The sequence below is a fragment of the Eulemur rufifrons genome, chromosome 16 (assembly GCF_041146395.1).
Source record: "Eulemur rufifrons isolate Redbay chromosome 16, OSU_ERuf_1, whole genome shotgun sequence".
Lineage (NCBI taxonomy): Eukaryota > Metazoa > Chordata > Mammalia > Primates > Lemuridae > Eulemur > Eulemur rufifrons.
In genome coordinates this window covers 31,565,070-31,986,224 of record NC_090998.1, presented here as the reverse complement: position 1 = coordinate 31,986,224, position 421,155 = coordinate 31,565,070, and the positions used below count along the sequence as shown (strand labels likewise).

The 421,155-nt window shown below is 35.1% G+C and overlaps 1 protein-coding gene, 2 non-coding genes and 1 pseudogene across 6 annotated transcripts; all 4 read right to left on the bottom strand.

Annotated features, from left to right (window-relative positions):
• Positions 1-15,993: 15,993 nt before the first annotated feature.
• Positions 15,994-358,869, bottom strand: CNTN1 (contactin 1). 4 transcript variants are annotated; one of them, XM_069489731.1, is made up of 24 exons: positions 358,715-358,869; positions 171,446-171,583; positions 169,910-169,942; positions 159,138-159,270; positions 154,449-154,621; positions 152,236-152,331; positions 144,756-144,962; positions 141,634-141,733; positions 141,298-141,479; positions 138,334-138,458; positions 137,549-137,666; positions 135,149-135,299; positions 131,522-131,649; positions 131,031-131,206; positions 114,052-114,172; positions 90,590-90,748; positions 80,920-81,069; positions 72,666-72,736; positions 70,141-70,375; positions 67,510-67,613; positions 63,600-63,786; positions 61,051-61,163; positions 60,226-60,382; positions 15,994-18,481 (listed from the first exon to the last, which is right to left on the bottom strand). In XM_069489731.1, exons 2-24 carry the CDS (start codon positions 171,504-171,506, stop codon positions 18,405-18,407), a joined length of 3,057 nt encoding a protein of 1,018 aa, XP_069345832.1. In that variant the 5' UTR covers positions 171,507-171,583; positions 358,715-358,869; the 3' UTR covers positions 15,994-18,404. The 4 variants fall into 4 exon arrangements, with proteins under 4 accessions (XP_069345832.1, XP_069345834.1, XP_069345835.1 ...); XM_069489733.1 differs by lacking the exons at positions 169,910-169,942; positions 358,715-358,869 and having other exon boundaries at positions 15,997-18,481; positions 171,446-171,580; XM_069489734.1 differs by lacking the exons at positions 15,994-18,481; positions 60,226-60,382; positions 61,051-61,163; ... (4 more) ...; positions 80,920-81,069; positions 90,590-90,748 and adding an exon at positions 98,617-99,911.
• Positions 53,120-53,227, bottom strand: LOC138397717 (U6 spliceosomal RNA). The gene has a single exon (XR_011235844.1). It is a non-coding gene; the product is annotated as a U6 spliceosomal RNA (small nuclear RNA).
• On the bottom strand, positions 324,687-325,413 carry LOC138397258 (methionine aminopeptidase 1 pseudogene; annotated as a pseudogene).
• Positions 358,870-392,628: 33,759 nt separating the features above from the next.
• Positions 392,629-392,690, bottom strand: LOC138397749 (U7 small nuclear RNA). Its single transcript, XR_011235863.1, has one exon. It is a non-coding gene; the product is annotated as a U7 small nuclear RNA (small nuclear RNA).
• Between the last annotated feature and the right edge of the window lie 28,465 nt (positions 392,691-421,155).

Here is a 421,155-nt window from a genome sequence, read left to right as displayed (position 1 = left end):
TGGTTTAACATTTGAAAATCAGTGTCACTCACCATATTAATGAATAAAGAAATAAAATATGACAATTTACTAGTCGGTACCTGGCATTTATTGTGAGCAAGGGCCCCTATCTCTTCTCCCATTTCTTATTTCTCTCTGTCTCTCTCTCATATTATTATGGACTCATGGATTTTTATTTTTCAATTATTTGTAATTCATTACTTTCCTTAATTATCTTGTTTAAATTGTCCCAGAGTTGGTTCCTATTTCCTTGTGAAATACTCCACATCATGTTTTGGATATCTTCGTATGTTCTGGCATAACAAATGTTTCAGGCTCATCTTGTACCTACTACTCTGTTCTGCCCTGGAATTAGTCCTTAATCAGAAGAGTCCTGGTCCCTTTTAAGGGTAAATAATATCAGTGACTAAGATCTCATACCTAGATATGCTCATTACAATCATTGCTATCAGGGTAACATTGCCTTTTTAGTGAATGGAACTAGAAAATGTATGCGTGTATGTACACATACATACATACCCACATACATTATAAACATGTTCAAATAGACAAACATATGCATATGCGGGTAAACACCCATATACACATATACATAAACATGCATATGTATTTGTATATATGTATATATACATCATACAAACGTATTTTGGAGAGCATGAATTCACACTATCTCCAATTCTAATTCATTCCCATAAGATTCTTTCTTGCCTTGCCCCATTCCATATTTATATGTCCCTTCTAGGTGGGGCATTTTTGTATTTCCATTTTAGTTTGAGTTTAGGTGTATTGCACTGAGATCAGAGCATGTTTATAAAATATTTCTACTGTGTAAAACTTACTGTGTATGTTATGTATGCCCCTGTAACTATCCCTTGTGTACTTGATAAAAAAATATATTCTTTTTTATTGGGGTGTAGTGTTTGATATATACCCAAAAAGATCTATCTTACTATGTTGTTTAGATATTTTATGTCCTTATTTATTTTTTGCCTACTCAATTCAATTGTATCATCTTATATTGTATATGTGTATATAATGTAATATTTACTATGTTTCCTTTTTCTCTTTGGTGTGTATTTCTTTTCTTTGTAAAAAGTTTCTTTTAGTAATTAAAAAGCTTTGTATTTTACTCAAGTGGCTAATTTTGCATTAATACTTTCTAGTGCCTTTAATATTATTGCTTTCATATTTAATCTTTTTTCTATCTGCCATACCAGTTTTAAATGGTAACTTTTGGATCGTATTTATTATCTATACAAAAGTTAATAATATTTTTATACTTTGACCATTCTCTCTTCTTGACCTTAAATTTTTAAAGTTGCATTCTTTCTAATTTGTTAGAACATACAATGTTTATAAATCATTCTTCTATAATTCCACTATGGTTTAAATTTTAGCTTTTCAATTGACTATGTACAATATTCACTATCAGTTCTTTTGCTGGAATTTTCTAGTCTGCTTTAGGTTGAATAAAGCTCACCCTGTAGTATATTTCTCAAAAAGGGTACATGTGTAGAGCATCCCCTGAGTTCTTCCATCTTCGAAATGTGTTTCCCCAGCTTTGATGTATGAAGAACAGATCTGTGGTTTGCATTTTCTTTCCTTACATTTCTTGAAATGTAGCTCTGCTGTTGTCTTACTTTGTTTGTTGTTTATTAAAAGTCTGACACTAGTCTAATTACTTTGTGTCTGTAATTTTTTATCAGATAAAATAGATGTCCTATTGAATGAGGTTTATGTTGCTTTCAGTCAAACACATCTTAACTCAAATGCCACCCTTGCTCCAGTCTCTAGAGCCAGCAGGATAGAACTGGTTTAAGTTAATCAAGACCAACTCTTAGGAATGAGGATAGGGTTTAATGGGGTTTAAGTAAATCTAACTCCCATGGCTTAGAGGAGGAAAGTTGAGGTGTTATGCCCTAGAAAGTGGGGAAAGGGATGCTGGACAGTAAATAATAGCTGACTGGACATATGCTTTAGAAATGGGCTCTGTAAATTATTTCAGGGAAAAACAAAAAACTGCTCAAAGAGGTACAAAAAGAAAATGACCAGGTAGCTATTCTAATACATTAAAGAGTGAGTGGCATACTGGTTGGATAGAAAATGATTGAAGAGGAAATAGACAGAAATGAAGACTTACAGCCAAGGAATTTAGTTTTCTCCCTGGGAAATTTTTAAGAGTTTGTATGGTATGTTTCCCTGTGGAGAGTATGTTAGGGAGACATCCAAGAAAGGATGCAAGAAATGAAGATAAGACAGTCCCAGTAACTAGGTGATGGAGGGAAAGCCCAGTTGGAGCAAATTTGAGACAGTGTTAGTGGCTGCTTCAGACTGCACACCTGTGAGCATCATTCCTGGGGACCACATGAATTACTCATCTCAATAAAGACATTTCTAATAGGAGTCTAGGAGGAGTGTAAAGTCAGCTCATGCAGTAGTATCTTTAAAAAAAAAACTGAAGCTTCAATATAGTAGCAAGCGCCACCAAAAATCTTGCATGTCAGTACAGGAAAGAGATAAACTATCAGTGGTGCAGGTGAAATGAGTGAATTTTCAGATTGACAGTATCTAGAAAATTCTTAGATTTAGAATCCATATGCATACTTAATAATTTATATAATAAATTGAATTATTTAGTTATAGATATTAAATAAAAGGTAAAATTTGTACTTTATTTCAGCTATGTCCTGGAGAACTGGGAAAGAAATAAGAATAGGAAAGTTGATGTATTTGTCACTTGACATTCCTTGATGCTGATTACGTGAGGAAATTCATATGGGAAATATACTGATTCAGGTGTGAAATAAGAGATGTCAATAAGCCATTATGTAAAACCAAACCTTTAGGAAATATTGTTTTAAAATCATTTGAAAACTTTACCAGGTAATGCATAGTATAATGTTTTAAATGTTTTGTTAATCAGGATATTAACATAAACTCATTAACTGTGAAAGAATCAAATTGCTTATGGGAATTTATTTATTGAGATAATCACTCCACAAAAAGAAGCTTTATTAGAAAAAACAGATGGTTTTTATTGTAGGCTCAATAATGGCCCCCAAAGATATCAGGCCCTAATCCCCAGAACTCATAAATGTTAATTTACATGGCAAAGAGTTTGCATGCATGATTAAGGATCTTGAGATGGGGATATTATCTGGAATTATCAAGGTTGGTCCTAAATGCAATGACATGTATCCTTATAAGAAAAAGGCAGAAGGAGATTTGACTACTCATAGAGGAGGAAAAGTCAATGTGACTATCACGGTAAATACTGGAGTGATGTGGCCACAAGCCAAGGAATGCCAGCAGCCACCAAAAACTAGAAGTGGCAAGGGATGGATTCTCCCCCAGAGCCTTTAGAGGGATTATGTTACCGACAACACTTTGATTTTAGTTCAGTGATACTGATTTGGGACTTCCTGGCCTCCAGAGCTGTGAGGGAATAAATTTCTGTTATTTTAAGCCACCAAACTTGTAATAACATGTTATAGTGGCCATAAGAAACAAATACAGTTATCAAAAGGATGACAAATCAATTTTGCCACCTAAGAGATTTTACATTGGAAATTATTTAATGAGCTATTTTATTATATGTGGTCTACAATTGTTTGATTCTTGGATGTCACCAGTTATGAGAGAAGATAAACAGAAATATACCATGAAAGTTCAAATAAGTCTATATTTTAGCCTCACATCTGTTATAAACCTTTTGAACTAACTTTCCAGAGGTAACAACCAAAATCCAAACCAAATCAAACCAAACCAAATCTGGGAGACCCTTTAAATAATTAATGAAAAAATATATCTTAACGGTCTCAAAAAGATCTGTGTCATAACATTTAAGGGTGTTGCCAGGTGCCCTCGGCTCATGAGAAGCAGATTCTTTCCATTACTCACCTCCCCGCCCTCTCCTGACTTTATGGGTCTACTTCTTCAAAGCCAGAAAAGTCCAAGTGTTCATCTTTTAGCATTTCTTTTCTACATAGCAATTGCCAGATATTCTGTGGTGTGGTTTTTTTTTTTTTTTTTTTTAAGTGGCTGCCTATTTAAGTAACCTATTTGAAATTTTAGGAATCCCATAGACACTTTTTAGAACCCTAGGTTCTTGACAGCTGTTATCAGAAGACGGAGGTAAATGAAGGCAATCTCAGGGATGATGGATGGGATTCTAGAGAGTGAGCAGAGCAGGCGCAGCCACTCAGGAACCCAACCTGAAGGAGCAGAGAGTCGTGGAAGGGAAGGAAGATAGGATGAGCTGGAGATCAAAGGGCTTCTTGTGGTTAGACTGGGGACAGAAATCTGAGGCAGCTCTTTGATTTTCTGGCTTGCCCACCCACATGGCTTGGTGTGCCTCTCTAGAATGGCCACCCAAACAGCTTTCTTCAGTGCCAGAAAACAGAATGCTTGCCTTGAAGATTCATCACTGGGAAAAACAGTGTTATGTTAATCAGCAGTCAGAAAAAAAAAAAAAAGGAGTAGAGGGAGGAAACGAAAAAAGCAAAACCAAACCAAACAAAAAACAGAATTCTTATTAAGAAAATATTTCAGGAATGTAGATAGGTCACGTTCTTTATTTGATCATTAATGAATCACAATTTTATATAGTTCTATGGCAGCTTGCAGGCACCATTTCTCTGGTTAAAGAGTGCTTGATTACACTTAATAAACAGAAAAATAAATTCACTGTAAAGTTCTAGGAGTAGATTTTTTTTCCTGGGGGTGGTAGTAAGAAAGGCTGGAATAATTTTTGTTTTGCAGACTGAGATAATGAAAACAATGTTATAAAAATACAGTGTAGTTTTCTTCCTTCCTGCAATTGAAGCAAGAGTAGATTGCTTGTCAGGAGAGCTTAGCTCACAGGCCCTTAGGACCAAGCAGATATATAGGGTGAGATGGAAATACTCTTTATATGATGACATATGTGAGATCCAAGTGAATAATTAAAGGGATACATAACTTATTTCTTTTTGTTTAATATTAATATTACAAAACTTTAGGATGCAAATTGGAAGAACTTTCTCTTCCTGCTTGATGATTTGAACATACAGAGAGGTTGAGCCAATGATTATTTATGCAAACTCCCTATTATAGTGAGCAAAACTGAAATCCACAAGGATCATGTAGCTAGCTCCAAATCTCTAGATCTGGGATTCAACTCTATGGTTTTTAAGACTCCTAGTAAATTATTTTTTCAAAGAGCTGCTGTGCTTCCCAAGACTTTTTAAGTAAAATCTTCCCAAAACTTGATTGCTTAGAATATGCCATTTCATGCCAGATGAGCCATTTCTGAAGTAAGCAATCTGCCAGTCTGTAATAGGATTACCTTTTAAAAACAGACGGTTCTATTCAAATGAGAGAAAGTCATGAATATACAAAATCAATAGTGTCTCATATGTCAAAAATGCCAATCAGTAAATCTTTCCTAATAGCTTGTTTGCCTTAGCAGTGTAAACAATCCCTTTGGGGACTGATGTTGTCATTTTTGAAATCTGCCTCTTTACTTTCCTGAGTTATTGAATTCTCAGGAGCATAACTGACTTTAATAGCATAATGTAACTGCATCTATAATATTTACTAAAGTCACAAGCACATTTTTTTAAGTATTCAAATTGTGTTTTACCTTCTACCCCAGACCCTCTTTAATCATTTTCTTTATCCTGGATGATGATCACTTTGGACTATGTAACCTAGTGCCTTCTAGTACCTTCTGGAAGCTTCATACCATCATTACAAATTCTTTAAATATTGACCATTTCCTAGCCCCTTAACTCAAGCTAAAGAGGATTGTCTTTCCTTTTCTTCAAGGCTCTTTCCTTCTCAAATTATTCAATATTTTGAGTTAAGATGTGAAAAGATTATCTGTGCTATTCTTTACAAATAATATTTGTATTTTAATTCTTGCCTATCAAGCCTTACTCTAGTATTCTTCAAGCTGGTTCTGGTCTAAGAACCTGCTTCCGACAAATTCTGAGGGCTCTTAAGGAGAATTTAAAACTTTTAATCATTTAATGATTATCTTTGGATGATATCTTAAAAAATAATGTGATCCTATTCTGGACCTTCTGGGTGATCACTGGGTAACTAAATATTTCCTATGATTTCAGTCCTGGAGTTTGTGTTTACAATTCCATTGGTGCCAAGTGGTACTGTTTTATTGTCTCTGGATCGCAAGAAAGAAGCAGATGTGAACTTAATGGTAAACGATGAGTCTGCACTAAGTGATGCCCAAATGTCAGCACTGCCTGCCAAAAGGTTTGATAGTAATTAGGATAGAGAAATATGGTGGGAGAAGTCAGTTATCCAGTACAGGGCTGTGAGCACAAATTAATTTTAGCAAAACAACATCAATGGTAATATTAAATTAAACCTCATGTTGAATGTTACTAGTTTTGTAGCTTTGTTTCACTTAAATATTTGCTTTGGTGTGAGTTGCAAGAGCAGGAAGTTTACAACTGATTTCACACTGTATAGACTTAAATATCATTTTAATAATAATGATTTTAGGCAACATGGATAGCTTGCGATTGGTTGATTTGTTTGGTTTTGGCTTTCTTTCCTCAAGTTTAAGGGACACTGTTTAAAGCCAAAAGAGATAATTATATAGAAATCTAAAATCCATCAGACAGATGGACCTTTTGCAAAATCACTCAATACCAGCAGTTGTCTCCCCAGTAATTGGCTTTGGAAATGGCAAATATGTAAGCAGTCAGTCAACGTTTCTGAGCATAGCAGATTAAGTGAGGAGATGAATGTTAATTTATCCGCTTTTAAAATATCTATGTGACCATGTTCTCAAAAGGAAACTGAAATCTCATCATCTATAAACCATGAAAAAATAGAAGAGCTTTTCAACAATCTGATTTATTTCTGCTTCCCTAAGCAAGTCCTTTTAGACTCATGAAGATATTTCAGATTTTTACTTTACTTCAGCACACTAACATGCATTACACTGTCCTCCATATACGCTATTTTTCTTCTAGTCAAGACTGTGAACAGTATAAGCACAACTTAAAGGCTATAATTTTGAAAATTGAGTGGAAATATTTAAAGACACACAGTCATTCTGAAGTCAGTTTACAGCTCTAATTTCTAAGAAAAACAGTCAAATCTGCAACCACTAGTTAACACTCAACTTTTTCATTTCTTCTACCCACCGTATCTCACCAGTTCATGAGTGCTTTTATTCGGTCATTAAATATCTCTAAGTTCTGTCCACTGTCTTTGTTTCCCTTTGCCATAAGAGGATTTCAGGCTACCATCTTTTCCCATCTGGATTATTGTGACCATCCACTCCCTGACTGGTTTCCCTCACTTCAGTAGTGTTCATTTCCAAGCCACTCTCTACACTGTAGTCTGAATTAGGCTTAAAAGGTGAACTTTATTATTTCACTGTTTGTTAGCCCTCCAGTGCGGCCTATGTCATGTAAGATAGAGCAGAATTTCCTTAGCAGGACTTACAGGGCCCTCACCGTCCACTGTCACTCCAGCCTCGATGCCCATTCTGCAGCCATACTGTCCTTCTTTCAACTTCTGGACCTCACTGGGCTTCTCTATTTGGTCCCTTCACAGTGCCTTTCTTATTGCCAGGCATATTCTTCTCATTGTTCCCTGTGTAATACCCGGTCTTTTTTTTTTTTTTTTCTTTCTAGGTAGCCCCTTAAACACCATCCCCCCTTAGAAACTTCCTTTGAGTCCTAGACTGCTATTGCTAAGCCCACTCTTCTTCCACAGCATCTTAACCTTTCCTTGTCATAGGGCTTACCATGCTGTCATAAGGCTTACCATTTGCTCTTTAGTCAAGTGCATTTATTATTGACCAAGAAAAATACATTTTATAAGTCCTTTGTGGGAGATATTGGTGACAAATAGTCACACTTTCAATCCTAACAATTTCACTTTGAGACAAAATTATAAGTTCAGACTGAATTTTTAATTTCTTATTGAACCACAGCATGGATATGGAAGAGTACACAAGTCATAAGTGTACAACTTAATGAATTTTCACACAGTGCAATTACCACCCAGCTCAGGGAAAACCATCACCGCAGAAGTCTCCTCATACTCCCTGTGGTTACTACCTTCACCTGTCTTTCCAAAGATATCAATATTCTGACTTCTAATGAAATAGTTTTTCTCTTCCTTGAACATTTTTCTATTGATACACAATAGTTGTACATATTTGGGGGGTACGTGTGATATTTTGATACATGCATACAATGTATAATGGTCAAACCAGGGGAGTTGCTGTCCTTGAACTTTTTAAAAAACAATCTTACAGTGTGTGTTCGTGTTTGGCTTCTTCATTCAATGTATGTATGTGAGATTCATTCTTGTTGAATGTAGTAGTAGGATTTTCACATTAATTACTTTATAATATTCCATTATATAAAAATGCCCACAATGGTTAATTTTATGTGTCAGTTTGACTGGACTAAGGGCTGCCAGATAGCTGGTAAAACATTATTTCTGGATGTACCTGTGAGAGTGTTTCTGGAAGAGATTACCATTTGAATTAGTAGACTGTAAGGAAGAGCTACCCTTCCTGGTATGGGTGGGCATCATCCAATCTGTCCAAGGCTCCAATAGAACAAAAAGATGGAGGAAGGGTAAATTCACTCTCTCTGTTTGAATAGGAACATCCATTTCTTTCTACCTTCTAACACCAGCACTCCTGGTTCTCGGGCCTTTGTCCTTTGACTGGACTTTCCTGGGTCTCCAGCTTGCAGATAGCAGAGAGTGGGAATTCTCAGTCTCTGTAATCATGTGAGTCAGCCCCTCAAAATATCTATCATCTACCTACCTGTCCTGTTGGCTCTCTTTCTCTGAACACTGATTCATTCAATACATAGTGTATTTATCTAAACAATTATTGATGGGCATTTGAATTGATTTTAAATTTGAGCTGTTATGAGCAACAGTAGCATACATTCTAATTATTGGTGCACATATGCACACATTTTCCTATCCTATATACACATAAGTGAAATGGTTTGCTCACAAGATATGTATGTCCTTAAGGTTTCTATAGGAAAACTGTTTTGATATGAATAGGTAATTCACAGAAGAGGAAAATATAAATAGTTAATAATCATACAAAGCGATGTTCAATATCACACAACTAGATTGGCTGAACTTTGTATCTATCTAATATTAAGTTTGGATGAGGAAATGGAAATCCTTAAGTGTTGGAAGAAGTGAAAATTGAGTCACTTTTTTCAAATTGGTATGACTTTATTTTGTTCATTGCTATATCCTTTACACCAAGAGAAGTATCTTGTTGAATGAATGAATATGCATGATAAAATAATGTTATATACTTACACTATAATCTAGTAATTCTAATACTGAATATATACCCCAGAAAAATTATCACAGAGGTACATAAAGAAGTATGCAAATACATGGTTGCTGCAAAATTGTCTCTAGTAGGAAGATTTCAAAATAGAGTGGGAAGGAAGGAATAAACTGCAGTAAAATTAGCTAGAAGAATAAAGTAGACTTGCATAGAGCAACAAGGATAGATTAGAAACAATAATGTTAATTGAAAGAGCCAGGAAATAATAAAATATGCAGCAAATAATTTATGTAAATAAACAAATACAATGGCTCTATTTATTGTTCATAGAATAGAATATAAATAAGATGAAAAAGATGAATGGAAAAGACAACCATGGAATACAAGATAGCAAAAGCCTGGTAGGATGTGGAATTGGAGTAAAATGGAGAAACACATAATACAACATACGAATAAATAAATAAATAAATAAATAATAAACATGTGTGACATTGTGCATAGTGTGTTTGTGTGTGTCACAAATCGTAGAATATTATTGATTATGTCAAACTGATTTTGTCCTCCTGGGGTGCAAACATTTAGAAATAAAGTGTAACAGAAACAATACTTAGAGAAGGAGGTTCCAGCTATGCCCTGTGGGTATAAGTAAAAATTTCTTCCCCTTTAGTGGTTACCCTTCATTGAACCTATTCTGTACCTCAAAGTTTTTACACATTCACACCTGTTAACACAACATTGTCAAAAGATGATTGTTCTCTCTTATTCAAGAGATCCTATAATGTTAGAATATGTGGAATAAGCACATTATCAATAAAGTAATACAAAACAATGTTCTAGTACAAAAAAATGTGCTAAAACACTGAAAATCTAAAAACTTTATTTTTCATTGAACAATCCATTCACTATGTATATACTGAGTCCTTATTACATTGCATTCTTGTACTGCTCTGTGAAGAGGAAAAGAAACAGTGAAAGAGTTGAGTCAGAAAGAATTCTTTGAGCTGTTGCCTTTCTGGTAGCAGTAAAGGTAGAAACCATTTCCCTGGACAGCCATGCCCATCTCGGCTCAGCCAGCACTTGCATCCTCAGTAATGAAAACAAATACCCTTCAGCATCCTCACCTAACTATAATGCTCACCTTCTTTACCCTAAATGTTGTCACAGGAGCTATAAGTGTCCATAGAACTGTTAAATACCATATTTCTAGTACACACAATTTTTTTACATGTTATCATCTCTGAAAATTGTATGTATCTTACAATCAATGGTGTATTTCGATTTCTCTCATCCAGGATAGACTATGACATAGCAGTCATTGCCTGCACATAAGTGACTTTAGTCATAGGTGTTTATATTGTCATTACTTCAGCTTAGTTGGAAGTATTTTGAAGATAACATACGTTGAGTTTAATTGCTTTTTAAGCATCTTATGATTTAACATTGAAACCAAGAAGTTATAGTATACAGAAATTCATGAACATAGCTAGACAGGTAGCAATGCATTTGTTATTTCTATTGGCCGGATTGGAAAACTTCATTTGCTTAAAATTCTTGTCAATAAGTCATTTAGGAGTCTTCAATGTATGTTAATTGTACAGTTGTCTATTACTGTATAATACAATACTCCAAAATGTAATGGCTTAAAACAATAAATATTTATTATTTTTCACAGTTCTGTTGGTTATGATTCGGGAGCAGTTTGGTTGCGTGATGCTGGCTCTAGGTCTTTCATGAGATTGCAGTTAGGCTTTCAGCCAGGGCTGTCGTCATCTGAGGGCTTGACTGAGGCTGGGGGATATGCTTGCAAATGGCTCACTCCCTGGACTGGATGCCTCAGATCCTCACAATGTGGGCATCTCCACAAGGCTGACCAAACGCCCTCAGAACATGGCAGCTGGCTTCTCCTTGATCCAAGGAAGAGAGGGAATGACTATGATGGAGACCACACTGGCTTTTTATGACCTAGTTTCCAAAGTCCTCCACTACCACTTCTGCTTCATTCTGTTTTCTAGAACTGAGTCAATAAATTCAGCACACCCTCAAGGGAACTGGAAGTAGGTTCCACTTCTTCAGGGGAAGAGTTTGTGGACAAATTTTTTAATAGCCACAATAACTTTCTGTTAATGCCTGATAAGATCGAGAAAATACTTGCAGAATGGGCTTCAGTAGCTTGAAAGAAATATTGGAGCATCCTCTTAAGAACTGATGTCTATACCAGTACCACCAAAGGATGATATTTAGCAGGGAAATACAAATATCAACTACCCAGAGTTTAAAATGATTTAGAAGGGTTTTAGTCTGAATGTAGAGAATTTTTAGGATTATCTTACACAATTTGTTTTCTGTATAGTTTCCTTGTCTGTGCATAACAAATCAAAAAATCTATGTCTAAAGAAATATGCTTCAATAAAAATAAAGTAAAAATTCTATATGACAAGTAAACATTGTATAATATTCATAGTTTAATTAGGAGTACTTTTTCTTTTTTAATGGTAAAATTGATGGCCTCTTAGCTATAGTGGAATTTGGTATCTGTAGTACATTGCATCATTTGGCCCCAGTTCTTCAAACCTCTTTGTATCCACACCCTTTGCTTTAACTTTAAAGTGCCCACACACATATGTGGGTGATCCTGCCCTGCCTCTTGGCTCTGGGTTTATAATCCAACTCGATTTGGTCAATAGGATGTCAGCAGACATGCTGCAAGCAAAGGCTTGAAAGAGTACATACATGTTTCTACTTGCATTCTCGAACCTCTGTCATTGCCATGAGAACACGTGCCAGGACTGGCCTTCTGGAGGTTGGGAAAAAAGTGAACTAGAGCCAAGGTACCCTAAAGGCCCCATCTAAAGGTAGCCTTGAACGGCTGCCTGCCAACTCCCAGACATGGGAGGGAACCCAGTTCAGATTAGCAAAGCCACATATCTGATCCACAGCTTCCCAAACGCGCGATAGATTGTTTATATTTATAGGCCACTGAGGTTTTGTGGTTGTGTTTTGGCAATAAACTGATACAGGTCACGTAAAACGGTATGTGTGTTTTCAACACTTCAGTATGACACGTCCCTTCCCTGTGATTAACTGGAATGATTGTGTATGTAGATAAGCTTTTCCAATGAAGTTTCAAAGACCCTTGGAAATTTGTACTATTTCTTGATATTCATGTCATTCTTTCTTACAAATGATGGAAACAGTGTAGATGGGACTGCTTGACAATGGTTTGCCCTCACCCCTCATCTCTGGGATGGTGTGCATTTAAAATGTAGTGAAAGGAAGATCGCAGTACCAGCAGACATCTGCTGTCCCTTCCTCACTCCATGTGGTCCTGGTGAGAATTTCTATTAGTGTCTTTGCCACCTTCTGGTTACCCAGAAAGGTGGACAGAAGACCCAGGATGGCTAAATAAAACACACCAAACTCCTGGAGACAATCTGAGTCTTCAATGAGATTTGGTATACGTGCTAAGTCTAAGAGAGAGGCTCTATTACTTTTTGGCCACTGACCAGAGGAGTGTAGGCTTGGAACTGTCAGCAGCCCTGATTCCTGCCACAAGCAGACAGCCTGCCAGAGAGGCAGAATCCATGGGTGGAGAGGCAGTTCCCTAAGAATGTTATTTACGCCCTTATATCTATTGCATCTTAGAGATCTCAGTATTTGAGCCAACAAACTCCTTTTTTTTTTTTCCTTAAGCTTATTTGAGTTGTCTGTCACTTGCAACTGAAAGAATTCTGAATCATTGAGGAGTGTTACACCCATTTTACAGAAGAGGAAACTTAGCCTCAAAATGTTGCATATCTTGTCCAAGATGTCACAGGTAATAACAGGTGATGTTAAAATATTATCACAGGTCTGCCCAAGGCCCATGATTTTTTCATAATTGCATTTTTACAAAGTTCTTTCTGAATGCACACACTGCAAAAATTTTTGGTGACCAAGCTTATGAGTTGTCACAAATGCATAAATTGGAGTTAGCACCACCAGTTCTATTGCCTTCAGGAGTTTTCTCATGCTGCTCCTGTGCAGTCAAACCCTCCACCTCCCCGCCAGCCCCTAGCAATCACTGATTTGTTCTCTGTCCCTAGAGTTCTGCCTTTTTCAGAATGTCACATAAATGAAATCACGTGGCCTTTTGAATCTGGCTTCTTTTCACTTAACATAATGGATTTGAGATTCACGCATATTGTTGCACATTATAGACACCAATGCTTTCTGAAAAGATGCTTAGAGCAGCATTTCAATCACATCTGCATTAGCATGAGTGGCTCATATACAGGTTTTAAAAAGATAAAAAGAGAACTATTATGGGTTGAAACAAAATGTATGTCCACCTAGAACCTGTGAATGCGACCTTGTTTAGAAATAGGGCCTTTGCAGATATAATAACATTACTATGGGGTTATACTGGATTAGGGTGGTCCCTAATCCAATGACTCATGTCCTTATAAAAACAGAAAAATTTGAACACAAAGACACACGGGGGAAATGCCATGTGACAGGAGGCAGAGACTGGAGTGTTGTAGCTGCAAAGCCAAAGAATGCCACACACACTGCCTGCCACCATGAGAAGAGAAACCAGGAGAGAGGATTGGAGCAGATTCTCCCGTGGGGGTTCCAGAAGGCAGGCTGACACCTTGGCTTCAGACTTCTAGCTTCCAGAACTGTGAAAGCATAAGTTTCCGTTGTTGTGAGCCCCTCAGTTTGTGGTAATTTTTACTGTAGCCCTAGAAAACTAATACAAGAAAAGATGAGACTGTTGAAGGCAGCGTCCATGGAAACAAAATGAGCCTGAATGAGGGAACAGAGAGAGGAAGGCCAAGTTCCTTCACTTGGTTTTTGCCTTAGGATGAGCCTGACTAAATTCTAGAGCCAAATTCGTTAATGGCATTGGAGGGAACTACATTTATTACTCCAAGTATCAGATTTATATCTAGTAACTCAAAAGTGAAAACTGTTTTTAAAATATGATGAACAATGTTGAAATCTAATGCTGGCCTCCTGTAAACTAGTTTATATGTCAACTCATTCAAAACCACTATGTTTCTATTCTGACAAAAACAAATGTTGACAGTTAGGGGGAGGCATCATTCATCAATCTTTTTTATTAGTAACCTCCAGAAGATTATACTCTCAGGAAATTATTAAAATTTGATTAATTTTTCAGGCATCATGAAGAAAAAAAAAGAAAGGAAAAGTAAGGAAAGTCCACATTCCTTTAGAGAAGAAATCTTCTGAGGTGTGTTTTAGTCTGCTGCTTGGATTTTTACATACAAACAAGTTAGGGGATATTTTTGTCAGACAAAATGTGTATAATATTTTGATATCAAGATATAGAGCAAAAGATATGAACAGTCATAAGCAAACCATCATTTTAGGCAAGCCAAGATAATGGATTTTTTAAAGAGATATTTAAATTATGTATACAGAATGTTGAAATATATTGTTCTGTTAAAAACTATCACTTAATCTAGCTTGTGGTAATCGTAAAAAATGTGATTCTCAAAACTGACTCCCTATCAGATACTTTTGAACAGCCCCCCAAAGTCATAGCTCACTCTCCAGATTCTGATTTGGTAAATCTGGACTGGGAGCCTGGGGAATCCAATTTATTTTTTCAAAATCTGCAGGAGACCCCCATAGGCAACGAGGTTTTAGAACCACTAACGCAGCACAGGCTCTCACAGAAAGAAGCTGTAATCTCCCAAAGCCTGGAGAATCTGAGCTGGGGTCCGTCGAAGGTCAAATACCAAATGCAAAGTATAGAATGGAAGTAATCTAATACTTGGGGTTGAGAAATGAAGGCAGGATCCACAAAGAAAAACCAAGATCCAGGGTGAAGCGAGCTCCGTGAAACAGGAAGGGAGGTCAGGATGGCTACGCCAAAGCACAATCAGAATGCAGGAGAAAAAGGCAGGCAAAGCACAGGAAGCCCTGGGATTCAGAATGCAGGGCCCAGCCTGTCTCGGGACTCAAAGGCTTTACCTGTAGCAAATTCCTGCCTGTAGATTCACATTTTCATGCAAATTCCTCTATTGGACTCTCAGCTCCTTCAGGGTTAAACAGCCTCTCATTTTCTCAGCATCTAGCAGGTAACTTTAGTGTCTACCTTTAGAATGAGTGATAGTCACTGACATCTCCATGAGTTGAAGTTATCTACTAGGTGATCTTATTTCAATGTAATAATGCCTGTGTGTGTGTGTGTGTGTGTGTATGTTTCTATGTGCATACTTTTTTTTTTCTTTTTTGAGACAGAGTCTCGCTCTGTTGCCCCGGCTAGAGTGCCATGGCGTCAGCCTAGCTCACAGCAACCTCAAACTCCTGGGCTCAAGCAATCCTCCTGCCTCAGCCTCCCGAGTAGCTGGGACTACAGGCATGTGCCACCATGCCTGGCTAATTTTTTCTATATATATTTTTAGTTGTTCAGATAATTTCTTTCTATTTTTAGTAGAGACGGGGTCTCGCTCTTGCTCAGGCTGGTCTCGAACTCCTGACCTTGAGCTATCCTCCCGCCTCGGCTTCCCAGAGTGCTAGGATTACAGGCCTGAGCCACCACGACCGGCCATTTATGTGTATACTTTTTGTAGAACCCTTCAAGCATTTAACTGTTGCTTAACCGGTAATATTTATTCCATGCTATTGAACTTAAGAAAACCTTCTAAAAACGAATTTAAACTTTAGGTAAATTGAAAGGACAGTTGTTATTTCTTGGGTAACAGTAAGACGTTTATTTCTTTATAATTTGTTTTCATTCATAAAAAGGACAAAGCACAGTCCTATACTACTCCATTGAAAAAATGATAAAAAAAACTAAAAAAATCAATTCAATATTTATCAGTATCAAATAAAACTACTATCACCTTTCCTGAAATACAAAGAAACAACAGATGTATCTATATCTATATAAAGTTTAATTAAGAATCTTGTGTCTTAAAGCAGATGATACATTAGTTAGCTTGATAACAATTTAAAACTGATGGTCCCAGTTAAATTTGTACAACTGTATGAGAAAATGAAAAGCTTGAGTTATCAGTGTATGAGAGATTTTAATCTACCTTATCTCTGTCAGAAATTTAAAACTAAACAACCTCCAAAGTCTGCTTTCTTTTTACCTTTCAGAACCATTTCATGCAAAATCTAACCAGTTTTGCTTGCTATTACCATATATTAGAAAATAAAAGGCAAGCATGCATTTGGCAAAAGATTTAGTTGTTGATTATATAAAAATGCCCAACATGGGTCACATTGCAAAAGGAAAACCCCAAACTGTAACAATGAAAACACAAACATTTGTACAGAAGGCTTACAGAATATTGGTTTCCCCTAAAGTATGAAGACATTTTGTTTCTTTTTCAAATAATTAAATATTTTATGAAATCTGGCAACGATCTGAAGACTGTTGACATACTTCCACTGGGAAATCATCCATTTCACTTATTTTAAAAAGTTTCATTTTATAACAAAGAGTTAAATGTAAACTAATGAAATATTTATTGATATTTTCATAATGAAGGCTCTAAACATTTACACATAGATATATAGTACAAAAATTATACAAATTAAAGAAAGGGGGTTAAAGTAGTAATAGTTCTATTTTGCTTCCTGTAAATATTTTTATGACCCTATAAGGTATCCTTTCTAAAAAGATAAACTCTATCTCTAATTAGCCAGCAAGGTTGTGCTAATAAAATAGGATTATACCTCTTGATTCATCCATCTGACATTGCACTATTTCACGAGCCAGCTAATTCTTTATTACTTGATTTGTTTTACATCCACACTCAAACACATTTCCGTGCACACCATGGAGAATGAAGAAATGTGCATCTTCCTTTTCATAACTTATAAAAACCCAAAGCACCAACACTTGGGAGACACCACTGGAAAGACACATTATCTGTCTCCTCCTGGCCTTCCAGTTTTGCATACTCTTCAAAGTACCATTAGCAATATATCGATTTGGTATTTTTAGCCAGTTTTCAGTATTGCATTAAAGTGGGAAATGAGCTAAAAACAAAATTAAGAAAACAACAAAAAAAGAAATTCTGTAGCTTTTCTGACCTACAGGTGATTTTTTGATCCCACATCTCCAAAAAAAGAAAGGTTATACTTAGGAATGAAGCACAAAAACGAGGATACTAGAATATTATTAGGTAACTCTAACATTCATTTAACTGTCATTTACTCCTAGCTGTGTGAAGACTGTCACATCTCAATTGAAAAGGAAGCACTCTGTTTTTCAAAATTCATCATTCCACATATGAACAAATACAGCAATATCATGATATTCTAGATGAGTTGTGATTTTTGAGGTTTGAAATTGATGATAAGAAAAGCATAAAATAACTTCAGAGAATATAAAAGTAAAAAAAAAATTTTCATATGGCATGTTCACTTTATTATTAAAAACTGAAAAGTATTACTGGTTCTGAAAATCAAATATTTAGAAAATTACTTACTTTGAAAATAAGAATACTGATAGTAAGTTCCAGAATTTGGTTTTCAAAATTCAAAATCTTTCAACTCATTCAGAAAAAATAATTTGGAAATGGGACTTATGTCAAAATGTTTCAGTTATACTCTACTTTTTTTCCCCAAGAAAACTCATAATGTCACGAATGATAGGGGCCACTCAAAAATATGCAGGACCCAAAACCGCGAGGATAGTACAAGAGACTCTATTACTCTTACATTTACCACATACGACCAACATTTCAACCTCTATTATATTTCACAACTTGTTATTAAATTTAAAGCACCTGTGTATGGTGATTTTACTTTCACTCTACAGCCTATAGTATTGAATTGAACACTGTAACTTGTCCCATTGGAATAAATCATGCAACTGTCACAGAATCATGTTAAGTGGTCTATAAGGCATATTGGAACGAGTTAAAAATTATTTATATCCATTTAAAAGTTTATTCTTTTGGATGAAGGGGTTCCTGAATGCCTCAGTCATAATGTGTGTTGTAAATCAGTTGGATAGTTTGTTAAAGTATAATTTATTTGGCTTAGGGTGGAGCCACAGAAATTGGAAGGAATCGTAGTCATCCCAGGGATGAAGTGTGTCCTCTGAGCTGGGATGGGAACAGCAGCTGTCATATTACATTCAGAATGCCAAGTAGATGAGGATGCCAAGGGCAGACAGAAGTAGGCCGAGAAGACTTGGAGATACGGTAGATGCACCTACAAAGTAAACCAAAAGTGTGCATATTATTTCATTGATAACAGTCATTATTGGTCATTTAGTCTATCTTGGGGAAGGCAAAACTGTGTAGCTCTCAAAACTAAATGGTTTCTTTTACAAAACTAGTTCTCTTATTCTTAATTTAAGAAAAGCAAAAGTGTTTGATGAAGGATTACAAGGAGGCTGTTTACACAACAGCCTGTTCACACAACATGATTAATCATCTAAAATAATAAGATCACACATGTTCATGTTGTCCCTATGATCCAGCCATTTTGAATTTCTACCAGAAGATGAAAGGTCAAGAAAGCTTTTAAAAAATAAGATAAAGAGATGCAGTAAAAACATTATTCATGTTACCTGGAATAATGACATCATAGGTTTACTGGATAGATCTTACATAATTTCATATCCCAATGGTTTTAAGTCATTTAGACATTTACATACAATGATTTAAGGAATGTATTTTTCATAATATTAAATAATCCTCTTCAATTTTTTTCTAAAGAACAATTTCCCTGAGATATTATACAGTGAATTAAAAATTAAAATGATGTAATGTACTTTGGCCTATATTACATCTTGGGTGCCACCCAGAGGGGCTATTTCTGTAGTTAAGTCTATTTATGGGTCCATGTCCTGCCCACACTAGAATTCTTGAGAAAGTGTTAGAAAGTGGAACCAAGAAGGCATATTCTTCCTTCTCGTTCTTAGCACCTATTAGGCACTATCTTCAATGAACACACTGCTGGAATGAGTGACGGGCTAAAAAGTATAATTTGCAAATATAACAGATTTTTGTTAATTTTTGGAATTCTATTCTCTAAATTTGAAACCTTAAATCATTATTATCTACCATATTAAAATTGGCTTAAAACAGCCATTCCTTGGAACAGTCCACTTATATTCATGGAGATTTAGGGCATTTCTCCTGAATCTCTGGTCATCAAAAGCATATTCATGTTCCCTGAGGATAGCCATGTCTATCTGCATGCCTGTCTTCCCTGCCTTTGGTGCTGCATGGAAACATAAGAGGGAAAGCATTATCAGATACAGATAACCTGGTTCTTAGAAATAAGCAGAACAGTGAGGGTCAAAAAGAGAGGGCAGACAGTAAGAGCAATATAAACAACCCTCAAGGAGCTGCTGATAGCCTCACTAATGCAGATGCCACATAACAATGATAACACTAATCATGACTATGATAGTTCTGTAGCCACAAGATAGGCTCCATGTTGTCCTTTTAAAAAATATATTATGACATTAATACAACAGTCTACAATGGTAGGTTTTATTATCCTGATTTTATAGATTTTGTAACTCAGAGTCAGGTAAAATAACTTGCTCAAGGCCCAAAACCAGTAGAGGACAGACATAGGATTATATCTTAGATTTGTCTAGCTGCAAAAGCCATGCTCTTTCGACCTCTATGCCATGATCCGATTCTGTAGATAACTTTAGAAAGGGACCAGTTTTAGAAATGCATAAGGACACTGTGCCCTCTACTTAATATGTCAAGGCAAAGGCATAGAAGGAAAATAAATGCCATATGGGAAAATACAGCTACCACCTCAGCTGTTTCAAAGAAGTCTTTATATTCTTGTAGTTATTTTTTTTTTTACCTTCTACTTTTCTACAAATTTTTAGAAATATGATACAGCTCACACATTCTTTTATTTCTATAAGATGGCCTAAAACAAACCTCAATCACACAGTAAAACAGTTAGTTTTTAATGTTTGACCTAACTTAAATGGTCTGTCCTGAAGACCTTTGTCTTAGGATGACTACAGGGTCTTTACAACACTCCGTCTTTTGACCACAAATTATATCAGCGATGGGGTACACGTTTATGTACTTGCCTGAATATGTGGGTTGGCACAGTACAAAGTGAGGTTGCAGGAAGAAGTTCAGTCAATTGTGGATGTCATTTTGAAGTTCTGGTGTTAGTATGAAAACCAAATACAATTTCATAATTTGTGGCTTTGGCATCAAGATATTTGATTTATTTAAAATAAACTCTTCATGTTTATGTGTGTTATATTTATTTCTTTAATGACTCAAGCTTATGTAATTGTGGTCTTCATATTATACTCTCTTCCCCGTTCCAAGTAGAAATGAGAGACCTGACTGAAGTACTATCTAAAGTCATTTTAAATGTGGTATCCATACATTCATGATGGATTTTTCAATATATATTGGTTTTGTATCTAACAAAATATATATCATAATACCGCTTTCAAGTATAATTCTAGTACTTATATGGTAAGTAGTAAACATGTATTTTGCTTTTTACATATCTGATGAATGTTAAACATGAACAAACCATTGGTCTTGTGAATCATTTTTCCCTATCAGAAGAAATGTAAAACCAGCTTAGAGTACTATCTCTCCTCTGCTGGAATTTCTTGATGTTTTTACCTAAACTTCCAGACAAATTCTTGGAGGGTGGGACAAGATGGCTGTCTAGAGACACAGGCCACTAGATTGTCTCAGAAAGAAGGAAAAGTTTTAGGCGAACAAATACATAGCTCACTTGTAATTCTGAAGGAAAACTGCGAGAACCTACCAGAGATTCCACGGGAAGAAGTTGCGGAACAGAACAAGAAGGAGCAAGATTTTGGCAGAGATCAACCCCCAAGAAACTTGGAGTCCTGTGGAAACGGTAGGTGGGGGTTTTGTTTCTCCTTCTGTCAAACCTCTGGTAGTCAGCAGGATCCTAAGCTACTGGAGAGCTTTGCTACCCTCATGAGCCCCAAAGCTGCTGCTGCCACTAGTGAACTAGGAGCTTCTTGAAAACAAAGCACCAGGCTGCCAGTCCACTTGAGGCTGCTCCCCATCAGTCACCACAGACCTGAGCAGAGATGGCGGGTGCCATGCTGCTTCTCCATCCATTGTGTGCCTTTATCCTCCCCAGGGAGCTTCAGCCCTTTGGTTTTTATGTCACTGGTTCCATCACAAACATTTTCCAGCTCCTGCCCAGACTGCAGTAGCCATGGGGCAAAACTCACTCCCCCAACTACCAGTCTGTGAATCCAAGATGGCCCCTCCCATGAGCAGACTTTCTGACGTGGTGGGGCTGTGTCAAACTTTCACTGGTGGCTTTCCCAGAGGCCTGGGAGCTGACCCTTGACCTCTGCCAAGACAGCTCTTGTACCCACCTCTGAGGAGCCTGAAGGCAGGCTCACCTGACCCAGCCCATCCCTGCCCAGACTTGCTCCTCCACCCATCCCTGCTGTGGTGGAGAATAAGGAGCCCCCTGGAAACTCCAGGACCACACCCACCACCTGGAGCATTTAAGCGCTTCTCCTGAGGGGCTAGAGTCAGTCACTGATCCTAAAAAACAACACTGCATTTGGCTCTTTGACAAGCAAGCTTCACCTGCTGTCAGAAAAGACAATTTGTGCAGCCCATTACAGCATTTACTGACTCAAATTATACATGGTGTGGTTGACTCTTACCTACAGGCACCACCTACTGTCTCAGAGATTAAACTGGACATACCAATATAATTCATGTTGCTAAGAAGACCACAGGAGCTCCCAAATCTAAGCAAAGAAATAAACAGCATCTTAATAGCTGGGGACTACAACACTCCAATGACAGTACTGGACAGACCATTAAAACAGTAAATGAATAAAGAAACACTGGACTTAAACAGGACTCTAGAACCAATGGACCTAACAGACATTTACAGAACATTTCACCAAAAAAACTACTGAATATACATTTTTCTCATCAGCACATGGGACATTTTCCAGGACTGATCATATCTTAGGTCACAAAACAAGTCTCAGCAAATTCAAAAATATCAAAATCAAACCATGAATCTTCTCAGACCACAGTGGAAATAAAACTGGAAATCAATTCCAAGAGAAACACCCAAATCTATACAAAGTAATGGAAATTAAACAACCTGATGTTGAATGGTCCTTGGGTCAATGATGAAATCAAGATGGAAATCAAAATATTTTAACTGAATGACAAAGGGAACACAAGCTTTGAAAATCTATGGGATACAGAAAAAGCAGCCTTAAGGGGAAAGTTCATAGCCTTAAATACCTACATCAAAAAGTCAGAAAGATCACAAATTAACAGCCTAATGTAACATCTTAGGAAACCAGAAAAAGAACAAATTTAACCTAAAGCCAGCAGAAGAAAAGAAGGAACAAAGCACAGGGCAGAACTAAATGAAATGGAAACAAACAAAAAATACAGAGGTTCAATGAAACAGAAAGGTGATTCTTTTCTGAAAAGATAAACAAAATCGATAGACCACTAGCCAGATTAACCAGAAACAAAAGACAAAGGATTCAAGTAACCTCAATCAGGAAAGAAAAAGGAGACATTACAACTGATATAGCAGAAATACAAAACATTATCTGTGAACACTACAAAAACCTCTACATAAACAAACTAGAAAACCTAGAGGAAATGGATAAATTCTTGGAATCACATAACCTTCCAAGCGTGAATCACAAAGAAATAGGAACCCGGACCAACCAATAATGAGCAATGAGATTGAAGCAGTAATAACAAACCTCCCAACAACAACAAAAAAAGCCCCATATCAGATGGATTCACAACCAAATTCTACCACACCTACAAAGAAGAACTGGTACCTATCCTCCAGAAACCATAACACTGAGAAAGAGGAAATCCTCCCTAACTCATTTTATGAAGCAAGTATCATCCTGATACCAAAACCAAGAAACGATACAACAACAACAAAAACAAAAGAATACTATAAACCAATATTCCTTATGAACCTATATGCAAAAGATCCTCAACAAAATACTAGCAAACCAAATTCAACAGCACATCAAAAAGATAATCCACCATGATCATGTGGGTTTCAACCCAGGGATGCAATGATGGTTTAACGTACACACATCAATAAATGTGATTCACCACATAAAAAGAAACAAAAACAAAGACCATATGATCATCTCAATAAATACAGAAAAAGTATTTGATAAAATCCGGCACCCTTTCATGATATAAACACTCAAAAAACTAGGCATAAAAAGAACATACCGCAAAATTATAAATGCCATATATGACAAACCCACAGCCAACATCATATTGAATGGAGAAAAGTTGAAAGCATTCTCTTTAAGAACTGGAACAAGACAAGTGTGTCCAGTAGCAACACTTCTATTTAACATAGTGTTGGAAATCCTAGCCAGGCAAGAAAAGGAAATAAAAGGCATCCAAATCAGGAAAGAGGAGTTCAAACTATTTCTGTTTGCTGATGATATGATCTTGCATCTAGAAAACTCTAAAGGCTCCACCAAATGACTCCTGGAATTGAAAAATGAATTCAGCAAAGTCTCAGGTTACAAAATCAATACACACAACACAGTAGCATTTCTATATACTGGCAACAGTCAAGCAGAGAGTCAAATTAAGGACTCAATACCATTTGTAATGGCTATAAAGAAAGTAAAATACCTAGGAATATACTTAATAAAGGAGGTTAAAGACCTCTACAAAGAGAACTAGAAAACACCGATGAAAGAAATCATAGATGACACAAACAAATGGAAAAGCATCCCCTGGCTCATAGATTGGTAGAATCAACATCATTAAAATGTCCACAGTACCCAAGGTGATTTACATTTCAACACAATCCCCATCAAAATACCAGTATCATATTTCACAGATTTAGAAAAAACAATCCTATGCTTCATTTGGAAGCAAAAAAGAGCCTGAATAGCCAATACAATCTTAGTAAAAGGAATAAATCTGGAGGCATCACATTACTTGACTTCAAATTATACAAAAAGACTTTAGTAACCAAAACAGCATAGTACTAGTATAAAAGTAGAGACATAGACCAATGGAACAGAATAGAGAATCCAGAAATAAAACCATCTACCTAAAACCAACTGATCTTTGACAAAACAGACAACAACATACACTGAGGAAAGGAAACCCTATTCAATAAATGGTGCTGGGACAACTGGATAGCCACATGTAGAAGAAAAAAACAGGATACCTATCTCTTGCCATATGCAAAAATTAATTCAAGATGGATTAAAGACTTAAATGTAAGGTATGAAACCATAAAAATTCCAGAAGAAATTTTAGGAAAAACTCTTAGACATCAGCTTAGGCAAAGAATTTATGACTAAGCCTCCAAAGGAAAATACAACGACAAAAATAAATTAATAGGACTTAATTAAATTAAAAAGCTTCGGCATGGCAAAGGAAATAATCAACAGAGTGGACAGACAACCTACAGAATGGGAGAAATTATTTGCAAACTATATATCCGACAAAGTACTGATATCCAGAATTTATAAAAAAGTCAAACAAATCAGCAAGAAAAAAAACAAACAACCCCATCTAAAGGTGGGCAAATGAACAAAAGTTTTTTGAAAGAAAATAAATGAATGGCCAAAAAACATGAAAAATTGCTCAACATCACTAATCATCAGGGAAATGCAAATTAAAACTATAATGAGACACCACCTTACCACTATCAGAATGGCCATTATTAAAAAGTCAAGAAACAGGAGATGCTGGCATGGATTCACAGAGTAAGGAACACTCTCACTTATACACTGTTGGTAGAATTGCAAATTAGTAGAACCTGTATGGAAAACAGTATGGAGTTTCCTTAAAGAAATAAATGTAGACCTACCATTCAATCCAACAATCACTCTGCTGGTATCTACCCAAAGGAAGTCAAAAGGACACCTGCACTTGAATGTTCATTGCAGCACAATCCACAATTGGAAAGACGTGTAATCAACCTAAGTGCTCTTCGATTTATGAGTGGATAAAGAAAATGTGGTATATACACATATACATACCATGGAGTATTACTCAGCCATAAAAAGGAATGAAATAATGTCATTTGTAACTATGTAGAGGTAACTGGAGACTATTATCCTAAGTGATGAGGTATCTCCAAATTACTTTCCACAGGGGTTATCTTTGAACACTATAAAAATCTGTATGTCCAAAAACTATAAAATGTGGAGGAAATGGATAAATTCTTGGAAACACACAACCGCCCTAAGCTCAACCAGGAGGAAATAGAATTCCTGAACACATCAATATCAAGCGCAGAAATTGGAGCAGTAATAAAAAATCTTTCAAAAAAAAAAAAAAAGTCCCAGCCTAGATGGGTTCACACCTGGATTTTACCAAACCTATAAAGAAGAACCCATACCCATATTGCAGAAATTATTCCAAAACATTGAGAAGGATGGTATCCTCCCCAACTCATTCTATGAAGCCAATATCACCTTGAGATCAAAGCCAGGAAAGAACACAACAAAAAAAGAAAACTACAGACCAATATCCCTCATAAATGTAGATGCAAAAATCCTCAACAAAATCCTAGCAAACTGAATCCAACAGCATATCCAAAAAAATAATTCATCATGACCAGATGGGCTTTATCCCAGAGATGCAAGACTGGTTCAACATATGCAAATCTATAAATGCAATTCACCACATAAATAAAAGCAAGAGCAAAGACGATATGATTCTCTCAATAGATGCAGAAAAAGCATTTCATAAAATCCAGCACACTTTTATGATAAAAGCCCTTAACAAAATAGGCATAGATGGGACATTCCTTAAAATTATTAAGGCCATATATGATAAACCCACAGTCAATATCATGTTGAATTGGGAAAAATTGAAAGCATTCCCGCTTAGAACTGGAACCAGACAAGGTTGCCCGCTATCTTCACTTCCATTCAACATATTGCTGGAAGTCCTTGACAGAGCAATCAGGCAAGAGAGGGGAATTAAGTTTGTTCAAATGGGGGCAGAAGAGATCAAATTCTCACTCTTTGATGATGATACGGTATTATATCTAGAAAATCCCAATGATTCAACCAAGAGACTCTTGGAATTGATAAATGAATTCAGTAGTCCCAGGATACAAAATTAATGTACACAAATCAGTGGCATTCATATATGCCAATAACAGTCAAGGTGAAAATCAAATCAAAGATGCAACACCTTTCACAATATCATCAAAGAAAGTTAAATATTTAGGAATATATTTAATGAAGGAGGTGAGATATATTTATAGGGAGAACTACAAAATACTGAGAAAAGAAATTGTAGAAGATGTACATAGATGGAAATTCCTACCATGCTCATGGATTGGTAGAATTGATATTGTCAAAGTGTCCATTCTACCTAAAGTGATCTACAGAATTAATGCAATCCCTATCAAAATTCTACCATCATTCTTTACAGATTTAGAAAAAATAATTCTATGCTTCAACTGGAATCAGAGTTTTTCATTTTCTAAATTCAACCACTCATAAGAGTTTAATCTGAAAAAAATGATAAGTTAGTGGTTAAGTGCTTTGTTTTGGAGTTAGCTAACCAGTTGGGATTCTGGGTCTATCTTTTATTGACTGTGCACATGTCATCAAATTACTTAATTGTGTCTGTTTCTCCATTGGTTTGCTGTGAGGGTTAGGTAAGAAAATTAATTAGGTACTTATTTTCTTAAATTTTGTGGCAGAAATGAGTGAAAAAAAACATTAAAGAGGACAAATCTGTGTCTCACTTTGAGACATTGAAATCTAGCTTAATGTATAAATCAACTTTTTGACAAAGGTAATTTTTAAAAAAATTCATGCAGTCCAATTTTCTTGCATGACTTAATACTTGATCAATGTGAAGCTACTGAGGTAAAAACAAGTATTTTCAAATGTGTGTTAACCACTGAGATTTTATGAAACATATGAAAAAAACAATCTTAGAATTATTATTTGTTGATTCATTTTTGGCATTTCTATCTCATCTTTGTTTCTTTGTCCTTGCGCATTTTCTCTTGCATGAGTTTTTTCTTCCAAGGTTTCCACCCCATTCTTCATTTTGTCTAAATTTTATGAACAGTGAAAGTATAGAACAGTGTTGAGATGTAAAACTTACAAACTTATAAAGTAGAAAATTTTGCTTATTTGGAAACGCATGGAATTTGCAATTAAACTCATGTAATTCAATGAAGTTAATGTTAAAATTTCCTTTAGGCCATAGGCTGAAATTATTATTTTTATAAATGGCCTAACGCCTATTAAGAATTAAAGGAGGTGTCTTTTTAGAACCTTTTTAGGTTAGTTGGATTGGCTTCAAACAGGTCTTTAGGGGGAAAATGCTAAGACAGTTTTCAATTTTAAACCAATTATTATAAGCATTAACTTCTTGACTTTGATGAAATGAAATAATGGATATTTACCCTAATTGGTTTTAAGAGTTTCTAGAAAAGAAAACAAAAGAGAAATCCAAAAATAAGATGGATTTGATCTTTGAGGTATAGCAAATTTTTCAACATTTGATGATTTTTTTTAAGTATATCTATTTTATTATATTGTCTATGTGTCAGCTTGTTCATTTTGCTTTTGGTGATTTTACTTTTTATTCCTCTTTGAGATAGCAAAATAGTAAGCTAAGTAGAGAAGAAAAAAGATAGCTTAAGACCTACTTACAGTTCTGTCAATAACTGGTTATATAACTTTGGGCAGAAGAGAACATTTGGGCTCAAGACATGGTTCTGATGCTCCTGTGATCTTCAGCTATTTTACTTCTCAAGGATGTGGATTTTCCTTCCGTAAAATGATAGGGTTCAATATTACAAGTCCTAAGGTTCCTACTGCAGCCATGGGTCTATGACTCTTAGCAAACCATAATATGTTTAAAAATATCAAGCATTGAGCCATAAAATTTGCAAGCATATTTGTTATATTCCCCCCTATTTATGATAATCAAAGTTGATATTAGTTGATAAAAATACATTAAGAACTTGATCTTATAAGTGCTAGTGGCTTTGGTGGGTTTTTTTCAATCCAGTGAAGCCCACTAATCTTGCTGCTCCTACTTGTTTGGCAATTAGGAACCCATATGCCAAGCAAAATAGAGGTTCCTTTTTTTGTTGTTGTTGTTTGGCAGAGGTACATGGTTTGCTGGCAGCTTATGCTGGCAGCTGTATTTGTTCCTTACTGTTGACTCTGGCCCTTTCCCTGTCAGAGAGTGCCAGACTGCCAGGATGCATTTCTTCTTTGAGAAAGGAGTGAGCATTTCCAGTAGAATGATGACCAAATGATTCGCTGGGAAATGTAAAAGTAACTTCTAACTGCCTCCTGGCCAACAAGCACATGCACAAAAATTCCCCAATTTTGACATTATTTTTGGGCAAGGTGAATATGTAATTATGAGGACTTTTAAACTTGGCTTTCCTACTTCTTTAGAAATGCAAGGTGACATTTTCTCAAGAGAATGAGATTTGAGGTGTGACAATTCTATCTGAATACTGTTACCATTCACCTGAGTGTGTGACCTCTCACAAAGTACTTAACCTCTCTGAGCTCCGATTCCTTCTGTAAAATGGGGAGTGTAACACCTATAAGTAGGGCATTTGTGTGAATTAAATGAAAAAAACCCACACATGTTAAAAACGTACAGTAAAAACCATCCATTAATTGTGCATTTGAAATATGAGATTTAGTTTGTTCATTTTACAAAATTATTATTTAGTGAGTATTTAGCAAGAATACACTGAGTCTGGGATAAGACAGAAGAGATCCAGACCTCAGTGTCCTATTCTATAGAATACACAACATACATATAATGGATTTCATGGGTTTGTTTTATTCCCAACTTATACAAAATCTTTAATAAGTAACATTCAAGTTCTTTATTTATGATTAATTAACCAACAACGAGAGCCAGTGTATTAGATACTCTTTGCATTTGTCTTTGGAAATAGCTATTTGGCAGAACATTCTTACAATGGTAACTCTGACTTTATGGAATACATCAAACTACCACCAGGATCAGTTTTTCTCAACCTCAATTAAAGTTAGAGATACTGGGGACTTCAAATGCCATTCTATTTTGCCATACTCATAAAAACAACTATTAAATGATTTCTTCCACTGCCTTTACCTTGTCTTCCTTCTCCCAATTAGTTTTTGAGGCAAAGCGACAAGTAGAGGCAGAAAGTTCAAGAATTCATGTGTTCCAGCATGCCGAGGTGTATGGTACCCTAGTGCTAGGCTTCAGGGACCAGTTGGGCACATCTATGAGTAAGACTTCCTGGACATTTTCAGGAGCTACATAGCCTATTGGGTTTATCTAGAGATAAAGGAACACTTGACTTGCAGTCATCCTCTTCTAACACACATTTGCTTGCTCTATTGCTTTGCTTCTCATTTTTGGGGATACTGTTTGGTGTTTGGGGGTACTGACAATAAAGAGAAGGAAAAAACTATTAATGATTGGCTGTGAGAGCCAATTTTCCTTAAACTTCTTAACAAGTATATCTAAACAAAAAAGATCCAAACTAAGGGAAGCAGATGTATCTTTTCACAAAGCCCACCGAGTTCTTCTCAGTTCTTCTTTGACATGAATTCAATTTTTTGCTGGTTTTAACACTCATGGTCAGGGTCACAGTGGAGCAAAATGTTTGCTTCTAGATAAGACCATGGAACCTAAAAGGCTGACCCTATCCTGCAGCTGGACACCATGACTATTCATTTGTAGAGGGCTTATTTTGTATGGGCATTCTTAAAATTATAAGAGAGATGAAATGTGTTTAGGAGATACATATTTGCATACCTAGTAATACTACCAATATTTGTGGGAGAAATCAGTTCCTAGAACTAGGAAAGGACAGGTTATGTGTTGCCTATTAAGATTTCTTAGAATGGTAGGCCTTTCAGGAAGAGAAGGGCTATGGGGATGACACAGAAAACCTTCTGTCAGTTGGCGCTGTGAGCCCCAAAGTAGAAATTGTATTCAGGTTCATTTGGCTCTTTTGTGGGACCCTAATCAGCACCGTCATTCAGGGGTTGGCCTGCCTGGTTTTAGCAAAGTAGAGATTATGATTAAGTATAAATTTGTATTTTACCTCTGCTTTTCTTTGTAAAATAAAACCTTCACCTAACAATGAGGAAAACTCTAAAATTTAAATATACAGAGAGTGATGTTATAAGAATACTGAAAAGAAGATTTCTTTAAAATTACTTCATTTATTCATACATTTTCTGGATGGCCTGACCCATAAAATGTCAATAATAAATATCTGTTCAATGGATTGTTTTGATTGTTTTAATCACTTAGTGAGTGCCTACTCTGTCCAGAGCAATTTGGAACATGTTATTGTACTTAATTCTTATAATATCCAGTTGCTGTATGTATCGTTATCTTTATTTACAGATGAGGAACCTAGGGCACACATTTGCCCACCTAAAGGAAGGCAAAGTTGGATATTGAACTTAAACCTGAATCAAAGCCCTGTGCTATTGCCTCTATCCCATGGCTGCTCCAAGAACATCTCTTAATATTGCTAGAGAATGCAGGGCTCCCACCTTCCTTAATGTATTGAGTTCAGAGTTGGTAATCATTACAGGTATCTAAACACCTCTACAGCCACAGCAGCCAAAAATCCAATTTCCCCACTGGTTTCAAGTGGTGATTCAGAGAAACAACTACCTTGGGAAGTTTCCCAGGGTAAAACTGGGGCAAGAAGTCCCATGTGATCTTCCTTGAGTCATCTTTAGGTTTGGGGCTATGACAAATGAATGACTCACCTATTTGAGGCAGTGTTTGGGTATTTAAGATTTTCCTTCCTAATATAACTCTGAGCTCATTTGTTTGTTAGACTGTGGGACCTTACTGCAGGATTCAGTGTCATCCATCTATGAAAAAGGATTAATTGGTACCTCTCTGTTTTACTACACGCTCATGAAAATTTTATTAGAAACTGCCTGAATTCACTGAATCCTTGCAACTATTAAGAAGATCATAACCAGCTGAATCTTCTCCTTGTACTTCCATGGGAGAAACAATTTTTCAGCTGTTTTAACAATGGTCTGAAATGAGTACAGAGTTACTGGCTCTAACCGAACACCTACTAATCTAAAGAATTTCTAAGAGATTGTATTTGCTCATTTTCTCATCCAGAAGATACAAAATAACTCTGATTACTTTGTATTGTATCTGCACAGAATTTCCTTAGTTCTGAGCATCTTCAGAATTCCTTCTTTTTCCAAAAGGTTCATTCTTAGTCATAGTTGCATGGTGCTAAACCCAGAAATTTTAAGTTCTTTTCAAATTCTTTTTAGGTTCAAAAATGTGGAAAAAAAGATTACTTTTCATCACTTCTGCAAGAAGTTTTATTTATAAAATCATAAGAGTAGTTACTCCTTTCTAACCATCAGGAATTCTGGGAAATTCTTTAAGAAACCATTTTGTTTATATTGAACAAGCCAAATTCCCACAAAGTGAACAGGAATTAACATTCTTCTTTCAACTCCAGTATTTTTTACCAGTAGTACTAGTCTTCTTTTAGTTATTCTATTATAAAATTTTTGGAGTCATTATTGCTTTTGATCTCCTCAAGAATTGAGTCTTGTCTTTATGTCAGTTGACATTGTACTTTATACAGACTTTTATACAGAGGGATGTTCATCAATGATGATATATTAGTATGTTTTGAGTAATTCATAGTGAATTTTCTAGGTATTAAGAGAAATGTTACAAAAGCAAGAAAGAAGTTTGAAAGAAATGATTCATTTTTGACATAGTATGTCTTACCTGGACTGTCCCACCTCAAGTTTACCTTACCTGGTGTTTCCAGGTTGGAGCTCTTGAGAGTTTGTCACAGGACCACTTCTCTCTCCCTCTATACTCCCTGTTCCTGTCATCATTCTTATAAAAATTGCCCATCCTTCTGCATTGCTTAGGTCAGTCCATGATGTCACTGTGCACATAATTATTCATAATAGGAAATGCAGACACTTTCAAAACACTTTTTCTCCCTCACCTACAAATATCAACTTGGTCACTAAGTCTAACTGATCTGATCTCCAATACAGTGCTAGCATGTCTCTGCTCTACTCTATCACCATTGCCTCAGCCTTAGGGATTGGGAACCTCACCATCTCATGCTTAAATACAAAAACAAAAAAGCAAAGGTCACACATTAATCTGCCCCCCTTTCACAGTCTGAATATAACTTACTCTCCAACCATATCTCCCCTACCTTCATTTTTGAATCCTGCATTCCAAATGACCTGAATGAGACTAAAAATCAAGTAATCAGCCCACCTAACCAACATGCACTAAAGTACTTAATTCATAAATATGAAGAAAGTCTTACACTGATTTTCCAGATTCTGAGAATGACTTTTTGGGCTATCCATAGGTTGATTTTATAATATAGATCGAAAAGGAAATAGAATCCACCAAGAGAACTTAGTTGCACACTAAACCTTTTGACATTTTTTTCTCTTGCGAAGGTTCTGCTAATGCACTTGCAAGATTTTAAGTGTTACTTAGAACCTTTCTTGCTTTCTGTAGTGATTGTGGCATATTTTTTTTTTTTTTTTTTTGAGACAGAGTCTCACTCTGTTGCCCAGGCTAGAGTGAGTGCCGTGGCGTCAGCCTAGCTCACAGCAACCTCAAACTCCTGAGCTCAAGTGATCCTCCTGTCTCAGCCTCCCGAGTAGCTGGGACTACAGGCATGCGCCACCATGCCCGGCTAATTTTTTCTATATATATTTTTAGCTGTCCATATAATTTCTTTCTATTTTTAGTAGAGATGGGGTCTCGCTCTTGCTCAGGCTGGTCTCGAACTCCTGAGCTCAAACGATCCGCCCACCTCAGCCTCCCAGAGTGCTAGGATTACAGGCGTGAGCCACTGCGCCCGGCCTGTGGCATATTTTGAGTGTGTGTTTAGAATATAATCTTGGATTAGGAATACATGGCTATTTCTTTAGAGGAACATAGATAATAGTTTAATTTGACTACATAATTGGTGCTTTAAATTGGTTAACTTTAACTGAATCAGATAAATTTTCCACTTGTTCAGATGAAGTCTAGATAATTAAAAAAAAGTAATCCAAGTTTATTTAATTTTTTCTCTTCCAAGAATCATATGTATTCTGTCTGTTTAGATAATGGTAGAGGCTATGACAGATCTTCTCCCAAATAGTTAAGAAAATTTGGTTTGGAGTTGAGGGGCTACAAATCTCATCTCTGCCTAGCTGGCTTTCACTGTGTATTCTGCAATATGGTAGTTACTTACGGAATGACTGGGGTATTTTTGGATGTCTTTGCTTCTCCTCTCTTGTGCCATGTCATGTACCAATATTAGGTTCTTTTTAAAACTTGCCAAATGTAATTAATTGCATCTGGACATAGTGTAGAGGTTAAGAGCACATGCTTTAGTGTTAAAACTAAATCGTTGAATTTTGGTGCCTTACTCTACCAGCTGTATGACTTTGGGTAAGTTACATAAACTCTCTGAAATTCAGTTACTCCATCAGTGAAATGGTGATAGTAATGTTTACCTAATTATGTTATTCTAACAATTAAGGATGCATAGTAAATTGCTATCATAAATAAATATTTCACAGTTAGTGGCTCTTTCAATTATTATAATAGGAAATTCTTTTCTAACCTGCTCCATTTGTCAAAAAAAGAGTGCCATTCATCTGTGGTCTCTGCAGGCCATATTCCAAACAATTCTGGTAATGGATTCAGGAAGAAAAAGGTATCCAGCCAGGCCCAAACCGAAGGACATTACATGGTAATAACTGGGATTTAGGACACCACTTAAGCCAAGCCAAGAGGGATCAGGGCTATTCTGATGGCAGGTTAACTACTCTGGATCTACAAGTTTACACAAACTTGAAAGGAGGCCTAGGTACTGACGTGAGGCCCGTGTGGGAAGAGCAGATCCTAGGTTGTAATACCCCTGGGTGGGAAGCTGAGAGGGAAGAGAGAAGTCACTGCTGAGAAAGGTACATTGACATGATCCAACTTGTAGATAAAGTTGCTGGGTGTTTTAGCTAGGTAGGCAGGACACATCTGAATGTTATTAAAATTTGTGCACACCTACATGATGAGAGTGATGTGCACTGTCTAGGAAATGGACACAACTAAAGCTCAGACTCGGGGGGATGGGGAGGCATGGGCAATGTATATAGCCTGATCTTTTGTACCCCCTTGATGAGCTGAAAAACAAACAAAATAAAAAGAAAAAAAAAAAAAAAAAAATTTGTGATTCTGGTCAACTCTGCTTTTCTTCTCTTTTCTTCTTTCTTTCTTTCTTTTTTTTTTTTTAAGCATTGCTTCTCTAAGTTTTAATACACGAGAAAAAAACTGCCAAACATTTATTGATGAATTTCAATTTAATGAGAACCTACTGCAACCTTGTGCTCACTACTGGGTGTAGAAATGGCCTTTCTCCCCCAACCCCCACCCCCAAGAGATTACAGCTGAATGACAATAAGCCACAACTACACGACCCAATTATTCAGTGCTTATCAGCATCATAACACTCATAAGGACCACAAATATTTTAAATTAGAGGGAGAGACATGAAAATTTGTAAAAGGTGAAAAACAAAAGCAAAAATAATCCTTTCAAGTAGCAATAAGACCTGGAAATAATGCCACTGTAGCAACTTATAAAGTAGCTCATATACTCAGGAAAAAAGGAAAGCCATTCTGTGATGTAGAAATTGTGAAAGAATGCACTGTTGAAGTTATAGGATGCTTAGATACCAATAACGTTTCAAACTACAAACTGCCTCTTTCAAGGAGAACCATAACTGATCGGTAGCATGAATTAGGCTTCAACTTAACAGAACAACTTCATGCAATACTTCAAAAGGAAAATATATGTTATTCAATCACTGTGGATGAGTCAATTGACACTATTGACTCGGCACAGGTTTTATACTTCATTTGGGTCATGACAGAAGATTTTCTTTGCTACAAAGGGTTACTGGCTATGGGCACTCTTGCAGACAGAACATGGGGAATAGATATCTTCAACAACTTTCAAGAAAAATGTGAAGTTGGACTGAATTTGGTAAATTTAATGAGTATAGGTGCAGATGGTGAACTTTCCACGACAGGAAAACATGAAGAGTTTATTGCACAGATAAAAAAAATACTGACAGATCCAGATACTTTCATTTCTTTTCATTGTGTCTTGCATCAGCAAAATCTCTGTGCTAAAGATACTATTTTAAGAGACACTTTGCAACAAGTTATAAGTATTGTTAACTATATCAGTGCAAATGTAACATGGGATCATCAGTTTTGTAACACGCTAAAGTAGAACAATGAAGTATTCAGTATGGATTTGCTGTATCACTCTAAAGTTGGCTATCGCAGGAACAGGTATTAGCTAAAATTTTATCACTGCAAGAACAGAATATTAAATTTTATGAAGAATACAATCATCAATGTGAATTATTGAAAGAATATTTCTATAGGAATGCAGCATTTCTGTGTGAAATCATGTCCAATCAAGGCGACTTGAATATCACTTTGCAAGGTAAAACTAAGTCTATATATGATATTTGGCAAAACAAACAAACAAACAAACAAAAAACCCAAGCATTCCGAAAAAAAGCTATCATTTTTCGAAACAATTCTTCAAAAGGAAATTTCGGATGAACATTTTCCCCAGTTAGCAAAGGTCACTCACTGATGAGCAGGATGACATATGCAAATCATTTGGAGAATGTGCAGCTGTTATAGACCCATTAATTGGAGAATACAATGAAAAGTTCACTGATTTTGAGAATCATGACATCACACTCAAATTATCAATTCAGCCTCATCTAGTTGATATCAGCAAGGCACCTAAAGAACTATAGATGGAATTGATTGAGCTCTCAGTAGATGACATTTGAAAGTCATTGTTTACATGCTAAGAAAGATCCAATTGAAATATGGGAAAATGCAGTAGAATACACACAACTTCGGCAACATGGCCAGAAAATGCTTTCTTGCTTTTCAACCACTTATTGCTGCGAATCTACAGTCTCTTATCTAACCCAAATCAAGCACCCTTGAGGTCACAAATGACTTACACTCATCTAAAGGATCAATTGAAACTGCGGACCTTCATGCTGCAACCAAATATTCAAATACTTTCCAACCAAAAGCAGACACAACAAAGTCATTAAAAGGTTAGTTATCTTTAAAATTAATAGTTTTCATTTTTTGAAATTATTAAGTACATAGTAGATGTTTACAAAATAATATACATTTTTAAGTATATCTAATTGAAGTTCCTTGAATGCAGCCGTATTTGATTATAGCTAAATTATTGCAGCCTTCCAACATGAAAAGGTTCCCCACCCTTGCTCTAAGCCATATTAATTTCCACTTCATTAATTCATAGAACATTCAAAAATATTAAAACATATAAATCCCTTAAAATTTAAGGAAATACTTTACCGTTATCTTCTTGAACATAAATTTTATGGAAGGCAAATACATATTCTATTAGACTATGTTTCAAACACAGTTGTTCAAATGTCAGAGAATTTATTAATCTGGGAAAATAGCCACAACAGAAATGTTTGCTACTTGGAATAATGCCTAATCCTTAGTTTTAAAATTTGCAATGTTGTATTTTGTCTAATTAAAAATGGCTGAAGATAAGCCACAAAGGACATAATGTTCATTGACTAAACAGCCAATCTGTATAGAAAATACATTAAATGAGAGATATATTTTAAAATAAACCCACATAAGTGGAAATTTATCAAATTTGCAACAATGTATTCCATGACTTGACAATCTCTGAGTCATATAAGTATATTTAAGCATATCTAATAACTAAAGAATGAGTTCTTTAAAGATGACATGGCAATTGATAATGTACTATGAAGACATTACTCTGTGTGAAGCACATTATCCACGTGCTAGCTTATAGCATGTATTAGTAACTCCTGAAAATAAATAAAATAATTGGGCAACTACTATGCACTGTGATAAGTGCTTTGGCCTATATTATCAATGGGTTAAATATAGGGACAGGAAATTTGTTAAAGTTTAACATGAGGAGATAACAACCATTTCTTTCCCTCCTAAAGTAGAGACTCTTTCTGATCATATTCTCATTGTGAGTTTTTGTCTTTTGTATAGCTAACCTTGCCTCATAAATATATTCCAGGAAAAACATATAATCTAAGTTACTAGGTATTGAAAATAATTACTATTGATTTATAGAGAAATGCTTACAATGAAATATGTCTAAGAAATACCTATAATGCTGAGTTTATTATTGCCTGCAATATTGTTTGCCCTCTCTTTTCTCCCAATATTAAGGCTATAACTCATAGCAAAATTTATTACCCATTTACTAATCTCAAATTTTAGTAAAATAAATCTTATTTAAGAAAGGATAACAGAGACTTTAAAACACTATACAGTTCCAAATAATCTCATAATAATCAAAAAGCATATTTATTTTTGTTTTATTTTGAGAATAATGTAACATTTTCCCCCTTTAAGGAAAGGGAACTAGCCTATAAAATTCAGGTATAAACATTTCTTCTTTATATTTCCTTTATCAGATTTATACAACATTGACTAGTATTTTAAAAATTGCCCAGAACATAATTAATAGCTGGTATTAAAATATATTCCTTAAAGAATGAGAAAATAAAACGTCAATAGAGTTATTGGGGCTCTTATCTAATGATAATTTATATACATTTGACAAATAGGTGAAAAAGGATAAAGAAAAACCAGAGTAAGAAAATTCTAAGTTAAACAATGCTTCATTTTTTTAACTGAAACCCAAAGTTCTACAACTGTAATAACTGAATGAATATGAGCTAGTATTATATTTTGTTATAATGATATTTAAATATAATTTAGTTATTTTAAATCTATTAATAATTAGTTAAAAGTTTTTGATAAAGATAGTTTTTAATCCTAGGGAAGAAGGCAAAAAAAATGTGGATTCAGTGAGCTGCAAAAAGGTATTAATATGCTCCACCATCAAAATCATCAATACAAAGTATTAAGCAATTAGCAAAACCACAAAATAACCAGTGTTCCCCAATATGAGCAATCTTCTAGAGGACTGACTCTGTTATTGGCAGAAAAATATACTCGGAAAACCATAAAGGAGACAAAAGCTAAATAAATTGTATCTGTGAAGTACTTTTTTCCCTACATCAAATTCATTTTGGGTATCAAGTATCCAGGATAGTATATGCATATGTTTAGGGGCTTAGTCAGCCATTTGTAGTGACTATATTAAAAGAATGTCCTTTTATTTATAAAAACCAAGGCTCTCTCCAAAAAAAGATTAGAATATATAATGTCACTAAAGCACTTGAGATACTTGAAAGAATATGAGAATTATGATAACTACATTTTTCAAATGTGGTAGCATCATTATTTTTTCTACTTCAAATCTTTCTTTATTAAATTGGTTTGCCATATGTTTTAGATTTCTCCTTGGATTACAATCTCTTTGTAATGTTAGAATCACATATGCCAGTTCTTTATTTGCTATGAAAATTATTATACTAAATATTTAAGTGCTTTTTAATTGTGTTCATTTTTCTTCTTGTGACTATTTTATTTTAAGAATTTTATCTTTATATTTTACTGGCTTTCACATTTTAGAATACTTTTTTTACGAATTTAATAGTTTAAGAATTTTTTTTAGCTTACATGTAATCATAAAGCATAAACTAAAATCTGATTCATGTCTTATAATTCTTGAGGATAAAATAATTGTTAAGGCATTTATGATCTAAGTCTTTAGTATTTATTTAAATAACTTTTTTGCTAGTTTAATTGAAAAACAATATTGAGTCAAAATGCTTTCCCAGGTTATTTGGAGAATAAAGTATAAATATTTATTTACAAGTTATATGCCATCTCATTCTAAAAAGGCTTTGAGATTCTTTACAAAAATAGGTAAAGTATGATAATGAAAAAAGAAAATTTAGAGGAAAAAAGACAAAGTTAGGAAAAATGAGACAAAACAAGAGATAATACCCAAATAGCAACATCAACTAATTGCTAATATTCCTAATATTTATTAAGTGTCTACGGTGTTCTGGTACTTTTTAAAACCACTGTACATACATTCACACATTTTTTAAGTAAAATATACAATGCTTAACATGCTCTGCTGGAGGTAAATCAGAGATTTGGCTCGGAGCTTTGGCCACACAACACAAACACAAAAATAGATCAGTCATGAATTTTATTATCCAAAAGTTAACATTAAACAATGTCTAAGGAAAAGCTCATCTACTTCTGGTCCTAAGACCACAGACACAGTTTAAGGGACAGTCTAGTTGGGCAGGTGTCCAGGATAACAATCTGCATTGGATGCAACACAGTACTGGAAATGCAACAAAGTAGGAAAGCATATCTACCACAGTATTCTTACCCCCAGAGTTCTCTTAAAGTAGAGTTCTGTTTCCAACAAGAGTTTCCTGGAATTGATAAATACATTCAGCAAAGCTTCAATATAAAAAAATCAACATACACAAATCAGTAGCATTTCTATATACTGATTAACAGTCAAGCCGAGAGTCAAATCACAGACTGAGTACCATTCACAAGAGCTAAATACAAAGAAAATAAAATACCCAGGAATATACTTAACCAAGGTGGTGAAAGATCTCTACAAGGAGAACTATGAATCTCTGAAGAAAGAAATGCAGAGGATACAAACAAATTGAAAAACATATGCTCATGGATAGGTAGAACGAACGTTGTTAAAATGTCCATACTACCCAAAGTGATTTACAAATTCAATGCCAAGTTACCAAAGTCATACGTCACAGACCTGGAAAAAATAATTCTACACTTTGTTTGGAACCAGAAAAGAGCCCAAATAGCCAAAGCAATCTTAAGCAAAAAGAACAAATCTGGAGGCATCACATTACCAGACTTCAAATTATACTACAAGGCTATAGTAACCAAAATAGCATGGTACTGGTACAAAAATAGAGAGACCAATGGAACAGAACAAAGAACCCAGATATGAAACCATCCACATACAGCCAACTGATCTTTGATAAAGCAAACAACAACATACACTGGGGAAAAGAAGCCCTAATCAATAAATGGTGCTGGGAAAATTGGATAGCCACATGCAGAAGAATGAAACAGGATCCATACCTCTTATCACTCACAAAAAATTAATTCAAAATGGATAAAAGACTTAAATGTAAGGCATGAGACCATAACAATTCTAGAAGAAAATGTTGGAAAAAGTCTTCTAGATGTTGGGCTAGGCAAAGAATTTATGAAGAAGATCCCACTGGTAATCACAGCAACAACAAAAATTAATACATGGGATTTGGTTAAACTAAAAAGCTTCTGCACAGCTAAGGAAATAATCAACAGAGCAAACAGACATGCTATGGAATGGGAGAAAATATTTGCAAGCTACATATTTGATAAAGGGCTAATAACAAGCATTTACAAAGAACTCAAGCAAATCAGCAAGAAAAAAACAAACAACTCTATTAAAAAGTGGGGAAAAGACATGAAAAGAAGCTTCTCAAAAGAAGAAAGACAAATGGCTAATAAACACATGAAAAAATGCTCAATATCGCTAATCATTAGGGAAATGCAAATTAAAACCACAATGGGGTATCACCTTACCCCAGTTAGAATGGCTTTTATTAAAAAGTTCAAAAAACGGTAGATGCTGGTGTGGATGCAGAGTGAAAGGAATGCTTATACACTGTTGGTGCGACTGTAAATTAGTACAACCTTTGTGGAAAACAGTTTGGAGATTCCCCAAAGAACTAAAAGTAGGCCAACCATTCGATCCAGCTATCCCACTACTGGGTATTTACCCAAAGGAAAAGAAGACTTTTCATCAAAAAGACACCTGCACTTGAATGTTTATTGAAGCACAATTCCCACAACTGCAAAGATGTAGAATCAACCCAAGTGCCCATCCATTTATGAGTAGATTAATAAAATGTGGTATATGTATATCACAGAGTATTAACCATAAAAAAGATGAATTAATACCTTTTGCAACAATCTGGATGGGACTGGAGACCATCTTCCTAAGTGAAGTATTGCAAGAATGGAAAAACAAACACCACAAGTGCTCTCTAGTAAATTGGAACTAACTAATGAGCACACATGTGCACAGAGGGAAGTAAAAATTAGTGAAAATCAACCGGGGGAAGGGGAAAGAGAGAAGGGGTGGAGAATAAACCAACTTAATGGGTATTATGAACACTATTTGGGTGATGGGCACACTTATGGCCAGGACTCAAGCATTACAAAAATGGTCCATGTAACACTAAAACATTTGTACCCTCTTAATATTTTGAAATAATAGAGTCCTGTATTGAAGGAAGATGTTTATAACTTAGAGTATGTGGAAAATAAGGTTCCTAGTAAATATACTCCAGTAAGTAATATCTCAACTGCTTGCAAAGAATGGATGATTTAACTGTAGGCTTTGTTTTGTTCTAGTGTGTTTGTGTAGGCTGGATGTTGAGGAGATGAACTGTTCTAGGGTTTAGACAGAAATGGTCCTCCTTTGCAGCCTTCCTCTAATAGGATCTTATCCTCTCCATTAAATAAATAGTGTTCAGAAATTTTAAGACCCCTCATTTAATATGAAATATTAAATTATTTTATTTAAATATTAAATATTTATTAGCTTGAACCAGGGTGCTCACTTCTCTAGGTTCAGCCCTACTTGAGAGAATTTTCATTCATGGTAACTTAAAAGGAAGACATTTTTTGTAAGGTACACCAAAATATATCCTCAACAGTTATAGAATAATATGGCAGTAGATGCTGTGTAATTATTTTGTTTGTTTGTTTTGGTTTTGTTCTTTTTTAAAACATGCCCTCAATCTAAGCCAACAGCATAATATCAAAGTATAATTCAATAAAAAGTTAATTCTATGAGGGCACAAAACAATGCGTTCTATAAACCTAGCTCATTGAAGCTTTGGATTGATTCATTCACATAACTGATTGTATCTCCAGAGATGTACGGATTGAGGCATCCAGCATACATCCTCAATATGGCTCCCAAGTAAGAGAAAGTTAGGTTTTTGGGAGTAAAAAAGTCTGAGATGTTATAATAGTTTTGGATCTCCAAAGGACCAGGGTACATAAACAGATATACATCATATTTGTGGTATTAAAATTTCATGAGTGGTAACAACTGCTAGGAAAACAATGTGTAACAAGCCTTCTTTGGGAGGCTATAATAAAGAGAGTTTGAGAAACACTGATATAGAACATTATTTCTCCCAGTCATGCTTCTGGTTGGAATTGGATGCAAGAATTTAAGATACATAAAGTCAGGTTTTAATTTATTCATTTATTACTCACATAAAAAGTAGACATTATTCTTCTCATTCTATACATAAAGATTAGAATATACCTATGCTAAATCATCAAGGTACATAAATAATTTATAAGATTATAGGCATCTTGATTAGAGTAGTCAAATTTTGCAGGATATTAGGACATCAAACAAAAACATCACAGAAACAGTTTTATATCTCATGAGCTGGGAGTTAATGGTAGTGACCAAGTTTGACAGAAATCAGGCAAAATAACAAATGTGAATATGATCTATTCCCATCCAGAGTAAGATGGGAAGCCATTAAAAGTTTTCGTCCAGAGAGGTGATAAGAGCTGCTATATTTTTAAGTGATCACTGTGTTCATTTTGTCAAGAATGAATTGTAGGTGCTAAGCGCAAAGCAAAGAGAACCATTAGATTGCTAGTGCAACAATCTGGAGACAAAGCCTGGACTGTGCCTATTTAGCATAGGTATATTCTAATCTTTATGTATAGCATGAGAAGAATAATGTCTACCTTTATGTAGCAGCAGGAGTAAATATTTCTAGATATATTTTGGTGGTAAAACCAATAGGATTTTTTGATGAAATAGATATGGTATGTAAAAGAATAAGAGGAAGTCAAAGGTGACTTCAAGGAAGACTGGAGATACTTTGCTGAAATGGGTAAAACTGCAGAAAAAGCAAATAAAGGGAGGGGAAAAAGAGTTCAGTTTAAATATCTGACTGGAGATAGCAATCAGGCAGCTGGATAAATCAGAGAAGATTGACATTTGATTGTTTTGATTACTTTCAGCATATACATGCCATGCACTTAAAGGCTTGAGACTATATGAGATTACTTAAGGACCAAAAGGAAGAGAGGTATTGAAGTACTGAGCCTGGGAGATTTTAAAGTTCAAAGGTTGGAGAGATGATCAGAAACCAGCAAAGGAGAGTGAGAACAGCAGCGTGGGAGGGGCAGGAAAACTCAAGAGAGACTGGTCAGAAATCAGAAAGCCAAGAAGGGCATTAATGCTGCTAAGAGGTTAAGGAGAGGACTACTCCTGGATGAGAAGCAAAGGAAGTCACTGGTGACCCCTGACAAGATCTATTTTGATACATTCTTGGGGTGAAAACCTGATTGGAGCAAATTCAAGACAGAACTTGAGAGGAGGGATTGGAGGTGATAAAGATGAACAAATTATTTGTTGAATTTTACTCTGCAGAAGATCATAAAACTATGCTACAGGGAGAGATTTTCTTTCTTTTTTTGTTGTTTTGGCTTGTCGTGTGAGTTTTTGTCCCCCCTTAAAGATGGGCAGTAGAATGCTTGTACGGTGATGAGAAAAATCAAATAGATAAAAGAAAAATGATGATGCATAAGAGAAAAGAAAGGATGGCTGAAGCACCATTCTGTAGTTAACAAGATGTGTTAGAATCTGGCTTACATGCAGTAGGATTGCCCTGAGATGAGGATATGGAGTGTTGAGCCAGGGCATTATGAAAAAAGGCACTTGACCTGGGCACATCTGCAGATGTTGCTGCTTTGCGTTACTTCTATTTGCTCAGGGAAATAGGAAGCAAGGTCATTCACTAAGGAGGGAAGATGGGAAAGACGTGTTGAAAATTTAAGGAATGAGAAGAAGGTGTGAAACAATTGTCTGGGAGAGGGGAAAAGTGGATGTGCTGGGACAACCTAGTGAAATGGCCCACAAGCACTATGGGCTCACTTGAGGTTAGTGATCATGAAATCAAGGTGAAACCAGTCTTCATGTTGGTATTCTTCTCCAGCCACCTTTATCTGAAAGAATGTAGGCACAGAGCAAGTGGTGAGTCAGATCTAATCCATGTTTTAGCTATGTGAGTATGGTGAAATGAGAGAAACAAAAGGGGGGGATTGGTCCATGCAAGGGAGCAATTATAATCCATGGTGTGGCATTGAAGCTGGAAATGAAGAGAGTGAGGACATGAGGAAGGTAAGGGACGTACAGAAGGTGGTAAGATCAATGGCTTGTGCTTCCTGCTGGGTCAAAAAAAGTCAGGAGTCTGAGAACTAGAAGTGAGCAGAAAGACAGGAGGTGGTCAGAGACTAGGATGTCTTAGATTATGAAGACAGTAATGATCAGGGTTGGGGTGGAGGTCTGGGAAGAACAACATAAATAAAATGATATGTTTCAAGGAAATGTGAGGACAGAGTAATGTAAGGATCATCCACATGTGCACTGAAATCACATAAAAGCATGAAAGAAGTCCTTGGGAGAGAGTGACAGTGATCTGAAAACTAAAGTCTTCAAGGAGTAAGTAGGACTGACCCAGGAGGCCGGTGGAAAACTTCAACAAGAAGGGGAAATGTGTTCGAGAGGCTGATGGTATGAGATTCCAAGCAGGGTTTTTTAGGCAAGAGAGAATATTACCGAAGTGACAAGAAGCAAGGGCACCTACCCCTCCACCCGGCCCAGAGTTCAAGGGGTCTGAGAGAGTGTCACCACTTTTGAATAAACTGCAGAAGGAAAAATGCCAGTGCAGAGAGCAAGATCTCAAATAAAGTAAAAAGGTGAAGGAAACCTTCAGTGACAGAATGGAAGTTATAGAAGGCTACTGATGACTCACAATGAGTTCCAGAAGGAAGAGTGGGTAGGTTTTAAGAGTTCAGTAAGAATTAAGTATGGATAGAGATGGATGCAGGAAATGGGCACCTGGAGCTGTAATATTAATAATTTGAGAGTCCTGAGTTTCTTAAGTGACTGTCATAAACAAGACTTAACACATGAGGAGATTAGATCTGAGGGTCTCCAGGCAGATGGTGCTGATGAAGGAGGGGGTTATGGGGATCGGGATGAAGAGGGAAGATCTTGATGGGAGCACATGGAGTTCTGCTTATATGTGGGCACACACCATGTGGAAGGTTGCATTTAATCAGAGTTCGGGGTTTGTCCATGTGAAGAGCATAGAGGGAGAATGGGGCACAGGGTAGACAAGGCAGTTGTTTTCATTGTCCCATGGAATCTGAGCTGACATTTAAGGAAGGAGCTGAGGACATGGGGGGAATAAGGGACAGAAAAACAAGCAATAGTATCAACAGTAGTTCTGGGCGGGGAAAGGTGAAGAACTGTTGGAGTTGGGAGGAGATTCGAGGGGATAAGGTAGAAAGAGAAGAGTTAATGGTCAGACAGTAGAACACTTAAGATTAAAATTTTTAAAAATGTTTGTTAAAAATGTCAAGATTTACAGGGTTTCTTAACCTTTTAATGTCATGGACACCTTTAATGGTCTGTGGATCTCTGAGAATTTTGAGAATACATGCATAAAATACAATACATAGAGTTAAAATGAAACCAATTATACCAAAATGCATTTATAAAAATATCAAGAAACCAAATATATCTTTATCAACACATTAAAATAATGAGCTTATTAACATTAAATGTTGAGATATAGGAATAAGTTTAATAAATGTCACATTTCTGAAGAAGTGTAAAACACAACTGCAATATGTAAGCATATCCATGATTGTTGTTGGTGACAGTAATTTGTTACCTAAATTCATATTTAAAAGAATGCTAAATTTTAGTTAGAAATTAGTGAAAATTATAATGTAATTTTTCGCTGTTCAAGTTTCAAGGACACCTCAAATTCTAATTCATGTTGAAGTCTGTGAATCTCTGTCTACATTGTGACAAGTGGATGGCTGAGGCAGGACACAAAACAAGATCATCAGATATGAAGAGTTACACAAAACATTGGAAGGATCTTCTACAAAGATGTTGATATTCTACAAATTCACAGCTGCCAGGCACATCTGGGTTCTAAGGCATCTCCTATGGGCTAAGGGTCTTGTGGAGCCAGTTTTCTTTAATCTGCAACACCCTTGACTCTTCCTACTTGTCCTGGCTATGTGTAATTCAAGTCTGGTGATTTGTTTTTGAAAGCATTTTTAAGAAAAAGAGATGGGAGTGAAGGATGCAGGCCCTGAAATGGAAGCTTACAGAAGAAAGACTACTGGCTGGAGAAGTTCATACTGTTGAAATTGTTCTAAATTATCTGTTTTCTTTTGGTCTGGTTCATTTTGCCAGAGGTGCCTATAAAAACTGCCTCTGGAATGTCATTTTCTTCATTGCACTGCTTTCCTACTGTGAATAATCTACCAAGAGGCCTGGCTTCTTGCCTTACCCAACTATGACAAGTACTTTGAGACCTAAGTGTTCCTTCATAAATCACTAAAGCTGGTCCCTAATGTAGTATCAGATGGACTATTTTAATATATTCACATATCACTTTTCAGTTTAAGTGTTTTATATTCCTTCTTTTTATGGCATTAAAGGTTTCTCATTAGATTTATGAGAAATTTCAAGGGTTTTAACAATGACAAATTCACTTTCTTTTCTAAATGGTTTTCAAATTTATGTTAGAGTGAACAAGTGTCAGACCTCAAGAGGGAAAATTTAAAACACAACTCCTTTTCTCAGAACAGACAATTGTCTTTATATATTCCTGAGGGGATTACAAACCAACATAATCTACAATGTTTCAAAGGAAAATGAATTTTGAAATGGTGTTTTGATGGTTGATGGGTATATCTATTAAAGATAATCTTATTGCTTTAATTCACTTATTTGTTGCTCTTATTTCAGGAGAGAATATAAAGTAATATCCTCTGTGGTTTGAGGGGAGGTATATCTATCTTAGTATTTCATCCTTAGGAATACAGGATGTTTCCAATCCATTTGAGTGTACAGAGGAAATATCTTAGTGCATTTTTTATGTTATTAATAAATCAACATTAATATAAAAATGCAAAATTGAGCTTACTAATAATTATAATTTTACATTATCTATCATTGTACAAGGTTATTCATTTTCTCATGACAAATTTATTGGTGCAAACTATTATGACTTATTATAAAATTTCTTCGATATAATTATATTCTCCAAAAATGATCAAATCCTTTATTTTCCAACCCCCTTTTCAAAAGCACTGACTATATATAGGTGTCCCTTCTCATACTAGGTTCCAATTTTAGTTCCTTCAGCAATATTCTTTCCTGAGTCTATGATTCTACCCTCCTATTATAACATTCTAAATTTAGAATACACCACCAAATGCTGCTCTTGATGTTAAGGGGTTACCTCATAGATTTCAGAATTGCAGAATAGCTAATATAAAATAGAAAACAAAACAAAAGCATTTACAATTTTCCTATAGCAGAAATGACTTAAGCCATTCCTTAAATATTCCTCTCTACTTGCCTACTTAACTATTCTTTAACAGTGATATGGCCAAGTATATATTTTTAAAGGATGAATCTGTGTTAACTGACTTTGTTTGAATCATCGTCCTTACAATTCAATTTAGTGACATAATATTTAGTAATCTGCTCAGCATCATAAATCTTTGTTTTCATCTCAGCATCCACATTGACTGACAATTCCTTATTGCTTGAATCAGAAATAATCCTTCCTTTTGAAGCAAACTTTCCAGTCATTCTATAACTCTCCATCCCTTTCTCCATTTTTATGAAGCTGATCCTTGACCTAATTTCCTCTTCTCCCTTTTCTCCAAGTGTATACCCTACATCTATGTTTATTTATCTCATTATTTAACTTTAAACATTATGCATAAATCATTTTCTTTCTGCTTTTTTACTAATAAACTCTTCATATTTTGTTCAGATATTCACCCCTTAAATGAGGTTTTCTCAGCCTCACATCAGTGGTAGATCTTGATCAGTTTGAGCAATCCATGGAAATGTCATTTTACTAGTTTATGGGTAGACTTGTGACCAAGTTCTGGACATTATCGGAAAGGTTTTCCAAGGGGCTTCTGGGATAGGTACTTCTTTTTAAGATGGAGCTTCAAAAGAGAGAGACCTTCTTCTTTTTATAGGGTCTGTGTGATAATTCCTGACACCACTGTAGACTTTTGCAACCGCAGTGAGGACACGCTTTAGAATGAAGCTGATACTGAGATCTCTTAAGTGGGGACAGTGGGAAGACTGTTCCTAGTTTATATTTTCAAGATGCTGATCCCACCAATCCTTTTTTAAGCAAATTTTGAGCTGAGAGTTTGTTACTGACAGCTAAAAATATTTAATGGACACACGCTCTCTGTTCATCTGTTTAAATTATTCTTTACCTAGAGGTAATAAATCCTTGTTTTCCTTGATCTCCTATTATATCAACCATGCAATTTGCCAACTTTGGGCAACACCAACAAACATCTGCTATCTCCATTTCTGTATCCAGGCTGGTATGCAATGCAAATAAAGTTATGTAACTATGCCAGTTGGTTTTCTGACAAATTTATGTCATCTGACCTCAGCTGGTTTCTCAGTTTTGCTAAATGATCCTTTTTTCGTCTGTCTCCATCTGGATGTCTAATAGGCATATTGAACTCAACGTGTCAAAATTTGAACTACTCCTTATTTTCTTCTGTCATCTATTTTCAGTAGATGATTCTGCTTTAGTACACGATTCTGTCGGTTGTTTTAGTAGATGATTGTGCCAGTCAATCTAAATCCAAGGAGTTCTGCCAAATCCCCTTTTACACATCTCATCAAATCATCAGAAAATACTGTTGGGTGTTCTTCCAAATAAATCCTGAATAACTGCTTCTCACTTCTCCTACTGTTATGACACTAGTCAAGGCTAACTTCATCTTTTGCTCGGACTATGACCATTTGGCTTCTAACTGTTCTCTGTTTCCAGAGATTCACAGATTTCCCGCATCATTCTTGAGATTTCTACTTCCCTCTCAGAGTAGCTGAAATGCTCTACTGTATAATATAAATTTAATCGTCACTTCCCATTCTAAAAATGGTTCAATGGCTTCTCATCACATTTAGAATAAAATCCAAGGTCCTTAACCAGGACCTGTAAACCTCTCTATGATTCAGGTTCCACCCATCTCTTCAGCCTTATTTTGTCCATTCTTCCCATGGCAAGGAGCCATACTGGCCTCCTTGCTGTTCTTGAACATCCAAACATACTCCCAGCTCAGGGCTTTTGTGTTGTTCTGGTGGGAATATTTTCCTCCAGATAACTGCATGGACCATTCTCTCACTTCATTCCATCCTCTCTTCCAGCATTAGCTCATCAGACAAAGCCCCTCCCTGTCATTCCTACTCAAAACAGATACCCAGCCCTCTTCCACCACGCTTTACCCACCATCCCAGCTTCACTGTTGTCAGCTGTCTTCAGATAGTATCACTAATAAAATGTTGTATATTGTTATTTATTCATTTTTTTTTTTTGCCTCCTCTCTTTAGAATGTAAACTCAAGGTTTGCATAGAAAAACAAGACTTTCACCCACCGTATTTTTTCTCTCTTAAAATTAACAGTGACCTTCTTTTGGGCAGAAGTTTGTCTCTCCCAAATTCATATGTTGAAGTCCTAACCCCAGTACCTCAGAATGTGACTGTATTTGAGATAGGGTCTTTAAATAGGTAATTAAGTTAAAATACAATTATTAGAGTAGGCCCTAATTTAATACAAATGGAGTCCTTATAAGAAGAGGAAATTAGAACACAGACACACACAGAGGGAAAACCATGTGAAGACACAAGGAGAAGACAGCTAACTGCAAGCCAAAGAAAGAGGCCTCAGAAGAAACCAACCCTGCCAACACCTTGATCTTGGGCTTCTAGCCCCAGAATTGTGAGGAAAAAAAAAGCTGTCTATTATTTAGGCCATCCAGTCTGTGGTACTATTATGGCAGCCCTAGCAAACTAATATAGACCTCTAAAATGCCAAATTCAATAACTATTCTTTACTCAACTTCTTCAGCTCCCTTTTACTTTTACAACTTTGAAATAAATTATGTAAATTAGTATTTTTAAAAATATAGACAACACCATCAATATCTGTGTACTCACCAGCCAGGGAAAGAAGCAGAACATTGGCATCATCTCAGAAGTCTTTTCCTGGTACCCACCCTCCAAACAACCCCCTGCAGATGCAACACTGCAATGAATTTTGCAATAATCATTATCTTTTAGAAGAAATTTTACATGCTGTTTAAGTGGCATGTAAAACTTCATATAAATGAACTTCCAGTCACATGTTGCTTATCAATGGGGACATATATCAGAGAAAAGTGTCATTAGGCAATTTTATCACTGTGAGAATATCATAAAGTGCACTTACCCAGACCTAGATGGTACAGCCTATCACACACCTAGGCTATATGGTATAGCCTTTTGCTCCTAGGCTACAAACCCATACAGCATGTTACCGTACTCAATACTGCAGGCAACTGTAACACAATGGTAAATATCTGTGTATCTAAACATGTCTAAATAGAGAAAAGGTATAGTAAAAATACAGAACTATTTTTATGGAACCACCATCTTATACGTGGTCCATCATTGACCAAAACGTTATGTGGCACTTGACTGCACATGTATTATTTTGTGACTTCTTGTTCATGTTCAACATTAAATATTTGAGAATTTTTATCATTAGAATTTATCATATTACATAAAAATAAACAGCATCAATTTATCATCAATAACAATTAAAAACAGACTTGGAAAAATATTTGTAACAAATATGGTATAAAAAGGTTTATAATCTTACTTTATGAGTTGATCACAAAAATTTAAAGAAAGTTGTTAATATGAAACATAGCAAAGAACATGAACAGCAATTTACAGAAATGGAACTATAAATAGCTCTTAAATATGTTAGTATGTTCACCTCAGTAGTAATGAAAACTATGAAATAATATTTTTTCTTAATTAACAAAGATTTTTAAAATGACAAAATGCTATAAAAATTTGTTTAATTATAAAATGTGGGCATTGCTGTTTGGATAGCAATTTGGCAATTGCCAAATATATGCCAAGTCTTTTAAAAGGTCATGCCCTTTAATCTAGTAATTCTACTTCTAGGAATCTATCCTAAGAAAATAATGAGAAATTCAGAAAAAAGGTCTATATACAAAGATATCCATTGTGATATTGTTAGAATACTGAAAAAGAAAATACGGGGAATAACTAAATACAGTGGCCACACTATTAGCTGTGAGTCTAAGTGATCAAGTGATATTAATCATTACTTCTGTATCTTGGGTACATATTCCTTTTAGATATTCTCATCATATCATTTTAATATATGCAGTTTTCTGTTCTATAATTTTAATGGTACTGCCAATATCAATTTCTGTACCATGAAACCAAGATGAAAGTTAAGAGCCAATTTATTTTCTTTTTTTCATTTTGTTTAACATTTCCTGAAAATCCACATTTGGCTGGGTTATCCTAGTTAGTTTTGATGGTGGTTGTGTAAACCTAATTATTTTTCTAAAAGGTGTGCTGCATTTTCTCTTGGAATCTTGGCATCATTCCTCTGGCTTTCAATGCTCTCTCCTCTCTCTCTCTCTCTCTCTCTCTCTGGGGTAAAATTGTGGACACTACATTTCCCAGATTCTCTTGCCACTGAGAGGCAGTAGGGGGAGAACTGGGAGGTTGTAAGAAATCAGAAGCCAGTGCTGCTCTGGCAGTAGCCTGTGGACTGCAGCGGGGCCGGGGGTGGGGGAGTGCCAGGGCCAGGGAATGTCCCATGAATGCCCCACTCGGTGCTGCAGGCAGGCAGACCCCCAGTGTGGGTTCCCTTCAACTCCAGTTTCTTGCTTTTCTCAAAGCCAGCAGACATTCAGTCTTGCTGCCCTTACAAAGGGTTTTGCTTGCTTTTTAAAGACTCTAATTCAATAGAGATATTTCATCTTTCCTGACAGAAACTTCACTGATAGAAAAAACAAAAGGAAGAACTTTATAGCAATCTATGGCTTTACACTCTGAGCTCAATCTTATTGGAAATGAGTTCCAGCATTATAGACTTGATCAGAGATCTGTAATCTATTGATTAAAGCTATTGATAAGTCTAAGGCCTGCTTGTAAAATAAGTGAATTCTCTCCCCATCAGAGACAGTGTTTAAGCTGAGGCTGAGAGAACATGAGCCAGGAATGCCCTGCAGGGAACAGTCCTGAACTACACCAATGTACAGCTCCAGAGACTAAGACTGTGTTGTTTCATAAACCAGAATGATTTGGGGAATAAGTAAATCTTGGAGGATTATTTTAAGTTTTTCTTTCTATTCTTACAATATGTTGCACTGAGGAATGCTTCATCCAAATTATTTCTGAGTCTAAGTAAATGAGTAAAATAAAATGTTGGGGCTGTTGTGTGAACTTGCTGCCAGCTAAAGAAAACTGGAGGAAGATTCAGGAAAATCCAGGTTAGTTTAGATGCGGAGGTGCTATCTGTTGCCTGACACAGTGGCAAAATGTGCTTCCAGAACTAGTGCTCAAAGCTCCAGAAGGACAAGTAAGACTCAGGGAACTTCCTGAGCTGGCAGTTGTCCATCATCATCAGGGCTATAAATTGCCTCTCAAATTCAAATGTAGAGACTCACAAAATATTACTTCGTACAAATAATTTCTCTTTCATTTTCATACTTATTACAAAACTAGGAGTGCTAAGTACCGCTGTACAGTTGGGAAAGGCTTTGATTAGTCATGATTCAATGGTAATGGAGAGAATACCTATTTTAGAGGTAATTTATGTGTCATCCTTGTGTAGGGACCATGCTAATCTTCTGTGTATCATTCCAATTTTCGTATATGTGCTGCCAAAGTGAGCACTAGAGGTAATTTAAATGTAAGCTATTTGTCAACCTAGAGATATATATGCTGGATTTATATGCTTGAAGATTCAAATTGATCCCACACAAAATGTAGTAAAGGAAACAAAATATTTATTTCAAAATAGTTGAAGAGGCAGCATTTGCATCTCCTGAACTAAAATATCTGATTATGTGTTAATCACGAATACAAATTTAATGATATATGAATTAAATCTAAACATCCCACTATCCTCCTGTCCCTTTCATATTGCACTAGTTAGGCACTGGAGAAAGGAGCATAGGAGGAATGGAGTGAAAGTGGAAGTTCCACCTAGGAAATGGTTTCCTAGACCTTCCTCTTCTGCTACTAGGCAGAAGGGTATAAAGCAAAAAAACCAAAATGTGTTTTTCATCACAGTGTTTAAGTCAGTGGCTTTGATTATATAGCTTAACTTAATAGCTTGGAGTTAACAAAAATAGTAGGTTAAATATTTAGATTATATCATCAGTGGTAACATCAGGATAAATTACACATTTATTAGAAGACAGAAGGTCAACAATTAACTGTAGTAACTTTAAATCAAATGGAAAAGATGCCTTGCTCTTTTAGAATCTACTCTAGACATCCACCACTGCCTTCTTTCCAGTCTACCATCAGCATCTTTTAATCATTCTATGGCAATAAGCTTGTAATAAGTCTCCTTACATATTACCTTCCTACTACATATATTTTCCACAATCACTAAGATAATTTTTCAAGTAAGAAAATTTGATCATGATACTCCTGCCTTAAAGGTTTCAAATTTTGACTTCTTTCCCTTAGGAAGAAGTTCAGACTCTAAAATGTCCTTAAAAGTCTTCCTTGATTTGGCTAAATCTTTAGTCTGTTCAAAACTAAATAGTTAAAATATGCATGTTCACTATAAATAATTAAATATATGCTTCTCTGTGGATATTTATGACCAAGGATCCTTGGTAACCGATATTCTAAAACTTATAGCAACCATGTACTAAGCCAAATTAGCTTCGAAATTTATCTTCAAAATACTGCAGTGATGTGCACATTCTCTTAATTTAGCTCAGAATGACTTATAAAAATGAAAGGTTTTAAAATACAATATAGAATTTATTAGAGATAGAATGCTTGTGATGAGATGTTTCTGCGATGTTACGTGTGCCTTGATATGCACTGCAAACATTCAATAATGGATAATTAAGACAATAGATAATAGCATGCAGGTCAGAGAGAAGTGGAGTTACGGATTACCCAGTCTAATAAAATTCCTAGAATATGTCTAAAATGAAGTCTTCATCTTTATAAGAATCAAATTTGTGGCTCAGCACGCGACATGATACAAATCATGTGTCTAGTGGGGAAGTGCATCAATTTTCTAGAGATGTAGACTAGAGTTTTAAATTGCCCAAATTATTCTTATTTTAAGTTCTTTTTTATTTCAGGATATTATGGGAGTACAAACATTTTGGTTACATGTTATGACTTTGCCACACCCAAACCGTGATTTGAGGCATGCCCTTTCCCCCCTACAATGCTCACCATGTCTATTAGTTGTGAGTTTAACCACCCCTGACCTCTCAACCCCCAAAGAATATTACTACTGTGTCAGCACCTTAGTGTTGATCAGTCAGTGTCAATTGGATGGCGAGTACATGTGGTGCCTATTCTTCCATTCTTGTGATACCTCACTTCAGAGGATGGGCTCAAGCTCTATTCAGGAAAATAAAAGAGGTGCTAGATCACCATCATTTCTTATAATTGAGTAGTATTCCATTGTATACATATACTATATTGTATTAATCCACTCATGGATTGATGGGCACTTGGGTTGTTTCTACATCCTTGCATATTGAATTGTGCTGCCATAAACATTTGAGTGCAGATGTCTTTATTAAAGAATGTCTTTTGTTCATTTGGGTAGATGCCTAATGGTGCTATTGCTGGATCAAATGGCATTGCTATTTTTAGCTCTTTGAGGTATCTCCAAATTCTTTTCCACAGAGGTTGCACTAATTTGCAGTCCCACCAACAGTGTAAAAGTGTTCCTATCTCTCCATATCTTCACCAGCATTTGTTGCTTTGGGATGTTTTAATAAAGGTCAATCTCACTGGGATTAAGTGATATCTCATTATGGTTTTGATTTGCATTTCACTAATGATTAGAGATGTTGAGCATTTTTTTATGTCTACTGGCCATTATTCTTTCTTCTTTTGAAAAGTTTCTGTTCATGTCCTTTGCCCATCTATTGACGGGGTTGTTTGATTTTTTCTTGTTCATTTTTTGAGTTCTAGATATATTCTTGTTATCAGCCCTTCATTGGATGTGTAGGGAGAAAATATTTTCTCCCATTCTGTAGGCTGTCTATTCGCTCTAATGATAGTTTCCTTGGTTGTGCAAAGCTTTTTAATTTGATCAGGTCCCATTTATTTATTTTTGTTGCTGCTGTTATTGCTTTGGGGGTCTTTTTCATAAATTCTTTGCCTAGGCTGATGTCTGAAAGAGTCTTCCCTACATTTTCTTGTAGGATTCTTAAGGTTTTGTGCCTTAGGTTTAAGTCTGCTATCCATCGTGAATTGATTTTTTTAAGAGGTGATAGGTGGGGATCCAGTTTCAATCTTCTGCATGTAGCTATCCAGTTTTCCCAGCACCATTTATTGAAAAGAGATTCTTTTCCGCAGTGTATATTTTTTTCTGCTTTATCAAAGATTAGATGACAATATGTGGATGGTTTCATCTCTAAAGTCTCAGTCATGTTCCAAAGGTCTATATCTCTGTTCTTGTGCCAGTATCATGCTGTTTTAGTTACTATAGCCTTGTAGTACAGCTTGAAGTCTGGTAAACTGATACCTCCCAGTCTATTCTTTTTGCTTAAGATTACTTTGGCTATATAAGGTCTTCTCTGGTTCCATACAAAGAATAGAATTATTTTTTCTAGATCTGTAAAGAATGATGATAGTACTTTGCTAGGGACTGCATTAATTCAGTAGATCACTGTAGGTAGTATGGACATTTTAACAATGTTGATTCTGCCAATCCATGAGCAAGGTAGATTTTTCCATCTGTTTACATCTTCTATAATTTCTTTTCTTAGTGTTTCATAGTTCTCCCTGTATATGTCTCTTATCTCTTTTGTTAAATATATTCCTAGATATTTAATTTTCTTTGAGGTTATTGTAAAAGGTACTGCATTTTTTATTTGAATTTCAACTTGACTGTTATTGGTATATACGAATGCCTCTGATTTGTGTGTACTGACTTTGTACTCTGACACTTTACTGAATTAATTTATCAATTCCAGGAGTCTCTTGGTTGAATTCTTGGGGTTTTCTAGATATAATATCATATCATCAGCAAAGAGTGAGAGTTTGATCTATCTGCCCCCATTTGGATGCCCTTAATTCCCCTCTCTTGTCTAATAGACAGGACATACCTTAAAATTATCCAGGCCATATAAAATAAACCCAAATTATTCTTGTTACTAAATTTTTCTCTATACAGACATCATGAATTAATTCAACAGTCTTTGTTTAAAATCCTGCTACGTGCCAGATAGTCCCCTAGGTGCTGGAGATTCAAAGGTCAATCATGGCAGACAAGAGTTTGTTTCCATGGAGCTTAGATTCAAGTAAGGATGAAGATAGCAATAAATAGGTATAAATTAGTAGATAAGATCATTTTAAATGGTCATAAATATTATGATGAAAATTAAACAGTGTGCTATAATGATAAATTAATCAGAATGGGGAGCTACCTTAAATTGGTGGCCACATATATAGCTTCTCTGAAGACGTGGCATCTAGAATGTCAAAAATAAACTCGCCATGCCAAGATCCAGAGAATTCCAGGCAGAAGGAAGAACAAGTACAGATGCCTCAAGGTAGGAATGACACAGATGTGTTAAGAAGAGAAAGGTCAATAGAGGAAGGGAGAAATCATTTAACTGAAATGAAAGAGTTTGGCATGGCCAGATTATATAAGGCACTATAGCCACAGTAAGGAATTTAGATGTCAATCTATAGGACATCTTTCTAAGAGGAGAGTTATATGATTTGATTTACGTTTGAACCCTTCTGACTGCTGCATAGAGAATGGACTACACAAGGCCAACACTGGAATCCAAGAGAATCATTAGAATTGCAGTAGGGACAGGCAGAGATGTGGAAATATATAAACCTCAGCATATTTTAAATATGTGAACTATGCCTGCTGTATTGTAGGTATTCAGTGTATACTTGTTGAAATGAATGATTAAATGAGCAAACAGCATAGTGTTTATAAACATTAAAATCTAGCAATGTATTGTATTTCTGGCTACATATTTTGGGCATTAAAAATGAAAGCAAAGGAAAGTATTGGGAGTCTTTAAATTTACAAGAAAATCTGTCTTTTCCATTTGTAGTTACATGTTTTCCTCATTGAAATAATTTAAACAATTTTCAAATAAATCCAAATCTAAACAAGAAAATTTCAGAATAGTACCAATCACTAAGCATCTGACATTTCATAATGTTAATTCTACAGTTTCTTTGTACAGTTTTGGTCAGAGTAAGAGATAAACTATACAAATTCTTAAGTTAATACGAACATCGTTAGTTGACAAAAAAAGAGAAACTTATGGAAAATATTCTATGTTTGGGATTTTTAAAAAAGCATACTCTGTGTCTTCCATAGATGAGTTACTTACACTAGAATGTCAAATTGTAACCATGGCGTACTGAAATTGACCCATACCACTTCCTCATATCCAATTATGAAATTTTCAGGAAATTTATTAGCAATTTATTAAAAACACCATTATTAAAACTGAATTATGTAAACTTAGTTAAGTTAAAAAGCTTAAAATGAAGGTAGTAAACACTCAAAACTCATCACTTCCTAATATTTTTGCTACATTTTAATGTTATCAATGTTCTTGGGGTTGTGCCTATTGCATCTGTATGGTGGCAATACCATATAATGATGTGCTACTGAGCAACTCTTCCAGTTCCATATGTAATGCATCATGTGGGAAGGTTGAAATCAGACATGATGACAATATTTACAACACAGAAATTGGCAAATGCTATAAACCAGGCTCTCCCTCATCCTGCAGAGTCAGCTGTTGAACATTTACCCACACACCATTAGTTATAACTATACTGATATTACTGTCACTGCTACGGCACCACTAGCTACAAATCTCTAGTCTAAATCCCAGGAATTATGTTCTGCTTCACACAAGGAATGACGAATGAAGGATACGGAAATGACGAGAGTGAAAGTCTGCTGTGGCTGGCTTCTAGACAGGGAAGGTCAGTGCTCAAGAGCTATTTACTTATTTCTTTTGCACTTTACCAGCCTTGACATAATGGCTACATTTCCCCCTGATTTCCTTTCTGGGAAACAGCCCTGTCAAGTGTAAAAGCTATTCAAAAATGTCTGTTACTGAAGTACCAAATTTAGAAAACAATTCAAAAATAAAAAGATGCCATTATCTCTTACCAAATTAGTAACAACTAAAAAGAAAGACAATAATCTTGAAGGGATACACTGAGTAAAGCATGCATATACAATGATAATAAGAACATAAATTGATAAATATTTTAAAAGAAATTTGTCAATCTAAAGGAAAACTTTGTATTATTATTTAAATTTAACCTGCAGAAAGATTACTTTATAAAAATATACTTAAAAAGTATTATTTATAATAAAAAATGAATTAATTTGTACACTTCTTTAAAATATTATGTATATTAAATGAAATTTATAAAACCAATTCAAGATAAAACATAAAATTATAATGCATATAGAGTGATTAGAAGTAAATTCAACTAAACATTTAACAGCAGTTGTTTTAGAGTATTTGGAATATGACTATTTTCTTTTACTTTAAGATTTCTATAATTTCTAAATTTTCTAGAAAGACAAAATAATCATATTTAAACTAAAAATCAAATTTCTCAATGTATTGCCCAATACATTTTGATTTGGAGAAAAACTATATGGGTTGTGATAAGTTTTATGAAAATGTGGCTTGAGGAAGCTAGCATTTAAGTTATTAACAACCTGGCTTTGTGTTAAAGGATTTCTTGTTGATTTAATACATAGCATATTCCTTTATTTGGCTATAAATCACCAAATTTTCTTGGTGAATATTTACCAATTTATTTATTTTGATATAAATAAATCAATTCTTCCCATCTTTAATTTATTATTTTCTAGTATTTCTTAATATCACACATAATTCTCAAATTAATATCATTTTTATTTCAGTACAATTAAACTATATCATGACTATAGGGTGAGAAAAAAGTATAAAAAGTTAAATAATAGAGTGCTGAAAATCCAAAAAAGGAAAGAAATCATTTCCTCAAATGTGTATTTCCAATTACCAATGCTGTGAAAAATAGGGTTTACAGAAAAGGAACATATAGGGAGAGGGACAAGATAAAGGAAACATAATCTACTGTCTTTCTATTTAATTTGTGCAGGGCAAGTAAAAAGGGGTTAGAAGAGTATGGAAAGTAGTCCAGTGAATTTCCTCTTGATATAAGAGAAGTTTAGATACTATTAATAATCTATTATTATGTATCATTTACTGCATTATGGTATTTTAATTGTGCTTTTTATTTAAACTATTTAATAGACAATAAAGATTGAATTTAAGGTGTACAATGTGATGATTTCATATATGTATATACATTGTGTAACAATGACCATATCAAGTTAATTAACACTTTCCATGCTGTACATTAGAGCCCCTGAACTTGTTCATCTTAGAAGTTTTTCATTGTGCTTTGACATCCAGATCATAATCAACAAGTATGTGGCAAGTCACAAACTTACTTTTCTGACTCACAAGGGAAGAATATAAAGTTTCAGGGCATCTTTGACATTTCAAATCTACTGAGGAAAATAATGGCATTGGTGTGAATATCAGTCCTATCTTTACTCTTGGAAATCTATGTGGTCTAAAAACATACGGTACTTCATTGACATGTGTTTGAAATGACTAGTTTACCTGAAATTTTGACTTGAGACACCACTCCATCTCCTCCTTCACTGTGTGCACGAACCTCTACAACATACTCTCCATCCCTGGGGATTGGGACTTGTATGGAGTGTTTATGAGTTGAATACAGCTTGCCATCATACTGGCCATCGGGTCTATAGAGTACCTTATAAAGTCCAAAAATATGAATACTTAATAAGGTCATAATAATGAGGCAATGCCCTAATAATAAAACCAGAATAAAAATGCTTACACTTTTATTAATAAAAATTAATACATTTAAAATTAGCAGAAAAATTCATTGTTATTTTTAATTCACAAAAATTTATTTCTACAATTTTTTAGGATTTATACAAGAGGATGTGACTTAAATATCTGTATTTGATTTTTTGAGATGACTCAAAGAGATGGGAAAAATGTGTCTTTTTAATAAAACAGTATAAAATGAGGGCTCTTTCACTAGAAAGAGTAATCTAAAAAATCGTCAATATATCAAAGAGTTTGCAGGATGCTGGGCAACACTATAGTCATCATTGCCCAACAAAATGAATTCATTCTGTCTCTCCTCTCTAAGCATGGATTATTCTAACAATTCTATTCTTTAAAGCAGTTATTCTATTTATCTTACTCACTTGGCATGGCATTTTCTTAAAATTTACTGAAGGTGTTTTTTCATTCAAAATTTATCATGGCACTCTGTCATCTGGCTCTGCTATACAGCTTAGCATAAGAAAACTGAATGGGTTTCACCGAAACAGCAAAAATTGCAAACATCAATCACTCTTTGTAAGAATGAAGCTTTTGTGGAGAATAATCTAGTAATCTTTTATATACCTTATATCCTGTCACTGTAGACTCATTTGATAGTGCAACGACATGATCCCAGGTGATTATGTAGTGTGAACCAGACCTTACCGAACTGATGATCCTTGGAGGCTTGCTAGGAGCTGTGAAACATAGTAACATGCAATCAATGATCACCATATCCAGTTTCAGTTCTGCAAACTTCATTGCATTCAGGAATTATAATGCTGATGATAATGATACTGACAACAACAACACCTAATTTTGATGAATGCTTACTATATGCCGGGCACCACACTAAGCACTTTACATCCATGAGTTTATTTGATACACTTAGCGGCCCTGTGATGTAAGTACTATAACCAGTATTCTCTTCTCATCATGCTCCACCTGGGGTTCTTCCTCTTCCAGTCTTTTGAAACTGCTGTTTTCAAGGTCACCAATTACATCCACTTGGCCAAAGCTAATGTCAGAATCTAACTGATTTTTTTCAAATTTAACATTTTTGGAGCATTCCACAGAGTAGGCCACCTTCTTTCTTCTTGAATCTCTTAAACTCGTAGTTTAACAACTGTGTTTTCCTTCTGCCTCACTGGCTGCTCCTTCTCATTAATCATCCTTAGCTAGCTTCAAGTCTTGGCTCAACTTCTAACTGTTCGAGTGACTTAAGACTTGATCCTGTGCATCCTTCTCTCCTCTCTCTCTAAGTATTCCCTAAGTCCTTATATCTGGGCCCATGGCTTTAAATATCCACAATTCTATCTCTAACCTTAATCTCTCCTTTGACTTCTAAACTTGTGTCCAGCTGCCTGTCTCCTCTTGAATGTCTAGAAGATTCTGAAATGTAAGATAGTCTAGATGGATAATTGGCCATGTACCCCCAAGCCTGCCTCTCATGAGTCTTTCTCATCTTCAGGCAATAGCACAAGCAAACCCCAGTTTCTCAAGCAAAAGAGGCAGTCTTTTCTTATTCAGTCTTCTATTCCACTCATCGCCAACATCCACATTAGCAGCATGTTGTCAACCCTCCCTGCAGAAAATGTTCTACTCCTGTCTCTGTTATCACTTAGTGTGAGCCATCACTTCTCTCCTGGAATACTGAGTTAGCCTCCTAACTGGCTTTTCTGCTTTCACTCTTAACCCATCACTATCTATTTTCTGCCCAGAAGCCGGAATGATATTTTAAACAAACATAAATTAGATCTTATTCTCTGCCCTAAAAATCTTCCAGTGGCTTCTTATCACACTTAGAAAGAACCCAAACTCTCCACTTACAAGGACTTACAAGGCCCTCCATATTTTGGCCCCAGCACACTTCCCCCACTGCCCTCTATGCTTGGCTCCACTGGCCTTCTACAAAGCATTTCAAACTCTTCAGGTTTCACACTAATTATCCTCTCTGCCTCAATCAATTTTTCTCAGCTCATCGCACTGTGGGCCCTTCTTATCACTCATCCTAGCTTAACTGGCATCTTCCCAAAAAGGTCTTTCCTGACCACCCATTCAGAATTTGGCTTCCACCCAAGTCACTTTCAATTTTCTGTTTATTCATTTTCTTTCCCTGACAACTGACATGACCACACTTATTTGTTTTTCAGAATTTTTGTTTGTTTAAGTTTCTGTCTCCTTCCATTAGGCTGTAAACCCTGTGAGAAGAGGATCTGGGTCTGGTTTGGTTTGTCTGTATCCTCACCACCTATGACAGTGCTGGACATATAGCATGCTTCTGATGAATGAATAAATAGAGTGGAACAAAGAACGAAGGAATGAATACTGCTTTTGTATGTTACAAAATTGGGGTTTAAATAGGTAAGGTAATTTGTCTATTGTCATGCACATAGTAAGTGGCAGGGACAGATCTCAAACCTATGTCTGACACAAGTCTTGTCACTATGTTCTGTCATCTCATTAGGAGATTCTCTGCCTTCAAGTGAAGTTCATAGATTTGCAAACCTTAATGGTAATCATGTCTTCAGATTCTTACAAAATTCCTGAGTCTTGCATACAAATTCTCCTTTTGTATATATTCAACTTAGGTTCAAGAACAGAGACATCAAAGTGAAACCAGAGAAATTAGAATGACTAGGAAATCTGAGCAAGGTAGGTGGACTTGTTATATGGACAATGAGAACACACAGTAATAAGAGTAAACATAATGTTATAACATTTAATTTGCATTTGCATGGTGCAATGATGAAGGTTTATAAATCAAAGCATATAAAAATGAGCAGAATTTTAATTTTCTCATGCTGTTGATACATTCCTATGAAAACAATGCTTAAATTAATAAATACAGAATGAAGACATTAACGGTGAAAAATTTGGGGGAGTGTTTTTACAAAATGTAGAACAAAAATGTTCTACAATGGAACGTTAAATGTACGAAGGCATTCTTCACATTTTTTCACTAACTACAATAAGTAACATTATAAAAGAAATCTTGTGTGGCTAAAAAGAATGTCATTGAAAACCAAACGCTCTCAGACAGCTAGGTAGAAAATTTTCCTCATATATACCTGCATCATAATTGCATCAAGTGTTAGTTTTTGACAAGCCTAAAATCAAAATATGAGACTCACGTGCTTTCTTGGTGAAGGTTTCAATCACATCACTTGGAGGTCCACACCCTGCGCTATTGCAGGCCCCGACTTCGACAAAGTACTGGGTGTCAGGCAGAAGGTTCTCCAGCCTAGCCGAGTACTCTTGGCTGCTAACTTGAACTCTGTGTGCAGCTTCTTCTCTGTCATGGGCAGCCCAGTACCGAATCTAAAAAACATTTTTTTTTCCATTTACATAGACACATATGAAACTATTATAAAAATGGAGCTGAATAGCTCAAATTCATTTGGTAAAAGTGAGGTTAATATGTAGAATGAGCAAATTTCTGAACATTCAGGAGTAGATGAGCACTTCTCCTTTCATCCCAGGCAGGGGAGTTTTGAACCACATTTATAAAGGTCTGAGATGGAGTACCAATTGCCCACCGTGGTTGGCTTGTCAACAAGTTAAAGCATCTTTGTGTCTGCACTTCCCCCTTTCCTGTTCACTCTGCCTTTTCCTCATATCTGCTCCCTAGGATCAAATTTAAAAGAAACAAATAAACAAACAGCAATAAAGCACTACCTTCTCCCACACCTTTGTGTGAGGCTCTGCTTTGGGGAGATACAGACTAAGACAAATGCCTTCTCCAAAAGAAGAAAATGAAGTACTTTCTAAATATCCATTCATGCTCACCATAATAATTTAACTTTTAAAAACATTTGAGTAGACTATTCAGGATTGTTAATCTTTTATGATGATTATGAAATCAATCATCTGCATTGCATTAATCTCCAATTCAGCTGCTAACAGTTTTTGCATTCATTATTCCTGATAGCCTATTTTACTTATTTTCATGAAATTAATTAAGTGAATATTTTACCTGCTGGGTAAAGTCTTTTGTGGATTCCTGGGCAGGAGCCCAAAGTTCTAAAGTGCCTTTGATAAAAGGACTTTTTGCATTCTTCTAGCTTACCTATACTACAGAAAAATGAGTATTAAGCACTGAGTATTAAGATCGGAAGTGGGGAGCTCTTTTCCTCAAACAAGAGGAAAAAATGAGTGACAAACATTCTACTGAGATACACTTTAAAACCACAAGGGAAGAAAAGATTATTTTCAGACCCAATTGCCTGCAGTTCTCTTTTGACATGTCAAGAAATTAACTTGAGATGGGGTCAATCATGCAGTACTCAGGGCTTTCCAGGTTTACGTTTTATTTTATATTTTTAATGTGCTGTGTTTTTTTTTTCTGTGTATCTTTATAACTTGGATCCATCATACATTTTCATGGGAAGTGCAGTGGCTATTGGTTTTCATGATCATCTATCTTGTTAGACCATTGGCTTCTCCCATCATATTTCAAAATAGAAACACAATAACCACATTATAGTCAGTCAAGATTTCTCCCCATATATTTGCAGGAACATTTTCTTACAGGAGAATAAATGGTATGGATTTTCTCTTCTAAGCTTTCACACTTGTCTCTTTGATATTTAAGGCTGTGTGTGAGAGGCGTAAAAGGATTTTAAGAAAGAATGAATGGAAAGAATAATTCCGTGATTTAATTCCAGCAATTTTAATCAACCATTCTCTGGAGAGGCAAGACCTAGATTAAAACCTGGTTATGACAATTATTCCTGGGACAAACATTTCTAAGCTTCAAGTCCTTCATCTTTAAAATGAGAATAATAATAGTGTTTATATCCTAGGATTGTGTGGCTTTAATACAATGAGCTAAATTAAACGTTTAGCATAGTAGGGTCTCAACAAATGTTGTCATTCTTTTCATCACTAATATCATCATAATCATCTTCATCATTGCCAACATCATCATCACTTTCAAATGCCCAATAACATAAACAGGGAAAAGCATTAAACGCAGGTTCTTTAATTTCTTCCACACAACAGTTCCGTGAGGCAGTGGTTATTCTCTCAGCATTATAGGTGAGGAAACCAAGAAAGTTCAAACAAATTTTACAGTGACAGAGCTGTAATACAAACTCCTGTCTGCTCACAACTTTATACTTAATGTGGGTTTGCAAAAAGTCAGAAATCTGTGAAAAATCAACTCCTCCATGGCACACATTTTTCCCTTGAAATTATCATTTGAGAAAATCTTATTTGGTAAAGATTATTTTTTACTGACTATCTGAGAATCCTTAGTCAAGGTTTACTTCCCAAACAAGCTTATATTCGGATTTATGTCTGAATAATTGGTACCACTGTATTGGTTCCCACCTCATGTTTCCTTTGTGCTCTGTTTGTTCAAAGTCATAAAAGAGTCAATATAAAATTCTTGGCATAGGCAGACAATATATAATTCTCTAGCATGTCTTTAATAAAGCAAAATATGGCATATATTTAACACTTTGACTCAATGAGATGGGTTATATATTAAATTATCTTTTTTTTCAATTTTTTATTAGTTAGAAATAATATAAAAGAAGAAAAAATCCTGCAGTCCAAAATTTGACTTTCCAAGCTCCAAACATTGATGTCCTCTCTGAAAGACACCTTCGACTTATTTATTACAGGGATTTGTAACATCCCGTGAATTTCTCTCTCTTTCCCACTTCCTTTTAGCTGTAAATGTAATTATAGGGCTAGAAAGTTATGAATATTGAGTATTTCCAGTCTACTCCTTTCATTCCCAGGCCACTTTTAACTGTGCTGTAATAAATGGAGCTGAACCCTGGCAAAGATGATCTGAAGACAATTTGCAATCTACTCAAATTATAACCTATGGTGCCAAAATAAAAGCTTCCTGTTAGTCTGGGTGTTTATGTTCAGAGGCTTGGTTGGGTTGCTTTTGTGGCTGCATCTCAGAAACATGGCCTTGAGAAAGCCCAGTTATAACACTGTGTTTCATCATACTTCATCATTTCTATCAGTACTCAATGAATATCTATATAGTGCCCACCACATGCCCAGCACTGTTCTTAGCACTGAGAACAAAACAGACAAAATCCTGTCCTCATGGAACAAGCATACCATGGACAGATGGAGAAGGGAAAGTGCAAGAACTGAGAGGCCAACCTGGCTGGAAGGGGCAGTGCCGGAAGGGCACCCACTGTGCACTCAAGGAGGAAAATAGAAGGGCACAAAGCCCTGAACTTTGAATCAGAAAATGTGAGTTTCAGACATGGCTCTGACATGTTTTGTCAGTGACAACTGAGACAAATTATCAAGTCTCTTTGGTATCCATTTGTTCATCTGTAAAGGTAAGATGTTGTCAATTCCTTTGAATTTTCACTCCTTGCGCTTAAAAATATGAGATGACTTCATATTTCCTATTATAATCCAGTCTAAATAGTGGTAGCATTGTATTAAAGACCACAGCTATCTTTCTAGTTTCAGCCTTTCAGTTCTTACTCTCTTTGACTAAGACAAGTTCCCTTGTTATCTGGCTAATTCTTACTGGCCCTTTAAGATTCAGTTCAAGTGATGTTTCCTTTAGGACATTTTGATTGTTGCCTTCTGCTTACATAGATAACATAAGATATACATTTGGTACAGTCATTATTGTTTCTTTTGGAGAGATTTTGAGAAATGGTACTCCTGAGTCAAATAGGATGACCATTTTAAGGATGCTACTATAAATTACCAAAATGCTTTCCAAAAAACTTGAGATTCACCAGCTTTTTGTGAAGATGTTTGTCGAAAGAAATCTTTGCTCACCATGAATGTTATTACCATAGTTTTTCTTTTGGCCAATTGTTTGCCAGCACATGGGTTTCTTTACATCTTTCCTAGATAAGGCAGTTAGGAACTTCTGTTTTACCCCTAATGATTAACTTATAAATGACCAAGACACTAAACACAAACAACATAGTGTTAGTTGCCACATAAATTAATGAGACACAAAACACTGAAAGATGAAACCTATCTGAAAACATGTGCTCATATATTTATGAATAAATGTATTTACTTTATAAAAATTGAACTCACCTGATAAGTTTCCACTATTTTTTCTAAAACATGTTTCCAATGAACAGATATCTCAGAAGATGATAAGACTTTTACACCTACTTCTGTTGGGGCTTCACTGGGAGCTGAAATTTGATGAGAACATTACATTTTCAGTAAGATGTTTACATAGAGAAATTTAGATAGCAGGATTTGTTGTATGAATGAAGTAGAACTATATTTTAATATTTCCAAAACAGGTTAATGTTTCCAAAATAAAAGAAGTCCAATTATTTTATTACCTCCTTCTCAATTTTTACTAATGTTACTTTATTTCATGGTCATTAGTGATACATGCACTATTCATAATTCATAATTATGAATCACTATTCATAATTCACCATTCATAAACAAGAATGTTAATATAGATATACACACAAACACATCCACATACACTTTTGGAAAGCTTCGCGGATTTCTATTACATTTGTGAGCAAGAACCATACTAATTTATTTTTTACTTTTCCCAACTGATATTGTTTAAGAAATCCTGTTGCAAATTATAATTAATAATATTTAGCTTATCAACTCTACATTATCAAAAATGTGAAATTTGGTATTTATTATAGAAAAATATTCATTACAATTAATTTTCTCTCATTTGCTATTTATATGAAATAACTATAAGCAGCAGTAATATTAATAAAACTTCCCTCTTTTATGTTCAAGCTAAGATCTTTTTAAAAATATTTTTTTTTCAGATCCTTTGAAACTAGTTGTGATATGCGCTGTTTCTTGGGCTTGGGAAAGCTTTTATATGTCTAATCTTCCAACTGGGCATTAAGTCAAATATGTATCAAAAAGGTCTCTGTTCAGGAAAAAAAAAGTAATTTACATTCTTTATGAAATTTACACATAGAAACCAAGGAAGCCTTTAAGCAGGGGTGATCAATTTTTATTGTCTGTCATTAAAAAGCCATAATCCTATTTAATGTTAAAAAATGTTCTACACATGAATACTGTTGCCTTTCCAAATCAAGGTAAACATGTAGCACTATGATTGATTTCTTAGCAGTAGAAGAAAAGATTAACACTTGTACATGTTTCATCATATGCGTGTTTTATGAGACTCATGAAATATATAGGAAAGAAATATAATTAAATACAAATAGATGACAAGTTATTTGCCTGAAAAGTAGTTTAGCATCAAATAAAGCAGTAAAAAATTGATATTGGGTGAGAAGATAACTTGTAAAATGCTTTTAACTTTCACTTTCTCTGTGAGATGGACTCATGTTCAAATTATTAAAATTGAATCAAGTTATACTTCTGCTGAATGAGCACAAGCCTATAGAATGTAAGATTTGTCATAGGACTTTTCTATTGTTTGATAATACACAAATTATTCTTATTTTTTATTCTTTCAATGTATTTGGTTGGGCTAACTATCTTGAAAGAATATATATATGTATGACTGCCTTTCATGTTTGTATTTTTTAATAAATTTTATTGTGTACATTTAAGGTATACAACATGATATTACAAGATATTTATGTATGTAGTAAAATGGCATGTATTGAAAGTAAAGATCATGGGATTATTTGAATATATATTACATTTTTAACAAATATGAAAGTTAATAATTCTATGATAAAGAGTATATGGGAGAATTTCTGTTGAGTTCTAAGATATGACTAAATGTTTAATCTGGAATAAAAATAATGCAAACTGGGTAAACCAATAGAGTGTTTTTCCTCAGTACTTCATATAGTTTTAGTTTTTGAACTCTTCGTGCTTCTAACATAAGTACAAAGAGAAACTTGGTTCAGGGTAAATGTTAGATCAGAAGGCAATGAAATCTCTACTTGCTTTACTAGCCATTAATTATTTACATAGCACACATGAATAAAGAAACATAAGAAGGACTTTAAAAAAAAAAAGGAATAAAAATAAAGTGCATAGCAACTTAAACAGAAAACAATTTAATTATGTTTAACCTAAAACTGTATGTCATTTAGCATGAATATATAAAGTCCTCTACGAGCACACTCAATTCAGTTCAAGTTTCTAAAAAAACAAAAAGAGCCAGTAACAGTTTTGTTTTTTCCCCTATCTGGCCTCCAGGACAAATTTTTCTCTTTTCAGGAAAAAAATTTCAACTGTCTTTCTGACTGCCTTTTTCATATAATTATATCTAGATTCTCTTGAATAAAATTTAAGCACTCTATTATAACAATAAAAAAGTTACATCGATGCTACAATTATACAAATTTGGGGTTAGAATTTTAAGCAGTTTTATAAATAATGTATATGCTATGGAATTTTTAAATTGTAAACTTTATGAATACATAGACAGTCCAATCAAGTATGGAGAATTTCTGACTACAAAGTTACAATCAAGAGCCCAGGAACAGGCATCTAAGCCAATTATTTTAGTGGAGATTTCCTAAATATCATGGACATGATCTAAAGGATTTTAGCAACATTCTTGTCATTCAGGTGGAGCGATTGACATTTTAATTGGGCTCAAAATAATACTCATTTGCTAAATGCATAGCAACATTTAAAAAAAAAGTCTTAATAAATCACGACTGAAAGAAAGCAAACTAAATGCCTACTCGAGAATTAAGCTTTTCCTCTCTCATCATGTTAGTAAGGTCTTTTTTTACCTACCGTCTTGTGCTGAATTAATGACTGCTATGAGGCTGTAAGGTCCATCTCCTTTGTTGTTGAAGGCCTTAACTTTTACTTGAAAAGCAGTGGAAGGGGTCATGGTTTCGTCTTTATGGACATATCTGCCAGTGTCTGGATTAGTAACTGTAACTTTTTTCCATTCTTCTCCATCAAATGGCTTAAATGCCACTATGTAACCAAAATTGTTGCCATAGTGGTATTCTCTTGACAAAGGCTATACGGAAATTAAATATAAAATAGGTTTTAGTGATACAGTTAACAGGGGGGAAAATCCTATGCAAATATTAATATATACATGGAAACATGCTCTTTGTAAAAACACACTTGGTTCATAAATAAGTGCTTTTTGCAAATTCCAGAGCAAAAACATGCTTAAACATGCGATGACCATACTTACCAAGTGGTAGCCTTGCTGTTTTTTGAACACCCAGGGGACTCCCACTCTGGGCCTTTTTACTTTCAGTAAAACATCACCTACTTGATGTTTTCTCTGGCCACAGAATCTGCCATTTCAGGATTCCTTCCCCAATACTCTATCCCACCTTCCTGCTACATTTTTTCACTTTAACACTATCATGATCTCACACTGTATTTTACTTATTTATGTACTTTATTGTCTCTCCCAAATACTGGAATATAAGTTTTATAAAGGCAGGGTTTTTGTCAGTTTTGTTTTCCTCTTTATCTCTAGCACCTAGAACAGGGCCTCAAGTAATATGTATTTAATGGATGAGTAAATAAATTTCCATAGAATTGAAAGGCAATAGTAAGAGAGTTGTAGGAGACTTTAGAGTATCTTTATTGTAATCCAAAAGAAACTGGTCACAGGTATAAAAGAGAAAATGACCTGGGGGAAGGGGCAACATTGCACTCATTTGCAGGAGCTTGGCTTTGGGCCTCTGACTAGCTCCAATACTGAAGCAAAGGCTTAGTTTTGCATCATTTTCTCAGGGTTTCTTATTACTACATGTCAATTGCCTAATAAAGAAGTCTCTGTCAGCCCTCACAATGCATTATTTATAAACACAGACCTAAAGCAAGTTCTAGTGAGTCATTTCATCTTTTTAAGCCATTAAGGTAAACATGTGCAAATTGTACATTTACTTTTTTCTCCAGAAAATCAAAGTTAAGTGTCTTGAGGCAAAAACTTTGAACTAAATATAACACCATTGCTGGGATATACTTATGTTAGAGAGATATGGAAATATATAAAGGTCACATGGTAGAAGCTGGGCTTGGTTGCATAGCATAGGTATGTGATTTTAGTATAATCTAACATTTCTATAGTAGTTTAAACATGTTTCTTATTGATAGTGCTCTACTCAGTTTTTGGAATTCAGAGTATAACAGAATCAGCTATGGAGCTTTCAAAAAGAATGATTGTCATGCTCTATTCCCAGAACTTGATTTTGAAATTTTGGACGAAGATTTTAATTCTTAATTTTTTGATAAGGCTCATCTTATTCTGAAGCAGATACTCATAGAGTTTACAAAAATCAAGCCATCTGGGAAAGAGTAAAATGTTCTAATGTTTATAATATTTGCATTTCTTGAATATTTCATTGACATTAAAACTTAGAAATAAATAATTTGAGATTCAAATTAGCAAAAGGCAACTTTTTTCTAAATCTTTTTGAAAAATGTGATTTGAATGTCAAATACAAAATATGACTACAAAGCAGACAGTAAAGTGTTGCTAGATATTCACTTACATAAATCACTGTGATCCACGCAAAGAATAAAATCTGCCATTTTTCTGCAGTCCTTAAAATTCTCTGGAGTCTAAATTATGCTCTTTGACTATCTGCAGTGATTAAACACTATGAATATTTAATGAATAAATGAGTCTGTATAAAACATGTTACCTGGATAAATGACAGATGTCTAATTCAGACAAGTTTGTCCTATTACAACTTTCCCCCGCTCTTCCCAATATTTCAAAACTCCAGGTAAGATGTATTGTTTTTCAAAGATCATAGTCTCTGATATGGAACTTCCCTTTGGGTCATGAAAATTTAATAAAATGCTTAGGATACCTCAGTAACAAGTCCCTTGGGTAATGTCTACACTGACTTATCATGATATGTTACACTAATAATCAAAGTAAGGGTTGAGTGAGGAAGCAGCCTCCAATTTAAAAATGAGTTTTGATACAAAGTTTGCAAATAGAATCTTTGAGATTTGGAATGTTCAGAGAAAATGTTATAAATTACAGTTGAGTTACCAGAATACAGTGAGTTCAAAATATCTCTGGAATCAGATAGTTGAATATTTAACTGGCTAACAGATCCCTTAGCACCCAGAATTCATTTTTGCATAGAAATTGCATGCTAAGCCATAGTAAGCCAGATAAAATCTGACACGCATTTAAGAGAAAAATTAGTAATTTATTCTCACTTGTGCATTGGGCATTCTCTTTTATCTCAGTTTATTTCAGGAAACAAAATGGGTTTGGGATAAGGGATAGATAAAGCACCCTATAATATGTACAACTTAATACTTACTGCCCATGTTATAGTCAGTTCTCTGTTGCTTCCACCCCCACCTCCGACATCTGAAGGAGCCACATTTGGTGCTGAAACAAACAAAAAATCAAATATATAAAACAATAACAAAAATAGAGTCTATGTAACTTTTTTCTGCTGTTAGAGTTCTTATTTACTACAGAAACCATGAATTTGTTCTTTCACGAGGAAAAACATGCTGCACACATGATCCACTCAATTATAATAACAATGGCTCACGGTAGCTGTAATAACCTGTTTTATTGCCAAGATAAAAACTGATTTGGTGCCATAGGAAATGTGCCCATTTCCATCAGCAAGGGATAGGGAAGCAACTTTACCTCCCCCATCTTTTTTTTTCCCCATTCTGTGTCCTACCATTTAATATGACTTTGAAAAATTAGATACATTCTGTTGGTAAAATATTTTGTCACTCTTACTTTTGATATTAAAACTTAACCCTACGCACTTCTAACAATTTACTGTTGTATTTGGTTTATGCTTCATTCTACAAATAAATGTTAAGAAACCATGTATTTGCATAGCATTGAATAATGTTTCCCCATATATCTGGGAATACTAGAAATCTAGCATTGTCTCTTGTGCTCTCCCTTCCAAAGCCTCAATCTCTTCTGGAACTTTGCCCCATCAGTGACTCCAACTCTCCCTCTCCCTGTTCTCTTACATCATCCTTCAGTCTCGGGACTCTCTGCTGGAGAGGCTCTGCTCTCTGCAGTCCCTCTGTTCTTAAAAACCTTCCTGTTTTCCTCTTAGTCCCCAAGCCATCACACCCTTTCCTGTCAGTGGACTACATGGAAGAACTGATATATGATTATTTTTTTTTTTGTACTTTACTCCATAATCATTTTTTAACAACGCACGATCTATTTCCACTTCTTCATATTACTGAAATCACTCTTTCAAAAATCACAAAACTGCTTTTAACTGCCAAGTCCAATGGCCTCTCCAAGTCCTTCACGCTCCTTGAAACTCCTTCAGGGTAGGCACAGTATCTTACTGGATTTGTATACTTAGCACCTAACTGGCCTTGTACAAATGAATAAAGCATTGTTTGTTCCAGTACTCAAGGCTCTACCTAGCTGCCCAGTCATGTGGATGAACACTGGGTTTCTACAGAGAACATACACTTTCTCACACAAATACTTTGGCTCAGTCTGAGATACCATTCCCAAATGTGTTAGCATTTCAAAGAGATCAAATATCAGTTCTTCCTTTAGTCCCCAAATCCCTTCTTAATAGAGTATAACCATACCTTCCTTACAGTGCTATATTTACTGAGTTGCTGATCCTAACAAATCATTGTGAATCATTGTGATTCAAAGATACATACTTCCAATTTCTCCAAATGCTAGCCATGTAAATTCTTTGGTGAAATATGTACATTAATTACACAGAAATAAACAAAACTATATGCTTTTCCTTATATCTATAAAACTATATGATGATTTCCTTTTCCCATGAAGAAGTTAATATGAAGTTTGAGAGATTTGATTTTACTATTTAACTGTCACTATGTGAGTATTAGAAAATTAAACTGGGTGCACAAAGTTAAAAATTATTTATAGCACTTTAGAGAGAATAATATTGAGGACTGGAATATTAAAATAACTTATGGAAACTCTTTTAACCCTATAATTCATATCCTGAAGTTTAAACTCTACATGCTATAGAAAAACAAAAAGCATGTTGTCTGATTATCAAAGAATATATCGAACTTTGTGTGCTTAACTCTAAGTACAAATATAGTAGTCACAGGCAAGTGATTTCAAAAATAACTCTAAAATAATTTATTATATTGCAATTTGTTAACTCAAATATTTCTTTCTTAGGACAAGTATTACTTGTCAAAGCATATCACTGAAATGCTTTTCATTATAATCAATATTAACCATTTTATTTAGAATAGAGCTAAAAACGGAGACTGTTTATATTAAATTGAATATTTTTTTCCATTTTATCATGTTTATTTTGGGCACTTTTTAACACTTTTCAAGTAATTCAAGATGAATTTGTTCTTCAAAGATCAACCATGGAACTCACGATGCTGAAAACAAGACATAAAGAAGCATAGAGTAAAGGTAACAGCATCTCTTAATAAAGTGCTTTTATATCTTACTGGGATTAATTATTGACTTAATTTTTCCCATTTAACTTTGAAAGTCCAGTTGTAGCCTTTGCAGACTGGGAAAAATATTTCACAGGTGGAACTGACACATAACCTGTATATCTAACATGAATCTGAGAGGAGGGCAGCCAGGTGCTCCATTTGTATTCAGCCCTGTGGAAAAAGAAGAACTTGGCCAAGTAGTGATTTGATTTGTTTCAGGGAAGTAAATCATCCTAAGCACAAGGAAGCTTATTTAACTTTAAGCTCTAGTGCATTTAACAGAAAACAAACTAGACATTCTTTAAACAATAAATCACTTAAAGAATTTAAACTAATATTTAGGAAAAATATTGAATTATTAATCATGAATAGAAAATGTTTATGATTTTACTGTGAAAGGTTAAAATAGCAAGGTGTTTTAACTTGTCCTCTTGCCTTTCTTTCAGTGTAATAGTGATTTCCTTATGATGCTTATAAGAGTGCTTCTGTATTTCAGTCATACATCTAAAACAATTTTAAAAAGAGAAAATCAAGCCAATGCCATGGCTATTCATTCCTATGAAAAGAAACTAATGCTGCCAATTTTCCTGTTAGATTTGAATGCTTAAGTAATTTACATATAAGTACCTCTTTGGGCTGTGATGTTTTATTTAACAACGTACAAATCGGCTTGTGACAAATTTTAAATTATGAAAATCATGGTGTATAAGAAGATAGCCCCTTGATTCAAAATATTTGACTATTTTAGTTCTTGTTAATTATTGTTTTACCTTGTGTAGTCATTTTCACAGACAAAGAGTTAATCATGAATGTAGCTTTTCACTTTAATTTGCATCAAAATTTCATTGTGATTTAATACAAATTTTTTAGTAAGAGATACAATATGGTTATACAAGTAATGTTCTAGTCTAGAAAACCAAAGGGATTGAAGTCTAACACATACTTTAATTCTACATCTACATCTACATATTTAAGCATTTAAATATATAATTCTGAAGAGTTGTTAATAATATCAAGTGAACTATATAATATTTGTATATTCAAATGACAATAGTTCTTTGTAACTTTTAAGAGCTCCTGCTCTGATGGTAGAGTAGATTGCCAGCACTCCTAATGTAGTGTTAAACCAATGTTCTTCCCATTGTAGGTAAAAAAGATACAGGGTCTCAGAGAGTTCACAATAATATTAATGACTTATTGTCTTATCAGACAGAAATTATAGGTTTGCTTATTATTCTAGGCTTTGTTTTCAAACAAGAAATTTAAATAGGTGGAGCAGAGTAAGTTTTTTAGTTGTTCAGTGGAATGATAATCTAAGAATAAGGCAGTTGAGAAAAATGTTTGCATGAGCAGAAACGAATGGTATAAACTGAAATAACCATAATGCACAATAAAATTCTTATGAAGAATTCAAACATATTATGGATTATTTGCTTAAATTAAGTAAAAGAATTAACAGTTTCTAGTCTACTTATCTCAGTATATGAAAAATGAAAATATCTAATGCATATGTCAACCTTGTTTTCAAGTAAAACAAAATATATTTGGTAATAGATTCTTCTAAATTATATTATGCAAATCTCACTATTGCCTGGATCACCACCTTCTCTCTTCATCATTCTCTATTAACTTTCAACTGCCAGAAAAACCATCCTTCTTTCTCCCTTTTTCTTCTACAAATACTTGTGAGCACCAACTATTGACATTGTGTTGCGATGAGCACTAAAAATAGCAATATGAGTAAAGTCTGATTCCAATCCTGATAATGCTCTTTTTCTAGTGGTAAAAATGAAATACGAACAACTAATTTTCATTCAATGTGTTAAATATCTTTGGTTCAAAAAAGTTTGCTGAATGAATGAATGAATGAATGATCTCAGCTTAATAACATATGTATCTTTAATGATGATCTCAGCTGAATAATAGAAGCATAATTTAGAAATAATTTTTACATACCTTGCCTAATTGGATACTCAGATCAGTACTTTGAAGTAGGTAAATGGAGAAATAGCATTATCCCCACTTAATAGGAAAGGCAAATGAGTCCCAAAGAAGTTAATTAACTTGCCCAGCTTTCCCTCCTTACAAGTTGAGAAGCTGCCAACTTTAATTCAGGTCTGCTGATGGCTTAAAAATCCATACTCTTTCCTTCTTTTAAAAAAGATTTATCTATCTAATTATTAATAACAGCAACTAACTTTAACATAATGCCTTACCAGCTACAAAACATGTTCTTAGTACCATTCCTCTCCTTTATCAAACATATGTTAAAAAAAAGAGAAAGAAAGAAAAAGAGGAAGAAGAAAAAGAAAACCAGATGACATAATAGCTTCATTAGACAGGAAATTAAGGCTTATACATAATATGAAAGTGTTGTTTCTGGTTTTGTTATTTTTCCTCTTTTCCTCTTTAGACTGGCTGCATCTGGCAAATAAACGCCAAAGCTGTTAAAACAAACCTAAATGCATCATTTTAGGATATCGACTCACCAACTGCACCTGCAGAGCTATTAGCTACGCGAGTATGTCTTACAATGGCACATTATTTCCAAGGATGCTTTTGTTATCTCTTTCATACAGTCAAAATTAAATGGGTTAAAATGAATTACAAACATATCTTCTAATTCTTCATTTGGGAACATCCATTTTATAATGCACTTGTCTGAATTCAAAGAATACACCCAACTGTGCACTGAGATCTTAACATTAAGTAATTGGATGGATAAGGGCATGTGTGGCACTGGATAATGTCATGTCTTTCAATCAGCATAATGAGGCACAGGACCAAGCTTTCCATCAAATAGGAACCAGCCTTTATCCCACATAACATATGCTGGCATCTCACAGAGAGCTGTTATAATGGTACGTGACAAGACAAACATCCCCCATTTAGAAACTATTTTTATTTTCCTGTAAGGATAAAAAATGTAAATTACCAATTTTATGCATATGCTATTTTTTACAAATAGGTGAAAGAAAAAATAATAATCAAAGAGAAATTCTGTTGAATTTTATTATATTAAATGCATAAAATGATTAAGATAATTAAAATTATATAAAATTTTTTGATCTTTCCTTCTACTATGCTTATAATAATGGAAATATATTGTCAAACAAGGTGATTAGTTACAAAGTAGACAGGAGATCATATTTTCCTATAGCATATTAAACTTTAGAAGGAAACATAATAGCATAATAAATAAATTTTACTGAGCAAATATCATGCATCATAGTGCCAATTGCTTTCCTTATATGTTTTAATCATAAAAATAATCCCTTAAAATAAATCAATCCCATTTAAAGATGAGAAAAGTGAGGCTCAGAGAGGTTAAGTAATATGCCCCAAATCACAGAGCTTGTAAATGATAATATCAGTGTTGCACCAAAGAATCAGTAGTCTGGAACTGCAACACTGCACACTGTCTTTGGAAAGTGATCTAGGAAAGAAACCTCTAGAATTAGAAAGACCTGGATTTGAATCCTAGCTCTGCCTCACATCCGCTGAGTGCAATTGTAACTTCCTCATCTGTTTCATAAAGATGCTAGGGATTAAGCGAAGCAATGCAAATGAGAGCGAAGCCCTGCGTCTGACAACATACAGCAAGTGTGGAAACTATGGCAGCCATAAAAGTTTATTAATAAAAGATCCTGAAATATTTTCTGATGATAGATTAACAAATGTGTTAGCAGTTATAGAACTTATTTTTTTTTTTTTACCATTGAAAGAAAGGAACCATCTCATAATATCACTACCGGGTTGTATTTTACACAGTGAATAGACTTATTATTTCATACATGTGTTTGCTTGTTTTGGCTCTGATGGTTTTTAAAGGAGGTTATTTTTGTAAGCACACCAAACAGGGAATTAATTCCTTAACAAAATATGATCTGAGCAAACATAATGTAAGAGGTGATATGTAAAGAAGGCAATGCCAATAAGAAGTTGGGTAAAAAGTAACAACTTTGCCAAAATTTTAAGTTTGTTATCACTTTGAATCAATCATTTTCCAGCATTTAAGGATATGAAGACATTGAGATTGAAAATTCTTCAGAGTTACCTACAAATCATTGGTAGTGAGCACATCACTTCTAGAAATGATATTAAATATAAATTATATCCATAAATTCAGATATGAAAGTGTTAGATTGAATCTCTCTGAAACATTGAGTTTTTTTGCTGTTCTCAACAACATATTTATCACTTCTACTTTGAGATTACAAGAAAAACAACCTAAGACAGATCTTATGGTAATTATATCTATATAATTAGTCTAAGTATTGTAAAACAATCATTTTTTGAAATAAATAATAAAGATATTGTTTGTAACAGAATTCAGAAGAAGGAGGGAGGTCTACATCTGTTCCCAATGCCAAAAAAAGCATCCTCCTCCCCATGGACAATTTTTACTTCAAAAAATAGTGTGCAGATAAGAATTAGTTCATAGCATATTAATCAAGAGATCACAGAAAATTAATCGAACTCAATGAAATTTTAAAAAGTCTACATTTGAGATAGGTATATGAAAATGTTTTAACCGAAATAAGTTTGCTTAGACCAACTTAATCACTTGATATTTTTCTGCAATTTTATTCTGAAAATGAATGCTTGTTATATCAAATCAAGTGCAGGATGTCTTGGAGTGAAATTACATGGTTAAAACCACAAGTAGGATCATGCCCCAGTTTCCTTTTATTTTTGTTTTTTAAGAAAGGGCAATTGTGTTCAGTCTATCATACAGAAGCCTCTGTTAGAAACACAGGTAGCTCTAGGGAATGATAAAAATCAAACACAAGGATCTTGGCTATATGGTATCTGTGTTCTATAAAGCTTCAACTTAGATTACCTGCATATCTTAATGAGATTTCTGTGAGGTAGAGAAAAGGGAACACTTGTGTTCATTTTGTAGGTGGATATAATAAACCAAAAAATTTAATATTTAGGTCATATCTAGTTTCATAGTTTAAGATGAAATCCAGCTTCTACTAAGACTCTAATAAAGGTTCATATAAATGGATGCATTTTTGGAGTTCTGCTTGAAAAGCTACCTTTAAGACAGAAAGCTCAATGTCTAAGAAGAGGTGTCAGACAGATATGGACATGAATTCTGAATCTTGCAAAAGGTTATATTAAGTTAGGTAAACTAGTGTCTGAGTCTTCTGCCCATTGACGAACATGGACATAATCTAACCTACATCAAAATATTATTAGGAGGATTAAATGAAATGCATGTGACAATGCTTATTTTTGTCCTTTATTTCAGAATCATCATTTTTATCTGATAAATTACATAAAATTACATGAAACTTTAAGAGACAGTTTACTGATGACAGTCTCTGTGAATCACTTGGCTTTAAAAACTAAAGACATTAGAACTCATAATTCTATTTAGAAGTTTAGCCAAGGAACTGTGGTACTCATAAACGCAAAGAAGTGATATTAAGAGATCATATTTTAATAGAAGCCTGTCATCTGTTTAAAATCCTCTCCTCTCTGTAAAACACTGAAGTTTACCAAGGCATAGTCAAAATAAATGAACTCAGAGAGCCTACAAAACATTTCCTTTTGATAGACAGGAACTAATAAAAAAAAGGAAGGCTACCATTAGAATCAGAACAACATTTTGCCTTAGTAATGCAGGGGAAAAGAAAAAAAGAGAGGAGTATTTCTTGCACTAAAGGCTATTTAAATGGAGTTAGTATTTAGCATAAAATACCCATCCACTTGGCCATTCAGTGATAAATGTCTTTGAGAGACATGAAAAATTATGAACCTTCTAAATCATGGAACCTGTTTAATCAAGAGTCTGTCTGGTTAAGATTCAGAATTTACATTGAAATTTATTTTCTAGATACCAACTTCATTTAAATGGTCTTTAATGGAATATGCAGTGATTTTTATTTACCTCTTCCTCTACATTAACTATGTAAAAATATTCTTAAACTTCATATTTCCTCTTTTGATTTTTGGCTGTTTTGACATAGAATACACACATGTGTGAAATACACATACACATTTTTTAGATGAATCACTTACCTCACAGCACTATTTCCCAATACATTCAACTATATATTAAAATAGCACTGTATTTACAAACCTTTTAAAATTTAAAAAGTTTCTTCTACTTACCAGCACCATCTGTTCTAATTTTGTTTGACGGTATACTGGGCTCTCCTATACCCAAGGTGTTGGTTGCTACCACACGAAATTCATATTCCATCCATGGGATTAAATCCACTGCTCTTGCCGCCTCCATATTTCCTTCAATAATTGGGGGATCTAAATAAAATAAACATTAAATAGAGAATATCAGTTGATTAACATATCACTTTTATAAGTCTCCATTTTTATTTTACTATTTTGGAGAGAATGGCACATATTACACTGAGTTGAAATAAAAACAACTGGGAAAGATAAAATGTTAAGTTCAAGGGGACAAGAGGAGAGGTCAGTAATAAACAATAAACTAGAAAGTGATATGCATATGAACCTCCTGTTTAGTAAATCTGAGGGTGAGGAACTAAAATTCTGCACTTCTCCCATCCAAGTACTAACCAGGCCTGACCTTGCTTAGCTTGTGAGGTAAGATGAGATCGGGCGCGTTCAGGGTGGTATGGCCCGTACATACTTCAGGTGTCTGGCAGATGGGCGGGTAGGGGATGGGTATATACACACCTAATGGGTGCAGTGTGCACCATCTGGGGGATGGACACACTTGAAGTTCTGACTCGGGTGGGACAAAGGCAATATATGTAACCTAAACATTTGTACCCTCATAATATACTGAAATTAAACAAAGAAAAAAAAAAAAAAGAAATTCTGCACTTCTACCAGGTCATGCTTCTACGGCTAGTCCATGGACCATACCTTGAGTAGCAAGAAGCTATATTCTAGAGGTAGAATCTAGAAAGATTTCTTGAAGCCAGGGTACAACTAGGACAGTAAAATTTTATGGATTGCCACTAGTATAGTCCATGGGTAGCAAAGTATTTATTACTAGAGTAAAGCAGGACAATGTTTATATCATTTTCTAGTTGGTTTTATAGGTTTGTGCTCACATTATTTGAACCAATTATAATAAATGTTACAAAAATTCATTAGGATTTATTAAGTTTTCTTCAGAATTCATGCCAGTAGATACTAATAGGAAATTATAAATTATGGGCAGGATGGATTCTGGCTTGTTTATTTAATTGAGATATGATAAAACATACAACCAAGGCAGGTCTGTACATTATTTTAAGCTCTCTTCAAATATTTCCACGTGTTTTTAGTAATTAACCTACACATACATATGCATATTATTGCCTGTACCTTTAGGCTTGTTTATGACTCATTATCTTATTATTTAGGGAACTTTTATTTGGCAATGCACACCATGAATATGTAATTTCTTAAGATGCTGTATTCATCATGACAATAAATGCTAAGCACCCCAGCGTTCAGTTTCTACTTCTGGACAAATTCCTTTATGAGTGAGACTGTTCCATGTCTCACCTTGCCATGATTATAACTCTGCTGGACATTAACTTTACCATATATTACCTTATTTTGTTTTGGATTTGTTCTACTGATTTGACATATATGTTTAACTTTCTGATTAAAAGTTTGGCTTCACCTTCCTCTGTTTTGATTCTATCACTTTATCCCCTATCTCTTCCTCTACTCCCTCACACCAAATCAGAATCTGTTTTAGTTCATATACATGGAGAGTTGTTTTTAGGTAACTGAAAGAGGTTAAGTGAAACTTTGGGCTGTGAAGGGCTCTTCATGGAGCAAAGGGAAAACAGAGCTGGTTGTTATGATGTTGAGTAGAGTGGGCCCTCTTCCCTACGGGATACTTTTCAATTATTTTGAGCCCCCTATAGAAAAGAGGCTGTATTGGGTTAAGTGGTGGCCCCCCTAAAGTTATGTCCATGTCCAAATCACTAGAATCTATAAATGTCACCTTATTTGGACAAAAAGAGTTGGAAGACTCTTTTAAGTTAAGTTTAAGGTGTAAATAAGTTAAGGATCTTGGGATAAGATCATCCTGGATTATCCGGGTGGGCCCTACATCCCATGACAAAGGTACCTATAAGAGACCCTGAGGAGCGACACACATAGAAGAGAAGAAGGCAATGAGACTATGGGGGCAGATATGGAAGTGATGCAGCTGTGGCCAAGGAACATCTGGAGCCACCAGAAGCTGGAAGAGGCAAGCAATGGAGCCCTTGGAGAGGGTGCAGCCCCTGCCACCACCGTATTTTGGTCTTCTGACCTGCAGAACTATCAGAGGGTAAACTTCTGTTGTGTTAAGCTACCAAGTTTATGGTATTTTGTTATGGCCACCCTAAGAAACTAATACAGAGGCTTAAAGGCAGAAGCATATGGAACTATTTATGGGTTTGTGATTTTTTAGTTTAGGGGGCTCAAGAAAAAAAGTGTGTAAGAAGGCCCAAGCAGGCAGTGTACCTGCTGCCCTGCTTCCAATGTCGCAAAACACTAGCACCATTTAAGGGCTTGAAGAATGGCAATGTTGAGAGCATTCCCAGGGGCCTGTCTTGGCAAGGATATGGTGTTCTCATGAAGGCTGAAGGAGCTCAGGGAATTTCACTGCAAAATATGACTCCTTGGAATAAAAAGTATTTTGAATTAAAGGCCCTTAGAGATCAAGAAACTTTGGAAGGGATTTTACCTCTATCGTCATAAAAACCAGATGGACTCATTCATTAAAAAAACAATTGTCTTTCTTTCCCCTCTCTATTATCTCAATACATTGCAGGAAAGAAGATCAAGAATGTAACCAGACCTGGCCCAACCCATTTTAAAGATAATACCTGTCTTTCAGATTAATTTTCAAAGAGAATCATTTATAACTCAATCTATTTTTCCCATCCATACTTTCTCCCCAGTATTAATATCTATTTACTCTCCTTAGTAACCATTTATTGCCCCTAAACAGAATTGCCTATATTCCCCATATCCCCAGGCCCTCTAAAATGAGGATATATGACTTCTGGATCCCATTGGGATATTGGGTAATCACTCTGTGATTCTCCCCTTGCGTGCAGTAAATAAATGTGTAATCTCGTTCTCTCATTAATCTGCCTTACTGTGAGTTGATCTTTTAGGGAACCTTCAGGGAGCAAAGGAGAAGCTTTCCTTTCTCCCTGATTTTCAAGCAACTGGGTGGCCAACAGGTATGAGCAGGTACATACTGGGTCAGAACAGGAAGAACCAGCTGGATGTGCAGTGGAGACTGCAGCTGATAGACCGAGTTTGAGTGCATGTGAGAATCCAATAGGAAAATAGTCCACACAGATGGAAGGTCACAGACATTTCCAAGAGTAGAAGACTATACTTGACCACAGGGAATATGTGGAGGAATGGTGGGAGATAGGGCAGGAAAAGACAATGGGACTCATTTTGTGGTGGGATCTGGATTCCGGCTGAGGAGCCGAGCCTCTGATTTTAATGACTGCTATGAAGAATGGAAGAATGGAAGCAAACAGTCTGGAGGTACTACCTTGAGAAGGTGGACCCCAGGGGGAAGTCCTTGGCCCAGAGATGAAAACAACTCTCTCAAAGGGGGAATAGGAAGTGATGTCAAGAAGATGGACTTCTAAAATGGACCTTCTGAATGACTAAGGATTGAATTTGATATTTATAAATTAAAAATAATATTCCCACTGGGATTCCTAAGGGCTTGACAACTGTTCTTTTATTCAATTATAATCATTCTTGATGAGAATATAAATATCTAAAACAAACATATTTTGGTAGATAGCTATAATATCTACTCAGTAAAAGCATCTATATAAGTAGCAGCAATAACTTAGCAAAAAATGACTAACATCTATTATTTCTAAAAAATGTACTGAGAATTAAAAGTGACTCTTCTAAGTTGCTCTCAGTCCTCCAGATCTGGGTGGGACTTTTGACTCACACCACGTGAACAGGATTTAAAAGCACACTTTCTCTGATATTTTTCCCAGCTCTGATATTAAGCTAAAGAGCCCATATCATATTATCACTACAACTGGAATTCCAACATTGGCTATGTCCATGAAGGAAATTAGAAATATTTTACCCAAAATATATTTCTTTAATATATTTTGAGATGGCTGAGTGAGTCTCACAGAGAGAAGTAACACTGCAAGCTGTTTTTGTCGGGGAAATTTACATCAGCTGAGAATCTGCACTAAGACAGCCAGGTCTATCCTTACCTGATCTAGGAAAGATTAATTGAGAGTCTGACACCTGTCAAGGTCTGCAAAGAGAAGTCTACCATCTATTCTTTGGAGGGCTGCTACCTCTAAGGTTTCATTTACATAATCAGACCACTACTTTTGTTACCTAGTCAAGCCTCTTACTTTCCCCCTCTCAAAACCCTCTTTCACTACTTCCAAGCCTCAATCTTAAAAAACCTCTGTACCTCACTGAAGAGTTGAATCTTCATCCTGAGTGTTCTCATGTATATATATTAAATAAATTTGTATCTTTTTCTTTCTGTTAATCAATCTGCCTCATGTCAGTGATTTTTCAGCCAACGTTTATGGGGCCAGGGACCTTTGATCCCTACATCCACAGAAGGCCCATTCAAAATGCTACTTCTGTCTCCCCCTGTTTGTTCCTGGCTATCATTTGTGGACATGTATACATTTTTTTCTACTTCTTATGCATGTTTTGAAACCCCTCTGGGCCTGGTATATCTACTATGGAGTTTTACAAATAGAAGTACTTAATAAATATTTGTATAAATATATATATACATATATATAAATAAAATACAATTATAAACATTTGTGTTTATTTAGAGCAGACAACGTCTCAATGTAAGAAGCACAGCCGTGTGTACAGCAACCACTTTAGTGTCTCCTCCCTGAATCAGGCACACTACTGATGAAAGAGAAGGAGGGCACTCCTTCACCTCCCCTTCACTACAAAATAGCCAGTGCTCTATGGCTTTTATGGCTATATTCAGCCCTTAGATTATCCTGCCCTGTCTAAAGCAGAGAGTAAACTCTTCTCCATCCTCTTAAGGTCTCTTCCATCCTCTTCAATTTTAAGTTGATCCTTTCTGATTTCTCTCCTCCATTGCTACTGTGTATGCTTGTTTTAACATGGTTTTGCCTCTAATACTATTTTTATTTGTTTTATTCTGAGCCCCAAATGCCTCCGTTAACAGACTTGTATAATCTTCTCCTAACCCTTCAGCCCTGATAGGAACTATTGGATTCTTCTTCTTCTTTTTCTTCTTTTTTTGTCCCAAACTACCCACACAAACAGTTTGGGCACAGAGGCCTGCTCCCTGCTTTGGACGCAAGTTCATGCCCAGAGCCAAATGGAGAACAGTCAGTAGCAGAGGGACTTTGTGTCCTCTCTCTTCAGCCAAGTTCCTTGCAACCTGTTTGTTATTCCTGGAGTCAGAAAGAGAGTAAAGTACTTTGCATAACAGAGGCAAGTGCTGTTCTAAATCTGATTTTTAACTATGTCAATTCTGAGTCAGGCCACTTAAAAAATATATACATACTTTTTTCTTTTTTTTTTTTGTTGTTCAGAATATTACAGAGGTACAAACGTTTTGGTGACATGAATTACTTTTGTGCAGTTTAAGTCAAAATTTTAAGTGTGTCCCTCACCCAGATTAGTGTGCATTGTCCCTGTTAGTTGTGAATGTCTATAAATAATCTCAGCATTAAAAATCAGATCTTAATATATAATGCCTGTCGGATAAAAAACTCTCTATAAAATGCCTCTCTATAAAAAACTCTATAAAAAACGAAAATACTGTGTACTAACAAGATAGGTATTAAAATGTTGGTTTTACTTTTGAGTGTAAATTTAAAGCAAAGGGATATAAAGCAGGAGGAGACCATATTCCTTACTTGAGTACTTAGGCCAAACACACTCTTGAGAATGTCTTAGTTAACAACCAGTCATAGCAGTAATCCATAGATCTATTTACGAATACCTTGAGGCCCTAAGGTTCAGAACAAAAAGTTTCTGGTTATTCTTTGAGAAAAAGAGAAGCAAGCCTCATGGGTGTCCTAAGGGGAATCATTCATAGTGTTTTAGCTGTCTGGAAATCCTGAAGCGATACCAAACTGACTGTGGTCTGAGAAGCTTCAGAAACAGCCAGAATGACTTCAGGACTAATAAATTGTGTCAACAATACCTCCAGTCAATATAATCCCCTCTATTCTAGACTTTTGGAAGTTATCTTAGTGAATTCTGGGGTTTCATAAGGTCTAAATGCAATCAGAACCTTTATTACCCTTCATTTCAATCTAAAACTCAAATATTAGAAACTACCCAGAGAGAACTACTCACTCAAAAGTTCTAAGTAAAACAGCAGATCTGTGTTTGAGACTGGAAATGAGCATTTAGAGGTTTCTCACTGGCTCAAACACTCTTACTTATGTTATAAGCCCTAGACCCCAACCACAGATCACCTGGCAGGACTTGGGAAGGAGCCATAGGTGTGGAAAAATTCCTGCAGCACAAGAAAAGCAAGCTGTGCTCTGGCATCCTAGAAGATGTGACTCATTCATCCTTTTCTAAGGGAAATATGAACGTAGCCTCATACAAATCCAGAAATTCATATTTAAAATGAGAACTACAAAAAGTGAAGCCACAAAAAGGCAATAATAATAATAATAAAATTATAATATCCTACAATAAACCTAGGGAATTTTCATTTTTTTAATCTATCAATTCAGCAAAGATTTAAAAACATAATACTAAATACTAGGTAAAGAAATGACAGAAGAGATACTCATATACTAGTGGTGGGAATAAAAACTAGTTCAATCTTCCTGCAGAGCAATTGTGGAATATAGCTCATGGGATTAAGCTATTTACACTTAATAGTTTAATTTACATATGTTTATTTTAGGATTTATTCTGTAAAACCTGGATTTACTCAAAAGGCTGCATTCAAGGATACAGAAGTCCACATGTGGTCCCAAGGCAGCAGGTTCCCCACCCCTGCGCTGTAGCAGTGTGTGTATGTTTGTATGTCCGTCTATGTGTGCTTGTACACACACACACACACACACACACACACACGGTCAATACCATTAAAGGAATTAAAATGTTATACTAAAATGCCCATTTAATCCAAAAGAAAGTAGGAAAGAAGAAATAAAGAAAACAAAAAAGTGAAACATTTACAAAGCAAAATTACAATGGCAACTATAAATCCAACTATAACAATAATTAACTGTTAATGGGTTAAAGAATTCGATCAAAGGGCAAAGACTATCAGATTGGATATATGCTGTCAACAAAAAACATACTTTAGATTCAAAGAGACAAATAGGTTGAAAGTAAGAATTAGAAAAGATAGATCAAGCAAACAGGAACCAGGACCACAAGAAAGCAGGAGTGGCCGGACCAATATAAGAAGTACCAATTTAAAATACAACTCCCACCTTCCAGTTCCTCTTTTCTGTTGTTTCTCTTTGGTATGCATCACCACATGACTCACCACATATTTTAATTGTTTATCAGCATCTCTCCAACTAGAATGTAAACTCCTTGAAGGCAGGGGTTTTTTTGTGTGTTTGTTTTCTCTATTTTTTCACTGCTGCTCAACTGTATATCCAGTATCTATAATAGGTTCTAGTACACAGCAGAAGCTCAATATTTATTATATTTAATAAATAAGCACTATGGGCCCTTCTGTAGGTGCTAAAGATAAAGCAGCACATAAAACAAAGTCTTCAGCTTCATGGAATTTACTTTCTAATAGATTTTTTTAATGAGAAGTATATTTTAATTGAGCTACATAGTAAGCATACATAAGTAATTAATAAAAATGACCACAATTAGTATTATTTTTTTCAAAGCCAAACAAAATTTTAACCATTTGTTTATTTCAATGTTGCTAGATGTCTAATATTATCTACAGTTTAAAATTATCATTAGTTTTCATTCTCTTCAGAAAAGCAGAAACTGCTCATGCTTCAGGTTTATCAAATATCTAAAAGGTTTTTTAAATTATTTTTCAGATGGTCTGATTTTGCTAAGAATATTTGCAGATAATTTTTTTTTTTATTTTTTGTTTGTTTTTCAGCTCATTATGGGGGTACAAAAGATCAGGCTATATACATTGCCCATGCCTCCCCATCCCCCCGAGTCTGAGCTTCAGTTGTGTCCATTCCCTAGACAGTGCACATCACACTCATCATGTAGGTGTGCACCCTTCCCCTCCCCCCACCCCATCCCCCCCAGTCAGAACTTCAAGCGTGTCCATTCCCCAGGCAGTGCACATCGCACTCAACAAGTAGGGATACACCCATCCCTTCAGATAATTCTTAAAACCATAAACATAATGTAATGAAAATGTTTCACTTGTTTCTAATACACTGGAACTTTGCACACTTATGTGGAGAATCACTTGATACTACAATATATCCTAAATCCTTGCAATAGACTTCAAGTTTCTATTTGCTTCATTTTCCTTGAAGGAAAGAAATTTTCAAAAGAACTAAATCTAAATTAAAGCATCTTACTGAGAAATACAAATAAATTCCATTATGTTAAGATAAAGCTAAAATGGGACACAGGAGTTATTATATTTTAGTTTTTATAAGGGAGGAACATTTTATTCACCACTTGTGTCTTTTCCCCTCTAGTGACAACTGAGCAGATGCTTCTATGCCTTTTCTTTACACATCTTAAAGAAATTTTGGCAACCAAAAGTTTGTTTAAAAATATTGTTAAAAATGCCAAACATAAACAGGTTATTTTATCAAAAGGATCTATAATCTTCTTTGATATTACAGGGGAAAATACACTGATGTCTGATATTATGGGCTAGTCTCGAGAAATGGCAATGGTAATAGTTACAGAAAAAGGAAAGTACCCACTTAACATTTAATTCTTTTTTGCTGATCAGCTTTTAGAAAATATTAATATAAGAAAAGAAAAAGGTTGAAAGATCCAAAACTTCTTTTTTTTTTTTTTGAGACAGAGTGTCACTTTGTTGCCCAGGCTAGAGTGAGTGCCCTGGCGTCAGCCTAGCTCACAGCAACCTCAAACTCCTGGGCTTAAGCGATCCTACTGCCTCAGCCTCCCGAGTAGCTGGGACTACAGGTATGCGCCACCATGTCAAGCTAATTTTTTCTATATATATTTTAGTTGGCCAGATAATTTCTTCCTATTTTTAGTAGAGACGAGGTCTCGCTCTTGCTCAGGCTGGTCTCGAACTCCTGACCTCGAATGATCCACCTGCCTCAGCCTCCCTGAGTGCTAGGATTACAGGCGTGAGCCACCGAGCCTGGCCAAAGATCCAAAACTTCTTTAAAAATCTGTTTTGAGGAAATTCAAACCAAGTGAAATCATTCTCATAAAGAGTTATGACAGTAAGATTTGGATTCCTAATTTAATATTTATGATCAATGTGACTTTATAAAAATGCAGAACCTATATAATTGGACAAAAGGGGTCAAAAATAATTTGTTATAAGTGCCATTTGCGCACCGCCCCCCCCCCCAAAAAAAGACTTCCTAATGAATTTTTGCCAGTACATCTTAGTTATACACAGCTCAAATAAGAAACCCAGGAGCTCTCTGCCTTCTATTATAGGTTGATTTAGACATGATGCTGCTTCCCCTATAGCTTTAAAATGTTTAAGTTTCATGTAGTTCTCTTCACAAACAAAGGACTAGAATACCAAAAGAAAAATGTTTTAAGAAAGAAAACATTTTAAGGTAGATAATGAAATTCTAAAATCTTCCAGATTTTTGTTTTTGATAAAATAGATTCATTTTGAAAACATGTAGTGACACATAAGACAAATAAAACTCACCTGTCTTCGCATCTTTCCAGTCATCTGAAAGAATAGTCTTGGTCTGGATGGTGTATTTAGAGATAGGACTATGATTGTCTGAGCCACGGCTCCAAGTAAGTCCCACAGAAGTGGCTCTGATGTCTTCTATTCTCAGACCACCTGGAGGGCCTGGAGGGCCTGCAATGAAAATTTGGGTAATGAATCAACGAATCCCAACTAGTGAATTCCACATACATTAGAATACAAAAATGTCCTCCTTGCAATTAATCTAAAAGACATTTGTACAATATAAACAGTGTTGCTGCATTTCTTTTAAATACAGACTGTAAGAAGTGATAATAATATCATTTGTGGTTTTCACTGAATGATTTCATTTGTCTCTTTTTAAAGAAGGAGATAAATGCTGTCATTTAAGAATGGCATATTATTCAGGCTATATATGATAATGTTTGATTCATAACATGCAACTGGCATCAATGGGACATAATATACATTGTAACCCAGTGAGATTTAATGAATGCTTGTTGAATGTACAAATCAGAGACAGTAGCACAATTCAGTCTAGCTGTGAGAATAGTTGGTCAAATGTTTCATTCTGCCTCCCCCAAATCTAGGAAATACTTTATTATAACCTCAAATGTTATGTTACTTGAAGTGGAAATTTCTGGGAAACACTTCATGCATCATTTTGGATAATAAATTTCAAGTGAGTTTTAGTAATAAGTAATATTTAAAAGATGGTTCTACTTGTATAAAAAATTTAGAAAACAATTTTCAACTCAGAGATATGCCAGGCATGCTCTCAGAATATCAGATTATATATTGAAGAGTCTTAGGACAGGAGAATTGTTCTTGCAGGGCATAAAACAATATTAAAAATAGGTTTTCATAGATGCTTCATAACTCAGTACCAATACTATGTCTTTATCCTCTAAACTGAGAGCACTGTGCTGGGTGGTAGAGATTAAAAGGTACGTGAGACACAACTTTTGGGCTTTGAAGAGCTGTTTGTCTTGAATAGGGTGAAATGGACCAGCAAACAAATAATTATAATAGAAAGCAGTAAATGCCTTCACAATGGTTTATAATATACGTAAACTTTGCATCACAATTTCTTGTTTTTAAAAATGAGAAAGTCCTTTAAGTGGTGAAGTGGCATCCATTGCTTACAATGCTAAAGAAGCCTCTCAGTTAATAGGCAGTTCTTAGTACAGACATTTCAGAAAATTCCATCACTCGTTTTCTTTGCACCAGAAAGGAGTCCATCCCCAACAGAATTAGGCAGGTGAATATAACAATCAATCAACAATTTGATTAAATAGCGTTGTCATGTTATCATAATGAATATAATGCTAAAGATGACATTTTTTTAATATTTTAGCTGAAAATAAATACCTTCATATTTATATATCAGTTGAATTGCTTAGCCTAGATGGCTTTTTTCTCCATATGGGCTTTGGTCTTTGCAGAGGTATGGGTAACACCCCAAACCTTCACCAATTTCCTTATAGTTGGTGGAAGAAAAAGTGTATGTAGATCAACACAAACATATCACCACTAATACTAAAGTAACACAGGACACACCCTATTCATGATAGCAAATTTTATTATTTGGAAACATATATAAATATAATAAAAACAAACCTTTTTATAAACTTATAATCTACAACAGTATATTTATACTTCTTAATGTTAAATAATTAAAATAGACACGTGACATAGAACACATTTTAAATTCAGAGAGAACATATTGCACTTTTTATGTGCAAAAAACACATTGAAATATAGTGCACATTCTTGGTCAGAACCCAGAAGTTCATTATTTTACATAAAGTAACAACCTAAGTCAATTACTGAGTAGAATATCTCAGAGTATTAAAATTAAAAATTAGAGATTAAAAACAAAAGAATTTTTCAGAGGAAGAGAAAGTCTTATACATGCATTCACATGATTTCTGAGAATAAAGATATGGTATTCAGAAAATGTTAAAGGAAATTGAAGACAAAATTATCACAGATCATAGGTTAATCTTTAACCATTAAGGTGCAAATCATTTCTCTGCTGTTATTCTCTGAAGTTCTTGAAGTGTCAAATAAATAATATTTCACAAAAGTCAGATGAAAGCCACATGGTATTAGTGTATTTGTTAGGACACTATATGCCTAATAATTTTATTCAGCCATCCATTCATTGAAGAGTAATATTGTTGAGCAAAACATTGTATTTGTCCACTGTTTTCTCTGATATATATCTGGCTGATAGTGGGTTCTCAACAAATATTTGGTGAATACATAAATGAATTTATCATAATTGGTCTTTAGATAATTCTATAAACATAACGGTCAGCCATAATACAGTCTCCATTCTTCCACTTGCCCTGAAATACTATATCATCATAAAGATGTGGAATTGAAAGGACAAATGAAAAGGGAGAGATTGGTATTCTCATAAAACTCTGATGTGGGAGTATTACTTGGTGATGGTTCAATATGAAGTATATTTTTCATCTAGTAACTGCCTAAAAATACCTGAGAAAAATCATACTACTAAAATAGTAATTATATTAAATGCAGGTATTTTAGAGTGCAAATAGGGTTGTCTTTAAATTCTGTATGCTGATTTATCTTGGGCAAGTTTCTTAAATCTAGCAAGCTCTTGTTTTCTCATCTGTAAAATAGGAGCAATAAAAATCTACCAAAAAAGATTGTTAGGATTGAAATGACAACTTTAAAGAATTTAGTGCTCAGCCTGGTCCATACGCAGTCCTCAGTAAACTTTAGCTACTAACAATATTATTATTCCCATAAAAATTTTCTGGGCATCTTAGCCACCTGACAACGGTTATTATTAGTACTTGATAATCATTGTCAGGGATCTATTTACCAGATTATTCTTTCATTTAACACTTATTACTTAAAAGAAAGTAGGGACCTCAGAAAGTAAAGTTTTTTTCCCAGTAAATTTGATAGAGGTGACGAAAAGTTGGGCATGTGAAGATACTAAGGAATCAGAATGTGGCAAAAAAAAAAAAAAAAAAAAAAAAAGCATAGAGACAAACTTGGATGGTCTGGGTTCAACCCAGGGCCATCCCTGCAGTGTGTCCCAGAAGGAAGGTTTTCAAGCAGTGTAGTGCTTAGATTTTTGTTTAGAATGGAGAGAAAAATGTTGTGGTGAAAAATAAAGTAACAAAGCTACTTGTTACTCAGCACAAAACCAGGCATGTAGGAACTGACTCTGATTTTTTTGTCAATCAAAAAAAAAAAAAAAGCAATACATAATTCTGTTCCTAGGAGTTCCTTTTTTTTTAAAAGCTCCCATCACTGTATACTCTCAATAAATCCTTAAGAAGGGGAGCCAAAGAAAATATAAGCAAATAGACTGTGCCATATAGCTTATTTCATTATTACTTTACTAATACCTCTCTCCAATTTCTTATGTTGTCCTCAGTCTGATAGCTAAAGATTTCTAAGAACATTATTTGTCCCAAAGTCAAATTATCTTGAAAGAGATGTTGGTAATCATTTTACCAACTTTTTAATAATAACTTTTTAAAACAATTACTTTTATTGTAATTATTAAAGATATGAGGTGAGGGGAAAAAGAAACCAGAATGTATCTCTGACTAAGCCCTGGCAAAGTGTTTTTGTCCATTCTTCTCACCACTATTAAAACTTAGGGAGTTGGAAAGAGAAGAAAATGAGGAGGAAAAGAAAAAGATATGATGGAAGGAATAAACATTATTAAAGTATACTTTTTGTTTTATGCCCTTATGAATACAGTTTTATCTTCACCCTTCTCGTCACCACCTCCCCCCATCCCATGCTCTGGAATTTCTGAAATGCATTTTATTAAACTCATATATCACATCTCTGCTATCGTGTTGCTATTTTTGTTCCCTGATTCTTCCAAATGTTGACAGGATGTCATCAAGAGTGGACACTACTAATTGTGTTAGGTCTGTCCAGCTGATTGAATTCCTCTTTTATAAAATTAGCAGTACAAACTTCAATGTTGATTGTTTCTTTTCTTTTCTTTCTTTCTTTCTTTCTTTCCTTTCTTCCTTTCCTTTCCTTTCCTTCCTTCCTTCCTTCCTTTCTTTCTTCCTTTCTCTTTCTTTCTTTCTTTCACAGCTCACTGCAGCCTCAAACTCTTGGGCATATGTGATCTTCCTGCCTCAGCCTTCACACGGCACCACCACACCTGGCTTCAGTGTTGATGTTTTACATCTTCTTTTCCTATTCGAAATCATAGTGTTCAATTGCTACCTTTCTTTGGGCTACTTTTCAGTATTTCTTAAGGTGGAGACTGCACCTGTGGACCGTTCTGCCTTTTCTATTTGCATTACCCTCTCTTGCTATTCTTGTTTTTCACCCATTATATTCTCTCTTTCACTTTAAATATCCCTTTTAAAGATTGAGACTGCTCCATCATATCTCATCTATGGGGGGATAAATAATGATCCCTTGTTAGTGTTATGTTTCTACTTGTGGATTCTTCAAAGTTAGCTAAAAGAACTACGGAGGTTTGTTTCTGTCACTTTGTAACCTGGTAAAGGAGTGTGGAAATGGCCAGAATGAGCTCCTATCATTCAGAGTTCAATGCAGAGTCTCATTGCTACATCCCTATTCTCTTCTGCTAAACTTCTCTATAGTCTCAATGTTTTTACTATTAATTCATAGACAATTGCCAAATAATGGAAAATTGCAATATTTAAGGTAGATCACATACATTTTAGAGCTCATTTAAGCCAACATCTGTATTTATATCTGTTTACAAAAGGATGCTGAAGTCTAGAAAGGTTATTGTAAGAACTGAACAGCTAGTCAGTGGCAGAATACAAAGTCAGGACAAGAGACAGGGTTTTCTGGTGTGACATGCTCAAAATGAGAAAACACCTATTTTCAAATTCAGAACATGCAGCTTAAATGTGCCCACCTGCAAAAGATCTCCAAAGAACTACCTGGATGCCAACAAGTTTACCTTATTGTCCTCTTGCATTTGTCTATATTATTTAAACAAGTTAAGGCAGTATGGATATTTTGACAATACTGATTTTTTCAATCCATGAGCAAAGGACATTTTTCCATTGGTTTGTGTCCTTTATGATTTTTTTCATCAGCGTTTTGTAGTTCCCCCCCTAGAGATCTTTCACTTTCTTTGTTAAGTATATTCCTGGGCATTTTATTTTCTTTGCAGCTATTGTAAATGGCATTGAATTCGTGATTTGACTTTCAGCTTGACTGTTATTAGTTTATAGAACTATTACTGATTTGTGTACATTAATTTTTTAACCTGAGAGTTTACTGAATTTATTTATCAATTCTAGGCATCTTTTGGAGGAGTCTTTAGGATTTCCTAGATATAAGATCATATCATTGGCAAACAGGGATAATTTGATCTCCTCTTTTCCAATTTGGGTACCCTTTATTTCTTGCTGTTGTCTGATTGCTCTGGGTACTGGCTAGGGCTTCCAGTACTACAATGAATAGGACTGATGACAGTGGGCATCCTTATCTTGTTCCAGTTCTTAGGACAAATGCTTTCAACTTTTCCCCATTCAGTATGATGTTGGCTGTGTGTTTGTCATGAATGTCCATACTGCCAAAAGTGATTTACAGATTCAATGCAATTCCCATCAAAATATCAATATCATTTTTCACAGAACTAGAAAAAAAAAACCCTAAATTTCATATAGAGTCAAAAAAGAGCCTGAATAGCTAAAGCAATCCCAAGCAAAAAGAACAAATCTGGAGGAATCATATTACTGAACTTCAAATTATACTACAAGGCTATAGTAACCAAAACAGCATGACACTGATATAACGGTAGACACATAGATCAATGGAACAGCATAGTGAACCCAGAAATAAAACCACATAGCTACAACTGATTTTCAACAAAGCAGACAAAAACATACACTGGGGAAAGGATGCTGTATTCAATAAATGGTGCTAGAAAAATTGGAGAGTCACATGCAGAAGAATGAAACTCTCTTACCATACAAAAAAATTAACTAAATATAGATTAAATACTTAAATGTAAGACCTGAAACCATAAAAATTCTAGAAGATAACATAGGAAAAACTCTTCTGGACATTGGTCTAGGCAAAGAATTTATGACTAAGACCCAAAGGCAAATATAGCAACAATAAAAATAAATAAATGAGACTTAAACTGAAACATTTCTGTAGAACAAAGGAAATAATCAACAGGGTAATTAGACAAGCAACAGAATGGCAGAAAATATTCACAAACTATATATCTGATAAACAACTAATGCCTAGAAGCTACAGAGTTCAAACAAATAAGCAAGAAAAAAAAAACAATCCCATCAAAAAGTGGGCAAAAGACACGAACAGATTTTTTTTTCAAAAGAAGATACTCAAATGGCCAAGAAACATGAAAAAATGTTCAACATCACTAATTATCAGGGAAACGCAAATTAAAACCACAATGAGACACCACCTTACCCTTGACAGAATGGCCTTTATTAATATGTCAAAAAACAACAGATGTTGGCATGGATGCAGTGAAAAGAGCATGCTTATACACCGTTGGCAGGAATGTAAATTAGTACAACCTCTATGGAACACAGGATGGAGATTCCTCAAGACTAAAAGTAGACCTACCATTCGATCCTTTTACCCAAAGGAAAAGGAGTTATTATATCAAAAAGACACCTGCACCTGAATGTTAACCACAGCACAATTCACAATAGCAAAGACATGGGATCAACTTAAGTGCCCATCAACTGACAAGTGGATAAAGAAAACGTAGTGTGTGTGTGTGTGTGTGTGTGTATAAGTATATACACCATGGAGTACTACTCAGCCACAAAAAGAATGAAATAATGTCTTTAGCAGCAAATTAGATGGAAGTGAAGACCATTATCCTAAGTGAAGTATCTAAGAAATGGAAAACACCACATGTTCTCACTTATAAGTGGAGCTGAACTATGGGTATATATGGTCATAAAGTGGCATAAAAAGCACTGCAAATTAAGAAAAGGGGAGGGAGGGAGGTGAGGGATAAAAAATTACCTATCAGGTCCAATGTACACTGTTCTGGTGATGGGTGTACTAAAAGCCTCCCTCCCCTCTTCTTAATTTCCTAACCTGCTCTCTCCCTTTTAAACACTGACTGGCTTTCTAAACAACCACAGTTGGAAATGGACCTCAAAAAACTACTGATCCTTTGGGGACCCCACTTCCTATAGCACATATATAAAATATAAAACTTGCTGCTCTAGAATTGGTGTAAGCAGGAAAGACATCTATTGTCATTTTCCTTTCCACTGGTAATTCCCCAGTAAGTGATTGAAAGCAAAGCACTATACACAAATATCCTGTGGTTCACTGTTTATTTTTACCAAAATAGCAAATTTCAATGAAAAGTTTGAAATGTTAAGGAAACAAAAAACTTTCCAGAGAAAACTATCCTCCCTTTTTAAATAAAATAATTGTAAAATTGAAATGGCTGAGAGAGAAGGGACATCAGTTATACTAGGGCAAGTGGCTGCTTCTTTACCAAAATAGGTCAATTAAAGTCCCTTTATTACTACAGGCCTGTTCTTGCCCCAGAAACTATTTGAGACAATGGCTCTATTATAATGTTATAAAATACAAATCAATGTTGATGTTTGTGTTGATGTTTGAAGCTGAATATTCAATATCTCTACCATTTAATAGGTGTATAGTAGTTTTCTTAACCTCTGACATTGATAAAAATGAGCTTATATCTCAATTAGAAATAAAAATGAAGCTAAAGGGTGGTAAATGAATTTGCATAATGCTTCTACTTGATACACCTTATTTAAACAAGAATGTACGCCCTCTCCTGGTACCAGCCACACTGGTCATATGGTTTCCTTTAAATTTTATTCTTTCTTTCTCAAAACTATATTCCTATCTGGTCTTGGTGGTGTGATTTCAGTATGGACTATGTAGGAAGATGATGCTCATGGTGATTCACACATGTCTCCATGTTGATGTTTACAGACATGTAAATCCTCAAATTCATTTTCAGTATCTTATAAAAATGGCAATTAACTTGGATTTCTAGTCTAAATTCTAAGATAGTTCCTTTTGGAACAGTAATTGAGACAAGAAAATATAAAAGATGAAAAAAGTAACATCTTGAGCCAAAAGCATTTATTCCTTTAAGATGACTAATACATTATTTTAAAAATAAAACTATATATATATATATATATATATATGATGATTTAAGAATTATATCCATATCCCTCCAAATTTCCTTGAGAGTTCTTCCAACCAGATAGGATTGCTAGAGAAACTAAATGAGAAGCCCATATAATATCTCATACCTAAATACAAACCTAAGAATAATAAAATTATCTCTTATGAAGAAACAAGAATTTTAAGCATGTCTCTTTGACCAAAGGGGGAAAGTAAAAGTATTTTCAAATAATAAAATTTAAGTAGTCCCAGAAAGAATTATGTACACTTCAATTTTAACCACCCACTTCGACTCAGTTTCTTCCAATGAAAATCTCAACCTTCCTCCCAAAAGAAAAGATCTACAAAAGCTAATGGTAGAAGTTAATAAAATTAAATATGAATGCATCCTGAGAGTCATCTTAGCTTAGTCATCTTCACTTAAATCTTGCTACGGAGATGACATTTTCTTCCACATGCTGCCCATTTTCACTTTCCAACCCTAGGAATTGTGCCAAAACCCCTATAGAGCCCAGGCCAGTCTTTAGTTGTTTGCTGCTGGTTTTCATTCTCTCCTGCCAAAGAATTTGTATGGCACTAGGATAAAAAGACTGCTGGAGTGATGCCCCTTTTAGCTTATGTCCTAATTAAGATGACTCATTAGAGAATTTGACAACATTGTTCATTACCTGCTTGACTGAAACAAACAGTACATTCAGCGGCAATACTCCTATATCATAATTCACCAGTTCTTCATAAATTGTTCAGATAATGAGCTAATTTCTGAGATACATAATTTCAAAGAAAAACAGGACATGAAAACACAAAACTCTCACTTGGTCATTGTATAATGTACTGAGTTAGTTCACCAGGCATTTTTAAGGTATTAGTGAAGCAGTCTAGTTATATTTTTAAAAATCTTTTTGCTCAAAGTATGTTTAGACATTTCAGAAGGGGAAACATCCTCTAAGAACTAAGTTGGGGGAAAAAAAACTGCAGAAGCTACAAGATTTAGTTAGTCAAATCTAGTATATTATGTTTAAAAAAAAAAAGTCTTTCACACAAATGGTGAGTGTCAACGGTCACCAGTTTGGAGGCAGGCTTGCACAGACGGGGAGAAAGGAATCCACCATGTTTTTCTCTCCATCTTTTCTGTTTTTACCTGTAAGAGGAAAGATCAAGACTGAAGGGAGAGTGTGGATGCCCAGTTAGGGGCAGGAAGCCATGTACTTTGAGCATTTGCTATGTTTCCTTGATGGGTAAGTTGAAACAATGAACAAAGAAAGACACCCTCTCCTAGAGTCTACACTGAGGATAGGAGTCCAAAAAATAGAAGGCTGAAGCGACAAGCTTTGGTCCAATCAAACCTCTTTACCTTGTAGACAGGGACTGACTTTATAAAAAACAAGAGTTCTAACTGGAGTCCCTCCTCAATAAAACAAAAAAATAAAATAAATAAAACAACAACAAAATACACAGACCCTTCATAAATTTCATTCCACATAGTACCAGTCTACCTACTAAAACATATGTTTATGCCTTGAAGACTTCTAAGAAAAAAAATACTGAGGATAGATGTAAGGAATGATTCAAAAAAGTTAATTAGTTGTTGGGGCTGGGTTTTGTGAGAACTGTGTCTTAAGTTATTTTTCACTTATTTCTTATATCTATATACACATACATAGCAAAAGAAAAGGTAACGAAGGAAAATATTTGTAAAAAGTTGCCACGGGCAATGCATGAACTGTAACTGTTCATATTCTCTTTCATAAATATGGAATTTGAGGCTTACACTGATTAACTGTCTAGCTTAAGATCACAGGTTATTAAGTAGGTAAAGTGGATTTCTAATCTGTTTACCTAATGCCAAAGGCCCTAGCCTTTCCATCACACCATGCAGATCCTTTAATAATTGTATGCGCATATTAGTGTAGCTATATTATTATAGAAAATTGTGTAACTAACAGGATGATCATCCACCTACTCATAACTAAGGACAATTTGATTATTAGAATTAGGCCACTTTATAGCTACTACTGTCCCCTAGTGATCGTTATTTAAATAGAAGAAATAGTATCCAGGAAAACTTGCCTCTGCTGACTGCTTATTGCAAATTCAGTCCTTATGGTAAATAGTAAAAAAGGTCACAAAATTCATTTGACATTTTAAGCATATGAAATTTTAAGTCCTTTTGATGAGAACTGAAATTGCTAGTTTTAGATATTAACATACATTTTTTTTCCTTTCAAATGAAGTTTTGGTAGTTTTTGCTATATTACCAGAGTTTGCTTATCTGTGATTTGAGATTTTAAGTCCAGATAGAGGGGGCTGTACAGTCACATGGGGAGCCTCCCTAAACCCCTCCAGGGTGGGGTGCCATTTCCTTGGATTAGTTGCAGTATCTATCAGCCTCTGCAGGAAGATATCAAATCTTGGTCCTCCAAGAAGTTTAAACCCCACACATCAGAGGGAGCTGACATATTCCTATCAGTAACAGTCCTTTGCTTTTAGAGGAATTCTCAGGAATACGTGAAAGAGGGTGAAGCTCCCCTTGTTGAGCAGTGCTAAGACTGTAGAGAGCAGGTCCTCAGGAATGTGCTCTTCAGTGGGACAGACCCTAAACTATTCAGTGACACTTACACAAGGGACCTCTACACTCTGGTGTGTCACAAGGAATTTGCTACTAATGATATTGAGTATTCAGAAGATTTTGCATTATTTTTTTTCCTAAAGATAAAGTGGATTCAAAATTATCCCTAGAACACACTGACTCTCACTCACTTGCCTCCCAATGCACTTTCATAAGAAGGTATTGGTGCTCCAGGAGCACCCTGGTCAATATGCATGAATCTGAGCCAGCTTCCTCATTATTCTCATGTCTCCAGAGTGACCATTACTGATGGCTATGGTTGAGGAAATAAAAATTAAAATGTTTTACATTTTAGGGGAAAAAAAAGAATTTTTGGATTTATGCCAGAATCGGCACTCAATTATGAAAGTATATTGTGCAGTTAAATATGATAACGGAAAAGTGCAGTGGCAGAGAACAGATTGAGAATGACTCCCTGCTGTTCTGGTCTAATGAGATGTCCTAACTCAGGGTCCATTGCAGAACACTTCAACATTTCTTTCTTGCTCTTTGAGTATGTTTCATTTAATTCCAGTAGTGATGACTGGAGTTACAAGAGCTATGGACAGGAATTCAAGAGTACTAAAATCTCCTCCCTGTAGATTTATAAACTGACCATAGTTTAGAGGGTAAAAGTTTTTTCTGAGTTTCCTTCATTCTCATTTACTTAGATGCAAACAATTTTGTGACCTGCTCAAATTCTCAAAGGCTACACTGGTGACAGAGGCTGGTAGTGTTGGGAAGCCCATTCCTGAGAGCTGAAAAGGCAAGCTCAACAGAAATTACAACTCATAAAACTTTGCTTGAAAGGGATTTCACATCACTAAGTCTTTGCTTGGTTATTTTTTCAGTAATGGAACTAAGGTGTTTCTGTCTTGTTTTATTTAATAAACTGAACTGAAATGACAAGAGAAGATAATAATGAAATTCTAATTTTAAATAGCCTAAAATTTTACTCTACTCTCCAACTTAATTTGGGATTTTCAATGACTCAGAGTGGTTTGGGAAACTATCTAATTTGATAAACTAAGCCACGTACCAACAGTGATAGAGATGCACAATAAACAATTATATGGTCTGATTTCTGTATTTGGGGAAGTTAAACATTAGGGAGAAAAAAGCAAGTTCAAGTAGTTGAATTTGGAACACTAATATCTGGCCATGTTCTGGCTTTATAATTGATACTTGAAAAATATTTTTTTCTGTTTTTTGAACTTCCTTTGCCTATGAAATGGGAATAATTGTCCATTATTGCACTACCACCTCACAGCAATTTTATAGAATAACATGATAATTTTATATGAAAGTCCTATAGATATATACATTATAATCAAGACATTTAACCATTTTGAATGAACTATTTTTAACTGTATGAGTTATACGCCTTTAAAAACAGGAAAACACACATCAAAATTTCATTTGCCTATTTTTAGGCCAAAGAGCACATTACAAAAATCAAGCTTTAAAGCCATCTACTATAATTTATTTACTGTTTTTGTTATTGTAATTATAACTGTATAAAGTTAGCTAGCTGAAAAATACATATTTTAAATTACTATAGTTTCCCCCTTGTCATTAGGGTGGCCATAAATATATCATAGGCAAAAATAAAACTGCAAAATCTGCATCAGTGACTTTCTATAGAATAAACATTTCTTGCCAAAAAAGAAAAAGGCCTGCACTTTCGTTTTTTTCTTTTTTGTTTTTAAATTTCAGAATATTACAGGAGTACAAATGTTTTGGTTACAAAGATTGACTTTATACTGCCTGTCAAAGCTGTAAGTTTGCCCATCACCCAGATAGTGCACACTGGAACCATTATGTATGATTTCACTCGACCCCCCCCCCACCTGCATGATTTCTGTTGAGTTTTACTTCTGTCTGTGCACATGAGTGCTGATTGGTTAGTTCCAATTTAATAGTGAGTACATGTGGTGTTTGTTTTTCCATTCTTGCAATACTTCACATAGGAGAATGGTATTCAGTTCCATCCAGATTGTTGCAAAAGGTATTAATTCATTTTTTATGGCTGAGTAGTTCTCCATGGTATACATATATCACATTTTATTAATCCACTCATGAGTTGATGGACACCTGGGTTGATTCCACATCTTTGTAATTGTGAATTGTGCTGCAACAAACATTCTAGTGCAAGTGTCTCTTTGATAAAATGAGTTCTTTTCCTTTGAGTTAATACCCAGTAGGGGAATTGCTGGGTCAAATGGTAGGTTTACTTTTAGTTCTTTGAGGAATTTCCATACTATTTTCCATAGAGGTTACACTAGTTTGCAATCCCACCAACATTGTATAAGTGTTCCTTTCTCTCTGCATCCATGCCAGCATCTATTGTTTTGGGAATTTTTGATAAAAGCCGTTCTCACTAGGGTTAGGTAATATCTCATTGTGGTTTTGATTTGCATTTCTCTGAGGATTTTTTTTATATGTCTATTGCCCATTGGTCTATCTTCTTTTGAAAAGCTTCTGTTCACATCTGTTGCCTGCTTTAAGGTTTTTTTTTTTTTTTTTTTTTCTTGCTGATTTGCTTGAGTTCTTTGTAGATTCTAGTTATCAATCTTTTATTGGATGTATAACATGCAAATATTTTCTCCCATTCTATAGGTTGTCTATTTGCTCTGTTGATCATTTCCTTAGCCATGCAGAAGCTTTTAAATTTAATCAAGTGCCATTTATTTATTTTTGTTGTTGCTGTGATTGCCCTTGGGATCTTCTTCATAAATTCTTGGCCTAGGCTGACATCTAGAAGACTTTTTCCAACATTTTCTTCTAGAATTCTTATGGTTCCATGTCTTAGATTTAAATTTATTATCCATCTTGTATTAATTTTGGGGAGTGGTGAGAGATATGTATCCTGTTTCAATCTTCTACATGTGGCTATCCAATTTTCCCAGCATCATTTATTGAATAGGGATTCTTTTTCCCAGTGTATATTGCTGTCTACTTTGTCAAAGATCAGATAGCAATATGTGGATGATTTTATATCTGGGTTCTCTGTTTTTGTTCCATTGGTGTACGTCTCTATGTTTCTGCCAGTACCATGCTGTTTTGGTTACTATAGCTTTGTAATATAGCTTAAAGTCTGGCAAAGTGATGCCTCCAGATTTGTTACTTTTGCTTATGGTTGCTTTGGCTATTCAGGCCTTTTCTGGTTCCAAAGAAAACACAGAATTATTTTTTTCTAGATCTGCAGAAAATTACATTGGTATTTTGATAGGGATTACACTGAATCTGTAAATCACTTTGGGTAGTATGGACATTTTAACAATGTTGATTCTGTTGATCCATGAACATATGTTTTTCCATTTCTTTACATCATTTTCAATTTCTTTCCTCAGTGATTCATAGTTCTCTTTGTGGAGGGTTTTTACCTCCTTGGTTAAATATCTTCCTAGGTATTTTATTTTTTGTAGCTATTGTGAAAGGTCTTGAGTCTTTGATTTGATTCTCAGCTTGACTGTTGTTGGTATATAGGAATGCTACTAATTTGTGTACCTTGATTTTGTAACCTGAGACTTTGCTGAATTTATTTATCAATTCCTGGAGTCTCTTGGTGGAATCTTTGGGGTTTTCTAGATATAAGATCATAGCATCAGCAGAGAGTGATAGTTTGACCTCCTCTTTCCCTTTTTGGATACCCTTAATTTCCTTCTCTTCCCTGATTGCTCTGGCTAGGACTTCCAGCACTATGTTGAATAGAAGTGGTGCAGTGGGCATCCTTGTCTTGTTCTAGTTCAAGTAGGAATGCTTTCAACTTTTCCCTGTTCAGTATGATGTTGGCTGTGGGTTTATCATATATGGCTTTTATAATACTAGAAAACGTTGAGGAAATGGGCAAATTCCTGGAAACACACAACCTTCCAAGGCTCAATCAGGAGGAAATAGAACTCCTGAACAGACCAATTATGAGCAATGAAATTGAAACAGCAATAAAAAATCTTCTAATAAAAATAAGTTCCAGACCAGATGGTTTCACAGCTGAATTTTATTAGACCTACAAAGAGAATTGGTACCCTTACTGCAGAAAGTATTTCATAGCATTGAGAAGGAAGGAGTCCTCCCAATTCATTCAACAAAGCCAGTATCACCTCAATAACAAAACCAGGAAAAGACACAACAACAAAAAAATCTATGGATCAATATCCCTTATGAATACAGATGCAAAAATTCTTAGTAAAATTCTAGAAAACCAAATTCAGCAGCACATCAAAAAGTAATCTGCCAGGAGCAAGTAGGCTTTAACCCAGAGATGCAAGGATGGTTCAACATACATAAATCCATAAAGCTGATTCACCACATAAACAGAAGCAAAAACAAAGATCATATGATCATCTCAATAGATACAGAAAAAGTATTCAACAAAATTCAGCACACTTTTATAATAAAAACTCATTTTTCCACATTGATTATTTTATTGTATTGAATATATCTGAATTAGTGTTTAGCTATATTGTGTTACAACAATGAGCTGGATGTCTCATCTGAAGTCAGACTGCCTGGATTCAAATCTTGTTCTTTTACTTAGTAGCAATATGACCTTGCACAAGCAACTTAGCCTCACTGGATTCAATTAATTGTGTCTTGTAAATAATGTCTTTAACAACTGCTATATATTCCTACATAATAGAATAAATACATTATATATGATATATAATATGTATTTTATAATATGCTATATAATTATATTTTGTCATATCCATTATATCATTATGTATCTTTATTTTTATTTTATATTCATAATATATACCTTTTCACAGCCTAAAGATTTGAATTGGAAAAACATAATATTTTACCAACATAAATCAAAATTATTTTCAAAATATGACATAAACTGTCATTTATTCATATTCATAAAGACTTTTGGATATCTCTGATTATCTGTACTGCTCTTGAACTTTGATATATTGGCATAATTATAGCTTGATTTGGCATCGCTATTTGGTGAATGTACACTGATGCATAAACCTATAGCAGCACTGAAGTGGAGAGTCTCATAATACCTATTAAGTTCTGTAAAGTTTTTCTCCTTTCTCCCTGGAATAGAACTGAGAAGTAGAAAGGTTGTTGATTATTTTTTAAAGGAGCCATGGATACAAACCAAATGTGCAGCAAAAAATAAATTTCAATCTGCCAAAAGCTGACTATTTTAATTATAAAACAAAGAGAGCCAGGATTAATTAATTGAAGAGAAGAAATCCTCCAAGGAAGCTTTTCTCATTGTACTGCAGTGAGGAAGGAAAAAAGAAATCTAAATTTACATTAGTGCATGACAGTGTCTTCTACCAGTTTCTAACCCCCACACCTTTGTGAATTTTAATTTTTGAATTTGTAAAATGAAGTGTTAATCTATATAATTTTCAAGGCCCATCTAAAAGCTTAGGATAGCGTAACATTCTAAATGAATTACATAGTTTGTTGAGATGTTTGAAAAATTCCTTGAATTTTCATCAGTTCACTTTGAACTCATATTGAGAAATATAATTTCAAATCATTGATGTACTTTAAAACTCCAGTAGTAACTGGGAAAGCTGTTGTGTTTATTAGAGTTTTTTTTTAAATATAACTATTAATACTAATAAGTTCTAACTTTAAAACAATCAGCCTTTTTCTAAATTATGTATTTACTATAACCAAAAATGCATTTCAGCTCAATACTTCATTTTTAGTATGTAATGATTATGGAGAACTGGTCCCTAATAGCTTTTCTTTGACCTAAATTTGTTGATGCTCAGTAGGAAGGGGAATGCTTAATTTCGGGGCAGGCTTTGCTATTAGTGGATGTATCTCTGTGGTTTACTGCAGAGCGGGGTCAGGATGCCTCAGGATGGCGCCCAGTCATCATTGTTCCAGCCAGTGTGGGCAGTAAGGACCATTTTCCTGTCTTGGTCCTGCAGGGCTGATGAGATGGAATCTTTAGCTGTCTCTGTGGCAAGACTTCCTTGGCCAAAGCAAGCGGAAAACAGAGGCAATTATCCAAGTATTTGAGGTAAATGTGTGTTTTGCTGCCCCAATTACTTGAAAACTACCTCAACTATTTTGACTTGACTCTGATGACTTGGACAGAGATCTTTCTGCCTATATAACTTTATCTCTTTTCTGGCTCTCTTCTCATGCATGTATGTGTGTGTGTGTGTGTGTGTGTGTGTGTGTTGGGGTATATGGTGAGGTGTGTATGGTACATAAAATCTTTATGTCTGTTCTTTCTATTTTCATGGTGTTAAGGTGATTAATTTAAAAGTCCTTCTGAATTCATTTTGACCCGGTATAAGAATAATTTTGAATATAAATCCATATTTTCTTACTTAATAACTTTGAATATAGGACTTCTTGAACACCATGCCAGCTACCACAGAAATCTAAATTCTGATTTAGCACAAAGAGTTCCACAAACTTTTAATATGACAACAGACTTTCTGTCCTGTTGTCTTCACGAATATCCAAGGTCCCTGAGTTAGTTACACAAATAGAACCCTAAATAATCCAAGAGTTAGTGGTTTAACCTTTTTCTGATGAATGTCTTTGGATTTATCTTTTCCCACAATGTTTTTAAAATCAAATTACTTTTCATTATCATATGCCAGATAATGAGAAGGGGAAAAGAATCAAAAGCTGAAATAAGTAACTTGCACTACTTAGGAGAAGTTAGCAAAAGTAAAATTTGTTCTACCAATTCTAGAGTAGACGTGGTAATCTTTCTGGCATGATGAGTTTTAGAAATTACCCACAGATTATATTTACACTTTTTGGAAGAAGCTTAGTACAGAGGTCCCAGGATGATGGGAATAAACTCCAAGTTTGTAAAATGAAGGGATGAGAATTGTCTATACAAATTTTAGGATTAATTCTAGATTTAGAATTGTATTTTCAAATTTGAACATAAATGCAGAAATTTCATATAGTTACTATGAAGAAGTGGGAGGGGGAAAGATGTATTAATAAATGCATGATTTGCCAAAAATAGAATCATGAGAATACTTTTATCTCAGACAAAGAAAATGTTTATCTATCCCATATTTCTTAATGAAAAAGTACTAACTTGTCTGGACCGACATCTCCAAATAAATGCATCAGAAATAATGTTGTCTGGACAGTGAAGAATGGTACTCTTTGGATACAAACTCTGCTAATGTAAAACATCTGAGAGTAATAAATACACAAGAGCACTTTCCATAGAAAAGACTTCTAGTGAATCATTATAACAGTTTAAAATATAGCAACATTATTCGGACTAAAAAGTATATTGACAGCTTCCATCAGGTTATTTATTTGGCTATGTTACCTAACTTAGAGTTTTAAAGTGGTTTAGTCACCAATCAAAATGACCTCCTTATACAGAATCTGGTAACCATGTCATTAGGCCAAGTAATAAAAACTTTAATGGATTGCATCAAATAAAGATGACATCTAACTTATATCCCTCTCCATTCTGCAACTGTATTTTGGTCTTAGAAATAAAGTGGAAAGCTGTACACACACACACACACACACACACACACATACACACATACTTTCACATGGTATTCTTATCTAAATACAAATCTACATAAGACAAAATGAGTATTAGCTTCTAATATAACAATATAAACAATATAAACTTACTCTGGGGAAAAATTATTTACATAGTTTTCATACTATTTGCTTTAGTGTCAGCTACTCTTTTTCCAAAACATTTTCAAATTCCATATAGCATATGTTAGGGTTGAGAATTAGACCAAAAGAAAATGTTTAGATAGTAAAGGCTTTTTTTTCTTTTGTTTGTTTTCTGAAATCTCAGACTTCAGTTGCAAAATATTGTTTAATATGGTATATAATACATAAAAATATAGTATATAAAATATAATCCTGATTGCATTTTCTATTTTGTCGATATTAGTGGCAAACAAGTTTTGTTCATTCAGGTGTCAGGAAAGTGTTCCTAACAGTCAGTAGCATCGCCAGTAATATCTATAACACAGCAGAAATATCAGGAAAAATAGTAACGTATATACAAGTCAAAGCCTAATTTCTCTTTTGTGGCATAATTTTATGGTTCATTTTTGAATGTTGTCCAAAAATGCACTCAGGAATGAGAATTTAGATTTGGCAAGTTGCATATATGTTTCCACAAGTGCTGTCGAATAAAATTGTGAAAAAGAGACCAAGACGTTGAGGATATAATAAAAAATTAATATTTGTCAAATTGGATTACCAGAAGAAACATTAGAGAAAGTGGGAGAGAATAATTTTCAAAAAGATAATGATGACAAATTTAGGGGAATTAGTGGCAATGGAAAGATTAGCAGAAATATTTCAAAAAGTGAACAGATACAATTCATCCATGTAACAAAAGCACTTGTATCCCCTTAATATTTTGAAATAAAAATTATAAAAAAAGGCAGCTTTGGGGAAAAAAAGTGAAAATTACACAGTCAATACGATCCCATGATTTGAAGTTGTTTGCAGAGCCAAAGGATCAGACGATATGTACCACCTTTCTATTCTCTACTCCTTGAACATCTTTGGACCCAATTATTGGATAAATAAATTGAAGTGCTATAGTCTTCTATAAGTATTTATGGCTTCTACAAAAAGGCAATGGTTCATATCTGATTACTGGGGCCATTTTGTATAGATTGTTTTCAGTTCACAACAATTGCTATTGTTTTCCTTTTTTCTCAATCCTGCCCTACATGACACAAATAAAATGGGGAGTGTGTTCTCTCTGGGTAAAAGGGTCCATTAAATAGAGCCAATGCTACATTTTCCTTTGACTACATTTTCCCTCTTTTATTTTAGTTTTATATTTAGAGGCACTCAGATTTAACTAATTGATTTCATTCTAAGCTCAATTTAAAATAATAATGCCAAGACATAAGCCTAAAACACATTTTTTTCTCTCATACAAATCACTTTCATCAGGCTTTACACCCACACTCAGCCATTCACCATTACAAGTACACACACACACACAGATATACAAGGGCAGCAACATTTTTTACTATGTATTCATTTCCTTCAAAGTAACATGGGCTAAGAAATCTGCAGTCTTAATTATGTCTGGATATTTATATTTTTGTATCAGTCTTCTGATAAGGCATAATAGTTTACCCACGGAACTAGTTTTTTGTTCTGTTTTTTTTTGCCAAAAATTTCTTAGTGATCTTTAGAGGAAATTGCTTACCCCCCTCCACTCTGCTTACTGTCCCTCTCACAGCACTAGTTTCAGCATCTGCAGTTCAGATCACCAATATGTGAACATGAATTAGAATTAATCCATCTCAAATTTAACAAGTTCTTACATGTTTATTATCTACTATTAATACATAACACGTTTAACATGTTTTGATGAAAAAATATAATTTTGAAGGGTTGAGTGCAAATTTAATCTTTCATAAGCAATTTAAAATGTAAATATGCTATTAGATCTCACTGTGCAAAATTCATCAGTTTTTTATACTTCTGCATAAAGTGAACAATCATCCCTTCGTTTCTCTTTTTAGAGCCTCTAGATGGGGAAAAAGAGCTGAGGAAATCTTATGAAAATTATAAATCTTCTCAGGAAAATGTACATACACATGGAATTTTCTAATTTCTGGAGGTCCATGGACCCCTTAAAGCTTGCCAGTAAACTATAGGTTATGATTTCCTAAACTAGATGAAGAAGCATAGTTAAGTGATTTTTGTTTTGTTTTGTTTTGTTCTGAGACAGAGTCTCACTCTGTTGCCCAGGCTACAGTGCCGTGGCATCAGCCTAGCTCACAGCAACCTCAAACTCCTGGGCTCAAGTGAGCCTTCTGCTCAGCCTCCCGAGGAGCTGGGACTACAGGCACTCGCCACCATGCTCAGCTAATTTTTTCTATTTTTTTAGTTGTTTGGCTAATTTCTTTCTATTTTTAGCAGAGATGGGGTCTCACTCTTGCTCAGGCTAGTCTTGAACTCCTGAGCTCAAGCGATCTCTCCCACCTCGGCCTCCCATAGTTAAGTGATTAAATAGACCAATAATAATACTCCTTGAGGCAGAGTATGTCTTATATATTACTTACAATTATTATAAGAAATTTAAAAAACTTTAATTTTATATCTTATGATTTAAATACATAAAGTATATTACATCTACTTCACATATATGTTTTTGTGCACATTCTGCAGAAATATATTTGACTAATTACAAATATTTTTTGATATAAATACCTTTTCTATTATTAGAAATAAAGCTTGGAGAATGGTTATGATTCTGCTGACTTTAACAGAAGTAAACAATACTTTTCATTTACCTGTATAGTTTTATTGACATCCTGCCATAGTGCAGGGACTTAAAATGCTCTATCATATTTCTACTGAATGTACTTGCCGGGTTCCATTGCTTTAAGGCTGCGGTCCCCAATCCCTGGGCCGCAGACAGGTACTGGTCCATGACCTGTTAGGGACCCGGCTGCAGAGCTTCACCACCACCCTGCCACCCCTGCCCTGCCCTGTGCGTGAAAAAAATTGTCTTCCATAAAACTTGGGGAAGGCGGGGCGGCATACAACAGAAGGTGAGCATCAGGCCCACAAGGGAAGAAGGCTTCATCTGTATTTACAGCCCTCCCCATCGCTTGCATCACCACCTGAGCTCCGCCTACCCCCCCCCACCCCAACCCAATCCGTGGAAAAATGGAAAAATGAAACCGGTCCCTGGTGCCAAAAATGTTGGGGACCACTGCTTTAAGGCATTTTTCCTGGGACTAAAAGGAAAACCTTCTTTTATTTCCACACAGTTACCTATTACAACTTCTTTTTATTGGCTTTCCCTCTATAAAAAAATTACACATGATGGTGATTATTAATTACCTAAATATGTGTGGATAATAACATTACTACTTTTGCATTTATATCTGTAAAATGTCCTCTTCCTTACGAATATTACAGAGGTTTCTATAGTGTTACTAAAAGGAGGTAACTACAAAGTAATCCTATGAAGACACTGATGTTCATGCATTTTACCATAATCTCTATTGTAATATTAATGCTAATTCTTTTAATATGCAAACAATTCAATTATATATACAATTAGGCTATTGCCAGAAATGGCTTAATAGCTAGTGTCTTACTAGAAAGAATAGCGAACTAGTCCCTCTCCTATTAACTCCTGAAAACAACTGATGTCTCAGATAACAAAATACTTTAAATGGAAATACAGAAGCTAAATGAACTTTCATTGACTTAGGATTTTGTCACCTTGTGGTTTTATTTATTAATTTTCAATAAGTGGTCTGCCAAATGAATTTCTAAGTTTATCTGGACAAAGAAACTTCAGCTAGACTTCTTATTACTCTGTTGAAGAGCATATTCAAATGGAATATAAGACTGTTCAGCATACTTCCAATGTCACTTAGGGACTCCATATTAACATGCTTTAGAGGGAAATGCAGGAGGTGTATGAGATTGAGTGAAATTACACTGACCCAGATCTGGAAGGGATATTAAAACAAAGAAACCACAGATATTGTTTTATTATTAAATAACTAATTATTTGATAGCATAAAAATTCACAGCAAAATATGCAATTAAATAATGGTGCATAAATATTTTTAGTAGATGAAATGTGAAAAAATAGAAATCTTAACATGAAACAGAGAGAAAATGAGAGTTATGAAACTATGCAAAGGAACACTGCAATTCACAAAAGGATTAATAAAATACATATATGAATTTTCCAACTTAGTAGAGGAGATAACTCATGCATAGATTACTATAAAACACACTGAGACAGCAATAAATGTTATGAAAATTCTGAAGAGAGCAGCTCACATTTGGAACATCAGAGAAAGGAATTTAGTAATATTTGAGCCAAGCCTTGAAAGGATGGATAAGATTGGGTCAAAAGTGAGAAAAGGACATGGAACAAATACTATGAACCATGGAACTGACACAGAAGTACTAGGGTATTTCTGTGGATTAATTGGACAGTTGGAGTTGGTTATAACGAGTGATGAGACATTAAAAATAAACAGACTGAGGTCAACACATGGAACTTCTTGGGTGCTAAGCTAAAGGGAGTGATCTTCATTCTATAGACAGAGAGTGAAGATCCAATTAATGATTTTAAACAAGATTTGGGACATGTTCCAACCGCCTCACTGCTACTGCAGAGGTGGGTAGCAAAGGGGTTGTATTTTCAATAAATGGGTATCCCATCACATTCTCAATTATATTATTCATAAGAACAAAGACACCAATTTGAAAATCAGCAACAAAGATGATACATGTATAAATTAACTTTTTATTCTAAGATGAAAGTGATACATATATAATACGAGGTTATAGTAGACATCATCAATATATTTTTTTATAAAAATATAAAAAAGGAAACAGCACTATACTCAACACACTAAAAAAGTATTATCAGGAAATGAGAACTTTTGGTAAATACTAAAAAGCACAAACATTTAGTAGGAGGCATGTGGTATAACTTTCTAGAAGATATGTAGTTAGTAAAACAAACAAAATCAGTGTTGTTTACTCCTTGTCTGTCATAAACCATTTTTAGGCATGGTTAAGAAGCTTTAGATTCATTCTTAGGTATGGGGTTGGGACTTTAAATATGTAAGAATTCGAACCAGAGTTACCAGAAGCTTGTACATATTTATGCAAGTCAAATACCTTTGGTTTTGTAATTTTAAAATGTTGAAACTCTTACCTCTCACAACAAGGTCAGCTGAAGCTGAAGAGTTGTCCACAATTGTCTGAGCAGTGCATGTGTATCTTCCAGCATGCTTTAGCTGGGCATTTCGGATAAGTAGCTCCCCGTTGGAATCCAGCTGTTAGCAAAAACAGTAATCATTCAAATCAGTACATTTTTTCCACCAATTATATAGCATTTAAGGCACAAGAGGTATATTTTCCCCCCCTAACAAAATGACACCATTTAAAGGAATATGTTTTAGATATGCTACCTGTATGTTACTTATACTCTGGGCTTCAGTTTCTCAACTGAAAAGTAAAGTGACTGAATTAATTACATAAGGTCTTTTTTAGATTTAATATCTTTAACATTCTATTATTCCTATTATCAGAGGGCTATCCTGAGGGCTATACTGAGAGAAAATCAAGAGATAAAACTATTTCATTAATATCTTTTAAAGAGAAATGTTAAGATCTAATAATCTTAGTGCTAAATGTCAATAAGTACAAATAAATGCTATAAGACTAGGAAGAATTATTAATTTAGTTTCACAGAGTCGATCTAATTGACTAATTTCACAATGTGCCATAGTTCATCTTAAAAAAATACTAAAAGTCTGCAGAAACTGTCAAAATGTACTATTCCACCAACAGGTACTTTGTCACCAAAATCTAAGCTCCATTAGGATAAGGATTTTTGTTTCGTTCAGTGCTCTAAGGAAATTTTGCTTGTGATGATAAGGCACCACCTCTATGTAATTTTACATCCAATAAAGGGCCGATAACCCCAATTTACAAAGAACTCAAGCAAATCAGCAAGAAAAAATCAAACCCCATTAAAAAGTAGGCAAAAGACATGAACAGAAACTTTTCAAAATAATGGCCAAAAAACATCAAAAAATGCTCAGTGTCTCTAATCATTGGGAAATGCAAATCAAAACCACAATGAGATATCACCTAACCCCAGTGAGAATGGCTTTTATCAAAAAATCCCCAAACAACAAATGCTGGTGTGGATGCAGAGAGATAGGAACACTTTAGACACTGTTGGTGGAACTGCAAACTAGTACAACCTCTATGGGAAGTAGTATGGAGATACCTCAAAGAACTAAAAGGAGGCCTACCATTTGATCCAGCAATCCTGCTACTGGTATATACCAAAGGAAAAGGAGGAGATTTTATATAAAAGACATCTGCACCTGAATGCTTATAGCAGCGCAATTCACAACTGCAAAGATGTGGAAATAACCCAAGTGCCCATCAATACATGAGTGAATTAATAAATTGTGGTGTATATATATGGCATGGAGTAATACTCAGCCATAAAAAAAAAATAGTGAACTAATACCACTTTTATTAACCTGGATGGAACTGGAGACCATTCTTCTAAGTAAAGTATTACAAGAATGGAAAAACAAACACCACATGTACTCACCATTAAGTTGGAACTAGTGGAACAACACTTATTTGCACATGTGGAAATAAAACCCATCAGAAATTAAGCAGCTGGGAGGGTGGAGGGGATGAGTAAATTCACACCTAACGGGTACAACGCACACTATCTGGGTGATGGGCACACATAACTTTGACTCAAACTGTACAAAAGCAATTAATGTAACCAAAATGTTTGTACCCCCGCAATACTCTAGAATAAGATAAAAAATAAAATAAAAAATAACTAATACTTATTGAATGCCTACTCTGTACCAGGTCCTGGGCTGTGCAAGTGAATATATTATTTCATTCAATTCTCTCTCTTCTGACAACAGCCCTATGAGACAGGTCTCATTATGTCTATTTTATTAACAATAAAGGTGAGACTTAGGGCAGCCTAGTAATTTACCTAAGATCACTCAGCTTATATGGTAGTGCAAGCATGTCAAAGTTCATGCTCATTATCTCCAAGGTATTTTCTTAGAAGGAAAATTTCAAAAACTCAATTTTTTTGGCCGGGCGCGGTGGCTCACGCCTGTAATCCTAGCACTCTGGGAGGCCGAGGTGGGCGGATCGTTTGAGCTCAGGAGTTCGAGACCAGCCTGAGCAAGAGCGAGACCCCACCTCTACTAAAAATAGAAAGAAATTATATGGACAGCTAAAAATATATATAGAAAAAATTAGCCGGGCATGGTGGCGCATGCCTGTAGTCCCAGCTACTCGGGAGGCTGAGACAGGAGGATCGCTTGAGCTCAGGAGTTTGAGGTTGCTGTGAGCTAGTCTGACGCCACGGCACTCACTCTAGCCCGGGCAACAGAGTGAGACTCTGTCTCAAAAAAAAAAAAAAAAAACAAAACTCAATTTTTACATAGACATTTGGTGTTCCTGTGAACCAAAAATATTCACTATTCTAATCATAGATATTTTGGTATATTAATAGATGAGTCATGGGTTAAGTTAATACTTTATATCACATGTAAGAGTATTGTTTATGTGATATGTTAGCTGTAAAAATTTTTTAAATTTGACTTTTTAACAACTGTAAATGGACTGAATGTTTTGCTTCATCACAGGTTCAGCCAGTAATTCCTTCACATATTATGTTCCCTACTGCTCTCAGAAAGCATTTGAGTTTGTAATCTTTGTTTAGTTAATGAGGTTAATAATAGATTTGGTTAAAATGGAATGCTGATATTTCCGTATAGGGAACTGGTCAGTGGCCACACAGCCTGTTCCTTGACATTAACCAGTATTAATAAACACAGAGCTTAATGTCAGTTGGGGTCTTCCTGTCCCTTGAGGTCTAGATTGGCTAAAAATTGAAACAGTTCCCAATATTTCTGCAAATTCCTGGGGTAAGGAGTTTTTTCCTTTTGTCCTCTTGGTCTGTTATGCTTTTGTCATACCAAGGTGCTACAGACTAGAAATTCAGCCCTTTCTCTATTTTATCATAAAACCAAATATCATGATGTATTGTTAACCACTAAAGTGAATTTACTGAAGAACTGAAGGTGGTAGAACTGGTTGTATCCCAAAAGGTAGGACAAATTCAATTTTAAAAATATCATCTGCTGCGTATTTCTGGTTTTAAAAGTCCTGTTGGCCATATTTATATGAGATCTCTCACTGACCTTCACCTCTCCCAGCACCCTGCTAGCTTGTTGGCACTCACTCCTACTCCCACATCTAACATCTCTTTTCTCTTCTTTCCCTTGGAAATACAGAATTATTCCCTCATGTTAGGCTGTTTAATTCCTTGATGGTTGGATCCCAATAATACCTTTTCCCCAAGGCCTTATTTTCTGTTTTTAGTTTTTCTATTTTTTCACCTCTTATTCCTCAATAAATTCTAATCTGGATCTCACCTCTTCAGCTCATCTTATTTGACTTCTGAATATCATCTGACCTTGCTTCCTAAAAAGCTCAGTTTTTTCTAGTCATCTATGACTTTCCAGAAACATTGAAGACATCTCAACCCCTCCCCTTCTTCAAATTCCTTATAATTCCACCATAAATTCTTGAATTTATCCATTCCTTTCCATCACCACTGCCTCTTGCCAAACTACCAACATCTCTAAACTTAACCCCTGTATCTTATTTGGTCACTACCTCTACCTCTGTTCCACTCTACTCTTTTCTCCACTCGTTACCTAGAATTACATTTTAAAATGCAACTATTCTCAACTGAAATGTGAGTGGAAGTTAGCCACGTGATGGATGAAGGAGGTGAGACACCTCCTATATAATAAGCCAATAAATTGAAACCTTTAAAACTTCCCCTTTTGGGACAAAAGCCATAAACATTACAGTGGCCAACTTGGCTCCATTGTCAAAGCTCTGTCCAATGCTCCAGCTCACCTAATGTGCCATCTCACTTACACTCTGCTGTCCAGGAAGAATATTCTCTCTACAAGACCACAATTGCATCTTGTTCTCTCTCACCTCTGGTTCTCCAGTGTTTCCTCTCCTGGAAAGGCACCTCGTACCTCTCATACCCTACCCCCTTATCACCTTCACCTGAGTAACGCTTCCCCCACCCAATACCGGCTCAAATCATTTTCTCAAACAAACCATTCCATTTTCTGTGGACTAGACAGGTCCCCTTGCTGTCTGTTACTGTAGCATCTTGTACCTTATGTCATATTACACATCTCAATTGCAATGAAATATTTGTGTGGTTATGTGGTTAAGTTAGTCTCCCTGGGAGACTTTAAGTTGTATGTGAGGAAGAAACAAGTCTGTTTTGTTTAGCACTGCATCCCCATATTACATATGTACACAGCTGTATCTGTTGTATCCCCAGGACCAAAATGGTACCAAGAACAAAATCCCTTTAAATATACCTTGTTTGAATGAACTAGTCAAATTTTTTATCAAGAATTTGGGCATCTGGTTTCAAGATAATATATGTTCGCTTCTTTTCAGCTACAATCACAATTAGGTTAGCAAGCCCGTGGCTGTGACAGCATTTCCTAAACCTAAACAGATATGAGGCTTTTCTTGGTCTCTGAATGAAGTACACACTCTTGCTACCTCCTCAGCCTACTGCTGTACCCACCTTCCATGTCCCAGCTGCTGTAAACAGCTTACACTTTGCTGTGTGCTTCACCTGCAAAGCTTTGTATATATCACTTGTATTGCCCGGATTGCCCACCTCCTACTTCCATCACTTGGCTAACTTCAACTCACATTTCATACTCCCTTCTCTGGAATCCAAAGGTTGGGTGACATGTTTCTCTTTGTACATCTTCATTGTAACTATCCCTTTCTGTTATAATTGTGTAGCTGTTCATTTCTTCCACTAGACTGTAATTCAGGTTTTGTTTATTATTACACACAATAATATAGAGAAATTCAACAAATACTTATTGAGTAAATGAATTAATAAATATCTATAACCTAAAATAATCTAAAATGTTTTTATTAAACAGACGTTCTTTGAATTTCACATGATGTTTTCAGGTAAGATAATGCCATAAGATAAAATAAGTGAATTGAATCCTGCTCTTTTGCCCTCTGGAAAGAAAAAAAGAAGAAAAAAATAGCTAAATTGAAAACAACTGTTGTTATCCATATTCACGAGAGCAACTACCATGAATAATATATTTCAAATTATTTATACACTAATTTCATGAGAAAACAGAAAAGTTTTAGGAAAAGTTTATACATTTATGGAGAAAACTGAAACTTCTAAGTTTTCCAACCCCATTGTGTAGTAAAAAAATCTGGCCTTGCTCAAAGAGAGGTCTGGCCCTTGCCCTCAGCTTCTGGAAAGTAATCTCTAATGTCTTTCTTTGCCTACGGGTCTTGAGTTATACTGTGTAGTCTAACAGTGTGATTTAGGGTAGGGATTAGCTACACCTGTAGAGTCTGGGAGTAGGGGCCGGTCATTCCACAAAGATGGACACTGTGACTTAGAGTAGGAGCTTTGGGTCATACGGTATCAGTTAACCTAGAGAATGAGATTAATCATGCGGGTAATCAATCAATCATGCCTACATGATGAAGCCCCAATAAAACCTCTGGACATCAAGGCTTAGGTAAGCTTCCGTGGTTGGCAATCCTCGCACATATTGCCACACATCTCAGAGTAATGCATTTTGACTCCACAGGGAGAACACAATGGAAGCTCTGTCTGGTACTTCTCCTGGACTCTGCCCTATGTACTTCTTCCCTGCGTTGATTTTAGTCTGTATCCTTTTCCTGCAAGAAGCTACAACATATAGTAGCTTTCAGTGAATCTTGTGAGACCCTTCTACTGAAGTATCGAAACTGAAAGAGGTTTTGGCAACGCCCTGAACTTGCAGCTGGTGTCAGAAGTGAGGATGGCCATAGGGACTGTGTCCAACTTTGTAGTTGGCCTACCCCCTCATACCATACTAAATATAATTCATCTAAGAAAGCAGGTAAAAAAAATTATTATTTATAATTATATTTAAAATTTTTTTGAGGTAAACAGTAAGATTCTGTATGGGGGGAAGGTACTTATAACAGGTTTTTTTTTTTTAATTGTCATAAAAGCCAATTAGCACATGTGTCTAAGTAATTTTCTAGTGAGAAAAAATAAAATAATATAATTATAGTAAAATAAAATAATTTAAGCATTATATATTTGTAAAACAGACTGCTTTGATGTGTTTTGACATCCTTAATGGAAATGTGCTTGATAATGACTATTCATTAATAGAAATGTATTATATAAAATCTTTTCAAATGATTATGACACAAGATAATAGTTATATTTGAAAAAAATAATGTTTGCACAAAAGTAAAAATCACTTAGTGCTATTGTATTTTTTCATTAAATGTACTCAGTACTTCAGTTGCTTCAGGTATGTAATGGAAAGATAATCCTGTTGCTAAATTCCCACTATTTCAATGAACCATGTGATTAGACTGAAAAAAAAAAAAAAAAACCTCTGCAATTTAAAATGTTCCCTCACCCATTTTGGCAATAAAAAAATTAAAAAATGAGGGCAGAAAAATGATATAAAAATAAACAAATCATGCCACTATAAATTTCCCTTTTTAAAATGTCTGTGTTATATATCTAGAATTCTTTTTTTTCTTAATGAAATTGCTATCTTCCCCCCCCCAAAACTCTCAGTTCAAAACATAATTTTTTTACATGTTCATTTATTTTATTCTGATAGGAATAATGTGGTCATTCTTTTTATTCTTTCATATGTAATAAAAAGCACAAATTATTTTATGTCCTAAAATATTGTTAAATTTATATTTATTGAATCTTCACAATAAACTCTTCTACCACTTTTAATTAAACTATTCTAAAAGTTTAATGCTAAACTCATTTCAAAATCAACTCTGTTTTAAACATTAGGCCTTAAGTGGGTGATGATAGGTCTACCTGCATAAAGCAATGATCAACAACTTTAAAGTTTATTCTCATTTGCTCTATATTTGGTAGAATGGCACTGGAACACCTCAGAAGGAAAGCAAAGGAAAAATATGCTATTAAATATATCATCCCCAATATAGTTGTATATGTATGAAAGCTTTGCTAAAGTTTTTATAAATACTACTAGCACTTTCCATACCTCAAGAGCAGTTGAGGTTCTCAGCGGTTGACAGAACGCTTACCAAGCAAGTAAAGACCACGGGCCTCAGCACATTCTAGCCACAAATTAGATACGAATGCTCCCTCTATTTTCACTAAAAACCACAGCTTGGCTGAATTACAAAATTCTTCCCTTCATATGAGGAGAGTTGAATCACATACTGGAAATTGTGATAGCAAAGCTCAGGGATGTTCCAAAGTGTATATGTGGTTGACCACTTAGAAGTTTCTCAAGTTTAAATCAAAAGACTTCCAACATATAAATGACTACCCCTTCCTTGGGTCCCCCATAAACTAACTGCAAATCATTTCTGCAATGTAAATGAATATGAATTATTAAGTTGTATTAATCCATTGAATTCATCATAATGAACAAAGAAATATTCTATATGGTACATAAAAGGTCTAGATAAAACTTAGAGCTCATAATGGCTATTAAAAATCCCATCTGCCATCTGTTTTGTTACATTGAGGTTAGAGTGAAGGGACAGATATAGAAGGTTGGAGAAAAATATACCATTTAAAGAATATATTTTATAAACATAAGCAAAAAGTATTAAATATGTCTGATATATGATATATCATGATACTCTAAAACTTTTCTTCTTTTTCACTTTTGGCTTGGTAGAGTAGAGAAAGACTAACTACATATAGAAAATACACTGTATGCAACTGCAAACATTAACACCACCACCACCAACTCTACCAACAGCAAATACTTAATGGGCATTAGGTCCATGTCAAGGGCTGTCATATGTGCAAATTTACTCTTAACAACCACACTATGAGATAGGTATTATTTTTAGCTGTACTTTACAGAGAAAGATACAATACTACTATAATGATAGCCACTATTGCTGCTACTACTATTGTTATTAACAGAATACCACTAATGCTGCTACTAATACTACTATTACAATGGCTACTACTACTACTAAGGCCGCCACCACTGCTTGCTACTACTACTGAACTCCTACTATTACCTGATCTAATTTACTAAATGCCTTTTAAATGTCTGGCAATGTGCTAGCTACTTCACATACATTTTCTCACTTAATTTTTATAATACCTAGGGATTTACTATTAATATTCCCATTTTAGAAACAAGGAATTTGAGATTTTACATTAAGCTACACGTGGAAGGCTTTCTAGGTAGTATGTAGCTCTGATTTCACCAGGTCAAGCTGCTTCCAAGGTAGGGCTTTACAGATGAGATAACTGGATTTAGGTTCACAGTTTGGTAAGTCGAAGTGGTACTTCCTCATATATGACATGCTATTGTTTTATTTATTAAATTTTTTATATTTAAATTTTCAAACACAAAAAATAGAAAGAATAGTATAATCACCACCCATATACCAACCAACTAGATTCCACAATGGTAAACATTATGCCATATTTGCTTTACCAAATTGTCTAGCTAACTAGCTCCATCTCTCCTTCTATCTACTATCTGTCTATCTCTCTAGTGATAAATTCTTGAAAAATAAATTACTGGTACCATGATATCAGTACTCAACTCATCGGCAACTTCTCAAGACATTAGCTGGAATGTTAAAAAAAATACAGCCATTCTCTTACACACTCACAAAACCATTTTCACACATAACATAATTAACATTCATGTCCTAATGTTATCTAATATTCAAGTTCATGCTATTTTAAGTAATACATCAATATAAACATTACCTGAATCTAAAAAATTAAAAAAATTATGACTTAAAAAACTTACTGAAATGAAGTGATATCATTGGACATAGAAAAATAGTTAAATCAGGGAAACTGGTCAGGATATTTACTAAGAAGCCACTAAATGTTTACAGAAACAGTGGAAATGTTATATATCTCTAAATTTGGCTATTTAGAATATAAAATAAACAATGAGACTGATGACTAAAGAGTTCAATTTTGATCAATTGGCCCATTTTAAATGAAAACTCAAAAGAAGGAAATTTTCTTTGAGGTTTCTGCTAAGTATTTTGAATGACAGACAAAAACATCAATGTCTTGGATTTAGGACCTATGTTTTAGAATTGAAAGAAAACTTGATTATCATTTAATTCATATGGTTTTCAAATTGGTTCCCATTAGCCTTAGAGTTCTGAAAATCTTCATGGACCACTTTGTGGAAGGAAGGGATCAGAATGGGTGTTTAGGGGACAGGAAAAAGTCAGAGACTCTGTGGGTAAGGCTCTTTGCTATGTAGTAGCCTACACGGACACACGGGTGCACACAATTTCATCTTTAGTCAGAGCAATCTCACCTTCATCTTTTTTATATATTTGGGTTCTGATTTAAAATATTCTTTGCAAAGAGAACTCTGTTGCTAAAATATTTTTTGTGCTGTTGTTTATTAAAACTTTTCATGTGGTCCAACCTCTTCATATGACAGATGAGAAGCCTGAGGCTCAGAGTGGCTGTTTTGCCCAAGGTCATATAACTTGTCAGTGACAAAACAAAACAAAAGTCTCTATCTGTAGATAATTTTCTGCTCTTAAAAACAAACTGGAAAAATAGATTTTTTTTTAGGAATATGACAACTAATAACATAATAGTATATTTCTAGTGTGATGGAAAAAAACATCAAAGTCCACAATGTAAAATCATAACATTCCTAAAACAGCAGTTCACGTTTATTTTCTCCTCTTTTTATTAACTGTATTTTGCAAGCATAAAAAACAGAATAATTACTGTACAGATGCTTAAATATATGAGGAATTCTATTTAAAAAGTCTGTACTTGGCCAGGTGAGATGGCTCACACCTGTAATACCAGCACTTTGGGAGGCTGAGGTGGGAGGACTGCTTGAGGCTAGGAATTCAAGATTAGCCTAAGCAACAAAGTGAGATCCCTTCTCTACAAAAAAAAAAAAAAAAAATAGAAAAATTAACTGGGTGTCATGGTGCAACCCTGTAGTCCCAGCTACTTGGGAGGCTGAGGCAGGAGGATTGCTTGAGCTCAGGAGTTTGAGGTTGCAGTGAGCTATGATGATGCCACTGCGTTCTAGTCCCAGGCAACAGAGCAAGACCCTGTCTCAAAAAAAAAAGGTAAAAATAAATTTAAATAAATTGTAAAAAAAAATGTGTCCTTAACTTTAGATGAATTTTGGGGGCTCCCTCAAAGCCAATGATATTAATACAAATCTGAAGAACAAAGACTTGCTGCTATATATGCTTAATTCCATTCACTTAGCATTGTCATCAACAAATGCTTACTAAGGACTCAACTATGAAATGCTAAGCTAGAGAGTGACATCAGCTGACATGGTCTCTACACTGGAAGTGTGATGATCCTAAAAGAAGCCAGCCCAACTATAGACACACCTAATGAGCATAGGTATTTTCCTGTTTACTTCTGGAAAATAGTAAATAAAATATAGCATCTAGGTATAAGTAAAGGTTTATTAAGATAGCGAAAAGGAGGTCAGAAAAATTATATATTCATACAGAATGATGTATGATAGAATTCTCTAATTATCTAACTCTTTTCCAACTAATAACTGAAAAGAAAAACAGAGAGAAGATTTGGCCATGAGCCAAATGCCTTTGTGAGTTTTATGTGGGTCCCAGAACTATGCCAAGGACCTATATACTTTTTTATGTATTTCTCTTTTTTCCACTGCTCATCAAAATTTAAGAGCCTTCCATTCACAAAGCACATGAAATCTATCCTCTACTACTCATACTATTTTGGAAACACTTTTTAAAAATCTTGTTTCTTTATATTTATGTCCCAACACTCTTATCTGCTCAAAACAATATAACTCTTCTTTGTTTCCAACACCCTATGTTTATAACCTTTCAGTGGCCAGTACCTTTACTGCTAAGTCTCTTTTTTAAAAAATCTTTCTTGAGAGCATTTGTCAATATTGGTAGTACTGACAATTTGGATGAGATAATACTCTGTTGTGGGGGCCTGTCCTGTGTATTATAGGTTATCTAATAGCACCCATGTTAAATAGATGCCTGTAACACCCAGCTCCTCAAAACCCCTGCAGCTGTCAACCAAAAATGTCTCCGCACGTGGACAAAGTCCCAAGGCTCCAGGGTTTACATCATCTTGCTGTGCCTACCTGGTCTTCTGCCCTGGTTTCTTCAGCTCTAATTTGATTGTTGCCAAGGATGATTGCCTAACCCTCTTTGTTTCCTCCAACCTGTTGCCCACAGCTCTGGACAGTTTTCACCTTCTTGTTCAAGAATGAACAGAAAGCCAATAAAATTTTAAAAAGCAAACGAACAACAAAGCGACTTTTGTTTTATTTTTCCTCTCCTTTTTGCTTATCTTGCAGAAGCAAAATTTCTATTCAAGATCACACCATGCTCTAGTATGAAACTGAGATAATTCTCAAATCTGAGGACTTTTTTGTGACATGTGTAGTATAATCAATATTTTCTTAAAAAAATAAAAATACCCCTAGGGTAAGAAATCTGTCTTCTTTCTCTTAATGGTATTGCCTATTCAAACAAATGTATACTCACATGCCTACAAACATACACATGACCTACCTACCTAGAAGAGATCACTAAGAATTACCTAGAACTTGACGGTTAGACTGTGAAACTGTGTAGACTTGACTTACAGCGTATTGCACAGATTGCTACCAGTGTAGGGAGAATAAATTAATTTGGATAATCTGAGTGAGCATACAAAACTCATTAAACAAGATTAGAGAATAAAATATGAGTTCAACAGTACAGTTTTATAGTAATTCAAATACTTGGAGAATTATTAATATTCAAATAGACACAGACATGAATATTAACCAAAAGATAAAAAAATCAAAGTAGTGAAGATCACTGGGTTGGCAATCACAATAACTGACTTCAAATCCTCCCAGGGCCACTAGCAAGTTGTATCATTACTTGGGGCTAGTTAACTTTTCTAATACTGAGTTTCTTCTCCTTGAAAATTGAGAAAAATCACAATAATATGTACTCCATAGAGACTGCTATAAAGATCAACTGATAAATGCTTAAAAAGCATTTAATCCAACACGGGCTAAACCGTAAGCATTCAATAAATCTCGGCCATTATTACTTCTCCATTGTCTTCAGCAATGAAATACTTAGAATTTTGTTTTTTATTTTTATTTGTATTTTTTTTCCTAGGACTTAGTATCCAGTACAGCAAGCAATGCAAGAATTACATTGTGAAAAATGAGATCTTTTACCAGAAAAAAAAAAAAAAAAACTTGTCTGGCAAAAGTTTCTGGAATTTTCAATAGGACATGATTGCTCTATTATGAAAAGTGTTACTAATAACCACTTACAATATACCAGATCTTGTGCCAAGCGTTTTATAGGCATGCTCTCATTTAATCCTCACAAAAATACTATGAACTAACCAGTTTTGTGAACCCAATAAAGTAACCTGAATGAAGTAAATGAATGAGTAATAACATTTTACAGAGGGGCGTTTTAAGGCATAGAGAGCTTTAATCCCTGGATCAGAGTCACAGAATAAGAAGTGAAAAATGCAGCCCAGAGCCCAGGGCTGGTTGCTGCAGAACTTCTGAACCATTCAGATGATATTTATGAATTCATACCAGACATGCAATAACTTCTTGCAGAATTATGATTAAAATATTTATTTATAATAAGAGAATAAGAAAAATATATATATTATATTTAAAATATATATTAGTGGCAATCACCAGAATTAGGACAGTTGAGAAACTCATGTAGTTAACTAAGATGATGCCTCTGATAAGAAGAATATTGTCAAACAGTTGAAAGAAAAATGACTCGAAGTTGATGTCAAAAATTGAGTGGCTATTGAAAAATAATTTCAACAGATCAGGTCCCACAATGAAAGAGAATAAAATGTTATATCACAAATACATATTTTTTGATAGATGGTCTTGAGTACTTTCTAGAACAAGAGAGGCTATAAATTAAATTAATTAAATTAATAAGTAAAATGACTTTGCCTTTTGAACTTAGTCTAAGGGAGTAAGTAGCTATTGAATTGGAAAGTCAAAACAGAAGCCATTATATAATTGGACTTGAAAAACTTATGACTATTTGCCACATAACATTAATAGAATAAAAGAATGGCAGATAAACTGCTTCAATAGTTTATTGTTTCAAAGCTTCAAATCTATTAAATTTCTGATTCATACATATATTCTTATCCCCTATGCATGAGTTCAGGTTCAAATTAAATATTTACTGGTCATGATTCTATAATAACACTCAGTGAATATTTATTGAATAAATAAAAGAATAAATGATATGGCAGGTAAACTCTAGGTATTTAACTTCTTAATGTTTTTCTATAATCAGTATCAAGTTTTTAATTACAGCCTTAAAATTAAAAGTTACATTTAAAAAATTAATCCAAAAGAATTTTACATAAAGTGGGATTATTTAATATAATGGCAATGTTATTTTTACTTTTTGGTGCTCATCATAAATTCTTAAAGAAATGTACTTCCTTAAAAATGTATAGTTACTATATTCCCTGATATTTACGTGACCCTAATTGGAAAAAGTATAAAAAACACATTTTAAAAGCACCCACAATTTCACAACTTATTCATAAGTATGGGCAACTGAGTTTGTTTAATTTCGTAAAGGAAAGCTTCAAGTCCCAAATTACCCAGGCTGTGAAATTTGAAATCTTAAACAAGGGTGCCACTTAGTGGTCAAAATCAAGAATAGCAAGCCAAAATCAAAACATACTGAATACAACTTATTATTGAAGCTAAACTGGAAAATGAAAACAGGTTCTTGAAATAAAAATGTTAAAATTTTGATTTCTATTATTCCTTTATTAATTAAAACTTATTATTACTTTGTAGCAATTAAAATTATTAAAACATGATCATAATATTAGTTTTGATAATTGTGATGGCTAACAAATCATTTACATATGAATTTGAAACTCACAGGCCGTCTCTGATTTATTTTGGATTGGTGTCTGTGTTTGTCATATTCAGTGTTTTGTTTGCCCTACTATCACTGTGCCTGTTTGTGGCATGTGCTCAGTATAGATTTTTTAATGAACAGATGCTTTTCAATCATTGAAATGTTGCCAGAATTAAGTAAAATACCAAAACATTATTTAAGAAGCCAATACTGAAATTTTTGTCTGTGAAATTTTGAACAGACAAATGCAGTTGCAAATGTGTCTTCCTTCACATTTGCCATCCACAAAACCTGCTGTCCCCATTGTTTTCATTCACTAAGCTTTATGTAGAAAAGAGCCACTCCTTGTGAGAATGGTCTATTAATAAGCCCAGAAGCAATTACTAGCCATTAGGAATATCTTCTCAAAGGTAGATCAAACATTTATGGTGTTTTCACTTAAATGTTGCATGATGTATTTATCAGTGAAGTCTGACTTTGAAGTTTGCCCTAAAAGAGAAGGCACCAGGAAAGCTTTATTGTCTTTTGTAGGTTCAAAACACAGAATTGAGTTTAATAATTTATTTTAAAATAATTATTCTTATCTGGTTTTTTTTAATTTAGAGAATTGAATCCACCTATCCATCTACTAAGTGCTAACAATGTGCATTTGATATTTTTATTCAGTTAAGTTGCATATTTAGCCAGTTGAGTAGGTTTTCTATCTCAGGTAGATCATATTTGATAGAACGAGCTAAAACCTAAATTGGTGAGGTTGGGCCTGGAGTCGGGACTCTGCCCTGGATTAGCAGAGGGGCAGCTATGTGAACTCTGTAGCTATCATCTGCAAAGGGAGAGACTGCACAGGGGACCACAGGGCCTTTTACACTGTTATGGTATAATTTATTATTTATTTCTTAATTAGCATTCCAGTTATTTCTTTATTTTCCTTTTTTAAAATCACTGAGCTCGCTCTTTCTTTCTCTCTTTCCTCCTTTCTTTCTTTTCTTCTTGCCTTCCTTTTTCTTAAATTCTTTTTTTGTTGTTGCAAAATGTTATTATGTGCAACCTAGTACAATGTAACTATTATTTTAGAGAACATAAGTAGGCTCTAAATATGAAGTTTCCACATAATTAGTGCAATTTATTTCCCCAAATCTATTTACATAGACTCCACTGCAGGTACTAAGGAACTATTTTATAAACTATGGTTGTCAGATTTCCAGGCTGTATTTTTAAGATTATTTAATTTATAACACCAAATTTCTTTCAATTTCAAACATCTATTTCTTTTTTTAAAAAGTAAGATCTCTGTTTAGCTCACTTTTTCCCCTTAAAATGAGTGGCATTTACTTTTCTTGCAATACAAAACACAACTTGGAGAATGTTGGGCATGTTTATATTAAGCACATCAAAATAGTTTCAGACATATAACAAAAAAAAATCACATGCTATAATGTCAAAATACAAAATTTATTGTTCTCTGCCAATTCTCAGTTGTTATTTTTTAAAGTGTCTTGGTTCAAAAACCAAAACATAATTAGTAGGTTTATTGTAGATTTATAGTTATTGCTATACCAGGTAATTAAAAAGATACAGTTATAGCTAGACCAGTTAAATTAAAAAGAACTGGAATTACAGTTAACATACATAAGGTATTAACACTGATACTGCCTCAATAGTTGCTCATGTGCATTTATCTAATAAAAATGTAAAAAAAAAAAAAATCCCTATCCAGTTAAAACCAGTCTTATTCGACTAAAAGCTTGCTTTAGCTTTCTTTAAACTTCAAAATATTAATTAAGGGGGTACAAGTGTTTTTGTTACATGGATACTTTTAGCTTTTTTTAAAGTGGAAAGTTTTATAAGAGTTAAAAAAAAGGCCGGGCGCGGTGGCTCACGCCTGTAATCCTAGCACTCTGGGAGGCCGAGGCGGGTGGATTGCTCAAGGTCAGGAGTTCGAGACCAGCCTGAGCAAGACCCCGTCTCTACTAAAAATAGAAAGACATTATATGGACAACTAAAAATCTATATAGAAAAAATTAGCCGGGCATAGTGGCGCATGCCTGTAGTCCCAGCTACTCGGGAGGCTGAGGCAGTAGGATCGCTTAAGCCGAGGAGTCTGAGGTTGCTGTGAGCTAGACTGACGCCACGGCACTCACTCTAGCCTGGGCAACAAAGTGAGACTCTGTCTCAACAAAAAAAAAAAAAAAAAAAAAGAGTTAAAAAAAAAAAAGAGCTGGAGAATTTGAAAGCATAACATTATAATCTATACATATCAATCTTCCAATTTTATATGACTTAAAAAAACCTTGATACCCTGAGTTCATTCAAGCTTCTGTTTCTACGTTAATAGCTAACTTCTAAAATTAAAGTTTTCTTAATTCACCATTTGTTCTAAATAGGTCTTTAGGCTCCTAAATAGTTGTCTTTCTAGAGAAGAGGCAGGCAGGGGCCAGTGAGTATTTGCTTTTCAAATCCACTGTAACTTAGACAGCCTGTCAAGACACCAGTGACGTTCCTCTGCAAGTTGTTGTTCCTACATTACTTCCCAACATTTTCCTTCTATTTTATTTATTTCCACACCTTGACTCCCTATATCACTATTTTTAATTATAGGATTTGTAGTATGTATACTTTCCAATTCTTAAAATATATCCATTTAACCCTCTTCAAATCAGAGAAACTAGTTCTCCAAATCATCCAACATACATATTTTGTCTGTTTCTTACCCTCAAAGCATAAAATAAATGCTTTAAAGTATCGTTATAACAAAGTATAAGTTCTATGCACTTACTTCATTTAAAGTAAAAGTGAAGGCACTAGAACCTAGACCACATATATGCTATAGTACATAGCAATGCAAATATTGTTTAATAATTAAGGGGGGAAATGTACGTAAAGCCCAATGAATATTCATTGATTAATATCTCTACCAAAATCTTTGGGTTAGCCATTTCAGAAAGGTTCAAGAATACTACAGTTAATATGAGGAGAATCATGAAAAGCTTTCTTGCCTGTTTTCTGGTCTCATGAAAAAATAAAATCATATGAAATATGATTATAGTGATGGAAGTTTCAATGAAGGCACAGGAATCATTGAGGTGTTAATAAGACGAAACATAAAACACATACCATAAAATTCCTCTGGTAATGAATATTCTCTCTGTTAAAATCGATCACATAGCCGTTGAAGGACCAAACAAATGTGAGATCCAAGGCAGGATCAAAGGACGCAGCACACTGCATGGTGGCATTTTCTCCAACAGTGATATCAGCATTGATTGGGGCCAATATAATTCGCGTGGGATCTATACATTTTTAAATAAAAGAGTAAAGCAAAATTCAAGAAAATATAAGACACCATATTATCTGGTGTATTAAAAGAATAAAGTCCAGTATATTTTGGTTTCTCTGTGCAAAGGAATAAGATGATGTTTTCACATCCAAATTACAGGAACAATTTCATCAAGCAAGAGACTTGCCCACAACGCTTTTGAAATAGAAACTTATCAATGCATGGACTGTTTTAGAGGCTTAGTGCAGAATCGCATGTCTTTTAATACATTAGAAATTAAGCACCATATAAAACTTTAAAATACAACATTAATCAAATGGTTTCTTACCTGTGATAACAAGAGTCCCAGTGCTATTAGCTTTTCCTCTATTATTTTCTGCAAAGCATGTATAGACACCGCCATCATTCCTTGTAATGTTATTGATTTCCAAGCTACCATCTTCCCAAATGAGTATTCTATTGAAATAAAAATTAAATAATTCACAAAATTGATTTAGTAAAACACATTCTTATTGTATGTCATACATGAGAGAAACTGATATCTTTTTATTATTACATTTTATACAAATCATATGGCAAGAGAACTTTTTTAAAGTTGAAACATTTTATCATTTTATAATATTCTTTATATATTACATTATAAAAAATATTATAATATTAAAATATTATAATATATAATTTTTATATTTTAATTTAAATTTTAAATTTTATATTTTAATATTATAATATTCATTATGATATTATAATATTCTTTCTCAGCATTGACAATTTGTTTTAGAAAGCCATCTTCATCTTTTTTTTGAACTAATACAGTAGTCTTCTAACTGACCTCCCACTATGGGACAGGCTCAAACCAGCCATAGGCCTGAAAGAAATGAGCCCAGGTCTTCTATGTAACCTCAGGATTTCAACTGAGACTTCAAAGTTAGGATAGACTGTCAATTTCACTGGTACAGAGAAATATAAACATTTTATTTTCAGAAAGTTTAAAAAATATATATTTAAAAACCTCCCTTAGTAATAGCTTCTATAACAAATTAACATTTAGGAAATTCTTTTTTAAACATAACCTAAATCTCTCATATTGCTCATATTTCCCTGCCTGTCTGCCTTTTCTCTAGGGGTTGGAGACCAAAAACTCACTAAGTTTTATTACATAGCAACTCATACTTAGATTCAACATTGGATTGCCTGTCATTGGATTTTTACTTTCTTTAAATGTACTATTTTCAAAATTTTAAATTGTCTTTGAAGATTTGCACAAAACATACACACATATATTTTATTTTAAAGGCAGAATCTGATAAAAGAAAAATACTATTTATCTACCTTATTAATACAAATCTCCATATAAGAAAATATCAAAAGTTCCACTAATAATATATTCCAGAATTTCCTTTCCCTTCTTTAACTATCCAGTACCAACTTAAAGCTCATTTCAGAATACTTTTTGTTCTTGAAAAAGAAATGCATCATCAAAATAATATAACAATAAAAGGCTATTCTCCCATTGACTGTTCTTAGCCACAGACTGCTCTCAGCCAATGACTGAGCATGGGAGGAAATTTAAAGCAGACCTGGTCCTGGAGGAAATTCCTCTGATGGGAATTTTTAATTGGAAGACTCTCTGCAGTGGCCTTACTGTACTCTCGTAGAACTTCTCTGCACTCCAAGTCATTTCTTTTTTCCCTCTTTCCCTCCTTCATCTGGGATCAGACCTGCATCTCAGTCAAATAGCTCTCCCAGCCTCCACCCCGCTTCCTCTCTATTTTCTCTGCCACGCATTGCCATTAATAAATTTCTTACATGGCTAATCCTGTCCTGGCAGCTACATCTTGGAGGACATGTACCAACACAGTGCCAGTATTAATGTGCCACACTTTTTCTCACTAAGCTCTCACAGAAGACCTTAGCCAAATTTCCACTCCCCTCCCATTTAATTATTTTGCAAGCAAAGTAATGAAAATTACAGTCAAGTAGCAGTGGAAAAACAATGACAATTCTTTCTAGAATCCACACTAATATTTTTAGTTTATTTATTTATGTTAGCTCTCAATTGATCTATATTATCTTTAAAGGGTATACATACTTCCTGTGTCATTCATCTCATTTATACTTTCGGGCATCTCTCCTTTGACATTAAAATTACTTTTTAGTAAGAATAGTGAAGGAACTTTCTTTGTTTTTTTTTTTTTGTAGTAATGCTCCTTATTCTTAAATCAATGTAGATTAACCTCATTACTTTTTAGTAAGAATAGTGAAGGAACTTTCTTTGTTTTTGTTTTTTTTTTTTGTAGTAATGCTCCTTATTCTTAAATCAATGTAGATTAACCTCTTAACATCCTATCCTTATTTCCAGATAATCTGATATATCAGCAGTCAAACAAACTAGTAATAATATGGTCTAAACTGGCTACCTTATTGTTGCCAAAATTACTCCAGGACTCTGGAGTAGAAAAGAATCATGGAGATCCCCTTCCATGATGGCTCAGATAAAGGTCACTTTAGAGTTGATAGTATTGACAACTAAATTAATTCTGTTAGTTACAAAGAAGTTCTGTTGGAGAAAGTATATCATTTGAGTCCAAAATAAAATCATGAAATTGAGAACTTAATTACAAGTTATCAAGATGCGTAGCTCCTCCCTACTGAGTGCAAATATTGTATAAGCCACTCGATAGGCCACTAATCAGGCACAGAAAAACTCTGCTAGGTGGAACTATTTTTTGTAATTACAGTCATCAAAATGAGATTATTTTATGCTTAAAGATCATTATTTACTTATTCCTTGGATATTATTTTTCAAAATAAATACAAAAAATTTGTTTAACTTTTATACATACTATTTTACAACATTCAAACATATTCGTATGTGACTACTACATTGAGATATTAATGAATTAAAGTAATGAGAAAAAGTTGAATTTGTAGACTCTTTCATCAAGGAAGTAATGTAATTTGATTTCAAAGGCTTTAAGATATTATTTGAACACATTGATATTCAGGAAAAACAAATCCATGAAACATGTTACTGGGAAATCCTTGTTGGAGAAGCCCATGACATTGATCTTCATCAGAATCAGAGCAAATTCTATGATCAAAAAGAGAGAGCCAATGGTGGGGCCCATGGGAGTAGCACATAGACATGGGTATGCCCTTTGATTACAGATTCTGTTCCTTTTAAGACAAATCACTTCAGTTTAAGTTCTTACAATTTCTTATGCATCCTGTACTTTCTTGCCTTAGGGCCTTTGCACCTACTGTCCTCACTTCTGGAGTACACCACCACCCCAACCTCCACATTCTATTCCTCCTGTTTTCCATCCTAGCTTTCTCCTCCTCATACTTTAGTAATCAGTGTAACTTCTAGGAAACCCATAAAAACTATTCAATGTGGCTTTTCTATAGATAATCTATGCAAGTTGAACACTGTTTTTGTGTTTTGTCCCAAAGCCACTAAAACATCGGTAGATGGCCCACTTATTAGGAAGATGATGAGAATATCCTGTTCATTTAAAGATGGGAAGAGATGATTTGCACTTTGAAGTCACCTTTTTATTCTCCTACCAGATATTTAATAGGCTAGTTGCATAAAATTAAATAAAATATGAATGGATATATTCAACAGATGCCCTTGTTAGGAAAAAGAAATTAGAGAGATACTATTTTATTCCCCAATGTTTATTAGTTGTTTGGCCTTGGGCAGTTCATAAAAAAAATCTCTGAGCCTCAATTTTCTAAATTCCTCATAAATTATAGAATCCTAAAAACTGAACCTTGATTATAATGGATAATAACAGGGATGAGCAGTATTTCTGTTCATCTTCTTTTCCATCTTCTGTGGAAAAGTATTGGAACAAATAACATTTACATTGCTAGTATGAAAACAAGTCTTCTACAAAATAAGCTTTCCCAAATAGTTAATTGCAATTGGATTTCTAGTTTTTAAACTGACCTGCTACCATTGACAAGCCACTCTGTCCCTTTACTCCATGAAAACTTTGGTTTCGGTGCAGCTTTAGGTTTGCATTCAATGATCACCCTTCCTCCTTTGGCAGCCAGGATCTTTTTCTTCATAGGATTCATTTCAAAAGTTGGAGCCAAAGCTAAAAGGAAAGCAAATTATTACTTTTCTCTTTTTGTTAATCAAGCGTCAACACAAAGCCTTCTGTATTATGTTAGCAGCATCTTTTTTTATTCCCTTTTGATTAGTAAATAGAAAGGATTAAGCTCAGTAAACATAATCAGCAGTGACCAATTGACATTCCACATTCAATACTTTTTTCTTTTATTCAATAACTTTTACATGTCATAAAATTCGCCCAATTCAAATGTATGGTTCTTGATGATAACTGGATTATTATAAACTTTAATTATAATAAAATATTGTATATACATTTACTTTAAAAGTAACATCTAATTCAATTGTTTTGACTCAATTGCAAAAGGAGAGTGAAGGGAAAGGTTGGAGGGGTCTGGGCAGCCCCATACACGCTGACACACAGTCATAGCTGGCCCTCCCAGCCACACTTTGGATGAATTATCCCCAGTTTATAAATGAGAAGATTAAAATCTGTTAAGATTATATAATTTGGAAAAGGTGCCACAGGCAGCAACAGGTGGGATTCAGATTTGAATCATTTCCTATCTTATTTCTTTAGTGTCACTCAATTTGTAGTGACACCAATGTTTTAAAGAGTTTCCTTTTGGTGCAGCAAGAATAAAACTGGCCGCCTTGAGACATTGCTTTATCTTTTCAGTAACTAGTTCTAGAAGAGAAAGCCGACTCTCTGGATTCATTACTTAGAATGTGACTAAACCTGGTGACAACTCTTTCACATAACATGAAAGGGACATGATACAGTAAGGCCTTAGTAAAGTAACTGTAATAAAAATAAGTACAGTAGTTGTAATGAAAAATCTTAGAGATGTTTCCGGTGTAAAGTGGAGAAGTTTAATGGATGTACTGGATGAGGAAAGAGTTGTGGTGGACTCTGTCATTCTTTAAAACAGAGAATCTTTGAGCACACAAGATGTGAGTGTGGGGCAAGAGGAGGAACTCAGTTTCAGACATGCTGAGCTTGGGTTATCTGTGGGGTTACCCAGATGAGCATTTCTACTAGGAAGTATTTATTTTGAGTCTGAAGATGAGGATAAATATCTGGGCCAGAGATATCAATTATGGATCACTGATAGTTAATGAGAGGAGAAGAAGTTAACTGGGAATTTAAAAATAAAAATAATAAGAATCCAGGAATAATACTATAGAATATGTAAAGGGATAGGTGAAAGAAAATGGAATGGAACCACAGGAATGGTTCTGGGAGAGAGCAGGACTTCTAGGCAGGCAGAGGAGGGTGTGAAAAAGGGACAATGAAGGAGACAGAGAAGAAATGATCTGGGTGGTATAAGAGCTTGGAGTCACCGAAGACAAGAGATGCCAGTTCAAGAATAAAACAGGACTAAAAGGAGAGGCAGCTGGAAGGAATATGTACACACACACACACACACACACAGAAGAAGCTGTATTGGCAGCTGGTTGATACCAAACATCACGGGAAGTGAAAATGAATGAATATAGGGCAAAAAGGTAAAGGGATTGTTTCAATTTTGAATAGAACAAATACTTCCTCCTCTGGATAAAGAGTATTGAAAAGGCAAATATAATGAAGATATAGCGTTGGGTAAGGTATGAGAAGTTAAAATACTTTATGTCAAAGGGTTTAAGTTTTCATGGAGAGTAAGAAGACAATATGAAAGCAGGAGTCAGGGCGAGGTAAGGGACTTGAGGAATGTCTCAAAGGTGGTGGATAGCAAGTGTAGGGTGTGAGACCCAGGAACTGAGAATGTCCCAAAAGTGCTAAAGACTCATCTGAGGCTGGATCACATGTAGCGTTTTAGCATCAGCCTTTACTGTTATGTGATTGGGCAGGCAGTGTTTAGCTGCCCTGGCATAGGAGACGAGAAGACTTTTCAAAATTGGCAAGTATAAATTTTGCCTTTTTGCCTTTGTCATTTAAAATATGTTAAAAAACATTTTATTCCATGTTGGTTCAACTTTATTATAGAGTTCATCTTCTTAGATAAAAATAAAAGGATGCAATTTCATGAAATATGTAGTTGGAATTTTCAGCCAACATAAGGAAATTTTAAAGAGTTACTGTTTCTCTACTTAAATGTTCTTCAGTGAAAAGAAAAATAATACTCTTCCATTCCAGACTGCATATATGAAGTTTTTAACTTTGGAAATTAAAGAAAGTAATGTAAAATCATAGGTGACCTATGGATATGCTATCATCTTTTTATATATTGTTTTCTTGATGAATGTTTAACAGAAATTAGCAATGATACTGACCCAAGATCTTCAGCTCAGCATTTGCGTAAATGGCTCCATGTGTGTTTTCAGCTATGCACTGATACATTCCAGCATTGTCAAAAGTCACGTCGTATAGTCTCAATTCCCCTTTATGATACTGAAAAGAATAAAGTGAAACACATATTCTCAATAAATGTTAATAGAAATGCTTTCATTTAGGTTTGGGCTTATTTGTTTTTTAATTTAGATACACTATGTTTACCTGCCCCCACTGTAACCTAAGATGAGTCAAGTGGGATTTCATGGCATGGGGAAGTAAAACCCACTTACCATGCCCAAAGGCTCTTGTTCTATTCATCCTACAGAGCTGAGAGTCCACCTTTCCCCTCTTGGACCAGCTGGGAGATTACAGTGGGAAGCAGAGAAGGGTCCCACTGCTGCTACTTGTCCCCAGGGCTAAAGGTAGGACTTAGAGCTTCACTCTTACCTCTGTTTCTGTGGGGTTCAGGAAAATAGTGGCAAGAAAAAGAGGACAGTATCAGGTAGTGGAGATGGATGAGTAGGAAGAGGGCGGAAAAGTGGAACAAAGGAAAAAATAAGGAGAGAAAGAGAGAAGGTAGAGTAAGATTACAGGAAGTTGTTTAAACTGAAAGAAGATACTTTATGTTCAGTTTCTTGTTTGCTTTTTGTTTTAGGAAGCTTTCATATTTCAGGGCCCAAGTACCCTTACTCTGTTGGCTCTCCTGCTAAATTTATCCCAGGACCACCCTGAAATGTTGCTTGAACATGGACTCAGGACCAGCCAAGCACTTGAACATACGTACCGCATATCCATTTTTCAGCCATCGGATTGTAGGGATGGGCTTCCCTGTGGCCACACAAGGCCAGTAGAGATCACTGCCTATGTCCACCTCTGTGTCATTGATATGTTCTACCCACTCAGGAAATGCTAAAAAGTAAGGAAAATTATAAATGTTAAATGTGAGTCTCAATATCCCTCATAATCTCAACAGTATGAATATTACATTTAGTTAATCTTATTCTGAAGAATACATCAGATAGTGTGTGTGTCCTGAAATCAATGTTAGAGCCATTAAAATTGTATTTGCATAGGTTTGTATCCTTTGAAAACCCTACATTATCACAGCATGAGGTAACTATAACTCAATTAGCAATTATTTTCCTATTTGTAAACCATGTTTGTTGAGAAATTATTCATGATTAGCACTAAAATAATTGATTTTTCATTCATAATATAAACCTTTCAAATCTGCCAAAATGGCAATTGAAGTTTTAAAGAATTATACCTCAATTCAATATAACATCATCTCTTAAGCTTTTAGATAAAGATTCAGATTATTTCCCACTCACTCAGGTATACATTATCTTTATTTTGATGAAACTTTCAGCTAGTGGCCACTGTGACATCTTACTGTATGACTAAAAAAATGACTTGGACACTTAAATACTCTTTCCATATTAGAAATTACATATAGTAGCTATGGTTGGTGAAATCCATGCTTGAGTAAAATTGATCTTGCTTTCATTATTTGATCTGATCTACTTGATAGCTAAAGAAAAATCTATGAAAATGAGACAATGCTAGAAATTTCCTCAAACAAAAAATATTTCTAGAGAACAAATGAACAATCTGATGATCTTTTCGAGTATTTCAGCTAAGTAGTCCAAATAGATGCAGATAAATAAATTAACATAAAATAAGAAGGAGGTAGGAGGAGAGAATCCTGAGTGCAGAGTAACATTTTATTTAATTTTCTTTTAAAATGAGAACTTGTCTTTATTTTATGGCAAAGGTAATATGCAAATCATGCAGAAAGTATTTAACATGTATATATATGAAAACATCTATATACATATTTTATAGCATATATAAATAGTACATTTTTTTATTTATTATTATATTTGAGACATATGGAGATAATTTTAAAAAGTTGAATACTGGTAAATATGTTAATGTTAATTGATAAAGGTTTTATTCTGTATACAATCTTTAGCAACATATAATACAAGAAAATCAGCACCTTTCCTGCCTTGGCCTCACATGGGTTACACAGACATGTGACATTATCAATGAGAAGAATAAATAATTGAATCTGCTTGACACATTCTATATATAGTTTAACTATGTAATCTTCTGGCGATTTCATTAGACCTAAAGATAAAACTTAGTATGCCTCATCAGTAAAGGAGAAATAATAGTTCCCTTAAATTACCTCAAATAAATATCTGTTCTATTACTTTCATTCCTCTAAGGTACCAGATATTAGACAAGTCAGAAGTCTACTCTGCTGAGAATGTGTAGTGTAGTTTTCTTAATATGTTGAATAAAAACAGATCTATAAGCTTTAGAAACCTGGTAGAAAGTGGTAGTTTTACTTCAAAAATTTAAGAGATCTTTACCAGAATTTTCTTCCCCTCAGGAGTCCACTGCATGTACATCTGATTGTATCAAGTTAATGTTACTGGGGCATTGGATATGTAAGTCTGAAGTTCAGGGGAATTATCTGGATTAGAGTTTTCAGAGTACAGAGTGTGTACAAAGCCATGATCATGGATGAGATCATAAATTGGGCAACTAAAATAAAGAAGAGATTCAAAGACCGAACCCTGCTCACCCCAATGTTAGAAAGGCATGGAGTTAGGAGGAGACAGCAAGGGAGAATGAGAGGGGTGTACAGGAAACTAGTAAAGTATGGGTTCTAGACGCCAAGTACGGAAAGTGGATCGTGGAGGAGGGAGGAACCAACTGTGGCCACTAGGACTGTTAGATCAGACAAGATAAAACTGAGAATTGATCGTCAGCTTTAGCAACATGGATTGCTGGTGTTGCAGGTAACCACAAGAAGAAAGGTTTCAGTGGAGAGATGGAGATGAAAATCAAATTGTAGCGCATTTAAGAGAGAAGAAATTTGAAGATAGTGACAACACTTTCAGAGAGTGTGGATGAATCGGTCAAGATTTTTATTACTTTTTGGGAAAGACAGAAAGAAGAGAAATAGGGCAGTAGCCAGAGTTAAAAATCAATAATCTTGCAAAAGCCCTAGATGTTTATTCAGTGGTGACCTGCCAGGTTCATGCTGTGGAGCATTATGGAGATTATTTCAGCCTGAACAGTTTCCGGTGTGGCCTGAAAAAAATTCTGTCTTCCCAGATATAAGTTTCTTTTAAAATGTGAAAATAAAATGCTTGTACCAAGATAATTTTGTCAAAGAAAAGTGATTCCTTGGACCAGTTGTTCTCAAAGTGTAGTTCCAGGACCAATAGTATTGGCATCTCCTAGGAACTTCTTAGAAATACAAATTCATGAACCACTAGTAGATCTTCTGAATCAAAAATTCTGAGGGTGCAGCCCAGCAATATGTGTTTTAACAAGCCTTCTAGGTGATTTTTATGCAAATTAAAGTTTGCAAACTACTGGTCTACAATATGTCATAACACATACGTTTTTCTATAAATAAAAAGGCATTAAAAAAAGAAAATGATAAAGTGAGTGAACAAGCTACATTAATTGTATGTTCTGAAAACTAGCAAGAATGCTACCATGGATTCATTGCTCTTAACTATAATACCAAAGGAATAATTATAATTCTATAATTCATAGTTGTTACTTAGACATAAGATAAATATGTCATCCTTCTGCATGATGCCATCCATATACATCACTGCTTTTAAAACTATTAATCATTATGTAGTTGCTTTTCAAGTATGCAAATGGTTCTAAATAAGAGATTTATGAAATTTATATAAACTCAAAATAATATACCTACCTTGAACATAAATTCTTGCCTGATGTTTATCCTTTCCTCTAATGTTCTCAGCCTCACATTCATATAAGCCTTCATCTTCCAGCTGAATATTGAAGATCTTGAGGACAGCTCCAGAGGTGCTGATCTCAGCAGTACTTGGCATTGGTTCTAGGACCTTCCGCCATCGGATATCAGGAACAGGACTTTAAACAGAAGATACAAGTGCTAAAGGTCCACAACTCTTAAAAGAAAATTACTTTATGTTTATAGCTAAATAGTTAAAGCATTTATTTCCTAAAATGGTACAAAAATTAAAATGTCTCTATATATGTTAATGAAAAGTTTAAGTATACTTACTTTCCAAGCGCAAAACACTCTAAAGTCACATTTTGACCCATCAATGCATATATGTCCTTGAACTGAACTACGATATCAGCAGGATATGGTTTTGTTGTTCCTAATATTAGGAGAAGCACAAACATCCACTAATTATTAAGCACAATAGTGTTCTTTTTAACACTGATTTCTATAGGATTAGAACTGCTTCAATATGGAATGCTTTTCTCAGTGTGGGTACTGGTCATGTCACAATGTATAGACTTGTTTATTTATACACAGCACATATGTACGTATACAGTATAACTTCATCAAGCATTTCAATAATATCGGCTTATTCTGACAGCTGCATAACCAATCTGACTCAATTCACTAAAAAACTTCAAGAAGTCTTTAGGGAGCATAAAATGTGTGTAAACATTGTGATCGGCACTGTATGGGGCTCAGGAAGGTAGAAAAAGACAAAAGGAAATGAAGGATAAGGAAAGGGAAAAAGCAGAAAAGAAAGAGTCAAGGCAAGAAAAGAGGAAGAAAAGAAGAAATGTCCACAGAGATGAAGGTAAAGAGAGAGCAAGTTCAAAAGTAGGAAAGAGAGAGGGAAAGAAGGAAAATGTTTATTCAAACAACACTGCACTCATCAAAATATTTTATTTCATTTATTTAGCATATCAATATTGAAAAATATGTAAATCTCTCAATCTTACAGGGGAAAAAAACAGGCTCAGAAAGGTAAAATACATTGTTTAGGATCACAGCATGAGTGTGTACTTTACACTGCATAATGCTAAGAAGACAAATAGATGCACAATAATTTGATATGTGAGCCAAAACAAAATAAGTACTCTGAAAGAGTGACTGCCAAAAAAGATAGTTAGAAGTATGTAAGTGCTACAGGAATCTCAGGCAAAGATGGCATTTGAATTAGACCAGTTCTGGTTGAGGAAATAGCATATTATGATAAAACTTCGGGAATGTGCAAAGAATTAAAAAAATAGGAAATCAAATGACATTGAAGTATATGTAGTTGAAGGTGAACTTGAAACCAGAATCTAAAAGTACTGAAAACATAATGTTAAATATTTTTAGACTAATTTCCTCAATGGGCAACTATCAGCAGGACTTGGTAAGAGAAGTAATAGGGACCTTACCTTGTTGGCGGTTTTAAAGGATAGAACATGGAGAGGAGAGATAGAGATCTAAAAATCTAAAGAGATCTAAATGAGGCTATTTCATTAATTCAGGCAAAACAGGTGAGGGCTGACACTAGGATATAGCCACAGTGAAAACAGAAAGGAAACAACAGATACAGATTGTATTTCAGAGGCAGAATCAACAGGACTGCTCCTTGGATCAATGTTTCTCAAGGTGTAGATCAAAGACCCAATTCATCAGAATCACCTGGGATGCTTGCTAAACTTGCAGATTCCTGGGTCATATCCCAGGCCTGCCAAGTCAGTATTTCTGGGTCCCCCATTTCCCCCAAAACTTCCTAGGTGCTTACCTACTAATTACGAACCATTTGATTAGCAGTCCTCTAGATCAAGGAAAGAAAGGAGTTGTTGATAAAAAACGCTACCTTGAGTTAGTGGAAATAAAATGGTGCTGCTAAATAAGCCAAAGAACACCCAAAGAGGAGGAGGTTTTGTGGGGAGATAACAACTGTGTTTGGAACACTTTGAGATTAATATCCTTGAGAGCCTTTTGGTCCAGGATACAGGTAGAATGAAGGTCTAAACACACAAAATTTGAAGTCATCTGCCTAGGGCTACTGTTGAAAATGTGTAAGTGGCTGGCAATATCTAGGGAAAGACTGGAAATAAATATAAGAAGGAAAACTGCCTGGTGAAGCATACTGTGTAGAATTTGTCGGAGAGGCAGACAGATGAGGAGTAGAAGAAATTAGGTAAAGAAGGGAAAGTTCATGAGCAGCAGAAGAGGCCATGTCCAAAGTTCAAACAAAATAAGGACTTAAAAGTGTTTTTTGGATTTAACAATTAGGGAGTTGTGATTATTCAAGATTGTTTGTATTGAATACAAAAGAATATACAGAGAGAATGAGGTGGGGTAGAAATTGAAGATACAGAAAAGAAAGGAAATAAACAATGTAGTGAAGTCTCTAACGGAATCAAATTGGTTGTGAACCAGAGCAACTGGAAGAATGAGCTTGAGCAGGAGGAGAAATATTTCTTCCACTGAGACAGGAAGGAAGGAAATAAATAGAAGCATTGAAATGTAAGTATATTTCTGGAGAAGAGTAAGAAAGAAAACAAGGGAATTTTTACATTATGGCACCTTTTTACTTTGTGAAGTAGGAGGTGAGAGTATCTCCTAAGATTAGGAGAAAAATGAGCCAGAAAATCATTTATTGACTACCAATTATGTGAGTGTTGCTTGCAAAGAGATGTAAAAATGGAATCTCGGTGAGACTATGGCATATTCCCCATTGTCACACTGTATTTACAGGTAGAGGCAGGAACAAAACCTAAGTCTGTCAGAAGCTTGAACTCACTGATAGTAATGTAGCAATAGGACTGGGATATAAACAACGTCCAGTAAGCAAATACATTGCCATATGATTCTCTTAAGCAGAAGTGCATTTTAGAAAGGGCGGTAGTCATGCAACATGGCACTGCTGTGGTAGCACCCTATGCTAATCACGTAGAGTAGAAAAGGCAATCTATTACTTACCTGTATCATGTAAATAGTTCCTTAAAAATATCAAAATAATCAACCTGACTTTTCTTTTTCTAATTCTGCAATAACTATCATTTGTTTTGAGCTAATCATTTGGCTTCTTCATGAACTTACTAAGTAGGGCTGACCATGAAACAAAAAGCAGATGTCAGGGATTCCTGTTGTAACCAACACACTAGCACCAGACCAATGAATCAGTCCCTCTCGTATTTCCTGAGCTAGAGGAACCTAACCCGAACTCAACCTTCTTATGGCAATTTATTAGATGAGTCTGCTCAACCCAAAAAGCTCTGCACCAAGCCTTTGGCCCCCTTCAAAGTGCATACCCTCTATATTGTCCTTCCTGAGAAGCCAGCTAGTCTTCCCACTGGCTGTTTCTTCTCATTGTTATAAATATACCACAAGCAGACAACCTTGCGAAAACTGGGCATAACAAACAAAATACTTACGTTCAGGTATTGGAATGAGTGGGATAAATTTGCTGAAGACACTCTTTGTAATAGAAGGACTGGAAACAAAGCAAGAATAATTGCCTTTGTCAGAAGACTCAACATTTGCAATGTAGAGATTGCCATTCGTCTGAGACACAAATCTTCGTTTATCCATTGTGATAAATACAGGAAATTCATTTAGAAGCCAGCGGTAGCTAAGATCATCTAGAAGAAAATATTGTCCACTAAATATTAAGCTCTTCTCAGAAAGCAAAGATTTTGTTTCCTAGTAACAAGCTATCACATGATCTAATAGAGGCTACTGTAGACCAAACATTAGGAGAAAGCCAAACAGTACAAATTTTCTAATAGCTGCCACATTTTGCATGAATATAATCATCATACTAAGTGGTCATATCTATTTATCTGTCTCTATTATATTATGAACTATTAATATTCTTGCTTCCATTTCATTGATGGGTTAAGTGAAACTTGAAGAGGTTACATAACTTGCTTAGAACTTCATGACAATTAAGTAGAATTGGGATTTTGAATCCAGGTCTAATAATTCCAAAGCCCATGATCATTCTACCCTACTGCATTTTATAAATAAAATCAAGATGACATATTGTACTGTGGCTTCATCTGTTTTTCTTTTTTGTACACCTATTTTAAATTATAGATTTAGAAATGAGCTTACATAACCTGTTGTGGTCACATTAAAAAGAGAAAATCACATAAACAAGGAAAAGCATGTTACCGATTTTCTTAAATATTAGGAAATGCATCATATGGCAACTCTCAACCACAGGAAATTACTTTGGCTAAACATACTAGTTAGTTAAACTAAAAATTGAATTTCCTCCTTAATTTGCTGCTTTTCCTATAGTTTTCTATTCTTATCTCCCCTCCCTGCTTTAATGAATGACTCCCTAGTAGTCATTCAACAAACACACAAGATGAAACTCTGGGCAAGGCATAACCCTAGGTCACAAAATGATGATTCCCTTTAAAATATCTTGACTATGTGAAGACAACTGCTACTCGCAGGAGTATAAGTGGGAATCTCCCTAGGTCAGGTTAGACAGGATTTTAGATTTAAGACGGTGGAAAGCTGAGATATAACAGCACTCAGGCTTCTTTTAAGGATGAAATAATCATGACAAACCACTATTTTGCTTCAGGGAACTCCATGTGACTAGTATAGCTGCCAAAGATGAGTGTGACGGAGCAATGTCTGAAACAAACTAGAAGAAATGCACTCTGTACAAGCCCTGTGTGATTGGCAACAATAATCTGGGCATTATATTTAGTTGAGCCATGTAATTTTCTACAACAATATACATCAGGAAAGACAGCAAAGATGATTATATTATTTTGGTTTTTAATTATATTATATTATATTTTGTAGAAGTAGTAGATATTCATTTTTTAAAAAAATAGAAAATACAGGTAAAGTTAAAAAGAGGCAGGAAATTAAATCACTATAATCAGCCTACAGCTCAGAGTTAGCATTAACATATGTCATTCTAGGCAATTATATCTGCGGATGATTGAATTATTTTAATTTGTTATCTTTATGCTGATTTAGGGTCACAGAATGATTAGGATAGGAAGAAATGTAGACGGCTGTTTGTATTTCTGAAATTATGGCTTCCTGGGATCGGGCAAGAAGTAAAGAAGTATGATATTCAGAAAGAAGTATTACTTAGTCTTTCATCAGAACTGATATTTACAGTACATGTTAAAGAAGATTGAACTGTTCTGATTCTGAAATAATTTTCCCCATTCTCAGTTAAAGTGAAAATAATTATTTTGTAGTGATTTCTAGTAACAATTAAATTCCAAAAAAGCCTAAAAAAACAAAAAAGTCAGGAAAGTTTTGTGAATTTCCTTAAAAAAAAAAAAAAGGAATTTTGTAACATACAATGTCTTAAAGATACCATCCACAAAAAACGTTCAGAATAGTCTGGATACTCAATGACTGTATGAATACAGAGATCTAGTTTTTAATTCTAGATATGACTTTTATCAGACTAATCAGTCACTCTATTACTTGGTTTCTCTAAAATTTAAGACATTTTTCTTTGTGCCGCTCATCAGAGATGTGTGAAGAAGAATAAGTGGTGATATTTTAACCTTTAAGGGATGAAAGCTAAGTCAGAGAAGTTGCTGTGGTAATGTTAGCATGAACATAAGTCTTGGACTATAGAGCAATTGGTCTGACTAATTTAATGCCCAATTTAGATCCTCCAATTTATTTATTTTACAACAACTGAGTACCTTCTGTGTGCCGCTAAACAAGACAGATATGGTCTTTGCCCTTGTGGGACTTGTAACATAACTAATTTAAATTTATCTAACAAATTTTAGCCTATCCATAAGGCTATTCACTAGGAAAAAAATAATAAACATAATATGTTAAAAGCTATCAAGTCATTACAACGAAGGTAGGAATTGCTCAACCTTTGCCATTTTTAAATGCGGGAGCCAAGGCCTGGCTAGTTAGGTTCAGTGACTTGCCTAAGGTCAGACAGCAACAGGGAGGCAGAACTCATGTTCTAACCTCCTTCCCCATCCCACCATCACCAAAATAAGCTGTGCCGTAACTGCAGTAATAGTCGTCCTGCCTCTCTAACTTAAGCATGGAATTTCATTTTGGCAACCAGGAGCTAATCTCTGACCCAGGTCTCTCAAGATAAAAAAGATTATCTTCTTCTTTGTGTCTTTCCTCTCCCCATGAAGATGACAAAATCAACCATCTTTGAAAAGGCCATCATCTCTTTTCCTCCCACTGTAGACTGGATTAAATAATAAATTACTATAAAATTAATTTTTCAGGAAGACTAAGTGCCAGCAGATGTTTAAGAAATGTTGCTTTTATCAATAGATATCTAAGACTCCTTCCCTTTGCCCCAGGAGAGTCTGGACCACACATATTACAGTATGAATTTGTTTTAGCCAACTACAGTACATTTGGCTAGTTTCATTGTTTTATTTTGAACTACGTCACTTATCAAACCTTACAAAATAATGTATCTTTCTCCTTGAAATACACTTTAAGTACGTTAGTGTGTCCTGGAGGAATAACTTGCAAACTTTTTTAGAAGACTTTCATGACTTTTTAAAAATTAATCTCAACAGAACAGCACTTACCTATATTGATAAAATCATCACAGCTTCTGATCAATGCTTTGACACTGTAAACTAGCAGTCCCCAACTTTTTTGGCACCAGGGACCAGTTTCATGGAAGACAATTTTTCCACAGACTGTTTGGGGGTGGTTTTAGGATGATTCAAGTGCATTACATTTATTATGCAGTTAAACCTCTCTGCTAATTATAATCTGTATTTGCAGCTGCTCCCCAGTGCTAGCATCACCAACTCAGCTCCACCTCAGATCATCAGGCATTAGATTCTCAAAAGAAGCATGCAACCTATAGCCCTTGCATGTGCAGTTTACAGTAGAGTTCGTGCTCCTATGAGAATCTAATGCTGCTGCTGATCTGACAGGAAATGGAGCTCAGGTGATGATGCCAGCAATGTGGAGCAGCAGTAAATACAAATGAAGCTTCACTTGCTCACCCGCCATTCACCTCCTGCTGTGCAGCCGGGTTCCTAACAGGCCACAGACCAGTACTAGTCCACGGCCCAGGGGTAGGGGACCACAGCAGTAAACTATATATTAAACACATTTAGAAAGAAATTTATGCCAAGTTTTATTGTGAGCTAATGTGTTCCCTATCCTGCTCTCCCATTCCTGTCTATTTTTATGCTGACCTTTTCAGTCTGTTGAGATTCATTTAGGATCATATTTAATATCCTGGGCTTTGTTTTTCTAAAGCATACCCCCATTTTATTATCCTTTTTAAATTCTTACATGTGCCTATTATTCGGTATTTTGTATTTTATCAATAGTACCCAAGCTTCAAATGATGGATTTTTTCCTTCACTCTCTTTCTTACAACATACGAAGATATGATTTATATTTTGTGAGAAGCAGTAAGTCAATGTTTGATGGTTATACTGACAAAATGTAGCTGAAAATAAAGCATTATGCTTTCATTTCTGAGAGTTCAAAAGTTTAAAAAGTCTTACACATTTATGAATTATTTATTACAATATAATAAAACAAAATCTAAATAAGTAAATTTACCTTTTCAAGAAACTTAACCCCTACACTCAATTTAATGGGAAAACTTACTCTTTCACTCTCTCACTCCCTCATTCCTCAGATATTTGTTAAGCACTTACTCTGTGCTATGTATGTATTAGGAAAGCAGTTGATATCAGATATTATTATAAAATTGACTAATCATTTGTACTGAAATGCATTTGTGATTACTCTTGATAAGTAAAGTAGTTCAGATCACAGTTATCCCCTTTGTGAGGAACTATAGAGCACCCAAATCTATGTACTAAGATGTATTTTATTTACTTTATTAATATTTTATTAATAATCCATGGAAACTACATAACCATGTTACTATTTTCAAATACATTATTAAACTCAAAGCTGATAACATGCTCTATGTAGTAGGTGGCACAAATTTTAAATGAGGAAATTAAGATGTAGACATGCCATAGTAATGACTGAATCCCAGATCACCAACTAGAGCAATAGGGCTTGACAACTATAGGGCTTGACAACTATAGGGCTTGACGACTGCAAATAATTGTATATGTAATGTTCTTAGAGATTGAGAGCCCAAAGACAGATTCCTTTGCATCCTAAAACCAATGAACTTCTAAGCTGCAAAGCATAAAACCTTGAGGTAACTGCATTAAGGAGGAAGGAGAGATATGGCACAGAGATAGTAAAATAGTACACATATACCCACATATTAATACATTATGATTTTGAACCAAATATCTGTGGTTGAAGGTGGCTTGTCTAATGTTTACAGATACCATATAGCTGCTAATAACATAAACTGACAGAAGGAGATGAGATATTCAGATTTTATTCTGTGATTAATGATGTTTCTTGGACTCTAACAATCAACTTAGTATTTGTATTTCCATGTGAATATATGTATTTTTGCTGGAATGAAGAGGGAGTTCACTCTTTTGGCTTAATGGACGTAAGCTTCTACTAACCTTGTTCTGGTCCACTGAATTCTTCACTCAGCACAGTGGTTGAGATGCCACAGAAATGGAAAGCAAGACTCATCTTAAAGATAAGTCCCTGGGCCCCTTCTTCCCATTTTCTAACTATTCTAATTTCCTAGGTAATCACAGGTGATCCCATGGCTTTGAAAATAATTTATATGATGATGACTCACAAATTGATATTTTCAGCTCAGACATCATCCCTGAGCTCCACATACACATATGACTGCCAATTTGACTTCCATCTGGAAGTTTAACAGATGCTTCATATTTAACATTTCCACACCTATTCCTTTAGCTGAAGTAATGGCGACTTCATTCTTTCAGATCGTGACAAAATCTTTGATTCCTCTATTTCCTCATAGACCTTATATAAAGTCAACCAGCAAGTACTCTTGGCTTCTCCTTCAAAATGTATTTAGAATTTAACCAAAACATATCTAGAGTTCTATATAGAATTTAATATATTCTGTTTTTTTTTTAATACATCTAGATTTATGTTCCCACCTCCATGGCCACCACTCTGGTCCACCAAATGCTGCCTAAATTATTGAAATACCTCCTAATTGACCTTCTGTTTCCACCTTTGCCCTCTTTAAGTCCTTTCTTAAAACTGTAGTCAGAGTCATCTTTTACAACTTAAGTCCTGTCACGTAGACTCCTCTGCTCAAAGCCCTCCAATGTAAATCTCACTCAAAGTATTTAATAAAAGCCAAAGTTATTGCTATGAATTAAAAGGTCTCCACAATATGGCTCTTGTACCTCTCTTGTTTCATTCTTACCACCCTCTGCCTTATTCATTCCATGGCAGCCACTCTGGCTCCTGTGGTCCTCCACGGTCCCACCCCAGACCTTTGATCTTACTGCCTCATCTGCCTGGCGTGTCCTTCTCTCAGGTACCAGTACTGTTGGCTCCTTCATTTCCTTCAGGTCTTTAAGTTTCCTTCTCAGTGATGCTCTTCCTAATAGTGCAACCATCTCCTCAACACTTGCCCTTCCCCCTGCCCTGCATTATTTTTTTCTCCCTAGCACTTATCTATCAATATCTAACATACTATGTCTTTTAACTATTTGTCTTTTATGTTGTCTGTCTCTCACAGTAGAAAGTCTTTAAGGGCTGGTAGCTTTTCCTGTTTTGCTCCACAAGGTATTTCTGTGGCATAAATAGAGCCTGTGGCATATCAAGTGCTCACAAGAGATTTGCTGAGTCAATGGGTGACGGAATGAAGTCCATCCAGTATTGAATATGGTCAAATGTAGTCATTGGTTATTTGTAGATATTACATTGTGGTAAATGCTATGAAAATGAGAGGGTTTTTTTTTTTCATAGTTTCAACAGTTCCTCAAGAAAAAGACTTCCCTCATTGAAAGGTTTTTAACAATGTTTTGAATTTTATATGTTCCTCCTATATTTATCAAGTAATCTTCTCCCTCTCATTATGGAGAAAATTACCAATATTTTATATATAAATAACCAGAACTATAAATAAATATAAGAATATATAATCTTCATAGCATATATATGTATAATTTTGTGCAAAATACATGTGTTTGTCTATGTATACACACACATTGGATTGATGTATCCCACACAAAATCATTTCTATAGCTTGTTATATTTCATTCTCTATGGAGATGTTTAAAGTCAAATTTATAACATAATGTTAGAACTATAGGAATACAAAATATATTTTTATTGTGAAGAGTGATATTCATATATTATCTCAATGAGATATTTGATAAATCAAACAAGTGAAAAATGGTGGAAGTACATGAAGTGTTTATCTTTTAATTAGCACTTGGGCAGCTTTTATCTTATCCATATCAAATTATGAAAACCACATATTCCAAGTTGAATCTCATGACAGATGACACTTAATTTAGCCCATTATTTGAACTGGACGATTATTCTTGCAGATTGGTGCTGCTGAAGAGATTAATAATTTATTACATCTTTATCCCTTTCTAATGTTTAGTTACAGTTCACAGTATTTTACAGAGGTTAAATTGTTAAGAAAATAATCAATTATACATCATTCCTTGGTACTTTTCTATTTCAGGAATAATTTCTAGAAAATCTATCATCATTTCCCTATATAATGGGAAATTTAAGGAGGACATAATCCACTACATATATGTTTATAAACTGAAATGATTAGAGATCCTTGGAATTAGGGCTAAGTGATTAATGAGCCAATATAGGAAGCCTCTATTACCACTAGTAAGTGGTATAAGATCATGCAAATATTGAGTCTCATTTAATTAATAATGAGCCATGATAATTAGGCTAATAAGATAATTAATAATATGGAATTATTACTAGGAAAATGGAAATTTTCCCATTGTATTCTATAGATATTTATAGTCACAGAAGTACTAAGTTTACCTGGAAAATGGTAGGGAGGGTCACAGAGAAGCACCATTCCTTTCCCTTCTTTTACTCTGACCTCAGGACGTTCCTCAGGTGGGAAAGGATCAAGATCTAATTACAAAAGAAAAAAAAGAAAACATTCACTCTCTGGTCAATAGAAAGAGAGACAGTCATTAAATTTTATCTTTCAGCAACTCACTCACTTTTGAGATATATTAAATAGTACCTCTCAGTTGGTTTGGTGACACCTATGAAAGTCAACTCCTCCTTTTTACTCGCCGGAATTTGTGCACACTATTGAAAAGTTCTGTATGAGCTCAAAGGCAACACATATTGGTTGCAGCTTGCATAAGAATTTTGACAACCCTGAAGATTATAAATAGCCTAAAGCCTTTTGTTTCAGATTTAGAGAGAGTCTTAGTAAGAGTATCTGGAAATATAATGAAATCAGATAAAACCAGAGATCTACGAAAGAAAGTAAGTTAAGAGGAGGAACAGACTTATTTGAAGGGTATTTCTCTTCCCGAGGAAGGACCTAGATATCAAGAAAGGACGAGGGTAAAAGGCAGGAACCTAGTTTGGGAACATGAAAGTGACCAATCTCTTGCTCCTTTTCAAATTCCGGGTTTGCCTCAGTTCTAATTTCCTTTACTCTTTTCTTTGTATTTGGAACTCACATTTGGCTTGATTCCTTGGTACTCTTTTGATTCTTCATGTTTTACTGAAATTCACTCTGTTTCAGTCCACCTTGACTCCTGTTTTTTATCTATGATCAGTACCCAAATTATAACATCTAATTTTTACCGTTTTCAATATACTATATACCTCCGAAAACCCATCAATTCTAATTGTTCCCTTTTTGCAGAGGATCCTTCAAATCTACATCTCTAGTCCTGACGTCTCACTCAAATGCCATCCCTAACCTCAACTGCTTACTTGACATTTCAACTTAGGTAACTTAATGTCACCATAACCTCTACATGTGAAACAATCATTTAATGCTTTCATGCTTGAAATTGGTTTTTCTTGCTCCCATTTCATGTTTAATGAGAGCAGAATGTTTCTGCCCTTTAACTAGACTTTGCTTGAAAAAATATTTAGGATCTTCTTTCCTTCAGGGCAATGCAACCTGTTAATTCTTTTCTCATGGTTAGTATATATTATTTACATTTCCACTTTCACTGCACTAATTTAATTTTACTGCTCTTTCTGATCCTGTCTCCCTCCCTCCTGATAATCACTAACATGTAGGACTTATTACAAAATCATTTTCATCCTGTAATCCATTTTACAAAAGACTTACATGCTGACTTATAAAATCATGTCCGAAGACCATCTGGTCCAACTCATCTCCCAATGCACAATTTTCTTTCAGAACAACCTCTAACTTTAACTTAGCACAGTGTGTCTCAAAATGTTTTTCATTACTGGCCCCAATAGAAAGAAATTTTTCATTTAGATTTAAAATAAATAATTAAATTAATTAAAATACAATTTAATTTGTTTCTACTAGGAGAAATTAAATACTAAGGAATAAGATATTGTCAGGTAGGGTTGATCTTTTATGCTGTAATACCTAAGATATTTTCTTCCCCTAAGAACCAATTTTCACCCCCTTGAGGGTGATATTGGCCCCCATGGAGACTGCATGGCTTACCACTCCACTGGTGCTTGTTTTTAGAGATTCATTCAAAATCCTCAGACCATGGCCTTCATTTATTTTACAACATTATCTTTCACTATTTCAAATGCATTCATAAAACCCGCATGACACTTTGCTCTCTTTGCCACACAATCTTGAAGACCCACATCATCTGATGCCTTCCTCTCACTATCTTTTCTTCTTTTTTCTCTTCTTGCTGAACTCTTACAGTGACATTTATTAGTATCTATTTTGAAGTTCACAACAGAATCCCTGTATATTAACTTAAAACTTTCACATATGTATGACTTGTCTTACTACCAACAGTCACAACCTGTGTGTGGGGAGCAAACATGTCTTCTTTAACATCCCACACAGTGAGCACTCTTGTTAAAATGATAAGGCATGTTTCCATTTTCACTGGGAGAAGTAAAAGGATTTTAATAAAAGAAAAAATCCAAAATCCAAGAGAGTTGACCATCACAGACTCTTTCTAGTTTATGTAGATTTTTATCAATAATTAAAACATCCAATTTTTACTTCACCTAAATACACTTGCCCATTTTTCTAAGTTACAGTTACTCACATCCAAAGCTCAGGGTTGCTTCAGTGCTTCTGACCATCCCGTAGTTATTTGATGCTAAACAGTAGTATATTCCAGCATCTTTCTGTTTGTCAGGGTTGTTGATAACCAGGTTTCCTCCTACCATGCTGTATCGATCACTTGTCAGATCAATATCCCCATTATTCATTCTCCATCTATGAGAAAAAAATATAAATGTCATAGCAAAGGTCATGTCATGAGGCCTAGAAATTATACTGGGCTAACACAGTTCTAAAATAATTTGGGTATAGCTCCATGTGAAGTCAAATGATTAATATCCAAAACATACAGAGAACTCCTAACACTCAAAAACAGCAATAAAAGGCCAGGTGTGGTGGCTCACACCTGTAATCTTAGCACTCTGGGAGGCTGAGGCAGGTGGATTGTTTGAGGTCAGGAGTTTGAGATCAGCCTGAGCAAGAATGAGACCCAACTCTACTAAAAATAGAAAAACATTAGCTGGACAACTAAAAAAAATATATAGAAAAAAATTAGCCGGGCATGGTGGCGCATGCCTGTAGTCCCAGCTACTCAGGAGGCTGAAGCAGAAGGATTTCTTGAGCCCAGGAGTTTGAGGTTGCTGTGAGCTAGGCTAACACCACAGCACTCTAGCCTGGGCAACAGAGTGAGATCTGTCTCAAAAAACAAAACAAAAGAAAACAAAACAAAAACAGCAACAAAAATAAAACAACCAATTCAAAAAATGGGCAAAGGACTTGAATAGACATTTCTCCAAAGAAGATATACAAATTGCCAATAAGCTCGTGGAAATATACTCAACGTCACTAATCATTAGGGAAATGCAAATCAAAACTACAGTGAGAGGCCACTTCATTCCCACTAGGATGAGTACTATAAAATAAATCATAAAATAGGTGTTGGTGAAAGTATGGAGAAATTGGAACCCTCAGACACTGTTGGTGGGGATGTAAAATGGTATAGTTGCTGTAGAAAGCAGTATGGTGGTTCCTCAAAAAATCAAAAATAGAATTACTGTATGATCCAGCCATTCTACTTCTGTGTATATACCCCGAAGAATTGAAATCAGGGTATCAAAGATGCTCTTGTACTCCCATGTTCATAGCAGCATTATTCAAAATAGCCAAAATGTGGAAGCAGCCCCCAGATAAACAGATTAGCAAAAGGTGGTATATACTTAAAATGGAATATTATTTAGCCTTATAAAGAAAGGAGATTTCTGACATATGCTGTAGCATGGCTTAACCTTGAAGACATTATGCTATGTGAAATAAACCAGTTACAAAAGGACCAAAAAACAAAAAAAGTATATGATTCAGGGTGAGATTTCTTCATTCCCTATAATTCCAAGTCTCTGGGATCATGATTTATAATTTATCTCAGGTACAGACAGGCGAATATTAAAGTGAATGATATATTTCCTCTTTATTTCATGAGACATGCCAAGTGACAAATAACTTTGTTGAGTTTTGCTTCATAAATTGATTTCCTAGTATACATACATGGCTTATAATTGATAACTACCTCTGCACTACTTAGATTCATGCATATACAGATATGTTGTATAAAATACTACAAGCACTTCTCTACCAGAAATAAAATATAAAGTATCAATATCTGATTCAATATATCAATAATTTTCCATAAAGTGAACCGAAATCAAGGTTCTGCTCAGAAATGGCATATGCTGACCACTAGAGGTCGATCACACAATGTGAAAATGATAAAAGTCAGTTGGGTCTTTAGATTCCAAGCCATGAATATACAAGTAAAACCAGATTTTCCTCAGCCTAGAGTTAGTGGTCACTTGTGTGTTTTCTTATTATTCAGGGATTATTTTTGGTAAAGGGTTTTTTTTTCCCCACCACATAATCTCATAACAATGTAGGTGAGAAGTGTTGCAGATAATCAGATTGTTAATTGGTGGGGATTGTGTTATACATAAATCCACTAGAAACAGGGATCTAACTGTTGTGCTAAGATGATAAAAAGAATGCATGTAGAAAATGGTTCTCAATTAAGATCACCCCCTGTGTGACTTTATAATCATTCTCCATCAGGGTTCAACCTCTAATGTTCCATGTCCTCAGGAATGCCGTAAGACAGGAGCCGTGTTCAAGTAGTTCAAGTCCTGTCCTGTGGCCACATCACTGGCACATCACACTGGCACATTTCCGATTAGGGTAAGAATGATGCCAAAAAGTCCTAATCATTTTAGAATATCTATTATTAAATCAAAGTTACTGGAACATTTTTAGTTTTAATTTTTTACAGTATAGGAGGTAATTCAAAAGCAAGCATAGAAACCATGCTTTTGTATTTTTTAAACCTAGCCAATTCCAACCCAGTGAAATAAGTCCACCCTTCCCCCAGCCTGATGGCAATATTGTCCCTGCCTGAACCATCCAGCATCAAGTTGCTTAGCACTTGTCAAGGCAGTGGTTTTCCTTGTCGGGCAGTTCCAATTGTTGAGATTTTTTTCCCATGTTATGTTGACTCCAAAATTTTGTTTATTACCTTAACTTCCTCCCCCTGGATCTGATTCTGCCTATGATATCATATAAGGATTACGTTTTGCTGTGTTTGGGTAAATTCACTGGCCTATTTTTAGAAACATACATTATTGTTCCAATCCTTTTTATACTGCTTTAAATCCAGTTTTTATTGTAGTGTTCATTTCTTTGGGCATGAGGTAAGATAATGAAAGCCCCACTGATGATAAGTGGGAGGTAGGGTTTCCTGTTGTACCCCTCAGGGTGTTGCCATGAATATCGCATTATCACAGAACATGCTACAAATATAAAACTTCTGTGTGAATCACAAATTGCATGATTACCAAGGTTAATATGGTTTGTATTGAATATTAAGTAAATTTTAAAAACTTTAAGAGTTCTTTTCCATCAGAGTAGCTACATCATGAGCCGAATTTTTTCCTTTCCTTTTTTTTTTTTTTCCTGTCAAATGCAGGCTGTCTTTATCACAAGATTAAACCTCTACCTGTCTTCTCCAGCTCTCTACATTAATTTATGAATAGTCAAGCCAAACTCAAACTGGGAATTTCAGCACTGATGCCACCTATGAGAGGGAGTGTGTGATGTATTTGCCAAGCAAAGCTTTGCTTCTTACTGTCCCTGTGAGGTGGGGAGACAGAGAGCAGCAAGACACATAGCACTTTCCATGCTTTGCAAACACTATCCGGGAACAACCTCTCTGGTTTGTTGCCTCCATTCCAGCCTAGAGGCTGATTAGCTGAGGTCTCATGTATGAATGTCAAGGACAGAGTGTCACAGAACAAGCATCATTGAAATAGCTTTTGAGATTTTATCAATCTATATAGATAGATAAATACTGAAAAAATTATATACTTCTTTGGAAGTTATAAAACTTGTGTTTCTGTCTGGATCTTTGATTTACTATCTTTTGATTAAGATAATTTACTTATTAGGACTCAGCTTTTTCTCCTGTAAAATTATCTTGGATTAGATCTCCTCTACAGATCCTATTAGCTATACTATTCCATGTCTGTGCTGCACAGGCTCTCAGTATATATGGCTTAAGGGTGGAAATAAGTCTAGCCCATCAAATACTTTCAGAACAAATATGTTATATATATTTAATAAAATACCTACTTATGTTGCACTCCCATGCATGAAGTTGAAACAATAAAAATAATTTCAAAGGGGTGGTGATTTTGTATCTAAAGTCATATTTTATTTTAAGAATAACTTTGTAATTATAGCCAGAGGCAAGAGAAAATTAGTACACTTAGAATTAAATGGCGGGAAGGGGATATTCTCTTTGATAACAACTTTCTATAATAATAGAAAGTTATTTTCCTATCCAGGAAAAAAAAAAACAGCCTACTATTAAAATTAACATTGTTGAGTGACAGTCTTCAATTAAGTCAGGTGACATCAACACAGTAGAGTCCCTAATTTCTCCATCAATCACTTGCTTTGTCTTCGAGGAACCATTTCACAGGTGAAATTCTAATGCATTGGCATGTGGCTAATTTTTAAATCTTAAGTCTTTGCATCAGAATAGAAACTGTTAGTATACTTTTCTGAACCATTCGAAGCAGGAAAACCTCTTGTTGCTTTTAATAAAGTTATTTTTGATAACATAACTATGTAACCCAGAAAAACAGAAATAAACTTATTTATATAGATTATGCAATAGGTAGAAATATTTAAGAAATTTTCTGTGTTGTCTGGAATATAGATTTGAGATTATTGGGAAAAGTGGTGTTTTCTAGAATTATGTATGCAAACTCTTCAAATGTAGTTAACATAGAAATTCATCTATATCTGTAGTTAGGAGTTATCTGGGCCAATGTGTACAAAAACACTTTATCCTCAAATTGTATATATTTAAATTATACAAGATGTTTATATAACCATTTGCATGCTTAAAGGCATGATCTCCATTAGACAATCTGTAAGTGAATAATGTCAAATGCCACTAGCATTATCTGTGCAGAAAATAGTAAGTGAATAATTTGCATATATTTAAGCAAACCTGCTATCTATTTTGGGCTATCTTTTTTTAACAGCTTGATAATATTTTTGTTCATGTCGATAGAATTTGTAGAATGCTGTATATTATATCTTTATCAGTACAGGGTCATAGATGCTGATCTGTGATCATTAGCCTGACGCTCCATTCTCAGAAAAGAACAGTGAGGTACGTTACTTGTAAACGGGAAAAGGGCTGGCTCGTGCCCTACAGTTTAGTGAAACTTTTCCTTCCAGTGATTCCTCTGGATAAATGGTGTTTATTGGCTGCTCTTCAAAAATTGGTCCAAATCCTTTGTCTTCCTCGGAAACTACAAGAAAAATAAAATTATTTTACATTGTGCCATTTTATAAGTTAAAAAAATGGAAATATCAAAAAAGCTATTAATATTTGAAAAAAATGTCAGAAACACAGAATCTCCATTTTAATTCAAAACAAAGATACTTGCCCGAAGAAAACAGTCAGATTTTTTCATTCAAAATTCTTTTCAGCCCATGTCCCATCATTTCTCCAAGTGTACCCTGTTGCCACGCTCAATTACTAATAGCTCCTCAAACAAGCCATGCTTTCATGCCCCTGAGCCTTTGCAATATGCTTGTCATCTTTCTAGAATCATCATCCTACTTTTTTCCTCTTATCAAAATTTGCATGATCCTTTATGACCTAGCCATACATAGAGTTAGTTCCATCAGGAAGCCAAAACCTCTCACCCCTCCTGGCTTTCATTGGTCCTCTTTTGTGTTCCTGTAGTTCCCTGTACAGGTCACAGTACTTATCACGCCTGCTGTCATTCTTGAGGCAACTTTCTGTGCTGCTAGATTACAAATGCTTGAGGACAGGTGGCTATGTCTTTCATCTCTGTACACCAGTCTCCTAGCTTGCTGTCTAGCTGTCTGGAAGACAATAGGAGCTGAATGATTTTTGAACAAGAGAATAGATAAATAGATAAGTTACTAGAAGTTCTGGGGAAATGGATCTCTTTCCTGGGGTCAGTTTTTATTTATATTTTTCCAAACATGTGACCAGCACTGGTACTCAGCAACATCTACATCAATGAATAAATTACACGGATATGGGACCTGACCAACTGGTTTAAAATTTATCACAAATGTAGCCGCACCAGGAAGCAGTTGTTATTGATGCTCTATCCTCTTTGGAATGGAAGAGTAACACCTCACAACAGGAGGAAGAAAATCACTCACGTGTCACCAATGTGGCAGCATTTACAGAGCACAGCTAGGAGCCATATGCCCCAAATGAATTAATAATGATGTGTGTGGCCAGAAAGGAAGAATATTCTTACATGAATGTCTTTGCCCAACCAAAGCTGTGATTCACTCCTCCAGTTTAAGAGTTTAAGGCAAATGGCATACAGACATTTTATCTTCTCTAACATCACATTTGAAGATGAGAGTTTTGTTCCACCTACCTTTAGAAACAACAATTTCATTATGTCATTTAAATCTTGCCACCATTTATCAGTGGGCCTTTGGACAAATTATTTAATCTCTCTAAGCCTCAATATCATCGTTTATATAATGAGGATAATAAAAAAATCTACCTTATAAGATTATTGTCAGAATTATTTTGAGACAATGCATGGGAAGATTCTAGTATACTTGGCTTATAGTCAGCAATCAATTAATGCTGATTTTGCAAACATTCTCAAGAATTTGCCAATCCTTTCAAAATTTAATTTATATTACATATGTATATCAACTCTTAGACTAATCATGAAGCTTCTAAAAGCCAGAAGGCAAGTTTTACTCACTCTGGTTGCTCTGGTGCTATTAGCATTGTGTTGTTTGGAACAGTCGGTATATATTTGTTGTATAATAAAATTCTTAAGTTTGCTTCTCCCACAGTAGGATGCATTAATTTCTCTACACTAACCCAAAATGTTTCAAAGGGGGCTGCTGCATTCTTAGGTAGAATTTGCTGAAATTGCTATTCAAGAATTTATAAACCTCAATCACATTCTATAACCACCATCCCATTTCAGATAGCACATAAACTAACTGCTGGATGGGAATCAGAACAAGCAGAGGAACTGACATTAAGCTCTGGCAACGCCCTTTGCCAGCTGTTGCTTTATGCAAGTCATTGTTTCACATGGCTTATATGTTTAGAAAAGAAAGGAATAGGAGCGTATGTCTTAAAGACCTCATAACCTACCACAACCATAAGTAACATCAAAACTATGAGGTGTTCACAGAAGCTCTCTGCTAATGATTTTGAAAATCTTGCTCTGGGCTGTCTCTAGTTCCATATCTTTCTTGAGGTTATGAAAATGGATACAATGTCTTCTGCTTCACCTTTAATAATTTACTGATGATGCTTGATATTTCTGACCTTTCAGGATGCAACAGTACACCAGGGAAAAATGAGAAATGAATCCCAAATCCCTGATGAGTAAAGACGTTCATTTTGTGTGTAGGGTCTGGATTTTCCAATCTCTGAAAGAAATGGCCTTGTGCTTATCTATGATAAAACTCATATGCTATTTTTCTTCCCACTTGAACAACTTTATGAGCTTTTCCTTGAGTCTCTCCCAATTGCACAGTTTTTCTGACTAGAGCAATTTAATAACTCCTGACATATAAGATCCTATTGTTTCTTTCCAATTCATATAAACACTTAAAAAGACAAGAGAGAAGTGCACTTTTATCAGTATATTTAGATTCTCTTCTTGAAGGCAAGATGACTTCTATTCCCATTCTACCCCTTAATAAATACTCATTTTAGTGAGAATTATTTCAAACAATTTTGAAATCTAAAAATATAAATATTTAGAAAACTAAAAATAAATACTGTTTAGAGGAGTTTTAAAGCCCATTAATATCATCTAATTACATTGTATTTATGTGACAAGCCTAATGATGTCAATATTATTATTGTAAATGGACAAGATCATCGGATTTAAGGAGAAATGGATGTATGATGCTATTATGCTCATACTTTAAACAGAAGACCACTGATCTGCACTGGATTGGATCTTGAGTTTCCATTTCCTACAACAGTATTATCTTAAGAATTTCAGATGACCACCTTGGCGGCTACAGTTTGATGCACTATAGGTGTTAGCTGTCCTTAGTTCAGTCAATGACTTGATTCTGACCTCGAGTACTGCAATGAGTTTTTAGACACAACAGAAAAAGCATGATCCATGCAAGAAAAAAAAATGGATCAGTTGGATTTTATAAAAATCAAAAACTGCTGCTCTGTGAAAGACACTGTGAGGAGAATCTCAGGTCTTCAGGGTTAAAGGGTTTCCCTTTGGACTTTCACCAACTTGTATTCCACAAGCAGCAAATTGGAGAGACTTTTAACTAACTAAATATCTGTCTCATTTAATAATGGGGAATATAGTAGTAATTACATATGACTTCATAAAGTTTTAACTCATCTCAAGAGGTACAGAGTTGCATTAGTAAAGAACCATTACATGATTGTATTTTCTGTGTGGAAATAAGACAGTCCTGGCCTGGCTGGTGTCTGCATCTATAGTGCCCTTTAGTAGTACCATGAGAGGGAAGGTCTTAATCCAAAATTCTCAATTTAATTTATAATTTAATTAGCTTCCTTGAAAGAACTATTTTTAATCTCTTTGAAGTAAGGTGAGTTATGTTCATTCAGAATTGCTTTGATTATTTAAAGTACTACATGGTGCCCCCAAATACAATAAAGACAGATTCACATAAGCATATATCTATATAGAGATCAGTTAGTAGATTTTCATATTTTAATTAAAGGAATAGTCTTAAATATTTCTTTTGATAATGTGTCTTTTGATTTCAAGTATATACTTTTAAGATGCCAGTTAGTCAGCTGAAGATATATTTTAAGGAGTTTTTGCATCTTGACCACATATATTTAAAAAGAAGCTTAACGTTTTCTAGAAAAGGTGCCATCAATGGAAATTCCCTTTGAAAATAATGGAATGGCACATGCTAATAATTATGAGGCTATACTTATTGGGATATATTAAGGTTATATATGTGGGATAGGCAATCCCTCAAAGGGTGTATGTAAAGATTAAGCAATTTGGGGGTAAATTTTTATAGTCCAAACTGGATAATATTTTTCTTCTCAATGGCAATACTTTTCACAAATTATATGCACATATTCCCCAATATTCCATTTACATCTGACCTTTATAGGAACAGACAATGCAATCGTTGGGGGATAAAAACAATGCACTAATCTCCAACAAAATATTGACATTATTTTTCACATTGAGAAAATATTACATTTAAGATATTTCCTTTTGCCTATTTCCTAGTTCAAAAAGCAGAATAAGACATTGTTTATACCACATTAGTGTTTCTGTTAAGTATTGTAACTAATATGTTGCTTGTTTCTCTAAAATTTTCAAGCCTAAATAAAATAATGTATTCCATTTGGTGGTTTAGCAATTACTATATACATTTTTATTTTAGGAACATACTTGTGCCCTTGAAAGAAAAATTATTCAAGACAAGCATTTGCATTTCATTGCCATGTTCAGCATGAATATGAACCTGGTAACATCCTTGAAGACAGTATCTGAGTTCATTGCCCTGTTAGCTCAACCAGGTGTTTGGATCCAGAGAAAAAATTTTCAGGGATGATAGAACACAAGGCTCAGCAAGGGGTCCACTAACGCAAGCAATATATTCTCAGCCTACAGAAAATATCACCATCTATTGCTTTTTTTCTACAGCCATGGAAACACTTAGATGAAAAGTTTTGATGCCTTGAAGTATTTTGGGTTAAAAGTCACGAGAAACCAGAAACAGAGAGGGATTATGTTTTATTAAAAAACTAACAGGATTTTTAAATACATTCCTTTTTTCTTATTGGATATATTTGTCTTAAAAGGAGCATAGAGTTATAGATGACTTCTCAAGCTAACTGAAGATTTAACACTTCACGTCATTGTTTCTTTTGATCTTTTTTTTTTTTTTTTTGAGACAGAGTCTCACTCTGTCGCTCAGGCTACAGTGCTGTGGTGTCAGCCTAGCTCATAGCAACCTCAAACTCCTGGGCTCAAGCAATCCCCCTGCCTCAGCCACCTAAGTAGCTGAGACTGCAGGCATGTACCACCACACCCGGCTAATTTTTTCTATTTTTAGTTGCCCAGCTAATTTTTTCTATTTTTAGTAGTGACAGGGTCTCATTCTTGCTCAGGCTGGTCTTGAACCCCTGACCTCCTCCTGCCTCGGCCTTCCAGAGTGCTAGGATTATAGGCTTGAGCCACTGCGCCCGGCCTGAATGCAAATTCATTTATTTTCTACCATATATGTGACTATCATAAATCTATTACAGAAGTACATTTCTTAAATTTGATCCAAAATATTAACAAGATAGAAATAAATCATGCATGAATATTTGCTGTCATACTTACCAATGTGAATGACAGCCCACTCTTTTTTGGTTTTTTTGGTTTTTGATGTTTTTTTTTGAGATAGAGTCTCACTCTGTTGCCTAGGCCAGAGTGCTGTGATGTCAGCCTAGCTCATAGCAACTTCAAACTACTGGGCTCAAGCGATCCTCCTGCCTCAGCCTCCTGAATAGCTGAGATCACAGGTGTGCACCACTATGCCCGGCTAATTTTTTCTGTTTTAGTAGAGATGGGGTCTCGATCTTGCTCAGGCTGGTCTCGAACCCCTGACCTCAAGTGATCTTCCCCCCCTCAACCTCCCAGAGTGCTAGATTACAAGCGTGAGCCACTGCACCCAGCCCACCGTACTGTTTTTTATAGCACCATTTTCAGTTCCACAATTAATGTAATCAGTCAGTTGTATGATCTAAAATGAAATTACTTCACCTCTCCCTATGTGTAGTCTGCAATAATCTTGCTATTCTATTTCTCAAAATTGAAAGTAAAATTATAATTTGTACTTGAGACCTTTTTTATTCATTTTATATCCATTTTGAAACAAATTCCATTTCTCATTCTGTAATATGTCATCTCAATCTATTAGTTATTAAACATAATTTTACATAACTATGTTGTAAGAAAAGTCTCAGGAAAAAATCTATTAGAAAAAAATTATAGCAATAAAATTTGAGGAGAGCTCAGTATTGGAATTTTTGCAGTATTTATACTATTACAATGCTTATGGGATGGGGAGTGGTGCAAACTCTCTTGAAATAGAATAAATTCTCTGAATGAGGTGATATTTAAATTGTCTCAAAGCAGAATTTTTCCAGACACACACCTTCCTGTCTTCACTGCAAACCATTCCCTGCTGATAAAGTTTAGGCTTTGAATACTCTGGAGCCCCGATCCTTTAGGCCATGGATAATAGGGACATTGTAGTAATTTGCCATAACTAAAAATACAAAGTAAGGAGCTGGTCTCAAAAATGTGCAGAAATCCAGTTATTAGAATGAAGAGTAGAGTCAGGTTAGAAGAAAGGTTAAGTGGACTAAATACTCTTTTGCTTGGCTTTGCCTGCCAAGGGGACCCTGTCACATCTCTTGATAGCAACCACTTCCTTGACCTGTGGTCACCTCTGAAGCATCTAGACCCTTTTAGATATAACTGACCAGGCATTTCCCCCACACCTACCTCATGTCTCACTACATCCTAACACACAGCCTGATCCTACTGGTGGGCCTACTTCTAGGACCCAACCTGTCTCAGGATACCTCCAGTTTATTTTGATTAATGAGGCTACGAGTGACCATAGCACAAAATAGTGATATAACATTGAATGCTATAATACGTCCATCATATTTAGAGATAGAAAAATGTTGTGAAAGTAAGTTTAGTAACTGATATAAGTCTAATTGAAAAAACATCCTGGAAATTTTGGTGCAAGTACTGTAAAGACATGTGAAATTCTCTATCTGCCCTCCCTACAGCCAACCAATGAAGATAATTTTTTTCCAATATTAGCTTTTGATATGATAGAGTCATATCATAACTCTAAATGTACAAAGTATAATTTATAGATATTTCATATTCTAATTCTTATAAAATAAATATTATACTGCTGTTTTATTTCTTCCCTTTAAACTTTTTTCTCACTGAATTCCAAAGGAATTAAAGAGATATTTCTTTTCATTTTAGGTAGCCTGGGTGGAACTTGGTCCTGAAATAGCTGAAGGTTGTTTTTTTCTTTTTCTTTCTGAAAATAAAGTAAAAGAAGACCATGGATGAAAAAAGCATCTAAAATAAATATTTACTCTCAAATGATTTAGTTATTAATTAAATATCTAAACATTACAGGCTGACTATGTGCAACTTAGCTATATTCATTCTCTTATCTCAATAGGATATAATATTGATTTCACAAAATCTAAAAAAATTAAAAAGGAAGATATTTTTAAAAAACACAGGGAAGAGTGGAGTTGGTTTTGAAGATGTTTTAATAAGCCTTGGTACACTTTATTTTTCAAATTAAAACTGTTTTAATCCACTTATTTAAAAACCAGTCATCTAGGCTACTAATACTGCTATAAAATAATAGTTAAAAAAAACACTACTAACATTATAGGTCGGGTGCAGTGGCTCACACCTGTAATCCTAGCACTCTGGGAGGCCAAGGCAGGAGGATTGCTTGAGCCCAGGCATTTGAGACCAGCCTTAGCAAGAAACCCTGTCTCTACTAAAAATAGAAAAATTAGCTGGGCGTCATGGCACATTCCTGTAGTCTCAGCTACTCAGGAGGCTGAGGCAGGAGGATCGCTTGAGCCCAGGAGTTTGAGGTTACAGTGAGCTATGCACTCTACCTGGCCACTGCACTCTACCTGGGGTGACAGAGCAAGACTCTGTCTCAAACAACAACAACAAACTATTATATATGCAGGATAATATATTGGATAGAACTTTTTCACTTGTGAGAAAAATCTCAATTTCAACTCATCTAAGTAATGCAGCAGCCATTGTTGGTTGACTACCCAGTGCCTTTTCTCCCCTTTACTCTCACAGGACTCAGAAGTTAAGGCTGACTTGCATTAATTCCATTACTCTTGCCAATGATGGGCTTGATGGTACATGGATGACCCAACTCTGGACATGCAAACCTGGGAAAGATCCCCTTGTTTTTAAAGGGAGATAGGTAAAAGAAAAAAGAAACCCACCCTCTTCCTCTATAAGACATTGTTATGTCTATATGTGGCACCTAGAACTGCAGCACTGCTGCCAACAGGTCAAGTAGGAAGCCTGGGAGCTGATCATTGGATTAACAATGTATATGACGTTGGTGACACGGACAAGGCAGTTTTGGCTGAGAAGTGGTGGGAAAGCTTGACTGCAGTAAATTCAAAGGAGAGCATCGACCAAGGAATGGAAAAGAGCAAGTATAAGCTTTTAAAGTAACATTTGCTGAAAAGAAGAAGAAATAAATGGAATATTGGCTACAGGATTTGAGGTCAACAGAGGAATTATTTTTTTAAATGAGAGAAATTACAGAATGCTTATAAATTGATAGCAATAATCCAGCAGAGAGGGAAAAATTGACAGTGAGGAGAAAGAGGGGACAATTGCAGTAAAAATGGACTTAAATGGGCCAGAGGGGATTGGACCTAGCGTACAAGTGCAGGGTTTGGTATGGTGAGATCATGTATGAAATAGGCAGGAACAGTATTTGAGCACAGATGTAGGAGGTGAGCAGATGTGGTTGGGTGAGCTTGTTGCACTCTCTTCTGATCATTGCTAATTTCTGTGTGTAATAGGGAGCAAAGTTGTCAACTGAAAGTATAATAAGAATGAGCAAGAATTTGTTGGGGATTTGAGGAGAGAGGAGCCACTACAACATGACCTAGGAAAGACAAAATGAATACCCTGGGGAAGTGGAGTGTGTTTGCTGGGCAGTCTCACCTATCCACTTGAAGTTAGTAGTCGTGAATTTAAATTCAGCATAGAGGCCTTTTGGGATACTTTGTTTTGTTTTGTTTGTTTGCTTGCTTGCTTGGTTTAGTTTGGTTGTTTTTTTTTCTTTTTTTCCTTAGTGACTATCAGCTGGGTGGTCAAATGTGCTTTGGAGCATCTGGATATTTCATAACTCTTCTCTGCTCTTAGAGTCACAATACTTTCTACTTAAGGTAATGCATGCTGTGAATTATATTTTGTCTCCCTCTTCACCTCCCACCAAAAAAACAAAGATTGTTGAAGTCCTCACTCCCAGTACATCAGAATGTGACCTTACCTGGAAATACGGTCTTTACAAAGGTAATCAAGTTAAAATGAGGTCATTACGTAGGCCCTAATTCAACATGACTAGTATCCTTATGAAAAGGGGAAATTTGGACATAAAGACAGACATGCATGGAGGACAGACGACGTGAAGAGGCACAAGGAGAACACCATGTGAAGTTGGAGGCAGACACTGGAATTCTGCCATGAACCAAGGGAACATCTGGGGCTACCAGAAGCTGGAAGAGGCAAGGAACAAGCCTTCCCCTACGGGTTTTAGAGGGAGCATGGCCCTGCCCACACCTTGATTTTGAACTTCTAGCCTCCAGAACTGAGAGACAATAAAGTTCTGTTTTGTAAACCACCCACTTTTTGATACTTTATTATGGCAATCCTAGGAAACTAACACACATATTCTATGTACTATGTAAGTAGTATGAATACTTACTAAAGTTTATAACAAACAATTGAACTTTAATGTACCAGTTTTTCCAAACTTATTTGACAGTGAAGTCCTTTTTAATGTAATTGCTACCAAAATCCTGCAGAACAAGTTTTTTTGGAATATTTGGGGAAATACAGGCAAAATATAGCCCAGATTTTCCTCACTTTCCCCACCTCTGCACTTTTATTTGTGGTACTTCCTCTAATTAGAATTAGTTCCACTTCTAACATTTAAAATACTTCAAGTTTCCCTTATCTACTACTTCCATCATTAAATATGCCTTAATTCCTTAAATAATTCTTTTAAAGCACCATAATGTTTCTTATAAAACTGTTAGCTACTTACTTATCTTATTCCCTACTGTATGATCAGGTTCTTGAAGTCACAGAACATATCTCACTGCTCTTTATATATCTTACAAGTAGGGATTTCCAACTCACAAGGTGGAAACAGAAATCACATAGGTGGAATTTGGGCTAAAAAATTCCTTTCATTTAATCCTATAAGTGGAAGTTCTTCTCACCCTGTCTGACGTGGATATCCTTGATTTGGCATGTAAGTTGCAGTATTAGTTGCTCAGTGATTCTTGCTGATTTTTCATTCTCCTACCATTATGCAATGGCTTTTATAAGTTACCAGTGTTACTATGTCCATCAAGCACCTACTATACTAGTTACTATGCTAGTTATAATTGCATTCATCTTTTAGTCCTCACAACAATCCTGTGATTTTTACATATTGGAAAGTTGAGGCTCATAGAAGCCATACAATTTATACAAGATCACAAGGTGAGCTGATGAGTACACCAGGCTGAAGGTACAAATCCAGACTAGTCTTATTCTAGACTCTGTACTTTTTCCAGTATAACATTATTGGTTTTATTTCTGCAGGAAATGTTCAGTAGTTGAAGCAAAATCTATAAACTGGCAGAATTGTTAAACAATAAATTTTGCAGTATCTGTGGGCTTCCATTATAATTGAACTGAATCTTAAGGTTCCAAGCTTGCTAACTTTAGTTCTCTCTATTGCAGCAAAGCATGAGGCTTTCGAAAATATTAGATGTTTACAATATTTAAAATACCACTTCAAAATTTAGTAGCATAGCATTCTTACAAAGCATGCAAAAAAAAAAAAAAAAAAATACAGAATACAGGCCACACTGGATATTTTCTTTCTGCAACAATCTGCTAATGGGATACTTGTTTGTGATGTATATCCATTCATTCATTTCTGCAATCAAATGAGTTACAAAATGTCCACATGATCTAACATTAACCATTTGCCTCAAAGTTTAGAGAGTTAATAGCTTAAAGTAGAAATGAAATTTGATTCAACTGAGGAAAGCTATTCAAAAGGTTTACCCTTTTGTCAACTTACCTCCATGACCATATCTTCTGTGCCATGTAAACTCTAAAAATGAAAGAAAAAACAATTTTGATCCTGAAGTAATTCTTTCCATTGTGATTTCAAACATTACTCAAATAGCTGAGATGCTGGTCAATGAAATAACAGTACTAGACCTTCACTAATAAGGTTGAAGTATCCTCACATCTGCAGATATTTGTTTCTTATATTTACATTAGATAGTTGTAGCCCTAACATTTGCAGCCAACAGAATTAGTATAAACTGTCAGTACAAATAAGATATTTTTTGTTTTATTATTTATAAAAATCAGACTTCAGAATAATCTTATCAAAATTTTCATTATATTTACATTATATATAAAAATATATGTTATACATGTAATTATGTATATGTGTGTAATTTCTGTGTTTATAAAATATATAATTATCAATATCTTTAAAATCCCTCAGTATTAATGAATTATATCTTTTCTAAATTCTGGAATGAGCATAACAAAAATTACACCCCCAAAATAAAATAGTATTTTTTTCTTTCTTTAATAATAAATGAGAAACACAGTAGTATGTCCCTGAGGTTCATCCTTAAAGTGAGCTCTGGGAATTGACACACAAAAGGATGAGCTCCGGCTATGTCTTCAACAAAATAGCCACTCAACAAGCACTCACTGGTCATTAAGGTAAAAGTATTTGAAAAGGTGATTGTTAGAAAACATGCTGCTTTCAGATAAAAATATGATGCATTTCTCCTTGTAGGAAATATCTCTGAATGTTTCATACTTATCTTTGAAAGACAGAAATATAATATTTGTCCTAAAACTAAAATACTATCAAAACTTGTTATTCTAACGTCCCTACACACATTTTAGAGTATTTTAACATTGCTTTTATAGTATTGACTAAATTGGTAAAGATTGTGAGAGTCAATAGTGTGTTGTGGCCACTTGTATTAGCTTTCAAGAAGTTATTATTAATTTTCAAAAATTTTGTGAATCAATTGTTAAACACAACCAGTATTAAATATTAAATTATATTAACTTACAAATAAATAAACTGTACTAAGAACAAAGGGATGAAATGCTTAAAACCCATTACTTTCTAATTTTTTAAAACGAAGTTTTACTATACCTATGCTATTGAGGTAATTTGTATCTGGATGTTGAAAATACTATATAATGGTTAGCGGTTGCACATCTTTTCCAATCCACATTAAATGATGTCAAGCTGAAACTGACCATAGTGGGAGTATTTACTCTCCAGAAACAGACAAATGTTACACTCCAGGGATTCCTTCCCTGCCCCAGAGATCCAGATTTCAAATGTTCACCAGCACACTACTATACAAGATTCACTAAATCTTACGAAATTTTAATTGAAAGTAAAAATAAAAAGAAAACATTGAGTCAACATTAATATATATTTATTTACTTGTATGATCCAGATTTCAAAAGAAAACATTGATTCTAACTTTATACAACAGATCTAATGAAATAAACACACATTGATTACGTTGGCATACTATATGGAGCATATGCAAAGGACAGTTCTTACCTGCTAGACAGCTTGTAAAAGATACTATCACAAGATGACCAACCAGCAACCACATTTTCATCTTGCTTTCAGTAGACGTTAGGTTCAATGTTCCAATAATAAGCTTTAGTTTTATGACAGTTGAATAATATTAAATGCCTGCATCAAGAAAAGAAAAAAAGAAATGGAAGAGAGGAGGAGAGGGGTGGGAAAAGGAGGGGAGAAGAGAAGAAAGAAGGGAAGGGAAGAGATGAGAAAGTGTTCATCATTTGGGGCCAACAATGTTATCAATCTATTTTATTTTATATTCTTTGTAAGTTTTAGTTTATCAAGTATATTGCAAACACCAGGTTGTAATGAAAAGAGTAGATTCGGTATCAGAGGGCTTCAGCTGACACCCCCAGGACTGACACATTATCATGAGCAAGTCACTCAATCTGTGTCTTTTCCACTTTAACCACTGATTTTTAATAATCCTTTTCTGCAAACAGTACAGATATGAACATTTTAATAGCAATAACTTTAACTGAAGATTAAATTTAATTGATTGTCTGGTAGAAAGATTCAATTAAAGTTGTATTTGTGTAAGAGCTTTGTAAAGTCACAGACATTATATAAAGGTGATATGTTAGCATTATACTTGCTAACAGTGGCTTGTGGAAATTGTTTTTTGCCAAAAATACTAATTTTTAATTGTTAAAATATATTGATTAGTACCATATTCATTCCTCCTTCTCCCCTGTACTTCTTTCATCTATCATTCAACGAAGAGTAAAAAGTTGCTCCTTTTGTGTCAGCAGGAGGCAATCTAGGTTTTGTGGGGCCAAATCTTTCAAACTTGCAGAGCCTTCATTGAGGATAAGAAGGCAAAATTATCAATAACTAAGCTACAAAACCATGCAGCAGTCTAATTAAAATTATCTTGCTTTACAAATTTTGCAAAAATGTATGACCATGTGGTTATGTTTGCTGTGCCAGGGCCTTGAAATAATAGCTGCTGTTGATGAAGGACACCACAACTTAACCTTTATCATTTCTGTGGTACATCCACCTCTGTGACTAAGCATTAGATACAAGGAATCAAGAAAGACACAGTTTGCTTGTTTTTAAGAAGCTCATAGACCGGTGGGAACACAGATATGTGCACAAGTCAATGCAATGACATATATGTTTGGATCTATATGCTATTAAACTTGGGAAAAGTGTTAATCATTTTAATTAAAACCATTGTAAATACAGCACACTGGGAATGGGCCCGACTGTGGAGGGCCGGGCATTACAGTGGAGGTGCTGCACTCAGAGATTTAGGTCATGGGTGATTTCCAGGCTCAACCACTTCTTACTGGAACACCTTAAGAACTACATGCCCCAGGGCATTAAATAGAGAGCTCTTCAAAAGGGATATAATAGGAGTTTCATCTTGAAAAGATATTAAATCATGTTTTCAAAGACTATATAATACTATTAAAAAAACACCTTATGACATAGAGTTGAGTGAAAACATAAATTAAGATAGAGTATGAAAGCAATTTGAAAGGAAAACACCTAAAGGTGCAGTGTTCAAATACAAATATAATCAAACATTATTTAAGACAGAAAAAACAAAATTCTACTGATTGCTTGCATTGTGCTGACATGTTACAGAAAAATATGGGATTCTATTTTTTTTTAATCATGATAGATTTTGAGACTACATTTAGCACCCCGATTTGCAAGCATCCTAGCACTTTGCAAAGGCTGGACAAAATTTTACCTGGCCCGTGGTAATATGTGGGCCTGGAAAAATATTTTTCTTTTTTAGTATATATACTCTGTAGTAAACAAATCACTATTTTTTTTTTTTAAATTTGAGTTAAATTCTTAGAGAAAACATAGTAGGGCCAAATTATCATCAAGAAATATTTAGAATATCCTTAAAAAAAATCTAACAGACAATTTTTAAATGCCAGAATTAATTTATAAACAATTTCTTTCTCTTGGAAATATGTGAGAAAGTGAGAACTATATAGCCGTATAAACTATATTAAGTCTGGAATTTTTAATTTTATTTTTATTTTATTTCTTTTCCTAAGCAGGACTGAGCAGAGAGAAAAATAAATAGTTTAATGGAAGTGAAGAATGAAGAACAATTCTTTCAGGAGGCAGGGAAATCAATTAAATGATCTGTGGAAGGATTTTTAGCTTTTTAATTTTGATTGTGTATCATATCATTAGTATCTACATCTAAATGAAAATTATTGAAATGTGTTCACATTGGTTATGCCTGCACATTTGAGCATTTTCTTGGCCTGTTACCTTCTAATTCTTATGGTTTGATTATGCACACAAATTAGGATGAGTTCCTTTAATGAGGAGAAAGATAGATAAAGCGAACAGGTAAACTATAACAAAATTGTTGTGTCGATCAAACAACTATTTTTGTCAAAATTAACTAGATCACATTTGTGCAAACACCGCAGAATATAAAGCAGGAGCAGTTTGATGGCAGTAATTGTTGGATTTTAAGTAATTCTAATTTTTAAATAATAAACTATTATAATTTAAGAACTCCAAGTGATTCCCGCAGATATTCAAATTTAAAAGCAAGAGATGCTGCTGCAGATTTTGGTATTGTGTGAAGCAGCAGCAGCACTGACCATAGAGAAAAAGAAACAGATAAATAAGAACAATTTCTGTGAGAGTTTGCTTTAGATTTTCTCATTGTGTTGGAGTATGTCAGTGACATCTTGGTCTATTTACCCACTAACTTTATAGAGAGTCTGGAGAAACAGTGGGACAGGTCTAATGGAAGATTACTCATGTCCATACACAGCAAGTGATTTCAGTAAATTGAAAATAAAATACAGAGTAATCTTCTAGGTCTAGAATGTTATTTAACATTTCCTTCTCAATTGACCACAGTATATGGGAACACGTGCTAATGTGTAGCAAAAATTGTACAGGGCAAGTCAGCTAGATCTCATCTGAATTTTGCCTCAACCATTCTTTAGCTTGCAACTTTGGGCAAGTTGCTCAACCTCTGACCTTAATTTTCCTCAAGTATTAAATATGGAAAGAATGCCTATTTCATGGGGCTATTGTAACGATCGCATGAGATTGTGCATGTGAAATGTTTACTGTGAAAGTATTCAGTAAATATGAAAAAGCCTATCAGGGCAGGGGACACATCACTTGTTCATTATCATGGCTCTAATGAATGACACACACAAGTCATTCAATATATATTTCTTGAATAAATAAAGGAATGAATGGACCACACCCATAACTATGTTCAAAAACATTTTCCATAAACAAATTGAACTTTAATTTCCTAAAATAAGAATAGGATGGTGATAAGAAATGTCTCTTACTGTGGCTTTGATCTTTGATAGGTACTATTGTGGGTTATAAATATACTTTAGAAGAGGAAATTCTAGAGGTCGACATTTTAAAGTATTTTAAGTATGCAGTTTATTGGGTGTTGGTGGAAGTCTCTGTTTTCCAGTTTGAATATGCACACTCTAATCAGAATGAAGTGTTTTCATTATTTTGAGCCTCTCTGTGTTATACCATGCTATCTTTTCTTTCACTTCAAAACGTTGCCTCTTTCAATAGGACAGTGAGTCATCTCCCTGGCAGCATGTAATTTATTTCATTTAATGGGTTCCTTGCCGTTTGGGTTATAAAAGCATCTTTCACATCTTGTTCACACATTTGTTTTCTGCTGGTGATCTGTTCTATCATGTCATCAGTTATCCCATCATTTGTGACTCCCTCGTCGCAGCCCTCAGCAGCGTAGCAGAGAAGGCTGAAAGTGGAGCCTATCCCTACTAATGCAGAAGAAACCGCTCTTGGTATTTCTCTCTGGAGGACACCTCACTCAGTAATTCACAGCTAGCTTCCTGACCTCCAGGAGCTTGAAAAGCATCACATCCAATGAAGTGGCAGAGGAAGAACACAAAACAACTCGGACAAATATGTGACAGTCACAGGAGCAGACTTGTTTCTCCTGAACAACTGAAATAAGCGCAGGACCAGAAGCAGGAACCAGAGATGCATTCCTGTCCCTGAGGCCACGCTGTGTGGGGCCAGCTGCCTGGACCGGCCAGCCTTTGCTGGCCTACAGAGCCCTGTGGCTTCTCATCGTCTCTGGTCGGGCCTCCTTGTCGGGTACTGCTGCCGATGCTGCCTTCCACAACCCCTCATGGCTCTGTGGGGCACCAGTGACTGGTGGATCCCTGATATGGGTTGGTACTATTTTAATTTCCAAGAGAATGTAGTTCTTTTGTCTAGCATCCTTTACTAAATCCATTACACATACATTAAAACAACATTTCACAATATAATCAGGCAATGTCATGTGACAAATTCACTTTCTTCTCTCTACTTCTTTCTTCTCATGCTTGTCTTTCTTGGTCCCTCTCCCTCTTCCCTTTAGATCTGGTCCCATCCCCTGGGATGCTGACTGGTACTGGTTCATGGCCTGTTAGGAACCAGGTCCCACAGCAGGAGGTGACCGGTGGGCAAGCGAGCAAAGCTTCATCTGTATTTACAGCCACTCCCTCTCTCTCACATCACCACATAAGTTCTGCTTCCTATCAAATCAGGGGCAGCGTTAGATTCTCATAGGAGCACAAACCCTACTGCAAACCATGCATGCGAGGGATCTAGGTTGCGCACTCCTTATGAGAGTCTCATGCCCAAAGATCTGAGGTAGAGCTAATGCGGTGATGCTAGCACTGGAGAGCGGCTGCAAATACAAATTATCATTAGCAGAGAGGTTTGACTGCACAATAAATGCAATGTGCTTGAATCATCCCAAAACCATCCCCACCCTCCCACACCCGGTTCATGGAAAAATTGTCTTCCATGAAACCAGTCGCTGGTGCCAAAAAAGTTGGGGACCACTGCTTTAGCCAACACTAGGGTTGAGAAATTTGGCCCTCATTTGGATATGCATTTTTCTGCTGGACAGACCTCATCTAGTTCTTGTCCTCTTTTGTTCTAGTGCAAGAGAGCCCAAATAAATTATTCAAAAACGCTTCAACAATATATTAATTAGCAAGCACTTAGTCACTAATAATTATTTACAAAGTATTTAGTACTGCTGTATAATGAAAGAGTGTTCCATCAGGACCAATAAAACTAATTTTTCATTGCACTGATGGTTAGACAATTGTTTATATTGATAAAGAACAAGATCTCAGGAATACTGAGGAAATATTTATATATATATTATCAAATGGTCACATTTCTATTTTAAAAAGAAAAATATTTTTTGGCACATCAGGCCCCAAAAATCATGTACCCCTATCCTCAACATAGCTCATGAAAGTTCATTTTAAAAAAAGAATATTTAACCTACAATTTGACCTATGTTCCTCACCCTCATCACTCTGCTCTGGTTCTGAAGAACATTCACTACAAAGTTGTAATTCCAGGTGATGATTAGAGGAAGCTTATTAGAGTTAAACACAGATGCTCTAGGTGAAAAAATACCAATATCTCCTACTCTATAATTCAAAACTGGGGGTCATTTTCGTCTCAGACTCAATCTGAAATTCTGCCTCTGCTGCTCAAGTCCCTTAATCTTCCTGACGAGTCAGTTTCTCAGTCTGCAAAATGGAGATCCAAGGTCCTACTTCAGAGCATGACTGTGAGGACTATATAATGCATGTGTATGGACTATATAATGTGTGTGTATGGACTATATAATGTGTGTGTATGGACTATATAATGTGTGTGTATGTGACAGCGCTATGACATATGCACATAAAAGTGGAATGGATGAAATGAATCAATAAAATGTTCCAGAAATGAAATTAGTTTTGACTTTTAAAAATGCTACTCCTTTAGAGAGGGGATGCTGTACATTTAAATGCTAAGTCCATTAAGCACTGTGATACAAATATTATACATCTCCAGTTAATTTTCAGATTACTAAATATAATTTGAACCTAGATGACACAACTCCCTCTAGCTGAATAACGGCATGCTTTGATGTTCTTCTCCAGCCCCACACTCACTTCTTTAAACTCTATAAACAAATTGTGGCTATTTCAGCTTGCCATTTTAATGCAAAAACATTAACGATGTTTGAAGAGCTTACTGCAATGGTCAAATATATTTTGTAAAAATTTCTGAAGAACAGTGTTCTGAGCCAAGTGTATGCCCAAGGAAAATACTCCATTTTCTAAAAATGATTACAAACAGCATCCTACTTTTGCCAGAATACAATCATATGTTGCTCAACTAGCAGTTAGAGCTGCAAGGGTCTTAAGATGGCAACAGCTTTTGCCCCTGAGCAGCCTGCCCCTTGACTGTGTGTGAAGTGCATGTCAAAAGAGGACTGATGCAACACATTCCAAAACATTTCAATAAATATAAAACCACCAGTGTGAAATATCCCAACCTTCACTTAACACGCTTACTGTATTAATCCATGAACTTTAGTATGCCTACAAATTATCCAGGAAGCTTTATTAAAATGCAGAAACTTGACCTACTCCCCCTGAAATTCTAATTATTCCTTGGGATGTGCTCAGGAATCTATTTTATTATTAAATATTAATAATAACTACATCCCAAATGCCATTAATGGAGGTGGTCCCTGGGACCACATTTTGGGAAACACTGACTTAGCATTATAAAAAATACATTAATCATTGAATAGAAAAATGTCCCTTCCTACGATCTAGAGCAATGATTTTAAGTACCTCTTTAAAAATTCAACAATAAAAATAGGGGATATAAATCTGTCTAGAATAGAGGGATTCACACCCTGGCTCAGTTACTTAGCTATGTGTCTCTGGACAATACACATGATCCCTGTAATAAAACTCAGTTCATCTCTAGAAATCTCAGACAGATTTGGTCAGGATCAGATGAGATAATGTACAGGTTAGTAATTTATAAAATTTTGTGCCCATATTCATGTTACTTGCTTCTGTGCTGTCTTTCTGTATTGCATCTGAGGTTACCTTGTTACCTTTGGGACTCACATTTATTGCCTGGCCCCATTCATTTGCTTCCACTGATTCAACTGAATCATTGACGACACAGGGGTTATCAGTTCCACTCCCCATTATCCAACCCCAATTCCTACTAGAACTTACCTCCCATGTTTTATCTTTCATTTAATATTCATTTGGTATTTTGAGCAGCAATTCTTTGCCAAATGTAGCACTAGATTCTGGTGATTCAAAGTAGAATAAAATACGGCTTTGCCCTTGAGTAATAAACCAATTTTCATTAGTATACTGACAGGAAATAGTTTGAGTGAAATCCCATAAATATGTATGTGAGTTTTAAATCTTGCTTGATAAAACAGTACCCCCTTTGTTCATTGATTGAATTAGTAATTCTCAGAATTGCTAATAATCAAGAAATCATATTGCTCAATTTGCTCATTATTACTATCTTCGTTTTCCATTAGCACCTCAAATTTTGTAATACCAAGCAAAATAATTGTGTGGGGTTGGCATATCAGTTCCATGGGGGAGATGGTGTGAGATCAGTAGGGCCTTTCTGCATTTCTCAAATTTTGTCAGATACCTTAACCGCACAAACACACACTCTTAAAATATGGGACAAATTCTATGTAGGACTTTCTATTTATTCTACCACCTAAAAATGGTGGTTTCCTGAAATCCTAGTGAATAAGCAAGGCTGTATCAGTTATAGTGCTGTGTGACACCATGGGCTTAAATTAACCTGTGAAAAATATGTTCTATAAATATCACAAATTGAGTTCCACTATTTTTAAGTTCCTCTGCATATTACATCATTTAAACATAAATGAGTAATTAATTTAAATATAAATCCAATTATCTAAAAATGTGAGCAGTTATTCTATAAAATGCAGGCTGTGCTGTCAGCACTTAATTAACATCCATATCTTCAAAAAGGCTTCAGATTTCCCCTCCAGCAGCCATTTGTAGAGATGGCCTGAGTTACAAGGATCGTGTGGCTTAACCAAAGGCACATAGCTAGCAACAGAGCCAGGGTTTGAACCCTTCTATTCCAGATAAATTTAAATCCCCTATTTTTTATTGTTCATTTTTTTTAAAAAGGTACTTAAAAATCTGTCCTTGCTATAGATCATGAGCAACGGCATTTTGTATATTCAATGATTAACTTATTTTTTATAATGCTAAGTCAATGTTTCCCAAAATGTAGTACCAAGGGCCAACTCCATTAACAGTACTTGGGGTGTTCTTGTTAATAAGATAGATTTCTGAGCAATTCTCAAGAATAATTAGAGTTTTAGGGGGAATAGCCCAAAATCTGCATGCTAATCAAGCTTCCCGGGTAATTTGTAAGCATACTAAAGTTCGAGAATTGTTGTAAGCATGTTAAGTGAGGGTTGGAGTATTTCCACCATTCGCATAGAACAATGTACAGGTAGATTTGTGCATGCAAATATGTTCTGAGGCCACATCGTCAGTCAATGCACTCTAAAAATCAGAAGATGGCCTGATGCGGCAGCTCACACCTGTAATCCTAGCAGTTTGGGAGGCAGAGGCAGAAGGATCACTTGAGGCCAGGAGTTCAAAACCAGCCTGGGCAATGTGGCAAGACTCTGTCTCTACAAAAAATGTTTAAGAATTAGCCATGTGTGGTGGCATGCACCTATAGTCCCAGCTACTCAGGAGGCTGAGGTGGGAGGATTGCCTGAGCTCAAGAGTTCAATGCGATGAGCTACAATAGCGTCACTGCACTCCAGCCTGGGCGACAGAGAGAGACCCTGTCTCAAAAAATAAAAATTAAATAAAAAATCAGAAGATGCACAGCATTTAAATCCTACCTCTTAAAATTCTGTCTGTACTATTCTTTGTGTAGCATTTGATCTAAGTGAGAAATGAATATCCTCTATTTCTATATCTGATTTAGTTTCTTATATCATAATGAACAAGGCATTTTGATATACTGCTTTGACTAATATCTAGAAGGTTTCTGACTTTTAAATGAGGCTCTCTTATTGGACTACAATGACCTGACAATGTACTTTTAACTTCTTTTGTTGCTCACCTGCAATTCAAAGTGATCCGAGATAGCTGGACTACTACAAAGAAATGTGCCCTGTGATACCTTCCCTGTGAATCATATCTAAAAAGCCAAAGTGGAATTTAATAAGTTTTTGACAGCAGAAAAAAATTCTCATGCCAGCAAGATATAACGTTCAAACTTCTTTCCCTTTTGCACATATCCACAAAAGAACAGACCTGTGAAGAAACTGCCAGATCCCAGAGCTCACTCAATCTACGCTGGGAGTTTTAAAGACTTGCTGAGCTATAATATCCCCGTTGTATAGCTTTATTCCTCTGTGAAGATGGCCACATCTAATAAAAAGGCTTTGTTGCTGCTGTCACTCTGCTTTCTAAGGTTCCACTCTAAGCCATTCTCCCTCATGCTGCTGCAAAGGATTAGGATGTTAGAGGTTGCTCTACACTACACACTTTCTGTATGTCCTCCATGTAAAAGAACAGGCATTTGTTCTATTTCACCAATCTAAAGGTACATAGAATTTCCTAGTCTCAGCTGACAAGAGACTATTCATGAGGGGAGAAGGAGGCTGATGATCTTGTAACTCCTATTAGCTACTGTTCAGGTTAAGATGTGCCAGATACAAGGCACATTCTTTCTGAGACAGCATGATGTAACCCTTGACATTCTATGTTTTAGATAAAGGGGAAGAGTCACTGACTATAGGTCATTGTATCAGTATGAAAGCTAATGAGTGATTCATACCCAAATAATTTAGGCCTTTCTTTCTAGAAGCTGCATCAGAGGATTTAATTTTAAATGTCCTTCAATTCAATTAAAACAATTCAACAAGTATTTATTTTGAAACACATATAAAAGGATCCCAACGAACATTTGTGCAATTTAGACATCTCTTTTTATCATATGTTCTTCCAAAGACCAAGAAATTTGTTTCATTTTCTTTAAAGAATATATAATAAAATATTCACATAAAGGTAGATGGATTAATTATTCATTAATTTGTTCTATATATATTTATAAAGTCTCTATCATGTCCAGACCTTTTGTAGTAGCAACATAAATATTGATAAATCAAAGATATATATTCAGGGAGGGAATTTCTAAATTATAAACCCCTTAACAGCAAAGACTATCTCATTCCTTTTTCTATACCCTACTTTACCTACCATGATGCCTAACACACTGAAGATACTCAATTAATATCTGTTGAATAAATTTATTAAGCCATTACTAAAAGCAAATCATGGTCCCATATTTGACAAACAGATCCACAAGAGCAAGAAGAAGTAGCAGTAATGAAAACACAAGGAAAATAAAGGTCAAATTCAGAGAACATGGAATAGTCTAGTATGGCTAGGGCAAACACTCATGGAAAATGGAAACAGCTGAGAAAGATAAATGGGAAGAGAAGTGTCATCAAATTATGGCACCTTAAATGCCATGTGTTGAACTTTTGGTTTCTTCCACAGTTAGTTGCTGCTGAATAGTTCTGTAAGAAAATGTCAGCATAGCATTTAGTCCTAAGTGCTTTGGTTTATGAAGGCTCTGTTCTTCTGGTTCCTTTTAAAGGTTTTATTATCAGAACAGATATTGGGGAAACTTTCTGACTCCTGCATCTGATGCCCTCACAGCATCGAGGTTTCAGATTTACATGAACACATGATCTTGGGCTGTACAGAGAGTTTTGTTCCTTTTTATTCAAATTTGTATCAAATATAAATTAAATTGTCAATAGGGCAAGAGTGAATACATACCTCCAGTTATATGAAATTACAGAAAGAGATGTGCATTATGCAAACACTGATGTCTAAAGGAAAAGGATTCTATAGCTACTGAAAATATCTTTGTGTATTCTGCCTTAACATAAGTATTTTTATATCAAATCCAAGTCTTATCAATAAACAAATAGTTCTTGAGTACCTACTATGTGAAACGGTTCATACAAGCCCCCATTGGTAATAGAAGTAGAGGGAAAGTCTCAAACTTCAGAAGCTTAAAGTCTAGTTAGCTACAAGCTTTACGGAAAACCCCCATGGATCTACCTTTTGATTCCCACCACCAAGAGGAAATTTTGCCTGTGCATTTATTATTTTAAAGAATATATATCCAAATCTCTGAAGCTTAAACAATACAAAATTCAATTTGACCTTCAGAAAATATAACTCTCTTGTACTCTCTGGCTCAAAATTTATCAATGACACACCATCATTTCATCATGCATTCAACAAATATCTACTGAGTACTTTTTATGTGAGGCATTATGCTACATCATAGAAATAAAAAGATAAGTTAAAAAGTCTTTAGCTTAGTATGTAAGATGTCCACACTCCATCTCTCAACTTGTAAGTCAGGCTCTGGTTTAAAAGCTTAAGTATTAACTCGATTAATTTTCACATGAACCATTGATGTAGCTACTATTATTTAATATTAAGCTCAGTTTATAGATAAGAAAACAAAAATCTCAACTATATTCAAAACCTAGATCAATCTTTATCTTTATAGGAAATGGTCTCCTCGGACAATCTCCCCCTCTATGGTCCTCTCCCTTGTCTGAAGTCTCAGAGCAATTGTTTGACCCACTTACTAGTGTCTTATTATTATGTGCTTGCTTATTTTCTAAATGCAAGGCTACCTCCAACTAAATGTAGGGACACTGGATTAAAAAAATATCTGAAGGTAATTTTAGAGGTTGAGAAAAAAAGTATTTTGGAGAAGTAGTTTCTTTGCTGAAATTTGGTGATTCTGATAGGTCTTGATGGCCTATGAAGGTAATAAATAGAACAGAATATCTGATTATGAAACTATCCTGGAAAATCTGGGCCTCATATGCTCATAGAAATTGAGATTTTTGTATTACTGAAAGGCAGTGAGATTGAGAGAGAAGCGTACAGACTGTGGGTACAGTCGGAACTACTTCATATAGCTGGGTGACTTTGGGCATTATTTTCACATTGGTAAAAGGAGAATAATAATCCATACTTGTAGGAATTACATGAAAAAATGTACATAAGGCAGCTGTAATAGTTTCTCTTTACCCATAACTACATTGTAAACTCCTAAGAAAAATAGCATGCCTCATACATATCTTCATATTTCTATTGGGGCTTAAATACTTGCACAGAGCATGTCATCAATAAATGTGTGTGTGGGGGGGGTGTGTTTCATAGCAGAAGATTTAGGTGTGTCGTAGAAGAAAGCTGATAATTAAAAGAAAAGCACCTAAAAACGGCCATGCAATTGCCTTCATTTAGAACTCCTGAAGTACAAGAATCACTATTAAATTAATTCATTCATGGATGAATGGATTAATTGAACTGTTGACTTTATAAGATGAGAAAGAGAGACCTGAGCAAACATCTGAGCACACTCAAGCCCCTCACCATGCGATGCCCTGTGCTGCCTCGGGACCATGCAGAGTCCCCATCAGCAAAAAGGCCCTCATCAGATATGGCCCCACGACCTTGAACATTTCAGCATCCATAACTGTAAGAAATAAATTCCTTTTCTTTATAAATTACCCAATTTCAGATATTTTATTATAAGCAATAGAAAATGGACTAATTCAATTGGGTTGATACTTCCATGAATTTTTTTTTTTTTTTTTTTTTACTCTGTGAAATTGTGCTTATTCATTTAGTAGTTAAATCTGTTCTACAATTTTCCCAGGATAATTATGAATATCAAATTAGATAATATATAAAAAGCATTTTTGCAAATTAAAAGTTCTACAAAATTGGACTATACTGTTATAAATAGAGGCTTCCATGTAAATGATTATCAGTTCTGACACTTTACAAAACTTTAGCTCACTACAAAACAGAAATCTGAGTAGCAGTGTTTGAAATCTATTTCCAGAATTATCTTGAGACCAGACTCTCAAAACCCTTTTAAAGGGAAATTTATGAAAACAAAATCATGCTATTAGCTCTTTTCCCCATCTTTATCCCACCAAGAAAGTTAGAACATTTCTCAAGATATGCCAGTTCAAAAGCCCCTAATTGCTAGCTGTCAAGACTGAATTTATATAGACCAAACTCTCTATGAATGATGTTGTGAATTTCCAACCCATTCCCCTCTCAGCTGTAATAAATTCATTCAGAAATATTTTTATTTCATAGAATTGACTTCCTCATCAGTATTAATAAAAGCAGCATTAAACATTATCTCCTTTCACTTAAGGGAAAAGAAATATACTTTGCCCATAAACAGTTAGTTACACAATAAAAAGTCAGCTTTTAAAAAACAAGGCATTGGGAACTGGGGGAAAAATGGGTCTCTACATGTCTTGACAATGTAATGGCATAAAGTAAGGGAAATATGTTTATTTTTTTTTTCTTGTGACATATTTTATATTTTATTTTGAAAGCAGGTTTTAGGTTAAAATAAAAATTAAACATAAAGTACAGAGTTATCATATACCCTTTCTCCCCTATTATTAACATTTTGCATTATTCTGGTGTATTTGTTACAACTGATGGGCTAATATTGATATATTATGATTAACTAAAGTCTACAGTTTAAATTGGGGCTCACTCTTTGTGTATATATTCTCTGGATTTTGGCAATTGGGAGGAAAGATACAATAGGACTTCTCTACCAAGAGAGTTTTAATGACTTCTCCAGTGCAGTGCAGTTGCCAGTACAATTTGCAAAATCAACAATTTTGGATAGCAACATCAACAATTTGCTTAGCAAATGTAGGAGCAATTATATGGGCAATTTTATTTGTTTTAAAATATTTAAGTGCCTATCATATATACCATGCTAGGTCCTGGGGATTCAACAGATCCAAATATATGGTCCTTGGGTTCAAGGAGGGTATGAACCAGTGAGAGAGAAACACTGATTGGGTAGTACTTGCAGAGACATTGGAGTAGGCAGTGAGGGAAAGGGATGAATTCAGGATGAATGCCTATCTCTTAGGTTGGTCACTGGAGTGGAAAATGCTGCTATTCAACAAAGGGGAGGTAGAGTTTTGCTAGGCAAGTGAGCTGACCAAGAATTTAGTTTGAACATATTAGATTTGAGTTTCCCCTGAGACATCCAAGTGGAGATACCAAGTAAACATTTGAATAAATGAGACCAGAATTTGGAGGTGAGATATGAGTAAGGAATAGCTATTTGGAAGTTATCTGCCCAGTAACAGATAGAGCCTCCTAATCAATTTGTTTTATGCAACGAATAAATAAAAGGAAGAAAAATGAAGCAGCGGAAATATAAATCAGAAATGACTTTTCTCCATCATGGCTGTCTCACCAACTAAAAAAATAAAATAAGGGGAAAAGGCAATGACAGCTATATCTATTGGCAGGAGGCTGGTACCTCTTTGCTCTCTTGCCAGATTATTTACTTTCTTTACAAGTTTAGAAGAAATACCTTTGTCTTTTATTCTAAAGTTCCTGCTGAAGTAAAACATATATTTAAAAAATTCCTTTCTGTGTGTTTTGATGATTTAGGGAATATCACTATTATAGTTTCAGTTTCTTAGAATAAAAATATAATAACTTGGAGGTTGTAGAACACAGAAATTTGTCCTCTCTTATTTTTGTGAACTAATTTTGAATGTATAAAATAAGATTTGTTATGGCCAAAGTCTTATTCAATAAACTATCAGTTATGAGTTCAGTATGCCCAAATTTCTGTCCCTAAATTTTAAATTATCACTGATATTTTATGTGATTTTGATTTAGCTTGAAAATTGAACTCCTTACATGACTATGTAGAATGATATAGTAATCTACACAGTAAAGGTGAAGAGGAAGGTTTTGTAATTAACCAGGAAACTTTAGGCAAAAGGCAATATTTTTGCTTGAATTATCTAAGAGACTACATAATTGTTTCTTTATATTTGAACCATATCTAAAATCATTAAACCAGGGTGTTCTTACTTAATATTTTTGGTATCTTAATAAGTTAGTTTTCTATCAGTAGACACATTATGCTTCCAATCCAATTATGTTTTTGTTTATTCCATTTATTTTGATTAATGTGTCCTGAATTTCTGGGAAGTAGAATTTGTAATGATTTATATTCCGCTGAACTGAACTTCTCTGACTCTGAGCACTCCAGCAGAAACAAAAGCACATGTGTGGCTCTTTATATTTCTTTTAATATACATTATATAATCAGCTGTTGGCAAATTGCCTCCCTGCCATGTCAACTAAAAAGTTACAAAGTTTCAGGTTTCAAATTTCTTGCCCTTACAGAAGTAAACTTCCACTTAAGAAGCTTTGCGTATACAGTTGTTGAATAGATTATGTTCTGAAAAATGATTAGCATTCCCATTAAAGCACAGTATCTTAACTAAATCAGGAGTTATTTCTGATATGCCAATAATAACGATTGCTTAATTATGGTTTTCTATCTCCAACAATGTGTTTCCTTCTTTGGGAATGATTCCATTTTGTTTTCTGCAATTAATATTTTTATTTGCATAAGTGTCAGTAACCTAAATATAGTCTTTCATAGAAAAAATTCCAACTTGGTTGGGATTTAGAGTTCTGCTAAAAATAAGAAACTCCCTTGGACCCATTTGGAACAGGCATATTATTTTATAAAACTAAAAAAAAAAAAAATCCTTTCAGAGCAACATTTTAGGAGTGTGCATAGTAACATAGATTTTGGACCTAAGAAAAGTTCATCTACACTGTAGTTATGTCCTTCCTGCCGCCTTCTGCTAATTGCATATAATCTATGCATCCTTCACTTTCAGACAGGCTCACAAGGCAAATTCTCAGTGGTAGATCTTTATTTAACCTTATCGGCCAGCTGGTTATTTGGCAGGATAGACTCTTGAGATATGGCTATAGTATGGAAGAGTTCAAATTATTCTTTTGTTGAACAAATAAGTAAAATGCAAAGATGAAAACACAGTGAAGAAGATTCAATTTTGTGAAGGTATCAGTTCTTCCTAACCTGATCTATAGATTCAACTCAATTCCAATCAAAATCCCAGAAAGTTATTTTATGGATATTGACAAAGTGATTCCAGACTTTATATGGAGAGACAAAAGACCCAGAATAGTCAATACAATATTGAAGAAGAACAAAGTCAGAGGACTGACACTACCCAACTTCAAAATTTAAGGTTATAAAGACTGTAAAGCTATAGTGATCAAGATACCATGGTACTGGCACAAGAACAGACACATAGATTAATGGAACACAATAGCAAGCTCAGAAATAGACCCACATAGATGTAGTCAACTGATCTTTGAAAAAGAAATAAACGCAATTTAATGGAAAAAAGATAGTCTTTTCAACAAATTGTGCTAGAATAACTGGACATCCACATGCCAAAAAAAAACCAAAAAAAATCTATTCACAGACCTAATATTCTTCACAAAAATTAACTCAAAATGAATCACAGACCTAAATTTAAATGCAAAACTATAAAACTACTAGAAAATAACATAGAAGAAAATATAGATGACCTTGGGTATGGAAATAACATTTTATATACAACGATAAAGGCAACATCCACAAAAGAAAGAATTGCTAAGCAGGACTTCATTACAATTAAAAACTCCTGCTCTGCAAAAGACACTGTCAAAAGAGTGAGACAACAAGCCATAGACTGGGACAAACATTTGTGAAAGACATATCTGATAAAAGACTGTTATCCAAAATGCACAAAGAACTGTTAAAACTCAACAATAAAACAACCAACCAACTAGAAAGTGGTTAAAAGATCTGCACAGACCCCTCACCAAAGAAGATATGCAGATGGCAAATAAGCATATGAAGAGATGTTCAACATCATATGTCACCAGGGCATTGCAAATTAAAATGGTAATAAGATATCACTACATACCTATTAGAATGGCAAAAATCCAAAATACTAACACCACCAAATGCTAACAAGGACGTAGAACAATGGAAACTCACTCATTGCTGGTGGGAATGCAAAATGGTACAGCTACTTTGGAAGACAGTTTGGCAGTTTCTTCCAAACTAAACATACTCTTACCATATAATCCAACAATCACACTCCTTGGTATTTACCCAATGAGTTGAAAATTTATGTACATACAAAAACCAGCACAGGATGTTTATATCAGCTTTATTCATAATTGCGAAAACTTGGAACCAACCAATACATCCTTTAGTAGGGTAGTAGATAAATAACCTCTGATATATCTCAGCAATGGGATAGTATTTAGCACTATGAAGAAATAGCTATCAAGCCATGAAAATACATGGAGAAAATTTAAACACATATTACTAAATGAAAGAAGCCAATTTGAAAAGGCTACATACTGTATGATTCCAACTATATGATATTCTGGAAAAGGTAAAACCACGGAGACACTAAAATGATCAGTGGTTGCCAGGGATAGGGCAAGGAGTGGGAATGAAGAGGCAAAGTACTGAGCATTTTTAGCGTTGTTACAGAAACTATTCTGTATGATACTCTAATTATAAATGTGTCCAAATCCATAGACTGTACAACAGCAAGAGTAAACCCTGCTGTAAACTATGAACTTTGGGTGATGCTGATGTGTCAATGTAGGTTCATCAATTGTAACAAATGTACCACTTTGGATATTGACAGTGGGGGAGGCTATGTGTACAGGGGCAGGTGGCAGGGACTATATGGAAATTCTCTACACTTTTCCTTAGTTTTGCTTTGAACCTAAAACTGCTCATAAATATAAAGTCTATTAATAATAATAAAACTGATAAGGAGAAATAAAGCTCAATGGGAAGTCACAGGAGGAACTGATACTCATACTCAGCTTACAAATGACCTAAGAGAGAGTCCGTATCTGATGTTATTCTCAGAATTTATCACTGATGTATCTGTATTAGCTTTTAATTGATGATATCCATATAATATTAGGGATTAATATTTCATGGGTAAGAGTCCGGTAAAGGAAATTACTCATTTGTTGAACACCTACTGTTTCACATACTGAACAGGTGATTTACATATACCTTTCACCCTCACAATAACCTGTAGATAACTATTATTGACTCCAACTAACAAACCAAGAAAATGAGGTTAAGAGGATTAAGCCACTTGCCAGTGATATTAAATGGTGGCACCTGTACCCTAACATCTTCCTCCTCTGCATGATGCTCAGCTTCTCTATTCTTCTCATCACTGGAATATGTGTGAGTGTTAGACTCTGCCAGGGTCACTGTCAGTTCTTTTCGTGAATTATCTTTTTAAGACTTATAATGACATATTGAGATCAATACCACCTGTGTCTTTCTTTCAGGGCAAGTATTGCCCTTTATGATTAAATAAATCTCAATGCTTGACTCCCCCATTGATCTGGGGCTTCGACCAACCACAATGCCTATCACACAGGAAACACTTAGTAAACATTTTTTAAATCCCTGAATGTATAAATTAGCAAATTCTTTGAGAGGTATAACTATTTCACTGACATAAAAAAAAAGTAATTGCTTAATATTTGCACAGAATATCTGAAGGGATAAATTGCAGAGACTAAAAAGAGAAGTAATGACATTCCAATTGACTTTTCCTTTTTTTAAAATCAAATTAAAATGTACCACCACCTTTTAAAGCTGTTTTAGCAATTTTGCTGTGTTTTATTTCAAATCACTCAAAACATCCCCCATCTTTGCTTTCTCCTCTCCACGTTATGGCTAAAATGTAGTTAATGAAAAGCAGTGATTCTAATTATACGCTCAGCTACTTCTCACTCACCTTTTAAAGAATCTCCCTCGCACTATAAATACATCAAGTGTACAGATGGCAAGCGAGTTTCATTAGACAGAAGGTTGAACTCTCACAGAAAATAACCTGAAAAGGAGTTTTTCAAATGATTTAACTTTTTATAGCTCCAGTCAAAATATTTTCAAGGAATTTCAATTGACTGGGCCGCATGGAGCAAACCCCTGCTGGCATAGGCCTGCACACCCTCTGGCAAGATGCTATGGGTGTTTTGTTCCCAGTGGCAGGAGGGGAAGCAAGGTTTTGTTCTTTGTCTACATGGGTGCCCCTCCTGTGAATGTTTTCTTCCCAGATGCTAAATCAAGGAAAGTGATCTCTTCCCTTTGCTGCATTTCTGAGCCTTGTTTTGTTTGTGAGGAGCCACCCAGCTTGTGAGACTCTCACTCTGTTTATTAAACTGATAAAGTCCTCCCACAGTGTCTCTACCATGCCTTGCAGAGAAGTGTTGCTGTCTTCTCTACCAATCAGGCAATTTTATTTGACAAATTGGTTTCTGTCTTTCCCCTGTTTCAGCAGTCCTGGAAAAAAATAATTGCTGGCGAAAGAAAAAACCGAACACAAGTCTATTTGTTTGCTTTTTCTTTGTTAACCACATTTCTTTAAAATCATAATCTAGAGTCTAAAACAAATAACCACAAGATTGGAAACTATACCCCAATTTATTCCAATGTATAGAAACCACAGGTGACCAATTTGTGATTATAGACTTGAATTATGTTTCCAATATTGCCTTTTAACACTCAAAATATTGCTTTGTAAAATTTAAATTAATATATCCACGAGTCCTTTTTTAATGTGTAGGTTATTTTAACATTTTTCTATGAAAAATTAGCAACTTATTTTTGAGAATATGGGTAATTTAAAAACTATATATGATATGCATTATTTTATCACAGTTATTTTCAAATTTTAAAAAACTCTATAACAGAGAATATGAATGTTTAAATCATTATAATGCAAAATTAATCAAGATATTAATAAGACTATGATTTATTAATATCATTTTAAGTTAGGATTAATGGTTCTTAACCTTTTATATTTATAAACTCTTTCAATAATCTAATGAAGGCTATATAACATCTCCCCTAAATAATGCAAACCCACACACAGCATTTGATAGATTGATACCATGTTAAGACTGTAGGACCAGTTTTAAAGTTCTTTAAGGACAGGGCCTATGGCTATGCAATCTATTTGTTTATCCAAGTGCCTTCCATGGTACCTGAAACATGAAAAATACCAGTTGAATATTTCTTACATACATGAATTTAGCACTACTCTGGAAGCTTAGGCAAATACAAATCAAAATGAAGTAAAAATTAGATTTTAAACAATTAGAAAAGAGGAGGCAAAACTATTATTTGCATAGTGTGATTATACACCAGAACAGCAAAGAAAATGGATTTAAATAAAAGAGTAGAATTAAGAGAGTTCAGCAAAATGGCTAAGCAAAAGACAAATATAAACTAAATGGTAGTTTTCTTGTATACTAACAATAACTACTTATAAATAAGGAAAATAAAGCCTTTATTTGCAATATTAACAAACACATAATTGATGACCTAGTAATACTTTAAATGATCAGTATAAGAAATGAAAAGGTAAAATATTTATTGATAGATCAATAAAAGCATCAAAAAATTGGAGAAATACATCATTCCTCCAAAACAAGACTCAGTATTATTAAGTTTTTCCAAAATGATGTACTTACAATCAAAGTACAAATGGAATTTCTCTAAACTTGACAGAATAAGTCTCAATTTCATTACAGAAGAAATATGAGTGAATAGAACATTAAGAATATTTTGGAACAAATTATAGCTCATGCTAATATAGTACTTAGCACTAACCACTTTGAATATATTTAATTCTCATTTAGTCCCCATAAAAAAATTCTGAGGTAAATGCTATAAATAGCTCAATTTTACAGATAGAGAAATTAAAATGCAAAGATGTGAAGTCATTTACCCATGATCACACAGTTAATCAGTTGGAATGTTTGGATTCACAAACAGTTCAGCTCTAGAGTCTTCAAGGCTAATAAAATAAGTTATAATCCCACAAAACGGAAAACCATAATATAAAACTCCATAAATATGATATTCTTTGAAGAAACAACAGATAAGAGCTAACATTTCCTGATCATTTACTATGTGCCAGACACCTTATATATATTATCTCACTTATCCATCACCCTATGATACAGGCTCTTTCTTTGTGTTCATTTCAGAGATGACACAACTGAGGCATGTAGGTTAAGCAATTTGCCCAAGATCAGTGATTGTGGCGCTAGTAAGTGGTGGAATTGAGATTGGGATCCAGGATTACATTTATACTACTTATGAAACTACCATTTACAAATTAATAAAGAGGTGCAAGATAAGAACTGTGGTAAGGGCCTAAACTTTGAGAAAGCACAGGCCTAACTAAACAGAATGATAATGATCAGCCACTGTCCCCTTGTTTACCTCTCTAGAATTGCCACTCTTGGGACACACAGCTGGTGGTCGTAAAGATTCTTTCTCTGTAGATAACACCACCTTTTCTAAAACTAAAGGTAGTTTCTGAGACATCTTCCAGGTGCTGTATTCCAGTGGATTGGCTGACTCACCCAGACTGGTGAGCCATGGCAAGAAACTGACTCAACTGGAATTGTGACCCCAACCCAGGAACTGACTTCACACAAGAAGATTGCCTAATCCTTTGCTCGCCAAATTGTCTTTAAAAACCCTGTCTCCCAAATTCTCAGGGAAGCAGATTTGAGAAATTTCTCCCGTCTACCTGCTCAGTGCTCTGCAGAATTAAACTCTTTCTGAATTGCAATCCCAACTGTCTCAGTGTATTGGCTTTTCTCTGTGCAGAGGGCAATACAACCAGGTTGGGCGGCAACACTTTTATCCTTCATTTGTGAAAGTGCTAACAGGTAAAGACAGGAAACAGGATTTAACGAAGGGCACTGACATGATTAGACAACTAACTAAAAAAATCAATAAATGTTCTAATCTCACTTCATACATCAATATAAACTCAGATGAATTAAAGGTTGAAATATAAGAATCCAGCCAACTTAACAAAACTAATTTTAAAAAAAGAAATATACCAAATCCCCGAATGGGAGAAAATATAAAAAAAGAAATTTTAAATTGCATATATAAAAATTATGAATGAATTTTAAAGGCAAAATATAAATTAAGGAAAAGCTTCAAAAAGATTACAGACATAGCTATAAGGAACTTATAGCTAAAGATATGGAAGGCTATAACAATAATAATAGATAAATGATTGAAGGACGTGATTAGAGACTTATATGAATAAATGAATATGAATGACTAGTGAATGAATCAAAATGCAACTTTTAAAAATGCTGTATATACATTTTATTTGATAAAATTTGTACAGTATTAAAATTAATAATACTTAATGTTGATATGGATACAATGATTGGTATTTTTCTATATTGCTATAAGTAGTGACTAAGACAATCGTTTGAGAAAATGATTTAGTAATATGGTTAAGGGTCTTAAAAGAGTTTAGACAGTTTGATATAGTGATTCTCCATAGAGACATCTAGTCTAATGGAATAATTTGATTTACTTATATTATATTAATAATAGAGCAATATTATGAAATATTAGGGAAGCCTTAAAATTATACTTACAAATGCTTTATAATAATCAGAATCAGAAAAAGATTACACTATATTATGTGGAAAAGCAGAACTAAATATTATACATTATGACCTCAAAAATATAAGGTATACAAAGGACTCAAGTAAAAGGTGGGAAAGAAGAAAAAAAGAAAATAAAAGTATGGGCAGTAAAATAACATAAAAATCACATTCTAGAAATACATAAGAAATTACAATAAATATAAGAGGATGATACTAATTTACCTGCTAAAAGGCAGGGACTCTCAGAACACACAAAGAAAAAAAAATACTTTAAAAACCATTAGCTAAGAAAGAGAAATATTCTGAGTATTTAGAATAAATAAGGCATAGGCCGGGCGCGGTGGCTCACGCCTGTAATCCTAGCACTCTGGGAGGCCGAGGCGGGTGGATCGCTCGAGGTCAGGAGTTCGAGACCAGCCTGAGAAAGAGTGAGACCCCGTCTCTACTAAAAATAGAAAGAAATTATATGGACAACTAAAATATATATATACAAAAAATTAGCCGGGCATGGTGGCGCATGCCTGTAGTCCCAGCTACCCGGGAGGCTGAGGCAGTAGGATTGCTTAAGCCCAGGAGTTTGAGGTTGCTGTGAGCTAGACTGACGCCACGGCACTCACTCTAGCCCGGGCAACAGAGCGAGACTCTGTCTCAAAAAATAAATAAATAAGGCATAAAGAAATAATATCAATATATGGTTATTTCTGTATGGTGGCATTATGGGGGATTTTTATTATTTTCTTTATATTTTCTGTATATCCAGATTTTTCTATGATAAAGAATATATTACTTTAATAGTCAGAAAATTATTATTGAAGCAAAAATTAAGACAAGTTAATGATTGTGCTTACATGCATTTCTCTTAAAAGTAATTATTTTGACAAAATCTTATTACATACTTAAAATTTTACCCTTATACAAATAAAAAAAAAAGAATTCCTGGAAGTTGGAGTGCACATCTATAAACCAAAACTATTTCCAAATGAAGCTATTTAAGTGAGCCTATAACAAATTCTCTCTAAATACAGAGGCAATAGATTATTTTTAATCAGGACATGCTACCAGCAAACTTTCTTATTATGGGATGGAAGATAGGAGATCTCTCTGTAGATTGCATTCCCAAACTATGTTTCCTAGCAACGCTCTTTAAGCCAGAGTGTCTTTTTTTATATCAATCATTCACATCTGTGGAAAATGATTAAAAACATCTCTCTCATCCTGTGAGTAAACAATATGAATTAGTCTAACAGGCAGCTGCAAAGGGAGGAAAGGAATATCAATTCTATAATCTATAGAATTTTCTTGTTCACTTTGGAATACTACGACGCCTGTGCTTTAAGTTTGGGGAAATACATTTGCATTTCTCAGTCACAAGTTGTATGATTTTAGTAATACTTTTAATTGTCAAGCATTTGGACTCAAAAAGAACAGACACTGTAACTACATAACTTTCATTTTCTCAAGATCAGAAATAGCTGCTGACTTAAGGAATACATTTAACTTAAAAAAAGCAGTCGTTGCATTAGATCAATCATTCTCAACCTTAAAGGTAAATTAAAATAACCTGGAATCTTTTGAAAAGTACCCATTCCTTGGTTCAAAACCCCAGTTATTCTGTCTGGAATGAGGTTTGATTAAAAGTTAGGCTTGATTAAATCTCCAAATGATTGGAATATACAGTCTAATTAAAAACCATACATGCTATGCAAGGCATACAATAAATAATGAATAAAGTTTCTGGAATAAATGATTGAAAGAAGATGCTTAGAAATATCTTAAATATACTAACTTTTATATGGATTTTCTATAATGAATCAAATATAAAGTTCAAATAATGAAACCATAAAGAACCCAAAGTGAAAAATCAATGTTCCACGAGACCAAAGAAAGTAAAAATAAAAAAAAAGTTTTAAAATCTTTCTGTTATTATAAACTATTTTATTTATACTAAATATGGAATATGTTAAATTCAAAGCATTTAAAAAGGAGATTATGTGTACATGCATGTTGATACTTATATTGCCTCTAGTACGGAGTGTACTGGTGTATTGGCTTATTGAAAATAGAACACTATTTTGAGGTCTACCATACAATTAAGTGTGGCACTATCCTAAGAGATGGGCAACTAGAGAAAGAGGTCCAGATGAGATTATTACCTCTGAAAGGACTAGTTCCTACGGTCTTAGAGAAGATCTACAATAAATAGTGTTCATATCACTCCGTTTTCAGCGTTGCACATTCCAGAAAGTCTATAGAGAACCCTTTAGGAGAGTGAACCAGAAACAAAAAATTGGCCGGGCATGATGGCTCATACCTGTAATCCCAGCGCTTTGGGAGGCTGAGGCAGGAGAATCCCTTGAGCCAGGAATTCAAGACAAGCCTGGGTAACGTAGTGAGACCCTGTCTTTACAAAAAATAAAAAAACAATTAGCTGGGCTTTGTGGCATGGGCCTATAGTCCCAGCGATGCAGGAGGCTGAGGCAGGAGGATCGCTTGAGCCCAGGAGTATGAGGCTGCAGTGAGCTGTGATTGCACCACTGCATCCCAAGCAGGGCAACAAAAGATTTATATGCAAAATTAGTTTTATCATTTTCTTTCCTAATCATAATCCATTACCCAGAACTCAAACTAGCAAAAACTTAGACAAAATGGTAAACACTAATCACCCAACTCAAGCTTTGCATGAGTGGCTGTGACAGTCTTTTATACACAATGTCACTGAACTAGTAGCTGCCAAGACTCTTATGTTATCTATTTTTCTATTTCCTGATCAATCTTAAGAAGTAATAACACATTTTTGTAAGTCAATGGCTATAGCCATGGTTCCTCCAAAAGGGAACTTTCCTGGGGTATTTTACATTTTTTGAGTGAAACCCAACCTCATTATCTGTCAGACCTAAATATTTATTAAATGGATCTTTTATGTATTTATTTTGGTGAAGTGATGTCATGCAAAAATAACTAAGAAATTAAGAGTGCTGGAACTTGAAAAAGTTTGGGAACTTGGCCACAGTATAACTCTAAATCATGTGTAACTATGAAAACATCTACTATTAGAAAAGCAAATAGACAATCACTCACTAAGTTCTAAAGTCATCCTTGAAAAATTCTGCACATTAATATCACTTTTTCCATTCAAATTCATATACAAAGCTCAAAACGTTTGGGCTGGTTTTGGTACCAGAAATCCACATTGCATCCTCCTTCCATGCATGGTCCCACTACAACACATTTGTTCTGGAAAATAAACCTTCCTCAATCTTCATTCTATGTGGATGCAGGTGATGCTACATAAGTTCTATGCCTGCTCAGTCATAATATTGAATTATTGTATTCTTTATTCACAGGAGGTATGGTTCAAGAACAGGTTCATAATCTACTGCTAGTTAATCTATATAATTTCATCCTTTTAGCCACAGTGATTGGCTCAGAGATGAGCTTGTAACCCTAGAAGTTCCAAGCATAGAATACAGTAACTTTATGAAGAAGCAAACAGAAGTTTCCCTCTCTTTCTTACTGGACTTAGTCCTATAAGTATGTGAGCCTAAACCCAAAGGAAAGTATGGAGCCTGAGGAAAAAACCAGAGTCAAGAGACGGATAAAAACAAATTAAATCACCTGTGTCCCATGATATTCCCGAAGCCATATTTACTTCAGAACTTTTCAGTGATGTGTAACAGTACAAACCCCTGCTTTCTTTGGTTAGTTTTAGTTTGGTTCTCTGACACTTACGTCAAAGGAGTCTAACTTATGCATAATCTTTCACTGTGTCATTTACTTCCTTAAGAGTAAATCCTTTTTTTGTCCATAGTACCAATTGCAAATATCCTGGCTAGTGAATAAACCTGTCTGTTTCCAGCATTTTGACTTCTATATCATCTAAACACAAATCTATGTGTACCCTGCACTGTAGCCAAAGGTTTTTACCACTGTATCCTGAAAACTTTGCTATTTTTTCATACCATTTATTCAGCAACTGTATTTACATCCACTTAGGAAAGAATGCTCTCCTACTTTCTCTTCAAAACTACCTGCCTGTAAAAATTCAGCAAAAGGGAATCCTCCTCAAAGACTTCCTAAATTATAGACCTCACAATCAGCTTTTGACCTCTAAAACCTAGTTCATTCTAGGTTTCTTGATACTCAGCAAATAGTTGTCGAATGAAAGAATACACTGTTAGTATGTATCAGCTACATAATTTGCCTTTTCTTTATTGCTAACCTGTCCCTCTATTGTATAATATTTACTTTATTTCCGAAGATTTATCATCCTAAGTAAATTTGCTCCTTAGGGGTATACTCCATATTATACACTACTTTCTATTCCTTCTAGAAGTTAGCAGCAAACTTCCTTAAGCACAGGTATTATTACAATTTTTATTCAGTTTATTTGATCAGATAATGTTATTTTGATGTAGCATATAATTATCACTATGAATTTCTTGCTTCTAAAGAGTTAGATATTTTTTTCTTATTATAAATCTCTAAATGCCCAACAGATGAACACACTATGAAATAAAGTTGTACTAAAGGTAAAAGTCACAATACATGAGGATTGCTTATAATAATACAAAATTTATGTGTCTCTATGGTCCTTATATCCTCTCTCATCACAGGGGACCATATTTTCCTCCTATACATAGGAAACCAAGAACAAGACTAAGATTTTCTTATTCCCGGCTTCAGTTAGTTTCTGTAATTTTCCTCCATGCTGCTTAACACATACCTCATTTTTTTTTTTTTTTGGTGATAATATTAGTCTCTTTCTCAATTTTATGTCATTTTTTCCCTAATTTTCTTCCTTTTATTCCTGATCTCCACCATTTGACTCATTTTGCATGATGCATAGAGAAACAAGAGAGGAGAAGGGGAGAAGTCTGGGTTCAGCATAAAATGCTTCAGTTTACTTGTCTTCTGGGAATTCCATTTCTGATATTGCTTTGAGAAGCAGTATCTTTGTTGTTTTCTCAGAATTCTTAAATTAATCCAAGTGATTTCAGAGAACAGATGCCAGAGAAATGAATTTTTCTTTATTGCAGGAAGAATATTGGAAAATCCTTTGGAGAAACAGTCAATAAAATCCTGATGAGTGATTACTCTTCCAAAAGAGATGCTGACCGATGTCCTACATGGAAAGGGCAAAATGTTCTGTGTATAATATTTGATAAATAATTTAATCTATGTAATTAAGGTCATCATAATGCTTCAAAATCTCAACTTGAAAAGCCATGACATTGATTTAGTTCCTGTACATGAGCCAATTCCAAGGCACAGCTTAGTTGTTAATAAATCTTTGAATAAACCAAGACTGGGAGTTGTGACCTCAATGGCCTTCAGACTCCCCAGGCATGTTGATTTTATTTTCATAATATTATTTATCTTAGATGACATATAAAAAATTAATCCAAAACATCTCATAGAAAGCTATGTAGTATGAACAAATCTTACCAACAAATAGAAAGTGCATTATGTTTAATGTCAGCCTCATAAAGGCTAAGATGATCTCTTTCTTTGAAAAGAAATGTTTAGGTTTTTCACTTGGATTCTTTCACAAAACAAAATTCTAGAGTGAAAACTAATGCTCTACTAAAATTAATAAAAATCTTAAAATTTATAACAAGATGATGTGGGTGTCCAGCATTCATGAGTCTGTTTATTTGAACCTGTCATTTTGGGTGTTAACCTAGAACAGTTACTAAGTGCACAGTACCAATTGCAAGGGAAGTCAAGGTATCAGCTTTAAACTTTTCTATGGAAAACTGTCTACATGTTCCTGACCTTCACTGAGCCCAAGGTAGGAGAATTAAATTTAAATGTTAGGCTAGCTATAATGGCAACTTGGCAGACGATTACTGCTGTTGAAGGGAAAATATGCCAAGTTGTTCAAATAAGATCACAAAACAGCAAAGCTCACGTTCACAATTATTTTGGTGAAATTCAGTTCCTACAGAAAATCAAAACCAAATGATGAAGATAGAAATGTTTAGGTTTTGAAACATATAGACAAATAGTTCAAATTTATCAAGTCTAAATTTTAGAGAAAAATCATACATAGAGGCAAATATATGAGACTTAGCACTTCCTTAATGAATGTATTGAACTCATTAAAGTCATATCATCACAATCTCTTCTATTAGATACTTTTGTTAAAAGAAAAATATAATAACTGTCTACCATATATACAACCATGCTTCTGTCTTGAGTAAGCAGAGAAATCCCTGGTTGCAGCAGATGGAAAAAGAAAATCTAACAACAAAAAAAGTCCAATAAATATATTTAATAGAGGGCTGGGCGCGGTGGCTCACGCCTGTAATCCTAGCACTCTGGGAGGCCGAGGCAAGAGGATCGCTCTAGGTCAGGAGTTTGAGATCAGCTTGAGCAAGAGCGAGACCCCGGCTCTACTAAAAAATAGAAAGAAATGATTTGGACAGCTAAAAAATATATATATAGAAAAAATTAGCTGGGCATGGTGGCGCATGCCTGTAGTCCCAACTACTCAGGTGGCTGAGGCAGTAGGATCGCTTGAGCCCAGGAGTTTGAGGTTGCTATGAGCTAGGCAGATGCCACAGCACTCTAGCCCAGGCAACAGAGTGAGACTGTCTCAAAAAAAAAAAAAATATATATATATATTTAATAAGAAATGTTTTGTTATAGAAATAGATATATTAAATTTTTAATAATAGTAATGGAATTTTTATGATAATTTATTCATATTCCTATCAGAGCATTATGTTTGTTGGCTCTAGTATCCTAAAAATTTGAGAATAAAGAGGGTCATATTGACAGTTTAGTCAAATTTCTATTAAAGAGGACACATGCCTCTAGGATGTGGTTATCATGCAATGCTACTTGACTGATTTTTTTCATAATATTGGATAAGATTTAAATGTAATTCTATATTCAGTTTACTCTAAAAATTGTTGGTGAGTAATTTTTTTTCTTCAAAGCATTCTTGTTACTTTGATTTCAAATCAATGAGCATCTCATTAGCAAAGTATGTTTCTTTTAATTGGGTTTTAGGAGTGTGTTTTAGGAGGCATGTCTGCAAAAACCCAAAACATGTATCAGTTCTTCTAAATTTCCCTACTCATAATCCTCTACAAATTTTATCTCAGCTTATCAATCTCTACACTAAAAATCTGCAGTGGTTCCTCATTGCCCCCAAACTAAATACCTAACAATAGCTATCAACCATCAGATATTTGCTATGTGCTGAGTCTTTTGATACATTATTTCTTCTTTTTTATTTCAATATATTTAGGGGGTGCAGTTTTTTTACATGATACGTTGCATAGCGGTGAAGTCTAGGATTTTAGTGTACCTATCATTTGAATGGTGTACATTGTACCCAATAAGTAATTTTTCTTTGCTTCAACCACCCTGCTACAGACAGAGATAGGAGGACTAAGGCTCAGGGAGCTGACATTGAAAATCATGTCTATCTGATTTAAAAATTTTGTATTCTTTCCACTAGAAATGATGGTTCCCAGTATTAGTAGCTCCCATTTAGTTAGTGTCTACCACGTTCCAGGCATTATACTCAGGAGTAAATAAGAAAAATAAGAGTGCCTTATAGGGTTATTGGAAAGACAAACTGAATAATCTATATAAAGAGCTTAGTACAAAGCCTAGTATATATAAGTAAATAAATATTGGCTATTGTTATAGTATTATGAAATACTTCACATATGCAAAAACCTGCAAAGATAATAATATGAATATCAAACACAATGAAACTTAAAAGATAACATTATAAATACAGTTAAAGCACATATGTACAAATTCCTGATTACACTGACGTCTATCCTTCCCAGATGTAGCTATATTTTGGAATTCAATATTTATCCTTCTCATGCATGTTTTTATCCATATACTAAAGATGTATATATTATTAAACAATATATAGGAAAATTTGCAAATTTTTAACTGAATGAGAAGAACTGTATTTGTTCTGTAACCTGCATTTCATTATAAATACCATACTTGCAAAAGTTATCATAATGATATGTGAAACTATAGTTCATTTATTTTCACTGCTGTGCACTAGTCTGCTGCATGAATTAAACCAGTTTCTTCATCTATTCTCTTATTAAAGTATATCTATATGTGTTTTCAAATTTTTACTGTTTCATAAACTGCTATCGCAATAAAAAATGATGATGAAAGTAACATAAAACATTTTTCGAGTGCATATGTCTCAGGCACTGTTCTAAGTGAATTACATAATTAGTGTCACAAAAAGAGTAAGTACTACTGTTGTCTACAATGGACAGATGAGGAAATTGAGTCAACTTAACACAGCTAGTACATGGTATTGTTTAATCAAAAGAAGGTAATCAGGCTTGAGCTCTGTAAACAACCCATCTTGTCTGCACATTAGAATCCTCTGGGCACTTAAATATAATGACTTATGACCAAGGCTCTGTTCAGATGAACTGATTCAAAATCGCTGGGGATCAAGTCTGTATATAAATATTGTTTAATCTTATTTTAATTAAACTTTTTATTTTGAGGTATCTGTAAATTTGTATGCAATTGTAAAAAACAATGTAGGGGAATCCATGTACCATTTACTCAGTTTTCCCCAGTGATAACATGTTGCAAAACTATAGTACAGTATCACAACCAGGATTGCCACTGACACAGTCAAGAAAGAGAACATTTCCATCACCACAAAGATCCCTCCTGTTGCCCTATTGATAAGCTGAGATGAAATTTGTAGAGGATTAAGAACAGGGAAATTTAGAAGAACTGATATATGTTTTGGGTTTTTACAGACATGCCTTTAAAACATATTTGTATATTTTAAAATTGTATTATATTCTTAGAGGCAGATCCTTGTCCAAATATCATGGACAGCACAAAGACAGTTAAGGCTCTTCATATAATTATAAATGTCCTTTGACCCAAACACTAAAATTTTAACATGAACATTTGGAAGAGGCAAAGAAAAATTGCTAAATTTTGTATGTTTTGGTTTAAAAAATATTCTAACCATCAAACTAATGAGGAGAGTTTGCATCATGTTTTAAAACCCATATATTATAATCAGAAGTTTAGCCCAGGAAAGCTCTATCAAAGTTTTATTCAATAAAGAAGATTATAACTCTTCTTTGAGGCATGAATTAAGTTTATGTTGTATACATTTAATAATACATCATATTTTATTACAGATAATGTATAATGGAACAGGCAATAAAATTGCTGAGATTTTCAGGCATATATGGTAATGATAATTCTTTAAATTCATTTGTAAAAACCTTAAAATAGTTCTTATATTTTATAGCACTCTTTAGAATTAATTTTTACCTAAGCATTTTCTGTTTCTTACCTAATGCCTCTGTCTTAATTATATGTTTCACTTTCTGTACGGATTTAGCCACATAGTAGTGATACATTCATTCAGTTACCAACCAATAAAGTAGCAGTGGAGTGTGCACAGTAGCATGGGGTTGGTGTCAGCCAGACTTGGGTTTAAGTCCTGGACCAGCTGCTGACCACTTTATGGCTTGGGGCAATTATCTTGTCTCTCAACCTAAGTTTATGCATTTGTTAAAAAGGGATAATAATGGTACCAGGCTCATAAGGTTGCTGTGTGTATGCAAAAAGACCGTATCAATAAAGTGCTTATTAATAGTACATGTAACATAAGCTATTATAATTAGCACAAATATTATTATTTTCCAAAGCCCAGTTGAATATCAGAGGAATCTTACCAAACCCTCTCAGGATACCTGAGGAAATACTCAATGTAGGATAAAAGCAACATGTCAGTTATATTATAAAAGCCTTTATTTGAGTCCACACCAATTTACTTGATGATTTTTCTACTTGATATTGATTTGTTACACTTAATATAGCTATACACTATGTTTGAAATTTGGTAAATAATGATTGTAACTTTCTATACCACGATACAGCAGAAAACCAAAAACAAAGCACCACCACCAAAATCTCACTGAAATTCCATAAGATCAAGCTGTACTACTGACCCTCTGATTAAACACCTATGTGACTTTTTTTCAATTCATTTGGTACTTTAGACTCATCTTTTTTCTTACCATAAAAAGTAAGATTCACACTAGGTCTGTGGTCCCCGACCCCTGGGCCGTGGACCAGTACTGGTCCGTGGTGTGTTAGGAACTGGGCGGCAGAGCAGGAGGTGAGCGGCAGGTGAGCAAGGGAAGCTTCATGTGTATTTATAGCAGCTCCTCAGCTCCCACCACTGCATAAGCTCCGCCTCCTGTCAGATTAGCAGTGGCATTAGAGTCTCATAGGAGCACAAACCCTACTATAAACTGCTCACGCGAGGTATCTAGGTTGCACACTCCTTATGAGAATCTAGTGCCTGTTGACCCGAGGTGGAGCTGAGGGGGTGATGCTAGCACTAGGGAGGGCTGCAAATACAGATTTTCATTAGCAGAGAGGTTTGACTGCATAATAAATGCAATGCACTTGAATCATCCCAAAACCATCTCTACCCCCTACCCCGATCCATGGAAAATTGTCTTCCATGAAACCAGTCCCTGGTGTCAAAAAGGTTGGGGACTGCTACACTAGATGACTTTTGAGGTAACTTCAAGCAATGGGCCCCCCAAAATTAAAAATAGTTTTTCAACATTCCATCTCAAAAAGTATCCAATCTTATTCAGTAATGGACAAAGAACAAATATAAATCCACATTGTAAAAAATAAAAATACCTTTCATTTATAGAAAATCACTCAATAAACCAGATTTTTTGTGTGTCAATGTTTCACTCTTCATAGTTGGCAAAAATACATCTGCAATTTTCCTGTTAAACCACCACCACCACCACCACCAATAACGTCCCACCAAAAGAAAAACAGCAGATAAGTACTCGAATTATTTTAGAATGATGCAAGTTTAATCTGACTCACCCCACTAAACTCAATTGTTTTTGTTCAGACTGATTCTATTCTGTTTTGGCAATGTAAAATGCAAAATACCACCTAAAAGTTTTATTTAAAACATTTAACCTCGCCCACTTCCTCACTGGCAGAATAGAACTATCATTCATTCAGTTGATCAGGCACAAATCATACAGATTATTATTGATTATCCTCTTTTTCTCCACTGATAACCAATATAATAGTAAGTCTTTTAGGCTCCAGTTTCAGAGTTTCTCAAATCCAACCACTTTGCCCTGTATCCTCTCCTGCTACTCTATCCGGGCCCCCTAAATGACCTCCCTGTAGTCCACTCTCTACAAAATTATTGGAGTTATCTTTTATTATTATTAGTTTTTGGCATAGTTGGCTTTCTTTACATTAGACAATTTTTAAAGGAATTTTAGAATTACTATAATATTATTGTTTATCTGCATGAAGCAATTGTACATATTTATGGGGTCCAGTGTGATATTTCAATACACATATACAATGTGCAATGATCAAATCATTAAAAAGAGGACAAAAGACATAGGGTTATCTTTTAAAAAGTTAAGCCATGTTTTTTCCTCTCTCTAGAGCATACTATGAATGTTCATTGCAATCAGGTATCATACAAGGCCCACAGGACCTGATCTATCTCAGCACTAGCCTGCTCCCTGAACGCAGCACAGAACACTATACACTGTGTTTATCATTCTACGGCTTTTTCTTTTTTTCCTCTAACAGATCTAAAAGAACTGTCATTTATGGGAGCAGGTAGAAAGATGAGTTGGGATTAGCCAAGAGTATAAAAGGTTGTAAAGCACTACTTTATCTTTTTCTGGCCTTGTATAATCCTAACTTGACTCTCTCCTCCAGGTGGGCTGAGCACAAATTTCAGGTGTGCCTCCATGAGGAACTACATCTACTTACTCACTTGTATCTCTAGCTGTTTCTTTGCTAGTTCTGTATAACACAACATGAAAATAACTGTAAACCAAGAATGTCATACTTCTCGTTAGTCCTTCCACTCAGACAAACCCTTTATGAGCTGGCCAAGCTCAATCATATTAAACTTTTTATCTATTTGTGCATGACAGTGTGTGTGTGTGTGTGTGTGTGTGTGTGTGTTTGTGCATAGTTTGCATAACTACATAACAAGCTTCTTTAGATCAGCAACTGTGTCTCATAAAACTCTGTCATTCCATCACCACACCCTTCCCTACCATATCATTTATCACAGTAGGGATTCAACAAGTACTGATTAAAATTTTATTTATTGATTTCCCTCAAAAAAAATGATGCTCAGAACTGCCAGAAATGTTAGGTTAAGAAACTAATATCTATGATCTGTCTGCTTGATTGTGAACCAACAAGTATACCTCACATCAAGAAATGGAAGTTGAAAGAAACATTAGGGGTAGAGTAATATTTCAAGTTTCCCTAGACTGCAAATTAAACTATACATACATCTTACTGTATTTTTTTTGCTCCAAAATTTGAATAAGAGATCCGCAGTACAATGGCCTTTTAGATAAAGCATAATGTCTTTTGTTATAATAAATAGATTCTGCCGTGTGTAGTTCTATCTACAACTCAGTCATTTTATGTTAATTTTTTGCTTGTTTTATTCCCTGAATAACCCCAATGGAAGATATACATTTTATATGAGAAAAAATAATCATTGTCTTCAACGTATATTATTTGTATTTGCAATTCAGAATAATTCCTTTTCCATTCCAACATTTTCACTAAGGGACAAAATAATTAGTGGTTGCTACGGTTAATGTGTGTTTAGTTTGCAAACCATGACAGCAACATGAAATGAAAAACCACTATAGATTTTTCAATAGATTTTGCATAATAATAAGCATTGTTTATCAAGAAACTATATGCCAATATTTTTCTATGGTTTGTAACTCATTCTGATGAATTGATTATAATAACATGTACATAAAGAAGGAAGTGATATATTTAGTATCCTGTTATCCTGATTTTTTCAACATTTAAGTGTATATTTGAATATCCTTGAATCAAATCTTATAGAATGTCACTTAAATTATTACTGTATTATTTTGTGTTTTATACTATCTAAAACACTCATTCATAAACATAGCATTTTACTTAAATTTAATAGAAATTGAATCAGAAAATTTTTCCCAATTTTAATATAAATACTGGCCTTAATATTTCTGAAAGAAGTCTAAAACGAAAAATGATAGTATAATATTAAAAATTTCTAAATAGGAAGTAACTAACCTCAAGATACACAACTCAAGCAAAACTGTGAATTGGGTGAAGTTTTATTCATGTGATAACTTTTGTTAAAGCATCTACTGCTTTCCAGCATAGTACTAGCAGCAGGAGACATGTGGGGTTACAGCTGCTAGGAAGAGAAAACACAGTTGGTCTGGATCTGTGTGGAATTTATAATCGACTAAGATGTAGAGATAAGTACCGCAAATGGCAATGACGAGTGGGTGTTTAGGCTGCCATGGGGGAAACGCAGCAGCAGGGATAGATGGAAGCACATAAACCAGAGAGGAGCATGTGCAAAAGCATCAAGAAGCAAAGTGTGCAATTTTTAAGGTGATGAAAGTCATTGCCAAGTGCAGGGGAGGTAGGTCTGTAGAAATGAAGAGTACAGGGATGCTACTGCAGAGGTCAGTGTTTGTTTTAAGCATCTTCATACTACCCTTCTATAGACTCTGCAGAAATTGTTATAAGTATTGTTTCACAGGTATTCCAGGTTCTTATTTTAATTTTTAGCCACATAGATACCGACTCAACCTGAGTCTCTGTTCCCATCTCCCATTGGATTGTTCAACTATACATACAGTGATTCCCAGCCTATAGGATGTGGCCCACAACTGCACAGAGATCATTACAATCAATCCAAGAATCAATATGAATACAAAGCTTTATCATGGATTTAAATAAACAAAACCAAAATTTCTATTAAATGGCTGGCCTCAAGCTTTTCTTCAGACTGCTAAAGACTTTTATGACAGTTTTTCTCTTCCCTGTGTATCCACTTCTAATAAAATATAATGATTTTATGTTCTGTTCTCCAGAACTCTGTGGGGTACTCACCAGTACAACAAACTGACCTGTGATCTTGTGATAATAGATCTTAATGACTTCCACTACAACTATTTCCAATTGGTATCTTAAGATTTGAACAGGAGTTTTCAAGAGAAAATTACTCAACTAGGATCAGTGGCCTAATAAATGGCAAATTGGAACATGTCTGAAGATACTGGGAGGCATAATACCCTAAAACTAAAACTTACTAGGTAAATAACTACCTCTTTGCCCTGCCGTGGCTAATAAACCAAATTTGCCTAGGCAGATATGGTTACATTCAAATAGGTAGATCTCATAGTACCTAGCATAGTATTTTCCAGAGAGAGAATCATAGAATAAATTATGACCAATGACATAATTCAATTTAGGAAAAATACTTTATGATTCACTTGTTCAATAACTATATTTTGAGTGCTCACTAAGAATAATAATAATAAACACTCATTCTGATCCAAGTGTTCCATATGATTAACTTACTTAATCCTTATAGCAAATGAATGAGAAAGTATGTATCCTTTAGAAGATATTAATGCTGGGGTTGTCAGGTATAACAAATAAATAAAAATTTAATCAAGTAGCATGTTATAAATATTACAAACAAATCTAAATTCTTATCAATAAAAATATATGAATATACTCATAATCTTATTGGCATTACTGAATTTGATAAATTTTTTAAAATCCCACATAATTTATTCCATATTGTTGGTTACACAATCCTCAGATTCTCTAGTTTTCCCTTATACAACATTCACATTCTCTCTGAAATATGCCCTGGTATATTTTAAAAATCAGATTTAAATTATCAATTTCTTTTAAAAAACAAACGAACTTTTGGCTACTTACAGATTTTTTTGGTCTATTAATTTGATGAATTAAAATAATAGATTTCTCAATATTGATTTACCCTTTCTAATTTTAAGAAATAAATCTGAGTTATATGTTCCAGTGGATTATAAATGTTTCAAAGGTTTTGTTCGATTTAATTATATGTGAAAAATACCTCCATGAGTATTAACATATTTAAATGATATGAAGCATAGAAAATATTGGAATAGTTGAATTATTTGAAAATATTTGGAGATGGATGATTTCCCACACTTAAGAGAGGAATGGAAAGGTTTTTAAAAGATATCTTAAATCCTCCATATGTAACTTAAACAAAACTTTACACACCTGAAATATAATTTTCCAACTTATCTTTTCATGGTCAGCCTGTCCACAACGGTTGTTAAAGCCTATGGCCTCATAATAGTAGAGTTTTAAAAATATTTACTTCAGTAAATATCCCTTGCATAGTCAGGGGGCTTTAAATAAGACACTACTTTGAAAAGAAGTTGTAATAGATAATTTTTAAAGTGCTTTCAAATGACAATAATAATAGAAATAGATGCATTCTATAATCCTGTTCAACAGACTGGCTTATAAGCTTTGCTTGAAAACTTTACTTATACATTACAAATGTCCATTCCAATTAAAATCTTAACAGTTTCCGTATAAAGAAAATTTAGCATTCAAATGGCCACTTAGTTCTACTCAATAAAAATATTTCCATAGGGATAATCATTTTTATTTAGGATGGTAAAGATCTTAAGCTCTGGAGAAAGGAATTACATTAGAAACTTTAAAAAAACAAATAAGAGACTTTATCTCATGAAACAATAGAATCTTAAAAAAACCTTAGTAAGTTGTGACTTTTGGTTAGTAATGCTTTTAATTTCTCAACACAAATAATTTTTCCAGTAGTAAAACCAAAGCCAGAAATTACAACAGGGCCCAAAAGCAACGTCCAAAATTAAGATGTAATCCCATGGTGTTTCCATCCACATTAATACAAACAAAAAAGTACCACCAAAGACATTATGAAAATAACAATAATAAATAAATAAACAAATAAACCCAGAAAGCCCACTTCTACTCTTCTCTCTCTTTACATAAATGAACCAGTATTGCTGTATTTTATATTAAATATTTAAAAAAGTAAAGAGAAAAATATTAATTAGAAGAAAATAACTTCTAAATGTACTAACCTTCAATACTGGACCTCTATTACCTACTGATCCTTTTAAAATACACATATATTTCTACATGCTCTAATCATGTAGGAGGAATTTCATGACTGAGGAAATTCATTTAAGATTTATAGGGTAATTATAATTAGATGCATGGAGCAGCTATTAAGTATATGTAATTTATAACTACACAGTCAAGAATTTGGTCCATTCAGTAATACCTAAAATTTAACTTGATTTATTGCCTTTAAATCTGACTATGCTACAATTATTTTCAGTCTAGAAGTCCATTATCCCTTTCCCATCTAGAGAATATTTATTTCTTCTTTAAGACAAGATTTGTGTGTCATTTCCTTTAATTCTGGGAATTAAAATCTAAACTTCTCTGATTGCATAAGGCAGAATTAAACACTATTTCTCCTTGTATTCCTGTACCATCTTGGATAATAATATACATGTTACATTGCCTTCTGATTATTTACATTTGCCTCTAATATATCATATCTTTATTTTCTGAGTGCTTCTACAGTTCTAACCAAGTCATATGTGATGAATAAATATTTATTGAATAAAGCATTAGTTAATGAATGGCTTAGGAAGCCAGCACTATTTGACAGTGCCAGGATATGAAAGAAGGCTTTGGTAAAATAGTGGGCTCATGTTGACTTGAAGATGATAAAATGTTTTAATAACCGGCAGTGACTGCAAGCACTTGCCAAGTACCCTTTTCCTCTTCTCTCTGCATTCATAAGGGTGGAGACTTATGACTGGATTCTGGCCAATGGAATGAAAACAGAAACAACATAAGGCATTTTACCAGATCTGGCCCTTAAAAAATTCTGCAGCCCTCTCTTCCCCTAACACACTGGAAGCCACACATTCCAAATGGCAGAGCTACAGATGTGATGTGATCAAGAAATAAACCTTTTAGTTTGAAACAAATCTTTGGATTACTGTAATCAGAGCACAGCTTAGCATATGTAACTAATATAGGTATTTGTACGTCGAAGAGGGGCAATGTTGCAAAATTAAACCAAACCTTAAAAGGTGAGACAAGAGCATGGTGCTCAGATTGTGGGCAGTGGGGAAGTTAATATGGGACTCTGAAAAGTCCAATGTTGGACTCTTGAAATATATTAAGTGGTGAAAAATTTTGGTAAAGGTATCTCTTACAGAATCCTAGGAAGCAGAACACATGCTTCCTAAGCTAGCATCTCTAGGGGAGGAGGTTAAAAAGTCTTGTAATGAGTGTGGATTATTATTGGTTATGTTTGGCTAAGTACAGTCATGCATTGCTTTATGATGGAGATAGATCCTGAGAAATTGCATCACTAGGTGATCGCATTATATGAACATCATAGAGTAAACTTACAGTAACCTACATGGAATAGCCTACTACACACCTAGGCTATATGGTGGGGTCTATTGCCCCTAGACTACAAACCTGTACAGCATGTTATGTACTGAATAGTGCAGACAATTGTAACACAATGGTAAATATTTGTGTATCTAAATACATTTAAACCTAGAAAAGGTACAATAAAAATATAGTATAAAAGAAAAGAAATGGTACACCCATATAGGGCACTTACCATGAATGGAGCTTGCAGGACTGGAAGTTGTTCTGGGTGAATCAGTGAGTGAGTTGTGAAAGAATGGGAAGGCCTGGAATATTACTGTACACTACTGTAGACTTTATAAACACCATACACTAAGGTTACACTAAATTTATTTTAAAAACTAAATTACACTACAACGTTATGAGGCCAATGCTGTCACTAGGTGGTAGGAATTTTTCAGCTCCATTACAATCTTGTGGGACCACCATTTTATAAAGGGTCTTTCATTGACCAAAACTTCATTATGTGGTGAGTGATTGTGTTACCCAAAACAGATGAGCTCAGGAAAGAATTGGCCAATTTGCAAAAAGTATGAAAGGGAATAGAGTAAGTCCAGGAATGCATGGCTTCGCAAGGTTAAAAAAGACAAATACTTTCAAATTACAAACAATAAGAAAAATGAATAAAGGAAGTTTCGAGTGACTTCTCAGTTAAATAAAATAAATAGGTTAGAGTTTAATTAAGGGTGTGACCTTTCTATCCACTGATCTGGATACCTAAGGGTAGCTCCCTTGGAGCTGACAGAAGCATGAAGGGGGTGCTATGACAGAGGAATGAAATGAAGCATATATCTGAACCATCCCTAGGAAAGATTTTGAGATGCGTTTATTAGAACGTGGACAAACCAGAAGCAATACATCAGGTACTTGCTAAAATTGTTGAGAGATTTTTGTTTCAGAGATTCCAAGATCTCACACCAAAAGTTTCTGATTATTGGAAACCTAAACCTAACTTTCCATGAAATAATAAAGTTGGGTAGATCCCAAAAAGTTCATGATCCCAAAAGATGCAGTCAGTGAGAGTGGTGAAAGAGAGCACAGCCAGGGGCCAGAAAGGAAAAAACACACACGATTTCCTTCTGGAGAGCAGGGCATGAGTCTTATCAGGGGACTTCTCCCACTGCCAGGGCAGAGAAACTTCTCAAACGCAAGGATTCCACCATTTCTGTAGACAAATGATTTTTTTAATTGATAAAATTTGTATATATTTATCAAATACAATATGATGTCATGATGTTTTGAAATATGTATACATTGTGGAATGGCTCAGTTGAGTTAACATATGTATTGCCTCACAAACTTATCATCTTATTTTTGTTTGTGGTGAAAACACAGTATATTCTCTTAGTGAGTTTCAAAATACAGTACATTGTTATTAACTCTAGTTACTGCCTTCCCTGCAGAGCTAAAAACAAAAACAAAAACAAAAACAAAAAAACTCTAGTTACTATGTTGTTGAACTTACTCCTCTTATCAAACTGACATTTCGTGTTCTTTGGCCAATGTCGCATACAAAGACAAATGAGCTCTGTATGTCACCCAGCCTTCCATTTTCTTAGTGGTAGATTTTATACGTTTCATTCCCCTGCCCCATCAGTTTATGTTAGGTGAGTTTATGGATGCTAGAGGTGGGGGAAAGACTTCATCATGTTACTTTACAGATCACTAGACCAAATGGATACATCTCTTCCTGACCTGAGAGTTCTTGGACTTTGACCTGGATTCAGTGATTTTTGGTTGAACCCTTTGGAGAAGAGGGTGCATTGAATGTAGAGGTATTTGGTGACTAGAAGTTGGGATGCTGGCAGAGACTACTGGTGCTGCTTCTCTACATTTCCCAGCTTCACCTGCAGTTAGGTTTGCATCTCATGTCTGAACTCTGGCATTTGGGATTGGGGCAGAAGTGATGTATGTAACTTCTAGGCCTAGCCCTTTAACACATTCTGCAGAGAAACAGACTTTACAAAATTATTTCAGCCAAGTCATTAAACAAATAAACAAATGACTCAAAAAACAAACAAACAACAATAATAATCCCTAGAGGGAGGATCAGTATCCAGAGTTGCTACAATGATATGACTTAAAATGTCTGGTTACCAATTAAAAAAAAGAGATACGAAAAGAAACAGGTAACTCTGACATACAGATGTAAAACTCATCAGCAAAACATTAGCAAACTGAATCCAGCAATATATAAAAAGGATTATGCATGATAAGCAAGTGAGATTTTTCTCAGTAATGCAAGAGTAGCTTCAAATCCAAAAATCAATTGATATAGTACACCATATAAAAGTACAAAAACCACATGATCATCCCCAATAGATGCAGAAAAAAGCATCTGACAAAATCCAACACCTTTTATGATAAAAACAGTCAATAAACTAGGAATAAAAGGACACTTCTCAACAGATTGGAATTCTGCTCTGCACTGGATCTAGGAAGCTTCAAAGAACCGTACCGCCACGTAACAAAGTGAAAAAAGCTAGATAATAATCATGACTTTCCTTGTGTGTATCAGAGACTTGAAGTTGCAAGGCAACCAAGGAACATGGGTTACAAACAAAGATAAGCCCCTGCAAAAGGAGATGAAACAACATGGAACATTTTACATTCATGAGAATATGGGAGAAGTCTATAACTCACATATAAGGGGATACTTTAAGAAACTTTAAAGGAAGCTCTTTCAACAGGAAAAGTATGACCTGGACCTAATAGAAACTTGATCTACACAAAGAAATGAAGAGTTCCAGAAAAGGTAAAAAATGAGGGCAAGTAGGAAAGACATTTCTTTAATTTTTAATTGCTGTAAAAGGAAATTCACTATCTACGACAAAAATAGTAACAATGTATCGTGAGGTGTTAGACATGAGTAAAAGTGAAACGTATGACAACAGTAACAGTGAAGGCAGAAGGACCTGGAAGTATGAAAAGTCCTTGTACTATATGGGAAGTGGCATAATATCATTTGAAGGTCATTAATTAAAAATATATGTTGTGAACTCAAAGAAAAACAATAAAAAACTAATGAATAAATTGAAAGAAACTTTTCTGAAGAGAATTAACTTTTAAAGAAATTGGTAAATATAAATTGGCACAGAATTATTCATAAGGATTATTCTAATAAATAATGGAATCTCACTTTTATAACAAAATGGTGCAATGGGGAGCTATCAAGCCAGTATTTTACAGGGGAAACAGATTTCTAAATAATCTCCGAATAGGAGAAAAATATTAAATAGAAAGGAAAATAGTAGGAATTACTTATAACTATTTTCTTAATTTATATAACAAGATACTATAGAAAAGCATTTAAGATGTTTCACTGGGTACTTGAGAGAGACATTTCTGACTTTTATAAAAAGCCAATAGAGTATGCACTATGTATGTATAAAGATGAATTGTGTTTGTCAACTGAGTTGTTGAGCCTAATGAGTTTAAGGTCTAATATCTGCTCAATATTATGTAAGGAATTAGGGGGAAAAAAGCAAAGTGTTATAGAGTACATAGCAGGCCCAGGATTCAAATGCACTATGTAAGATAATGGATGTTCTATTTCAAGGAAACTATAGTAGTTGGAAAAGTTTTGGAAAAGAGTAATTAAACTGATAATGATATTAATGGATTTTTCAGAGATATAAGCTATAAAAAGCAGTCTTCAGTTTGGAACATCGAAGGTAGAAAAGCTGTGAATGGTGAGTTATTTGAGCCATTCAAACTGAAAACAGCACTGGTAAAAATTTATTAAAACTTGAATCAGGTAGTTTTATGAAAAAGTGATAGGATATAGATAAGTTAATCAAATGTCACCATATCTCTATACCCGTTACTCTTGTGGGAAATATAATTGTAAGATAGTCTCAAGATTCTTAACCTCCACCCCAGCATAAACTTCCTGTACATTCTCCCCATGAGTGTAGGTGGGAGCTGTGGATATGATGGGTATCTCTCTTGTCAATAGGTTACACTATATGGCAAAGGTGAAAGATACTGAAAATCTAATCAAGGTCTCAAACCAGTTGATTCTGAGTTAATTAAAAGAGAAATTATCCTGCATGGGCCTGTCTTAATCTAGTGAAAGTCCTTAAAAGAGGACTTGGGCCCTTCCCGAAAAGGACCCTGCTGGTCTTGAAGAAGTAAGCTACCATGTTGGGAGGGGGCCAGTGAGGCGCTCTGTGAGAGGCTCAAGGAACAGAGAGTGGCCCCTGGGACCTGACAGTGAGAAATGAGGACCTTAGTCCTACAGCCACAGGGCACTGAATTCTGCTAACTATTGGAAGAGAATCCCATGTTCCAGAAAGGAATACAACCCAGCTAAACTTGACTTCAGCCTTGTGAGATTCTGAACTGAGGGTCCAGCTAAGCTGTGTCTATGCTTCTGACCCATAGAAATTGAGATAACAAAGCATGTTTAAATCTCTAAATTTGTGGCAATTTGTGCACAGAATAGAAAAGTAATACCCTGTCACCACCACCAAAGACAGCAAAAACAAAACATAAAACAGAAACAAAACAAAACACAAAGGAACTGTTAGACTGATCTAAGGAGTTTGGGGTCTGGCCAAATTATATTTGGGACATGAATTATCTCAGGAACTGAGAAGGGCTGTGTCTTGTTGACTCCAGCCTTTTGTGCCTAAAAGGTAACAATGAGTGACATTTTTGACATTTTTTTTTTTTGTATGTATGTGTGAGAACTTAAGCATTCAGAAAAATTTAATTAATCGATTGTGTACTATCTTGTTTCAGGGCTTCAGAGTTTGGACTGTATCTTTTCCACAGTAAGCGACTTCATTTCTCCAATGGAACAACACCACAGTTCGGCCTACTTTCTGAAAACCCATCTGCTTTCAGGTCATTCATTTCTTGTGAATGATTTGGAGACACAAATGTTTCTAGCCCCAGGCATCTTTCCCTGTCAACTTTTGCCAAGGTTCACAGGGCATCTCCACTGTGATCAAACCTTTGCAAGCCAGAATGTAGTAAATAAAGATAAATTTATCAAATTATATTCCACTTAAAGAGGCATCATTCCCTACACTGTCTTTGTTATTTTCCACAACCATACAAAACTCTTAGGTCATTCAGTGTGCACCTTTGGAACACTCATACTCATTCAATTTTTTGGAAAAATAATGTAGATTAATCTTTAATTTTTGTCTCTAAACTACCACCACCATCATTTAACACTATACATTAACCAGCATCTAGATAAACACCATCCTCTCTAAACCTATTCTCTTAGTTCTCAGTACTTTATTTCGGTCATCTTCAAAGTTTTTCCTACAAACTCCCTAAAATACTTGTGATATATGTATATTCCCCTTTCATATTATATGGTGACATCTAAACTCTTATTGAGTTATATATAAATAGTTACAAAGAATATTATTTCCAGTGTATTATAAATTATATGGTTGCTTTAAATATATATTTTCAAAACCTTGGAGATAGACAGATAGGGAGAGAATATAAAGTTTAGAATGTTAGAATGATTTTTGTCTCCCTGGATAAAATAAGGTGTCATCCTAATTATTTTTTATGGTAACCTTCTTTGCTTTGATCTCAAAGGATTTTCTTTTTCCCCTCAGAATCTATGCATTCTCAAGTTATCTTATTCTTGCAGAACTTCCCAGGCCTCCTGCCTCTGGGCCTCTTCTCAAGTTCTTTCCTGACATACTCTGGCAAATCAAATCTTCCTGCACTACTATGTATATATTCCTCTATTTGAGTATACTTTTATTTTATCCTGTCCAGAGAACTTAAGCTAATTTTCTATTTTATCACTTTTATTCTTAATAATTCACATTCATCACATATCCCTCAAAACTTACTTCTTGAAATTTGCAAACAAAGTCCTCAACCTGTGCCTTCACTGTACCTTCACCCTGGTGGCTGATGACTGAAGAGAAAATTGTACAGCTTTGCAGATCAGCCCTATAAATTTATTATCTCCAGATACCAGGCAAATTGTTCCATGTTTCCTCACTCAGTTATTTTCCACTCTCTGGAGGAATATTTAAAATGTACTCCACTCTTCTCAAATTCTAACTTTTCCATATGCTCCCAGTCTAATAGGCCACCAAAATTTATTGATTTTTTTCCACCTTATACTTCTCTTTCTTTCTAACGCCTTTCTATTTTTTTTTTCCACGATCATTGTCAGTGCAGTGCCTTAATCTAACTGAGTGGTCTTCAAAGTGGTGTATACATATTCTTGAGGGTACAAAAATCCTTCCCAAGTTGTACTCGGGAAGATATTTTAGAGAGTCAACAGAAGATATATGTATGACAGAAGTGCAGGCTATACTTTTCAACCTCCCCTTCCCTAGTTATCTTCCCCTTATTTTACAAAGGAAAGACAGACTTCTTACCCATCCAGAAGTTCATGTGCATTGACCCAGAATGTAAATACTTTGAGAGCACCAAACAAAAATACAGCTGGTATAAATGTTGAGAAATACTGGTATAGCTGTTAAGAAAGTGAATGAATAACAAATAAATTATTTTGTATATCAGGTAATTTTCATTTCTTCGTATTCAACAAAATTAATAAATTATTAAAGATAAATTTTGAGATGGATCACTATGTGATTTTTTTACATATGATCAGAAGGAGTTCAAATAATTGAATGACACTATTATATACAACTCTCTATCTCCACCTATTAATACACATCTGTAAAAATGAAAAGTCAAAACAGAATTAATGCTAAACCCTGTCTCACTTTGGCAATAAGTAATATTCATCCAAAGGTAGAGGAATTAATTAAAATTTTAAAAGCCCATCTGTTACATGAAGCAAAACATTGCCAATAAAGTTGTACTTCTTTTGTCATGAACAATTTTTCAAAATTGGAATGTAGTTATGTAACTTTAGGCAACAGTACATTACTAAAAATGGTGACAACTCATCCTAGAAAAAAATTTAACACTTAAAACCTTACAACTATAGGAAATTTAAAAAACTAAATTATAAACATATTTTATAACTAAAATATATGCTAGGATAATGAATTATGCACTTCTGAGCATAAGATATGTAATAACAGGATGAAATCCATGGGGATGGATATATGAATTAAAAATAAAATAACTGCATAAAATGTTTTAGAGTTCTACAATAGCTACTTCAATTATTTTTAAATGGATAATCATGAGCATTGAATCTTGATATTATTCACACTTTTATGGGTATATTTAAGAGTGATACAACAGATTTATTTTTAAATGTCAAAATTTACAATATGCTAAAAATTACATTTTTTGGAATTTAAACTTATGATGAATATTTATGCCAACTGATAAGAATAGGAGAGGATATATAACTTTACAAAATCGTTTCAAGGAAAAAGGCTTGAAAACCACTAGTCTGGGTCATTTTTTTTTTTTCAAAGAGGAATAATTCTTTAATAGCGTCAAATGTACAGTTGGCCGTACCTCTTTTTTTCAGGTCATGGTGACACGTGAGATCCAATTTTAAGGCATAAACACTCCCCCACCAATCACTTCAACCATTTTCGAGCAGAGATTTACAGAGTTTTTGATGACCGTAACCTTTTTTGAGCCTCATTACCACCTAATGCCTAAAATACAGCTGTTTTTGCTGAATTAGTTAGGATTAGACAAGGATATTTATTACCATTTTTCAGATGAGGCCATTTTTCGAAGAGTGGCTTGCAGCCTGGGGCAATGAATGAGGCAAGCACAGGCTTCAGAGTTGCTCACTCCTCGCATTTCCTCCCTGTGTGACCCTGGGCAAGTTAGCTAACTCCTCTGAATATTAGTTTGCTCCCCCATAACACAGGGCCTATACAGAAGTTGAAAGGCTATCGTATTTAAGCTACTAATTGAAGGAACTAATTGAAGGCAGAGACCGAGCCAGGGTATACACGGCACGGGCCTGATAGGACCCGGGTTCCCCCAGACTCCAAAACCCATGCTATATTCACTACAAACGCAATCAACACAAGGCACCAGGTGGGACCCAGACACAAGCAGCGAGAACGCAGGAACACCGCTCACCTCACCCCGCATCCTCCCTTCACCGGAGGCTCGGGTCTCACCCGCTTGGAGCCCGAAGTTCTTGGGATGCTGCGGCTGCACGGGGACACCAGCCGCCCGAAGATGACTGTCAGGCCAGATACAACCACTGCCGCCGCCATCTTCCCGCAGCCTTGGCCGGAAGCGGAAGCTAGTCTGGGTCATTGTTCTGTCTCCCCAAAGTTAACTGCAGTACACCCTAGTATTCTTCCTGCTTCATGGCCATTCCCCACGCCAAAGTGTTTTCGCAACCACAGCCACATAGTTCTTAGGGGTAAAAATCCAATCAATTCACTTCTCTACTTAATCCAATGGCTTCTCACTGCCTTTCTCCTCTACCCCTCCAGTGACATGCTGCCACTGTCACCCTTCTCCAGCACGCTCTGGAAACAATCACAGGACTTCCCAGGCCTCCGGCCTCTAGGCTCCTTCTCAAGTTCCTCTCCCTTCCTGACTCCCGATTCCTCCGAGCTATCTTCCTACACTTTCCTCCTGTCACCATCGCTCTTCTGATTAGCTCCTAATCATCACTCAGATCTCAATTCGGAAATCAGTTGTTTTAGAAAATGTTCCTTGGCCCTACAATTCTAACTTAGAACCCCGCCTCATGTGTTGTCAGTAGCACACAACTTCCGATTCAGAACCAGGGAGGCCAAAAGCTTTCACTTGCTGATCTTGCTTCGACTCCTCAAATCCTCGTATTTTAAATGTTCATATTTTTGCATGATAGTCTTGTTTATTTTCTTATTCCTCCAGCTAATTTCTGATCCAGTCTCACAGACATAGAGACATAAGACTTAGAGACTGAAGATAATTCACATCTTCAAAAAAAGCAAGAACAAACTTATAAATCTAGAAGTACAAGAAGATGGGATGGAACATAATATTAGAAAATGGGAATAGCTAATTATGCCTGCATGCTCTAGCTTGGATAAATCTTTATCCTTCAGGATTCAAATTAAATCACACTTCCACTAAGATCCTTTCCACGTTCATCTAAATTAGCTTCCACTCACTCTTATCCCATGAGGAAATTCTATAATTCTGCAATTTCCTTCCTAACATGTATGACGATCTCACTTAAATATTAAGTTTTATAATTTTTTTATTTAACTTGTGTCTTTACTGCTCGACCATAAATTTCCAAAGGACAGGTAGCATATCAGCATGTCTGTTTACTTGCCATTATATCCTTGAGTCTTAGTTCAGTACCTTGCATAAAATAGAACCTCAATAGTGAGTCGAAGAATATTTGATAATAATCTCTAAAAACAAGCTTTTAAAATCTAGAATGCTGGCAAAGAGAGGATATTGATAGAAGCTAAAAAAAAATTTAGAAAACTACTGTAATTTTGGCAGTATGGGGAAGCCTCGTCTCAGTCACGTATAGACAAGGACTTCATTTTACTACCAAGGCATGTGACCAATGGACTCTACAACTTCCTACATTTTAAAAAAGTTATTCTCAAAGATTTGACATGATTAGAGTTATGTAAACAAAAAGTGAGGGCAGTAGGGGTTGGGGTATAGGAAAAGCAGTGGAGGGAGCTAGAGAGGGAGCTCGAATTATTCCTGATATCAAAGCTAAAGCCCTTCACTGTAATTACCTATTTTCTTGCCCATGTTTCTCGATAGATTCTACACTCTATAGGAAAACAGGACTGTATATCTTGTTTACCACGGGGCTCCAATGCCTAGCACAGTGTCTCATATACAGTGGGTGCTCAATAAATAGATGCTGAATGAATGAATGAAGCCAGACCAAGACAAATGGAAACATGAATGGCCTCTGTTTCGTTACTCTGTGGAAACAATTTTGAAGTCATAGATCACACACAAAGGGTGCCTTGGATTGAGTCCTGAGCTGAGTTTTCCACTAACCTTTACCATGTGGGCTAGGTTCACTCAACAAGGAATCAGGCTCAGTCTCCTGTTCAACACTTCGGTTTGTCCACTAAAAATGGAGACATTGCTTGAATCTGAATTCTTCTTTTAACAATTTTTATTGATGCATAATAAATGTACATAGTTTAATACATTCATATAATGTATAAAGATCAAATCAGTGTACTTGGGATATCCATCACCTTAAATATTTGTCTTTCCTTTATGCTAGAAACATTCAAATTATTCTCTTCTAGCTCTTTTGGAGTGTACAACAGATGAATTCTTTATGCTGAGGTCTTGCCTTTGGAATGCTTTCTACCCCAACTTTTCCCCTCACTCTTAGGGTCAGTTGTTCAGACGTTTCATTATTCAACCCTGATTTCACTCTACTCAGATCCTATCATTTCTGACAGCAAAACCTACACAAGTAAAGGCAAAGACAGAAACGTTCATCAAGAAATTATAACACTCAATATTATATATATATCCCCCAGTATAAAAAACTCTGGAAAGATGTCATGGAATATAAATAAGTTTGAACCTGGGCTAATGTTTATGTTAACACAGTGGAGAAAACACGTTCTAATAAGGTTGGCTATTATTGAAAACTTTAGTAGCTATTTAGCAAGTTCATTAAAAAACTAATAGATATTAGATTAACTTTTCTCAGAAAACTATGCAACAAAGATTATCTTCTGAGAAAACTGAGTGACTTAAAAATAAATTTAGAAGATTATGAAAATTAATAAAGATTTACCATTGGTTTTAGGAATTGTAAGAAAGGAAATAATGAAATAGCATTTGAAGTATATAGAGTTTTCACACAAAAGCAGAGATTTTTTTTTTTTTTTACTAGAGGTAGAGGAAAAGGGAATTCAAAGACAAGTAAGAAGTTTCCTAGGCATAGGGATGGAACACAAAAGAATTGTTCTTCCTCAGTTCTATAACACTGTTTTAACAATTTGATTTCAGATTTTGAAAAAAATGTCATTGTGACATTAACTTTGGTATCAACTTAATTTCGAGAACATTAAATTGGGGGAAAATGTGCATTTAGAATTGAGACAATATGGCGTTTAAAAAAAAGGCACATGTGATCCTTAAAATACTAATAAAACATTTTTAGTGAAGTGAATGGTATCTAGGAAATCTGGTAAAAAGCTTAAAAGCCAAGGCACAGTCATACTGTGTACTTGAAAGAGGCGTGGTCCCAGATAGAGCTGGCCAAGATTAAAAATAAGTAACTGCTCAGCCAGAAGCTAACTTCTCTTAATCTGTTTCCTCATCTATAATATAATAAGAAACCAACTTTAAATATAGCTGAGGAATTATAAAGGGAGAATAAAGTATGTATAACAACTTTGCAAATGCAGTTTTGTTTTGTTTTTTTTTAACAAAAATGATCAGATAATTCCCTAGTAAGACTAACCCCAGAGAGGCTGAGAATTGTTAAAAGATAAATGTCCCAGGAAATCCCAAAATATGAATGGAATTTTGTTCTTGATTGCATATTTCACACAGAATATCCACTCCTTTGTGAAATGTGATTTAAAGCATGTATAGGTTAGTGCACACGCAAGCTCACACATATATAATTTTTTTTTAACATTTTTTAAACTAGGACTTTCATTCCCAGTGCACTGTAAAAAAGCAAGGACAATGAAAGAGAAAGAGAAAAGTGAAAGGAGTATATGCAAACTGAAGACAAGAGAGTCACACCTGCTTCTCTGCTCTGATTTTAAAGCGTTTTTTAATACTCAGTGCACATGGGAACTCTGTTAATACCTTTGATTCAGAGCACAATTCAAAGAGACCCCATTTCCACCATTATTAGAAGTCTAATCAAAGGCTTTGGAAAAGACCTTGATTTGTACCAAATCAGGGATTCACTGCATAGTAAATACAATCCCAATCAGAATCCCAGAAAAAGTACTTGAATTTCATGTGTTAAAATCTGAAAGTTATCTAGATGAAAGTAACTCCCTATTAAAGACAATTGGATGTTTTATGCCAAACAAATGGCATTTTAAACCTCAAAATGCCAAAAAAAATTGTATTTATACTAAACAAATATGGTATTTTAAACTTCAAAATGAAAAAGCATAAAATAGGAACTGGATAATTCATAACTGGTTTAGATTTAGTGCAGTGATAATGCAAAAATGAGTAAATAGCCTCATCCATGACTCCCATGAACAATTAATAAAACCCTCATATCAATCGTTATGTATCTGCACCAACTATAATCTCATAGACAGCTGAAGAATACAAAAGCTACTTATTCATCCAGACTTGCAACTTACTCAAGACTAGCTCATATTTTCATAACATCACTTTGGATAATTTCAGTATGTCAATTGAAATAGGAACAATAATGGATTCAGATTGGGTTTGCATCTTCTAAAAGCTTTTCTTTTTTTTTAATACAAAGAATGATCAAAGAATAGATTGGGGCTTTAACAGATCCATTTTGTTTTAGGACACATAAAGGAATAGAGATTTCAGTAACTACTCTCTCCTTTTGCCACAACTCCATCTGAAGGACATTGTTTGGAGTGCATCTAATGTAACAGTTGAAATTTAATTTAATAATTTAATTATTAAATTAAAAATTTAATAATGAACAATATAGGTATGTTTACAAGGCATGTCCATGGAAGGACAGTTTAGAAAAAAATGAGCAAATTGTTAGCTGCCTTTTTAAAAAAACACTATTTATATTTAAATAGAATTAACAAGTGTCACTTATAATGCTAATGTATAAGCATTTATAAATATACTATTTTATTATCATTTTCTAAAAAGTTGATTTGTTGATTGATTCTTTATTATATATATATTATATATATATTTATATATATATCCCACTAAGATAGTATTCTATGTCTCACAGCAAAAAAAAAAAAAATAGACTTTTCCTTATTTGAGTTTGTTTTGCTTTGGTTGCACATGACATGACTGAGATATTGTTTAAAAATATTTATTTTAATAATACAAATCATATTATATATTAGCAATCACTACAAAGGTCTTTAAGAAAGTGTTGTTAGCATTTCATGGAGACTCAGTCTCCTTAATAGAAATTCCTCAGATGACTTGAGGATAAATCAGATACACTAACATATTGTCTAGCACCAGTTATCTTCTTTTCTCCTAGTGAATTCCAACCAAGCTCCATTATTATTGTTCATGGAATCAGAGGATAGATTGGATTGGAGCATGATTGTAAATCAGTTTTGTAGAAACTGGTTATTTCCAAGCTACAATATGTTTGTTTTGGAGTCAGTCATTAATTGATGTTTTGCATTTGTTCCTGTTTTACTTTCCCTGAATAACTCATCTTACATATATATTGATAATATAAAATCAACCTTATTAACCACGTGTGTAGGTTTTATTGTTGCTAATAATATTAAATTTACTTTTTTGGTCTTTATGCCTTTTTTTTTAGATGTGTAAAGATTATAAACAGTTCATTTGTACTTCATGACCAGTTTGATAATTAGAGAAATCAGATATAATTAATCTTCATTTTGAAGATTAGTAAACTGAAGCTTAGATTAAGCCATTTGTCTGAAATCTCAAAGCACTAAATTCAAGTTTTCTGGTTTTTAGTCAATTCAGTGTTTGATGATACTACTACACTAATATTTGTTGATCCTTGTAACATTGCAGAGATGTTTTCTTTTGATACTTCATTATGGATCAATCACAAATACTATCACATTACAGTCCTATATTGTATAATCTTTGATTATTTTGTATGAGAAGACAATTCATAGGGAAATATGTCATTTTTCGCCTTTATAACCAAACTTTACTGCCTTTTTTTTATTAAAGAAAAGCTGATGCTCTCAATTCTGTCTGAACTACAAAGCCATCATATATAATTAAGTACAGTATAACTTCAGTAGGAGTTTCCTCTTTGAGAATGTTTAAAGACTAAGTATGTTTTCTAAGCACCAGACACATGACACACATCCCTGAAAGACCTTGAAAAAAATAATTTAATTGGAAAAGCCTCCTTGAAATATCCTTCCTTCATTTTATTGCATCTATATTTCCCTTAAATAAAACTGGATGTGTCAGCTTACTGCTTATGAGAAATTTCAGTATAGTATTTGAATCTCTTGACTCACTCAAAACAGGTGAGGGTCTAGATGCTACCTCATAAATTATTCACCTTTCTTTTTTCATTATGTAGACACTAATACTTTCAAAATGAAATTGTGACAGCCTAGGTAGTCAATAAAACTTTTAACACAATAATAAACATGGTACCAGTATGAAGGGAATCAGGTAATCTAGCCTATAGCACTCTACCACATTGCCTTTTAATTGAACATAAAATTTAGCTATAAGATGCCTAACTACCAATGCACATAAAGGCAATCAATTGTATAGGTCTCATCTAGTAAGATGAATAGTTGTAGATAAAATTAAACATTTTTCTGACAGAGAATACTAAGAGAAAACTTGACTTTATACAAATGGAACTGAGGAAAATAGCAATTTACAGGAAAATTTTAAAAGAATATCAGATAAATTTTGCATATATTAATATGAATTCTTACATTAATTCTGGTGTCAAATCAGACCCCTGAGAATCCATTCTGTTGAGGCATAAAGCTTACTGTTCATCTGACAATTAATGTGTAGGGTGTAGAAGCTCTAGATGAACGACCTGCTTCTCCATGCTGTAACTCTACTTCCTATGTAAGAATGTATCTGTGACATAACTATTAACATGATTCTAATTGCTATCCACATTATGAATTCACTATTTTTAAAACGTTTTCCCTAAAGATCTTTGAAAATAATAAAATTCAAATAACTTTCAGTTCACATTTTTAATTGGCATAAATAGGCAGCACAATATTTGAAAGTGACACAAATTGAAAGACCGGGCAAACATTAGTGAATTCAAATTTTTCCCTCTGAAATATAAATGTTAAAAAACAAAGTTTTGGCTGACTTGAAGCACTTTGCTAATGATATTGCAAAAGAAATTCGAGGGAACTTCAAAAAGTTTGTGGAAAAATAGAGTTAAAAGATAAAAATAAAAATACAAAATTTATTTCTCAATATAAGCTTCATCAAGTTTAAGATAATTTTGTTAAATGACGAGATCAGCCATTTAGTCCATCTCTAAAAAACTGAGGGTCCTGGGAATTTAACCATGTAAACTCAGTCTTTTTCACATTATTAACTGAAGAAAATGGATACTCTTTAGAGGTGTTTTGTTTTGTTTTTTTAAGATTAAGAAACAAAAAGAAGCCAGAAGGAGCCAAATCAGGACTGGGAGGTGAATGCCTAATGATTTCCCATCGAACTCTCACAAAATCGCCCTTGTTTGAGGAGAGGAATGATCAAGACATCATCATAGTGGGGAAGGACTCTGGTGAAGCTTTCTCATACCTCTCTCTGGGCTGATAATGCAGAGGAGGAATGGAAATGATGCCAAGACTTCAAGGAAGCATTTGAGTTCTTAATACTTCAGTCCAATCCTTGTCTTTTTTTTTTTCTCTTTAAATTAATGGTAGATTTTCTCTGTCCTTTTCATACCAATTACCTGTCTGAGTTTACCGTTTTCCTAGCTTCCACTGCAGTGCCATTGCTAGAGTCATTTTTTTTATCACCTACAAACAGACTCTTTTTTATAGATGTGTTTGCTGAATTCATTTTAGACCACAAAAGTCAATACATGATTCATTTTCCCCAATTAACTAAATCTGACTAGAATCATTTTTAATGCCTATGGGGAATATTTAATTTTAATTCCACTAATATACATTTTCAATATTTTTTATTGTCCAAACTAACTCACTCCATTCTTAACAAAATAATAAATAAATAAACACCTATGTTTCTTTGTAATTTGTATACAATTATGTAATGGTCTATTAATAGTAAATTCTAAATTATTTTTAAACAACTAATCATTTCAGTGACACATATGGCAAAAATATCATTTCCTAAACAAAATTAAAATACTGCCTGTTATGAACACATTTAAAAATATTTATTGCCTTATGTTATTGTCAATAAATTGTCATTTATTGATACCAAGATGACATTTAAATAAACGTGTAAAACATTCATCACAGTGCCCAGCAGAAAGTACAAAATGGATAGATATTGGTGTACTTATTACCTCCTTTAAATAGTGCTTTGTTCTGTCAACAAAACACAATAAACCAAGTGTAATTTTGCTGTGAAACAGGTAATAACATAGACTGGAGACTAACAAATTAAATTCACTTGTGTTCTTCATTCTTACATTACTTAATCTGTAGTCAATATGATCCTCACAGTTTTTCTGTATTTAATATATATTGCATATCTGCACTTTACTGGGCTAATTTAATCCTAATCAATCTTCTATATGACAAATGGAGAATCACGCAATTTGCATTTCATGTTTCAAACATTTTCTCTTATGTATTCCTAAATTATAAATTACTGAAATTTCTGCTTTTAATAATATAACCAAAGCATTTTCAGCAAGTCAATTGACGGATGGCTAGCTCTTCTAAAGAAGAAATAAGTTTATATTGATGCTGAGCATGTCTCAGTGGGTCTCCAATTCCTAATCAGTGCTCAGGAATGATTTCTCCCAACATTGTACTCCTGTGGTTAAGATCTAAGAGGTCTATGTGTTTTGAATCACAGAGGAATGATTTTCTTTCATTGCAGTTCCCTTTCTTTTCTTAAGAATGTTTCTTCAAATAGGTAATATTCATTAAAAACATTTCCCCTTAAACTAAGAAAATAATTACATAAAGAACCTTAAACCTGAATGAAAATTTCACAATTTAAAATAATTACAGTAATTTTTATATTATTATTAAATTTTTAACTATGCATGTTTTTAAACTTATTTTCCTTATGTGGGTATACCTAAATGGTAGCTCCTTAGACAAAAAGAATCAATCATTAGAAATCTGGTTTCTACATGTAAAAATTAAGGGTTAGTAACAATTTTCATATGACCCCTTCCAATTATAAGATTTCATTTTATTCCTGATGAAGAACTAAAGAGACAAATTCTAAATAATCTCACTCCTGAATTATCAAAAAAAAAAAAATTTTTTTTACTACCACAAGAAGCACCTATTTAGGTTCAATTTAAATTAAAGGAGGACTTTGCCTAAAGGTATTCATATTTTCATAGGTGAGGGCTACACCCTACTGCCGCGAAAAACACAGAAAGAAAATAACCATATTTGTGATTTTTTTTTCACATTTATAACTTCAAAACAATCATTGTGCCAAAACATTTTTCCTACAAATATGACTAAAATATGGCATTTATTAAAAAATCAACAATATTTGGCATTCATGCTCTCTCAAAGGTCTCATCCAAATATATCTACATAAACATTTGGCCATGTTCTCATGCTTCTAGCTAAGAATTCTGGCAAAAATAACCACTTCTTTTAATATCTTTATTATCACTTCTACCTAGTTCTACTCAAAAGAATTTCCTATTTAACATCTTCAAGAAATCACAAAGAAACAGTGTACTATTTGAAGCCATTTTAAACAACATGGTACAAATCCAGATCCAATCAGACACATTCCTTTTGGTCTAGAGCTCTGCTAATCTTGCAGGTCATTTATTTCTAAACAGTTTCTATTATATAACTTGTCCTTTAACTATGAATAGGTCACAATATGAAATATATTCACTACTTTTGTGAATACTTTCTTCTTATTGCAACTGCCTCATTGAAGTATATTTCACTAAACTATTATGAATTAATTATGTGAGTCAAGAAAACCATATTATCAATATATTAATAACAAATATAAACCAACTGTTTACAATATGCCAGGCAATGTACTCAATGCTGGGGATATCAAGATAAGCAGAACAATATTGTTCCTATAGAATCTGAAAACATGGTGAATATTACTTAAAATAATTTCAAGTATTTTAATTATTTTCATCCCTTCATTAACTTCTACATAAGACACAATTTCTTTTCTATTAAAATATCCACAGTACTTTTCTTGAACAGAATATTGGTTTAAATATCTTGAGCTCAGGAGTTCGAGAATATTGGTTCAAGTTTGAAACTAAATGTTTTCACATTAACTTTCTAATCAATATGTCAACAGAAACTCTATGTGCATTCTAGTCACCTAAACTGACTGTTTACAGTGTTATCTTTGTAAAAAAAACTATTGCAAAATATACTCACTGATGGTGGGGTGGGGTAGGTAATCAGTATAAGATATAAAACCCTCTACACCTTGGTGACTAGGCATGTTCCCTAAAGCATAGAAAAATTGATCTTCATTGCAATTGAAGCCACATTCAGAGAAGCTGACTTTGTTGATGTGGCACTCAAGTCTCCAGTTACAAGTATACTTTAGGTCCAGCTACACCCCAACCCATCCTCCCCAACATTTACTTGTATAGTCTTCAGATATAGCATACTATATCCTTCCAATAAACCCCTCCTCTTGCTTAAGCTATTTCAAGACAGATTTTTGCCATTGAAAACCAAAATCTACTACTACAGCATTTATCTTACATTGGCTATGTACGTTAACCATAACAAGTCCCTAAAAGTCTATTAATTTGATGGTGTGACTTAAATGATAATGTCTTAGTATTAATAAATTAATTTACTTAATCTTCCATTCAACACATATTTACTGAACACATAATACGTTCAAGGCACTGTGCTGGACACTGGCATTACAGTGAGGGACAAGGCAGAATGATGCCCCTTCTACTCTTCAGTCATGTAGAGGAGACTCCCCTGGTTAATATCACTTTTTTGCCTAACGGAGTGAGAGGTAAGGAAAAAAGGGTCTAAAGCAACTCCCCAGGGAAATTGAAAATTATTATTTTTCTTTCACAATTTTTGTTAATATATGATAGTTCTACATATTTCAGGGGTACAGGTGATATTTTGATACCTGTGTACAATGTATAATGATCAAATCAGGGCAATTGGGATAGTCATCACCTGGAACATTTATCTCTTCTTTGTGTTAGGGACAGTACAATTCTTCTGTTTTAGCTATTTTGAAATATACAATAAAGTGTTTCCCTACTGTACTATCAAATACTAGAATTTATTCCTTCTATTTAACTGTTGACACTAATACATAGTTTAAAGTAAACAATATTAAACTGATTAATATAAATTTATCAAAAATTTATTCATCAAGCTATTCCGTGATATTTCAGTTGGGTACATGCATCAGACATCTTATAAAATTCATATATTTCCTCCAGTGAAATTTTGTTCCTCATCTATCAGTCTCATTTTCTATACTTGAGCAAAGTGACATATTTTTTTGAACTTAGATTATGTTTAGGGGTATTTTATTTTTCAAATTATGATTGATTTTCTCCTAATTAAAAATATCTTAAAAATTAATTTACAACTTTGTACTCCTTCCATTATATCAATTGAACAAACCTATGAATATAGAGGCTTCAAAATGTCATCGAATATATAAATGCATTGACATTTGAATGTTTCTGCAAAGTGCCAAGAAAATTTAGCAAAATTATGGGGATATGGAAAAGAAACTTTGCTCTCCTAATCCTGAACCCAGACTTTTACTAATACCTTAACCTTCAGATCTCAGTTTTCCCACCTTTAAAGTAAGGATCTCACAGTCTTCTGCAGAGGATCAAGGGAGACAATGTATGTAAGCATTATCTCAACACCAAACACGTAGTGTGCTTCCTTTCAAGTTGTATTCATTAAATACATATGTCTTGTTAGCGCGAACCTCTGACGTTTATAATCAACACCATTATTTCATAACTATACTGAATAAACCATTATAGAAATATTATTTAAATAGTTTTAAACTATTCTCTGTATCCTTTGATTTCCTCATCAAGGAAGTTATCCTTGATTCCTTCCCCTAATTTTGGTTATGGCCCAATTTATATACACTTATTATATCTGCTATACACCTTTACAACAGATGTCTTTGTCCAGTGAACTTTGTTCCTCTCTTTTTAAATAGACTGTTTTGTCCATGGCAATAGGTAAAATACTCCCCTTTGCATAGCCATTGCATATGGAAGGGGTTTAATAAACATTTGATGAATTAATAAATTAATGTGTTCTCTAACCTCAAGAGATTTATAATTATGGGGTTTGATGTACATATGTATTACACAGACATGATATCATTGCATCTATTAAATTGTATCATAGTATCTGGTATATATAAATATATTTATTCCACCAGAATATAAATTCTCTGATGCAAAGGTTGGTGTTTTAACCATCCCTGTATCCCCAGAGTCTGGCCTAGTGCTGGCATGTATATAAAATTTGTCATATATGGTTCCTCAGGAAATTGCTGCAGCTTTTATTAAAATACATATATATACATATACAAGAGAGACAGAAAAAAGAGAGAGAAGAGGGGGCACTTAGAATTTGAGAAGATACTACTACTAGCCTTGTGCTCAGAAGTTTAATTGAAGAGATTCAAGTGGCAACTGAATAAAAGCAACACTTGCAAAGAGTATTCATATAACCCAGACAACTCTTAAGATAAACGATCCTTGCTTCTGTAGATGGGATTAACTGGAATGCAGATATTTAGAAAAGATCATATTGGCAATAAAACAACAAAGTTGCAAACATAACAGAACAAGGCTTTGGCTATTAAAATAGCAACAGATTAGCCTGAGAAATATGGTTGACAGTTTCAGAAAAATAAGTTTGTAGGCTATTTGGAAGAAGAAAAGGAAAGAATGTTAATTCTAGATTTAGATATGTGGCAAATGGAAGTGTCTCTTCCTCTTAGAAGCCATGTAACTATCTGAAGGTCAATCAGTATGGGCATATTAAGCCAAGCACCTCCTACAAATAGTACTGAGCATGGCACTTCTGTATCAGCCCATAATGAGAGCTGTCATTTTAGAAGTGCTTAACTCCATTACACAATTTTACTAAGTGCTTGTAAGTATGAATAATTGCCTAAGAATGTGGTGATTTAAGGGTCGGTAAGTCTGAAGGCAGAAGAGAGACCAAATGACTAGTAATCATCTTCTTTACGTTCATTGAGACACTGCTATTATCACTTTTAATAGACAAAGACAACATAAGGCATTTTCATAAAGATAAGGTTATATTTGGATTTTCCATAGTCTGATAAATTCTCTTTTTGGAAGAGATTAAAGTTCTTATTCTCTACTTTTATTATGTTTCAATACTATTTTCCAGCCAGATCCTCATATATTAACCAAGCCAGGGCCAGAACTCAAATTATAGGAAACCCCAAAGTAGGACATAAAATAAATTTTATGCTTTTGATAATTTTACAGAATAAAGTTCACCAGTTGCATGCATCTCTGAATTTTATACTAAATTTTTTCCTCTGTAGATCATTATTCATTATCATTTCAAAGCATTTTAAAAGATTTTAATAAAATTTTCTCAGGTTCCAGGAAAGGGACAAATGGCAGTTGTTTTTTATGACTCTTACCTATTTGTTATGGAACTTGGGTGCCCTCATACTGACCGATTTCTTTTATTACTGGTGCATCTAATTCACCTCTTGGCTGCCTATCCAACCAGTCCTTCAATAGATTCTCTGGCTTGTCACCCAGCTTCTCTCTCCGCCAACTAATATATCATCTTCCATCTGTTAAAATTCCTATGTTCTTTCTGGCACAGCTCTGCCTCCAGACTCCCTCCCAGCCACCTACCTTGCTGCCCTTCCATCTGCTAGCATGACTAGTATCTTTTCTAACCTATTCCCAACCTAAATCATCACCAATTTTCCACTTGAGTTTCGTTATCAAAAGTTTATGTCTTAAAGGGCCATTGTGATTGTAGTAATAACTTACAGTACAATCTCAGAGTAGAAAGGGAAGTTAAAGGCCATAAAGATCAAACAGGCACTTAATGTTTGAATTCTTCTAACCCTTAAAGTCATTTACTGTTCCCAATTTCTTTCAGTGATGGTGTTTTGAAATAATGGAGTGAACCACCAGCAGATAAAGCTAATGTCTTATTGGTATATATTCTTCAGAGCACTACTTTTTGTGTGGCCCAATTCTTGTTAGTCTTGTGATTAATTATATTTGACTCATTATTCCAGCAACATTTTCTTCGACATCACATTCTCAAGACAGTTCAATTCAATTTTACAGGCTTAATTTAACAGAAATATTTTTTAGTTAGGATTTGTGTTATAGTTGCCTACCAGATATCAAAGAGATTATGTAAACAACACTAACATTTGATAATTACAATTTCAAGATTTCAAAATTTTTATATTCAGGTAGTATAAAGATAACACTTTCCCTCAGCACTGATTTAGCTGTTTGACAAAGTACATGCTTTTTTACATGTAGTAAAGACGACATACTACAGTTGTCGACTACTACCAGTAGTAGACTACTAATAAAAGTAGTCTCAGAAAAATATTTAAAACTTTAGACTTATATATATTATCGTAAGACTGAAAACTTTTGTCTATTCATATTTCTGGAGGATATATCCTCTATCAATCACAACTTACAAAATAGTTAAGCTTATTTTTATAGGAGATTCACTCAGAATTTACCCTTAAATTCAAAATAAGGTAACAGTTTAACAAAAAGGTAAAGATTAAAAACGTACTGATTAAAGTACTGGAAATATAATATCACTATTTATGTTAATTTGTATTAAAATTTCAAAGTTGTTTTTCATGCTTGTTTTGATATAGGCTTCATTATTTCAGTTTGCTAAGGACAACAAATCTGGAGATGGCTGCCACTGGAAAGACAGCTTGCTCTACTCACAGATCCCAGGAGAAAAGACACATCGCACCATGGGAGCCACGTGGACAAGCACTGAGGCTGGTCAGTGGGCAGTAGGAGAGAGGAGAGGTGTGTGGTTTTCACAGGAAGGAATGGGAGAAGCAGGGGGAATGTTTTAGGATTGGCTAGATTGAATAATTTCAACAGATTCTGGAGCATAGGGGCTGTCACCAGTTGTCTGGTACCTGTCCCTGAGATGATTAGGGAGGAACAGTCCCTCCAGGGTCAGCAAAGCCAAAGCATCAGAATATAAGAAATAAAAGATGTGATTAATACAATACAGTTGTGCATCACTTAACTGTGGGAATAAACTTTGTAAAAATACATCCTTAGGCGATTTTTGTCATTGTGCGAACATCATAAAGTGTGCTTACACAAACCTAGATGGTGTAGTGCACTTACACAAAGCTAAATTGTGTAGCCTACTACACACCTAGGCTATATGGTAGAGTTCCTAGGTACAAACCTGTACAGCATGTTACTGTACTGAATACAGTAGGCAATTGTAGCACAATGGAAAGTATTTGTGTATCTAAACATAGAAACAATACTGTAAAAATATGGTATTATAATCTTATGGGATCACCGTGGTATATGTGGCCCCTCATTGACTGAAACATCATTATACTATGCATGACTGTATTTAATTTAGGATTAACAAACATTAAAAAGAAATGTTGAGAATTTAGCTGATTCATGGGTCATAAACTTCTTTAGCATTAAATGCCTCCTGTAGGATTGAATGAGGTCTGTGGGTGCCCACTGCTTATAAAATCAAGTCTAAATATATTATTCTGGCAGTTAAGGTCTTAATAACTTGTTCCAACCTTGTTCATTTTCAACTGCACCCATCTAATCCCTCTGTTTCAGTACTAACATTAGAATACATAGTGTTAATTTTTACCTCCCTGCCTTTACGCATAATCTTAGTGGTGGTTCCATTTTAAAATTTGAATATGGGTCCTCATTTCTCCTATGATAGTAAAACTTTTTACAAAATATTTCAGCTGACCCTATGTTGTACCTTTTTTCCCCTGTATTTGATTTATTTGCTCCTATTGAAAGCACAAGGTCTTCATCCTCTTTTGCATCTACAGAACCATAGTACTTGGCAAAATCACACCAGCAAAATCACACCACAGGATTCTTAATAAATGCTTCCTTGTTGCACTGAGTTGTCTTGTGAGAGCAAAGAAAGTGTTAAACAATGAAAAATGGGGTGAAAAGTGTACTTATAATAGGAAATAAGTTGGTTAAACATGCATGAAGGAAGCTATATTCAAATGACACACTCCTCAGAGTCAATTCCTAAGAGCATATCTGAAAGAGAGATGTTCCATAAGCTAATTACTCAGGGAAAATATTTTGAGGAGGAAATAATTTTATCACTTTCTCCAGTGGGACAGAAAAGAAGATGGAATCTCTTGTCATCAATCTTTGTTATAGATTCAAACAAAAAATTTTTCTGTGAATTTTACAAAGCTTGTAACTCATGATGATTGTTTACTGAAGAACCCCATGGGAAATTTCCTTGTCATGCAAACATAAACTCTGATATAATCAATTTGTATATGTGTTATAGCTTTGAAAAATGGGTATATTATCATTCTTCAAATACTTTTAAGTCTTCTTTCCATCTTATGTAAGTGATCTATACCTTTCCCAGTTAAATATGGTATGTGTGTGCATGTGTATGTATATTATATACACACATGCACACACATACACAAATATATAATTTTCTACTTAGATTTTTTCCTTTTCTTTCTTTCTTTTTTTTTTTTTTTAGATGAGGACTCACTGTTTCACCCAGGCTGGACTGTAATGGCATGATCACAGCTCACTGCAGTCTCGAATTTGTGGGCTCAAGCAATCCTCCAGCCTCAGCATCCCACATAGCTAGGACTACAGGAGTGGACAACCATGTCTGGCCAAGTTTTTTACTTTCTGTAGAGACAGGTTATGACTGTGCTGCCCTGCTGAGTCTCGAGCTCCTGGGCTCAAGCAATCCTCCTACCTTGGCCTCCTAAGTTGCTGGGATTGTAGACATGAGCCACCATGCCCACCTTAGATTTATTAAGTACAAATATCCCTTAACTACATCAGTTTTATTCCTCCTAAGAAATTTACAGCTTCCCATTTTAAAATATTCCTGTCAACTTATTTCTCACTCTACTAAGTCACCTTTAAAATTCATTTTTAAAGTAAATTATAAAACCTTACATTAGTGAACATGTTATTTCAGAATTTTATATATTGATTTTAAGAGGCATTAATAATACAGAGCAACTATGAATTAAGTACATTCTTCTTTCAAAAATCCCATATTTTATATTTCACTACTCTCTCATTGTATTTCCCCTCATTCCTTTTTAGTATATCTTTTTATAATATCATCAGACTCCTTTTCCAATTAAATCTTATATGATTAAACCTTGCCATAACAATCATTATCTAAACTCATTTTGGTGCTTCTCCTCATACATACTGAGATTTATATTCAAAAATCCTCATTCATTTCTTGTTAGTTTTTCCCAACTGATAGCCTATAAAAATTAATTATAACTGCTGCAGGAATTGGAAATGGAGCACATCTCATCCCAGATTTCCTTCACTTGATCCGGGAACTGTTCCTTATCTGACTTTAAATGAGATTGATTACTGGTTTGGGCTGAGACTAGAAGGGAGACAGAGAGGTTTAGATAAGTACAAAGGCAGTGCTTTTTGGATCCCTTTGTTTATACAATCTCCTCATGTTAGTCCATTAATTCTACCGCTCTGGTCTTGTCATCCAGCACGGAGGCTTTTATTCTACTGTCACTTCAGCGAGATCCAACAAGTAGCACTGCCATTCTGCTCATTACTCAGAATTTAGTAAGTGTCATTAGGCGATAAATATCTTTACGTCTCAACTCCCCTCCATTCTTCCTCATTTTCCTCTAGATTCTATTTTACTAGCTGGGCATGGGGCAGCTCAGCCAGGAGGCATTTGCACAGAACTGAACACCATGACTCAGCATCAGGAGACCTCTGCTAAGATATATAGGTAGTTACTTCTGCCTTTCTTCCCCTCCCTAAGGAAAAAGCCTACCTGTGAGTTTCCTCTTATTCCTATCAGTTTTCAAAATTTAAACAACAGCTCTCTGTTCTGTAATGCCTTCTGTGCACAGCCCCACCATGCAGTTGACAGGAAACCCAAGTAATGTAGTAACACTGTAGCAGAATTGAAATGCACTGTGAAATGCTAGAAAAGTAGTTTTCCTGTGCTCTTGTTATCATCATTGCTCTCCATTTCTTTCTTTAAAAAACAAATGATGCCTATTTTTCAACACATTCTTGTCCTTACCTATTATTGGTTCTTGATAGATGATTTAGCAAATATATTTTTAAAAACAGTATCAATAAACATACTTGAGGAAGTAGATATATAGATACTTATTATATCATGTATATTATGCTTTATAAATTTCTATTATAATATATATGTATGTATATGTTTGTATGTATATATCTTCTAATAATGTAAATTAATTCAGAGAATTTTACTATAGCTACAGTCTCTTACTAAATATTTGTTAATGCTATTTTCTCACCCTAAAGAGATGTCCAGGAATTCATATCATGCTGAACATTATTTGTATATTTATTAGTTATTTGCCATGCTAGGTAAGCAAGCAGCTTTCATTCATAAAGATTTCTGACAAATATAGTAATACAATACTATGTCTTTCAGTTTTACAGTTTTTGTAAATTTTATTTGGCCCTTTAATATAGTGAGTTCTACAATTGTCTTAGCTTAATTTTTAAAACACCCAGTAAGAAATAAAACTCTTTTTTGAGTAAATTTCACAATATGCCACCTATCTGTACATTTTGGAATAAGGCATTCTTGACAGGAGGAAAAACAAAACCAAACCACTACAGGTAGAAGTCAAACTGTCATGTCTCTGACAGCAAGGTCTTCCCTCAAGGACATGCTAGTCCAAACTGTTTTAATTCCACATGCTCAATTTGTATGCAACACGATATTTGAATTTGAGTACCTCAGTGTTCTCCTCTGCTTCTAGGAGGAGTGAACATTTTGGGTGGCTATGAGCATGTTTTACTAGAATTTGAAAATGCTGCCATTAAGGAAATAATCTGAGCCAACATGATGCCACGGCCCTGCTAAAACTTCCCCACAAGGAGGTAATTTTCACTCATCGATTCAGCTCACTCTCGGGCTGCCCCTCCTCAATGTGCAGTCTTCCACACATCTGAGCTCTGATACATTCTTGAAAAGCTTTTGCATGAAAAATAAAATACCCTCCTATGGTCCAATACTGTCAAACATATAAAATAAAGTCACCGCTCCATTAACATAACAATTGAGAGCCCTGACTGTGGCATTGCAATACTGAGATCTCAGTCAACCTTACTAATACGGCATCATCATCCTAACTCAGCACATTCTAGTTTACAATTATCTAACCTAGAAAAAAATCTTGGACTTACCTTATATGTTGAGTTATCTGTTGTTCTGGGTATAAGATCTATTGCAAATTGTCCATTTGATTAAATGTACTGACAGTTATACCACAATACGCCTCTCTCCTGCAGCAGAAAGCAAGTTAAAAGGACTTCATGCTGTGACCTCAGAGGCAGGCACAGCCGCTCCCATCCTTCAGCCAACCTTCTGGAGAGAGCAGGTTAGATGACAGCAAAGCTGGCTCTCTACATAGCAATACTTTCAAATAAAGCATTCTGTGCTGTGAGCTGGGAGATTTACATCTTCCAAATTCGGCTGGCCCGAGTCAATGCTGCTTCTATGCCTGAAAATATTAAGCATTTCACTGCAGTCACTTAATGCAAGAAACTATCTGAGGCGACTTCACAAACCCTGTCATTCTGTTCGGAGACTAAAGAATGAGCACCGCATGCATAATTCATGCATTAAAATCTTCAATGCACTTCCTGTAGTCGCTGTTCTATCCAGTAATGGGCTATTGATCACCTCACCGCTAAGACAATTGGAGCTCTGCGATTGGTTTATTTCCACAAATAAAATTACAACCTAAATCACAGGCAGAAGCCTCCAACCCTGCAGCATCCACTCGGGTAAAACATTCACACAGAGGAGATGACATTTGCATACTGCAGAATATTGAAACTGGACTCTCTCTTTGGCAAAAATGCTATAGCATCTGTTTTCTTTTATTCAAAAGAAATACTTCCTGCAGATTTAGGCTGAATCTTTTACATTGTAAGTGAGATATACAGAGTTGTATTTTTCTTATCATTTCTGGAACATTAATAAGGCTAAATGAAAACTAAGAAAAATAAATAAATAAAAGAGAGAGTGGTATATGGCTATAAAATGTAGAGTTTTTACCTGGGCTCATTTGAATAATCTTTCTTAGACTTTAATTTAAAAATAAAAAATTATTTCATTTCCATAATGTGGAAGGGGTTCTCTTTAAAAAAATCACCATAGCAGGTGCATGTTCATCAATATTAACTATTTTGGACCATAAGCACCTTTACTTTGGGTGTGTCAGTGGTTCTGAGAGCTCTTTCTCTTAGAATTTAAGCTTCTAAGCACACACCATTGTTTTCACTGACTGAAAAAATACAGACTTTAAAACAAAATGTGCATTTAATTATGCTAAGATTTATCAAGGGAAAACACAGCATTTTAAAACGTCATAATAGTATTTACAAAAACACTATGGTGGGAGATCCACGTAAAACAACAAAGGCCTATACAACAAATGCTTGTCCATTTTTCAAAGTGCCTTGGAAGTGAAAACTAGTTGTCTTATTTTTCCACCAAAAGAGGACTGAACATGACGCTATTAGGATCATTGAGATGTCTAAATTCATGTCTTCCCAAAGTCTCTTGTTATACACACATTCACACACACACACACACAATTCATATTTCTATGTCATTGCACCTTACTATTTGTAAAACCAGAGAGAAACCTTCAAGTTCATGGCTCAAGACTAAAGAATAACTGTCAGAGTATAACCAAAGTTTCTCATCTGACATTTATGCTCTAAGGAGCAATTCACTCTTGGAGAAGACATGGTCATGGTAACTTTTAGTCAATAAAAAATAATAGCTGGTATCAGCCTTCAAGTTTAGTAGGGATGCTGATAACAATAAGAATGGAATTCAGGAATGTCCAGCGAAATATCTTTTCCTTCCAAGTGCATGTAAAGCACAATCCCTGCTAAACCATCAAGCATAATCCCTGTTAAACCACAGAGAAGACAACTGCACGTGACTACTAAAGATTATGCTAAAATATTCTAAATGGAAGTCTGAGAAATTAATCAGCCAATTACTTTGTCTATTATGTATTCCATGTTCCATAATGTTTTGTTCTGCCCTTGGGTAACTTATATTCTTATATTTACATATATTGCCACTAAGTGAATAAAGTTAAAGCACACATTATATCTTATTTTATAATATTTATCTCTCCTATGAGTAATATTTTTATTCTTTAAATAGAAGACTGGAATGCCACAGACATTTTTAAAATTACAGAATTTTTATTAGTTTAATCTTCTATAGAAGCAATTTCATATGAAGAAAGTATCTCATTTAAAAATAGTAGAAATTTGAAAATTTTGAAATTCACTGGATACAAGAATATAGAATACCATCATTCAGGAAATCTAAATTACTGACATAACCTACAATAATTACAAATGTAAGCATTCAAAATTTAAGCTCCTTGAAATTACATGATTCAACAATGCATAGCCAGCTGGCTAAGAAGAGCATTAGCTGAGTCTATCTCTCTTTCTACAGTGAGTGGGACAAAAGCCAGTTATCTTTTCTCACATACAAATATCCATGATCCAAATCTAAAATGAAGACTGCAACTTTGCACCTGCTGGGTAGATTTTCACGATTCAATTGTCTGAGGATGGGGAGAGAGATGAGAAACAAGTACCCACATCATCATCATCATCATCATCATCAACCCAGAATAGATCAAGATTAGGAGCCAGTAAAAGGAGAGAAAGCTTTGCATGAGAAACACTATGGAGACAGTAAATCCCAAAGAAATCAAGGAAAAGAGGCAGCATGTCAGCCTTGAATGGAAATGATAGGGGAAAACAGATAATTGTACTCCCAGATAAAACAAAGCCCAAGGCTGTAACAAAGAGCCAACTTTCATTTTTCAGAAGTCTGGCTATGCCTGAAAAAAGAAAAAACAAAAAACACTTCACTGATCTTTTCAAATGGATGGAAAATGGAGATGTCCACTTTAGATAAATGTGATGTCTCTGCAGATCAGGAGGCTTTCCAATATTTTGAATTTATAGTGCATGTGAAATGGGGAGTGAACTCTGTAATGCGAATAGGGTCAATAAAATGAATCAAAATTTGGGAATAAATAAAAATATATTTACTTTGTTAAATCTGTGATATCTATGAAGATGTATAATTAGCCTGCCTGACTATAGTAACTTGGAAAAATGCATAATCTCTCTCCATTATAAAAAAATAATGTCATTAAAAGTTAGGAAAAGAATTTAGCCTATTAAGTTTCTACATTCCTGTGCTCAGGGGGGTAAGTAATGTGGGAGATTGCATTTGTTCTCTGAGATATATGCCATGCTGTCTACTTTTCTCTCCATGTCCTACCAATACCATAGCCATTCCATAATCATAACTCATTATTATACTTTTAAAAAAACTATTTATTGTGTACCTTCTATGTGCAAGGAATTGCAATAGATGCTAGGAAAACAAATATCTATAGATCAGTGGCTGCCTCCAAGATGTTCACACTTCAGGGAGGAAAGCAAGTAAACACAGTAATGCAGTGATAAATATAGTTGCTATGATACACACTGAGATATGAAAATGAGATAATTACCAAAGCACATAGAACTGTGTCTGTATGTTAAGTGACTGCCAGGTAAATGTTAATTCTTCTTATTTTTTTCTACTACCTGAGGCATAGCAGCAGAAGAAATATTGGCATTGCCATCTACCCATGGGGGCATTATAAAATGAATCATTGAGTGGGGGTGATATTTAAAGTTCACTGGGTGTTGCAATGGAAATAACATGGGCTTTAATGCTTAACAAATTTGATATTAAATTCAGGCTTTGCTGAATTAAGTTTGTGACCCTGGTCACACCATTCATATTCCATGAGCATCAGTTTTGCCACATAGAAATCAAGGTAAATATCTATCTCCTTAGGTTTTTGTGAAAACTAAATAAATCACTTAGAGCACATTTGAAAAATTAAAAATTTTTCAAAAATACAGTTTTTGTAGTCAGCCAATGAGAGTTTAAATCCTGCCTCAATTTCCTCATCTCCAAAATGGGGATTTCATCAACCTCATGGCATTATTAGGACATTTAAATATTGCAATATCTTTATGCCACTTAACACAGTTCCTGACACAGTAAGGACTTTAGAAACATTAATTCATTTCCTCCTACAGCTTAGTTTTGGAAGAAAAGGCTTGAAGGGAAAAGCATTTCGGGTAAAGAGAACACTTGCCTTTGCAGGGAGGCAGTACACCATATAGTGTACTTGAGAAACTCAAGTGTTTATATGGTGACTTTGAATACAATGGACAGTTTGTTAGGTGACAAGTCAAAGTTATGTACAATCCGATTTATATAAGACATTTGAAAAATTCTGTTTAAATCTCAATAATATAGGACATTTCTAACACTATTAAGGTGTTTGATGCTATTCTGCAGATAAAGAAATATTTAAAGAGTTCACCAAGAGAGTAATATGACTAGATTTTGTGGGGATTGATAGGCTGGATGCAGTAACCAGAGGCAAGGAATACGTTTAATAGAATACCATTGGTTGTTCCCCAGAAGTGATGAGGGCGTAAATAAGGCAGTTATAGATATATGGTGATAAGGGAAATATTCTAGAGATATTTAAACATTAAAGTCAACAGTACTAAGTAGTAGTATGGGGTTGGGAGAGATCACAGAAGATTTCGGGTTATGACTTGGGTAATTCAAAGTCTTCCTCTCTACACTCCTACCAAAAAACCAAAAACCAAAACAAAACAAAAACCTACTGGTATTTTGAGAATATGCTGAGAGAATGAGAAAATAATATTAGACATAACAAAATAAGGCTAAACCAGGAAGCAAGAAAAATAGTTGGTGAAGACTTTGACACATAAATTTTCCAACAGACAGTTGGGTAATGAGGTGGTAGCTCATTAAATAAGTTTTGGAGTGACCAGGACTGCTTAAGCTATGAAAGTTGATGAAATAACTCAAGGCTGAAAGTGTACAATAAAAAGAAGGTGGAGGATGAAGCCCTGGTATGTAGACAAGTAAATGTACATAAAACCCTTCTTTTAACATCTTGACGTATTAATAAATTAACAGCAAAAGGGAAAACTGTTAGTAATCAACATCTACTATAAAGCTGGAACAATGCTTAGTACTTTACTAAGCTGATTTAATTTGGTCATCACAAAGCCCTTATCAGTTGAGTAACATGTATTTCCATTTTATCAATGAAAAGTCATGATTTTAAGAAAAATTAAATAATTTGGCCAAGTCACATGACCAATGAACAGGTGAGCTGGAATTCACATCCTTAATTTGAGTTCAGAGCTCAGGCCCTTCTACCACATCTAGCTGCTGAACCACCTCCTAGAACTACAGTCATAAAGAAATGTTTTCTTCTCATTTCTTTGCCTTTTTATGTCCAAGAAGACAAATGGTTAATTTGGTATAAAAAGCATGTATATTGCGATGCGCACTGTCTGGGGGATGGACATGCTTGAAGCTCTGACTTGGGGGGTGGGGCGGGGGGGCAAGGGCAATATACATAACCTAAACTTTTGTACCCCTATAACATGCTGAAATAATTTTAAAAAAAAGTGAAAAAAAGAAAAACCTAATAAAAAAAAAGCATGTATAGTAATCACAACTAATTTAAAAAATTGGAGAATAAAAGAACAACATGGAAAAGAATGAACAATATGGAAAAGAATGAACATTTATTATGTTCCAAAAATATAATATTGTATATATGTGTGTACATATATCTTCATATTTATATCATTATATCAAAATTAATTTATAAAAAATGTTATTACTCCATTTTAGAGATAAGAAAACAGGCAGAAATAGTTTAAGTAACTTCCTTAATGGTATACATGTATATATATATATATATATATATGTATGGAATAAGAATTTGAGTTACATATGATAAAATCCCATGTTTATTGCACTATATCATACTTTAATAGCATTTCTAAAAATCCATTTAGGAAAAATAAAATAGAGCTACAACTATCAACATAGATAGAGCTTACAAGCTTAACACTGAGAAAAGAAGTATGGAAGAACGCATACAATTCCAATCACATAAAATTTAAAAAAGACAGTAAAATAATATTATAGTTTGTCTAGAGATATGTGCAAATAAATGGTAAATATAAAGAAAGATCTGAGAAGTGTATAAATATCAAATTCAGCATTATAGTTAATTCCAGGGAGAGGAAGAGAGTATGATTGGAGAGGATTTCAGAGAAGACTTCAGTTGCATATAGTTTTATTTGTTAAGCTGGTAGTAGAACATAATTTTTTATTTTGCTTTCATATACTATATAAATTATTGAAATATCAATCAAACATTTTTAAAATGAGGAAAATAATACAAGAAACAAGTTCCCAAGGTTTTACAGTTGGGATCCCCTTTCTTCAATTTCTATTTCCTTTCCAAGATAGTAGCCAGAAGAAAAAAAATAATCCTGATTACATCAACTCTATTTGAAACATCCCTCCAGTCAACACAAAAGAGATTTAGTTAAAGAAATAAGAAAAATAAATAGTTATAGTGAATAGATATTCTAATAAGACTCAAATTTCAAAATACGTGTACATTGTCCATGTAACATTAAAGGATTTCTGGTTCCATTAAAATTCCCAAAATTTTCCCTAATATTTCAATTAGCTTTGAAATATCAATATACCCAAATGATTTCCCAGATTTCATGAAAGTGATCTAATTGCAATTTAATCTCCATGTAAAATGAGGCTATTAATGGTTACAGGTATAATTGAAAAACATAATTTAAAGTATTTTAAGTTTATCAAATTATAACAAATAATTATAATAATCTCTATTTAATCATATTTACTTTTAGTTATTTTAAAAGAGTCAGTTTTTATTTTTAAATGATTAAATGTTCTTGGAGGAAAGCTTATTTAACTCCAAGTCAAAAGATGCCAGCAACCATTACTGCCCCATGAGAGATACCAAATAACTTTGAATATCTGTCAATCTATCTCTCTAGATACACATTAGGGAAGCACTTTTAAAATTATATCCTATTTATCTTCCCTAGCAAAAAATTTAAATATTTGCAAAATAGTTTAGTCTAAATATATTTTTAGTCTCAAGACAATTTAGACCTGCCTCATTATGTCTCAATTTTTTTTAAGCCAACAAATATCTGCATACACTTAGTTCTTTTAGAATTTTTGAGCTTTTGAAAAGTATGACTCAAACTATAAGTAATTCCTTTAAGAAAGTTTATTGTGGATTGATGTCAGCAAGATGGTGGAGATAGAGATACCAGCCTTCTTCCCCCAACTAAATATAATTAGACAGCTATCCATTAACAAAAATATCCTTAGGAGTGCTCAGGGTCCAATTAAGAACCTGTAGCAAAACAGTGAAGAAATAAACAAAGAATAATCATACAGAAAGGATGGCTGCAGAGATCATCATACTCAAGAAGTCAAAAGAAATCACTTTAGCATTTCCTGGAGAACAGGTCTAGTGAGAATGAGCTCTCTCAGCTTTAGTTTGTTTAGGAAAGTATTTATATCTCCTTCATTTCTGAAGGATAACTTTGCTTTATATAGTATTCTTGGTTGCCAGGGCTTTTTTTTTTTTTTTTTTTTTTAGCACTTTGAAAATCCCATTGTCTCCTAGTCTGTAAATTTTCTGCTGAGAAATCTGTTGATAGCCTTAATAGTATTTCCTTATATGTGAGGAACCTCTTTTCTTTGTCTACTTTCAAGATTCTCTCCTTGTCTTTTATTTTTCACAGTTTAATTATAATTTGTCTTGATGAAGTCTTCTTTGGTTGGAACCTGGTTGGAAACTTTGAGCTTAATGTACCGGGATTTTTATATCTTTCTACAGATTTGGGAAGTTTTCAGTCATTATTTCTTTAGAATAAGAGTTTTATTTCTTTTTCTTTATCTTTTCCTTTTGCAATACCTATAATGCAACTTGATAGTGTTTGGTAAATACCAGAGTTTTTTTATTCCCTTTTATTCACTCTTCGTTTTTCCTCTGACTGGATATTTTTAACACATTGACTGCCACACTACAATAAGATCCAGTGCAAGGCAAGAATGTTCACTCTGACCACTCCTTTTCAACATAGTACCTGAAGTCCTAGTCAGAGCAATTAGACAAGAAAAAGAAACAAAAGGCATCCCAATTGAAAAGGAAGAAGTAAAACTGTTTCTCTTTGCAAAGATATAATATTATATATAGAAAACTTTAAAGATTCCACCAAAAACTCTTAAAACTAATAAATGAATTCAGTAAAATTACAAGATACAAAATCAACATACAAAAACAGGTATGTTTCTGTACACTAACAGTGAACTACCCAAAAAAGAAATTAGGAAAATAGTACCATTTACAATAGCATTAAAAATAATAAAATGCCTAAGAATAAATTTAACCAAAGAGGTGAATGATCATTATACTGCAAACTATGACATTTATGAAAGACATTGAAGAAGACACAAGTAAATGGAAAGCTATCTCCTGTTCATGGATCAGAAGGATCAATATTGTCAAAAAGTCCACACTTCCCAAAACACACAGTTTCAATGAAATTTCTATAAAAATTCCAATAGCATTTTCCTCAAAAATAGAAAAAAAATTCTAAAGTTTTTATGGAGTAACAAAAGACTCGAAGTAGCTCAAGCAATCTTGAACAAGAAGAACAAAGTCAGAGATCACACTTTCTGATTTCAAATTATATTGCTAAGCTTTAGTAATCAAAACAATCAATTTATACTATTAATAGTACAAAAACAGACACATAGTTAAATGGAACAGAATAGAAAGCCCAGAAATAAACCCACACATATACAGCCAACTAATCTTCAATAAAAGTGCCAACAATACCAATACATGATGCAGAAAGAATAGTCCCTTCAATAAATGGTGCTGGGAAATTGGATTTCCATATGAAAAAAAAAAAATCAAATGGGATTCTTCTCTTAAACCATATACAAAAATCAACTCAAAATGGATTAAAAATTTAAAGATAAGACCTGAAACCATAAAACTCTTAGAAGAAAACATAAGGAAAAAGCTCCAAGAGATTGGTCTTGGCAATGATTTTTTGGATGCAATACTAAAAGCACAGACAACAAAAGCAAAATAAACAAGTGGGACTATATGAAACTGAAAAGTGTCTGCACAGCAAAGGAAACAATCAACAAAATGGAAAGGCAACCCACAGAAGCCACAGAACGAGAGGAAATATTTGCAAATCACATATCCAATAAGCAGGTAATATCCAAATATATAAGGAATTCAACAGTAAGAAAGCATAGATAACCCAATTAAAAAATGGACAAGTGACCTGAATAGACATTTTTCTAAGCAGGACATGCAAATGAACAACAGGTACATGAAAATGTACTCAACATCACTAATCATCAGGCAAATGCAAATCAAAACCATGATGAGGTATCATTTTACATTTGTTGAATGGCTATCACCGAAAAGTCAAAAAATAACAAATGTTGATAAGGGTGCTGATGGAACATCACACATTTTTGGTAGGAGTGTAAATTGTTACAGCCTATGGAATACATAATGGAGGTTCCTCAAAAAAATTAAAAACAGAATTACCATATAATCTAGCAATCCCACTTCTAGGTATACATCCAAAAGAAATAAAAGCACTGTCTTGAAGATATATCTGCACTCCCATATTCACTGCAGCATTATTCACATAGCCATGTTATGAACACAACCTAATTGTCCACTGATGAATGAGTAGATGAAGTTTGGTGTATACGCAATGAAATATTATTAAACCTCAAAAAAGAAGAAAATTCTGCCATTCACAACAAGGATGAACCTGGAGAACATTATACTAACTGAAATGTCAGACACAGAAAGACAAATTCTATATAGTCTCACTTATATGTAAAACCTAAAAAAGTCAAACTCATAGAAACAGAGAGTATAAGATTAGGTAGCGGGGGTGGGGGAAGGGGAAGATATTGATTGCTCAAGGGCACATATTTGCGGATCTAAGATGAATAAGTTCTGAAGACCAAATGTACAGCATGGTGACTATAATTAATAATACTGTGTTGTATGCTTGAAATCCTCTAAGATGGTAGATCTTAAATATTCTCACCACAAAAAGCAAAAAAGTTAACTATGTGAGGTAATGGATATGTTAATTAGCTTCATTGTGAAAATCATTTAACAATGTATACAGACATCAAAACATCACCTTGTGATCCTTGTACACTTCATATACCTTAAGTATACACAATGTTTGTCAATTAGACATCAATAAGGCTGAAAAATAAATTAAAAGGATGATTTACTGTACAAATACATGAATAAATAAATGCCAAAAACAAAATAGATGATACATTTACTATAATATTTGATTAACACATTAAAAACATAGGCTTCCTTTATGGGCTTTCAGCCTTATTATCATTAAAAAATTACTTACTTTAAAACTTTTGAATAGATATATTTAAAAAAATAATCACATCATGATTATAGCACATAAGCACATATTGTATAAATATATGTGAATGTACATATGTACACAAACATTTTAAAGCTTTTATTGAAGTATAAAATACTTCCCATTAGTGTACATACTAGGTTTTGTTTTTGTGGGTTTTTTTTTTTTTTTTTTTTTTTGAGACAGAGTCTTACTCTGTCGCCTGGGTAGAGTGCAGTGGTGTAATCATATTAATAGCTCACTGAAACCTCAAACTCCTAGGCTCAAGTGATCCTCCTACCTCAGCCTCCCCAAGTAGCTGGAACTACAGGCGCACACCAAGATGCCCAGCAATTTTTCTATTTTTAGTAGAGACAGGGTCTTGGTCTTGTTCAGGCTGGTCTCGAACTCCTGAGCTCAAGCAACCTTTCCACCTTAGCCTCCCAGAGTGGCTAGGATTACAGGAGTGAGAGCCACTGCGCGTGGCTCATTTATATAATGTACAGTAATCCATCTTCTACCAGCCCCAAACATAGCAACTATCCTGACTGCGAACAACATAGATAAGTTTCAACTGAGTTTTTAAAATAGTACCATTTAAAACCAGTCTGTAGAGCTGTAAATTTGGACTGTTTTATATTCACACTCTTCCCATTCTTATTTGTCTATAGGTTCAAGGTACAAAATGTAACTGTTATAACACAATTTCATTGAATAAGGAAATTTTGTATAAGTCTCTTTTGATACCCATACTTTGGAACACATTTTATCTCCTGTCAAAAACTAAGTCTCAAAGCAGGATATTAATGTACCAGTAAATGTTTTTGTAAAATATTTGTTTACGTGGAGTTATAAGCACTAAATCAACTTTGATTCTTCATAAGGAGTTTTATCTTGAAACTGGAGACTGTAATTTCCTGAAAAAGATTTCATCACAGATGCTTGCCCTGTGAAATTAAAGAGGTAGTCACAAAAACATTTCGAAAACACAACTAACATTTTAGTTCTGGGGAGCAGGTGTAGGGATCTTTCTGACCAATGTGATACTTTAGCGAAATGCACAAGAATTTCAATTAAAAATAAATAATTGATTTAAAGTAGAGAATAAAAGTCCTAATTTATGAGGATAACATACGATCTAGACTGTCTTCTTGGTGCAAAACTGTCAAAATTCTTGGCTAGAGAGACCACTATATCACCTAGTAATAATTATGTTTGAAAAATAAACTAAATTCGAGGCACAAAGGAAAACAAATTTAGGGAATGGAGGCAGAAGAAAAAGTGGCTTAGGTCATGCAGATGTGAATGCAAAGAATAATATCTAGCTTTTTTTTGTTTGTTTGGCTAACATTAACTTGAGCCCACCCTTTCACAAATATCCACTGATGTGGGCTATGAGTCAAAACCTAATCTGGTGCTGGGAATTTGATGACTCTTGTCCTCAAAGGCTTAGAATCAGTGGTCTATTAGAGCCAGTTCATAACAGCTTGCAAGAGAATATTTTAATTTTCAGGAATTTTGCAAGCTGATTGTTAAACACAGCCATTATCAATAATTAAATGACATAAACTTACCATTAAATTATATATTTAAAATAAATATTCAAAATATATTATTTCTTATATATTTTAATATTATCAATGCTTTAGTGATTATTTACAACTATTTTATCTGTATAGTGGAAATATTTTAAAATAATGTGCTATTGGGCACCTCTTCCCAACTGCATGTTCAGTGATAATCATATTGGTAGCTTGAAATCAACCACGGTAGAAATATTTAAATGACCAAAATCAGCAAATGCTACAATAAGGGTTTTTTCTTTTTCCTGGAGAGCCAGTTGTTCAACATTTATCAGCTCACAATTCAATGACTGGAGGGTTTTAAAAACAACTAACCCTAACTAACTCCAACAATAGTACTTTCCAATCTTGATTTTAACAGAGTTAACTCAAAATTTTAACTGATATTATCAATGTGGACGGGCAAAAGTTGAGTTGGTCAACTGAACAATGAACCTAAAGGAAAGCCCAAGGAACGTTTATCCCAAAAGATCTGCACTTTTTCTCTGTTGAGAGGTGGAAGGGGTGCGGGTGGTAATCAGGAGACTTTCAGAGAGGGTCGTACCATACAGGTGAACAGAGAGTTTAGAAAATTCTTGAGGTTAAAATTTCTTCATCAAAATCATAGCAAAATATTAAAAATTAGCTATAAATATGCTTTAAACCATTTGATTGTGCTTCCTCCTTCCATCATACTAGTAAAAGATAAAAGAAAATGCTAAATGCTATTATATTTAAAATCAGCCCCAAATGTGCATTTTGCCTGTGATTGAATAGGTTAATAAGGTAGGCACCTGAAAATGCATAACAATCATTTAAACAGTACAATGGTTTAGCGGAGTTAAGACAGAAAGTATTGTAGATTCCACTTGAAGAAACATAGAAACAGAGAATGATATTTAGGTTCTAACAATATCTAAGAAGGATCTTGTGAAGTCCACTCCTAGCCAATGTCAATCTTAACTAGGATCTCTAAATTCCTCCAAATTTCGAGCACTTGCAGGACTACTCTAGATTCCTTGAAAGTGATAGGCTTTGGCCTTTGGTACAGTAGGAAGCTTGAACTTCAAAAGAGGGTGGCACTAGCCTTTGAACAGGGCTAAAACCATCTTTAGCCCTCTTTAAGCTAGCTCTTTGGAAATGTTCACCATCTGGTCTTTGCTGGAGAGAAGTCTGTGGTCAATATTGTCCAGATTAGAGGACTGTTCCCCCAGCAGGGATAGGAATAGAAAGAGAAAGTGTATAAGAATCATTGAAGGAGCCTTTTCAAACTATGACATGGCCACCTTCTTTTCTTGCAAGTATATGTCAGAAGTAGAGGGTGAAGCAGAAAGGAATGAAGAGCTATGAGAAGGGAATATATGGGATTTGATCCCCAGGGATTTTATACCTCTTACCCTCAGCCCAAGGCAAGTACCTATTCTTTAGAGTCTTCTCCAAGTATAGAATAAATAATTATTTTGTATAAACAGTTACTGTTCTGTACCTTTCCTGTGCTTGATATGGTGTAGGTGCTCTACATCAATATGACTTATACTCAAAAAAGTCCTATGACATCCATCTTCATTTATGATGCATTAATATAAAACTGCAAAGAATGTTGCACCTGCCATAACTATGAGAAAAACTGGATAAACTACAAAATTATAATTTTATTAAATTTGTCAGAGAGCTGAGATTGAAAGGCAACCCCATGTAACCTGAAAGTGAAAAATGGATAAGCTCCTCCAAGGAGAAACAGGGTACACAAACCGTCTACCCTGTGGTGGAATATAAATAGGTGCCACACTAGGTGCAATACATGAAGTTCAGAAGTAATCAGGTCAAATTTTGAAGAACTTCAGTGATTGTATGGCCTAACATATGAGTCTGAAATAGCTAGGAATGTCTGCAGCCTCCACAGATATTCTCCGGGTGCTCATAAATCAGATTGGAATTAGGGAAGGAGACAAAAGAACCTTCATTGATGGTACAGTTGGGCAGGAGGTGATTGAGAACTGTGGTGTGATAGGATTAAAACACCATGCTCTTCCCTGGACGCTAGTCTCTTAGAAAATAAACACTTTATGACATTAGTAGGGGTGGTTAGGGTAAAGTCTCTTACCCACCGAACACAGAGACAAAATACAGATGCAAGAAGGGTAAAAAAAAAAAAAAAGAAAACCACTCTCTAACCTGAGAGAGGTCTTGGGTCTAAGCCTCTATTGCAATACCAAATACCTAATAGGCATCTGCCATTGGTGAAGGAGGGGCAGGAAACTCTCTCCTAACACCAGTTTCACATAGAAGGCAGTTTGGCTGTCATGGAGAGAAGGGGCAAGGATGCTGAAAAAGCCCCATTCTTGAAGCTTCCTAAGACTGAGGTTAGAGCAGGACAGACAGCCTCAGCCCACCCCCTATCATCCTCACACTCCAGCACAATCCTAGCACTGAGTATCTAGCAGTAGCACTCTACCTCTGGGGTGCTGGCAAGAGCATGAAGAGAGGTATCCTCTGTGGGGAAGACAGATAGAGTCAGCTGAGATCTAGGAGTAGATCACAATATTACTTTGGTTTTTTGTTTGTTTGTTTATTTTGAGACAGAGTCTCACTCTGTTGCCTGGGCTAGAGTGCCATGGTGTCAGCCTAGCTCACAGCAACCTCAAACTCCTGGGCTCAAGCAATCCTCCTGCCTCAGCCTCCCTGGTAGCTGGGACTACAAGTGGGAGCCATTACACCCAGCTAATTTTTCTATTTTTAGTAGACATGGGGTCTCCGTCTTGCTCAGGCTGATCTCAAACTCCTGACCTCAAGCGATCCTTCCGCCTCAGCCTCCCAGAGTATCCGGCCCACAATATTAGTTTAAAAAGGAAACAAACTACAGCACCCCAGCCTTCTCTCTAAGCATTAGGCCAACACTAAAGAAATTTGAAGACTGTGTCCCATTGAAGATAACAAGAGTAACTAAAAACTAAAAATTCTGATCTACTTCCCCACACCCATAACCTGATAGAAGGGACATGCTCATTTTCAGGTATACAGTTTACCTTAGTCTCTATTGTTCTATACACAATGTTTAGCATTTGAATTTATGAGATACACACACACACACACACGCGCGCGCGCGCACACATACACACACTCAAAGTAACCTGTTTTCAAGAACAAAGCAATCAACTAAATCAAACTCAGAGATGACCCTGATATTAAAACTATCAGATAGGGAGTTTAAAATAACAGTGATTAACTTACTAAAGGATATAGAGGGAAGAGTGAGAAACATCCATGAACACATGGAGCATTTAAGCAGGGAGATGGAAACTTTAACATATTAACTGCCACACTAGGAAAAAAAATTTTTTTCCCTGAGGCCATGGTGTTTTATTAAAACAATCCTTTCTAATTTGTTACTTTTTATTGTTTTCCGTGAATGAATTATAAGCAACGCAATCCACATTTTTAGAATTGTCAATATTAATTGTAACAATAAGAACATCAACAAGTAAATTTTTCACAAACCAACTGAACGGTTTTGCTTCACAAGGCCCCAGACTCAAAACTAGCCTGAGTTAAATACAATTTACATGGCAGTCAATATGTTAAGTAAATGTCAAATGGAAATACAAGAAATTTTTAAAAGATGATAGAAATTGAGAGTTTTTCTGATGGGCTGATCAGTATACTTGACACAGCTGAGGAAATATTCAGTGAACTGGAAGACAGTGTAAAAGAAATTACCCAAATCAACATATAAAGGAAAAATGGTGGTGGGGGGGAGGGTGGAAACACAGCACAGAGCATCCAAAAACTCTGGAATAATATCAAATGATAAATAGCAGTCATATAAAAAGTCCAGAAGAAAAAGGAGAGAATGGAGTAGAAGAAATATTTGAAGTAATAGTGGTTGAAAATGTTCCAAAATAATAAAAGAAATCTAACCATACATCCAAGAAGCTCAGAGAACCTCAAATAGTATAAATACCCAAGCAAACAAACACTACACATAGATACAACATAATCATACTGATGAAAACAAAAATAAGAAAAATATATTAAAGACATTGAGAAGATAGAAAAACACATTGTGTACCAAGGAACAAACATAAGAAATTTCACAGACTAATTATCAGAAACTATGAAAATCTGAAGATATTGGACTGGCATCTTTAAAGAAGCAAACAACAACAGCAACAAAAATAGCCTGTCAATCTATAGTTCTATAATCAGTGAAATATCTCTCAAAAATGGAGGCAAAACAAAGAAATTTCCATATAAACAAAGCCTGAGAGATTTCATACCCAGTTCACCTGAATTACAGGAAATATTAAAAGCATTTCTTCAGACTGAAGGAATGTGATACCAGAGAGGAACTTGGTCTACACTACGAAATGAAGATTTCTGGAAATGGTAAAAATAAAGAGTCCATTGTGCTCTAGTTATCCTGAGTTAAAATTTCTGAGCCCCTATACCCTGAACCCTTTAAAATTTGTCTTTCCTACCTAAGCCTTGCTCTCTTGATGCTTCTTAAGTTTTACCCTCCTCTCTATACATCAGCAGATTCCTATCCTGTTATTAATGAGAGAATGTGACTATAGTCTCACCAGCAAATACAGGGTCAGGTCACCATTTGCTCTGATATCAGTAGACTTTATTATTCCAGTGGAATAAATAACTGGTTTCACATTTTAATTTCAAAGACATAATCTCTCAGCATCTTTTAAAAAGAAAAATTTTGCAAACTATTAATGGCAATAATCCCTGAAATAAAATATTATGAAATTATTAAAGACAATGACTAGCATTCTTACAGTAGCAAGTAGTTTGTGAGCTGTTTATGCACACACATATATTTGTGTCGAATTTTATTAACATTTATTTAACATGTATTTACACCTTCCCTACTTTAACCTTATTACTATCATATTCAAGAGAACAGAAGGAAATTTCAAAGCCCACAACCTAATTTCTACCTTTACCCAACTCAACTTTTGTTTTAAGTAATTTTCATAACAGAGTCTAGATATGCAAATCACTTGGAATAATTTGATTTGTTTAATGGGAATCCCATTACTATGTTCAGCAGTCTCTAAACAATTAGTAGCAGTAGCCAAAGCTTGGGACTGGATAAGTAGATTAGCACACTCAACCATATCTTCTTTACCTCCATGTCAGAGTAAAACTTGGTAGGTAATTGCAGGTGAATGAAAGCTTGATGTCAGATGTTAAAATCAACTCATCCACTTTATTTTCCCTCAAAGATATGTGGTCCTAAAGATGTCTCCCCTCTCCTCTCTCTCCCTTTTCCTCTCCTCCCCCTCCTGTCTCCTTCTCATCTTTTGTCTCCTCTTCCCTCCGCTCCTCTTCTCATTTCATGTTCTCTCCTTAGATATTCTCATCTACTCGCATAACTTGAAAGATCATGTATAATAAATTCAAACTTATATCTCCAGCCAGAATGTCTTTTCTGAGCTCCAGATTCACCAGCCAAATTATATACAAGGGTTCTTCAAAAGTTTTATGGAAAAAGTGTATTATGATAAAACTATGCATGGGTTTCAGGGTTTGTTTTTTTTTTTTTTTTTTGCACCAAAATAAATTTGGACTAACTCGTTATAACATGTCTAACAGGATTTAGTTTGAGGCGCTAAGAACAAGAAGACATCAGTTTGAAAAGAGCCCCTATCAGAACAACATGAATTCTGCTAAAATTGAAACAGGAACAAATATTGAATTTATCGGGATCACAGTCCTGAAGTTTTCTTCAAAGAATTGTAACAGGAAATGAAACATGGCTTTACCAGTATGATCTTGAAGACGAATAACAATCAAAGCAATGGCTACCAAGAGATGGAAGTGGTCCAGTCAACACAAAAGTGGATCAGTCAAGGGCAAAGGTCACAGCAACAGTTTTTTTGGGATGCTCAAGGTATTTTTCTTGTTGACTTTCTGGAGGGCCAATGAGCAATAGAAAATGACTGCTTATGTTGAGAGAATTTTGAGAAAGTTATTCTGAGCTTTTGCAAATGAACACCCAGGAAAGCTTCATCAGAGTCCTTCTCCACCATGTTAATGTTCCTGCTCATCCCTCTCATCAAACAAGGCCAATTTTTGAGAGTTTCAATGAGAAATCATTAGACATCCACCTTAGAGCTCTGATTTGGCTCCTTCTGACTACTTTTGTTTCCTAATCTTCAAAAATCTGTCAAGGGCACCTATTTCTCTTCAGTTAATAATGAAAAAAAAAAAAAACTGCATTGACATGGTTAAATTCCCAGGACTCTCAGATTTTTAGGAACGGACCAAATGGCTGGTATCATCACTTAGAAAAATGTCTTAAACTTGATGGAGTTTATGATGAGAAATAAAGTTTGTATTTTTTATTTTTATCTTTTAATCATATTTTACATGAACATATTGAAGTCCCCTCTTACTTAATGTTTACACTTGGCTATCACAAAAACATGTCAAACTAAAGCAACACACAACTCAACTTCCTTCTCCTAAATTTGGTTTTCCTTTGTGTCTTCCCTATCCTAGGAAATTGTACCACCATCCACTCATTTGCTCATGCCAAAAACTGAGATATCATCTTTTATACTGGAAAGATTATGTATATGCTAATGAACTCAAACTTTGTCTATAGCCAAGATGCCTTTTGTTAACTGCAGACACACCAAATTGATATTTCTAGTTGGTTATCTCATTCTGAGATAACTGAAACCTCAATATTTTCCCCAAATTCGGCCTTCTTCAGTTCTTTCTTATCTAGTAAATGACACCACCCTATACCATCTGTTTATGTTTGAAGACCATGGCTATAATCCATTTTTCTACTTCCTAATTATATACTGAATCCATATACTTTTTTGTTTTTGGTTTTCATTGTTAATAGCTAAGCTCAAACAATCACCATCTCTTGCTTAGACTGTTGAAATAGCCATACAGATAATCTCCCCATATTCACCCCGCTGCCTGCTAATCCATACCAAATACCATATCAGAGCACCTAAAAGAATCTTTCAAAAATGCAGATGTCATCATATCCACTGGAATCAAAATGTTTAGTGTTTTTTAGCAGTTTTCTACTATAATTACTATTTTAAGTCACTAACATGACATATAATGTCCTGTTGGCCCCTAACCAACCCTCAAGTTTCATCTTGTTCTCTTTCCCCTCTCCTTCACCGTATTCTAGCCACACTGGCAATCTCCCTGTTTCTTCCTGACTTAAAGAACTAATGCTCCCTCTTTCAAGAATGCTGTTTCTCCAAATATTTGCTTGGCTAACAGACTCATCTTTCAGGCTACATCTTCTTTACCACCTCACCAACTACGATAGGTCCTTCTGTGATATATTTGTGAGATGGGGTCTTGCTATGTTCCCCAGGCTGGTCTTAGATGCCTGGGATCAAGTGATCCTCCCATCTCAGCCTCCTGAGTAGCTAGGATTACAGGTGTGAGCCACCACGCCTGACTGTACCTTTTCTTTATTGCCCTATTAAAATTGTAATTAACAATCCAATTTTGTAATTATTTATTTATGCCTAACTCTTCCACTACAATGTAATTTTCACTATGGCAAGGACCACATTCGTTTCATTTGCCTTTCATTTATCATGGGTATGGTGTTTATCACTGTGATTGGCACACAGAGGGTACCAAATGATATTTGCTGAATGCAGGGAAATGAATTGATGACACAATATGTGCTTGTATCAGAGGATCTGATCGTTTAAGTATGAATCATCAGTCACTATGATAGAGTTGACCATATAGAACTGAGCTACCTGATTGTGAATAAAGGGTTCATTTTCAACTTCAGACTTGTAGCTAAGGATATTCGTTATTAATCTTCTCTCTAAAACTCTGCACTACTTGTCTCTGTACCAGGATTTTGCCTCCCTAGCCTGTCAAATTTACCTTTAAAAAAAAATTCTACTTTGACCTGATGTTACTCACAGTCTGCTCTGACTTTGTGTCCAAACCCATTTATTCTTAAGTGGCAAAATATTATTATCTCCACAAACTGACCTATGCCCTAACCTACTTAAATTCTCTGCTGTTGTAAATTCCCACATAGGCTCAGCCTAAGACAGAACACTGATTAAATGTTATTAATTCTAATAAGTCTAGCTGTTGTTTTAACTTTGCTTTCTCCGGGGAGATTCTCCTTAGCTCTTTGAGAATTTTCTTAGCTGGCTCCTATTTTTCTAGTTGTTAAGGCTAATGTGCTCAAGTTGGAGTGGAAATGACTGCCAGATATGTTGAAACCCCTTGATGGATTTAACTTTCCTAACTTCTGGTTTCCAGGGTGTGATCATGTCTGTACTCTTAAATATTAAGCTGTCAATTTCATTCTCTATCAAAACTGGGAGAACCTTACTTGGTTGAGAAACCTGTTGATTTTTTTTTGTTTAAAAATTTCACAAATATTGCTTAACAATAGAGAATACTGCTTTTTAAAAAGGAAAATTATAGAGCATTTTCCCTCCTAATTTGTATTGTTCATCTTTTCAAACATATCTTCCTTATCATCCCAATTAGTTATAAGGAGAGAGAGGGAGTATATGTAACTGTTAAAGGCATAAATTTTTATTTCTGACACCTTGGAGTTTAATGCCATATTGTATACTTAGTCACTGTCCATAGTGAAGTTACTTAAGCTCCCTTGAAGCTCAATATATTTATTTATCAAATGAAAATACTAATAACAATAATAATGCCTACACCATAGGAATACTATGGATATTAATTAAATTAAAAAACATTAAAAACTTATTGAGTATGGTGCTTCTACAGAGTAAGTTCCCAAAGTTGTTATTACTATTATTGTACAAATTCTATGCAAGCTGGAACCATGCTTTCTGCTTCTGTGTTGTACACATCTAACACAGAGCTTGCATAAAATAGGTTTACAATAAATGCTTATTTATTGATTAGTTAATGAAGTCATCCAGATTTCCTAAGTCCTTTTGTTTTATCAGGTCTTAATGACTCAGAAAATATTATTTCACCCACTAGGAAGCCAAATGTAGAAACACAAGAATTACTTTCTGCCAAAAAATAATATAAACATATTATTTTAGTATATGTGCTGCCAAAGTGAGCACGATATAAACACATTATTAATGTGCTTTTTCATTCTTATTTAATTTTTTTACTAACTCCTTAATACTGAGAGGGAAAGAAACCTCATGACGGATATAAGGTAATTTAATTTCAATACTGAACATAATTTGACCCTATTTTATATCTGATCTGGTGCTAGAGGTAATCTTAGTGCAAATTTTAAGAAGTGATAGATTTTATTATATATCCATTATGAACTACTCAATAATAGATCTTACATGCATAAAAAATATCAATTATGTATATAAACATCAAATAATAGATTTGGTTATAGGTAATAGATTTTCTTATATATACATTATCCAACAATTATAGGTATTGAGACTTATTTGTGCCTAGTATCGTCCTAAGTATTTTTTGTGATTAATCAAATCTAGTATTTCCAACAACCTTCCAATGCCTTGTTTTCCTTCAATTTTGCTCCAATAACCTAAGAGATTGTACATTAGCTTAATTTACCGATGTTCATTTATAAGTATATATAAGGTTGGAAAATAAGTTAGAATGACAGTGGAGTTTATGCTCATGTTGTTTTCAGCCTCTGGCTAGAAAGCAGTGTGGTTAGAGTACAGGCTTTGATACCCAGGCCCTCCGTAACGTGCTGCTGCAGGAAATACCCTCTACTTAATATTGTCATATGCCTAAAGAAATTTCTCTGCCACTGCTTGTGTTGAAGGTCTGCGGGCAATGAATTTGTTTAGCTTTTGTTGTCTGAAAAAAGTCTTTAGTTAGGCTGCATTTTTGAAAGACATTTTTTCTAGGTACAGACTCATACATTGGCAGTATTTTATGTTTTTTTCTCTTTCGGCACTTTAAAGATGCTATTCTTTAAAGATACGGGTTCTATGTGGGGAATTGGAAAGAAGATAAGAATAACACTAAGGTTTCTAGCTTGAAAAAAATAAGTGGACATGGACCCAAATCATGGAGATTGACTAAGAAAATACAATAAATGTAGGAAAACAAAAGATAGTGAATCTGTCGGTCCCATTCACTTCCTTCTCTTTAAACCCTTAGTGCCCCCTCACACGATTACCAACTCCATAGTTGTAGCATCTCTTCAACTGGTGTCTAAGACATCAACTCTGCTTCTTTACATCGTGCTTCTCTGTCCATTCCTTTTCAGTCTCCTTTCCCAGAGCAACATTTTTATCATCATGCTTTAATGATGTAAGAATAGACAATATCTTCTTTTCTCATTTCATCCTCTCTCCGGAGATATTTTCATCTACTCTAATAACTTGACCTACCATGTATAATCCGTCCAAACTTACATCTTCAGCCAAAATGTCTTTTCTGAGCTCTGGACTCATCGCCCCACTTATATACTTTATATTGACACTTGGGTACCTACCAAGTGTCTCGAACTCAAGGAGTCCACAACTGAACTCCTGACTTTTCTACAAAATTGTGGTCTTCCTCCAGTCTTTCCTATTCTAATTAAGGGTACCAGTTTCCATTCATCTGCTGCTTAGATATTGTATTTTATTCTTACTCTGTGGCCACTAGCCCATTGCTTTGTACTTGGTAAATATATATTGAACGCATTGTATTCTTTCTCTCCTCATTGCCATTGACCTAGTCTAAGCCATCATCCTCCCCTGCCTAAACTATTGCAATAAACTCCTAAAAGATTTTTCTGCACCAAAACCCTATCATAACACCTAGAAGAATATTTTTTAATGCTGTTGTAATCAGTATTTTACTGGCTTAAAAAATGTTTACTGTTTTAGACAGATGCTATGCTCTGTCTTCAACAGGCCACGACAGGCCCTATATTATCACTAACTTCATCTTATGCTATTTTTCTCTCATTCACTACATTCCAGTTACCTTGGGCATCCTCCTCTTCTATCCTAATGTACATACTCTCTCTACACAGCCTCCTCTTTTGGCTTAGAATGCTTTTCCCTAGGTCTTTTCTTTTCTTAGCTAATTTTACATCATCTTTAAGGTTGTTGCTTAAAATTTACTTCCTCTGGAAAACTCCCAGATTATCCTCCTACTGTTCCTCCTCGCACGCTAGGTTAGGTGTCCTTTGATTCATTCTCATAATAGTTGTACTTTTTCTGGGTAGAACTTTGGATAATTTGTCAATAAATACTTAACTTGTATAATTGTCCCTCCTGATGGCAGGGACCACATTTGTCTCACTTACCTTTGTATCTCTGCTATTTGTCACTGTATTTGGCACATGGAGAGTGCCAAAAATATTTTTTGAATTCACAGATGAATGAATCAGTGGTACAAGGTATGATTGTAGTAGCTATTAGCAGGAACCTGATTCTTTAGGATAGAAAATTGGCAGCTGTGATAGTGTTGACCTAATAAATGTAGATTGCCTGCTTCCAAATAAATAATTTATATTCAACTTTAGACCTTTGACTTATAAATTCTTACATCTTTAGTTTCTCTCCAAAATAGCTGTTCTTTGGTCTTGGGATTTTTTCCTCCTTGGCTTGCTCAGCCTTGCCCTCATCTCTAATTCAGTTAAATGCTTGACACATCTTACCCTGACTTCTTTGGCCTATGCCATGTTGCCTGTTCTGACTTTGTGTCCAAATTCACCTTCACTTAAGTGAGAGAATTTCACATTCTCCATGACCCTACTTAAATTTTGTCCCTCCTGAAATTTTTCTTTTGTCCCAGATGACCACCTTGCATCTCAGCCTGAAACAGCCCCTTCATCAACCATTATTAATTCTAGCTCACTCTGGTTTGGTATCTTCATTCTACTTTCTCTGGGGACGCTCACCTCGGCATCATGACACTCTTCTTCCCCAGCCATTGTTGTTCTAGTATAGCACTTTTCAAACTTTAACTTGAGTACAGATCATTCGGAGAGCCATTTAAAACAGATTCCCAGGCCCCACTCCTAGAGATTTTTATGCATAAGGTCTGGAGTGAAACTTCCAAATTTGTTTTTCTAGCAAGCTCATAGGTAAGGCTAATGATGATTTTGCCAGTCCTAGAACCATACTTCAAATAGCTCTATTCTAATAGTTTGAAGCAAGTTTATTAAAATCTGATGTGACGTTGACTGAGGTTTTAAAAACACCATGATTGCTTTAACTTTTCTTAAAGCTGGTCATTGTGATCTAAGCTATTTCTCTATTCCTTCTGTTTAAAGCCATTAGCCTCCTCCACAACCATGAAGCCTCCTCTGCTTAGAAACCCTTTTCTACAAGAAATATGTCTGTTTATGTTTTCCTTTCTGAATATTTAAAAGCATAGTTTAATACTGCTCACTGATCATTGATCATAGTCAAAACATTTTCCATAAGGAGATGTACATTTCAGTGGTGAAATACACATTTCATCTGCTATAACCCAAGTTTGGCCCTGGGCATGACATTTACTAACTGTAAATTCAGTTTACCCATCTGTCAAATCAGAAATATAATAATAGCTATATTAATAATATCTATATAATAAGAAAATTGTATTTATTGGTTAAATGAAAGAATTTAAAAAACATTTATTCTTTATTTAAAGTCAACTTATTGTAGATATTAACCACACATACAAAATACCTTCACAGTAACACCTAGGTTATAGTTAGATTAAATAACTAGGTACTATAGCCTAGCCAAATTAACACATAAAATTAGTCATTATAATTCCTTTTTATCTACAGAACAAAAATAAATCAGCCTCTTGGTATTCAATGACCTCCATGATCCTGTCTAAATCTTCTCTTCTAATTCCTCCTTTCTCAGTTGGGAGATGTATTTTTCAAGTTCCATCTTTTTAGGAACCCTTTTCCAATTATTCCTCCCCGATGGGGAAATACTACAAGGAATTGGTCCCATCTCTTTTCCCAGAGTCCTTATCATTTTCCTGCATCTCTCTGTATTATAATCCTCTATACATATAATAATTTTTCTGTATTTGTTGAGAGCTCCTTGATTGTAGGGACTATGGTTTCTTTTTATTTCTATCCCCGATTGAGACTTTTCACTATGGCACTCAAGAGATGTTTAGTAAATTTATTAAATTATCTCCCAGCCAAAGTTTTAAATAATGGCTTTACCAACAATATGAAATTAATTCACTTCATTTGAAGGAACAACTTTTTAAAGTTGTAACACATTAGCAAATTGTCCATTCCATTTTAATAACGATATGATTTACTTCAAAGAAACCCACTATATTTAATAAATAAGACATTTAATAGTTTTGGCAAAATATTATTTGGGTAAAATATCAGGTGAGCATATTTTTAAAGACAATATTATTGGTTCAGTTTCACTTAAATTATATATTTTCTCACCAGCCATTCAAGAAAAAAGAGAGTAGTTATTCATTTTCAAATTCAAGGGGCAGGCTATAAAACAGCAGGAACTCAGGCAATTCAGCAATCTATCTATCTTGAGAGGAATAAAACACTATTCCACTCTGTACTGGCTGGCACAACTCTTCACCAACAATTCCCCATTTAGATATAAAAACAAACTGGCCTTTGTATTTTGTTTATGCTGTCACCAGGGCATTACTCTAAAAGCACTTCAGCAATACAAAAATAATGTTGCTGTCTCTTACAGGCAAAGCTAAAAAATATTTATGAAAAGTGCTGCTCAACAAGCATATTTATCTCAATTGGTTTCCTCTTTGTACAACAATAGAATTATTAAACCAAATTTCTTATTTTGCCAACATCTTGAAGATTTTCTGGTTGTATGCATATCTGGGTGAAATTCTGAATCGTGGAATCCATATTAGGTACATATAGGAGAAATGGTCTAAATTTGCCCACATGATATTCTGCCTCACCAACACCTCTCCTCTAGTATTTAAATTTCTAATCCAATAGGGAACGATTTGAACAAATAGATGTAAGAATGTGTTAGAGGTGCTATGATAAAAGTAAGTACCAGATTCAGAGAAAGCATAAAGGAGAAACTAGTATCATCTCCCTGAAGGGGAAGGGAAGAAGGAGGTCAGGAGAGGTTTCACTCAGCTAAGTGTTGGAACAGGAGTAGATATTTTCCAGGTGGGAGCCAGGGGAGCTATTCCAGGGAGAGGAAGCCACACAAACGAAGCACTAAGGGACAACATAGCTTGGCTTATGCTCTTTGAAGAATGACAGAGTGAGGCATAATTTAGAGTGGCAGGGAGAGCTAAGCCATTATTTTCTACTTTAAGAACTTTAAAACATGATGCTGAAGGAGCTCAGGGAATTTCACCATAAAATATGACTCCTTGGTAAAAAGAGTATTTTTAATTAGAGACCCTCAGAGAGCAATAGGCTTTGGAAGGCACTTTCCCTCTATCTCCATGATGACCAGACAGACCCATCAAGAAGAACATTTGCCTTTCCTTCCCCTCCCTGTTATCTCAATATCTATTTCAGGAAAGAAGATCAAGAATGCAACTAGACCTGGCCCAACCCATTTTAAACATAATACCTATCTTTCAGGTTAATTTAATTTCCACATGATCACTTGTAAGTCAATCTGTTTTCCCCCATCCATTCATTTTCCTAAGTATCTATTCATCCTTCTTAGTAATGATTTATTGACTCTAAACAGAATTACCCATATTCCTTATCTCCCCGTCCCCTCTAAAATGAGGGTGTCTAAACTTCTAGACTCCATTGGGATATTGGATAATCACTCTGTCATTCTCCCCATGTGCATGGTAAATAAATTTGTAATCCCTTTCTCTTTTTAATCTGCTTTATTGTCAGTTGATCTTTCAGGGAACCTTTGGTAGCAAAGGGGAAGTTTTCCCTTCTCCCTCCCAGTTTGGCATAGTAGGCAGGATTTGAGTCTTTGTAGGGGAAACCCTAGTGGCACCTGAAGCTCATCCGAGTTACCCTTTAGAGGCAGTAAGGGGCATCATCTGGATGTGACAAATGCAAAGGCCAATGGGTCCTATCAGCAGGAGTCAGACGTATTGCACAAGTCTTGCATGTACTAGAATTTGCAGGTGGAAGGAAGCAGGGGGCAGGCAGCCACTGGTCTTCCCCATTATAGATGAAGTACATGCTATTAACACTAGCTTTGGGCAGCACTCAAGTGAGAACTTCCACAACATAATAGATTTATACAAGCCATGGGTCTGTGGAGGTATTTCAAGATTAGATGAGACAAGGAATGTTAAATTAGCAAATATCAAGGTATAAATCTAAAAAGTAAAAATCTCCCACATGTTCACGTCATATTTTTCTAGGAAAATAATAGAAACATTACAAAGATAACAATAAAACTATTTTTAAGTTAAACAATAGAAAAAACTTAACGCAACCATGAGAAATGGTTGCCCAAATGTTAACAAAAGTTTGCCCATGAGTTGTGAGATTATGAATTATTTCTATTATTTTCCAACTTTTTCAAAATGAGTGTCATCTTTTAAATTAGAGTTCCTATCATAGGGCACTATACCCATATTTGCTTTAATCCTTATAATAATCTTTTCATTGTCATCCCCTTTATGCCACATGAGGATCGTTAAATAACTTTTCTATACTATTAGCAGTATCAATGGAAATTTAGAATTCAAATTTAAGTTTCTTTAAGTTATTTTCACTGTAACACCAAGTCTCTTTCAAATGCATTCCTGCCTCCCCGATTCTGAGAAAGACGGGAACCCATTATTTCAAGTGTTCAAGAAAATTTCTAAGCAATTTAAGTGTTATTGACTGATGGTTGATTCAGTAATCAAAATGCAAATAGTTGGATTAGAATTTCATCTCCTTTCCTTGCCAAGCTTCTGCTCAGAATAACATTAGTATGATGGCAGAAAGTCACACAAAGAAATTTAAAAAGCAGATTATATTATCTACATATGGAAAAATCAATCTCAAAGTAATCACTAAGGCAATAATTATATGGCAATTAATATTTATCTGCAAGGCATTATGCTAAATAATCTGTGAAGCCTTGAAAGACATACGAGACATAACTCTCTTCCCTTACAGATTTTATAATCTCGTTTGGGATATGTATGTGAAACATATATATATATATATATATATATATATATACGTGAACAGATTTAAACCAAAGATTAAAGATACAGGACAAGAGAGAAAATTAGTAAGTGTCTACTATGTAGTGGGTACTGATAGACACTTTATATATGTCATCTCATTAATCCTCACAGCAACACAATGTATGATGTGTCTGATGAAGTAAGAACCTAAGACGAAGAGAAGCTTCTTTAGTGAACTTAAACCTAGAAAGAACTTCTTTTTAAAGAGTTACTTTCCTTGCCCCAGTTACCTAGTAGATACCTATTCCCCAAGGGGAAAGTAATAGCAGCACATTTTGTGATCTGCTAAATTATGGCTCACTCAAGCCTCTGCCAGAGTGGGGCAAGGTGTTAGCAAATTTTCCAAGAGATTATTTGGGGTTGGAGAAGGACCCTTTTGTGATTTAATGCTATTGGAATCCTTTTGAAGTATTTCTGTTTCTCATTGTGGTTGCTGGCAGAAAAGGATATCAGGAGACCCAAGGAGATAACCATGATGCAAGGCAGAGCCCATCTACAGACCCAGGCTCAGAACTAGGGGCTAGAGATTCCTGAGGAAAGACTGAAGCTCGCAGCCTTTCCTGTCCTGGCCACTGCATTATGGTGGACATTGTAGGAACGATGGCTGAGCTTCTCTTCTAAACTACAGATGCAATCAAGAAGCCTGCAAGAGTTCAGGAATCAGTTTCAGTCAGGATATCCCTGTAGCAGTATAAAACCATCAGTCAGATCATGCTGGGAACATTTTTCCATAGTAGCTCCATGTGTAGTGACAGAAATCAATGAATAGACTTCCCAGTTATCTCTCTCTTGGCATTTGGAAGCAGGGCAGACTCCATTAGATAAAATAATTCTCTAGGAATCTTGGGTCATGGGAGAAGGAGACTTTGGACTTTCTGCTAATATGAGCATGCCAAGTTTAAAGTTATGTAACAAAAAAATCAAAGAGATATAACTGCATTCAAATTCTAGCTGTTCTTATTTTTAATGGTGAGATGAAGGTTCAGGGAAGTTACATAGCTTGCCTAAGCAACCACAGCTAGTAATTTTAAAAGTCAGGGTTCAAACCAATTCTGTTTGACATTAATATTCTTAAAACTTAAGAGATGCCACATTACATATTTTCCAGATAAAGTTTTAGATTCAGTAAAATTTGCTAAATTATTATTCACTAATGATTAGCAAAATGTTTTCTTAAACTACAGATGAATGCCACTGTGCAATTCTGGGAGACAATAAAGCTTATATTTGCTTTATGAAAATCTCACAGTCATTTTATTTTATTCTCCATTGAATCTCAGGCATTCAATCCCCTGTGCCTGCTTGGATTTCCTTTTATTTAATAAGGAATTCTTGTTTTGATGAAACGGAATAAAAAGTCTTGAGATTTTCTTACACTAGTCATGCTCAGAAAAATAAAGCAACAGCTTTAATATCTATTCTATAATTCATTAAATGTAATTGATGAGGATCTCAAGTTATTAAAAAGCCAAAATAATTCAATTGTGCATTAGAAATAATAAAAAAGGAGAGTCTGCCAAAATGTAATATAATGAATACTCCCTTATGACACTGAAAGATACAGCTTGGGTGTATCTTTTCCCAGTGTTCCCAAAAGTGCTAAGCAGAGTACTGAGTGCATATTTGGTGCTAAATACATTACTATTGATTTAAGATAGCTGCCAAGTCCTGAGTAAATTGTAGCATTTAGGAGAGTCCATGGAATTGTCACAAAATCAGATAAAAGTTAAATATATATAAAGGTGTTTAAGTAACAAGCAATGAGAGAAGTTATCTTATAAATAAGAGGAAAAGTATAATTGTATGACTTAATGCTTACAATTTCTAATTCATGAAAGATTAATATAAATAGATTATGATAGATAGATTTTTTATGTATCCCCAATGTGCCAATAAATTCTGACCTATAATGAGCATCACAGTGAGGTGATAAGAAATATTTGTTCAATAAATGAATAATTAAGTGTTATACATACATTCATACTCACTTATTAGATATTAGAAATATCTATTAAACAGAATTTAAAGGACAAGAGAAGAAATACAAATAAGCCTCCACAATCACATATGATTGGAATATGGGAGTAGTAGCATGAGGTAGCAGCTATTCACAGAGAGATGGAATCTTCTAGATAGATCCCATATTACAGTATCTTCTGGACTCCATTGTTGCTATTTAGAAGTTATCTCTCAGTCTAATTGCCTTTCCTTTAGTGGTTCTTCGTCTTACTTCTCTAACTGTTTTCAGTTCTTCTTTATTGTGGGTGTTTTGCATTTCATTTTTAAGTGCTTAGATGTAGTCTTCTTTTAACTTATCCAACTTCAGGTTCATTGGACTTCCAGCTTTGCAGATTGGATGGTCTCTAATGGCCACATTTTTAATAGCAGTATATGAAGCAATCTCTCTGTGAAGAGCTCCTACCTCATGGATCCCTTCACTCATTTCAGCAGAAACTAAAAATGAAGAAAAGATTATCTTGGAAAAATCTATAGGCATGCCCCTTGACTGATGGAGTGAATCCTTGTGACATACATGAGAGACCCATGGAGGTCTTGAGAAATTTATACCACCAGAAACACTTCCAGCTTGGACTGAAGAGGGTGGAGAGATATGATATGAGAAGGACTCAACCAGCCCTTGCTGGTTGTGAGGACGAAGTGGTCCACAAGCCAAGGCATCCAGTGGTCTTTAGAGGTGGGGGAAGCAAGGAGCTCAGTTCTACAACCAAAAGAAACTGAATTCTGCCAACAACCTGAATGAGCAAGAAATTGACTTTCCCCTAGAGTCTCTAGAAAGGAACACAACCTGACAACATCGTGATTTTAATCTGGTGATACCGATGCTGGACCTCTGACCTACAGAAATGTTTGTTTACAGAACTGTTGTTTTAAGATACAATGTATATGGTAATTTGTTGTGGCAGCAATAGAAAACAAATACAGTACTAAACACGCTTATTTTTTCTTGTGTCTGATAATTCCAATATCTGAAATCTTTTGTAAGTCTGTATCTTCTGTCGTGTTTTTGTTAGCTTTCTCTCAAGTCTATTTTTATCCCCTATATTCTGTAATTTTTAAGTGATTTACTCATTTCTTCATCTTGGAAACACTTTGAATTTAGGTTTATATTACAAAGGATTTCTTTTACATTCATCCAGTGACTATGAATCTGGAACCACTCTAAGTTATTGGATGAGGTTTGTTGCACCATACAGATGAATTCTGCCACCAAAGCTGTATAAACTCTACCTTACATTTCTGAATTCTAAGGGCAGATTTCTGCCCCTCCAATCCGTTGCAAAGTCTAGAGAAGTCAATTTTTTTGATGTATCTTCTCAGAGGAAACACTACCCTTAGAGTATTTTCCTTTAGGATCCTCATTCTCTGAGAAACTTTCTTACTAGTCTCCACCTTGGGCTAGCGCTAGGCTTGGTCTTATGCTCCCAGCTTTGCACTTGCCGACCTCTCACAGTTCCTGCTTTCACTTCATCTTTGTCATCTTTGAATTGTTCACATTCTTTTCTTGCTGGCTCAGTAGAGAATTAAAAAAAAAATAAGTTTTTATAGTCATATTTTCGAGTTTTTCATTTAGCACCTGCCAGAAAGGGAACCCTTGATAAAATTGTTCAAACCTATCCCAATTTATTCTCAACAAATGAAGTGACTCCTTTCATTTCCTATACAAGAGTTTCATTACCTTAAATAAAACAGTTACCAAAGCAATAGCTTTTTCACTCAACTTCTTAATGCATTTAACACGTAACTACTATTGACAGAAACGATATTTAAGAAAAATAAGCAGCAGACCACAAGCAATATTTAATAGAATTAGGACTCAATCCTTACCTCTTGCCTTCACTCAACTTTCTATGTCCTATAGGATACATTAATCTGAGTTCTCATTGGTATCTTGAAAGCAAAATAGGGAGACCAAACTCACTGTGTTCCCTAACAAACCATTTATATTCCCCTTTCTATTCGTTTTGAAATTTTTCCTTTTGCTATAGGGGAAAACCTAAAACCATCTGCCCTCCCTTTTGCTTTATTCCTTTTATCTAATCTGTCATAAGTACTGTCAATTTATTTATTTTCTGTTTTCTGGAAACAGTACGCACCCCTTCCTCTTTGTTTCTACTGCCCCACTTAGGATTAGGCCATCATTTCATGCCTTGGCAGGACTAGTTAATTCTAGCATTTCACTGTTAATTTTTTTAAATTGGTCACCCCAATCAGATGGTAGATTCTTTCATTCAAGTATCACAGCACAAAACACAGCCCAGCATTTCGCAGGTAGAGAACGCTGGAGATGGGGATCTGTTATGAAGCTAGAACACTCTTGCCAACAAAGTAAGTCCCTACACCTCCAACCACTTGGGTTACACAATTTTTATTACATTTTCCTCAAACATGCCTCATTCCAATTTGTCACTCTAGCAGACTTGGTTATTAGATAAACCTCAGTTAGTGGCTATGTCACTTATTAGCTACTTAACCTGAGATAGAAGCCTCAGGTTCTTCATTGCAATATGAGACTAATAATAATTTTTAAAAATTATAATAATTTTATTTCATAGGGTTGCTAGAGGATTGAATGACATAAAGTATATAAAGTGCTTAGTAGGATGCCTGAATTATATTGACATTAGTCAATAGTATTATTATTATTGATTAATAAGATTATTCTTATTAATAATATCATGACATGTCCCCATCACTCCAGCCCACATTTGATCACTCATTCTGGCCTCTCCTAACAGCTTAGTGACATTGAGTGCTACACTATACAGTATCAATTGTTTCCCAATTGCCTTGTGTCTTTGCACACTGATTGTCTTGTACCAGTATTTTCAGAGAGGGCGCCAGCAGGACATTTGATAAGTGGTTGTCAAGCAATTCATCATGCATTTTGATTATTTTTTAAAATTAAGAAAGGTTACAAATGTTAAGAGGAAACCAATATCAATGAGTGCTTATCATGAAGCAGAATATTACTGGGTTCTCAATAACTAGAAATATGTTTGAACATTCTATTATTATAGTTTTGTCACATATTTTTATTCCTTAAAACTAACACACACACACACACACACACACACACACACATAAATTTACCTTAAGATTGTGCTGAATTCAGCTTCGGAAGTGATCCAAAGTGGATATCTACAAATCAGTAATTAAGAAATTATAGTTAATTAACTGAAAGGTTAAAATATTTAACTTAAAGGTTAAAATATATTTACTTTTAGCAAAAATTTTGCACATGTTCTATAGAGGAACAGTTGTATTTTAATCCACCAGAAGTTTTAAGTTGTTGCTTTGATCATTAATTACAATAAGGTTTTGGCATATTTGTAAATCATATTTATAAAATCAGCAAATACTTTTAAGCTAAAAGGGTTCAAACTTATTTTATTCAAAGCCTATTAATGTTTCTATCCAGAACATCATCTTATTCAGCATTATCAACTTCTATTAAAAATGCCTAAAATAAAACTGTAATACTGTGATATCACTGTTGAATTTATCCCATTTTATGTTGCAGAACACCAAGAACACTAGACTGGAACCTTTTTTGCGTGTGTGTATATTATTGATAGAGATAGTATGGTTTCAATTAGTTGAAATATTGTTATCTCACAAAATTAAACTTCAAAAATTCATCATTTATTATGTGGCAAGACAAAATTACATCCTTGTAGCATTCTAAAAATATTTATTCTCACAAGATGACTAATAAAAAATTAATAAAAGGAAGAGAACAAAAAGAGAGCATGAGATTTCCAAATCTCAGCTACTTTTATCATTTCCATTGACATTCTAAGGGCAAGGCACTCTTTTCTCCTGAGAAAATGTGAAGTCAGATGCAGAAACTAAAATATAAACAGACATTAAATAAATCAATAAGGATTCATTTTGACTATAATAGAGAACAATTGACAAGACACAGTGTATACACAGAGACAATTAAATTCAGGGCCTTTTATGCTGCTTTATTCACTTAATGGAGTTGCTTTGGGGTTCCTCTGTTCCAGTGCTTCACTTTGGTGACTCATTTCAACCCAGATAGTGGGCAGAAGAAAATTAGTGAAAAATCAAATTTCATGGAAGGCAGCAACAATGACCAATCCTCCCCTTAACTCATATAAGATAATAAAATAACAAAATTAATACCACATTTAAGTGTGTTCCTAATACACAGAGGAGAAATACTTTTCTCCCATGGAGCCATTAGAAAAGGAGAGGAAAGTTCACCCAGTGATCACTGACACACACTCACTGTAGGACTGGGGCCAGGTTCAATGGGCCAGCCTGAACTGAGATTTAAATTTTCTATTTTGAATGATCAAGAGAGATGCTGTATCAGCAGATACCCAAGTGTGAGAGTACAGTGTTAATGTGGCTGACATGAAATCTCTCCACTTCTGACTTCACTCCTCTGACTCACCTGAGGCATTTTGTTCCACAAATACGGTTGTGGGTTCACCTGTTTCTAGCACTTCACTTATCTGTGCCAATATGGCTTTGGAGGCCTAACACAGTCATTGCTTATATCCAAAGATATATTATTCTCTTTGCTGCTCACTCACATTTCAAACGTCTTGAATTTGTTGCACATATAAATTATTTTCATGTATTTGGCTCCTACTTTAAGCAGCTTGTGGATGAGATGGCTCTTGCTAACAGAGGTAGCCTTACTAGTGAGCAAGTGATTGCTTTCTAGCGTAAGACAAAGCCTAATTCATTAATGAGTCAGGCCAGCTTTATAAAGAAAAGAGATTTCCATCATTTTTTAATAAAATTGTCTAAAAAAGAAAATTCTACTTTTTGGTGTGATCAGTCATTTCAGGAATCACATCACACTTTCCTACTTAATGAGAACTGAACCTTTAATGCAAAAAAAAAAAAAAGGCAGGAAGAAAGTGCCTTGATCTCTCTTTAAATGCCTCCTCTTTTGATTCATGGAATTTACGGAATTTTGAAATTAACTTTGGTTATATTTTTCCTCAAAAATGGCACTCTCTATGAAAAGATAAGACAGACAAATATGAGAAAGACTTTCAGATTTTTAAAATATTTTCTATATCCTAAAACCATATTGTAGTTTTCCACAGTGTTGGTAACTAAATGAATTATGAGTGATGTTTCATCTCAAAGATTTCAAATTCCTAATGGTCTTCAACTTCAAAGCTTAATCCTTCAGATGATTCATTGACCCTTTTCCCAGTTGGGATATATGTGGAACAAGAAGCCCGTCTGTCATTTTTCCAGGATGCCCATCTTAGATAAACTGTCAGATCAATGGCTTCCCACAATCACCTTGTCCAAATCTAACAACTTCTTACAATTTTTCCAAACCATGGCTTTTTATTTTAGACTGTACTCATTATATATAAGAACTTCACAATGATTTCCAATTACTTCAAATTCTAGTATACTTGAAAACGTTGTGTGTTTTACTTTGTTACCATTTATTTGTTTTGGTGAGTGGTGCTCCTGGTATTATAGCAGCACAGAGCTTTTCTTTCATAGCCCGGTACTGATTAGCTATATCTCAAATGCAGGTAGCTTTTAGGCATGGTAAGACATTTTTATTCTAGAATAGAATAAAAAAATAGATCACACTTTGGTCTGAAGACTTTTCAGGAGAAAGATACGTGGTCTAGAAGGTCTTAGGAATCCAGACTAGATTCCAAGCTCAAACTCTTTAGATTTGCTTCAGAAGTACCCATGCGTCAGAGAGATTTAGACTTCCAACCTCAAAGAATCGTCAAAACAATAGCAGAAGCAGAAACCAGAATCAGATTGCTTTGAACTGTACTCTTCTATGAAAAACTTTTATAATGTAGCCAAATGTATCCTGTTGTGCTTTGATTGTACCTGAACTTTGATGTCAATGGAAATGGTACTTTTATATTTAATTTCTTCTTTTAAAAAGGGATTTAACTTCTTTCATTTCCATTTAACTTTGAGGATTTTCTATATTGGATCCCAAAGTCTTAACTGTTTTACAGTCACTAATAGGAAAACTTTACTTGCATGCCTTGACTCTAAAGAAACAAATTTAGAAGAGGATATACTTAATAGAGGATATACTTGCAATTAAGGTTCAATCCCTGGCCATTGGCATTTAGGTCTTTTGAAAGCTCAATAACAAAAATAAATCTCTTAAGACTTACTGTTTATTTTCTTACTCCTTAACTAATTATTCCTTTAGGTGTATCTACACATCCAAATAATACCAGACAACTAGCTTTTAAATTATAAGTTTCCTTTGTAGAATTCTTTAAAGTAGCAGGTGAAAAAAGGTGAGGGAGGTTAAGTTCTTATTTGTTTTAAAGAATGAGAAGTAGCACACAAAAGGAATTGCTAAATAATTCCAAACAAACAGTTGGGGAATTGAGAAATAGACTATTTGAAGAGTTGAGTAAATTTGACATGTTGTACTTAATGAACTCAATCATTACAATAAAAATAATAGCTACTATTAATTGAGAAACTATTTTAAAGGGCTCAAAAAGGCAGGGGTCAGCATTTTTTTTTACCTAAAGGGCAAGATAATAAGTATTTTATGCTTTGTGGACCATATGGTCTCTGTGACAGCTACTCACCTGTGCCTTTGTAGTGGGAAAGCAGCCCAGACAATATATAAATGAATGCATGTGGATATGTTCCGATAAAAAATTACTTATAGAAACAGCACGTGGAGTGGCTATACCCCATAACCTGTACTTTCCTGACCCCTGAAATAAGAAAATAATAAAATAGGACGCTAACATAGAAATGATGATGCCGAGACACTTTTTAATAGTTTGGCAAAAGCCTTCACATGGTTTTGTCCAAACAGTATAGCAGCAACATCCAGGTATAAACGTTAGGTTCTGGGATACATCTTTAGTCATTGAAAAAACAGAATGAATGTTCCTATGGTTCTTTTGGAATGTCCTCAAATCAAACATTCTTGAAGACAACATTTTTAATGATTTATAGTGAGATGTTAAAACCAACATCATTTTCATCTCCTCTTTACACTCGTGTTAAGGAATCCCACAAGCTAGCATCTTGTAATGATGTGTTTTTGAGGCAGTAGACTGAGAGCATCTGTAGGTAAATTTGAAATTGTTAACTTTTTATATATGTATTTTCTTATTTACCCTTCCCAAAAACTCACTAAAAGAGATAGTGTTATTAGTCATGTTTTATAGGTGATGAATCTGAAGCTTAAAGTTGTTACGTATATTACCAACTAACAGTGGTCCCACAACTAAACAGTGAGTGGGACCAGGATTTGAAGAACATAGTCCTAGTCTAAGATACCGTGTGTACTTATGCAGTTTACCCGTCCCTTAGAATACTACATATAAGGGCATAGACAATGTAGATTTGTATATTTATCCCAGAAAATTTCCCATAGGTGACAGTATACATTTTCCTTAAAAAAATTCATATTGTAACTTTTTAAAAAATGAAATGAGGTATATTTTAGAAGGAATCTTTTTCTAATTGACAGCAATGTGCCATATGTGACAACATCCATCATGCCCTGATTCTGAAGACCTGCTCTTTTACCTTATGCTGAACTCTGTGCCAGGAGGGTTGCCTAGGGCTTGAGGAAACGCTGTGTTCCTAGAATGTACACGTAACGTTGGTCGTTTCCCTGTTTTTAAGTCCTAGGAAGAGTTTATTACTATGAAAGCAGAGAACAATTTTATATATATATATAAAAGAAATTTTAAGTTAGAACAACAGGACTTGGTAACTTATTGGATATAGGGAATGAAAAAAGACATAGGAATGAAAGATACTCAGAACATTCTAGCATGGTTGACTAGATGGGTGGATATGCTATTACCTGGGATTGGAGGTAGAGTCTGGAGGAATAGGGAAGATGACTTATGCTAAGGTTAGTTGAGAGATGCTAGAAAGATCAAAAAGGAAGTTAAAATTATGCACCTGAAGTTAAGACAGAGGTCAATGATAGAGTTAGAGATTTGGGTGCCATTTTCACAGAGGTGTGAGAGTTACTGCCAGGAGAATTACGGAACCTACATGGGAAGAATTCAGTACTACAGGTGGGACCTACAGAACGAGCAAAAAGAGAAATAATGCTGTAAAAGCCTGGTTAAAGAAAAGACATGACAAGTTAAAAATAAAGTCACTGGAGCCAAAAATAAACAAAAAGCATTTTAACGAAAAAAGACTCTGAAGTATGTTCCCTAATTCATAGAGTTCCAGGAAAACGAGAAATGTGCAGAAACCACCGCAGCTGGCAATTCAAGATAACTAGTGAACTCTGTGAAGTTAGCCTCAATCCAATAATAACGGAAGGAGCTAAAGATGTAGAAATAGTGTGCAAACTATTTCTTAAAACTTGGGAGAATGCAGGAAAGGAGGAAGGAAGAAAAGAGAAAGATTTGTTTTGCTTCCTGTTTGTTTTTAAGAATGGAAGGTCATTGAACATTTTTAAAGTTGGAAAAGTATCCAGTGGTAAAGGTATAATTGAAGATATCAAAATGGGGCATGAATAATTGATCCCACAGTATTTCACACAAGACTCAAAAATCCCAAATCCCAAATCAACAGTGGCTGCAAGTAAAATCCTGTCGATCTTAAAACAATACAAAAACAACTTTATTGAGATAGTTTGCATATCATAAAATTTACTCATTTTAAGTGCACAATTCAATAAATTTTAGTGTATTTATAAAGGATTTATTTTTCATACTGTGTGTCCAATTCTTTTTGAGAACTCTTGGTCTTAACTACCTTATCTCTGGACTCAGTCACGAGTCTCAAGTGTACACTGGCCAGTAGAACTCAGGGATGATAATTTGAAGCCCATTTTTGATAAAAGTGAATAGAAATTTAGAACAAAGGAATAATGCAGAAATATCAGTGTTTTGGGCTACAATAACATTACCATACATCATGTGGAATAAGGCAAATGCCCTAAATAGTTGCTTTATAGCTTTTACAATGGATAATTAATAAGCTACACTGTATGAATCAAGTAACTTTTGTTTTATAACATTAAGAGTCTATCTAGATCTGTCATTGACTCATGAAGTAAGTGCGCAATAACACATCAGTCCCCAACTTTTTTGCACCATGGACCGGTTTCATGGAAGAAAATTTTTTGCGGAGGTGGCAGGAGGAGGGGGCGGGGAGGGGGACAAGGGGAGGGAGCAGGTAGGCGGAGCTCAGGTGGTGATGCCAATGATGGGAAGCAGCTGTAAATACAGATGAAGCTTCCACTCCCTTGCCTGCCGCTCACTTCCTGCTGTGTGGCCCAGTTCCTAAGTTTCATGGAAGACAATTTTTCCACAGATTGTGGGGAGGGCTGGGGATGGGGAAGGGGAGCTCAGGTGGTGTTGCGGGGCTTGGTTCTTAACAGACCATGGACCAGTTCAGGCTGGGGACCACAGCAGTAACATACAACTTACAGTACATTTTTGCCTCAAATGGAGGTTTATTTATGTTTGTTTGCTTATTTGTTTTTGGCAATGCTGCCCAGGACAATTTTTCATCATTTCAAATAACCATTGTCTTAGTTCTTTGTGTTTAATGTAGATCTTCAGTTGTAATAAAAACTGGCTGGTGCCTAGCTAGAGTAAAAGACTAGGAGACAGGGCTGAGACCAGATGCAGGGGCTTGCAGAGTGCGTGCAGGTGTTGAAACAAACAACCTTCAGGCGGAAGCTAACTAGGCTAGTAGGTTAGGAGCCCCATGCAGGGCTTGCAAAGTGGGTGCAGGTGTTAAAGTCTAACTAAGGGGGGTTAATAACCATAGACAAGGACCAGCTTCAATTGGCTTATCAGCTATCTAGGTCACCCTACATGAACTTTGGCTAATTGTAATATCATTTACATTGTGGTTTTAAAATTTCCCTCCCATTGAAATAGCCATGACAGTTCTGAAACAACTATATAAAGCATGAAAATGGGAGGGAACCCAATTCTAGGAATTACTACCCAAATTCTTAGTAAAAACCAACCCCTTATCCTTGAATATTCACAGAGAGAGAGAGAGAGAGAAACATACATTCTTTCACTTTCAATAAAAGCTGCTTGTTTTTGGCTTATGTGGTGCATCCTGAATTTCTTTTCCTAAGGATCACCAAGAACCTGAAAGGACCTCCACTCAGAAAGCGGTGACACCTACAAATAACGAAATTTATCATGCACTGCTCTCTTTTTACAGTCTTTCTTGAAACGCATGGATTTATATATGTGTACACTTCAGTTTCTGAATGCTGATTTCAAGACTTAAAGCATGTTCATGTTTTACTTGTGATTAGAAGAAAAAGTTTCTCAAATGAAATAAAAAGTAAACAGAACAAATACAAGGATGAACCATAGCCCATTGGTCACATACCTACATATATTACCCCACATCAGGGTATCAGATTTAGATATGTAAACAAAGAGGTGTACTTATTTTGCACCTAAAAATATAATGGAGAAAAGAATTATAGAACTTAAGCTAAATTACCCACACTGCTAGGTTTTTATATCTTATATCAGAAAATTTCCCTAAATTAAGATCTACAAAAGGAAACATACCTAAAGGAGCATACATTATATTTTTAAAAAATCATTTAATTGCACTCTTCATTTGAATACAAGTTAGCTCTTCATCAAATACAGTACGTAAAGTTATGTTTAAAAATCTCTCCTTCAATAGTAGATAAAGAAAAATACCCACTTTCCTATTAAACATTAGAAAGAAACGCTTCTTTAGATTTACTTTGTTTTACTTTCTCTCTCAAGGATTTTAGTAAACATTGATAAAAAAAATAAATAGGAGTCCAAGACCATGATTGTGCCACTGCACTCCAGCCTGGGTGACACAAAGAGACTCTGTCTCTTAAAACACATTACACAACCTACAGAAAAACTACAGAAAGGTTAAAAAGACTAGAAGCATAATTTGAATGTTCTCTTATCATAGTCAAAATAGATTTGATAATAGCTAAATTATACATTGAGATGAGAGTTAAATGCACAATTTCTATAGGTATTCATGAAATTAGACTGGGTGGGAAAGGGTGGAGTACTTTACAAAGCACAGACTTTATCACATTCAGTTCGTTTATTTGTTAAAATTTTCATGACAGTTGACAATTACCACTTACTTTATTCTCCTTGGAGAAGACCCTCATCAGCTCAAATGCATTTTCTATAATCACTCTTAAAATATATGTTGTTTTGTGAGATTACAAATTTCCTTCTCTTGGATGATGGAACTATAGGTAGATCCATTTCTTCCCTTAATCATCTGAAAATGAATTCTAGTCTTTGAAATTACCCTAAGACACTGTAATCATTACTGTCTTCCTTAGAATGCCTTTCCAGCCATGCAAAATCCATACTGCTTGGGAATTCTCAAGGAACTCTTTCAAATGTGAGGCTCCTTCCATCAATAATCCTCACTTTTAGATCCAAATTTTGCAAAAAATTCTCCAGTGTCCAATCTGTTTTGACCTCATCCCTCTTCCCTGATCAACTCAGCCCACCTATATCAACCAGTTATTATCTTATCTTACAGTCCTCTTTGTTTGCAATTCTACAATTTTTGCACATGAAAGTCTTACTCTAGCTTGTTCTATGTTCCAGATACTTCTGTGCATTGCAAATACAGTGACAACCAAGGAGAACAAGTCAAACATGTCTTTGCTCTCATTGAGCTTAAATTCTGAAGAAGGGAGAGAGTAACTGTGCTGATAAAAATAAGTTCTACAAAGATTGCATTCGATCAGACCATATCTAGAATTCTGTGTCCAATACTAAACATATGCTTCTAGCAATTATATATAAAACGTAAATCATGTAAACTAATGTTTGCTGATATATTGGTTTGGAAATGTGCTCTATCTTTTCTGTAGGATTTGCTTCTTAAGAACAGGGATCATGTCTTACATTTGCCACAAAGTACCTGGAATAGCAACAATTTTTATGTATGGAATACGGTAGAAGTCAGAAAAACACTGTTTTATGTAAAGAATGCTGAGCACTATCAGAAAGCTAACACTTTCAATTTTAGTTTTGTTTTTGGAAATCTCTAGATTCCTGCTGTTCAGAACAGTACAGATTTAACATGAAAGTCAATAAAAACTGTCTATATTAAAATCATTTCTTAGGTTTACACATCTATTCTTACATTTTTAAAAATAAATATCACTTTTGAGAATTTGAAAGGATAGAAAAATGTCTGAATTCTTACTGGTGCAGAGGATGAATGTAAAAGTAAAAACAAAAATGACTTAGCTGTAATTTTCTCAAATGGAAAGTGCCAAGTCAGACAGAGCAGAAAAGGAGGCTACAGGAATACACAGAATGTTTTATCAGCACTTTATCCCAAGCAACAAAGATGGAATTCAGTATGCTCTAACTCAGGTATTAATTTTCATAAAGTTAAAATTTATTGAAAGCGTTATTTTATACAAACATTAATATTAGGGTCAAGATGTGGTGGCTACATTGCATTCATCTTTAAAAGGGCTGATACATCAACCAAGCAATGTTTGTGCACATTTGCCTATCAAAGATCAATTATGAAAGATTGTGCAAATATATATTTATTAGTCCGTTTTCCTGACTTAGCTAAGCTTGAAACATTGGTACATTTTACTTCCACTTCTCCTTGGAGAGTAACTGCACGTAAAGTTGCAATTTTTAATGAAGTCTGTACCCTTTTTAGTCTTACTGTTTTGGCCCTACTGAACCTTTCTTTCTATTATTTAGACAATACAACAACTTTCTAACTGGCCTCTTGTTCCACTTTATCCTGCACACTGATTCCAGATAAATATTCTTATGTCACAGCCTTAATCATCTGATTGTTCTCTTCAGACATATTCATTGGCTTCTCAACATTGGTTGAATATTAATTTTGAATTTATTAAAGTACATAATTATACTTACATCCCTTTTTGGTGAACCTAACTATTCAACTCAGAGTATTGGATTACTAGGTGATAGAAAACCTGGCAAAAATCCTATAGGAATAAATATAACGTTAATCATCAAAACACATCTCCCTTCTATTTTGCTTTTTCCCTAGTGTTAATTCCAGAATATATTTCAAGTATTTATTCTCTGGCTTTAAACTTCTCACATCACAATTAAAATTCGTACTTTCAAGTACCTGAATATGGAATCCATCTATAATATTGTGAATGAAACACAGTGTATGATTATAAACAAATAAGTGTGATTGCTTCAATCACAGACAGTACATATCCTCATTGCTTTTACTTAAACCATATTTAAACCATATATACATAAAAAATAAATTTATCTTTAAAACTCAGATACTTAAAGGCAATTTAGAAACAACAACTTTAGAATCACTTGGATAATTCACAATTCTAAATAAAATCTACATTATCACATTTTGCAGATAAAACATACATATGATAAATAAGTTTAAAGGAAGGGTTAGAAGTAAAGTCAAAATTAGTGCTTCAATGTCTAGATATCCAGGTTCCTCCTCAAGTAAATTTACTTTACCATATAAAAGTATCAGCTTGATTTCCTGAGAAATCTAAGAAGCCAGGAGCCGTGGAAGTGTAGGTTCTAATCCTCCTCTGACATTTTCCATGTTCTCTGTCCAAATTGCTATGTGTGTGTATCTCATTGTCCTTAGAAAACAATCTACTTCTTCAGCATTACTGCAGAAATATTAAGAACACTGGAGTGCGTACAATATAGTATAAGATAAAGTAGAAAGACCTCAAATGAAGATGGAAACATTTATTTATTTTCCAAAGGAATTTTACTGTTTTCTTCCCACTACTTCCTGAGCTTTTTTGGTACTGTAGAGGCCAACCTCAAAAAGCAAGAAAATATCTCTCCCATCCCCTCCTAACTCACACCTTTCCTCTGCATAGCATTGGGGAGGAGGATGGAGACAGGAGCATTTAAATTGTTTTTGCAACAACAACTAAAAATCTTTATAAAATTGGTATGATTAAATAATCGGTATTATTAAATAATAGACTCCATATTTTATTTTCAGTCACCTATCTTACAAGTACACCCTTCACCCTAAGCCAATTCTGATTTTGCAACTGGCTGTTCTCCTCCTGGGTAGTGCTGTAGGCAACCCACAGCCTGCAAGTGCCCCTCCTGCTCACTACGTCTGCGGCTCAGGTGCTCACAAAAACAGCAATACAAAGCATTCTCACAAATTAGTCAAACAATCTCAGGTTTCCTCTGTCTGGGCTGCCTAAACTAGAACAAATCCCTCTTAAATATGTAGAGTTTCCCAGATCTAGCATAATATTTATAAGAATAACATTGTAAAAAGAAATCAATAACACTAGATATTGACTTTTAGTTGAAAATTAAGCTTTTCAGCAAACTACCCTAAAACCAATGTGAAAAAAAATGTACATATTGACCATTCAAGAAAAGACTCCAGCACAGTGGATGGATGTGCAGAAAAGAATTCTGGTTTGTGAGCTGCAGACGTAGTTCTAGCCTGGATTCTATATGATCTGGTTATAATTCTGCATAGTTCAACAAGCTTTCACAGCCCTCATTTTTTTTTTTATCTATAGCACAATGAGATTTATTTTTAATGTGATTTTCTATTAGAATAGCATAGGTGTCTAAGAGTTTCATGAAACCCTATTGGATTTCTTTCCTGAGTTTCCCTTAGAGCAGGCTTCTCTAGTACGTGCACAAACTGTTTTATCAACAAATGGAAATGCACTGAGGTTTCTGACTTGACAAGCAAAGCAATACTCAACTCATGGGATTGGAAAACAATTAATTAAAATTGAAACCCTAATAAGGAAATTTCCACATCGTTAGTTTCATAATGCACCTGCCTCTGCTTATTTCACTGTCACTAGTAAAATTTAATTGCTTCATATTTCATATTTATTATTCTGCACATAGCATGTGCTTTAGATTACCCAATATAGCTCAAGTAATAGAAAAAGCTTTAACCAAGCCGGGCAAACTCAGCCTTTTTCACAACCTCTGGTCATCCACTCTTTAAGCACACATTTTGGAAATATTTGTGATTATATTTTTGTTGATGCTACGTGATATCTCTTAAGCCTCATGTACTCCTTATGGTGGGGAGATAGGGAACTGGCAGGCACTGCTTTGGGCACTGCTGCAGTATTGCCTGAGTCAGGACGTCTCAGAACAAAGTTTCAAATTACCCTGATGGATGGAGGATGGAGGATGGAAGCAGGGCAAGTTCCCACCCGTGAGAGCCAAGATGGTGGAGAAATTGACTGCTTCTTGACCTTACAGCTTCATTATACACTTCATTACCATAAGAGTTTCCAAGGACACCTCCCACTCCCATCATGCACCTAACGCCATGACACTTGCTATTTGATCATTATTTAGTCAAAAGGAGGGTGTCACCCTAATTCCAGGAAAACATTGCCCCTATCTTGAATATTCCTCCCCTTGTTTAGCCTATAATTAAGCTATTGCTTAACACATTGACTGCCACACTAGAAAAAAAATTTTTTTCCTTGGGGCCATGGTGTTTTATTATGAAAACAAAATAAAACCTTCAAAAACAAAACAATCGTTTTTGATTTAATGAAAAATTTATTTTTTATTCTTTTCTGTGGGTTATGCAATTAAATTGTCAATATTAATTGTAACAATAAGAACATCAGAGTTGACTTTTCATTCTGAAGGCTCCCGGGTATACATGTTAAATAAGTTTGTATCTTTTTCTCCAATTTAAAAAAAAAAATCACCAAGTAAAATTTTCATGAACCAACTACAGGGTTTTGCCCAGGGGGCCACCCATTACATAACACGTATGGTACAGCAGGGCAGCATGAGTTGCCTGTGCACCAGATGGCTCCCAAGATAAAGAGACGTGTGAGAGTTACACGTCTTCACGAAGCTCAAAACTAGTGTGAGTTAAATACAACTCACATAGCAGTTAATGTGTTAAATAAAGGGGCAACAGGAACTATGGGGCTGGTTGTCTTCTGCAGGAAGAACTAACCTCTGCTCTATGGAGTAGACTTTCTATAGTTTCTGAATAAATCTCTCTTTCACTTTATACTGTCAGCTCACTCCTGAATTCTTTCTTGCACCAAGCCAAGAACCCACTTGGACCTCAGGTGGCTCCCAGGATTGGGAGTCACTTTCCTGTGTCAGTGGCATCTAGCCTCTAAAATTCCAGTTAGAACCTGATATGTGAATTGGTATAAGCTATATACACACCTTTTAAAAATTCTTTTCATGGCTTCAATACACAAAGCATTGTACACATAGACACACACATAGTTACTAAAATCTAGTGTCTGTATTTTAGCAAAAGTTTAAGATAGAAATTTTCTGGCTTCATTTTTAGGTACTTTGTTAGTGCAAATTTTATTCTTCTAGCCCTAGTTTTATTTCCAGTCCCAGATAATATCCCACTTAAATTGGTTCTTTAGAAAAGACTCAAAGGGATTTTAATTACTTCCTCTGAAAATTTTCTGAATGCAACACTGGGCCTGAGGGCTATTCTTTTTCCAGATGACTGACTTGGTGAATCTGCCTTTCCAGAATAATTGGGGTTATGAAGACTGCCAATTTATTCTCCGAGGGACCCTCTCTCCAGGTAACGGTGTCATCCTTTGAGGTGCTAAAGAAATTTGATTGCTTCATAAAGAAGGATTTGGTAATACTTATCAAAATTCAAAGCTTGGCATGACCAAGGATACAGGGCTCCTCCAACCCTTCATAGGGTTACGGTTTTAGCGTCACTCCCTGTCAAAGGAGCACTGTACCAGGGTGCAAAACAACCTAGCAGAACTCTCTTCTTACTTCTCTGCAATATAGTCCTGAGGTCCTTAGGTCTTCTCCCCTCAACATATAGTTTCCTTCCTCCCTGCCCCACAAATAAGGTTATGTTAGAGTATTCACACATACCTAAACAGTGGGCTAAGGAGGAAAACCTTCCTTGAGGTATATTTCTACAAATATTACCATTTGTTATTGCCTTAAAAATATCTAAATGGAACGGGGCCAGGACCAGGGTGAAAATAATAAGGCATTTGACTCTGGTGCAAAATTTAAGAGACCACCAAAATAAACTATTAATAAGGATAAATAATATTTTAATGCAACATTCTAAAACAGCAAAATTAATGCAAAAAAATTATGAACAAAATATAATAATTTTAAATAAAGACAAGTTCTTATGTACTGTACCTAGCTAAATAAGTCCTCACACTTGCCAGTTGTTTCCTCTCATGTTGGTTAATCGTAGAATATTGCAGTCAATTCATAAATGTCAGAATAAATGTCATTAAACACCAAATCTATAATTTAATTACTTTTCCTCCCTTATATATTGAATTTTAATTGTTGGCTATAGGTATACACAAGATGCACTTTATAATCTGCTCTTGTTTCCAAAAGAATTACAATTGGTTGTGATATTTAATAACATTAACACTGTGTTTACTAGGAGATTGAATTTAGTATAATGTTGCTCTTCTCCACTTATTAATAAAAATCAATGGTTCATGGGTTTCAGAAAAAAACATATCTTTTATAACTACTAAATTTCATCTTGATAGTGTTATTCTACTTATCATAACTTTATGTTGTTTTTTTAAAGCATGTTGAATCTACAAATGAAAATAACAATAATAAATTATACTTCCACACAGATGCACTATGGTAAGTTTGACTTTGTAATTTGTAAGAATAAATTGCAACCAGAAAACACCTACAAGAGCTCAGACCCTCTGCAGAGCCTGCTTTTGGGGGAGTGGCTCACACTGACCATCTCAGCACACTATTTCTGGAAAAGACCACAAGAGCTCGAAATGACATACAAAATATATGTTTATATATGAATGTATAAATAACAGATACTATGTATAATAAAATAAAAATAAATAGTGCTTGATTGCACAGAAGCACACAGTTTCTGATTATTGAATTTTGAGAAAATGTAGACAGGCATAATAGAGATCATTTCTTGCTCAAGCTCCTCCTTGTCCGTTTCTCACTTTGCATTCAAACAGAGAAGGCCTTTCAGCTGACCCTAATGAAAACATTGTTGCAAAAATGAGAGGCCAACCTGTGTGCCCGGTGGCTGTTCAGCCAGAAAGAATGCTAATTCTTGGCTACCATACTTTTTTTTAAAGGAATTCAGGCCTTTCTGTGGCATGGAACGCGGTGATCAGCCAGGAACTGTCAGGTGATCAGCCAGGAACTGTCAGAGATGAAAATAACCTTGCTTTGTTATAACCCAAAAAATGTAGCACTGTTTCAGTTTCATACAAGACCCTGACTTGTGCCCAGTGAAGAAAGACAGGGGGCTGGGCAGGGGAGGGGATCAGTCATACCCTAGCCATTTTCAATAAAGGATATGATTTCCTTATTAGTGTGTATTTACAAGGGATTTGTAAGAGCAGTATAAACAAGTGATTTGACAAAAATAATGGTATCACTGAAATTGCACAGGGATGGTCAAAAACTATGGATGTGGAGGGAGAGGAACTGACTTAAGGGCCCCCTTGGCCCTTACTAGCTGTATGACCTTGACTTCTGAGCTGACGTGTCCTTTTCCGTAAAATGGCATTACTAACACACATGTCACACCGTAATGGTAAGAATTAAGCAACGTGACAACTATAGGTAATTTATAAATTATGAACTGTTACACAAATGTTGTGAAGGAATTGAAAGAATAACAAAATATATTGAGAATCTGAAATGAAGTTGTAAAGCCAATCTCCATTTGAACTGGGAAGAAATTTATTTTAAAATTATTTTTATCAGTCCTCTATAAAAGTACAAGCTGATCAATCTTTAGAAGTATAAGCTGATGAATCAAAATATTGCAACAAAATTATTTCTTACATTAACATTTTCCTTCTTAGGAATACCAATTCCAAGACTGAAAAAACCTTAATGATCTTTAACAATTTACTAAGTTAGGAAAGTCCATTGTTTAAGAAAAATGCTTTAAAAGTTATTTTTACTTACTAAAATGTAAATAAATAACAAAAATAGAGAGAATTATGTTTGATAACTTTCCAAGTAGTATTTAAGTAACATAAAAAGAATGGACAGTAGAAATAAGATAATTCTATTATTAAAGAATAATTTAAAAAGTAAAATTTTACATCATACTATTATTGACCACTAGTAATTTCCAGACTGAGTAGATATTATGTAAAATAAATTAGAAATTTCCAAACACTCTTCTTGATCATAGTAAAAATAAATAGTTCCTTGCATTGCTACAACTGTTTTGCTTAAAATAACTTTATGAAACACAGGTATGTTTTGCATAGCAAAAGATTTTGAATAAAGCATATAAAATTCTTAAATTTTATTTTTTGTCTTTACCAATTTCTCTTTTCTCTTTATTCTACAAACTGTAAGAAATGTCACCACAATCTGGGTGTTCATTACTTTAGTTAACATATGATTCTCACATCTATCTCCATTCCCAGTCTTTCCTCTGAAGTCCATATTCCTAATTTCAATTTTCTACTAGATATTTTACTTGGATATTTCCCACAGATCCCTAAAACAATCTGCTCCAAAATAAATTCAACATCTCCCGGTGGCTGACATCTGCTTCTGTCCATTTATTCCTGTTTGATTGAAGAGCACTGCTATCCACACAGTGAATCATATCTACAAGGTGGCAGTCACAACCTTGCCTGACCTCAGAACCATCTGATCAGTCATCAGGTTAAATGGATTCTACTTCTATAATATCTATCATATTTATGGTTGCATTCTACTGTCCATAGTCTCTTCTTATCTTCCCTCTCATCTATCACACTCTAATAGAGTATTCCTCTGTTGAGAAACACCCTGCTGGGGTGTGTTAGAGAAGCTGATCAAGAGAATCCACCCAAGGACTGCAGGAAATTTAGTAGCCCCCTTCTCTCCTAAAGGCTAGTAGCACCTGAAGTCATTTGCAGGACAACGCCCTCCCACTACACACACACACATTTCTAAATATCTCAGAGGTGATAGTAGAGTTCATTGAATATCTCATTAAATGTCTGCCTCTGAGCCTTTAGAACATATTCTTCAATACCTCTGGAATGCTCTTTCCTCCAAAGTTTGCCGAGAAAGCTGCCCAGCACTTCTTAACCATCAGCTTTTTTGCTGCTGAAAGCTTCCCCCAGCTAAACTGGCCCTGTGCATCTCCACCTTCCATAGCATTGAATATATCTTTTGCATAGGACTTTAAAAATTTTGTTTTAATTTGTTTTTGCATGTCTGATTCCCTCCAAGACTCTGAGCTCCATCAAAGTATAAAACATAATTTGTCATCTTTGTACTCCCAATGACCTGTATACAGCAGGATATTGATAAGCGCGTGAATTCATCATTCTTTCATGATTAAACAATTTAAATTTTCTATTGGCAAAAGGTATGGACAAATGGTATACAAGCTTTTGCTAACTGTTCTTACCAAGATCATCAAGGATCTTGGGTCACCAAAACCAATAGTTACTTTTCTGTTTTCACATTACTTAACCTCTCAGAAACCTTTGACACAGTTAAACACTTAACTCCATCTTAAAACACATTTTTTTCTTGACTCTGTTAACCAAACTCATGGTTTTCCTGTCACATTGCTAAATACTCATCTTTGCTTGCCTTTGCTGGTTCTTTACACTAGGACTCTTTTTAATCTAAACACTCTGGCCAGGTGACCTCATTAGACCCGTGCTTCTAAGCACCATTTTTATGACTCCCAAATCTGTAGATAAATTTCCCATATTTCCACTAAGCTCCAAACTCTTATATTCTACTTCTGAATTGACATATCCACCTGGATGTCAAATAGGCATCTAAACCTAGGCATGGCCAAATTTAACATATTCCTCCAACCAGTTCCTTCCATTCTCAGAAAATGTCCTCATCTTTCACACTGTAGCTCAGGTCAAGCTATAAAGCAAAGATCTAGAGTTACTCTTGACTCCTTTATTTACCATATTCTCCAAATTTATCCATTATCAAGTCTTGTCAGTGATATCCTTAACTGATCTAATATTCTTATGTACATATTTATATATCATACACATTATATGTGGCCTAATACTGCACCTGATGACTACAAATACACATCCTTTTCAAATGTTTATGAAACATTTCAAAATATTGTTATTAAAAAAAGATTTACAAATAGAGTTTGTTCCCTAATCTCATTGGAAATTTAACTTGAAATCATGAACCAAAAGATAACTACATACTCAAATGTTGGTAAATTAAGCAACATACTGCTAAATAATCCATGGTTCAAAAAAGAAATCAAATAATGCCCAGAGAGTATCATCTCATGAAAGACGGGATCGTAGGGGACATTGCTAAAATGCTTTTAACTATATGCTTGTTCTTTCTTCTGATCAAGATAGCCTGAAAGTTTCCCTCAGCTTGACTAAACTTTAGGCAGGTTTCTTCCTGCCCGTAGGCCCCTGACCTCACTTATCTCAAGGCATTGACTTTTAAAAACGTGCAGTTTTAAGTTCTTTCTCTGCCACTTTGAGATATGAATCTTCAACAACCAGGAAAGTCTTTCTCTAGGGTGTGGAAGCCATCCCTTTGAAATGTAATCATCAAAAAAGGCAGCATCCCTATCTACCAGTCTCTGTGGGAGAGTTGGAGTCTAACTTCAATAAGCAACAATTAGCAAACAAATGGACTAATGACATAGGCCAACCTCTCCCTCTTACCATCCTCCAGTACTTTTCCATTAGCTCACCCCAGCATTTAAAAATCTTTCTACCTTTTGTTTTATTGGAGTTGAGTTTAATCTCCTTCCCCTACTGTGATAGTCTCTCTCCTCTCTTGAAATAGTCTTTTTTTTTTTTTTTTGAGACAGAGTCTCACTCTGTTTCCCAGGCTAGAGTGCCATGGTGTCAGCCTCGCTCACAGCAACCTCAAACTCCTGGGCTCAAGCAATCCTCCTGCCTCAGCCTCCCGAATAGCTGGGACTACAGCCATGTGCCACCATGCCCAGCTAATTTTTTCTATATATATTTTTAGTTGTCCAGATAATTTCTTTGAGCCACCACGCCCGGCCTTGAAATAGTCTTGAATAAAGTCTTCCTTGCCTATTCAACTTGCCTGGGGCTATTGTTCTTCCAACCCATAGTTCCCAGAAAAGTCATTGGTAGATAGCATAGTTGACCAAATAATCACACTTCTCCCCACTCCTTCTATGGAAGGAGCATGTTTCCTATTCTATTAATTTTGAGTTTAGCCAAGTGACTTGCTTCAGCTAATGGAAAGCACTGATATCAGCAACTGTGAATGAGCCATCTCTGAGTAGAGCCTTAGAGGGGCTTGCATGGTTTGGCTCAGCCCATGCTATTGCTGCCCCCAACTCCTACCCCTACACACACCTCCTCCACCCCCTGCTATAAGAAGAGCATGCCCAGGTAAATACTGTGTCCCTAATGAAGAATTCTGAGATATTCCAGTCCTGGAGTCTGAAGCCTGGAGCAGAGCTATTACAGGCCCAGACCTCTGAGTGAGAAATCAGTGTTCTTGTAAGCTGCGGAGATTTTGAGGTTGTGAGGATAATGCAACATATTTCCAGTAAATGCATGCACTTTTCAGTGCATTAGCCATAGGCATTCCATACCTCTGAAGCCCTTTTGTTTTTCTCTTTTTATTCTGTAGCCTCCTGGGCAAAGACCCAAACTCTTAACATGACCTGCAAAGCCCTCCATGGTCCATCCCATACTCATCTCTTTAACCTCACCTTTCTTTCATTATCTTTCCTTTCTCTGTACACCAGCCACAGCTGCTTTTTTCCTGTTTTCCTAATATATGAATGCTATGTTTCTCCCCTCCACAGAACACTTGCTCTTACTGTTTTTTTCCAACCCTAAATATTCTCAGCTGTCCAAGCACCTCGCCCCACCCCAATTACTTAATAAATTCCTACTTCAGGTCTTCACTTAAATTCCTCCATCAGGGAAGTCTTTCCCCATCTTCACAATCTTCACTCAAGTTTCCTTTAATAGGTAGATTTCTAAGCTCATTTTATTTGCCTTCAGAATCCCCACTTCAATTTTTAAATATATACTTTCATCATTATTATTGTTATTTGATCAATTTCTGTCTTAGCCACTGGGATGTAAGCCACAGAAGAAGAGAGGCCATGTTTGAATTTACTCATCATTGTCTCTGCAGTGCCTGCAACAGTACAGCACAAAGCAGCCTCTCAGTCGGTTCTTAAGCATGAATGAAGATTCAAATTCAGCTCCTTGTACACAAGGCCATTCTTCCTTTCACTATTATGTGCAGTAGAGCAAACCGCATGTATTATTTAAGGAGGTGTACTTTTTTTGCTTTGCTTGGTTTTATTTTGAACTCATGCTCAGTTTTTGTGATGATACATATTACTCATCTCAAATTGTGCAGGTAATTTTTCTGCCTAAGTATGCTTTTATTTTGGAAAAGTTCTGACCATTTCTCTGAATTCTCAAGAACATTTTAAATTCTAATCTCTAAGCTGATGGCCTCCACTGTGCTTGAACCAATTCCTTGTCCTCCCATTGTGATTATTACCTACAAAGTTAAAAAGTGTAAGTAGCAGTCCATTACTGATGAATGCATTCCAGAAAATGTCAAAGGTTTTCCCTAAATCTCTCCTGTAGTAGTTTTTTCTTCTGTGAAAATTGTAAATGGCTAACTTACAAGTAACCTTTGTATGTTTACAACAGTAAAATTCATGGTATATGTACTCAGAATTCCTCTGAAAGAAAGTCAAATGTAGCTGAAATTAAATATATGCTTACTTGTAGGCACCCAGAGGTTAATATATTTGAGCCTGATTGCAAATCAAAGGAAAACAACAACTACAAAAAGCACCGAGCTGGAATATGAAGACTTTGTCATGTCATGCTCGTCAAAATGCATCATATGAGTGACACTAACAAAAACATAGAGCAATCAGGGTTATTCTACAATGCCCTCCAGCTTAAATTAGGATTCCAGTGTTAATTTGAAAGTTTGATTAAGCTTAGAAATCTAGCCTATTCCTAAGTAACATTTTAAGTTCTTTATGATTCTAGCTCTTAATGATTATTCATCGACAAAACAAACAGTCCCAACAAACAAATCCAAATGAACTGGGGGGGGGGGAATCCCTCTGGCTAAGGATAAAAATGATGTTTAAAATAATAAAATAATTAAAAATAAACACTCATATCTGCAACTACTACAAACCAGTAGGGAAAAAAATGCTTACTCTTCTGAGTATTTAAGCTCTTCCACCCAAGAAATAAAATAAAACTCAAACTATCAGGTTATCAAATATGGAATGTCCCATTTCCTTACGTACTAAGTTTGACAGTTGATATCTCTGACATTTCATTTTGACACTTCTTGTTTTTGTTTTTTTGTTTTGTTTGTTTTTTATTGTGAAGGTGCATCCTCATTCTTTCAGATGCATATTTTGGTTTGTGATTATCTTTCAAAGTTTTTTTTTTCTTTTTTTTACAACAATTTTTGTGAAACCATGGATAAGTCAAAAACTCGTGTTATTTTTTAATATGAATTCCATTGTGGAACCATACAGCACAGACAGCTCAAAATATCAATGAAGTGTTTGGGAAAGATGTGGCTAATGAATGCACATTATGTCAATGGTTTGAGAAGTTTCATTCTGTGATTTTAATCTTAAAAATGAGCCATGTGGGTGACCTGAGACCAAGGTGGACAATGATGAGCTGAAAGCTGTAGTGGAAGCAAATCCAACTCAACCTACACATGAATTAACAGCAAGATTTGACATTACTATTCCAACAATATTGGACCATTTGAACAAATGGGCAAGGTAAAGAAGCTAGGTAGATGGGTACCACATGAATTAAATGAGTATCGGCAGGGAAATTGTCTGGAAACTTGCCTTTCTTTGCTGTCACAATATAAAAGCAAACCATTTCTACACCATATTGTTATGTGTGATGAAAATGGATTCTTTTTGACAATTGCAAGCACTCAGCACAATGGCTGGATAAAGATGAAGTGTGAAATACAGTCTAAAACTGAATATTCATCAAAAAAGGCTAATAGTGTCTGTTTGGTGATCCAGTGCTGGTATTATCCGTTATAGCTTCATAAAACCTGGTCAGTTGCTTACAGAGGATGTCTACTGCAACCAATTGAACAAAATGATGAGGATACTTGTGAGTAAGCAGCCGAAATTGGTCAACAGAGACAGGTCAATCCTCTTGCAAGACCACATGTCACAAAAAACAACACTGCTCAAACTACAGAAGCTGAACTTGGAAACTCTCTGTCATCCTCCATATTCACCAGACCTTGCGCCAACTACCACTTCTTCTAGGCTTTGGACCAATTCTTGCAAGGAAAAATATTCACTTCTCAACAACCTGTGGAAAACACCTTTCAAGATTTCATTGCCACTCACTCTCCTGGCTTCTTTGCTGCTGGCAAAGGCAAGCTACCATTAAGAAGGCAAAACTGTGTTGATAGTTTAGGCACACACTTGGGTTAATTGTACTGCTTCTTATCTGAGATATAATAAATTAAACTTTTGATTTGAAATCGGACATTTCATATTAATACACCTAATGCATACTGATGAAACATGTCAAAACCAAGTTGAGGACCAATCATCAAAACTGATTGAATCATATATTTTAAAAATAGCTTACTAAAATTTTACAAGAAAAAAAAGAAAACTGCAAATTAAAGTGTAGAAGACTCCCAGCGAATATTGGAGGAAGAACAAATCTTATATTATTATAAATTCACAAGTCTAGGATTTTTTTCAAAAGATATTCTCTACTATTTTATAAAAACATGGAGTGTTACATAAATAAAAGGAAGTGTTACTGCACTATCTTATAGAATATGTTTTTCTAAAGATTGGTACAGATGGAAAATATTAAAAAATTGAAAATGTTTAGATAAATCTGTTGACAGTTCCATAGCAAATGAATTAAGTCAGTATTTTCAAAATTGTATTTCACTTAGATATGTCAAGGTGTTTACCTGCAAAAATATTACCTGTCAAACACATTTGTGAAATACTACATATATTAAAATCTTCTCTGAAGATTATAATACACATTTCTGATAAACCTATTTAATTTCACTAATCCAAATATTTTTCTAAACTTATTTGACAGAGTAATTATTTTTCTGAGGAACAGCTCAGTGCTCTGGGGCATATAGTTTGGGTAAAGTTGAATCAGGGGAAGCAAGGTAACTTGGACTGCAGCTCTAGGCTTTATGATCGCAAAGAGAAATTGCCATATACCTATAGTTACAACCAGTGGGATTCTGATTGTATCCGTCCAAACTGACTTTACATAGTAAACATTAGTTAGGTAAGTTAAACTGTGGCTCATTTATATCCTTATAAAATAAAAACAAAACACACAACAAATATCAAAAAATACAATTCAAAAACATTTTTCTGAGAAAATTAAAAGGATTTGAAACTGTATGTTGAAAAGGCAGACTGCATACCTTGGAAAAACCAATGCACCCTTCACCAACACATATGCTAGTAAAATTATCAGATTTTAATGGACAAACAAAAAAAATATTCTTCCATATATAATGGCCACGTGAATTATTAGAGAAAGAATATATGATTGTCAATTCAATAGTACCTCTTCAAACTGAAAGACAATGAATGAAGTTACATATTCAAGGAAAGAAAAGGTGACTTAACATTTTTATCTCAAGCACAAATGACTCAATTAGAAAGGCAGACAAACTACTATCAATGCTAAAAACAAAATGTGTGTATATATAAATAAATATATACTATTATGTTAAATTCATGTACTAAAATATATCTACATATATTTTTAAAAGAGCAACAATATAAGTACAAACTATTTAGTTTTAAAAATTGTTACCTATAAGAGGATGAAAAGAATAGAGTGCAGGGTGTGAGCTCCAAACTAGATTTATTCGGATATAATTTTGTTTTGTATTTTTGTCCCTGAGCCATGTAATATTTCAGGTAATTATAAAATAAAATCAAATTTTACATCAGGGGATTCTAAAATTGAAAAGTAAAATGAAATAAATAAATCTGAATGTGTATCTAGTTGGTAGTTTAACCACACTGAAAACCATTCTAAGTGGCTTTAAAACACAATAATTTGACTGCACATTTTGAGTGGGCTATAATTTAAGGGTAAAAAGAACTGCAAAAAAGAAAAATTTAACTGCTATTATTAATATTAATAATAATTTTGGTGGCAGTGTTTGTATTGTAGACACTGTTGTGTGTATAAGATAAAATAAATGCATAATTTTGTGGTATAATTTTATCACCCCTGGTTTTCCTAGGACACGGAGTGCTTGGCATGGAAGAAAGAACAGATATAAGACAGAAATGATTAACTAAAAATTCTGAAACATTGAATTTCAATTGTAATAATCAATATTAACTGATAATATATATGTTCAAAATCAAAACAAAACATATTTCCTATTTTTAAAAAAAACAAAAAACCAAACCAAAACCCAACTCAGTAGCAGTGATATCCCCTAGCACCTAGGTTAAAGTCTTGAAATACTAAAGAAATCAGAACTTGGAGAAAATGGTTGATACCAGATCTAGGTAAGTTAAGTACAAGTGGGTGGAGTATAGAGAAAACCAGATTCATTTTGAGTAGATAACTGTTGAAACTGGGTCATGCGTGTATAGGGGTTCATTACACCCTTTTGTCTAGTTCTGTACATATTATAAATTTTCCATAATACAAACAAAATGAAAACAGATTTCACAGTCTGTTGGGATGTAAAATCCCAGAGTGTCCATAAATATTTCAAAATATACAGAAAACACATTTTTTAGGCAGATATAAAGAACTACATAGTAATAGAAAATGTAAATGATGATAACCTTTTGCAGTTGTTGTCTAACTGGTTTTTACTTCAAAGAAGTTGCTATATTTCTTAGCTGGGGGCCTTTCACTTAGTAGGTGCTGCAGAATTTAAAATGGTGGCAGATTTGTCTTCGAATCTCTTATAAAAATCTTAGAACACCAAAAAAAAAACCCCACTTTGTTTTGAACTTGATATTCTGAGTACATAAATCTAAATCAACTACTGTGTAAAATATTCATAATACCAGAGGCTTAAAAATGTAAATGATTGGAAACATTAAATCACTGATGTGATTACAGAGTGGCAGTTTATAAAAATAGGGCAGCAATAATCAGAATCATGCTAGATAATAACCATCTACAATGTAGAAAAAATTTCTTGCCTTAGGCATCAAATTAAGGTGGAGAGTTTAGATATTCTGTGTAAGAAGATGAATAACACATATCTGGTCCATTAAAGAGAGAAGAAGGAGAAACAGATTTGCATTTGTTATCTACATTAATCCCTGTCAGCACCAACAGCTCATTCTACTATATCAGGCTATTTCTAGCTTTCTATATATAAACTAAGTAGCATGCTAAATAATTACCTAATATTTCTGCTTATTATCAAACCACAAGAATATAAAATTAACTGTAGTACTTTGTATTTAGCATGAAAATATAGATACTTGATTTTTTTAATAAAGACAGACCAACTGAAAATAGATAAATGTTTTTTTTCTGACTAATATGTGTTCAATTCCTATTTAGCCTGGTTTCTAAAAAAGTGAGCAATGGGTGCAGTCAGACTGAAGGGAGCAACAAATTTATAGTTTTGCAGTGAAAATCTGTGGAAGGGTACCATTGCAGGGGCAAAACACAATAGTGACAGCTGAAGCCCATAAATCAAGAGATAACAGTATTGCAAGTTCATTATCCCACTGATGAGAATTGTTTGAAGTAATGATTGACAATATTGTTGAGTCCTAACTTTAGTAACTATCACAGGCAAGACTTACCTGTATGCCTTATTTCTACTAGTGTGCTAATTCACCCTTCTTGAAGAGAGGGTCATCAATAGGAATTGTTGTAAGAAGAATGAATGCTCTGAGTTGAAGGATGTTTTAAAAAGTATATTTGGATTTGGGAAGAAGTCATAGGAAAAGTGGGAGAGAATATTTAACCTATGTAATGGACTGAATGTTTGCATCCCCCCAAAATTTATGAAACGCTCACCCTGCATGTAATGGATTAGGAGGTGAGGCTTTGGGGAGATAATTAAATTTTGATGAGATCATGCAAGTAGAACCCCCATGATAGGATTAGTGTCCTTAGAAAAAGAGGAAGATACCAGAACTCTCTCTGTATTTGCCACATGCGGATACAGCAAGAAGGCTGCTGTCTGCAAACCAGGAAGATGGCCCTCACCAGAAAATGAATCCGTAGGCAGCTGGATCTTGGACTTTCCAGCATCCAGAACTGTATGAGATAAACTTCTATCGTTTAAGCCACCCCGTCTATAGTATTTTGTTATGGCAGCCCAAGCCAACTAAGACATCCTATAAAATATTCATTCATTCATTCAACAACTAATTATTGGCTGCCTACTATGTTCCAGTAATCATTAAATCTGGGAAATCAGCCACAAAAAAAAGGCCAGCAAAATCACTGTTTTCAAAATGCTTATATTCTATAAGAAGAAGAGAACCAGTATATAAAAACAAATATATAAACAAGATGGTTTCAGTTAGTTATAAATGCTAATAAAATATAAAGCAAATAAGGAAACAAAGTAGAGAATGATTTGAGGGACTATTTCAGATTGGATTATAAGGCAAAGTCTCTTGGAGATGACTTGTGAGCAAAGATCTAATTAACAAAGAGGAACAAACTATTGGGAGATGAGAGATCTGGGCAAAAGACCATCTAGGCAGAGGGAACATCCAGTGCAAAGACTCTCTGTAACAACTCTCAGCTTTGAAATGTGTAATATTTGCACTAACCAGGACCTCTTCTTGTTCCAGTCATCTACTCATTTGTCTGACATCTTTGCTCAACTGTCACAATCTCTAACACTGATTTGATCTTAATTTTTTGACAGTTTCAGTATCTATATACATGACTCCTTCAAAACACTGGCCTCTTAGTTTCTTGATATCCTCTCATTCAGTGATCTTGTCACCACACAAGGATTCTCTGGTCATCCCGACAAGGACATCTCCTTTATAGTCTCAGTTTCTAGTACTGCACCCCTGAAGACCACCTTCTTTTTTCCCAGATCACTCACTCCAAGTACCCTGACTCCAGCGGATCTCCATCTCCACCAGAACTTACAATCCATCGATCCCACTGCCTATTTTCCTTCACCCCCAACTCATGCCCTTAGTACTTCCCTAACTTGGTATAAATTTCATGATATATCACTTAAATCACTCTGCTATGTAAAACTCTACCTCCCTTGCTTCTCTCCTGCTTCACTGTATTCTTGACTAAATCTGGCTCTAGTTAAAATCAATTCCACCCATCCTGTACTTGTGCCTGTGTGTCTAAACGTGGCTGGAAAAACAAAATACACCATGCAATCATACTGAATGGTTTCACCTTACATTCATGAACAGACCCCTGAAATGGGCCATTAAACCAGACCATTCACTCTCCCATTTTCCTAGATTACTATTTCAAACTTACTCTTCTCAAACTGTAAGTATCTCCTCCCTCATCTCCACCCTTACTGAGCAAGTACCTTGTAAGTGCTATTATTGTACAAGCCCCAAACTTCCACTTGTACATAAGATCACATCCCTCTTGCCTACTCTCAAATCTCTTTTCTTCTATCATCAATTTTTTCCCACATCCATTGTTCATTCCCAAGAACATACAAACTTGCTGGGACTCTTTGTCCCAGATAGATGTCTTTAGAAGAATGAATAAATAAGAAATAAGAAAATAAATATTTTTTGAAGAATAAATAAATAGTAAAAACAATCAATTTTTACAATGCTGCAGAACTTACAAATGCATAGTATTAAAAATATTAGAACTTATTATAAAGCAATAATAATATGAAAAATGGTACTAATAAAAAACAGAAATAGAACTCCTTTTAATAGACTAGAGTTACAGAAACAGAGCTAACAATAGATGTGACAATTATGGTATTTCAAAGCAAAAAAAGAATGTATATAGATTAAAAAAAAAACAACTATGAATATAACATGTTGATAACCTGGGAAAAATTTGCAACATAAATAATAGAAAAAGAGAATATATCACTAAAATACAAATAACTATTACAAATTATAGCTCAAAAAAGGTCAATGCACATGACTAAGAAATTCAGAAGAAGATACAGTTGGCCTGCAACATCCATGGGTTCCACATCTGTATATTTAACCAACTGCAGATAGAAAATATTAGGGGAAAAACAAACAAACAATAAAAGATAACAAAACAACAATAAAAAATGATACAAATTAAAAAGAATACAACTTAACTATTTACATAGCATTTACATTGTATTAGATATTAGAAATAATCCAGAGATGCTTTAAAGAATATAGAAGGATATACACAGGTATCCACAGGGGTCTTGGAACCAATCCCCCACAGATACCAAGGGATACCGACGGCTGACTGTATGAAAATATTTAACTTTAGCAATATATAATAATATAAAAGAAAACAATAAATGAGATAGTATTATTGCTTACATTTCATATTTAATATATTTAAACATATAATATAAATGCAAACATTAAAACTTACCCCATATATGAGTATGCACGTATATATATTATAGTATACCAAATATTGTGATGCATACAAGAAAATGAGGGCTCTCATACCAGTGGGATATCAACTGATAACTTCCTGAAAGCAATTTGACAATATGAAGCAACATAAGAGTGTGAGATAAGCTTGATCCTATACGTATAACATAGACATTTTTCAAAGTCATATAGGATCAAGACTCCACCACTTAAAATATTTGAATGCTTTTACATATTTTGACATTTCAAAAGGGTTTTCTAGAACATATAAGGAAAGAGCCTTAAAAATCCTAAGGTTCCTATAGTCTCTTGAGATTCTACTCAAGCAAGAGATTATTCAAAAGACAATGAATGCGCTACACACGTTGTAGTTCTGAAACAGTGAATTTAGGACAAGTTAAATTGCACCAAGGCCTGGGCTAATAAACATCAAACAAAGCAGTCATTGTAAGCCATGGCTCATCTATTATAAACATGTGACCCTACAAGGCATAATAAAGTCTTTGTTTTTGTCTTAGTGCACAGTTGTCAAGGAGAATGATATATTCTAAATTTATTTTGTTAATCACTCATAAAAAACTTAATCAAATGTTTTGTAAATATAAAAATATATTTCACAAATATACCATGAAAAAATAAAAATACCAAATAAAAAGATGAAAAAAATTCACTCCAATAGAACGCAGATAAATAAAAATACATAAAACTGGATTTTAATTTAAGAACCACAAAATATGGGTCACAAGATTCTGCAGATGTGCTCTGTCAATTACCATTTTCTTATAATAAACCCTTTGATTTATAAAGCTCAGTAGAGAACATATAATCTCATCTGACTGACGTAACAACGCTTTGAGGTTGAACAGACAGATATTATCGCTACTTTATAGAGAAGCAGCTATGGCTCCACAGGGCCTTTTCCTTCACTCACATAACTAATAAAGTTGTGGATCTGGAACTGCAGTCTTCTGACACCTAGTATATTGTTCTTTTCTCTGAAAAGAGAAAGGATTTTCTGTACAAAATCCTTGTTCATGTAAACGCCTTCAACTGAAAATTGAGGTTGCCCCTTTTGCAGTTCATCATGGTTTCCCCTGGTGATGTCCAATCATCCAGTGGATATTGTGAATTTCTCTTAGCTCTGCCATGCCCTGGAGCCACCTCTTATATTTCTAGCTCTCGCTCTCTCTCTCTCTCTCTCTTGACTCTTCTGATACAAAATTTTTAAATGTCCAAGGCTTCCCAGGCTGAAAGAAACAATCTAAACCAGAAAGTAAAGTACTTAAGGATAGATATTTCTTTGTCTGGATTTTTTCCACCATGTCCACTTTGTTCAAGGCTACCTGGAATAGTGTCTGGCACAGAGGAGATACTTAGTAAACTTTTAGAAAAATATAAAACGTCCCTTGACTCCATGTCACTTTAAAGCTACTAACGTCTCATGATGTTTCCTCACACTGTCATGGTCAAAAATATTGAAACTTCAGGCAACTATACTGTAGCTTCAAACTCGATACTGTTCTGAAACAATTCCCAGGTAGATAATCAATAACTTCCTGATTTTCAAAATCCAGTGGTCTCTTTTGAGTCTTCATCTTATTAGAATGCATTTAAAAACTGAGCATTGTGTAAATGCCCATCTAGTCACCTCTATTGCTATTTTATTTTACTTTTTTTAATACCTCTCTATGTTCTTTCATGTTTGTTGGCTCCTCTTCCTTAATTTATACAAATAATGAAAGTCTTCAAGTTATGACCTTGGCCTCTTCTCACTCTGCTAGTTCTCCCTGGCCATATCTTTTACACCATAGTTTAAATTACCATATCTGTGCCATAAATACCCAAATCTATCTCTAGTATTCATCTCTTGACTGAGCAAAAGGATTGGATAGCCTTTCTGCTTGAATGACTCATAGGACCTCAAACATAACATTTTTGACCCACAGGACTTCAAACATAAACATTTTTTTCTCTATAATCCTCTTTCCTGAAACTGTTCCTTCTCGAGTTCTCTCACTTCCATTCCCTCACTAGCATTTTTCCCTTTTCTAATTCTCAATTAATGTACGTGCTTTCTATTCTTTAAGAAGATAAAGATGCAATCAAAAGAGGACTTCTAAATATTGCTGGTATCATCTCTTTTTCCTTCTGTTAATATACACGAGCATCCCTACTTTCACCTAGAACCAATCCCTCTTTATATACTAGAACCCATCCATACCTTTTTATCTGCTTGCAGACAATACTCCAGAATATTGTCCCTCTCCTCTCTCCTGCCTCATTGTTTTTTTGTTTTTTTTTTTTTTCTCTACTAGATGATCCCATCCTTACGCAAACCTGATTTTTAAAATTTTTCCATCTTAAAAATGACAACCAACTCTCCTGGATCCCATATCCCCATCCAACTACTATTCCATTTCTAAGCTTTCTTTTATAGCAAAATTCCAAAGAGCTGTTAATACTATCTCCTCTTCTCACATTCTCTCAAAACCAGGTTCAATCAGGTTTATATTCTTAACACTCCATGCAATAGCTCTTGTTAAGGCCCCAGTGACCTCTACATCTGCAGTACCTAACCCCTGGGTGGCGGACCGGTACCAGTCTGTGGCCTGTTAGGAATCAAGGTGCACAGCACGAGGTGAGCAGCGGGCAAGTAAGGGATGCTTCATCTGTATTTACAGCCACTCCCCATCACTCGCATCACCACCTGAGCTCCACCTCCTGTCAGATCATCAGTGGCAGTAGATTCTCATAGGAGCGTGAACCCTACTGTAAATTGTGTATCCGAGGGATCTAGGTTGAGCGCTCCTTATGAGAATCTAATGCCTGATGATCTGAGGTGGAGCTGAGGCAGTGATGCTAGCACTGGGGAGTGGCTGCAAATACAGATTATCATTCACCAAGAGATTTGACTGCACAATAAATGTAAAGGACTGGAATCATCCTGAAACCATCCCCACCCCCACCCCTGGTCTGTGGAAAAATTGTCTTCCATGAAACGGGTCCCTGGTGCCAAAATGTTTGAGGACCGCTGCTCTACATCACCAAATTAATGGTCCAATCCGCAGTTCTCATTTTATAGGAACCAGTAGGAGGATTTGATACAGTAGATCACTCCTTTCTTCTTGAGTCAGTTTCAAGATTTTCCTAACCTCATACGTAAAATAGTGAAAAATCCCATCCCAACACCCCAGACTCTAACCCCTCTCCTTCCCCAGACTCCCCTTCTGCCTTACCACAGCACCTATTACCACCTGACATATTATATATTTACTTTTGATGAAATGTAAGCTCCCTGAAGGCAAGGACTTTGCACTTATACCAGTCTCTAGCCCATACTGAACATGCACTAAATATTATTTATACTAAATATTCTATATTATTTCTACTATCACACTAATTAACTCATTACAGACCCTGCTAATTTTTACCTGGATTATAACATGTAACAATCAAATAAGTACTTCTATCTCAATTTTCTTTTCCTTTAAATCTACTTTCTATGCTATCATTAAAAGCATAAATCAATTTATATAGCAAATCTATAACAATTTGTAACATACTAAGAAGAAGAAAATCAGTATAGTATCTTGAATGACTTGATTAAAATATTGAAAAATTCTTTATTTTACTGAACATTTGCCTTATCCAATCCACATCTTTCCCTTGCTATTTAAAAATATAGTACCTAGGAGCACTTTATTGCACTCAAGTCATATACACCTGGATGGGAATTGTGGCTCTGCCATCCCATGACTTTGGTATTGTTACTTAACCTATCAGAGCCTTGTTTTTGTTACCCATAAAAAATGGTTTGATCATAAATAAGAACTGGTTGTAGGGTGGTTCAGGGGATTAAATGAACTAATGTGTGTAGCTGCTACAAATACTGTTACTATTATATAGATAGTAACTCATTGTCCTCATAAGCTCAGTGTTCACTGAAGCCAGGTTATTAATAAAAAACTTATTGATATTAACTTATATTCTGACTCCTGTTTACACAAAAGAAGCCTTATATCCTTCGTTTGAAAGATATCTCCAATGGTATTGATATAATTCACAATATTTGTAAACACATGTGTAGGACTAAGCATAAGCATCAAAAGAAATATTTTTTCAGCCAAAAAAATAATTGAATTGTGGTGGGTTAAACTGAAAAGTGGACAATAGAGAATAGACCGTCTACTGTGAATTTAGATTGCTGCAATACCTAATCCACTATGTGAAATCAATGAATATTGATTTATAGTGCTTTACCTTCAATCTTTAAGAAGGGACAGTTCTATACAAGTATTATATAGTTCAGTATCTGAACTGTTCTTAAAAAATGAAAAAGAATTCCAGAGACATAATAAGATAATAAAGTATTGGTGATTTTCAGATACCACAAATAACTCAGGAGAACAACAGGTTAATCATTCCTAAAACAATTGAAAGAAGCAAACTGAAATATTTCACTAATGTCAAAGAATACCATGGTATAAAACTAGGTAAAAGAACCTGAGGGGTGTTTCTATCTCTTTTCAGTTCTAACACATTTTAATTTTAACTTGGCAAGAAAAGATAGATTAAAAATATATATTGCACCTAAAATTATTAAACTATTGATTATTGTAAAAGCAATTTCTCTTCTACTAAATTGTGTCTGCAGCTTGATTCCTCTGATTTTATCTCATATTTTTAAGCATGGTGGTTTCCAGTTAGATCAATCATAGATAAATGGTTAATCAAATCAGTAAAGAAATAGATATAATAAAACATATAAAAGACTTTAAGAAGAAATATATTAGTATCATTTGTGATTAAATGAATACAATGAAAATAAAAGTCAAAGTTCTATTTAAATACAGTTTTGATTTTACATTGTGTTTTAAATATCTGGAGTTTAACAACAGAAACACCGATAAATGAGCACAATAGTTTTCAAGTACAACTATTCTGACAAGAAAATAAATACCCTGAGAATATAGTATGATATGCATGCACTATTGATCTTATAAAACTTTAAATTATTCCAGAACATTTTGGGGACAGTGTTACATAATTTATCAGGATTTAAAAATCCCACTCTGACACTCACTAGCTGTGAGTACTTGGCAAACTGCAATGCCTCGACCACCTCAGTTTTTTCATCTATAAAATAAGAATCCTACCTACCTCACCAATTTGTTGCAGGAATTAACAATGATATATATTTTTTACGTAAAACATGGAATTCACTTTCATTCTTCCTTCTCTTTCAACCACATGGAGTCTTCCTTTACTTTACTCCCAGCAGGTACTCTTGCGCCCATTCTTAGCTCCTCAAAACATACTACGAACCACTGCCAGATCAACATGCCTAAAGCACCAACTTGTGCATTCAACATGCCTGAAGCACCAACTTGTGCATTCCACTGTCCTCTTCAAACGCTTGCAGTTACTCCCACTGCTGCAGATGGAATTCAGGAGTAAACACTCCTGAATTTTGTGTTCTATGCCCTCCACAATCTGGGTCTCTCTGCCTGCACAGCTTTATTATCTAATACTCTCCTTTCACAAATATTCCATTTCACTCAACTTGGACTACTCATTGCCTGGAAAGAGGTCATGCAAATTCAAGCCTCTTTTACCCGGTTTTCTGTTGCCTGTCATACACTTGCCCTTCTGTGTATCTCAACTTCCTATGAAGGAACGCTTCTTTAACATCAAATCACAGTCAAGTCCATTCACGTTAAGTATGACTAATTTTTCTTACCGCTCATTTGTGTTGTTATTTATGCTATTAATTTACAACAATAACCCCCTGACTAGACTCATTTCTTTTCCCCTCTACAATCCATTCTCTAGACAGCAGCCAAACTAATACTTTAGAGGTGCTAATCATATCAGGTCACTGCCCTGTGTAAAATCCTCTCGTGGGGCCCCATACTTACAAGAAAGACAAAGCATCATGCATCACTCTGAGCCAGGCCAGCCTGCCTCCTCATCTGTCCTCTGGAATTTATTATTCTGCCTTTGCTCGCTAGGCTCCTCGTACACTGCACTTTTTTCTCTTTCGTCTATGATTCTTCCACACATCTTTGCATGGCTTGCTTCTCTGATGAGACCTTCTCTGACATCCTTATCTAAAATAATCACCAAACACACACATGTACCACACACACATGCATGTGCAAAAACATGCATGTACGCATGATCACTCTCTATCCCTGCTTTGTTGTCTTCTTAGAATGTACTACTATCTGAACTTATTTCTTAATTTCTGATATCACCACATTCTCAACTCCTCAAATGGAATGTAAATACCATGGATGGTCATCTTTATGGCTGTATCCCTAATTGACAATATTGGAAATGCTCAACATTTGTTCAATGAGTAAAGCAAATCTTCTGTTAAAATACATATAATCTGTTTCCTTAACTGGAATACAAATTCCTTAAGGACCGTGACTTGTCTGAATGCTCTAAAGTTCTTGAATCTAGTAAAGTGGCTTGAATGTGATAGGTGCTCAAATATTTGTTTGTGTTTTTTTGAAATTAATTCAAGTCACAGGTTAAAGTAAAATGAATGCTAAGAATTACATACACATAGAATGTCAAAAGTGAAACACAAAATAGACTACAAAATAAAAGTATCCTTTTACCCATTTTATTTTTTATAAATGTTTTTATTTCAGCATATTATGGGGGTACAAATGTTTAGGTTACATATATTGCCTTTACCCCACCTGAGTCAGAGCTTCAAGTGTGTCCATCCCCCCAACAGTGTGCACTGCACCTATTAGGTGTGAATATACCCATCCCCTCCTCTCCCCTCCAATCTGCCCGACACCTGATGAATGTTATTACTATATGTGCACTTAAGTGTTGATTGGTTAATACCAATTTGATGGTGAGTACATGTGGTGCTTGTTTTTCCATTCTTGTGATACTTCACTTAGTAGGATGGGTTTCAGCTCTATCCAGGATAATACAAGAGGTGCTAGATCACCATTGTTTTTTGTGGCTGAGTAGACCTCCATGGTATACATATACCACATTTTATTAATCCACCCATGTATTGATGGGCACTTGAGTTGCTTCCACATCTTTGCAATTGTGAACTGTGCTGCTATAAACATTCTAGTACAGATGTCTTTTTTATAGAATATCTTTTTTTCCTTTGGGTAGAGAGATGCCCAGTAATGGGATTGCTGGATCAAATGGTAGTTCTACTTTTAGCTCTTTGAGGTATCTCCATATTGCTTTTCACGGGGGTTGTACTAGTTGCAGTTTCACCAGCATGTATGAGTGTTCCTATCTCTCCGCCTCCACGCCAACATTTGTTGTTTTGGGACGTTTTGATAAAAGCCATTCTCACAGGGGTTAAGTGATATCTCATTGTGGTTTTGATTTGCATTTCCCTGATGATTAGAGATGTTGACCATTTAATAGCTAGTTTCTCATTAAATGTAGCATGAAAATCTACTTCATTTTACGTAGGTATTTTATTGGCTATGCCATCTGTAGTATGAACTTTCATCTCTATTGAAATAAAAGCACCAGAGTCTGTGAATCCTGAAAGAATTAAATTTATTAACTCCAGGTCCCACAAAGCCTCCAAAAGGATTTTTGTCATGTGTATATTTCTAAAGCCAAGACAATGGTTTTCAACCTTTCTTCTTACTGTCATCAGACAAATTTCTCTTTGTGATAGTGTAGATGTGTGGCACAAGTCAGTAAATGTGTGGTCAACATTCTTAAAACTTCAAAGGAACCAAACAAATCACACCAAAATATTTTCCAAACCTTCCAACAGCAAACTATTTTGCTGAGATATTTCCTTTTTCCTTCCCCTTACTCAACTTCAGATGCTAATGTTAACAGTGAAGAATTTTAAAAAGCAGAAAAAATAAGTAAGCAAAATGCCTGACACATAGTTGTCATCATTCAATGTATATTTTAAATGAATAAATAAAACAGTTTTAAAACGGCCTCCATAAAGTTTCACAAAATGTCAGATTACTATAATATGTACAAATTTCAACTCATTTGAAAAAGTGAGAGAGAGAAATGCAGTATGTGATAGTTATTTCATTTGCAAAAGATGCACCAAATGAGACAAAAGAAAATATGAATTTTTCAACTGGAAACTAAATGATAGAAATAGAATGAGTTTTTATATTGATCTGTGTTATCAAATCAGTTTCCTCAATTATGGTGTAATGTACCTAGGCTATATTCATATATATGAGTGGCTCATGTAGTTGGTTCTTCAGTGAATAATAAATAAAGAACTAAGCTTTTTAATAAATATTGGAATGGACAAGATTATTTGAAGCATATTTTTAATAATTTAAGATGTTTTAACAATTAAGTATAATTTGATACTAGTAAGACTAGCCAATATTTGATCTTTTTAAAAAATGAAACATTTGATGCCAATACTCATATCCTGCCTGACTGAAAATGACTGTAACAAGAAATGGAGTAAGAATATCAATAATAATTAAGCTGTTATATAACTAATTACTATTGGAAAGTTAAATATATTTTACTGTTAAAGTAAACAACACTTTTGTAAAGTGGAAATTTTGTGATCTGTGTCCAGTTTCATAAATAAGACTCCCTAAAAAAAAATGAGAAATTTAAAAAAGGAGTGTTAGTTCTGAAGATATTTGCCAGAACAAAATTAAGAAATAAATAAAACTGTAATATATTTTCTAATAGGGAAATATTTAAATGAATTTGGTACAATTCAATATGGACTATTTTATAGTTATTAAACATGGTGATTATGAAGATTATGTGGCAATATAGATTACATGCAATATTAAGAGAATGAAGTAGGTTATAAATTATTACAGCCCAATCACAAACAATGAAACATTTGTTTAGAAAACAAAAGGCTAAAAATAAACACACACAATGATAGCCACAGTTTTGATTGGAAGAAGATATTTTCCCAAATGTTCCCAAAAACAGTTATTTTATTTTTCTAGTATGTAATGTACATAGGTGTTAAGCCTCCATGCAAAACTTCTTGTACCAAAATATCTCCCGTCCCAGTATATCTATGAGTCTATCATTAGCAATTTCTCCTCTGTTCATCCTGACAAAGCAAGCTACCCAGGGATTTTTTCCACCTTTTACTCCACACATTCATCCTGAATGGCTTTAACAACCATCTTTTATGCCCTTGACTCCCAATCTTTCTCTCCCAACTCTTTCTATTCTAAGTTTCAGTCCTATGTATTCTGACAGCAACTGAAAGACACAGAGGTTTCCTGAAAAGATTTTGTAACGGCTTTTGTAAAAAATGTTAACAGGAATTCCTTCAATCACCTCTGGCCTCCTGTAAGGTTTCATGTTACCACACCCGCTTCCCAGGCTAGAAAAATTAAGAGCAAATTTCAATTCTTTCTCTACTTCTGTCATCACAAAGAACCAGTCATCAAATACAGGCTATTTCATTCCAGAAATCTCCTGAATTTGATGCATCTTTTCCATCCTCAGTTCGTGCATTCATCTCTGGTGTTTGTTTAGTTTTATTTTTTCCAAACACCCATTCTAAATACTTATCCTATATTACCTCATTTAATCTTTATACCAATCATAGGTATTAGCACTATTTTATAGACAAAACCGATGCCCCCAAAGCACAAGTAATTTGCTAACATACCTAGTAAGTGGCAGAGCTCGCAATCTTAACTACTGCAACCACCTCCCCGTCTTTATGTCACTCCTAGCAGTTATTTTTTTTTTTTTTTTTTTTTTTTTTGTTGAGACAGAGTCTCACTTTGTTGCCCAGGCTAGAGTGAGTGCCGTGGCGTCAGCTTAGCTCACAGCAACCTCAAACTCCTGGGCTTAAGCGATCCTACTGCCTCAGCCTCCCGAGTAGCTGGGACTACAGGCATGCACCACCATGCCCGGCTAATTTTTTCTATATAGATTTTTAGGTGTCCATATAATGTCTTTCTATTTTTAGTAGAGACGGGGTCTCGCTCAGGCTGGTCTCGAACTCCTGACCTTGAGCGATCCACCCGCCTCGGCCTCCCAGAGTGCTAGGATTACAGGCGTGAGCCACCGCGCCCGGCCCTAGCAGTTATTTTTAAAAATATTTATTTTGTTCTCTGTTGCCCACATGAGTACATTCAAAGAAAGTAAAGCCCTGAAAGTCTAGACCAAGTTTAACTCTCCAAGCTTATCTCTTGTCACTTCCTACCCCACACCTTGTGTTCCTGCCAAACTGAACAGAAAGGCTCAGGACAAACATCTATGTCCTTTCTTAACCCCACTGCTTTGTGCATACCTGGACTGCTTAGAAAACTGTCCCAATTACTCTCCCTAGAAATCCTGCATGACAAAGCTCAAAGCTTTTTTTTTCCAATGGAGCCTCTTCCGCACCCCCCCCCCGCCCCCGTCCCCAACATGATGAGTAACTTGTTCTACCCTCCATGTCCCCATAACACAGTATTCAAATATCTAACACATTACCTACTGTAAGGTAAAAGATTATTGGCTAATCTATCTTCCTAAATAAACAATAATCTCCTCCAGAGTAGGGATTGGATCATTATATCATTTTCTCATCTGATATTACTTGCACATTCACCAGATGCTACTGCTTAAGTCAGTGCTTGGGACATACTAGACATTCAACAAATTGTTGATGAGAAAAATTATCAGAACACCATATATTAGGCAGTCTTCAAGGTCAGTGAAACTTGTAAGAGAACTAATAGCAGAGCCTGAAAGGTCTCTAGGAATAGAAGGCAAAGAATGAGATATAGAAATGACAAGAGTTGAAAAGCAACAAAGACTGACTTTACCTATTTGAAAATTTCATCATTTCTGAAATGTTAAGTAATAAATGCAAGTTAATTCAGATAGAATTCTCTACAACAAAGACAAAGCATTTTCCTCTCTCCTTCTTTGTGTAAACTTGATTCAGCTATTCAGCAACAGAGCTACTATGGTGAAATATCACTCTACCAAATGCTTTTAGTTTTAGCCCATTTAAGCTATTGTAAACTCAACTTGGCAGTCACCTTGCTGCACAGTGAAAGAGCAGGATAAATGAAACTTCCCTGAAGTTCTTTTCATCATCAAACAGTAGGAGAACATTATTGGCTTCATTCAGTTGTGGCTAGGTTACACGGGTTATATTTTAAACATTTTAGGCCAAATCCCCTTGTAATGTGATATTATTGGGCCAGTTTGTCTGAGTTGAGAGAAAGCCCTATTATAAGTGGACCTAGTTTTGTTTCATTTCTTCCGAATATATGTAAAACTCTTGGAAATGTTAAAAACTTAACTTTTTCCCTACAGTTTACAGGGGGATAAAAAAAGAAAAGAAATTCTGTCTCTCAAAGAAAATAGAAAAACAAGTTCAAATGTATTTAATTAGTAAAGATATTACATTATGAATTCATTTCTAGAATTTTCAAAATTTTCACATTAAAATTCATTTAATCTAATAATATTTGTTATTTGTAAACATCCATCACAAAAGATAAGTAAAAATAGGATTAGTATTTGTAATCAAGGAAAATAAGTGTACAGTAAAAGGAAACAGTCTACTTTTCTGAGATTTGGTATTTACTAGTTTTAACATTGAAATTACTTCACCACTCAATGTCACATTGCTTCATCTGTAAAATAGAATTAATGTCTAACTCACAGATTATTTCAAGTATTAAGTTGATATTTATAATATCTGCTGCAAATAACTGATCAATATATGTCATTTTAAATGAAATTTAAACACATTAAAGTGATAAAATTTTAAGTCTCTCACTGAGGACTACTCAATAGCCTTGCAATTAAAGCTAAATGGTAAGATTATTCTTAATTAAATCCATTGTTTAAGTTTATCATTCTTATATCTTTTTCTGGTAAAGTACATGATACTTTATGGAGCATATATGAGAAGAAAAATGAGTAGACCATAAAAATGAGGGAAACTTCCTTAATAGGGTTTTTGTGGAACCACAATTGAACATGAAGAAATACAGATTATGGATTATTTTTTCTAAGTTTAATTGAAGTAAAAAATCAGAATTATTAAAGCTGATTTAAAGTGAAATAAATAAATAGGTGTAAGGATATAGCCAATAAAACTAGAAATACTTCTATTTTCCTATTCCAGGAAGTTTAGTGTTTTTTTGTTTGTTTGTGATGGCAATTATCTGTGCAATTATATGACTGTTTATTGAGAGGACATCAATGGAGATGCCACAGGTCACTTCAATATTTATTAACCATCAATTTTATATCCATGATGCTAGAAACTAAGTGCAAAAAGATAAATAAAATTTTGTCTCAAGGAATGTACTGAGGAGCAAAAAAAAAAAAAACTGGTACAGAAACAAAAAACTCTTGCAGATTCAAAAATATATTGGGATAAATCTGCATTATGCATTGATTGACAAAATTTTACTTCTATGGCCATCTAACATGTTAAAATGGCTTTAACAGTAATTATGAATTTTTTACATACTCCTCTGTTTTAATTACAGTAGAGTTATAATATATTTTATTTCAAAGTTGGATCATATACCCTTTATTTTTCATCATTCACAGATTTATCCTGCAGATCTCGCAAATTTATTTATCCTTATAAGGTTTAGAATCTATTATTTTGTCTAATTCTAATTTATATTAAGTTTTTCAAGAGGAATTCATTAAATGTACTGATTAACATAGGAAGCACAGGTTTCTTTACACCATGAGTCTTCTTATCCAAAAGCAAGATATGACATGTCTTTCTATCTATTCATATCTCCTTCTGTAATACTCAGTAGTGTAATATGTTTTCTTCATATGGATCTTGGACATTTATTATTAAATAAGTTTATTTCAAGGTAGTTTGTTACAAATGAGGTACGTTCATGCATTATACCTTCTTTAAAAATATTTTTGTAATACAATAGTATTTCAAACTTCCAGAAAAATACAGAGGATTATAAAATGCATACCCCTGTATTAAACATCAACCTCTTCCAAATTCTAGCATTTGACTATACTTGCTTCAGATGTTTTTCATAAAAAAACCATTACTGACATGGTTGAAGCCCCTGCCTACCTTTCCAGATCCCCTCTCAAGTGGGATTGTCATATAAAATTCAGGATTCCCTGTTTCATTTGAATTTCAGGTAAATGATAAATAAATATTTAGTATAAGTATGTCTCGTATAATATGCAATTAGAATTATTTTTATTTGCTAAATCTGACAACCCCTGAGGTCTAGAAATATCTTAAATTTGTGTTTTAATCATTCTTATGTATTTCAAAACACTGTACATTATGTTATCATACACACTTTAGATGTTAAAACATCATTTTTCATGTCTTCAAAACTTACATAAATGGTAACATGTGTTTCATTCTGTAACTAGCTTTTTAAACTAAATGTTAGATTTTTAGATTCATCCATAAACTATCCAAGTTGTTTATTCATTTGAAATGCAGTTTTTCATGATTACAAACAAGATTAAAATTAATATGTTTACACATTTCTTCCTATTTTTCTTACACATATGTGAGATATTCTCTTAAATGTAGTTCTCAAGCCCCACTGCTCTCTAGAATACCCCAAGGAGCTTTATAACATGCTGATGCTAGGAAAGTGTCTCCAGTATTTCTGATTTAACTTGTCTGTAGTGTGGCCTGGGTCCTGGTATGATTGTAAAGTGCAACCAAGGTTAAGAACCACTGTTTTACTCTATCATGTATTTTGAGAAATGGACTTGCTTGGTTGAAGGAACTGTGAAACTTCTATCATACTAGATATTGCCAGATTGGGCTCCAAAGTATTTTCATTAATTCAAAATCTCATCTGCTATGTTTACTTCCCACAGCTATGCTTTTTAGTTTTCGCAAATTGGGTAGATATAAAACATTAAATCTTTGTGGTACTATTTTGGATTTCCTTGATTATTAGGGATACTGAATCTCATTTCTTAGATTTGCTTCCCATTGAGATTTTATCTTCTCTGATATGCCTATTCAAAATCTTAAACTATTTACTAATAAGTTAACCTTCAGTTAAATGTATAAAATTTTTATATCTTGTTTATTCTTCTTTATATATTTTAGGCCTTGGAAATACCTTTTTCCAGTTTATAACTTGACTTTAAATTTTGTTTAATGATGCCCTTTGTTAAACTGAAGTTTTATATTTTTAATCTTTCCATTTATGGTTTTTGCTTTCTGTAATTTGCTTAAGAAATGCCTCCCAACTAAAAAGTTAAAAATATATTCTTATATATAGTCTTTCTAAAGTTTAAAATTTTTTTTCACCCTTAAAACTTCCAATGGACTGGACATTAATCATTTTTATTGGTGGAAAGTAAAGATTTATGTTCCACCACCCCAAAATAGAAAACCAACTTTCTCAGTACCATTTGTGAAATAGTTCATCTTTTCACTCATTGGTTGGTTTACCAATATAATTATACCAGTATAATTTTGTGAGCTCTGTGTTTTGTTCAATTAGAACATTATATACTCTGTACAAATATCATATTGTCACAATTATTATGAAGTTATGCTAATTTTGGTATCTAATACAATACCTATTCATTTGTTCTTCAAAATCACTTTGGGATTTGTAGATTATTTACTAAGAATGCATGACTCTATTACTATTTTATTAAAGTACCATCAAAATACCAATGTCATATTTCACAGATCTAGAAAAAATAATTCTATGCTTTGTATAGAACCAGAAAAGAGCCAAAATAGCCAAAACAATCTTAAGCAAAAGGAACAAATTAGGAGGCATCACATTACCAGACTTCAAACTATACTACAAGGCTATAGTAACCCAAACAACGTGGTATTGGCACAAAAATAGAGACATAGACCAATGGAACAGAACAGAAAACCCAGATATAAAACCATCCACATACAGCCAACTGATCTTTGACAAAACAGGTGACAATATACACTGGGGGAAAGAATCTCTATTCAATAAGTAGTGCTGGGAAAATTGGATAGCCACATGCAGAAGAATGAAACAGGATCCATATCTCTTACCACTCACAAAAATAAATTCAAGATGGATAAAGGATTTAAATGTAAGGCATGAATCCAAGAAGAAAATGTTGGAAAGACTCTTCTAGATATTGGCCTAGGCAAAGAATTTATGAAGAAGACCCCAATGGCAATCACAGCAACAACAAAAATAAATAAAAAGGATTTTATTAAATTGAAAAGCTCTGTACAGCCAAGGAAATAATTAACAGAGGAAATAGACAACATACAGAATGGGAATAAATATTCACAAGCTATACATCCAATAAAGGACCAATAGCCAAAATCTACAAAGAACTCAAGCAAATCAGCAAGAAAAAAATCAAGCAAACCCATTAAAAAGTGGGCAAAAGACATGAACAGAAGCTTTTCAAAAGAAGATAGACAAATGGCCAAAAAAAATATGAAAAAATGCTTAATGTCACTAAGAATCAGGGAAATGAAAAGAAAACCCACAATGAGATATCTCCTTACCCCAGCCCAATGGCTTTTATTAAAAAGTCCCAAAACAATAGATGCTGAGAGAAAGGAAAACTTATACAGTGTTGGTGGGACTGCAAATTAATACAATCTCAATGGAAAACTGTATGGAGATTCCTCAACAAACTAAAAGTTGACCTACCATTTGATCCAGCAATCCTACTACTGCATATTTACTCAAAGGAAAAGAAGTCATTTTATCAAAAGACACCTGCACTCAAATGTTTATTGCAGCCCATTTCACAATTACAAAGATGTGGAATCAACCCAAGTGCCCAACAATTCATGAGTGGATTAACAAAATGTGGTATTTGTATGCTATGGAATACTACTCAGCCATGAAGAAGGATGATTTAAGGCCTTTTGCAACAATTTGGATGGCACTGGAGACCATTATCCTAAGTGAAATATCTAAAGAATGGAAAAACAAATACCACATGTACTCACTATTAAATTGGAACTAACTGATGTGCACACATATGCACAGAGGGAAGTAAAACTCAGTGGAAATCAAGCCAGGGGGAGGAGAAAGGAGGGGATGGTAGAAAACCTAACAGGTACAATGAACACTATCTGGGTGATGGACACACTTATCATCCATAACAAAATTGATACATGTAACCAAAAACATTTGTGTCCCTGTAATATTTTGAGGAAAAAAAAAGCCTGAATTTGATTAATTTTTTTTGAGACAGGGTCTCACTCTGTTGCCCAGGCAAGAGTGCAGTGGTGACATCATAGCTCACCACAACCTCAAACTCCTGGGCTCAAGGGATCCTCCTACCTCAGCCTCTTGAGTAGCTGGAACTATAGGCACACACCCCTGTGCCTGGCTGTTTCTATAATATTTTTAGTAGAGGCAGGGTCTCACTCTTGATCAGGGTGGTCTCGAACTCCTGAGCTCAAGCCATCCTCCATCCTCCCACCTTGGCCTCCCAGAGTGCTAGGATTACAGGTGTGAGCCACCACACCCAACTTATTAAAAATTTTAAAAATCCAGAATGGATGCTGAAGTATGCAAATAATTTCAACCTCTGTATATTTAACTATTTGAGTTTCTCTTTTGATCTCTCAATATGATGCCTCAATCCAGAAACATTTGAATTCTGAGAGTAAGTCACCTTTAGGGGTGGTATATTATTATTTATTCGTGATGCTTAATTCTAGTTGCTAATCCCATTTTGAATTTTGCTTTAAGTTCTATTGTCTATATATCTGTTTAATTTGTCAGGTTTTGGTATTAATGTCATGCTGAATAAGAAAATATAATTATAAATCTTTATTTTTCTATATTTTGGAATAGTTTAAAGTACAACAAGAATCTGGTTCTTAAAGATTTAATAAAATTCACCAGTGAATCTGGATATAGGCTGATGATTGTGGGAGGGAATATTTCCATGATAAAATCTTTGAATTTTTTTCTTTGGCAATTGGCTATGTTCTCGAGGTTCAGTTTCACTCATTTATATTTTCCTAAAAAAATACTGATTTCATGTGGGGCACAAAATTTATTTTTATAATGCTGAACAAAATAATCTTATACCATTCTTTTAGTATCTTCTGCTTTTGTGGTATTTTCCCATTTCCAGCCAGTTCTTATGTTAGACATTTGTGCTTTTACCATACTTGCTCTGATTAGGTTAGGTATTGCTTCATCTTTTTTTTTTTTTTTTTAAGAACCAGTTATTGGGTTGATTTATTAGCTCTACTCTTTTGTCTGTTCTCCAAGAAATTCATTTTCTACTTTTAAATTATTAAATCCTTTTTCTGTTTTCCTCATTTTCTCATGTTTTAGTTATCAAAATCATTTATTTTTACTCTTTATTAATACAAGCATACATAGCAAGAAACTTATCTCTAGTTACTGTGATTTAACTGTATCCCATAAGTTTTGATACATAATACTTTACTATAGCTAATTTATAGGTAATCCCTTTTGCTTTGGACTTCATCTTTAATCCAAGAGCTATTTAAGACAGAAATCTTATTTTGTTTTGTTGTTGGTATATTTTTTCATTTTCAGGTACTTATTTTTTAAAATTTTCTAACCTTATTTCGCTGTGATCACTGAATGCTTTTGCTAATATTTTTGCTTTGGGAAGTATGTTAGTGATTTCTTAGCCTATTAATTTTTTTCTCATGTGAATATTCCAAGAGCTTTTAAACAATACCTTATAAATTGTATTACTTAGACCTGTGTATTACTTTTGGTCTATTTGATTGCCATGGTCTGAGAGATGAGTTAGAACATTGTACACAAATTAATATTTTATTTCTATAGTTCTGTCCATTTTGTTATTTATGTCTATATATTAATGACTGCTAGATCCACTTAACACCTTTTACACTTTCAAGTGCGCATGTCAAGTGCTATGTGTGTCTGTGTGTGTCAAAGTCGTGATCTGTTCAGGAGAGAGTGGCCCTGGTTCACAGTGTACTGCCTTTCCCTGTCCCCTTGCCCCAGGGTTTGGTGTTTGTATGAGACCAGCCTTTCTTGTCCCATCTTTCTGAGGCAGATAGGTGCAGGATGATCACCATTCACATTCTCTCCTCTGCTTCTTCCATAGTTCTCTTCCTGCAAAGATGGTAAGCAATATGATTTTCTCAATGAGACCTGCTCCCCTGCCTCTCTGTAATGACAAAGGAAAGGCAGAAGAGTTCCTACAGCCAACTCAAACATGTTTCCATTGACACCAAGTATTTTCTCCTTAGCATACCCCAATGCTCTGGACAATGTTTGCATTTAGCTGGCTGTGTCAAAGCTATGCATTAATAACTGCCTATGTCCTCTGTCAGTATCTTCCTGTACCATGGATTGATGTTTATTGCATTTGATAACTCTTCATCTTAAATTGTGATTCAAGATTGCAGATATCCCTAGTTTTGTCAAAAACACGGTTTGCATTTTTTATTGTTGCTTTTCTTGTTTGAATAATTTCAGAGTAGAGAAAAGGGAAGTGTCTTTGCTCTTCCTTCTCATGATTGGTATTCCCTTGTACCTTTGAAAATTACTGATGCCTTGAGCCTCAATCTAAATAAATGGAAACAGAATCTTCAAGAGTCAGTTTAAGAGATGTTTAATTTAATAAACTCTACAGGTGGCTTTTCTGTGGGAGTGAGACCCATTGCCTTAGCCAATCAAAAATAGGCTTTTAATATTTAGAAGAGTCTACTTTTCTTTCCTTCTTTGTATGAACCAAATGTACATTTCTAAGCATCTTGTTATACAGTTTTTAAGTTTCTGCCCTCTTCCAAAAAATAGTACTAAAGTGATTTCCATAAAAACTACCACTTTTATTCTCTAAGAGTTTATAAATGGCTTTCATTACTAAATAGATGTTTACTGAGATATTATAGGAAGGTAAAGCTTGTTTTGGTTCTGTGAGACTCTCTGGTGTTGGAATGTTTTGCTCTACAAAAAGTGAACAAAGTATCCTTTGAAACTTTCAACAAGCTAATGATGACTTAAATATTGTCAACCCACAATATTTATCCAACTTTCCTTTACAGTACAATCTCTTTTTTATTCTATTACAAAATCTTATGCCTAACAAAATGATTATTTCACCGTTTCTCAGTTACACGTTATACTTTTCCTGCTGTGTGATTTTGATCTTACTCTAACTAAAATACATTTTCTCAACTTAGTTAATAAATTATAACTATCTTTTTAAAGAACATCTCCAAAATCAACTTCTCCTTCAAGGTCTCCCACCATAAATGTTGGTTCTTCATTTCTGAATTCTATGGGCAATTCATTTGTATTTTTCTTAGTATACCTGTATTATATTATATTATGTTAATTTTTGTAGCTGACTTTTCCTTCAGTGGTAAATTGTAATGATAATATAATTATAATATGTGATAATTATTTAGCATCTACTAAATTCCAGGCAATGGGTTAGGTCATTATTTGCATTACCCCTTAAACATATAAGCTATGTACAATTATATGTTTTATTTTCCTAATGAGAAAATGTGGGCCAAATGAAGTTGAGCAGTTTTTCCAAAATCACACAACTAGTAAAAGGCCAGTATTTGCAGATGTCTCAGCATAGAGGCAGCACTCTTTTAACTACAATGCTCTGAAGTGACCAAGGTAGTCGACTGCCTTTTCCAGGTCTTGCTCAATAACTTTCATATGGGAAACCCTGGGATATTTGTTACTTTGAACCTCACCATTTAACCCCTATCAGTTTGATCTCATGTAGGCTGTTTTTATATAGTTATAAATGTGAAACACTCAAGTCAACATTTTGGATGTTTCTGTTTCCTCATTATACTCCAGAATTTTAATCAGAATATGTTCCCAGTTAGAGAACTTGGCCTAATCATTAGTTCTTATGCCTCTCTCTCCCTTTTAGTGGACCCTAATTGTTTTGTAGATCTGAATTGACAGCAATTACATAAAGCAGCCAGAAGATGATTAGCTTGGAAAGCTGAATTTTGTCAAGTTAATTACCAGTGGTGCACACTGACTTTGATTCATGAATATGGCTTTTAGCAGAGCTCTTAAAATGAGATGTTAATCAGTCAACACTCATTTTTTACAGTTTAATGGAAATGTCAAAAGGAGAGTTGCAGGAAAAGCCCAAGCAAGAGGGACCCTGGTGGGCACTAAAAGAATCACCAAATATAAAAGAAGCATTCATTTTAAAGAAATGTTTCAGGCTACTTGACCATGAAATGAACACTCCTTTAACTGCTGGAGCTGCAATCAAATCAATCATCAGTGCTCTTGACTAACATGAGGCTCAACTGAGAGATTGTACACTGTCTTTCAGGTACAAACTTTCTAAATTCCATTAAACGGAGCTGTGTGATGTTAGAGAGAAATGCAAAAAGATAAGACCAGGAAGAAAATGTATTATTTTTAAATGTAAAATATTCAGAATTTATTCTATAGGTTTTCATCAAATTGGAAATACTCTGCAATCCCTTGCTAGTTCAATGTTGAACAAACACTGCTAGGAACATGGACATCCTCACAATGAAGTCCTTTAGCTGCTTTTTAGGCCTGCTGCCTTTCTTTGTCTCATGTTGCCCAAAATCCCTTGGACGTCTTCTCTTCCTCTCAGGAGGAAAAAGACTTCCTTACCTGAATACTTTTGAGAATGACAGCATGATAGGAAAATATAAGCCCTGCATTCTGCTGCCAAATTTTGCCACTAAATATACTGTGGTTTCTGAAAAAATAATCTCACTTTTACAGCATATATTGAATTCAAGTTTTGAATGTGTATTTAAGCCATCATGTTAAGCTATTTGTTTATGACCAAGAAAAAACAATATCAAAAACATAAATGAAGGCTCGTTTGGGTTTATAAACTCTTTGTTACCAGGCAACATTGTATTTCAAGTACACTGCATTTTGTATTTCAAAAACTGTAAATCAAGTGTGACATTAGCTAGCAAAATATTATCACCAAATATATCTACTTACAGTATTCATAAAAATTCTCTCTTGGTCTACCTATCTTTACTCAAAACCCAAGTTTTGTACCCAGGAGCTACATATCTTTTATAAACAGAATGCAAATCTTCTAATCTCTTTACAGATTGTCATATCAATTAGATGACTGGAAGAATAAATTTTATAGCAAAAATAACAAAGCAGTTGTAACTTCTTATCTAGTTAAAATATACACCAACCCTACAAGGAAGGGCAGAGATGATACCAATTCCTGCTTCATTTATTAATATTATGTAGGCAAAAATTAGCATTTTGATAAAAAGAGGAGTATCAAAGAATGCTACTGGATTTGGTAGTTTTACATTAGTGAAATAATTTAAAAGAAAGGATTTTCATAAAACTAATTCCTGTCAGCTTATCCAAACATTTGAACAAAAAATTTTGAGGCAAGTCAGTAACATTTAAGTGCTTTTCTTTGCCTTTTCCTCAATAGAGACACTAATAGGATTTCTGAGCAAATGTGGATTTCAATCTCCTTTTGCTCTGAAGACCAATCCGTAGCCAGTGGTTTCTCATGCCCCTCTTGACACTAGAGAAGAAAATAATTCAACTGTAGTTCTGCAATGCAGTTTTCCTGGAAGCATGGTCTACACAATTACTTGATGTCAAACAATTATTTGACATCATTAAGGATTCCATTTTTGAAATTTGGGAATTTTGGATAATGAATCAGCAAGATGCATATGATGTAGTTCCATACACCATTATGGTGGATTAAAATACCGTGCTGCCATTCCACTCTAAACTTGTGTGTAGACAGTAATGGTCTCTTGATATTTTATATCTCCACTTATCATTAGAGTTTTCATTATTTCTCCACATCAAGTTATATTTACATAATTTAATTGGAGTTTTTCAAACATAGCCAGAAAGTTAACATAACATCTCATAATAACATTATCAGATACTACACATATTGAATACTTTAGGGAAAAATAATTGCCTAAAATAAGTATGATAGGCTTAAAATTGCTTTAACCCTTCCACATGGTGAGGCAAATAATGAGTATTTTCTCTAGCTTTCCTCATTTGCAATTTAAAATGTTCTATTTTATAGTATATTTTTTCAGTCATTGATTCCACAAATATCTGCAGAATACCTCCTGCACCAAGAATGTAATGATTGCCAAAACCAAATGCCTGTTCCCCAAGAGTTCATAGTTTAGTGGAAGATTGCAAAGAAATACATGCATGTTATGTGATTATTTTGTTTTTGTCTTAGAATCTAATTAGACTATTTAAGTCACCATAATCCCCAAAGCAGTGATAACCACAGTTAAAATATGGGGCTATGTAAGTATGTGTTTGTGTATATTTATTAGGTTGGACCATATGAAGTTGCTGTGTTTGTAGATTAGAAATGGTCAATAGCAGCACTTTCATACAGTTCAACTTAATTAATATATTTCACTGTATGTGTGAATCACAATCCTCTACAGTTGATTATTTTCATTGTTATCAGTATTTTCCATAAGTAGTGCTAATAAATCATGCTACACTGCATATCCAGTCACATAAATCTTTATGTACATCTTTTATTCTTCCCTCAAGAAAAATCCTTGTAGGCAAAATATCCAATCAAAGGGATGTGAACATTTTGAAAAATTTTAAAACTAATATTTTTAAATTGTGCTGATGATATTTTGCTCAGATTGTTGTTTTTATTTCTATTTGACATATGGTGCATTGAAACTATTAATAAATGGCTGCTTTATCAATTTTCCCCATGGTTTTCCATTATCTATGGCTCAATTTTGGTCATTTATTTTTTACCAAAAAACTCTCACTTCACCCACATTTGGCCTTTTTTAAAACATAGAAGCGTCATAGTATTTTCTTTATTCTTAAGGGGAAAAATACACCCAAAATATGTTGTTGTATCCCCCGCCCCATCATTTCTAACAGGATACATTGCTTTTTTTCCTTTGTTTTCCTATATGTCTTGCCAAGGATTGGTCTATTATAATGACCTGTCAAAGAACAAATATTAAATGAACAATGACATTTACCCCTTTTTTTCTAATTTTTAAATTTCAGCTTTTCCTTTTGGTGAATTGTTTCTTCTTTATTTTCCTTAAGAATATTATCCTATTCTTTGTTCTGATTTTTACTTAGTTTAATATTTAGTTCAGTCCTTAACTTCTTTTCAGTCCTTACTAAACCTGTTGTGTAATTTCCTTTTTTTGATTATCATTCAAACTTTTATTTATTTTATTTATTTATTTATTTATTTATTTTGAGACAAGGTCTTACTCTGTCATCTGGGCTAGAATGCAGTGGCATGATCATAGCTCACTGTAGACTCAAACTCCTGGATTAGGGTTCAAGCACTACTCCCTCCTCAGCCTCTGAGTAGCTAGGACTACAGGCACGTGCCCCCATGCATGGCTAATTTAAAAAAAAAAAATTGTAGAAACAGGGTCTTCACTATATTGCCCAGGCCAGTCTGGAACTCCTGGCCTCAAGTGACCCTTCCACTGTGGCCTCCCAAAGTGCTAGGATTATAGACATAAGCCACCATGCCCTGTCACAATTCAAACTTTTTAAGTTCCCTTTACATATTATATTAACATTCATATTGCAAGGCATTCCATTCACAAATATTACAGTTTGATAAAAACTTCACACATATACCCCAAAAGTCTATACTACTTTCAGTCACTTTACAAAATTATTAAAAGAATAAAGGTAATGGAAACACAATTTTAATTATTTTAAAGCAATAAGGTCTGAGGACTCTGGAAAAGATGTTCTCTTACAAGTATAATGTGTCATTGTATGAAATTATATAACAAGAAAAGTCACCAGATACTCAGTAAGCAAGTACACTCTAATGACAAAGCTAAAGAATTAGCACAGAGGGCGGAGAATGATATTTCCCAACCAGGAATTAAATGACTTCAAACTATGGGTCCATTTATGATAATATATAACCCTGTCAGAGCAGAATCAACATAAACCTCAGGTGGCATAATGTTTGGTAATTACATATATGGATTTTAAAATGTATACATATATATTTCCATATGTATAATCAAAAACTCTGGTGCAACATTTATTGCAAGTTTCAAGAATGCTCATCTCCGGAAAGAAGCTGGCTTTTGGTGGCCAGTCTGTGGCCTTGGTAAAAGAAACTAGAAACAGCTCTAAGTAGAAGTGCTTAAAGGGCAAATGAAAAAAACAAGTGTGCAGAGAAATTTGGGTTTCAATTTCTTTTTTTTTTTTTTTAGACAGAGTCTCACTCTGTTGCCCAGGCTAGAGTGAGTGCCGTGGCATCAGCCTAGCTCACAGCAACCTCAAACTCCTGAGCTCGAGCGATCCTCCTGTCTCAGCCTCCTGAGTAGCTGGGACTACAGGCATGCACCACCATGCCCGGCTAATTTTTTCTATATATATTTTTTAGCTGTCCATATAATTTCTTTCTATTTTTAGTAGAGATGGGGTCTCGCTCTTGCTCAGGCTGGTCTCGAACTCCTGAGCTCAAACGATCCGCCCGCCTCGGCCTCCCAGAGTGCTAGGATTACAGGCGTGAGCCACCGCGCCCGGCCTGGGTTTCAATTTCAACACTGAAAGAAGTTGAGCAATATTTCTTTCATCCTTCTTAGCTTTTTCAGACTCAAGTCAAGTTCTTGAGGACACAAATGCTGTAGTCCTTTCTTACCTACAGTCAAAAAAAAAACGAGTGATAAAAAAATTAGCTCTTCTTTTCTGCACTCTCTCAATAAAATACATAATATAGTAAGAAGGTATTATTGAGACCTGCCATCCTGGAAGAAGTTAAAATTAGAACAGAAGTGAGGCTATGCACTATAGAGTCACAGCCAGTGTCCTCCATGAACGCATCTGAGCAGACCACTTTCTGTCTCTTGTCACCATTGTCCAGCCATCTGGCCAGGTTTCGCCCTGCAATCCACCTTCACACATCATTGGCTCAGTTGTAAATACAGAACCTGACTACATCACTTCCACTGCTTTACTTTTGGCATAATGAAGAGCACTTGGGGGTTGTATGAAAAAGCTGTGGATTCCATGCCCACAATAACTTTGAACATCCAAAAACCTATTTGCTTGGACATGCTTATGAATTATGTTTCCCAGTTCTCTGCATTGGCCATCAGGTTTCACTGCATCAGTGGCTTGCATCAGGCACTCATCCATGGTCTGAATGGGTTTCCATGCTCCCTCATCCTCATTTCCAACAAAAGTTGTCTCATTCAGGTCCTCTTGATAACCACTATGATGAAGAATGATGTCCACATTAACAATACCACCTTGCAAGGGCCATCTGTCTGGAATTTCATGGCACAACAAGACTTTGGGGGATTATAATAATTCAGGGGAGAAAGATGGCAATTTCTTGCAATGTATGCTAATTGATAAATTTCTTCAGTAGATACATACACCTGGTCTAATCATCCCACCAGTAATACCCAAAACTTCTCTAGCAAGTCTGCACAAAAGTCACATCCCTTTTATATCTTCAGATGAGAGTAATTTGAGAAGTACCTTTAAGAGCCTGTTCAGGTTCAGACATTCCTAAGGGGTGACCAGGTCTTTGACTACAACTTGACACTGGCCTTGTTGTCATTAGTGGAGGATGTGGTCTGAGTCTACAAGTATATCCATAACCTGCCCATGGATCAGTGTTAATATCACCTTCTACAGTCCAGGAAGACTCTTGTTTTGCCTTTTCACATTTCACCTTCTGTGTAATAACTTGTGAGTAGCCCAACTTCCTTTAAAATGCCCTGTGAGTAGAAGTGCGAGCCATGGATGCCCAGCTAGACACAAGTGGGCCACTGGAGTGTGGCCTGGCTGCTGCAGCCATCTATCTCTCACTGGCATCTCCAGGGCTGCCGTGCTGCATGCCTGCTGGAGGAGCACCTCGCCCAGGAAGAGGAGGAGGAGGGAGCCTGTTGAGTAATTTTACATCTACTTTTTTTCTCTGTTATGTTCTAAGAATGATATAATTGTGGAAGTGAGTCTCTATTTTCCTAAGTGTTCATTTAGAGAGTCATTTTTCTCAAATGTAAAATTGATTGGTTTGGCAAATACTGTGGTGTTTAGGTCCATTCCAAATCCTCCTTCTCATCTGCCTTCCTTTTCTACAGAATAGGGACGGCTAAAATTCTCAACAAGTCTTTGCAACTAGAGTCAGGTTCTAATCAATGAGATATTAACAGAAGTTGCTGAGTAGTACTACCAGGAATGCTCTATAAGAGGCCTTATAGAGCTTACCATACTGGTTGGCTTTTCTCGTTGGTCCTCCACTCTTCCCCTAGTTCCTGCCTGGAATATGGTCATTTTCCCAAAGGTTTAGCAGTCACCTTTAACAAGAGGATGAAACTATACACTTAAAATACTAGAACAAGAGGAGAGAAAAAGCAGAGATCCTTAAAGATGTCCTGCAGCTAATGTACAGGTCTGAGCTGCCTGCCTCTGGACTTCTTGTTTCATGAGAAAAATAAAGCCATTTCTTGTTGAAATCTCTTTCATCAGGTTTTCTGTTTCTTGCAGCCACAATTAACATTAACTGAAAGTATGGGCGCCTTAGATGGTGGTCCCCAGATTCCTTTTTACTGGTCAATGCAAATGTCTCCCAGTAACTGTGAGCTCATAGCTCTACCCTTCCCTATAAAACTATTCTGGACTAAGAAGAGCTGCCTTATCCTGGCCATGGCACCCAAAGCCAGTGGTTTAGGGATAAGACAGTACAAAATCATGGCCCTACTTGCCTGAAGGCAGAACACCTCTACCGCCACATTAAAAGCCACAATTTCTATTGGGAGTGCCTGAGGCTAGACTTCAGTCTACCCCCAACATACACATTCTATTCTAATTCCTTCATTTACAGATTTTTTCTGAGTGTACACCCTTGATAAATCACTTGTTTCTAAAGAACCCTATCTAATTCAGTGGGTATTTTTATGTCAGTATTTTTTATAAATACCTACATTTATTATATTATAGATAAAGGATATAGTATGTATGGTTTTTGCTTCTTGGAATTTTTAAACAATTTCTCTATGGCCTAATATAGGATGAATTTTGTTTGGATTCATGGAAATTTAAAAGTAAGGTGTTTTCTCTAAATAAGTTACCAAGTTTGATATATAAGTTAGTCTTATTAGGCCTATCACTGAAATCCAATATGTTCATATTTATAATCATTTGCATCTCCTTGTATTTATAATAGTTTTCTATATTTTAAAAAATTGCATGTATATATTCTGACTCATTCAGGTCCATCTGTTTTTGATCTGTGATGTAAATTTTCTTACCATTTATAAAATTAATCCTCTATATTTATCCTACTTGCTTTGAATTCTGTTGACTATTTCAATATTGACTATCTCTGCTTTTCATTTGCTATTGTATTTGTCTGACATTTTCCCCATATTGTTTAAACCTTTATGTCAATGTAAATGACTTTTAAACTTTTCTCTTGTAAATAGCATATATCAGGATTTTATTTTTTTGTCCCAATCTTACTGCCTTTTTTCCTTTTGTTTCTTTTTTGATGCTTTGTCTTTGCAGAGGTTTTTTTTAGCTATCACACTTATTATTATACACTATACATTTTCATTTAAATATTTCATGTCCATTTTCATTGTTAGAATTTTTGTTTCTTTGTGTGGTTATTTTAATTTATTTTTCTTTATTATTTGTCTAGTGATTTTAAAGGTAAATATCCTCTTTTTATTCCAACAGTTTTTAAAATTTCAATTAATTTAACAACTTATCTTGGTATTATCAATATAAAAGGAAAGTATTAACTTATCTCTTTTACCAAGTTTCTTCATATATGCTAATATTTTAAAGCCAGAATGTGATTTTTGAATTGTTTTAACATTTTTATTTTTCTAAAATATTTTGATATTTGTGTTACTTTATAAACACATCAACAATAAAAAAGAATAATTATGTTCTAATTCTGAGACTAGTCAAATTCATGTTCCTCTATTTGCTGCCTTTCTTCTGCCTATTCATAAAAAAGTTTTGTTATCCTTGAAATGTAAGATATTTTACCATATCTATGTATTGATTTCTTTTCATTATTCTTATACTTTGCCGTTTTAATTTGCTGACTCAAGACTTCCTTGAACTCATGAAAAGTTTCCTTCGTTGTTTTAAATTACTGCTCCTCCTGTTTGCTCTGGTCTTTTTTTCGATTAAATTGAATACCTCTTAAACATCTATTGAATCTCAAAGGTCTGGCCTCCATGTGTCAAAGAAAAATTGCATTGGACAAATTTAAACAGGCAAGGAAGACTTTATTCAAGATTATTGCAATAGGGGAAAGAGATTAAACTCAATGCATTAAAACAAAAAGTTGGAGAGACTTTCAGAGCTAGGGTAAGCCAGTGAACACGTACTGAAGGCTGTTAGTGGGAAGCCTGGTGCTTAGGCCATCCACATTTGCTATTTGGTACCTACTGAAGTTAACCTCTTACCCTCCCCTGGAAACTGGGAGAGATGGGCACTATCTTCCTTGAGGATTACATTTCAAAGCCATGGCTCTCAGGTCCTAGAGAAAGACATAGGAAAAGATTTATATACATCTCAAAGGGGCAGAGAAAGAATTTGCAATTGCAAATTTTCCAAAGTAAATCCCTTAAGGAAAGGAGGTCAGGGGCCTAGGACTCAGAAAAAAGCCTATCTAAAAGTCAGTCAAGCCTAGCAGAACTTAAGGCTGTCTTGATCACATGTCATTTGCCTTTTGTTATTTTGGTCTCTTCATATTTTTCTGAGTTCCAGGAAAATTACTTTAACTTTTCATCTGCATTTCTGACTTGGTAAAATTCCATCAGGGGTCTCTAATTTCATTCAGGTTCTAAATTTGGCAATTGTGTTTTTTCACTCCACAAAATCTCTCGTTTCAGATCATCTTCTCCTCATGATTTTCACTCTATCTTAATTGGAAAAGCTTGTTCTTGATTTATTTTTGATACCAACCTAATATAGTCTACAATTTTCTATTGTGCGTTGTAGTAACCAATGCATAAGAATATCTTCTGTCTTATTTTTGAACATCATTATCCTCCGAGTCAAAGTAAGTGTTCTTGTTTGCTCATGATCACAGAGGATATAGTCTTTGCCTTTTGAATATTGAGCGCTGGGATGGGTTCTGCCAAAAAACTTGTGTATCTATTTCCAAATCTTTCTAGTACAAATGAGAGGAGAAGAAAGTAGTTTTCAATTACTTTACTTTCATTTTGCTAAGCAGGAGATCTAGTAGCCTGGCAGGGTGGTGGAGAGAAATTAAGCCAAACTGGAAGTCAGGACAGGGTCTGTCAGTCTATGTTATTTAAGGGTGAGTTTTCATTTTCTCTGTTTGTTGAAGGAATCAGTAGTTGGCTTGGCTGAGCCTTTATCCTCTTGTAGAAATTCAGAGATTGCTGTGGTACCCTCTCTTCGTCCCCTGAACATGCCGGAATCTGCCTATAGTGGGCATTTAAGACAAAGGATTAGCGAAGTTTTACTAGTGGCTAGGGCCAGTTTATCCCGGAGGCAGGCACAGTAGGCATGATGCCTAGGGTCCATGTTACTTTTTAGGGGTTCACAAAAATGTTCTAATTTAAGACAAAGTAGTCTTAAATTAGAATAAAAATAATAATGAATATAGAATGATGAATCTGGCCTGGATTACACTCATGTTTATACCAAGACAGAATATAATTTGTATTTCTCTCTCTCTGTCTTTTATTCATAGAAAAACAAGCCTACAAAAGTAGAAGTGCCTAGGGTCCATGAAAGTCATAATGTGGCCCTGATAGCATTTCTTCCATTTCCTTTTTAGCCATTTTAATACACACAGAGATTCTTGGTCACATGAGTCATTCCTTCAACCTAGTATGATTTCACCATATCTAGCAGAAATACGTCAGTTTCCAGTTTTGAATATCATCCGTTGCCATATTTTCCCCCTGTTTTTATATCCTGTTGCCTATTGTGATAAGATACTTATAGGGCAAAAGGTATGATCACCTTATGCATGAATTGAATAGCATAATCATAAAACTTGCAGTCACCCAGGATTAATTCCATTAATAATACACAAATCTGGTAATAAAATATACTTTCTTTCAGAGCTCAAAATATATTCAGCCAAACAATGTCTATATAGCCATATTCTATTCAATTCCAATTTTTTCCAGTTTCTGGGAAAATTCTGTAAGTTAAATTTACAAGTCTCATGGGAGTCACCAGAAAGGCTTTCAGGATAATAAATGGGAAGGACTAGAGCAGCTGAGGTGGCTTCTTCACCAGACAACTGCTTTAGTTATTGGAGATAAAATTTTAAAAGACCATGGAACAACTCAACCTGTCAAAGGAAAATATAAAATGCAAAGAAAATAATTCTCTTGAGTAACTAAGAATTAATCATGTAGAATTCCATGGCCTAAGAATATATTCAACCACGGGGCCTGGAAGAGAGTGGCTTCATAATTAGGAGTATTTACTGTCTGTTTTCTCTGTGCCAGGCACCTACCAGTACACGCATGATCCAATGTCATCCTTTAACAACTCTATATGGGAGCTACTTTTATTATTACTATTTTACAGACAGTAAATCAGGCTTAGAGGTTTTAAGTAATTTGCCCAAAGTCATATCTTGTAAGGGCAGAAGTGAAAGCCAACTAAATTCAATTTGGTTCTTTGCGCTAAACTTATTACCCCACTCTATCTTCAAAATAGCTTTCTTTTACATGGAAAGAAAAACACACTTGCTGGAGAGCTTTCATCAGAATTTTACTGCCTTATATACTTTTTCCTTCAGCATATGTATAGAAGTTTTCTTATTGCCTGTGGTTTTGCTTTTTTATTAAGAAATAAATTCAAAGACACTTAGAGGGAACAAGTTCTATTACCCTCTGAAACCTTTTATATCACTGCATTTACTCTAAAGTAATACTACTTTTCTCCTATACTACAAAATTCACACTATGTATTTTATACAAAACATAGTTTTATATTGTATGTGTGTGTGTGTTTGCCAACTGATACACTTGGTAACTATATCAGACTATTTGTTTGAGGGCAATATTTCCCATCACACACCTTAATAGACTGCAAGGTGCTTGAAAGCAAGGAACATATCTAATGGAAACCTATGAGCTCTTTCCAAAAGCTCATGGGGCCAGATGCATTTTGGACTCACATATTTTTTAGAATTTTGGAAGAGTACACACCTGGTCTGTGTGTAATTAGCAACATGTAATTAAAGACCTTCATATTTCTTCAGCAAAAATTGTTAATATTTACATCAGGTGGAAAAAATAAGGTATAAATACCCTTAAACCAGCTCAGAACAGGTTTTGCTATTAAATGAGTTCAGGTCAAGATGAGGTTTTGTCACCAAATGAGTCACAAAACCTGCATGTTTAGCTTGAAATTCAAAATTATAAGAAAGGAAATGTGGACCTCCACTTCCTCTGTACCCTGTGTAGGTCCACAACGAGGTTATTTGTCAGCTGATGGAAAAGTCTGTTCTTCCCTACAGTTCACATTAATGTAATATGCCCCAATTCATCAGTCAGTGTTCTTCATCACAAATTACAAAAATGAATATATTAAGTTTTGAGATTATCAAAGTCAAATTTTTCTTTGGCATTTCTTTTTGGCCATGAAAATAAGATGATATTTTAGAGATTTTTATGTAACCTAAGAGAATTTTAAAACCTAAAAAAAGATCCAATATAAAAGAAATAGGAGCTGGTCATGAGTGTTGTTATATTAATTGTTATCATCCATGCAGTTTGTTTAATTGACATTTTGGGACAGGGAATGTGATAGGAAACATGAAAACTGAGCACTTGGGATTGCTATGAAGGAGGACTGAGATACAAAGTATCGTGTCCTTTACATGAGCGTCACCGCCTAAAGTATAATTCTGATAAATAAAGACATCTAGATGAACGGTGATGCTTGGGATTTGGAAAGAGGAGAGAGAAAAGGTCAACTAATTCATTCAATTGTTTTCTCCAAGGGCATTTTCCTTGCTTTATATTTTAGATGATCATAGCTGGATTTCATTTTAAATAATCTGACAGCATTATTTTTAAAAATGTTTGATTACGCACAAAATATTTTTTGTTATGGTTATTAATTTTTAAAAGAGATTTATAATAGGATTCAATTATCCAGCAAACATATTGTCTTTGCATTTCAAACAAAATTTAATTCTCAAAAACACAAAACAAATAACCACACAAACTAAATGGTATTTAACTCTGTGCACTAATTCACTAGGTATACTGCTCCACCCTTGTCTGTGTATACAAACACACACACACACACACACACACACACAAACTTTGAAATGGGTAACTATTACTTATACTAAGATGTATCTATAGTATTTAATACCGAAACAAGCATGCTCTGAATTAAATCTTTAAAAGTCAATGAAAAAAAGCTAGACCTGAAGAGACCAAATTAGTGCTAATAAATATGCTTTTCTAATCTTACTCATTTGACTCTGACATACTTTAGAAATAAATTTAAGTAAAAATAAAAAATAAATATAGTACAGTCATGAGTAGACTAAGAAAGCCACATTGATGAAAGTCAAAGTATTAGGACCAGCAGGATAGATCTTTTAACAAAGCTCTTAACTTTACCTGGTGCTGACACATGGTAAATACCTAATAAATATTTGCTTTGTTGTCTAAGATCTACAGTTATGGAGCAAGCATCCTATGTACTTCATCTGAACATGCAAGAGTGTATTAAGCAAAGACGAATGTTATAATACATTTTATTGATCTCAAAGTACAATGAGATAAGGTGAGCTTCACAATTCCACATGGAATTTAGTCAAGGTTCCAGTCCTGATTCCCAGTTGAATGCTTTTTTTCAATAAAATCCACTTCTTTTCTTTCAGTTGCTATAATTAGTAACTCTATTTTATATGCCAGATCATCAGGTAAAGAAGGACAGCTATTTAGAAACTGCTTATAAAATAGCTTAGAAATTATATAGCAAATTCTTGACCTAAAAGGAGTTTGTGGTGTCTAAATGATTAGGGCTACATATAAAGCTTCCCTAAATATCATACTGAAAATATAACTATCCTCAGTTTTAAATCAAAGTGACTATTACTTCATCTTTCCATCGTGTTCACATATTACTGGTTTATTTAGCATGCTCTGATACTATAAAAAAAGAGTATCCATAAATATGCATTATTTGATTTGATGAATCAGCAACTGTTAACTTTTCCATATTGAGCACATTATTTCTAACTGAATCAGCAACACTCCTGTCTTCCAGAGACAAATAACTATATAATTAACTTTAATTGTCCAAGGTTTTAAAATTTTTTAACTGTACTAATATGCAGGCAATGAGATAATACTTTTTTTTAATATCAGAATATTACAGGGGTACAAATGTTTCGGTTATATATATATTGCCTTTACCCCGCCTGAGTCGGAGCCACAAGTGTGCACATCCCCCAGACAGTGCACACCGATTAGGTGTGATCTCAGACAGCCTGTTCAAAAACGCAACCCCTCCCACCATCCAAGGTGAAGGGAAATAAAATACTATGAAGCTATCCACATAAGGGCACCTTTGGAAAATTTTCTCTGTTGGAGAGAAATCCCAAATTTTCATCATATGGACAGCCAGGGTGCAGAAATACACAAAGCAGGTCTTCAAATAAAGAAAACAGTAAAGCCAAGGGAGAGCTTTAAAGGATAGGTGTGAAGTCCATCAGATGGGAGTTAGAATCCCAGCCCTATCACTTATTGGCTCTAAATTTGTAACCTCATTTGACCTCAGTTTCTTCTAAGAGGGGCTAATAATCTCTGCCTGACAGTGCCATGTGAATACCCTATTCAATTATACTGCTATAACATGAGGAGCTCTTAGAAGTCTTCTGCCATTACTCTTAGAGGCTTCTTTTTTGCCTACTGGGACAGGAATAAATTAATGGGCGCTACAGACATGACTGAATTCACTGAAACCTTCAGTGTTAACTGGAAGCCTCCTGGGTTCCTTATCAGAGAAGGCACTGAAAAACTTTCATAACCCTCGGGAGTATTTTTAACACATTGACTGCCATGTGAGTTGTATTTAATGTAGGCTACTTCTGAGCCTGGGGCCTCGTGAAGCAAAACCCTGCAGTTGGTTTGTAAAAATCTTACTTGTTGATGTTCTTATTATTACAATTAATATTGACAGTTTAGTTCTAAAAACATGGATTGTGTTGCATATAACTCATGCACAGAAGACAACAAAAAATAACAAATTAGAAAGGATTCGTTTTGTTTTAATAAAACACCATGGCCCCAGGGAAAAATATTTTTTCTGAGTGTGGCAGTCAATGTGTTAAAATTATCCATCATGTTCTTGGTTTCAAAATGAGAAAACATTTTACTTTAAAAAGAGATATTCATCAGATAGAATAAAAGAAACAAATAGGCCCAATTCCACATGAAAACATAAAAAAACTGAGAAAAATTAAAACTTAATATACTACAAAGATGACAGACCTAATTTTACAAAAATTCATGACCACAATTAGTTTTCAAGAGGCCCCGATTTTGCTGGAGTAACACTGAAGGAGACTCCCCTAATTGACGAGGTACCCCATGCTTACAGGAGCAGTTTTATACAACGGTGCTTGCAATTCTAAAGCTTTAATTTAAACCAATGCAAGAAAAACAAAACTATGTTTTTACATAGAGCTGTGAAACTACTTTCCTAAGTTATACGGAGCCTTATCACCATAGCATTATAAACATAGCATTGGCTTGAAGTAGAAGATATGAAGTTAATTTGAAGATGATTTTATATTTACAAATATTGACACCCAATTGATGAGCAGAAATTCTCTCATTTTATTTTATTTTATTTAGAGACGAGGGTCTCACTATGTTGCCCAGGCCAGACTCGAACTCCTGGGCTCAAGTGATCCTCCTGCCTCAGCCTCCGAAGTAGCTAGGGCTACAGGCATGTGCCACCCCACCTAGCTTCACTGTAAATATCAATTTGCATGACTAGCTGGAGTTTACATAAGCGTTTACTTCAGAACTTAAAGCAAGAAAGGTTTTTTCTAAGTTGGAAAACCAGTGCATATGATGAATACAATGACTATATTCTACAACATTGTTCTAAGCCCTTTATATGAAAAGTAGCTCAATATTCATTTTAGTTTAATTTAATAGATTTATTATTTATTATTTTAGTTGAAGGAATATCCTTTATTAATTTTATTATATATACATATAAGTCAAATAAATAATTGTTTCTACACAAAGTTTCAAGTGTATTTCAGCTCAATGAAAGTGGCTGTTAAAATCAACAAGAGTGAGGAGAAAGACCTGAGACAATTTTTTGTTTGTACTAGGTCCAGGTTTTGATCTCAGGCTCCAGCAGTTACTGGATCAATGACTATGAGCAAGTGATTTCACTTCTGAGAGCTTTTCCTGTAACACGGGGTGGGAAAAAACTTTCCAGACTAGCTACGAGGATTGCATAAAAATATGTACAAAAAAGCTTTGTATACACTTATAAATATATAAATCATTATTATCTCTTTCCCCACTGCTCAGAAAGGATGTCGTGAAGATTAAATAAGATTATAAAAAACATAAAAGAGCTTTGTAATTGTAAACTTTAAAGTGTTATTAATATATATGAAAGCAGGTTATATTTATGTTTTTAAGTGGATCAATTACTACATGTGTTCATTAACATTAGACAAGACAGAAAGCAATACTTCTAGTGTTCCCTTTGATATAGTTCACTTATTCTTCAGTATCAGAAGTTTACCCTCATCTTGTCCCTATAATCATGTGAAGAAATCACAGCTAGTTTTCAACTATAATTACAGTAATAACTGTTGCCAGATTTTGAATTTAGACTATCTTCCTATCGTCCAATGCCCTTTTCACTGCAGGCTAAGTTGATGAGTTCCAGATACACTTGGAGATGCAGGTAGTGTTTCAATCTCTAGACGCATTTGTATTTGCCTGTGTCCAACACCAAGATAATGTAGGCAAAGCTTTACTCATCATATGTATTGAGTCTGTATTCTAAAGGATACATTGCTCCTTATAAGGCACTTTAAACATTTGTTAGAGATTGTATCTTATCCCAGGGTATTTAGATTTGTTTAAAAAAAGAAAAGAAAAGAAGGAAGAGGAAGAGGAGGAGGAGGAGAAGGAGGAGAGGGAGGGAGGGAAGGAGGCGGAAGGAAGAAAAGGAGGAAATGAGGAAGGGAGAGGGAGAGAGAGAGACAGAGAGAGAGAAAGAGAGAGAGAGAGAGAAGCATCTAGCATCCTTGCAGGGAAATGGAGAAGTATGTACGCTAGGGCCACCCTGACCTGCGGTCTAATGGCCAGTCCCCATTTACTAAACGACCTCTTGCTTGGAAAAATTTATCCCTTTCTTCAATCCTCCTTCCTTAGATTTTTTTTAAAAAGCTACCTTGTGAGTTTATGTGAGGTTTAGAGACCATATTTATAAAATGCCTTGCATAGTGCCTGACATATGGAAAGTAGGTTTCAAGAAATGGTAGTTGTCATCCTGTCTGCACTTCTCTCCTTAGCCCTTCTCCTCTACCCATTTCCCCAGGCAAGACTCGGCTCCAAATAAATTAAATCTGAGTCCCTGAGTGATGGTTCCCAAGCACCAGTATTGTTAAAGTTACACAGGTGATTATAATATCCAGCTAAGGTTGTGAGCCACTCTGCCACCCTGACTTTCAAAATATTAGAGATATCTGTGGAATTTAATCCTTAATCTCAAGAGTGCATTTACTAGTTGTCATGGCAAATTGGATTCATCCCTATACTCTTTAACTGCAAGACTGTGTTTGAAATCAATTAATGAAAAAGCATCAGGCCTGTTCCATTAGCTCCCTCCAGGCTTGATTTTAATAAAAATTTGAAACCTTAATAGATTTATTTCTTAAAAGCAATAGGAATGTCACTATTTTCCCCAAAATAAGGGCAATCAAATCAGGCCCTGGAAGATTAGTTGTGTTAGTTTTTAATAATAAGGGGAAAATGTATTAGTAATGTTAAATCAAGGCAAAAAAATCCTGCTAATGTGGCATGATCTTATACACAAATTAAGCTATTTTGTTCCTTTCTCCCATTAGTTAATACTCTTGATGTAGCTGTCATTTTCTGAAGGTAAGAGTTACAAATTAATAGAGAAGTGTTGGTACTAAAGTTACTTAAGACAGTGCTACCCAAAGGGTGGTTCTCAAAAAGGCATTACTATTAGCATCACCTGGGAGGATCACCTGGGAGCATTTGCAAATTATCTGGCCTCACTCCAGACCCAATGAATTAAAATCTTTCAGAGTGGGTCCAAGGAATCTGTTTTAACAAGCTATTCCAGTGATACTCAATGCACATTCATGCTTAAAAATCATAAGCTTAGAGAATATCTAAGGCAAATCAAATTCAGATCTTAATCCATGATATTATATTTTCTTATCTCTTTTCTGTATCTGTTTTTCATTTTTCCACAAAAATGCTTACAAAATAATTTTCTTGCAGAGGAAATTTCTTCAGTCAGCTGCAGAATGACCATGGAGACTTGATGAGATTCTGGTCTGAAAAGATCGATGTTTACCTCTTTTGTAAGAAACAAAACACTTGCAGTCTATTTTTGAGTGAGTAGACTGCATGCAGAACATAGAGTTTAATGTCAAAGTCATATTTTGTTTCAGCAAGTCCTGAGGCAATCAGAATCCCCCAGGAGCTGGATAGGACAAAATCCAAAAGTTGCAAATGCTGCAGAATGTTAACATGATATACTGACTTTTAGTTCACTGAAATAAAATCTTAAATTTTGGTTGCTTTATGATAAATGTATGTATAAATGTCTATAAAGAAATTCATATTAATTAGAGTTCTTGAACATCTTATAAGATAATAAGTTTGAAATTGAATAAATCAAAGTCTGGAGGAGAGTGGATCCAGAATGCCACTTCTTAAAACAAATAATAATATATAATATTGACCTCAACATCTATTTCTGAAAAAATATGAGATGAGAGCATCTTGATCATAAAGGACTAGACATGCTGCTGTATCTTCATTTTCTAATAAAGATGGATAACATAACTTTCATTAATAATTAACATTTTAATCATGCCCAGACTGGAGAGATGGGGAGAGGTGCCATTATTCAGTAATATGTGATCTTTTGTGTAAGATTTTACAGTTTCTACTCCCCAACCCATTAATTCTGGAAACATCCACACTGTTCCATTTTTTCCATGAGATTCCCAAATCATATGGCCTTTCAGAATTTACTAATGTTTAATGCAAACTTCTGCTTTTTGAAAGTCTAAAAATCTTTAATGTGTCTCTCTGTGAAGAATTTTCAGACAGACAAGATGCTAAGCCAACTCTCAATTATCCTTATAATTCGAGAACACCCATTGTATGGATAATCCAAATAAAAAACAAAACACCTGATAATTTTAAATCATTTACATTAACTTTAGAACACATATTTACATTCATACATGGTCAAAGCTAAAAATTTTTTGGATAGTACTACAAAGTCTAACAATAGGATGAGGTCATGATTTATCATTCCCAACTCTTACCACATTCCCATCTCTTAGTCAGATATTTGCAGTGGTCACAAGAATCCCAATTACTACCCAGGGAGGTCATCTTGTTCCTCTTAGCAGTGAGAAATAGAGAAGTTTGTCATTTGAAAATAGCAGGGGGAAAAGTATGTTTCTACCACTAAGTGATAGATTTGACTAAAGCACTAAAATGTGACAAAGACATATAGCTTTATTTCTCAAAGGTTCTCATGGTAACAAAGCACAAGCATTTTTAGTGGATATTTTATTTACTTTTCCACTTATTTTATTAGGTACATATAAAGCTTCTCACTTCTCCCTAAATACTGACTTTATTCTCCTATGGCTCATGGCACATTTTGAACATGATAAGACTTTAAAAACGTAACATCTACAGCACATCTTCCCCAGAACTTTAATTAGTCAAATGCTTTTCTTCCTCCCTCTTGGTGAGAATCTACACTAAGCAATTTACATGTGTTATGCCATTCTATAAAAATAGAAAAATCAATCTACAAAAATATGTCAAATAGTCAAGAGATAATTAGTATAAAGAAACAGAAACCCTGGGATAAATCTATTATACTTTGTTTAACATACTTTATTTAGGATCATATAAATGAGTATGATGACAACCATGATAAATAAGCTCCTTGGGATAACAGCTTTGATTTTGGCCAACTTCAAGTTTATTTAAATTTCTGCTCAATACATAAATGAATTCCTATAATCACTTCCATGAACTATATCAATCCATGATTTGAGGGAGGGAAATATTTCTCTAGATGATATAAATCACCTCAACTACATTTGAGAAAGCAGGAAAAAAAAAAAAAAAAAAACAGCCATGATATAGGATAAAAAAAAAAAAGCGATTCATTTATCAACTTTTTAATGAATGTACTTGGTTTTGAAATGAATACAAAAATAAGTTGAGCAAATAGTCTTTGTGTTAAAGGGACAGCTAAAATTGTTAGAATATGAAAACTATTAAATAATATACAAAAATTTTTACTTGCATAATTCCAACTAATTTGAAAATTCTTGTGGGGTAGATAGTATTTATACATAGTGTGAAAGCTTCTATGTGATTAAAATCAGTACCTTGCAGGTAATTTTCAATGAATCTTAGTTGATAAATGATTATGAAAAAATAGTGCTATACAGGTTTAACAAATTGACTAGTATCATTGGAAATAATCTGAGGATCTATTAAAGAAATCTTGAGCTTCATAAAGAAATGAAGTGCACCAAAGAAGGGGAGAATCTGGATAAATGTGAAGGAGATAAGGCACAATTATTTACAATAAATTATAATAATAAATTTATAACATAACGTATGAACACAGACACAGAAGAAATAATGTGGGTGGTTTGTTTGGAAAATAACAAGGAAGTTTCTCTTCAGGGGGCAGTGATCATTATTGTTGGTTGAGTAATATGTATATGAAACTGACATCCTTGAAAAGACAATTGGCAAATATGGTCCTTAAATTTATATTTTAAATAAGCAGCACATAAAATTTAGTAAGTAGGTCTGTAGTAAGTGGCCATTAGAGTCAGACAGATTAGCGTTCAACCTGGGTCCTTACTAGTTATTGATCTTAGGCAGGTTATTTAACTTCACTGGGCTTCATGTCCCTCATCTGCAAAGTAGAGATGATTTTATATACATATATATAAAACCTATGAAGTCATTGTGACAATTAAATCATATTATATATTTAAAGGCAAAAAATGTAATAAATTATAACTCCCTACTAATTTTTGTAATGATGTTAGTGATGCGGAACTGTTTCGGATTTTTTTTCCTAGTGGTTGAGTGTGAGATGAATTGTGGGGTTGAGGCACTATGTTCAGGAAATTGAGCGTGGTGTGCTTTGTGAAACTACCGAGTGGGGTTGTTCAGTGTATTTTTGACCAGACCTACAGGGGAAAGGTCAGATTTGAAGTTAAAGATTTAGAAGTTGAATCAACATATAGATAGCAATCAAAACCATCACTGGGTATAAGATCTCACAATAAGTATATGTAAATTGAGGTCAAGGTTTAGGACAGAAGTCTCAGGAACATTTATACTTAAAATATAGGTAGAGGAAGAAAAGACTGCAAATGTTACAATGGTTTCTGAAACTTAAAAGAAAAATCAGAAGTTGGTTTTATGAAATTGAGTTGTATTAATCAGTTATTGTCCCATAATGCTGCAAAATAAACACCCCACAATTACAAGCATTTCTTTCTCTTGTTCATGGGTCCCCAGTTTGACTGGGTCAGTTACACTTCAAACTGTGTTGGTTGGGCTTGGCTCTAAGCTTTGTATTGAGTTCAACTCTGCTCAGACATCCCCACATTGACCCTGGATCAGCAGGTTCCTGGCATATGCGCTTCTCATAGCAGATGACAGAGTGTAAGAAACAGCCAAATGGCAGGTGCACATTTGAAATCTCTGCTTAGTTCACATCCACTACTACTGCATTGGGTAAAGCAAGTCATATGACCTAGCACAACATCAACTGCCATGGCAGTATGGTCTGTCCCAGTAGGAGTAGAAGGGAAATTAATAGGTGCTGAACAATAAATCCAAACTACCAAAAGATCTTCCCAAGAAGGGAAATTCAACAGTATGAATTTTTGCTGGACAGTCAAGTAAGATAACATCTGAAAGGCGCTCACAGGATTTATGAAATTAGGGGTATTTTAGTAATCCAGTAAAGTACAGTTTTAATAAAATGATAAAAACCAGATTTCAGAGGTGAGAGAGTGAATTTAAGGCAAAGAATGGTGAAATAAGCGTAGAAAAATGTTTAAAGAAATTTGGCAGCAAAAGAGAAAAAGGAGAAATAACTGGGCAAGAGTTTGAAGATGGTTTTCATTTTTTAAATTTATTCTGCATTGTTTTTAAGATGAAAGAGAACTAGGCATGCTTAAATGTTGACATAAGGAATCAACAGAAAGGTTAAGATTGAAGATCCAGGAAAGAGATGATAGTAGACACAGCGAGGTCCCTAAAAACGTAGAGAGATATAACCTAGAACCCTAGAAGAGAAAGAAGGCTTAGACAGAAACTGGTCTTTTTTCCCCACTATAATAAATTGGAGGGATGGAAGATACTTTGAAACTATAGACTAGTAATTCTGGAAAGGAAAAGAGAAAAAAATGAATAAAAACATAGCCAGAAAGGTTTAGTTTGAAGACAAGAAAATTACAGAGCTGAGAGGGGAAAGAGAGAAATTTCAGCAGAGGAAACCATGTAAGTACAGGAGCAAATTTCCTTTCATATTGTGGGAAGTTGAGATCCAGGACACAGGTAGAGGGATTGAAATTAGGAAAGAGCAGATATCTTTCTCCTGTCTCTCTCTGGTAGGCTTAAAGGATAGCTGTAGAGATGAAGACATACCGAGGTAAAGCCAAATGTAATTAAGTAAGACATTCCACCTCACAGTGATATTTTCAGTAACACAAGTGTCAGTGCCTTGTTCCAGAATATGTTCCAAGAGGGTTGTGGAGAAAGGCTGGATTTTAAAATTCACAAATAGAAGTAACTAGCTTATGTGTGAATTGCACTGTGAACTAAAATAAAATTTTAAGGCTCCCCCCGCCCCCCGGCCGGCTGACTGAATGGACCCCCTTGTGGCCAAAGGAATATCCTAAAACTAAATTACCTGCCAGGAGGAGGGAGGTCAGACATGTCTCATCATGCCCCCTCCCTTTTTGGGAATATCTTATGTAACCCATTAACAGGTTTAAGGGTATGCAAGACAAACCTACAGATCTTCAATTTACACAACATATGTATGTCCTGTGGCTTATCTCTGAAAAACAGCTCCTTATGTTAAAACATTCCAAGCCTTTAGGCAAAGCTTCATGTCTTTAACCAATTACAAGCCAAAGAATCTTTAAACCCACCTATAACCTGTAAGCCCCGCCCCTCCCCTCCCCCCTCCCCCCCCCCCCCCCCCCCCGCTTCGAGATGGCCCACCTTTTCGGGCCAAACCAATGTATGCCTCCCACATATTGACTTATAACTTTACCTGTAACCCCTGTCTCCCTGAAATGTATAAAACCAAACTGTAATCCAACCATAGTGAGTCCACTTACTCAAGACTTCTTGAGGGTGGCTCCAGGTCATGGTCCTCAAATTTGGCTCAGAGTAAATCTCTTTAAAATTATTTTACAGAGTTTGGCTTTTTTTTTCCGTTGACAGCAACAAAACATAAAAAAGATAAAATAATTGTCGATACCAGCAAAATTGTCTGTTTATCTGTATATTAACAAAAACCCAAAAGAAATTCCTTAGTTCTGCAGTATTCTTTTTAGAAATACAGGACAATATAAATAAATATTGTGGTAAGACTTATACCATTGTTTTACAGTTGATAAGAAATATCTTAATTGAATAGCAGTCACTACATTCATAATGGCCACTTTAGATTAGATAGTATTCAATGGAAATTTTTCCATACATGCGTACTTCGTTTTATTGCACTTCATGTTATCGTACTTCACAGGTACTGCATTTTTTTACAAATTGAAGGTTTGTGGCAACTCTACTTCATGCAAGTCTATTGGTGCCATTTTTCCAACAACATGTGCTTACTTTGTGTCTGTGTGTCACATTTTGGTAATTCTTGTAATGTTTCAAACTTTTTCGTTATTATTATATCTATTATATTATGGTGATCTGTGATCAGTGATCTCTGATGTTACTATTATAATTATTTTGGGGTTCCATGAACTACATCCATATAAAACTTAGGTGCTACTTAACTGATAAATGCTGTGTATTTTCTGACTGCTCCACCAACTACTCTACCCATGTTCCCTGGCTCTCTCCCTCTCCTCTTCCTATTGCCTAAGACACAACAGTGTTGAAATTAGGACAAATAATAACCCTACAATGACCCCTATGTGTTCAAGTGAAAGGAAGAGTCACATGTCTCTCACTTTAAATCAAAAGCTAGAAATGATTAAGCTCGGTGAGGAAGGCATATCGAAAGTGAAGATAGGCTGAAAGCTAGACATCCTGTGCCAAACAGCCAAGTTGTTAATGCAAAGGAAAAGTTCTTGGAGGAAATTAAAAGTACTACTTTAGTGAATACACAGATGATAAGAAAACAAAACAACTTATTACTGACATGGAGAAAGTTTCAGTGTTCTGGATAAAAAATACAGCCAGCCACAACGTTCCCTTTAGTCAAAGCCTAATCCAGAGCAAGGCCCTAACTCCCTCTAATTATATGAAGGCTGAGAGAGGTGAGGAAGCTGCAGAAGAAAAGTTTGAAGGTAGCAGAGGTTGGTTCATGAGATTTAAGAAAATAATCCATCTCTGTAACATCATAGGACAAGGTGAAGCAGCCAGTGCTGATGTAGAAGCTGCAGCGAGTTATCCAGAAGATCTAGCTAAGATAGTTGATGAAAGGGACTACATCAAACAGCAGATTTTCAATGTAGATGGAAGAACATGCCATCTACGAGTTTCAGAGGTAGAGAGGAGAAGACAATACCTGGCTTCAAAAAGTCAAAGGACAGTCTCCCTCAAAGTATAACATTACTGCTCATTGACAGTACACTTAGTCATCCAAAAGCCTGACGGAGATGTACAAGGACATCACTGTTGCTTTCATGCCTGCTAAAACAACATCCATTCTTCAGTCCACAGATCAAGGAATAATTTTGACTTTTAAGCCTTATTATTGAATAAATATAATTTGTGTGGCTATAGTTGCCATAAATAGTGATTCCTCTAATAAATCTGGGCGAAGTCAATTAAAAACCTTCCAGAAAAAAATCACCATTCTAGTTGCCATTAAGCATATTCATGATTCATGGGAGAAAGTAAAAATATCCACATTAATAGGAATTTGGAAGATGTTGATTCCAACCTTCAAGGATGACTTTGAAGGGTTCAAGACTTCTGTAGAGGAAATTAAATGCAGATGTAGTAGAAACAGCAAGAGGATGAGAATTAGAAGTGAAGCCTGATGATGTGATTGAATTACTCTAATCTCATGGTAAAACTGTGTCAGATGAGGAGTTGTGTCTTATGAATGAGCAAAGAAAGTGGTTTCTTAAGATGAAAGCTACTCCTGGTGAAGAGGCTGTGAACATTGTTGAAATGGCAACAAAGGATATAGAAGATTAAATAAACTTAGTTGACAAAGCAGTGGCAGGGTTGGAGAGGATGGACTCTAATTTTGAATGAAGTTCTGATGTGGATAAAATGCTATCAAACAACACCACATGCTAAAGATGAGTCAATCAACTTAGCAAAGTTTATTGTCTTATTTTAAGAAATTGCCACAGCCACCCCATCCTTCAGCAACCACCATCTAGATTAGTCAGCAGCCATCAACATCGAGGCAAGATCCTCCATCAGCAAAAAGGTTATTAGGTCTTGCTGAAAGCTCAGATAATTGTTATCATTTTTTAGCAATAATGTATTTTTAATTAAGGTATGTACATTGTTTTTATAGACATAATGCTACTGCACACTCAATAGACTACAGTATATTGTAAATAAAACTTTTATATGTACTGAGATATCAAAAAATTCATGTTACTCATTTTATTGGAATTGAACCCACAATATCTCTGAGGTATGCCTGTGTATTGCCAGAAACCAATAGTTAATAAACAAATGTTAATAGAAAATATTAGTGATACAATTTTCATTTCTAACATAAAAGTATAGCCAGGAGTAATACAAAATTAAATAAATGGAAAAAAAAATATAACTTCAAATTACATTCAACATTCCAGCACATAATATAATTTCCATTTGAGAAAAGTATCCAGGAACAAAAAGCCACTGGAGGGTTAATATTAAAAAATAATGCATCAATTTTTGCTAACAATTAAATAAGAATTAGAGCAAATAGTCTTTGCTCTTTGTACATAAATTATGCTTTATTTCCCAGCCATGTTGAGAATTTGGAAGGCTAAAAATTCTTATATTAAAATTAGTAACCCAGAAGCTATTCCCTCCAATGATCATCTAGGAAACTGAGGACTCCAAATTATTGTTCCCTCTTCACATTTACCTTTTCCTGTTGCAATAGAACACTTTCTTTAGAAACCAATCAGTCATCTATGGTCAGTCATCAAAAATATATCTGGCCAAGCACAACAGATTAGACTATTCTGTGCACTGAAATAAGTTAGTATTCAACGTGAAAGTAAAGGGATGCCCTGATTGGCTAGGGATGTTTGTAAAAAGTCATCTTTTGCCAGAAAAGAAAAAAAGATATAAGAAATGAGAGAGAAAGAGGAGAAAAGCAGTGAACAGAGTGACAGACAGAAGTAATGGCTCTGGCATTGTGCTGATCGATCCTTGAGGTATTTATAAGCAATTCCTTAGTCTTAGTCTGAGCAGGGGTGAGTGGGGGGGGTGTGTGTGTGTGCGCGCGCAGATGCCTGTATGTGTCTTTATATGTATGTATTGCTGGAATACAAGCATTAATTCCATCTAGGTTGAGCAAAATTTTTGTTTCTGGAATGTGGTCTGAGGAACATCAGAGATACTGTTAAGAATACAGATTTCTAGGTCGCAGGTAAGATTTACTTAACCAGAATCTGTGAGGATGGAGGTCAGGATTTCTTGTGTTTAACATTCTCAAGTAATTCTTAGGAACTGCAAAGACTGAGAAAAAGCACTGCCCTTTAGCATATCAGTTATAAAGCAATTGTATTATTATGATTATATCTACCAACAGCTTAGGAGGAAGCAGGGTGGCCATCTGCTAATAAATTGATCTCCCTCTGGCACTTTCAAAATAGGAAATATTGTAAAAGAGCATTTCTAAAAAATTTTATTTGTTTACTTTTTTAAAAAAGATGCAGTGTGTGTTGAGGCAGTATTCTAAGTATTGAAGATTCAAAAAAAAAATTGAAAAGACATGTTCTCTATTCTCACAATCTGCTAAAGAAAAGCAGACATGGATATAAGTACAGATAATAGAGCGTTACAGGGACTATGGCAGAAGTCTGTGAGGGGTACATTGGGGACATATGAGGGAGGTGATAATCTACCTGGGAGAAGCCAGGCCAGGAGAAGTTTCCTGAATGAGGTGGCACAGAGTAATCTCGAAAAATGAGCAGATGCTTGCCATATATACAATGCAGACACAGGCAAAGCTTTCTATCTTGTTAAAGCATCAAAGATCCTTAAAAAAAAATCGATGTTGCTTTTGCCTAAAATTCTCTCTAAAGTCCATTATTAAAGAAATAGTGAAAAAAAAACTATGGTCTGAGATAGATGAAATAATTCTCCATTACTACACATCATCCACAGCACTTGCCCCACTTCAACAAAAGCAAGTTTATGATAAATAAAATAAATAAGCATATATAAGCTGAGCAGACGATCTATGGCAATTGTGAAGTCGATACAGGAGATCAGGATTCAAGTAGTGGTGTCCAGTCAAAGGACACTGCAAGCAATCGTGGAAGAAAAGATTCTCTGGATGAGACAAAACCTTCTTGAGGAAAGGCCGTCGGATTTTAATTCTCTAATGAATTAAACAATAGGCAATCTCTGGCTTTGAAAAATACAATTGTTTTTGGACATTTGAAAAAAGACCAATATTGTCAATACACCTCAGCATGACACGTCCCTGACCATCGAAGGCATTAAAAGGAGACAGAAAGTAAAGAAGAAACACATAAAAAATTACTCACACTTGCCCTATGTCAGTAATTCTTTGTGACTTCTCAACATATAATTTCAGCAGAGTATCAGAAAATGGAGGGATTTTTATTGCAAACATAAACTTCTCATGTGCTGAGGAGGGATTCTCTGAGCCCATTTCAGTATGACTAATAAAATCATTTAGATCAATAGCAATGGCAATTTTACCTGTTTACAACTAATCATTTTACCACAGTAAAAAAGATAGGAACAAAATTCACCTGTCTGGTAATGTCAGGCATAGGAAGCTCCAGGGGATAGCATTTTATAAAAACCCTCAGTTTACAGTATTCCTAAAATCCCAGTGGTATTGTACATGTTTTTGTTAGTGATTTAGTCATATTGTAAATGGCTGTTTTATATGTCTCTATAAAAGATATGATTGTATGTAAACTGGAAACCATATGTGTTTATAAAAATAAGCATGGTGGTGTTCTCAGCCATGGCTAGGGATGAAATCCTATGTCCAGGACATCTGTGAACTTTTATGCTTTTTGAAAAGATGTGTGTGTCTTAGCAGAAATCAAGCTCTCAAAGAAGCTGCGAAAAGATTAAGATGAAAATATATGACTCAGTGTTTAATTCTCTTTCCTTAATTATTCAAAGGGAGTTTTCATAACACACCTAACAGCAAGATGAAGTCAATAATGAAATTACTACTAGGTCTTATTAAAAGAGATGATTTGGGATTGTATAGGCCTGCCAATTTTACAAATTTTTTTTTCTTATCAAGAATGATCTAGATATGCTGTTTCAAATATAGACTTAATTTCCTTAACATTTTTGAAATTACAAAGTCAAAGTCATTTCATACCTAGTATCTTTATTTTACTTCACTAAATCCTCAAAAAGAATTTATGAAATCTGATTAAATCAGTGCCTTACTTGGACCATTGCTTCAAGGGTAAGATCCATAGTCTTAAACACTTGAAAAGAACTTTCTTGATCTGCCATTCCCTTCTCCTGAGCTATATATCTTACTACTATATAGTTTATACTCCACCATGTAGTAGATTATTCATAGGAAACATGTCCTTGTTTTTCATTTCTAGAAATTATTCTCATTGAAGAACAAGCAGCTTTGGAAGGGTCATAAATAGGCAAAGGAGAAAAAGGCACCTAAATCAAACCTGGAAAACAATCCAATGATAGACGACATAGCAAACTTACTTCCATATCTACTTTCCCAACTTCATACAATGAAGCCACTCAGAGTAAGAAGAATTGAGTAAATTTCCCAAGATTACACATCTACTACGTGCCAGAATATAGATTTAAATCTTTATCTATTTAAATTCTGTGACACTAAAAATAACAATGTAAGCAGGGGAATTCTTAGCATTTGAATTTTGTAAAAAAAAAAAAAAAAAACAACTTAGGATCTACTTAAACTGAAATGTGTTACAATTCCAAAAATAACTGAAATATCTGTATAGAACATACCAAAATTTAATCTATAGGGAAATACCAAATGTTACATTTTATGATGTTGGTTGTGCTTCCTTTATATTATTTATTCAGTAATAGTTTAATTTGGAAATACAAAATCTTCTAAACATATTTGAAAGATTGATAATACTCAGTACTAGGGAGGATGTGCAAAAGCAAACATTCTTATTCATGCTGCTAGAATTATATATTAATACCATCTCATTGAAGGGCAACTGGGGAATATCAATAATCTATAAGAAAAAATATACCTCTTGGCTAGCAATTTCACTTGGAAATGTATCTTAGAGAAACATTCCCAGAAATATACAAAAGTATATGTGGAATAATGTTCTTGCAGCAGCACTCTCTAAAAAAAAAAATTTAGAAACAGCACAAAGTTCCAAGAATAAGACAAAAATAGTGTTTTATGCAAAGGGATACTATTCAAGTGCTAAAAAGAATGTGTTAGCACTATACCTTTTGGAAATAAAAAGTTGCTCAAGATTTTTAAAAAGTGGCAGAATATCACATATAGTATGTTGCAATTTTGGTAGTAGTAATAACAGTATATTTAAAACTATAAAGTATGCATAAAAATCTTTTTAAAATATATACAAAGTGTCATAAATAGCTTAGTAGGAAGATTTAAATCATTGCAAAGAGTCATCACTAACAATCTTACAGCTATTCAAAAAGATAAAATGAAATTATCTTGAAAAACAATGTCCAATACATTTGAAAATTCAGATGGAAAAATTCCTAGAAAAATACAACTTACCAAAAAGAAAAAATGATAATAAGAAAATATGAATAGGCTTATACTTTTAAAGTAATTGAACACAGACTTACACTCAGCCAAATGGTATGAGTTAAAAGACTGTAAATACTAAGTGTTGGCAAAGCTAATGAACAACTGGAAATCTCATACACAGCAGGCTGGATTGGAAATTGGCACAACCACTTTGGAAAAACTAGCAATTTCTACTAAAATTATAGCTAAGCATAACTTACGACTCCGCAATTTTAATCTTAGGCTTATCCCAACAAAAATGCATATACATATACTAAAAGACATGGACAATGATGCATGTTCATAGGAGAACTCTTAGTAATAACACAAAACTGGAAACCTCTCAGATATTCAACAGCAAAATGAACATGTATGTTCCAGCGTATCCATACAGTAGAATTCTGTAGAACAGTAAAGTGAACTATTACTACTTGCAAGAATATTGATACATATCACAAAAAATGCTGAATAAAAGAAACCTGATACAAAAAAGTACATACTTCATGGTTCCATTTATACAAATTTCAAAAACAGGCAAAACTATTCCATGGTCTTAGAAGAAGAGTGATTGCCCTTGGGAAAGAGCAAGGTGTTAGTGATTGGGAGGAGTTGGGAAAAGGGTCTTTGGGTGCTGACAAGGTTCTTTATTCTGAACTGAGGGTTGATTTCATAGGTATGAATATTTTGTTATAGCTCATTGAGTCAAACATTTTCTGTGTACTTTCCTGAGTTTCTGTTACCCTTCAATTAAAAACAAAAAAGAAAAAAAGGAATACGTAATGTCAATGCTTTATTGAAAGTAGATGTCTTAGGTCCATCACCATTCAACTTATGCATAAGCCAAAATTTGAAAATAACATTTTTTTTTTTTACAAAATCTGGGTTGTTATGATTTCCAAAATCATAAATGTAGACCAATGGACTATAGAGTAAATCAATCCATTAGGCACTTAATAACATTTTTAATTAAGATATATTGCATTTAATGTATAAAAATAATATACAAGGGAAAGTTTTATGTGATATAAAATTATATTAAACAATTTGAGTCTCAAACTGGAATAATATTATTTATAATATCTTAGTAGGCATCTTGTCTGTTGCAGATAGCAAATCTGTACTTTCAGTAACCATGACATTTAAATACTATCAGATTAGAGGCCTTATGATAGAACTACTGTCTGTGGTTTGCAATGTCAGAAAGCAAAATTAGGACAGAAAAGCATAAAAATTTCTAACGCTTGGGTCAAAATTCTAATAATAAATATTTAAATGGCTCATTGTAATGGCCCAATGAATGTTTGCGAAACTGCACATGCAAATCACTGTAATGAAAGACCATTTTATTTATTTATATCAGAAATAAAACATATGCAAATTTAGAATGATTTAATTCCTTGTGTTAAGACTAAATTTATTTGGGAGTCTAGGGATAGATTTTGGTCACTCAGAATAGCAAAGTTTTAAACCGTGACTCACAAAATACTAAAACCAGCTATCATGGGGACTGGAGGTGGATGCAGAATAACACAGTGATTAAAAACTTAGGCTTTGGAGTCAGATAAAATCTGAATGTGAATTATAGCTTCTCTGAGCATTAGCTTTTTAATATCTCTAATTTTCCTGGTATGCAAAATGGGAATAATAAATTTAAAGAATATCCATTTGACTGGTTTTGTAAAGTTTTGAGATGTCACATGGAACACATTTAAAACAATATCCAACACAAAGTGAGTGCTCAGTAAATGGGCACTGTTAATAACTGAAGTACAATTATAGAGAAGACATCTGCACAAGTTGAATAGACAAATCTGTCTTATATCTTAGTATTTTTAATTTTCAAATTAGGCAAGATCATGGCTCTAGCATAGTATCCACCTATTTTTCATAAGTTTCTTTTTCAACACTTGCACTATTTCCTAAAAAATATATTTGACTCATTTGGTTCTCCAACATTGTACAGAATATATGCTAAACCAAACTGAAGAGTACAGTTAAACATTGACCATTTAATTAAGAAAATCCAGAAAAAATATTTTGATTAGTCAAGTAAAAAAGATAAGATAAAGAATATTGTACTTGTCACCAAAAATAAAAATATATATGCTCCAAAATAAAAAAAAAGTATAAGTGTAATAATGGTGTGTGTGTGTGTGTGTGTGTGTGTATGTAGTCTAAATGATCAATTAAATAAATACAAGACTTTAAAATATGTTTAAATCAAAAACTTCTGTCAGCTTGTTTCTTCCAAGATTATTAAAAACCAAAGTGAAAACTATACATAGGTATTAATGCAGCAATTTTTTACTGATTGCTCAGGACTTCCAGTGGATTATTAATATCAAGATCATTGTCCTTAACTTAAACAAAATGGTGGCAGTCACCCCTCAGTGAAATGTTTTGGCTAAGTATAATACATGGAACACTCAACTATGAGTAAAACTACCTTACTTTTCGTCCACCCTTGCCACTAACCTGTGATCTTAGGCAAATCACTTATGTCTCTGACCTTGTTTCTTTATGTGCAAATGAGATTATTATCCCTTTCACTCTAACTTTCAGAACTGTTGCAAAGGATCAAATAAATTCATGCATGTGACCATGCTTTGTAAACTATTAAAGATGACACCAATGGAGGACCTTTTATTAAAAAAGTAAAGAGGAATTAATTTTGCCAATATTTAGTTCCAACACAGCTAAATTTATATATCTACATTATCCATGTAACTATATATCCTTCCTTCTAAAATGCAGAATTAAATTACACCTACTGATTTAGCATTTTGTAATTATTGGTGTCCTAGGCATGGCTTTTCATTACAAAATTCATCATTTAAAAACTCTCTTTTATTTATATTACATAAATCAGCAAAACCAAGATGCTAATTTTTGAAATATTGTGAAGATGGATATAGCTTCTAGTTTTTATTGATTGGTTTACAAGATGAAGATATGAATCCCTCATTTGTTGAAATGTTAAAAACTAGTCTTAACTTTCTTTTATTCATTTCTTCAGAAAATATTTATTGACTATCAGGTCTATATGTCAGGTCTTTCATGGGACACCAAGAAGAATAAGGTGTGGTCTCTATCCTTAAGGGCTGGCAGTGGTGGGTAACAGACAAGAAAACAATCAGTTACAATGTAGTAATGCTAAGTGCTCTGGTAGGGATATCAACAGGTTGTAATGGAAGCATTGAATAAGGGCTCCAAACTCAAGTCAGAAAACTCCAGAAAGTTCTCCTAGAAATGGTGGCACCTGACCTGAAGCATGAAGAGGTTAGACAGGTCAGTTACAAGGCAATCAAGGAAACCAGTTACTTATGGCAGAGAATAGAACATAGAGAACATGGGAGGCCATGTTGGGAGAGAAGGGAAAACGTGATTCATTGTGGGAAAGCCATACAGTTCAATGTGATTGGCATTATGGGAGACCAGAGATGAAAGAGATTTTGGTAATGAGAAAATAAATTTAGAGAAGTTATCAGGGACCATTTAATAAAGGACTGTAGATGCAACACAAAGGATTTCAGACATCTTATTACAGAAAAAAAGGAGGTATATGATAAGATTGATTTTAGAAAGAAAACTATGGTTATAGTTTGTATTATACAATGTACTTAGGAGAAGCGGACTATAAGAGAAGGGACTGAAACAGGGACTCTGACCTCTGAATACCTCTGTTTCTTACACAGAAAACAAAATCTTTGTAAGATTGAATGACTTGCCTCAAATCACACAGCTAGTAACTGGCTGAGCTGGGTTTTGTGTGAAGCTCTGCCTAACTCTTAACACCTACGCTCTTAGGGACCAGGCAACCTGCCCCTTGTAAAAGAAACTAATTCTACTAACTCTAAGCATTGAGAGAGTAGCAACAAAACAGTGCAGGAAAAATGATGACACACTCAGGTCTACACCATCAAAATCAACTACAGGGGTGAGCAATTACCCAGTGAATTAAAGACCATCTGGATAATCCTGGGAGAAGCAGATTTAGTGCCTGAGTCATTCAGATAATTGTGCAAACAATGTGAGCTGCTCTGGCTGAGTAACCTGGTCATTAATATCTTCCATAGTGTATGTTGCCCTGTGGCACTTTTGAAATGGACAACAGTAGCTCAGAAAGAATTAAAGTACTATTCACTTCATGGGAGAGCCGCATAAAGAATAATGGTATCTTAATAGACTGAGAGTGTATTTTATGTGTCCCCAGGAGCATTTCACACTGGGACATACCCATGATATACATAAGCCAAATTTCACTTCAAGAGAGGAAAGAAGTTCAGCAATAGTACCCTCATATGTGTGTTTTTACATTCAATTATTTGTAAGGTGGCAGAAAGTTTTCTGAGCCATAAAGCGATAAGAGATACTACCACAAATAGATTTACAAATTACAGTAAAGTATAAATTTCTGTATGTCAGAAAACATTTTTAAAAAGGCAAAAAACAAGGTGAGGAAAATTTTTTCTATATACCACAGATTTCCTATTACATGAAGAAAATACCAACACTCCAAGATAGTCAAATGAAATTCACAAATTAAGAAATACAAAGAGCTAACAAATATGATCACATTTCTTGAACTCATCCAAAATCATAGAGACACAGCACAACTCACAAGAATAACAACATACAAAATTTCTACTATCAAAATGATTACAATTTTTTAAACCATTATACCAAGTTTTAATAAGCATATGGCCAAAAGGGTATACCTGCTGGTAGAATATAAATCTGCATAAACTTTTTGAGGAGTGATTTGGCAGTAAGTGTTAGGAGGCTAGAAATATTTATACTTTTGCCCTGATAACTTCTATATCATAAAGAAGTTGTGAGAAATGCAAATATTAATGTATATTTATGTTCATTTTCATAACTGTGAAAAACTGGAAACAAGGGCTCTATCTATATATTGACAGCCATAAAAAACATGGTTAGTAAGAATATTACATGAAATGAATAAATGTTTATGTCATGGCATTAAGTTAAAAAAGCTAAATACAAAAAATAATATTCACTATAAACTCAAATATGTAAATTGAAAATACCCATGTATATTCACAGAAATAAGACTGGAATCTCTCTGTATGGTGGAATTTTCTTTATTTCCGATTTTTCTTTAATAGGTCTGTATTTCCTTATAATAAAAATTTTATTTTGATTTATAATTAAATAGATATTTGTATAAATTTCAATGCAATTTTGCACAATAGGTCATTCATACAACCAAAGTGAAATAATGCCCCATTCTCCTTCTGCTACATTTCCAAGGTCATACAACTGATAAGTCCTATTGTCAGGAGTTGAACCCAAGTTTCTCTTGCTCCAAAGTCAGTGCTCTTTAAGATTTGAACTAAGTACAGTGAAAGTTGCAAAGTAAAGTAGAATCAACAATGAAAATTTAAAATACATTATACCAATAATAATATGTGGTATCTTAGATTAAAGCAGAGAGATTTATACACTGGGAGATTTGATAAATTGCCTACTACACTAATCCAGGCATGCAATAACACATGAAACTGGCACTGGGGAAAGCAGATAAAGACACAAATTAGAGTTGAGAATAAAAATGTACAAATTAATTACTAAATGGATGGGAGACACTTGGAGGTAGAAGAAAGGAAGTTTTAAGAAGTAACTAACCACAAACCAGAAAGCCTATAAAGTTTAGTATCCATTGCTAAAAGCCAGTTTAGGAATCATGCCTATTGATGGGGAAAAAAGTAAAACCAATTTTCACTATGTACATTATCATTGCTCTAAACAGTATATCCACCACTAATAGCTATGATTTACAAGTAATTACTATGGTCCAAGCCCTGTTTTGAACATTTTGCACACATTATCTCCCTTAATATTAAAAAAACACACACAAGACACCTCTTATACAAGGGCTATCATAATCCCCAGCTGACTTGCCAATGTTCATTTCTGTGCACCATGATATATAAATATTAACACATGTAGGCTTTCTCCCAAAGCCTGTGTTCTCAGCCACCAGGGTAGGATTTGGCTAATGTGGGAGAGATTAGGAATGAAATTCAGAAGGAGAATTTTATTTCCAGTAAAATAAATTGTCATCAATTTGGGGGATATACTTGAAGCAAGAAGCAGAAAGAGGAGATAAGAGGGACACAAAAAAGGAAGGTGAGAAAAAATAGGAAAAAATTATGACATTAGAGCATTATGGTATCAAAGAGTAAAATTTCAAGGAGGAGATGAACAATATGGAAAATGGCAGGTCAGAAAGGAAAAACAATGAGCAATACACTCATAAAAAGAAAACAAACTTTGAATTTGAAGAGGAGGAGCTCACTGGTGACTTAGAACAGGTTCTGTAATCTAATGCAGTCCATGGTCGATTTACATGTATGGATGGATGGAAATGGGACAATTTGTTGATTTTTTAATAAGGCAATTACATGGCATGTTTTGAATAGGGAAATATGAATTGTCTACCTTTCAACTCGGTCTCTAGCTGTTCTCAAGAGGCATAAGATACAAGAGAATATATAGAATAACCAGTACATAGTCATAACCACTACTGGAAAAGTAAATCATTATGTGGAAGGCTATAGAAATACCTCATGTCAACCATAACTCTTCACAGAGAAGTTAATGAAACCAAAGGAAGTTTCCAAATGTACTTTCCAATGCATAGCCTTCTGTCAATAAATAGATTGTCCCCAAATCATTGCAGCATATATCTCATTTCTTATGGTAATGCTTCCTGAACAAGAATCTTTAAGGCTACTGAGAACTGTGTTCAATGTGGTAGGATATACAAAAATATAGGTTATAGTCTTTTTCTGCATAGTACTTTCTGTCTAATTAGAAAACAAATCAGACATACAAACATAAATGAGGATTAAGCAACAAAATAAGACTGAATATGATTATGTATCTAAATGAAAGTAATCTACTAGAGATTCCAGAGAAGAGTGATAACATTTTAAAAATTTATTTAGCTGATACATACCAATGTAATGTTATAATTAATAGTAGCCCTATTTATTAATGACTCACTATAAACCCATCATAATGGTGGAAACATACACACATTTTATTGAACCCTTACAGCAACCTGAAAATTCAGTGCTATGACTCTTTTTTAAAGACAAGGAAACTGCAACATCAAGAGTTTAATTAACTTGCCCCAAATCATATAATCAAGAAGTTGCAGAACCAAAATTCCCAGTTCCCACAACCCATGATAGTTAGTTTGGTAGATTAAATCACTCATCTTCAAAATAACTTAGCAAGTTAGAATTGTATTCTGAAAACTCAGAATTAAATTTTGTAGCAATACATGTCACACTAGAACTGAATAACCTTGGCTTATATTGTTCCTGGTATCAACACTGAGTATTTTACCAGGACCAAAAATTGTGGAAAGCTGAAAAGTATTCTATTTGAGGGGAAACTGCTATGCAGTATAACTACACAGTAGGTTGTTGGAATATTAGAGTTGAAATTTTTGGAGGACTCTTGAAAATCACTTGTGTCCCCTGAATCTTAGTTTTCTCATCTGTGAAAATGCAAAGGTTATCATCAGGAACAAATAATTCCAGGCAATAGGAAAAATAAATCCACAGACATCTATAAAAGAAAATCCACGTGATACAAATAGATATGATATGCAACAGAAGCACAAATTTAAACATCAGGTCCAGAAGCAAAATCTGTACAAAGACATATATCAAATCTACCCCTCAAAGGTTCTAACAATTCCTTAGTTCTGGATCCTGGAAAGTGGTTGGATCCATTTCCAGATCCCCAAATGCTGCTACCTAAAAGTTACCACCCAAATAAATTTACTACCAAATAACTAAGGTACAGACATAAGCAAACCATTATGCTTTGATGAGTTTAATAAAATATCCCAGATATGGTGGGTATTTATTTGACGTATATTACACTTCAGGCTGATAAGGTTCATATGTATGTACCCTGTGAAGCTGAAAAATGCAGAGAAATGGCTAAAGATCAGATAGCACTCTAAGAATGTATTCGAAATAATATTTGAAAATATTGATCTTTATGTGAGTTACAAAAACATTTCCTGCAGGGTTTCAGCAGTCTGAGTGCCTCTTCTCTGGCTTTTCCCCCAATGGAGAATTTGATTCCCTTTTGCCCCTCCCACCCAGTGCTTCCAGATTGCTTCCCAAGGCCAAGGCAGCCGGCTCAGCAGCAGGGAAGCCGGGCTGGGTATGCAGGAGCTATATATAGCTCCACCTTGGAGATGTGCACACACAAGCACACACGTACAAATGTCTATGCTGGTTTTGGCATGAAAAAACGAGAAAAGGTTGCAGCTCTGCCCCCACCCTCCTTCCCATCATCCCAATTTTTCAGGAATTTTCAAAGCAGGGTGGCATCAGTTCCCAAGAGTGATGCAACGTCTGATTTCTCTGCAATTCTCCTGCCTACTGCATTCTGCCTACTGCTTCCAACAATCTGACTCCATCAGGAACCGGCACTGGGCCAACACCTACTACCCAGATGCGGTCACCCGGGGAGGCTGCCTCGCAGCCACTGGGAGCCCATCCGGGCGCAATCACTAGACTCCCTGGGAATCTCTGAGGCCGAATCTACCTTTTAGAAACTAGGTGAGCAGGTGGTCCCCAAAACACGACGCCAAGCTAGGAGAGAAGAGGCAAAGCCTTCGCTCTCTCCCCTCCCTAATCTGCCGCAGATGGGCAGAAGGGCCCGGGTCTTCTCAATAGAGACGGAATTAACCGGAAAATGCCCTTCGAGTTGCGGGGATTTTCTCCCCACCCCCCACTCCCGAAGGGAGCTGGATCTTAACAGAGGGGCCAGGGAACTGACAAGTCCCTTCTTCCCCTCGCCGCAGTCATTCCCGGTTTTTTCAGGGATGTGCTGGAGTCTAGACCCCGGTGTGGAAGAGATGAGTAGGTGCGGACAGGCGTGGGGAGCAGAGCTCTTGGCGCTGTACGAAGCCCTGCGGGCGGGGGGCTGCTGACACGTCTGCTCCCCGGCCCCTCCCCTGCCGGGCCGACCTGGCATCCCTTGGGCGAGTCGCCGGCGCGGGCGGCTGCAGCCTCGGAGGGGAAAGTTGACAAGACCCAGCTCCGGGGCTCGGTCCCTTCACCTAGGGCACTTCCCCGCCCGTCGCTCCCGGGCGCCAGCCTCCGGCACCCTTCATTCCCAGCACCCCGGCAACCTCCGCCCCAGTGCTTTCCGCGCCGCACTTCACGGCGAGAGCTGCAGCGGCCACAGGAGATTTGGGGGAGACGAGGGCGGGGCGGGGCTGGGGGAAGGGGAAGGGACGCAACAGCATGGAAATAACGCATTCTTTATTTTATCTGCAAAGGAAAAGTCCTGCCACCTACCTGTTCCCTGCTCCTGCTCGCCTCGGCGCCGCACAGCTGGACCATACCCTACAGGTTTCCCACTTCTGCTGCAAACACCTGGGAGCGCATCTCCCCACCCGGCGCCCCTCCTCGCCTCGGCGGAGCCCACCCTCGCTACTTGACAGCCGGAGCCCGGCCTTTTAGCGCGGTTATTGGGGAGGCAGGGAGAGCGGGGCGGGGACCGCAGAGAAACCTGCGTCTCTGATTGGACAGGGGGGCTATCATTCTCACCCCGGGGCCGGCGCTGACTGCGGACTGAGGTAGCTGCTAAACCTCAGCTGCAAAGGGTGTCTGCAGTCCCAGGAACCAAAACCTGCTGCTACTGGATCGAGGGCCCCTAAGAGGAGGGAAATTGGTTTGATAACTTGTCATTTGAGGCCCCAAGAGGGAGGGAGGGGCCGGGCATAACCAGACACCCAACACTTTCCTGAGATTCCCTGAAGAGACCATCTGCTCTGGGAGATTTGTCAGGCACAGATATCAGGGGCTGTGCCTGGACAGAGAAACATGAACTTTGGTTAAAAAAAATAGAAAAATATGTGGGAAAAAAAAATCACAAAATAGAAAGATGTGAGGGCTTTGTTTCAAGTTTCCGTTTTTGCCCAAATGTAACATGGCAGTTTTTGCTTTGTTTGTAGGGAAAAGATTGAACTGCTTATTCTGTAGCACAGAAAATTCCCAAAACATCCCCTAATAGAAACAGTGCTTTAATGGGAAAGTACAGAATAATACCATCTCACGAAAGAGTAAAGGAAAGAAATTGCATAAAGGACTTGGCTTGGGCAACTCAGTTGGTGGCAAAAGTTTTAAAATAATTGCCACCAGACTGAAAATTAACCAATCTGTTACCTTTCTATAGGTATTAGTCCATCATTTATTTTGTGCTCAAACTCTGAGAAGTATGTGTAAGGCCCCCAAATGCCTTTTGGGTAGAGTGGACAGGGTGAAATAACGTTTGTGTCCGTTTGCCATCTCTGCCATTTATTTACTTGGGTGGAATCTGGAAGCTATGGGACAAAGGGACTCCTTAAATAAGGGAGCATGATAGAAAGACCACAAATAAAATCTGGATGTCTTCATCTAGTGCCATAAATCAACACATTTGAAAGTGGGAAGAAGCCCTCAAGATTATTTACAGTGAACAGTAGATATGATTTGTGTGTTCAGAACCCTCTTCCTACTGAATGGGAATGACTAAAAATGTAATGGCAAGTTTCAAACCTCCCTGAGTGATGGTTCCCCATAATACTCCCATTAGTTTCACACCTCTACCTCAGGTACTCACACCATTACTCTATTGCATTGGACAAATCGTTCATGAATTACTGAGCACTTATTCTGTGCCACACCCCATGTTAGGCACTACCGAATGAAACAAGAATAACACCTTGAACTTGTTAAAGATGGGCTCAGGAAGCAATTAAAATAGTAAAATATCTTAGGCAATGTGTATTTTCAACACTAACATCTTTTGATTTGCAAGCATAGATTATTTTGAGTCAAAAGAAGCTCCAGCACACCCTCCTCTAGATTTGAGCAGAGGAGAAGGCAGAATATTAAAGAAAAAAAAAGGGAACATTGAAGGTAGCACAGAGATTGAAATTAGAAATGAAAAGAATACTAAAGAAATCTCTGCTGTCTGCCTTCTTTCATTTCCTAACTCATTCATTCCTTCAACAAATATTGCTATTATAGTGATGAATAAGATAGACACGCTGTCATGGAACACATTCTTTATTCTTTAAGCAGTCAATGTTACTTTGTATGCTCGCTGATCTAATCAGCAGCTCTGTACGTGGGTGTATGTGCACGCACACACAACTCTAGAATACTATTTGGATAATATCTACTTGGATCAGGCACCTCATTATTTTCAGGTGAAACAGGCTGCATCCATTTCTTAGTTATTATCTCAGAGACCAAAACCTGTACATCTGTCCCTGGAATACATATTAAATATATCAAGGGTATCTGATGCACAGCATTTTAGAACTTCCAAGTCACCTTTTGATACAATCCTCCTCTGTGTTCTTAAGTAGGTAGGAGAGTCATTATCAGCCCCATTTCACAATTGAGGAAACTGAAGTAGCCAAGCAGAAATGTGTTCTTTCAAAAACAAAGGTAACAAAGGTAATAAAAAAATAGGTGTGTATCTAATACTTGGAATATAAAGGACATCCAATGTATACTTTTTGATGACTATGCGATTTATAAAATATGAAAGTTTGAAGAATTTTAGAAATCAAGTTCTACTCATTATTCTGTGAAGGAGGGATGTAATTTACCTAAGTTCATGAGTCTAGTTAGGGGGAAAGCTGCGTCTAGATGCCAGATCTTGAGACTACTCATTCATTTCTTGTTTCCATCACATAAACAACAGCTGTTTCCGGTATCTCTTCCATCAGAATTCCTGCTCTTTTCCCTCCTGTAACCACCGAGGCTTTTGAAGTTTTCAGGACTGACCAGATTGGTGTACTCATCTTCCAACATCTATAAAACTATATGGAAGTATGCCATTTTAACTAGAAATTAGGCAGAGCTTATCGGGAGCTGAGATTCAATTTGCTTGAAAGTTTGGTTTCTGTCTCATGGGACTGGGATCAGAGTAACTGGCACTGATGTTGAGGTATGAAGAAAGCTGTTGGGAAATGGATAGCCAGCTCAGCAGGTCGCCTCTGGCACTTATGTCCCTACAGTGAGGAAGGAGGGAATTACAGAAACAATAATCTGGATTCCTCTAATCTGGCATCTCCTGTCATCCCCTCCTTCTCCCACCCTGCATTGGCCCTCCTTCTCCAAACATTCCAATTTCCTCCAACCAGTGATTAAATCTCAGTGAGAGGAGAGGAAACTACAGCAACAGTACAGCTTTCCACAGCATGCATCCCCTTTCTTTCTCCTCTGCTCCACCCACTGTTTCCTCACTTCCAAGCTTCCCAGGAGAACAGTTGCTAACATAGCCCGATGTGGCAAAGAAGGGGGAGAGTAAGGAAATGGGAACATTTCCAATTAAAATTTCAAGCTTCTCTTAACACAGCAGAAAAGCAACGAAGGCTCTGACTTCTGATTTGAAGAGAGTCATGCTAAACCCAGCCTGCAGCATCTCAAAAATCACATCAGCCCACTGACCTAGCTTTTACATTGCCAATTGGGAACGCAGGCAAAGGAATGACAGTGCGGTGAGCATGCGCAAGTATACACACACACACACACACACACACACACACTCAATCAGACAGAACCACGTGGTGGGGAGGCGAGGCTGAGAAAATACTTTTTGAACACTAAGTACTGGAACTATAGTCAATGACAGCAACTTGCTACTCATGCTGAGACACAACAGTCTTTCTGGAGATTAAGAGTAAGATTAGAATTCCTTTTGTTTGGGCAGTGACTGCTATGCACCAAAAGGGGAAATTTACAGAAAAAGCCACCTGCTAATAGTGCAAAGATACCTTCACACAGATTCCATTGTTTCACAATACAGTCAACTGATTTCTTTTTTATATTGCCCATTTGTAGAATAGGAATCAACGTATAATGTAACAAAAGGACATGTTACTCCTTAATTCGTAGCCAATATGTCCTCCAAATTCTTTCAACTGGTAGAACTCATGTGGAGAAGCCAATACTCAATTCAGTTGTTAAATTGTAGCTTTAGTCTCTATTATTCACGGAGAGTCAGCAGTCAGATATTATTAGCGAACTCCCACTCTCAACCTTAATTAATACGTCCTTTCCCTTTATTACCAACTCTCATTATAGACACTAAAAATTCTATTTTCTGAATAGCTCTTTGAAATAATAGATACCTTCACCATGTGGAGTGGACGTGGGACTGGACATTAGAAGACCTTTTGTCTTAGTCTGTTTTGTGCTGCTATAACAGAATACCTGAGACTGGGTAATTTATAAAGAAAAAAAGTATTTCCTCACAGTTCTGGAGGCTGGGAAGTCCAGGATCAAGGGGCTGGCATCTGGCAAGGGCCTTTTGCTACATGATCCCATAGCAGAGGGAGAAGGGAAGGGGAGGTAGGGGGCAGAACTTACTCTTTTATAACTAACCCTCTCTCTCCCTCTCTCTCCCCCACCATAAGGACATTAATCTATTCAGGAGGGCAGAGCCCTCATGGCCTAATCACCTCTTAAAGGTTCCAACTCTTAACACGGCTGCATTGGGGATTAAGTTTCCAACACATGAGCTTTGGGAGCACATTCAAACCATAGCACCTTTTTTTTTCTTGACTAATAACTAGCTAAGAGGGTAGGCAGAGGACTGTAAACCTCCATTTCCCATGCCATAAAATGAGGGGCAAAATTAAACAATACTTATCTTCAAAACTATTTACTGAGAATATGGTGTGAATGCCTTTATCCAAGGTCATCTACCCAAATATACATCCTGCCCCTGCAAAATGACTGAGAGGAGCAAGGGGAGAGGAACAGAGGAATTTGCCCATTTCATCCAAATTTTCAAATGTATTAGACTGAAGTTATTCATAATATCCCCTTATTATATTTACTGTCTATTGATTTGTATTTATAATCTAATTTTTATTACTGCTTATTGATAAATTGTGGGCTTTTTCCTTGTCAGTGTTCCGTAACGTTTGCAAATTTTATTAATCACTTCAAATATCAATTTGGCTTTGTTATTTCCCTCTACTGTATGCTTGTTTTCTATTTTATTGATTTCTGCTCTTATCTGTGTTATTTCTTTCTTTTTACTTTGTTTTGATTTGGTATTCCTTTTCTCTCTTCTTGAGATGGAAATATACGTCATTGATATTTCAGTCTTTTTCTTTTCAAATATTTGTCTTTAAGGCTACAGTATTTTCTCTAGGTAGTGCTTTAGTATATCTAATGAGTTTTAATATGTCATAGTTCTAGTATCATTTGGTTCAAATATTTTCTAATCTGTTTTTTAACAGATTATTTAAAAGTATACTGTTTTATAGTCATTTAGGATTTATCTATTTATCTTTTTGCTTTAGAATTTTAGTTTAATTTTTCTGCCAGAAAAAATACTCTAAAAGGATTTCAAACTTTTGTGATTTGTTAAGGTTTTGTTTATAATCCAAAATTTGCATTTCTTATAAATGCCCTATGTACTCTTAAAAAGAATGTAGAGGTTCAGCTTTCAGTAATAGAGGAGTAGCTACTGTTGGACCTTCTACTCTAGAGAATAAAACTATAAACTCTGGGAAAAACAAAAATAAACCTACTTGAGGGCACTGGAGAACATCCAAAATCAGGCAGAAACTGAAGAAGTGAATATACATGGAAAAAGGAAATGGCAGGGGTTAGTTCCTATTTCATACAGTTTTTGGTCTTGAGGACAGACTCTGGTAGATTTCAAACATTACAGCTAGATCTCAAAATACAACAACAATAACAAAAAAAGGCACAATCTTTCTGTCCTGAATAAACAGGTAACAGAATTCTGGATGATGACAGAAGAAAGAAAGTAAGACAGGCCAGTCTTAGAAAGTAGACATCCTGAAAGGGAGAACGCTCAATTCAAAATATAAACTCTATCCAAATCTTAAACTGACTTTTGAACTATGTAAGAACAGAGCAAACTCCAAGCAGCCCACTTAAGGCTGAAAGAACTGCAGTGGGCTACTTAATGCCCTCCTCCCCAATCCCTGGAACCTGTGAATGTTACCTTATATGACTGTCTATGCAGAGATTAAGTTAAAGCTCTTGAGATGGGAAGATTATCCTGGATTATCCAACTGGGATTGCCCTAAATGCAATCACATGTACCCTCATAAGTAGGAGGCAAAGAGAGATTTTCCTACACAGAGCAGAAGGTAATATGAAGACACAGCCAAGAGAGATTTGAAGATGCTGGCTTTGAAGTTTGCAGTGATGCAACCATATGCCAAGGAATCCCAGCAGCCACCAAAAACTGGAAGAAGCAATGAACAGACTCTCCTCTAGAGTTCCTGAAGGATGCTCAGCCCTGCTAACACTTTATTGTTGGCCCAGTGATATTAATTTGGACTTTTGGGTCTCCAGATGTGACAGACTAAATTTTTGTTTTTAGGCCATTTTATTATTTAAAGTGAGAGAATAAATTTTTGTTGTTTCATTGTGGTGGTAATTTGTTACAGTAGTTATAAGAAACTGTTCCAAGAATTTAGCAGATTTCAGCTGCTGCCCACCCAAGGGGAGACAGTTTAGAGTTTGAGTGCAGCCAAGTTAACTGTCTTCTAAAACAAACAAACAAAACATATTAATACTCTTCAAAATGCACACATACACACACACACACACACACACACACACCCCAGAATCAAGAATGCATGATCACAATGTCCAGGACATAATTTAAAATTACTAGATGTACCTACTTCCCTTCCCCATTTCACACACACCCTGTAAAAACAAACAAACAAACAGAAACAGGAAAATGTGATTCATACTCCATACTCAATAGAAAAGTCAGATATTGGAATTTCAGAATTTCAAGCAGGAATGTTAAAACTGCTATAATAACTATGCTTAAGGGCAAAAAGGAAGACACTCCTTTAGTGGATATTTTCTCCGATAAATTTTCACCACACAAACCTTAGAATTTGTTTCCTAGGTAACCCAACATAATGTAATAAATCATACATGCTCATTAAAGAAGGTGTGAAAAACTAGGAGGCTTAATAGTTGGAAGGAAATACACTCAGATTGACAAATTATTGTTTGATATTAGTTTACTAGGCTCTTGGAACTTTGCAAATTTTCCCTGAATTTTCATGTCTGTTCCAACTGAAGGCTGCCGAATTGCAGTTATAACCAAGAAGATAGTTTTTTCTCCACCCTTATTCTCCTGTTGCTTTTTTTAAAAAACAATTATTGTCTATATATCTTGTATTTCCAATGTCCATTTCTCTACAGATTTCCCCTTATTACATTCAAGTTTTTGTCATAGAAAATCATTTAACCCTGTATTCCCCCATAATTATAGTAAGAGACCCTGAGAACTGAAAAATTTCTACTGTAATCCTCACATGTAGCCCTCACATCACTTTCAGTTCTCTCCTGTTTTTTTCCTAGTTCTCTAAAAACTCTAAAGCTCCTTCCCCGAAGCCCCTTTTTCAATCTATCTTTCAATGATAATTTTATTAAAAATTGTGTATCTAGATTTTGATTCTCTTATCACTTCATCTTTCCTCCTCTATGATATTACAAATTCTTCTGGTTCCAACTTTCTCCCATAAGATGATTTTTCTAAATCTGACCTTAGATATACTCTGCACTGCAGACTCACACATCTATTTCTCCAGTGAATATATCTACTCATTTGATTTACAATCATAACAAATTCAAAATCTTCAAAACTGAACTAATTACCTCAGTATGAGTTATAAGGGAGTGTTATGAAAATACCACCTTAATATATCTGGGAGAAGAGAAGGAAGTAGAGATGACATTTAGGTGGACTCCTAAAGGAAAAATTTTCAGTGTCCAGAAAAATAAGGGTGCATAATGACATTCCTAGTTGGAAAAAAATGAGAAAAATATATAGTGTACAATAGCAAAGCATGCTCAAGAATTGAAAGAAGTTGAATATGATTAAATCATAACCATGAAGAGGATAAAAAATTAATTAGAAACTATACTGGCCTCCTCACTAATCCTCAGATAAATGAGGGGACCTCCAATTATAGGGCCTTTGCACTTGCTGGATTCCACTTCTGAAATGTTCTCTGTTTTCTGCATGGAAAACTTTCTCAGATTTTTATTAAAATATTATTTTCTCCCATCCCCCTTTCTTACTTTATATTTCTCAGTGGCACTTTTCATTAACTATTATATTATACATTTAATGTGTTCATTTGGTTTATTGCCTGTCTTGTAGAATATACCTACCCTACCTCTTCTCTAGAATTTAAGCTTCATAGAACAACAGTCCATGGAGTATGGTAGGTACTCAATTAGATATTTGTTGCCTGTGAAAAAGAAAGGATTAAAGAATTAGGAATGCAAAAAAAAAAAAAAAAAAAACAAAAAACAGAGTATCCTTAGTGCCATGCCTTTTGCTTGACGCTATCTTTACATATGTTCTTCTCTCAACCTGGAAACTATTCCTCCCTCTTTTTGTCTAGACCTTTTTCAATCAGGTGAACTCCTATTTATCCTCCATAGTCTTGTTAGATGTAATTTCTTTTGTGAAGTCGTTTTTACCCATTCTTTTCACTCCCATGCCTACATACAGCCATTTCCTCTTCTGTACTTCTATACTTTACAAATAAATTTATCATGATACTATAAAATTTCATCATAGGAATTTATTGGTATATCTCTCTTCATTACAAATAAAATGTCCTTAAAGACAAACACTATATTTGGTTGACTGGGTATCCTGAATCAGACCTGAAAAAAAATTGTTACTTCCATCTTCTGTTATGTTATTTGAGAAACCTTCAGAGAAGGTGCCATATGAATTAGATCTTTAAAAATAAATAGAAATTAACTAGATAGAGGGTAAGGAATAGCATATATGTTTTATAGTTAAGACAATTTTTTTGGTTTGCTTATACACATGTGAAATAGAAATCATAGATTTTGAGGACTACATTAATAGTTATTCACTGTAGAAAGAGTATCTGTCTTCTATCATCCTTTTTATCTTAATGATGTATTGAATTGAAGTTCTCATAACTTCAATTATAAGAAATATGGCAAGTTATATATATAAGCACTGAAAATTCTAAATCCACCTAGACAAGTATAAAATACATATAATTCAAATTTCAGGACTCCAAATTCTTGCTTGTAGTTTCTGAAACATGAATGAGGTCAGAAATGCCTTTCTCTTAGCTCTGTTGCCATTCCTTTGAGTCTTCAGTAATAATACGAGGAATGCAAACCACATGTATCTCAACATGCAAGGAAAGCACAAAGTGCATCTTGTCTAACTTGAGGGATTTGACTGATTAGATACAGACATATATATCTACCATATATAGTGTGGGAAGCTGCCTACCATCTCTCTCTTGTTTACCTGACTGTCTAAATTTTTCCTATACTGCTATTTCTCTTTATAATATTCAATACAATACAAATACATTATTATTATATACTCTAAATTAAGTAGGTAGTTCTTATACTATCAAGAATTCTGTTACTGGCTAGCAAATTTCTAGTATGACCTCAAAGAAATAAGACATAAGTCAGGTTAATGACGAAAAGAAAAAGACACTGTGGTGATTCATTTGGACTATAGACTTGAAAATGATATGAGAGGTTGAAGATTTTCATGTGGGCCACAATTCTTTGGAAAGGATGCTTGGAAGAGGACAACAGAACTGATGGGAGATGCAGCATTGTTGGAGCTAGGATTACTCCACCCTGGGATGCTCTCTCACGCTGAGAGCCCCCTCTCATTTAAGTCTTCCCTTGTTTGAAACTTTCTAGTGACTTACATTACAGTGTGAATGTCCAGCTCTTTTCCACCTGTCTGACCTCATCTCAAACCATTCAGCACTTTGCTTAGTATTTTTCAAACCACATTGGCCTTCTTCCTGTTCCTCAAATGTGCCAAACTTAGTTGCTGTCCCGTTTTTTAAAAAGGCTCTTCTCCTCGTTCTTCATATGACTGGCTATGATTTTTCAAGTCTAATCTTAAATATCACTTCTCAGAAAACACTTCCCTGACAACACTACTGTGCAGAGGTGCACGGGCTGCTGCATGTGGCAGTTCAGACAACTGCTCCTCAGCCATCAACGGAATGCCTGCTGATCCTAACACTATGAAACTAAACCATCAGTTTTGGCCAAATATAACAATAGAAAATGGAAATGTCCTACCAGTCTCCTTTTATGCTCTTTATTCCTCCTCTCTCCTTTTGAGACCACAATAAAGTGTATCAGCAACAATTCCTGCAACATTAAATGCCAATTTCTTTAGATTTTTTCCCAATGTTCAGGGAGTTGGTCAAATACAAAATCTAGAAGTCATCCTCCATTCCTCCCTTTCCCTCACTTACCTAAATAATTCATTAATAATTCATATTAATGCTCTGCCAGATTATATCCTAATGAATCACCAGTGCTGTCACTCTGATACGATTATCTTTTTCTAAACAAAGTGTAATAATCTACTAATTGGTTTCCCTCTTTTCAATCATGTCTCCCAGCAATTTCCTTTCTTCACAATAACCAGAGTGATCATTTAAAAGCACAAATCAATTTATATCACTTCCCCCTTTTAAACTCATTGATGCAGATAGTCCATCTAAGCAAAGCTTTTTAATGCTTTTATGTCAAACTGTTAGGTAGACAGTGAGGGACCTCCAGCCCTCCTGGGGACAAAGGCGGGTGCCCTGAGCACTTGCCACACCTGCGGGAGAAGGGAATGCTCTACTATCTGCACAGTAATTATAACAATATGACAGAAGCCAACATAATAATCATTGCAGTAAATATGAATAGGCTTCACTCACCTATAGGAAAATAATTTTCAAATTGGCTCATAAAGGAAACCCAGCTCTCTGCTGTGTACAAGAGACACACATAACGTAGTAACTCAAAAGTGCAAAAAATAAAGGCATTGGCAAAGATGCACCGGCAAATGGGAATAAAAAGGAATCAGGAATTGTGTATCTGACATTAAAGTAAAATTCAGGCCAAAAAGTATTAAATGAGAAAAATGGCACTTTAAATTGCTAAAAGCCACAATTCAAAAATGAAGATAGAAAAGTTATGAATATCTATGCACCAAATAGTACTATAAAATAAAATTGAAACACTAAAAATACAAGATTTTAATATATTACTGTCAGTATAACACAGGTAAAATAAAATAATGGGTTAAAAAGTATATAAATAATATAATCAACAATATAGATCTTATGGGCATATATCAAACATTACACTACAGAGTGATAGGGAGAATATACTTTCTTCTCAGGTACACGTGGACTAATCACAAAAAGTAATCATAGGTTAGATAACAAAGAAGACATCTATAACTTTTGTAAGTTAGAAACAATTACAATAACATGCTCTAATCACAATGTAAAGCAACTAGAAATTAAAATGGAAATGGCTTTTACATACAGAAATGAAAAACCATCTATTAAATAACTTGAGCAGAAGAAGATATACAAACAGAAATTACAAAATTTCTGAAGAAAGAATGATAAAAAAACACTACCTATTAGAATCTGTGAGACCTATTTAAAGCAAAAGTCAGAGAATTCACATCTATAAACATCTATCAGTGGTCAGGAAACACAGTCCACCATAGTGGCCAAATCCAACCTACTGCCTATTTTGTATGGCCTGCAAAAATAGTCAAACTTATTCATTTATGAATATTCTGTAACTGTGCACTGTAACTGCAGAATTGAGTAGTTGTGACTAACTACATGGCCCATAAACCCCAAAATATATACTATTTATAGAGCCTTTACATAAATAGTTTGCCAACTCTTGCTCCATACATATCAATAGAATGAAAAATGAAAAGCAAATAAATACATGAATCCTCCACCCAAAAGCTCAAAAAAGTAAGCCAAAATAAACACAAAGAAGAAAATAACAGAGACATTAATAAAAACAGAGAGTAATGAGGTAGAGAACAGAAAATAGTCTATCATAGTAAATCAAAATTCTGGTTCTTTAAAGAAGTCAACAAAATAGACAAAATACTAGTTAATTGAATAAAAATAAAGGGAAAAGAAATGGCTTTGGAGTAATAATTATTGATGTACATAGGGGAAATATGTTTATCATACAGAAACTAATTTTGTGCATAGGTGTTAAAAATTAAAAATTTAAAGTGAATAAGTTTTTATAATAACACAGTTTATCAAAATTGTCTCTGGTAGACAATGGAATAATTTCCATAAAAGATATAAAGACACCTCATATCCATTAGGATGGCTACTATAAAAAGAAAATACAGAAAATAGCAAGTGCTGACAAAGATATGAAGAAATTGGAACACTTGTGCACTCCTGGTGAGAACGTAAAACAGTATAGCCACTATGGTAAAAGTATGGTGGGTTCCTCAAAAAATGAAAAATAGGATTATCATATGATCCAGCAATTCTACTTCCGGGTATATATCCAAAAGAATTAAAAATAGGGTCTCAAAGAGATATTTGTACACTCATGTTCATAACTATTGTCTTGGTTCATTTGGCTATTCTCACAAAGTACTATAGATTGGATGGATTATAAACAACAGAAATTTGTTTCTCACAGTTCTGAAAACCAGAAAGCCAATGGTATAAATTCTATTCCAAAAGCCAACAGGCTTGAGACCCAAGAAGAGGCAATGTTTCAGTTTGAGACTGATTTCCCAGCTCTAAAACAGTCAGGCAGGGGAAGTTCCCACTTACTCATAGGAGGTTCAACCATTTTGTTCTCATCAGGCCTTCAACTGATGACAGCCATCATCTTACTCGGTCTGCTGATTCAAATATTCATCTCATTCAAAAACACCCTCACAGATACACCCAGAATAATATTTGACCAAATATCGGGGCACTGTGTTGCCCAATCAAGTTGATACATAAAATTAACCGTCACATTTGGCAAAGAAAGTGTCATTGTAGAACACTGCAAGCCTCTGCTTTGTAAAAGTTTTAGTTTAATGATGGTTTTGGAAGAGGTAGAGGGGAAGAATGTGAGGGACTTGAGAGGAAACGTAAGGGAGTTAAATCTTCATCGTTAGCTCTTTAGATGTTTAGAAAATGACATGTAGATGATAGAACATTTGTAAACATACAATTTACAATTTTGAGTATAAATACCAGAAAAAGATAGCAAAAGAGTTGAAAATGGTTGTCTCAGGGAAACAGAAATTGGGAGTGCAAAGGGATGGAGCAGGGGGGACAACTGCTTATATTTTGTAGTATTTATGACTTTTTAAAAGTTTTGTACCCTGTTAAGATATTGTTCCTGAAATGGTGGAATATTTGAGGTGCTAGTTTAGAGATGATCTTAACTGGAATGCAAATAAAAATACCTCATTCTGGCACTGAGATTTTACTGGCCCATATCTTGGTGAAATTCATTTTTCCATTTCTTTGCAAGGACAAAAGAATATAATTTTGTAACTGTAGCTCTGATAAAGAATACATCTATGTATCCTTCCAAGGGAAAAAAGTTATAAAGATACACAACTGGTGGTAAGGAAATGGATTAATATAAATCAATTGAGAAAAGGACAATTAAGATTAAAACAGAGATTCTCAACAAGGAGAAAGAGCTATGTAGAAGGATCAGTGCATCACCCTAAGGGAAGAGTATTATAAACCCTAGAAATTTTAAGATCAAATTATAGCTATAATTTAAAAGACATCTTAATTTTATAATTATTTTTGGTTTTAGTTGTGATACTAAATTTATTTTGAAAAATCAGTTAAACATTTTTAAGCTTTTCAAAAATATACCTGGATAATACATTTGTTTAAAAGGTAAACAAAAAACTGTTTTAAAAAGCTTGACAGCGGCCGGGTGCGGTGGCTCATGCCTGGAATCCTAGAACTCTGAGGCTGAGGCAGGCAGATCCTTTGAGCTCAGGAGTTCGAGAGCAGCCTGAGCAAGAGCGAGACCCCATCTCTACTAAAAATAGAAAAATCAGCTGAGTGTACTGGTGCGGGAGTCCCAGCTACTTGGGAGGTTGAGGCAGGAGGATCCCTTGAGTCCAGGACTTTGAGGTTGCAGTGAGCTATGACGATACCACTCTACTCTACCCAGGGCAACAGAGTGAGACTGTTTCAAAAAAAAAATTAGAAAAAAAATCTTGACAGTGAGCAACAAAAAGTATCTGCATCAGAAGCACGAAATAATTGTAACAAAAGTAGCAAAAGTCAATAGTTTTAAATATTGATAATTAAAATGGGTTTAAACATAATTTTTAATGTATAGGACACCACCAAAAGAATGAAAATAAGACATACACTATCCAAATCTTTAGTAGAGATTTTCAGGGAAAGAAGACAGAAAAAATAAATCTAGAGGTCATTCAATATCCTTCCTTCTTAACCTTGTCTTGTCTTAGAATTACTTGGAGGCATTATTGTTAAATAGTTAAGCCAAAACTTTCACAGATAATAAAATATAGCAGAAGCCAGGCAACTTGGAATAAAGGAACAATGAGTTCTCAGACTCAGCTAGCCTTTTTGGAGCAGCCCCTATGTGCCAGGTTCCTTTAGAGGCAGGATTTCATCACAAATCTTCAAGGCAGGTTATCTTTATCCTCATTTTTACAAATGAGGAAACTAAAACTCAGAGAATGCAAATAGCTTGCCCAAGGTCATAAATCTAATGAGTGTCAGGATTGTGGCTGAAGTCCAGGAATTTGGACTCCAATCCCCCTATTCTCTCAATAACTTCATGTTCCTTCACTATAGCTTGTTCAACTTCAACAGTGCTGAAGTTCGACACGTCAACAACTGCTTATTCTTTCCTCCTTCATTGTGCTGACTTTCCTATTCTTATCATTTATGCAAAGAATCAAATCAACACAATTACATATGCATTGTGCCTAAGTAAACAGGAGGCACTCACAAAATGGAGTAGCACAAATTTGTATTCTATCAACCCTCAGGCATTAATCTCAAAAGAAGTGAAAAGAAGGGCAACTCTAACTGCTTCTAAATTTCCCTTACATTCTAGGGGCTGTGCCAAGTGAAATCTTGCAGCTTAAACTTAACCTTTCTGCCCCAATAATTTAAAAAAAAATAAAGAAAGAAAAGAAACAAAACAAAAGAGAAAAAACAAAAACAAAACCTTTTTGCATTTAATTTGGGAAGGAAGCACTCACAAACTATTCTGTTATTTGTAACTAATCCCAATGGTAGCCAAGTGATTTCTCATTTTATTCTAAAAATTCTAGTTATGTAAATTTTGCATTGTTTTCCAAACTATGAGAATACAAGACAAATATCCACTTTCTTCTGGAGAAGGGAAAAACAACTGTCTTATTGTCAGTATATCTGGGTTTCACCAGGTAGATTCCAAATTTTTGCATAGTCATTGGTAGTGATGGGACAGAGGAACAAGGCTGCTATAATAGGTTCACCCATCATCTCTGTGGTCCATCAGAAATATTTCCCAAATAGAAAGTTAGGACATTCGGACAAAACCGTCACATGAAGAATTGAGGTGCAATTTTTCTGTCGAGAACATTAATATTCAACTATACTGAGGAATTTAGACTGGAAATTACATACTATATACTTACCATATTAGAGAATTCAAAATCCAAAAATTGACCACAACCTATGAAGGAAGGTACACTGACCTGCTGCCAAGTACAGTGTATATAAATACTGTTAGAGCAGACTAACGGTAATGAGGCAAGCCTGTTTTATTAAAGCTTTTCCATTTATATGCTAAAGTACTTAAATTTTTAGAAAATGCAGGTCTCTCAAGTCAGACATTTTATTTACCCAGCATTACGACTAATACAAATGATTCCTTGTGTACAGGCACTAGAAAAAATAAAGATAAAAATGACTTACACACACACATGTATAAACCATATACAATGCATTTGCCTTTATAACTTTATCCACTTTGGTAACGTCTTCAGTGTTAGTCTAATTTCTCTTTTTCCTAAGAAAAAGAGTCAAAGAAAAGCTAAATTGATGACAAACAGCTGTTCTGAGACCTATTGAAAAAATGCACGATCCTTGCACAATACTGTGTCTTTTTAAGTTTTTCCTTGTGTTAGTAAATCCCAAATGAGAGATGTTACAAAAAACTAATTTCACAGAGGCCAAATACCAGTTTTTCTGTGGCAAAAGATGCTCTCATGCCAGGTATATATTTGTGAGAAATATATTTTAAAATACAGTACATCAAAAATCCTAGCATTTCTTACCACCCAACCACTAACTACCACTTTAGCCCAAGCTATCTTCAATTCTGGCTTGACAACTGCCTCTGGCTACCTGTCTCCACTCTGGCCCTCTGCCAGCATTTCACAACACAGCAATAGCAAGAATGATACAACATAAATAGGTTATAGCTCACAAATCTTCCAATAACATTTCTGTTCTCAGAAGGAAAAAATTAACTTCTCATGGCCCAGGAGACCCTACTTTATCTAGCCCCTGCCTATCTCTAAGTGGACTCAAAGATGAGATACTCGTGACCAGAAATAGGGTTTAGGCTATAAAATGCTCCCAGAAAACAGGCCTATGTAATAAATTAGGCTTGTGATTTTGATAGTAAGTTTGATTCTCTAAGAATAAGGACAGATACAGGATGTGTGTATATGTAGGTTAAGGAAAAAAAGAAAAAGAAATGTAGACAGTGGAAGGAGTTAAAAAAAGGAATGTTTCTAAGCAGAGGCCAAAGCCTTTGGCATTAAGTGAAATAAAAGCATGCTGTACATGTTGGTTAAAGAAAAACTGGTTGTTTTATTTGTAAATGGCTTGTATTTACATAATTTGAATGTAAATTTGCTGGCCATGTCAAGTTTTTAAAAAATTATTCACCTTGCTTTCATTAAAGGAGTTGAAAAGTGTACTGACTTTCATTTTGCATTCACATTTTCTATGGGTTTGCTTTTTCATGAAAGTGAAGGAGATTGTCTTAGAGAACTATTATATATATATATATATAAATATTGAAATTGAAATATTAGTTGAACAATTTTAGAAAATTTAAACATTTGGAAAGTTTTTAAGAGTTCAACTAGCACAAGGCTCAAACTTCTACACAGTAAAGGAATGCTGTCTTTAAAAACTTTCAACATATGGTCATATAATTTCTAGTTGAAATTTTCCAACAAGATTGGCTTAAGATTTTTCCCATCACAATTTTGATGAATAGAAAATCTTTGCATTGAGTCAAATGCCTCTTTTAAATTTTCACTTATTGATTCTACATTTGTCATCTTGACCAATATAGAATGAATCTAATTACTCAACTACCTACCATTGCTCTGTATGTTTGAATACAACTGGCTTTTCTCTTGAATCTGCTCTTTTACCATCTAAACATTCCTAGGCCCTTCAGTGCTTCCTCAAGTTAGATGGTCTCCATTCCCTCCCCAATATCCTTTTAATTCCTTTGGAGATGCCATTGTTTGCAGATATTTCTATTAAAATATGACATCAAATACTAAACATAATATCGTAGATGTATCATGATCACTGAGGATTAAAATTATTTTACCTTTCTCATTCCATATATCTTTAATATTCATGAGATATTTATAGTATTCTTTAGTCAATTAAAACTTTCTGGCCCTTTTTCCCTATATAAACTTCTATGAAGTCAGGCACCTCCCACCGTATATTTTATTTTTTAATTAAAAATTATTTGTTTATTTTTATTCAAATATAAAACTTTAATCTTCCTTAAATATGACATTGTTAGTTTCAGCCTTTGGACTGTCAAGTTCCTCTGGCGTCTTGATTCTATTATCCATTATATTACTTTTCTCTTCAGTTTTATTTGATTAGCAGATTTGGCAAGATAGCTGTGTCACTATGTTTTTGACACAGTGTTAAATAGAAGAAGATCCCTTAAGGTATATCTTAATAGAATATATTTGGAAATAATTGTTCATCTATTTCTACAAAATCTCCTGTCTGTATTATCATCCAATGTACATTGCTCTTGGGATATTCCTCAACAGTAACTTGAGACATTTTGTTAAAATTTCAATGAAAGTGATTCATGGTAATTATATATAATTCTCCTGACTTAGCAGTCTATTTATCCCAACCCCCTAAAAAGAGCATAATTTAGATTAATTTACACTTAGAGGATCCATTTTCTAAGTAAATAACACTTTTCATTCTAAAATTTCACAAACCTATTGTCCTGAATTTCCTGCCTTTTTTTTTTTTTTACTGGATGATTTAATTCAGCCTAATTCCACCACCAGAAGACCATGCATGTGAGTGAGTGAGTGTGTGTGTGTTTGTGTTTGTGTGTAAATGTGTGTGTGTAAAAGACAGACTTGTTTAAATCTATCCATACCATTTTGAACAACATGCCTTGATCCTGAAAACCTGAGTATACTTTTAGGTTTAAAAAATACTTCAGAATCAATGATATAATCAACTGTACATCACTCCTATGGGTGAAAAGATAAAACGACACCCAAAAGAAGCCTTTTAGGTACTTGGACTGATGAAATATGTACCGAATGGCTCTGTTGAGCAGGCAATGTTACAGAAAGTTTTCCATGTCATACAGACCACAATTAAAAGAATTATTACTAAGTATATCCAATTTAACAACTTTCACAAACGTGAAATTTTTAGGAGTTTTCAAAGTCAGGTTTTAGTTTTACACAGAAAAAATATGTTTTAAAAAATAACAAATTTATTTTCAGATGGGTACATTGACATCTATTGACATCGTCCACTCTCACATTTAGTTTATAATTTAAACAAAAGAAAAAGGAGGCATTTGTTTTGTTGTTCCTGGAAAGCATCAGTTTGGCATTGATAGATTAGGTAAGGTTGCTTAGAAAAAAGGTTTCCAAAGCTTCTAAGTCATAATTGATCTGATAATTGATTAGCATTTAGTGTGACATTGAACTCAGCTATGCCAGTAGTCCAGCATGCCACAGGAAAAGCATCCTTACAAAGGAGGAATAATTTTTCACAGGGAGAAGTCACGGTGAGTGTTGGGGTGGGGCTGGATCCAGAAGCAGCAGCCAGGAGATTGGCTGAGTCTTGCACTCAGGTGACAGCCATTGATTGGGCTGGTTCTCTCTTTTTTGGCCACCATGTTGCTCCTCACCAGGACCCTCTTTGGCAGGCTTTGCAGGAGGAGACGGGAGATCCATTGCTGTACCCACATGTTAGGGAGTTGATTTCATAACCCTGGCTCCAGACTCCTAAGACTAAGCCAAACTCAGCAAAGCAGGGCTTTTGTCTCCTTTGATCCCTGCTGTGGCCCCGCAACCTAGAGTCCTGCCCAGCACAGAGGATATGTTTGACAAGCGTTTGTTGAATGTATCAGCTGAGATAGCTTCATATTGAGTTAACAAATAAATAATCCTACTCCACATTTATAATCTTCCTTATTTCTTCCTACTCTAATTTTCTTTTAAAATATAAATAACATTAATAATAATAGTAGCTAATGTTTGCTGAATGATATGTGCCAAATACTGTTCTAAGGACATCACACGTATTAACTCATTTACATAAGCAAATTAAGTAAATTTTCTTAGATTTTCTCCCATTGCATATTTCACAATCTGAAGTACCGCTCTCAGTTGTTGCTACTTCGACTATAAAATATCCTCTACTCCAATGCATTTCAATTTGCCCAACTTCATGTTCAAGTCCTAAACCAGCTACCACAAATCCTGGTAGACCAGATAGCTCTAGCAACTGTATTATGTCAATATTGAGTGAATTGTATACAAATTCAGTAGAGGATTAAAAAAGAATGCCAATCAGAACAAATTTTGTTTGTAAGTATGTTGTTTATACATTTCAGATTTGACAATAGGGAATGGCCACCAAAAAGATCACACATTCTATAAATTCCAGACTTCTTAATGATTTATGCCAGTCATATCATGATCTGGTCTCTGCCTTCTAATCACTCTCATTCTCTGGCACTTCCTATGTCTTTGCACATGTTGTTTCTCTCTGAATGAGATGATCTCTTGACAAATGTACCACTTGGCACATTCTTATTCATCTGTAAAAATCCAGCGTAGCTGTTGCCCCTGTAGTATACCTTCTCAGATTGACTAATGTCTCTGTTCTGCATATTGCTTCTGTACCTTGTGTAAGCTTCTTACGCCCTTCACCTGTTGTACTGCTCATTGTGCCCTAAGCTGGAGTCCTAAACAGTTTCCCTAGATTTCAGCATGGTAATATATGTTTGGTGCTCATTAAAGCCTTATTAGATAAATCAGGGAATGAATAAAGACGATTCATTGCCAGTTAATAATGAATTTTTTCTCTGACTCTTGTTAGAATGAGTGCTAACAACATATTTTGCCAGATAGAGTGTAGTAAAAAACCTCCTTCAGCCCCAACATTGTTTTTTCTGCAAGATTTCTCCCGAGGCAGCTTTCAGTTCCATCTTCCTGACACTCCCTTAACAATCTGAAGGCCAGACCAGTTAATATGTTCAACATGAAAAAGATTAGGAAAGAAAAGAAATAATAGCAAATACATTCCCAGGAACTCTTTATGGATTCCTTCTCTATCCTCTGCCACAGCCCGAGCATAGCTAGTGTTGTGCTTTTATGGTAATCCTGTGACGTTCTACTGCCTACTGTCACCAAACCTATGCAGGACACAACAGGAAGGATAAAAGGGCAGATTTCTCTCTCCCACTTCAATGCATGTATCACATTATTGCAATATATTTTCAAATATCAAAAAAGGCAGGAAGAAACGTTAGTAAACACTGTGAAACATCTGAAATGATTTCAGCTATTATAACTTCCATAAGCTTGAATAAACATGAAATGTGGACTATTAAAGGTCAAGCTATTTGCCTCATTTGAAATGCATTAATAATCTCTTTACTACAATTTCAAGAACCAGCTGTTAATATGTCAAAATTTTTCCAGACTTTTTATTCTTCTTCCTTTATCTTATCCTTACTTCCTTTATACCACCAGATTGACTTGCTGACAACACTGATCATGAAACTCCCTGGCTCAAAAGATTTTAGTAGAACCTCATTCTTACAAAATATTTTACTTATTCATGGGATATTTGAGGGCCTCCAGATTCAGTTCAACTCATGTTCCCTGTTTTAGATTCCTCCTGTCTTTTATGTGTACCCTATTTTTCCAAATTATTCCTCTTGCTATTCCTAATTCCCTTTGTTTTCTGCCAGGAATGGCCGACTTCTGAACTCCCTAATCATTTTCTACCGTTCCTTATTGTATGTATTACATTTCTTATTGAGCAGTCCTGTGTGGGTTCATGGGTATATGTGCATACAATGTTGATCAAATGTTAGCTTTTTCTTTACTTTTTTTTATGTTGGTTAATTAGTATTGATTATGAAAATAGCAATAACTAATTTCATGCATTAAACAAGATGGAGTTAAAATTCTTAAACAATAACAACAAAACTACAGGGATGTCTCTGTCTGATTTGTGCTGCCATCACGGAATACCTGAGGCTGGATGATTTATAAAGAGCAGAGATCCATTTCTCACAGCACTGGAGGATGGGATGTCTAAGTCAGGAGGCCCATATCCAGCAGGCACCTTCTTGGTGCATCCTCTCAAGGTCCTCACTTGCCTTGAAGCTCTCTGAAATACCTGCAGGGTCATTCTCTCATTGTCTTGATGAATAAGTAGCACCTGGCTTCCTTCCAGCCCAGTAATCTCTAAAGTCACTTGGCCACACCTGGGTTTGCTCTCCCAAAGACGCCTTTTCACTCTTTTCATGGCCAGGCTGTGAATTTTCCAAATCTTTCCTTTCTGCCTCCAGTTCTGAAGGCTGGAAAGTTCAATATCAAGGTGGCAGCACATGGTGAGGGTCTTCGTGCTGCATCATCCCAGGGTCCAAATGTTAGCTTTTTGCAGGGATAACTTCCTGTTTATATCCTCAACAATTCAGAACATTACAATCAGTAAGTACTCCATAAGTGTGCATTGGATAAAAAAGTAAATGATTATATTTCCTAATAAAAGCTCCATTCACCATTCTGATTAGACATAAAGATTTTTTTAATTTCACAAGTCGTCTTCCAAACAGTTGTCTTTCCTCCTGTTGCTTCTTAACTACTGGTCAGTAAGGTTACAGAAACCTTGCTTGACTGAAGAATTCCCTCTCTCTTGGAGAGTAGCGCCATCTTCTGACAGTGCATCTTGCTTGTGCTGTTTTTTCCATAAGGTGGGTATTCAAACCTTCAGAAAGGGAAGAATTATTTGCACATATTTTTATAATTCTATCAATGTGAAACTATTACAAACTATGCTGACGGTTTGCAAACATATACTCTGGTAATATACTTTAGGCTCCAGAAACTTTTAAATCATGGTGATTTTAGAAATGATCTCTGAATGGATTGCAATTTGAACTGTGGCAGCCATTTACTCCCTAAATTCAGTGGCATATTTGCATATTTGAAAGTCAGAATCATTCTTAGAGACTAACCAAGGTGTATTCATGAAAATGAAAGATTATATTCCACTCTCTTGCATCCCCTGAGAGAGGCTTAAGTGTTGTACTTTCTAAAATGTGATTTATGACTTTAAAATACATTTGCTGACTTCTCCTCTTCAACAGTGTCTCAGGACAAACTTTACTTTGCATGTTGCTTTTAAGATAGAAGCAGAATTTATCTTTTCATGAAGATGGTATGTGTGTCGAAACTATAAGAATTCTAGAAGAAAATGTTGAAAAAACTCTTCTAGATATTGGCCTAGGCAAAGAATTCATGAAGAAAACCCCAAAGCCAATCACAGCAACAACAAAAATAAACAAATGGGACTTGATTAAATTAAAAAGCTTCTTCATAACTGAGGAAATAATCAACAGAGCAAATAGACAATCTACAGAATAGAGAAAATATTCACAAGCTATACATTCAATAAAGGACTAATAACCAGAATCTACAAAGAACTCAAGCAAATCAGCAAGAAAAAATCAAACAATCCCATTAAAAACTGGGCAAAACACATGAACAGAAGCTTTTCAAAAGAATATAGACAAATGGCCAATAAACATATGAAAAAATGCTCAATGTCATTAATCATAAGGGAAATGCAATGAAAACCACAATGAAATATCACTTTACTCCATTCAGAATGGCCTTTATTAAAAAGTCCAAAAATGATAGATGCTGGCATGGAAGCAGATAGAAAGGAACACTTATACAGTGTTGGTGGGACTGCAAGTTAGTACAACCTCTATGGAAAACAATGTGGATATTCCTCAAAGAACTAAAAGTTGACTTACCATTTGATCTAGCATTCCCACTACTGGGTATTTACCCAAAGGAAAAGAAGTCATTTTATCAAAAGGTTAACTGCACTTGAATGTTTATTGCAGCACAAATCACAATTGCAAAGATGTGGAATCAACCCAAATGCCCATTAATTCATGAGTGAATTGACAAAATGTGGTATATGTATACCACGGAATACTACTCAGCCATAAAAACGGATGAATTAATGCCTTTTGCAGCAATTTTGATGAAACTAGTGACCATTCTTCTAAGTGAAGTATCTAAAGAATGGAAAAACAAACCACATGCACTCACTACAAAATTGGAACTAACAGTTGAGCACACATGTACATAAAAGGAAGTAAAACTGAATGGAAATCTACCAGGGGGGAGGAGGAGGAGAGGACAGCTGAAAACCTACCTAATGGGTACAATGAATAATATCTGGGTGATGGGCACTCTTATAACTATGACTCAAGCATTCATATAACCAAAATTACACCCTATAATACTTTAAAATTAAAAGAAAGACTGTACGTGTGTCATGCAGGTATGTGTAATTGGGTTTGAATTGGGAAAACCCTTTAAAAAGGCCTTTTAGATATGCCAGTGTAGTCAATCCTATCCTAGAAAGGAAGGTTTTTCCACATACTGAAATATTAAATGCTCTGCATAATATCTCATGAGTTTGGCATCTGGACTTTAACTAGAGAGGGGCTAAGGGAAAGGGACGTGATCGTGGAAGAGAAATCACTCCCAGAAACACAATGCAAATCTGGAGTGCAGAAGAGTAATGATAGATCCCCAGAGAAAAAAGATGGCACGTGAATTCTAGAAACTATTATACTATGTCCACTATCTGGTTAAAGCGGGGATGGCAGGAGTTCCATGCCTCCCTCCCCCAGGCTATATTGTCACTTGTTCTGTTCTTAAGCCTTTGAGGAAAGTTTTGTTAAACAGTAAACTTTAAGTATTGGATGAGTGCTTTCCCACATTTAGGAGCGCTCCAATATCCTGGAGGAGTAATACTGACTTAGTGAGCAGTGATCTGTTCAGAAGTCCAGAGAAGCAGCTTGATCTAAAAGATGCCAAGTGACATGCAGGAAGCATTTATAGAAGAAGAAAACATTCCTGAATGCTAACCAAGAAATATTTGGGGAGAGAAACTTAGTATAAGACAGTATTTGCTGTAAATCAAGCAAGATAGGAAAATGAAAACTACTGTTATTTGGATTTTAAAGAGAGGAGCTGCACAGAAGGCTGCAGAATTCAAAGACATTAAGTTCTTAAGAGAGTTAGACATAAACAAAATTATTCACATAGTGTAAGAATTCATGGTCAGTAATACTTTCTCATTAATATTTACTCTCAACAGTTTCTCATTATTCAGAGAACTTTAATTTGGCTCAGGATCCAGCCATGGATAATTTATGCTGTATCCAGTATATTTTTTTCACTTCTGGTTAGATAGAAGCAATAGTTCAAAGGAAAGCAAATGCAACCAGCCAGTAACCCCAAACCCCATCTCTTTCTTCTCTCCTAAAGATGTCTTTGCCTCCTCCACTAGAAGAGAAACATCCCTTAATTAACTGTAAAAGGCAATATTCAAAAAATGAAATAGTCAAATAGAAAAAGAAAAGAAGGAGAAATAGTCTAAGATAATATAGACAATAATGAATTCTGAAGAAAATATGAACAGATAATTCCATAATTATAACTCCTAAAAATTGGGCCATAGATAAATGGTAAATCATTTTAATAATAGAAAGGAATTGTGTTCTATTTTCTTTTTGAAGCAATTAAACACTTTATAGTTTCACTAACTTTACTGAGGATCCATAACTCTGACATTTCTCTGACATCTTACATCTAGCCAGTTTTAAATTAATAATCCATTTTGAGGGAGCAAATTTTTACCTGCCACTCATGTAGAAGACAAAAAAAAGTGGTAGAGAATTTGTCTTTTATCTTTTAGTTTAATTTTATTCAACTGGTTTTTTTTTTACTGCTATTAATACATATTCCATGGAAAAATACACATTATTAATACAACAGAATCCTATCCATTTCCTTCTCATATCTTTACCACCTCTGGGTATTCTTCATACACATAAAGAATGCATTTGTTTCCACACGTTTAAAACTTCTTGTATATCAAACACCTGTCCTTCTGAATTATATTGCCTGTGTAGTGGACACATATTATTCTTGCCTGTCTAGCTTTCCCTCCTTCTTATTCTGTAATAGAGTTTCTCTTTCCTTTGGGAAACTCATTCCATTTGGTTCACGTGAGGCTGGTTACTCCCAATGAAATACAGAGGAGGGAATATGAGTCAGGCCTGGCCAGAGCTTCCCCATCTTTGACGAACCTCCTAGACATCGTCAGTCATGACTGGTACAGGAATAGACACATGACTTGAGACACCCCAAAAAGTATCTTCTCTTAAACATTTCTTCAGGAGCCATCACAAAAGACCTATTCCCTTGGGGTTAATAGGCTAGTAGGATTTGAAGTGGGCCTTTGGTGAGCCATTTGGCTGACCACGTAGCATGAGCCTGTTCAAGAGATGAAGAATGAGAGAGTACTAAGATCCTCATGTGAGCCCCCAGGTCTAGCTGTGACTGAAACGTCAGTGCTTTCAGACTTCTTGGTACATGAGCCCATATATTCCCTATTGTGAGAAAGCTATTTTGAGTTGGGTTTCTGTCATTTACAATGAAAAGACTCCTGACTAATAAACCTATGCTTGAATTGCATGGTCTATCCCTCATCTGTGCTTCAGGATGCCCTGATACTTTATTTTAAAACATTCAACCCCGTGAGGTTTGCTTGCCCAGACTATCTCTACCTATTCACGTTTGTCCATGCTATGTTCTCCTTGTTGGACCTACATCTGAGAGCTGCTCTAATTAATGAACTAGTCTGTCTCCAGAGCCTGGTGCTGCCCACAGTAGATGTAGGTAGACCATGAACAATGCCAGCTGTGTCTGAAGAGATGATAGTATTCCCCATAGAACAAAGTATCAGAAGCAAAACGCACTGAATTCCTGTTGACTGTTGTATGCTGATTTGATTGAAAATAATTTTGCTGAACTTAGAACACAGCATTGGAAGACAGTCAATAGGTGGTATTCTTAGGACTAACATAAGAATAGTTATTTCCTTCATCCTCCAAGAACCAGGTAGAACACAAAATAGAATCCCCAAATGTCAAGGAGACTTTCTCAATAGCAATGTGATATTTTACCTTTTCTTTTAGCTGATGCTCTTAATATTCAACAACAAAGCTCCTAGATAACATAGCTTTTTCTTTACGACATTTCTTTTTGGATTAGTCCACACATTCTTTAAAAACAGTAGCATGTCACTGATTGCTAAGTTTTTGATAATTTACATATACTTAATATTTTCTCTTTTATATGATCACCTTATGTAAGAGAAGTGATTGCTTATAACTATACATATTTTAATCTGTCTTAGTATTGAAAATAAAAGGAAGTATTTTATTATTATTTAGGTGGGGGGAAATAGGGACTATGTTTTCCTTATATTATATAGACAATACCCAATGTATGTGCACATATGGATATAGATATGCATATATACAAATACATATACAAAATGCATGTTTTCTTTAGCATTTTTCTGTACCTTTTGTGATAATTCTTGACTATTGTTGAATGCCAATCATCTTTAGGATTGCTGCAAACACATTTTGGTGTTCCTAAGCAGCATTGCTAAAGACATTGGAAATGTAAACTCAAGTGCCACTGAAAGTTGGATGGCATTCCTCTCTCTGTTCCTCTCCCTTCCATTTCTGAATTAAAATTTCAAAAGGTCAAAAGAAGTTTGCAAAGGTTGATTCTTAATAATAAAATCCTAGTAAAAACAGATCTGGCTCACCAGTAGTTCTGGGCAAATCATTTGACTTTACTTTGTTTCCACTTTGCTCTGTATGAAAGGCTAGGATAGTATTTGGCTCCTCACAAAATGTAGTGAAAATGAAATATTTCATGTGAGATTGATTTGGAGGCTGTATGAGTAATTATAAAAATATAAATTACTATCATTATTCATCTCCCTATTTCTATTCAGACTAGGAGAGATATATGCTGCTATCATCTACTGCTAAGTTGGGTTCTTAGAGATACACCTGTAACTGCGCTCACAACTTGTTCTTTATTTTTTTTAATTTCAGAATATTAAGGTGGTACAAATGTTTTGGTTTCATAAATTACTTTTGTACTGTTTGAGCCAAAGTTATAAGTGTGCCCATCCCCCAAATAGTGTGAATTGTACCCATTAGGTGTGAATTTACTCATCCCCTCCACTTCCTTCCACCTGCTTGATTTCCAATGTTATTTCCATATGTACACAGAAGTGTTGATTGATTAGTTCCAATTTAATTTAATGGTGAGTACATGTGGTGTTTGTTCTTCCATTCTTGTGATACTTCATTTAGAAGACTGGTCTCCAGTTCCATCCAGGTTAATACAACAGGTATTAGTTCACCATTTTTTTTTATGGCTGATTAGTACTCTGTGGTATACATTTTATTAATCCACTCATGTATTGATGGGCACTGGGTTGTTTCCACATCTTTGCAACTGTGCTGCTATGAACATTTGAGTGCATATGTCTTTTTTTATAGAATGTCTTTTTTTCCTTTGGGTAGATAGATGTCCAGTAATGAGATAGCTGGATGAAATGGTAGTTCTACTTTTAGCTCTTTGAGGCATGCAGATATTGCTCCCATTCTGTAGACTGTCTACTTGCCCTAATGATTATTTCTTTGGCTATGCAGAAACTTTTTAATTTGATCAAGTCTCATTTCAAGGTTGCTCATTATCACCACTTCTATTCATCATAGTGCTGGAAGTCCTACCCTGAGCAATTAGACAAGAGAAGGAAGTCAAGGGTATCCAAATGGGGGGCAGAAGAAGTCAAACTATTGCTCTTCGATGATGATATGATCTTATATCTAGGATACCCCAAAGATTCTACCAAGAGACAACTGGAAATGATAAATAAATTCAACAAAGTCTTAGGTTACAAAATCAATGTACCCAAATCAGTAGCATTCATACACACCAACAACAGTCAAGCTGAGAACCAAATCAAAGACTCAATATCTTTCACAATAGCAACAAAGAAAATAAAATACCTAGGAATGTATTTAACTAAAGAGGTAAAAAGACCTCTGCAGGCAGAACGACAAAACACTGAGAAAGGAAATAGCAGAGAATATAAACAGATGGAAAGACATACCATGCTTATGGATTGCCACATGTAGAAGACTGAAACAGGATCGGCACCTCTCACCACTCACAAAAATCAACTCACAATGGATAACAGACTTAATCCTAAGCATGAAACTATAAAAATTCTAGAAGAAAATGTTGGAAAAACTTATAGACATTGGCCTAGGGAAAGAATTTATGAAGAAAACCCCAAAAGCAATCGCAACAACAACAAAACCACATGTTCTTTTAATCAGATAAAGGTATGGGTTGCCAGAGTTTGCATGGGCAAAGTCTCTGTACATATTAATGTCTAATCAAAAAATAGAAACCACTCTAAGTATGTAAACTAGCAAAAATTTAATACAAGAAAGGGTGACACAATGAACAAAGATATGAAAAGCTAAATAGGATGTGTTGAGTCAACCAAGATCAGCAGTAGCAGGAAATGACTACCATCCTTAGGCTGAAGTGATGGAGTGAAAAGACATGTACTAGAGCCTGAGTCTGGGGTCAGCTGGAAAAAGCTAGAATCAGAAGGGTCCTGAAGAATAGAAAGTGAAGACCCAGAGAAAACATTGCTCTTCTCAGGCCTGCAAGAGGACAGAGAAATATCTCCCAGTCTCCTTTGTCCTGCCCTCCAGACTCCAAGCTGCACTTTGTCCAAACTCTCAGCCAGAAGCCAGCTCTCCAGCTGGGAAATTCAGACTGCAGGAATCATCTAACAGGGTAAGAACCAATGAGTGCACTACCATCACCTCTCTGACACACAAATTTTGTCTATAAAATGGTGACAATACATATCTCTCAGTATTGCTGAATTCAGTAAAATAATATGAATAAAGTGCAATAGTGGTCATTAACAATTCTTTGTTTCTTTCCTCCAACTTTTAAATATTAATAGCTTTGCTTTAGGCATCTACTTATTTATTAACAATTTTCCTTGTTGCATTCAATTGTTTACTCAAAACAGCAACTACAAAAATTTGTATGCCTACAATGTCCAGATGGTACAGTGAATAAGATATAGTTCCTGCATTCATGATGGAATAGTAGGGAGGACAGATGATGCAAAGCAAACAAACAATGCAATAATTAAGTGCTAAGAGAAAATAATGATTAAGTGCTAAGATTGTCTTGTGACACAGTTGAAGAGAGTAAGCTGAGAGGAAATAAAGGGACCTATATTCTGAGGTCTCCAGGGGAAATAACAAAACCTGGAGGATGACAATGAAGCTTCTTTATAGAGTTGGGCAAGTTGTAATAGGTGGAGAAAATGGCCTGTGAGTAAGTCCAAGGGAAGGAAGACTTCTTTTTTTCTGTGTTGTAGAAACTTTTTTAAAAGGTGAGATTGAATGAAACGGTCACGTTCAGAGGAAGACTGTGAATTAGGAGCTGAAGCTTTCTGTGAGAGCAGGAGAGGAGATGCAAGTTGGTTAATTGGATATATGATAACAGGGTAGGATATTTATTCCCTGCAGGGGGTGGGTAAATAAAATATCACACTCAGCCAAAATTACCTTTGAAAATCCTTTAATTCTTAAGAAAACATGTCTTTGGAAACTTAAAAGCCACTAATTAATCTTGCATGTGTCTATTGGACCTTGAGCTCTGGTTTCTCTTTCCCTGAGGTCCATGACAGGTTAGGCCATGATTTGAAAAAGAAAAAGACACAAGTATAAAATAAAGGAATCACTCTTGCTTTTTCTTTCTTGCTCTCCCTGTTTCTCTCTTACTGTCTATTTTCTTCCGGAGGGATTTGGGCAAATTCCAATAAATTAAACAGATGTTTGCTACAGCAATGCCATCACATCTCAATGTGGTTTAAAGTGTTGATCAGGCCAAATCCGAATCCGAATTTTGTCTTCAGAAACTCTCAGATCACCTAGGACACAGTTATCCTCATGTCCCCCCATCTCTTCATACACACACACACACACACACACACACAAAGAGTAAGGTTTATGTATTCCTACCTCAATGTTACTATTAGTACCTACTTAGTACCATTTCCTCAGGGACATTCTCAGGTGCATGACAGTGGGTGGTAAAGGGCTTTGCTAATATTTCCCTTTCCAGATAACTGTGTTGCCCATTAGTTAACACCTGGCTGAGATTTCATTCAGCCACGGAAGCTGATAATTCTCAACAAAGAGGATTGTTTTACGGCTTCACAAATCCCTCTGCACTGGCAGTCACCTACTTGTTCTATGATTAGAGCTCTCTATGGCAGCTAAAACAGACAAATTTGATGATGCTGACTGAAAAGATGAAACATTTCAGTGTGCCAATTTGACACTTTGAATTATGCCAATTAAAATGTCCACATGTCAAAATATAAATTTCAAAAAGCTAAAACATTGTTCTCATGCAAATATTTGATAAATACATGCCAAATACTCATTTAACTCCTAATGTGGGAACTAACCAGGTGTGTAAAGTTGATTTAGAGAACCAGAGGAGAGACTGGTCAGTGGAAATGCAGAGTGAGTGGAAGTACAGTCATTACTGTACTAGCAAAAAAGAATGCTGAGAAAGGAGGGAAAACTGAGGTGCAAAACTCACTAAACTCCTACATGTCAATAAAATCAGAATTGTTGACATTATATTTTCTACTGAATAAAGCTCATTTGTTTTATTGCTGGACAAAAATTTGCTTGTATAATATTATAGCAGTTTTCTATAAATTAACAGGATGGTTAAAATTTGTAGAATCTGGAACTTATCAACAATAAATGTTAAGTCAAACAAAAATTGCATTTCCCTAGAATTTTATTGGCCAAAATGTAAGTCACTAGCCACAGAGCACTTGCAATGTGGCAAGCCCACATTGAGATATGCTATAAGCATAAAATATACACTGGATTTCAAAGACAGTGTGAAAAAAAGAATGTAAACTGCCCCATTAATAAGCTTTTTATGTTGATGACATGTCAAAATGATATTTTTCATATATTGGGTTAAATAAAATATATCATTCAAACTAATTTCACTCTTGTTTCTTTTAAAATATTTTTACTGTGGCTACTAGAAAATTTAAATTACAGATAAGGCTCTCATTGTATTACCTTTAGACAGACTTGGTGGGCTGCTAAGACAGTGCTTTTGTGTAACTTCAAAAGAATACTGAGGGATCTCTTTACCTTTGTTGTTAAATTTTGGATAGTTAATATTATCAAAAAATTAATAAAATTGAATAGTCCTTGTCATCAAAAGTATATTAAAATGGATTAGAAAATTAAGAGCTCTGCCCTTAATTAGCTGGTGTCCTTGAGCAAGCCTTGGCCAATCAGTGAGAGGAGAAGATTGGGCCAGAACGTCTATAAGGACATCTCCAAGGCAAGCTTTGTATGGAATTCTCTGCTCCTTGACTGTGAGCACAGGCCTAGCTATGAGGTTAGATTTGGGGGATGAAAACCAAAGTCTACACCACCAGACAGTAGATAAATCAGGTTTTATTTCTTTACAACCTTTACAAGTTAGCAGGAAACCTTAGATGTTATTTTTTTTTTCTTTTACCTGAGGTCTTTAATACTTGTAGCCTGTTGTACATTCTAAGAAAACACCTCCTCACCCAACAAGTCATATTAATCTTATAACAATTTATTTATTCAACAATATTTATTGAAATTTGCCCTGACACAGACACTATTCTAGGCATGAAGGACATGTGAAAGAACAGGGAAAGCTCTCTACATTTATGGAGCCTAAAGTGCTGCAAGAGGAGATAGCCAATAACAAAAAGTAAACAAAACAGACAAATGAAGAAATGATGACTTGATAGAACAAGGAGTTCTGGGGACAGTTGCAAGGTGTTGATACTTCTCAATACCAGGTCAGGGAGGATTTTCTGGGTGAGACTACATGTGGGCACTGACCTGAAGACAGTGAGGAAGAGAGGGAGCCACAGACTGTCAGGGAAGAGCATTTCAGGTAGAAGAAATTGTGTGTGCAAAACTCCTGAGGTCAGAATGTGCTTGGCTTTTTCTAGGAACAGCAACAAGCCTGGTGTGGTTAAAATAGAACAAGTGAGTGTGGAACTGGTAGGAGACAAGGTTGAAAGGGTTGGAAAGAAGAGAGATGGCTTTGTAGACACAAGGCTGTTATCCTGAGTGAGCTAAATCACTGGATGGCATTGGTCAGAAATGTCATAGGATCTGACCTTCCATTTGGAGAAGATCATTCTAGCTGCTGTAGAGTGAATAGACTGGATAGACTGAAACAAGTGTCCAAGTAGAAGGACCAGTTAACAGCTTGTGGCCAGAATACAAGCAAGATTACAGTGGCTTGGACAGTGATAATAATGGTAGAGATGATAAGAAGTAGTCAGAGTCTAGATATGTTTTAAATATAGATCGAGTAGGATTAGTTAACAGTTTGAACATAGTAAAAGAGAAAGGGAAGGATCATGTTTTTGGCCTGATCAATCATTTACTGAGATGGGGTGGGCTGTAGGAGAAGTGTGTTGGGGCAGTGATGTGGGAAATCAGTATTTGTTGTAGATATGTTAAAGCTTGAGATGCCTATTATATATTTAAGTAGAAACATCAAGGATATAATTGAATATAGGAGTCTGGCATTCAGCAGAGACATCTAGGCTAGAGGCATAAATTTGGAAGGAATGGCATGTTGAAAGCCATAAGACCAGTTGTGATGACCAAGGGAGGGAGGCAAGACATCTGAGTCTGAGTCATAGGATCCTCCAACTTACAGTTAGGAGAGGTGAATAGCAAGCACCAAAGGAGACTGTGAAGGAGTAGCTAATGAAGAAGGATCGAGAGAGAGAGAGAGAGAGAGAGAGAGAAATGCCAGAAGTCAAGTGAAGAAAGTGAGAATGAGAAAATGATCACTCTATTAAATATTAGATGAGAACAGAGAACTTTTTACCATTGTACTTGGCAATGTACAAGTCATTGGAGACCTTGATGAGAACTGTTTCAGTGAATTAAAAACCTGATTGGCATGGGTTCAAAAAAAGATTAGAAGAGAGGAATAGAGATAGCAAATATAGACAACATTTTCAAAATAATTTATTGGAAAGAGGATTGGGAAATGGGGCAGCAGCAAGAGAGGCATAGATTAGAGATATTATGACATATTGGTATGATACCGGGAAAGATCCATTAAACAGGGGAAATGGATGATGCCATAGAGGAAACAATTGCTAAATTGATGTATTTCAATTGGTATGAAGGGTTGGGATCCAGTGTACAAATGCAGGGATTGCCCTTGGGTAGAATGGTAAATATTTTATCAACAGTGACAAGGGAAAGGGAAATTTACCAGTAGGTTTATAGAGGTGGTGTTGGGAGCATATGGAATTTTCCCATCTGGTTTCTTCTATTTTCTATGGAGGAAGAAACATCAGCAGTCGAGATTGTTAAGAGTGAGACTACCAGAGGTCTAGCCTGAATGAAGGTCACCCAAGATCCTGGGCCCTGGTTCCAAAGAGTTTTTGTTTGGGGCAGTGTGACCCAAACCAGAAAACACATCAGGGTATAGCGTAAAAATGGGGCAAGAGTCAGATCCAAATAAATAGCCAAGGTGGAATCAATGAGCAGGGATCAAAGTGACCTCAGATAAAGGGAGACAGAGCAGGAAGAAAGTCTGGTTTGGTAACTAAGAGTGGAGCTTTGAGGGGTTGCAACTGGGCCTAGGGAACAAAATCAAACAGCAGCATAGGAGAAGGGTGAAACCCCAGGGTGCTAAGTTGGTTATATCTGGTCCAAAAATCCAGAGGTTATTATAAAAGAGAGTATTTCTCTTTTTGGGGGGAGGGGAGGGTCTTCCGGTGAGGACCAGAAAACCTGCTAGACAAATTCTAAAAGAGGTGTAATTCTCCACAATGACATTCTTTCCTCTCAGAAGCTACGCTATTCTTGTCTTAAAGGGAGATCGCAATCCCTGACTCAGAAAACAGCAGCCATCACAGGATTTCCCAGTCAGGACATTCCGAAGGTTTGATGGACTTTGCAGGCTCCTTGGATTGTCTTCCCTGATTTCCACATTGCAGATCCCACGGATAAAGCGCCCTGTACACGGGCTGAAGCCCAGACACTGAGGTCCCTGTGGAGCTTCGAGTTTTGAATAGAAAAATTATCATCTCTCGGAATTAAATTCATTTCACTGAGCGATGATTCGCCATTTGAATATAAGAAGATTAATCTTTATGATTTCCAAAGATACATTATGATAAAATGGAAAATGAGTGAGCTTAACAGTCAAAATGAATTCAAATCCTGGTTTCAGTTCACTTTAGTTAACTTTTATGGGTCTCAGTTTCCTTCTCTATGTAAATGGGGTAATAACATTTATCTAGAAAATTATGTGAAAGATTAGATCAGGTGACATATGAACGCACTTATCACAGTGCCTGAAGCTTAGTAAGTGCTCTGAAAATGTTGGTTTATGTTCTTTGCTTTCCTTTTCTTTTTCCTTTCTCCGTCCTTCCATCATTCGCAAACTGTCTCTTCCCCTTCCATCCTTTTCTTCATTTCCTTTTTTCAGGCATTACCAAGAGGTGGTTATGTTACATATCCAGGAACATTTGATTTAAATATATTAGTTTCCCTTCCCCCTACCCATCAGTAGAAAGTGTGAAAAAGGTCTAAATTCATGTACTAATAGGAAACAAAAGCCTGCTTTTTTCACAGAATCCCGTTGCTTTAATTCTGACTTGCATTTGACTTAATTACATTTGTTTTGTTTTATCTCTGCCCCTGAGATTTAGCATGACCTCCCAGAAAGTTGTTTGTTGACCCTGTTTTTGTGAAAAGGGTAAGAGGGTAAAATGAGAATATATGTCCTACAATATACCAAGTACCTTCTTTTATGGTGACAGCAGCTTTTTGTGGTAGGTATAGTTGTTACATTTCTGTATATTGTTTTATAAATCTAAGACCTGAGTTATCACAAAATATCTCAACTCTGCAAAAAATAGCTACCTTTAGTAGTTACCTTGAAAGTAAATTCAGTCTCTCCTTCTTAGCTTCATAATGCATGCTATTTTTGTTTGGACAAAAAGTTCTTGAATGTTTAACAGTCACATCAGCTTTCTCATCAGCCTTGCCTCCTATCATCTCAGAAATCTCCAAGGTTGTGATATTACCTCTCACAGCAGGAAGATTAATGGCCTTTGTTGTTGATTCCTGTCTAAATTGTCAAATTCCCTTTGTTGAAAATGTTCCAATAGTCTGTACTTAGCTTGATTCAAATAATCTTATTCAAGATTCTGGAACATCTCGGATTTAATGAAATATTTTATAATATTCTTATCTATAATTTAAGCAGTTTATTTTAATTTTAAAATGTGAAAAAAAAATCCTAGGTAATTCTTGCCTTCTTCAGGGCATGAATAAAATACAGCTATGCATTTCGACAGGCATTCCCCCAAAAATGATGCATTGCTATGTTACACAAAATACAAAAAAATTACATATAAAAGTATAAAATTGTATTAAATTAACTTTTTATCAAGATTGCTATTCTAAAATGATTTTCTACAGAGTTGACTTTTAAACTCATATTGCCAATGCATAATAATATTGAGACTATAAAAAATAAACATTAAAAAACAAACATCTGTACTCAGTTTTATGAGAAACCATCAATTGTTCAAATAAGTTATGAGGTAATAAAGTAAAATATAGCATCAAATAGTGGTAAATGAGCTTTTATAACATAGTTTTTAAAATGTGTAGATAATGTAATTACTATGGAGGAAAAAAAAAACCTAACCTCTGTTTCAGGGAATTTTACTTCAAGATCAAATCAGAATTAGCACTAAAAAAGATGAAATCCAAACTTGCAGAATTTTAAAATGGGGTTCTTGAATGGACAGAAATATTGCAATACTCCTAGATGTCTCCATTCAAGGGGCTTTGTTGTTCCAGGCTAGAAAAAGGTGATTGAGAAAAAAAAGGAATAAAATGCCAGAAGGCAATTCTCCTACTTTTTTTTGTGACACATGGACAAAAATAGGAATGATCTGTAAATTAGCAAGAGTGTGTCATTCCAAGAGTACAGGCTTGTTCATTCAGGCAAACTGCTTCCCTATAGAAGCCATATGGCTGGCTTTAGATTTTAATCATGTACAAGAAACATTAGGCCTGTCCAAAGTGTAGTCTTTGATGCCAGTCTTTTTTAGAAGTTCATCCGTAATTCTTTTCCTAACTGAAATTTAAAGTCATTCTTGAAATAATTAAAATATGTTTAAATATGTTAGCATATGTTTTCTACAAAAACAAGATGTTTTCCTGTGGGAAAAGAGCAAAGTAAAAAAAAAAAAAAAAATCTCTCCCATAAATCCTAAGACTCTTACCTGCTAAGAAACATTACCATTATCCCCATTATTCACACGGAAAGATCATGTATGCCACGTTGCTTCCAGTTTCAATCAACAACTTTAACAGCTGACATTTCATGCCAATTTTTTCTCTTCAAGCATTATGTTTAAAATAAATTTGAACGTGTAAGAATAATTGTAGGATTTTACAAATGGTTTTGATGTTCTCTTCCCTGAGAGAGCAAACCTTACCAAACAGTCAAAATTATTAAATTTATTGAAAGCATATAAAAAATTAGTGTTCGATGCCAACATAGGGCGGATTTGTTTATCCAGTCAATCCACCAGGGAATTAAAATGGATAAGGAGCCTGTTGGAGGAAAGGGACTGACATCAGGAAGCCTGTCAGTGTTAATTCCCTGGAAGTCAGTGAAGGGAGCTTGGCAGGAGGATTTGTTCCATTCACGCGCTCTTCCATGCACAAAACCTCCTTGGCTCTGCGATAGTGCTCTCAGATGTGGAAGAGAGAGCTGACCATAACATTTGGTGGTCCTTTTATTTCGGAAAAATACATGATTTATTCTAGCCCAGGTGTTTAATCCTAAAATATTTGTAATGCATGATAACACTTGGCCTGCTTTACATTTTTCTCTGAAACCTGGGACTTCTTTCTTAGGGTTTTCTTAATTTTTAATTATTATGGGTACATAACAGTTGTATATCTTTATAGGGTACATGTGATGTTTTGATACAGGCATACAATGTGAATTCATCAGATCAGGGTAATTGGAGTATCCATCACCTCAGGCATTCATCATTACTTTGTGTTAGGAACATTCCAATTCTACTATTCTAGTTATTTTAAAGTACACACTAACTTATTGCAGATTATAGTGACTTAGTTGTGCTATCAAATATTGTTCATTCTATCTAACTATCTAACTATATTTTTGCACCATTAACCACTTTATCTCCTCCTCCCTGCTACCCTTCCCAGCCACTGGTGACCGTCATTCCACTCTCTGTCTCCATGAGATCAATTGTTTTTAATATTTAGCTCCCACATATGAGTGAGAACATGAGAAATTTATCTTTCTGTGCTCGGATTATTTCACTTAACATAATGGTCTCCAGTTCCATCCATGTTGTTGCAAATGGCAGGATTTCATTATTTTTTGTGGCTATATCATATTCCGTTGTGTATATGTACCACAATTTCTTTATCTGTTCATCCATTGATGGACACTTAGGTTGATTCCAAATCTTGGCTATTGTCAATAATGCTGGGATAAACATGGGAGTGCAGATATCTTTTTGATATACTAAATTTCTTTATATTTATTTCAATATCCTTTGGATATATACCCAGCAGTAGGATTGCTGGGTCATATGGTAATGAAACCAAGTATTTAAACTTTATTCCCCTTAAAAACTTTCCCAAGCTAACCTCATCAAATGTTTTGTAATTAAATATAATTATATATCTGAGATATGCTTTACTTTTCAACAAAAATTTACAAGAACAAATAAATACATGGTTAACAGTTGTGAAGGAGTCTGGAATTACATTTAAATAATCAGCCATTTCTTTGTCCCTTTTTTGTCTTTAAATTTATTCTAATGAAACTATAATTTAGTCCAACATTAGCTTGAATTCCAAGGGCTTTTAAAGTTTTTAATTAATTGTAAAATGTCTTTTATGTTTTAAGATAGTTCAGTTAGTTGCCAGATTTAGTAGTGTTTGGTGGATAGTTTTGTTTAGATACTGTCATTATAAAATTTATTCCTTTACTTCAGGTACCAAGACTATGACTCCCACCACCTAGTGAGGTGTATGTGATCCCTCTCAGCCAAGAGAAGCCATGGCTTTTGTTCCCTGTACCCAGAACCTCAGTTTTTACTCTTCAGATGTTCTTAAATATACTTAGCTAAGTAATAACCAAATTTTTATAATTTTAGGGCCAAGAAACTCCCCACTTCCAAAGGCACTGATATTTTCTTCTCTGCCGATTTGAAACTTTAAATATTTTTATTAGATGGTCAATCCTATACAAATGCAAGTGCAGTAGGATAATTTTAGCCAGCTGCATGCCAGTGTAGACAATATCCTACACATACTGCATGCGCACACCCTTAGGTATGCCCTCCCTCCATGCATGGGAGGTATCAGCCTCCATTCATGCATTTACGTCAGTGAGGGATTTTGTGGGAATGTTTATGCTGTTAGAGAGAAGTTTGATGGAATCTAGGGACATAAATTAGAATGTGAACACTATAAGAGGGATAGTGAGGGCTGTTTCCTTCCCTGGGAATTTGAGACTGGTTTTCAACCCCTGGAAAGTTAAAACAAGAAACTTGCAGATGCTTATAGCCCTCCTCCTAAAAGGGAACTGTGAGACTCCAGACACAAAGAGATGTCTTGGGGGCCTAGTGAAAAAGTGAGACTTGGGGCTGTTGGGATACCCACCTTCATAAAAACTTGTGTCTTCAGAGAGCCCCGTCCCATTCTGGAATCTGGAGGCTGAACGCTGTGGTAGGGGTGATCTCATGATGGGCAGTTCTGGCATACCAAGGCTTTTACCAAGGATCTTGCACTATTTTAACATTCTAGAGCTGGGGTTGGCAACCATGTATTGTAAAAGACCACAGACAATAAGTATTTTTCATTTTCATACCACATTGCTATCTTTGTGAAGTTATTGCCACCTCCTCTTCCTCCTCCTAGTCCTTCTCCCTTTCCTTCTCTTCTTCTTGTTTTTTGAATAAAACCTGAAATATTTTTTTAAACAGACATTTTCAGATTACAAGCTATACAAAAATTGGCCATTCCTGGGTTTGGCCAATAGTCTGTAGTTTCTCAACTCTTGTCCTCAAGGGTGAGTGGAGAGTGGACAAATGATCTGGAAAGAGGACACTATATGTATCAAGATATATTAACTGATTATAAACAATTCCCAAATACCACAGCTTAACAAAATTAAGCATTACTTTTTACTCCTTTCCTAGTCCAATGGGGAGGTTGGTTGGGGTGGAGGCAGTGGGAAGTGGGTGGCTCTTTCTTATATATTCCTTCAGGTACCCAGGTTCCTTTTATCAGTAACTCTGATATCCTCTGGGGCCTCTGTGTCTTCCATTGAATATTTTGCCTCTGGCTAACAGATTATAGAAAACAAGAGAAGGGAGATCTTGAAGGAAACTTTAGAGATGTGGCTTGTAAATGTTGCACATCATTGGACTCAGTCTCTTTGTCCCACCTAATTGAGGAGGGAGCTGGAAAATGTAATGTAGCAGTGTCCATGTGGGAAGCAGAAGCAAACGTGGATATTAGAGCTGACTAGCAGTCTCTGAAGCAGAGGCAAGTAGGCTGACAGCAGTAGTATGCAGACCACTGCAGGCATTTGAGATGGGAGGGAGAAGAGAGGGGGGAGAGCATACAGAAAGGGAGTGAAGGCAAATCTTTACATACTGAATAACAATCTTAGGAGCTGCCACAGTTTACATACTATATGCAAGGATGCAAATACCACTTGTGGAATTTGGACTTCTAGATAAATAGTAAAGTTATATGTATATTGAAGTCAAAAAATTATAAACTAATAGTCTTCAACTTGACAGTTTCTATGAGCAATTTTTCCAATTCAGAATGGGAGTTGGGGTCAAGTTGAGACAAATCATCTTCAATATTATTTTGTTTTGATAGGTTATTAATGAATTGCTTCTTTTACTAATCATCCTCCTTAGTGGCTACGGTAATTAATTTACAAACCATGTTTGTCATTACACATAAATTGCTCCTCTTTGTCTTAGTCAAGAGGAAATGACCCTTGTTTGGCATTGCTTATTTTGTTGTAAATTGTACTCAGATAACTTCCATTAATTTCACTATGGAGTTCAGCAACGATGGCATAAATTTACACTTATATTAATAAAACTGTAGCTAAAGCAGAATCCTTTATGTAAGCATTTGCTAGTAGTAGCACCACATAAATCAGTACAATTATCTAGAATGCTACTAGTCCCAGGTCCTTTTGAAGAAAAAAGTGTTATCAGTCAACATTTTCACTGTGTTATTATATGTATTCCCTAAGATAGAAGTTATTGCTTGAAAACCAGGATATCTTTCTAAGCTAATAAAATTTAGTGACTTCAAAAGATACCTTGAAATTAGTGCTTATTTTCTATAAACCACTATAGACATTCGAGTTACAAATCTATCAAGAGAATCACCTTTGTTGTATTTGTAATGAGAAGAATGGTCACACTTCACATCTCTAGCCCACAGATTTTGCTTCAATTACTTACCCTCAATGCCTATATAATCAATGCTCCTTTGGGCTCCAGATCCCAGTGGTGATGTACAAACCCTCTGGAAGAGCAGTTCTGCAGGTATCTATAAAATTATTACAAATAACTAATGTTTAAAATACCTGGTTGGGAGACATAAACTACATGAGGCAATTAAATCTTACAGTAGATTATAATACAGTGGAAAACTCACACCTGATTTCATGGTTGGTATTACTAATTTTAGTATTTTTTAAATCTATTTCTTTATATACATAAATTATTTCACTCCATTCTTTTACATACTATTCCTCTCAGGAAGCTGGTTAGGATCAGTTTGAAATCAATTTCAACCTTTATAAATGTGTCCTGGAACCACTGTTAAAGTGGAATTTCTTGTTGATTTCTATAAAGTCTCTAAAGCCATTTCTGGCCTTTAACTTTTACAGATAATCCTATGTTTTACCATGCTGGGATAGTAATGAAGATTTTGAGTTCCTGGCTGAACCTCTTAGACTAAGTCTAATAATAGGTCGTGTTATTTTCACAAGAATTCACAGACCCTCACTATGGAAGAATTATTATTTCCCTTAGTATTGACATCAGATTTTGCAAAGGCAATTTCGAGGGTCTTTATCTCACTTCAGAATACAGAAATGACGGGAGAGCGAGCAGCAAGATGGCTGACCAGACTCACCAGCTGCCAGAGCATCTCAGTGAGAAGGAGAAGTTTTAGATTAGAGAGAAAAAAACAACAAACAGACAAACATAGATCAGGTGTGGGTCTGAGGGAAGGGTGCCAGAGCCTTCAGCAGACTCCATGGGAAGCAGATGCGGAGCACAACAGGAGGGAGCAAGATGTCAACAGAGATCAACCCCCGAGAAGCTTGGAGTCCAGCAAGAAGGGTAGGTGGAGTGGTTTGTTTCTCTCTCCCTCACATCTCTGACAGTTGGTGGATTCCCTAGCTGCTGGAGAGACTTTCTGCCCACATGAGCCCAGAGGCTGCTGCCGTGAGTGAGCTGGTAGCTTCTTGTGGGCAGGGCACCAGGCTCCCAGCCCCACTGAGGTACTTCCAGTCACCACAGACCAGAGCCATGCCGGCAGGCACCATATTACTTCTCTACCCACAGTGCACCTTTGTCCTCCCCGGGAGCTTCAACTGCTCAGGTTACATCTTGCTCATTCCCACACAGACATTCCCCAACTCCAGCTCAGACTACAGGAGCCACAAAGTCCAGTGGGCCCCAGGTGATCTGTGTGACTTCAGAGCCTGGGCAGACTGCCTCCCAGAGAGAGGGACAGAGATGACCAGAGTGCTTGCGTCCCTCCATCCAGACTCTTCTTCCGTTTCACCTCCCCTAAACATGGCTGCTGAGAGAGGTAATTAAGCCCCCACACTGAGGCTTCCACAGAGAGTGGGACTCAGAACTTTCCCCTTGGGGTCCTGCAGCAGAGTGGGGAGGTGCTCGGACTGTGAGCTCTCTGCTTGCCAGCCCTCCCTGGTGCTGCTTGCATAGCTGTAGGGCAGCTCCATCAGAGCAGGGCACACCCTGAGGCAGAAGGACATTGAACCTGCTTGGGCACCCTGTGGGAAAACCAGGACTAGCACCGTTCTCCTTGGCATGCTCAGGGATTGATCTTTGGGGAACTAGGGAAGGCCTGCAAGCCAGATCCTGTACCCCTAGGTCCCCATCACATTGCCTGGGGGCATGGAGGGGAGATTTGTGAATTAGTCTTCCGAGGCAAAGAAGCCCTTCTGGGCAAATCTTGCAGGGAGAGTGCACTGTGGGTCCTAGCTACACAGTGCTCATGGGGAACCCCTCACCCCACAGGACGGCTGCACTCTCAGCTCATGCCAGGATCCTGGACGGGGAACCTCCTGGCCTGCAGGACAGTCATGGGGGAGCTTGGCTGGCTTGAGCTGCTGCCTCCTGGCAGACACCAAGGTGGTGAGACCACAGATCATGGGAGAGGGAAGAGGAGCGAGGCCTTCTCCAGACTGCTAGATTGTGAATCTCAGACAGCCCCACACCCACAAACAGACTTTCTGGTTGTGTGGGGCCACTTCAGCCCCTCCCTAGCGGCTTTACACAGAAGCTGGGAGCAGACCTTTGACCCCTGCTGAAACAGCGAGCTTGCCAGCTTTTATGGAGCCTGAGGGCAAGCTCACTCAACCCAGCCCTTCCTAGCCTTTCTCCCCAACCCACCTCGCTATTGCAGGGAATAAGAACTCATTTGGAAGTTCCAGGGCCCCACCCACCACCTCGGACATTTGAGTATTTCTCAGGAGGGACTGGAGCCAGTCATAGGACCCATTAGTATCATTACAGCATGTTCCTTCTGGCAAGTGCTACCTACTGAGAGATCAATTTGCACATCCTTTATAGCATTTATAGACTTAATCATACAGGGTGTGGTTGATTCTGTCCCGCCAGCATCACCTACTGTCTCAGAGATTAAACTGGGTGTGCCAGTACAATTTACACTGTTAAGAAGACCACAGGGCTGTGGAAAGACAAAGGATTTCAAAGATCTCCATCCTCCTTCATCAAAGAGGGATAGGGAATTTGCCCACTCACATAGTTTACCACAGCTGTAGCCTACAAACAACTAGCAACTGAGAAAACTACCATACTGAGGATATCGATAATCAAAGCATCCATTCAGAGCCTAGATCACCATCAAAGCACCCACAAAAAAAGCCAAAGTTTTTTCCCAACATATGTGACAGACATACCCATACAAGTGAGGGGTGGGGAAAAAGCCCTATTTAAACAAAAGACTATCCAAAAATAAGAAACAATAGCTTCTCCAGATGAAAAGGAATCCGTGAAATAACTCCAGAAGTATGAAGAATCAGAGTGAAGGGTCACCTCCAAAAGAGAACACCAGCTCTGTAGCAATGGATACCAACCAAAATGAAAATACTGAAATGACAGTTAAAGAATTCCAAATATGGATTGTAAGGAAGCTCAACAAAATCTAAGAGAAAATGGAAAATCAACTCAAAGAAACAAGAAAAACAATTCAGGAAATCAATGAAAAAGTCACTAAAGAGATCAACATATTAAAAAAAACAGATGGAGCATTTGGAAATGAAAATTTCATTTAAAGAAATAAAAAACACAATGAAAAGTTTTAAGAATAGGCTATATGAGGCAGAAGAAAGAATCTCAGAGCTTGGAGACAACTCTTTCGAATTAACTCAGTCAAAAATGAAGACCAGAGAATTAAGAGGAAAGAAGAAAGGCTATACAAAATATGGTATTAGGTAAAATGGGCAAATATATGAATCATAGGCATCCCTGAGGGTAAAGAAGAAAATACACAAGCGCTGAAAGCCTATTTGAGAGAATAATTGAGGGAAACTTCCCTGGTCTTGCTAGAGATTTAGACATCCAGGTACAAGAAGCTCAATGAACACCTGGAATATTTATTGAAAAGAGGCAATCACCAAGACACATAGTCATCAGACTGGCAAAAGTCCACATGAAGGAGGAACTACTGCAAGCCATAAGGTAAAAATATCAAGTAATTAACAAACGAAACCCCATCAGGCTAACTGCAGATTTCTCAACTGAGACCTTACAAGCCAGAAAGCGTTGTGGCCCCATCTTCAGTCTTCCTAAACACTCTGCTAGCCTAGAATTTTCTATCCCTCAAACTAAGTTTCATATATGAAGGAGAAATAAAGAGTTTTACAGACAAGCAATCACTGAGGGACTTTGTCAAGACCAGACCTGCCCTGAAAGAAATACTTAGAACTGCATTATACGTGGATCAGCACAATAGTCACCCACCAGACTAGAGCCACCCAAGAGCTAAAGCTCAGAGCTCATAGAAAATAATACTATAAGAGGTTTAAAAAAAAAAAAAGAGTAATAAGGTACTACCCAACAGTATGAACAGAAGAATATCCCACATAGCAATTCTATAAATCAACTTGAATGGTTTGGATTTCCCTCCCAAAAGACATAGGCTGGCTGAATGGATGAAAAACTACAAGCAAAGTCTCTGCTGTCTCCAGGAAACACATCTAACCCACAAGAACTTATACAGACTCAGGGTGAAGGGATGGAAAAAAATCTTCCATGCAAATGGGAACCAAATGAAAGTAGGTGTAGCCATGCTCGTATCAGATAAAATTGACTTTAAATCAACAATAGTAAAGAAAGACAAAGATAGTCATTATATAATGGTAAAGTTAGCAATTCAACAAAAAGGTATAACAATCCTAAACATTTAAGTACCTAACACAGGAAAACTCTGATTCATAAAGCAAACCTGACTAGATCTAACCAAAGAGATAAACAGCAACACTGTAATTGCCGAGGACTTCAACATCCCACTGACAGAATTGGACAGATCATCCAAGCAGAAAATAAATAAATACTGGACTTAAATGGAACTCTAGAACAAATACATTTGTTCTAACAGACATTTACATAACAGACATTTACAGAACATTTCACCCAAAAACTACTGCATATACATGCTTCTCATTGGCACATGGAACATTCTCCAAGAATAATAATATGTTAGGCCACAAAACATGGCTCAACAAATTTCCCCCCAAATTGAAATCATACCATGTATCTTCTCAGTGGAATAAAACTAGAAATCAACTCCAAGAGAAACAATTCTACACAAAGACATAAAGAAATCAAACAAGAAATCAAACAACCTGCTGCTGAATGATTATTGGATCAATGATGCAATTAAGATGGAAATTAAAAGATTCTTCAAACTGAATGACAAAGGGGACACAAACTATCAAAATCTCTGGGATTCAGTAAAAGCAGTCCTAAGGGGAAAATTAATAGCCTTAAATGCCTACATCAAGAAGACAGAAAGATCACAAATTAACAATCTAATGACATGTTTCAGGGAGCTAGAAAAGGAAGAGCAAACCAAACCCAAAGCCAGCAGAAAAGAAATAACTAAGGTTAGAGCAGAACTGAAAAAAATTGATAACAAGAAAATTATACAGAAGATCAATGAAACAAAAAGTTGGTTCTTTGGAAAGATAAACAAAATTGATAGAACTCTTGCTAGATTAACCAGGAATAGAAGAGAAAGGACTCAAATAAGTTCAATCAGAAATGAAAAAGGAGATATTACAACTGATACCACAGCAATACAAAATATAATTTATGAATATATTGAAAATCTCTATGTACTTAAACTCAAAAAAGTAGAGTAAATGAACAAATTCCTGGAAAGATACAACCTCCCAAGATTCACTCAGGAAGAAGTAGAACTCCTGAACAGACCAATAATGAGCAATAAGACTGATGCAGCAATAAAATATCTTCCAACAAACAAATACCCTGGACCAAATAGATTCACAGCCAAATTTTACCAGACCTACAAATAAGAGTTGATATCCATTCTGCAGGAATTATTCCATAACATCGAGAGGGAGGAAATTCTCCCCTACTCATTCTATAAAGCCAGTATCACCTTGATGCCAAATCCAGGAAAGTACACAACAAAAAAGAAAACTACAGACCAATATCCCTTATGAACATAGATGCAAAAATCCTCAAAAAAAAAAAAATACTAGCAAATTGAATTCAAAAGCATATCAAAAAAAAAAAATCCACTATGACCAAGTGGGCTTCATCCCAGGGATACAAGGATGGTTCAACATATGCAAATAGATAAATGTGATTCACCACATAAACAGAAGCAAAAACAAAGAACATACGATCATCTCTATAGATGCAGAAAAAGCATTTGACAAAATTCAGCACCCTTTCATGATAAAAACTATCAACAAAGTAGGCATAGAAGGAACATATTTCAAGATTATAAAAGCCATGACAAACCAACAACCAGCATCATACTGAATGGGGAAAAGTTGAAAGCATTCCCATTAAGAACTGGAACAAGAGAAGTATACCCACTGTCACCACTTCTATTCAACATAGTGCTGGAAGTCCTAGCTAGTGCAATCAGGCAAGAGAAAGATATTAAGGGTACCCAAATAGAGAAAGAGGAAGTCAAACTATCGCTTTTTGCAGATGATATGACCTTATATGTAGAAAACCCCAAGATTCTGCCAAGACACCCCTGGAATTGAGAAATAAATTCAGCAAAGTCTCAGGGTACAAAATCAATGTACAAGAATCAGTAGTATTCCTATATACCAATAACAGTCATGCTGACAGTCAAATCAAAGACCCAATAACATTCACAACTGCTACAAAGGAAATAAAATATCTAGGAATATACTTAGCCAAGGACATGAAAGATCTCTACAAAGAGAGCTATGAAATGCTGAGGAAAGAAATTGTAGATGATACAAACAGTGGAAAAACATATCATGCTCATGGATTGACAGAATCAACATTGTTAAAATGTCCATGCTACCCAAAGTGATTTACAGATTCCTTGCAATCCTCATCAAAATACCAATGCTATATATCACAGACCTAGAAAAAAATAATTCTACACTTTGTGTGGAAACAGAAAGGAGTCCAAATAGCCAAAGCAATTTTAAGCAAAAGGAACAAATTAGGAGGCATCATATTACCAGACTTCAAACTATACTACAAGGCTATAGTAACCAAAACAGCATGGTATTGGCACAAAAAGAGACATATACCAATGTAACAAAACAGAAAACATAGATATAAAACCATCCACATACCGCCAACTGATCTTTGACAAAGGAGACAATAATATGCACTGGGGAAAAGAATACCTATTTAATAAATGGTGCTGGGAAAACTGGATAGCCACATGCAGAATAATGAAACAGGATCCATATCTCTCACCACTCACAAACATAAATTCAAGATGGATAAAGGACTTAAATGTAAGGCATGAATCCATAAGAATTCTAGAAGAAAAGGTTGGAAAAACTCTTCTAGATATTGGCCTAGGCAAAGAATTTATGAGGAAGACCCCAATGACAACCACAGCAACAACAAAAATAAATGGGACTTGATTAAATTAAAAAGCTTCTGCACAGCCAAGGAAATAATTAATATAGCAAATAGACACCCTACAGAATGGGAGAAAATATTTGTAAGCTATACATCTGATAAAGGATTAATAAATAGAATCTACAAAGAACTCAAGAAAATCCGCAAGAAAAAAATCAAGCAACCCCATTAAAAAGTGGGCAAAATACATGAACAGAAGCTTCTCAAAAGATGATAGACAAATGGCCAATAAACATAGGAAAAAATGTTCAATGTCACTAATCATCAGGGAAATATAAATCAAAACCACAATGAGTTATCTCCTTACTCTAGTTAGAATGACTTTTATTAAAAAGTCCAAAACAATAGATGCTACCATGGATGCAGAGAAAGAACAAATTTGCAGTGTTGGTGGGACTGCAAATTAGTACAAGCTCTACGGAAAACAATATGGAGATTCCTCAAAGAACTAAACGTTGACCTACCATTTGATCCAGCAATACCACTACTGCATATTTACCCAAAGGAAAAGAAGTCATTTTATCAAAAGACACCTGCACTCAAATGTTTACAGCAGCACAATTCACAATTTCAAAGATGGGAAATCAACTCAAATGCCCATCAATTCATGAGTAGATTAACAAAATGTGGTAAATGTATACCATGGAATACTACTCAGCCTTGAGTAAGGATGACTTAATGCCTTTTGCAGCTGTTTGGATGGAACTGGAGACCATTATCCTAAGTGAAGTACTTAAAGAATGGAATAACAAACACCACATGTATTCACTATTAAATTGAAACTAACCAATGAGCACACATGTGGATAGAGGGAAGTAAATCTCAAGGGAAATCAAGAAGGGTTAGGGAGGAGGAGGGGATGGACAAAAACCTACCTAATGAGTACAGTGAACACCAGCTAGTTGACAGGTACACTTTTAACCCTGAGTCAAGAATTACAAAAGTGATTCATATACCCAAAAACATTTGTACCCCCATAATACTTTGAAATAAAAAGAGAATATAGAAATGACAAGACGAACCAAAAGAGAGTCACATTATGTGACGTTATGCAAAATTTATTCTTCAAAATGAGCTCTGGAGAACACTTTAGAAATCCCTGGAAAGCTCTGTTCATGTATAGCTGCCTATAGAAGGCCTGTAAGGAACTCTGTTATGAACTGTTTCATAGTAAAGATAATGTCAGATCTCACTAAATCAAGTTATAGAATTAGTGCTACTGCAATTAAATTTTTCATCAGATTTGTGTTAGGTGTCTATATGGAAGTTGAAAAGCTGATTTTAAGTTTATATGGAAATACAAAAATGAAAAAACCTTTAAAAAGGATAATCTTGAAAATGCATAGGTAGAGAACTTAAAATTCCAGATATCATGACTTATTATAAAGCTACAATAATTATAAGAATGTGGTGTTGCACAAGAACAGTAAATAGATCCATGAAATAGAATAGAAAATCCAAAAGTAGACACATACATATACAATCATTCTCATATATGACAAAGGTGCCAATGACAATCAGGAGGGAAATAAGTTTTTTCAATAAATGGTGCTATATCATGTAGGTGTCCATATGAAAAAAAAATTTGACCCCATGTTACATCATATGCAATACTTAATTCATAGCCTGCCTGTGAAAAATACGTAAAACGTTATTAGAGGAAACACAGACAATTTCATGACCTGAGGTACACAAAGATTCTAAACAGATCATAAAGCACCCATCCAAAATGGAAAGATTGAAAAATTGCACTTCATTAAATTAAGAAATTCTGTCATTAAAAGACACTATCAAGAGAGTGACAAGTAAAGTCACATGTTGGAAGAAGATATCCAGCCTGCCAGTCTTCCCTACAGATTTTATATTTGCTGGACCTCACAGTCATGTATCAGAGCATTGATTTGATATTTTGCAAGTTTAATATGTCTCTTCATTCCAACATTGACTTTTGCTTTGTGGTGGCTTTTGGCATTTCTGTTTGTACCTTTCTTACTTCTACCATCTCCCTTTGCATCCTCATCTTTACTTCTCACTGGTGGTGAAAAAGAGGGGCGGGGGAGAGAGGGAGAGAGAGAGAAGCATTTCTTCAGGCAACCTGATATCCCAGAATGCACTTAGCCTGTTCTCTTTGCTGGCATGTTGCCTACTGGGAATTATGGTCTGTGAATGATATACAAATGTAAGCTATTATAGGGTCAGACAGTTTTCATTTACAGGAAACAGAAACCACTCTAGATACATTTTATGCAGACATTGGTTTAAATGTAGGAAATGGGGTGCTTACAAAAATCACTGAAGGAATGGAAAAGCAGGCTTTAGCCTGAGCTTCCTCCAGGAATGATTCCAAGATTAATATGATTGAACTGGCCCACCAGGGAACTACAATCTTCACTACAATAAGGCAGGTGGGGAAACAAAGAGGCCATTTCTGAAACTGTGATCCAAAAAATAGCTGTGACCCAGAGAATGATAAACCAGCAACTCCCCAACCACCTCCTGACACCTGCGAAGTTAGTGACTAGAGAATGAAATGCTGAGTTGGACACCAATGCTGCTTGTATCTGCCTCTCCAAAACTCTGCCCTAGGAAAGATACCGGGGAACTGTGTTCCCCAGGCCAAGTCCAGGCAGCAAACATTGCCACACTTCCCTGTTTACACACTGTCTGTGGCTGCTTTTGTTACACCAGCAGAGTTGAGTAGTTGCGACAGAGCTTGTGTACAGCCTCTTGATCCACAAAACCTGACCTATATACTATCTGGCCCTTTACGGAAAACCTATGCCAACCTCTGGTCTAGAAGTCAGTGGTTGGAATGCTGTTTTCAGAAAAAAACAACAGATATACAACGGTGCCTGCCAGAAATAACACCCAAAGCAACAGGGAGACTTCTGCCTTTCATCTCTCAAACAATTCTATCTAATAAACAGAACCTAATTCTCATCCTCAACCTCAGCTTCAAAGGAGTCTAAATCATGGATTTTTAACTTTGCAACTTTTGCCGTGTAGGAAGCCACATTAGGAGAAAATTTGAGTGAATGTAAATGCCATTCCACTATACACACCAAATTCAATGTTTTTGTTATATAATATTTATACACACATTTCTCCTTATACTCAAGCTTCCAACAATAACGGCAACCTAAAATACCCATTGCCATATAGATAGAATGCATACATACATTGCCTCCCCAAAAGGAGAGAACCAAAATCTTATCAGTCACTACGTTGATCTTTTGGTGATATTCATTCCTCTTCTAGTTCAGCTAAAATGCCACCCTAAACATGTTGTCCCTATTTTTTCTTTTCTTTTTTCTACAGGCTGAAATATGGATGTGGGGTGAACTATCTTTGACATTAAGGGCAGTAATAGCCTTCTAGGAATGGGAGAGCAAGCAATAGAAGGTGCTTGGTTCCCTGACATTGGCTCAGACCACCATCCAGCCCTAGACTACAGTCAAACTATATATGAAAAATAAACTTTTATCTTAAGCTACTGGATTTTAGACTCTTGTACAGCAGCTTAGATTGTTCTCTTATGCACAAACCTATAAATTAAATTAGAAATTGAATATCAATATACATCCTATGTAAAAGAGAAAAGGAAAGGAAGGGAAGGCGAAAAAAAAGTTAACAAGTAGGTACAGAAACATACATCACAGAAAGAATTATGCAGAGCTGCTCTAGTCTTCATCTCTGAAAGTGTTCATGAGACCTATGCCATATTCTCTTGCCTTCACCCCGTGCCTTAGCTGGTTAGTTTTGTTTGCTTGTTTATTTGTTTGTTTTGCTTGCTGATTTGTTTGTTTAGTCTGTAGGTTGATCCAAGTCTTTATTCTGAGATGTCTGGCTCCTGGGTGGTCTCTCCTGAATGATCCTTTGGCTAATATAATCTTCCACCAACTTTTTACCCCTAGAGAGAACAGTATTAGGAGACAATTCAGATCATTTGGCTCCAGACATATTCCTTTTTGGCCCCATTGTGAAACACTGGCCCTATTTTTCTTTGGTAATTCAATCAATCACTAGAAAACACAGTTATTCTACTTCCACACTAGTTGTTCTATTTTTTTTTTTTTTTGCTTATCACAGGAAGAACCTAAGATACAACCATTGCTATGTTCCTTGTAGAAGCATTTCTTCCCTTGGAAACTTGAGGAAAATAATGCCCCAAACCTGGTCTGGAATGTATTTTGCAATCTCCTTCCAAGAAAAAATTGGCATTCCTAGAAAAATTGCTTAGGCATCATTGTATACTTGCCTGATCAACTTTAATAAGCCTGAGATCTGTTCTAGGAAACTAGTCACCTGCCTACCATCTAACTGTCAGCTGACTGTCAGTTAGAAGTCTAATGATCTCTAATCAGAAAATCTTCTCTTAATTATCTAACAACTCTCTTTCCTATAAATGTCACTAGCAAGAGATAAATCTTTAAATTGGTCTACTTAGGTCCCTTTCCTTGAATAACCTTGAAATAAAATTTTGACAAGTCCATGCAATTAAATTGTCAGAATAGGTTTTAAAAAATTTTGAAACAATACCAGAAAAACCCAAAATGGCAAGGATTTTTGTGAAAGTGATATTGGTACAGTAGGTTAGAGCATCACTTTCATTTCTACTCCTTGCTCCCTCGACTTTTATATTATGGCTATAGAAAAAAAAGAAGTACGATTTATCATATTTCCTCTGCTTAAGTCACTTCTATTTTGTCTTTTTTAAAAAATGTGTCTTTCACATTGGCCTGCTTCTTATAATGATTGTAAGCTATAGTTTACTTGATAGTATTTTTCTTTCTATTTTAGTTGTTAATAAAATAATTGTGCTCTTTACACTCAAAACCAACTTAAATTTGATGAATTAGGGGATGAATTAGGTTTAAGGTCATCTAATGCATTTTCCAAAACAACCTCTTAACCTCACAAGGCACTATCTTCCAGACAGTGCTATTACTGGGTCTTCAATATGCTGTTTCATCATTATATAAGGATGGCTCTTTTGAAGTAATGGAAGACATAGTACAATTGGAAAATTCTTCAGGGTTCAGCACATTGTCCCATTTTTTCTCCCTAGAAAATAGCCTTCATGATTACAAACAGTATTGTGTGGAGTCCTGATATTGTGTTAATGAAGTCCAGGAATGTTGTTGCCGGCAGAGCACAGACAGAAAAGGCAAAACCAAATCTAGAATAAGTGTCTGTTCTGGGAAAACAAATTAAACTGGTAGATGTTTAAACAACTTGCACACCTAGTAGCTCTGAGTGTGCTGGCACATTTTGTGCAGCATTAGTCTTGGTTCTGGCGAGTAGAACATTTAGCAATACTATCAGCCAGATTAGACTTGGTGAGGGGAAGCCTGTACATAAATGCCACCCTGGCCATAATGGGCATTTTGTCCCCAAGCCCCTTGAGCAGGCCCTCGGCTATCTGAGGAATGAGGCTGACTGACATGCATGAATCCTATTCATGTGGTTTTTTTAAGCCCTCACATTTGTGATTTTATTAAATTAGTTGCTTTACAAAACACTGTGGATGTCATAATTATTAAAACATCAATTTACCAATCTGTAGTTAACTGGTGCCATTGGTGAGCATATTTTATAAAGGAAAAGAAATGCCAAATCCCTGAGATAGTGGTTCCATTGCAGCCTAGAAAACAAAGGAGATGTTGTTTCTCAGACATTTCAAACCAGCTAATGAATTGTTGTCCCCCCTCTGAAGAGCTACTAGGCATACTCTAGTAAATATAAACCACTTGGTTTATGTCTCAAGAAACTGCGTAAGTTGTGATGCTCCACTCTTGGGCTTTAAAATTGAAGAATTTTGATCTTTTCATTTTTAAGTATCAAATGTATGGACATTTCAGCCTTAGTATCCTCACTCTGAAATAATTGTCTACTTCATATTTTCTTTTTAAAATCCTAACATAGTACTTTCAGCCAAACACACTTAATACTAAACACACACCATATGCCCTATTGCAAGCTGTATTTTTTTCTTTTCTTTTTTTTCGGCAAGTTACAAAATAATTCAGGGAGCTATGGTTAAAGCCATATTCCTCAGTGGCATTGATAAATGCTGCACAATTTTTTGATACTTAAGAATTTGTTTGCAATTTAGTGACTTTGTTACTCTTTAATAAGATAGCAATTATGACACATTGGGCTCTCTCTTATTATGATTTGGTTAAAAAAAAAAAGTTTTGCAAATTTTAATCCTGGGGCAGTAAGAGACAAGTCTCCTTCATTGTATTAATAACTAATTGTCAAGGGATTAAAAAAACCAATAGTTTTTTTCTGGTAGCATTTGGAAAGCAAAAGAAAGGGAAAACAGCTGAAAGGAAAAGAAGTCATGCTACATGTAAAAGAAATTATAGCCAACAAGAAACAGACACAAGAAAATAGATGTAGCAAAAGCTGATGTATATTCTCCATCTTAATCACCATGGTCTAGGAGGCCTTACATTCACTTCTTAGAAACATGAAACATGCATTTCTTCTTTTTGACTTTGTTTTACTTTTCTTGTTTCTGGTTTTTTGGGTTTTTTTTTGCTGCATATCATTGGCAATAAGTTCTTTATCTTTTTCAGGTTGTTGCAAATTGAAATGTACACAAATTGAATGCATGCCTCCAAAAAAACACTGCATGATAAAGTAATTTTTCATATTCTGTAACTTTATTATGTAGCAACTTTCCAAACTATGTGAAACTTTCCAAACTATCTTCACTTCATAAAGATGCACTCATGAAATCTATTCCATGGATTTTGTTAATAATGCAAAAATTGTATTTCCTGTTTCAAGAACTTCTTTTTCTTAATGGCTTTATTGAGACATAATGAGATATAACTCAAATACCATAAAATCCACTCTTTTAAGGTATGCAGGCCAGGTGTGGTGGCTCACTTCTGTAATCCTAGCACTCTGAGAGGTCGAGGAGGGAGGATCACTCAAGGTCAGGAGTTCGAGACCAGCCTGAGCAAGAGCAAGACCCCGTCTCTACTAAAAATAGAAAGAAATTATATGGACAACTAAAAATATATATAGAAAAAATTAGCCAGGCATGGTGGCACATGTCTGTACTCCCAGCTATTCAGGAGGCTGAGACAGAAGGATCACTTAAGCCCAGGAGTTTGAGGTTGCTGTGAGCTAGGCTGACACCACGGCACTCACTCTAGCCTGGGCAACAAAGCGAGACTCTGTCTCAAAAAAAAAAATTAAAAATAAAAAAAGGTATGCAATTTGTGATTTTTAGTATCTCACTATGGTCTATTGCAGTAGCCACTTTATCCACCAGGCCTCGTCTTCTGCAAACACTTCATTCCAGACCCAAAGTGATAATTTCAGAAACTACATGTCATGTGTTTCTAATGTCCTGTTTTCCTATGGTAACTGGTCCTCTCTGCCTTTAAACTCAAACTTGATTAGATAATCAAGCCCAGATTCCCATTCAGGAGGGTCCATTGACTACAAGCACTTTCTGCATATGGTGTTACATACACATTTATTGTATGTAGCATTTATTGTATGTAGCTAGAGTGGTTCCTATTGTTGTTGATTAGGGTGGGGTGGGGTTGGTTTACACTCAGATGTGCAAAAATTGAACTTTTTATTTCTCGTTAACTGAACTAAATGTAGTCCCCAAAACCCCATTTTGCTTTTACTGAAGGCAGAAATCTTAATCTTGACAGTTCATATTAAATTCAGTCTCACTGAATTTAAAATGGAATTTTAAGTCTGTTAATTCAAAAATGTTTGCTCCCCATTCTCTTTCCTTATCCTCAGGGTAGAAAGTGCTTACATATGATTAAGGCTACAGGGGAAAGTTGATATCTATCCATGGCCATTTTCTGCCCTAGTTGGCCTTCTCTAAAATGTATACTCCATATTGGCCTTGAATTATCAACACTCATCCCCTCCGCCATCTACAGCATGTGCTATCCGTATGTGCACCGTATCCATGGCACTGCCTTGCTCTGATTGCTGGGACAATACAGTTCACTCCACATATTCCTCATCCCAACTCCAGGACCTAGCCAGTGTGAGAGAGAAGAACATGCCACCCCAAAATATCCCTCTTTTTGCATAAGGATTGTTGCACTGGAAGCAATTAAGAAGAAGCAGATGCAGAAGAGAGAGCTCTCTGCCTTCCTTCTATTTCCCTAAAAGCAAGACATAGATTTACAAAGACAAAAGATATCCCACCCCCATTCTACCAGGGCAGTCAGAGGTGAAGACAACTTTAGACCCTTACTGGCCTAGAGATGGCACCAGAGGAAACTATATTAACAAGCTACAGTAATCTACCTTTTATCTGCCAGTTATTTGTCTCCCCACAAGTTGCTTCCCCTAAAGACTCAATGTCCTTTTCCTTTGTCTTGTCATTTCTTTGAAAATTTACTGTTCTTTGTTGAAAATACTATATAAGCTGGAATTCAACGCCATCTCTTTGAGAATTACTCATTCCCCAGGTATCTCTCATGTGTATATGAAATATACATGTTAATAAACTCCTGTTTTTCTCTGGTTAATTTGGCTTTTGCTACAAGGATCTATTCAAACTATGAATGTATGAGGGTTAAAGAAAAAAATATTTTTCCTCTCCAACACCAGTGCTACCTGTACTCTCTCAGCCTTCCTGTGTGTCATTTTCAAGGGGAGATGGAAATCATTCATATGCTCATGCACACTGCTTTGGCCCATGGAGAGGTGTAATATATTTTATTTTGCTCTCTCTGCTTCTCTTTGTCTCCCTAGAACTGCCCTTGCATCCATTTTTACCCCATTATGACTGGGATGTTCTGTATAACTTCCCCTCCCAACAATTCAGTTAAGAAGTAGGGCACAGGGCACTCCTGCTCTTCAATTCTCAAACCTGTTTGAAGATGTCTGATAAGTCCAACCCAAATCTTGACCTTGGCAGGGACAAAGGCAGGGATACCTTTCCCAGATGCCCTCATGGGAACATTCTTACTCTCCTCTCTCAATCTTCCAGCTCTTTCCCCTAGACCATAAAGCAATTTTATTATCTCTTTTCTGTGCCACCAAAAGAGAAGACGTGTAGTGGAGAGAATCAGGAATTGACTCCTCATCTACTCACTTTCCAGTCTAGCATTACATTTTCTTCCTTCAAACTTTATCTCAGGATAGGCAAAGCTTCTATTTTTATATCAATTTATTTACCTTGGAAATTCAAAATAATTTTTCTTCCTCTTATATTTTGAGACCATTCTCCCAGGCATGTTTTTCCTTAAGGATTCATTCAGAATTTTTTCCCTTAGGATTTGTAGTGCCCTCTCTTTTCAGGGGCAGTTGAAAGGCTCTTGAGGCAATAAGGACTAGTTACTTCAATAGGTAGATGGGTAGATGGATGAGAAGGAAATTACATCTGTGTGAAAATTTCAGGGAAATAGCTTCAAATTTTATACCAATCTCCAAATATTCCTCTCACAGACGCTTTATGAGGTAGAAATACTTTTCTTCATAGTCTACCTGATTTTCTAACAGAATGAGTTAATGAAGTCCATGCAATTAAAATTTCCCCCTGAATTTTTTAGGGCTCTTGTATACCCCAACCCCATCTGCCTTTGTTTACTTGAATAAGGGGAGTGAGGAGAAAGGCTGAAAGAATAGCTTTCTGACCACTTCAGAATCAACACAAACATAGCAAAGGAGTGATTTTCTTCTTTTCTGGTTTTCTTTTCTACTTGAAACTCTAATGAAGAGATCGAGCGGGGGAAGAATGAAAGATCTTGCAACCTTCTTTCAGATAGGTGTGTTTACTCTCTTTCTCTTAAAAAGCGGGGAGAGTGTCAAATCACTATTATTACCTCACTCCAAATCCTGTCAAACATAAAATTAACAAAAATTTCTAACATTCCTAGAAGTAGATTACCTGTCAGACAGTAGATTGTCTCCTGGTCTTTCCTGGGTCTTTTCAGGAATCGAAGTGTTAATTTGGGTGTGAGGAGGCTGCGTTAGAAACTGCTTGCCATTTTTAAGATTAGGAAATTTTTTTAATAGCAAATTCACTCAGTGTAATTTGTTTCTTAGTGAAGTTAAAATTCTGAAACAAAACAACAATGTGGGTAGTCTGAAATAACATTACTGAGGTGGGCTTTTTTGTTTTTGTTTTGGAATGGTCCCCTTTGTGCTCTTTAAATGGTAGTCATCTAACCCTGTCTCTGCACCTGGAAGTAGAAGAACTCAGCATTATGTGAGGAAGAATGCTTGCCATGACCCAATTCTCATCCTCCACTGCATAACTTTCTCTCCTGAAAGCACTGATTGATTTCCAAGAGAGTGCTGTAGAGAGATCCTCTGCGATGTGAAGAGAATTAGAATTGGACCCAAAGGTACAAATGTAACTGATGCTAAAAATAGCTCACACTTTAGAAAGTTGATTAACCCAAAGAAAATAAGTTATTAAAATGCTCAATCAGAATTTCTGCAGCTTAGAGAGTCTATTTTTAATTTTTAAGGCATTACTTATGTAAAATGCAGAAGGGTGTGAATCTTACTAAGAACAGGAAAACAGAAAAGAGTAAAAGCTTCCTTTAAGAAACAGCTATGGAAAGAGTTTGATAGCAGCAGAATTTACTATTACTGCAAGTGCCCCAGTCTGATATGTTCCTCCATTACCATAACAATTTTTTTACTTCCTATTTCTTTAGAATCCCACATATTTTTAAAATGTAATTTTAGAAATATGGTATCATAGTTTTGAAATATCATCATATTTGTTCTTATTATATACTCTTGACCACATTAAACAGTAGAGTAGCATTATGATACTAAATAATAATTGATAATATAAAAATTGAATCACCCCTGGAAATGGCACAATCATCAATCTAGGTGCTCAATCTAGAAACCTCAGAGACTTCCCCTGCCCCCTGACTCCTTCTCCTCCCTTACTCCCCCCAGCCAATCACCAAGTCCTGTCAATCTTGCCTCTTCAATAACATTCAAATCATTCTACTTCTCTCCATCTCCATGGTTACAGCCCTGGCCCAATTTATCAAAAGCACTGACCTAGACTATTCCAATAACTTCCCTACACTTTCCCAAACCTACTTGTGTTCTCCTCCAATCCATCCTCAATCTTGTAATCAGAGTAATAGATCAAACCCACTTCTGATTGTTGTATTACTCTTCTTCAAAGCTTCTGATAACTTCTCCCTACCAGATTAAGTCCAGTATCCTCAATAAGACTTTAAGGAGCTGAACAAGCCACCCTCTGCCTAGCTCTCCAACCTTATCTGGGTGCTCTTCTTCCTCTAACTATCTCTGCTCTAGCACACTGGACTTCTAGTGATTCTGGGTGGTTTTGCACATGCTCTTTTCTTTGCCTAGAATGCTTGTCTCTCCTCGCTCAGTCTAGGTGACTTCTCTTCACTCTTTAGATGGCAGCTTCAGTCCCCAGGAAAGCCTCTACCATCTGTAAACGACATGTGTCCCATAGATCTCTATAGCATTTGTAATAAACTAACTCTTCATTTAAGGTCTCCCTACCCTGCTACAGTCTATGAGAGCAATGATGTGATTGTTCTATTTACTCAGCATACCAGGTATCGTGCATGGCTAATTAAATAATAATTATTTACTGGATGAATGACTGAATAAAGTGTCATATATTTATGGTACTATAGAAACTAAAAGAAGAGTGTCTTTTTGCCTGAAGGAGAATGAAGGGCAGAAAAGCTTTCAGAAGGAATTACATTTGAGATGAGTCTTGAAAAATAAGTAGAAACTTGACGGGTAAGAAGAGCTGGTGGAGTACTACTCAGCTATAAGAAACAATGGTGATATAGCACCTCTTGTATTTTCCTGGATGGAGTTGGAACCCATTCTACTAAGTGAAGTATCCCAGGAATGGAAAAATAAGCACCACATGTACTCACCATCAAATTGGTTTTACTGATCATCACCTAAGAGCACATTTAGGAATAACATTAATGGGGTGTCAGGCAGATGTGGGTGGGGGAGGGGATGCGTGTATACATACATTATGAGTGCGATTTGCACCGTCTGGGGGATGGACACGTTTGAAGCTCTGACTTGGGGCTGGGGGCGGGGGGGGGGGAGCCAAGGGCAATATACGTAACCTAAACTTTTGTACCCCCACAATATGCTGAAATAACAATAAAAAAAAATTTGTAAACTTAAAAAAAAAAAAAAAAGAGCTGATGGAATATTCCCAGACCTGAGATTGGCAGGAGCAAAAGCACTGATGTGAATGAAGTGTTTGGGAAATGGGGAGTTTATTAGGACTAGAGTAGATAATGGAGGGGGAAGTGGCCGTAGCTACTGCTTGGTGAAGCTAATTAAGATTCAGAATGTTAAAAGCTTTTATGCAATCCTAAGTAGTTCCATTTGAACAGGAGACAGAAATGATCATAATGATTAATAAAATTATACTGGTGTTAGTGCATTACTATTGACAGCACCTGATACAGCAGTATTTACATTTTCCTTTTTGTGTGTGTCAAATTGGTGCCCTGTGAATTAATTCATTTTCAATTATGAAATGTCTTCATCATAACTTATGTATATTCTGTATTTATTGTAAGATTCTAAGATTAAAATTTAAAAATTTTCTAGAAAAGGAATAAAGTTTTTAATTCAGTAAATTTGCAACTTTTGAGTTTTTTCTTTTCTGAAGATATCCCTGAATCCAGTGGAATTTTCCCATTGAATCTATGAATTGGAAGTGTTTGAAATAAAGATATAAATGCCAAATGGGAAGACCCATTGACACTTTTTGTATATTTGAAAAACAATCATATTTTAATAGCCTTAAATAGGGGCAAAATTAAAAGGGACCCATACAAGAAGAAACAACTCTTTGCTGCCCTCTGGTGGCAGCTCATTTTGCCACCAGCCCATCTCGTTAGGTCCTACTTTGAAGCCCCGTTGAGGAAAATAGGCCAATAAAACCGCTAGTTAAACAGTCTCGTGAGAATCCACGAGAATTTGCTCCACCTGGCTTAGGCTTTCTCTGACCGCTGTAGTTCTTGAAATGTTCACTGGTTCCACTACTTCTTTAACAACTAACAGATGGACAGACAGCAAAATTAATAATATAAGGGAGGTAACAGACTCCTTTGAGGTAGGGCAGGGTTGCCTAGCAAACCTAAAGGAAATGTGCCTGAATGTTCTCAACCCAGAACTCCTTGGAAACTGTCTCTGACCGGAGAGGCTTCTTTTGATACATCTCCTCCAATTGTTGCCTTGTATGAACAAAATAGGCTTCTCAAACATCAATCAACTCATTCATTTAATAAATGGTTGGAATAATGTAGTAAACAAAGGAGAAACGCAGCTTACATTGTAGTGAGGGTGACAGACCAAAAGGGAAATAGATAAATAACAGTTGCAAATCATGATAATGGTTTTTAATAGAACAAGGGTTGGTGGTCAGAGAAGCCCTCATGATGATGTAGCATTGCAGTTGAGACCTGAAGGAAGATAATGAGCTAGTCATGTAGAGATTTGTGATGAGCTCATCTTAGATGAAGACAGAGAAAAGGCAGATTAATAGAAAAGGCATACAAATTTATTGACGTGGGTGGGGAAATCACGGAGGGATTACCCTATCATGCAATGGTGTAGAGATGTTTATATACTCTTCTTCTTAGGGGGAAGGGAGATGGGGAAGTGTAGATGATTTTATGGGTGTAGTGAATAATTTTTAGGGGAATTCAATGGCTTAAAGAACATATAATGGCCTGGGGCAAAGTCTGTTGGGTGTACAGAAGAGACAATGGTTTGTGACAAGTCTGTTCAGGGGCATTGACAGACTTAGTCTTTTCTTGCTGTGCTGTGAGTTAACAAAAACTCAGAGAAGGGACCAGGAGTAATTTTCTTCATTGTCAGGTCCATACTTTGGGCAGATACGAAAACTTCAGAGAACAATTTTATCCTGTGCTTTGGGAGACGCAGAAGATTAAGAGACAGGAGTAGGGAAAGGTGAGAGAGACCCTGAGGCTTCCTCAGCATGTCAAAGCACCATATTTTGGGTTCTTAGTTTCTGAGCCCCAACATCATCTTCCAGGTTTTACCTCCAGCCTGCTTCTGTCTAAGAATCTATCAGTAGCCAATTTAGGTTTATTGGATTTTCCATCTGTTGGTCCTGATTGCTGGATACTTTTGCAGCCAGAGTCTTGAATCTGAGCACCTGTCCATTCTGGCCTCTGACTACGATTAGCAGAATTTAAGGCTACTCCAGCAGATCAGGTGACCTAAGAGATTTCCATGAAGAAGGCTATTATGAAAAAGCTTTATGAAAAATGCAATTCCTGAGGTTCCATTCTTAGAAGTCTATTCATTTTAGAAAGTAGGCATTTCTAGTAAAAAAAAAAAAACTGCATAAAATTAGTAAATTCTGTTTATTATTTTGCATTGCTTCAATTTATGCCATTTTACTATATTGATATATATCTATCTTCTCTGAAAATTAATATCTCAATTACTCTGAAAATAAAGGCAATTTCTACATTTTGAAACTAGAATGACTTGAAAAAAGATAGAAAGAAAGCTTTTTGTTCTAGAGACCACCTAGAAAATAAAGGGTTTTTGTTTTTTGTTTCAGTTGTACACAATTTGCCACAGATAATGACTTCTCAAGTTATATTATGAGAGTTCTAAAACATTGTTTGATACTTTCAACTGAACAATTGATATTGGAAAGTGCAAAAAAGTATTCTTGCTGTTGTACTCCAGTTAGGTAGATTATTACAATCTCCTGCTCTTCTCAGGACAAGGATTCCCTGCTTTGGTGCTGTCTCA

What these genes read in the sequence shown, in the direction of transcription:
- CNTN1 (XM_069489731.1), bottom strand. Translation starts at nt 171,506, where the DNA reads ATGAAAATGTGGTTGCTGGTTGGTCATCTTGTGATAGTATCTTTTACA. An exon ending in AAATAGTGGAAACTTATCAG is followed by an intron (nt 63,787 to 67,509) that starts GTGAGTTCAATT and finishes AATGTTTTTTAG; the next exon opens with ATTCGGTACTGGGCTGCCCA. An exon ending in GTCTCAAGTCAAAATTTCAG is followed by an intron (nt 18,482 to 60,225) that starts GTAAACTAGTCA and finishes TTTACTTTGTAG; the next exon opens with GTGCATCTACCGTATCTCCA.